Consider the following 576,716-nt stretch of genomic DNA (forward strand, 5'->3'; position numbering starts at 1 on the left):
TTTAATTTGGCCACCTCTGACATTGCAATCAGTATCTTAGGGTATTTTCTTGAATTTAATAAAGTCCCATGGGTGTCTTCAGGGTGAATGGGAATGTTAATAACCACCAAAAAATATCTATTGAGACACAATAGAGTCTCAATAAGAGAAATATTAAAATGAAAGAAAGGTCACCATTAGTGATTATCAATTGTAGTTTGTTACTTTGAACTATATTTCTGATTATCTCTTTATAGTAGTAACTTAGAGCTATTAGCTCAGATAGGAAAAACCAGTTTAATTTTGTTATTTACTGAACATGGTAAAATGCTTTTCAATCTCTAATAAAACTGGGATAAAAAATTGAAGTTTTTTTTAAAAACATAATAGCAATAAGCAAAATTGGCACACATTTTTTTTAATGAACTATATTTTGTCAGAATCTGAAGGTACTGAAAAACTATTCTAAAATGCCTACTTTTGTGTTAATTTGTAATGGTTACATTTTGCACCCTTAGATAATGTTTGATAAGATAAAAATACAATTTATCCCTTGTACCAACTCAAGTCAATCACATTTTAACATGAAAATATAGATTAATGTATGTCAGCTTTCTAGAGGTAGAATACTCAGCTATTTGATGATATTTTTCGCACCCCATGTGAAATTTTATTTTTGGAAGTTATGCTAGTGACATTGCAATATATATTGAAATCTTTGGAGGCTGCCAGGTTGAGCTTCAAAATTAGACTTGAGAATCTTTGGTGTATATGCACATTCACTTGATAATTGTGTACTCTATGTAGTTTAAAGTGGGATCAGCCTTTTAAAATGTGTTATGAGTACTTAGAAGTTGTGAAACAACTTACAGAGGTTTGTTACTTGACACTGAAACTGCATGATGAGTATCTGGTGTCTTAACTAATTAGATAGATCTGTTGTATTGGTTTTCTTGTTGGATAGAATAACAGTCATTTTTAGAAGAGTTTTAGATTACTTGCCATAAAATTTGTATGTGTCTCAGCTCTTGTTAGCTTAGGAGCGGAGGTGGTGGTTAGTCTCTTCTCTTTAATGTTGCTGTACTACTTTCAGACAGCTGAAAACTTAATGGTGTTATTTCAAGTTCACATAACCCTAAAACAGCTTTTCTTTGTGTAGTAACTTGTGCTTAAACTTTTAGTCAATTAAATGTAGGAGGTTTTATTTGAAAGCATAAATGATTCTCTAAATTACATCTTGTTTTAAGCTACCAAAATGAATTCAATAATTTTTATTTAAAAAAAGATCTCTGAAAACTGTAAGACAATGTAAAAAGAATAAGTTTTAATTCCCCCAAAATCAATAATTGTACTTAAAATCTCAGACAATTCACTGAACAGGAATAATAAAGAACATATTTTAATATATAATACGACCAAGAGTTTGGTGGAGCAAAGCGACTGGAATATAACAATGGAAGGGAATAACTTGGTCAGAAGAAACAACTCTTATGACTCAGTGTAGTGCTGTTTGTCTAGAAGAGATACAGATAACAAGGCTGCTCTTTAGATCACTGTAAGGACAAAAGGAGAGGGAGATTATTGTTAAGGTGAACTACAGGCTGTCTAGTCAAGTGGATGTAAGTAAATAGTTGAAGACCACCAAGTGCAGAGAGGCAAAACCAGACTCTATCTACTAAGAAATGTGCTAAAATACTCCAACAGGGATTTCTGGTACATTTGTCATTTCCTACTCAGGAAGAAGAAAAAGGGTTATGAAAACTGCTATTCCAAAACTTACTACCTGTAGAGGGAGAATTGGTTGGTTAAGTGAAAGCAATGTGAATTATGGGGGAAAGTAGCCCAGCCCTACCATCTTAATTCTTAGAAGGCAGATCAAAGAATAATGCTAGAGTTTCCTAAAATACTATTACGGAAACCACAGTACAGTGTACCTAGAGAAAGCTACCATCGACTCATGGCCTAAAATACTCTTACAAAAGTTAAAAGCATAGAGGTCTTTATTACAAATGATTAAGTGGACATGATTACAGTGAGAAGGATGGTACCCAAAAATAGGTTTTTTTTTTTTTTCCTTTTTTGAGACAGGGTCTCACTCTATCACCCAGGCTAGAGTACAGTGGCACGATCTTGGTTCACTGCAACTTCCACCTCCCTGGCTCAAGCGATTCTCCCACTTCAGCTTCCTAAGTAGCTGGGACTACAGGTGCATGCCACAAAACTAGGATTTTTATCTAAACATGTATTAAAATCATCCAAGGAGCTTTACAAACTGTAAATATTTCCCAGTTATTTCTGGTGCACACCTCCTTGTGGCAAGCCACTGATTTGAAAGGATCAGTATTTGTCTCTGGTGGCTTTTTTGTTGCTGGTTCCAAAGGTAGTGAGGCTTGTCTGCGTTTTCTTCCCACCCGTGGTTAAAGATATGCTTTTAAGTGCTTCCCCCAAATAGCCATTGAGAACCTGATTGATGAGGTCGTGCTGTTACTAAGCCTTGAGGAATTAAAGTACAGGCGGAGTATGTCTTATCTGAAATGCTTCAGACCAGAGGTGTTTCAGATTTTTTTGTATTTTAGAGTGTTTGTATTCATACTGTTGAGCACTCCAAATCTGAAATCTGAAATGCTCCAAGGACCATTTCTTTTGTGTGTCGTATCAGTGCTCAAAATGTTTCAGATGTTCAGGTTTGAGATTCTCAACCTATATTAAACTATTCATAGGTTAGAGACTAGCTAATGTCCTGATTTTCAAAGGGAAAAAGTAGATTCTGCAAATTATAAAGTAGTTCTTGATAAGACTCTAAGATGAATTATCAAAAGACTGGTTTATGAACTCCTAAAGCAGGGGTCACCAGAAGCATATCATGGGATCATGGGACCACTAACAGCAAGTTAGTCTCATATATATATATATTTTTTTTTTCTTTTCTTTTCTTTTTGAGACCAGATCCTGCTGTGTCACCCAGGCTGAAGCGCAGTGGCACGATCTTGGCTCACTGCAGCCTCAAACTCCTGGGCTCAAGCAATTCTCTTGCCTTAGCCTCCTGAGTAGCTGGGACTACAGGTGTGTGCCACCACACCTGGCTAATGTTTTGTGTGTGTGTGTGTGTTTGTTTTTTGTAGAGACTGGGTTTCATCATGTTGCCCAGGCTGGTCTCGAACTCCTGGGTTCAAGTGATCCAACTGCCTCAGCCTCCTAAAGTGCTGGGACTACAGGCGTGAGCCACCATGCCCAGCCTGTTTAATATTTTTAACGGGATTCTGGACCAGTTAATCGGTAGAATGCAGATAGACCATGAATTTTCAAAGTGTGTTTGGTAACTTTGTTTTCATAGATAATAGATTATGTGGTCATTTAAATTTAGAAAACAGTTTAAGCAGGTCTCCTCATGGGACTTCTTGGAGTCTCTAATAGGCTAATGTGCAGAACACAGCATTACTGTAGAATTTGACCATATCCTCTTTCTCTCCTGGATTGGCTTTCTAAACTTCCTTATAAATGCTACCCATCAGAAGACATAGTTTCAACTATTGGGGGTTTTTGTGAACTGACCTTCGATAGAAGATGCTTTTAAAATTGATTTGAGGTTTTTTTTTTTACATTTTATTAATAGTTGGGTATATATATATGATTCAGAAACTTGAAAATATGTGACCAGTGTCTTAGGGAAATGAAGTTTCATAAAGAGAATTTTTCTTTAATCATGATGAAAATAACCATTGTGAAAAAATTACAAATATTTTTATACAAGTGGATTCTTCTAGAAAAAAGCAAATTTAGTGATACTAATCTTTTGAAAGGTTAGCAAATCCCCTAAATTCCTCATATACAAGTAGCAATTGTGTAAAAATATGAAAGTGGATCGAAACGTTATCTTGAGACTTTTCCTTCTGTTTATATCTGAACCACTTAACTGCTAGATTAAACCCTCAACTTCCACTCAATTATCTTTTATTTTAGAATTAAACTGCAATAGACAAAGTTTATACCTAGAAGTATTTTTTTTTCTTCTAAAGAAATCTGTGCGCCAGTTGGTTGCAGTGGCTTACGCCTGTAATCCCAGCACTTTGGGAGGCCGAGGCAGGTGGATCACGAGGTCAGCAGATCGAGACCATCCTAGCTAACACGGTGAAAGCCCATCTCTACTAAAAAATACAAAAAATTAGCCGGGTGTGGTGTCGGGCGCCTGTAGTCTCAGCTATTCGGGAGGCTGAAGCAGGAGAATGGCATGAACCTGGGAGGTGGAGCTTGCAGTGAGCAGAGATCACGCCACTGCATTCCAGCCTGGGCAACAGAGCGACACTTCCGTCTCAAAAAAAAAGAAAATATGTCCAAGAAAGTACTCTTGGAGCTCAGCATGGTGACGCACATCTGTAAACCCAGCTACTTGGGAGGCTGAGGTGGGAGGATCACTTGAGCCCAGGAGTTCAAATCCACCCTGAGCCACAAAGCAAGACCTTCGTGTCTTTAAAAAAATTGTCTCCGTAAAAAAAGTTTAAGTATTCTGTAAGTTAGAAATTATTGTTATTAATTTCCAGTGTTTTTAACCCCTTAACTGAAAATAAGTTGTTCAAACCTGTTAGAGAATATATTATTACATAATCATAATTAGTTTTATACATGGTAACAGAAGATTTGATCAAAAACAAGTTAAATGAAAATAAATTAGTTCTTATTTTTTGAATAAATGTTTTGAGCGTCTACTTTGTACTAGGTGCTGGTGACAGAGCAGCCAAACAGTTACCATCTTCCTTCCTGGAGCTTTCTTATAGTGGCGTGGAAAAGACATGTTAATCAGCCACACAAATTAATCATTTCAAGTAAGTATAGAGTATATTATGATAAGTTCATGGAGTATATTAAGATAAGATAGCTTAATCTGGGGAGGTTAAGGAAGTCCTCCTCGAAGGTGTAACATTTGAACTGGAAGTCTGGAAGTTCTGGAAGGGGAAGAGAGGATAGTGTTTGTAGGCTGTACAAAGGCTCTGAGGTAGGAAGATGTGTAATTTGTTCTAAATGATAATGGCTTCATTTATTAAGGATGGCAAACATTGGTCTAAGCATTTTATTTATATTTTATCTTATTTTATTTTTTTGAGATGGAGTATCACTCTGTTGCCCAGGCTGGAGTGCAGTGGCACGATCTCAGCTCACTACAACCTCCACCTCCTGGGTTCAAGCAATTCTCCTGCCTCAGCCTCCAAGTAGCTGGGATTATAGGCGCGCGCCACCATGCCCAGCTAATTTTTTATTTATTTTTTTAAACAGAGTCTCCCTCTGTCACCCAAGTTGGAGTGCAGTGGCACGATCTCGGCTTACTGCAAGCTCCGACTACTGGGTTTATGCCATTCTCCTGCCTCAGCCTCCCGAGTAGCTGGGACTACAGGCACCTGCCACCACGCCCGGCTAAATTTTTCTTTGTATTTTTATTAGAGATGGGGTTTCACGTGTTAGCCAGGATGGTCTCAATCTCCTGACCTCGTGATCCGCTGCCTCAGTCTCCCAAAGTGCTGGGATTACAGGTGTGAGCCACTGCACTCAGCCAGTGCCCAGTTAATTGTATTTTTCGTAGAGATGGGGTTTCACCATATTGACCAGGCTGGTCTTGAACTTCTAACCTTAAGTGATTGCCTGCCTCAGCCTCCCAAAGTGCTAGGATTACAGGCATGAGCCACCACACCTGACTTGTCTAAGCATTTTAAATCAGTGAATTCACTTATTCCTCACAACATCATAAGAGATGTACTGTTACTACTCCCAATTTCCAAGACAAAGAAATCCAAAGGAATAGCAAGGCTGGGTTTTGAATTCACAACCTTACCTAGAGGCTAGGTTAACCTGTACTAGATAAAAGTAAGTGAAAATAAATAAGATATACCTTTTTTTTTTTTTTAGAGATGCAGTGTAGCATAATCTTGCTTATTACTGAAACTGGTTGTATAGGGGTTTGTTGTGTTTTTTTTTTATATAAGTAAACATTTTCATAATTTTAAAAATGAAAGTGTGTAATACGAGTTCAGAATGAAGTAGAAAGGTAGGCTGGGCCCGAATCATGCAGGCTTTTGAAGCTATGTTCAAGATTTTGGTCATGGCCGGGCACAGTGGCTGTCACCTATCCCAGCACTTTGGGATGCTGAAGTGGGTGGATCACCTGAAATCAGAAGTTCAAGACTAGCCTGGCCAACATGGTGAAACCCCATCTCTACTAAAAATAAAAAAAATTAGCTGGGCGTCGTGGCGGGCGCCTGTAATCTCAGCTACTTGGGAGGCTGATGCAGGAGAATTGCTTGAGTCCGGGAGGCGGAGGCTGCAGTGAGCCGAGATCACACCACTGCACTCCAGCTTGGGACAAGGGTGAGACACCATCCCCCTAAAAAAGATTGATTTTGGTCATTATCCTAAAAAGCCATTGAAGCATTTCAAGCAGAGAAATAACATCAAATGTGAATGTCGGAAATATCACAATGGTAATGAAAGCATTATTGGGGACAAGAATGAATGTAAACCTCTACTGTAATAAGTAAACTAATTATGAAGTACTGTAGTTAGGGTAACAGATACAATTATGCCTGTGATCATAGGAATGCTGAAATAGTAAGACATAATTTGAATATTTCATTTGAAATGTTCCTTTTAGAAACATGCAATAAAAACAGGAAGTAGGCCAGGCACAGTGGCACACACCTGTAATCCCAGCACTTTGGGGGGGTCAAGGCAGGAGGACTGCTTGAGGCCAGGAGTTCGAGACCAGCCTGGGCAACATAACAAGGCCACATGGTCTACAAAAAATTTTAAAATCTCAGCTACTTGGGAGTCTGAGATGGGAGGATTGCTTGAGCCCAGGAGTTGAAGGCTGCAGTGAGCTATGATCAAGTCACTGCATTCCAGTCTGGGTAACAGAGCAAGACCCTGTCTCAAAAAAAAAAAAAAAAAAGGAAATGGTTGGTTGGTTGGTTTTGTCTTAGGACTTTTGTTTTTTCATTATAAAGAAAGGAATTAGCTAAATATATACAGCGGAAAAATGGACAGAAAATGTCTAACTGAAGACATTTATAGAAAGTTGGTTTTAATTTTTTTTTGAGACAGTCTTGCTCTATTGGCCAAGCTGGAGTGCAGTGACGTCATCATAGCTCACTGCAGCCTTGAAGTCCTGGCCTCAAGCAATCCTCCTGCTTCAGCCTTCCAAAGTTCTGGGATTACAAGCGTGAGCCACTGCGTCCAGCAAGAAAATTGACTTTAAAAGCAAAACTGTGTATAAAGCATGTGATACCACCAAAGAAAAAAACAGCACTAAAAAAACAAAGTTTTGTAACTTTTAAAATATAAAGATAAAAAATATAAAATTAGCATGGAATATCAACACTCCGGAGGAAAAGATTTTATCAGCGTAAAAACAGTTTACTATACTTGATCTGGTCAGGTAACATTTCCAAATGTTTCTTAGGGAAACTGTCCAAAGTTCTTGTAATATAGCTAGTTATGTTTTGTATCACTTGCTCTCCCCCATCCCATTCTCCTCCTGTCACAGCTAACTGTATTTAGGGTAGATACTCGATCTCAAGGAAGGTTAGTTTAGTGATACGACCTAGCAGATAAAAAGCTAAACAAAAACAGGCCAATCAGATTTGATCACTGGGAATTTAGATGGAAAATAAGGAACGAATTTGCAAATTGGAAGAAGAGAAAAGATGGTATGCTAAAATGATAGTCTAATAAATTATTTCTTTCTTTTTTATTTACTTTTTTCTGAGACGTAGTCTTCCTCTGTTGCCCAGGCTAGAGTGCAGTGGCATGATCTCAGCTCACTGCAGCCTCCCGATTCAAGCGATTCTCCGTCTCAGTCTCCTGAGTAGCTGGGATTACAAGTACACCACCATGCCCAGCTAATTTTTGTATTTTTAATCGAGATGGGGTTTCACCATGTTGGTCAGGCTGGTCTCGAACTCCTGACTTTGTAATCTGCCCACCTCGGGCTCCCAAAGTGCTGGGATTACAGGTGTGAGCCACCACACCCGGATAAATTACCTTATTTCTAAGACGGACATTGTTTCCTCATATTTTAATCTCTGGAATAAAGCTACACCTTGGTTTGCATCAGAATCACCTGGAAGGCTTGACAAAATGCAGAGTACTAGGTCCTGTCCCCAGAGTTTCTGATTCAGGGAGTATCCAGGAGGGCCTTCAAATTTACATTTCCAACAGGTTCTCAGGCAAGACCACAAGGATGTATGTATGGCTTCTTAGTAGTGTTTTCAGCCAGGTATTTGAAAACCTCTTGATGCAGGTAAGACCAAGAAAGCAGCAAGCATCAAAGCATCAGGATTCAATGAAACATGTATGAAATTATTTGATCATATCTACCAACAGTATTTTATATGTAATTACAATTAAATGTGAATAACTTTGAGTCATGTGATCATCCCATAAAGCTTTGCTCTCTAAATTATTATAGTCTGGATTTTAATTTCCTTTATAACCTGTTTTAACTTTGTTTGCTTTCATATCTCTCCCTATATTCATATACTCTTATATACATCTATACATACTAACACATGTATAAAGGTGTATTTATAAATTGTTTTTCTTATAAAAACTAGGATAAGCATAAAAACATTTTCCAGAATCTTTCTTTTGTCTCAGCATATCTTGTGGAAATCCAGGTCATCTGGTATAATAAAAGTTTATTTTATGATGGACCATAATTTATTTAGCTATTCCCTTGCTCTATCAGTGTCAATAGACTTGTTTTGCAACAGCAACAATTCCAAAATCTCAGAACTTACCCTCCCCAAAAAGTTTTCTTTCTTTGGTCATGCTCCATGTTCCAAAGAGGAAAATAGGGGAGCTCTGCTCATCATTTACTCACCTACCCAGACTGATGAAGCTCTAGGTTGATACAAACTTCCATAGCTACTCCAGGGTGGGACGGGAAACTGGTGAGCAGCACATTGAGTCTTCCAGCTTCTACCCAGAAGTGTCACATCACTTCCATTCACGCTGCACTGCTCTGAAGTCAGTGGACACTCCTAACTTCGCAAGGAACAAATCAGTTTACTCTCACCATATTTCCAAAAGGAGAGGAATATTTTGTGACTACCATGCTAATGGGCATTCACTTGTTTCCAGTTTTTTGCAATCATCATTGTCTAAAATATTTATCTGATTCTTTATATGCTGGTAGTTTTATTTCTTTAGAATAGTTTCCCAAGGATTGTAGGATCAAAGGTCATATGTACTTTTAATTTTTGTAGCTATTACCAGCTTCTTTTCCAAAAGGATGTAAGACTAAATTTTCTATAGCCATTAAAATACAGTTTTTCCTGAATCCTAATCAACAATAGGTATTATAGCTCTTTTAATTTTGCAAGCCTTTTGCATATAAAGCTATCTTTCATTATTACTTTGATTTGCATATTTTCCTCATCATTAGTTTTTTTTTGAGATGAAGTCTCACTCCCTCACCCAGGCTGGAGCTCAGTACCTTGTGCCCACTGCAACCTCTGCCTCCCGGGTTCAAGGGATTCTCCTGCCTCAGCCTCCCAAATAGCTGGAATTACAGGAATGTGCCACCACGTCCAGCTAATTTCTGTATTTTTAGTAGAGATGGGGTTTGCCACATTGGCCAGGTTGATCTGGAACTTCTGACCTCAAGTGATCCACCCACCTCAGCCTCCCAAAGTGCTGGGATTACAGGTGTGAGCCACCATGACCGGCCCATCATTAAATTTGAGCCTTTTTTCCCCCCCATGTTAGCTGTGCCCATCATTTGTCCATTCTTCACTGGATTAGTCTTTTTTTTCATTAATATTTAAGCCTTCTGCATATAACATTGCCATCTTGTTACAAATGTATTTTTTCCTAATTTATTGTCTGTAGACTTTGTCATATACTTTCCATACCAAAGTTTTTCTTTTTATGTATCTTTTGAGTTTTCAATCTTGATTAAGACATTCCTTCTTGACTCAGAATAGTACATTTACTGTCATGATTCTTGCAAAATTTTTAAAATATAAGTAATAAAACTACAGAGGCTGAGTGCAGTGGCTCATGCTTGTAATCCCAGTGCTTTGGGAGGCCAAGGTAAAAGGATTGCTTAAGGCCAGGAGTTTGTGACCAGCCTGGGCAACATAGTGAGACACACACCTGCAGTTCTAGCTACTGAGGAGCCTGAGGCAGGAGGAGCCCTTGAGCCCAGGAGTTTTGAGGTTACAGTGAACTATGATCATGCCACTGCACTCCAGTCTGGTGAAAGAGCAAGACCCTGTCTCTTAAAAAACACACACACAAAAAATGGCCATGTGTGGTGGCTCATGCCTGTAACCCCAGCACTTTGAGAGGCTGAGGCAGTAGGATTGCTTGGGCCCAGGAGTTCAAGAGTGGCCTGAGCAATGTGATGAGATCTCATCTCTACAAAAAAATTTAAAATTAGCCAAGTGTGTTGGTGTGTCGCTGTAGTCACAGCCACTCAGGAGGCTGAGGTGGGAGGATCGCTTGAGCACGGAGGTTGAGGCTTTAGTGAGCCAAGATTGGGCCACTGCACTCCAACCTGGGTGACGGAGTGAGACCCTGTCTCAAAAAGAAAAAAAAGAAAAAGAATATAACAACCATATCTCTTGTCGTACACAGTTTTGTTTTGGTTTGGTTTGGTTTTTGAGGCAAGGTCTCACTCCATTACCCAGGCTGGAGTACAGTGGCCCAATCTTGGCTCACTGCAGCCTTGACCTCCCAGGCTCAAGCAATCCTCTCACCTCAGCCTCCTGAGTGGCTGGGACTACAGGCTAATTTTTGTATTTTTGTAGAGATGGGGTTTCACCATGTTGCCCAAGCTGGTCTCTAACTCCTGGGCTCAAGCGATCTGGTTGCCTCAGCCTTCCATAGTGCTGGGATTATAGGTGTGAGCTACCTTGCCTGGCCTATATTCTTTAAAACTTTATATTTTTCTAGATGGTCATTTGTGCCAGCACTATTTATTAAAAATCCTGTTTCACATTAAAGTGAATTCCCATGTGTGTCATATATTTAATTATTATGAAGTTTATTTCTGAAATTTCTATATTGATTGTCTAACTGTAGAACACAGTGAAAACTGAACTCAGAGGAAATATATAGGTTTAAACATCTTCATTATTAAACACAAAAATTAAAGGAACTAAAACTTCTTGTTTAAAAATCAGGGCTGGGCCTGGTGGCTCATGCCTATAATCCTAGCACTTTGGGAGGCCAAGGCGGGTGGATTACCTGAGGTCAGGAGTTCAAGACCAGCCTGGCCAACATGGTGAAACCCCGCCTCTACTAAAAATACAAAAAATTAGCCGGGTGCAGTGGTGTGCATCTGTAATCCCAGCTACTCGGGAAGCTGAGGCAGGAGAATCGCTTGAACCCGGGAGGCGGAGGTTGCAGTGAGCTGAGATCACACCACTGCACTCTGGCCTGGACGATTTCATCTCAAAAAAAAAAAAAAAAATTAGGAACATCTGGTGATTTGTGAAACAGCACCTGTACAAAAACACTGGCTGTTTCCCTCTTCCTATTACCTTGACCACTCCCCCAACTTCCTAACACTTATTAATTTATGAAATTGTTTTTATCAGTGAAGTTTTGTGTGTCCATTAAATTACAAAATATTTTAAAATACAAAAATAAGATTAGGAACAGAACAGCGAATACATTTTTTTTTCAAATAAATTGGGAAAGGAAATTGAGACAGAAGTTAACATTAATGATTGGAACTTCCTACTACACTACCATACCCTGTCCAAAAATAAAGTCACAATTCAATTGTTTTGAAAAGATAAATTAGATAAATTCTTGAGACTGATAGGGAAAAAAAAGAGAAAATTTTAAAAGGAAAATAGGAGAAAAGAGACATATCACAGAAACAGAAAGGCTTAAAAAAGACTTTAACATGGCCCGGCGAGGTGGCTTATGCCTGCAATCCCAGCACTTTGGGAGGCCAAGGCGGGCAGATCACCTGAAGTCAGGAGTTTGAGACCAGCCTGGCAAACATGGTGAAACTCCATCTCTAAATACAAAAATTAGCTGGGCATGGTGGCATGCACCTGCAGTCCCAGCTACTTGGGAGGCTGAGGCAAGAGAATTGCTTGAACCTGGGAGGCAGAGGTTGCAGTGAGCCGAGATAGTGTCATTGCAGCCTGGGCAACAGAGCAAGAAAAAAAAAAAAAAAAAAGACTTTAACATGTAATTATACTGCTACAATCTGAAAGCTTGAAAAAAATACATAAATTTCTGAAGGGTTAGAAAATATCAGAATTAGGCCGGGCGCGGTGGCTCAAGCCTGTAATCCCAGCACTTTGGGAGGCCGAGACGGGCGGATCACGAGGTCAGGAGATCGAGACCATCCTGGCTAACACAGTGAAACCCCGTCTCTACTAAAAAAATGCAAAAAACTAGCCGGGCGAGGTGGCGGGCGCCTGTAGTCCCAGCTACTTCGGAGGCTGAGGCAGGAGAATGGCGTGAACCCGGGAGGTAGAGCTTACAGTGAGCTGAGATCCGGCCACTGCACTCCAGCCTGGGTGACAGAGCAAGACTCCGTCTCAACAACAACAACAACAAAAAAAAACAAAAAAAAAACAAAATAAATTTTTTTTTTTTTTCCCCAGAGATCAGGTCATTCCAGAGGCTGGGCTACTGTGTCCAGCTAGATTTGAATTTTTATTTTTTATTATTTATTTATTTTCAGATTTACTTATAACTTTTATTAGATCCTAAATAATATTCTCTTGCACCATCTACCTTCAAAACAAAACAAAACAACAATGACGACAAAACACTGAAAGAATCAGTCAGAAGGAGTTGCATGTTGCTTCTGGGAGGGGAAAGTAGGGTGATGGTAAGAAACTATGTTTCATAAAAATTAGAATATAAGCATTTGACTCTAACATGTGAACTTATGATAAATTTGATAAAAATTTAGAAGTACAAAAAAGTATATCCTTTCTGTAAGGTCTCTTTTTTTTTATTATACTTTAAGTTCTAGCGTACATGTGCACAATGTGCAGGTTTGTTACATATGTATACATGTGCCATGTTGGTGTGCTGCACCCATTAACTTGTTATTTACATTAGGTATATCTCCTAATGCTATCCCTCCCCACAATAGGCCCTAGTGTGTGATGTTCCCCTTCCTGTGTCTAAGTGTTCTCATTGTTCAATTCCTACCTATGAGTGAGAATGTGCAGTGTTTGGTTTTCTGTTCTTACGATAGTTTGCTGAGAATGGTTTCCAGCTGCATCCATGTCCCTACAAAGGACATGAATTCATCCTTTTTATGGCTGCATAGTATTCCATGGTATGTATGTGCCACATTTTCTTAATCCAGTCTGTCACTGATGGACATCTGGGTTGATTCCAAGTCTTTGCTATTGTGAATAGTGCTGCAATAAACATATGTGTGCATGTGTCTTTATAGCAGCATGATTTATAATCCTTTGGATATATACCCAGTAATGGGATGGCTGGGTCAAATGGTATTTCTAGTTCTAGATCCTTGAGGAATTGCCATACTGTTTAGAGTTGAATTTTTAAATTAAATTTGGGCTGGGTGTGGTGGCTCACACCTGTATTCCCAGTACTCTGGGAGGCCAAAGCACAAGGATTGCTTGAGCCCAGGAATTTGAGACTAGCCTGGGCAAACCCATCTCTACAAAATATTTTTAAAATTAGCTGGTATGATGGCACAGGCCTGTGGTCCCAGTTACTCAGTAGGCTGAGGTGAGAGGATCACTTGAGGCCAGGATGAAGGCTACGGTGAGCCATCAGCACACCACTGCACTCCACCTGGGTAACAGAGCAAGACCCTGTCTCCAAAAATATAAATACAATTTAAAAATAAGTAAATAAAATAAAAATAATTAAAAATACTAAATTTGAGGCAATTTGAACTATTCTAGGGCATACAAATAGGTGAAGGTATCCCAAATCATTTATAAAGCCAGTATAGCTTTAATTTAAAAATTCTAGTAAAGATGGAAAAAAGTAACAAATAATATATTAAATAGTAAAACACTTAAAACCATTTAAATATAAAGAAATAGACAATACTATTCATTGTTTTTTCACATACAGCAAATATTCTAACATTAGAAAAATGAAATAACTGGTATAACCTTTGGAAAAATAAGTAAAAGGAACATTTCTGTTTATTAGATTATTATCAAACTAGAAAGCTCAGAAAACTCTTTTTTAATACCACTGGAACAAATAAGATAATTGGGCAATGCCTGGATAAAAAACTAATTCTAACAACGAGAATGTAGGAAAGGAATTGAAAAAAAAATTCACCGTAATAACCAACAACTATTAAAATACTGAGGAATAAAACTAAGAAAAAAGGCAAATGAGAGAACTACACAACCTCATCCATGAGCACAAGACCTACAAAGAACAGAAAGAAACAGATAATCATGTTCTCAGAAGGGAAGGCAAAATACTATAAAATGTTGATTCCTTTCTAGTATTCTGTTACGATAATGCAATTTTATATAATGCCAGTAGTGTTAGTGGTGGTGTTTTAAATTTTTTTTAACATCTCAAAAACTTGCCAAGGCGCTGTGGCTTATGCCTGTCATCCCGACATTTTAGGAGACTGCAGCACGAGGATGGCCTGAGCCCAGGAGTTTGAGGCTGTAGTGAGCTATGATGGCACCATTGCACTTCAATCTGGATGACAGAGTAAGACCCTGTCTCTTGAAAACAAAACAAAACAAAACAAAACAAAAAACAAAACAAACAAAAAACCCCTCAAAGCGTAGATCAAAGGAAAAATTCCCGAGGGAAGCCAGGAAAAGAAGTATCAGCATGGCTGGGCACAGTGGCTTACGCCTGTAATCCCAGCACTTTGGGAGGCAGAGGTGGGTGGATCATTTAAGGCCAGGAGTTCCAGACCAACCTGGCCAGCATAGCAAAACCCCATCTCTACTAAAAATACAAGAAATTAGCTTGGCGTGGTGGCACACGCCTGTCATCCCAGTGAGGCTGAAGCATGAGAATCGCTTGAACCAGGGAGGCAGAGGCTACAATGAGTCGAAATCGTGCCACTGCACTCCAGCCTAGGTGACAAAGAAAGACTCCATCTCAAAAAAAAGAAAAAGAAAAAATATCCCAATGTATGACAAAGTCACTATAAACAAATCAACATGGAATCTGGAGAGGAGGATAGTACGAAAATGAGAGGAGTTTAAAGAAATGGTCTGGGGCAGAGAAAGACCATGTGCAAAAGACATACCTACAACACACAAAGGGTGAAAAGGGAAATATAATGAGTACTGAAGTGAGCCAGAAATCTAATTATTCATTAGAACAATTGAAAAAATTGCTGTCTGTTACCAGCAGGGTTTGAGATGCTAATTCACAGATTATTATAACAGTTATTATCATTATCATTATCATTATTATTGTTATTATTTGGAGACAGAGTCTTGCTCTATGCAAGTGGCATGATCTTGGCTCACTGCAACCTCTGCCTCCCAGACTCAAGCAATTCTCCTGCTTCAGTCTCCCAAGTAGCTGAGATAACAGGCACCCGCCACCATGCTGGGCTAATTTTTGAATTTTTAGTAGAGACAGGGTTTCGTCATGTTGACCAGGCTGGTCTTGAACTCCTGACCTCAAGTGGTCCACCCACCTCGGGCTCCCAAAGTGCTGGGATTTCAGGCATGAGCCACCATGCCCAGCCCAGTCAGTTATTTTTAATCCTTAAATCTTGAGAGAAGTGGCTATAAATAGGATAATCATAAGCCTCCTAGGGAGAAATTGTTCTAGTCTAGATACAGCACTGGTCATAATTTCCTCAAATTGCCAAATAACCTAAAAATCCCACAGCAAGACCAGATTTATGAACTGAAGATTCTATCTTTTCTGGGATAGGCAATGGCTGCCAGATTTTTTTTATCCTTTGTCAGACTTGTTAACAGGACATCATTGATAAATATATTTTCAATTAAATGCCTATATAAAATACAGTTCTCTGTACAGCTCCCTCCATGCACATACACTCAACTAAAAAGCTTCAGAAAACAATTATTAACCTTTTTAAAGAGATTCGTTCTGATAATTTCTATCTTATTTTTTTTCTGGTGCTCCTTAAAGTCCACTACTTGATATTATCATCCACAATTTGAATAATAACACTAAGGTTTTAGTATTTTATGCTTCAAAAGATTTAAATACACATGAGTAAAAATTTTTTCTAGTGCCAACTTGGATATACTGATATGTACATCTTGAATAAATTATGAAAGTTATTTTTAAAATTTTATTTATTTATTTTAGAGACAACATCTACCTATGTTGCCCAGGCTGCCCTGGAACTCCTGGCCTCAAGTGATCATCCCACCTCGGCCTCCTAAGTACCTAAATACCTGGGACTACAGGCATGCACCACATGCTCAGCTGTTTTGTGTGTGTGTGTGTGTGTGTGTTTCTGAGACGGAGTTTCACTCTTGTCGCCCAGGCTGGAGTGCAGTGGTGCAATGTCAGCTCACTGCAACCTCTGCCTCCCAGGTTCAAGCGTTTCTCCTGCCTCAGCCTCCTGAGTAGCCTCCTGAGTAGCTGGGACTACATGTGCGCCACCATACCCGGTTAAGTTTTGTATTTTTAGTAGAGAAAGGGTTTCACCATGTCGGCTGGCTAGTGTCGACTTTTGACCTCAGGTGATCCAACTGCGTCAGCCTCCCAAAGTGCTGAGATTACAGTTGTGACCCACCACACCCGGCCTTGTATTTTTTAAATTATCAACTTTTAGTTCAAAAAATGTAACACAGAACCAGGCACAATAGCTCATGCACGTAATCCCAGCACTTTGGAAGGCTGAGGCAAGTGGATAGCTGGAGCCCAGGGGTTTGAAACCAGCCTGGGCAACATGGTGAAATTCCATATCACGAAAAAAATACAGAAAGTAGCCAGGCGTGGTGGTGTGCGTCTATAGTCCCAGCTACTCAGGAGGCCGAGGTGGTAGGATTGCTTGAGCCCAGGAGGTCGAGGCTGTAGTGCACCATGATCAGAGCACTGCACTCTAGCCTGGATGACACAACAAGGCCTTGCCACCCCACCCTGCCCTAAAAATACATACTTCTATACAGTGTCTTTTTTATTCACAACAAGCTTTTTCAACCACTCTTTGGCTTATATTAATGAAGTGACTTTTGTAAAACCTCTTAGAATGGGAGGGCTGGCTGCCAGAGGAAGCAACAATGTCATTAGAGGGTTGGAACTTTCAGCCTCCACCCCTGACCTCCAGGTAGGGGAGAAGTGCTGGAGGTTACCTTAATCATCAAAGGCCAATGACTTAATCAATCACGCTTACATAATGAGGTCTACATAAACATCCTAAATGACGGTGTTCAGAGAACTTCTGGGTTGGTGAGTGAATTCACGTCAGGAAGATGGTTTATCTGGCAAGAGCATAGATCTGAGCCCCTTCCTACATATACCTTGCCAGATGCATATCTTCTAACTGACCATTCCTGAGTTGTATCCTTTAAAATAAACTGGTAAACATAGACAAATATTCCCTGAGTTCTGTGAGCTACTTTTGCAAATTATCAAACCTAAGGAGAGGGTCGTGGGAATCTCTAATTTATAGATGGTCCGTCAAAAGTGCAGGTGACAACCTGGGACTTGTGACTGTCATCTGAAGTGGTGGCAGTCTTGTGGGACTGAGCACTTAACCAGGGAAGTCTGACACCAGGTAGACAGTGTCAGAATTGAATTAAGTTGCAGGATACCCAGTTGTTGGTATAGTTGGAGAATTACTACATACATTTGGTGTCAGAAGTATTCTGTGAGTGTATAGAGAAACAGTTTTCCTTTTATAGGTTTACATGTACAGAAAAAGTGCACAGATAGTGAATGAATGTACAGCTCAATGTATTATTACTAAGATAACCCATCTGTATATTCATTACCCAGGTTAAAAAAAATTACCAGTATGTCCAAAGTCTCCCACATGCATTTCTTAATCTACCAAACCCTTACCCTTCTTTTTAGACATGATGTATTAGGCTGTTCTTGCATTGCTACAAAGAAATACCTGAGACTGGGCTGGGCGTAGTGGCTCATGCCTGTAATCACAGAACTTTGGGAGGCCGAGGTAAGTGGATCACCTGAGGTCAGGAGTTTGACCAGCCTGGCCAACATGGTGAAACCCCGTCTCTACTACAAATACAAAAATTAGCCGGGCGTGGTGGCGCGCACCTGTAGTCCCAGCTACTCAGGAGGCTGAGGCAGGAGAATCGCTTGAACCTGGGAGGCAGAGGCTGCAGTGAGCCAAGATCGCACCACTACACTCCAGTCTAGGTAACACAGCAAGACTCCATCTCAAAAAAGAAAAAAGAAATACCTGAGACTGGATAATTTATAAATAAAGGAGGTTTAATTGGCTCACAGTTTTTCAGGCTTTACAGGAAGCATGGTATTGGCCTCTGTTCAGTTTCTGGTGAAGCCTCAGGGAGTTTTCAGTCATGGCAGAAGGCAAAGTGGGAGCAGGCAATTCATATAGAAAGCAGGAGCATGAAAGATGGGAATGGAGAGGGGTGTGGGAGGGAAAGGAGAAGAGGTGGAGGGAGGGAAAAGGTGCCATATACTTTTAAATGACCAGATCTCATGAAAACTCACAGTCACAAAGACAGCACCAAGCATGAGGGATCTCATGCTTATGAGGGATCCCCCATGACCCAAACACCTCCCACCAGACCCCACCGCTACCATTGGGGATTACAATCCAACATGAGATCTGGGTGGTGATAAATGTCCAAACTATATCAAATGAGGTTTCACTAAGTTGCTTAGGCTGGATTCAATTCGAACTCCTGAACTCAAGGGATCCTCCTGCCTCAGCCTCCCAAGTAGCTGGGATCACTGAGCAGGCTTCAATCCTTTTTTTTTTTTTTTTTTTGAGATGAAGTTTTGCTCTGTCGCCCAGGCTGGAGTGCAGTGGTGCAATCTCAGCTCACTGCAACCTCTGCCTCCTGGGTTCAAGTGATTCTCCTGCCTCAGGCTCCCGAGTAGCCAAGACTACAGGTGTGCATCACCATCCTCAGCTAATTTTTGTATTTTTAGTAGAGATGGAGTTTCGCCGTGTTGGCCAGGCTGGTCTCAAACTTCTGACCTCAGGTGATCCACCCGCCTCGGCCTCCCAAAGTGCTGGAATTACAGGTGTGAGCCACCACACCCGGCCTCAATACTTTTTAATAGACCACTTTGATCTACAGATTGTTGGGAAATGTACTCTCTCTCTCTATATATAATAAATATAATATTATATATTTATTATATATTATGTTTATATTATATAAAATATATTATAAAATATAAAATATATAAATATATTATATATTATAAATATATATAATATATTATATTACATATAAGTATCTATAATATATATATTTAGATTAGGTTATTATTCAGCAAACATGTGCTTCCCACACATTCATTATAAGACTATTCATCCTGCCTCATTGATCTAGGATAAGCCATCTGACTTTTTTTTAACAATAAAATGTGTACAGAAGTAGCAGTATGCCAATTCTGATGTTAGGCTTTAAGAGGCACCACATGTTTCTGACCTAAGACAACAGGAGAACATGCCTCAGGTAGTCACTGGACCTTCATCTTATACCCCAGAAACAGACACATTAACAGACTGAATTGACTAGCAGACAACTAGAGTTGCCTTGATGACCTGTATACTTACCAGGAAGGAAACAAATGCTCTTTGTAAATACACTGTGATTTTGTTGAGACTTTGTTGGCTACATAGCAAAGGCTAACTAATATACTAATTATTTGGTAAATCTTAAAGCCTAAGTGAATGAATTCAAGTTATAACTTTGTGAATCAATTTAATGCTTTGTTCACTTTCAAGTTATGTTTATTATTAACTGAAGGATAATATTTAACTCTGATACATATTTAATTAGGAACTTCCTGGTCAGTGATGACTCAATACTTCCTTGATCTATTTCAAGATACTACTATTTTGAAGACTAGGAAACCAACCACTAACAAACTTTTAATTTATTTAACAAACATTTTTCAGAAGAATACAAGGTATCACTAATTTATTTAAATAGAACTCCCCACCCCCAATATTTTCTTTTGCCTTTTTATATTACATATATAGTAATTTCTTATTTACACGGTATCAACTTTGAATATTTTATTCATAATCTTGAGAAAAGTTAGTTTTTTTGTAAACTAGCAACATCATAGAATATTTTACATGTGTAAAATTGAAGGATAATTGGTGAAATTAAAAATTATAAATTCTGGGCCAGGCACGCCTATAATCCCAGCACTCTGGGAGTCTGAGGGGTGTGGAATGCTTGAGCTGAGGAGTTTGAGACCAGCCTGGGCAACATGGCAAAACCCCATTTCTACAAAAAATACAAAATATTAGCCAGGTGTGGTGGTGCACGCCTGCAGTCCCAGCTACTTGGGAGGCTGAGATAGGAGGATCGCTTGAGCCTGGTAGGTTGAGGCTACAGTGAGCTGTGATTGGGCCACTGTACTCCAGATGGGAGACAGAACAAGACCTTGCCTCAAAAAAATAAAAATAAAAATAAGTACTGTGACCCAAGTCCATGGGTGAGAGAAAAAAAAAGTTACAAGGACAGTGAAAATTCATTTTAAAGAAAAAAAAAAAAACATTTATATATACTTTATAAAGATTGAATCAATAACTGTGGAATAGTTATTTAAATTTAATGTCTCCATGGAGAATTGAGCAAAGCCCCCCTCTCTTCTATAGCAAAGCTCTAAAAAATTCTTTAAAAAATGTTCATTTCTGGTCGGGCACAGTGGCTCACGCCTGTAATCCCAGCACTTTGGGAGGCCGAGGTGGGTGGATCACAAGGTCAGGAAATCAAGACCATCCTGCCCAGCATGGTGAAACCCCGTCTCTACTAAAAATACAAAAATTATCTGGGTGTGGTGGCACGTGCCTGTAATCCCAGCTACTCAGGAGGCTGAGGCACGAGAATCGCTTGAACCCAGGAGGTGGAGGTTGTAGTGAGCTGAGATCATGCCATTGCACTCCAGCCTGGTGACAGAGAGAGACTCTGTCTCCAAAAAAAAGTTCATTTCTGAAGGACCTGCACTGTTAAGAGTATGAACCTGATAAAGCTAGAGTTCATTCAGCTCAGTTCATTCCACAAACATTTACTGAGTATATGCCTTTTATGTCCCAGCTGGCTCTGTATATGCAGAGAAACAAGACCTCAGTGAGATCATAGGCATATAAATAAAACATTCAATATAATACAAAGTGTGCTAAAATAGAGAATTACACAGATTATTTCCTGTGGGCATTAAATTCAATCTGAGGGTAGAATTATGTTTATAATATTAATGTCTAAATAAGGGTCAACCAATGATTGAAAATGCTTAAAATGTGACCTATTTAGGATTAATGTATAAAAACACAATTTTACAGATTTTAAACACCATAAATTTTTTGGTGTGTTTTCTGGACTGGATGTTCAGAAATATGTAGACTGTAGAAAATTTACCTTTCAGAATTGTGCCACCAGATTTTTTTTTCATTTTTTTCCAGGTAGTTATGCCTAATATATACAGAAGATCTGTCTATAGCAAATATATATTTATGGTTTCCTTCTTTCAAATTTAATTTAAGCTATTTTCTCTACCTTCTCAAAGCTTCTTTGAGTCAGACATTTGATTTTTTAAATTAAATAATATCCATTTATTCAGTTTTTATTATTTAGTCATACAACAGTAACACCTGTAATTCCAGCACTTTGGGTGGCTGAGGTGGGCGTCAGGAGTTTGAGACCAGCCTGGCCAACATTGTGAAATCCTGTCTCTACTAAAAATACAAAATTAGCTGGGCGTGGTGATGCATGGCTGTAATCCCAGCTACTCGAGAGGCTGAGGCACAAGAATCGCTTGAACCCAGGAGGCGGCGGTTGCAGTAAGCTGAGATCTCGCCACTGCACTCCAGCCTGGGTGATAGAGTGAGACTGTGTCAAAAAAAAAAAAAAAATATATATATATATATATATATACACACACACACACAACACACACACACACATATATGTATATATACACACAACAATAACATATATTCAACTGCTTTTCTTTTTTGAGACAGAGTCTCCCTCTGTCACCAAGACTGGAGCGCAGTGGCGTAATCACAGCTTACTGCAGCCTCAAACTTTTGGGTTGCTTCAAGTGATCCTTTCATTTCAGCCCCTGAGTAACTGGAACTACAGGTGTGTGCCACATCTGGCTAGTGCTAGAGTTACAGAAGTGAGCCACCTCGCCCATTCTACTTTTTTTTTGCCAGGCTAGAGCACAATGGTACAATCTCAGCTCACTGCAACCTCTACCTCACGAGTTCATATTATTCTCCTGCCTCAGCCTCCTGAGTAGGTGGGATCACAGGCACCCACCACCACACCAGGCTAATTTTTGTATTTTTAGTAGAGATGGGGTTTCACCACGCTGGCCAGGCCAGTCTCGAACTCCTGACCTCAAATGATCCACCCACCTCAACCTCCCAAAGTGCTGGGATTCCAGGCGTGAGCCACCACGCCCGGCTCCATTCTACTTTTCTTATTTTGTTCCTGGGAGTAGCATTGCTATAGTAGGGAGACATCTTTAAAGTAGGAAAACATTTTAGAAGTTATATTTCTTAATATAACAAAGAAATTCTGTAACTGATTTCTCATATAACAAATTCTGTAACTGATTTCTCATATTAATCTCTGCATTTAAAACAAAACTAATTTCAGATAAATGTTAGTATTTATTTTATTTATTTATATTTGAGACAGGGTCTCACTCTGTCACCCAAGCTGGATTGCAATGGCATGATAATGGCTCACTGCAACCTCAATCTCCTGGGCTCAAGTGATTCTCCTACCTTACCCTTCCAAGTAGTTGGCATCGCCACTCCCGGCCTTTTTTTTTTTTTTTTTTAGAGGCAGGGTCTCCCTCTGTTGCCCATGCTGGTTTGAAACTCCTTGGCTCAAGTGATCCTCCTGCCTTGGCCTCCCTAAATGCTGGGATTATAGGCATGAACCACTGCTCTGGGCTGGTTTTATTTATTTATTTATTTTTGACACAGGGTCTTGCTCTGTGGCCCAGGCTAGAGGAAAGTGGCATGATCACGGCTCACTGTGACTCAGTCTCCCAGGCTCAAGTGATCCTCCCACCTTAGCCTCCTAAGTAGCTGATACCACAGGTGTGCCCAGCTAAATTTTTTTTTTTTGGTAGAGATGGACTCTCCCTTTGTTACCCAGGCTGGTCTCAAACTCCTACTCACAAGTGATCCTCCTGCCTCGGTTTTACATTTAGAAAGCTACTTTTTTCTTGTTCAAACACATATACAAAATGTTCTAGCATTTGATTACATATGAACATATTCTTTTAAATGATTTATTATTGTGTACATTATCTATACCTGGGCATTGATAATATGCTATTTGTAGACCTCTTGATAGTTTGCAAAATGCTTTTATTTTTGCATTATGTTATTTAATCACTTAATCATTACCCTATGGAGGAGGTATTATCATATTTTATAGATGAGTAAACTGAATCTCAGAGAGCTTATATGATTTATCCAGGTCACAGTCCTCTGGAGACAGGTCTGGATGCAGGTTCCTCACCTTGGTGGCTCACCTGGTGTCAAGTGCTGTCATTCCTTCTCACACTCTTCACTGAGTAATAGAATAAATTCTAATCTAACTCTGCTCCTTTAGAATGGCTTTGTATTAGTCCATTCACTCTGCTAAAAAAGACATACCTGAGACTAGGCAATTTACAAAAGAAGAGGTTTAATTGGACTTACAGTTTCACATGGCTGGGGAAGTCTCACAATCATGGCAGAGGGCAAGGAGGAGCAAGTCACCTCCTACATGAATGGCAGCAGGCAAAGAGAGAGCTTGTGCAGGATGACTCCCATTTTTCCAAACCGTCAGATCTCATCAGACTTATTCACTGTCATGAGACCAGCAGGGGAAAGACCTGCCTCTCTGATTCAGTTACGTCCCACCTGGTCCCTCCCGCAACACATGGAAATTCAAGATGAGATTTGGGTGGGGAAACAGCCAAACCGTATCAGGCCTTCACTTATTTGCTTGCTTTTCATTTCTACAACCTATTTAGGTTAAATTTGGCTCAGTTTGTAAAACATGATCAACTCTCCTCTTTTCATCAAATTACCACACTTGAGCTTAAGGTCATAAGATAGGACAAAGTAGATGAAATACTATTATTAAAATATTTGACATTTCAATTAAGATATTTGAGGTGATAATCTTTGGTTATATGTGCTATTGTTTTCAGTTTACTGTGAATTATAATGCTGCTGGAACAGTCCAAACTAGCTGGGAGTTTAAATTTATTTTTTAATTTTTTATATTTTATAGAGATAGGGTCTTTCTATATTGCCCAGACTGGTCTCAAACTGGGCAACATAGAGTCCCTAAGTGCTGGGATTATAGGCATGAGCCACCCACCTGGCCCAGCTAGGAATTAAAATTAGGGAAATTATAGTGAAATCTCCAGAAGCTGGAATGTTAAGAGATGTGTGGTAATTTGGTTAAGAAAGGTTTAAAAATTATCTATTGATAAAACACATTTCTGCTTTAATTTTAGTCCTTTATAATGAAAGTCTTTCTAAAATACATTAGCCTACTTTCTTTCTTTCTTTCTTTCTTTTTTTTTTTTTTAGATGGAGTTTCGCTCTTGTTGCTCAGGTTGGAGTGAAATGGCGCAATCTCTGCTCACTGCAACCTCCACCTCCCAGGTTCAAACAATTCTCCTGCCTCAGCCTTCCGAGTAGCTGGGATTACAGGTGCCCACCATCAAGGCTGGCTAATTTTTGTATTTTTAGTAGAGATAGGGTTTCACCACGTTGGCCAGGCTGGTCTCAAACTCCTGACTTTAAGTGATCCACCCGCCTCAGCCTCCCAAAGTGCTGGGATTGCAGGCATGAGCCACCGCGCCCAGCCAGCCTACTTTCTTTCTAGAGCAAATTCGGGAGGATAAACATTATTCAGTCTTTTTAAAGAAATGATTTAGGGGATAGGCACAGTGGCTCATGCCAGTAATCTCAGTACTTTGGGAGGCCGAGGTGGATCACTTGAGGCCAGGAGTTCGAGACCAGCCTGGCCAACATGGTAACACCCCATCTCTACTAAGAAATACAAAAATTAGCCAGGCGTGATGGCATGTACCTGTAATCCCAGCTACTCAGGAGGTTGAGGTGGAATAGCTTGAACCCAGGAGTTAGAGGTTACAGTGAGCTGAGATTGCACCACTGCACTCCAGCTTGGGTGACAGCTCAAGACTCCATTTCAAAAAAAAAAAAAATGATTTTCACAATTATTACATTAAACATTGGGTTTTTTTCATGATAAAGTATGGTAGATGCAGATGTTTATGGTGTATGAGTATGAGTTAAGATATAGTCTAGGGAACCTGCTTAATTCCCTGCACATTCCAGATGATAAACATTAGTGCAGGTTTGTTAATAACTGAGAAAAAAACCAAAACTGTTAGAAGCTACCGAATTGTAGATATCTCATTTATTAAATAAACACATAAGCACCTACTCATTACTCTTATGTAAAATGGAGCTAACAATATAACTTCTCCAAATCTATTGGAGTTGTTGAAGGCTACAGAAATGAACTCTGATTAACTTATCCAGAAAGCGAATATATTGAAAGAATATAATGTAGCCCACAGAATCTCTGGGAACAGTGGAGAACCAGGTTTATAAAAGGTACAGGGCCATCCTTTAGGATGTCACTACTGGCACTGTTGCAGACCCTGGCTGCTACAACCACGCACACCATTGTGAATTACCACTCTCCATCACGGCATCTTTGCATCTCTTTGTCCAAATTCCAGGTTTCAGGTGAGAGCATCCAGTTGGCTTAGCCTATGTTCCATGTCATGCCTATACCCTAGCTGCCAGGTTGCGAAGTGAAGGACTTTGGCCTGCATCAGTTTCCAATGTGTGAGGTGGGCTTTGCCTCCACTAAGACTCAGAATGAAGGATTCTCCACAAGTAAGATGGCAGTACAGAAGTGAGGTAGGCAAAAAGCAAATACCACGTTACCACATAGGGCTATGAAAATTTAATGACACGATTTGAGTAAAGTGCTTAGCACAGTTCTGGCACATACTATGCATTCAGTAAATTTTAGCATTGTTATTTTTATTAATTCAATGAGGCAGGCAATGTACGAATCCAACTAATGTGCTAGGAAAATAATAGGAAAGGCTGAGCACTGTGGCTCACACTTGTAGCCCCAACATTTTGGGAGGCCAAGGTAGGCAGATCGCTCAAGCCCAAGAGTTTGAGACCAGCCTGGGCAACATGATGAAACTCTAGTCTCTACAAAAGACCCATAAATTAGCCAGGCATGGCAGCACAAGCCTGTAGTCTCAGCTACTCAGGAGGCTGAGGTAGGGGTATCACCTGAGCCCAGAAGTTGAAGCTGCAGTGAGCTGAGTGCTACTGCACTACAGCCTGTGTGACACAGTGAGATGTCTCAAAAAAAAGAGAAAATAATAGACCATTTAAAAAAATTATTATTATTATTATTATTATTTTTATTTTTTTTTTTTTGAGATGGAGTCTCGCTCTGTCGCCCAGGCTAGAGTGCAGTGGCCGGATCTCAGCTCACTGCAAGCTCCACCTCCCGGGTTCACGCCATTCTCCTGCCTCAGCCTCCCGAGTAGCTGGGACTACAGGCACCCACCACCTCGCCCGGCTAGTTTTTTATTTTTTTTTTATTTTTATTTTTTTTTTGAGACGGAGTCTCGCTCTGTCGCCCAGGCTGGAGCGCAGTGGCCGGATCTCAGCTCACTGCAAGCTCCGCCTCCCGGTTTACGCCATTCTCCTGCCTCAGCCTCCCCAGTAGCTGGGACTACAGGCGCCCGCCACCTCGCCCGGCTAGTTTTTTTGTATTTTTAGTAGAGACGGGGTTTCACCGTGTTAGCCAGGATGGTCTCGATCTCCTGACCTCGTGATCCGCCCGTCTCGGCCTCCCAAAGTGCTGGGATTACAGGCTTGAGCCACCGCGCCCGGCCTAGTTTTTTATATTTTTTAGTAGAGACGGGGTTTCACCGTGTTAGCCAGGATGGTCTCGATCTCCTGACCTTGTGATCCGCCCGTCTCGGCCTCCCAAAGTGCTGGGATTACAGGCTTGAGCCACCGCGCCCGGCCAAAATTATTATTATTTTTTGAGACAGATTTCACTCTTGTCTCCCAGGCTGGAGTGCAGTGGTGCTATCTCGGCTCACTGCAACCTCCTCCTCCCAGGTTCAAGCTATTCTCCTGCCTCAGCCTCCCAAGTAGCTGGGATTACAGGCACCCACCACCAGGCCCGACTAATTTTTTGTATTTTTAGTAGAGATGGGGTTTTGCCATGCTAGGCAGGCTGGTCTCGAACTCCTGACCTCAGGTGATCCACCCGCCTCAGCCTCCCAAAGTGCTGGGATTACACGTGTGAGCCACTGTGCCTGGCCTTTTTTAAATTTAAAAGCTCGGTATTTTGGAGAGTTTTTAAAGAGAAAAACAGATATAAAAATGTAATTATAAAACCACATGGCTGGGCACAGTGGCTGATGCCTGTAATCCCAGCACTTTGGGAAGCTGATGTAGGAGTATCACTTGAGCCCAGGAGTTCAAGACCAGCCAGGGCAACATAGTGAGACCTCACGTCTACAAAAAGTAAAATTAGCCAGGTGTGGTGGTGTGTGCCTGTAGTCCCAGTGACTGGGGAAGGTGGGGGTAAAGCAGGAGGGCACTTGAGCCCAGAAGGTCGAGGCGGCACTGAGGCATGATGGCACCACTGCACTCCAGCTGGGGTAACAGAGCTAGACTCTTTTCTTTTCTTTTCTTTCCTTTCCTTCCCTCCCTCCCTCCTTCCCTCCCTTCCTCCCTTCCTTCCTCCCTTTCTTCCTCCCTTTCTTCCTTCCTTTCTCTTTCTTTCTTTTCTTTCTCTCTCTTTCTTTCCTTTCTCTCTCTTTCTTTTCTCTCTCTCTCTCTTTCTTTCTCTTTCTTTTTCTTTCAAGAGAGGGGATCAGATATTGAGGATGGGGGGGTTCTTGCTAAAATGACTTGGCAAGGTTCTTGATAAAACTGGATTTCATAAGGAAGGGCATAGATGGACCTAGGAGAAGGTTCACAAGCCTAACTAAAGTTTGGTCAAGCAAATATTCTTAGCCAAAGGCATCAAAACTTGGTAAAGGGGGTGACATAATCAGATTTTTTTTTTTTTTTTTTTTTGAGACGGAGTCTTGCTCTGTCGCCCGGGCTGGAGTGCAGTGGCCGGATCTCAGCTCACTGCAAGCTCCGCCTCCCGGGTTCACGCCATTCTCCTGCCTCAGCCTCCGGAGTAGCTGGGACTACAGGCGCCCGCCACCTCGCCCGGCTAGTTTTTTGTATTTTTAGTAGAGACGGGGTTTCACCGTGTTAGCCAGGATGGTCTCGATCTCCTGACCTCGTGATCCACCCGTCTCGGCCTCCCAAAGCATAATCAGATTTTTGGGAGAGGGGTAACTCTCTAGGAGTGGTAGAGAGACTGAACTAGAAGGAGCAGAGGTAATGTCAAGAATTTGGATAAAATAAGGTGACGGTCTGTATTAAGGGATGATGAGAATTAAGGCATCAACTTGGAAATGCCTTATGATATAGAATGAACTGGATTTGGTGACTCCAAAACTAGAGTTGAGGAAGGGAAAGAGTCCTGGGTGACTTAAAACCCAGAAACCAGTGTCTGGTAATACTATACATAGTCATAATAGGTCGGTGGCAAGGGGATTATCTGCGGCAGTGAGGAAGAAAAATATTAGACCTGTGGGTGTTCAGCTTGCCTCACTTAAAAATCGGTGACATATGGCCATTTCCGGGTCCCTGTGTTGTGTCTTGGAGTCTGGAGCGATGAAGACCTCTGTGCTCTTAGGCAGGTCCTTGCTTTTTTCTTTATTGTTTTGGAATTCTTCTGGACTCAATCCAGCAATAATTTCAATGGTTGGTTTATTGAATAGTTTCAATAGTTTCTGATGATTGGTTGTTAGGATGAAAATAAGGCCCTTTGATAACAATGCAGACATTACAATTGGGGACATACACCTGGGAAATAACTGTCCTGTCATTTAACTGACTGTTGTCATTTAACTTTGAGTTTTCTTATCTTGTCACTTCTTGTGAGATCAAGAAAATTATGTTCCAAAGAAACGATGCTGCCATATTCTTGGAGATCAGTTATACACCAATGTTGGATACTACCTACGAATTTCCAGTGGTTTGCTTTGCGAAGAGGCTTACATTTCCATCTGTGATGCATTTTGCAATGAGTGGGTTTGATGTCAATGCACTGAAAGACATCCCTCAGAAACAAAAGGACAAGAGTCATCAGCTCCACAAGAGTCATCAGCTCCCACACAAAGTAAAAAATGTGAACCTAATTTTAGCAGTGTTAATAAGGAGCAATTATCCATGAATCACTGCATCAATAATGCCTGTGTTATAACATCCTCTTCTTAAGGCACAGGAGCAAGTGGTACATACTTGTCTGCGAACCAGTTTCATTAATACTGTTGTATCTGAGCAAAAATGAGTAGCAATATCTGTTACCAGTTTCATTACCTTTTGGAGTTTTGGATAACATATCTATACTGTGATGTTTATATATTTTAATGAGTTAATTTTCAGTGAAATTGTAATTCTAACTTTGCATGTGAAATCAAGTTCATACATAATAAAGCTTCCCTATAATAAAAAAGAGTTGGTGACATAGATGCAGTTGAAGCTGTTAAAGCGGATGTCAGCCAGGGAGGGTGTACAGCCCTTCACATACCTATGATATCTACTCCCACAAAAAAAGAGAAATGAAACCACAAAATTTTGCATATGATTTCAGGGGGATTTGTGGAGTTCCTATCTATGATAAAGGATCCATGGGTCTCAGTTAGAAATTTCTGGGATGGCACAAGAAGATCCAGGGTCTTACAAATATTTAACGAGTGACAGCAAAGCTGAAAAACTTAGTCATGTGCTGCATAGTGACAGTTGATTAATAACAGATTGCATATACACTAGTCCCATAGATTATCATATCATATTTTTATGGTATTTTTTCTATGTTTAGATATGCAAATACTTCCCATCGTGTTACAGTTTTCTACAGTATTCACTAAAGTAATAAGCAGTACAGGTTTTTAGTCCAGGAGCAATAGGCTATACTATATAGCCCAGAGAGTAGGTTATACTATCTAGGTTTGTGTAAGTCCATTCTATGATGTTCACACAAAGACAAAATCATCCAATGATGAATTTCTCAGAATGTATCCCCATGATTATGTGATGCATGACTGTAGAGATATGGAATAACTTGTTAAGTTTTTGCGACAAATAAGATGAGTTATATCCATCATGCTTAACGACAGCACGTGCAATTTTTCTTTTTTGAGACAGGGTCTCTGTTACCCAGGCTGGAGTACAGTGGTGCGATCATGGTTCCCTGCAGTCTCAACCCCCCAAGCCAGGCTCAAAGGATCCTCCCACCTCAGCCTCCTGGGTAGCTAGGAATACAAGCCCACCTAATTTTCTGTATTTTTTTTTTTTTTTTTTGTAGAGATGGGGTTTCACCATGCTCAAACTCTGGGCTCAAGTGATCTGCCCACCTTGGCCTCCCAAAGTGCTGGGATTACAGGCATAAGTGACAGAGCCCTGCCAGTGGATGCAGTTTCTTACAAGTGTCAACTCTCTTGCCAGTTGTTCATCCATCTGTCCCATGTATTCAATAGTAATACTAATGGTAGGCACTGCTTAATAAGTGACTACCATGTGAAAGCCACTCTGCCTGGCATTAGGGATGCAAAGATTAAGTCCCTCACTATGATCTTAAGGAGTTTTACAGTCCAGTTGGAGGATACTTATAAGTAAACTTAAGTAGCAATAGTGAAATATGTGTTTGAAGAGGTATGTGCAATGGGTGTTAAGTGAGAAATGGGAAAGAGCACCAAAAAGCACCTAGGATTTGCACTAAGGGGGTTTAGGGAAAACTTCTTGGAGGGAACAAATAGGCTTTGTTCTGAAGGATTAATTGGATTTAGCTTGGCAATGCTCCAATGTAATAAATAGCATAGCTGTCTGTTCTGGGACACATAAGTACTTCAGAATGGCCTGAATATAAAGGACAAGAAATAGAGAAAGGCAGTGGGTAGAAATGAGACTGGAGAGGTAATGAGACTAGAAATGAGACTACGATACTGGATGCGAGGTCATTCCAAAGACAGGCAGGTAACACTATGTGAGGAAGCCTGGTTTAAGACAGACAGCTGTGTGAGTTTTGGACCACAATGAATTGGGGACCTCATAACCAATGAAAACGCATTCACATTCAATTAGAAGAAAAAAACATGGTCAGGCACAGTGGCTCACACCTGTAATCACAGTGCTTTGGGAGGCCAAGGCAGGAGGATCGCTTGGGTCCAGGAGTTCAAAATCAGCCTAGGCAACACAGAAGATCCCTGTCTCTTTAAAAAAAAAAAAAAAAATACAAACACTGCCTGGCATGGTGGCATGTGTCTATAGTCCTAGCTCTTCAGGTGGCTGAGGTGGGAAGATTCATTGAGTCCAGGAGGTTGAGTTTATAGTGAACTATGATTGTACCACTGCACCCCAGACTGGGTGATAGAGCAAGGCCCTGTCTCAAAAAGAAAAGCGGGGGGCGTGGTGGTTCACATCTGTAATCCCAGCACTTTGGGAGGCCAAGGCAGGCAGATCACTTGAGGTCAAGAGTTCAAGACCAGCCTGGCCAACATGGCAAAAACCTGTCAGTATTGAAAACATAAAAATTAGCCGCGTGTGGTAGTGCCCGCCTATAGTCGCAGTTACTTGGGAGGCTGAGGCAGGAGAATCGCTTGAACCCCGGAGGCAGAGGTTGCAGTGAGCCAAGATCACACCTGTGCACTCCACCCTGGGAGACAGAGGGAGATTCTTTCTAAAAGAAAAAGAAAAGAAAAGAAAGAAAAAGAAGAGGAAAAAAGGAAACCCCCATTATGTTAGGCAAACAAAAACAGCCAGTTGTGACTGGTGGCTAAATCAAGAAGGATCTTACAAGACATCTTAAGTGGTTTGGACTTTACATCAAGAGTCAGAGAGTGCCATTACAGAAATTTAAATAGTGGAGTACATAAAAGACAAACTGATGACGTTGTAAAGACTGGATTAGAAGGGGATAAAACTGCGGCCTGGGAAACTGGTTAGGTGACTAAGGCAGTATGCAATACTTGAAATGATAGTGGCCTGAAACAAGATAATGGTGATGGCTATAAAGAGGAATTTGATACATTAGAGAGATATTATAGAGCCGGCTATAAAGAGGAATTTGATACATTAGAGAGATATTATAGAGCCGGCTATAAAGAGGAATTTGATACATTAGAGAGATATTATAGAGCCGGCTATAAAGAGGAATTTGATACATTAGAGAGATATTATAGAGCCGGCTATAAAGAGGAATTTGATACATTAGAGAGATATTATAGAGCCGGCTATAAGAGGAATTTGATACATTAGAGAGATATTATAGAGCCGGCTATAAAGAGGAATTTGATACATTAGAGATATTATAGAGCCGGCTATAAAGAGGAATTTGATACATTAGAGAGATATTATAGAGCCGGCTATAAAGAGGAATTTGATACATTAGAGAGATATTATAGAGCCAGAAGCAAAGGCACTCAGTAATGGATTGGAAGTGTGGGGCAAAGGAGAGAAAAAAAATCACGGAAGTCATTAGCTACAAAAAATCTTTAAAATGTATTGATTTCTCTAGAAGTGGTGGCTCACACTTGTAATCCCAGCACTTTGGGAGGCCAAGGTGGGAGAATCACTTGAGGCCAAGGTTCAAGACCAGCCTAGGCAACATAGCAAGCCCCTGTGTTTATCAACAACACCACAAAAAATTTAAGAAAATTAAAAAAAATGTATTGACTTCTATTGGTTTGCCAAATGAAGTTTAGTATTAAATCCAAAATTGAGTCAGAACAGTGAACTGAGGCAGCCATCTTCATCTTCTCCCTCTTTTTTTCAGTTTGTTTTGGAATTTAGTTTTATATACTTAAGACTTACCTTCTGGCAATTTGGAATTAAATTTCTGAGATTGCTGTAAATTATTTCCGTTCTTTGTTTCTCTTCCTCTTTCTTACTTCCCTATTTTATTTTTAATATTTTATTGTTTTAGTTGAATGCTAAAACATCTAATCAGAACTTAGTTTTTAAATTTCTCCACCCAGAGAGCCGTGGAGCCTTTAAGTATCAGAAATTTGTCTCCTTGCCAGAATCTTCTAGATTTCCAGAAGTTTCCAAGTCGCTACATACAAATGTTGGAGAAAAACGTGTAATTCTCATGTGTAAGTAGGCTCTTTTTTTCAGCGGATACATTTAGCATTATAGTCAATTGTCATTTCCTTGCTTTAAAAGCTGTTTTCATCGTAAAGGTGATGTTTTTTCACCACATAATTCAAATTTGCATAGGTACTTCATATTTTACAAGGTGACTAACAGATATGTCACTTAATAAAACAGTAACATTTAAACGACTGAGAAGGTAGGGGCTCTAAAAAGTGAATGCGGCGGCGAGGGTGGGAGGGGGAAGAGGCAAACAGGTGCGAAATTCCCATCCCAAACCCCCTCCTACAACGACAGAATGGCAACTTAGTTGTGCAGGAAGGTTCCTCCTTAGGAAGGGCAGCCCGGCCCGATCCCGAGCCGAGTGAACAGTGGTTCTTGCCGCAACCGCCACGCAGCCTCGCCGCCGCCCAAGCGCGGACACCTGGTTCCTGGGTCCCCCGCGCGGAGCTCCGGACTCCTCGCCCCCTCTCCGAACAACTTTCTCCCTGCTTGAACTGATTCTCGCTGTTGGCAGACTGCACAGTCACAGCATCCAGCCGGTGAGGACCTGCTTTGCCGGGTCTGGAAACAACTACCGCGGCAAATGAAGCCGTTTCGCTCTGGGAAGAACAACAACTCCAGGCTTGTCTAGGGCCAGTCCCTCCCTGCGCCGCAGGGCGCCTACCCCCGCCCCGGAGGCACTGCGCCGCGGGCGGGGCGACCCCGGGGGTCGCGCGCCCTCTGCCGGAGCGCGCCCCCTCCCAGAGCGCGCGCCCGGCGGCCTGCCGCGGCCCCGGCGCCCCCGCCCCCTCGGGCGCTCCGTAGCCGTGACGTGCACGCCGCAGTGCCGGGGACTCGGCGGGGCGCCGGCCGGCGGGCGGAGACCGACTCGGGATCTGTCCGAGCAGGAAGCCAGCCGCAGCCCGGCTGCTGTCGCCGCCCAGTCCTGGTGCCCGTCCGCGTCGTTGCCCTCTTCACTGGCCCTCATCACTTCTCACCACGCCCTCCAGCTTCACCCGCACAGGTAGCCCTGCCGCCGCGCACCTGCCTTCGCGCCCGCACCGGTGAGTGTCCCGGAGCCCCCGCTGCGGGACGTCGGCGCCGGGGTCTGCGGTCCCCGGCCCGGCCTTGCTCCCGGGCCTCCTCGAGCAGCTCTGGGGCCGACGCTTCTGTTCACTGCCCGAGGACGCGGGTGGGAGAAGCAGGTGATGGGTGGGCCCTGGGCAGCGGTGGGGCCGGGGTGGTTCTCGTTTCCACCGAAAGACAGTCTCCTTTCATGGGTTCTCATCACCAAGATCCCTTTGTGTTTCTTCCCTGGCTTCCACGTAGAAGCAGAGCACTCAGGTGCCTAACTCGGACTTGGACACTCCGTGATAGTTTTATTTTCTCTTTTGTAAACACGCTTAAAATTCAGTGCAGGGAGAGCGTAATTTGTTCTGAGATGTGAAGATCAAATGATACCATTAATAGTCTAATCATGTAGGAGACCAGATTGAAACTTTCTAAAGCCTTATTCTTAGTCTCTAGGTGGTCCAGTACCTTGAGTATGTTAATTTACGGATATGCTACTGAACAAGAACTTTTTTTGTTAATTTCCAAAAACTCCCGAAAACGATTAAAATGTGCAAACTCTGGGATTTTAAGTAGAACATAATTTGATGGGGTTATTACTAGAACATTCATGTTTAAAAGTATTTCCGCACAGTTTAAAAAATTCATTACTTTTTTTTTTTTTTGAGACGGAGCCTCACTCTGTCGCCTAGGCTGGAGTGCAGTGGCGCAATCTCCGCTCACTGCAACCTCCACCTCGCGGGTTCAAGCAATTCTCTGCCACAGCCTCCCGAGTAACTGGGATTACAAGCGCCCACCACCACGCCCGGCTAATTTTTTTGTATTTTTAGTAGAGACGGGGTTTCACCATCTTGGCCAGGCAGGTCTTGAAATCCTGACCTCATGATCCACCCGCCTCGGCCTTTCAAAGTGCTGGGATTACAGGCGTGAGCCACTGCGCCTGGCCAAAAAGTCATTACATCTTATCTGGCATGAAGTGATGTGGTGGAGGGATGCTTAAATCCTGATTTACAAGTGTTAGTGAGAAATGAGGAGCACTGCTCTAACTTAATAGACTGTAGGGGCTAAAGAAGAGTTTTTTTTTTTTTTTTTTTTTTTAATGCTCTGGTGTAGAGGCAGTCTAAATAAAGTCAGAATTTGAGAGTTTTAAAAATTAATTTTTTTTTGAGGCAGAGTCTCGCTCTGTCGGCTCACTGCAACCTCCACCTCCTGGGTTCAAGCGATTGTCCTGCCCCAGCTTCCCAAGAGGCTGGGACTGCAGGCTCGCGCCACTGCTCAGCTAATTTTTGTATTTTTAGTAGAGACGGGGTTTTGCCATGTTGGCCAGACTGGTCTCGAACTCCTGACCTCAGGTGATCCACTCGCCTCGGCCTCCCAAAATGCTGGGATTACAGGTGTGAACCCCTGCACCTGGATTAAAAATTAACACCCTTAAGGTTTAGCTGAAACTTATCTTCACACCATAAAACGTGAATCTTGAACTTGGACTGGTAGTGGTCATGGTACAAAGGTTGGCGGCAAAACAGCATTTCTGTACAAATTAACTAAATTTCCTAGAGGTCTTGAGTTGTGGTTTTCAAACTGGAGAATGTTTAGTGAAAAAATTACCTTTGTGCCTTTTGCCCTTAATTGTAGAAACCGCCACAAATGTTTCAAAGTGGGCTATAGCCAGAGCTTGAAACCATGCCGCCGTTCAAAATAGCTCACCGACTTTTATATATACAGCTCATTTTGAATATTTTACGTTGCTCAGGAATTGCATCCACATTGATAAACAGAAGTCATTTTAATCTTATGTACATTTACCCACTACTTTTGTATTTTTTTGTGTGTGACATACTGTTTATCATTCTCTCATCTTTGTAAGTTAAGATTTTGTTTTCAGAAACCATTGTAAATGTCAGTAACAGAAGTATGAATGACATTTAAGGAAAGATCGTGATTAAAAACTGTATAATATATAAAACTATGTATGGTATACATGTATATTCTTGGTTAGTGCCCAGAAACATGAGCAAGAAAAATGTAATGAACAATTACAATATTTAACGTAAATTAATGCAATTAAATATTGTATTAAAAACAAAAGATCATAAATCATAACCAGTAGGGATTATCTGAAATGGTTTTTTTTCCCTGTTTATGTTTACATGGTCAAGTTTTAAAATAACAGTGGCCAGGAAATCTGAGAGAGGCTGAAGGCTCTGTTCTCATCCTGTTGTGACTTTGCCTGGAGTCTGTGGTGTATCATGTAGCCCATTGTTTAGACAACCGGGCTGTATCTGGGTTCCAAAATGTAGCTTTCTTTAGAAAGTTTTCAAGACTTTGACCATGTGAGGCTTGAATAGATACAAACATCCAAACATTTGAAAACAACTAACCCATTTTAACTTTCTGTTGATAGTTGAGGTTCCATTTTTGACATGTAAAATACCAGTTTTAAGAAGAGTTTACTAACCTCTGTGTAGTTTTCATTTTTATATATTAAAATATCTTATCTAAAAATAAAATATTTAAAAGTGTTATAACTTAAATACATCTCAGAGTTTATTTATTCATTTTTTTTCCCCTCTGAGTTGGAGTCTTGCCCTGTCATCCAGGCTGTGCAGTGGCACGATTGCGGGTCTCTGTAACCTCAGGATGCTGGGTTCAACTGATTCTCCTGCCTCAGCCTCCTGAGTAGCTGAGATTACAGGTGCCCGTCACCACACCTGGCCAATTTTTGTATTATTAGTAGAGATGGGGTTTCACCATGTTGGCCAGGTTGGTCTCAAACTCCTGAGCTCAAGTGATTTTCCTGCCTTGGCCTCCCAAAGTGCTGGGATTGCAGTCTCATAGAGTTTAATTATGATCCCCGTAATGAGATATTTCATGGTAATTTGTGAACCGGCCCTTTACTACTATCAGATTGTTGCACATTTATTAGGCATCTGCTATAATTGGACAGATCACAGATTGAGGGGCTTGATCTACAAAATTTTCTAGGCTCATGGTCTTGTCCTTACACAGATGAGGAAGTCTAGGCTCAAATAATTAAATGCTTGCTCCAGAAGGGCAAAGTCTGGATTCACACCTGAGTCGTTTGGCCACGAAGCCTGTGTTTTTTCCACCAGAACAGTTTACCTTAGTTTCAGTTCACTTGGTGGACTGTTTAAACCGGCAAAACTGGTATTATGTCAAAGAATGTAATTCAAGGTTTGACAAAAGCATCCAGGAGTAGATGTGATAGGCCATGAATGTAGTTCTGGAACTGATTTAGAATCCTCTTTTTGTGTTTTCATTCTCAAGTTGACAGCCTTGAACAGTGATGCTGCTGCCTTCTCATTTTTCGTCTAGTTCTAGAACATTATATGTATTGTGCACGTTTAACTTTGATAGGTTTATAAGAACTAGAATTAGATTGTAATGTTCCTGGTTAGGATAGAACTGTAAAATTTTCCCCTAATGAAAAAGATAGATTATTGCCCATAAATGCAGTAGCTATCCTTTAAATATTATGTAATTAATTCTCTAATCTTGAGAGGGGGACTTGTTTTTAGATTATGATTAAATTGTCACTTAGAAACTATTAGGACAAATCTTTTCTATGGTCTGTGGAATATCCCTTGAGCTGCAATAGACATAAATGACAAAAATGAGCATGTAAAGTCCATTTTTTTGTAGCAAACTAGGAATCATGCGTTTCAGCAGTAGGATGTAGTTGGGTAAATGAGCAGAAGCAAGGTAGGAAGGCTCAGTTGGGTGGCTACCATTACGAGTTTTTTCATTATTTGCCTTGAACTATTAGGAATTTTTCATCTCAAGGATATTCATATTCAAGTATAAATATGAAACCACCACCTAATATAAATTAGTAATATTACTAATATAAATTGGTAATGGATGATCTGTGACATCCACATCAAGAACTAGAGTTAAATAAGCTTAAGTTCTCTTTTGGAGGCATTATATATATATATGTGTGTGTGTATATATAATCTATATATTTATTAGGCATCTACCATAATTGGACAGATCACAGATTGAGGGGCTTGATCTACAAAATAATTTTCTGGGCTAATGGTCTTGTCCTCAAAGACCAAAAAGATGGATGAATGTCTTTTTCAACAAGTATTTACTGAGGGCCCACTGTGTTTTGGATATGTCAAGTGTGAAATGATTCCTCCCTGTCCTGGCATATCTTTGGATTCAGGAAATGGCGCGCGCGCGCGCGTGTGTGTGTGTGTGTGTGTGTGTGTGTGTATGTATATATATATATATATTTTTGGAGACGGTCTCATTCTGTCATCCAGGTTGGAGTGCAGTGGCATGATCTCGGCTTACTGCAGCTTCCATCTCCCAGGCTCAAGTGACACTCCTACCTCAGTCTCCCGAGTAGCTGGGACCACAGGTATATGTCACCATACCTGGCTAACTTTTTTGTATTTCTGGTAGACAGGGGATTTGCCATGTTGCCCAGGCTGGTCTTGAACTCCTCAGCTCAGATGATGTGCTGTCTCGGACTCCCAGAGTACTGGGATTACAGGCATGAGCTACCATGCCTTGCTGGCATTATATAATGTTCAGAGGAACCAGGATCTTTTGCATTTAAAATGGTTTTGATTTATTTGACAAATCTGAGTGGACTGGAATCTGTAAATATTTTGCAGTGTCTTTCTAGTTACTGTTTTCAAAAATTAGCTTATTTTTCTTATTAATGTACGAATGACATAATGGTTTGAGAAATTACCATAAGTCCACCAAAAGTTTTCTCTGTGAGTACTGAAGCATAGAAAGTAAAACCTAAAGAAGAAATCTGGCATCTTTAGAAATCTTGCTGGAAATAATTTTTTATACAGAAGGCATGTCTCAAGTGAAACCAAAACACCGAAGCACATTCCTTCAGTGTATATTCACATGGGGTAAATATCAAGCTGAGTAATGTACACAAAGGAAACTCCTACAAAAAACACAGTCATCTTTTGAGTATGTTAGGTCATTTGTTATTTTATTTGAAAATAACCTGGCTGAGGCACGGTGGTTCACACCTGTAATCCCAGCATTTTGAGAGGGCAAGGTGGGCAGATCACCTGAGGTCAGGAGTTGAGAGCAGCCTGGGCAATATGGTGAAACCCATCTCTGCTAAAAATACAAAAATTAGCTGGGTGTGGTGGTGGGTGCCTGTAATCCCAGCTACTCGGGAGGCTAAGGCACGAGAATCACTTGAACCTGGCAGGTGGAAGTTGCAGTGTGCTGAGATTGTGCCACTGCAATCCAGCCTGGGCGATTGAGACTCCGTCTCAAAAAAAAAAAAAAAAAAAGAGAAAGTAAGCCGCTGCCTAACCTTTACAAAGTAATATATTTTATGTGGCAGAATTTTTTGATTTCTAATATATGTGGATGAACACCTTTTTCAACAAATATTTACTGAGGGCCCACTGTGTTTTAGATATGTCAAGTGTGAACTGATTCCTCCCTGTCCTGGCATATCTTTGGATTCAGGAAATGGGAAGAGTTGCAGAGATAGGAAAAAATAAATAGAAATCATCCATTTAAAATCCAAAGACATATATGTCAAAAGCTATTAACATATTCATATGGCATTTTATTGCTTTAATATAGTTGTATATGCATTTGGTCCTTAAAACAACTCAATGAAGTAGATTTAGTAAATTTATTCCTTTTCTATAGGTGAGGAAATGGAAACTCAAAAAATTAAAAATACTGACTGCTTGTGGTGGCTCACGCTGGTAATCCCAGCACTTTGGGAGGCTGAGGTGGGAGGATCACTTTAGCCCAGGAGTTTGAGAACAGCCTGGAGGTGAAACCCTTTCACAAAAAAAATTATACAAAAATCAGCTGGGTGTGGTGGTGCACGCCTATAGTCCTAGCTATGTAGGAGGCTGAGGTGGGAGGGTCTCCTGAGCCTGATAGGTCAAGGCTGTAGTGAGCCGTGATTGCACCACTGCACTCCAGTCTAGGTGACAGAGCAAGATCCCGTCTCTAAATAAATAAATACATTACTTAAAATTAAGTAACTTGTTCAAGGTCAATGTGGCTACTTAGAAGCATTATTGAGAATGGAACTTTTCTCTGTGTAGTCCCAAAGTAGTAAGTCCTCCCCTTTCCCCCTATTGCTTATGTATTTAGCCTCACCTTATGGCTTCAAGTCAGGTGGTTCAGGAAGTTCTTAAAACTTAGGGTCACTAAAATGGTGATTGTTAAATTGTTACAGGTTATTTTTTTTAGTGGAAGGTAGAAGATGAGCATGATGCATCATTATGGAACTACTTTAACATTTTTAATAGATTGCTAGACTGAAATTGGTAATTAGCTGTTCTAGTTGGAGAATTTTTAAAGAAAACCAACAGTTAGTTAAAAGGAAGGAGAAAAATGTTCTGGGGGAATTTTGAAAATAACTTTTGTTACTTTGTGCATTGGTAGTGATCTGATAGTTACAACTGTCGTTGCAAAGACTCACTAAAGAACTGTGTGTGTGTGTCTGTGTTGGTTCCTTTATGTCTTTATTTATATACAACATACTTGAGTGTCTACCACGGACCAGGCACTATTCTAAGTGCTAGGGATACAGTGATTAAATTAAGACCAAGCCCCTGTACTGACGTTTTATTGTTGTTTTGAGTTAAGTTAATTATAGACTCTTCATACTAGGATGTAATCAACAGGGCTGACCCTAAAGTTGGGAAATAGACAGTTGTCAGAGTGGTGCAATTTGAGGGCTACTGCATGACTTATTTGCTCTGGAATATTCTACTCCTAACCCGTCTGTCAAAGACTCCCAGACTATTGGGTTATGGCACTGTTACCAACCTGCTTTGATAAATGTAAGTATGTTCCATCATTTGTCACACTTTCAGCAAAGAAAAGTGAGATAAAATAAGTGGGAACTAGAGTTGAACACGGTGATGCGTGCCTGTAGTCCCAGCTACTCAGGAGGCTAAGGCGGGAGGAATGCTTGAGCCCAGGTGTTCCAGGCCAGCCTAGGCAACATAGCCACATTCTGTCTCAAAAAAACCAACAACATGCAAGCAAAAAATAAATGGGAGTAGGATTGATATGTTGGTGTTGTAAGAGAAGAGGTTAGCAAAGTATAATTTTAATAGCAGCTATTGTTTTTTCTTTTTTTGAGACAGAGACTTGCTCTGTCACCCAGGCTGAAGTGCAGTGGTGCGATCTTGGCTCACTGCCACCTCCACCTCCTGGGTTCAAGAGATTCTCCTGCCTCAGCCTCCCAAGTAGCTGGGATTACAGGTGCTCGTGACCATGCCCGGCTAATTTTTGTATTTTTAGTAGAGATAGGGTTTCACCATGTTGGCCAGGCTGGTCTCGAACTTGAGGTGATCTGCCCATCTTGGCCTTCCAAACTGCTGAGATTACAGGCGTGAGCCATCGTGCCTGGCCGATAGCAGCTATTGTTTATTGAGCTTTTACTACCATGTTAGATACTATGCCAAGTGAGTACTTTTGTATACATTAGCTCAATCACTGTCACCTCAGTGGTGTTGGTGTTATGACCTTCATTTTACAGATTAGGAAACTGAGGGGCAGAGCTGTTAAATTTCCTCAGGCTTATTTGGTGGTGCTGGAATTCGGGTCTCTGTTAGGTCTAAGCATTAGTAGATACTAATGTGGAAGGGTACTTATGTGTGTGTGTATATATGTATACACACACACACACATATAGAAACAGACTTCTGATGTTCTATTAGGATGTGTGACACGTCACGGAGGTGGGAGTGATAGGTGTGGGGAGAGGGGTGGGAATTGGGGTTAGGAGGAGATGGGAGAGTATTACTTGCCTGACTACTTGGTTGTCAGGCTTAATCCTCTCTCTGACAGCCCTGTGGCTCCAGAGTTGCATTTAAGCACAATGCTTTCTTGTCCAGCTCCTGGGTAAGAGGATAGGCAGACCTGAGGCAATCCTGTCATTTATTAACTTGGTCAAATTATTTCATTTATCTGGGCTTCAGTTTTCTCATCTATAAATGGAAGTAACAATATTACCTACCTGGTGTGGTTCTTGTGAGGACTGAATTAAATAATAATACATGTAAAACACAGATCACACTGGCTAGCACATATTGTGCATTCATTATTATTGTTGTTACTGTTTTTTTTTTTTTTGCCATATTTAATGTGGAATTTTCAAACAAAAGCAAGAAAAGCAATATATTAGTGATTTGGTTGGAATCTTGAAGTTGGCTTTCTTTTTTTTGGAGATGGAAACTCGTTCTGTTGCCCAGGCTGGAGTGCAGTGGCACGATCTTGGCTCACCACACCCTCCGCCTCCTGGGTTCAAATAATTCTTCTGCCTCAGTCTCCTGAGTAGCTGGGACTACAGGCGCATGCCACCATGCCCAGCCAATTTTTTATTTTTAGTAGACACAGGGTTTCACTATGTTTGCAAGCTTCCCTTTTGATTTATGTGCACACTGGAATTAGAGAACTACTGGCTTAAACTTTATCTTATGGTTAGGGAGGGCTTCAACAAGAATAACGACAATTTGTTTGGGTTAACCAGGCAGTGTGTGGTAGAGGGAAGTGAAATATGTTACCAGAATCTCTTCATTGACTTTTTTTTTTTTTTTTTGAAATGGAGTCTTGCTCAGTCGCCCAGGCTGGAGTGTGGTGGTGCAATCTCGGCTCACTGCAAGCTCCAACTCCCGGGTTCACGCCATTCTCCTGCCTCAGCCTCCCAAGTATCTGGGACTACAGGTGCCCACCACTACCGCTGGCTAATTTTTTTTGTATTTTTAGTAGAGATGGGGTTTCAGCTTGTTAGCCAGGATGGTCTCAATCTCCTGACCTCGTGATCCACCTGTCTCGGCCTCCCAAAGTGCTGGGATTACAGGTGTGAGCCACCACGCCCAGCCCATTGACTTTTTTTTAAGCTTATTTAGGGCTTATAGCATTTATATGGAAAAGACAATGCAGTGTTAAATTTCGCACCTAAATTAAATTGTAATGACTGTTTCAGCTTTTTTTTTTTTTTTTTTTTTTTTTGAGATGGAGTCTTGCTCTGTCGCCCAGACTGAAGTGCAGTGGCGTGATCTTGGCTGTCTGCAAGCTCCGCTTCCTGGATTCACGCTGTTCTCCTGCCTCAGCCCCCCGAGTAGCTGGGACTACAGGCGCCTGCCACCATGCCCAGCTAATTTTTCTTATTTTTAATAGAGACGGCGTTTCACTGTGTTAGCCAGGATGGTCTCGATCTCATGATCTCATGATCCGCCCGCCTTGGCCTCCCCAAGTGTTGGGATTACAGGTGTGAGCCTCTGCACCTGGCCTGAGCTTTTTAACTAGCTTCATTTGGAGGTGATTAGTTAATGTTAGTTAAAAATTGTTAATTTTTAATAATTATACATATAGTAAAAATATATAAATACATGTTTGTGTACATCTTTTTTTAAATTTTTTTTTTTGAGATGGAGTCTCACCCTGTTGCCCAGGCTGGAGTGCAGTGGCATGATCTCAGCTCACTGCCGTCTCCCCCTCCCAGGTTCAAGTGATTCTCCTGCCTCAGCCTCCTGAGTAGCTGGAATTACAGGCATGTGCCACCATGCCCGGCTAATTTTTGTAGTTTTAATGGAGACGGGGTTTCACCATGTTGGCCAGGCTGGTCTCGATCTCCTGACCTCAGCTGATCCACCTGCCTCACTCTCCCAAAGTGCTGGGATTACAGGAGTGAGCCACAGTGCCTGGCCGTTTCTATAGATCTTAAAAACTGTTTAAAACTTAGATTTCTTAAGATAGTGTGCTGTTGAATAATCAGACTTGGTATTGTTAGTCTTATCAGGCAAAGTCCCAAAAGGAAAGAGATTTTACCTCGATGGTGCACGTGAAGAGGCTATTTGCAGAGGTTAGAGAACAAACAAGTGTGGTTAAGTGCTCAGGGATTAGAAACAGTAAGAAACTCCTAGTTCTTCAGAAATTACCAGAGCAGAAAGCTGGCATTGTGGAGGAGGGCTAGAGGGAGCTGCGGTTTTGAAGCAGGAGGGGCATGAAGGGAGGTTCCCTGATCTCTCCTCCCTCTTCCTCCAAGTCTCCACCAGTGACTTACTTTACTAGAACCCAGCTGGGGAGCCCAAATGATTTTTTTTTTTTAAGGCTCATTCTTCCAGTGCAAGAGCAGAGAAGGAATTGAGGATGTAAGGGAGCAAATGGAGATTAACTAGGACATTATTTAGAACTTTTCGGGATTTGTAGCATTTCCTTGGTACATTTAAAAAAACTTTGTAGCATAGTGATACATCTGCAAAATGCTTGGGACTAATTGTTTTATACATGCTTTGAGAAATAGTTTAATCACTTTCTCATTTAACCAAACAATTATTTTAGGAACTTTTGATGATCCATATAACCCAACAAGAAACACAATCTAGGTCTGTTAACACAAAGCACTTTTGTTAATATATTGTTATACTTTGCTGAGGTTTTCTGAAATTTTCTTCACTAGGCAGTCCTGGTTTAATGGAATACATGTTTCATTCATTAAAAATCTTTAGTGACTAAATTAAAAATATTTTGGCAATAAGTCTTTTGCTTTTCTGGTATTTATACTTCGTATTCACCTGGATTTTTTTTGACAACAAGAACACTAGAACATAGTGTTGATATGGTAATAGTTCATGGAAACAAGACTGTTGGGAAATAGTTGTTCATCCTTCCGAAGTCCTTTTGAGGACACATGAAATTTCTGTATAAATCTGTTACAATTTGCTGTTATCATGCAGTAGCTGATATTTTGCTAATGCCAATTTTACCTAGTTAATCTTAGTTCTGGCGAAAAGTTTGTGCTCTTTATTTCGGATAGATTCCTTAGGGGTTACTAAAGAAAATGTTTTCTCTTCTTAAAGAGATGGTATGAACGATTCTAGGGATATAAGTAATACTCCCCCCAAAGCAATTAGATTATGACTTACATTTTCTTTCTTCTCTTGACGATTCCAGTTAAAAAGAAGTACAAGATCTTACTCAGATTAAGAGGCAGCTGAAGAGGGCCTTGTTCATGGCCTCCAAAAAAGGAAGAGCCATATTGTGCAGGGTTGAGCAAATTAATAAACAGCTGGCTGTGAGAATTTAGCATATAAATAAAGTGTATTTCTGGATATAAATGTTATAACTGAGTTAAAAAAACAAACGTGTTTCCCAGCTTGTCTTTTTTAAAGCGTATGGTGAAAATGAGAAACAGGTTTGGAATCAACTGAATAAGACCTGTACACCTGTGATTGGAAACCAACCGTTTAGATATTTTCTCTGTAAGTGGGCTTTTTTTTTTTTTTTTTTAAAGGAGTGATTTCAGACTTTTGTGGGATCTTCTAAAAACATATTGTTTATTTGGATTTGACATTGATGGAATTAGTATCCCGCAGGAGATATTTGAGGCTCTTAGTTTTTCCATGTTGTATTCTTTGAATTTCTTTGATTTGAGGATTGAGTTATTCCAGAAAGAACTTTTCTCTTCTTCCTTGTTATTTTTTTTCTAAAATTAGATGAACCAGCTGTGTTTTGGTTTGTGGGCATGATTTGCTGTCTGTTATCCTTTTGGTCTTAGTATCTGGGGGAAGAACAAAGAACCTGTGTGTGTTTTGAAGAGGAATGTATTAGTTTCTCTGCTCTTGTTCATCATGGTTGATCTTTAAGATGAGAAGAATGAAGAAAATACTTTATGTATTTATTATTCTTGTGCTTGATATTTCAAACAAAACCGTGGCTTGTATTGGCCACTGAGATGATGGAGAAAACAGATGAATGTAAAGTGAAAAACTGGTCATCCCATATTCAAATAGCTAATTAAAGAGGTTTATGTTAAAGAAAGATTTTCTTTCATGTATGGGAGGAGGGAAAAGAAGGATGGAAATTGAATGAGTTTGACCATATGACCAGCTGTCACGACAGATGTTTTAGCAACCAGAAAGTACTTATTTCAATCAGAATTTAATGTTATATTTTATGGGGATGCATTCTACTAATAAGCCCTTTTTTTTTTTTGAAGGAAAGTGAGAATAAGTTAGGAATTTATAAACCAATTTGGTGATTTAGTAAGTCATTAGTAAAAATGGAGATAGCCTGGTGGCTGCATACAGTGATGCTAGTATGTTAGCAAATGGGCTGTTAAAACACACACACACACACACATGCACACATACACACACACATTTTCCCCCCCTTTTTGCCAGATGTGCAACTGTATACAGAGAGCTATTATTTATTAAAGATGTATTTCTGGAACTGGCCCACAGTATCATGGACTTTGATCCTGTTTTCTAGGTTTCTGCTGTTTAGTATGTAACACTGATATAGATTAGTATTTTCAGAACATGTGGACAACAGAGTAGGTCAGCATGATTGAACAGTGAAAGGTTTATGTCAGATGGGTTGGGGTAGCAGTATATTGTAATGATGGCCTGAATGAGTGATCTAAAATCATCCTAGCACAGTATAATTATAACAATTTTTTTCTTTTTGAGATGGAGTCTCACTCTGTCTCCCAGGCTAGACTGCAGTGGTGCAATCTCAACTCACTGCAAGCTCCACCTCCCAGGTTCACGCCATTCTCCTGCATCAGCCTCCCGAGTACCTGGGACTACAGGCGCCCGCCACCATGCCCAGCTAATTTTGTTTTTGTATTTTTAGTAGAGATGGGGTTTCACTGTGTTAGCCAGGATGGTCTCGATATCCTGACCTCATGATCTGCCCACCTCGGCCTCCCAAAGTGCTGGGATTACAGGCGTGAGCCCCTGCGCCTGGCCATGATTATAACAATTCTTGAGGGCCAATCATATGCCGTCTCTTTGAGTGTTTTGCAGTTATTTTCTCATTTAATTCTCACATTGACCCTATGAGGTGACTATTCTTATTATCCCATTTTATAGCTGAGAGAGCTGAGGTCTAAGTGATTTGAGAAGGTGATAGAAGTAGTAAGGAGTAGAGTCAAAAGATGCTTTCAGATGGTCTGGCTCCAGAGTCTGTGCTCCATTTAGAATTCTAAGCTCACTTTTTCTGTATGCTCTTTTAAACACTCAGAGCTTTGAAAATCCCTTAAGGGTTAATCTGTTGTTTTTATCTTCCTACACAAAGAATAGTAAAATGGTGATAATCGTGCATCTATGGCCCACTTTCAAGTCCAGGGGAGACAGTTCTTCTGTGATACCCACTTTCCTTCTGAGCCAGACTCACTCTCAGATTTCTGCTCTTCACGGGGCTCCAGCCTCCCCTGCCAGTGGATGAGAGAGGGGAGAACTCCTAGACCCAAATCTAAGCCATTGTCTACAGCTCTTGTCTTTTAAATCTCTTAACAACTACCTGTTTTAGTTATATACCTGTTATAATTATATACTTGATGTATGTGCTTTAAGCAAATGTATTGCTGTAAAGTTTTGTGTAAATTAAATAATGAATTGAATTGTAATTTAAATTTTTTTTTTTTTTGTAGAGATGGGGATCTTACTGTGTTGCCCAGGCTGGTCTTGAACTCCTGGCCTCAAGTGATCCTCCTGCCTTGGCCTCCTAAAATGCTAGGATTATAGGCATGAGCCACTGCATCTGACCTGTAATTTATTTTTTTTATTTTTTTTTTATTTTTGAGATGGAGTTTTACTCTGTTGTCCAGGCTGGAGTGCAGTGGCGTGATCTCGACTCACTGCAACCTCGACCCTCCGAGATCAAGCGATTCTCCTGCCTCAGCCTCCTGAGCAGCTGGGATTATAGGCGCCTGCCCCACACCTGGCTAATTTTTGTATTTTTTTAGTAGAGACGGGATTTTACCATCTTGGCCAGGCTGGTCTTGAACTCCTAACCTCATGATCCTCCCCCCTTGGCCTCCTAAAGTGCTGGGATACAGGTGTGAGCCACCGTGCCCGGCATAATTTTTTTATTATTCTGGGAAAGCTTCGTATTTAAAGGATCTCAGTGATAATTTCTTTTGTAAAGAGAAGAATCTTTGTATAAAACAAATGATTGTTTTTCTAGATTATATTAATAAAATATGGATTTTTCACATATTACTTTTGCATAAACATAGTTCTAGCGATATAAACATGCCAAAATGAAATTTGATCTTACATTGTACTTCATATTACTAACAAAAAAGGATTGAATAATAGTTTTTTTCCTTGAATAAATGTCACTTGTTGGATTTGCACTAAAATGTACTTTGGTAGGCTTATCTACAGTAAGAATAATATCCTTTTAGGCAGTAGGTTGAGGTTCAGTATGTAACACCATAGTATATTATTTTGTTATAAAATTCATTAGGTAAATGCTAGAGTTCTACTTAAGTGCTAGAATCAGTATTTTATGATTCTGAAATAAATTATCTGAAAATAAAAAATTTTAGAGCGATAACTTAAAAATTTATAGTTGAAAGACAAACTATTCTTTGGAAAAACATTTTTGTGTAACCCTGGGTAAAATATTTGTTTCCTGTAGTTAATATAATGCTAATGAGGTCTTGATCCCAGACTCATTGTGATTTGTGCTCTGTCTGTAAACGCTCAACAGTGACTACTTTGTAACCTAATTAATAGATCCAGTGGCCTCATTTAGAGCATTATTCTTTTCCAGCCTCTTCAGCTATTTCTTTTTTTTTAGAGATAGAGTCTCACTCTCATCCAGGCTGGACTGCATTTGCACTATTATAGATCGTGGCAGCCTCAAACTCCTGGGCTCAAGTGATCCTCCACCTCAGCTTCCCAAAGTGCTGGAATTATGGATGTGGGCCACCATGGCTGGTCTCTAAACTCTTATTGTGTGATTCAAAGTCCTTCGTGACCTAATCTTGGCCCACTTTTTCACTATAGCACTCATCACACTCTGCCATTCTCCTTCGCTCTAGCCCTGTTGGCCTCTTCCCCAAACATGTCTCCATTCTCCTTTCTCATTAGTCTTGTTCAAGCAAACCCTTTGTCTGGAATGCACTTTTCTTTAGTCATTCTTACCCATCTTTCAGTACCTGCTTGAATTAAATCTTTGAAAGTAGCCACCACAAATTTACTATTTGGGATTATACTGGTATTATAATGTACATCAGAGGTTATGTGATGTATATGTATCTTCCTTCATTCTTGTCTACTCTAACTAGATTGTGAATTACTAGAGGGTATAAACTGCCTAGCAAGAGGCTTTGTAAGGTTTTGTTTGATCAGTGCATCTCAGATCTCAGGACTTTTTTACACATTTAAAAATTACTGAAGACCACATAAAGATTTTGTTTATGTGGATTATATCTATTAATATTCACTGTATTAGAAATTTTAAAATGATTTGATCTAGGCCAGGCACTTTCAGAGGCTGAGGCAGGCAGATCACTTGAGGCCATGAGTTCAAGACCAACCTGGCCAACATGGTAAAACCCCCATCTCTACTAAAAATACAAAAATTAGCAGATCTTTCAAATTTAGATGATATCAAACAATTACATTCTTTTTTTTTTTTTTTTTTTTTTTGAGACGGAATCTTGCTGTGTCGCCCAGGCTGGAGTGTAGTGGCGCGATCTCGGCTCACTGCAAGCTCTGCCTCCCGGGTTCACACTATTCTCCTACCTCAGCTTCCTGAGTAGCTGGGACTACAGGGGCCCACCACTACGCCCAGCTAATTTTTTGTATTTTTGATAGAGACGGGGTTTCACCATGTTAGCCAGGATGGTCTTGATCTCCTGACCTCGTGATCCGCCCACCTCGGCCTCCCAAAATGCTGGGATTACAAGCTTGAGCCACCATGCCTGGCCAAAAATTATATTCTTAGTATAAACTTCTTTAATTATTGGGAGGCTTTTATAGCCACGGGGGCAGATACAAGGTCTACTTTTGTGCTTTTCACTTGAAGGCTCAAATTTTATCATTATAACTTTAAGTACAGTGACTACTGGTATGTTTTGGTGCCACTGCCTTGATACTAGTGCAGATGTAACCACAGTGAAAAAGACAAATGTCTCAGTATTATTATGAAAATAGTTGTGACCTTTTTTACCCTCTGAAAGGATCCATTGGCTATACATAAAGAGAACTGCTGGTCTGAATAATTGTCCTCCTGAGTTGTGAATGTGTTCAGGTTTCATGAATACTAGATAGGTAGAAACCTAGAATGTTAGAATTGGACATTATTCTAGAGTTAATTTAATTCCAATTCCATACAAGAACTTGAGGAAACTGGTTTAGAGGGCTTAAAAGACTTGAAGGTCTGGCCGGGTGCAAAAAAAAAAAAAAAAAAAAAAAGATCAGATAGGTAACCACTGACAGAAAAGATAATTAATTCATAAGTCTCTTAGTTTGGAGTTCATTTTTCCTGTCAGTTTTGTGCAGTTAAAAAATTTAGAGGTAATTTCACATATACGGCGCTGACTTAAAAAAATACGCTTTTTTAAATTTTCCTTTTTTTCTTTTTTTGAGACAGAGTCTCGCTCTGTTGCCCAGGCTGGAGTGCAGTGGTGCAGTCTCAGCTCACTGCAACCTCCACCTCCTCGGTTCAGGTGATTCTCGAGCCTCAGCTTCCTGAGTAGCTGGGACTGCAGGCGCACACTACCACACCTGGCTTATTTTTGTATTTTTTGTAGAGACGGGGTTTCACCATGTTGGCCATACTGGTCTTGAATTCCTGACCTCAGGTGATCTGCCTGCCTCAGCCTCCCAAAGTGGTGGGATTACAGGCATGAGCCACTGTATCTGGCCAAAAATAAACGTTTCTTTTTGTGCTATAATATAATAAAATTCTGTAGGGAAGATATTTCTGAACTCTTATCCAGTGCTCTAGAATCAAGTTTCATCTATTTATTTCACCTCTTAAAAAAAAAATTACCAGAAGTGATGGCACATGAATCTAGTCCCACCTGCTCAGGAGGCTGAGGTGGGAGGATCGCTTGAACTCAGGAGTTTGAGGCTGCGGTGAACTATGATCATGCCACTGCACTGAGTGATATAGCAAGAACTTCAAAAAAAAAAAAAGAAAAGGCTGGGGTCAGTGATTTATGCCTATAATCTAACACTTTTGGGAGGCTGAGGTGGGAGGATCGTTTGAGCTCAGTAGTTTAAGACCAGTCTGGACAACATAGCAAAACTTCCTCTCTACTAAGAATAAAAAAAAGTTAGCTGGGCGTGGTGGCATTGCCTCTAGTTCCAGCTATTTTGGAGGCTGAAGTGGGAGGATTGCTTGAGCCTGGGAGTTTGAGATGGCAGTGTGATATAATCGCACCACTGAACTTCAGCCTGGGTAACAGAGTGAGACACTGTCTCAAAGAAAAAAGCAGGCTGGGCATGGTGTGAGCCACCTGTAATCCCAGCTCACACCTGTAATCCCAGCACTTTTGGAGGCTGAGGCAGGCAGATCACTTGAGGCCAGGAGCTCGAGACTATCCTGGCCAACATGGCGAAATCCCATCTCTATGAAGAATACAAAAGTTAGCTGGGTGGGGTGGCGGGTGCCTGTAATCCCAGCTACTTGGGAGGCTGAGGCAGGAGAATCACCTGAACCCAGGAGGTGGAGGTTGCAGTGAGCAGAGACCACACCATTGCACTCCAGTGTGGGCAAAAGAGCTAGACTCTATCTCAAAAAAAAGAAAAAAACTAGTAGACAGTATTACCTACACATATACGTGTGTGTGTATATTTTATGTATGTATACATATACAGATATACATTTAAAAATAATACAGTATTCTAACATAAAGGAAATTTATTAAATTATTAATTATAGTAATTACATTAAATATATTGTTTATTTCAGTTTGTGAAGGTGCACACACTCCTCTACTACAAGGCAGAATAAAGTAGTCAGATGCTACTAACAACTACATGTAGAATAATCATGAATGCAGCAACTGTAAATTAGACTAATATGCAAGTGTTGTAATTGGTGACTCAAATATCTTTATTAGCATTGCTCTATAATGTAATTTTTCCGGCATGATGAACACCTTTTGGTCAAGTTCCGAATAAAGGACAGTCTTCTTTCAATTTATGTGTTATTGTATGTTTTTTAGTCAGTGAGTAAAGCAACGCAAAAATATTTTAAATATATGTATACATATATTGGATTAGATTCTGGGCGTACCTATGTTTTCCTCTGAATTTGCTGTTCATTTTACCTTCTATACATCATTAGTGGCATCACAATAATTTGAAAATTTGAAATAAAAAGTTCTTGGCCTGTACCCACAGGGGCTGAATCAGTTTGTGGCATCCTCACAGACATTTGTGTTGGCTGCAGTATTTTTATTTTTTGTGTCATCTTCCTCAATTCATTTTTTTTTTCTTTTTGAGATGGAGTCTTGCTTTGTCGCCCAGGCTGGAAAGCAGTGGCACAATCTTGGTGCACTGCCACCTCCGCCTCCCAGATTCAAGTGATTCTCCTGCCTCAGCCACCTGAGTAAATGAGATTACAGGCATGCACCACCACACCCAGCTAAGATTTTGTATTTTTAGTAGAGACAGGTTTTACCATATCGACTAGGCTGGTCGCCAACTTCTGGCCTCAAGTGATCTGCCCACCTCAGCCTCCCAGAGTGTTGGGATTACGGCCGTGAGCCACTGTGCCTGGCCCTCAATTTATTCTTGAGTGTTGCATTCCTGTCTTTAAGTGAGACACTGAAGCTTTTACATTCTGAATAATAATACATATAAATAAATATAAATAAATAATTAGAATGAATGTAAAATAAAAAAATGTTTCATTGAAAGTGATGTAAATTAGAAACTATAATAGTTATAAATAGTATATAGTTCATAAATACACATGATTTACAAATTCCTTTTTTTTTTTATTTTGAGACAGAGTCTCACTGTTGCCCAGGCTGGAGTGTGATGGCTTGATCTCAGCTCATTGCAGTTAAGCAATCCTCCCACCTCAGCCTCTGAGTAACTGAGACTACAGGTGCACACCACCACGCCCGGTTAATTTTTGTATTTTTGTAGCTGGGCTTTTGCCATGTTGCTCAGGCTGGTCTCTTAACTTCTGAGCTCAAGCTATCCGCTTGCCTTGGCCTCCCAAAGTGCTGGGACTTCAGGTGTGAGCCATTGCCCCTGGCCACAAATTCTATTCTTAAACAATTAAATTGGTGGAAATTTCTTGGATTTAAATAAATGAATTTACTACAGAAATTATATTTTGCCTCCCAAAACACTTTCACCATTTTTAAAAATAATGAAATAAGGTTTGTTGCCCAGGTTGGTCTTAACTCTGGGTATCAAGTGATTCTCCTTCCTCAGCCTCCTAAGTAGCTGGGATTACATGTTGGAAGAGCTGCCCAGTGTGTCCGCAATAATAAAAAAGAAACTGGAACATTTCACCAGTTTGCATTTGCCCAGGAACTATGGTGATCTTCTTTGGGTCCTTCCAGTTTTGGTATATGTGCTGCCAAATTGAGCACCTCTCAGTGTTTTTATGGCTGTATGTGTTGCAGAATACATAAATAACTTTTTTACCTGTAGTTTTAGAATATTTGGATGTTAATAGTCTGATATATTTTGCACCTGAATTTAAATACAAGATTTTTTAAAAATTTCACAGAAGAGTTTTCCCCCAAGTGTAAATAATTCATTTTATTTTATTTTATTTTATGAGATGGAGTCTTGCTCTGTCACCCAGGCTGGAATGCAGTGGTGTGATCTCGGATCACTGCAACCTCTGCTTCCCGGGCTCATGTGATTCTCCTACCTCAGCCTCCCGAGTAGCTGGGACTACCGGCGCCCGTCACTACGGCTGGCTAATTTTTTGTATTTTTATTAGAGACGGGATTTCACCATTTTGGCCAGGCTGGTCTCAAACTCCTGACCTCAAGTGATCCACCAGCCTCTGACTCCCAAAATGCTGGGATTACAGGTGTGAGCCACTGCACCTGGCCAATAATTCATTTTAATACCTTCAAGGGATAGTGAGTTTGGGAATAAGCAAAGGGTAGTAGCAAATTATTGCTGTAAAATACATGAACTGTATATGAACTATTTTGCTATAGAGAATTTGTTAGTCTGGTTTTGCGTTGCTCTAAAGGAATGTCTGAGACTGAGTAATTTATAAAGAAAAGAGGTCTAATTGGCTCAGTGTTCTGCAGGATGTACAAGCATGGTACCAGCATCTGCCTCTAGTGAGGGCCTCAGGAAGCTTGCAGTCATAGTGAAAGGCAAAGGGAGAGTGGTTGTTGTCACATGGTGAGAGCAGGAGCAAGAGAAAAAGGAGGGAAGTGCCACACTCTTTTAAACAACCAGATTTCTTGTGAACTCAGAGGGAGCACTCACTCATTTGTGGGGGTGGCACCAAGCCATTCATGAGGGGTCTGCCTGCATGCCTGAAACACCTCCCATCAGGTCCCATCTCTAACATTGGAGGCCACATTTCAACATGAGATTTGGAGGGAACAAATACCCAAACCATATAATTCCACCAAATCTCATGTTCTTTTCACATTGTAAAATACAGTCATCCGTTCCCAAAAGTCCCCCAAGGTCTTAACTCGTTCCAGCAAGACCAAAGTCCTAAGTCTCATCTGAGACTCATCTCCTTCCACCCATGAGCCTGTAAAATCAAAACAAGTTATTTACTTCCAAGATACAGTGAGGCACAGGCATTGGGTAAACATTCCCATTCCAAAAGGGAGGAATTGGCTAAGAGAAAGGGGTTACAGGCCCCTGAAACCCAATAGGGCAGTCATTAAATCTTAAAGCTTCAAAATAATCTCCTTCGACTCTGTATTCCACATCCAGGGCACACTGGTGCAAGTCGTGGGCTCCCAAGGTCTTGGGCAGCTCTGCTCCCTCTGCTGCTCTCAAGAATAGAGTTGAGTGGGCCGGGCGCGATGGCTCATGCCTGTAATCCCAGCACTTTAGGAGGCCGAGGTGGGTGAATCACAAGGTCAGGAGATCGCAACCATCCTGGCCAACACGGTGAAACCTCGTCTCTACTTAAAAATACGAAAAATTAGCTGGGTGTGGTGGCACATGCCTGTAGTCTCAGCTACTCAGGAGGTTGAGGCAGGAGAATCGCTTGAACCCGCAGGCAGAGGTTGCAGTGAGCCGAGATCGTGCCATTGCACTCCGGCCTGGACTACACAGTGAGACTCTGTCTCAAAAAAAAAAAAAAAAAAAAAAAAAAAAGAATAGAGTTGAGTGTGGCTTTTCCAGGTTCAGGATGCAAACCACCAGTGGCTCTACCATTCTCACTTCTGGAGGGCAGTGGCCCCCTTCTCACAGCTCCACTAGGCGGTACCCTGGTGGGGTCTCTGTGTGGGGGCTCTGACCCCACATTTCCCCTCCGCTCTACCCTAGTAGATTTCTCTGTGAGTGCTTCTCTTGCTTCATCTTCTTGCTTCTGCTCTCACCATGTAACACCACCCATTCTCCCTTTGCCTTGCACTATGATTGTAAGCTTCATGAGGCCCTTTCCAGAAGCAGATGCTGCAGTCCTGCTTATACAGCCTGCAGAACTGTGAAGCAGTTGAAACTTTTCTTTAAAAATTATCCTGTATCAGGTATTCCTTCATAGCAACGTAAAAACAGACCAACACAGAGAGATTGTCATAAAGATACAAAGAGAGATTCCATAATGAGATACCTAGTTGAAAACAGCCAGAAATAATGTTCTCATGTTGTTTATTATATAAAGTATTTGTTGCTGTGTATGTGATATTGAAACTTCTAAACTAACTCCCTTTAGGTTTGTTTGTTCATTTTGAGACAGAGTCTCACTCTGTTGCACAGGCTGGAGTGCAGTGGCATGATCTCAACTTATTGCAACCTCTGCCTCCTGGGTTGAAGCAATTCTGCCTCAGCCTCCCGAGTAGCTGGGATTACAGGTTTGCACCACCACGCCCGGCTAATTTTCATATTTTTAGTAGACACGGGGCTTCGGCATGTTAAATAGTCTGGTCTTGAATTCCCAACCTCAGGTAATCTACCAGCCGTGGTCTCCCAAAGTGCTGGGATTACAGGCGTGAGCCAATGCCCTTGGCCTCGTTTAGTTTTATAGGCATTTTCCAATGATCATTGTTTGTGTAATTGAAAGCTAGATGTCTTTTAACTGATTTATCTTTCCTGATTATTTAATGTCACATTGGCAATTTAGCTGAATCTTGATGGATAACAGTATAAAGAGTTTGGTGTTGTTGACAAGAGTAGTATTGATAGCTTACCCCAAGATACATGTATAAGCTATAAGATAGACACATGTATAAGCTATAAGATAGTAGTACTTTTTTTTTTTTTTTCCCCCTGAGATGGTCTCACTTTGTTGCTTAGGCTGGAGTGCAGTGATGCAAACACAGTTCACTGCAGCCTCAACTTCCTGGGCTCAAGTGATCCTCCCGCCTCAGCCCCCAAGTAGCTGGGACTATAGGCTCGCGCCACCGTGCCCGGCTCATTTTTGTATTTTTTGTAGAGATCGGGTTTCATCATGTCCAGGCTTGTCTCAAACTCCTAAGCTCAAGCAGTCTGCCTGCCTTGGCCTCCCAAAGTGCTGGAACTACAGGCGCCAGCCACTGCATCCGGCCCAGAAATTTTCTTAATAAAAAGGATTCTTCAAAGGGCTTTTTTAGTGGCCTCCACTAAATTGTGTATATAACTCCCAGCAGTTTAATTAATAAACAAAAGGAAAAGAATGAATATTGAATATGTGTTTTAAGTCAAGGTACATTTATCTGTAGTTGTTCCTCATCAAAACTGCAGTATCTATATTTAGATATCAGATGCTAAATGTATTTCTTTCTAAATAGAATTTAGAGAGAAAAAATGAGTTATACAAAGATAGACCCTAAACAATTAAGAATCCTTCCGAATTTTATAAGACAGTATGAAATCTTTCCCTTACCCCTGTTTGCAGTATAAATGAAATTGAGGTTGACTTTCCAAATAATTATTTACAGGAAAATGATAGAATTCACATTTGATACTGTGAGAAGTCAAATAATAGAATTCTAGGGTTGAGATACCTGTGCTACAACCTAAACCATTAAGTCCCATATCTTGGAGGGTGGTATTTATCAGTACTTTTTCAAAGATCCCCAGGTACTTCCAATCTGGAGTTCAATTACTTATCTTTTTTAAAAATTAAATCGTGTAAGTAAAAAAACTTTCTTGTCAGGTGTTGAGGGAACTCTTGGTAACCAGAATGTTTTAAAAATTAGTTTTTGTGTACTAATTTTTAAAATGTATGGTTTCTTGTGGAGAAGTTAAGTAGAACATTCTCTGGGATGGAGACTTAAGAATTATTTAAATTTATTAAAATGGTATACTTGATATAAAATTTGAAAGTAGAAATTACTGTTGAAACTAATACTGTTGAATCTGGTTTTCTGTTTCTGGCCTACCGTTTCTAAAACACTCTAAACAGGTCACTCACTTGTTTTATCCTTATTTTAATGAGCTTCTGAGGTGAGGTTTCTGTAACCTCATGTTGTCTCCTGTTTGTCACAAAGATTCTTCATGTCTTACCTAAATTGCTTTGTTTACATTCTATGTTTGGAGATGTAGGTAGGCCATTTGATCATTGATGTGAGCATACACACTCATACACTATCCCCCACGCTCGCCCGTCACACAGTTTAGAGCCTTCTCATTCTTGTAGATAGTTTTATAAGTCTGAATAGCCTAATTTAGATAAACTTTCTTCGTAGTTCAATTAGAAAACTCTCCATTTTGAGTGCTTGTTTAGGTTTTAATATAAAGGAAACATTTTACATGAGGAATCATTGTTTTGTTAACCTTACTGACAAAAAGAAATAGTGATGAGGAAATGACTAAAACCAGTTCAGACAGTATTGAGCATGCAGATTCTACAAGGATTGAGAACAGACGCGACTAAGAACACATGTGGAGAAGTCAGTTCTGAAAAGAGTTTTGGATCACCTTCAGGTATAGATGGATGAAGTTACCGATGTGTTTTCAGTTGGAGAGGCAGAGTGTTGAGGAATTTTATACCTATTGTGTTGTATTTTTCTGTCAGGTGAGCATTCGGCCATCTTGATTTTCTGTAGGATGGAGATAATATTGGGCCCCGTAATGAAGTGCTGAAGTTTTGAGATAGTATTTGAACTGCGTTGGTGATCTTTATAATTTTAGTAAATTTACTTATTATTAAAGCATGTTGTTCAATTATCCTGTTCAAATAATTGGATTTTTAAGTGTATTTACTTGACTTTTCAGAAAATGTTTAAATTGATTCTGTGAGGTAGGAAAGTAACTATAGGTTTATCTATATGTGTTTTTGATAGTCAAAAAAGATGAAGTAATTGTCATAATTGTGACATTGAATCCATTAGAAGTGAAATAATATAATTGGTGCAAATACTGTGCTAGTGATAAACTATGAGTGGTGAGAATGAAACAGATTCTTCTCAATTTGAAATTTCATATTCTGGTAGAGCAGGCTGATTACATGTGAGGATATTTTAAATACTTGATTGAATTTCTCCAAATTTTATATAAAATAATGAGTATCCAATTGTAATCAGTAGTAAATAAAAACTGGAATGTTTGACTTAACTCTGAACTCAGCCGCTAAACCACTGTGGAGAAACTAAGGTTCGGAATGGCAGCCACATAGTTAGAGAAGATTTTAGGAAACTGGAATTGAGTACATTGAAATAAATAAGACTAATGAGGTGATTCAGATATGTTTCAAATGCAGAAGGTAGTGCTCATGTACCAATCAGTAGTTTTTGGTGAGAACAGTAGAAGGCTTGATTTTCAGCTGCACTCTGAGGGATTTTAGACTAGTTTGTTAGTTTATTCATTGAGAGTTGTTTGCCTGCTATGTAGAGGCACAATGCCAGGATTGAGAGATGGATTTGTGAGCAGTACAGGCACAGTTCCACCATCATCAGGCTTATGTTCCAGTAGGGAGATGGACATTAAACAACATTTTATCATATGGCTGTGCTTCAGTGGAGAATTTCTGTGGGTGCTATGAGACCGTATTAGAGAGGAAAGGTGTGAGAAAGAGCAGTGTAAGATGGTGGCAAAACATTAGGATGGGTGACGGAATACCTCTGTGAATTAAGCAGGCCTCTTTAAAAATCCACCCTTCCCAAACTTCCAAATCAACTCATTTGTTCATTGTTGAAAATCCACAAAACCAAAATGAAGCGAATAAGAATTTTTGATACTTCTATTACATAGAGATAATCACTAGTTTTTTAGAAGGCCTTAAAAATTAAATGCATTTTCATCTTTATAAAGGTGACTGGGAAATTTCATTTCTAGACCTGGAATTTATGGTTGTTGTTTCTCTGACTAATGCTGCTGTATAAAGAAGAGTAATTATAATGATACTACTGTAACACCTTGCTATAGCCCACTTAATAACTGCTTGATGAATTATGTAAATGAATGTTCATTCATAGTCCAAAGCAAATAGTTTTTTGAGATGGTTAAGTATAACAGGTACTATAAATGCTTTTTTACATAATAAAATGGTAATGAATTTATTTTTACATAATAAAATGGTATATATTTATTTTTCTAGGTGAATATAATTTAACAGCATGATAGTTAATATTTTTGTACCAGATAGGGTTAATGATTTTTATTATAGCCCTGTATAAATTTAAATAATGGATAGACCTCCCATAATCCAGTAGTTTGAATAAAATTATCTTTATTTTTGACATGTTCTTTTCATGAATTTCTGTGTCTTTCTGCCACTGAATTGCTGATATTCATTTACTTTCCATTGGATCTTTTTTGCTACCATTAGTGAATGAATGCAATTTAATGTTTTATGTGACCATTTAGCCCTTTAAATATTGAAGTACACTAAAACAACAGGGGTGTTTTTACTTTTCATGTAACAATTGTCTTCTTACCTTTAAAAAAGTAGCTTCTTAAATAATAGTTAACATTTTATGGTATATTTGTTAGAGATTTTCCTTATTGAGGAAAATCAAGGGATTGAAGTCTTCCCCTTTGCTTTAATTTTAATCTCTTTCCCCCACTTTTATGAAGTGGTGCTTAAAACTGGGGAAGTTTATTGAGAAATTATTTTGACTATTTTTTTTTTTTTGACGGAGTTTTAGTCTGTCACCTAGGCTGGAGTGCAATGGCACGGTCTCGGCTCACTGCAACCTCTTGTCTCCTGGGTTTAAGTGATTCTCCTGCCTCAGCCTCCGGAGTAAGTGGCATTGCAGACACATGCCATCTACACCTGGCTAATTTTTGTATTTTTAGTAGAGATAGGGTTTCACCACGTTGTCTAGGGTGGTCTGAACTCCTGACCTCAGATGATCTGCCTGCCTCAGCCTCCCAAAGTGTTGGGATTACAGGCGAGAGCCACCACACCCGGTGAGAAATTATTTTATGTATACAGGATTATCCTTTGATATTATCATTTATACACTGTAAAGAAGGTGCTGTTTTTGCAGTGCCAATAGTCCCAATAGACCAGTGAGTTCTCTCTATTTCTCTCTATTAAGTATAATCCTCCCAGGACTTGGGATTTGTGTTTGCCATGTTGCCACTGGTGAGGTTAGAGTCTGCATAATAGCTGAGCTGAGCAAATTCTTCCATGGCCCTTAGCAGGCACAGAAGAAATCGTGCAGGTCACCTCTGGGTCAGAAACTCATACAGAAGATAAGGCTGCCTTGGCTCCTGGCATGGTGGGTTGGGCTGGCCCTTATCTCTGGATGCTTCAAATGAGACGCATTGGCAACTGTCCAAATTGGAAATAAATTTCTCAGGTCCCAGGCCTCCCTTGGCTCTGAGGACTGTGTACGGGAGACAGCAGCATCTGGGGTGGATGCCTGCTTTACCAAAGATCAGTGTCCAACCTTGAGGGCTGTGCTGCTTATCTCTTGACAGTTAGGGAGCAGATTGCCAAATACAAGTCAGGAGGTGTTATGACCTATAAAAGGGTCTTCTCCTTTTCCAGTTAGGCTGCTCAGGGCTTCAGCTTTATTCAGTTGTTCAATTTTATTTTGTTATTGTTTAACAATTCTGATGTCTAGTTAAAGTTTATTAATGTGTTAGTTTGAGGGAATATGGTCTGAATCACAAATCCATAGAGCTACCATTATGCAGGAATGGAAAGTGGCTTTTTAATGGAGTTGACTAATCTGTTCCTAATATGAGTAATTAGTGATATTTACAAGGTGGCTTGAATCCTGATAGGCACACTGGTGTTTTTTGTTTTGTTTTTGTGGAATGCATAGCGTATCATTTCTTTAAGATTTTATTCTAGTCATCTTTTAATACTCCGTTCACAATGGAGTTCCTGTGTCCTGGTCCTTGTCCTTCACTGCTCCCCCGAACACCATTTCTATGCCTACTTTATGTCAGTGCTGTAAATATTGCTGTACATTGTGGTGTACTTGTCTTTCTCGTTTTGTAAGTTGTAAACGCTTGATTTTATTCTTGTGTCTTCAGGGCCTAGTACTTTTCCCTGTTATAATAGATGCTCCACAAATATCTATTCAATAAATAATTTTATGCTGTGCACTGTGAATATATTGTCACTTCTTTTAAAAATTGTTTTCTCTGAACATAAATTCTAGGCCATCCCATCAACATAAAATTTCTCAGAGGTGGTAAGATTGGGCTAGTCAAGGACTTAATGAACCAGGGAACTTATAATATTATTTTTTTAAAAAGAATATTAGCAGCAATGGTTAGAAAGGGTGAAAGCCCCATAAATCTTTTTGAATAACATCTGTTTACATTGTGTTCATTTTAAATTAATCAACTAAAAAGTGAATGCATCCTTTTGCCAACCAGAAATCAAAATAATACAGCGGTTGGCATTCCCCTAGGCCACCACCTGGTTGCTCTTCTCTATTTAGAAACTAAGCACTACTATCATTTTGGTGTGCATATGTCTGTGTTTTACTATTACTTACATTTTTAGCCTTGTAGAAAAGCGCAGTGTGTGTGTGTGTGTGTGTGTGTGTTTTGGTAGAGATGGGGTCTTGCTATGTTTCCCAGGCTGGTCTCAAATTCCTGGCCTCAAGCATTCCTCCCACCTTGGCCTCCCAAAGTGCTGAAACTCTAGGTCTGAGCCACTGCGCCTGGCCTTGTATGTGTTTTTTTTTTTTTTTTTTTTTTTTTTTTTGAGACGGAGTCTCGCTCTGTCGCCCAGGCTGGAGCGCAGTGGCCGGATCTCAGCTCACTGCAAGCTCCGCCTCCCGGGTTTATGCCATTCTCCTGCCTCAGCCTCCCGAGTAGCTGGGACTACAGGCGCCCGCCACCTCGCCCGGCTAGTTTTTGTATTTTTAGTAGAGACGGGGTTTCACCGTGTTAGCCAGGATGGTCTCGATCTCCTGACCTCGTGATCCGCCCGTCTCGGCCTCCCAAAGTGCTGGGATTACAGGCTTGAGCCACCGCGCCCGGCCTACAATTCTGTTTTTTAATGTAACAATAGCTCATGTTGGAAAATAAAGACCCACCTTACTTTAAAAAATTATTGCATGACTCTGTCCAGATACAGCATAGTTTATGAAACCTTTTTTTTACCGATAGGCATTCAGATAATTTGTTTTTCCTCTCTTGACAGTGCTTCAGCAGATGTCCTTGGTGTGTACTAAGAAATGCTGGTTCAGAGGATTTACCAGTTTATAGTCTTAAAGTGAGGACACTCAATGTGACAGGTTTTTAATTTTCGTAACTATGATGGATGGGAAAAATATCTCATTGTTAAATATATTAATATCTTTCTTAAGGGTAAATATCAGAATTTACGCTTGTGTCTTCAGGGCCTAGTACTCCCAAGCTCAAGTGATAAAGATGGATAAAATATGGTTTTCTGGCATAATTCTTTACACAAATGTGACTGGCTGTTTGAAACACAGATTTTGTGTTTAAAAGTTTTTTTTAAAGTTTGTGATTTCTTTCTTTCTTTTTCTTTTTCTTTTCTTTCTTTTTTTTTTGAAACAGGGTCTCACTGTGTCACCTGGACTGGAGTGCAGTGGCACAATTTCAGTTCACTGCAACTTCGACTTCCTGGGCTCAGATGATCCTGCCACCTCAGTCTTCCAGTTGCTGGGACTACAGGTGTATGCCACCATACCCAGCTAATTTTTGTATTATTATTATTTTTTTTGTGGAGACGAGGTTTCGCCATGTTGCCCGGGCTGGTCTCAAACTTCTGGGCTCAAGCAATCTGCCCACCGTGGCCTCCCAAACTGCTAGAATTACAGGCACGAACCACTGCACCCAGCCAAGTTTGTGATTTTATGTGAAGAAACACTTATTCCCTCCCCCCAATTCATTTTAGTTTAGCTTTGTTTGACTTATAATACAAAGAAAAAAGTATTCTTTGTTCTTCAGTTTCCAGAATGAAATTATTTGAAGGCCGAGACCTTGGGAGACAGTTTCAAACTTGAAGAAAACACAAGTTTGTTTAGTACAGCATAGAATCAAGACACCTATTATATTCTGATTTAGAGAAATGGATATTTTGGTTGTTAGTTACTTATAATGGCCAAGGTATAAGACACCTTACAAATATTGTACAATATGGTATTTTTTTTTTATTTAAAAATTGAGACAGTCTTGCTATATTGCCCAAGCTGATCTTAAACTCCTGGGCTTGAGTGATCATCCTGTTACACCCTCCTGAGTAGCTGGATTACAGATGTGCATCACCACACCCAGTGAATATAGTATATTGTCTTCTGTATTTTATGGTTTCTTAATTTTGCAGTAAGTCAACAGTTGTTGTTTAATTGCTTTATGGTATTTCGTTTATATGTCTTGTATTGGCTTAGTGAATATAAGTGAAATAAATAATTCTAAAAAATTTTTGGCCAGGCGCGGTGGCTCATGCCTGTAATCCCAGCACTTTGGAAGGCCGAGGCGTGGGGATCATGAGGTCAGTAGATCACCTGGCTAACACGGTGAAACCCCGTCTCTACTAAAAAATACAAAAAAAAATTAGCCACGTGATGGCGGGTGCTTGTAGTCCCAGCTACTCGGGAGGCTGAGGCAGGAGAATGGCTTGAACCTGGGAGGCGGAGCTTGCAGTAAGCTGGGTTCATGCCACTGCACTCCAGCGTGAGCGACAGAGCGAGACTCTGTCTCAAAAAAAAAAAAAAAAAATTCTGCCTTTTTATAATTTCCCGAAGGGGAACAAAAGGCATCGAAAGTGAACCAGAATATAAACTAATTATTATCCTAATTACTTCTGTTGCCATTTGAGTTTGTTTGCTAATGAAATTCTTTTTTTCTTTTTTTAAATATTTAATTAAAAAAAAAATAGAGGCCAGCTGTGGTGGCTCACGCCTGTAATCCCAGTATTTTGAGAGGCTGAGACAGGAGAATCCTTTGAGCTCAGGAGTTCAAGACCAGCCTGGGCAACATGAATCCTATCTCTACAAAAATAAAAATAAAAAAATAAAAAAATCAGCTGGGTATAGTGGCACATGCCTGTAGTCCTAAGCTCCTTGGGAGGCCGAGGTGGGAAGATTGCTTGAGCCCAGGAGGTTGAGGCTACAGTGAACCATAATCTTGCCACTGCATTCCAGGCTGGGTGACAGAGTGAGACTTTGTCTCCAAAAAAAAAAAAAAGAGATAGGATTTGGCTACATTGTTCAGTCTAGTCTCCAGCTCATGACCTCAACTGATCCTTCTGTCTTGGCTTCCCAAAGTGCTGGGATTACAGGCATTCGCCACTGTGCCTGGTGTAAATTCTTAATAAAAAATGAGGCAGGCGCAGTGGCTCACTCACGCCTCTAATCCCAGCACTTTGGGATGCCGAGGTGGTCAGATCATCTGAGGTCAGGAGTTTGAGAACAGCCTGGCCAACATGGTGAAACCCCATCTCCGTTAAAAATGCAAAAATTAGCCAGGTGTGGTGGCATGTGCCTGTGATCCCAACTACTTGGGAGGCTGAGGCAGGAGAATCGCTTGAACCCGGGAGGTGGAAGTTGTAGTGAGCCAAGATTGTACCACTGCGTTCCAGTCTGGGTGACAGAGTGAGATTCTGTCTAAAAAAAAAAAAAAAAAAAAAAAATTCTTAATGAAAACTGCTGTTTTAAAAAAATGCATTTTAAGATACCTTATTTGTTTTAATTGACTGAGTTGTCTTTCATTTTGATACTTTATAGTAAAGTGTCATTTTCACTTCAGGAACTATATATTGTGTTAATTAACTTTAGTGTTTTCTTTTTTTAAATTCTTTTTCTACGGATGTTTAAAAAGAAAAGTAGAAAGAAAAAGATTTTATGCTTTAGTCATTTCATGTGGTAATTATTACAGATCTCTCGTTTCTCCCTTGCCTATTTGTTTAGTTTACAGTGCTAAATGACTTACCTTTTTCTTAACCAGTTTATTGCTCTAGCTTGTTAACACTTTTCATTCTTGCTCTGTTATCCCATCTCTAGATTCAAGTTTCCTTTCTCTTCTTTCTCTTTTCCCTTTTAAGCCTGTTTTTATGTGTCCTGGTTTTCTTGCCTCCTATCTGTTATTGCTGTGTGTACTATCTCTTAAGCTGGAAACAAATTATCTGTTTGACCAAGGATTCTGGATTCTGATTGTCTTCATGGACCTCTTTGAAATCTACTTGTTGCAAAATAATTGGGTAATGGGGGCTGAAGGTCTAGAAAAAAAATGGGTAGTGGCAAAGATCATTATTAAAGTAGCACACTTTAAATATGTGATGTGGCCAGGCATGGTGGCTCATGCCTGTAATCCCAGCACTTTGGGAGGCTGAGGGGGGTGGATCATCTGAGGTCAGGAGTTGGAGACCAGCCTGGGCAACATGGCAAAAACCCTGTCTCTACTAAAAAATACAAAAATTAGCTGGGTGTGGTGGTACACGCCTGTAATCCCAGCTACTTGGGAGGCCAAGGCAGAAGCATCGCTGTAACCCAGGAGGTGGAGATTGCAGTGAGTCGAGCTCGTGCCATTGCGCTCCAGCCTGGGTGACAGAGCGAGACTCTATTTCAAAAATAAATAAAATAAATAAATATGTGATGTGAAAATGTTTCTTAATATTAATTTTTTTGTTCTTTATAGAGACAATGTCAGGTATATGCTGGATTTGAAGTTTTATGAAGATAAACTAATAATGATATACATCTGTTCCCCCAGAAACTTTAATCTTCTCTGAAACTTTGTTTGTTACAGGTTTTAACTGAACATAGAGCTATGTTTAGACATTTAGGTTAAAGAGGGCATTTACTACTCATCCCTTCAGTCAACGAATATTTAATAATTCCCTATATATGATATACTATGTTAGATACTGGCTGCTTATGAATAAGCAGTATGTAATTCTGGTCCTTAAACTCTAAGGAGAGATTAAACTTTTTTTTTTTTTAGAGATAGAGTCTTGCTCTGTCACCCAGGCTGGAGTGCAATGGCTTGATCTCGGCTCACTGCAACCTCCACCTCCCAGGTTCAGTGATTCTCCTGCCCCATCCTCCCGAGTAGAGTAGCTGGGACTATAGGCGTGCACCACCATGCCTGGCTAATTTTTGTATTTTCAGTAGAGACAGGGTTTCACCATGTTGGCCCGGTTGGTCTCAAACTCCTGACCTCAAGTGATCTGCCTACCTCAGCTTCCCAAAGTGCTGGGATTACAGACATAAGCCACCATGCCCAGCCGAGAATGAAATTTACTAACAAAATTGGACCTTGGGCTATGTCTAAAAGGTCAGTAAAATTGATTATTTTGACAATAAAGTAGAAAACAAAGCAGAGAGAGACTAATGCTATGTAAAGTTAAAAGTAGGTTCATAGAAAGGGGTACCTAATCCTGAGAAGGGTTAGGGTGAATGACTTCAGGGAGGAGAGATTTGCTTAATTTTTGAAGCAGAGAATAGAAATACAATACAGGAAGAATAGGGGAGAGGTCTTTCTGGTAGGAGTGCAAATGGTGTGCATGGAATGGTGACTCTTCAGTGGTGTTTGTGCACAGCATACATGCTACGTGTAGAGGATACCCTTGGAGAATTTGACCCATTCTGTAACAGTGAGAGGGATATTGTTTGAGTGCCTCCATCTCCACCATGGAGTTGACATGTTGATCTCTGCTGGGGATAACTCAGCTTTCCAGGTTTTCAAGGTTGTGTGTGTTTCCTCCAGTGTCATTTGGAGAAACTTTTTCTATTCAAGATAAGATAAGACAAAGGGGGCTCGGCAGGTGGCTCATGCCTGTAATCCCAGCACGTTGGGAGGCTGAGGCAGGCAGATGACAAGATCAGGAGTTCAGAGACCGGCCTGGCCAATATAGTGAAACCCCGTCTCTACTAAAAATACAAAAATTAGCTGGGTGTGGTGGGTACCGGTAGTCCCAGCTATTCGGGCAGCTGAGGCAGAAGAATCACTTGAACCCGGGAGGCGGAGCTTGCAGTGAGCCGAGATCGCGCCACTGCACTCCAGCCTGGGTGACACAGTGAGACTCCGTTTCAAAAAAAAAAAAAAAAAAAAGATAAGACAAAGGGATGGGGGAGTAGCGTGTCACCTAAACCACACGTGGATAGATGAGGACTGGTGCTGGAGTTCAGAGTGAAACTAATTATTCTGAGTAACCTTACTCTAAATATTATAGTGAGGTGAGTCATATAAAGTATGGGCAGGAAATTGAGATGACTTTGGGATGGGTTGCACAGTTCTTTGGCTTAATGAAATTTTCAAAAAACATTTTCCTTTGCATTTTGAATCTGACCTTGTGCTGGGGATTTTGTTTGAAGTTAGTGATAGACTGAAATGCAATTACTCTTCATTACCTTAATACACATTAATTACCTTAATGTGTATCAGTTTAAAATAGTTTTATATTGTCATAGATTTTGTGGATTTTTCTTGGTTTCTTATACCAAGATAAATTCACCTTATACCGTCTTATACCTTCTCTTACCCTTATATTCAAGATTCTTATTGCTGCTGCTTCCACAGAATTTTTTTTTAATTCTTTTTTTTTTGGAGGGGACAGGACAGCATGACTGTATTTTTTTTTGTTTTGTTTTTAATTATTTACAGCTGGTTAAAAGGAAAAATGGAAAGAAAAAGGTTCATACTTGAGTCATTTCATGTGGTGATTATTACAGATCTCTAATTTCTTCCTTGCCTGCTATTCATTTAGTTTTCAGTGCTGAATGTCTTACCGTTCTCTTAACCAGTTTGTTGCTCTGCTTGTTACACTTTTCATTGTTCCTGTTATCGCATCTCTAGATTCAAGTTTCCTTTCTCTTCTTTCTCTTTTCCCTTTTTAGCCTGTTTTCATGTGTCCTTGTTTTCTTGCCCTTTATCTATTATTGCTGTGCATACTGTCTCTTAAGCTGAAAACAAATTCTCTCTAGCCAAGGGTTCTGACTGTCTTCGTGGATGGACCTCTCTGAAATTTACTTGTTGCAAATTTAGCTTTTCACAAAAGAACAAGTGATAGTCCTTGATAATCCTCAGTTAGCTAGTTAGCTTTTTTTTTTTTTTTTTGAGAAGACAAGGTCTTGCTTTGTCACCCAGGCTGGAGTGCAGTGGCATGATCACAGCTCACTGCAGCCTTGATCTCCTAGACTCAAGTGATCCCCCCACCTCAGTCTCTGGAGTAGCTGAGACTACAGGCATGCGCCACCACGCCCAGCTAATTTTTAATTTTTTTTTTGTAGAGATGGGGTCTTGCTATGTTGCCCAAGCTGGTCTTGAACTCCTAGGCTCAAGCAATCCTCTTCCTTTGCCCTCCCAAAGCTCTGGGATTACAGGTATTAACCACCTAGCCTGGCCTCCCAGAGAGATTTTTAGTCTTTCTTTCCTCAGAGTGCCTCTAGTTTTCTCCTAAAGTTTTAATTTCTCTATCCTTTGAAAAATAGCCTATAGGTACAAGGTCTTGTTTTGATTTTGAATGGGGAATTTTGCCTGGGTCACATGGTTGGGTTCACTGAACCGGTAACCCAACTTGTGGAAATTAGGACGTTGAAGTAGACTTGTTAAGTGGGGCTTTCAGCATTTCTCCCTTTTTCTCTTCTGGTATTTTGGTGATGGCTCACAGGGTAGAGGTCTTTATTTTAATAATGAAATATTTTCCAAAAGGGATAGTTTCCACCTCTGAGATGGCGTTTGATATCTTTTTTTTTTTTTTTTTTTTTTTGCCATTTAAAATATCCCACTTGCCTCATTAGTGCTGACACATACCATCATTAGTAAGGGCCTTGGGCTGTGTCTAAAAGGTCAGTAACATTGATTATTTTGACAATTAAGTTAAGGTTCCTCTATTAATGCCTAGGATTAATGCCTATCATTTTGATGATCATTTAGTGTTTGCAGGCATTATGAAACAGTTGAAATTTATCATTTAGACCACAATTTATTTGTGAAGTTTTTAAGGTGTGGGGAGCAAAAAGGTAGGCTGTGTATTAGGAAGAGGTCAGATTGCTGCCTTATGGTTGATGGGATGAAGAAAGAAGTTTTGAATATAGTTCTTGTTTATCAGAGTTTGCCTTAAGGGGGATCATGGAGGAAGGACTTTTTAATTATTATTTATTTATGTATTTATTTATTTTTGAGACAGAGTCTCGCTCTGTCACCCAGGCTGGAGTGCAGTGGCGCCATCTCTGCTCACTACAACCTGTGCCTCCCAGGTTCAAGTGATTCTCCTGCCTCAGCCTCCCGAATCACAGGCGCGTGCCACCGTGACCGGCTAATTTTTTGTATTTTTAGTAGAGAATGGGGTTTCACCGTGTTAGCCAGGATGGTCTCCATCTCCTGACATCGTGATCCGCCCACCTCGGGCTCCCAAAGTGCTGGGATTACAGGTGTGAGCCACTGCTCCCAACCAGGACTTTTTATATGAGTGGCATGAGAGATCCTGAATGGGGGAGACTTTATTTGAGGGGCTGGGAATTGGGAGGAAAGCTTGAAAAAAAAATAGGATTGGGCACAGAGAATGGAGGTGAAGTTGAAAGCCAGAATTAGAAGTGTAATAGAATCAGGCTGGGGAAAGCCTACATTCCATAGGATGTGGCAGTATAGAGAAGAACAAAGTGAAAGAGAAGTTTGCTGGGCTCAGTGGCACATGCCTGTAATCCCAGCACTTTGGGAGGCTGAGGCGGGCAGATCACAAGGTCAGGAGATTGAGACCATCCTGGCTAACACAGTGAAACCCCATCTCTACTAAAAAAATACAAAAACAAAATTAGTTGGGCGTGGTGGCGGTCACCTGTAGTCCCAGTTACTCAGGAGGCTGAGGCAGGAGAATGGCGTGAACCCAGGAGACCGAGCTTGCAGCAAGCCGAGATTGTGCCACTGCATTCCAGCCTGGGCAACAAAGTGAGACTCCGTCTTAAAAAAAAAAACAAGAGGGCGGAGCAAGATGGCCGAATAGGAACAGCTCCAGTCTCCAACTCCCAGCGCGAGCGACACAGAAGACCGGTGATTTCTGCATTTTCAACTGAGGTACTGGGGTCATCTCACTAGGGAGTGCCGGACAATCGGTGCTGGTCAGCTGCTGCAGCCCGACCAGCGAGAGCTGAAGCAGGGTGAGGCATCGCCTCACCTGGGAAGCACAAGGGGGAAGGGAATCCCTTTTCCTAGCCAGGTGAACTGAGACACACAACACCTGGAAAATCAGGTAACTCCCACCCCAATACTGTGCTTTAAGCAAATGGGCACACCAGGAGAATATATCTCACACGTGGCCGGGAGGGTCCCACGCCCATGGAGCCTCCCTCATTGCTAACACAGCAGTCTGCGATTTAACCTAAACGGCAGCAGCTAGGCTGGGGGAGGGGCGCCCGCCATTGCTGAGGCTTAAGTAGGTAAACAAAGCCGCTGGGAAGCTCGAACTGGGTGGAGCTCACAGCAGCTCAAGGAAACCTGCCTGTCTCTGTAGACTCCACCTCTGGGGACAGGGCACAGATAAACAACAACAACAAAAAAGCAGCAGAACCTCTGCAGACGCAAACGACTCTGTCTGACAGCTTTGAAGAGAGCAGTGGATCTCCCAACACGGAGATTGAGATCTGAGAAGGGACAGACTGCCTGCTCAAGCCGGTCCCTGACCCCTGAGTAGCCTAACTGGGAGACGTCCCCCACCAGGGGCAGTCTGACACCCCACACCTCACAGGGTGGAGTACGCCCCTGAGAGGAAGCTTCCAAAGTAAGAATCAGACAGGTACACTCGCTGTTCAGCAATATTCTATCTTCCGCAACCTCTGCTGCTGATACCCAGGCAAACAGGGTCTGGAGTGGACCTCAAGCAATCTCCAACAGACCTACAGCTGAGGGTCCTGACTGTCAGAAGGAGAACTATCAAACAGGAAGGACACCTATACCAAAACCCCATCAGTACGTCACCATCATCAAAGACCAGAGACAGATAAAACCACAAAGTTGGGGAAAAAGCAGGGCAGAAAAGCTGGAAATTCAAAAAATAAGAGCGCATCTCCCCCTGCAAAGGAGCACAGCCCATCGCCAGCAACGGATCACAGCAGGTCAGAGAACGACTTTGACGAGATGAGAGAAGAAGGCTTCAGTCCATCAAACTTCTCAGAGCTAAAGGAGGAATTACGTACCCAGCGCAAAGAAACTAAAAATCTTGAAAAAAGAGTGGAAGAATTGACAGCTAGACTAATTAATGCAGAGAAGGTCATAAACGAAATGACAGAGATGAAAACCATGACACGAGAAATACGTGACAAATGCACAAGCTTCAGTAACCGACTCGATCAACTGGAAGAAAGAGTATCAGCGATTGAGGATCAAATGAATGAAATGAAATGAGAAGAGAAAACCAAAAGAAAAAAGAAGAAAAAGAAATGAACAAAGCCTGCAAGAAGTATGGGATTATGTAAAAAGACCAAATCTATGTCTGATTGGGGTGCCTGAAAGTGAGGGGGAAAATGGAACCAAGTTGGAAAACACTCTTCAGGATATCATCCAGGAGAACTTCCCCAACCTAGTAGGGCAGGCCAACATTCAAATTCAGGAAATACAGAGAACGCCACAAAGATACTCCTCCAGAAGAGCAACTCCAAGACACATAATTGCCAGATTCACCAAAGTTGAAATGAAGGAAAAAATCTTAAGGGCAGCCAGAGAGAAAGGTCGGGTTACCCACAAAGGGAAGCCCATCAGAATAACAGCAGACCTCTCGGCAGAAACTCTCCAAGCCAGAAGAGAGTGGGGGCCAATATTCAACGTTCTTAAAGAAAAGAATTTTCAACCCAGAATTTCATATCCATCCAAACTAAGTTTCATAAGTGAAGGAGAAATAAAATCCTTTACAGATAAGCAAATGCTTAGAGATTTTGTTACCACCAGGCCTGCCTTACAAGAGACCCTGAAGGAAGCCCTAAACATGGAAAGGAACAAGCGGTACCAGCCATTGCAAAAACATGCCAAAATGTAAAGACCATCGAGGCTAGGAAGAAACTGCATCAACTAACGAGCAAAATAACCAGTTAATATCATAATGGCAGGATCAAGTTCACACATAACAATATTAACCTTAAATGTAAATGGACTAAATGCTCCAATTAAAAGACACAGACTGGCAAACTGGATAAAGAGTCAAGACGCATCAGTCTGCTGTATTCAGGAGACCCATCTCACATGCAGAGACATACATAGGCTCAAAATAAAGGGATGGAGGAAGATCTACCAAGCAAATGGAGAACAAAAAAAAGCAGGGGTTGCAATCCTAGTCTCTGATAAAACAGACTTTAAGCCATCAAAGATCAAAAGAGACAAGAAGGCCATTACATAATGGTAAAGGGATCAATTCAACAGGAAGAGCTAACTATCCTAAATATATATGCACCCAATACAGGAGCACCCAGATTCATAAAGCAAGTCCTTAGAGACTTAGAAAGAGACTTAGACTCCCATACAATAATAATGGGAGACTTCAACACCCCACTGTCAACATTAGACAGATCAACGAGACAGAAAGTTAACAAGGATATCCAGGAATTGAACTCATCTCTGCACCAAGCGGACCTAATAGACATCTATAGAACTCTCCACCCCAAATCAACAGAATATACATTCTTCTCAGCACCACATCGCACTTATTCCAAAATTGACCACATAGTTGGAAGTAAAGCACTCCTTAGCAAATGTAAAAGAACAGAAATTATAACAAACTGTCTCTCAGACCACAGTGCAATCAAACTAGAACTCAGGACTAAGAAACTCAATCAATACCGCTCAACTACATGGAAACTGAACAACCTGCTCCTGAATGACTACTGGGTACATAACGAAATGAAGGCAGAAATAAAGATGTTCTTTGAAACCAATGAGAACAAAGACACAACATACCAGAATCTCTGGGACACATTTAAAGCAGTGTGTAGAGGCAAATTTATAGCACTAAATGCCCACAAGAGAAAGCAGGACAGATCTAAAATTGACACTCTAACATCACAATTTAAAGAACTAGAGAGGCAAGAGCAAACACATTCAAAAGCTAGCAGAAGGCAAGAAATAACTAAGATCAGAGCAGAACTGAAGGAGATAGAGACACAAAAAACCCTCCAAAAAATCAGTGAATCCAGGAGTTGGTTTTTTGAAAAGATCAACAAAATTGACAGACCACTAGCAAGACTAATAAAGAAGAAGAGAGAGAGGAACCAAATAGATGCAATAAAAAATGATAAAGGGGATATCACCACCGACCCCACAGAAATACAAACTACCATCAGAGAATACTATAAACACCTCTACGCAAATCAACTAGAAAATCTAGAAGAAATGGATAATTTCCTGGACACTTACACTCTTCCAAGACTAAACAAGGAAGAAGTTGAATCCCTGAATAGACCAATAGCAGGCTCTGAAATTCAGGCAACAATTAATAGCCTCCCCACCAAAAAAAGTCCAGGACCAGATGGATTCACAGCTGAATTCTACCAGAGGTACAAGGAGGAGCTGGTACCATTCCTTCTGAAACTATTCCAATCAATAGAAAAAGAGGGAATCCTCCCTAACTCATTTTACGAGGCCAACATCATCCTGATACCAAAGCCTGGCAGAGACACAACAAAAAAAGAATTTTAGACCAATATCCCTGATGAACATCGATGCAAAAATCCTCAATAAAATACTGGCAAACTGGATTCAGCAGCACATCAAAAAGCTTATCCACCATGATCAAGTGGGCTTCATCCCTGGGATGCAAGGCTGGTTCAACATTCACAAATCAATAAATATAATCCAGCATATAAACAGAACCAAAGACAAGAACCACATGATTATCTCAATAGATGCAGAAAAGGCTTTTGACAAAATTCAACAGCCCTTCATGCTAAAAACGCTCAATAGATTCGGTATTGATGGAACGTACCTCAAAATAATAAGAGCTATTTATGGCAAACCCACAGCCAATATCATACTGAATGGGCAAAAACTGGAAAAATTCCCTTTGAAAACTGGCACAAGACAGGGATGCCCTCTCTCACCACTCCTATTCAACATAATGTTGGGAGTTCTGGCTAGGGCAATCAGGCAAGAGAAAGAAATCAAGGGTATTCAGTTAGGAAAAGAAGAAATCAAACTGTCCCTGTTTGCAGATGACATGATTGTATATTTAGAAAACCCCATCGTCTCAGCCCAAAATCTCCTTAAGCTGATAAGCAACTTCAGCAAAGTCTCAGGATACAAAATTAATGTGCAAAAATGACAAGCATCTTATACACCAGTAACAGACAAACAGAGAGCCAAATCATGAATGAACTTCCATTCACAATTGCTTCAAAGAGAATCAAATACCTAGGAATCCAGCTTACAAGGGATGTCAAGGACCTCTTCAAGGAGAACTACAAACCACTGCTCAGTGAAATCAAAGAGGACACAAACAAATGGAAGAACATACCATGCTCATGGATAGGAAGAATCAATATCGTGAAAATGGCCATACTGCCCAAGATTATTTATAGATTCAATGCCATCCCCATCAAGCTACCAATGAGTTTCTTCACAGAATTGGAAAAAACTGCTTTAAAGTTCATATGGCACCAAAAAAGAGCCCGCATTGCCAAGACAATCCTAAGTCAAAAGGACAAAGCTGGAGGCATCACGCTACCTGACTTCAAACTATACTACAAGGCTACAGTAACCAAAACAGCATGGTACTGGTACCAAAACAGAGATCTAGACCAATGGAACAGAACAGAGTCCTCAGAAATAATACCACACATCTACAGCCATCTGATCTTTGACAAACCTGAGAGAAACAAGAAATGGGGGAAGGATTCCCTATTTAATAAATGGTGCTGGGAAAATTGGCTAGCCATAAGTAGAAAGCTGAAACTGGATCCTTTCCTTACTCCTTATACGAAGATTAATTCAAGATGGATTAGAGACTTAAATGTTAGACCTAATACCATAAAAACCCTAGAAGAAAATCTAGGTAGTACCATTCACGAAATAGGCATGGGCAAGGACTTCATGTCTAAAACACCAAAAGCAACGGCAACAAAAGCCAGAATTGACAAATGGGATCTAATTAAACTAAAGAGCTTCTGTACAGTAAAAGAAACTACCATCAGAGTGAACAGGCAACCTACAGAATGGGAGAAAATTTTTGCAATCTACTCATCTGACAAAGGGCTAATATCCAGAATCTACAAAGAACTCAAACAAATATACAAGAAAAAAACAAACAACCCCATCAAAAGTGGGGAAAGGATATGAACAGACATTTCTCAAAAGAAGACATTCATACAGCCAACAGACACATGAAAAAATGCTCATCATCACTCGCCATCAGAGAAATGCAAATCAAAACCACAATGAGATACCATCTCACACCAGTTAGAATGGCAGTCATTAAAAAGTCAGGAAACAACAGGTGTTGGAGAGGATGTGGAGAAATAGGAACACTTTTACAGTGTTGGTGGGATTGTAAACTAGTTCAACCATTATGGAAAACAATATGGCAATTCCTCAAGGATCTAGAACTAGATGTACCATATGACCCAGCCATCCCACTACTGGGTATATACCCAAAGTATTATAAATTATTCTACTACAAAGACACATGCACACGTATATTTATTGCGGCACTATTCACAATAGCAAAGACTTGGAATCAACCCAAATTTCCATCTGTGACAGACTGGATTAAGAAAATGTGGCACATATACACCATGGAATACTATGCAGCCATCAAAAAGGATGAGTTTGCGTCCTTTGTAGGGACATGGATGCAGCTGGAAACCATCATTCTTAGCAAACTATCACAAGAAGAGAAAACCAAACACCGCATGTTCTCACTCATAGGTGGGAACTGAACAATGAGATCACTTGGACTCGGGAAGGGGAACATCACACACTGTGGCCTATCATGGGGAGGGGGAGGAGGGAGGGATTGCATTGGGAGTTATACATGATATAAATAATGAATTGATGGGTGCTGACTAGTTGATGGGTGCAGCACACCAACATGGCACAAGTATACATATGTAACAAACCTGTACCTTATGCACATGTACCCTAGAACTTAAAGTATAATTAAAAAAAAAAAACAAAAAACAAAACAAAACAAAACAAAAAAGCAAAGAAAAAGATGAGGGTGGAGCAGAGGATTAAAGTATCAGCTGAAGATTGAGGGGTATAGCTTTAGTTTGAAACTTTGTTAGAAACTGAAAGTGATTTGTGGTTTAATTTGTTAATCCTTGGAATTGGTGGGGGGCAGGGTAATGATGTAAGTAGTTACTTTATAATTCATTATGCTTTTAGTATTCAGTGCACACTTTTATTTGTTTTCCAAATGTGGATTTATGTAGTGTTTTTAATTAAGTAAATGTAAATTTTCATTTATTTATCTAGTCATTTATTCAGGGGATATTTTATCGAGCATCAACTGTATGTCAGGCCCTTACAATTCAGGAAAAGGGAGAGAGAGGGATGTACATTAATTGCTGTCTGTTCTATTGCTGGGCAAACAGAGGAATGAATTCAGTATAATGTACAAGTTACATTGATTTTATATGTAGCTTTTCCCAGGCTAATCTTTTGAAGCACAGAGTAGCAAGCTTTCTCCTATTTAAAAAGAAAGTCATAAGAATAGCTGGAAATTATGCTGAAATTTATTCTTTTGGAGGAAGAAGTATAGTGTAGTAATTAAGAATACAAGTTATTAATTTGTCAAATTTATACAAAGGTTCCTTTGTGATTAATGTTGCTTTGGATCGTGGTTTTTTGTTTTGTTTTGTGTTTTGGTCTTTTTTTTTTTTTTTTTTGAGACTGGGTATGGCTGTGTTGTCCACACTAGACTGCAGTGGCTATTCACAGGCGTGACTGCAGCCTGGAAATCCTGGGCTCAAGCAATCCTCCCGTGGAGCTGGGAATATAGGCACGTGCTACCACTGCCTGACTTTTGGGTTCTGTGTTAATTTTTTTTTTCCTGTTGTGAGGTCATGAAGATGATCTCCTATACAAACTTATAGTAGCTTTATTGTTTGCTTTTCACATGTAATTTATGACCCACCTATATATAATTTTTGTATATGATGTGCAGTAGGACTCAAATTTTATTTTTTACCCCCAAGTGGATATCCAGTTGTCCCTGTAGCATTTATTGAAGAGTTCGTCTTTCCTCATTATCTGCATTGCCTACTTTTGTTGTAAATTAAATCCACTAAATATTTATATGTTTATTTTTTAATTAAAACACTTTTTTTTTTTTTTTTTTGAGATGGAGTCTTGCTCTGTTGCCCAGGCTGGAGTGTAATGGTGCGATCCTGGCTCATTGCAACCTCCGTCTCCCAGGTTCAAGCGATTCTTCTGCCTCAGCCTGCTGAGTAGCTGAGATTACAGGCACCTGCCACCGTGCCCAGCTAAATTGTGTGTGTGTGTGTGTGTGTTTAGTAGAGACAGGGTTTCACCATGTTGGCCCGGCTGGTCTCGAACTCCTGACTTCAGGTGATCTGCCTGCTTCGGCTTCCCAAAGTGCTGAGATTACAGGTTTGAGCTACTGTGCCCAGCCTACATATTTATATATATAAATCTTTGCTCTTTTCCCTTGGTCTGTCTATTCATGCACTGTTACCACACTGTTTTATTGTAGCTTTATAGTAAATCTTTTCTTCTTGTCTAGGTCTTCTTGAAGAACGTCTTGGCTATTCTTGGCCTCTGCATTTCTGCATACATTTTAGAATAAGCTTGTCAAGTTCCCCGAAGAAAATCTGTTGAAATTTTAATTGGGATTGCATTTAACCTGGAGATCGTGTTGGAGAGAATTGACATTTTCAGTAGTATTGAGTCTTCTCACTTTAGATCATAGTGTGTTGCTTACTTTAGTTAGGTCCTTATTAATTTAATAATGTTTTATAGTTTCTTTGTAGTATTCTTATATATTTTTTCTTATTTTTATTTTGCTGTTAATTTCATATTTCCAGAAGGGCTGCAAGGGCTGTACTGTACAATGAATTCCTGCATACCCTTTACCCAGATTTCTCAGATGAACACCTTACCACATTTTCTTTATCTTTTTCTCTTTCTCTGTACATATACATACATACATACATGTCTTGAACAACTTTTTTTCTGAACTTTTTGACAAGTTGACATGCTGCCCCTTTACCCCTAAATACTTCAGTGTGTATTTCTTTCTTTTTTTTTTTTTTGAGAGCGGAGTCTCGCTGTGTCGCCCAGGCTGGAGTGCAGTGGCGTGATCTTGGCTCACTGCAAGCTCCGCCTCCCGGGTTTACGCCATTCTCCCGCCTCAGCCTCCGAGTAGCTGGGACTACAGGCGCCCGCCACCGCGCCAGGCTAGTTTTTTGTATTTTTAGTAGAGACGGGGTTTCACCGTGTTAGCCAGGAGGGTCTCGATCTCCTGACCTCGTGATCCACCCGCCTCGGCCTCCCAAAGTGCTGGGATTACAGGCTTGAGCCACCGCGCCCGGCCCAGTGTGTATTTCTTGATAGCAGAATCATTATCTCACCTGACCGTAGGTAACAGTTATCACTACTATAATTTAAAATCTGCAGACCGTATTCGGAGTTCACAAGTTGTCTAAAGCATGTCGTTCATAGCAAAGATAAGTCCCAGATTATGCGTTGCATTCGCTTGTTATGTGCTTTAGTCTCGTGTCATCTGAAATAGTTATTTATCTTTCTTTGTGTTTCATGACCTTAAAATTTTTGAAGAGTTCAGGCCATTTATTTTGTAAAGATGCCTATGCAATGACATGGTGCTACACACCCATTAGAAAGGCTAAAATTTTGTACACTTGTACTACTAAATGCTAGCAAGGATGTAGAACAATTGGAACTCTCATATGCTGCTTACCATACTATTGGGAATCCTACTCCCAGGTATTTATCCAAGAGCAATGTCTACACAGAGACTTACGTGTGAGTATATGTAGCAGCTTTATTAATAATTGCCTCAAATTGGAAACATTCCAGTACCTGTCAGCAAATCAACAGATAAGCAAATAACCCCATACAGTGGAAAACTACTCAGCAGTAAATAGAACCCAACTACTGATAGCCACAACAGCATGGATGAATCTCACAAGCGTTATGCTAAGTAAAAGACACCAGAACTCAGGAATACATGATTCCATATATATGAAATTCTAGAACAGGCAAAACTAATCTCCATAATAACAGAAATCAGATAAGTGGTGGCCAGGAGCTAAGAAAGGCAAATGAAATTGACTACAAAGGGAGCATGAGGGAACTTTTTGGAGGAATGGAACTATTCTGTATCTTTTTTTTGGAAACAGTATCTTTATTCTTCTTTTTTTTGGAAACAGTCTTGCTCTGTTTTCCAGGCTGGAGTGCAGTGGCACAGTCATGGCTCACTGCAGCCTTAACCTTCTGGGCTCAAGTGATCCTCCCACTTCAGTTTCCCGAGTACCTGGGACTACAGGTATGCACCACCATACCCAGCTAATTTTAAGTTTTTTTGTAGAGTTAGGAGTCTCACTATGTTGCCCTGGATTGTCTTGAACTCCTGGGCTCAAGTGATTCTCCTACCTTGGCCTCCCAAACTTGTGAGATTACAGTTTGAGCCACCATGCCTGGCCTATTTTGTATCTTGAACTGTACTCCTAAGAAGTTGAATTTTACTGTATGTAAATTATACCTCAACAAATGTGACTTTAAAAAATCATTAGAATTTGGCACATTAACAGTGCAAAAGTTTCCAGCCTGGGAAACATGGCGAAAAAAATACAAAAGATTAGCTGGGTGTGGTGGTGGGTGCTTGTGGTCCCAGCTACTTGGAAGGCTGAGGTGGGAGTATTGCTTGAAGCTGGGAAGTGGAGGCTGCAGTGAGCCCAGATTGTGCTGCTGCACTCTGACCTGGGTGACAGAGTGAGACCTCCTCTCGAACAAAAAACTCGACAACAACAAAACAGTGCAGAAGTTTGATAAAATTCGGCAGGCAATTGTGATTTTAAAAACCCTTGAGCTTATATACAGCAAAATGTACACAAATAGTAATATTAATTTTGGGAAAATATTATATATAAGTAAAGTTGAATTCACATTATATGGCATAAATATGTAGGACTAAAAATTCGGTTTTGATGCCTATTTGAATATTTCTGGAGTGTCTAGGATATAGTTAGTTCAACAAGTTGTCTGTGGTGCACTCTAAACCTCTTGGTGCATGCAGCATTTATAGAGGGTTTACTATGTCCTTGGCTTGAGGGATAGATGCATATGAATCAGATATCCCCACCATCAGGGTGCTTCAGTTTAGTGGGAAGAACGTAAGTAAATACAAGCAATATCATTTTTTTCAGGATCTGGTGGAAGAGTGTGTAGGGGACACAGTGGGAATAAAGGTGAGAAACGCTGGTGGGTGGAGATTGGCCTGAGGCAGGAGAAGCTCAGGGAAAGGTGATGCCAGAACGTGGTTCTGGAATGACTTTTTGTTTGTTTATTTGTTTTGAGATGGAGTCTTGCTTGGTTGCCCAGGCTGGAGTGCAGTGGCACGATCTTGGCTCACTGCAACTTCCGCCTCCCAGGCTCAAGTGATTGTTATGCCTCAGCCTCCTGAGTAGCTGGGACTACAGGCACCTGCCACCACACCCAGCTAATTTTTGTATTTTTAGTAGAGAAGAGGTTTCACCATGTTGGCCAGACTGGTCTTGAACTCTTGACCTCAAGTGGTCCTCCCGCCTTGACCTCCCAAAATGTTAAGATTACAGGCATGAACCACTGTCTCCAGCTTGGAATGATTTTGTCAGAAGAAGCCATTTGAGCTAAAGTGTAGAGATGGGATAAACCTGGAATACTTGGAGGAACTTGGAGCAGTTGAGAGGGCTGGAGAGTGTGGACCTGAGGAAGGAGGTGGGAGAAAGGAATTAAGGAAATAAGCATTTGTCATGCTATTAAACAAATTTTTCGAAAACCAGAGGCAACATGATACTCCTTCATCTGCAGTGTAACCCCTTCACAAAACCCAAAAATGAACATTATTTGGTATGCCGCAAGTAGGTGTTACTGATGAAATGAAGGGAGATGCTGAGCAGTCTCTGGACTCACTTGCTATTTAGATGTCTAGTTTCAGGTTACCAACCTCAGAGTACTTTCTACCTTTCAAATTTAAGTCTTCAATTCATTACAGTACCAGGTTTCATTGAATCTAAAATACCATGAATTCTAAGGTACACACTTAATATTTAAGGAAGAAAGTCACTGCCAATTAAGTACTGACACATCATCAAATGCTAAATACATCTCAATTTTAAACATGTTAATGTGTGAAAAAGTGCCTATTGGAGATATATGGTCTTTAATCCTCATAACAGATTTCATGTATATATTTTCTACTGTATGTCATAGCTTCTCATGGTAATTCTTACTGAATAATCAAACCTGTGGTTGTTCACTCTTCAAATGCTCAATTATACTGTATTGTAATTTAGTTAATTACCTTTTATTGTTAAATATTTATTTCCAAGTTTTTTTCTTTGTTTCGTTTTTCACCTGCCCCCCCTCCTCTTTTTTTTGTTAACTGCCACTTCAGAGAATATAAGCTTTTTAAAATTAATTTTTATTTATAATTGACACATAATTGTACATATTTAGGGGCACAATGTGATATTTCAATGCTTGTATATGTAGTATAATGATCAAAGTATATTTATTACTTTAAACATTTGTCATTTCTTTGTGGTAACAACGTTCAAAATCTCTTTTAGCTATCTTGAAATAAACCCTACATTATTATTTGCTGTATTCACCCTACTGTGTAACAGAATATCAGAATTTATTCTTCCTAACTGTAACGTCGTACCCATTGAACAACCTCTCCTGATCCTCCGCCTGTCCTCCACCCCCTTTCGTTGGTAAGCACTATTCTACTCTCTACTTTTATGAAATCAACTTTTTTAGGTTCCATGAAATGAGTGAGTTCTTACAGTGTTTGTGTTTCTGTGCCTGGCTTATTTTACTTAACATAATGTCTTGTCTTCTAGGTCCATCTTTGTTGCTGCAAATGACAGGATTTCACTCTGCTTTGCAGTGGAATACTTACTATTTACCTGTAGATGGGCATTTAGGTTGATACTGAGTCTTGTATACATGAACTTTTGATTATTTTCTTAAGGATAGATGCCTGGAAGTGAAAATACTGGGTCAAAAAGTCTAAACTTTCTTCTGACTCTTAATATATATGCATATAGTCATGTTACTTTTCAAAGCTACTATACCAATTTAAGTTGTTTACAGTACTTAAATGTGTAAGTTCTACCTTCATTAGCAGAGTATTACAATAAATTTTTTTTCTAATTCTGCAGGCAGAACTAGTATCTCTTTTGTTTTTTTTTGAGATGGAGTCTTGCTCAGTCGCCCAGGCTGGAATGCAGTGGCATGATCTCAGCTCACTGCAACCTCCGCCTTCTGGGTTCAAGTGATTTTCCTGCCTCAGCCTCCTGAGTAGCTAGGATTACAGGTGTGTGCCATCATGCCTGGCTAATTTTTAAATTTTTAGTAGAGATGGGGTTTCACCATGTTGGCCAGGCTAGTTTTGAACTCCTGACCTCGAGTGATCCTCCTGCTTTAGCCTCCCAAAGTGTTGGGATTACAGGTGTCAGCCACTGTGCCTGGCTAGAAATAGTGTCTCATTTTTTGGACCATGTCAAAAGAATGATAACATCTCATTTAAATATATATTTTTGGGATTACTGATTAGATTGAACATTTGATCACATTAGTTTTTGTAGGAGATAATTGGTGTGTAAGTTTCTGGCAGTTTTTTGTGATTATAGGTAAATTATAAATTAAGAACAGATGTGATTATGAAGATGTAATGACATTTTAAATTGTGAGATTTATTTTTTCCCTCATAGTAATGTAATAGTTATGTGTGTGTATGTGTATATATATATATATATATATATATATTTTGAGACGGAGTTTCACTGTGTTGCCCAGGCTGGAGTTCAGTGATGTGATGTCGGCTCACTGAAACCTCTGTCTCCCGGGTTCAAGCCATTCTCTTGCCTCAGCCTCCCGAGTAGCTGGGACTACAGGCACCCGCCACCACGCCCAGCTAATTTTGTTTTTGTATTTTTAGTAGAGATGGGGTTTCACTGTGTTAACCAGGATGGTCTCAAATCTCCTGATCTCATGATCCACCCAACTTGGCCTCCCAAAGTGTTGGAATTACAGTTGTGAACCACCGTGTCCGGCCTAATAGCTGTATTTTCAATTGTAAAGAATAATTGATGCAATTAGAAAATTTTGGAGTCCTGTGAATTTCTAGTTTTGATCTGTTGCTTAGTTGTTGATTTTTAAGGTGAGATTTAATGTTTTAAAGAATTATGATTTAATATGTATAACATTTCTTGTCTTTTTAATGCTGGGATAAAATTGTCATGCTTTCTAAACATTGTAAAGTTGTGGAACTTGATTATCTGAAAATTATTAAAATTATAGTCATATGTGCTAAAAATGTAATAATATGTGCTATTCCAAGTGGTTAAAAAAATCGAGACTTAAAAGGTAAAACAAAGATTCTGCTGTATTCCTTTTGTCTTAAGTTAATTCCATTAGTAAAAAGTACTCAGTCAAGGAGACTTTGACTTTCTTCAGCTGATGTAAGAATGAAAAAAGATATCTTGATCTTGTGTCGAAGCAGAAGTGTTTGGCATGAACATTTTAAAATTGTTACTATTTATTTGTGAATGTTTTAAAATTGTTTAAATTGAACAATTTAAAATTGGTTACTTCTGAGCTACACTCATTCTAGCTATTTTATTTATTTTTTATTTTTTATTTTTTATTTTATTTTATTTTTTTTTGTTGAGACGGAGTCTCGCTCTGTCGCCCAGGCTGGAGTGCAGTGGCCGGATCTCAGCTCACTGCAAGCTCCGCCTCCCGGGTTTACGCCATTCTCCTGCCTCAGCCTCCCGAGAAGCTGGGACTACAGGCGCCCGCCACCTCGCCCGGCTAGTTTTTTGTATTTTTAGTAGAGACGGGGTTTCACTGTGTTCGCCAGGATGGTCTCGATCTCCTGACCTCGTGATCCGCCCGTCTCGGCCTCCCAAAGTGCTGGGATTACAGGCTTGAGCCACCGCGCCCGGCCCATTCTAGCTATTTTAAACTGGCTTTCAGCAATATGTATTACAGTGCATACTTGAATCATTTTTTTGGAACAGAAAATTGGATGTTAAGTAATATTTATTAAAATGCAGAATTTTTCTATGGCAAAATATTTCTACCCATGGGCTCTGATAGAAACAGATTTTTTAAAGAAAGTAGAGGGGTTGGCACAGTTTAGTTGACAGCCAGTTGATGGACAAAGAGGAGCCTTGTCCTAGTGCTCTGTTATGTGGCTATGGATGAGTCACTTAAATTTCCTGCCTGTTTTTGGTTTTGGAAATGAAAACAATAACACTGGTTATGGATTGTTCACATTATAAAAACAGTTAAATTCTGATGTTCTGCCGAAAAATTGGTTCATCAGTCAGTTGTAATTGCTGTTGCTACTTGGTTCTAAGTTTTTAACTTTTAGATTTAGATGGATTTACTTCATGGCTTGATCCAATCCAGCACATTTTAAATGATTGCACTTTATAGATGTTAATTAGTTACCCTGGATGATGAGATGGGGTTATCAGTATCTTGTTAACAAAAGAAGCTGTTAAATTATTCTCAAGAATATGAGGTGGACTGTATACCTATTTTCTACAAAGGGAAAAAAGGGGAATTTGTGCTGTGGAAACTAAAGATCCCATTTATTTTTGTCATTATGCCAAAAAATAACAACAGTGTTTTCTCTCTGGCTTATTCAGAGTGGTAGAGCTTCTTTGAAGTTTCCTATTTCTACCTCTGCTTTTGTCGAGCTGTAGAACTCTTCATTTAGAATAAAACATTCGCAAATATTGAGAAAGTACTTTTTTTTTTTTTTTGTGGGGTTACCACTAGGTGGTGGGTATAATATGTGAGGAACGATCAGCATTAGTAATCGTTCTGATAGTTTCGGGTACTCATATTTTTACGTTGTGTTCTTTCTTTATTGTATATATTTGAACATTTCTGTGAAACTTAGTTTCTTTTCATAATTATTTTATTTATTTTCTTTAGAGACAGGGTCTTGCTCTGTTGCCCGGGCCAGAGTGTAGTGGTGTGATCATAGCTCACTGCAGCCTTGAGCTCTTGGGCTTAGGTGATTCACCTGTCTTAGCCTCTCAGACAGTTAGGATTACAGGTATACACCACCATACCCAGCTAAATTTTTTAAAAAAATTTTTTATAGAGACAAGATCTCATCATGTTGACCAGGTTGGTCTTGAACTCCTGGCCCCAAGTGATCCTCCCACCTCAGTCTCCCGAAGTGTTGGGATTATATGCATGGGCCACTGTGCATGATGATTTTAAACTTTCAGAGATCTCAAAAGATGTTACCGTACCCTGGGATTAGTCCTCTTTCCCCTTAGGGAAAATATTTCCAATTTTATAGTGAAAGTTAGAATACAAGTCAGTGACAACATAGTCCACTTACCTGAAATGCATTTTACACCAAACTTTTAAAGATTAAGTTACAATTCTTATATAAGGCAATTATATTACTAAGGATTGAGGCTTAAATGTTTAAAATGTGCTGGGCGTGGTGGCTCAAGCCTGTAATCCCAGCACTTTGGGAGGCCAAGGCAAGTGAATCACCTGAGGTCAGGAGTTTGAGATCAGTCTGGCCAACATGGTGAAACCTCGTCTCTACTACAAATACAAAAATTAGCCAGATGTAGTGGCAGGTGCCTGTAATCCCAGCTACTTGGGAGGCTGAGGCAGGAGAATCGCTTGAACCTGGGAGGTGGATGTTGCAGTGAGCCAAGATCACACCATTGCGCTCCAGCCTGGGTGACAGACTCCTTCTAAAAAAAAAAAATTAAAATGAGAAATGTAAAATTGTCAGATTAATAAACTTTATTAAACATTCTCAAGGCAATGATGAAAATAATTAACACCGAATTATTCTATAAAGATGTTTTTCCTTGTTAAACATTGTACTTCTTGATAAACATGGAGAATGTCTACGTACATTTATATCTTCTTTTCTTCTGAAACATCATTAGAATGATAGTATAGAAATTAAAAAAAAAAAAGTTCTATAGTTGGGAACATCCCTACCAAAAAGTTAGATGGGCCCAGTTACTCTAGAATGAAGTCATAGGTCTCCATGTACTTACATAGAGTTGCTAGTTAGCTACTGAGTGACTTTCTAAAGATGAATGGAAAGTAAGTTGAGAAAAGCCTTTCCATGAAAAAGAAAAAAGCAATAGAAGGAAAAAAGCAGCCAAAAGGAATCAGAGACAATGGAGAGAAATTAAAAATGTGACTGCAGAAATAAAATTTTCTGTAGAAGGGTTAGATAGTCAAGTGGAGGACGTTCCCAAGATGGTAGAATAAAGGGGTAAAGACATAGGTAATAGAAGAGAAAAGAGGCGAGAGTAAGAGTGGAAATCTCCTAGAAGGAGAATATTGAATTATAGACCTCAGAAGGCAAGAACTGAATAAGAAGACATCTAAAAAATAGAAATAATATCAGAACATTCCTCATTGTTATAATTTGTGCTTCCAGAGTAAACATGTTCTTAGTGTATGTAGCACACTATTCAAGCAACACAGAGCCATATTATCATGGAAGTTTAGGGCACCCAGGATTAAGGCAAGATCCTTTAAGCTTTCAAGTCATAGGGGAGAAATAAAAAGGGGTACGAATAATCAGGAACCTAAAAGGCATAGCAGTTCTGGATGCTAAACTGTATGTTCTCAAAATCTTGAAGAAAAATGGCTTTCAACCCAGAACTCAATTATATGTGTGTGTTCAATCAGTAATTTAAGTATAAAGGTAGAACGAAGACCCTCTTGAACATGAAAGGACTCAAATATGTTCTTAGGAGAGAGCAGTGAAGGGAAGCCCCAGAGTGATAGCTGACAGTAATTTCAGAGAGCAGCCAAACAAGGGAAGGAGGGGCGGAAGGCAGTGTTGTTGGTTATATGAGCAAAAAAAATAAAATGTGCTCTTTTATTACCTTAATAAGAAAATTAATATAAAATGCATCTTTGTGAATCACTGTTAATATTGAATGGGACTTGTGAGAAGATTATAATGAATACTACTTTATTGTGAACAACTAAACTGAAGAAAAAAAGGCTCAAGCCTTCAATGCAAAGAAATTCATTCCTTCATGAAGAATACTCAGTAGTTCTAATGGATTCTATTCCAGGATGGTAATTCTTGTGAAGTGAGACAAAATTGTAGCTGAGTTGAATTTTAATTGTTGAATAATCACTGTGTAATTAATTCCAGAGAATGAGTGAGATTATAAAATAGCAACTGAGTACTTGAACTACTCTGAAACTTGAGATTTATCTGACCTTAATACCTACGGGCTTAAAGTTGGTAGTGTAAAGACTCAAGAATGAATTTTGGTATAGGCGGAAGGCAGCAGCTTTAAAAGAAATCATCGTATGTTGGTGGTTAGGAGTCAGGGCAAAATGCCCACAGCACAGTAGAGGGGAGAGTTTTTATTGTGAGATCTACTTTAAAAAAAAAACACACAAAAAGTTTGCTTACTTTTAACTCTGGGGAAACTGAAGCTTTTTAACCCTATAAATAACATTCCTTTGAGATATTGCCATGCTTTATGAGCTGGGAAGGCATATGGAGCTTTGGATCATATAATCAGTATGATCGATTATTTTTGTTTGTGAAAAGTTAACTGTTTGAGTAACTTTTTAAGTGCCTTGACAAAACCATTATGGTTTTACCAGGTTTTATAGAGGATCTCAGTAATGCATAAATTGTGTCTGTCTCAAGTCTTTGTCTGAAGATAAAAAAATCCAAGCATATTATTCCACTGGGAGACATTCCCATTATAATGTTTGATTTATTGGCTACTTAGCAGAATTTTACAGAAATCTACTTTAAAAAAAACCTAACTCCTACCAAAACTTTGCCAACTGTTTGGATAAACGTTGTATTTTTATCCATATTTTGAGAATCTGTTTTATTACTGTATTTCTTTAATATTAGTAATCTAGCCCATTTGTGCAAAATGCTAAATTGGAGGGCAAGTGATGAATATATCTGATTTGAGGGTATTTTCATTCCAGCTGATTGGAACAATCAGAAAAACCTAGTTGCTGAGTAATAGCATTATTAAAAGATGATGCTCTACTGAATTTGCTTTTTAATGGGTTTATGACACAAAGTCCCATAAGATCTGTGGACACTCAACACTGTATACATAAAGAATTAAATCTCTCATATGTATGAAGTTTTCTTTTAATTTTGTTTGAAATACCCAGTCAGTTATTAATTACTTAATTCCTTGTTTATGAATTCACTAATTGTTTGCTATTATCTGGTGCCCTGCTTTTGGTGCTTTTCCCCCTCATCATATTGGATTATTGCCTACCATTCTCTTCTACCAGAGACCTTTTTAATATGGTCAGTGACCTTTCTAATATGCAGATCTAATTAGATGACCCTCAATTACCTGTAGAACAGAGTTAAGGCTGTTTACACCTTGGCATAGATCTGCCTTTATCTGTCAGGCTTTGTCTTCCACCACACGTTTTTTTCCCCTTCTCCCTCTCAGTACACCCTCCAGTCATACTAAGTAACATTTATATCCAATATTTCAGCTTTTTGTTTCACATCTTTGAACTTTTTTTTTTAAGAAAATTGTAATTTCGCCTTTTATTTTAGATACAGGAGTACATGTACAGGTTTGTTACATGGGTATGCTCTGTGCTACCGAGGTTTAGGGTATGGATGATTTCATCACTCAGGTGGTGAGGATAGTACCCAATAGGTAGTTTTTTAGCCCTTTCCCCCTCCCTCTCTGCCCCCTCTAGTAGTTCCCAATGTCTATGACTCCCATCTTTTTTTTTTTTTTAATTGAGACGAAGTCTCACTATATTGCCCGTACTGGTCTTGAACTCCTGGACTCCAAGCAGTCCTCTTGCCTTGGCCTCCCAGAGTGCTGGAATTACAGACATGAGCCACCATGCCTGGCTTCGGCTCCCATCTTTATGTCCATGTGTGCTGAATGTTTAGTTCCCACTTGTAAGTGTGAACATATTGTATTTGGTTTTCTGTTCCTGTGTTAATTTCGCTTGGGATAATAGCCTCCAATTGCCTCCATGTTGCTGCAAAGGGCATTATTTCATTCTTTTTAATGGCTGCATAGTATTCCATGGTGTATGTGTACTACATTTTCTTTATCCGGTCCATTGTTTATGGACACTGAGGTTGATTCCATGTCTGTTGTGAACAGTGCTGTGATGAACATACAAAGGGCATGTGTCTTTTCTTTTTCTGTGTGTGTATTTGTTTTTAATCAGGCATATTATGTTCAAAGAATGCATGTGTCTTTTTGGTAGAATGATTTATTTTCCTTTGGGTATATACCCAGTCATGTGATTGCTGGGTCAGAGAGTAGCTCTGTTATATATATGTATTTTTTAGCATTTATTTTTATTTTTTTGAGACTGAGTCTCACTCTGTTGCCCACATTGGAGTGCAGTGGCATGATCTTGGCTCACTGCAACCTCCACCTTCTGGGTTCAAGCCATTCTCCTGCCTTAGAAACCTGAGTAGCTGGGACTACAGATGCCTGCCACCACGCCTCTCTAATTTTTGGATTTTTAGTAGAGACGAGGTTTCACCATGTTAGCCAGGCTGGTCTCAACCTCCTGACCTCAAGTGATCTGCCTCCCCCAACTTTCCAAAATGCTGGGATTATAGGTGTGAGCCACTGCGCCTGGCTGGTAACTCTGTTTTAAGTTTAGAAATCTCTAAACTGCTTTACACAGTGGTTGAATTAATTTACATTCCAACCAACAGTGTATAAGCATTCTCTTTTCTCTGCAGGCATGCCAGCTTCTGTTTTTTTTTTTTACTTTTTAATAAAAACCATTCTGACAGGTATGAGATGATATTTCATTGTGGTTTTGATTTGCATTTCTCTGATGGTTAGTGATTATTTTTTTCATATTTGTTGGCTGCTTTTTTGTCTTTTTTAAATAAGTGTTTGTTCATGTCCTTTGCCCATTTTTTAATGGAGTTATTTGTATTTTGCTGAAGTTCCTCGTAAATTCTGGATCTCAATCCTTTGTTGAATGCATGGTTTGTGAATAGTTTGTGTGGTTTGTCTGTTTGCTCTGTTGATAGTTGCTTTTGCCCTGCAGCAGCTCTTTAGTTTAACTAGGTCCCACTTGTCAATTTTTTTGTTGCAGTTGCTTTTGGGGATGGAACCAAAAATTCTTAACCAAGACCAGTGTCAAGAAAGATATTTCCTAGGTTTTCTTCTAGATTTTTATAGTTTGAGGTCTTACATTTGAATCTTTTTTTTTTTTTTTTGAGATGGAGTCTCGCTCTGTTGCCCAGGCTGGAGTGCAGTGGCTGGATCTCAGCTCACTGCAAGCTCCACCTCCCGGGTTCACGCCATACTCCTGCCTCAGCCTCCCGAGTAGCTGGGACTACAGGCGCCCGCCACCTCGCCTGGCTAGTTTTTTGTATTTTTTTAGTAGAGACGGGGTTTCACCATGTTAGTCAGGATGGTCTCGATCTCCTGACCTCGTGATCTGCACGTCTCGGCCTCCCAAAGTGCTGGGATTACAGGCTTGAGCCACCGCGCCCGGCCACATTTGAATCTTTATAATCCATCTTGAGTTGATTTTTGTATATGGTGAAAGGTAGGGGTCCAGTTTCATTCTTCTGCATATGGCTAGCCAGTTATCCCAGCACCATTTATTGAATAGAGAGTCCTTTTCCTATTGCTTGTTTTTGTTGACTTTGTGAAAAATCAGATGGTTGTAGTTGTGGGGCTTCATTTCTGTGTTCTCTATTCTATCCCATTGGTCTGTCTGTTTTTGTACTACTACTGTGCTGTTTTGGTTACGGTAGCCTTCCGTATAGTTTGAAGTCGGGTAGTGTGAATACACTGTGATCTAATAGGCTTTTATTACTGGGACGCAAGGGTGGTTCAACATATGCAAATCAATAAATGTGATTCACCACATTGGCAGAATTAAAAGCGAAAATCATCTCATCATCTCAATAGAGGCAGAAAAAGCTTTCCGTAAAATCCAGCATCCCTTCATAAAAACCTTCAACATAATAACTTCCTTCAAAGGAACATAACTGAAAATAATGAGTTATCTGTGATAAACCCATAGCCAACATTCTACTGAACAGGCAAAAGCTGCAACTATTCTCCTTGAGAACAGGAACAAGGCAAGAACGCCCACTCATACCACTCTTATTCAGCATAGTACTGGAAGTCCTAGCCAGAGCTAGACAAGAGAAGAAATAAAAGGTATTCAAATAGGAAAAAAGAAGTCAAACTGTCTCTTTGCTGATAATACATTCTATATGTGGAAAACCCTGAAGTTTCTCCCAAAAGACTCCGAGAACTGATAAATGACTTCAGTAATGTTTCAGGACACAAAATAAACGTACAAAAATGAGTAGTATTTCTAAACAGCAGTGACGTTCAAGCTGAAAGTCAAATCGAGAACACAGTCCCGTTTACAACAGCCACACTGACAAAACGAAATACTTAAAAATATAGCTAACCAAGGAGGTGAAAGACCTCTACAAGGAGAACCACAAAACACTTCTGAAAGAAATCAGAAGGCCAGGCGCAGTGGCTCACGCCTGTAATCCCAGCACTTTGGGAGGCCAAGGCGGGTGGATCACCAGAGGTCAGGAGTTCGAGACCAGCCTGGCCAACATGGTGAAACCCCATCTCTACTAAAAATACGAAAACTAGCCAGGTGTGGTGGCGGGCCCCTGTAATCCCAGCTACTATGGAGGCTGAGGCAGGAGAATTGCTTGAACCCAAGAGGTGGAGTTTGCGGTGATTTGATCTTACCATAGCACTCCACCCTGGGTGACAAGAGAAAAACTGTCTCAAAAAAAAAAAAAAAAAATATTTTACTTTGGTCCTTTATTTATGTGGCACACCTAGGTTAAGGGAGAACAAACATGTTTATAGGCAAGGGCGTCTCATTTTTGTAATGTATCATCAACATTTGAAATTTTAAAATTATTATTTAAAAAGTATTAGCCCTAGGGAGTCAATAAGGCAAGCAAATATAGACTTGTTTATAAAGCAAGAAAATATTTGCTTTCTTTTCTTCTGTCTGAATTTACTTACTACAAGGTAGGGTTTGTGTGTAACCTAGAGTTTGAACCTGCATTTTAAGGAATGAAATGAAACAAGATAGCTCTTGTTTCTTGATTTTTGCCTGTTTTTTTGGGCCTAAGTTAGCGTTTTCAAATGGGGAGAAGATGAGGAAGGAGAAGGTAGGTGTAGGCTAACTTTACCCATGTTATAGTGCTTTGGGATAGAAGCATAGCACTGCTTCTCTGAGTATTTCCTGCTTTCCCCCAGGCATTTGAGTACCTGGGATATTATCACTTTAGTTATTCCCCTTCCCCCAATCATTAATTCCAATTCTTTTACTGGCAGTGGTGGTAACTTTATAATTTTAGGAGTGTCTAGGATCTTATTTCTATGTGTGCTTTTGTTTTTTATTTAGAAAGAATGTGCTTTTGTTTTTTGTTTAGGATGAAAAATACTAATTTTTTTTCTGGTACTATGCCTGACACATATTGGGAATTCAATAAATGTTTGTAGAATGCATTGGTAATAATTTCACTTCATGGTTCAACCCCCCTTCACACTCTACTCTCCCCAAACAGTCCTGTCGTAAGACTGAGCCCTTACTTTCACAAAAGAAATTTCAAAATTGGTTATGTGGCTGAACAAAGGTAAATGAGTCAACATAATCACTCAGAAGCACCATACAGTGTGTTCCCTAACATAATTAAGAGGAGATGGGACCTGGGAGCTGCTGAGAAGTACCAAGACTCCTATCTCAAGGACCATACAAGTGGATGTCCTTAATGTATTTTCAGTATTTCACAAAGCCTGATGGAAGGTTTATATTTGCTATGATTAAGCTGAAGTAGGCTAAGGTATCAGATTTCTTACTGGAGTAACACCCAGCCTGGGTGACAGAGTGAGACCCTGTCTCAAAAAAAGAAAAAGAAGCTATCATTTAATAAGAAGAGGATAATTGTGAAAGAAACAAATTTAAATGGGGAGATAGGAGGTCAGTTTAGGATATGAAAAGTTTGAGATGGCTGTTGATTTCCTAAGTAGTGATATTGAATAGGCTATGAGCTCTAGATGTCTGGAGTTAGGAGAGAGGTATCAGTTGGAGATAGAAAATGGGGCATTACTATTACTATTTTTTTGAGACAGGGTCTCACTCCGTTACCAAGGCTGAAGTGCAGTGGTGGCACAATCTTGACTCACTACAATCTCCGTCCCCAGGTTCAAGCAGTTCTCGTGTGTCGGCCACCTGAATAGCTGGAATTACAGGTGCACACCACCATACCGGGATAGTTTTTGCATTTTTAGTAGAGATGGGATTTCCCCATGTTGGCCAGGCTGGTCTCGAACTCCTGAGCTCAAGTTATCCACCTGCCTGTGCCTTCCAGAGTGCTGACATTACACGTGTGTGAGCCACTGTGCCTGGCCACATGGGGTGTTATTAGCATATTAATAACATTGATGCCATCATTAGCCATATGGATAATGTTTAAAGCCCTAAAACTAGATGTATTACTTTGTTTTCACACTGCTATAAAGAACTTCCCTGAGACTGGGTCATTTATAAAGGAAAGAGGTTTAATTGACTCATAGTTTTGTATGCCTGGGGAGGTGTCAGGAAATTTACAGTCATGGCAGAAAGCGAAGGGGAAGCAAGCACATATTTCACAAGGCACAGAAGAGAGGAGGGGAAGAGGAGGGAGAAAGAAAAGAGCGGGGAGAAGAGTGAAAGAGAGGGGCGAGAGGAGAGGAGGAGGAGAGAGGAGAGGAGAGGAGGGGTTGTTCTTGCATGGCTTAAGAAGGAATAGGATCTGGTGGGTGAGTAGTGACTGGTTTTAGATAGGGGTAAGAATAATATGGACTTAGTAACAGAATGAAAAGACGACTGTATGGGTACAGATGCAGATTGATATGTAGAGGTGATGACGAGAGCTTAAAATTATTTTTTAATGAGAAAACTTGTATTTGCATTTTCAGAGATAGTTTAGTAGAGTACTGTCTTCAAAGCATGTTGTGGAGTGGGGTTGAAAGTTAAAGCGGCCCTTGGACATTTGGAAAAATAATTTGAGGGCCGGGCACAGTGGCTCGTGCCTGTAATCCCAGCACTTTGGGAGGCCAAGGCGGGTGGATCACCTGAGGTCAGGAGTTCAACACCAGCCTGGTCAACCTGGTGAAACCCCGTCTCTACTAAAAATACAAAAATTAGCTGGGTATGGTGGTGGTGGGCGCCTGTAATCCCAGCTACTCAGGGGGCTGAGGCAGGAGAATCACTTGAAACTGGAAGGTGGAGGTTGCAGTGAGCTGAGATCACACCATTGTACTCCAGCCTGGGTGACAGAGCAAGACTTTGTCTCAAAAAAAAAAAAAATTTTGACTCTCATCTTATAGAATATCTGAATATACTTATTGCATAATTTTTATGTCAGTTAAGAAAGGATAATATATTTTATAGTTGATTCAAGAAATGAAAAATTCCAGAGAAAAATTCCAGTTCTTTTGATTGTCTCTCTGATTCTCAGTGAGTCATTTAAATGCAATACTAACCAGAAGACAAAATTAGCTACCTGTGTAAAGCATGTTTACCTTTTAAAACTATTTTTTTGGCTGGGCATGGTGGCTCGTGCCTATAATCCCACCACTTTGGGAGGCCGAGGTAGGCGGATCATCTGAGGTCAGGAGTTTGAGTCCAGCCTGGCCAACATGGTGAAACCCTGTCTCTACTAAAAATATAAAAATTAGCTGGGTGTTGTAGCATGTGCCTGTAATCCCAGCTACTTCGGAGGCTGAGTCAAGAGAATTGCTTGAACCCAGGAGACGGAGATTGCAGTGTGCCGGGACCACGCCACTGGACTCTAGTCTGGGTGACAGAGCGAGAGATTCAGTCTCATTAAAATTTTTTTTTTTTTTTTGGAGACAGTCTCTCGCTCTGTCACCCAGGCTGGAGTATAGTGGCGTGATCATGACTCACTAGCCTCAGCCTCCCAGGCTGAAGTGATCCTTCCACTTCAGCCATGCCAGCTGGGACCACAGGCATGCACCACTTTACCCAGCTAGTTTTTGTATTTTTTTGTAGAGACAGGGGTCTCACTTTGTTGCCCAGGCTGGTCTTGAACTCTTGGGCTCAAGCAATCTCTCCACCTTGGCCTCCCAAAGTTCTGGGATTACAGGCATGAGCCACTGCACCTGGTGGAAAAACTCTTAAACCTAGCACAAATTACAAAACTAGGTAACTTCTGGTTGTATCATTGGATAATAAACAAGATTAGTCACTGCATATGGAATATTTAAATCACCTGGGATGAATATCTTGCCATTATATTCTGATACTTTAACATCTGTGAAGGAAATTTTTAGTATCTAGGTAAACTGGAATGTTTAGTCTCTTAAAAATACAGGGCTTTTTCTGAAAAAGTCTACTTTTTGTCCATAGTATCGTAATAAAGATTGCATATGTTATATGAATTATGTCTAAATTCAAATCTATCTTGTGATGGTAATTTACGTAGGCGTTTATATTTGAAATATAGTTTATGATTTCTTCTCTGACAATCTGTAAGAACATTATATAATCAGTTCTCACAATTCAGATTGTATAGTATTTGTAGTAATTTTCCTGGTATCAGTTTCCAGATCATGTATTTTAAAATATTTCATAGTAAGCTTATTAATGACGAACTTGCTTTTATTTTTTTATCCTCTTTTTTTTTTTTTGTTAGCACATTAATCTTAGCTATATCAGTTAAGTTAGTGGTGGTGTTCGCTGTTTCTAAGAATCAAGTGATAGCGGACTTAGCTTTAAGCATTGATTGCTGCATTGGAGTTTCTTAGGTTACACTTGGAACTCACTTTGTAAAAAGGTTATGCATCAGGACCAGGGCTGTGATTAACTAGACTTTCAGAAGGGGTGTCATAGCTGGAATAGACATTTGTCTTATTTTGAAAAACAATTGATCTGCATATTTTGTCGTCAGTATCTTAGCCTAAAGCAGTGCCTGGCACATAGCAGGTACTCAGTAAATAGTCATTGAAAATAAATATCAAAATTACTTCTTAATTAAATTGTGGTAGTTAATTTTTAGATATTGTTAATGTTCAGATATTTTCTTCTTTGTCCTGAGTTTGGGCTTAGTGATGGGTGTTTTCTTTCCATTGTTAATAAAAGTTTATTGCTGATAAAACCAAGATATTTACAATAAGTTTCAGTACTTAATGTTCAATTAATACTATATTATAGCAATAAAATACCCAAATTTTGTGCAACTAGCTGAAGATTAACTTGGATATATTTTCTAGGGAGGCTTTTTCTTTGTGTTTTTTGATTTTGATTTTTGACACAGGATCTTACTCTGTCACCCAGGCTGGAGTGCAGTGGCGCAATCATGGCTCACTGCGGCCTTGGCTACCTGGGCTGAAGCTATTCTTTCGCCTCAGCCTCTCAAGTAGCTGTGACTACAAGTGTGTACTGTCATGCCCGACTAATGTTCGTACTTTTGGTAGAGACAAGGTCTCACTATGTTGCCCAGAGTGGCTTTGAACTCTTGGACTCAAGCAATCCTCCCGCCTTGGGCCTTTTCAAGGTAATTTACTGACTAAAGGGAACCCTGCTGAAACGTTTTTGAGAATGATTCAATTCCTGAACTTTGGTTCAGGAACCAAAATGCTTGATAAAAGATTGTTCTGGGTACACACAAAACTCGCTAGCCACAGCCAGCTGTTACCTGGTGCCCCATTTTCTCACAGTATCTGGATACCAGGGAAGCTAATAGCCTTCGGATACACTGATAGAGGTGAGAGGAGTTGCCAGTTTAAAACTTGTGTGCCAAAGGTGCATATAGCATTGTTTTGATCAGCAAGGCCAGGGCTTGGCCAGATGAAAGAGTAATCTTTTTAAAAGGCTAACTTGATATATCTACCCTACCCCTTCATACTCCCCTCCACTGGAATTTAAGATCCCTGAGGGCAGGGATTTTGCCAATTCTGTTTACTCTTCTATTCTAATTGATTGTTTTCCTATTAGATAGAAGGCTCCCTGAGGCCCGATACCTTGTCTCTTTTTGCTCATCTTTATACCCCCAACACCTGGCAGTATGTGGTACATGGTAGGTGGCTAAATAAATAATAGTTAACAGAATAAATGACTCTGTACGGCAGTCTTGGAAGGGTTCTGTTTGCCATATGCTTTCTCCTTTTTGATATCTTATTCTAGCACTTACAGCCAAAACCCAAATTACTTTTAGCTGGTACTTAATGTCTAATACCCTAACATATATATATAATTTTTTTTTTTTTTTTCCAGACAGATTCTCACTCTGTCAACCCAGGCTGGAGTGCAGTGGCATGATCTTGGCTCACTGCAAGCTCTGCCTCCTGGGTTCCAGTGATTCTTGTGCCTGAGCTGCCCAGGTAGCTGGGATTACAGGTGCGGCCAGAATGCCTAGCTAATTTTTGTATTTTTAGTAGCAATGGGGTTTCACCATGTTAGCCAGGCTAGTCTCGAACTCCTGACCTCAAGTGATTCGCCTGCCTTGGCCTCCCAAAGTGTTGGGAGGTGCAAACCACGGTGCCCGGCCTTAACCTAACTATATTTCTAAAAGGGTAACTTTTGAAGATAATGGTGACATGGCAGGCAACGGCTCATATTTTGTGATATGAATCTGCCTATTCTGCCTGTAGTATTTAATACATAGGTGTTACTGGAGTTATTGGAGATGCAGATAAAAGAGAATATAGTTGTGTATGTTTTTGTTACTCTCGCCTGCAATGAGTTTGCTCCCCAGGGAGCCTCCTGGTGAATGCCTTTAACATTTTGATACAGAAAAAATGAAAAATTAGCGTAGTAGCCTTGAAAGGCCACGGATTGCCTTCTGTGGATTACATAGTGCTTCTGTGGATTACTTCTACACATTACCACAGTGTTTACATTAAAAATACATATCAATTGTCAATTAAGTACTAAAAGTAAGATGATTTTCAGTTGATGATGGGGAATCATCTCTCTTAGAATAACAGTAGGAATTTCCAAGATTTAAAATTTCCTTAACCCCAATAATTCTTATTATTTTTTTCTTTTAGTATTTGTGCAAAGTATATGTAGTTAGAAAGTTAGAATGTGTTTAAGACTTTTAGTACAATAGCCCTGGAAATTGAGACTGTCTTTTTTAAAAATTTCCCTTATAGTGAGTGTCTTTTTAGGTACTCTTCATACCCAAACATGTTTAGTTAGAATGAATATTGACCACATGGATTTTTCTGAAAGATTTTCTGGGAACAGATATTAACATATCTGAAAGAATTTTGTCACCTTTGGTGGGATGAATAAATCAGACTTCATTAATGAAGGATAATTTGTATTTAAATATTTAGGATTCCAAAAACAATTAAATGAAGACATTAAAAAAGAGGTTTATTCTAGTGAAAACCTTGCACTAGATACAAAGTAATACTTAATTTAAGCCTGGGCAACATGGCAAAACCTCTTCTCTACTAAAAATACAAAAAAATTAGCTGGATGTGGTGGCACGTGCTTGTAGTTCCCAACCATTTGGGAGGCTGAGGCATGAGAATTGCTTGAAACTGGGAGGCAGAGGTTGCAGTGAGCTGAGATCATGCCACTGCACTCCAGCCTGGGCAACAGAGCAAGACTCTGTCTCATAAAAAAAAAAAAAAAAAAATTAATAGAAGGGGGAAGTGAGTGTCCATGGCTTCTTCCAGGCAGAAGTACATCATTATCACATAGAATAAGACATGTTCAGATTGTTGGGAACAAGCCCCCCAAAAATCTGGCCGTAAACTGGCCCCAAAACTGGCCATAAACAAAATCTCTGCAGCACTGTGGTATGTTCTTGATGGCCATAATGCCCATGCTGGAAGGTTGTGGATTTACTGGAATGAGGGCAAGAACACCTGGCCTGCCCAGGGCGGAAAACCGCTTAAAGGCATTCTTAAGCCACAAACAATAGCATGAGCGATCTGTGCCTTTAAGGACATGTTCTGCAGCAGATAACCTAGCTAGACCCACCCCTTTATTTCGGCCCATCCCTTCGTTTCCCATAAGGGATACTTTTAGTTAATCATTATCTCTAGAAACACTGCTAATGATTGACTTGCTGTTAATAAATACGTGGGTAAATCTCTGTTCTGGGCTCTCAGCTCTGAAGCCTGTGAGACCCCTGATTTCCCACTTCACACCTCTCTATTTCTGTGTGTGTGTCTTTAATTCCTCTAGCGCCACTGGGTTAGGGTCTCCACAGATAAAAAACTGACCTGGGCCACAGTCACTTGGGCAGTGACTGTCTTTGATGACAGTGCTCAACGTGGCTGTCTCTTGGATCATATTGTTCCAGTCTGGACTGGGAGTTTGCCTCTATAGAGTTCTAGGTTAGAATTAATTTTCCTTCAGAATTTTAAAAACATTGTTTTATTTACTTACTGCTTTGAGTGCTGTTGAAGCCATTGTGATTAATGATCCTTAGAAGGACCTGTTCTTTTTTCTTCTTACTAATCTCTCTGGAAATATGTAGCACATTTTATTTATTTCTGGTGTTCTGAAATTTGACAGTGGTGTCTCTGTGTGTCTGTTTTCTAGTACATTGTTGAGGGCTCCATGGAAATTTTTGACTAGACTCCAGTAAATCATGTCTTTTGGTTCTGGTATATTTTCTTTAGATATTTCAAAGCCGCCTTCCTCTCTTTTTGGGGAGTGGGCGTGTGGAGGGATTTTGTTTCCCGGTATTTTGATGCTGGATTATTTTTACTAGTCTCATATTCACATTTTATTTTCCTTTTTCTCTTTTCCCTCAATTTTCTATTGTTACAGGAAAGGGGTCCTGATCCAGACCCCAAGAGAGAGGGTTCTTGAATCTCACGCAAGAAAGAATTTCAAACGAGTCCATAAAGTGAAGGGAAGTTTATTTAGAAAGTAAAGGAATAAAGAATCGCTGCTCCACAGACGGAGTAGCCCCGAAGGCTGCTGGCTGCCCATTTGTATGTTTATTTCTTGATTATACTACCAGAGGTCTCTCTTGTTGCCATCTTGGTTTTGATGGGTTTTAGCCAGCTGCTTTACTGTTGCCTGTTTCATCAGCAGAGTCTTTATGACCTGTGTCTTGTGCTGACCTCCTCTCTCATCCTGTGACTTAGGATGCCTTAAATGTCTAAAACCCAGTACGTTTTAGCCTTATTTTACCCACCTCCTATTCAAGATGGAGTTGCTCTGGTTCACATGCCTCTGATTCTGTCTCTTTCATTTTATTTTAACTCTCTGAAAGATTCCCTTGTCTTTATCTTCTATAGCTTCTAGTGAATATTTCATTTCTATTATTATGTTGTTAAAGAAAATTTATTCTGACCCTTGTTAAAACAGCAAGGAATACTTTATTCAAGACTCTTGCGGTAGGGGTGGTATTAGTCTGCTAGAAGTGTAGACTGCTCAGGCTGCCATAACAAAATACCACAAACGTTTGTATTCTAACAACAGAAATTTTTTTTCACAGTTTTGTAACCTGGATATCTGAGGTCAGTTTGTCACCATGTTTGGGTTTTGATAAGAGCACTTTTCCTGGCTGCCTTTTCTCTGCGTGTTCACTTGGCCTTTCCATGGTGCATGTACTTGGAGAGAGATCTAGTTCTCTCTCTTCCTCTTATTATATGGCCACCAATCCTATCTGATTAGAACCCTACCCTTCTGACCTCATTTAATCTTAATTACCTCCTAAAAGTCCTGTCTCCAAATACAGAGACATTGAGGGTTAAGGCTTAAACATACGAATTTGGGGGGAACAAAATTCAGTCCATAGCAGTACTTTCAGTTCTCATCAAGGGGTGTTGCAGTAGCGGGGGAGAGATGGGCCTCAAGTCCTGAATATGGCAAAGATAGCTGGGGATTGTGAACCCAGAATATCTGAGACAGGTCTCAACCAATTTAGAAAGTTTATTTTGCCAACGTTAAGGATGCACCTGTGACACAGCCACAGGAGGTTCTGAGGACATGTACCCAAGGTGGTCAGGGCACTGCTTGGTTTTATGTATTTTAGGTAGACATGAGACATCAATTAATTTGTGTAAGATGTACATTGGTTTCGTCCGGAAAGGTGGGTAAACTTGAGGCAGGGGGAGGGGACTTCCAAATCTTAGGTAGAAAAGAGACAAACTGTTGCATTATTTTGAGTCTCTGATTAACCTTTCACAGAGTACACAATTTATATGTGAGAGGAGGGTAGAGGAAATAATCTTATGCCTTAGTCTGGCTTAGTGAAACAATATGGTAGAAAAAGCAATGAGATGTGCGTTTGTCTCACATGAGCCTCAGCGGGATGACTTTGAGTTCTGGCTGTCCTTCATCCACAAGGAGTTTCCTTGTGGGCAAATTGTGAGGGAGGTATGTAGCTTTTAAAAAAATCTTTGTAGCTCTCTTGTTTAGGAATAAAATGGGAGGCAGGCCTACCTGACATAGTCTCCAGCTTGACTTTTTCCTTGGCTTAGTGTTGGGGTTCCGAGAATTTTTTCTTTTCACAGGATTTATAGCCAAGGAATAGAGCGAGTGGATCAGTGGAAGGAAAATTATTCATGAAGACATCAAGGGCATGGAAGGTCTTGCCAAACTGACTTAACAGGATTTTTGCTGAAGTCAGGTCAGGGACTTAGAGTGTTAATGGAAAAAGCAAACTGTAAAATATTTAAAGAGGTTTATTTAGAGCCAGTATGAGTGACTGTGGCCTGATGAACAGTCTCAAGAAGTTCTGAGAAAGTGTGTGTGAGGTGGTTGAGTTACAATTTGGTTTTATACATTTTAGGAAGGCAGGAATTACAGGCGAAGACATAATACATGGAAGGTATATATTGGTTCTGCCTGAAAACTGGGAAATCTTGAAGTGGGGGGATGGCAGAATGGGGAGCTTATGGGTCCTAGGTGGATTCAGAGATTTTCTGATCGGCAGTTGAAAGAGTTAAGCTTTGTCTAAAGACTCAAAGTCAGTAGAAAGAAATGCTCGAGTTAAGATAAGGGGGACGTCAGCCGGGTGCGCTGGCTGAGGCGTGTAAATCCTAGCACTTTGGGAGGCCGAACCAGGTGGATCACTTGAGGTCAGGAGTTCGAGACCAGCCTGGCTAACATGGTGAAACCTTGTCTCTACTAAAAAAAAAAAAAAAAAGAAGAAGAAAAGCAAAAATTAGCCGGGCGTGGTGGCAGGTGACTGTAATCCCAGCTACTCAAGAGGTCGAGACAGGAGAATTGCTTGAACCCTGGAGGCAGAGGTTGCAGTGAGCCAGATTACCCCACTGCCCTCCAGCCTGGGTAACAGAGTGAGACTCTGACTCAGAAAAAAAAAAAAAGATCCATAGGTGTTGAGGTTCTTGTTATATAGGGAAGCTTCATAGGTAGCAGGCTACAGAGAGAATGATGGTAAATGTCTCTTTTCAGACCTTAAAAGATGTCAGACTTAGTTAATCTTGCCCAGATCCATCCTGAAAATGCCTGGCTGCATTAATTACTATGAAATTCTCTACAGATGCAAATTTCCCCCACAGAAGACGGCTTTGTAGGGCCATTTCAAAATACGTCAAATATATTTTGGGGTAAAATATTTTTATTCCCTTCAGGGTCTGTGGTCTGGCATGTGGATGCTGTACCAGAGTCAGGTTGAAATGTGTCTTATTGCTGCAAAGCATCTGTTTTGTGAGTCTTATGATCTCGATTTTAATGTTAATATTGGTCAGTTGTGCCTAAATTCCAAAAGTGAGGGGGGTATAATGAGGCATGTCTGACCTCCCTTCCTGTCTTGGCTGGGAATTCAGTTTTTCAAGTTCCTTTGGGTTTCCCTCGTCCTAGAGGGATACCCATTCAGTTGGTTAGGGGCTTAGGATTTTATTTTTGGCTTATGACATGAAAGGTGGGGGATTGGAATTGGATCAGGTGTCAAGGGTCAGGGAGTCTTTCTAAATTGATTTAGCAGGAATCTTGCTAAAACTGGGCTGTGCAGGCCTGGCAGGGATAGAACGGAGTTAAGGCCAAGGTTGAGGCCTTGTTGAGGAGAGGCCTCAGAGGAGCCTAATTAAAGTTGGCTGGTCAAGAAGAGAGTCTCGGCCAGGGGCAATGGCTTATGCCTGTAATCCCAGTTACTCAGAAGGCTGAAGTGGGAGGATTTGCCTGAGTCCAGGAGTTCACGGCTGCAGTGAGCCGTGATTGTGCCATTGCACTCCAGCCTGGGCGAAAAAGTGAGATCTTATCTCCTAAGCAGTTTTTTTTTTTTTTTTTTTGGTGTACCCATGTTTTTTTTAGTGTTTCTCATTCCAGAATCTTCTCCAGAGAATAGGCTCTAGACTTTTCTTGGTGGGGGTGGTGGGGATTGGGCGGGGCGGGGGGGGGGTCAGTTTGTCCACTAATATGGCGTTTGTGTGGTTGGTGTTAGGAAATCTCTTTCTCAAACAACTTTCACCTAGTTTTCCTTATTTTAGGTTTCACCCTTGTTCTGGAACCTTGTACTGAATTTCTTGTATCTTTTGAGGATTCTGTAGTATAATTTGGGTTGGTTTTCATATTTTCAAATTCATGCCTTGGAATTCAGCTCTCTTGTGGTTGCTGTTGGTTGCCTCTCAACCATTTGCTTTCCAAATTAGAAAATGCTTCTGTTTTCTGCTTTTTGCTTCTCTCCATCCTCATGGGCTGATGTATTTGTAAAGAATCCCTGTACTGTAGAAAGAGGGCTTTGATGAAGGAGCATCGTTAGCTGTGTGCCTTTAAGTTTGTTACCTTAACTGGGAAGTCGTAGTTAACAGTTGAAAATAGGAAAGTAGTTTGAAGTTTAATTTGCCATTCTTTTTTGGACTGTGGGAGTTTTGCTTTGCTGTAGTTTTTCTTTTCTTTTTTTTCACTGTCACAAATTTTACACACAGGGATTTCAGGTGATTTTTCCTAAATGATCCCTCTTGTCTGTTCTGTAATTTCTCTTTGTATTTGAAAGGACCACAACTATTGTCCTGAAACTGACTGGTGACTTCAAACAAGGGATATAGTGGGGAAGGAAAGGGGAAAGGGGGAGGGGTGTGACTAGTATCTATTGGGTGCCAGTAGAAGAGTGATCTCAGTTTTATGTCACTTAATCCTCATAGCAATTCTGAAAGGTAAGTGATATCCCACCATATGGATAAGGACAAAGATAAAAATCGAAGAGGTTAAATAACTTGCTTAAGAGCTTGTCAGAAAGTGGTGGAGCTGAGTTTCAAGCCTAGGTTTTTTTTTTCCCCCAGAGACAGGGTCTTACTGTGTCTCCCAGGCTGGAGTGCAGTGGCACAATGATAGCTTACTGCAGCTTCGAACTCCTGGATTCAAGTCATCCTCCTGCCTCAGCCTCCTGAGTAGCCAGGACTACAGGGCTATGCCATCATTCCTGGCTGATATTTAAAATTTTTGATTTTTGTAGAGGTGAAGTCTTGCTGTGTTGTTCAGGCTGGTCTTGAACTCCTAGGATCAAGTGATCCTCCCACTTCGGCTTCTCCAAAGTGCTTTTTTTTAAAATTAAATTTTTTTGTGTGTTGATATATAGTAGGTGTATATATTATGGGGTACATGAGATATTTTGATACAGGTGTACAGTGTGCCATAATCACATTGTGGTAAATGAAGTACCCAGCAACTTAAGGATTCTTTCTTTGTGTCACAAACAATCCAATTATACTCTTTTAGTTATTTTTAAATGACAGTAAGTTACTATTGACTGGTCACCCTTCTGTGCTATCAAATACTAGATCTTATTCATTCTAACTATATTTTTGTACCCATTAACTATCCCTACTCCCCACCCCACTACCTTCCCAGCCTCAATTATCATACTACTCCCTACCTTCATGAGTTCAATTGTTTCCAGTTTTTTTTTTTTTTTTTTTAAGCTCCCGCAGATAGTGAGAACATGTGAAGTTTTCCTTTCTCCGCCTGGCTTGTTTCATTTAACGTAATGACCTCCAGTTCCACCCATGTTGTTGTAAATGACAGGATCTTTCTTTTTCATGGCTGAATAATACTCCATTGTATATACGTACCATGTTTTCTTTATCCATTCTTCTGCTCATGGGCACTTGGGTTGCTTCCAGATCGTGGCTATTGAGAATAGTGCTGCAGTAAAAATGGGAGTGCAGATATCTCTTCAATATACTGATTCCTTTCTCTTGAGTATATTCCTAACAGTAGAATTGCTGGATCATATGGTCTTTATATTTTTAGTTTTTTGAGGAACCTCCAAACTGTTCTCCATAGTAGTTGTATTAAATGGTTTTACAATTACAGTTTTAGAATATTCTGTGTACTTAACTATCACCAGTGAGTTTTGTACCTTCAGATGATTTCTTGTTGCTCATTAATGTCCTTTTCTTTTGGATTGATACCACCTGGGAGGCAGGGCCTGGCGTCAGGAACCTTAGAAATCTACCTGCTGCTGTATTCTCTGAAGCTGAGCTGGCACCCAAGCCACAGACAAAGTTCTTCCTACTCTTTCTTCTCTTTCCTCAAGCAAAGAGTCTCTCTCTATGGCCACCACCATTCCAGGCCCATGGCAAGTACAGCCTGGCTACTGCCAAAATGTTCACTCAACGCCCAAGAGTTCTTCAGTCAGTTCGTGGTGCATGCTGCCAGTCCTCAGTCTCTCCCTTTAGAACAGTGGCCTCCCCTCTGGCCCAGGACACATCCGGAAATGCCACCCATGATTCAAGGCCGGGGATCAGGGACCCCAGGAGCCCGCTTGGTGCTCGTTAACCCACTCTGGCTGAGCTGGTAGCCAGGCTGCCAGAGAAAGTCCCCCTTACTCTTCCTTTTCCTTTCCTTAGTCAGAGGCAATCTCACCCCATGGCCACCACAGCTGGGAATGTGCTGGGTCACACCTGAAGCCAGCATAGCTCTCAGTCTCACCTGTGACCCATGCTGAGTATTGCCTGGCTACCACTGCTGACTGTTTAGGCCCCAGGGGCTCTTTAGTCAGCAGGTGATGAATTCTGCTGGGACTGGGTTCTTCCCTTCAGATCAGTGAGTTATCTTCTGCCTAGGGTGTGTTTAGAGATGCCCAGGAACTAGGGCCTGGAATGGGGGCCTCAGGACCTGCCCTGTTCTCTATTCTGCTATGACTGAATTGGTTGGTATCCAGGTTGCAAGACAAAGTCCGCTTTACCCTTCCCTCTTCTCCTCTCAAGCGGAGGGGAGGAGTCTTGAACAGAGCGCTGAGCTGCACTCCTGGCCACCCAGCTGGTGTTCTCACTAGGTCACATGCTCCCCAAACCCAGTGGCTCTGAGCCTATCATAGCACCAGGACTTGCCCAGAAAATGCAGTCCTTGTGGTCTAGAATGCTTTTCAATTTTATTTAGGATCCCAGAGCAATTTAGCCTGCAGTGGGCTTACTGAGATAAACTGTTTGCCTCTGGCTAGGGCTTCTCTCAGTGCTCTGTAAACTCTCCCTCCCACAAGCCTGTAGATTCTCTCACCACACCACCATTGCTGCTACCAAGGGGTGGGGAGAGAGAGGATGGTGCTGAGAGTTGAAGACTGTTTTTGCTACCCTCTCCAGTGCCTTTTCCTTTGATGTGATGTTAAAACCAGAGGCTGGTTTTAACAGGTACATTGCTCACCTGATGTTTTGTTCTTATGAAGATGCCTTTTTTTGGGTGAGTATTTGTTAAATTTGGTGTTCCTGAAGGGGAAATGATTGCTGGAGCCTTCTGTTAAGCCATCTTGCTCTGTCTCCTTACCCTAAAGTGTTTTGACTACAAGTGTGAGCCACTGTGCCTGGCTGGGCCTAGGATTTGAAGATATTTCAGGTTGAGCCCAGTGGCTCAGGCCTGTCATTCCAGCACTTTGTATGGTTGAGGCAGGTTGATTGTTCGAGCCCAGGAGTTCAAGACCTCCCTGGGCAACACAGTGAGACCTCGTATATAAAAAAGTAAAAATTACAAAAATTAGCTGCATGCACCTGTGGTCCCAGCTACTTGGGAGGCTGAACTAGGAGAATGTCTTGAACGTGGGAGGTCAAGATTGCAGTGAGCCGTGATTGCATCACTGTACCACTGCACTATAGCCTGGGTGATAGACCCAGTCTCAAAAAAAAAAAAAGAAAAAATAAATGATATTTCAACTCTTCTAAGTCTATACCTGCTTTTACTCTTCCCAAACTGTGTGAACAATTCATTCATTTACCAGTGAATATTGAGTTGCTTACTGTGTGCTGGGCCTTAGGGACACAGAGAGGAATATAGTCCAAGTCCTGATGAAACAGAAATTAAATGATTAGATTTACCTTTTGGTAGGATTACTAGTGATATGTATGAAGTGGCACGAGTAGAAGCAGGCAGCTGAGTTAATTACAGAAGTCCGGGTAAAAGATAATGTTCATTTGAACTAGGATGGTAGAGGAGATGCAGAGAAGGAGGTGGATTTGTGATGCCTTTTGGAGGTAAAGCTGACAACATTAAGGAAGTGATATGAATTTGGAAGGAGCTCAAGGATTGGGGATGATTTTGGATTTGATTAGAATGAGTGTTCTTAGTGCCTTTACTGATATAGGGAAGAGCAAGCTGGAGTGGTAGACCATGGCAGTAATAACATAATAATTATATTACACCTATTAGATACATTTGTGAAGAGGTGTCTAGTAGACAAGTAAACATCTGGGAACTCAATGGAGGTTTCGGCTACAGCACCGACTTTGAGCACTGACTCATATATAAATGGTTATTTAAAGCCATGGGACTAAATATGATTAGGGAAAGAGTATAGATGTATGTGTGGTGATATAAGTCTAAAGTAGTGGTATTGATTCACTTCTATGGAGACTCTTCATCTAAGTTATCAACTTGGAATTATATATAAACCTGATTGCATTTGCTGAATAGGGAAAGCAACTCACTTTGTAGCCACTGCATAGACAACATTAACCAACAAGCAAGTTGCAAACATGCCAATAGTTAGTTGCTTTTTGACTGAACTGTATGCCGAACGTCCTTGACTTGCGTGAAACTGCGCCCGAGAGCATCCACCTGAGGATCCCAGATTTGAAAGTGCCACACAAAAGGAGGATTATGGCACATGAATCAGCTTTTCTTTTTAAATACAGATAAGTAGTGAAGAAATAAGTTCCTGTGAAGATGCTGAAACTACATCTGGGATCTTTCACTAGATGATTCATTGTTACACATTAGTCTCATAGCATCCAGGCTCATTAAAACAACATATTTTGCATGTCATGGATTGTTTTGGCTACTCTTTATAGACAGAATTATGAATGTTAAATCTCAGAATGCTAAGTATGAAAGAAATCATACAGGAATAATGGAAAAATTAGGTTAGAATTCACAACAGGCAAAAACTGGAAACGGTCCAAATGTTCATCAACAGAGCAACAGGTGAACAATTGTGATATAGTCATTCATGGGACTAGTACACACAACAAGGTTAAATATGTTGAAAGCAAAAACATTTTGTTGAATGAAAGAAGCCAGACACCAAAGAATACATACTGTATGATGTCACTTACATGAAGTTCAAGAAGAGGCAGAAACTAACAGAACAGTGGGGATGCCCATGGGGATGGTTACTGACCAAAAGGAGTCATGAGAAAACTGTTTTGTTTTAGAAACAGGGTCTCGTTCTGTCTCCCAGAATGGATTGCAGTGATACAGTCATAGCTCACTATAGCCTCAAGCAGTCCTCCTGCCTCGGCCTCCCAAAGTGTTGGCATTCCAGGTGTGAGCCACCACTCTTGACCTTGATTGGAGTGTTTCATAAATGGCTATATCCATTTGTCCATTTTCATCAACTTGTATACTTAGATTTGTACATTTCACTGTATGTCAGTTTTACCTCAGTGGAAAATAAGAAAACAACAAAAATGGCCTGCTGAGTAGTTCTGTGAGGATGAGCTTCGGGAGCACATCACTTCATTCTCAGAGAGTGAGGGAAAGTTTTCCAGAGATAATACTCTCTCTTTTTATCCTTTTACTTCTGCAGTTGATTTATTTTTTCCAACTCTTAGCTATCTCCCCATAATAATACCTATTCCTATGACCGTTTAATTAATGTGCAAATGCAAAATAGGTAGCAAAACGGAGTGCTGTTATAAATTACACTCAACTGGTAAAAACTATGATTGTTTGCTTCTGTTCTAGTCAGAGGGTTATACTCTACTGCAGTCATACCTGAAGGAAGGCAGTAGTAGAGCAGGTGTACCTGAGGGTGGAACAACCTCTGCTTGGCCTCATCTAAAAGTAGATAAAGGGGGCTGGGCGCGGTGGCTCATGCCTGTAATCCCAGCACTTTGGGAGGCCGAGGCAGGCGGATCACGAGGTCAGGAGATTGAGACCATCTTGGCTAACACGATGCAACCCCGTGTTTGCTAAAAATACAAATAATTAGCCAGGTGTGGTGGTGGGTACCTGTAATTCCAGCTACTCGGAAGGCTGAGGCAGGAGAATGGCGTGAGCCCGGGAGGCGGAGCTTGCAGTGAGCCATGTTTGTGCCACTGCACTCCAGCCTAGGTGACAGACCGAGACTCCATCTCAAAAAAAAAAAAAAAAAAAAACCTGGGAGGGGGGCAGAGTTCACCAAGATGCAAGGGAGGAGGTGGGGATTTTATGTCGCAGGGGTAGATGTGTGCGTTAGTTGGGATTTACATGTGAACTTTTGAAAAAGATACGTTATTTGTTTTATATATATTTCAAAAATGATTCATGTTGCTGTATTTGTTCCTTTGAAACAGGTGACAGTGGAGAGTGGAAACAGGAGATAGTGGATCCTCCTTCAAAAATGGAGGATGGAAAGCCCGTTTGGGCGCCACACCCTACAGATGGATTTCAGATGGGCAACATCGCGGATATTGGCCCCGACAGCTTAACAATTGAACCCTTGAATCAGAAAGGCAAGGTGAGTTTCTCAGAAAGATGTTGAAGTGTGATTTCTTTCAAAAATAGGTGTTTTTTCACAAGAGATAAGTCTGTCTTCTTATTGAAGTAGGTATTTGGGAAAGCATAATTCTGGTAAGTGAGTCTATTTTCTCCTGACTTCTTTGATTAAATCAGAGGCATGTGCCCTAGGGAAAAAATGGTGTCCTATGATAAAATCAGATGGAAATTTAGTGAGCCTTCCATTCTTTGTTTTTTCACATCCCTTTGATCATCCAGTTCTTAGTGAGCCTTTCATTCTTAAGAACTAGCTATATGATAAAATAGAAACAATAATGACATTTTTATTTCTTGTACCACGTTACTAAAGTTATTAGTGTGTCTGTGATCGACATGTCACAAAGTAAAAATATGAAAAGTGAACGTGAGGTTATCAGATTTTGCTTTTTTGCCTTAGCTTCTATTATAAAGTCTTTTTTAAACATTTTTTGTTCACTTAAAGTTATTGCTGTCATTTTTGTGATAGATGCTTTAGTTCTGTACACATGGTATTTATTTCTTTGTATGCGTAGATATCAACTAGACAGCATTACAAAATGAAAGTCTGAGGGAAAGGTGACTAGGAGTTGTGAATCGTTTACAGAGAAGGCGTCATTGTAAATACCTATTTTAGTCTTCATGGAGACTGATACAGTCGTTTTTGTGGAAATTCACTCCATTCTCAGAGACTGAGGGGAAGTTTTCCAGAGGGAATAATCTCTTTTTATTCTTTTGGTTCCACCATTGTTTTATTTTTCAACTCTTAGCTGTCTTTGCACAGTAATACGTATTCCTATGATAGATGTCCACAATTTTTAGTTTAACGAGTATGCCTGGTAAACCGTTCATCTGACTAAATTAAATTTGTAGATGTCATTTCTGTTTACTTTAGACTGAAAATGTTCATGAATAATTTATATTGTACGATACATGGTTAACTAATGCCATATGACTACCATCCTTCTGGGAACCTTAGAAAAACAAGGTGGATCTCTCATGAGGTCTTTTCACAGAGAAAACTATTCTGTTACTGTAAACAACCCAGGAACTGAAATGCATAATGTATAATGTGCCATGTTAGAGGAGGCCAATTAAAGATACCCTCAGGACAGGAAAGACAAAGTATTTCTGTTTTTTTCCTCTTATTAACAAGTACCTGTTTGTACTTACAATACATGTTTAAAAAAACAAGCTCGATTACTTTACATATTTGAAGGCTTTTGGTTTTTGTTTAACATATTTTATAAGCACAGTAAATCAAAAGATGCTTTTTCATATTTTAATATGCTTTACACTGTGCCTTATTAATATTATTCAGGTACATATGTAGAACCAATAAAAACTGTTTACATTAGGAAGTGATATAAATTTCATGGATCTGTAGATAATTCTGTGAACTAAAGTGTATGTTTTTTCCATAAAAATTTTTTTGAAGATTAACAAGTTCTCAGAGATTACCTTTAATCTTAATTTCCCCCCCTACTTTCTGATCAGGGTCTTAATAAACATACTGCCATTATAACCAGACAGTTAAAAAGATCCTTAAGAGAAGCAATCTTTTGCTTATCTCATTCATTGCCTGGAGATCGTCAGCTTCAAAATATTATTAAGGAATTAAGTACATAAAGGGGTGGACTGGTCATGCACACCTTTGTGCAGTGTGTGCGCAGTGGAAGTACAGTGGAAATGTAGAGGAGGGAGTGAGGAACATGTCTTGATATTAGCAATGGCTTTTCAGGGTTTTTGTTTGCGATCCATAGTAAAATAGTTTTCACATTGCGTTAGGTATGTGTGTGTGTGAATTTATAAGAAATAAATTTTACATTTCAACAACTGTGTATGTAGTGTTTGTGTGTGTTTACTTGTAAATGAAATAGTTGGTCAAAAGGAACATTCTTAGCACATGCTGTGCATTCTGATAATTTCTGATAACTTTTATTCTTTTAAAAATGATGTTTTAGGCTAGGTGCAGTGGCTCACGCCTGTAATCCTAGAACTTTGGGAGTCCAAGGAGGGAGGATTGCTTGAGCTCAGGAATTTGAGACTAGACTGGGCAACATAGTGAGACCTCATCTCTACAAAAAATTTAAAAAATTAGCTGGGTATGGTGGTACATGCCCATCTTAGCTACTCTGGTGCTGAAGTGATAGTAGCACTTAAGCCAGCAGGTCAAGGCTGCAGTGAGCTGTGATTGTGCCCACTGCACTCCAGCCTGGGTGACAGAGTGAGAGATCCTGTCTCAAAAAAAGAAAGCTATTTTAATCCACTAAATTGGTTTCATATTCTGTATTTGCAGCAGTCATAAGAAGCCACTCTGAAGCCTTGTAGGCAGATAGAAGGGTCTGCATTTTCTTTTCCCTGTCTGCTTTGCTGGTCTTATATTTTGTCAACCAAGTCTCCCCTTCATACTCTTACTCATCCTCTTTCTCCTTCTCTTCTGCAAGTATAAAGTCCTTACCATGCCCCAGGTGATATTATGTGCTTTGTGTCATTGCTCAGATTGCCTCCGCCTGGAGTGCTACTATCCATACCCACTCTTTTTTTTTTTTTGAGACAGAGTTTTGCTGTTGTCGCCCAGGCTGGAGTGCAGTGGCATGATCTTGGCTCACTGTAACCTCTGCCTCCCAGTTTCAGTCAATTCTCCTGCCTCAGCCTCCCGAGTAGCTGGGATTACAGGTGCCCACCACCATGTCTGGCTAATTTGTTGTATTTTTAGTAGAGATGCGGTTTCATCATGTTGGCCAGGCCGGTCTCAAACTTCCTGACCTCAGGTGATCCACCCGCCGGGGGCTCCCGAAGTTCAGGGATTACAGGTGTGAGCCACCGCACCTGGCCAATCTCCATATCCTTTTGCTTAGAAAATACTTATTTTTGTTTTAAGACTCTGATTGAGGTCACCTTGTTGATGAAGTTTTTCTATGGATACCTAATCTCCCCCACCCCCCCATTCAGTAGAATTGACTCTTGACTACTTTTTCCTTTGAGGAGTGGTATAAATTCTTAGCTCTCCTTTAATCTTTATTGGAGATAATTGTTTACCTTGTCTCCCCCTCCCTACTAGACTATGTAATCTCAAGTGCAGGGGCTATTTTATTCTGTCATTAGAGCTTGATGTTCTGTATGTGATTTGTGGTAGGTGTTCAATGCTGAGTGATCAAGATATGCTTTTAGCAGAAAAAAGCCTCTTTCCTCTAAGAGAAAACAATTAATGAAACATTTTCTCTTTAAGGAGAGAGGAAGATGGGGCTGGTGATAATTTAAGGAATAGAGAAGGAGGTAGACAAAACACCTTTCAGGACTCCTTACTGGCCTTTTAGCCTGCTCTTAACTTTCTCACTCCAGCAGCTCTTTATCATTGGCCTCCCCTCAGCTCCACTCCCCTCATCATCTAACTTCTTGGAACCTTTTTAATTTGACATGGCTCCTACCAGGTTAGCACTAAACCCTGAGGTCTGGGGAGCCGTAACCCTCTTGCCATGGCTGTGAAAGTTGGGCACATACATATATGACATTAGCAGTTATTCTGAATGCGTTTTCCTATAGAATCATTATTATAAATTGTTTTATATTACCATAATGGTATATTAATGGTATATTATTACCATTAATATACCTAATGTACATTATGGGTTAATTTTGCTTTTGTGGCCTGTCCTACAAACTTTTCCACATGTGTAACATTAAGAACATGTGTACTGAGTTCCAAATAATTAACTTCCAGAGTTTTTATGGCATAACAGTTTTCTACATTGAGTGACTTAGAATTGAGGTAGTCCCAGCAGCATGGATTTTACTCTTCATAGTTGTAGCTTTACACACACACACACACACATACTACACACACCCCTATAAATATTATTTTAAAATAATTGAACCATTTTTCCCTGCAGTTTTCTTTGATACAATTAGAAACTTCAACCACAAGAGTAATTGTAATTGTTTGAGAAGTACTGTGTCAGCTTATAAATAACTGTGAGAATGGCATGGATTAAAATTTAATTCTCTTTGGATGTCATTTGAGATCATTTGTTCTCTCTGATGAGATGTTATCTTAATTCTACAGTGTCTACTAGAGCATTTAAGTGATAAAATAAATATAAGTATTCATGGATACTTGTAATTTTACAGACGCATTATTTTTAGGTACTTTTTGTATTTCTGACAGATTTTTGTACAGGAGTTTGTGTCAAATATATTTTACTGAAACAATAGCTATTAATATAATCCTCTGGTTATATCTGATTGAATGTTACTTTTTAATTTTTAATTTTTTTTTTTTTGAGATGGAATTTCACTCTTGTCATCCAGGCTGGAGTGCAATGGCATGATCTCGGCTCACTGCAACCTCCAAATCCCGGGTTCAAGGGATTCTCCTGCCTCAGCCTCCCGAGTAGCTGGGATTACAGGTGTGCCGCATCACGCCTGGCTAATTTTGGTGTTTTTAGTAGAGATGGAGTTTTACCATGTTGGTCAGGCTAGTCTCAAACTCCTGACCTCAGGTGATCCACCCGCCTTGGCCTCCCAAAGTGTTGGGATTATAGGCATGAGCCTCTGTGCCCGGCCACTTTTTCCTTTTTTAAAACACTAAAATTGCTGTACCTACCACATCAAAATTTTATTTTAAAAAATTGTTAAATAGCATATGTATGTAAATTTAATATTAATGTACCTCTTTTTTTGTCCTTATCTAGGTGTTAGAGCCTAGGATACTTACTTACTGATTTTTATTGTTGATTTCACATCTACAGTAATAGTAGATAATATTTTTGAGTAAAGTTGTTGTTCTGTTTTGGTGTTAATAACTTGTTAAACAGTAGGATCTGTATTATATTTTAATATAGAGCATATTGTTGTCACTATTACAGTGTATGCAACCAATTAAGCCCTTCTATTGTTCTTACTATTTAAAAGCCTTGAGTTTAATGAGCATTTGTTTTGCTTGTTAGACATTTTTGGCTCTCATAAACCAAGTGTTTCCTGCAGAAGAGGACAGTAAAAAAGATGTGGAAGATAACTGTAAGTACCAAGTTAAAAATCAACTCTCCGCACAGAAAAGGAAACTGTTCTTTTAAAAAAATAAATTAGTGGTTATATTACTAATACACTATGCTGGTTCAGAAACAATCTAGTCTTTTGACACGAATGTTCATGTGAATGAAGGAACTCGAGTCCTCCATGTTGTCTCTCATATTTGCATTTTGGTGAAAGAGTCTTGAGTATTCTTTTGGTGTTATTTGAGTTCTATAAATATGGGGAATGGTAATTACCGTGAGGCTTGAACTAAAGGTCTCTTTTTAACAGTTTTGAAAGTTGTTGAACCTTATCTAGAGTCAGGTGGTTTTTATAGTACTATATGTGGTTCACTAATTTGGAAGTTAAGTTGGTAGGAGGCATTTAACATCACTATTTGAAGCAAACAAGCATTTAAAAAAATTCTATATAATTACTAATTGAAAAATTAGTTTCAGAACGATTATATTAAAACACAGCATTAATTTGACTTATAACATCTTGGCATGTTTGATGAAAAAAGCCTTTCTCTGTGGAACAGGCCAATGTTTATACTTACGTTTTTAAGATTAAGCAGTAATCATTTCATATTGGGGGCAGCAGTGTTAAAAATTATGTACACTTGTCATGGATTTCATTAAAGGTACTTGACACTAACAGCTCTCCATTTAACAAAAAAAGGTAGTGTTAACAGTTATGTACAGTTGTCATGGATTTCATTAAAGGTACCTCATACTAAAAACTCTCCATTTGAGAAGAAAAGGTAAGAGAAAGGCATAGATTTGTTGTTATTGATTTTCTCTGGAATTCACATTTGAGTAAACCTATGAAGCCCCCATATGTAGAATGGTGGCAGCATAGAATAGTGGGAGTAATGGGAGAGCCATGGACTGTAACTGTAGAGTTAGGCAAGCCTAATTCTGACTCTATGTTATTAGGAGGCTGCGTGCTCGTGGGCATTTCATCTCTCTTCTGAAATTCTCATCTGAATCGAAGTAATGTGTATATTGTATGATTAGAGATGATATAAAGTGCTTTGCACAGCGTCTAATGACTTAATAAATGGTAACTGTTTTTATTAGGTGCAAGACGTTGAAGAAAAAAATGTAGAATTCCCTTCCTTTCCAAAATTGCTGGAGAGTTTGTCTGATTAAATAATATATTTTTGGATAGCAATCAGAATAAAATAAGGAATGAGACTATACCATGTCTAAAATATAATTTTTTTTTCTTCTGTTAAAACTTGCTCGGGTATGCAGAACTGGGAATCAATCCTTTTCATATATTAATGTGTATGTCTCTGAATGTAACAAGTGGTTTTGAATAGTTTTTAATCCATTTCTTAAATTAATATTTTAAAACATTCTCTCTCCATTTGCTTTGTCTTGCTATACTTGTCTAACTTTTAAATTTTCACAACCTCAGTATTTGCTGCCTCTTGCAGCAGGTTTCCTTGGTGATGCCAGATGGCAGCAATGTTAATGTGTGGGTGTTAACTATTCTCATAAGATAGTAGCCCATCCCTACTGAAGGCCCTTTTCTGAAACCACATTATTAACACAGCTTTGATTGTTGAGTTTAGAATATAAGGTTTCCAACTGCAGTGGTTCTGTCACTTAGTACTTTCATTTGAGGCATGCCACCATACCACTGTCCTCTGCTGAATGACACACTGTAACACAAAGCTACCACTATAGTTGTAACTTTGTGTTATACACGCGCGCGCGCGCGCGCACACACACACACATGCACACATACACAGGGTCTCACATGCATATTTCTAAAATTATTTTCTTCTTTCTAATATGGTAATAATGTGAAGATTAAATAATTGATGCCTATAGAGAGTGTTCTGAAGTATGTGTTGAAGATTCTACTGAAACAGAGGCATGTTAAGTCTTTTTTTTTTTTTTTTTAATGGAGGAAGTGGGGACAATGATGAGGATATTTACTCCCACGCCACTATGTGTTGTCTTTTAATAGTGCCCTAACAATGTAGCAACATTTATTACCTACTTTTAGGTCTAAGTTTTTTTTTTTTTTTTTTTTTTTTTTTTTTGAGACAGTCTCGCTCTGTCACCCAGATTGGAGTATAGTGGCATGATCTCAGCTCACTGCAACCTTCGCCTCCCAGGTTCCAGCAATTCTTCTGCCTCAATCTCCTGAGTAGCTGTGACTACACGTGTGCGCCGCCATGTCCAGCTAATTTTTGTATTTTTAGTGAGATGAGGTTCACTATGTTGGCCAGGTTGATCTCAAACTCCTGACCTCAGATGATCTGCCTGCCTCGGGCTCCCAAAGTGCTGGAATTATAGGTGTGAGCCACTGCACCGAGCTATAGCTCTGAGTTTTCTATGTGAAGGGTTTTATATGTAGAAATTAGCATGTTAATTTTGCTGTTTTACTTGACTGTTGGTTATTGTCACAAGAATAGGAAAATTGGGCATGTGAAGTCAGTAATTAAAAGGAAAATAATAGCATTTTCCCCTGCTGATTTTGAGCTACTATGACTTTCATGGCACATAATGTTCTTCGTGAATTATTGTCTATTAGATTTTGAGAATAATAAAGTATAGAACATAAAATTGGAAAGAAACCGGGCGCAGTGGCTCACTCCTGTAATCCCAGCACTTTGCGAAGCTGAGGCGGGTGGATCACCTGAGGTCAGGACTTTGAGACCAGCCTGGCCAACATGATGAAACCCTGTCTCTACTAAAAGTACAAAAATTAGTTGAGCATGGTGGTGGGCGCCAGTAATCCCAGCTACTCGGGGGGCCGAGGCAGGAGACTCCCTTGAACCCAGGAGGCAGAGATTGCAGTGAGCCAAGATCACGCCATTGCACTACAGCCTGGGTGACAAGAGTGAAACTCCGTCTCTAAATAATAAATAAATACAATTGGAAAGAATTCTAAAAGTTGCCTTAGTCTCTTTTTCAGTAGTGCAGTGTCGTCTGCAACAACATATATTTGGAATTGATTGACTTCTGTACTGAAGTTGTTTGTGGGTTCCTTTTTTCTTTTAGTGAGCCAGAGCTGTAATGATTAAGCAGGATCTTAAATGCTGAGACAACTCTCTAGTCAGATATCTAAATTTAATAGTGAAGTCATACCTAATCTTCATTAGAAACGTTTACATATATTTGTTATATATTTGTTTATTAAAGCAGTGTTTATAAAGAAACTAATTGTTTATTCAAATATTTTGTTATATGTCTTAGGTTAAATTGTTTCAACATTTTAATATTCTTTTGGGTATAGTTAAATCTGTTAATAATTAGGCATAAAAGGTAAACAGTTTACATAAAGAGTTGCATGTAAATAGCCAAGCCAAGTAATCCTAGGACTGACTACTAGGAAAGGAAAGGAAGAAGGAATTATTTGGTAGAGCAGGAAGCTATTTGAGAGGCCCTCATGAACATCCCTAGGTCATACCTTTAGGGAGATGTAGGCAGTTGGGACTTAGCATTTCACATTCTGGCAAAACAGGGGTTGCAAATATTTTCCTCTCCCTCTCTCTTTTTCTGTGTCTTCTTGACAATGGAATGGCCTGCGTGGCATGATTTCAGAGGAATACCCTCCTGTCCAAATTCTTACTGTCATCAGCAGATATTTCATCAGTTGGAGATTTATTTGGTTTAATAAACACACATCCCTGAAAAGGTAGGTGGCGAGTGTGGAAGGAGTAAAGATAGGAGAGCAAGTAGTAATTCCCATGTCTGTGTAGGCTTATATGATTAGCGTTCACAGGGGAAGTGTACTGTAGGATTAGGAGTTTTTACTTAGAGGAAGCAGTGACAACATCATGCAACCAGGTATTTCAGAGGAAAGGGAGAGAGATGGGGAGTGGTTCAGCAGAGTGCGTTGGATAAAGAAAGAGGAACATGTAGACCAGGCTCCAGGGCACAAGGATGGAAGAAGATTAGGGATATAGAAAGGTAGGTGACCTCATACCCAAACCAGATGTATTAATACCTCTGCTGCCTAACCCTCTCTATATCCTTCCTCAATTCAAAGGAAAGCTGCCATTCAGCTGTTAGGAGCCTCCACCCACTTCTTACTCTCTTTTATTCTGCCCTAAGTGGCACTAGAAAACAATGAGGTGACTGAGGCAGGAGAATCGCTTGAACCCAGGAGGTGGAGGTTGCAGTGAGCTGAGATCGTGCCACTGTACTCCAGCCTGGGCAACAGAGTGAGAGTTCATCTCAAAAAAAAAAAAAAAAAAAAAAGCAGTGAGGTGAAAGTGAATTGGCTGCATTAAATGAGTATAGATGCATGGGCAGTCTGTGGAGGTAGGTATATGGCAAGAGGCTCTTGTTTGACAGCATTGGTTAAGTGTTGAATAGTGTGTTCAACACCTAACATACATGCAGTGTAGGCACACGAGCAATTTCAGTGAGGAACCAAACAAATGAATCAGGCAGCATCTTGCCCCCAAGGATCTGATATAGTAGACAAAACCAGATACGTAAAATTATCATAACACTGGCAGTGTGTGGTAAGAGCCATAAAGAAATTACAAAGAAGATAGTAGTTCTAGTGGTGGTGGTGAGAATGGGGAAGTGTCATTTGTGAGGTAACTTTTGTACTAACCTTAAAGAGTAGGTAGATTTTTCACACCTAGAAATGTAGAGGATATTCTACACGGAAGCTGATAGATGAATGATACCTGTATTTAATAAATAGTTCAGTCTGCCTATAAGTTAGTATTGAGGTGAATTGTGGAAAATTATATGAAAAGGTCATGAATGTAGGTGTATTAAGAGCCCTGATCAGACGTGAATATGGATGTTGATAGAGACCCAGTGATGATTTTATGGGGAGAGAGATTTGATGAGGCCTCTACTTTAGTTAATGTGCTGAGAAGTCTGGATTAGAGAGGAGAGAGACTGAGGCAATAGGTAAATAAGAGGCTACCATGGTCACAAAAGAGGTGATGAGAACTAAACTGGTATTGGAGCGGTAGAAATGGAAAGAAAGAAGATACATTGAGAGATTCAGATTATGCTTTGAGTACCTGCCATGAACTGGCACTATGCTATACTTTCTTACATGGCATAAAGATTTGGAAACTGGTTTAGAATAAGGAGGGAGAGAGAAGATGATTTTAGTGTTGACTAAGGTTTACAATTTCAGTGACAGAGAAAATGGTGGTGCTAATAACAGAAACAAGGTGGTTGAGAAGAGGAATGGTTTTTGTCTACTCTAGCACGGGATAGAAATGGAGCTCAGGAGATTGAAGGACTTGGAGAATAGATAGGGAGTCAACCCTGACATTTCGGTGTAGCAGATGTCACAGAAACAAGATTTATCTGTTCAAACTCAGCTATTAATTAGCTTCATATTCTCAGTTAAGACATACATAATTTATCCAAGATTATTCTTACGTGAGTTGTGAGGGACTCCCTGAATGATTTGATGGTCTGTTCCCATTCTAAAGTTTTATCTTTTGTGTTTTATCTGTGAAATTCTGAGTATCAGATTGGATTAGTGTCATCACTTTGTTGTGTCAGAAGTGTATTAAAATCAGAGCTATCTGATTTTTTCCCTCTTGAATTGTACTTTTTAATCAACCTTCATTAACGAGTACTCACTTGGTACTCACCAGGTTTACTCCTTTAGTTGAAAATTCATTACTCAAAAATATCACTGTAACACATGTAAACTGGATCGCTTTTAAATCAGCTTCTAGGGTTTACATCAGCCTGGGTTTTAAAAAAGATGGAGTTAAATGTAACCTAACAACTGATTTTTAGGATAAGTCAAAGTGATTCAGATTAAGATAGTATTGTTTTATTTTGTTTTCTTCAACTCTCTAATGATATGTAAATTTTCTGTCTTAGGTTCACTAATGTATTTAAATGAAGCCACACTGCTCCATAATATCAAAGTTCGATATAGTAAAGACAGAATTTATGTAAGTATTTTCCTATGGTGTCAGTTTTTGTGGAGATAATTATTTCAAGTGGTACTCTTTGATTTTGTCACACTTGAAATTTTCTAACAGAAAATCATGCTTGATCTGAGCCTCTTGAATAGAGTATGAGCTTAGTGAGGACAAATATTTTTTTCTAATTTACAACTTGAACTCCGGGGGTTAAAACATGCCTGGTACATAGAAGGCACTTAATCAGTGTTCGTGGAAAGAAATTATGAATTCAGAGTGTTGTTTAGTATCTTTTGGACTTAAAAATGTCCAGTTTGAGTATTTTTGAAAACACCATAATGGTTTTTGGTTTTGATTTTTTACTTTTGGTATGTCTGTAGATATGTTTGATTCACTTTCCACGTTGTTTGGAAGACAATGTAAAGCAGCCTGTAAGGAATGTATATTGAAATTAAAAATTTGAATGAGGAAAAAAATGTAAATTAGAATAGAAGATAGTATCTGAGGAAATATTAAGAACACAGGAATGCTGACCATAGAACCTAAATATTTAGTTGCTGAATTTCATTAGACCCTAGATACTCTACCTTGAAAGTCCAGAATATTCAAAAATGAAAGAAAATGCTTTCAGTGTAAATAGTCAGGGCTTCCATCAAATCATTCAGATGGATACTTCACCTAGTATGTTTTAATTATAATTATTCTTTGGGCATGCATGAGACTTTATTACAATATGACCTAACCATATAGTCCTTTGGTGGCTGGAGATAAATTACCCCATTGTAGTTCTCCTGTTATAAAGATGGGGCTCTTCATTATTTTTGAACGAAGAAAACACATGGCTTCTTTGACACTTACTAGATCAAATGACAGTCTTAATCTTTTATATCACTATCAATTTGCCTAATTGTACTTACTTAATTCTGACTAAATTACATTTAGTCTCTGCCATCTGTCCAAGTAGTGACAGCTGGGAAATAGGACTTATTTATTCTATTCCAAAAGAGCGTACTTGCCATCTTCTAGTTATATATAGTTTTAAGACTTTACTTTTCTCCCTGATTTTTTTCAAAATCAACTAAATAAAGAACATATTTAAGTTTAAATGTGGCTATTCTTGATTAGAAATATATTTAGAGGCAAAATTTACTCAATCAACTGACTCATGTTGAACATCTAATATGTGCTAAATTCCAAAATTAAAAGCAAGCTTAAGTTGCTCATTAAACATTTAACTCATAAATGTTCTAGGTAATGGTTAGCATATATTGTGTGGAAGAAATCTGGAACCAAATGGTCACCACAGAGCTAAATCAATCCTTGGCATTCAGTGACAGGGATGGGCCTAGAAGGTGCTACAAGCTATATTAAACTCCTCAGTAGCAGAGTGAATACACTAGGTAAGGAATACAAATGACCAAAACTTAGGTGTGGGAGTAGATTTCATAAGTAGAGTCGACAGAAGAAGGCTGAATGAGATAGAAGCTAGAGACTCAGATTTCTGTCTGTGGTGACTTGGTGGTGATGCCATGTCCCTGGGGAAGCACATGGAAGGAGAATACTTTCTTTGAGGCAGAGGTAGGTGGGAAGAGATAATTTTGAGTTTGGATATGCTGAACTTGAGGTGCCTGTGGGTTGGTAAGATACAAATATTTATTAAGAATTGGAGAAATATGGGTCCTATAAAGATCAGGGAATACTCGGAATATTTAGGACTGATTTGGGAGTCTTAGTTATATAGATAATTGAGATTTTTTGTATTTTATTTCTTCTATGAGCTTTGTTTATCTTTAAATGAAAATAGTAATTGGAAAATTTTATGTTTATGCTTTTCATATTTAGACATATGTCGCCAACATTCTGATTGCAGTGAATCCATACTTTGACATACCTAAAATGTATTCTTCAGAAACAATAAAGTCATATCAAGGAAAATCTCTTGGGACAAGACCACCTCATGTCTTTGCAATTGGTAAGTGATTTTAATTGTATTTTAATTCTTGTCTTTCTTTATATTGTACAGATTTACTCAGTTTTTCTTTTAGATTAATAAAAGATACCATAAATTGAACATATATTTTGGAGGAACTGTATACTTCTTGGATATCTCAACATTGTTAAGAGCAAGTATTTTACACAGGGTGGGGAAGAACACTTTTGCAGTCAACTAATGGGGCAGGCATACCGTACATCATTATTTGTGCTAAATGCCTGTGTCCTGTAAGGGATGTCTGCCCAGTTGAAAGTAGGATGTAATAAAACTGACCTAATGGTACTTTTAGGCTCTTTAATACCATCAGCTCCATCTTAAAAGTGTCCTCCTTCACAGTTTTGAGGTCCTGGCCTTCATTTCTTACCCAGCTCATGCCTTGTGAGTGTGTTACTTGGACTAGATTTGAGCTATAAGAACAGACTTCTGGGCATCATCTTGCATCAGGGGTTTATAAAATTAAAGGATTAAAAGTAGTATATGCTCCATACTGCTGGAGAACCTGTATGGGAAGACAGTAGTGTCTCTTTGCCTTTCTCAGCTTCTCTTTTATTTTGAAGTCCTCCAGATCTGAGGCATAGCGGGTGGAGGTTTTTGATCAGAATGAGCAGTTACCCCTCTTCCCACCAAATACGGAAGTGTTAGCTAACCCTTTGCATTCAGACATGAAGCAGCTAAGTGACATGTGTTGGAACTTGTTCGTAGTGCAGCCTGTTTCTCTTTGGGCTTTCTCTTTATGCTTGGCCTAACCAGACTTCACTTTCAGATTTAGTTGACCTGTGTGCTGTCTGCTACTAAGTAGGGTAAATATGGCTGACGTAATTACTCTACCAGGGCAACAGCAGATTTACTTTTGGCTGAAAGAAGCTATGACAGGCATCATGTGTTCAGCCTGCAAAATCCCTTAGAACCTGAATATGTGCAAACTTATCACTGGAGAAAAGTTACATGTTTAAAATGTAAATCAATGAGCTTTTATTTTTAGCTTTTTACTACTAAAAAACAAGTGTTTGGAATGATTCTTTAAAAACATGTGGAGGATGGGTATGGTGGCTCATGCCTGTAATCCAAGCACTTGGGAGGGCGGATCGCTTGAGCCCAGGAGGTCAATACCCACCTGGGCAAACATGCAAAACCTTGTCTCTGTAAAAAAAATGAAGCAATTAGCCAGGCATGCGCTTGCCTGTAGTCCCAGCTACTCTGGAGGCAGTGATGGGAGGATCGATTGAGCTTAGGAGATCGAGGCTGCAGTGAGCTGAGATCGTGCCACCACGTTCAACCTGGGTGATAGAGAGAGACCATGTCTCAAAAAAAAACAAAAATGGGTGGGGGGTGGAACAGGGGAACAGGTTGCTGATAAACTGGACAAAGGGATGTGTGTACTCTTGCATATGGTTTGCACTGGGATGTGTGTACTCTTGCATAAGGTTTGCATTCTCCCCTTAGAGTAAAAGCCATTTCTAAAGTCTTCTTGGCACATGTCTGAGGTGAGAGATAGTCTTATATAGCCAAATTGTGATGACCTAATTTTGAATTACAGTTGTCTTAATTTGAGACTGCTTTAACAGCCTTAAATTGTTTCAACTTGTCTGTGTAGACTTGACATTTAATACAGTTTATAGCCTAAATTGTTGGAGTGTAATGAAGATAGTTAAAAATTATATATGTAAACAGTGGCAAATCTAGGAAACTTAAAGCTGTTAATTTTGCCTCGTTGTAAAATGTTGACAAATTCTACAAGATTCATAAATTTAATAGTTGTATTACAGGAAAAAAACCCACAGATTTATTTTGCCATTATGTATTTTGTTTTCTGTAGCCGAATTTGTGGTTGCCAGATTTCTTAATTGGAAGCTCATTAATTCCTGCTTTTCGCTGGGGACTTCATTAGTTATGCGTAGTGACCATTTTCTAAATCCCTCTGCAGATCAGCTCTGGAATTGCGAAGAGATGAGCCATAGCCCATAATATCAAGACATCCTATCAGAAACTTAAGAGTTGTTTATTTGGATTTCGTATTACTTAACTTTTAGGATAATAAGATACAACATTTAAATTAAATACTTCTAAAATGATTTGAACACTTTTGAATGACTTTATTTTAAAATTTCATTAACGTTGAACATTTATGATTTCTTTAAGAGTAAGTGCTCCTAAAGTGAACTTTCTATTATTAACTTTATATTTAATATATTGCCCATCATTAATGTCTTATTTTGACCCTAGCTGATAAAGCTTTTCGAGACATGAAGGTGCTCAAGATGAGTCAGTCTATCATTGTATCTGGCGAATCAGGAGCTGGTAAAACAGAAAATACAAAATTTGTTCTAAGGTGAGTATTCAGCTAACTTGAAATATTTGAGCAGGTTGATCGTATTTTTCCCCCCTTGAGATAGGGTCTTACTGTGTCACCCAGGATGGAAAGCAGTGTCACCACCACAGCTCACTGTAGCCTTGACCTCCTGGGCTCAAGTGATTGTCCCACCTCATTCTCCTGAATAGCTGGGACTGCAGGCACATGCCATCATGCCCTGCTAATCTTTTAATTTTTTTGTAGAGATGAAGTCTTACTGTGGTGCCTAGGCTGGTTTCGAATTTCTGGGCTCGAGCAACCCTCCTGCTTTGGCCTCCCCAAATGCTGGAATTATAGGCATGAGCCACCGTGCTCAGCCCAGGTTGACTTTTTTCTGGTAAAAAAATACATATGTAAAAGTTGTCAACCATTTCTAAGTGTATAGCATAGTAGCATTAAGTATATTCACATTGTTGTGCAGCCAATCTGTACAGCCTCCAGAACTTTTATCTTGGAAAACTAAAACTTGACCGATTCAACAACAACTCCATTTATCCACTCATCTAGTAACCAGCATTCTACTTTCCAGTTTTTCTGTGAATTTAGCTACTATAACTATCTCTCATGTAAGTGAAATTACACAGTATTTGTCTTTCTGTGACTGGCCTATTTTATTTAGCTCAACTTAAGATTCATCCATGTTGTAGTATGTGTCAGAATTTCTTTCCTTTTATTTTTATTTTTTAGTATTTTGTATCCCATCCTTCCTTTTTAAGGCTGAATAATATTTTATTGTAGATATATGGTACATTTGTTTATCCATGCATTTGTCAGTGAATATTTAGGTGACTTCCACCTCTTGGCTATTGTGAATAGTGCTGTTATGAACTATTCTGTTCAAATAGTTCTTTGAGAACTATAGGCTGTGCAAATATTTCTTTGAGAATTTGAACTGGTTGACTTTTAATACCTTTGCATACTTCATGGCATAGTTTGGAATGGTGGGCTCTACCCCTTTTAAGATACAGACACCTTATATGGAAGCTAATCTATAGATGACTGAAAGCCTGCTCTGACATGTTATTCACATGAGGATCTTGGAGGAGACCAGTACTGGTTAGACAAAGGGTGATCTAGAAATGTTCCTTAAGAATCTAACATTTGCGTTCTGTCTATATTTTTGTTAGCATGGTTAAAACCATTTTTTACCTTAAACTTATGATAATTGGCCTCCTTATTTCTATTTCCCTATAGCCTGCCTCTGAACGTGTTCCCTTTGCTGCCATTAACTTAAACTCTCTGCATTGTGTTTTTTTGTTTGTTTGGTTTGGTTTGTTTTTTGAAAACAGGGTCTTGCTGTGTTGTCCCATCACCCAGGCTGTAGGGCAGTGGTGCGATCATACCTCACTGCAGCCTCGACCTCCTCCAAGCCAAGTGATCCTCCTACCTCAGCCTCCCAAGTAACTGGGACCACAGGCATGTGCCACCATGCCTGGCTAATTATTTTTTTGTAGAGACAGGGTTATGCTATGTTTGATGAGCCACCATGCCTGGCCTTACACTTTGTTTAGAATTATAGCGTTTTAAAAATGGAAGGAATCGTAACACTCATTGTAGTATAGTTCTTTTAATTTACATACCCACGAGGTTAGATCTAGTGGTTCAACTACTGCTAGGAGCAGCATACTCACCAGTGTTACTCCCACAGAATTACAGTTCTTAGTTGATTGCTGCATAGTGGTACTATGAAATTTTGCTATTCATTATGTAACTATGTATGCTGTTCAGAGTTATCTATATAAAATCAACTGAAGAGTTTAACAGCTGTTTTATACACACACACACACACACACACACACACACACACACACATAATTCTGTTAAATGAATGCTTCCCAATATTCTTGGATTCTAAGTGTTTCAATTTCTTTTTCTTTCTTTCCTATATGTAATAGTCTTTATGAGTCTATGATTAATATATGAAAATGAACAAAAAGTTAAGGAATTATAAACTAATAATATGAACTTATATTTTAAATTAAGGATTGCTTTTTGTTTTGAAATGTGCCAGGCAAATAGTTATTTGTCTGTGTTTCATATTTCAGTGAAACAACATGAAGAGTGATAACTTCCCAGTTCTTCAGAGGCAGATTGCCTTGTTTTCTGTAGCCGAAGATTGAATTAATAGGCTCTCACAAAAGGCTTTGAAATCTCCTGTAGTTGATGAATATAATATATTTAAAATCAAATAGTTGGATAAAATCAGAATATTCCCAAAACAATTTTAAAAATAATGTGTTAGATTAGATGTTAAATGTAATAGATTAGATGTTAAATGCAATACAAATAGAATTTATTTTTCATTTTTATAATTTCAGCATTTAGATTCATGCCATACATGTGCAGGTTTGTTATGAATATATTTTGTGACATAGACGTTTGGGTTGTGAATGATCTCATCATTGAGGTAATGAGCATAGTACCACCAAATATAATTTTTTTTTTTTTTTTTTTTAGACGGCGTCTCACTCCGTCACCCAGGCTGGAGTGCAGTGGTGCAGTCTCGGCTCACTGCAACCTCTGCCTCCCAGGTTCAAGCGATTCTCCTGCCCCAGCCTCCCGAGTAGCTGGGATGACAAGCATATGCCACCATGCCTGGCTAATTTTGTATTTTAGTAGAGAAGGGGTTTCACCATGTGGGCCAGGCTGGTCTCGAACTCCTGACTTCAGGTGATCGACCTGCCTTGACCTCCCAAAATGCTGGGATTGTAGGCATGAGCCACTGCACCTGGCCCCAAGTAGAATTTTAAATACATTTAAAAAGCTGTCGCAGAATAGTTGCATTTAAGTACACATTTGTTATAGTGATGATCTAGGTTTCAGTTTTATATGTACTAAATAATATAATTACAAATAATTGTATACCATATTATTGTCATCAACATTTTTTATCCTATATTTTAAACAGATACCTGACTGAATCCTATGGAACAGGTCAAGATATTGATGACAGAATTGTTGAAGGTATTGCTAATTTTTCTGTTGTATGCATGTACTGAAATTAAGTTACAAGACTTCTTTCAGTAGTCTGGAATGTTCTTCTCTCAGAGATGCAAAAGACTCTCTTATCTCCTACAAATCATTGCTCATATATCATCTTGTTATTTACCTAATATCAATTGTTTTTGCCCCCACCCCCACCTCATGAAAACACTAAGAAGGCAGGGATTTTTGTTTCATATTGCAAACCCCTAGAATGGTAACTGATAAAGAGCATAAATATCTGCTGAATGAATGAAATAAATACAGGAATGTCTTTAGCATCCTGTTTGTTTTGTGGAGCTTGTTTTGTGTAAAGGGAAGAGGAAGAAGGGTTAATTGGCATTAAGGTGCTTTTTTAGGGAAGTCATTTTTTAACAAAGGCAGTAATGTGTAAATTGATTTCCTTAAGCTATCTATGATTGTATACCTCCTTAGAAAATCTTCTTGTAGCTCAGTTTGGAGACTACTGGCCTAGACTACCATTATGTTGAATCTCCTGCATGATGCCCTCCTGCATCATAGACTCCTGCTTGGTCTCTTCACTTAGATTCTTACTTCTCCTTAATCCCGTCTCTGTATGGAAGTTGGAATAATTTCTTTTTCTTTCTTTCTTTTTTTTTTTTGAGGCGGAGTCTCACCTGTCACCCAGGCTGGAGTACAGTGGCTTGATCCCGGCTCACTACAACCTCTGCCTCTTGGGTTCAAGCGATTCTCCTGCCTTAGCCTCCCGAGTAGCTGGGCTTACAGGCGCCCACCACCACGCCTGGCTAATTTTCATATTTTTAGTAGAGACGGGGTTTCACCATGTTGGCCAGACTGGTCTTGAACTCTCGACCTCAGGTGATCCGCCCGCCTCAGCCTCCCAGAGTGCTGGGATTATAGGGGTGAGCCACCACGCCTGGCTGGAATAATTTCTTTTGCTTTAAATCATCTGATGGCTTCATATTGCTCTCAACATCATGCGCCAGATGTGTAACATCACCCACAGTACTCTGTGTGATCTGGCCCCTGCCTCTTCTGATCTCACCTAGAGTCATGTTTCTTCTAACTCCTTATGCTTTAATCACATTGGCCTCCTTGTAGTTCTTTGAGCTGTCTTAAACAGGCTTCCTGAACACTCTTTCTCCTTCTCCCTGCCTTACTTTCCCCCACTATGTACTCAGTAAGCATTTTTTAATAATGATGGTGATAATAACATATATGGGATGTATTAGGCGTTATCTTGTTTAAAGATCTGTATCTAATTTAAATCTTCACAGAATGAATTAGAAACTATTTTATTCCTACTTTAAAGATGATAATATTTAAATATGCTGAAACTCATATAGCTCATCAGTTGTGAAATTTGGGTATAAACCTAGACATCTTAACTGCATGCCATAGTAAATGCATATTTTAACACTCTCTTTGGCCATTTTTGTTTTTAAAGTAGAGACAGCATCTCACTATGTTGCCCAGGCTGGTCTCAAACTCCTGGGCTCAAGCAGTCCTCTTGCCTCAGCCTTATAAGTAGTTGGGACTCTACGAGTGCAACACACATGCTCTTGACATTTTAAAGAAAAATGTTAGTTGAACAAAGACTTATTGGGGCCTTGTATGTTCATGCATTTTGCTAGATCATAGCAAATGATATGTGCATTTTTCATAGTGATGTAAAATCTGCATGTAGATCAATCTAAATAGAACTCTAATAAACATTTTTAAAGTTGAGCATCAATAAAGTTTTTTTTAATATAAAGAATTTTCTAGTTTCATTTACAGTTTATGTGATGGTGTAACATACCCAAATATGTACTTATCTCATAAGTAATGCTTTATTCACAGTAAAGTACCTTACTTTAGCAAGGGAGTCATTCTTAAAAACTGAATAAATTAATAAAAAAGAACAAATTATGGGCTACCTCAGTAAAAGACTAATTAGTATTGTGATTTGCTCACTTGAGCACACTCACTTGACAATTGGATATAAGCCCAGTTTCTTCCACAGTAATGTGCTGTACAGTATGTAGTGTGTTATAGTGGAGATAAGTTATTCCAAATGCTCCGAGTGTTATTCCAAATGCTTCTATAGCTTCCTTTTTTTTTTTTTTTTTGAAACTGAGTCTCACTCTGTCGCCCAGGCTGGAGTGCAGAGGTGTGATCTTGGCTCACTGCAACCTCTGTCTCCCGAGTTCAAGTGATACCCCTGCTTCAGCCTCCTAAGTAGCTTGGATTATAGGTGTGTGCCATTATGCCTGGCTGATTTTTGTATTTTTTAATAGAGTTGGGGTCTCACCATGTTGGCCAGGCTGGTCTTGAACTCCTGACCTCAGGTGATCCACTTGTCTCAGCCTCCGAAAGTGCTGGGATTACGGGCGTAAACCACTGTGCCCAGCTCTATAGCCTCTTAATGGATAATAGTAAGTGTAACTAGAAGGGCATAGAGTCTTTTGATGCCATCCTTAGTAGAAGTTTAGTTGCTGGTTTTGGAATGAGTGTATTATTAGTAGCATTAATATGATTTTCTGTTGGAGAAGTTCTTATCCTATTGGGATATTTTACTTGTATTAAGTTCTTCAGCAAAAACTAGTAGATTACCAATAAGGGAGTGGGGGAGACCTGTAATTGAGTCCTCTTTTTGTCAATAGACAGTTATGTGGCCTTTGAAGAGTGAGTTGACCACGTTTATTTTGTTTTGTTTTTTGTTTTTTGAGATGAAGTCTCACTCTTTCACCCAGGCTGGAGTGCAGTGGCATGATCTTGGCTCACCTCAACCTCCATCTCCCGGGTTCAAGTGGTTCTCCTGCCTCAGGCTCCTGAGTAGCTAGGACTACAGGCGACCGCCACCACGCCTGGCTAATTTTTGTATTTTTATTAGTGACGGGGTTTCACCATGTTGGTTAGGCTGGTCTGAAACTGCTGACCTCATGATCCGCCCACCTTGGCCTCCCAAAGTGCTGGGATTGCAGGTGTGAGCCACTGCGCCCCGACTGACCATGTTAGCTTCAGTTTTTTCTCCCATCTGAAACATGAGGGATATATGCTAATATTTTTTAGTTTTAATGTTTTCTTTCTTATTTTGGCATGTGAAATGGCTGGGGAATGATCTTTAAAAGAGTTTAGAGACTAGTTAAGCATTCTACTATGGATAGAATAGGAGAAATTGACTTGAAAAGGTTTCATAAGAAATATGGCTTCATGTTTATTTTTTATTTTATTTATTTATTTATTTGAGATGGAGTCTCGCTCTGTCACAGTGCAGTGGAGTGATCTCGGCTCACTGCAACCTTCGCCTCCCGGGTTCACGCCATTCTCCTGCCTCAGCCTCCCAAGTATCGGGGACTACAGGCACCCGCCACCATGCCCGGCTAATTTTTTATATTTTTAGTAGAGATGGAGTTTCACCATGTTAGCCAGGATGGTGTCGATCTTCTGACCTCGAGATCCGCCTGCCTCGGCCTCCCAAAGTGCTGGGATTACAGGCATGAGCCACTGCGCCCGGCCAGCTTCGTGTTTATTATAGGAAGAACATGCTTCATAAAAAACATTTTAACACTAAACATTATGAAGCACTTTAAGTTTGTTGACGTAGAATATGTGTGTAAGATTAACGCTAATTTGGTATGTGTATGATTGAGACTTAGGTGAGTATAAGAGTAGACTCTAATAACTCTTATCCAGTCATGATATGTGGATAGGTGATTATAAAATAACAGTGAAAATGTTATATTTGTTCATTAGGATTTTAAAACCTTTTATTCTGAGAACCTTTCTTAGGTAATTCTGTAAACTCTTAATATGTTAAATTTCACTGGATATACATGTAAAAATGTTAAATATGGAGACTATTAATATGTAAAATGTTTTAGATGTTTTAGAAAAGTAACTCAAATAATACAACCCTTGCCTATATTTTCTCACAAGAGGTTTGCTGTTTTATCTAATTACTTTTCTGGGCCTGATATACTTGATAAAACAGTGAAATTCTTAGGGAAAAAATTTTAAAGTCGAGTTGTATATTTTGTAACATAGTGGCTTAAACATTTAGTCGTATAACATTTACGTTTTCTTTTTATATTTTTGAGAAATTTTTCCATCTCCTGGACTTGAGTAATGCCTGAGCATAGTGGGTAGTCAATAAATATTTGTGGAATTTGGCATTACATGTGAATTCCTTCATGTTGGTTTTTTTTTTTTTTGAGATGGAGTCTTGCTCTTGTCGCCCAGGCTGGAGTGTAATGGTGTGACCTCGGCTCACTGCAACCTCCGCCTCCAAGGTTCAAGCAATTCTCCTGCCTCAATCTTCCAAGTAACTGGGATTACAGGCGTGTGCCACCATGCCCGGCTAATTTTTGTATTTTTTAGTAGAGATGGGGTTTCATCCTCTTGGCCCGGCTGGTCTCGAACTCCTAACCTCGTGATCCACCTGCCTTGGCCTCCCAAAGTGCTGGGATTACAGGCGTGAGCCACTGCGCCTGGCCCATGTTAATATTTTTTAGTGCATTTTTTTCTAGACATATATATTAACAAATGGAGATATACTATGCATATTTTGTTTTGTTCCGTCATGCTAATTTTTTGATTGATTTTTTTTTTTTGTTTCTCAATAGCTAACCCACTCCTAGAAGCCTTTGGAAATGCAAAGACCGTTCGCAACAATAACAGCAGTCGATTTGGGAAATTTGTAGAAATACATTTTAATGAAAAGGTAAGTGAGAGTAAGCTTTGGAATGATATTTTTGGGGAGTGTTTGTAAAAATGCAAGGGTCAGTTGGTGCTGTACTTGCACTTAATGGTAAATCCCTTTAAGTTTCATTGTTACTTTAGATGGTTGCAGGAATATACATGTCCACTACGACCATCTAAAAGCTCCTTTCACAATTTAAAGTCCAGATACTGATTTTGACTTCAGCATTGAGTATTACTGTATAGCTAGTCATGTAAGATATTCTAGCACCTGTGTTGAGGTACAGTGCAGGATCAATTGTGATTCTTCATTGGCTCAAAACTTATAGCAGGATTTGGGTAGAGACTTAAATGAGGATATTTAAAATGGTGACCATTATAAATACTCTATGCTTACATTTAGTTGTTTTTTCCCCTTTATTTGATGAATATTATAACCTCTTTGATAGACAAATGTGTATTAGAAAAGGTAAATAATTTAACATTGGTAAATTATACTTTAAGACTTTAAATGCAAAAACATATTTTCTCTGTTTTGTTTTTTAGAGCTCAGTTGTTGGAGGATTTGTTTCACATTATCTCCTAGAGAAATCTAGGATCTGTGTTCAAGGCAAAGAGGAAAGAAATTATCATATCTTTTATAGGTTGTGTGCTGGTGCTTCTGAAGATATTAGAGAAAAACTTCATTTGAGCTCACCAGATAATTTTCGGGTAGGTCGAAAGAAAAGAAATTTCATATAGCCAGGTGCAGTGGCTCATGCCTGTGATCCCAACACTTTGGGAGGCTGAGGCGGATGGATCGCTTGAGCCCAGGAGTTCAAGAGAAGCCTGGGCCATGTAGTGAGACCCTGTCTCAAAAAAATATATATAAAAAATTAGCTTGGCATGGTGACACTCACCTGTAGTTCCAGTTACTCGGAGGCTGAGGTGGGAGGATCACCTGAGCCCAGGAGGTTGAGACTGCAGTGAGCCATGATTGTGCCACTGCACTCCAGCCTGGGCAACAGAGCGAGACCCTGTCTCAAAGAAAAACAATTTTTTGTACAATTTTTGAAAACAGAATTGCCATCAAGCCTAAAACTTATTTTAGTGGATTTTGAAATGTACTTGTTGTGTGTATGTAACTTACATTGGATCAAGTATAACATGTTAGAATGACCACTGTACTGAGAAGATCTCTATTAAGGTGTACTGCTGAGTTTATAATATACTACTATATGAGGAGGCACATAATGGAATAGATAAAAGGATAGATGTTAAACCCTGTATCAATTTAAACTCAATTAGAAATTTATAATAGCTCTGTAATACTAGCTTTAAAGTTACCTTTGACTTACCTGTAAAAATGTTTGAACACTGAATATTAATAAAGGACACATTGTATTTCTTCACTTTAGCAACAAATATTTATTGCTTGCCCATTGGGTGCCACGCATTGGGCCAGGATTGCAAAGATAAATAATACCCAGTCCCTGCTCCTTACCCAGTCCCTGCTCCTGAGCAACTTAGAATGTGGTGGGAAGCACGCGTACACACACACACACACACACACACACACACACCCAAACCCCACACCCCCGAGAATTACAAGCCAAGGGAGTAGAGTTTCTAGGAGCGGTGAGGATGGTTAACACAATTTTCAGATTCTCAGGTTAGAAAACAGTGTCCTTGTATGGAGTATGGGAATGTTGTTTATACAAAGGAATGGAATTTGAGTAAGGAATGTCATTTGTATAGAGTTCCCCAGCTGATTCCGATAGTCTTTTTTGGTCAGAAACCCTCCATTTGAGAATCATAACACACATAATTATTGCTCTGTGGTTGTGTGTGTGTGTGTTTGCAGACAGCTTTTCTTTTACTTCAACCAATTTCTTTTATTGTGTATTTGCAAATTTTAGAAGTCTATTGTGTTAAAACGCTTTATAAATGTATCTGTATACTTCTAAAATGTCCAGTCTTTTCTAGAACTCTCCAAATTAATTGGAATTTGAAGTTAGTTGCCCACATTATCTTCATGAAAGTAAAGGAAGCATTTCTTTTTTACTATGGTTTTAAAAAAAGGAATAAATTACTAGGAACTACATGAAATATAATAATGATGATATGGTTTTGTCAATACTTATTTGACAGTAAAGTGATGTGACTATTCTGGCCTTAATCTAGCATTTCTTCCTGCTTGGAGGCTTGGGAGCATAGTATTTTTGGGTTTCAGAATATACAGCCTTTCCTGGTACAATGGCAGGCATCCTGAAAGGGCAGCTGTTGAAATTTATCTGGTCAGAGGGTTTCCTGCTTCTGCAGTGTGAACCAGGAGGCCTGATTTCCTTTCTTACAGGAAAGTCCTTGTGATGGTAAGAGGGAAAGTAGGGGAACAGCGTTGCATACATCTGCCATCTTGAATATTCCTCTCGTATGCCGGCACACACACACTACTATATCCACTTCCCCCAAATAATTCTGCCTTAAAGTGGCTTAAAAGTGTGTTACTGATTTCATCAGGTTTTTCTATAGTTTAGCCTGCTGGTTATAACTGAGAGATCAGGTTTTAAAAACAAAGGGGAAACATGCAATAGGTTGAACACTTCCAAAATTGTTGAATTTTTTTGGTCACTCTTCTATCAAAATTAGTATGTAAAGAATTGTAGATGTATACCTGCCTGAAAACATTTGTATTAATCACACATATACTTTAAAAAGTAAAAGGTTTAAAAATGTTTGCATTATTTAGACATTTCAAATATTTCTGCATATGTGTTATGGAGCCATTTGCTGTAATCATGGATAGATACTTGAATGTGAAGAAAGCGTGGATAGAATAAGAATAGATGGCAGGGATAGTGTTCTAGTTACAGAAAAACTGAAAGGACACATTTCTATCCAAGGTTGTAATATTAGGCCCCACTGCCCAATTGTACTTGACAAAACGATTGGAGTGAGTAGACAAAATGCTTGGTAGAAAAGAACATATTTGTCTTGGCTCTATATGTTTAAGCTATTATTCTGCTAAGTAAAAGAGCTCTTTATTTGAAACAGTCCATTGAAAATGCTTACCAACATTGTCTCTCCTCCCTTCTCTTTTATTTTTTTTTCACAAATATTCTAGGGTAGAAGAAAAGAAAAACCATGTATATAGTTGTCTTGTTTTTACTGTATTTTAGCATTTAATTATAATGGAGAAGGAATGATAGATGCATTCATTGTCTAAAATATTAAATTTATCCCCATATCATTCAAATTTGTTATAAATTTTTTTTGGTATATGTATGATGTGGTGTATTTAATCTGGGAATTCATGCCATGGTACAATAAAATCATAGTCACCTGATTTAAGAGAAGCTGAGATGTTTAAAAAACTTGTCCATCCTGTTCTCTGTGTACATCCTTCCTGATCAGATTTGCCCAATTCCATCTAAATGTCTTTAGGCTGTGTGTAATTTTCAGAAAAATGCAGTATTTTTAGTCTGCCATATAGCAAATATGTTCATTCACTTTTTATTAGAAACAGTTTTTAAATGAAGCAGGCTTTCAGTTGCAAGACTAATAAATGTGAGCAGTAGATTCTTGTTGATACTGATAGATATTCTTTTTTTGAACTGCTCCTCTTGTTCTGTATTTTGGAAGCATTTAGCTTTTGAAAGTCTTTGGTAAGCAAAGTAAATCATTGAAATAAGAAAACCTTAAATTATTTGATCCATAAAGCAAGTACTGTAATTTATGTACAGTCGTTGTTAGTTTTCAATAAATGTGAAAAGCATGTTTTAAAAAACTGACTCTAAAAATAAAAAATTAAGAAAATCAAGGATAGTATTTATCTTTCTTAACTTTTCAGAATTTAAAATATTGCTTGAAAAATTAAACTACAGTATGGGTTCTTACTTGAGATTCTACATATTTAGTAGGAAGTTGATTTTCATGATTTTATGCACTGTATTTAGATTTTTGATACTGAAAAGATATAAAATTGTTGCCCTTTAAAAGTAGAAAACCTTTATGTCATTGATTTTTATTTTAATCATTTTATTTAATCTCCTTTCAGAGATTAGGATTTTTAGTATTCCTGGTTTTATTAGTAGGAAGAAAATGTTTATAAAATATAGAAGTATTGATTTTAATGGCGAGATTAAACAGTACTCAAGTTGTGTTCAGAAATTCGTCATGGTTGGCACTATTTTATAAGTTGTGTTTCCTCCTGTATTATTTCCCTGTGGATCATATATGTTAATTATATTTAATTTGTTTTTTCATAGTATTTAAACCGAGGCTGCACTAGATACTTTGCTAACAAAGAAACGGACAAACAGATTTTGCAGAACCGCAAAAGTCCTGAGGTATAGTAGACCATTTTTCTTAAAATCTTTAATGTAAAAAAAAAAATCATACTGAAAGATTTGTTATAATTTTTATTTTGGAGCCCAAGTAAGAGTTCTGACTTTTAGGCTTATGGTTTAAAAAACTAAATATTCAAAAAAAAAAAAAAAAAACTAAATATTCATCTAAGTCTGTTTCACAGTGTAATACTTTATACCTCTTGTTGGTATCTAGTGAAGCAACAGGTTCTGTTCTTCCTGGTTGGGCATCACTGCACTGCTCTCCTCTCATTCTGTTTTCAAGCATGAAGGTATTAAATAGCCTAAGAATCAGTCTCTTCTAGCATTTTTGAAACTTACTCTTATGTTACCACTTGAGCTTAAGAATATGTCTTTTACAATTTATTGTCTATTTCAAGACTGAAGTGAGCCTTGATGTAGACAGTAAATAGATTAAGCATTCTTGGGAAGAAATGTTATAGGCTGGGCATGGTGGCTCACACCTGTAATCCCAGCACTTTGGGAGGCCAAGGCGGGAGGATCATTTGAAGCCAGGAGTTTGAGACCAGCCTGGGAAGCATAGTGAAACCCTATCTTTACAAAAAATAAAAAAAAATTAGCTGGGTGAGGTCATGTATGCCTGTAATTCTAGCTATTTGGGAGGCTGAAGTGGGAGGATTGCTTGAACCCTGGAGGTGGAGGCTGCAGTGAGCCATGATCATGCCATTGTACTCCAGCCTGGGCAACAGAATTAAAAATAAACAAAAAAAACCTGGTCAGGTGGAGTGGCTCACGCCTGTAATCCCAGCACTTTGGGAGGCTGAGGCGGGTGGATCATTTGAGTTCAGGAGTTCGAGACCAGGTCGGCCAACATGATGAGACCCTGTCTCTACTAAAAAATTAGAAGAATTAGCCAAGTGTGTTGGCATGTGCCTGTAATCCCAGCTACTCGGGAGGCTGAGGCAGGAGAATATCTTGAACCCAGGAGATGGAGGCTGTAGTAAGCAGAGATCGCGCCACTGTACTCCAGCCTGGGCGACAGAATGAGAATCTGTCTCAAAAAAAAAAAGCTTGTATATTATTGTAGTTCTGTTTAAAACATCATATTTATGTAATATATTATGGAAAATTTATATATTGGTTTCAGTAAATTATATTTCTAAGAATAATTAGATATAATTATACCATTAATTATTTATAAAACATTTTCTTAATCTAAAAATTTACAACTCTTCTAAATTTTAATATGCAGTGTTTAATAAGTGGTATTAAGTTGCATGTACTCAAGGGACTTAAATTATGAAATACTAAGGATTAATGATAGATACTTGTTAATGTTACTTTTATTAATTTTGTTAAAAATTTAAATTGAGTGAGCGAACAAGTTTTTGTAATAGTCAGTTTTTAATGCTTCTACATTTGTAAGCCCGATATTTTTGACTCCTCTTAAAATGGATGAGATGATCTATGTTTTTAGTATATTTATATAAAAGGATAGAAAGCAAATAAAATATTCCTTTATTTAAAATTCTAATCAGACAACCCTACAGTTAATTTTTGTTTAATTTGATATTTTATATATCATTATAGATATAGAATCTGAATTACAAACTATAAACTTTGTTATAGCCATGGTTGGTACTTTAAGAAGCAACATTAATATTTATTATGGTGTCTTTCTTTGTCTTGATAAGACTTTGTTTTTCTGAGATATCAAAATATAGTAGTTATATTCTTTTCACTAAGATAATGGAGGCCTTTCCTAGTGGGACATTGCAGCAGTTCTGAAGGGTGGGGGGAAGATAGAAATTTGATCATTTGCCATGGAAAAAAATGGAGTAGAGAGGAAGGAAAACTGAAGTTTACTCTCCAAAGAGTAGCGTGTCCTCTCCAAAGAAGAAAATTACCCTCTTATTCTAGAGTCAGTATACTCTGTCAGAAATCTTATTCGCATTGAGTGAGTGTGTGTTTATGTGTATAGTTAAATAATGGATTAATATGTTTAAATTACTTTTTATGTCTTCTTTACCAGGAGGATGAGGTGATCATTTTGACTAATTAAACCCTTTGCCCAGTTCCATCTGAATGTCTTTAGGTTGTGTGTAATTTTTAGAAAAATGCAGTATTTTTAGTCTGCCATACAGCAAATATGTTCATTAACTTTTGATTAGAAACAGTTTTTAAATGAAGCAATTCTTCTACTGCAAGACTAAAAATTCTGCATGATGTGTGTTTTTGCTGAACAGTTTTGGCTGCATGTGATTGTTTCCTTTGCTTCTTTTAAGAATAAATTGAATTTTATTGTCTTAGATATTTTCCAGAAATGTTGCACATTCGTAATTGAACATTTTAAATAATTTTGTGGAAAGACAATTACAGCTTGAGCTGGGAATCATTTGTTTACTGGGAGGAAAAAAAATCCGTCTCCGGGAGGCATCTTTAATGACCAGTTAATCGTGATCCTGTTACTTAATGTTAAATTATGTATTCACAAGTTCTGGAAAATTTCTAGTACAATCTTTTCGTGTCCAGTAACTTTTATGTTTCTCCTTCTAGTTTCTGCAGACCTGACTTACTTCTTCTTTTTTTCTTCTGAGTTGGTATAGAGTCTAACAAATGAGTACATTAGATGCAAGTTCTTTTAGGAGAGAAAACAAATTTTCGTCTCATTTTTTCTGAAATGTTTTAAGTCATTGTGTAAATTATTAGAGTAAGCATTGTGCTTACTAATATACTTAACTATATATATATGCATATAAAAGACTTTAAAAAAGAATTCTAAGGTATGAAAATTGTATCAACCTGCTCACTATTTACTACTACTTAATATTGGTGCAGTTGGTGGCAGTTAACCTAAAGGAGTGTCATACTAATTGTCACATTTAAATTTTTTATTGCACTTTTTAACTTAGTTTTTCTTTTTTCATTGACAAGAATAATGTATATTTATACCATACATTGGAGTACAATGTAATGTTTGATACATGTATACATTGTGGAATAATTAAATGAATATATTTATCATTACCTAATTAAAAAAAATCTGTAATATTGATACAAGTATTGATATTCCCTACTTTTCCACTGAATTTTTTATCTTTTTCTAATATCCTTGGATTATAAGACTTTAGAGTGAAAATTGTAATTTAATTGAAAAACATCTAATTCCATTATTTTAATTGCAATTTTTGCTGATAAGTGTAGATTCGCATGTAGTAAATAGAGAAATAGAAAAGAGAGATCCTGTGTATACTTTTCCTGGTCATTTAGTTTTTGAATGTTAGAATAGTGAAGATTTTCCCATTGACAGAATTTATTTTTGCGTGTTATATAGTGCATTAATTGACCTGGTGTAGTAGTTTTAGTGTACTTAAATAATGTAACAATCAGTTAATTGGTGTCGTCTTGTTTTGTAGTACCTTAAGGCAGGTTCTATGAAAGATCCTCTATTAGATGACCATGGTGATTTTATTAGAATGTGCACAGCTATGAAAAAAATTGGTTTGGATGATGAAGAAAAGCTTGATCTCTTCCGGGTAGTAGCTGGTGTCCTGCACCTTGGAAATATTGATTTTGAGGAAGCTGGCAGCACTTCAGGTTTGTTTTTTATTTTTTTAAGAGGAAAAAAATTAAATAGGATTTCTGTTATTTATTTGTAATATGAAAATTGGATCTGTTTATGAGTAGCTGCTTAAAAAATGCTTAAGAAATATCTAAAATATACTGGGTTACATGTTGAATCTCCCAAATGAAGACTGTTTCATTATCAGTAATTCTGATCAACAAATCAGTGAACAAATCAGTGATATTGCTTAGGAATAAACTTCTCATTTTTGAAGGATAAACAACTGATTATTTTATCCTGATAAATTTAGGGTAATTTTTAGTTAAATTTTCCAGTTATATTCACTTTTTAAAATTTCCAGTTATATTACACTTTTCCAATAGGTGAGGAGATTAATTCTCTATCATCTATTCAGGCATTTTTTTTTTTTTTTTTGAGGTGAAGTCTCAACTCTGTTGCCCAGGCTGGAGTGCAGTGGCGCGATCTTGGCTTACTGCAAGCTCCACCTCCCCGGTTCACACCATTCTCCTGCCTCAGCCTCCCGAGTAGCTGGGACTACAGGCGCCTGCCACCACGCCCGGCTAATTTTTTGTATTTTTAGTAGAGATGGAGTTTCATTGTGTTAGCCAGGATGGTCTCGATCTCCTGACCTCGTAATTCGCCCACCTCAGCCTCCCAAAGTGCTGGGATTACAAGCATGAGCCACCACGCCTGGCCAGCTATTAAGGCATTTTTGAAAATGTTCAGGATCATTGGATAAATTAATTAGGGCAATTTAATATATAAAAGCCCATGTACTTTATTAATGATAAATGAAAATTTTAATCTTATGCACATTGAAAAGAAAAGCAACTTTTCAACTCTAGTGTTTCAGTCTGTACATAAACAGTAGGACTTTACATAATTCGAAATTTGATCTGTGAATACAGGGAATGTCAAACTATGAACCATGGCCCAAATTTGGCCCACTGCCTGTTTTTTGTAAGTAAAATTTTATTGGAACGATGCCACATCCACTCATTTATGTGTGGTGTATACCAGCTTTTGTGCTAGTGTCAGAGTTTAGTTGCAACAGAGGCTATATGTCCTGCAAAGCCTAAACTATTTACTGTCTGGCCCTTTAGAGAAAAAGATTGTCAACCCCTATGTTAAGACATTATTGTAGGATCTTATACCAAGGATGAGTTAAGGAAAACCTACAGCACCATTTAATGTAGTAGTCAATAATGGGCTTTGGTGTTAGATCCCAGAGGCTCTCTGAGCCTTAGTTTCTTCAGTTGCAAAATTGAATAAACCGTGAGAAGGACTTTTAAAGTACAATCAGTAGCTAGTGTAACGCTAAAGGTTCTTGCCTTAGCCACGCCAAAGAATTGGTGTGGCAGCTGCCCGCGGTGAGTGATGGAGACAGGGGCCAAGAGAAAAAAAAGCTGTAGACTTTATTGAGCAGAGTGACAGTACAAAGCTTTCACAGCGTGGAAGGGGTCCCGAGTGGGTAGCCAGAGTTAGATTATGCAGTTGCCTTTTAAACTCTTTAAGGCAGGAAATACGTGCAGCGGGAAAATGTTACCAGAGCGAGAAACAAAGGCAGTAAATTATTTTATGATATGTTTTAGATTTTGAGGAAAACCGGAATTAAGTTTTATTTACTTTATGACCTTGCCGCAGCATGGCAAAGGAGACAGGATTTTATGGGACTTTAGGAAGTTTATAAGGAATTGGAATTAGGAGCATAGATAAGGCCGGCTGGTCACAGGAAAATGGGCATTTAACATTTCTTTTAGTTTCAGGGGAGGGGAAAGGGAAAGAGGACATAGGGAAGCTTACGGCAAAATTTTTGCTGTTTGTAGCTTTCTTGGGGAAGAAAACACATGCACAAATCCTGATGTTAGGAATATTTTAAGCACATATCTTTAATATTATTCATCCAGGACCAAAGTAAGTCCTGATGCAGGAAATGAGTGAGTTTCACAGCTTTCTGAGCCCCTACTCTACCCAGGAAGCCCAGCTGGCACCTCCTCTCACTAGCAATAATGTGCATACAGGAAAAGAGCACAAGAAAACAGGAAAAAAAAGAAGATTAAAAAAAGTGTTATATGCAGGTCCCTTCTTATTCTGTATGTCATCATAAACATCATAATTGTAATCTGTATATCATAAATGTAATGAGGTAGGGGATATTATCTCCATTTTACAAAAGTGGAACCTGTGTTGAAGTGATGCTTGTGGTTATTGATGAAGTTGTAGATGTGAGAGCTGGTTCTGCTCATGTCTGACTAACTCAGAGGCTTGTGATAATTGTCCCTTCTTTTTCCCAGGCCACTGAAATTTGTGTCTATGAATGAACAGACTAAAATAGTTGTCTTAATGATTTTCCGATTTAGTGTTCCGTAATGCTGTGAAGTCAATAATGTGAGATGCAACATAACATAGTGGATGGGAACATGTGCTCCTGATCCAGATGCTTTACCACATACTATCTGTGTGACCTTAGGCAGGGAACTTAGCCTTTTCATGTCTCAGTTTCCTCACTGTAAACTGAAGATAATAGTCCCTACCTCATGTTATAAAGAGGAATATCTGAGTTAAATATTTGTAAAATGATTTGAATACTTGTGTCTGGCACATAGTAATCATTATAAGTGCTTTAAATGAGTAAGTACAATTAAAATACAGATTGCTCCCAATTTAAAATGAAAAAAAATTCAAGCAAAATTAGGTATGTTCTTAATGTGCATTAAAATTTTTTATTGTTTTTTGAAGGATTGGAAGATTTGTTTTGAAAATATAATGAATGTTAGCATACATTTCATTTGCTCTCTAGCATTGTTATACCAAAGGAGCACATGTGGGAGATTCTAACACAAAAAAAACTTTACAATAATTAATACACACTTTAGAAATGTTGTTAGAAGTGATAAATGGCATCTTCACACCTCTTATTATTACCCTGTGGTAGAAGATGCAGTTGTATAGCGTATTGTAAGTGTTGCATGATCAAGTTAGTTGAAGAGTATGAAATGCCCAAAAGGTAATGCTATTTGCATTATCTTTTATTTTTCTTCTGTAACTTCCTTCTCTTGAAGGGAAAGTGAACAGAAGTTAAGGAAGTTTGGAAAGAGGCAGGGAATTAATAAGATTAATACATGATTAAATTAATTATTTTAAAAGCTAAGATTTTATATTTGTCTTCATCCTTCCTGTGACTCTTCCTATAGGTCCAAATGGTTTCTTTCTAATTAGAAGTGATTTCTTTTTTCCCTAGGGAGCTTAATTTGGCATGTCTTAGCAATTTGAAAAAAACTTGGTTTTGGCAGGGCACGGTGGTTCATGCCTGTCATCCCAGCATTTTGGGAGGCTGAGGCAGAAGAATTACTTGAGCTCAGAAATTTCAAGACCAGTCTGGGTGACATAGTGAGACCCCATAAAACAAAACAAAAGAAACCCAAAAAACAAAAAACAAAAAACCAAAAAAACCCCAAAACACACACACACACACACACACACACGCACAAAATAAATTAGCTGGGCATGGTGGTGCATGCCTGTAGTCCCAGCTACTTGGAAGGCTGAGGTGGAATGATTGAGCCCAGGAGGTCGAGGCTGCAGTGAGCCATGATTGCACCACTGCACTCCAGCCTGGGAGAGTGAGATCCTGTCTCCAAAAAAATTTGGTATTTTTATAATTATTCTACTGGAAAGATTATTCTCCAATAAGCACTTACAGGACTTTTAACTGTCATAAAGAAGTTAACTGTCATAAAGAAGTTAACTGTCATAAAACTGTTCTAACTGTCATAAAGAAGTTTTTGCATGATGAAAATGCGGAAAACACTTATTGGGACTGCCTGTGTTTTTAAAATTCCACATAACATAAAATGTTATTATAACAGCAAACTTTTAAAATATTTGAAGAAGTTCTTTTTTGGAAACAAATAATATGAAAACTTTACATGATAGTATTTTGCCTTTTAAGACTTACTAAAAATCCTGGGTTTTTTTTTTCCTTAGTCTTACATAATTTTTGGAGTTATGTAAGAAACTTTGCAATATAGTAAAAAAGAAGAAATATTTAAATGAATTATTTGATGGTTGGTTTTTTGAGAGCTATATAATTTTGGGCGATATGTATATGTATAGAACCTACACATGAGTAATAAGCACATTTTCATAGAATGAAACATTCAAAATATTCTCAAAGTATCTCTCTTTTTTCTTTTTTTCTTTTTTTGGTAGGAGCTTTATTGAGATCTAATTAATATACCATACAGTTCACTCAATTGAAATGTACATTTCAGTGGTTTTTAGTATTTTCAGAGTTGCGCAACCATCACCATAGATTTAGAACATTTCATCACCCCACAAAGAAACCCCATACCCATTAACAGTCACTCCTCATTGCCCACTTCTCTCAGCCCTAGGTGACCACTAATCTACTTCCTGTCTATAAATTAATTCTGGACATTTCATATAAATGGAATTATATAATATGTGGTCTTTTGTGATTGGCTTCTTTCACTTAGCATAGTGTTTTCAAGGTTAATCCATGTTATAGCATTTAGCAGTACTTCATTTTATTTTTATTGCCGAATAATATTTCATTGTATGGATATACTACATTTTGTTTATCCATTTGTCAGTTTCTAGACATTCGGGTTGTTTCCATTTTTTGGCTATTATGAATAATGCTGCCGAGAACATTTGTGGGCAAATTTGTGTTGGGATGTGTTTTCATTTCCCTTGAGTAAATACCTTGGAGTGGAATTGCTGAATCACATCATGGTAAACTCTGACCTTTTGAGGAACTGTCAGACTTTTTCAAAGTAGCTTTTCCACTTTACAGAGCTATTCTCATCAAAAGTGTATGAGGGTTTCATTTTCTCCATATCCTCACCAGTACTATGTGTATGCTTATAGCAATCATAGTGGGTGTGAAGTGTTACCTCTTTGTGGTTTTTATTTGCATTTTCCTGATGGCTCAAAATGCTGAGCATCTTTCTGTGTGCTTACTGACCATTTGTATATCTTTTTTGGAGAAGTGCCTATTGAGATTCTTTGCCCATTTATTAATTGGGTTGTCTTTTTATTACCAAGTTGTAAGAGTTTTAAAAATATATTGTAGGTACAAATCCTTTATCAGATATATAATTTGCAAATCTTTTCTCCCATTCTGTGTGTTATCTTTACTCATTTGGTAGTGTTCTTTGAAACTCAAATTTTTATTTCAGTGAAGCCTAATTTATCTGTTTTTTCTTTTATTGCTTGTGATTTTGGTATTATATCAAAGAAATGAAGATTCATACCTATGTTTTTTTCTAAGAGTTGAATAGCTTTAGCTCTTATATTTAAGTCTTTGATTCCATTTTGAATTAATTTTGTATATGGTGTGAGGAAGGGGTCCAGCTTCATTCTTTTGCATGTGGACATCCAGTTGTTCCAGTACTTTTATTAAAGAAGCTGTTCTTTCCTCAATGAATTGTCCCAACAACATATTATTATAAGGTCTCATTTTTCACATTTTTTTCTCATACATATTCTGAGATTGGTATGTTAAGTAACTTATGAATTTGTTGTAAAATTCTCATTATTTTCACACATTCTTTGTAGTTTTTAAGTTAGGTAGTCTTAGAATATATCATTTATTAATATTAATCTGAAAATATTTGGAAAATGTTACTTTTATTATAATACAAATAAATAAATACAAAGAATAGTTAATCTTTATCTAGTACTTTCTGTGTACCAGACGTTGTTCCAAGCACTTCACATACATAACCTTATTAATCTAAATAACAACCAAATAAAGTAGGTAAAGTAATTATCCCAGTTTTATGGACGAGGAAACTGAGCACAAAGAGAATAAGTAACTTATTCAAGGTCACATAGCTAGTAGTTGTAGAGCCTGATCAGCCCTGAGACTAAAGCACTGTCTTTCTTATAGTATTTTTTAAAACAGCCCTTATAAATAGAAATCTATAGATATGATGTACTAAGGCAAAAATGACCTGCCTGGCCGCCTTCTGCTGCAATATATCTTTTCCTCACATGCCCCTGCGCAAGCACACAAAAAATAAAATGGCACATGTGCAGGCTGGATGTGCCAGTGGCAGATTTCTCAAAATGCCCACATGGGTCAAGACCTAACTGCATTGCCTTTTTTTTTTTTTCTATTTTCTGCTCTGCAGTGTAAAGATACTGAAAATGTCAAAAAGACTTGCAGATACCCCTAAGGGTAACATTAATAAGGAAAAGAGGAAGTGTTTGTATGTATTGATCTCTAGCACAGAAAGTCAAGCTATTGGAGAAACTGGACAGTGGTATACATGTATATTAATGTGTATATGAAACATAAATGAATTTTGTGTTTAGAATTGAGCTCATCATGCAGATATTCCAGAATTGGAAAAAATCTAAAATCTGAAACATTTTTGGTCCCAAGCATTTCAGATAAGGGATACTCTACCTGTACAGGTAATAGTAATTGTCTCTGCACTCCCTTCAACCCACTTCAAAGCAATGTGAGTACATGCTTATTACGTATGCATAAACACATCCATAGACAGATATATACATCCAAATTGATCTATTCAGGTGCCTTACAGCGTTTGCACTAAAATCACTCCTTGAAATTTATTGGAGTCATATGAATTTTAATGATGAGATACTATATTTCTCTAAAGAGTTAATATATTAAAAAGGATTATAATCTATCATTAGTGTAGTTTGCTTATAGGGTCATAAAAAATGAAACAGTGGCAGTTTAATATTGATGTGCTTAAAGGATTATACCATGGACTTCCCCAAGGGAGGGTCATCTGTTGATCTTAGCAGTATGGGTGTTTGACAAGGATGGTGAAAAAGTGAGGTGGATTTAAGAGTTACAAATAAGCCTTGCCCATTATATAGTTTTTTGTAAGTGAAGTATAATTGTAAGAAATGGGTCTTGAAAATCTGGTTTATATAACACTTACTAATTTCAATTAAAATATATTTCCATTAGGTGGTTGTAATCTGAAGAATAAATCTGCTCAATCTTTGGAATGTTGTGCTGAATTGCTGGGTTTGGACCAAGATGATCTTCGAGTAAGTTTGACCACAAGAGTCATGCTAACAACAGCAGGGGGCACCAAAGGAACAGTTATAAAGTAAGTTCCTTAACTAATTGCGCAGCAAAAATTTTGCCTTTCGGTTTGTCAAGGAAAAACATAAGTTACATTACATTTAAAACCTGAGCTTGATAGATCAAAATTCTGTGCATCTCAGTGTAGTGATCCATCAAATAAATAAATGGAGTTTAACATAGCTCTTAAAGTTGTTCCTTGTTGATATTTGGAATTTATAAGGTAAGAGAGATGTACTTTTCTACAACTATGAAAATACGAGCTGATGATATAAATCAATATGTGACAGTTTTAGGCAACAGATCATTTTACTTTTTTTTTATGATAATAATGTTTACTAAAACTTGTATTAAGCAGATTTCACTTCAGCAAAATACTTAGCAAATGACACTTTCCTTATGTTTAGGATTCTTTATTTGGGAGGAATTACAAATGACAAGAAATAAGGGCTTAACCAAGATTTTAAAAATCAGTAACCAAGAACTTCTAGATTGTACCTGGATGTTTGTATACTTTTGTCTCCATGTCCTGTATTTTATATATTTTTGGTTTTGGTAATGTAGAATAAAATTGACATTCAGTCTTGTCATTCTGAGGCACTGCAGGATCTTCATTTGTGAAGGGAAAAAGACCCTTTATCTCTTACTAAATAAGACAGGCAGTGAGCTCTAGTGACATATTTCAGAAAAATTTGCAACAAATTTAAACAGGAAGAATTTTTTGTAAAAGCTTTTAGCCTCTCAGAAAATTGGCTACCTCTTACTCTTTTGAAAATTTTAGCAAGGTATGCTTAGCCTGATTCTTTGCTAAGCAAATTCAAAATTGTTCTTCTTATAAAGAAAAACTCTGGAAGAAGTTTGTAGAGCAGCACCCTACAGCCTGCAGTTACTTGGTTCCTTAGAGATATCTCTGTGGCCCAAGGGAAAGCCCATACATGTGCAGGTGGGTAGTTCTCAGGCCTTGCTTCCTCCGTTTTCCCATTTTCTCCTTATTCCAAAGCAGTTTTTTGTTGTTGTTTCTTTTTTTCAATCGATGCCATTCCAGAATCCAAAGTAGCTCTTTTTATATATTCTATGTATAGCGTGTCCACATGAAACTCACTTCAAGAAAGGGTTCAATTGCAGAAAACGTAAGTGAGAAATCACTGTTTAGAGAGGCTCAAGTATCAAGTGTCAGTCTGATCTGAATGACTTACAATTCTACTTACAAATTTGACTCTTTTTTTTTTTTCTTGGTGCTCCCTTGGTACCCCATGCTTATCTTTATGATAGTATTTAGCATGGTGTTTGGAAATTCTCTTCTGTGCAGTGTCTCTTCATCAGACTATCATTTTCTTGAGGACAATGGCTGTGTGTCTATACTTGGAACATTTAATACTGTTATACCATATAGTTAGTTATATTAAATAGTAGAATGGGACAGTTCAAATTTTAAGATGTAAACATTTTATCCTAAACAGTGTAAAGAAGTTACCAAGCTTTAAAGTTATCCTGAATTAAACACTGTTTCCTTTGCATTTAAGGAAAGCCAAAAGGAAGGTTATTCCTTTGAATAATTTTGGATGAATAATTCAGGATGTAAATTAAGGTCAAAATGATTTTTTAAGCCTAACTTTTTTTTAACCCGATAATAGACTTTTGATCTAATTTTAGGTAATTCCATTAGTTCTCTTGTAGCAGTTTTCTACTTAGCCCCATTTTGTCCTATTCTCCCACGACCTTTGGTATTTATTTTGTTCTCCCTGTGGGTATGTTTAGGTGCACTCTGACTGTGGTATCATTTTCACAGTATACTGTCATAAATAATTTTTACTAGTATAGTTTTCTTTTATAGGGTACCTCTGAAAGTAGAGCAAGCAAACAATGCTCGTGATGCCCTGGCAAAGACGGTGTATAGCCATCTTTTTGATCATGTGGTAAACAGAGTAAATCAGTGTTTTCCTTTTGAAACATCATCTTATTTTATTGGAGTCCTAGATATTGCTGGTTTTGGTAAGTAGAGTTTCTTTTGTGAATATATATTCGTTTCATATTTTTTTCACACATTAGAATTTGTTCTTAAATCTTTTCTCCTTTGTAACTCATTTTACTTGATGTATGTGTAATTATATGTCCACACTCACATTTCGTAATATGACCTAGGTAGGGAGCTGATACTTTAAAGAGAAGAGGAAAGACTCATGGGGATTAGTTTTGATGATACTAATGCTAAAATTAAAACATTGATTGAAACTGCTATAGTTAAGGATATCTCTGTACTCTAAAAGGATTACAACTGAATAAAGGTAAATCCTTGTGTGATACTAATAAAGATAATACTTTCACTAATTAAATAACAAAAAAGATAAATAGAGTTGCTAAAACCATTGACTAATTTGTAGAGCTGGGGATAGGTTGACCTAACTTACAGGACAACCTCATTAGTATGTTTAGAAATTCATTGCTGTTGCTGTCAGCAAGTAGCTGTATTTTCCATCAAATGAATAAGATATCAAGATAAGTAATTAAACAGCTGTAGAGCTGTTCAACCAGAAATGAAATGAGTCACCAGCATATGAATGCTGCTTTGCTCTGAATGACAAAAATATAAAAATCTTGAAGTGTAAATCTAATGGGTTTTGTATTGGGCTTTATCAATGTGGGCATTGTTTCTGGCTGTGAAGGAGTAGTGTCTTCTTTGTGGTTTTTGCTGAAGAAATGTATGAGTGTTTACATTTGGGGAGGGATGGAGTATTGCTTTTGATGCAATATGTATTTTAAGCTTTATAATTCTCTACCTTTGAAGGTAGTTCAAAGGTAGAGAATTATTAATTATTATTATTATTAATTTTTTCCTTTTTTACAACAGTTTTAACATAACACACACAAAGGATTATAAAATTGTAAAGCCTAATGTATCTTAGACATCATGTAATATGATCTCTTAATTTTAGAAATGAATTCGTATCCACAGCATTTTTGATAAGTAATTTTATAGATTATGCAGAAAAAAATCTTCAAAAGCACTTGTATTTTAGGTCATTTTTGTGCTTAATTTAGATTGCTTTAATACCTGTGCTTTAAAAAATTGTTGACCGGGTGCAGTGGCTCATGCCTGTAATCCCAGCACTTTGGGAGGCTGAGGCCGGCAGATCACTTGAGGTCAGGAGTTCAAGACCAGCCTGTGTAACATGGTGAAACCCTGTCTCTATTAAAAACACAAAAATTAGCTGGGTGTGGTGGCACATGTCTGTAATTCCAGCTACTCGGGAGGCTGAGGCATGAGAATCACTTGAACCCGGGAGGTGGAGGTTACAGTGAGCCAAGATTGTACCACTGCACTCCAGCCTGTGTGACAGGGAATCTGTCTCAAAAATAAATAAATAAATAGTTATAAGTGACTTACATTTTATATCTTTTAGTATACAACGTTTATCTCATTTGAGAAACACCTTGTCAACTGAAGCAGGGTATTTTTAATACTTTTAATGCCTATAAAGTTTTGTCTTGAAATGAGAACATTTGGGAAGTATAGAACAAATATATATATATACATGTGTATGTATTTTTTTAACCTAATTTTAAATTAGGCCATTATTACAATTACATTTTATTCTATGATAAATTTATATGAAGTTGATCTCATAATAACTCTTGGTTCTGGTTTTATATTTTCAGAGTACTTTGAGCATAACAGTTATGAACAATTTTGCATCAACTATTGCAATGAAAAACTTCAACAATTTTTTAATGAAAGGATTCTGAAGGAGGTAATTGCCCTTATAACTTAAATTTAAGATCTGCATAAAGCTGTTTTAAATTTCAAGGAAGAGATATGCTGCAGTTACCCTGATTGGTGGGGATGAATTTTGTATAATAGAAGGTGACTGAAGCCCGGCAGAGGCCCTGGGGCTCAAGCACATCAAAAGTGTTAATGGTTCAGCTGAAGTTTAGGGACCTGATAAAAACTCTTAATGGGGGCTTCCTCAGAAGTGAACATCTATTTTTATTAGTGACTTTTAATAGACTTGAAGCTCTGGTTTTTTTTATGATTTTGTTGTCTCTACTTTTTTTTAAAATTTATTTTTATTTTTATTTTTTTTTGAAATAGAGTCTCGCTCTGTTGCTCAGGCTGGAGTGCAGTGGTATGATCTTGGCTCACTGCAGCCTCCGTCTCCCGGGTTCAAGCGATTCTCCTGCCTCAGCCTCCCTGGTAGCTGGGACCACAGGTGCGGGCCACCACACCCAACAGATTTTTGTATTTTTAGTAGAGACGGGGGTTTCACAATTTTGGCCAGGCTAGTCTCGAACTCCTGGCCTCAAGTAATCCACCTGCCTCGGCCTCCCAAATGCTGGGCTTACAGGCGTGAGCCACCGCGCCTGGCCTGTTGTCTCTACTTCTACCACACCAAACAACTTTCTACCCTCATCCCTGCCTTTGGCATCTCTCATTCTGTTTTTTTTTTTAATTGTTGTGTGTGTTTTTTTTTTTTTTTTAGATGAAGTCTTGCCCAGGCTGAAGTGCAGTGGTGTGATCTGGGGTCACTGCAACCTCTGCCTCTTGGGTTCAAGTGATTCTCCTCCCTTAGTCTCCTGAGTAGCTGGGACTACAGGCACGTGCCACCATGGCCAGCTAATTTTTATATTTTTAGTAGAGATGGTGTTTCACCATGTTGGCCAGGCTGGCCTTGAACTCCTGACCTCAGGTGATCTGCCTACCTCAGCCTCTCAAAGTGCTGGGATTAAAGGCGTGAGTCACCATGCCCTACTGTACCTCCCCTTCTTCAGGTCTCTCTGCTTCTGCCTACTCTGCTGCCTGCTCACCTTTCGCTGTCTGGCAGCAAAGCCACCAAGTCAGCAGATTTGATGCATCGATTGTCCTGGAGTGCCTCTGGGCAGTACTTTCCTTGTCACGCCAGCTTGTGGACTGTCAGCTGCTTCTACTGTATCTGGGCTGAAATGTGCAGTATTTTATTTCCTATTCCCATCCTTTCTATCTTTCCCACATTTTTATTATGTTTATGTTTTTATGGGCTTCCCAGCACATTCTAGCTTTTGTACATTTTACTTACATTCTATAGTTAAATGAATTCTGGCATAAACAAACAGGTAAAACAAGTATTTACCAGTAAGGTAATTTTTCTGAAAATGTTTATCCAGTCACATTAGTTCTATTACCATGTGAAGTTTTACTTTCATGCCTCTAATTTAACATAAGCTAATCCTTCCCTTCTACACCAACCTACCAAAAAACTTTATCTAGAAACATTATAAAAAGGAGACTGTATTTTGATTTATGTTCACTTTTTTAATATCCTTTAAAATAAATGTGAATTTCAAATTGAGATGTGTTAAAGTGGACAGTGCCTTCTAGAATGTCGGAAACCTTTTCTAGTATCTCTTATGGGAGGAAATATTTAAACATTTCAGGAAACAGTGTTAAAACATATTTACTTAAATTCATTGCATAGTTTACCCATCTATGATAAAATCCCTTTAAAAATTTTAAGAAGACACAAGACATAGTTGAGGGCTCAAATTTGATCATATATTGTTCTTCCAAATTACGCTTATTTTCCCCAAGTGATGTATGCCTCATATATATTATATCACTGTGTTGATATTAGAGTCCATTTGCAGTTAATTGCTATTTCCTTGCCTTTAGTGCCTGTCTGCAAATGTTCAAAATCTGTTATGTTTTTGGAAAACATTTAAGGCTATACCAGTTTGTATAAACCTTTGCATTCTAATTAGTAAATGTTATGTTCAGAAACAGCACAAAATTCACTATTGCTCTGTATTTCCATATCTATGATTATGATTATTTCATTTTTAGGAACAAGAACTCTATCAAAAAGAAGGTTTAGGTGTTAATGAAGTACATTATGTGGATAATCAGGACTGTATAGGTATGTGTTTTTTAACTCCACCTTTGAAAAATATGGGAAGATGAAGTGAATGTGTTCAGTACTTTTTCTGTGCTTTGTAATTGACATGACTTGTTATATGACTTGAAACTGGTATTTGAGAGAAGGTTACTTCTCTATTACTGCTTGGAAGTTATTTTTTCCTACCAAGACATCAAAGGTATCTTTGTTGGAAGTTTTCTATAATCTATAATTTTGAAGGATGTTTTCCTACTTAAATAGTTAGCATGTGAATTGGTTAAGGGGGAAACTTAATTGCCTAGTCAGCAAAGAGATTTATTCACCCGAGGAAGTCCGTAGTTAGGCCAGGCTCCAGGCAAGTTTGTCAGGGTCTGCCCTGCTTTTCTGTGACTCTCTTGGTTCTGCTGTACTCTGTGCATTGACAGCACCCTCTAACTGGTTGTGAGTTGACTTCATGTGTCACAGCCAGATAACACTGTGCAGCATGAGAATAGAGGCTCTGCTTTCATTTTAGTGGTAAAGAAACCTTTCCCTGTAGCCCCACAGCTGGTTTTCAGTCTTTCGTTTCTTTCCCACCCCATCTCTAAAATAGACCGTTGGGCAAGCCTTGTTTTTAAAACACAATTTGACAGTCCTGTTAGTAACTGATGGGCTAGATTTGAAAAAAAAAAATGGTATAATAATAATATTACTTTACATCAGTATAAATTTTCAAAGCATTTTCACATTTCATCTGGTCCACTCCACATTGCCTTAACACACTGACCCTTTCTAACCTCTGTGTCTTTGACTTTGTGGTTTGATATGGCTGGAACTCTTTCCCTTCAATTTGTCTTTTGGCCCACTTTCACCTCCTACTACATCTATCAAAATACTCGCATTCGTAGCTTAGTTCAGCATGCCCCTCCTGCACTACCACTAGTTACCCAAGAAGCATCATTTTCTCACAATGTAGTTAGAATCTTTCTCTTCCTATGTCTTATAGCTTTGTTCCACTCAATAATTGTTACATACTGTATTCAAGCAGTTTACATTTTATAGTTAGTTTGAACAGGAAGGAAATTCAAACGAATGGAAAGAGTGTAAAAATGTGTTGTTACAGATTTTGTTTGAAAGCATTTACATCAGTTTCTAAAAGTATTATTAAGAAGCTATGCATGCAGAAGTTTCTGTAGTTTTACTTTACTTTGAATATAGCTATCATTTGGAAAAGGAGGAATTTCCAGTTCCTTAGCCTCTTCTCCTGGTTTACAAATGGCATGGTTATTATAGTCATTTGCTGTCTTTATGTAATAGTTTTTCTAAAACCTATATTAATTATATACTGTTACTTCTTTATAAATGGCCAGATTTGAAATAAAAATCCATCAGCTCTCTGTAACTTTTGAGAGAACACGTATAGAATCACGTGCTATCTTGTTTCTGATCAGTCCTTGAAATCTGTGATCAATGAATTGTTCACATATCTTTAAAATGTTATGTTTTTACACTATTGTGAGTGTTTCATTTTTTGAAATAGATTTAATTGAAGCCAAATTAGTGGGAATACTGGATATTTTAGATGAAGAAAATCGCCTTCCCCAGCCAAGTGATCAACACTTTACATCTGCAGTTCACCAAAAGCACAAGGATCATTTTCGACTCACTGTGAGTTTGCCATTCTGAAACTGAGACTCTATGGTGGGACAAGACATTATTAAAAGGGTGCATTAGCTATTAGATATTATTAAATAATTAGAATAAAAATTATGGCGTATATAGAGCAACTATATTATATCCAGCACAGTATCTTCCTTAGATGGGTATTTATATATGATCTTTATGTAATCAAGGGAATTTTTCTCTGATGAAAAGTACATTTCACCTGTCTAATATATACAATGTGCCTGCAGTCTGAGCTACTAGGGAGGCTGAGGTGGGAGGATAGCTTGAGCCTGGGAGTCGAGGCTACAGTGAGTTGTTAGCATGCCACTGCACTCCAGTCTGGGCAAAAGAGCAAGATCCTGTGTCAAAAAATTAAAAGTACAGTGAGGATTACCTGCTGTCTTCATGGTCTCCCTTCTGAGCTAAGTGGATATCACATTCCAGGAGTCACAAGCAACCATCTGTCTGCTCATTTGTAAGACCAGCAGTTAAGGTTGTGGCTTAGAACTCTTGACTGGTGCAGGCAATACATATTAGATAATGATCAGCCAATTCATTTTGACCCTCTTTCCTAAGGAGTTTTGAATGGAAAATATACTCAGAGAGGGAAATTGAATCTGAAGCAATAGAGAGATTAGGTAGAGTAAAGAGAAGAGCAGACACAGACAGCAGTAGAAATAAATGAGAGGTGCACTCTAAAAGGGCTGGAAGACCTGTTTTTTTTTCTTTTTTTTCTTTTTCTTTTTTTTTTTTGAGACAGAGTTTCGCTCTTGTCACCCAGGCTGGAGTGCAATGGTGCTATCTCGGCTCACTGCAACTTTTGCCTCTCGGGGTCAAGTGATTCTCCTACCTCAGCCTCCTGAATAGCTGGGATTACAGGCATGCGCCACCACGCCTGACTAATTTTTGTATTTTTAGTAGAGACGGGGGTTTCACCATGTTGGCCAGGATAATCTCAATCTCTTGACCTTATGAACCCCCTACCTTGACCTCCCAAAGTGCTGGGATTACAGGCATGAGCCACTTCGCCTGGCCCAGAACACCTGGTTTCTGAACGGCTGTTAGGTCCTAGAGCTGTGCTTGAGTCTTTGTGGCAATGAAAAGTAGAGCCATTCTCCATGAGGGTGGACTGTGTGGCTATTGAGATGTTTCCTGTGTTCACCTCTTCTGAGCCTGTCTTTTCATTCAGTCATCATCACCTGAGGTAATAAAAGCACAACTCCATCCTTGTACCCAGAAAGAGCTTGGCTAGTACAGACAATGTGCTAGCCACACAAATGGATGTCAGTTTCCATCACAAAGATAGGTGCTGCCTCATCTCATAGATAACATCATTAACAACAACAACAAACAGGAGAGTGAGAAAGAAAAGCTGTTTAGAGTTGCTTAGTGGAATTAGGAAACTAATAGGCAAAATTGCCTCCCAAACAAACTGTGTATTATTTTGAGATTGTAACATAGTATAATGATTATTGCTTTGATGAATCCAGAAACTTAAGTGAATGGTAACAAGTAGTTTTGTTTCCATTCATTATTAACAAAATCAGTGGTAAATAGGTTAAATGAATTTACCTGAAAAGCTGATATAATTGTGTTAACCTTCACTAGAGTCTAAAATCTCACAACCACCTGCTCCATTGACTTGCAATTCTTCTGTATCCCTAAATATTTCTTGTAATGTGGAACCTACTTCTGTTACTTCAGTGGAGATAGAAATAAAACAATATGTATCCTCAACAAAACTTTTGCTAAAATTGAAGATACGTATCCAATCCTATTCATTCATAGCTCACTGGTCTTTGTATGACCAGCCTGTGGATGGTGCTTACCTTTACCAGGAGTTGGCACCTAGAGTCACAAGCAGGTGACTTACCGGGGGCACTGATTGCTAGTCAACAGAATTTTCACGAGGGTCTCAGAGACATGTGACTTAAAGGACAGTAAACTGAAGCATCAAGAATGGGCCTTGGCTGCTTTTGTCAACCAAGAACAGGAATAAGGCAGTAAATCCTACTTTATATAGGTTATTCCTTTTGTTGTATTTTTTGAAAATAAATAATCATTTGTCAAACACTTAGATGTGGCAGGCACTATTCTAATGTTTTTACTGAATTATTTAATCCTGTTAGATGTGTATGCTACAGATGAGGAGACATACAAGGATAGGTTAAGTGACATGCCTAATATAGCACATGAAGAAATGGTAGGTTGGGAGTCAGGCTAGGCACTTTGGCTGCAGAGCCTGCACTCTTACTTGTCCTGTTGTATTGCCTCCCACAGGGAAGAGCCTCTCTGTTCTGCTACCTCTTCAACCTTGAGCAAGCCTCTAAGGTTTCCAAGTCAGTTTTCTCAGTTTTATTTTTTTAGATTTTTGTTTTTCATTTTTTTGTAGAGACAGAATTTTGCCATGTTGCCCAGGCTAGTCTTGAACTGAGCTCAAGTGACCCACCTGCTTCAGCCTCCCAAAGAGCTGGAATTACAGGCGGGAGCCACCGTGCCTGGACAGTACTAACTGGGCCTGACCCTGCGTAGCTTTTGAGATCACATGAGATCAGGCACATTCAGGGTGGTATGGCGGTAGACTCTCAATCTTAAATGGTATCTTTTTTTTTTTTTGAGACAGGGCCTGGCTCTGTTGCCCTGGATGGAGTGCAGTGGTACTTTCTTGGCTCACTGTAACTGCTGCCTCCCGGGCTCAAACCATCCTCCCACCTTAGCCTCTCGAGTAGTTGGGACTACAGGCCTGCTCCACCACGCCTGGCTAATTTTGCATATTTTTTTATAGAGATGGGGTTTTGCCATGTTGCTCAGACTGGTCTCAAACTCCTGAGCTCAAGCATGCCACCTGCCTCAGCCTCCTGAAGTGCTAGGATTATAGGTGTGAGCCACCGCACCTAGCCCAACATCACTTTTCTTAACCTTAGGTTATTTCAAGGGTCAGATGTGATCTTGTAAGTGAAAACATTTTAGAAACTTTGTGATCTAAATATGAGATATTATGATTAAATGGTACAACCCTAAGCTGATTTAGTTTTCTTGAAATAGATTCAGGCTCCTTGTGTAAATATGTTAGGCTATATTATTTGAAACAGTAGGAGAGTTCCTGTGCTGATGTCAGGTGTTTCTTTGACTGGCTGCACATGGAAATCATTTGATATAAATGGTATGGGCTTTGGGATGTTTAAAAGTTCTCTAGGTTGATCCTTTTGTAGTTCATAAGCCTGATGATTGGATTTTCATGCTCATGTGTGAGATGTTCCTCCCTCAGCCTTGTTAATGTATTGGCACGTTACTCATCTGATATGAAAGAGATAGATTTTTAAAAGTTCTCCAGGTAATTCTAATAGAGCACCAAGGTTAAGAACCACTGCTTTAGAAATAGGTGGTTAACTTTGTAAAATGCCAACTGTGTTTTGCATGTGCTTTAAAAAAATTTTTTTTATTATAAGCATGTACTTTTAAATTGTGTTTTTTTTGGAGGATCTCTCTCTTTGTCTCTGTCTCTGTCTCTGTGTGTATGTGTGTGTGAGTGTGTGTCTTACTCCTATTTTCTTTCCTAAGAGATTATACCAAATATTTGCTAGATTTTATTGATACTTTAAGGCATACTCAATGCATAAAAGCAGTATAATTGTGAAAAGTGTGAAAATTTCCTGTATAATTTCAAGTGTTTTACATCTCAGTTGTTTTCTAAAGAATGATTATGTAATATATTTTTGATCATTTAATAACTCATATATGTATTGTTTTTCAGATTCCCAGAAAATCTAAGCTGGCAGTTCATAGAAACATCAGAGATGATGAAGGCTTCATTATCAGGCATTTTGCGGGGGCAGTGTGCTATGAAACAGTGAGTATAACTTTTACAAGGAGAAAACCATTTCATGTTGAAGCTGCACTGTACAGTATGATAGATTCTAGTCACATGTGGTTGATTATTTTTTCACATGTGGTTATTTAAATTAAGTAAAATTTCAGTTCCTCAGTACACTAGCCACACTTCAGGTGCCCAGCATCCACACTGACTAGTGGTGACTGCATTGGACAATGCAGATATAGAACATTTCTGTCATAACAGAAAGATCCTTTGGACAGAGCTGTGTTAAGTGATGTTATCACCAGATGGACAGAAACATTCCTGTTTGATTTATTTTTCAGACCCAGTTTGTGGAGAAAAATAATGATGCTTTACATATGTCTCTTGAATCCTTAATATGTGAATCCAGAGATAAGTTTATACGGGAATTATTTGAATCATCCACAAATAACAACAAAGATACTAAACAAAAAGCAGGAAAACTTAGCTTCATCAGCGTGGGAAACAAGTTTAAGGTATTTGGGTTATTTATTTATTTTTTTTACTACATTTAAAATGAAATTATTGTTTTATATTTTAAAGTGGATAATGTAGATCACTGTCAGAAATCTCACAGTGAAGTTCAAGAGCAGACCTTGCATTGTTGATATTTGTATGTAAAATATCATAATGTAGGCCTAGCAATTGAACATACAGAAATGCTTGTAATTTTCTGAATGTGTTCATTCTTGGTTCTTAACATATCTGATTGCTTCTCCTAATGTTCTTGCTTCTGCATACTGTCTGGTTGACCTTCAAACCTTCTCTTTCCCATGTGTTTTCTGTTTCCTTCCTCATTCAGCAGTTTTGTTTTAGCTGGAGTAGTCCAGCTCGGGATGGCTAGAGAGGACTAGTTGAGTTGAGAGAGGAAAGCAGGCACAGCCAGGGGCTTCAGGTAAATGATCGCCTTCATGGACTCCTATTTATAAAGTGGCTGCCATGTTAAAAAGAGCCCATCTCAAGTTAATGATTCAGTTTGTAATTCATTTTCAATGTGTTTCTCTCACAGTGGCATTTTGGGTGTGCATATTACACTAAAATTTGATTAAAGCTTTTAATAATTTCTGTTAAAGATAAGCACTTAGGTGTGGCAAACTCTTCTAATTGCTTATTTAACATGGAAGAATATTTCATTTGTTTTATTAATTTTGGATCAGGAATTTATTCTGTAAGATCTGACAAGGAATAGCACAGGATTTGTCTTAGAAACACTACTGATTGGTTCTAGTTGTTGAGTATTTAGTGTAGAAAAAATAATGTTAAAATTTGTGATGTTATGAGTTTAATGAATGACAAACTAATATGTAGAACAAAAATATATATGAGAATTAATTTATTATATATTTCCACAAAGTATTATTGTTATATTTATAATAAAACTCTACATTTGCTTTTCATTATATGTACTTTAAATATTTAAAATAATGTAATTAGGAAAAAGATTTAAGTGTCAGAATGTTATGGTGCTGATAGTATCAGCCTCCCCAGATTTGTTTTGGATTGAAATGGACTCTAAATAACTAAATTGATAAAATATTTATAAGAGCTAGGTTTTTTTTTAAAGCTTAAACATGAATATAGGGAAAACCTCATAATACATTTTTAGGTAACTGAATAAAAAGCCTTGAATTTTGTTATAAGTTATATTCATTAATTATGAGTTCCTGATTCTCTCAGTGAACAATCTTTTTTTCTTATTTGAATATTCTATTTCTGAATCGACATTTGATAGGTTGGTTTAAAAATAGTATATTTGTCTATAAGAAATGGATGTCACTCACTATTTTCCTACTCTAGTGTTATTGTAGTATTGCTGATAAGAACATACTTGAAATTTTAGACAATATAAATAAATTCTTACAGTTTTTCTTTGTATTACATAATCTTTTATGTTGAGCCTTGAAACTTCTTATAATTGCTTGTATTTAATACACTTTTTTTACATTAAGCCTCTGAAAGTTATAGCTGAATACTAATAATAAAATATTTCACGTTTTCCTCTGAGATACCTTGAAATAAAATAGTAATAGATTCTTAATTTTAAATATAGTAGAATAGCTCATTAAATTAAAATCAAAGTATATAAGGCAATAAACACAAGACAGGCTATCGTTTACAGCAGTACTTCAGTTATCTAGCATCACTGGACACTGGAAATTTTCTACTGTGAAGTGCCTTTTTCAGGTTATTGAAACATAAACGCTTTACTGTCAGTGTTTTAGAAAAAGTCATCCTTTTTTATGGAAACATTATTATATGAATATTGGTATGTTTTCTAATAAAAATAAAATACAAATAAAGCATGAGTTGCCTGAGGCTTTTTACTCTTAAGCCTTATGGTCCTTGACTGTTCTTTGATAGTTGACTTTCTTCCCTCGCTTCTCAGCTGCTAAAAGTTTATTTTGATGCTTCTATTCTGATTTTATCTCCTTTTTTTTTTTTTTTTTTGGGAGAATACTGTGCTTTAGTCTGTGGATGAAGGAGTCTGGACTTTGTGACAGTTGTTTTCTTTACAAATTAGTCACTTTAATACTTCTTAGGCATGGTGGTTCAGATTGATTAAGGTTGTCAAAACTCTGTCAACCAGATAAGTGAGATACAACTGTATTTCTGTAATTCAATGACAAATCCATTCCATTTTAATAACTTAAGCCTCTCAGTTTATGTGATGTTTACTGTAATAGTATCACTCATAGGAGAATGAAATTTGGTGTCAGGCCGGTGTTGGAATCATGTTTGCCATTATTAGCTCTGTAATCTCAGGCAAGTTATTTATTTCCTTGAATCTCAATGCTTTCACCTATAAAATGAGGTCGTTAATTAGGATTGTCGTGTTCTATCCTTAATTAGATTAAACATAGTAACGCCTGTGAAAAGCTTTGAGGAGTACCTGACTTATAAATGATGTTCGGTAAACTATACTTATTATTAATTATAGCTATGATGAATATATTAGTTTAAAAAATAACATTATTAGTTTGTCTTTTGTAAGTAGTATAATAAATATCTCAGTATAAAATCCAGATAGAAAAATTTTACATTATTAACTTATTTTGTAGAGTAGTAAGGCAAATAAATAATTTTAATACACTGCACCATACCACATTATAATCGATGTTATAAAAAAAAGAAAGCATAGTAACTTGTAATGTTCATTGTCAGTTTTTTTTGAGAAAATTGTCCAAGCGTTGAAAAATAACTGAAATGTAAAATGTTTTAAAACATTAAAGAGGATATCTGTAGCTAGGCAGGACAATTTTGTTTACGCTAAGTGTTCCATAAAACAATCCTAATATATACTTTTAGTGTATATTTTAAACATGTCTTCATTCTTAATGTGTGTGACACAAACTGCAGTTTGCCACATTCAAATACTGTGCTATTGATCTCTTATTAAGTGCATCCTCAGTATTTTCATTTGCTTCCTTCATTGCCTGTACATTTTTTCCTCATTCATCCCATCTGCAAATATGAGTGTATGTTTTTAAGTATTGCTAATTTTCAGTCTTTTAATTATACAACTTCTGTGTAAGTTATTGTCCTTGCTTTACATTAGTCATTTTGCATGATGCTGTCTGTTAAAGAATTTGTGTACCAGGAGGTTGTTAAACTGAAATGTGTTGATTTTGGATGTTATTGCATGTTATTTTATCCCAATACTGGAAAGCTAATATTAACTCATGACACTGTGTACTTTGGCTTTTTGAAATAATAAACTGATTTCCTTTCTTTCACAGACACAGTTAAATTTGCTTCTGGATAAACTTCGAAGTACTGTGAGTACGGTTAAAAAAACAGGTTTTTTTTTATTGATCATCTAAAACTATTAATAGTAACTATGCAAGTAGGCATAGTAACCCCGTACTAATTAAAAATACATTTTAAACTTTATTCCCTTATTTTAAAAAATTAGTTTTAAAAATGGTTATAGTTTTGATTAGGTTTTTCTGAAGAAACATCAAATACATATGTGAAATCAGATTATTTTATAAATATATAGAATTCTTGACTTTGGGCCGGGTGCGGTGGCTCAAGCCTGTAATCCCAGCACTTTGGGAGGCCGAGACGGGCGGATCACGAGGTCAGGAGATCGAGACCATCCTGGCTAACACGGTGAAACCTCGTCTCTACTAAAAATACAAAAAAAAAAAAAAACTAGCCGGGCGAGGTGGCGGGCGCCTGTAGTCCCAGCTACTCGGGAGGCTGAGGCAGGAGAATGGCGTAAATCCGGGAGGCGGAGCTTGCAGTGAGCTGAGATCCGGCCACTGCACTCCAGCTCGGGGCGACAGAGCGAGACTCCGCCTCAAAAAAAAAAAAAGGAATTCTTGACTTTGAAAATTAAGATTATCTTACAGTTTCAGGAAGGTGAAAATAAGTAGTAATTGTGGAGAAGAATTTTTTTTTAGAATTAAAGATTAGGCATGAAATTCAATCTCATTTTATTACTCTTACAATAACGTTCTCCAGACATGGCAATGTTGATGTGGAAAAAATGGACAAAATATTTTTGCGCCCTGCTGTGGAGGCAAAATTTATTAGAAGCCTGTTTTTTAACTATACATTTTAGTAATTCACCCCATTTTCTTAAATGAGAAAAACATCATAGAAAGAAATTTCTTATGTGGTTTATATAAATGAAGCATAATTCTAAAGTAAGACTTATTTTTTACACAAATCCACAGAACTTGAAATTTTGTTTTTGTTTTTGAGACAAAGTCTCAATTCTCTCGCCCAGGCTGGAGTGCAGTGGTGTAATCACAACTCACTGCAACCTCCGCCTCTCGGGTTCAAGTGGTCCTCCCACCTCAGCCTCCCAAGTAGCTGGGACTATGGACATATACCACCAGTCCTGGCTCATTTTTGTATTTTTTGTAGATGTGAGGTTTCGCTATGTTTGCCAGGCTGGTCTTGAACCCCTGGACTCAAGTGATCTGCCTGACTTGACCTCCCAAAGTGCTGGCATTTCAGGCATGAGCCACGGCACCTGGTTAGAACTTGCGTATGCTTTTTCAAATAGTCGTTTTGAATAGCCAGACATTTATTATATCAGTATTATTGTTGCTTAACTTACTGTCAGATTTATTTTTGGAACCATTAAAAATCTTTTTAATATCCTCTTTGGCTGCAAATATCTATCTCTTAAGGCCATGTATCTTTAAAATCCAAGACTGATGAAGATAGTATTTTATTTTTATTTCTTACATAGGGTGCTGCTCTAAAATTTTGAGATTACTTTGTGATTTATAGAAAAAAAGGATTTCTAAAACATGTTCTAAAAGTGTTTGTGGGCTGAGTGCCATGGCTTACATTTATAATCTCCAGCACTTTGAAAAGGCTCAGGCGGGTGGATCACTTGAGGTCAGGAGTTTGAGACCAGCCTGGCCAATATGGTGAAACCTCGTCTCTGCTAAAAAATACAAAAATTAGCCGGGCATGATGGGGCACACTTGTAATCCTAGCTACTTAGGAGGCTGAGGCAGAAGAATCACTTGAACCCAGGAGGTGGAGGTTGCAGTAAGCCAAGATCGTGCCAGTGCACTCCAACATGGATGACAGAACAAGACTCGCTCTCAAAAATAAAAATAAAAATAAATAAATAAATGAATAAATAAATAAATGTGTTTGTAGGGGGCATCATTGTTGAAATAATTCTTCTGTTTTGCAGGGTAACTACTTTGAAGAGAAACAGTTATTTGGATGTCTAATTATTTCAGTAGTCAACAGTACATTTCATTGTATACATAATCAGTATTCTTTTTACCTCGTTCAGCATAATATGATATGGATTCCAAATGAATGCCTTTAAGCTTTTAAAAATATTGTTTAACAAAATGTTAAAATGTACAACAGTGTGGCTTAGAGACCTACTGTGTATTTTTGAAATAGAATGATTGAAAATATTGTTTCGTTTTCTTTTACACAATGGCTTAAATCTTAAGGGGCATAATTTTATTTACTTCTTTTGTCATAGGGAAATTTTCTTATAGAAATATGTCATACATAAATACATTTAAATATAGAAAAGATCACATGTACTTCATGCTGCAAAATGTATTGTTTATGTTAAACAATTAAATGTGTTAAACTTTACAGTGAAAGACTTTTCTTTTTACAGTTTTTGACATTCAAATCTAAAATGTAATATTTTTGTAACATTAATTAATAATGCAAAAAGTCATTGTAAACTTTAAATCAGAAAAAGTATGCTTATAAAATTTTGAGTTATTATATATATATTTTTGAGATCCTCTGTCACCCAGGCTAAAGTGCAGTGGCGTGATGTCAGCTCACTGCAACCTTCACCTCCCGGGTTGAAGCATTTCTCCTACCTCAGCCTCCCAGGTAGCTGGGATTATGGGCGCCCACCACCATGCCTGGCAAAGTTTTGTATTTTTAGTAGAGACGGGGTTTTACCATGTTGGCCAGGCTGGTCTTGAATTCCTGACCTCAGGTGATCTGCTCATCTCAGCCTCCCAAAATGCTGGATTACAAGCATGAGCCATTGCACCCAGCTTTGAGTTCTTTAGTAATTACTTTTACAGGTTCATATGTTTATATTAATATGCTTTGAAAGTTGCAGGTATTCATAGAAACAGAAAAATAAGGATGCTATATGTATTGTAACAAAAAGTACCTCTATTTTCCTAGGGAGCGAGCTTCATTCGTTGCATCAAACCTAACTTAAAGATGACAAGTCACCACTTTGAAGGTGCTCAAATTCTGTCTCAGCTTCAGTGTTCAGGTATTTTCATAATCTCTGTCACTGTGTGTTAGTAGTCGTAGCCCAAATACAATTTAATAGGTTGGATATTTTATGATTCACCATTTTCTTGATTATTTTACAGTGCAATAAAATTTTCATCTATTTTCTTTAATTATAAGAAAAGTATAGAGCCACATGTGGGTGGCCTACACCTTTAGTCCCAGCTACTTGGGTGGCTGAGGCAAGAGGACTGTTTCAGCCTGAGTTCAAGGCCAGCCTGGGCAACATAGCAAGACCTATTTTAGAAAAAAGAAAAGCGGCCGGGCGCGGTGGCTCAAGCCTGTAATCCCAGCACTTTGGGAGGCCGAGACGGGCGGATCACGAGGTCAGGAGATCGAGACCATCCTGGCTAACACTGTGAAACCCCGTCTCTACTAAAAAAATACAAAAAACTAGCCGGGCGAGGTGGCGGGCGCCTGTAGTCCCAGCTACTCGGGAGGCTGAGGCAGGAGAATGGCGTGAACCCGGGAGGCGGAGCTTGCAGTGAGCTGAGATCCGGCCACTGCACTCCAGCCCGGGCGACAGAGCGAGACTCCGTCTCAAAAAAAAAAAAAAAAAGAAAAAAGAAAAGCATGGATGGCAAATTATTTGAGCAATATTGAGATATTGTATATTGTGAAATAAACAATTTCACATTAAACATTTATGAAAACTCTAACAGCAAAACTGGATCTTCCTTAAGTAGGCAGCTTTCTCAATCCAGCAGTAGTTCATTTCTCATTCCACACATGACGGTCAGAAGGTAGATTTTGTTGTCCTTTCTTCCCATTCCACCACTTGTTAAAAAAAAAAAAAAAAAGAAAACACAATTCCCTCTGTGTCTGTGACACTTCATACATTTGCTTAAACTATCACTTCCTACCCCTCACCCTGCCGTGTCTGACCTTGCTCAGGCACTAGGCTTGCCCTGTTTGCTTTATGTCATGCCCATCCTCCTCCTCACCAACACTACCCCTAATTTTTCCCAAGGTATCAGCCTTCTCCTTTCTTCTTTACCTTTTAATCCAGCTCAGCTTCCTGATACTTACTTACACTTCTTCTCTGACTCCTTATTTTGCTGCTTTGAGAGGTAGATTTACTATGAAGCTAAGGTTACTTAAGCTTCAGGGTCCTTCATTTAAATAGACCCCTTCCAAAGTGCCCTGCATGTAATTTTCTGCTTCCCTAAAGGCCTCTCCCCAGCTGTATAAGCTTCAGCCCCTGCCTCACAAATCTGGATCTACCCTTGACCTTTCTCACAAAACCATAGCTATTGATGAATCTAATTCTGTATTTTCTTCTTATCTGCATAGGGTTGATAGACAAGACAGGATGGCATCAGTTAAATTCATCATCACTGATCTTTAAAGGGCTCTCAAACCTGTCCTGTCAAGTTTTCCTGGTCAGCATGTTCTGTTTCTCATCAGAGATTGGTCAGACCCATCCTGCTTTCCTCAGATCTCTGCCCTTCTGCTAGCAGATGGACTTACCTCCTTAACTAAATATCCTAAAGCTTTTCTTGTCTGCTACCCAGCACTTCTGCCTGCCACTTAACCGTCCCTTCTGTTAAGAAAGTAGGGGTTGCCTCTCTTTCTGGTTGAGGCTTATAGTTCCTTGAAAGCCATCTCTTCCTCCTTTTTCATGAATCTTCAGCATTGTTTATGTTTGTCATACTATTCCCTTTCAGATGGATCTTTCCCATTACCATTTAAACATGCTGAAATCTCTTCTCTGAGCCATGTTCCCTTGCAGCTACCTCCTCCTCCTTACTGTTTTTCTTTTCTCTTCAAGAATAGGTTATTCTTGCTTTTTCAGCTTCATGCGTTCCACTTACTCTTTAACCCCAGGATAATTTAGCTCCCACGTTGATGAGGTCGCCAGTGATTGCCGTGTTCTGAAGCAAATGTCCCTTTTGCAGTCCTTATTTTAGTGGACTTCATAGCCACATTTGACTCTTTGTTTGTTCCTGACATGGCCTATGCCCATGGTTTTCTTTTGAATTCTCTGACCATTCCTGATTCCCCTGCAGGCTCATTTTCTTCTACCTGGATATTTGTTACCATCTTTTAGGATTTAAGTTAGACCTGTTTTTCTTCTCATTCTATGTCAGTACTGTCCAGAAGACCTTTACATGATGATGGAAATATTCCATATCTGTCAATTTAGTAGCCATGAGACACATTTGACTCCTAAGTACTTGAAATGTGGCTAGGAATGAGTTAGTTACTAAATTTTAAATATTGTTTAATTTTAATTTTTTTTTTTGGTTGGGAGGAGCAGGGTTTACTCTGTTACCCAAGCCGGAGTGCAGTGACACAATTATGGCTCACTGCAGCCTCAACCTCCTGGGCTCAAATGATCTTCCTGCTTCAGCCTCTCAAGTAGCTGGAACTAGAGGCATGTGCCACCATGTCCAGCTAATTAAAAAAAATTTTTTTTGTAGGGACAGGATCTCACTATGTTGCCCAGGCTGGTCTCAAGCTCCTGGGTTCAAATCCCAAAGCGATGGGATTATAGGTGTGAGCCTCCATGCCTGGCCTTAATTTTGTTTTTAAAAGATTTAAATTTAAGTAGTCGTGTGGCTAGTGTCACTATAGAGCATGTGGCTAGTGACTGCCAAGTTGAACAGCAGAGATGTATATTCCCTTAGGTAGGCTCCCCAGTCCTGCTGATGTAACCTCCTAAACAGTGAGTCCTGATAGTCTCTCATCCAAGCTGTCACCATCTCTTACCTGGATTTTTGCTGTAACTTCCTAAGTGTTCTCCTATCTCTTCATTCTGTTTTTCACATACATCCAGAATTATCACTGCACAACTCATCTCTAATCATCATGTCCTTTTATTGCTTAAAATGCTCTGATGGCTTCAGATTAGTATTAGGGTGAAGAGGTCCCGTAGAGCCTGGCCCTTGTGTCCCGAGCTTCATTTCTTTCCACTCTCTCTCTCTCCCCTCTGTCCTCAAATCACCCTGACTTTCATTTTAGTTCCCTAAATGCTGCATATTTCCTCCCAGCACAAGGCCTGTGCACATGCTGCCTCCTTTGTTTGGGATGTTCTTGCCATGCCGTTTCCTTTATCTTTCACGTCTCAGCTGTGTCATCACTTCCTATGAGAGCTTTTCGTGATATTCCTGACTTGGAGGGGAACCTGAGTTTGGGGTGCTGAGCTCAGGTGCCTTTATTTCACAGTTGTAGTTACAAATTTTGTACATATTTGTATAATTATTTATTTTTCCCCTCCTTTAATCCATAAGCCCCTCCTTTAATCCATTAATTTTTCCCCTCCTTTAATCCATAAGGGCAGGAACTGCATCTGTTTTGGCTTACACATACATTTCTACTTCCCTAGCATATACTAGACTCAGTATATATTTGTTGAATGGAATGAACAGTGTAGAAAATATGAAGATTTATTTGTGACTAATTCTAACAAATACTGGAAAATTAAGTAATTCATGTCTGTTGTGTTCTTCCATAAAGTAGAGATGTGTTTTTGTAATACTTTCTTTAAGTCGATTTTTTTTCCCATTTGGATTCCTCTTTATTTCCTAAGTGAACACCTAGTGTCCTGGCAAGTTGCACCTGTTTAGGTTTAGCTGTATATGCTATTAGATTAGTGGAGAGAGTGTGGGCTACTGATGAATCCTTTAACTAGGATTCCTCTTTCAATAAGCAGTATACTTCAACATCTTAAGACATGTTGGCACTTTAACAGATAATATCAATTCATTATATTTTAATTTTTTTAAGTACCAATAATAGATATTGTAATAGTAATAATGATATAGAATTTGTTCCACTCATGTAGCTAGGTGATGAGAAAATGCAAAAATTATCAATAAGTTGTAGAAATAAAAATATTTATTAAGCTTTCTAAAATAAAGATATTTAAGATTTGGATTGTATTTTAGCTTTCCATTTTCATTTTTTTTTTCATTTTAAAGAGAGTTAATAAATTTAAGGCACCTTTTACTAAAATTACTATTACTTTTTTTTTTTTTTTGAGACAGAGTCTCACTGTGTCACCCAGGCTGAAGTGCAGTGGTACAGTCTTGGCTCACTGCAACCTCTGCCAACCAGATTCAAGTGATTCTCCTGCCTCAGCCTCCTGAGTAGGTTCATTTCTTTCCACTCTCTCTCTGTGGTGGTGAGATTACAGGCGCCCACCACCACGCACGACTAGTTTTTGTATTTTTAGCAGAGACTGAGTTTCACCATTTTGGCCAGGCTGGTATCGAACTCCTGACCTCAAGTGATCTGTCTGCCTTGGCCTCCTGAGGTGCTGGGATTGCAGGCATGAGCCACCATGCCCGGCCTAAAATTACTATCTTCTGATTGGCAAACACCAGGGCAAAGTAGGGGAGGTTGAGAGAAGTCAAGTTTTCTTCTTCTGTAACCTTGGGGCTGTGCTGCCTGTCTTGTAGCAAAGAGGGGTGCCAGCTCTGCACCAAGAAGCCACTCGCCAAACTGCAAGAGTAAAAGCCAGTTCATGGAAATGTTTACAGGGCAGAGTATTCACCTTAGTGGTTAAAAAAAATTAAGCTTCAAAACATCTTAAGAGTAAACTAGTTTCAAGTGCTGAGAAAGCAGTTGTAGGCTTGGTAATTTGTTAAGCACCATGAAATTCTTTTATTTTTATTTATTTTTTATTTTATTATTATACTTTAAGTTCTAGGGTAGGTACATGTGCATAACGTGCAGGTTTGTTACATATGTATACTTGTGCCATGTTGGTGTGCTGCACTCATCAGCTTGTCAGCACTCATCAATTCGTCATTTCTATCAGGTATAACTCCCAATGCAATCCCTCCCCCCTCCCCCCTCCCCATGATAGGCCCCGGTGTGTGATGTTCCCTTTCCCGAGTCCAAGTGATGTCATTGTTCAGTTCCCACCTATGAGTGAGAACATGCGGTGTTTGGTTTTCTGTTCTTGTGATAGTTTGCTAAGAATGATGGTTTCCAGCTGCATCCATGTCCCTACAAAGGACGCAAACTCATCCTTTTTATGGCTGCATAGTATTCCATGGTGTATATGTGCCACATTTTCTTAATCCAGTCTGTCACAGATGGACATTTGGGTTGACTCCAAGTCTTTGCTATTGGGAATAGTGCCACAATAAACATACGTGTGCATGTGTCTTTATAGCAGCATGATTTATAATCCTTTGGGTATATACCCAGTAGTGGGATGGCTGGGTCATATGGTACATCTAGTTCTAGATCCTTGAGGAATTGCCATACTGTTTTCCATAATGGTTGAACTAGTTTACAATCCCACCAGCAGTGTAAAAGTGTTCCTATTTCTCCACATCCTCTCCAGCACCTGTTGTTTCCTGACTTTTTTTAATGATTGTCATTCTAACTGGTGTGAGATGGTATCTCATTGTGGTTTTGATTTGCATTTCTCTGATGGCGAGTGATGATGAGCATTTTTTCATGTGTCTGTTGGCTGTATGAATGTCTTCTTTTGAGAAATGTCTGTTCATATCCTTTCCCCACTTTTTGATGGGGTTGTTTGTTTTTTTCTTGTAAATTTGTTTGAGTTCTTTGTAGATTCTGGATATTAGGCCTTTGTCAGATGAGTAGATTGCAAAAATTTTCTCCCATTCTTTGGGTTGCCTGTTCACTCTGATGGTAGTTTCTTTTTCTGTTCAGAAGCTCTTTAGTTTAATTAGATCCCATTTGTCAATTTTGGCTTTTGTTGCCGTTGCTTTTGGTGTTTTAGACATGAAGTCCTTGCCCATGCCTGTGTCCTGAATGGTACTACCTAGGTTTTCTTCTAGGGTTTTTATGGCTTTAGGTCTAACATTTAAGTCTCTAATCCATCTTGAATTAATTTTTGTATAAGGAGTAAGGAAAGGATCCAGTTTCAGCTTTCTACTTATGGCTAGCCAATTTTCCCAGCACCATTTATTAAATAGGGAGTCCTTTCCCCATTTCTTGTTTTTCTCAGGTTTGTCAAAGATCAGATGGCTGTAGATGTGCGGTATTATTTCTGAGGACTCTGTTCTGTTCCATTGGTCTAGATCTCTGTTTTGGTACCAGTACCATGCTGTTTTGGTTACTGTAGCCTTGTAGTACAGTTTGAAGTCAGGTAGTGTGATGCCTCCAGCTTTGTTCTTTTGACTTAGGATTGTCTTGGCAATGCGGGCTCTTTTTTGGTTTCATATGAACTTTAAAGCAGTTTTTTCCAATTCTGTGAAGAAAGTCATTGGTAGCTTGATGGGGATGGCATTGAATCTATAAATAACCTTGGGCAGTATGGCCATTTTCACGATATTGATTCTTCCTATCCATGAGCATAGTATGTTCTTCCATTTGTTTGTGTCCTCTTTGATTTCACTGAGCAGTGGTTTGTAGTTCTCCTTGAAGAGGTCCTTGACATCCCTTGTAAGTTGGATTCCTAGGTATTTGATTCTCTTTGAAGCAATTGTGAATGGAAGTTCATTCATGATTTGGCTCTCTGTTTGTCTGTTACTGGTGTATAAGAATGCTTGTCATTTTTGCACATTAATTTTGTATCCTGAGACTTTGCTGAAGTTGCTTATCAGCTTAAGGAGATTTTGGGCTGAGACAATGGGGTTTTCTAAATATGCAATCATGTCATCTGCAAACAGGGACAATTTGACTTCTTCTTTTCCTAACTTCTTTTCCCTTGATTTCTTTCTCTTGCCTGATTGCCCTAGCCAGAACTTCCAACACTATGTTGAATAGGAGTGATGAGAGAGGGCATCCCTGTCTTGTGCCAGTTTTCAAAGGGAATTTTTCCAGTTTTTGCCCATTCAGTATGATATTGGCTGTGGGTTTGTCATAAATAGCTCTTATTATTTTGAGGTACGTTCCATCAATACCGAATTTATTGAGCGTTTTTAGCATGAAGGTCTGTTGAATTTTGTCAAAAGCCTTTTCTGCACATATTGAGATAATCATGTGGTTCTTGTCTTTGGTTCTGTTTATATGCTGGATTATGTTTATTGATTTGCGAATGTTGAACCAGCCTTGCATCCCAGGGATGAAGCCCACTTGATCATGGTGGATAAGCTTTTTGATGTGCTGCTGAATCCGGTTTGCCAGTATTTTATTGAGAATTTTTGCATCGATGTTCATCAGGGATATTGGTCTAAAATTCTCTTTTTTTGTTGTGTCTCTGCCAGGCTTTGGTATCAGGATGATGTTGGCCTCATAAAATGAGTTAGGGAGGATTCCCTCTTTTTCTATTGATTGGAATAGTTTCAGAAGGACTGGTACCAGCTCCTCCTTGTACCTCTGGTAGAATTCAGCTGTGAATCCATCTGGTCCTGGACTTTTTTTGGTTGGTAGGCTATTAATTATTGCCTCAATTTCAGAGCCTGCTATTGGTCTATTCAGGGATTCAACTTCTTCCTGGTTTAGTCCTGGAAGAGTGTAAGTGTCCAGGAAATTATCCATTTCTTCTAGATTTTTTAGTTGATTTGTGTAGAGGTGTTTATAGTATTCTCTGATGGTAGTTTATATTTCTGTGGGGTAGGTGGTGATGTCCCCTTTATCATTTTTTATTGCGTCTATTTGATTCTTCTCTCTTTTCTTCTTTATTAGTCTTGCTAGCGGTCTGTCAATTTTGTTGATCTTTTCAAAAAACCAACTCCTGGATTCATTGATTTTTTGGAGGGTTTTTTGTGTCTCTATCTCCTTCAGTTCTGCTCTGATCTTAGTTATTTCTTGCCTTCTGCTAGCTTTTGAATGAAGCACCATGAAATTCTTAATGAACTGTGAGCCAGTTTATACTTTGCCGCTACAGGGCAAGCCAGGAGACTTAGATGTGTACATTTCCAAAGGTACTTGTTTATTTGATACAAATGGCCAAAAACTGTGGTGATACTAACCAAACTTTACTTCTCTTTCTCCAAGCAAAGTCTAGAGCTAAATCTAGTTTTGGAGATTTTTTTTTTTCCCCATAGGATTGATTTCTTGTTTGTGTTTCATTAATTAATATTGAAAATTCACAGTAACAAATTAAATAGTACAGAATAATATAAGTAACAAAAAAGCCCAGCTCTTAGGGGTGACCACTTAACTCTACATCTTGGATATTTTTTTTTATACTGGTTAGATTAAGCTCTGCTCTATTCTTTTAAATCAATATTTCACATCCCATCATATGGTTGTAACATAATCAATTGATATTTTAGTTTTTTTCTGATTTTTTTTCTATTGCCAACAATGACCCAGAGGACATCTGGACATTGTCCACATGCATATCTATGCCCACAGTGTGAAAAATCATAGAATAGATTTACTGAGCCAAAGGGATATTTCCAAATTGCCATCCAAAATTGTTACACTGGCTTACTTTGCTGCTAAGAATGCATCTGTGTGTTTTCCTACACTGTCATCAGCTCTGAGTACTAATTGATATCTTATACCTTTGCCAGTCAAATGGGTTAAAATTCAATCTGACTGCCTGGAAAGGCCATCTTTCCTGTGAGATTACTTTAAAATAAAAATTAACTGGTTGAAAAAGCCTTAGAGTTTGTTTTAATTTAAATTTTTGGCCAGCAGTAATTTATTTTGGTGTAAGAAGTGAGACAAGGATCTAATGTTGTTTTTGTTTTCCACATGGCTTGCCGTTTGTTATAATACTGTTTATTGAATAATCTTATTTTCTCCATTGATTTGAATAGTCCCAGAGACTGAAATCTAGGTCTTGTAAATAAAAGTCTTGGCATCACTTGTAGCTGTTCAGCCATTCCCTGCCTATTTCACACTCTTTCTGGCCTGAAAATCTCGCATTGACTGCGGACTCAGATTAACCACTTTTATCCAATAGATTAATCATCCCAGTAGTCTAGTTGCTTTGACAGGTGAGTGAAAGGCAGTCTTTATAGTGAAACAGTGAGCTCTTCTTTCTTTTCCATTTGCCTTATGCACTGGTGATAACTTGGGAATGTGTCTACTTTTTGGAGATTCTTTCAGGAATTTTGTTCTAAAATTAACTTCAGGCCTTTGAAAGTGGTTTAATGCAGGGCTTTGCCTTATATACTGCGTTTGTGACACAGAGTCTTCTAACAGAAAAAACATACAAACTAGACTTGATCTTTCCTTAGTTTTGTTTTGATGCAGTGTCCACTTTGTCACCCAGGCTAGAATACAGTGTCCTGCAAGGCTCACTTCAGCATCCACCTCCTTTGGCTCACATCCTCCTGTCTCAGCCCCCTGAGTAGCTGAGACTACAGGCACGCACCACCATGCTTGGCTAATTTTTCTATTTTTTTCTTTTTTTGTAGAGGTGGGGTTTTGCCATGTTTCCCAGGCTAGTCTCTAACTCTTGGGCTTGAGCAGTTTGCCTGGCATGGCCTCCCAAAGTGCTGGGATTATAGGCATGAGCCACTGTGCCCAGTTAGATCTGTCTAGAGACTAATAATTTGCCTCTAGAAAAGAGTCTTACTGGATTTAGAGGAAATTTGACTACAGTAGTTTTAGGTGGTGGATAAGTTGGGACATAATGACTATAAATATATTTCCTATATAATATTTAATTGCTGATAACTCTCATAAATTGTCCATTTCTAAATAATAACTTATAAAATTGATCATTCAGAAGTTACTTTGGACTTCGAACAGTGATTGACAGTGCTTTGTGTTTGTTCTTGAATCTAGGGATGGTGTCTGTTTTGGACTTGATGCAGGGTGGTTTCCCATCACGAGCTTCATTTCATGAACTCTACAACATGTACAAAAAGTATATGCCAGATAAACTTGCAAGATTGGATCCAAGACTATTTTGTAAGGTATAAATGCAACCCAAATTGAAATTTCTTAGCTATAAACTTGTCTTTTCTATTAATAATTGACTAACTTTTTAACTTTTATTTTTCAGGCTTTGTTTAAAGCTTTGGGCTTAAATGAGAATGACTACAAGTTTGGGTTAACCAAAGTATTTTTTAGACCTGGCAAGGTAAATATACATTTTTACTTTAAGCTGTAACATCATGAAAACAAATAGTTGGGGTTAGTGAATATCTTAAAGTATTTAATAATTTGTATTATTCTTGAATCATATGGTCACTAACAACATGAATCGCCATTTCCCATACCATTTCCCAGAAAAGAAAAAAAAGTTGAAGATAAAATATAATGTTCATAATTTGTTTAGCTTTAATCATACATATTTATTCTAAACTCCACATTTATTTTTAGAGCACAGATGTCCAGTCTTTTGGCTTCCCTGAGCCACATTGGAAGAAGAACAATTGTCCTGGGCCTCACATAAAATACACTAACACTGATGATAGCTGATGAGCTAAAAAAACAGAACAATTGCTATAAAAATCTCATAATGTTTTAAGAAAGTTTATGAGTTTGTGTTGGGCCTCATTCAAAGCTGTTCTGCGCCACATGTGGCCCATGGACTGCAGCTTGGACAGTCTTGTTTTAGGGCTTTAATAACTATTTGAGAACTAATAGTCTCATAGAGAAAGCACTTTTTCTTGTTTAAACGACAGAAAAATTAGAAATATTTATTGAAAGCTTAAGACAAAGATTTAAATATCTTTACTCTCGTTATGTTTCCTTTAATTTAATTTTGACTATAAGAAGCCATTATATTGGTTGATGGGTTTTTGACATTCTTAATATTGTAGTGGGATATTTGGTAAAGGATTGAAATCATGATGGAATTTTGTGGTATATAGTGGAAATAATGTATTTTATTAGTTCAGAAGTTATTAGCTATTTTATTTGTGTTGTCTGTCACTTAGTAGCAATTTCTCATCTCTGTTCAAAATGGAAATGGGGGTTGGGCGCTGTGGCTCATGCCTATACTCCCAGCACTTTGGGAGGCTGAAGCAGTGGGATTGCTTGGTTCCAGGAGTTTGAGACCAGCTTGGGCAACATGGCAAAACCTCATCTCTACAAAAAAAATACAAAAATTAGCTAGGTGTGGTGGTACGTGCCTGTTATCCCAGCTACTTGGGAGGCTGAGGTGGGAGGATTGCTTGAGCCTGGGAAGTTGAGGCTGCAGCAAACCAAGATTGTGCCACTGCAAAACAGGTTGGGGGTGGATAATGGGAGTTAGGAGAGACAGAATAATTTTGGTGGTACCTGGTAGTATATAGCTAATATGCACTTATCAAAAGCTCCATAAGGATATGTGAGAATGTGGGTGAGCCAATTCAGAGATACAGTAGTCCTTTTTCATTCTTTTCTCAATAAAGTCTTCTTGCCAGCCATCTGTAATTTAAAAGTCATTTCCCCCTCACTTTTGTTATTGAATATGCTGCCTAGCATTAAGTAACCTCCCTTACCTCCAAAAAAACTCCTGAAGAAAGAAAGGAAGCAAAATGTGGCCAAGTATGTTTGGGTTTGTTGTATTCTCCGCCAAGGCTTATGTGATTAACATGTGACCATTTTCCGACAGTTAGATTTTGGATTTGAATTCTATTTTATGTCTTTTGTGTGTTTAAATGCATTTATATTTTAATACTGATATTAAATTATTTCACTTCCTAGTTTGCAGAATTTGATCAGATCATGAAGTCTGACCCTGACCACTTAGCAGAGTTGGTTAAAAGAGTCAATCACTGGCTCACATGCAGTCGCTGGAAGAAAGTTCAGTGGTGCTCACTCTCAGTCATCAAATGTAGGTGTTTTCCTTCATACCTATAGGGTCTTTCATTGTTTTAAGACGGTTTGTGGAGTGTTGTAAAGCTGTCTCAGAGGTGATGCTGGGCAACAGAGACTGAGACTTGTTCACACTGGGTCCCAGGTTCCTATTTGTAGATGTTCTTTCTTTTTTTATTTTTTGAGTATATGATACTTATTTTCTTTATTCAAATGTATTATAAGAGTGTCAGTTTCATAGTGTCCTAACAAAATGGAATTCACTGTCTTGATTCTTTTCTCTCGTCCCTGCAACCCTCACCATCCCCTGATCTCTCAGACTTAAACCAGAACTTTTCTTTCTGCCTGCATGGCATCTACAATACACATACCCCCAAAATTCCAAATGTGATTGACTTTCCTTTCTTATCCCTGAAATATTGTCAGTCACCAGATCCTGTTGATTCCTCCTCCAAATACTGTACATTCCTTTCTTTTTCTTGCCAGTGCCTTAGTGAAGTCCTTTTCCGCCTTTTGCATGATAATTTCATTAGCTTCCAGACTGGTTTTCCTGATTTCTTAGAGATATCTCTCTAAACTAGAAGCCTTTTATGACTTTCCTTTCGTAAAAGGTGAAGTCTGAATTATTTGAATGTCTTTCAAAATCATGTGAAATGGTGTGTCAGTTTTTTGTTTCAGTCTCTTCCCCTACCATCCCCTCTTAACTCCTGTTCTTTGAAAGGAAGTCTGTCATAATCCTGAAAGACACAGTCTTGAACACCATAATCCCAAATGTTGAAATCTCAAAAGATGAAAGTCCCAAAACCAGGATTCTGTAAAAAATTAATAAAAATATTCTTTAAAAGATATTTATTTACATTTTAAAAAGGGGATTTGAGAAACATGTAAAAACATGACAGAACTGTTCATAGGCCACTTTACACAATAAAATAGGAAATAACAACATATATATTTTTGAAAGTATAAACACATATACTAACAATAGTTGCATGGGTATAATAGGAGCAGACAAACCATGTTCATAAAGAAGCAGGGCAGAAGGTGAAATGCATAAACACATATTATTGTGGTTGGTAATTGTGCACCCAGCTTTGTTACTGCATTCATCTGAAATACTGTGATGAACAAGCTGTCTTTTGATGAGATCAGTCAGAAATGATGGTGAGTCACCACTGCATTTGTAGTTGCCCAGAGAACTGTGATCTTGAGAAATTTTATCTTTTACAAGTGCAGATGTGTGATAAAGGACATCTGTTCACTGATTGAGGAAGTTTCAGTGTTTTTGTATATATACACAGTGTTTACCCAGAAAGTAAATGTTGTGATAGTGCATTTTCGTGGAGTTAAATTTGCAAAATATGAATACAGTAAATTAGAACTCTCTAAAAATTTCTACATAATTAAAAAATGCTAACAATTCAAGATAGTGAAAATAAAAGCAAAGAAAAGAAAAAGAAAAAAAAAACCCAAAACTAAAAAGAAAGTTTGACATACAAAAAAGTGTATTACAGGGATAGATTATAGACAGTTGCATGGAGGTAGTCCATAAGAGCTGGCTGTCTTTCTCAGTCATTAACTATATTTTGAAATCTTGTACCATGAATAATAGGTGCTTTTTTTTCTTTTAGGACTTGGTTCTTCTTGGAGAATATGTTCATATTCATTTTCTTCATGAGATTGCTCCTTTTGAAATTCTTCTATGATCCCTGTGATTGTGATTTTTGAGATTTTAGATGTTAGGGATTTTAATCGAGGAATTTTGATCTTTTGGGATTTCAACATTTGGGATTATGGATTTTGGGATTAGGATTTCAAACTCCTTTGACATACTGGGCTAAGCTGCTTTTATGTGTGGTTTGGCCAGGTCATAGCAGTTACATAGCTGGCCCAAAACAGAAGTGAGGGACAGAACATTTTGGGGTTGCCTAAGGATCTGTGGCAAACCTTTAATCGTTGGGAACTGTGTGGGAATCAGTAACTTGATTACATTTACAGTTGCCTCTCATACTCATCAGAGTACCTGAAATAGTGCTAGGCACTTGAAAAGGATTCAGTAAATTTTTCCTTATTAGTAGGAAAGGAAAATTCTTTTGGCCTAATGAAAAAGAATCATGCAAACAGAGATTATTTTTCAGATATTTTGTTAGACAATTGTGAATATAGATAAAAAGAGAACTATTAATATAAAAAGAAAAAAGCAGAATCTCTTTTTCCCATCATTTTACAAATAAAATATAAATATATTACTGTAGTTTAATACGTTCAGCTTTACACATTGCATTATGATAGAAAACACATTATAATAAAATTATCTGTTACACCGTTCATTTGTGGACTGTGTTCTACAGTGGTACTGAAGTCAGTAACCGGGCAGGGATCTTTCAGAATGTTAATAGGAAGCTCTGAAAAAAAATGTTCAAGGCCAGATCATCCTAGGAAACTCTGAGTAACTGAAGTTAAGTAGATTTCTTTGCTGTAGGATTCTCAGAGGCTTCACTCTGTGTGTTCATTGTGAACCTCCAAACAGAAGTGTAGTGTACAGCTTTTCATGCACTCATTTGACAGGTAAATCCTTTTTTCAGGACATACCTGTTCAGTATGTTGCCTAAGACAGTTTGGGAGGTAGCAGTGTAGCATAATAAGGAAATAATGCATTTAAAATGTAAGCCTAACCAGGTACATGATATTGTAACTACGCAGTGTGTTCTCCTTGCCCACTACCTAGACAGAGCTGATTTATCAAGACGGGAATTGCAGTACAGAAAGAGTAATTCACGTAGAGCCGGCTGTATGGGAGACTGGAGTTTTATGATAAATGAGTCTCTCTGAAAACTCGGAGATCTGAGTTTTTAAGGATAATTTGGTAGGTAGGGGCTTGGGTTGGAGATGAAATCATAGGGGGTCAAAGTTGAGTTTTTCTTGCTTTATTCTGTTCCTGAGTGGGATCATAGAACTGGCCGGGCCAGATTACCTATCTGGGTGGCATCAGCTGGTGCATTGGCAGGTCTGCAAAATATCTCAAGCACTGATGTTAGGTTTTACAAATGTGATGTTGTATACGGGAGCAATTTGGGGAGGTGGCTGTGTGGCTCCTAAACAGTAATTTCTAATCTTGGAGCCAATTTGTTAGTCCTACAAAGGCTGACTGGTTCCCCAGGCAAGAAGGGGGTTTATTTAGGGAAAGGGCTATTAATGTGTTTGTTTCAAAGTTAAATTATATAAACTAAATTCCTTCCCAAGACTAGTTCGGCCCACACCCAGGAATGAACAAGGACAGCTTAGAGGTTAGGAGCAAGATGGACTTGGTTAGGTCAGATTTCTTTTACATTATTTCCTTCGTTGTAAATTTTGTGCAGGTGGTTTCAGTATCTTTTTATTTTAAGAAGAATAAGAAATTATAGAAATGTTAAAACTGGTTGGGCATGGTGGCTCACACCTGTGATCCTAGCCTTTTGGGAGGCTGAGGTGGGAGAATCACTTGAGGTCACGAATTTGAGGCCAACCTGGCCAACATGGCAAAACCCTGGTTCAAATAAAAATCCAAAAATTAGCCTGGAGTGGCATGTGCCTGTAGTCCCACCTACTCAGGAGGCTGAGGCATGAGAATCACTTGAACCTGGGGGGGGTGGAGGTTGCAGTGAGCCAAGATCATGCCATTGCACTTCAGCCTGGGTTGAGACTCTGTCAAAACGAAAACAAACAAACAAAAAAGAAATGTTAAAACTTTCTGTTTTTGATATCTGATATATAATACAAGATTTCATGTTTCTTGAGAATTACTTTGTGAAAATGAGTTTTTAAAAATATATGTTAGATTTAAACTGAATAATTTTCTATCATTTTATTTTACTCTTACATGTAGTGAAAAACAAAATAAAATATCGAGCTGAAGCCTGCATTAAAATGCAAAAAACTATTCGAATGTGGCTTTGCAAGAGGAGACACAAACCTCGGTAAGATGAATAGTCCCTAAAAAGAACTCTACAAAACCTAGTTACTGTAATACAAAATGACAATAAAGTCATAATAAAAAGCAGTTTGGATACTCAAGGAGTTTTCTCACGTTCTTGGTAAGATGATATATTATAGTCTTCTATTTGTAATTTTTATTTGAAATTAGTTAATTCATTTATTACCTTATTACTTGCCTCATTCTATGAAAGGATTTGAAGTGGCATATGAAAATGTATAAAGATTATAAAACAAGAAATAAGTGTTGAGAGAAGCTCTTTTATTCCGATTATTTTAGTTATTTGAGTTTCTTGATAATATCAAGGTGACATTTTAAAAAAAAACTCACTAATATGTTTACCAAAATTTTCAAGATTATCTGTAGGAATTACATTGTCCCATTATAAATTAGTCTTTATTTCTTATTTGAATCTTTCATTTTTAATTTAGACTTAAAAATTGTAAGTCTGAATATCTGTTGATCCATCACACCTTTTCAAAGAGACTTAGATAACTCCTTTAAGGTCCTCTGTGATTTGTATTCTCAAAGTTGTAGAAGGCTTTAATCCTGTTGACAGGCATCAGTGTCATTCACACTCATATTTGATTTTTTAAGCCTTCAATAAAGATCTGAAAAAGAGAATACTAGATAATATTGAAAACGGAAGTGAAATACCCTGTTTAGCATTTTATAAATGAAAAATCTGCCAAAAGTACTATATGATGAAATTAGGCTCTAATGAAGTATTATTTTTACAGCATTGATGGCCTGGTTAAGGTGGGCACACTGAAAAAACGACTTGATAAATTTAATGAGGTAGTCAGTGTGTTGAAAGATGGAAAACCAGAGATGAATAAACAGATCAAGGATCTGGAAATTTCTATTGATGCTTTGATGGCCAAAATTAAGGTACGTAATTTTAACCCAGATGACTTTGACTTTTTACATAATTTAATATATTTTGTTACTGATATTGAAATTGTATAGAAAAGGTCCTTAGTTTTTCAAAATTACAAAATGTGTTGAGATCCAATGATGGCAAGTAGATAGATGCTCATCATATTACCTCTACACTTTATGTTTGAAAAATTTCATAGCAAAAAGTTAAAGAAGATAATTTTTTTTTTTTTTTTTTGAGACGGAGTCTGGCTCTGTCTCCCAGGCTGGAGTACAGTGGCTGGATCTCAGCTCACTGCAAGCTCCGCCTCCCGGGTTTACACCATTCTCCTGCCTCAGCCTCCTGAGTAGCTGGGACTACAGGTGCCGGCCACCTCGCCCGGCTAGTTTTTTGTATTTTTAGTAGAGACGGGGTTTCACCGTGTTAACCAGGATGGTCTCGAACTCCTGACCTCGTGATCCGCCCGTCTCGGCCTCCCAAAGTGCTGGGATTACAGGCTTGTGCCACCGCGCCCGGCCAGAAGATAATTTTTATGCCATTTCTTCTGTTGCTAAGAAAGATATTCCCCACAACTTTATACCTAGGTGATGAGATGATCTGTGCATCAAACCCACCATGGCACACGTTTACCTGTGTAACAAACCTGCGCATCCTGCACATGCATCCCTGAAATTAAAATAAAAGTTGAAGGCCGTGTGTGGTGGCTCATGCCTGTAATCCCAGCACTTTGGGATCACGAGGTCAGGAGATCAAGACCTTCCTGGCCAACATGGTGAAACCTTGTCTCTACTAAAAATACAAAAACTAGCTGGGCATGGTGGTGTGCACTTGTAATTCCAGCTATTGGGGAGACTGAGGCAGGAGAATTGCTTGAACCCAGGAGGTAGAGATTGCAGTGAGCCAAGATCACACCACTGCATTCCAGCCTGGCGACAGAGTGAGACTCCATCTCAAAACAAACAAACAAAAAAATTAAAGTTGAAGCAAAAAGAAAACACAAAACACATATATTAAAAAAAAAAAGATGTTCCTTCCACAAAAGAGCAACTAAAATACCATACTTTATTGGTGAGCTCTTGCATAATCATGACTTAGAGAGGATGAATGCAAATAATTTAATTTGTTTCATGCTTTTCTACTTTGAGAAACTAATTTTTACATTATAAAAGTGGTGAGGCATGGTGGCTCCCGCCTGTAATCCCAGAACTTTGGGAGGCCGAGGTGGGTGGATTACTTGAGGTCAGGAGGTTGAGACCAGCCTGACCAACACGGTGAAATCCTGTCTCTACTAAAAATACAAAAGTTAGCCGGGTGTAGTCACACGCGCCTGTAGTTGCAGCTACTTGGGAGGCTGAGGCAGGAGAATTGCTTGAACCCAGGAGGCAGAAGTTGCAGTGAGCCAAGATTGTGCCACTGCACTCCAGCCTGGGCGACAGAGCGAGACTGTGTCTAAAAATAATTAAATAAATAAATGATAAAAGTAATATAATATTATAACAAATTTGGAGGCCAGATGTGATGGCTTGTGCCTGTATTCCCAGCACTTTGGGAGGCCCAGGCAGATGGATCCCCTGAGCTCAGGAGTTAGAGAGCAGCCTGGTCAACATGGCGAAAACCTGTCTCCACCAAAAATACAAAAAATTAGTTGGGCATGGTGGCATGAGCCTGTGGTCCCAAGGAGGCTGAGGTTAGAGGATTGCTTGAGCCCGGGAGGTGGAGGTTGCAGTGAGCAGAGATTGCACCACTGCACTCCAACCTGGGTGACAGACCCGTGGCTTAAAACAACAACAACAACAAAAATTGGAGAAACCACCAAAAACCTCTTAATACCTCCACATTAACAAATTCAGTTAATATACTGTTGTATATCACAGTATATTTTTACTTTTATCTTTACAGTATAATTTTACTTGTTTTTACTTTACCTTACACTCTTTTATGTATAAATGTTTATGTAGTTCTTATCATAATACACATTTCTATTTCTATCTCTACCATTATGTTATATACTCGTCCATGTTAATACGTTATTTTCATAGATATGATAATGTAATTTACTTAATTTTGTGAAAATAGCAATTTCCTCTCCAATTTTGTGGGAAAAAAATGGGACCCCTTTTTTTGTTTTGATTTTTATTTATTTGGTTACTAGTGGAATTGAAGACTCTTCTGTGTTTGTTAATTATATTTCATATTTCATTAATTACATTTTGTATCTTTTCCTCAATTATATTTTAGAGTTTTAATGCTTTTTCTCAGTTTCATAGGTCAGTGCAAGTATGTGGGATATAATAAATGTCTTAATGTGAGCATTTTATATTTTCTGCAGATACTTTATGTAAACAATGGCAATCTTGGAGGTAGAAAGGAAAAAAAAGATCTGGAGGAAAATGAAAATGCTGTAAATAGACTCAATTGATTTTATAAATCTGTCAAGGGCCATCCTTGTTTATGTGGTATTATAAATTAACCTACCCACATTTTTTGAAGGCGAAATCATCCAATAATTTTGGATATATTTAGTAATTTTTAAAGTATTCTCTAGGTACTATTTGAACATTATTATAAAGTAGTAGTAAACTCTTGCTAAATTAGCTGATCATTACTTAAGAAATATTTTTTTCTTTTTGAGACAAGAGTCTTGCTGTGTTGCGCAGGCTGGAGTGCAGTGGCGTGATCTCGGTTCACTGTAACCTCCGCCTCCCGGGTTCAAGCAATTCTCCTGCCTCAGCCTCCCAAGTAGCTGGGACTACAGGTGTGTACCACCATGCCTGGCTAATTTTTGTATTTTTTTTTGTTAGAGACAGGATTTCACTATGTTGGCCAGGCTGGTCTCGAACTCCTGACCTCAGGTGATCTGCCCACCTCGGCTCCCAAAGGGCTGGGATTACAGGCATGAGCCACCATACCCGGCGTAGAACTAATTTTTCACTGCAATATATTACCTTGTCCACAGTACACCTGTCTAACTGATGTCTAATACTTGTGTGCAGAGATAACATAAAACATTTTTTGAATAGTATTTAATGTACAAACAGTATAGCAAAGATAACGGACATATTGCTTACCATCTTACCTAGTTTTTGCTGTATTTGCATACTGGAGTAGTTTTTTATTTTAAATCGTAGTAAAAAAACAATAAAAACGTAAAATTTATCTTAACCATTTTTAAGTTTATAGTTCAGTATTAGTAAGTATATTCACATTGTTGTGCAACAGAAGAAATAAGCTTTTACGTACCTGTTATTTTATTTTTTAAAGTCCACTATGATGACGCGGGAACAAATACAGAAAGAATATGATGCACTGGTTAAAAGCTCAGAGCAACTCCTCAGTGCATTACAGAAAAAAAAACAGCAGGAAGAGGAAGCAGAAAGGCTGAGGCGTATTCAAGAAGAAATGGAAAAGGAAAGAAAAAGACGTGAAGAAGATGAAAAACGTCGAAGAAAGGAGGAGGAGGAAAGGCGGATGTGAGGCATTTATATTATTTTGAATAAGAGACTTAAATAGTGAATTATTGGTATTCACAGTGGTTAATGACAGTTCCTTTTTTTGTTTTGTTTTTGAGACAGGGTCTCACTCTGTCACCCAGGCTGGAGTGCAGTGGCGTGATCTCGGCTTACTGCACTCTGCCTCTCGGGTTCAATTGATTCTCCTGCCTCGCCTCCTGAGTAGCTGGGACTACAGGCACACACCAACATGCCTGGCTAATTTTTGTATTTGTATTAGAGACGGGGTTTCACTGTGTTGGCTAGGCTGGTCTCAAACTTCTGACCTCAGGGGATCTGCCCGCCTCAGCCTCCCAAAGTGCTGGGATTACAGGCATGAGCAACTGTGCCAAGTTGACAATTCTTAAAACGGTGTTCTTATTTTAATGAACCAATTTTGTAATAAGTTTGAAAATTGAGAAAATAAGCTCATTTTATAATAATGATAACATAAAATAATTTTAATTATAATCTGAATTTTAGTTAGACTCTTATACCTGAAGATTTTCTTCTTTTTAAAGCTATGATTTGTTTATTGTTTTCTAAGCTAGGTAAATGACATTTCTACTTTTCTGCAGTTTTAAAACTGATAACATTTTGAAAGATTGCCATGATAGGGTCAAGAGAATGGATGAGTTGTTGAGTTGGAGAGGGAGTAGAGGGAAGCACCTTTAATCAGGACCTTACAGCCAGGCTTTGTAATCACATTAATCTAGAGATGTTAAAAGTTATAGAATACAATTACATTTGTTTTATTTAAGAATTATTGTCAGTAGAGTTAAATTTTATTTTATTCAAAATAAGTTGATATATGTGGCCAGGAGGTTAATTTGCATTCCCAATCTGTTGCCTTTATTATTAAATAATAGTTAAATTGTCTTCTGAAGGATTCCTTATTTTCTGTTAAATTTTTGAAGAGTTTTCTATTTTTTATTAGGAAACTTGAGATGGAAGCAAAGAGAAAACAAGAAGAAGAAGAGAGAAAGAAAAGAGAAGATGATGAAAAACGCATTCAGGTACGTACTTACTGGATTGAATTTCTATTAAAATGAAACCTACAGGCCGGGCGCGGTGGCTCAAGCCTGTAATCCTAGCTCTTTGGGAGGCCGAGGCGGGCGGATCACGAGATCAGGAGATCGAGACCATCCTGGCTAACGCAGTGAAACCCCATCTCTACTAAAAATAACAAATTAGCTGGGTGTGGTGACGGGCACCTGTAGTCCCAGCTAATTGGGAGGTTGAGGCAGGAGAACGATGTGAACCCAGGAGGCGGAGCTTGCAGTGAGCCGAGATGGCACCACTGCACTCCAGCCTGGGCAACAGAGTGAGACTCTGTCTCAAAAATAAATAAATAAAATAAAATAAAATAAAATGGAACCTACAAAGGAAGTGAAAATGAGATCTTGATTTGCTAGATAAGCTGTCACTAGTTTATCCCAGAGACCAAAGGCCAGTTTTTGAAGTGGTTATGGGAATGGACTTTGGAACTAGGGAAATGGGTTCAAAGCCAGGATCAGTCACTGACAGAAATTGTACCATTGTACAGATTATAGTGAGTAACTTGGGTCACAGTTTTCTCTTTGTAGAATGTGGATAGATAATAGTTGCAAGCATTTGACAGTTAATACATGTTAAAGCATTTTGAACACTGTGTACCTCAATAAATATTAATAATTGTTATTGTACCTAGGGAAGAGTCAAATGAAAATTCACTTAAAATGTTAAGTTTTAAGATATCATACAACTTTGTAGATACTGGTATTAATAAATTAGGATTAAGATTCTCTCTCCACCCCTCGTTTTTAAAAAGTCCCATGTTAAGAATAAATTGCTCATGTATTTGAGTTTCTGTTTGTCATGGCTTTCATAATGTATCCTAAGCATAACTCAAACTTTAAATTCTTGACATCTGCTCTCTAGGTGCTAGTGTTAATGGGATGCCTAAGATACTCATATGATGTTTGGGACACTAATATTTATAGTCATAGAATTGTGGAGCTGTGGTTCTTCTGCCTTCTCTTGGTCTTGGGAAAGAGGCAAAATGGGGATGTATTTGAAGCATTAATTATAATAGAGAAGAAAATAGAGACTGAAGAGATCTGTGCTTAAGCAACTCCTTAGTAAAGAACTTGTATGGGGGCAGTTATGCCTTCCCTTTTATTTGAAGTAATAAGGGGAGCGATCAAGTAAACAAGTGAAGAACTCTTGGTGAAATGGCTTTCTGCCTTTGTCAGGCTGAAGTGGAGGCACAGCTGGCCCGACAGAAGGAGGAGGAATCCCAGCAGCAAGCGGTTCTGGAGCAGGAGCGCAGGGACCGGGAGCTGGCCCTGAGGATTGCCCAGAGTGAAGCCGAGCTCATCAGTGATGAGGCCCAGGCCGACCTGGCACTGCGGAGGTACTGGGGCCCCTGGGTGGGGTATAGTGCGCTCTCCTTTGCTTTTTCTATCTCTGCCTCTCATTTCCATGCAAAAGGGAATAGGAGAAAATCATATTCTGAAGGCCCTGGTATATTTGAGCTAAAATAATTTTAAAATTACTTGTATCAGCTTTCATACTCAAGTGAATGAAATAATTGGCTTTTCATCAAATTAATAAACTATTGAAAAATAAAATTTCACTAATGAGTACTCTGTTAAGAAAACATACTAACTTTTACCCTGAAATTGTTTAAGAGTGTAGTATATTAGGTAGGCACCTAATTTCTAAATACCTGTCATCAAACATTGGCATCGAAATAAGTTGACTGTGTTATATAATGCAGTTTAATGTATTTGTAGTTGAGATTTTGCATTAGAAAAATCGAATGCAAAAAAATTTAATATGTTAAGCATCCTGTTAGTTGAAATGAGACATGTACTCTGCAGTGCCTCAGCATAAATGAGTTTCCCTTTCCAAGAAGGGAGAGTTAAATTCATTGAAATATTTTGGCTTCTTGGGTTTCTGAATTCTCTCTAAGCACTCCACTCCACTATAGTGGACTGTGTAGGAATTTGGAAGCTCTTATTAAAATTTGCAGAAAGGTTTAATAGATTCATTTTTTTAAAAAATTAGTATGTAGAAGCATTAATTATTTTGATTATTTATAATAACAAAACTATTTTGTGAGGTTCCTTTGTATGTAGGTATATATATGTTGTGTATATATTGAGAGGCACATAGACACATGTAACCATGCTTTTCAGAACTTAAAAGCAGTTTATGATGAAATATAGAGTACAACCACTAGATGGCGATGTTTCCTTGTGAAAGGATCAAATTGCAATGTAATGGAATATTTAGCAAAAAAACAAAAGACAGGGAAGGAAAGGGGCGTATTGAGTTGCCCTCACGTTTTTTCTATTAGGTTGGTGCGAAAGTAATTGCGGTTTTTGGCATGTGTAAAGCTGCAGTAACTTTTGCATCAACCAAATAGTATGTGATTGTATTGGGGAGCTCTGGGACTGCTTGTATATTAACGTACATTATACTGTGAATGAACTGAATATGGCTATATGAACAAAAGATGTTATAATTATTAAGCTCTTGGGTTTGAGTCCAATATTTGGGCTTTTTAAGATTTCACTATAATTAAAATATTTTAGCCCGGATAGGGCTTTTATAAATGCAGACTCAGCTCAGCTGCTGTTGTATTCCTTCCACCTGTGTTATGTCAGAATGATTGGGAGCCTTTATGTGTAGCTGACTAGCCACCTAGGGCAGGCTCTTAAATGAACCAGACTTTTACAGCTACTATCCCTGATGTCTGTGAGGAAGTACTGCGGTTGACAGAGTTGATTTTATTATGGCAGAAGTCAGTTTCTCAGGGACTCGTTAATGTAGTCATTATTGGTACCTATCATCAAGCTTTATGTTTATGCACTTGAAATATCAAGCTATATCCAGTGCCATTCCATATACTGTATACAAGATACTGGCTCATATGTGGACCCTTCCCATCTTCAGACAGGTACACTTCTTCCAGGTTGAGTAGTCTCTGAGAAAGAGAACCATTTAGGACCTTTGACATAAACAAATTACCTGTAATTTAAATTCAGCAGAATTAGCTAGGTAATGGGACCATATTAAGTAAAGAGGAGGTATTCAAACCATTATGACTTGAAAGGCAGAAGAGCTAGTTTTAGTTCTGTGGTTCAGACCTAGGGATGGTATGAGGAATGCCCTCCAAATCCTTTCTGTCAGCTCTCCGGGAAGCTTTCCCTGACCCTCAGGTCCTCATGAGCTCCTTCCCTTCTGGACGTCGTGGTGATTTTATAGTCTGAACTACAAGCATTAGCACTTCATTATGAATGATATTCTGTACAGATATCGCATGTTTGATAGTGTAATCTTACTCCATGGGCTGTAGCTAAATGTTTTTGAATGTTTGTTTTACCTTTGTTAGCACTGAGTTTTTTCTATAACAAATTTATGAGTAAGAACCAAGTAAACTCTTCTTAATCTATAGCATGATGTTGTTGGGTTCTGTGCTGTGTTAAAAAATATATATATTATACATTGATTCTGCTTCAATAAGCAATTTTAAGTTACTTTTCCAGCTTGGATTCATATCCAGTAACTTCTAAGTAAGAATTGTTTTCGATGTATGTCATACGTTCTAAAATATAATTTCAATCAGTTATACATATGATCCTTGATGCAAAGATCATACAGTTATACATATGATCCTTGATGCAAAGATCATACAGTTATACATATGATCCTTGATGCAAAGATCATACAGTTATACATATGATCCTTGATGCATTACCTAACATTGTAAAATAATATCCAGATTCTATTAAAAACAAACCTCACAATGTATGAATTTTCTAATCTAGATGTAATGTATTGGCTCTTTAATTTTCACTGCATGCCTTATTTTCCAATCATTTTTAATGAATACTTAAAAATATATTAAAATTCTGAGTGATCTCATGCGTTGATTAGAAACAATTGAGTTTTTAAAATCAATGAGTAAAGTAATTGAAACACAAATTTGCACAATCCAGATTTTCACAGTTCACAATTGGTTATGATATTAACTAAAATATATTCTTTTCACAGAAATGATGGAACAAGACCCAAAATGACACCGTATGTCACTTACCTTTACCTTTTTAAAAATAGGTTGTAGATACTTTTTGGGAGTAGTTTTCTCATTGGAGTAAATTTTAAATTATTTTCTTCTATTGAAAGATAATGAGATAACCTTTTTCATCTTTTTCTTCTCTGGGAAAAATGTCTAATGCTCTTGTTTGGTGCTCAATCACAGTAGCTCATGATTTGGTTTCCTTCTTTGTATCATCTGCTTAAACCATAATGTAACACCCATTTTGTTTTGTGTTTTCTTTCTTTTTTTTTTTTGAGGTGGAGTCTCGCTCTGTCGCCCGGACTGGAGTGCAGTGGCCAGATCTCAGCTCACTGCAAGCTCTGCCTCCCGGGTTTACGCCATTCTCCTGCCTCAGCCTCCCGAGTAGCTGGGACTACAGGCGCCCGCCACCTCGCCCAGCTAGTTTTTGTATTTTTAGTAGAGACGGGGTTTCACTGTGTTAGCCAGGATGGTCTCGATCTCCTGACCTCGTGATCCGCCCGTCTCGGCCTCCCAAAGTGCTGGGATTACAGGCTTGAGCCACCGCGCCCGGCCTCTTTTTTTTTTTTTTTTTTGAACAGAGTTTTGCTCTTGTTGCCCAGGCTAGAGTTCAGTGGTCTGATCTCGGCTCACTGCAACCTCTGCCTCTTGGGTTCAAGCGATTTTCCTGCCTCGGCCTCCCCAAGTAGCTGGGACTACAGACACACACACCACCACGCTTGGCTAATTTTGTATTTTTGGTAGAGACGGGGTTTCACCGTGTTGGCCAGGATGGTCTCAATCTCTTGACCTCGTGATCCACCCGCCTCGGCCTCCCAAAGTACTGGGATTATAAGCATGAGTCACCGCACCTGGTGTGTTTTATGTATTTTTTTAAACTGCCCCTTACCTTCTTTATAGAAGCAGGTGTGGAGGCATAAATAATAGTAAAATATTTGATTTTCAGTATATATGATAGTTCATTCTGCTACATCTAAAATAATTCATCATCTGAAATTATATATGTAATGCTGACTTCGGTGCTAATGTATCTTTTTCTTATGAAAATCTACCCACAAAGAATCCAGGTAACATTTGGAGTATAAATTTTGTTTATATAAAATATAAAACGTATTTTGTATGTATGTTATGTATACTACATATAAGGATTTTGGAACATATATAAAATCTTAAATAGCTTTAAGGACTCCAACTTAACATTTATGTTGATGGTTCTCAACTCTATCAGACTCCAGCCCCAATAACAATTTTTTAATAAACGATGCAACCTATGTAAATAACTCTCCAAACAATATACATAAAGTGGAAATACAAGGATAGTCATTTATAATAAGACATACTTATTTAATATGAAAGTGCTTGTGCATAACTGCAGTAGAAGACATGATAAGTGATCAGATGTTTTTGCTTATGTATAGAATCACCATGAATGCTGTAGCTACAAATACAAATAGATATAGGAATGCTGTGTTGGGCATTCACATGCCATGAAATTGTGAACAGTCCTTTGTGAAGTTCTGAACAGAGCCAAGTACAATATTCTCTCAATCACACAGTATTTGTGTAAGCCCTAAAAAAATTCTGTGAATATTAAAGGCATGCAGAAAATACATTGTTTACATGTAAAACTTTGTTTACATGTAAAATAGGTGTTTGTATGTGTTTTTCACCTCTGTATGTCTGACGGACATGTTAAAGTTAAATGGGGCATGGAGCAGTTCTTCCTTGGGTAGGACATTTGGCATTCCTTTCCCCTTACATCAGCAGATGACAGGAGTATACGCACACATCGTTGTTACCACAATACTGCCCCAAATTTTGAAAATACCTCTGAGTGGGTACTCTTGCCCTCCATTGCCATAACTGCTTTATAGTTAACCATTTGAGCTTGAATTAAGTAAGTCCTGCAGTCAGTGTCTAAGGTGAAATTGTATTTGCATATAGTGTGGTAAAATCAGAAGGAAGAAAGCGCCTGGGTGCAGGAACCATTTCTGTCTGGTGAATTTGTTGTAGTGTATTGGTCTAGGTCAGGTGTATCTTGATGTAGGGTCAAGGAGGATAATGCATCAGTAGAGACTGCCATTCATTGTACTGTCAAAGCACACAGAAAAACACCTGTACGATCAACAGACCCAGTGGTAAAGAGATTTGAAAGTCCATGGACTCCCTTAAAACCTAACATGGGAAAAGAAATGGAGGAAGCTTTAGGAGGAAAAGATGGTAAAAACAGATGCTCTTGAATCCTGAGACAAACACCTTGAGGTGGAGTGATAATAGAATTAAACATACCTATCAAAATCATGCTGCATTTGAAAGTGAGAAGATTCTGAGAAACTACTAGCTTAAAGAGAGATTGATAAATGTATTGCTCAAAAGATAATTTTTATTAGATTGTATTTGTGTTATATTTTGTTTTAGCTGTCCTTCACTGTCAGCTTTGAAGGATATCTTGTTCTCTGACTGTGCTTTCTTACACCTCCATCCGTACATAATTGTAGACAGTGTTCATGATGAGAAAAGAGGAATAAAGGAGTCTTCTGCTCCTTTAGTCAGGGTCCCAGCTCTTGGCAGGCATTCAGGAAATTGTGCCTCGAAGCAAATATACCCATCCTCTTTTCTTATGATTTTACTGATTTGGAAGGGTTTGAGGTTACTAGAGTTTGATGAGTAGAATGAATGAGAAAATAATTATGAAGGAAAAGAGCAAAGAGCAGGGAAATAAAGAAGTGTTGATGAACACTAGGAAACTTCATTCCCTTTTAAAGAATTAAACACATTTTGAGAAAAGTTATACTCTTTTGGGTAACAAAAGCAAAGTAAGTTTTTTGTCTTTGGCAAATGTTTATTCTTGGAAGGTCAGAATGCCTCAGATCTTTCATTAGTCCCTGTTTTGATATTCTTTTTCTTAAGAGCATGCTTCAATTTGGAATTTTAGAGCTTTGAATACATCAGATTCTTTTTTAAACTCTGACACTGTCAAATACATCAGCTTGTGGTTTTCCACCATTGTGCCTTATCTAACTAATATTTACTAAACAACTCTGGTACAAAAATCCTCACATGGAATCTATATCTTGCCAAGTTTCCTGTATGGATTTAGACCATGTTACTTATATTCTGTATGTAAAAGAATACCATAAAAGCTTTCCTGAGATTTTATCTAAAAGTTGCTACTGCAAAAATGGAGAGGCATTCAGATAACTTTAACTGGATTTAAACGAAAATATTGCTGTGTGTTATGGCTAGATTTGTTGAAAACTATATCGTAGGCATTAACAAAGTAAAACAGTTATAAACAGTTGTTAAATAATATTGAAAAAATATATTTTAATTATACTTTTAGATCTTTTAATTAATTTATGTAGTATGCCTTTTATGTAACCATATTGTGTTATTTTTCTTGTAGGGAACAAATGGCCAAAGAAATGTCAGAATTTTTGAGTAGGTTAGTGCAGTGTAATTGGGGGAAATGAGTGTTCACCTCAAAATCATATTTTTAAATTACTTTTGATTATTTGGACCAGAACCTGTTACATGAGTAGCCTGCTTTTTCTATGTAAAGTGATATTTATTTCTGTACAAGAAATATCACTTCTCCCTCACACTACCCAACAAAGAAAAAGTTAAAAAGCAGTATTCCTTCAAAGTCGTGGGGATACCATTGGCATTTTGAATGGGACAGTTCCCTTGGCAGTGGAACTCTACTGCTTATCTCTGGCCGCCACCAACTTAGTCTCAGGAGGGGATTTCTTCCCCTCGTTATGACAAAATGAGTATTTCGCTGCTCTCCCTGGGGTGGTGCTCCCCCTAATTTGTGCCTGTTGAAGAGGAGGTAGAGGAAGAGCATGGCTCTTGAGGGGCTCTGCACTATGGCACATGGTTTGAAAACCACTGGTGTAAATTGAGCCACCAACAGGATCTGGTCTGTTACTTTTATAAATGGATATGATTCACTAACATGTTAATTCTTAATTTTGAAGTTATAAAGATAATTAGCTGTGTTAATATATTTTTAAAAATCAGTGTGCTACTGTTGTATTCTTTACATGATTGTCTTTATAGCAAGTCTGAATAATCAGCAAATTATCCCTTTAGTATTTTAGTAACTCCAGAAATGGAGGTGGGGAACATTTAAATGTGTTGCATTGATGTACTTCTTTGGATGCTGTTTTTTAGTAGATGTACTTTTGTTTCAGTTAATAGGAATGAAAAGTTAGTGTTATTAAAACCATATTTTAAGCAATAATCATTTGAATTTAATGTAATTTTTAAAAGTATCAAAACACATTTTACATATATTCTAATACCTTATATACACTGACAATCTGTAACACTGTCTGTATGTCAGTTTACCTCTTCTTTCAGAAGAAAACAACAAGAACAAAACCTAATAATTTTCAGCTGTCCTCCTAGAAAAGAGTCCCAGAACAGCTTAAAAATAAAAGGATTTTTTTTTTTTTTTTTTTTGGTTTATTGATTGGTAGTTTAGGGATGTAGAAAAGACAAAGAATATTTGAATAAATGTAAAAGCATGATTTATTGTTAAGGGAATGAGAGACCTTGCTGATACACAGCTGGCCGTTTTTGAGCAAAGCAATTAAGACCAAAAAGCTACATGGAAAATTGCCACTTACACCGCTTATGAAAAGTATAGATTCTGCAACAAAGCTAAAACAGATTTTAATCATAAAAATACAGGAAGGACTAATGGCCACACATTATTCTTTAGCTGGTCTTATATGTAACTAACAATCACTACGTCAAACAATTTTAAGTAGGTAGGATGAAGAATGCTATTTTTTATTCTCTAGAAAGAAAGCGTATGCAGGCCTTTTAAAGAAGTGAGGGCACCTTATTTATTTCATTGTTAAGCTTAATATTGAAAGAATAATTTCTTTTACTTCAGGAAGAAAGTAACATATTCTCAAACATCATTTTTCAATTAAATATGTGTCTTCACTGCTTGCCAGGATGGCTGTTATCTTTCAAAATGTAAAAGACTGAGGAAATACATGTTTATTTTCAGGGATTATATTTTGATCAACCCTCTTTAAGAGGAAGTATCTTCCAGGTAGTAGATGATAATGGAGAATTTCCTTGTGTGATATATAAGAAGCAATGCTTTTGTTCTTTAATACTTATTTTAATATTTTGTGCCACCTTCTTTTCATGTCTTGAAATGTGATGTATTTAAACTCTTCCTTTGTTACATTGAGCTTAAAGTCTTGCAGCTTATTCTGCGTGTCTGCTATTTGCAAGTGTAATCTTTTGCTGAAAAATAAGTGTATTATTACAGAAAAGAAATTGTTTGCATATTTTCTGATTAGTGATCTCAAATTATATGCATAAAAGTCTTAAAGACCAGGTGTGGTGGCTCACGCCTGTAATCCCAGCACTTTGGGAGACCGAGATGGGCGGATCACTTGAGCTCAGTAGTTTGAGACCAGCCTGGGCAACATGGCGAGACCACATCTCTACAAAAAATACAAAAATTAGCCTGGCTGGTTGGTGGGTGCCTGTAGTCCCAGCTATTTAGGTGGCTGAGAGAGTAGAGCAGGCTACTCATGTAACAGGAGAATTGCTTGAGCCCGGTGGTGGAGGTTTCAGTGAGCCAAGATTGTACCACTGCACTCCAGCCTGGGTGACAGAGCCAGACCCTTTCTCAAAACAAAACAAAACAAAACAAAACAAAAAACTAAACAAACAACAAAAAAACAAAAAAGCAGGCCTTAAAGCACTGAGTAGCCCTGTTTTGAAAAAGTTGAATTTATTTCATTTAATTGAGTGCTTTGAATTTTATTTCTTTTCTCTTTCCTCATACAAATGTTCCCACTGAATGGGTCATAATACAATACTTGTGCCCTTTGAAGTCTCTGTTATTTACCTCATGAGCTAAAATCTCTTGAATTTACTACTTTTCTTATTATGAGGGTATGGATTTTGTCTGCTTATAGAACTTTTCTAAGTGTTCTTATAGCAGTGAAGCCTAGAAAGTAAGAGTTTCCAGATTCCATCCATTCTTTTTTTTTTCCCCCCTTTATTTATTTATTTATTTATTTATTTTTTTATTTTTTATTATACTTTAAGTTCTAGGGTACATGTGCATAACGTTTATATCATGTATAACTCCCCAATGCAATCCCTCCCTCCTCCCCCCTCCCCATGATAGGCCCCAGTGTGTGATGTTCCCCTTCCCGAGTCCAAGTGATCTCATTGTTCAGTTCCCACCTATGAGTGAGAACATGCGGTGTTTGGTTTTCTCTTCTTGTGATAGTTTGCTAAGAATGAAGGTTTCCAGCTGCATCCATGTCCCTACAAAGGACGCAAACTCATCCTTTTTGATGGCTGCATAGTATTCCATGGTGTATATGTGCCACATTTTCTTAATCCAGTCTGTCACAGATGGACATTTGGGTTGATTCCAAGTCTTTGCTATTGTGAATAGTGCCGCAATAAACATACGTGTGCATGTGTCTTTGTAGTAGAGTAATTTATAATCCTTTGGGTATATACCCAGTAGTGGGATGGCTGGGTCATATGGTACATCTAGTTCTAGATCCTTGAGGAATCGCCATACTGTTTTCCATAATGGTTGAACTAGTTTACAATCCCACCAACAGTGTAAAAGTGTTCCTATTTCTCCACATCCTCTCCAACATCTATTGTTTCCTGACTTCTTAATGATTGCCATTCTAACTGGTGTGAGATGGTATCTCATTGTGGTTTTGATTTGCATTTCTCTGATGGCGAGTGATGACGAGCATTTTTTCATGTGTCTGTTGGCTGTATGGATGTCTTCTTTTGAGAAATGTCTGTTCATATCCTTTCCCCACTTTTTGATGGGGTTGTTTGTTTTTTTCTTGTATATTTGTTTGAGTTCTTTGTAGATTCTGGATATTAGCCCTTTGTCAGATGAGTAGGTTGCAAAAATTTTCTCCCATTCTGTAGGTTGCCTGTTCACTCTGATGGTAGTTTCTTTTGCTGTGCAAAAGCTCTTTAGTTTAATGAGATCCCATTTGTCAATTTTGGCTTTTGCTGCCGTTGCTTTTGGTGTTTTAGACATGAAGTCCTTGCCCATGCCTATGTCCTGAATGGTACTACCTAGATTTTCTTCTAGGGTTTTTATGGTATTAGGTCTAACATTTAAGTCTCTAATCCATCTTGAATTAATTTTCGTATAAGGGGTAAGGAAAGGATCCAGTTTCAGCTTTCTACTTGTGGCTAGCCAATTTTCCCAGCACCATTTATTAAATAGGGAATCCTTTCCCCATTTCTTGTTTTTGTCAGGTTTGTCAAAGATCAGATGGCTGTAGATGTGTGGTATTATTTCTGAGGACTCTGTTCTGTTCCACTGGTCTATTTCTCTGTTGTGGTACCAGTACCATGCTGTTTTGGTTACTGTAGCCTTGTAGTATAGTTTGAAGTCAGGTAGCGTGACGCCTCCAGCTTTGTCCTTTTGACCTAGGATTGTCTTGGCAATGCGGGCTCTTTTTTGGTTCCATATGAACTTTAAAGCAGTTTTTTCCAATTCTGTGAAGAAAGTCATTGGTAGCTTGATGGGGATGGCATTGAATCTAGAAATCACCTTGGGCAGTATGGCCATTTTCACGATATTGATTCTTCCTATCCATGAGCATGGTATGTTCTTCCATTTGTTTGTGTCCTCTTTGATTTCACTGAGCAGTGGTTTGTAGTTCTCCTTGAAGAGGTCCTTTACATCCCTTGTAAGCTGGATTCCTAGGTATTTTATTCTCTTTGAAGCAATTGTGAATGGAAGTTCATTCCTGACTTGGCTCTCTGCTTGTCTGTTACTGGTGTATAAGAATGCTTGTGATTTTTGCACATTAATTTTGTATCCTGAGACTTTGCTGAAGTTGCTTATCAGCTTAAGGAGATTTTGGGCTGAGACGATGGGTTTTTCTAAATATACAATCATGTCATCTGCAAACAGGGACAATTTGACTTCTTCTTTTCCTAACTGGATACCCTTGATTTCTTTCTCTTGCCTGATTGCCCTAGCCAGAACTTCCAACACTATGTTGAATAGGAGTGGTGAGAGAGGGCATCCCTGTCTTGTGCCAGTTTTCAAAGGGAATTTTTCCAGTTTTTGCCCATTCAGTATGATATTAGCTGTGGGTTTGTCGTAAATAGCTCTTATTATTTTGAGGTACGTTCCATCAATACCGAATTTATTGAGCGTTTTTAGCATAAAGGGCTGTTGAATTTTGTCAAAAGCCTTTTCTGCAATAGAAAAAGAGGGAATCCTCCCTAACTCATTTTATGAGGCCAACATCATCCTGATACCAAAGCCTGGCAGAGACACAACAAAAAAAGAGAATTTTAGACCAATATCCCTGATGAACATCGATGCAAAAATTCTCAATAAAATACTGGCAAACCGGATTCAGCAGCACATCAAAAAGCTTATCCACCATGATCAAGTGGGCTTCATCCCTGGGATGCAAGGCTGGTTCAACATTCGCAAATCAATAAACGTAATCCAGCATATAAACAGAACCAAAGACAAGAACCACATGATTATCTCAATAGATCCATCCATTCTTTTAGCTGACTTTAATGACTCTCATGTGGTGGGTTGCAGGTCTGGCTACTTACCTATATAACTCCGTAAACATCCAGAGGCCCAGGGATATTCTGAGCCACTGTGTGTGAATGGAGTTTGGCCATCTGTAGCTTTCAGCAGTCTCTCCAGGTGGTTGCACTGTGCAGCCTCATGGCTCATAAACAAAACTTTGATATGCTTTTAACGATCTTTCAAGTGTGTTGAGGATTTCTTTTTTGATTTTGAGGAATATACATCAGTATATTTTTAAACTTTAAATTTAGTTCATATATACATTAGTAAAAACATTGAAACTGAAGTCTGGGGGAAGTTTGTGGAACTAGAATATTAGAATCAAATGTTTGGACTTAAAATCTAATATGACTATCAAGTGGCATGCTGGAAAATTTTAATTTATTTGGCTGTCTTTTAGTATGCCATTCTTAATCTCATCTGTCAAAGAAACAAAAATTATATTTTTCTAGTAGCTGTTTCCAGTTTTCAAACTTATGCATGGTTTCTTGCCTCTTTAGTCAATGTTTTCTTCATGTTTCTGGTTTAAACATGCAAAAATGTGTAATAATTACAGAGGTCCTGCTGTACAAGCTACCAAAGCAGCTGCTGGTACCAAGAAGTATGATCTTAGTAAATGGAAATATGCAGAACTACGTGATACCATCAATACTTCTTGTGGTAAGTGTTTGGAGAAGATCAGTAATAGAAAATGTTCATAGTGATAGGTGATAAATACATAGATTGGGGTGAGGTGTGTGTGTGTGCGTGCGCATGTGTGTGTGTGTGTGTGTGTATATGTATATATAAATATATGTGTGTATAAATATATGTATGTATATATAATACCTATATTATCTGAATCTTCGGTCTATGATTGTAAAGTAACAGATAACAATCCAGTGTTTCTTGTTAAGGCTATTTTTCTTCCCACAGAACAATTAGAGTAAAATAGTATATCCAGAGGATCCCACATAGTTGTGTTATTTAAATCACAGTGTTTGAATTCAGAAAACTATGAGTAGGAACGATGAATTCAGAAAACTGTGACTAGAAACAAAAGTATAATTGTACATAATTTCTCACTATATTCTTTCCCTCCATTTAGTATATCTGCATAATTAGAAAAGTCTTGCTTGTAATTCTAGTTTGTATTTTATCACAGTGACTTTTTACTCTATTGTCAAGACTTGTGGGCTTCGACAAGTTGTTTAACATTTCTGATTCAATTCATATATAGAAGACCGGTTTAGTTCAGAGTTCTGTGGAGCAAATGATATAAGATATAATGACATAAGGAAATGATCTATAAATTTGAACAATATTATAAAATGCTTATCTTTATGAATAACTAGCTTACTTTTGATTTTGTATCATTAATTTAAAAATAAAAAATCTCCTTATGCCACAGAATAATTATATTATTATGTTAGATGAATAAATTAACATGTCTTTTTTTTTTTTGCTCTATGTAATCAATAGATATTGAGCTACTGGCAGCTTGCAGAGAAGAATTTCATAGGAGACTAAAGGTGTACCATGCTTGGAAATCTAAGAACAAGAAGAGAAATACTGAAACAGAGCAACGTGCTCCAAAGTCTGTTACTGATTATGGTAAAAACAGATCTGTACTTTTGAATGTTTTAAAATATGTACATATAAATGCATGTATCTGTACTTAAGACATTTGGGTAAAATGTCCCCTATAAATTTTCTCCTGCTGTAGAACTGTGAGCCATTGAATCTAACACAGCCTTGATGGCCTTTTATAGCATTATTTTTATGAGTGTGTCTTTAAACTCTTTCTTGTTAAGATATATTGAATTTACTATAATTCAGACAATAATTTTCTTGTCTGTATTGAAGAGGGTGTGCATGTATAATTTTCACACATACACACCCACACACACACATGCACACACTCACAAGATTAAATGTGAAAACGTCAGGATTGCCATGCATCTTTTAATTTAAATGTGAAATGAATTTTACATATGAAAATGAGTTGCTAAAAAGGATGATGGTTAGTTTTTATTTTTAAATTTTCTATAATTTTTGTTTTTTAAATAAATAGAGATGAGGTCTTGCTATTTTGTCCAGGCTGGTCTCAAACTGCTGGGCTCAAGCAGTCCTCCTGCCTTGGCCTCCCAAAGTGCTGAGATTATAGGCATGAGCTACTGCTCCCACCCCTTTTTCTAATTTTTAAAATTGAATGTAGCTCAGTTTTTAGAAATAGTTCCCTGAAATACCCAATATTGTTATCTTTTTTATATTTCGGTATAAGTACTTTTCTGTTGCTCCCAGAATAGGGTTATAGCCTGGAAAAAGAAAGGAATTGATTACAAACGATTACATTAGCTGTTCACTGTCTGTGTACTGAGTTCTGACCACAGATTACCTTTGTTTTGCAAAAAATGACAATGGTCTGTTCTTTTTAGCTGTAAATGTTATAATTACTACCTTTAGCTTGACAGACTTTCATTATATTGTATTTCAAAATTAATACATCTGAGTGATCACACTTCTTAAAACAAAGAGAGGTTCTTGTAATATTTGGCACACACATTTTAAATTAATATACACACATGCATTGTCCATTTACACTCTTAATTCGTTTGTTTCAAAAAGAATTGTACTGCAAACATTATTTTACAATACTGCAAATATATGAAAGTGAGAAATACTACCTTGCTTCTGACTACAGTTTTGCCTAGATCAGGGTTTGATTTTTTCATTGGGATCCTGAACATGGATTTTGTTATTTTGTTATGCAAAATGCCAAGGTGTATACTTGAAATTGGAAAGTAGAGTAGGAGAGATATAACCCAGTAAAAGCATGCATGAACTTTAACATTAACTGAGAATATGTGTGATATGTGAGTTGTAATTTCAGTGTTTAAAGCAATAATTGCACTTACTATGTTTAAGTTGGCACAGTTTATTAGCTTAATTCTGGCTAACATCAAGGTGACAACAGATTTAATATTTTGTGTTTTTTTTTCCCCCAAGGGGTATATTCCCAACAGTTGATAGCATAGTTTAGCAATGCAGGACCCAAGTTGACTTAAAAAATGAGTTCTTGGTTATGTTTTGCTTCCTCACTACCTTCCAAGTAAATAAAAGCAATGTTTAAATAAAGTCAATTTAATAGTGGAATTTTAGTGTTTCTAAGTTGTTGCAAAGAACAGATTGAGTGAGGGCAATATTATTATTAATAAGGGTAATATAAGTGCCAGTGATTGCTAAGAGATGGCAGTCAGAATATAGGACTATGCAAGGCAGTGGGAGGTCACTTGTAACCAAGAAGTGGCAGGTGGAAGCCACACTAAACACTGTGACACCACTCTCTTCTCCAGTTTCATTTTTTTCCTCTTCGAATTGAACACAACCAAACGATTACATTAGCTGTTCACTGTCTGTGTACTGAGTTCTGACCACAGATTACCTTTGTTTTGCAAAAAATGACAATGGTCTGTTCTTTTTAGCTGTAAATGTTATAATTACTACCTTTAGCTTGACAGACTTTCATTATATTGTATTTCAAAATTAATACATCTGAGTGATCACACTTCTTAAAACAAAGAGAGGTTCTTGTAATATTTGGCACACACATTTTAAATTAATATACACATATTTATTGTATTTGTGAGTCAAACTTTGATACCTTATTCATCTAGCTTTACCCAAAAAAGATGCAAATAATATGTGGCTCACCTTGCCGGTTCAACTACTATTTCTGTTTGTACTATGTCATTTGGGAAAACAAAAGAGTAGATTAGGAAAATTTCCTAAGGGTTCTATCAAGGTTTATGAACTAATTTAGGAATTTATGTGAACACAACCCCACACATACATATTAAGCTTTCAGAGAACTTGATTATGAGTTGCTTTCAGGATATATTTTATCAAATGTAACTTCTGCTCTGAAAAGTACTTTTTTTGCTTTTCTCTTTCTCTTTATGTTCTTATATAAAATTCATCCTGACACAGGAGCATAGCTAAAAGCAAAGGTTAAAGAGCACCAAGAAGCTCAGTTGAGAAAATTCTATACTTAGATGATTTCCTAATGTGGCAGCCAAACACCCTTTAAAAGGAAGTGCTGTGTAGTCTAATATTTAGAAGGAACAGTTCATTAATTTGAGAAAAAATGATGACAACTTATGATTAACAAAAATGTAGCTTTGTATTGTTGACTTAAAGAATAATACGTTGACAGCTAATGGTAAACTCTTAAAAATAATATGTAAGGAGCCTCAGACCCTCTTCCTGGTACAGTCCTGGATGAGCATGCTCTCATCTCATTTACTGCAGAGGGAGATTCTTAGAAATAATTTTTTGGGCAGTAGCAAATCACCTAGTAAATATTTACAGTAATTGTTTAAAACAATGATTTTTGAAAGTAGTTTTATTATAGTTTCTAAAATAAAAATGGCGTGAGTTTAAGATTTAGACAGTTTAAAGAAAGCAAAACGTACTGTTATCAACAAGTAGTAATGTTTTTACTCCTGTAATATATATAATTTTCTGAAGAATTCTCATTATTTTCTATGAAAATTCTAGTAATGTATGAAAGGTGCTGTAATCTCTCTTAAGTCATTGTTTTTGTTTGGATATATGTTCCAGAAATCACAAATGAAGTGTGGTTTTTAAATTTTGGTCCTCTTCATATGTGCTTCCATCAGAAATTTCCTAAGCCTAATCAGTCAAAATAGCCTTTTAAAAAAATCAGAAAGCAGCACCTGCTTTTAGGTAATTCTGAGAATATTTGGCTTGTAGATAGGATATTTACTTTTCAGTCACCACCTCAATTGATGGGAAGACTTTTATAAATTAGAAAACTGCTCATTTAACAGTTTTGGCATTTTTATCTTTTCTTCAACATAAAATATTTGTTCACAGATTTTGCACCATTTTTGAACAGTTCACGTAAGTCAATGGGTGGTAACTCATGAGCTAACTGGAAGACGGGTTAAAATACTTTACAAAATACTAACTTCTATTAAATGTTTTGCTACAATTTTAAGTGGAATTGTAGTGTGTTAAAGTTGTTATATCCATACTAAGATATATTTTAATTTGAGATGATGCTTTATTTGGATCACTCCAATATGTATATGTATTACAAAAAATCTAATGAAATTAATGTTTTATCAAATTACTTACATTAAGAAAATGACTAGCATTTTAAACTGAGAGAGTATGTAATTCTTATTGTAGCAAAACTCTTAACATAGCAGCTGACCTTTTAGAATAAAGACTAACTTTTAGGTGCTGGTTTTTGGTCACTGTATTTTCAAACACTGATGGTGTCTGCATTTCTGTCCAAAGGTATTTTAGTTTTATAGATAATGTGATAGTGTATACAGGTTTAATAATGATACCTCCTTAAATAGAAAGAGGAGATTATTGTTACGTTTATAGCTTCTTATGATACACATTCTTTGGTAATTTAAAAGCTTTGAGTCACCTTAGTGTACAGTAAATCTCTTGTAGAATTAGTTGGGCAGTAATGATTTGGATATAATGTCACATTCATTTTCCACCTGGTTGGACCTGATGTTTTGAAGTGCTACTTATAATTTATAGGGCTGCATTTGAAGATTACACAATTGAATATGAGGGAAAATTGTTTAGAATATTAGTTTCAATCTTTTAATGTCTGTATCTTTGTGTTTTTTCAGATAAGTATTCCTTTCTAGTCTTCCCCGACAAAATTTCAGTTCTCCCATTAGTAAGAAAAGCTATCAAAGACTTTCTATTTAGTTTCTTAATTTTATCCAGTATCTTAACTTACAGGAGACTTACTTCAAATTAAAAAGTCATTCATTAATTAATGAATGACTATCAGTATCATGGTACATTTCTCGTAAACTGGACATTAAATTCTAATTCACTACTTAAGATGGAGAGAAGGTTTTAAAATTCTTACTTTTGAATTAGTACATTTTCCACAATGTAGGGAGTTTTAAAAACTTAAAGTAGAAACACTGAACTGTAAGTAGCTCTGGGAAAACAGGAGCGAAAGAATAGATAAGCAGATGTCTGTTAATTTGTGATGCAACTTTTAAAGTTACTAACAAAACCGGGCCTCTCGTTCCTTCATAGGCATATTTAGCTTTGCTAACTGCTTTTTGCTTTCTCTGGTTTGCAAAGAAATAAATTCAACTGCTATAAAGCTTTTGCTATTTGTTGGCATAAAAAGTAGAATAAGAGTATTTTCATCCTTTCAGTATTTGCAAATTCTTACAAAGCCATGTGGCTGTTCTCGACTTTATATCATATGTATATTTTACAGTGTTTCTTTGACACACTTAGATTTTCATAGTGAGACTCTTAAATGAGCTGCTGTAAATGGTTGGTCCACTTTTGAAGTTCTGTGAGTATGAAACATATTAAACAGGCTAACCAAACTTATTATACTGCTAAAGATGTAAAGTCATTGCCCCAGGGAAATCTTTACATTTGCAGATAAAATAAAAACCTACTTGTTAAGTAATGAAAATTGAGCTAGGAATGAACGATTGATATGAATGAAATGCCCAGTACTAGTAGAAAAGCAAGGATTTTTCTTTTCTATTGACAAGGAGAATCAAATGTTACATACTTTGTGCTTACTTCATTGGATTTTATTCCAAAAGAAATCTGATTTCAGAGTAAGTAAGTATCTTTAAGGGAAAGTTTATGCTTACTGTTATAAGGTAGTTTTTTTTTTTTGTCATATGGTTGTCTAAATATTGTTAATATCTGTATTATTTGGTCATTTTAAATCCTAAAATTTGTTGGCAAAAGAAAAAAATTTTATATAACTTCTACTTTTTGTGGAAATAGTGATTAAATTGACAAATGTCTACATCCTTCAGATTTTTGAAATTAGTGTTTATTTTGTTCTATCATAAATAGTCTAATAAAAGTTACTTGACAAATTTGAACTCTTTGGAGGAAGAATATAAATTTAGTAAATAATAGTAGTTTGTTTTCCTGCTATGTGATTTTATTTTAGGTTACTGTTACAGTGATCTGTGGGAATCTGACAGGGGTTTGTTGCTGGTGGTGGTGGTGGGGTGTGTGTGTGTGTGTGTGTTTGCAATGCTAAGAAACTTCTTAAGGGAAAGACAATTCTAAGAAGTAACACTCTGAATTTTATTAATTTGTAGGCAATAAATATTTGCATTTTGTTTTAAATTTACTATTAGGGACCTTTCTACTTTTTAAAAAATTATTGGGGGTATATTTTAGGATTAAAGGCTCTTTTCTTTTCCCTTGAGCTGCTGGTATAACTTTCCTTGTTCTGTGTAATAGCTCAGCAGAACCCAGCAGCTCAGATTCCTGCCAGGCAGCAGGAGATTGAAATGAACCGACAGCAACGCTTCTTCCGCATCCCATTCATCCGCCCTGCTGACCAGTACAAAGACCCTCAGAATAAGAAAAAAGGCTGGTGGTATGCCCATTTTGATGGACCATGGATTGCCCGGCAAATGGAACTCCATCCTGACAAGCCACCCATCCTACTTGTGGCTGGTGTGTATGATTCACCTGAAAAACAAATTATTAAACAAAAAAGATCATAAACTCTCTGACTGAAACATTCTAATGTATAATATAATAATTTATTAAATTTCAGGGTTGAGGGATGGAGTCTTGTGGTTAAGTCATATTTCCAGTTCATTGAGGATTAACTCATTTATAAATGTGAAATTGCTTGGATTAAATTATGTTCTTAGCACATAGAAACTTGTCTGTATCCTAAAAACCTTTCCATTTGTGTTTCATCATATCCATTGATTTGTAAAGGCTTGAGGAAATGTAGCATTTTTATTAACTCTGATAATTTGTTTGATCAATAGCAGTGTTTATTAAAATTGAAAGGGTCCTTGATGGGGGACAAATTTTAGTTGTTTCTGGTGATTTTGTTAAGCAGATTTCCATCTTAGAGAAAAATAAAGTCTTAGGAAGATTTCAAATCTATGAGAATTAATAGGTATTTCAGGAATAAAATTGGTAAGAAATGGTCCTGAAGAGAGAGATGGTAATTTTCTGATATCTCACGGATACAGGTAAGGACGACATGGAGATGTGTGAGCTGAATCTTGAGGAGACTGGCCTGACTCGGAAGCGTGGTGCTGAGATCTTGCCAAGACAGTTTGAAGAAATTTGGGAACGCTGTGGAGGCATCCAGTACCTTCAGAATGCGATTGAGAGCAAACAGGCTCGGCCCACCTATGCAACTGCCATGCTGCAGAATCTGTTAAAGTAGATGTTGCACACCAGCCTTACAGCTGGGAACATTTGCCATGGTACTTAGGTAGGGTGTGTGCCCCCAGATTTAACCATTCCATAATCATGTTAGAGTTACTTCTATAAAGTGAACAGATTTTATTAATCATGGCTTTTGGTGAATTTGTTTAAGGTTAATTATGGTAGCAAATTTTGGACCTAAAAATTATTTTTCTGTATCCCGCTGTAACTCCTAAAACTCTCATTATTCTGTAACTATGACACTTGGGCACATTCTCATGTTTCTCATCCTTTGCCAGAAGACTACTTTACATCCATCATCATTGTTCTCTAGGAAAAGAGAACTTTTTTCAATATTCAAAATACTTTTTAAGGATGGCACAGTACCATATAACTGGAGTAATAAAACATGAACTTACAGTCTTACAATAACTAAGCCACTTAAAATGATCCAGGCACTAATGTTTTGGTCTGAAAAGCTGTGTACTTTATGGACATTTTCAGAAATTTTTGGAAATTTCCATTAAAGGTGGAACATCTATTATTTTCCACCTTTGCAGTGTCTTAGTTTGAGTGAAACACTTCTAAGTTCTACAATTCTAGAAAGAGCCTTAATGTATTTGATGTATTCTGTGATAAGAGGTACTAAATAGTATCCAGCACAGATTTGCTTTTCTTTGCTAGCAAAATGTGTGTTGCTGTCAGAATATTCTTTTTATATTCCATGGAAAAATAAAGGAAATTCAGATTGTTTAAATGCCTAAAAGTTTTGAGATAAGTTTTGTTTCACTTAGGAAAGGAAATAGATTTTAGGTGGCATAGTGGCTTAACTGGACTGAATTCAAATATTCTTTCAACTTCATCTCAATAGCGATTTTTGTATAAGAATCTTGTCCAAGTTGTTCATTGATTTAGCAAGTGTTCTGCTTCCTACATCTTTCTTTTTAAGAAATTCCTAGTGTCTTTTTTGGCCTTTGAGGTTTTGGTAACTGTAGACCCGTTTCATAAGCTTTGTAATTCAGAAGTCCTTGTATTTAGTAAGTGCTTGTTTTACATAACTGATAATTTTAAAATGTTTTCTTTGTGTGCTGTTAGTATTGATTCAAATGTCAGCAGCTTTAAGCCTAGTATTTATGACTTTCATATTAGGAATTTAAAGACAAAAATACATAAAGGAGTTATGCTGACATAATTCTAAGGAGTTTTGTTGTATTTTAGAATAAAATTATAAAGTAAAATTATTCTCTGTACTGCTTTTTTCTCTAGTTTTTACAGACCCTAACCTTTGAAATGAAATTCCAGTGATTTCTTTTTTCCCTAGAAAGATTACCTCAGTTAGGGAAGTATTTCCCAGCTGACTAGTGTTTGTGAGCCACAGACACTGTCTTCAGAATTGATTCTCTCATAATGTCTTAGTATAGAAATGTTTATTTATTATGATACATGCAAATGATTGTCTTGAGTTAAATGGTCGCGTCTGTGCTATTAATTGAGAATGCAAATGTGATTATCTTTTGAAGCCTGTATTACTGCATAGATTCACCCACCCTTGGGTCATTTAGTCCCTGTGATTGGTGACAGAAGGTGTAGCTACTGAAATAAATGACCTATTCTCTCTCTTCCATCTCTTGCCTTTAATTGGTGTTTTTATGTGTGTAGGATATAAGCTTTGTTCCTAACCAGTAGTGAGTAAAGTTCTTGAACAAAATTTAGTAGCCAAATTGGTTTTTAATGACGTGTCTCTTTAGTACGTTTTTCAGAAATAGTTTTGTGTATCTTTTAGATACATTAATAGGCACTAGATGGAAAATTAAAGAGTTAAACTTATTTAAATGAGAGAATCTAATGTAGAAATTTGTAAGAAACGTATCACAGCAAAGCATTGTTATAAGTGGTTAGTTTTTGACTCTAATAGTTAATACAATTATAGTTAATTTTAAGCCATAATGTTTCTAATCATGTCACACAGCTGTCCTAGAACTTATCTATTTAAAATAGTTTCCTGAGTTAATTTTGGCCAGCAGGGCAACTGCCCTAATACAGATAGACTTACAGTAACCTACATACACTAGATGCACATGCGCAGAGATGCCCCTTTGCTGGAGAAACTTAGGACCCTGTCAGCCTTTTAAAGGAAATAGCAGGAATGGTGTCCTAAATGGTGTTCATGCAGCTGCTTTACCATGTTCACAGTCAAGCCCATGCATGCTAGGTTAAAACTCTGGAAGTCAAAAGTAAATTCACTCATATTTTAATCAGTCATTTTAACTGAGATTTAAAATTGGAAGTTTAAACCACTGTATATAAAGAACTAATCTTTTCTTAATACCAGTTCCTTCCATAGCATATGCTTTGCAAAGGCAGCATGCATAAAATATTTAAAATGAGAGGACAGAATGTTTTCACATTTGATTCAATTATAATGTAATTCCTAATTCTGGTAACACAGTTGAGATACGTATTATGGGTTATGGGAACTCATTGGGAAAAGGAAGTTACTCTAATTCGTGTACGTTAAGAGAATACTGAGTTTTCTTAGTTGTAAAGTTGGGGAGATGGCACCTTCTCAGAGAAAGGTGAAAATATGAGGAAGAAACAAAATAGTGCATGTAGGAGCACAGGGCCACACAAAGGCAGTCTATTGTTACGCTCATTCTGCTTCTGTAATGACTTTTCATAGGTCATTCTTGTGAACCATTTTGTTTTGCAAGCAACCGAGGAAAGATCATCTTAAGTGGAAAATCAGTGGTGGTTGTGAACACTTAGAGAATAGCAATCCACAGGCAAGAATAATGGTATTGTTTGTAGAGCTTTATTAATTGGATATTTTTAAAAAGACATTTGTATTCACAGGTTATTACTATAGTTCTCAGGGTATCCAAACATGAAGATCATTTTTTTTTTTTTTTTTAATACCTGAAGTAGCTTAAGAGTACTTGGATCAGTAGAATAAATATTTATTGAGTCAATCAGCCAGCCAATTAATATCATGTTAGTGATAGACCTGCCTCCTTTTATGGAAGAGGTAACAGATCCAGAGCGGTCAAGTAATTTAGTTCTAGATGGAAAAATATATCAAAGCCTTTGCTCCAATCATATGTTAACAAAAAGAACCAAAACAAACACTTTTTAGTAGCTTCTGTGGATTTACAAAGGGTTGCCTCTCTGTCATTCCACAAATTGAGAAGGTGTGACAGGTCTTCCCTATTTATCATTACCAATAATAACAAGTATTGAGAGTTTTAAAATTTCTCCCAGAAGATAAACTAACAAGGACGGAAGGACAGAGGATACCTAAACTTGAGAATAAGGACATGTTGGAGTGGGGGGAACAGTTGTAACAATAAGGAAAGAAAAGAGCAGCAGTGGAAGAGACAGGTTATGTGCCCGTAAAGATTCTGCACCCCCAGTTTGGAACCACTGATACATTTTAGGACATAGAGCACTCGTAGATCTCTACTAAGTCTTAGAATGAATAATGTGTAATTTATAGGATCAGAACCTATGGTTATTAAAACTTGGATCAAAATATGCTCAGTGTATACATTCTTAGCATATAGGAATGGCACTGCCACACTGGAGAAGGTCAGCAGTAAATAGGCATTCAGTACATAAGCCTCATGGAAGGGTAAGATGGAGAGACTGGCAGAGGTAGCGCCTGCTCTGCTGGGACCGCATCTTTGAGTATGCTCTACTTCAATTCAAATCAGTGTATTCTTTCCCCATTGCTAACCTAATATATGAAACAAGCTTAGCTGTCTCAGAAGTTTTTCAAGAGATAATCAGGAAAAATTAATGCACATTCAAAAGGAGAATCTTCAATACTAATTTGTTTTTTTAAAAATAGATTTAGGGCCGGGCGTGGTGGCTCACACCTGTAATCCCAGCACTTTGGGAGGCTGAGGTGGGTGGATCACGAGGTCAGGACTTCGAGACCAGCCTGTTTCACCCCGTGTCTACTAAAAATACAAAACATTAGCCGGGTGTGGTAGTGGGTACTTGTAATCCCAACTACTCGGGAGACTGAGGCAGGAGAAGCGCTTGAATGCAGGAGGCAGATGTTGCAGTGAGCCGAGATGGCCCCATTGCACTCCAGCCTGGGTGACAAGAGCGAAAGTCCATCTCAAAAAAAAAAAAAGATTTAGGGGGTACCAGTACAGTTTTGTTACATGAGTATATTGCATAGTGGTAAAATCTGGGCTTTTAGTGTACCTAACACTCAGATAAGCATACATTGTGCCCAATAGGTAATTTTTCATTCCTAAAGCTTTTCTCACCCTCCCACTCTCTGGAGTCTCTGATGTCGGTGATTCTACTCTCTATGTCCATATCTACACATTTAATCCTGATTTGTACCAAGTAGCATCTTACCTTTAAATCACAGGTTTATAAGTTGGTTGTTTTCTTTTTACTTACGAAAATTCATCTAGTCAAACTGTCAGTTTTTCCCCATTTCATTAAAAGTGTCTATCTAATGCTTTCTCTAAAAACTGATGTACTAGAAATACAAATAAATAAATGCTCCCTGTGTAGAATTTCCATTTGCATCTTGTGCGTTCAATATGGTTACAGGGTGTCATGAACAGGTTGCAAATGGTGCACTTATTGCCATGTTTCAGATGGAGTAAGTTAGAGAATTCTAGGCTCCTGAAGCTTGATGCAGTCGCCAGGGCTGGAAGCACTGTGTTAGGTGGCTGCAGGAAGAAGCAAGGAACTCAAGGCAATTGAAACTTCTTTGAACATTGGCCCCAAATTTCCTGTGTGATCTCCATCCAGGAAACAGGCAGGACTCTGTGGTGAGTGACAGCTACTTATTTTGCTGAGATTAGAGACACACCAAATTTTGGCTGCCTTTCTCCAGGCCCTTACTAATCTGTCAGAAGACACAGGATGTAAAAACTGGGGACCCAAAGAAGGCTCCTTCTCCCTAAGGCCTTGAATATAGCTGGTCCATTCCCTGTGTCAAGAACCTATCATGATCCTGGTGGGTCCCCTGAGAGTGGAAGGAGACTTTGGCTATCTCACCTCATCAGCTCTTCCCTGGCTGGTTGGAAAAGACCAACTCAAAAGAGGGGTGATCCGAAGAGTGAGGGACACTTACCACAAAATGGGACCCTCCCCACAGAATATAGGGCTTTTACCTACTTCTCTTTCTCCATAGAAAACTACATTTCCTATACTAGTTAGAGCACAAGCAGTATAGGGAATGAGGAATACATTATACAGGAGTGATAGTGATAGATCCTTTTTTCTCCTGATGAAATGTTTTCGTGTACTTTTGGTCAGCCTATCATGCTTCTATCATTTGTTTTCCTCTGTGAAGTTCCAGGGATATGGAAGTGGGTAGGTACACCTCTTGCCACCAACTCTGGCCACCATTCTTTGTTCTGTGGCACCTTGTCATCATATTTCACCTTGAAGTCCTTGTCCCACATTATAGATCTTCACTTTGGTACACACACACCAAAGTTAGTGTGAGGAAGTAGTCAATGAAGTTATTATAGGATGACATTGTTCGTCTGTGGTGGAAGACAGGATTGGAATGGGAATGGTGATGAAAGCTAGGTGTTTGTGAGGGTTTGTAACCCTTATGGGGCACTACCACTTCCCAAAAAATTGTCTCCATTATTAAGAACATTTTGTTTTTATTTGTGTGTGTATGTGTGTTTGAGACACAGTCTCACTCTGTTGCCCAGGCTGGAGTGCCATGTGATCTTGGCTCACTGCAACCTCCACCTCCTGGGTTCAAGTGATTCTCCTGCCTCAGCATCCTGAGTAACTGGGACTACAGTCACGTGCTACCACACCCAGCTAAGTTTTGTATTTTTAGTAGAGACAGGGGTTTCTCCATGTTGCCCAGGCTGGTCTCAAACTCTTGACCTCAAGTGATCCACCTGCCTTGGCCTCCCAAAGTGCTGAGATTATAGGCGTGAGCCACTGTGCTTGGCCTGTTTTTATTTTTGAAGCTTACTGTTAAATGTTGCTTTTTGGGTTTGCTACTTTGTTGTCTTTTGGCATGCTTTTCATGTCAAATTTTCATGCTTAAAATCATTTATTGAATACATAAAGCAAATCTAGAGAATATCTACTAAAACATAGGCTCATTAAAAACCTATGAGTATAGCGCTTTTGCTTTATTGAAATTAAGGTTTTGCAAATATATTAGAACATTTGAAAGAGATACAGACATTCATTTTTCATTAAGCAGCACATTAAAAATGGACTGAATTGGATTACACTGATGCCAGTCTAGGTCTACACACACCAAAACTGGTGCGAGGAAGTATTCTGGTCATGATAGAAGATATTGGTCATCTGTGGTAGAAGACAGGAATTGATTCTGTCATATAGTACAACTTCACCCTTCTCCCAATATACCATCTTCTTTAAAAATAGCTTTGTGTAGTAACAAGAAAAGTAAGATTTTCCATGGTATGTATATCTGAACCTCAGTTTCTTTTAAAGAATAATTCAAAGATTATTGGCAACAAAACAGTCTACTATGTAAGCAGTAGTTGCGTCTAAAACTAGTGTGCCTAATAATTGCATACTGAGGTTTGTGTTTATCAGACATTGTAGTGTGGAGCATATATACACTCACTACAGCGCCTACACACTACATACATTCATGCATTTAGAGAGACCTGCATCTCCCTGCATACATAGTCCTCTTTTAAATGTACATTCTAGCATATAAAGAGTTTGCTTCCCAATAAATTGTTCAGTCCCTAAACAATAAGTAAGCTGTGCTTGTTGCAAATGATCTGTGAGTAAAATTTTCAGGGAAGCTGGAAGCAAACCTGGTTTACGATCACTTTGACTATCATCCAAGACTAGTAAAAATGTATTTCACTGATTGCATTTGGGGTATTAATATAAGTGTCTTTTTCTTCAGAATTTACTGGTTGTCAAGTATATTACTCTTCTATACTTGAAATATGGTGTGTGCTGATTCTCAGTGTTGACTGTATGCCTGGATTTTGATGACCAGTGAATATGCCAGCCTCCCATTTTCCTTGAGAAAGCAAATCATCTCTCTTGAGATAGCTTAAATTATAATTGTACATTTTCAGCTTTTAATTTCCTTCCCAGTCTTGATGGTTAAATTCTTCATATTCTACGGTCAGTAATTCAGAATTTCTTTTACTGATTACCTGAAAGAGAAATAGTTTTAAGAACTTAAGAAATGCCACCCAAGGTCAAACCAATGGTTCATTCCAATATTACTGCCACTAGTAGATAAGAGGATGTGCTTGCCATTGATGACATCTTTGAAATGTTGAAGATGGCCTCAAAATATGCTTAACTTTATAACTGACTAGAAATGTACTCCATGCCCTCTTAAGCGTGAATTCTCAGGCTGACCCATCTCATGGAGCAGGAGTGGCAGATAGTCTGTGAATGAGTCACCATATTCCCATCCAACCATAGTAGACACCGTTAATGTATTACAGCATGCTTCCTCAGGGAACTCATGTCTCCTCTGAATGTCCGTCAACACAGAAATCCACGTAGCCAGGAATAATCAGCACTGACACTTGTTCAGGCCTTAAAGTAAGATGTAGTTCTTCAAGTTTACTTCCTACTGTGAAAATTATCACTTCCTTTTATTTATTTGAAATGTGATCCATAATTCTATCTGGTACTTCAGGATTTAGTTGGACGTTTTGTCAATATCAGATCCTGTGTCCTATTGGCATTTTATGGCCCTAGTCTAAACTTTTTCTGTTTTTCCAATTTTCTTTGTTTCAGGAAACTAAAGTGGCACACATTCCCAGTGTGCACTTGGATACACAAAATTATTATTAGCATTTGGTGTGATTACCCCAGTATCCTTGATCATGTATTGACTGTGATAACTTTTGTAGGTGCAAACTTTGAGGCATTTGTTTTTATCCGGCACTGTAGACTTTAGTAGACATTGGCTGATTATCACCAGTTGTTTCTATCAAAGACTATAATTTTTGAAAATGGGTAGTTTTAGGCTAAAGATTATCCAGGGCTTTTTTCCCCAAAGTTATTTTAAAAAACCATGTCAACTATATATAAATTGCTTATAGACAAGTTATTTTCCTTTGTAAAATAAAATTGTTTTAGTAAAATAAGTCGATTAAGTGAATATTTTAAAAGAGACGTCTAGGACACTGAAAAATATCTGAAGATGAACTTTTACGAATTTTTTGAAGTTACTCATTGTTCACAAATCTTGTTTCTTCATATTTTCTACATATTTTTCCTTTAGCTGATTATTATTTGAAATTGAAAGTATATAAAATTATTCAATGCCAGGAATATAAGTTATTATTGTAAAGATTTCAACCTTAAAATATACTTGATAAATTACATGTATATTTTTATAAGAAAAGGTTGGGAATATTATAAGATACTTGGATTGGTTTTGTTATTCTGTTGTTTTATCTACACATTTCGGTTAGTCCCAGCCTTCTGACTCTAGAAAATATCCCCTTGCACTAGAAATATCCTTTTGCACTAGAAAATATCCTCCCCTTAAAACAGTAAATTAGAAAGTATCTTGCTTATTTCTATTTAAAACAAGAGGGACAGAAATGTTTTTAATTTCCTTCAGAAGTCAAGTTTAGTAATTACAACCAACTTATAAAAGAAAGCATGATTTTACCTTGTTATTTTGTTGATTTTGGAACTTTTTACCACTAGTTTTGTATGCTTGATTTTCAGAGTGATCTGGCAACCTACAAAAGAAAGCAAAAACATAGTATCTTGTTTCTTGGACTTATCAACATTAATAGTAACTACATCTTTCTACTATTTTAGTTTTAATATCATGACAAGTGAAAATAGATAACATATTTTTGCAGGTGTCTTCCATTTGAGTTGGAAGAAGTGTGTTTTCAGCATTTGCCCTGAGTTTTGTCTTTTAGTTGGCTTACTATTTCTTAGGCAGTGGTCTCAGAAGGACTGAAGGATTACAAAACATAGATTTATTTCTCAATTCAAGTTCTGAGTTGTAGTTGCTGAAAAACAACTCTATAATAGCATATTGCTAATAAAATTTAAACCACAATAAAATGTCACCTTATTTCAGTTAGAATGGCTATTATCAAAAATCCAAAAGATAACAAGTGTTATCGAGGATGTAGAGAAAAGGGAACCCTTATACCCTGTGGGTGGGAATATAAATTAGTACAGTCATTATGGAAAACCGTCTGTAGGTTCCTAAAAAAATTAAAAATAGGACTACCATATGATCGAGCAATCCCACTACTGGATATCTAGCCAAAGAAGATGAAATCAGTATATCAAAGAGATACCTGCACTCCCATGTATATTGCAGCAGTATTCATAATACCCAAGATTTGGAGTCAACCTGTGTTCATCAATAAAGTGTGATATATATGTATTACATATATAATTATAAAATTACATATAAATTATATATAACTATTATATATATAATATTATATATAGTTATAATATATAACTATTATATATAGTTATATATAATTTATATGTAATTATATATAATATATACTATATATAATAGAATACTATTAAGTCATTAAAAGGATGAAATCCTGTTATTTGCCACAACATGGATGAACCCAGAAGACATTATATTAAGTGAAATAAGCCAGACACAAACAAATACTGCAAGCTCTCACTCATGTGGAATTTAAAAAGCTGATCTCGTAGAAACACAAAATAGAACAGTAGTTACCAGAGACTGGGGAGGGGAGGGAGGAGGGTATCATGGAGAGAGATTGGCCAATGGGTACAAAGTTACAATTAGGTAGGTGGAATAAATTGTGGTGTCCTACTGCACAGTAGGATGACTGTAGTTGATGTATATTTCAAAATAGCTAGAAGAGAGGATTTTAAATGTTCTTACTACAAAGAAAGGATAAATGTTTGAGATGATGGGAATGCTAATTACCCTGATTTGATCATTACACAATGTATACATGTATTGAAATACCACATTGTACCCCATCTATATGTACAATTGTGTGTCAGTTAAATTTTTTAAAGAAAAATAAACATTTTTAGACTTATCTATATACATAATTTCTATTGATAGTGTATATGCATTTTACATTTTGTGTTTTTCTTATTTGCATTATAAAATGGGCATAATATTTAGGAGCTATCTTCCTATAGCTCCTAAAGAAACTTTTTTCTTTCTCTCAACATCTGTTTATTACAATTTCAGGGAATGGGAGAAGGACGGAAAATTCCAGTCCTAGTGCTCGATGAGAAGAAGGCAGAGGAGAGAGGAGGAAAAATACAGTTTAAGGAGGTTGAGACCAGGTGCAGTGACTCATACCTATAATCCCAGCACTTTGGTAGACTGAGGTGGGAGGATTGAGCCAAGGAGTTCGAGACCAGCCTGGGCAACATAGTGAGACCCTATCTGTACTTTTTTTTTTTTCTTGAGACAGAGTCTTGCTCTGTCAGTCACCCAGTGGAGTGCAGTGGCATCTCAACTCACTGCAACCTCCGTCTCTCAGGTACAAGCGATTCTCCTGCTTCAGCCTCCCGAGTAGCTGGGATTACAGGCACACACAACCACACCCAGCTAATTTTTGTATTTTTAGTAGAGACAGGGTTTCACCATGTTGGCCAGGATGGTCTCAAACTCCTGACCTTAGGTGATCCACCCACCTCGGCCTCCGAAAGAGCTGGGATTACAGGCATGAACCACCGTGCCAGGCCTGTATTTATTTTTTTAAAGGAAGTTGATTAACAATTTCCTTGTTCCCCGTCCCACCACCTAAGGCAGCATTTTTGGTTCCAATTTGTCCTGGTTAGGAGACTTGGAGGCTTTGAGAATGCCAGGGAGGGGGCAGATGCCTGGGATCAGAACTAAGAGATCACAGGTCAGGGGAATATGGAACTAGAAAACTTCCAGAAGAACTGTCGAGACCAGGAGAGCCATACCTCACTATATGTTCCAAGCGAACTGAGTTGTCTAAAGTGATTGCTCAAATAATTAATCAGATGAAGTTTGGACTACTTTAAATTGGACTATATAAAATCTCAACCTTTTCCTCCCACAAACCTACTCACTAACCAAACCTGCCCACTATTCAGTGGAGAAAGAGCTCAAAAGGGAGTTGGTAACAACTATTGAGAGGGAAAAAAACTAGACCTCCTTTTCTCCATTTGAGGTGTAGCATGTGAGTGAACCTGTGACTTTGCTGTGATTACAACAAGCACTTCCATATGATTAAAACATCCTCATGAATGTCACTTTGTACCATCATTTACTGAAACTGTCCCCTATATTTAGAAACAATTTTCATTATTACAAGTAATGTCACAGAGAGCATATTAGGCCTATTAAATTAAAGGACAAAAGTGAGAATGTTAAGACCTGAAAAGGAAAAGTCAGAATCTACTCTGTTAGATTTAGATCTGCACTTTGTTTTTGTATATGCATACTGATAATTGTGGTTAATAAGAGCCTAACTCATTATACCAAAAAAAGGAAGTTTCAAGTAAGTTCCTAGTATGACAGAATGTATGTAGATGACATCCAAAATTGAGGGAAAGGTAAAAATGTACGGAGTATAGTTATAAATATTGGATGGAGGAAAAGAATAGAAGGAAAAATAAAGGTGAAAATGTAATGAGAAACAATGACAAGTAACTGAAGTAATGGAAACTGCTCTTTGTGTGTCAATGGTAGTCTTCTCCGGAGGGCACTTGCCCTCAGTATCATTTCCCCATCTCATCACTTTCAGGTAGAATAACAAAAACAGCAGCTAAATTTACAGTTCTTTAGAGAACGCTGTTTTCAAAGTTGCAGCACTTGGTGTTCTCATGGATTTGCTTCTGAGTTTAAGTGCCAGGTAGGGAATCTTAGTTTTTCCTTACAGGGCTACCCTTTGTTGACAGAAACAGCTCCAATAATGCTAGTAGTGAGTAGCTTACACTGAAAGACATCTAATTTATTCCTTACCAAAACCCATGAATTTATTCCTGTTATTCCCATTAGATAGATGAGAAATTTGGAGCTTAAAGGCAGGGGGTGGGGAAGTGGCTTAAAGTCACACCTCGTTGGAGGCAGAGCTCTTAAGTTTGGGTCAAACTTTAAAGCCTCTAATTGTAACCAGTGTCTTATCTATGGTTGATTGGGTTTTAATTTGTCAGCTAATCCTTATATAAATAAATTTCATCACATAAATGATGGCATCTTGGGATGAACAGAAAGAACTGACGGGAGGAGGAGCAGGTCACCGAGATGCACAAGGGATACTCAGAGCACTGCTGTGGTCCTGTTTCTTCATGAGAATCTGTCTGAAGTAGCTCGTAGGGGCAACAGGGGTTTGTCCTCATGCTGAGGATATCAGGGGTTAATACTTAACATTTAAAAAGGAATATTCAGAAAGTGGAAAAGGGCAAAATTGGGGTGATAGGGGAATTTCTCCCTTCTTCCTGAAGAAATCAAGCATCTTTCCCTCCCTCCCTCCCTCCCTCCCTTTCTTCCTTCCCCGCTTCCTCTCATCTATTGCCCAGCATCTAGCAGGGTGCCTGGCACATGGTGATCAAAAATGTTCATTTCATTCCATTAGTCTAAGGAGCATCAATTTTCTGATGTAGTTGAATCCCATGTTATGCCCCAGAGACAGGCACAGGTGGAGGAAGTAGAGCACCACCAACCTTTTTGAGAGGTGTCTATTTCCAGATCACCTTATGCCTTGCTTTACTGATCTCACTTATGACAACCTAGAAGTAAAGTAATCTTTCTCATTAAAGAAAGAGAAATGTTTAAAATTATGAATTTTACAGTCATCTGAAATACCAAATAGGGCTGATTAAAATAAAAACTGAATACATTCCTGTTCACAAAAGCAGTATACAACGCTCTTCTTATTCACTTTAATCCAGCCTTGTTCATTGACTCTTTCTTTCCACCCCTCAACCTTTCTTTTTTTAGATGGAGTCTTGCTCTGTCGCCCAGGCTGGAGTGCATGGTGCGATGTTGGCTCACTGCAACCTCCACCTCCTAGGTTCAAGCGATTCTCCTGCCTCGGCCTCCTGAATAGGTTGGATTACAGGCATGTGCCATCATGCCCAGCTAATTTTTGTGTTTCTGTAGAGACGGGGTTTCACCATGTTGGCCAGGCTGGTCTCCAACTTCTGACCTTAGGCAATCTGCCCACCTCAGTCTCCGAAAGTGCTGGGATTACCACTCCCAGCCCAACCCTTCTTTCAAATTACACATGTGGGCTGGTTCCGAACATAGTGAGTTCTCTCAGCTGATTGTTTACGGTCAATTGCAAATGGAAATGCTTGTTCTATTTCTTTCCCTCTTCTTACTACTGCACTTGACTAGCCTAAAACAAAATTTACACAAGTGATACATGAATAGATTCTCATTATTAAAAATCCCGGACCTCAATTTCACTCCATTTCATTGTTAACTGGAATGATAGTTGTGTACCTATTCCACATTTTTGCTATGAATTCACTTACACGTTAGATTGAACCATGCAAAACTGCCAATATTTGATGATTTGTGACTGACAAAATGGCAGTGCCATATGGTTGAACCTAATATACTTAAAGTACAGTATTGTTATTAATTTATTACATGTACAGGATCTTTTATGCTGCCATTTGCTTTCTCATTTAATGATATGTTATTTTTCCCTCGATGGCAGCTCCAGTAGAGTTATATGTATTGCTGCCTTTGCTGCTGTTTCACAGTAATGTACTGCACTCTAGGTTAACCATTTCCCTATTGATGGGCTATACAATTGTTTCATGACTCAAAGCATTAATGCTGTGAACATTCTTGTAAGCATAACTCGGTGCACAGGTGCAACTATTTTTGTAGAAATAGTTGTCTAAAAGTAGAGTACCTGAGTCAAATTTAAAATTGTATAGATAATGACAAATTTCTTTTGAAAAAAGGCTTTTCCAATTTGTATATCCACCAGCAACGCTTGATGGAACTTGCTTTCCTCCATATTCCCACACTGAGTATCATCAATCTTCTTGTGCCAAATTCAAATGATATCTCCTTATTGTTTTTGCATTTCCCTGATTATAGTGAGATCCAGAATCTTCTGTATTTTACTGGTCATGTGGGTTTCTTCTATGAATCACACCTCTGTATTTTTTGCTTATTTTAATTTTAGGATGTTTGTCTTTATTAATACATGTTCATCCTTTGTCTGTAATATAGGTTGCATTATATGGAAACTTTCCTGCTCCCTTTTTGCTCATAAGGCCACCTTCATGACACCTAAAGTCTGGTTCCTGAATAGAAAGCCATTTGTATCTTGCCTCCTTTTCCTCCTTCTAAAAAGCTTCTCTTAACCTTTCTGTCTGGAAATGAAGGAATGATTAAACACATCGTAACACATCTAGAAAACGGACCATTATGTAATCAGTAAAAATGATGCTACAAAAATATTTCATGATATGGGGAAACATTCTAAGTTTAAAAAAGAGGACTATAAAACAAGAAAATGTGAATCTATTGTGCTTTAGAAAATTCCATATAAATCAATTTTATGTGAACATGAACACCAAAAGATAATGTGTTGAATTAACGGGATTTTTATTTTTTTGTCATAATTTTCTATATTTCCCAGCTTTCTTATGATGAAAGCTATTATATTTGCTTTCAAACATCAAATTTTATGCACAAATACATCCCCAATTAAGGTAGTAGACCAAGTATTCAGTCTTTTAAAGCTGATACAGGTTCTTTCTTCCTTCCCTATTGGTCTTTAGGAACTCTTGCCGGGATGCCTGGAGCAGGGTTCTCAAAGTGGGGTCCTAGGAGCAGCAGCATCAGCTGTACCTGAGCCCCATCCAGACCTACTGAATCAGAAACAGGGCATAGTAAGGCGCAGCCATGTTGTTTTAACAGGCCCTTTTCTGGGTGATTCCTATGCTCACTAAAGTTTAAAAACCATGGGTTGAAAGGACCGTATGAATTTACTCTAATGATGGGTTTCTCAGAAGGATGAGTAATGAGTTCTTGGGTCTATGAAGTTAGCATGCTTGACCCACCTGCATGGAGCTCCCTTTCCCTGGAGGACCTCGCATTCCTTTGTGCCAGGGCCACAGAGGCCCGGTTCCAGACCGTGCAGGCCCCCTTGGCTCTCATATCCTGGTTTGCAGCGACACTCCGCTTCCTCAGTCCATTCGTTCTTTACACACTGGGCAAATTCGCCGCAGGCCAGGAACTTGCAGGGATCTGCTTGATCAGCTGTAAGAAATGGGGCAGATGTTAGCGAATGTATGACTCTCTCAGCAATGGAACTGGCAGCAGTCAAAGGCAAGAGACCGAATATATTTGCTATTACCTCATTTTGGAGTGGGTTGCACAGTTGTGGTATCAGACTGGAGGGAAAAGAGAACCACACTCTGTATCTTTGAAAAATGAATTTACAGATACAAGTGATATTATATTTAGCTCCAAATATAATTATTTACAATCTTCAGTGTGCATCTGAATCATCTGGAGGCCTTGTTAAAACATATTCCTGAGCCCCACACTCAGTTCCTGTGCAGGCAGCGTGGAATGGGGACTGAATTCTGGCTCTAAAACAGTTCCAGGTAATGCTGATGCATCTGGTCTGGGGAGCACATTTTGAAAACCGCTGCATTAGAGAATTAGGAATGTTTTGTTACTTAGTTTTTTTGTTTTAAGTAAGCATTTATAAAGCAGTAAAGTCATCATTTATGTTCACGGCCTTGAGAACTCAGGATGATTTCCTGATTTCAAATATAAATTTATCTTGGTCTCTTGCTAAGGCCCTAATGTTAGAGAGTCATTCTTTTGGATGAATTATTTCTTCCCTATTAACATTTAGACTCTCTTCTTTCTTGTCATTAATTGTTCTATTTTACTCTATTCCTAATTCTACAGAGTTGTCTCCAATTGTTTGGAAAGTGGATTAGAAATCAAGAGAATCTCAGATATTTAGCTCTGGAAGGCCAGAGGCCCCTGTCTGCCCTTCCTTATCCTTCTAAAGCTGAGCACATTGAGCTCTCAGTAGAGAAGCAACTGGCCCGAGTCCCCACAGGCTGATGGCAGAACCAGAACATGCCTCTTGTCATCAGACCACTGTTGTTTCTGCCCTGGAAGGTTTCCTGTTTAATCACGTCAGCCACTTACTTTTCAGATTATTCTTTAACCAAATACCTATTATGTGCAAAGAACTAGGGAACAGGCAACAGTAAAGCCATTCTTCCAAGAAATTTAGGGGAAGTAAGTAATGCATACAAATAATGCTATACAAGAAGCCCAATATCTTGTAGAGTATAGATCTTCATTTTATTTTATTTTTTGAGATGGAATTTCACCCTGTCACCCAGGCTAGAGGGCAGTGGCACCATCTCGGCTCACTGCAACCTCGGTCTCCTGAGTTCAAGTGATTCTCCTGGCCCAGCCTCCCAAGTAGCTGGGATTACAGGTGCCCGCCACCATGCCCGGCTAATTTTTGTATTTTTAGTAGAGATGGAATTTTGCCAGGCTGGTCTGAAACTCCTGATCTCAGGAGACCCGCCCCTCTCGGCCTCCCAAAGTGCTGGGATTACAGGCGTGAGCCACTGCACCTGGCCACCAGTACAGAGCTTTAAATAAGCTCTAGGGAAGATACGTTTGGAGAAGAGAGCATCATGGAGGGGATCGCTTTGACGTGAGAATTTAAAGTGAGTTGCATTTGTCCATACAAAGACTAGGAAAGACATTCCAACTGGAGGCAGCAGCATGAGCAGAGCCACAGACATGGGAAAGCAACAGAAATGGGAAGAGAGAGCAGAGGGAACCCAGTTAGGAAGGAGCAGAGACTTGTGGATGGAAAAGAAGGGAACCAAGACTGGAAAGGTAAGTTAAGGCAAATATCTAAATGCAGTGCTAAGGAATTTGGACTTTATAGTCAGGTGGGAGCCATGGAGGATTTTTGAGCAAGGGAAGCATAAATGATCAGAATTGTGCTTTACAAGATACATAAATAGAAAGAATTTTTAGAATTAGGATGACCGGAGATCATCTGGCCCAATATTTCCCAAGTGGGAACATTTGCTGAACTTAATTCAGCAGGATTTGATAAGTTTTACACTAAAAAGAAGTTCAGTGACTAAGTTTTTAAAAATGCTATGTGAAATAAATATAATAGATTTTTCCTCTTTTATCTTGCTGTTTCCTCTTCCAACCCTAGCCCTTTCTCTTTTACTTTTAAACTTAGAGTTGTTAATAAGCTAATGTCTATTGTGAATCTTTGAGTGGAGAACGTAATCAGCTGCTTTGCCATAATTTCCTTTAGCTCAGCAAGGAATGACCTATGCATCAGTAAAGCGCATAGTAGGCAACACTGGAAAAACAAATTTTTCCAAATCTGGGGGCCCTGAATTGGGTATAATTGAAGAACAAATTCAACCCAGTTTATAAATTGCTTGCTTTCTCCATGTTATTTATTCAGGACCAGTCTACAGAGAAGTAGTAGGAAACTTTAAATCGCTAAGCTTAGGTTTTGTTTGCTGTGTACGCCTTCCTGGGTACAGGGCAGCTAAGACAACCTTCATTCATTCAACAAACACCGACTTAGACTTTCAAAACCTTCAGCTCTAAGAATTTCAGACCAACTGATTGTTTTAATGTTTATTTTTATCAATATATAAAATTTTACATTTCAGGTAGAATTTTGGAGCTAGAAGGTATTTGAGAGACCTTCTCGACTAATTGTTTCACTTTACAGATGAGGAAGCTGAGAATCAGTGATGCTACCAAGGTCATGCCTGTTTGTGCTGAAGTCCTCTGACTGGTCTCACCCCCATCCCTTCGTGGACTGTGTGACAAGTTCCAGGGAAGGGCAGAGCCCCAAGGGGGAGCTGTGGGACCACTTTGCTAACACATTGGCCCTCTTTGCTAATATGGCAAGTGAAGGCAATTAGAATTAGAGTCAAAACGAGAGACTATTACAGTAATTTGTAGAGCAACTCACACTGCTTCCACTCTTGTTACCTTAAACATATTTTCCCTAGGTATTTTCATGATCCTCTTTACTTTCATGTCATTTTTCAAGGGACACCTAAAACTTTAGGCTTTAGGCAAAGACAGAAAACTGGATGTGGGCTGATTTTGGGGAGAGAGAGCCACGGAAGGGATAGAAAAGATTGGCTCTATGATAGATGAATGGAAGTTTAACTAGCAGAACTTTCGTAAGCAAACTTTTCCCTATGTTGTTATCATTGTCTTTATTTGCCATATCCCAAAGACATTTTTCCTTAGAATAATGAACTTATTCATGGGTAGGCCATACCAATATTTGTTTCTTCCTTTTGTTTTGAGATGGAGTCTCGCTCTTGTTCCCTAGGGTGGAGTGCAGTGGCATCATCTCGGCTCACTACAATCTCTGCCTCCCAGGTTCAAGTGATTCTCCTGCCTCAGCCTCCCAAGTAGCTGGGCCTACAGGTGCCCTCCACCACATCCAGCTAATTTTTGTATTTTTAGTAGAGACGGGGTTTCACCATGTTGGCCAGGCTGGTCTCAAACTCCTGACTTCAGGTGATCCGCCTGTCTTGGCCTCCCAAAGTGCTGGGATTACAGGCATGAGCCACTACGCCTGGTCTCTTGTCTCTTCCTTAATACATCCCAGAGCATGTTTACAAGACAAATTAGTTTGAACTTCCTACTCTTTGCTATTGATTTGATCAATAATAATAATCTATATGCTATGCTGCAACAACTGGAAATGTTTTGTTCTGAACGTGGTCGAAAGCTTGGAAAGAAGCGGGCAAAGAGACTAGAGCTCAATAGTAGATTTGGGAGAAAAAAGTAGATGCCATTGTCTAGAATATTTTCAAGTCATGATCAAATTGTGTTTGGGTCCAAGGCAGTGAAATCCTCATGATTGGTGTGTAGACAAATTGGTCTATAATTGTCTTCGCTGCCTGGATTTGTTTGAATTCCCTTCAAACTATTTATTTATTTATTTATATTTTTGAGATGGAGTTTCACTCTTGTTACCCAGGCTGGAATGCAATGGCACAATCTTGGCTCACTGCAACCTCTGCCTCCCAGGTTCAAGTGATTCTCCTGCCTCAGCATCCCTAGTAGCTGGGATTACAGGCATGTGCCACCACACCTGGCTAATTTTGTGTTTTTAGTAGAGACGGGGTTTCTCCGTGTTGGTTATGGCTGGTCTTGAGCTCCCGACCTCAGGTGATCTGCCCGCCTCAGCTTCCCAAAGTGCAGGGATTACAGGCGTGAGCCACTGCGTCTGGCCTAAACCATTTATTTTTACTGTTGGTACTATAGAGAGATTCCACCATGATCCTGCACCACGTTTAATAAATACATAGTATGGTTTGAGGCATTCTCTGTGCTTACTATAATGGTTTGCTGGCAAAATGACTTAGCTTTCTATTCTTAAGCCATGCGGATAGCTCTTCTACACAGCATATTTGACAGTCTCTCCATAGAGGCAGTCCAGGGCAGTTGACCTCGGCAAGCAGATCTGTGTCAGTGGCTGCTCCTTGGCAGTTGGTGGGAAGATCCAGATCCAGCCGGGCCAGAGGTCCGGGCCTAGTCTACTAGCATCCCAGTAGATTCTGGCTGTATTCAGAAGAGACATGTCATTGCATTTCAGGCCTTGTCCCTGGAGTGTCCCTGGGGATCATGACCCTGAACCTCCAGCTTCAGTGGAAAGGGCAGTTATTTAACTGTTATAAACAGGGAGCCCACACTTATCAAGGGCCATTATTTGTTTGGCACAGTGCCGGGCACTTTCAACATGTGTCTTCAATCATATTCACAGCAGCCTCTCAAATCCATATGGATATTGCTGACATCATTTTCATCGGTGAGAAAACGGAAGCCCATTTTGGCTAGTAAGTATTATCCAAGATTAACATTCATATCTGTTTACAGTGTTTGGCTTTTTAAATCATTCTAGAGGTTTTCAAATATGGGGTTTCCAGGAGACACCTCAGGACTCCAAGTGGCTCATAAGGGATAAGGGAAAAAGAATGAGAGGCCCCCGCCCCAACACCGGCATTGCCATTCTCACTCGCAGACATATCAGACTCCATGAATGCTTTCTTTTAACTAAAGGCTCCCCTAACTAAACAAAAGCTCAAATCCATTGTCTGCTCCACCCTTTCATGAGGCAGAGTGTTGCTTGTAGAAAGTACAGTCTGATACTACAGTGGTTCCAACTTTTTTCCTGTTGTTTAAATATGACAGCAATGAATGTGTCTTGAAATAAGTGAGCTGCCATGTAGGGCTTCGAAATATTTGTATCAGTCTGAGATTTCCAGTGTAAGCGCATTGGATGTAACAGTTTCTCCCCTGGATTTACTTATCTAATGTCTTCTGTGTGCATTTCAAAGGTACTGAAAAGCAATCCCAGTTGGTGACTGAGAAAGTTTGTTTCCCAGCTCTCCATCAAGTGATCAAAAAGCATTTAAATGATGTCCCCTGCCTGCAGGGAACACCTTGAGGCATTTTACAGTCAAAGTTAAAAAGATCGTGGTCCTCGTCACCAAAAAGTTTATAAATTCATGGAGATCATAGGTCCCTGGTGGTCCAAGACTGTCTCTTTTTCAAGCCTCTTGTTTCTGGTCCCAAGTGCACTTACGTTTGTCAGGCCTGAAAACAGGCTTTCCCTGTCTGCCAGACCTCAGAGAGTCTCACTCCCTTTTCTCCAACTCAAGATCGTGCCCTCCGAGACACCCCCGCTCCGGCCCCGCCCCTCAACCTTGATCTGTTCTTGCCGCCTGTCCTACTGGCTGTGTGTTGAGTGCCTTCATCTCCCTAACATTTATCACATCATCATCTCCTTCTTTTGCGCTGTCCCATTTTACTCACGTGTTGGACAGAAAGCGATACATCTCCTTTGATTGGATCCTGTCCAAGGGCAAGGTTTCAGCTCAGCTTGCCTATAAAATCCAGGCTTTATCTTGACTGGCGGGGCTGAGGTCCCGCTGGGTCTCTTTCGTGAACGTTTTTTTCAATGCGATGAAACCTAAGTATCGCTAGATGGCGCTCAATAGCAAAAGAAGCAAGAGTAGACTTCGGGAATGACATTTTAAGCACCCCAGCTGATTTCTGACTTCTTAAAAGCCACTGCGCCTTGCGTGTTGGTGGAGAGAAGCGAGGTCTGCAAAGAATTCACGCGGTAGCAGGAGCAGCTCCAGGGGACCGCTGATAGAGCCATTATTACTCCGTGATTACAGCGGCAGATCGGGCCTGCCTGGCGGGGGTAATGTGGTGGAAACTCCTGGATCCTCTTTTCCCATTTCAAAAAGGCAGAGCTAAGACTCTGGAATCCAGACGCTTCCCGCGCCGCCACGCCCTGGCGCCCAGCGTGACAGAACTTCACGCCTGAACAAAGTGACAGATTTTTGGTTGCGTCGGCGCGGGGTGGGGGTGGGGGGTCAACTCCGCTGCACGCTCGCTCTTGCTGGCTGCTCCTGCTGGCCTCCTCGCCCTCCCCTTCCCCACTTATCACCAAGGCTTTGTGGTCATGGTTTTGTTGGTGGCGAGGAGGTGAAGGAGTCATTCCTTTACCTGGGGCATCAGAGAAAGGCAAACTTACGCATCACAATCAATAGCAAACTGCAGGAGGCACAGCTTGAGGGCCCGCCATGCTTTTAGGAGCCCACGAAAACATTTTCCTTAAAATCAGAAGAAAAAAATAATGCAACCCATACTGGATTATATTCATTTTTGTGCTCACGAAGTTAAGGTATAATTTTAATATTCTTTATTAATAGTCATGAAGGCAAAGGGCCTAGAGCCCAGGAAGTCTTAATGAGGCCCTGGTAGTCTGACAGTTCTCAAGGCGTGAACATCACTTTTACATAGTGCTTGGGTCTTTGCGTTTAGTAATCTGAATAAATATGTCCCTGTACGGAGGGTTCATCTGAGATGTAACACAGGGACCTCACAGCTTCCACCAAATCCTGAGAAGGTTGTAGGATGAGTTGTACGTTCAGAGAGAGTGGATCTGCTCATCTTTTCTACCAATGAAGAAGCCTCAGGAGAGGGCCCTACTGGGGAAGGCCTGGCTCCCAGAAATAGTCTGTGGTCTTGGGAACATAGGTTAGCATCTCTGGCTCTCACATTTCTCTTCCATAAAATGGAGTGTTTAAATTAAGTGATCACTAATGTCCCTCCAACTCAAATATACGTCTCCCATTCTGCATGATCTACGGCATACAGCCAATGGAGGTGGCTCATGATACCTCCAGAAATGCTAATGCAATTCAGCGATTCAAAGAAATCTTAAAATATATATGTTTAAGTTATTATTGATCGCTTCATTACTTTATTGTTATAAAATGTTTGGCTTATGGCTTATTGCTGAAAGGTAGGTTAGAGTGAGAATATTCAATGACAAACAGCACATAGCACAGCGCCATGCACATGTTTGGAGCTTAATACACATTTGTGGAATTAAGTTAACAGGAGTTCTTGATATACTTGTGAGACAATGGGCATGAATAAGGCAAATCACGTCTTAGTCAGAGATTACATGACCTATAGTATTACAAAAGTTGAATGCAGACACAGATCTGAGAATCCAACTGTCTTCCATTAAAAAAGGCATTAAGGATATTCATTAAATTATAAAACAACACCAAAACAAAACAAACAAACAAACAAAAAAAAAAACAGGAGTTCTTTCCGGTTGAAAGTGGCAAGTAATGTGATAGACTTTAGGTTTCATTTCAGTTCGCCACCACTCTCAAGAACCACCACCACAGCTGTTTATAGTAGAGTTTCAATAATCCTTTTTTGTGTGAGTGGATATGTGAATACCCACACACATCTTGCCCTGGATGTGAGGTTGAAGAATTGTCTCAGCTTTCAGTCATTATTATTATCTGCCAAACAGCGGTGTTCTGGATGGATTGGTGCTAGGGTGGTGGCCTAAGTGACCCAGGATCTGTGGGTGGAGGGAGAATTCTGAAAACGAGGGAGCTGGGAGGAGGCTCCACAGCTGGGCTAAGGCCCAGACTTGTGTAGAGGGGTTTGCATAAATGGGTTGGCCAGAGAGCTCCAGGAGCCTCTTAAGGAAGCTCCATGCGGTGGTTGGAATGTGGAATGAGGGCACAGATTGAAACCCTGGAGAGAGGTGAAATGTGGCAGTCTAGCCAGTGTTGGGGCCTCTAGTGAAGGCAAGTGTCAAACAGAAAATCTGCAGTGCTGCGCATCCCAGGAGGCAAAGGGCCAGTAGCATGACCCCAGGAGACAGGGGCAGGGATGGAGGAGATGAGGGGGCAAATGAAGAGGGGAGAGGCTGAGGAGAATCACCTGGAAGAATTCCTATGACTGCTCCAGCTGGGAAGGGACACTCTTAGCAGTGCATATAAAGGGGACTCTTGGGCACTAAGGACTTTTGTTTCTGAGAATAAACACTTTTTTTTTTGCATTCTAAGACTATGACAAAATATGACAAATTTCATTTGGTGAAGTGTAGAAACTAACAGAATTCATTTAGGATTAATTAAACTGAAGTGTGTTATCACTTTTTTCTAAATAAACAGCTTCTGTAACCCAGTTAGAAGGGCTTATAAGTTTCCTTTTTGTAAAGAGGTTATAGGGTAGAGTTGAAGATGGCACACAAATCTGGCTTTGAATTCCATCTGCAGTGTTTGGTAATTGTTTGACCAGCAAAAGACAAATTACTTATTCTTCTCTGAAACACAATTTCTGCAACTGTATAGTGGGGGAAAATAATATCTACTTTGCATATTTATTAAGATTAAAACTTGTGGCCGGGCGCGGTGGCTCAAGCCTGTAATCCCAGCACTTTGGGAGGCCGAGACGGGCGGATCACGAGGTCAGGAGATCGAGACCATCCTGGCTAACACGGTGAAACCCCGTCTCTACTAAAAAAAATACAAAAAAATTAGCCGGGCGAGATGGCGGGCGCCTGTAGTCCCAGCTACTCGGGAGGCTGAGGCGAGAGAATGGCGTAAACCCGGGAGGCGGAGCTTGCAGTGAGCTGAGATCCGGCCACTGCACTCCAGCCCGGGCGACAGAGCGAGACTCCGTCTCAACAAAAAAAAAAAAAAAAAAAAAAAAAAAAAAAAAAAAAAAAAAAAGATTAAAACTTGTGTCAATAGTAACTATTATTGTCATTAGTTAAGAGTAACTTTGTCATTATTGTGATGAGTGACATATACCACTTTTTCAGAGTTGTCGAAGGTCTTACAATTATGCCTTTTCCAGGGAAAACAAGCTTGTTGATCCACATTTTCGTGAACACATCCTGGCTGTCAGACTGTAATTAATTTCAATGTTTACCATTTATCAGCCTTGAGGGCTGTCCATTTTTGAGGAGGCTTCTTAGGAATTCAAGGAGAGAATAAGTTATATGTGATTTTGCATTTTTGAAATCTTCAGCCTGCACAACTAACTGGCATAAAAGCCCTACATGCTTCTGAAGAATTTTCACAGCAGCCTAAATGAAAGACGACTCTAGTTGCTGGAGATGCTGGCAGAATACTGAGCAAGCTGTGATTTATTCGGGTTTTCAGTTGATAAATCACAGGAAGTTCTAACACTGGTTTATACTTTTTATGTCACAGATTCATTTATCCAGGGGTTTTTCAAAAGGGGAATGGCACACCTAACGCAGTAAGAACAGCATGTCGCTTCTCCTACATGCCTGCACCTCTGCAGATGTTATTTGGCCTAATGGATTGCTAATCCTCATTTAGAGGATGCATGCAGGAGTTCACATGCTGATCTGAATGTGGAATGATATTAATTAAAAATCTTATGAGAGTTTTCAAATTCTCTCTTCTCCTTAGTTCAAAAGTGATTGTGGAATAATGTTATCTATCTCCCAGCATTGCGACCACAAACTGCTTTCTGCCCTGACATTAAACAAAAGAAAAGAGAAAGACTTAATTGGAATTTGTTTTGAATCTTGCAAATGATACTAAATAAATTATCTGGGCATTGCCTGTAAATACAATAAAATTGGGGCATAGACAAGAAATACCATTCTGGGCCGGATGTAGTGGCTCATACCTGTAATCCCAGCACTTTGGGAGGCCGAGGCAGGTGGATCACTTGAGACCATGAGTTTGAGACCAGACTGGCCAACATGGTGAAACCCCGTCTCCACTAAAAATACAAAAATTAGCCGGGCATGGTGACACACCCCTGTAATCCCAACTACTCAGGAGGCTGAGACAGGAGAATCACTGGAACCCGGGAGGTGGAGATTGCAGTGAGCTGAGATCGCGCCATTGCACTCCAGCCTGGATGACAGAGCCAGACTCCATCTCAAAACAAACAAACAAACAAAAAACAAACAAACAAAAAACTATTCTGACCAAGCAGCCTTAACATTCCCCTCAACTTCACTAAACTTTTTCCCCCCCAACAAGACAGGGTCTCACCCTGTCACCTAGACTGGAGTGCAGTGATGAGAGTAACTGGGGCTGCAGGCATGTGCCATCGCACCCAGCTAGCTTTTGCTTTGTGTGTGTAGAGACAAGGTTTTCATCATGTTGCCCAGGCTGGTCTTGAATTCCTGGACTCAAGCAATCCACCTGCCTCAGCCTCCCAAAGTGCTGGGATTACAGGCGTGAGCCACCACTCCCAGCTTTCACTAAACTTAAGACAAACTTCTTCCACAAGGCTCTCAACTTCCTTTTTCTTAGAGCAGTTAGTTAAAACTTTTAATTGCAAATTCCATGTTCCTTTGAGATGTAAATCTTTTAAAAACCCTCTTGCCACCTTTACAACTCAGGAATGTTATGCTCCAGGGCCTGGGTGCCATCCTTTAAAATGTAATCCTCAAGGAAGTTAGCAACTTTCTCCTGGTCTCTGTGGAAAGGTAGGAGCCTAACATTGGAGGGCACCTTGCTCTAAGTTGTAAGACAAGAGGTAGACAGCCTGTATTGACATTCTCTATTTCCATTTCATTCCAGCCTCATTGAAGTCTGGCCTCTCTGCCCTTGCTATTCCACTAGATTGCTTTTGTAAAGCGTTCTGATGACCTTTGAACTGTCCACTTAAGTGCCCTCTACTCTGTTCACTCACAGCTGCTAAAATTATGGGCCTCTCTCTCTTCTGCTCTTCTGTTTTGCGGCTTTCTGTAACATTGTCTCCCACCTCGCTGACGGCTATTTCTTGACTCCCTTTACTGTAATTTTTCTATTTCCCCATTACCTGTTGGGGTACTCAGAGGTCCATTCACACCTCTTCCTCCCGTCCTACACATTGCCCCAGGCCATTTCCTCCTGTCCTACACATTGCCCCAGGCCATTTAAAAAAATCTGTTCTCTGGCTTCAGCTGAAGTTCCCCAAATGTATACTTTCAGCCCTGGCTTTCCGTTGGCCTCCAGACTCCTACTTTATAGGCTAGAGTCAATATATCTTGTCCATTTCCTTAGAACTGGTTTTCTCTCAAATATTTCTGGAGTCTTTTAAAAATATTTAAAGGATCCTATTAATTTTTGCCTTATTTATTGCATTTAAAATTTAAAAACAAATTAATATGTGCACACCTTTTGTACCTATCTTATATTTTTCCCAAGTTTTTCCAAACAGTTTATCGTTATCATTATCGATAAACTGTTTTATTTTTATTTTACTTGAGACCACTTTAAGGACTGTCTAGCACTTACTTGGAAAACTTTTTGAGCTTTCCAAAATTTTATTAAAGTTTAATTTTAAAAGACCATAAGTCATAGGAAACAAAAGAAAAAGAAAAATAGGACACCCAAAGTCGAAGCAAATAGATTTGACAGACATTTTTAGACAGCCTGGCTTTAAGTGAACTGGCTCAGTCTGGCTTTCCCTTCCTTCCAATCTGAGCTCCCTTCGCTCCCTTCACCCCTCTTCTGTAAACAAAGCTGTCATCACTGTGGAGTAACCGAAGAAACCTGGCACTCCCAGAAATGTCTGCATTTTCCTTCTGCATTTTCTGGAATAGTCCCTCACCCCCCTTTCTCTTCCTGGGCCCACCGCCATCATACAGCAAGACCCAACTCAATATCACTGTCTGTATACGAAGCCTGCCATGATATCCCTTTGCCTCTGTAGAATTAATTGCTCTCTCCTCATTACTTCTTAAGATTTCTTTCTGCTCACATCCTGATTCTGTATTTAACAGACTCTATTATGTCTTTTTGTATATGCTTCCATTTTTCTCATTAGTTATTTAGCTCCTTGGCAGGGGGCAGAGATGGGGTCGATTCATCTTTTGGTCCTTGTGGCTATCATAGTGTCTGACTCATGGCAGATAATCCATAAATGTTCACTGCATGTATGAGTGAACAGGCACCCAAATCATGATTACATTATCATTTACTTGTCTAACTTCTCTGTAACAGCAAAGATAAAGGCCAGAGAGAGGCATAGGCTTGAGTAATTGTTGATGATTTAAGAAAAATGATTCAATATTTGGAAATAAGGAGAAAAGTTGACTGTGTGACCTCTTCAATGTCATGTTAGAATACAACAATCCCACCCAGTAAACAGAGACCACCTGTGGGCCAATCCGACAAGTTGCCTGCTTTTGTACAATATGCAAGCTAAGAATGATTTTTAGGCCGGGCGCGGTGGCTCAAGCCTGTAATCCCAGCACTTTGGGAGGCCGAGACGGGCGGATCACGAGGTCAGGAGATCGAGACCATCCTGGCTAACACGGTGAAACCCCGTCTCTACTAAAAAAATACAAAAAACTAGCCGGGCGAGGTGGTGGCGCCTGTAGTCCCAGCTACTCGGGAGGCTGAGGCAGGAGAATGGCGGGAACTCGGGAGGCGGAGTTTGCAGTGAGCTGAGATCCGGCCACTGCACTCCAGCCTGGGCGACAGAGCGAGACTCCGTCTCAAAAAAAAAAAAAAAGAATGATTTTTAAATTTTTAAATGGTTAACTTTTAATTAGTTACATAAATACCTATATAATTTTTGCCTTTTGGCTTTCAATGCCTAAAATTTTACTGTTTGGCTTTTTAAGAAAAAGTTTGCCGATGCATGGAAAGCAGTAACTTTGTTTGACTCACTATTTTCTGCGGATTATGGTCCAGGCATTTTACAACTCTGTAAAATTAGAAAATTTTTTTCTAATTTTGGTGCAATGATTGTAGTTTCTGTTTTATATTTACCAATCTTATGTCATCATTCTCTTTTGTCCTCTGGCTATCTAAAATTCCAATTTTCATATTCTCTTTAAACCAGCTTTGTCATCCTACCAATTCCCTTATTTCAAAATTAAATAGGACTTTGACATATGCTCAGTATCTACTTTATGACATTTTGAGGGTGATTCTTTGATAAGGGTTAGGGGAGGCAGGGATGGGTAGGGCTGGTGGTTTTGGAGGCTGGGGGGACTCTGGACATGAGGTGGGAGGACCTTCTTACCCTTCAGTGTTGCGGACCACTCGCTCTAATCTATGTCTACCACGAAGGTGGTCAGAGAAGGGTGAAAGGGTAAGAAAAACAGTAATGCAGTTTTGCTATATTCAACTGTCCTGGCTGGAAAAACATTGAAATGATAGGATCCCCTCTCTATTTTCCAAGGATAGATTCTTGAGATTCTCTCCTAGAGACAAAGCTAATACTTATTTTTGACATACAGAATTTCCAGCAGCTGCCTGTTTTTCTTGTTAAAGATTTCTCCCTTTTAATTCTCTTTCAAGAAGAATTTTCTCAGCAGATTGGACCATCATAGTTGAGTTCAAGTAAATACTTGAAAGATCAAAACCTCAATCAGGGCCATTCCTGAATTTGCTTAAGTGACCTCCTCTTATCATCAGGGATTTTGGGCATCAGTGTCTCTTGGGTCTCTCTTACTACGTACTGGAGGATGAGCCCTGCTGTGTATCAGCCCAAGCCTTCCGTAACTGAAAAGTCCACACCAGCAATAGAGTCAAGAGCTGGGTAAATTGGAATTTGAGTTCTTGTTTTCTAGGAATCTGAAGTAATTATCTTCACTCCAGATCCAGGGTCTTGAGAAACAGCACAATCTGCTGGTTGCGCTGGTTGGTTGTATTAGGGACATTTTAATCAGCTCACCTGTCAGTCACCGTGATAGCTTACACTCAAATATACCACCAAAAGGAGAAAACCTGGATCAGCCAGTCACACTGAAAAACTAGGAGCAAAATAGCTGTCATATTGCTAGATTTAAAACAGAAGAAGAAAATGATTGAAAATCATCTGCACATTTTCCCTTAAAATTCCCCTTTAAAATTTAGATATGCATTTCTCTTATAATAATTTTGTATATATTTCTCCAGACTAAAATTGTATAGGAGTACTGATGCTAGAAACACTTTTCTGTAACTGTACAGGCTTTTTTAAAGAACAGTATTTTATTCACAAAGTTTTATAAGTTATGCAGATTCAGAGAATTAAGAAGTTAATTAACTCTATTCAAAAGCAATGGTGGTGAGAACTTTTGGGTTTTAGTACTGTCTCCTCCCTGGATTGGAACAAGGCTTTGAATGGAAAAAGGAGATGTGAGTGAGGGTGGTGTTTGTGAATCTGTTTGTGCACCTGACTGCCACACACTTTGGGGTCGCTATCTCCTCCTCCTCAGCAGCCTCACCCTCCAATGGGAGCTCGTACTGCTGTGTGCCCTGCATGGTTAGTGGTCCCCTCTGAATCTCGTATTAAAAATCTGCTCTCCAGTGCTGGAAGTGTGGGCCTAATGGGAGGCGTTTGGGTCACAGGGGCAGATCCCTCATGACGTGAGTAGATGAATGTCCTCCCTGGGAAGGAGGGGTGAGTGAGTTCTCACTCGGTGAGCTCCCACCAGCAAAAAGAGCCTGGCATCGCACTCTCCTCTGCTTCCTCTCTTACCGTGTGATCTCTGCACATGCTGGCTCCCCTTTGTCTTTTGCCATGAGTGGAAACAGCCTCAGGCCCTCACCAGAAACAGATGCTGGCGCCTGCGGAAAGATGAGCCAACTCTTTTCTTTACAAATTATCCAGCCTCAGGTATTCCTTCATAGCAATACAAACAGAGTAAGACAGCTGGTATTCTGTCTCCCCAGCCCTGGACCTTAGTGACTGCAGCTGGCTGCTTAGTCCTTGCTATTCCCGGCCATCGAAGACCGTCTCATTGACCAGCCTGGAGGGACTAGAGTTATTTTCATTTATTTCTACTCCTACTTTCTCTCTTCTGTTCAGGCTTAACAAAATGAGACTTAAAGAAAACTCAGTGCTCTCTTCATTATGGGACCATCCCTTAGTGATGTCCAGGCCCACAGGAATTTACAGGAAGTCTGGCACAAAAGAAACTTGTCCTTAAAAAGTCTGTTGGAATGAAAAAGATGTAGTTTTGATCCCAGCGTAGTTCTAAGATGTCCCTTTTCTACTGCAGTGCAAACTCCTTTGGGCAGGGATGGATTTTCGTGCATTAACATGTTGTATGGTGGTGGATGAATGTTGTTCTGGATTAAGCATGTAGAAGATGGTCAATGTCCTGATCATCAGTCCAGCGCCCACTTCCTGATTACATGGGTGAACCCAGCCTTCGCCTTTGGTGAAATATCTAAACCAGAATCCCCAGCTGTGCATGAAGGAGTCCACAGAGTCAGTGCCTATTACCTGTGCCCCTCTCTGTTCCTTGCCTGCTCCTCCCTGCCTGCTGGTACCTTCCTGCTTCCCCTCACTGTTGACTGGAAGGAAAACCTTTGAGGGCAGTTTACCACGGTGGCTTCTAGCTATGCATAGTGTAGTATAATTAGGAACCATTTTGGATATTGGATTTACCCATTTGGATTTACGCAGATGAACCCACACAGTTCATTGATGATTTTTAACTTTATAAAATCCATGTTTGACTTTCTAATTCTGCTGTCCCCAAGCGCTTTGATTGAACCATCACCATTTGGCTGATGCTTAATGATATTCTAAGCATCAATTAAGACAAGCATCACTACATCCTAACTGGTGCAACACAGTCAATTTTTGGCAGATCTTTTGCATAGATTTATTATTTTATGTATTTTCAATATACATAAAATTCAGATTTTGTCACTCTCCAGGTATCTGGTAAGGAATAGAGTATGAACTACAAGTTCACTGAGGTGCTTAGTGTAACATTCAGTGGCTTCTGCAAAGTATCTTCCTCGTAGTTACCATGAGTGGTCATTCAATCATTCAACAGCTTTTATTTGGATTTACTGCTTCTCCTGGCTTTACATGTTAATTTCTTCAAAAGTATTTGAGTTGGTGCAGGCTCAGGGTTGAGCTATCTCTGGAAAGCAAGCAAGTAACTTCCCAGGTTGTCCAGCAGGCACTGGCTTTCCCCTACTTTTCCACCACTAAAAATAAGAATTGGGCATGTATGCCATAGTTCACTGGGTAGGCTGGAGGCATTCTTAGGTAGCTCAGCATAAATATGACCCTGCAGGGAGTGAAACTGAGGTTAGCACCATCTCATGCTTACCACCTTTGGCTTCTTGGAAGAAAAGCTGCATAGCAGAACTATTCACAAGAAATTAGTGAAAATAATTTCAGTTCCACCCCCTCCACAAATACCTTGTCATGCTACTTTTTATTGTTTTCGCTGGTACCTTATGCAGGTCACAAATTGATAGTCAAGTTAATTATGACAATGTTGCAATAGTAACTACTAATGGTTATTAAGTAACTACAATTTGTCAAATGCTATGCTAAGTATTGTAAATTTCTTTCAGTTAGTCCTCATAATGTTACTATCTCCATTTTCTTTTCTTCCCCTTTTTTTTTTTTTTTTTGTTTCTTTTGTTTTTTGAGAGGAGTCTCGCTCTGTCGCCCAGGCTGGAGTGCAGTGGGGGCAATCTCAGCTCACTGCAACCTCCGCCTTCTGGGTTCAAGGGATTCTCCTGCATCAGCCTCCCGAGTAGCTGGGACTACAGGCGCCCACCATCATGCCAGGCTAATTTTTGTATTTTTAGTAGAGACAGGGTTTTGCCATTTTGGCCAGGCTGATCTCGAACTCCTGACCTCAAGTGCTGGGATTATGGGCGTGAGCCACCACACCTGCCCAAAATGTCTCCATTTTCCATTTGCAGAAATTGAGTGCTGCAGTTAGCACACAAGATTCACATTTAGGGCTGTGGATCCCCAAGACCATTACTATGCTGTGCTTGCTTCCAATATCAACAGTGTCCCTTATACACCCTGGCAGTGCACTAACAGCTTCCCACCCTCTTTCTAAGGCACTACTTAAGCGGCATCTACATTGAGAAGCTGCTCCCCACAGCCGCACACCTGGGTTCTCCCTTGCCTCAATTTGGCTCCTGACGTTGACCTTCTTGTGCTGGTGGATGGGTCCCTAAGTAAGCTGTCAGCTCCCTGAGGGAGGAAGGAAGGCAGGGGATTGTGCTATGACTTCTTCAGTGCTTTCCAAGTTCTCCCCATATACTTTCTGCTAGCTTAATCAATTGGTTGAAGAAATTAGCCTCCTGATCCTAACTGGCAAAGACCCCTGGTTCCTTCTCAGTTCTGAAGTAGTTTTCCGGGGAAGAGGCAGTGTCTTACTTGCATTTAGGAGGTGTTTGATTTCTTAGGGGATCCACAGGGCTTACTTAGCTGCTCCTGTTTGGAGGTAAGTGCTCCCAGGCTCAGTGCCTACAGGCGGTCTGACTTTTTAAGGATCCTGTTTACTAAGGTACTGAGGCAATTTGCTTAAAGTTGCTCAAAGCCCTGCTCTATCAAATATAAATATCTCCCACTGAGCCTTTTTGGTTTGCATTTTGCCCAAGGCCTCTTCCTTCTGCTTTCATTGTTAGTCCACAGAGAGCCAGAGAGGGTGTTAAAGATTCACTCCACTAATTCATAGCCAATTAGGAAGCTTTGTTTTGAATTTGACTGGGAGGTAGCTTTGGCAGAAATCGGGAGCCCTCCCTGCCTTGCACTCCAGGGAATAAAGGACTTCTTTCAATTCGTTAGAAAACAGAATTTTGAAACTAATGGTAAAAACAGTTCCCAGTTTGGTCACAGCTGGTTACAATGGTGCACACACTTTGCTTTATTATCAGAGCAAATGTTTGCTTTCTCTTATGTGACTTTGGGCTAAGCTCCCATGTCTTTAAAAGTTTTCTCCTTGTCTAACTCTTTGCTTTAATCTTCACTTGGAAGCTGATCTGTAGTATACAACCAAAAAGCAAATTTATTTTCTTCTTTTTTTTTTGGTGATGGCAAAGTGACTTTCTCCAAGTTTGAATTTCTATCTAATGATTATTTTTCTTTCCTTAGAATGCTGTCTCTGATCCTGAATTACGTGTTGAAGTAGCTATTCTGATAATGAACTGTGATTGAAAGACTGCTTAGGTAGGAAGCCCCGAGGTTGTTGCAGAGCACTGAGAAAGTGCTTTTGACTTCTAGCAGAATGTAAATTAGCTTGGCTGTGGGCTACATTAAAAAAAAATCTTAAACACAGCAAAAGTTTTGCTCTGTTTAAACTTAAACTTAAAGCCCTCAGATTGTGCAACAAGAGGTGTGCTTGTTCATTGCTTTTTGATACAGGAAAATGTTAACTTGCATGTCTTTGGACTCTACCTTTCTAATGATGTGCTCCACAGCGTCCAAAGGGTTGTTTTATCTAGTGTCATTTCAGTTTGATTTTTGTGGCCTAAAGGTTGAAATATATGCTTAAAAACAGAACAAAATAAAACAACATGAACAAAACATCTCCTTCACTTTCTGGGTTGGATTCTCTTACCTGGTTCAATGTTGAGGGAGTAGCTGTCTATTTCCAGATGGAGTTGCTGGGCTGCAGCAGAACGAAAATCCTCCAAGACTCCATGCACGGCCTTGGTGAGGTTATATGGCACCGACTTAGCAAACTTCATTTTGCTATTCACAATCACACTCCCATTTCTGAAGTTAAGTATTTCAAGTTGCTTAAATCCTGTAAGATTGGATCGTAGATATGGAACCAGCTGCAAAATAAAAGATGGTTTACTCTTAACTGTGTTACAAGTGCTCAGCTGCTGCTAATTCCACTTACACTCACTTTTCATTAACAGAGGCATATATTTTAATTCCTTTTTATTGTTTTGATTTTTGTTTTTGGATTTAATGTGAGAGCAGAACACCACTACTTACTGGTTGATTTGCAGTGATTATGTTCCATATTTCCACCTTTCTGTCTATGTATTGAGATGGATGGCTGTGATTTTTTTCATGGTGAATTGTGAGAACAGATGATTTTTAAAAACTCGAGCCAATGCTATTAGCAAAGCAGGAATGCCAAGTTCAGTTATTTACAGAAAGAAAAAACCCAAGTAAATAAAGACATGTTCCAAACAGCCCAGGAGCAGACTGACCAATGTCTATGTAAATGGGACATCTATCTGGATGCATCCAATTTGAAATGGCCTGTTAAAATAAGCATCAGCTTAAACATCAGCATGTCTCTCCACGCAGTAAACGGTTCCTGGCCAACATAAATGTGGGGCAGTGGAAACAGCAGGAAACTGGCAGTTACGAGACTTGGGTGCCAGTCCTGGAACTGTTCCTAACTAGCTGTGGACCTTCATCAAGCCCTGTAACCACTGTGTTGTACCTCAGTGCCCTTATCTGAGTTGTGAGGAAGAACAAAAAGTGATCCCCTAGCGAGCCCTTTCCAAACTATCATAATCTCAACAGTATGCCCCATGGCATTGTGTTTCAGAGTCCCACATCTGCCTCCTGGGAGCCACAGCCATCCTAGAGATCATTTTTCAGAAATGTTTGAAACTCAGTGATGTCTACCTTGTCCTTGGCTCTGAAAGTGAGCCCCCTCTTTCATGAATTGTACTATGAACCCAGACAGCACAGAGATGCAAGTGTCAACCTCCTAGGCATGACCCAGACCTGATTTCTGTTTGCGCTTATCCCCATCCCACCAAAATTTTGACTCTGACCCAGCCCCACATTCTAGTATTTTCCTCACAAGGTTTTTGTGTGAGTAAAATGAAATTTTAAACAAACTGTGGAGCTTCCCTTTTCAAGCTACTGTCTCCTGATGTCACCTACTTACTTTGACTAGCCTCATTCTTGGTGTCTTAGCATTGCTTTGGCCTGGGGAAGAGATTCCCTGTCTTCACCTAGTGTGCAGATAGCTGGGTACTGCTTCTCCCAAATCCATTTTCCTCTTTTCCATAGAAAGAGGCTGCTGATCCAGACAGCACATTTTCCAGCCTCCCTTGCGGCAAGGATGGCCATGTGACTAGTTCCCAGTAATATGATGTGGGCAACTTTGGTGTCTTTTGCTTAGGAGAAAATTGCTTTCCCTCAGCTTCCTCTCTGCTTCTCACAAGTGGAAACAGGGATGTACCAATGACCCAGCTTTGGCCATGTGAATGAGGAAATGCCTGTGGGGTTGGCAGAGCTATAAGATGGAGGAAGTGTGGGTGCCTGAATGACATCGTAGAGCAAAGCTGTCCTACCCATCAAGTGAAACAGAAATAAACTTGTATTGAATGAAAGTCACTATATCTTTACCTCTTCATTATGGCAGCTTAGCATGAACCCTAATTAACATCCCACGGTTAGTTTGTCAGAGGCATGTGAACCAGAACAACTCCATCTTGAATAGGGGCTGGGTAAAATGAGGCTGAAACCCACTGGGCTGCATTCCCAGACAGTTCAGGCATTCTAAGTCACAGCATGAGAGAGGAGGTCAGCACGAGACACAGGTCATAAAGACCTTGCTGATAAAACAGGTTGCAGTAAAGAAGCTGGCTAAATCCTACCAAAACCAAGATGGCCACGAGAGTGACCTCTGGTCACTACTGCACTCTCATCAGCACCATGACAGTTCACAAATGCCATGGCAATGTCAGGAAGTTACACTATATGGTCTAAAAAGGGGAGGCATAAATAATCCACCCTTTGTTTAGCATAGCATCAAGAAATGACCATAAAAATGGGCAACCAGCAGCCCTTGGGGCTGCTCTGTCTGTGGAGTAGCCATTTTTTTTATTCCTTTACGTTCTTAACAAACTTGCTTTCATTTTGTACTGTGGACTTGCCCTGAATTCTTTCTTGCACGAGATCCAAGAACCCTTTCTTGGGGTCTGGATTAGGACCCTTTTCTGTAACAGGTTCACTGGGACTCTGTTCCCTGAGACTCTCCCAATATCTACTTACCTCATTATAAATGGTGTGGGGTGGGGAGATGGCACAGATAAAATCTTACTTTAAAGCAAATGTTCATTTGAGAAATTGGGTTTCATGTGGATTTTAATCTGTGTAATGATTTAACTTATATGAAGCATACAAATTTTTTACTATTGTCAGACATTCTGCAATCTGTGTGATATGCATTGTATAATTTATTTTAATTAGCCATGAATGTGTAGAGATATTACATAGTTCAACATTTCTTATGGTATATGTATTTCTCATTGTACATGTAGAAACAAAATAATCATGTGAGTTTGGGAGTATCTTATTTTCAAAGATATATGTCATAATAATTATCTTTTCACTTTCTTTATTAGGGACTAGGAATGATAAGCCATTTAGTCATTTTTTAGGTTAACAAGAACTTGAGGGGAACCCTTACTCCTGAACTCTCAGCCTCATCTGTGCTGGACAATTCTAGATTTGTACCCTTCCATGAGATTGATACAATTTAGAAAATGTTCACTCTCACTATTTTTAGATTCCACATTCAGTGCTTGAGTATTATGTATTATTCCTGGATTAACTAAGTTAGGAAGAATTATAATGAAGAGAGTTTAAGAATAAATTTATTCCCACAAGGTTGGGTGGTGGTGTCTTCTCATTTGTCTATCACAGAACTCACTTCCCCAACTGGATCCAAATTCATCTCAAAATTCTAGTTGAATGTCTTCAGCAACAGCTGTTTTAGCGATTTGTTTCTACTAACCCTCATTGCTCAAGACAGCTAACGATTATATTATAAAATAACAACAAGGAAAGAAGAGACACAGAATTGAGAATCGTGAGCAGTGCCCACTCACCAGCTGTGTGAATTGTTGCTCCAGAGCTCGGTACTCCAGAGAGCTCTTGTTGAACAGGTCGTTGGAGAAGGCCATGTTAGCAACACGCAGACTGAAGAACACTACCAGCTCTCGGCCCTTGGGGGCAATGGTCATAGAACTAGTGGTGATATACTGTAAAGCTGAGACAGGAGTGGTATCCTCCAAGAAATGATCCGGGACAGAAACATATTCGCTGAGTTCTGCTACCTCAGATGGGGCAGGAGTCTCAGACAGATCCATTTCATCTAGGTCTCTGACCATATCTTCGCCACCTGCACTTGACCTGCTGTCATCTGAAGATGCAGGTGGATGTGAAATTCCCAGAGTCAGTTGGCTGATTGCAGAATAATCACTGGTGGGGATGGTGAGCCCTGGTACTAGCACTGTCTGGTCAATGGCCATTATATCTGTGGTGCCTTGATCAGTCGGAGAGATGATACTTGATGCTGTAAAGAAAGGTGGAGTTTCTGACAGGGAGGTAGAGGCCATAGCGGGTGGAGACCAAGGAATGTCTGTGGAGGAAGTACAATTTTGTTATTGAAATCAATTTCATTACGTCCAAGTATTCCCCAAAGAATAGAAAGTGAAAAAAAGAAAATTCAAAATTAAGCTTAACTTAAGAAAATACATAGCATTTGCATAGATCATTTCAATAGTCATTTTTTTAAAAGAAGAGAAATTGGAACAGAAAGGGCAGGCAGCCCTATGTCCCAGCCTAGGGAGACAAACAGTGGATCCTTGCACCCATTTTATTCAGGCCCAGCAGTTCTTGATATATGAGACTAAAAGAGCGCCAGTTAACTAGAATTTCTGGAATTACTGCCTAGCCAGACATGATATATCTGGGAACCAAGTAGTAGAAACTGACTGAGTCACCAATTGGTGCCAAACTGCCGCTGGCATTGGAACAGATTTAGATCCCTCATCCCCATATAGAACTCCCAGACAACTAGGTGTGCAATTTTGGCCCAGAAATTTTATTCACTTTCCAATAATGCAAGCCTGCATTTTATGCAGTTGGATTTTTTTGGTTACTATAATGATGTTTTGGTATTTTTACCACTTAAAATTTAAATTATGCTTTTCCAAAATTGAGTAATCTAATTGAATAGCTTGTCAATTTGCAAAATGATACTGGGAGTATAAAGGTGTTGGTGAACATATAATTTGAATGTTACATTGACCATAAAATTTGCTATTTATTAATATTTAAAACTTCTCAATTAGCTGGATATAGTAGTACACACCTGTAATTCCAGCTACTCAGGTGACTGAGGCCTGAGAATCTCTTAAACTTGGGAGGCAGAGGTAGCAGTGAGCCAAGATCATGCCACTGCATTCCAGCCTAGGTGACAGAGTGAGACTCTGTCTTAAATCCATCCTGGCTAACACGGTGAAACCCCGTCTCTACTAAAAATACAAAAACTAGCCGGGCGAGGTGGCGGGCGCCTGTAGTCCCAGCTACTCGGGAGGCTGAGGCAGGAGAATGGCGTAAACCCGGGAGGCGGAGCTTGCAGTGAGCTGAGATCCGGCCACTGCACTCCAGCCTGGGCGACAGAGTGAGACTCCCCCTCAAAAAAAAAAAAATAAAAATAAAAATAAAAATAATAATAATAAAACAAAGTAAAAACCTTTGCCACAGTTACATTATTATACTCTGACAATTTCTATCACCATTTTGCATTGCTATCTTGGGTACGTACACATTGAACTACCAAAGTCTATCTCTTTTTTTGGTACAAAATGAAAATAAATATTTCTAAACTAAGAAAGTGGTGGAAACTTTCAGATAAACAGATTGTTGAATTATTAAAATATTCCATTAAACCTAAATCCAGAGCCATTGATGATATTTAAGACATTAAGTGAAAAAAACAGGGAGCTTTTTGTGATTTCTTCAGTGGCCTGTTGACAAATACGCAGGAAAACTCTATTGAAATCCAAATGCTAAGCATGATAAATGGACTGTCTAGATGCAGATATAATCTTTGGGCTCTCAGTCAGCTAATTTACTACAGTGAAATTACCAAAACTGAAACTCCAAGTGATAAACAGCTCTGAAAGTTGGAATCATATTAGTTTTATTACTTTCTTAAAATAAAACTTGTCTGTTGGTGAGTTATGCCGGATTTTAGAGAAGTACCCTCTTTTCTCTCACTTGGGGAAGGTACCTGCGTGTATCTACTTATAATTCACTCAATTGTGAGAAATAATATTACCTAATATCTAAGATCTCTCTGGAGATACACTTAAAGTTTTATTAAAATCTCCATTGCTATGGGCTGAATGTTTCTGTCCATGCAAAACTTGTATGTTCAGGCTCCAGTCCCCAGTGTGATGATATCTGGACTTGGATCTTTGGGAGGTAATTAGGTCATGAGAGTGGAGTCCTTATGAATGGAATTAGTTGTCTTGTAAGAAGAGACTTAAGAGAGATGATCTCTCTTTCTGCCATGTGAGAATATAGCAAGAAAGTAACAAACTCTAAACTAGGAGGAGAGCCCTTGTCAGGAATAAAATCTGCAAACACGCTGATCTGCCATTTCCTGGTCATCAGAACCGTGAGAAATAAATTTCTATTGTTTAAGACACCCAGTCTATGATATTTCATTATGGAAGTCTGAGTTGACTAAGATACCCACAAACAGATCTGGGATGATAAATTGAAAGGATTTGATTTGACTTTTTTTGTGCCATGGGAAATGCATTTGAATCTGTGTTCCTATGATGTGATCTCTGCTCCTGCAGGTGATAAGAGTTGGCAAGAAGCACAATGATAGATGTCTGCATTTTGCTCTTTTGCCAGCATTTCATTACTCACATCTTTCTTACTACATAGACTTTAACCTGCTTAAAATAGGTTTCTGCATTATGTCATCAACCAACAAAAATAAATTTCTGGCCATTTCCCTTTGTGACATCTTTTTTTTTTTTTTTTTTATACTTTAAGTTTGAGGATACATGTGCAGAACATGTAGATGTGTTACATAGGTATACACGTGCCATGGTGGTTTGCTGCACCCATCAACACGTCATCTACATTAGGTATTTCTCCTGATGGTACCCCTCCCCTAACCCCCTACCCCATGACAGGCCCTGGTGTGTGATGTTCCCGTCCCTGTGTCCATGTGTTCTCATTGTTCATCTCCCACTTATGAGTGAGAACATGTGGTGTTTGGTTTTCTGTTCTTGTGTTAGTTTGCTGAGAATGATGATTTCCAGCTTCATCCATGTCCCTACAAAGGACGTGAACTCATCCTTTGTTATGGCTGCATAGTATTCCATGGTACATATGTGCCACATTTTCTTTACCCAGTCTATCACTGATGGGCATTTTGGTTGGTTCCAAATCTTTGCTATTGTGAACATTGCCACAATAAACATACGTGTGCATATGTCTTTATAGTAGAATAATTTATAATCCTTTAGGTATATATCCAGTAATGGGATTGCTGGGTCAAATGGCATTTCTGATTCTAGATCCTTGAGGAACTGCCAAACTGTCTTCCACAATGTTTAACTAATTTACACTCCCACCAATAGTGTAAAAGCGTTTCTATTTCTCCACATCCTCTCCAGCATCTGTTGTTTCCTGACTTTTTAATGATCATCGTTCTAACTAGCATGAGATGCTATCTCACTGTGGTTTTGATTTGCATTTTTCTAATGACCAGTGATGATGAACTTTTTTTCATATGTTTGTTGGCCGCATAAATGTCTCCTTTTGAGAAGTGTCTGTTCACATCCTTTGCCCACTTTTTGATGGGGCTGTTTGTTTCTTCCTTGTAAATTTGTTTAAGTTTCTTGTAGATTCTTGATATTAGTCTTTTTCAGGTGGATAGATTGCCAAAAATTTTTCCCATTCTATAGGTTGCCTGTTCACTCTGCTGATAGTTTCTTTTGCTTGCAGAAGCTCCTTAGTTTAATTAGATCCCATTTGTCAATTTTGGCTTTTGTTGCAATTGCTTTTGGTAGTTTAGTCATGAAGTCTTTGCCCATGCCTATGTCCTGAATGGCATTGCCTAGGTTTTCTTCTAGGGTTTTTATGGTTTTAGTTCTTACACTTAAGTCTGTAATCCATCGTGTGTTAATTTTTGTATAAGGTATAAGAAAGGAGTCCAGTTCAGTTTTCTGCATATGGCTAGCCAGTTTTCCCAACAGCATTTATTAAACAAGAAATCATTTCCCCATTGCTTGCTTTTGTCAAGTTTGTCAAAGATCAGAGGGTTGTAGATGTGTGGCATTATTTCTGAGGCCTCTGTTCTGTTCCATTGGTCCATATATCTGTTTTGGTACCAGTACCATGCTGTTTTTGTTACTGTAGGCTTGTAGTATAGTTTGAAGTCAGGTAGCATGATGCTTCCAGCTTTATTCTTTTTGCTTAGGATTGTCTTGGCCATACAGGCTCTTTTTCGGTTCCATATGAAATTTAAAGTAGTTTTTTCTAATTCTGTGAAGAAAGTCAGTGGTAGCTTGATGGGGATAGCATTTAATCTACAAATTACTTTGGGCAGTATGGCCATTTTCATGATATTGATTCTTCCTATCCATGAGAATGGAATGTTTTTCCATTTTTTGTGTCCTCTCTTATTTCCTTGACCAGTGGTTTATAGTTCACCTTGAAGAGGTCCTCTACATCCTTTGTAAATTGTATGCCTAGGTATTTTATTCTCTTTGTAGCAGTTGTGAATGCGAGTTCACTCATGATTTGGCTCTCTGTCGTCTATTATTGGTGTATAGGAATGCTTGTGATTTTTGCACATTGGTTTTGTATCCTGACACTTATCAGCTTAAGGAGATTTTGGGCTGGGATGATGGGATTTTCTAAATATATAATCATGTCATCTGCAAACAGAGACAATTTGACTTCCTCTCTTCCTATTTGAATACCCTTTAATTTTTTCTCTTGCCTAATTGCCCTGGCCAGAACTTTCAACACTGTGTTGAATAGGAATAGTGGGAGAGGGCATCCTTATCTTGTGCCGGTTTTCAAAGGGAAATCTTCCATCTTTTGCCTATTCAGTATTACATTGGCTGTGGGTTTGTCATTAATAGCTCTTATTATTTTGAGTTAGGTTCTATTAATACCTAGTTTACTGAGAGTTTTTAGCATGAAGGGCTGTTGAATTTTATGGAAGGCATTTTCTGCATCTATTGAGATAATCATGTAGCTTTTGTCATTGGTTCTGTTTATGTGATGGATTACGTTTATTGATTTGAGTATGCTGAATCAGCCTTGCAACCCAGGGATGAAGTCGACTTGATCATGGTGGATGAGCTTTTTGATATGCTGCTGGATTCAGTTAGCCAGTATTTTATTGAGGATTTTTGCATCAATGTTCATCAGGGATATTGGCCTGAAATTTTTTTTGTTGCGTCTCTGTCGGGTTTTGGTACCATGATGATGCTGGCCTCATAAAATGAATTAGGGAGGATCCCCTCTTTTTCTATTGTTTGGAATAGTTTCAGAAGGAATGGTACCAACTCCTCTTTGTACCTCTGGTAGAATTTGGTTGTGAATCCATCTGGTCCTGGGCTTTTTTTGGTTGATAAGATAGTAATTACTGCCTCAATTTCAGAACTTGTTATTCATCTATTCAAGGATTCTACTTCTTCCTGGTTTAGTCTTGGGAGAGTGTATGTGTCCAGGAATTTATCCATTTTGTCTAGATTTTCTAGTTTATTTGCATAGAGGTATTTACAGTATTCTCTAATGGTAGTTTGTATTTCTGTGGGATCATTGATGACATCCCCTTTAGCATTTTTTACTGTGTCTATTTGATTTCTTCTCTCTTTTCTTCTGTAGTAGTCTGGTTAATGGTCTATCTTGTTAATCTTTTCAAAAATCAGCTCCTGTATTCATTGATTTTTTTGAAGTGTTTTTCATGTCTCTATCTTCTTCAGTCCTGCGCTGATTTTCGTTATTTCTTGTTTTCTGCTAGCTTTTGATTTTGTTTGCTCTTGCTTTTCTATTTCTTTTAATTTTGATGTTAGAGTGTCAATTTTAGATCTTTCCCACTTTCTTTGGTGGGCATTTAGTGGTATAAATTACCCTGTAAACACTGCTTTACCTATGTCCCAGAGATTCTGGTATATTGTGTGTTTGTTCTCATTGGTTTCAAAGAACTTATTTATTTCTGCATTAATTTTGCTATTTACCTAGTAGTCATTCAAGGAGCAGGTTGTGCAGTTTCCATGTACTTGTATCGTTTTGAGTGAGTTTCTCTTTTTCTTTCTTTCTTTCTTTTTTTTTTTTGAGATGGAGTCTTGCTTTGTAATCCAGGCTGGAGTGCAGTGGCATGATCTTGGCTCACTGCAACCTCTGCCTCCCAGGTTCAAGCAATTCTCCATCTCAGACTCCTGAGTAGCTGAGATTACAGGAGTCGGCCACCATGCCCAGCAAATTTTTATATTTTTAGTAGAAATGGGGTTTCACCATCTTGGCCAGACTGGTCTTGAACTCCTGACCTCGTGATCCACTTGCCTTGGTCTCCCAAAGTGCTAGGATTACAAGCATGAGTCACTGTAATCCTGAGTTCTAAGTTGATTGCGTTGTGGTCTCAGAGACTGTTTGTTATGATTTCCATTCTTTTGCATTTGCTGATGAGTGTTTTACTTCCAATTATGTGATCAGTTTTAGAATAAGTGCTACGTGGTGCTGAGACGAATGTATATTCTGTTGATTTGGGGTGCAGAGTTCTGTAGATGTCTGTTAGGTATGTTTGACTCAGAGCTGAGTTCAAGTCCTGAATATCCTTGTTAATTTTCTGTCTTGATCCATCTAATATTGGATCAATTTCTGTTGATCCATCTAATATTGACAGTGGGGTGTTAAGTCTCCCATTATTATTGTGTGGGAGTCTAAGTCTCTTTGTAGGTCTCTAAGAACCTGCTCTATAAATGTGGTTGCTCCTGTATTGGGTGCATATATATTTAGGATAGTTAGCTCTTCTTGTTGCACTGATCCCTTTACCATTATGTAATGCCCTTCTTTGTCTTTTCTTGATATTTGTTGGTTTAAAGTCTGTTTTATCAGCAACTAGAATTGCAACCTCTGCTTTTTTTTTTTTTTTTTTTGCTTTCCATTTCCTTGGTAAATATTCCCCCATCACTTTATTTTGAGCCTATGTGTGTCTTTGCACGTGAATTGGGTCTCCTGCATACAGCACACCAGTGGGTCTTGACTCTATCCAATTTGTCAGTCTGTGTCTTTTAATTGGGGCATTTAGCCTGGTTACATTTAAGGTTAATATTGGTGTGAATTTGATCCTGTCATTATGATGTTAGCTGGTTATTTTGCCCCGTTAGTTGATGCAGTTTCTTCATACTGTCGATGGTCTTTATAATTTGGTATGTTTTTGCAGTGGCTAATACTGGTTGTTCCTTTTCATATTTAGTGCTTCCTTCAGGAGCTTTTGTAAGGAGGCCTGGTGGTGACAAAATCTCTCAAAATTTGCTTGTCTGTAAAGGATTTTATTTCTCCTTTGCTTATGAAGCTTAGTTTGGCTGGATATGGAATTCTGGTTGAAAATTCTTTTAAGAATGTTGAATATTGGTCCCCACTCTCTTCTGGCTTGTAAGGTTTCTGCAGGGAGACCTGCTGTCAATCTGATGGGCTTCCCTTTGTGGATAACCCGATCTTTCTCTCTGGCTGCCTTTAACATTTTTCTGTTCATTTCAACTTTGGTGAATCTGATGATTATGTGTCTTGGGGTTGCTTTTCTCAGGGAGTATCTTTGTGGTGTTCTCTATGTTTCCTGAATTTGAATGTTGGCTTGTCTTGTTGGGTTGGGGAAGTTCTCCTGGACAATATCCTGAAGAGTGTTTTCCAACTTGGTTCCATTCTCCCCACAACGTCACTTCCAGGTACACCAATCAAATGTAGGTTTGGTCTTTTCACATAGTCCCATATTTCTTGGGACTATGTTTATTCCTTTTCATTATTTTTTCTCTAATCTTTTATTTCATTGAGTTGATCTTCAATCTCTGACATCCCTTCTTCTGCTTGATTGATTTGCCCATTGATACTCGTGTATGCCTCACGAAGTTTTCGTGCTGTGTTTTTCGGCTCCATTAGGTTATTTATGTTCTTCTCTAAACTGGTTATTCTAGTTAGCAATTCCTCTAACCTTTTTTCAAGGTTCTTAGCTTCCTTGCATTGGGTTAGAACATGCTCCTTTAGCTCGGAGGAGTTTGTTATTACCCACCTTCTGAAGCCCACTTGTGTCAATTTGTCAAACTCATTCTCTGTCCAGTTTTGTTTTCTTGGTGATGACGAGTTGTGATCCTTTGGAAGAGAACAGGTGTTCTGATTTTTGGAATTTTCAGCCTTTTTGAGCTGGTTTTTCCTCATCTTCATGGATTTATCTACCCTTGGTCTTTGATGCTGGTGACATTCAGATGGGGTTTTTGTGTGGATGTCCTTTTTGTTGTTGTTGATGCTATTCCTTTCTGTTTGTTAGTTTTCCTTCTAACAGTCAGGTCCCTCTGCTGCAGGTCTGCTGGAGTTTGCTGGAGGTCCACTGCAGACCCTGTTTGCCTGGGTATTACCAGTGTAGGCTCCAGAACAGCAAAGATTGCTGCCTATTTCTTCATCTGGAAGCTTTGTCGCAGAGGGGCACTTGCCAGATGCCAGCCAGAGCTCTCCTATGAGTTGTCTGTCGAACCCTGCTGGGAGGTGTCTCCCAGTCAGGAGGCACGGGGATCAGGGACCCACTTGAGGAGGCAGTCTGTCCCTTATCAGAGCTCGAGTGCTGTGCTGTGAGATCTGCTGCTCTCTTCAGAGCTGGCAGGAGAAACGTTTAAGTCTGCTGAAGCTGCACCCACAGCCGCACCTTCCCCTAGGTACTCTGTCCCAGAGAGATATGAGTTTGATCTATTAGCCCCTGACTGGGGCTGCTGCCTTTCTTTCAGAGATGCCCTGCCCAGAGACGAGGAATCTAGAAGGCAATCTGGCTACAGTGGCTTTGCCAAGCTGCAGTGTGCTCCACCCAGTTTGAACTTCTTGGTGGTTTTGTTTACACTGTGAGGGGAAAACTGCCTACTCATGCCTAAGTAATGGCGGACACCCCTCCCTGCACCAAACTTGAGCATTCCAGTTCAACTGCAGACTGCTGTGCTGGCAGTGAGATTTTCAAGCCAGTGGATCTTAGCTTGCTGGGCTCCATGGGGGGTGGGATCTGCTGAGATAGACCTCTTGGTTCCAGGGCTTCAGCCCCCTTTCCAGGGGAGTGAATGGTTCTGTCTCATTGATGTTCCAGGCGCCACTGTGGCATGAAAAACAAACTCCTGCAGCTAGCTCAGTGTCTGCCCAAACGGCCACCCAGTTTTTTGCTTGAAACTCAGGGCCCTGGTGGTGTAGGCACCTGAGGGAATCTCCTGGTCTGTGGGTTGCAAAGACCATGAGAAAAGCATAGTATCTGGGCTGGAATGCACCATTCCTCATGGCAGAGTCCCTCATGGCTTCCCTTGGCTAGGGGTGGTAGTTGCCAGACTTCTTGTGCTTCCTGGGTGAGGTGATACCCCACCCCCCCGCTTCAGCTCGCCCTCTGTGGGTTGCACCCACTGTCTAACCAGTCTCAATGAGATGAGCTGGGTACCTCAGTTGGAAATGCAGAAATCACCCACCTTCTGCATTGATCTTGCTGGGAGCTGCAGACTGAAGCTGTTCCTATTAGGTCATCTTGCTGGCCAATAAAAAAGATGTTTTTGTGACATCTTAATATTAATCCCTCACATTCACAATAAACCTAAACAAGTTATTTCATTCATGGAACAATTTGCTATTTAATTATAGGGTTGCTTGATAAAATACAGGATGCTCATTGGAACATACTTTTACTGAAAATTATTATTTTTTATCTGAAATTTAAATTTTACTGGACATCTTGTATTTTTCTTTGCTGAGTCCAGCAACCCTATTTAAATGTGATTTTAAAAGACTCCAAATCTCTTTTGTTTTGAGATTGATGCTACTAAGGTTATAGTCAATTCCTTTGGAAAAAATATTACCCAAACCTTATCACTATTGTAAGTATATTTTAAATAATCATGTTTTCATATAATTCACATGAAAAAATTAGACATAGTAGCGATACAGACCACTCCAACATTGTATTTTTGCACTACAATAGGAAAGTCAAACACTAAAAGCTGAGGCCATTCATTTCACTCTGAACTATGCAAAATGAAAAGATTTAAAATAACTGTTATGCTGAGTGCGTGTTGGTCTGTGAAGGTGTGGAGTGTGTTTACGTGTATGTGTATGTGGCAGGGGCAATATTTCTAAGTCCAGCTGCCAAATGTAGAATATGTAGCTATTGTGCTCACTTTCTAGGTAGGATGTCTGTCCAAAGGCAAGCCTACAAATGATATAGTCCAACCCAAAGTAGATGAACTGAGGTCCAGCTGAAGCCCAAAGTGCAGTACGCGGGTGGGAGATGCCAGAAGCCCCATTAGTAGCCAGAAGAAGACAAAGCAGAAGATGAACAGTGTGTAGGGAACAAGTACAGATGAAAGGCTATTTTAAATGCTGCTAGAAAGGGTCACGTATATATGCTAAACCATAAGCATCAAGTGGTTGCTTATTCATGTCAAAAACTCTCAAAAGAAGAGATTCCATCCAACTCCTTTATATCTTTAAGGGGCATAACCAGCAAATTCTTAATTTTATGTCAAACAAATCCATTCTTATTTATAATAACAAGAAAGTTATTATCTTCCTTTTTGGAATATTATAGAGATAGAAAATGTTGATTATCCATTCATTCAACAAATAGATATTGATAGCCTAGTATGTGCCAGGCATTATTCCAGGTGTTAGAATATATAAGTGAGCAAAGATAAAATTTCTGGCCCCAAAGAGCTTACTGTCTAGTGGAGGAGGACAAAAAACAAAACAAAAAACAAAACAATACCAAGAAAAATATATAGTACACCAGGTGGTGATAAGTGCTATGGAAACAAAATGAAGCAGAAAAGGGGATGGAAGTACAGGGTTTCCAGTTCTATACAGAGTTGTCATTGAGAATATCATATTTGAGAATAGACCTGAAGGAGATGACTTAGCCATTCAGCAAATGCAAATGAGAAGGCCAAAAGAAGAAGGGTGTCTGTCATGCTCAGGGAGCAGCTAGCTGGGAGAACAGCATGGCCACAATGGAATTCTATACTATCAATCAATCGTCAGGGTGGCTGAAGGCATTTTCAAACACACAGTCTTAAAAATTCCTCCCAGGCACCTTTTCTTAGCTTGCGTTTACCTAAAATGAGGTAGTAAACCAAGGAAAAGAAAGAAATGGGATACTGAAAAAAGTTCAGGGAAAGGGAAATCTCCAGGAAGATGGTAAAGGGGCCTTTGAAATACCCAGTTACCCAGGTGTAAAAGGCAACCAGTTAAAAACTGGATTCATCTCAAGAGACAGGTACATTGAATGCATCTTTCACCAAGCCTTCTTCAATTGTACCAATTTTTAAAAGATTCCTTTGCCACCCCCCCTTTTTTTTTTTGAGACAGCTTCTTAGTTTGTCACCCAGGCTGGAGTGCAGTGGCATAGTCATGGCTCACTGCAGCCTCAAACTCCCTGTCTCAAGCAATCCTTCCACCTCATCCTCTTGAGTAGCTGGGACCATGTGCATGCACCACCACACCCAGCAATTTTTAATTTTTTTTTTTTTTTTTTTGTAGAAATGGGAGTCTCTCGATGCTACCCAGTCTGGTCTGAAACTCCTGGGCTCAAATGATCCTCCTGCCTCAGCCTCCCAAAGTGTTGGGAGAATAAACCCAGAGGGAGAAGGGATCAAGGAATCCAAACTGGAAAAAAGGCCAAGGAAAATCCAAGATAGCAAAACAGATAGCAAAGGGAAGACCCACCCCGACAGCAATCCAAAGTCCTAGAGAGCAGCAGTCCAGAGAGAAAGAGGTGGTATACTAAAATTGCAATGGAAAGTTTGAGAAGAATTAGCAATAAATACAAAGAAATCTAAGTGAATAATAATAATAAAAATAAATCGGCCTGGTGCAGTGGCTCACGCCGGTAATCCCAGCACTATGGGAGGCTGAGGTAGGTGGATCATCTGAGGTCAGGAGTTTGAGACCAGCCTGGCCGACATGGTGAAACCCTGTCTCTACTAAAAATACAAAAATTAGCCAGGCGTGGTGGTGCGTGCCTGTAGTCCCAGCTACTTGGGAGGCTGAGGCAGGAGAATCACTTGAACCCGGGAGGTAGAGGCTGCAGTGAGCCAAGATTGCCTCACTGTACTCTAGCCTAGGCTACAGAGTGATTCTCTGTCTCCAGAAAAAAAAAAATCAAAGAAAACATTAACTCTAGGAAAACAGAAAGGAAACACAGCAGATAGATCAGCTGAGACTATTTACTATAATACTGAATACTAATTTAATAATATAATATCACTATATTGGAAAGGTTAAAGGGAGAAAGAGGGGATGGCATTGTAAGAAACTTAAATCTTTACCTACAACAATGGAACGTCAAGAAATAATACTTGAAACGATGACCCAAAAATGCATATTATTTAAAAATATGGGGAAAAATAAATGCCAGACAAAACAGCTGAGTTAAAAGGGACAGTTTTGGGTGAGTGTTACTGCACAGTAAAGAGGTATGAGATAGTAAAATGCTGTATTTGTCAGAACACTTCAATATGATTTGACTTTAAAAAATTAAACTTCTTATTTTGAGATAATTGTAGATTCAAATGCAGTTATAAGAAATAATACAGAGAGTAACATCCATGAAAATTGCAGAGTTAGAAGTTCCAAAAGTCTGTCCTTTCAATAAAAACCTGGTGAAAACTGTCAGAATTGACTTTTTCAGAAACCTGGAAACTAACCAAAAGCTTGCAGCAAACAAGGGAATGCTTAATTAAGAACAACTGCTGAATCTCAGTAAGAACAGTGAACTTTGTGGCATTCTTAACTTACCCTGTTCTTATCCCCCACTCCCCAGCTCAGTGATAGCCTTGAAAATAACAGCCCTCATTTCCAGCACCAGTACCTCAGGGAGCAGAATGGACCTCATTGACAAAGAGTTTTAATTATTTGTTTTAACCTGACTCCCTGGAATACCAACTCAAAAGGCTTGCCTTTATTTTTCCTAACTAGGAACTCTCCCGATGCTAAAACGATTACCTGGAGAAAGTTTGCCAAAAACACCTAGGCAAATGCACTAATTGCTACTGTGGGAGGCAATGGATAACAGCTGGGCATACAATAGACTAAGCAAACACTTGGGAGGAAAGGCTGGGGAATGAGATGCTTTGGGGAAAAAGCACTTTCAAAAGCTCTGACATATTTTTGGGAATCTAGAGGGCTACTTTAATGCCCAGGGCTGTATGCATGCTCAGTAAGGACCTGAGAATGCATACAGTTCTGGGCATTAAACTCTTATCTCTGTCTGACCTTCAGAGTTGTGCAAAAGCATGAAGAGAAGGCTAATAGGGAAGTGGCTGCTTTCTGGTTATGGGGTTTCTTTTGGAGATGATGAAACATTTATGGAATTAGTTAGTTCTGAGGGGCTTCATAACATTGTAAACATACTAGAAACCACTGAATTGTCTACTTACAATGATTAAAACGGTGAATTTTATGTTATGTGAATTTTATATCCATAAAGAAAAAATAGGCTGGGCATAGTGGCTCACACCTGCAATCCCAGCACTTTGGGAGGCAGAGGCAGGCAGATCATGAGGTCAGGAGTTCAAGACCAGCCTGGCTAACATGGTGAAACCCTGTCTCTAGCAAAAATACAAAGATTAGTCAGGTGTGGTGGCAGGTGCCTGTAATCCCAGCTACTCGGGAAGCTGAGGCATGAGAATTGCTTGAACCCGGGAGGCGGACGTTGCACTGAGTTGAGATGGTGCCACTGCACTCCAGTCTGGGTGACAGAGTGAGACTAGTCTCAAAAAAAAAAGAAAATAAAGAAAAAATAATATAGAGAGAATTTGCATACTCATTACCCCAATAACATCCTGCAAAACTATAGCATAATATCAAACAATGTTGACATTGATAATCTAGAGACAATTCCCATCATTACAAAGATTCCCTCATGTTGCTCTTTTGCAGTCACCTCCACTCTCCCACCCACACCCTTAACATCTGGCAACCACTAATATGTTTTCTATTTCTATAATTTTGTCATTTCAAGGATGTTGTATAAATGGAAAATTACAGTATGTAACTTTTTGGGATTGGCTTTTCTTACTCAGTATAACTCTGGAGATTCATCCAAATTCTGTGTATCAAGAATTTGTTCCTTTTTATTGCTGAGTAGTATTACATTATATAGATGTACCACAGATGGTTTAACCATTTACTCTTGAAGGACATCTGGGTTCTTTCTAGTTTTGGGTTATTATGAATAAAGCTGCTATAAATGTGCATGTACAGGTTTCTATGTGAGCATACGTTTTCTTTCTCTATAATAAATGCTCAAGAGTGAAATAGCTTGCATGGTAGTTGTATGTTTAATTTTTGGAGAAATTGTCAAGCTATTTCACAGAGAGGCTGTACTGTTTTACATTTCCACCACCAGCAATGTACAAGTGATACAGATCCAAATGCATTTTCCAGCATTTGTTGTGACTTTTTTTTTTTTTAATTTTAGCTATTCTGATCAGTGTTAATGATATCTCATTGCGGTTTTAATTTGTACTTCCCTAATAAATAATCATCTGAACATCATTTCATGTATAAGAGGTAAAATTTTACCTATTTGGTAAAATGTCCCTTCTTGTATTTTGCTCACTTTCTATTGGAATTTTTAATTGTTATGAGAATTGTTTGTATTTTCTACATAGTTGTTCTTTACCAGATACATGTTTCAAAGATTTTCGCTAGTTTGTATCTTTTCTTCTCATCCTCGTAACAGCATCCTTTGCAGAGCCATTATTTATTCAAGTACTTTGTTCTGTCTAGGATATACGAGACAAAAATAGAACTCAGTAAACTCACTATCATGTCATATTTTAGGCCATAAGGTTCCTAGTTAGTCCGTCTTCTTCTCTTTACCTTTCAGAGCCTTCTCATATTTGTTTCGTGTATAATATCAGGGTATTTAGATGCGCTTAGCAGGAGGAAAAGTACATTCATTTCATCTTCCTGGGGTTGGAAATCTACTTGACTTTTAAAATGATGTCCTTATTTTATTAAAAAACAATTAAAAATATAGACTAAATGTGTACTATTATTTGAATGTCCCCTCTAAGACTCATGTTGAAATTTAATTGTTATTGTGGCAGTATTTAGAGGTGATTAGGCCATGAGGACTCCGGTGTCATGAATGAATTAATGCCATGATCATGCAATCGGGTTGTTATAAAAGACAGTTTGATCCTCTCTCGCTTTCTTGCTCTCACCCTCCCTTGCTCTTCTGCCTTCCACCATGAAATTATACAGCCCAAAGGCCCTCACCAGATGCAGGACCCTCGACCTTGGACTTTCCAGCCTCCAGAACTGTAAGCAATACATTTATTTTCTTTATAAATTACCCAGTCTGTGGTATTTTGTGACAGTAACACAGAATGGAATAAAACTATTTGAAGAGAGTCAGGTCAATACTGACAGGCTTTAAGAAATAATTGAAAATGATATGAAAAAGAACAAAGTTCAGAAACTGATCACAGAGGAGGGAATAAAATGTAGAAGAAAGACAAAAGAAAGCCTACATTTATGTAATTTGTGTCCTTCAATAAGACAACAACATAACAAGTGAATTAGGAAAAGTCCTCAAACCTATGACAGGAGAAAAATTTTTCTGATATGTTAAAACAAACAAGTCTGGGCATGGTGGCTCACGCTTGTAATCCCAGCACTTTGGGAGGCCGAGGTGGGCAGATCATCTGAGGTCAGGAGTTCGAGACTAGCCTGGTCAACATGGTGAAACCCCATCTCTACTAAAAATACAAAAAATTAGCAGGATGTGGTGGTCATGCCTGTTATCCCAACTATTTGGGAAGCTGAGGCAGGAGAATCACTTGAACCTGGGAGGTGGAGGTTGTAGTGAACTGAGATTATGCCATGGCACTCCAGCCTGGGTGATAAGAGCGAGACTTCTTATCAAAAAAAAAAAAAAAAATTGAATGTAGAGGCCCAAACAAGATCAAGAAATGATTCAAAATGGAATTATCCGTGGCAAGTTATCCCTTGCTATGGTCTGAATGTTTGTATCCTCCCAAAATGTATATGTTGAAATCCTAATCCCCAAGATTATGATTAAGAGTTTGGGCCTTTAGTGGGTTGGGGGTGAGAAGGGTGTGATTAGGATTAGCGTTCTTATAAAAGAGACTCCGGAGAGCTAGCTAATCTCTTCCACCACAGGAGGGCACAGTAAAAAGGTGCCATCTGTGAGGCGTGGGTCCTCAACAGACACGTCATCAGGCACAATGTCCGCTCCTTGATTTTGGACTCCCATGCTTTCAGAACTGTGAGAAATAAACTTGTGTATGATCACCCAGTATAAAGTATTTAGTTATAGCAGGCCAAATGAACTAAGACACCCCTCAAGAAAGAAAAGTCTTGAATCTCAAGGATTGAAACAAAGCAAAGCTAAACAAAACAAACAAAACAAAACAAAACAAAACAAAACAAAACAAAACATGGGTATCTAGTTAGAAAAAGGAAGCCATATAGAAATTGCCAGAAAAATCATGCTAGTCTCATGTTTATTGCAGCTGATCACATAGCTGAAGACAAGGGAGCAAAGTCGTAAGTGAAAGAAAGAGTTGTTCAAGAATTTGATATTTAGCCACATTGTCCTTCACATTTGGAAGTTACAGGCAGTAAGTAGTTGAGCCCTCAGGAGCTATGGAACCCATGAACCCTTTTTGAAACAATTGCCTGCTGGTATAGTCCAGCGAACCAAAAGATAAATCAAACAGAACTCAGGAATGGAGACACTGTGGGGTAGAAGGTTTGAGGGTGAGACCTAATCTATTTAAATATGAAAATCTGTCCAAGAAACTGTGGGAGTTGTAGAAGCAATTCTAAATTTGTAAACCTTGACAGTGGTAAAATACAAACCTAATTACCAAAACTTGGAGAGCGGAGGAGTGAAGGTGGGTAGACTACCAGTGTTCTGATAATTTTATCTTTCATTGTATTACATTAAAACATTCTGTCTATTGTTAAAATGTGCAGTGTAAATAATAATTACACTAAATATTTTAGGTGGTTTTTCTTAACTGCTGGAGGTCTTTTAAGAATAAATACCTTATGATATAAGAAAATACTTATCTGGAATTCAGCAATTTCTTTAGTGTAATTTCAGTTTCTTTTTTATTCTGTTAAAGTCAAGTGAAATTAAATTTAGTAAATTTTATTAGAATAGCAATATAGAAAATTTCTATTTTTGTAAAGGTAGTTCTATCCTTTTATCTCTTAAAATGCTAAATACTTCTGTCTTTTTAGATTGTAAGATATCTAAAATGATAGATATCATTTTGTTATTTCTGAATAGCAAAATTTTAGCCTTATTTTTTTACTTTCTTTTTTTTTTTTTTTTTTTTTTGGAGACGGAGTCTCGCTCTGTCGCCCAGGCTGGAGTGCAGTGGCCTGATCTCAGCTCACTGCAAGCTCCGCCTCCCGGGTTTACGCCATTCTCCTGCCTCAGCCTCCCAAGTAGCTGGGACTACAGGTGCCCGCCACCCCGCCCGGCTAGTTTTTTGTATTTTTTAGTAGAGACGGGGTTTCACTGTATTAGCCAGGATGGTCTTGATCTCCTGACCTCGTGATCTGCCCGTCTTGGCCTCCCAAAGTGCTGGGATTACAGGCTTGAGCCACCGTGCCCGGCCTATTTTTTTACTTTCTCCATCATTTACTATTTTTCACTTTTAGGGAAAATAATACTAATTTTTTTAAAAGGCTTATTATTTAGCCTCTCAATATATTAAGTTTTCTTCATAGATATTATTTTTAGATTTTTTGTAAACTTCGACACTCCCATCCAAGTTTATTGCAGCATTATTTATTGCTTTCTTGCTCTCACCCTCTCTTTCTCTTCTGCCTTCCACTATGAGATGATGCAGCCCAAAGGCCCCCACCAGATACAGGACCCTCGACCTTGGACTTTCCAGTCTCCAGAACTGCAAGCAATACATTTATTTTCTTTATAAATTACCCAGTCTGTGATATGAAATCAAACCAACTGTTCATTGATGAATGACTAAAGAAAATGTGGTATATATACATAATGAAATGCTTTAAAAAGAAGAAAATTCTGTTAATTTTGACAACATGAATGAATCGTTAAGTGAATAAGCCAGGCATAGTAAGACAAATACCGCATGATCTCACTCATATGTGGAATCTATAAAAGTCAGACTCATGCAAGTAGATAGTAAAATGGTGATTACTAGGGGCCAGAGGCAGGGGCTGGGGTTTGGAGAGATGTGGGTCAAAGGATACAAAATTTCAGTTAGATAGGAGGAATAAGTTCAAGAGATCACCTGTATAACATGATGACTATAGTTAATAACAACATATTGTATTTTAAAAATTGCTGAGAGTGGAATTTGAATTCTCTCACCACAAAAATGGTAAGTATGTGAGATAATGCATACATTATTAGCTTGAATGAGCCTTTCAAAAATTGAAATATGTGTACATATTTCAAAATATCATGTATGTGATAAACATATATAAGTTTTATTTATTATTAAAAATAGTTCTTTGAGGCTGGACATGGTGTCTCGTGCCTGTAATCCTAGCACTTTTGGAGGCTGAGGTGGAACGATTACTTGAGGTGAGGAGTTTGAGACTAGCCTGGCCAACGTGGTGAAACCCCATCTCTACTAAAAATACAAAATTAGCTGGGTATGGTGGTGCACACCTGTAGTCCCAGCTACTCAGGAGGTTGAGGCAGGAGAATTGCTGGAACTGGCGAGACAGAGGCTGCAGTGAGCCGAGATCACGCCATTGTACTCCAGCCTGGGTGACAGAGTGAGACTCCGTCTCAAAAAATAAACAAACAAACAAATAGCACAAAAACTTCTTGGTTACTTGGGAAAAATGTGAAATTTCAAATATACCTATATTCTAAGAAAAGGTCTTAGGCAGAACCACCATAGAAGAAAAATGTTTTACCACTATCTTATTATTCTTATTAATAGCATTAAAAAACATCTGGAGTAAAACTGAAACTGGTAATAAATTTAATTTCTAAGCCCTGGGAAGCTTCATTGTGTTTTCTTCTTATTTTAGTTAGATGTTTCTATGAAGTTACAGTCTTAAAATCCACTCTTAGAATCTTGGGAGGCAGAATTGAGGATGGGATAGAAGGATAGGATAGTAAACTATTATTTATTTGGCACCTTTATGTTCTAGACATTGTGCAAAGGAGATTTTTAAAAAATTCTCCATTTTCCCCAAGCCATTTTATAAACTCCTGATTGTATACTCTGCACTTACTACTTGATGTTAATTTTTGGAGTCCTTGAAGTATCTTTTAATGATGCCTTTTCTAAGTGATTAAAATGGGTAATTAAGAGAGGCAGCCCAAGGCTACAAAAATGGGTGTTGCCTTGACCAGTGGTCATCATTAAAATGAAATACAAACTTCTTCTTCTTTTTTTTTTTAATATGCTGCATTTCCCTTCTTAAAGCAGTAAAGGCACATTTTTCTAGTCTAATTTATTACACTTTCCCTCGCTAAACAAACATGCTGAATCTGTGAAATCGTATTAGACTTAAACATTATTTCATATAACATAAAAACTAAAGAGCTCAGTCCCATATCATACCTTGTTACTTTCTGCCTTCATTTTGAAAAACATAATCACTAATTGCTTTCAGTTTAGAATCAGCCCCTATATGAAGAAAGTGCGAGTATGTATTTGGAAAGAGTCCATTTATGTCATTTCCTTGTTTTACTGGTGGCCTTAATAAAATTTGTAATTGCCTTCTCTGGAGAAATGAAAATTCTGGGACAAATGAAGTAATTGTGACATGGATTTGACACGCAATAGTGTAATTTTTAATAGTATGACCAAAGTTCAATTCTGGATGGCATCTGAATTATTTATTCCAATACTATTGAAAAGGTTGTGTTTTTCCAGCTCTGATTTGCAAAGCAAAATAATCAACACATTCTTCTATCTATTAATAACTTCATATGTACCTGAGATAATCATAAAGATTAAGGTTAAATAAAATATAAATTTGGGACTGTGTAAGACACTCTAACATTATAGGGTATAGTAGTCAGCTTCTAAGATGATCATTGGTGGTCCTTACTTCCTATCATTCATGTCCCTGTATAGATCTTCCTTAATTGCCTACAGCTGACTTCCACAGAATGCTATGAAAGGGATGATATATGTTCCTGAAGCAAGGTCATAAAAGATACTACTTCAATCTATATAGCACCATAACATGTACATACCGTAGTGATTTCCCCATGTCCTTCAAAGGAATCTATGGTCGTTTATTTGAGGAACTATACCCCTAGGGAAAGGACTACTCAGGTCTTTTAGAAGTTGCTGGATGCAGAGTTGGATATGTTACTGATAGAAAGGGCCCAGACACCCTCATGATCTTCCTATTAGAGTAAGAGGGTGTGGGGTCAGTTAAAGTTCTCTCTCTAGGTCTTGCAGTTCCACCTTGCTCTTTTGGATCAATTGTTCTAGTGGAAACCAGCTGGCATGTTGTGAGAACACCCAAGCAGCCACGTGAAGAGGCTGACAAGAGGAAGGACGGAGGCCTTCTTTTAATCAACTTGCCATCTATGTGAGTAAGTCATCTTGGAAGTGAATTCATCAGACCCTGTCAAGTCTAAAGAACACTGTAGCCTTGACTGATATGGTGACCATAACCTCTTGAGAGACTCTAAGCCAGAACTCTCCAGCTAAATCACGCCTAGATTTATGACTTACAGAAACTGGGAGATATAATAAATGTTTATTCTTGCTTTAAGCTACTGAGTTTTGGGGTCATTTTATGTGTAGTAATAGATATCCAATACACATAGAAACTCTTAAAGAGTTTCTGCTGCACATAAAATGACCCCAAAATGACCCCAAAAGACCTAACATTACAAGGTTTTCAGTCTGCCAGTCTCTGACTCTGGCTTTTAATAGATTATCATAAAGCATCTGGCTTTGGTGTAGAAAAGTTATTTTCATATCTTTATTTTACAAGAAGGCATTATAACTTACATAAAATAAGCTGAAATGAATGTTGTTATCAGTATCCTGATCTTCAATGGGGACATTAGAAGTCAACCTCCCATTTACAGGAAAGTTTTCAGAACAGGGTGTGTGTTTGTATTGATGGTAAGAAGGAGAAGAGTGGGTCGAAATAAGGGCAAAGAGACAGACCTGAGTTGTGCATTCAGGAATGTGGTTTCTAATAGTGGTTTTGCCACTCTGACTTGCATGTACCTAATCTAGGTTGTAACAGGCAATCTCCATGCCAGGGGTTCCCAACCCAGGCACCTCAGTATCCCCTTCTTATAACAAATGTTTTGAAATGACTCCTTTATGATCCTGAAATGAGCTTAATCAAGAATATAACCTAGCTAATACACATTTTCAAAATAGTAAATACATTGTTTCAACTATAACAAAGGCGAAATAAAAGGAAAATAATTTTTAATAACAGAATATGTACTTCAAAAGGCATTACAACACAGGACATAATAAAGTAGATGCTTATACTTTTCTGTTAATATCTAAAAATATCACTGTGGATTCCATAGTTATGAATGCAAACTGATTCAGATATTGTACCGGCAACATCAATATCATCTCTACTTTCCTAAGAGAAGTGATTTTCTGAAATGACGGTTAACTCTTAGTAGTTCAAAACAAAATTTAACCTCCCCTTAATTTACACATTCATTGCATTCCTAGAAAATTCAGGTTTATATAAATTTTGAGAAATACACTTTACAAATTACATGTATGTGCAAAAAGGAGTGTCAGGAAAAAATGCGAAAAACTAAAGTGTCCTATCTAGTGCACCTTCCAGGCTATCTGATTCAAAGGGACCTCTGCCTTCCATATTGTCATTGCAACCTCTGAGTGGTAAAATATTTATAGTAATGCAAATTATTCTTGTCCATGGAATTGCAAAGGATTTTCATCAGGTGGAATGTAATTGATTATTCCCCTGTGGATACTGATGCGCTTTGAATCTGCTTGTATATTTATTTCCTCATTTCTTTTTGCTGATTGTATGTTTGAATTCTCCTTTGAACTGGTAGTAACATCTTACTTGGTTCCTCATTAATTAGTTTATTAAATGTAACCTTTGGCATCTATTCATCTTATAATTGTATGACAGCTGTAATTTTACTTTTTATTTTTATTTATTTTTTATTATACTTTAAGTTCTAGGGTACATGTGCACAACGTGCAAGTTTGTTACATATGTATACATGTGCCATGTTGGTGTGCTGCACCCATTAACTCATCATTTACATTAGGGATATCTCCTAATGCTATCCCTCCCCACTACTCCCTCCCCACAATAGGACCCAGTGTGTGATGTTCCCCTTCCTGTGTCCAAGTGATCTCATTGTTCAATTCCCACCTATGAGTGAGAACATGCGGTATTTGGTTTTCTGTTCTTGCGATTGTTTGCTGAGAATGATGGTTTCCAGCTGCATCTATGTCCCTACAAAGGACACGAACTCATCCTTTTTTATGGCTGCACAGTATTCCATGGTGTATATGTGCCACATTTTCTTAATCCAGTCTGTCACTGATGGACATTTGGGTTGATTCCAAGTCTTTGCTATTGTGAATAGTGCCACAATAAACATACGTGTGCATGTGTCTTTATAGCAGCATGACTTATAATCCTTTGGGTATATCCCCAGTAAAAAGGGATGAGTTCATGTCCTTTGTAGGAACATGGACACAGGAAGGGGGTCATCACACACCGGGTCCTATTGTGGAGTGGGGGGAGCTATTTTACGACTCCACAAACTATAAAAAGCTAATGGTAATGCAAATAATTCAGTGCAAGTGAATTTTGTCTGATGGAGATGCCATCAGTTTTCCTTCTGTGTAAGAGACTATTTCAACCTTACATTTTATTGTTGGGTGGATTTTGACCAGTTTTGCATGAATTTGCAAATTTGTGTCACCATTCCTGATTGCTTATATCAGAAGTTGGCAAACTTTTTCTGACAAGGGCCAAATGATAAATATTTTTGGCTGTGTAGGCCATGTGCTCTCTATTGCAACTACTCAATTATGCTGCTGTAGCTCTAAAGTAGCCATAGGCTATACGTAAGTGAATAGGCATGGCTGTGTTCCAATAAAAGTTCATTTATGAGCACCGAAGTTGAATTAAATAAAATTTTCATATATCAAAAAATATTATAATACTTTTGATTTTTTGGGACCACTTAAAAAGTAAAAAACATGCCTAGCTTGTGGGCTGTACAAGTGGTAGGTTGGATTTGGTTTTCAGGGCTGTATTGTGCTGGTTCCTGGGTTATATTTGCTCTGTTCTTTGGATTATTTTTTGAACCAATAATAACATCTTATTGGTTTCCTCATTAACTAATGAGGTAAATAAAATCTTCAATATATGTTCATTTTACATTTAAATGAGAGTCGTTATTTCACCCCTTAAAAGTTATTTCTTAACATTTGCCAAAGGTAGTTAATGGCATTCAACTGAGGTATTTGGAGACCATGAATCAAAAGGCTGAGAGAGGCTGGGCATGATGGCTCACACTTGGAATCCCAGCACTTTGGGAGACCAAGGTGGGCCACTTTGAGTTCAGGAGTTCGAGACCAGCCTGAGCAAAATGGGGAAACCACGTCTCTACTAAAAATACAAAGATTAGCCAGGTGTGGTTGCGCATGTCTGTAATCCCAGCTACTTGGGAGGCTGAGGCAGAAGAATCACTTGAACCCCGAGGCGGAGGTTGCAGTGAGCTGAGAGTGTGCCACTGCACTCCAGCCTGGGCGACAGAGCGAGACTCCATCTCAAAAACGAAAAAACAAAACCAACAAAAGGCTGAGAGATGCTTTGTCCTGAGTGAATATTAGAATTCTTGGCCGGGTGCAGTGGCTCACGCCTGTAATCCCAGCACTTTGGGAGGCCGAGGCGGGCGGATCACGAGGTCAGGAGATGGAGACCATCCTGGCTAACACGGTGAAACCCTGTCTGTACTAAAAAATACATAGAATTAGTCGGGCATGGTGGCGGGCGCCTGTAGTCCCAGTTACTCAGGAGGCTGAGGTGGGAGAATGGCCTGAACAGGAAGGAGGAGCATGCAGTGTGAGCCAAGGTCGGCCACCACACTCCAGCCTGGGCTGAACAGAGAGAGACTCTGTCTTAAAAAAAAAAAAAAAAAAAAAAAAGAACCCTGAGGAGTTTTCAGAATGTTATCAATACCTAGACTCTTCTGCAAATAAATTAAAGTAGGACCTCAGGAGAAGGCCCTGAATGGGTATGTTTGAAAAACTTTCTAGGTGATTCTAATGTGTAGTCATGATTGAATACTGGTAAATTTGAGGAAGTGGTATTTAAAAAATTTTCTTGGTATATTGAAGGCCAGTTGTTACTTTAAGATATAAAACATACGCCGGGCGCGGTGGCTCAAGCCTGTAATCCCAGCACTTTGGGAGGCCGAGACGGGCGGATCACGAGGTCAGGAGATCGAGACCATCCTGGCTAACACGGTGAAACCTCGTCTCTACTAAAAAATACAAAAAGCTAGCCGGGCGAGGTGGCGGGCGTCTGTAGTCCCAGCTACTCGGGAGGCTGAGGCAGGAGAATGGCGTAAACCTGGGAGGCGGAGCTTGCAGTGAGCTGAGATCCGGCCACTGCACTCCAGCCCAGGCGACAGAGTGAGACTCCGTCTCAAAAAAAAAAAAAAAAAAAAAAAGATATAAAACATACAATAAATAATAGCTAGGACACCTGTGATGGTATCAATAATGTATGTAGTTTTTTAAGTTTAAAGCATGATCGAAAGATCCAATTATATAAATGAGAAGACTATAAATTGCTTTAATTAATCTTTTCTTACAGTCTTTCTAATTGCTAGGAACTTGGCAGATTAAGATTGCTGCTAAAGATTTAAGCGGCCGGGTGCAGTGGCTCACGCTTGTAATCCCAGCACTTTAGGAGGCCGAGGTGGGCGGATCAAATGAGGTTGGAAATTCGCGACCAGTCTGACCAATATAGAAAAACCCTGTCTCTGCTAAAAATACAAAATTAGCTGGGCCTGGTGATGCATGCCTGTAATCCCAGCTACTCAGGAGGCTGAGGCAGGAGAATCGCTTGAACCCAGGAGGTGGAGGTTGTGGTGAGCCGAGATTGCGCCATTGCACTCCAGCCTGGGCAACAAGAGCGAAACTCTGCCTCAAAAAAAAAAAAAAAAGACTGAAGCATACATTTTATTTATTTAAACCACATTTCATTCCATAAAAATTTTGAGATGGACTAATGACCTATCAGTGCTAACAACAAACTGAAATGTTATTGTTTTCCATTTTCTCAGAGTGGTTTATGGATGGGAAGACTTGGAGAGTCTTTTCCAAGCAGGAACTCTAAATTATCCGAAGTGACTTCGTGGTACACTCATTAAATGTGATACCTTAGCTACAAAACACCAGGTAATTTCACTCTTTGAAAAATAATAAAATTTTATACCTTAAAAAGTGCTTCCATATATTTTGTCCATTATTACTATGTCTTAGAGATGGGGTCTTGCTCTGTTGCCCAGACTGAAGTGCAGTCAGTGGCACAATCATAGCTCACTGCTGTCTCCAACTCCTGTACTCAAGCAGTCCTCCCGCTTTAGCTTCGAGGGTAGCTGGGATTATAGGGGGAGCTGTGGTATCCATTATGATCCCCAAAGGTTTTAGTAAATATTATAGATATTTACATTATATACAAATTTATATTTCCCACAATAAACCAAAACTTTTCCCATTATTCGATTCAATATCAGTTACTTAATACTCGAAAACCTTTCTTTGGCTTTTTGTCTTGGTTCTTCCTCTTCCGCTTTGTGTATTGTATGTCTGGCCCCATTTCATGCTGCAACTTTGCTGCACTAGAGTGTCTTTGTACACAAGATTATGCATTTTTGTGCTTTCTCTATCTTTCCTTTTAATAAGTTCCAGCACACTCTTTTGTTGTTGACATATTTTGCTATTGTTTTCTTTTCTATATGCTCTTTATTTCATTTGTATCTATTAATGCCCCTCTGAGAAAGGCAAGGTAGGCAGTGTTAGCCCATTTGCAGATGAAGCATCTAAAGCTCAGAAAAATGAAAAGTCCTACTCGAAACTAACTGTGGCAGGTTCAGCACTAAAGTACAGTTTCCTTAACATACTCCTTTTATTTCCACAAAAGAGCCAAAAGCTGTTGTTTTACTCTTTGCCAGGGCTTCATTCATTCATTCATATATGGATTCTTGTATTTATTAAACAAAAATTATTGAATATCTACTATCTTCCATGTACTTGTGAGTCACTGGGGCAATAACAATAAATAAGATAAATATATTCCCTTCCTCAGGTGATTACAGTAGTTAAAAATACTGCAATAACTCCAATTTATTGAGCACCTTTGGTCTATGTCATACCTAAATGTCACAGCCAGTTTATAAGGTATTATCATCCCCAGTCTGCAGATAGACAAACTGTGGCATAGAAAGATAAACACTTTTTTGGGGGGAGGAGAGGACAAGGTCTCTGTCTGTTGCCTAGGTTGGAATGCGGTGACATGATCATGAGTCACCGCAGCCTCCACCTCCTCGGGCTCAGGTCATTCTCCCACCCCAGCCTCCCAGGTAGGTATGACTACAGGTGTGTGCCACCATGCCTACCTATTTTTTTTTCTACTTTTTGTAGAGACAGGGTTTCACCCTGTTGCCCAGGCTGGTCTCAAACACCTGGGCTCAAGGAATCTGCCCACCTCAGCCTCCTGAAGTGCTGGGATTACAGACGTGAGCCACTGCGCCCCACCAAGATTAATAAACTCTTAATACAGTATCAGCGATGAGGTCCTCAATAAGGCTGACATTGAGGCAATATATTCATAGTCTCAAAGGACAATTGGTAGCTTGGCAAGGTGCTGCAGCCAATATATGTTGTGTAGAGTTGGATGGAAAAGGTGTGGGGAGAGGGGACATCCAATGAAGTGGCAGTGCTGAACCTTTGTGAATTAATGCCACTTGTTGCACAAGACAATGACCCTGCTGGTCATGGGTACGTGGATTTCCTAATACATTATATAAAAGAAAGGACAATTTTCTGTGGTCAATAATGGATCTCCAAATCACTTTTATCACATTTCCCAAGTGGTATAACAGTCTTGAAGCACTGAGTAAAGCAAGTCTACTAACAATCTCCTTCCCACCCCAGTCTGGTTGGGGAAGAGTCCAGAAGCTGAGATTTTAGTAAACGACAAGCAAGGAGTACAGATATTCCTTTTTGCAATGAAAACGCAGACTGTAGAAGTTTTGAGTTAAGGAAAATTACATCAGGGATATTTTAATGATAGCAATTCTGCCAATTTAGCAAAAGCCTTATTTATATTCCTCATACAATTTCACAACAAAAGAGTAACTGTATTTATTAACAATGAACTTTGTCTCAGAAGAGTCACTCACCCTGTTAAACCACAGGCCTTTGTGAGGCTAATGCTGAAATTTATGAGGCAAATGGAGAAACTGAAAGTCTGAAGAGTCAAAGTATTTGTAATAAGAAAAAGCGGAATGAATCAAGGATGAGAAATGAATATCTGATTCCACACTGTATTGGGGGATTAGCTACTTGGGTACCACCTGAAAAGTAGGTCTGGTCAACGTGCCTGGTCAACTATAGTTTCAGACACGATCACACACTTATGGAATGGAGAATATTTAAAAAGATGTGCCACAAAATGTACAAATTTGAAGGAGAAATTTGATTTATGAATATGAAAAAGAGGACAATATACATTAGATATATATAAAAGATAATCCATCCTGATTTACTGTGTATTAAACTTTATGAAACATTTTTCTAAAAAAACTTAAACATGAAGTTTTAAACCTTTAAGGTATATCAGGAAAAGAAAACAGTGTGTGCAAAGGCATGAAAAAGAGCAGGATATTCATAATATAGGTGTGTGATAGTTAATATTGTCAACTTGACTGGATTGAAGGACATAAAGTATTGTTTCTGGGTGTGTCTGTGAGGATGTTGCCAAAGGAGATTAACATTTTAGTCAGTGGGCTGGGAAAGGCAGACCCACACTCAATCTGGGTGGGCACCATCCAAAAACTGTCAGGGTGGTGAGGATAAAGCAGGCAGAAGAAGGTGGGAGAGGCTGACTTGCTGAGTCTTGTAGCCTTCCTCTTTCTCCTATACTAGGTGCTTCCCGCCTTTGAACATCAGACTCCAAGTTCTTCAGGTTTTGGACTCTTGGACTTAACACCAGTGGCTCTCAGGCCTTTGGCCACAGACTGAAGCCTGTACTATTGGCTTCCCTACTTTTGAGGTTTGGAGACTCAGACTGGATTCCTTGCTCCTCAACTTGCAGATGGCCTGTCGTGGGACTTCACCTTGTGATCATGTGAGCCAATTCTCCTTAATAAACTCCCTTTCATATATGCATATATCCTATTAGTTCTGTCTCTCTAGAGAACCCTGTGCGTGTGTTGGAAATTCAAATTTGCTCCGGCCCCAGACCTACTAAGTCAGTAAGACTGAAGGGGAGGCCCAGTAGTCAGTGTTTTAAGAAGCCTTTAGTGGGATTCTGATTCATGGAAGAGTTTGAGAACACTGGTAGAGGAAAGGTTCCACAATGTGTCATGGGGAAATTTAGTGATGAAGCGCTGCGATGAAGCCCTGGTCCTGATCTGCTCCTGTGGAGAATATAATACAGCAATTTCCTTCTGCCCTCAAGCTCTTACATCCTAATGATCCACAGGGGTCTCTTCATTAGAGATAGTCTGCTGGTAAAGTCTTAGGTCAAGAAAAACCGCACAAACATTCTATGCTTAATACCAAAATCTAATGAAGTCCATGAAGAGGAAATGCTGCTTTAGAGTTAATTTAATTAAAGGGAAGAAAATTCAACTTTAGTCAGTAGCTTTGAACTCTGATGAGTAAAAAATCCATAATGTGATCACATTGAAGTTTCTTTAGAGGCGTTCTTCCATTTGACATTTAAAATGCATTTTATATCAGGGAGTGTCATTCGGGAAAAATAAATGACTTTTTCTGCTGTGTAGCTGAAGAACTTGTTAAAAAGCAAATACATGTGAAAAACTATGTTTGAATTTCCAGGTGTTGTCAGTCTAAGCTGGTCAACATCTTTCTTTGCTTAGATCTTAATGGAATATAAATCCCTCATAAAAAGAGAACTGGTAAGATAGTCTTTAGTGCTTTTGCCAAGTTACAGTAATAGAAGATATTTGTATTTCAGTCACTTAAAGTAATTGCTTCCTGCCTCAAAGCATTCTGGAAGTTGGTTCTGTAAATACATGTTTTGAAGATGTTACTACAGCACATCACATTCTATCAGCTAGAGGGAATTGTTGAGTGCAAAGAAGGAAAGAATGCGAGAGACTAATTCTAAATTTCTGTTTTTTAAAGATAGTTTAGAAGCATCAACTTTTTGAGGGACACTTTAGTAGTTCCAGAAGGAGCTATTGCAAACTCAAATTTCTAAATATTACTCATCCTCAAGTGATTTATAAAAGGTACTTTAGTGCAGTACATGCCTGATTAATTTCACACCCTTGGTATTGACAATTGTATTTAAAATATGATATTTCTTCCACTTTTATTTTACAGAAGATTTTGAAAAATTTTCAGGATTAAGGAAAGCAAACTGAATTTGAAGAAATCACAGCCTAATCATATATTAACATTAAGCTATTAAAAATTCAGCTTTATATGATATATTGTAGGATGAAGGTGGTGGTGGGGGAAGAATTTATAGCATTCTTTGCAAAGCCTGAATGCTGAGGTCGTGTGGACGTTAAGAAGAAAATCTGAATAATTCAGGCAACAGACTGTAATTTACTATCGGAATTAAGAAAATATATTCCACTTTGGGAGGCCAAGGTGGGTGGATCACAAGGTCAGGAGTTCGAGACCAGCCTGGCCAGCATAGTGAAACTCTGTCTCTACTAAAAATGCAAAAATTAGCCTGGCATGGTAGCATGCGCCTGTAATCCCAGCTACTCAGGAGGCTGAGGTAGGAGAATTGCTTGACCCGGGAGGCAGAGATTGCAGTGAGCTGGGATAGTGCCACCGCACTCCAGCCTGGGTGACAGAGCGAGACTCTGTCTCAAAAAAAAAATTATATCTATATATTCAAACAACTCTCCTCACCTGCAACAAAGAATGCCCAAATAATGACTATTTTTCTGAGCAAATCACCTCTTTTTACTTTTAATGTACTATTTTAACTATGGTTTGAAGAGAAAATGTTACATTGAGGAGGTTCACATTTTGTATCTATGATTCTGCATTAACCATAGCATTTTATATAGTCTGTACTGTCACCAAAAGAAAGGGTGAGGAACACCCTCATCTTTAAAATCCAGTGACATCATCATTATCATTAACATCCATTCATCTGCTGTCATCCATCTCTCCATCCATTTAGTCAGTCATCCATTCATCTAGAGAATGTCCCTGCGGCAGAGGAAAACAAGGAAATGGATAAGAGTTAGTGTACAAAGAAAGAGTGAAATTGCTGCAATTCAAGGGCAGCTAAAATGGATAGCCACATCAAGAAGATGTCAGCACTAAATGAGAACTACCTTAAATGATCATGCTGTTTAGTATTTTATTGAAACTGATAGATTTAGGTGCACAAGGAGATATATCCCTGGTGCACCCAAATCTATCAGTTTCAATAAAATGCTAAGCAGTATAATGAATAAGCAATCCTATAGCAATTTTAGAATTAATATATAGGGAGAGAGCCTTCTACTTTTAATTAAGTGCAGCTAATAGAGGGACAGTTTTGAAGTACAATGACCTGTGTGTTTGTGCTATAGTAATAAAAAGAGCATAGTATTGGCATAAAAACAGACATACAGACCAGTGGAATAGAATAGAGCATCCAGAAATAAAATGCACACATTTAAGGCCAATCGATTTTTGATAAGGTTGCCAAGAACACAGAATGGGGAAAGGACAGTCTCTTCAATAAATGGTTTTGGAACAACTGGCTCTCCATCTGCAGAAGCATGAAATTAGACCCTCATCTCACATCATATACAAAAATCAACTCAAAATGGATTAAAGACTTAAATATAAAACCTGAAACTCTAAATCTACCAGAAGAACACAAGGGAAAAAATCTCCATGACAATGGTCTGGGCAATGATTTTTTTGGATACAACTCTAAAAGCACAGGCAGCAAAAGTGAAAATAGACAAACAAGATCACATCAAACTAAAAACCTTTAGCACAGCAAAGGAAACAGAGTGAAGAGAAACCTAAGAAATGGGAGAAAATATTTTTAAACCGTACATCTGATAGGCAATTAATATTTAAAATATATAAGAAACTGAAACAGCTCAATGGCAAAAAAACAAATAACCTGACTAAAAAGTGGGCAAAGCACACAAACAGTTATTGCTCAAAAGAAGACACACGAATGGCCAACAGGTATATGAACAACTGCTCAACGTCATTAATCATCAGGGAAATGAAAATTAAAACCACAACAATATATCACCTCATACCTCTTAGAATGGCTATTATCAAAAAGACAAAGGATAAAAAGTGCTAGTGAGATGCGGAGAAAAGGGAACATTTGCACATTGTTCTTGGGAATGTAAATTAGTGTAACCATTAAGTAAAGCAGTATGGAAGTTCCTCAAAAAATTAAAAATAGAACTACTCTGTTATTCAGCAATCCCACTAGTGGGTATACATACAAAGCAAATACAATCAATATTTTGAAAAGATATTTGCACTCCCATGTTCTTTTCAGCATTATTAATAAAAGCCAAGATATGGAATCAAGCTAAGTGTCCACTAACAAATGGATGGATAAACAAAATTGTCCACACAAGGAAAACCATTCAGTCTTAAAAAAGAAGAAAATGCTATCACTTGTAACAACATGGATGAGCTTGAAGGACATGATGTTAAGGAAAATAAGCCAGGCACAGAAAGACAAATACCATATGATCTCACTTACACTGTATGAGGAATTTTTAAAAAGTTGAATTCCTACAAGTAGAGAGTGTTCTTACTACAAATAAATGATAAGTATGCAAAATAATGCATATGCTAATTAGCTTGATTTAGGTATTACAGAATGTGTACATATTTCAAAATATCATGTTTGATATAGTTTGGATATTTATCCCCTCCAAATCTTATGTTGAAATGTAAATCCCCAGTGTTGGAGTTGGGGCCTGGTGAAGGTGTTTGGATCGCGGGGGCAGATCCTTCATGAATGGCTTAGTGCCATCCCCTTGGCTATGATTGAGTTCTTGCTCTGGTAGTTCATGTGAGATCTAGCTGTTTCAAAGAGCATGGCATCTTCCCTTACCCTTGCTCTCACTCTTGCCATGTGACATGCTTGCTCCCACCTCACCTTCCACTGTGATTACAAGCTTCCTGAGACCCTCACCAGAAGCCAAGCCGATGTTGGTGCCGTGTTTGTACAGCCTGCAGAACAACAAGCCAATTTAATCTCTTTTCTTCATAAATCACCCAGCTTTAGGTATTTCTTTATAGTAATGCAAGAACAGCCTAACGCAATGTTGCACACAATAAATATATACAATTTTGTCATTTAAATATAAACAAATAAAGATAAATTTATTTTTTTTGTAAACAATAGTTTGAGCCATTTGAAATTCCTGATATTTGTGATTTTGGCCCAGAATATGCTAACCTAATGTCTGAAGTGGTTTTGTTTTTCTGGTTAGATTCTGAATGATGTGGATCAACTAAGGAAGAGAAACTTCCCACCAAAAAGGGACTTTAAAATGCTGGCCCTGGAAGACAGGATGCAGTAGGCAGATAACCAGGGTGTCCCTTGTATGGTTAAAGAGGCAGAGAGAGGCAGAACTGCCTGGCTAGGGAATATACACAGGTAGCCAGCATTTTCCAGGTGGGGCCAGATCAGAGATCATAACTTTAAACAGATTGGCTGAGTCATTAGGGAAGAAAAAAAGAGAAGCCAATTGCAGAATCCTGCTAAAAAGTATTTATATTTCAATTACTACATGAAAAAAATTAATAAATTTATCATCTAAGAGAATGCTTTAGTGATATAAAACAAATCCTTTTCTTATCCTCATAAATACTCTGGGTATATTGCTTCTGTTGTTTTATGGACTATTTCAATCCTACTATTCCATTATCTGGCTCCAGACTGGACAAAGCTTGGAGAGCAGTTCCTTTACAGGACCCAGTTTTAGCCAGACTTTGTTCTGTTTGTGCTGAGCCATATTGAATTCTGAGGCAAAAGGGAGAATGTGCACCTCTTTATGCACTTATCAAAATATTCTCTCATATTTTGAACCAAAAAGAAAAAGTTAATAAAAGTGCTAATGTGTTAATAAAAGAAAACATAACAATATATGAAGCCTCACATTGCCTGATCTGTTGGTGCCCATGTCAACCCTTATAAATCCACCTGAAGAGGGATGAAAGAGCCTCACAGGCCAGGAACCATGGGCAGATTGGAAATGACTGCTCCTGTCACAAAATAGTACAATAAAACAAACAACAGCCAATCCTTATTTACAATTTTGACATGTGTTCATCATGGTAAATGATGAGCTATGTACCATGGTTTTTTTTGGGTACTTTGGTACTTTAATTTTTTGAAATATTACATTTACATAATATCTTGATTCCTGAGGTTTTGGCTCCCTTTTAATGTTGCACCTGACACGAGCGTCTCACTCGCCACACTGTAATCCCAGCCCTACTTGGGCGGTGCGCGTTACTCACATGGTGCATTGAGATTAGGTGAAGAGGAATAAGAAAGAGTCAGCCAAGTCTTCGTAGGAATTCATGAAAAAAGATTCTAAGGAATTTAAAAAAAAATCCCAGTATGGACTGAAGATCTTAATAATTATTATAATAAAGATTGAGGGGAGAAAAACAGGTCCATCAAATCATGGGCAAATTGGCTTTGAATTGGTGGAGGACACTGAAGGCTCAGATCTGGAAGAGGATCTGCAGAAAGATACTTTATTGCTGAGCATGAATTTGTGAGAAAAATTTGAAATTGGGAAAATGGCCGTAGAGGAGAATGATGCTGGTAATATAACTCGTCCTTATCAAGTAAAGTGGTTATCAATAATGAAGGCTGAAATATATCATTACTGGAATATTGCCATAAACTGTATAAAGTGTCAAATTGGATCTCTTGCCCAGCCTGCATAGGAGGAAGCAGAATATGTTAACTATGAGGAGAAAAAAAATGAGATTCCCTAGGGGAGAAATGAAATGAGAAATACATTAGTTTGCATGTGAAGGCTGCAAACTTAAAAGCAAAAAGAAAACAAATAAAACAGGCAGTTAAACCAACAAAACCTCAGATGATTCTAATGAAACAGGAGAATTTTGTACCTTTCATGTATAATGAAACAATGTACCAAATTGCACCATAAATGAGACTTTTAACTTATAATTACATCTCAGGAAAGTTTTCTCACAATCAGTTTTTTCTTTTGTTTTTAGCCTGGAATGAAGGGCACTCACAGTTGAGTCACGCCAAGCAGCAGGTTCCATTTTCCATATTGAATAGGGCAGTTAAGGCCTAGGTATTGCAGTACTAGTTTCCTGTGTTTCTTTGGTAAGGCCTAAATTCCTCTTAGCCTAAGAAAGAAAAAAACTCCCTGGGAGGGGTGTTCAGTGAAAAGATTCACCTGAGCTGAAATTCAGCCAAGGCCTCCTATGACTCTTCATCCTCTGTCATTGTCCCGGGGACGATGGGAAGGATCGTTGAACTTCAGTCTGACACTCAAGTCTTGTTGTTTAAGTGTTCTCACTCTTATTTCTTTTTTTTTTTTCCTTTTTTTTTTTTTATTATACTTTAAGTTCTAGGGTACATGTGCATGACTTTTATATCATGTATAACTCCCCAATGCAATCCCTCCCTCCTCCCCCCTCCCCATGATAGGCCCCAGTGTGTGATGTTCCCCTTCCCGAGTCCAAGTGATCTCATTGTTCAGTTCCCACCTATGAGTGAGAACATGCGGTGTTTGGTTTTCTCTTCTTGTGATAGTTTGCTAAGAATGATGGTTTCCAGCTGCATCCATGTCCCTACAAAGGATGCAAACTCATCCTTTTTTATGGCTGCATAGTATTCCATGGTGTATATGTGCCACATTTTCTTAATCCAGTCTGTCACAGATGGACATTTGGGTTGATTCCAAGTCTTTGCTATTGTGAATAGTGCCGCAATAAACATACGTGTGCATGTGTCTTTGTAGTAGAGTAATTTATAATCCTTTGGGTATATACCCAGTAGTGGGATGGCTGGGTCATATGGTACATCTAGTTCTAGATCCTTGAGGAATCGCCATACTGTTTTCCATAATGGTTGAACTAGTTTACAATCCCACCAACAGTGTAAAAGTGTTCCTATTTCTCCACATCCTCTCCAACACCTGTTGTTTCCTGACTTCTTAATGATTGCCATTCTAACTGGTGTGAGATGGTAGCTCATTGTAGTTTTGATTTGCATTTCTCTGATGGCGAGTGATGATGAGCACAGCATGGTACTGGTACCACAACAGAGATATAGACCAATGGAACAGAACAGAGTCTCACTCTTATTTCTATGGGATACCACTGAAAATATTCAGCCCCTTAGAGCAATGTGGAAATCATGAGTGAAACTTATAAGAAAGCTAGCAGATTACAGGTACACAGCACAATAGCAGTCTGGCTTTGTCCAGCTTGAAAGATGAACCTGCTTCCCTTAACTAGTTCTGCTTGCCTCCTTTCCCTGAACTATCTGGTCCTCTTTCCTACCTCAGGTTCTTCGTGAAACATTACTCTTTTAAATCGGTTCTCCCAGGGAAATGCCCAAGTTGCAGTTCCAGTTTCCTTTCCAGGAAACCACTGTGTCCCCAGCATTGATGTTTGTGTCTTCCATGGATGTCTTGCTCAGTACCCACTACTGGTCTACCTCCAAGGTCTTAAGCCTTGCTCAGCCCTCTTCTGTCATATCCAATGATTGAAACAAAGATTTCCCACCATTAAAAGGCCCTTTTGGCTATTTCAGTTTTGTTCTATCTCACTTTTCCTTCCTCTGGTCTTCTTTCTCCTTACCACTGCCAGTTCTCTCAGCTGTAACATTTCTGGCGTTTTTTTTTTCCTTTTTAGAAACAAGGTCTCATGCTGTTGCCCAGGCTGGAGTGCAATGGCACAATCATAGCTCACTGCATTCCTGCCTCAGCCCCCCGAGTAGTAATTACAGACATGTGCTGCTGTGTCTGGCTAATTTTTGTTTCTCGAATACTGTAAAGCATCATGTACAACTACGTCTATTTAAATTTAACACACATAAGATGCTTAAAACAAAAAGGGAGGCACATAATTTGCTTAGTACCCTTGAGATACTCTGGCTTTCCAAGTTGAAGAAATTTACTAAAATATCATTCAAGAATGTCCCAGATATACAGTCTGACAAAATTATTGCAAACTCTCATAAAAAGCCCTTAAATCAATGACAAACTTGCTATCCCATAGAGTGAAGATTGGTTTGAGGATCTAAAGAGATATATTTTCTTAAACTCTAAGCATATGCAGATCTTGGTTGGGCATGGTGGCTCACACCTGTAATCCCAGCACTTTGGGAGGCTGAGGTGGGCAGATCACTTGAGGTCAGGAGTTTGAGACCAGCCTGGCCAACATGGTGAAACCCTGTCTTTACAAAAAACACAAAAATGAGCTGGGTGTGGTGGCGCGTGCCTGTAATCCCAGCTACTAAGGAGGCTGAGGCAGGAGAATCTCTTGAACCCATGAGGTGGAGGCTGTAGTGAGCTAAGATTGCACCACTGCACTCCAGTCTGGGTGTCACAGCGAGATTTGGTCTCAAAAATAAAATAAAATAAAATAAAATAAAATAAACATATGTAGATCTTGTGTTCTTAGCACACACCCAAAACAGGTAACTATGTGAAGAGAAACAATGTTAATTAGCTTGACTATAGTAATAAGTTTATTATATATGTATATTAATGCATTATGTTGTTACCTTAAATATATATGATTTATGAAATAAACCAAAAAACAATAAACATGGTCATTCAAAGCAAATAAACAAACTTACAAATACAAATAGATGTATTCATTTACTTCTCTGAAAATGCTTTCATTTGTTTCATCTCTATCAATGAAGTTTGGCGAGTTTTGGAAATGCTGACTTTGGATGATATTTAGTAAGCATATTATTAAAATTCTGTGGATTAGCACTTGTTCCAGCATTTCAAATAGCATAAAGCTCCTGCTCAAACACATTGTCTGGCAAGGATTTTACTTAACCTGGCAATACAGAGAACGGGCCAGCTAGCAAAGAAGAGTTATTTTTCTATCTCATTCATTGCCGTGGAAGAAAAATAGAGGAAGAAGCTGAAAATCCTCTTATCGTTTGGTTTATTCAATAGTCAAAATGTTAAATTCCCTTTGAGATTAATGGGACCTATTTAAAGATGGAAATCTCATTTTCCCAGGCCAGTCGTGGTGGTTCGTGTCTATAATCCCCACATTTTGGGAGGCTGAGGCAGGAGGATTGCTTGAGCCCAGGAGTTTGGGAACAGCCTGAGCAACATTAGGAGACCCCACATCTATACACACACACACACACACACACACACACACACACACACAATCTCATTCCTGCCTTTTACATATTTAAGGTCAGATGGATGATGTGACCTGTCACTGAGCAGAAGTGCATAACAATTACAGAAGGTTGCTCAGTTGCCTGTGTAGACTCCCCTCCCATAAACTGACAACTGCACGCAACTTGGAATCTACTGACACCTTCACAAATGCTGTTTCATTTTCTTAAAATGTAAAAACTGAAGGAGATTATTCACAGGAGTGTCTCTCCATGCCCCCCAATCCATTACATATATTCTTTTTATTTCTACCTTAGGACTTCGAAGATGTCATTTTCCCTCAATGCAAGAACTACTTCTTTGATTAAAATGCTGATCACATTGTATACCTGTACTAAGGCAATTCCCTGCAACGGAACCCAAGGTGACATTCCTTCCTCATAGTCTCACAGGTGGCTTTGTCTGCGCTTGGTTATTCTCTGGCCTCAAACCATTAGCATGAAGGGTGCTTCTCACTTTCTGTAAAAATGGGCGGCCAGGCATGGTGGCTCACGCCTGTAATCCCAGCACTTGGGAGGCTGAGGTGGGCAGATCATGAGATCAGGAGATTGAGACTATCCTGGTAAAACGGTGAAACCCCATTTCTACTAAAGATACAAAAAATTAGCTGGGCATGGTGGCACGTGCCTGCAGTCCCAGCTATTCAAGAAGCTGAGGTAGGAGAATCGCTTGAACCCGGGAGGCAGAGGTTGCAGTGAGCCAAGATTGCACCATTGCACTCCAGCCTGGGTGACAGAGCAAGACTCTATCTCGAAAAAAAAAAAAAAAAAAAAAAAGAAAGACAAAAGAGGCAGACACACCTGACTTCTCACCCTAACTGTGATGTTACCTCATTTGAGTCCAGATAAGGGAATATGATACAGAAACCTTTGTAGCTATGAAAACATCATGTCTTGATCACTTGAGAAGTGATTAGTGGGAGAATAGAAAATTGTGGCACTGGTTAGATGCCACTTTGACCACCTAACCTACGCCAGCCCCTTCTGAACAACTTTCTCTCTATTCTCGTTCCATTATTGAGTGCATATTTCCTATCCTCTCTTCTGCTACGAGCTCCTTCCAGTTCCTCAGGAATGGACACCTACTACCATTAATGACAAACACGTCTTTTATATTATAATTAAGTGCATCCTGTAAAGCAAACCCACTTTCTCTTTGCACCAGATGGATTGTTGAATTGTGACTTGATTTTGTCTGTTCTAGTTCTGTCTTTGCATCTATGGTGCTGACATAACATATAAGGCTCCTTGTTTTTTTCCGACTATGCTGAGCTCATTCAAGACATACTGTGATGATTAATTTGATATGTCAACTTGGCTAGGCCACAGTACCCAGATATTATTGCAGATGTTTCTGTGAAGGTATTTTAAAAGATGAGATTAACATTTAAATCAGTGGACTCTGACTAAAGCAGATTACCCTACATAATGTGAGTGGGCCTCATCCAATTAGCTAAAGGCCTTGATAGGAAAAAGACTGATATCTGCAGAGGAAAAGGGAATTCTGCCAGCAGATGGCCTTCGGACCATCGACTGCAACAAGAACTGCATCAAAGTGCGACTTTCCCTGGTTTTCCAGCCTGTCACCTAGCTTGCAGATTTTGAACTTGCCAGCCTCCACAAGAATATGAGTCAACTCCTTAAATAAACCTCCCTCTCCCTCTCTCTCTCTCTCATTGTGTTCCATTAGATTTTCAACTCCAGCATGAAAAGAAATTTGGTGTCTCATGTATAACATAGACGACTGTGGGGGTGTTTCATTTCATGGTGATCCAGACTCTTTGACCTATCCTTCGCCATCCACCATTATCCAAAGTAGTCCTGGGTTTATTTTACTTTTTAAATAAAATATCTCTTATATCATCTTCCTTCCTTCTGCATCTATGCTCCCAAAGCTTCACACCAAATACAGAACAAAATCCTCCACTTTCCTACTTTTCACCCACCAAGCTGTGGGCAGACAAACTTTCCCTAAGCCCCATTTTCATTACCCCCCTCATTTTCTGAAAACCCAGAAGAAACTCCTTTTTCTGACTTTTAAGGTCCTGCTTGATATATATGCTTCCCTACTTATTTCTCAGCATTCTTCCCTGAAACTCCAATCTCTGCAGCTTTGCTTATGAAACTTGTTATACTTGGAGGGTCATCTCCTCTCCCTTCATGAAAGTCCTTTATACCCTTCTCCACCCAAGTAAAGCTCCATGAGTGCTTTCTTTGATATCTCTGCTTCTCATGTTTGTCTTCTCTTCTGAACTAAAATAATTATGTACCTCTGTTTAGTCTATGTAAAGTTTAAGTAGTATTTATATTTTATACATAACATCTTACATTGTTCACTATTTCATATGTGTAGGTCTTGAATAAAGGAAGTAGATGGGAAGTGCCCTGAGGTCTCTTGTGAACTTAATCTTCCTTTCAGAGCCAGACTTTGTGCTTGTTGAACAAAGAATAGTGAATGTTGAAGTTCTGGTGTTTTTAATTAGTTATTAACAACTATTAGTTGTTGATAGTTCTCAATATGACATTTCAATTTACCCCCAAATTTAGGCCTTGGAAACATCTAAGACATATATAATGGGGCATTGTTATTTAAATTGGGATTGCATCTTTGACAGCTGTCATAACAGAATACCATAGATCAGATAACTCAAACAATGGACATTTATTTCTCACAACTCGGGAGGCCATGAAGTCCAAGATCAAGGCACCAGCAAAACCAGTGCCTAGAGAGATCACTCTTCTTAGTTGGTAGGCAGCTGTCCTCTAGTTGCATCCCCACATGGCAGAAAGGGAGAGAGAGAAAAGGAGACAGAGGGAGAGAAAGGAAGAGACAGGAGAGAGAGAGAGAGAGAAAAAGGGAGAGAGAAATCATCCCTCTTTTGTCTCTTCTTATAAGGGCTTGGCCCTCATGACCTGATTACCTCCCAAAGACTCTTACCTTTGACCTAATTACCTTCCAAATACCATCACAGTGAGGATTTAGGTCTTTCTTCCTTAAGCCTTCATTAACCTTTCTCAAAAAAGTTCTTAATTTTCCACATATGAGAACTGAGTGATATATTTTTAAGATTTAAGATTTTTGTTAAAATAGTCACCATGGCTTAATTTTGAAAAGCATTTAAAAGTTCATTCAAGCAGGGCTGTTCTCTTTGTCATTAGAGCTGTTTACTACTGAGGGATGATCAGGGAATAGCGCTCAATAGGTTTATCCTAATTGTTTCAGTGCTAGCAAGTGTGAAAGGAAACAGAAACAAGCCAGCTTCCAGGTAGTCTGTGAAGGGCTGCAGAGCTCTGTGGCATGGTGCAAGCCTCTACTCCTGGCCTGAGCTGCTGTGTGCTGGTTTTCTCTCTGTTCAGTTTAATGTAGGAAAGAGATTAAACAGATCACTACTCTTCATACAATTTGGACTGTGACTTGGGAAAGGAGTTGGGAGCAGCCTGGAAAAAGGGTGGTCACAAAGAGGGCTTTGAGAGAATGAGGGCTTAACAGCATGATGCAACCGGGAATGACCAAGATAGCACTGGCCAGGGAGAAGTTTCCAGCAAAGGATGTGACTGACATGTCAAGACAGGACAGCTATGTAATAACTTGAGGTTGGTGACTGGGTGGTGCTGCACTATGGCTTCTTCCTGTTCTTATCAACTCAACTCACAATAAAGTTGATCCACTCATAGAAATATCTACCTCCAGAATGAAGAGGGGGTGAAAGAAGGGAACAGATTCAGGAAGGGAGATGGAATAATATCAGTTCACTAGAGGGCAGAAAGTCAAAACAATTTTCTTGGGAATTGCCAACATTTGAGGCAGGGTACTGAATTTCCCAAACTGAAATATTGAAGGACGTATTAAGTCACCTGACATTTCTAGGCTAAATCTAGAAGTACCAAGTTGAAAGAACTTTGAATTACTTTTCATCTTTCCCTGGGCATTGTAAAGATTGTATCTAGGGATGGGGTGCAATTGGAAGTTTTGTTGAATGGCCATTCTTTCTTTTCTTTGGATGACATTTTTCTCATAGACCTCTCAGAATAATTTTTATAAACAATATACTCCTGTTAGGAAAAGCTTGCTCCCTGGTAGGAAAGAACAGGCAAAAATATTGACCACTGTTGCCTAAACTCAGTTCAGCTGAGTTGTTCTTACAACTCTTTTCAAGTCTTACTATTATCCTTTCATCCTAAAGTGGAGCAATTTAAATAACATCTTTGCCAAGCCTTCCTGATTGAGTTCAGAAGTGTCCATTTTTGGGCTAGGAGAGAGGCTTATTGCAAATTTCTTTCCCTGCACACCTACATGTAATCAATGTGGTAGTTGGTACATCACATGAGGTGGAGCTGATTAAAGTTTTTCAGCACTCTCATTTTGATGAAAGTGTTTACCAATAAGGGACATTGCCCTACACGTGAGGCTGGAACTAAGTGGGTACCAGCACAGGGAGGGCACATATCCTCCAGGCATTTCCTGTCTGAGATGATAGTACTGACAGGCCTAATAAGGTCGACAGCAGTTACAAATAGTTATGAAACTGCAATTATATGCCAGACACTGAGCTTAGCACAGGAATTTTTAAAAAAGGAATAAGAGCATATCTTTTTACTTCAGGAATTCAGTCTTGGAGGGATTCCAGACACGCATAGCAATAGATTCAATTCTGTATGGTCAATGTTTGATGGAGGTCTAGATGACTTTTTGCTGTGGAATCAGGGAACAGATGGTAATTATAAATCCTTTTCAGGGAGTGGTTGGGGAAAACTTCACAGAGAAGGTAGCATGTTAGCTGAAACTAAAATATGAGTTGGAGGTCATCAAGCTGGAAGAATGGAAGAGTATTACAGGCACAAGAAAAAATAACTGGGTAAAAGCACAAGAGCATGACAATGAATGACAAATTTTGGCAATGGTGAGTGGTGTGACCAGAAATGATAGCCAAATACTGCTTTTAGAACGTTGATTTGGTTCTAAGGTTTTTACTAGACAGATTAAAAAGGGAACTAGATTATTCCAATAAACTCTGACTTTCATGGAGATATTGTAATACAAATTCATTCATTCACTGCTTTAATTCATTTAACATATATTAATTTTTAATATAGCATCTGACTGGACACTGCCAATATAGGAATGAATAGAGACAGATGACTGTCCTTGACCACATGGAACATTAGCAGCTTGGTTTTATATTGAGTTCATTCAATTTAGCTCATGTCACAGATTCCTTTTGACAGAGTCAAAGGCTGAGGTGAGATAAAGAAAAGTTGGAAGTGTGTTAATTTCAGCATATTACCTAGATGGGCAATAAAAGACAAAACAATGCCCAATAGTACAGTAGCTCTGCTTAAAGCTTGCTTCTTCACTTAAAATACTGCAATTTATTAAGAGACTGGTTTCTACCATAAATGGAATGTGTTGCAAGTGAAAAAGTCTGTAATTTGGGAGGGAGGGCACTAAAGAACTCTCCTGATAGACTAGATGATCATTCTAATGAGCTAAAAGAGAAACGTATTGTCGCCTACACATGTCTAAACCAAACCAAACCACAAAAAATTTTTTACCCTGTGAATTGGTACTATTTTTGAACAAGTTGGATACATGTTGTGTGAAGGACAGAATATCAAGTTTCTCCTATATGTGGCTGACTCATTATTATGAAATAGGAGTGATCTTTTTGAGACGAAGTCTCGCTCTGTCATCCAGGCTGGAGTGCAGTGGTGCCATCTTGGTTCACTGCAACCTCTGACTCCTGGTTCAAGCAATTCTCCTGCCTCAGTCTTCTGAATAGCTGAGATTACAGGCATGCAGTACTACGCCTGACTTATTTTTGTATTTTTAGTAGAGACAGGGTTTCACCACGTTGGCCAGGCTGGTCTCGAATTCCTGACCTCAAGGGATCTGCCTGCCTTGTCCTCCCAAAGTGCTGGGATTACAGACATGAGCTGCTGTGCCCAGCCGATAGGAGTGATCTTAACAGATAACTGGCTCTACAGAAAAGAATGGCTTGGGTTCAGCTACTATAAAAAACAGTAACAGTAGAAGACCCCACAATTCTATACAATATGCCAATTCTTTTAGTGTCCTAGATGCATATTTTGCAAGTACTTTATCTCAGAATTAACTACTAAGTTAAACTGCTGAAGCTGAAAGATTTCTTTGAGTGCTTTACTGAGATTTTAATGGCCTGGTGGGTGTTTGGTGACACTAACCTCAAAAATTTTCCAGGCTAAAATTATCTCACTGATACTGTGGTGCAGGATTTTGGAGCCCTAATTTCCATTTTACCTGTACTTGGGAAAAAGCCAGAATTGTTTTATGAGAGAGGGAAGCCTTGTTCTTGTCCAGAGTGCCCCTCCACTTCTTTTTTTGTTTGTTTGTTTTCTATTTTCCATGTATAACTGTCTTTTTATCAGCAATGCTTCCCAGTTAGGGTTTCCAATTTTCATTGAGATATGTCATTTCTCCTCCCATTTGGGCTGATTATGAAAGCATATGGATCTGCTCTTGTCAATATGGAATATTTGCACTCTAGATCCAGGTCAGCAAATATAACTCTTCTTGCTCAATACAAATCAAAAGTTCAATTATGAGATATAATTTTTACTTATAGAGCATTGACTGAAGGTCAGACAGCACAGCTATTCCTCTAAATAATGCATAATCAATTATTGAATTAAGGCAGACTGTCAGCACCTAGTGCCTCCCGGAAGTTCTGTAATGAACTGGGCTTTGGCATTCATTGAACATGTCCAGGGGGGCCTTAAAGGAAACACCTGACACTGGTTTTACACAGTAGGAAGGTTCACGTGGACAGGACATGGTGCACTATAACCCAGACTGTCCTTATGAGAATTCATCAGATACATTTTTCTCCTAAGCAATTACCATGCTGTACGCATGCAGATCTATATTAGGTGACTGATTATATTTTCCTCTTTACACAGCCTGTTAAGAAGCTCAAATCATGAACCACCTAAAGCAAACCTACAGAACTCTGTGATGTTTATTTTGTATATGATTTTTCCTACAGTTATTTTAATAAATGTATTGATGTGAAACTTATAACACATAAAATTAACTATTTTAAGGTAAATGATTCAGTGGCATTTGGTACATTCGCAATGTTGTGTGATCACCACATCAATCCAGTTCCCAAACACTTCCATTTCACTAAAGGAGTAATCTTTGTTTTATTTTCTCTTCCATTTTTCTGTCCATTCTTTAAAATAAAATCAATACAAAATCTTTTTGTATTGATCCATGTCTGTAAATCACTATAAAACTTTTTTAAATGATGTAGGATTTTAATAAGCAAAATTTAAAAAATTTAATAATAAGCCACACTGCAGGATATGGAGGAGTAGTAGGCAGGGTATATGAGGAGAACCAAGGAGTCACTTCGTGGAAGCCCAGATGTAGGAGTTTCAAGAGCGGAGTGGTTAACAAGAGTCACGTGCCAGAAATGTCAAATAAAAAGAAGATGGAAATGAGACTGCTAAATTGATCAATTAGGAAGTCATCTGTGACTTTTGTGAAAGTTACATCCCTGCTTTGTGTGGTTAGAGGTGAAACCCTGTGGTGATTAGGAGGTGACATAATAGAGACTCAGAAGCCTAGACAATTTGGAAACATTGACAGAGTAGTGAAATAGAGAAGAGGCTGTGGTTTGAGGGCAAAGCAAGTTTGAGGTTACACTGTTTGCAAAGGATGGAGCTACTTAAGCCAAATATAGTATAATAGATGTAGAAAACTTGAATAATGATCCTGGCTGTGCCACAAGCTATGATATGACCTTGAACAAGGCACTTCACATTCTAGCCTTGGTTTTCTCATTTGTGAAACACAGAAGCTTAACCAAATCATCTCTAAGATTTCTTCCAGCTTTAGTGTTCTATGGTATATTCATGAGTAAAAGAAATGTATAAATAAAATGGAAACAGTAAAGCAATTTGAAAATAAGATAATGCTTTCATCATATACTATTATTTTTATTAATCTAGCTGAAATGCTAATCTTATAAGGAAGTTTTATGATAGAATGAAAGAAAAGTATTCAGTGAGTGCTTAAGATCAATCATTTCACGAAAAGTTTTGTTTTGTTTTGTCTAACCAACTCTTAAAATAATTTGGATTCCGAAATAGTGGTTGATGTGGATTGTGGTTAATTATAAATGGCATAAATTCTTCGATATTTCTCCCATCAAGAGAGAAGGTCTATGTCCCCTCCCTTTGAATCTAGATGGGCTCTACAGCTGCCTAGCAATTAGAATGTGATGAAATGATGCTGTTTTTAGGCCCTTATGATATTAGAACACTGACACCCTGAACTCAGCTCCCATTCTGTGACGAAACCCAAGCAACCCTGTGGAGAGACCTGTGGCGAGAAGAAATGAGGCCCCCAGCCAACAGCTCTGGGTGAGCACTGATTTGCCAGCCAGTGAGTGAGCCGTTTTGGAAATGGATCTTCAACACCAGTTGAGATTTTCCAGCTGACACAACATGGAGCAGAGAAAAGCTGTCCCTGCTGATCCCTGCCCAAATTTCAGATTTATTGGCAAAATAAATGGTTATTGTTTTAGGCCACTAACTTTAGGGATGGTTTGTAATAGAGCAATAAATAACCGTGTCAAGAAGTTAACATTTATTCACCAATAATCATGTAAATGAAATCCAATTTGTGTAAGTAATTCTTCTATCAGGCCATATATGTATTCCCTTGCATTCTGTAAAATGGCATAATAATTGCACAGTGTTTATGAGGAAAATACAGTTAAGGTAGTTCACTCAAAACTTGTAGAATTTTGTGGAGCCCTGTAACTAAAACAATAATAATCTTATTAAATATACCAGTCATAGCAAATCTCCAATGCTATTTGCGTTTATAATCACAGTACATTCTTATCAGCCTTGTATCCTGGGGCTTGTGTTTTTTACTTGTACTTTTACCACAGAGCTCTATAGAATGAAAATAATAGGGGTTCTTGGAGCCACTAAATCAGCTACTTTTTGCACTAAAAAAAGGCTCTCTGCAAGATTTTTGGTCGTTTTCTTCCCTAATGTCTTCATACGTTGCTAAATATTTCTCTTTAACTGTGAAAAAGTTTGATACTATTGCCTCAAAATTAACCTTCTTGGAGTTTCAAAAGTGAATCACCAAGACTTCAGTGTTGACTGATATTCTTTCTTACTTACACATGTGCTAATTTACGCTAAAGAAACACATGTAGCAGAACAGACTGTATCCATAGTCGTCATGTAAGAGGCACAGGAATACATATAGTGATTGTAAAGGCCCAGTCCACTGTTGACATGGCCGCTTGTCATGGACTTGGGCCTTAGGACCTACCTTGTCCTCATGGACTCTCAGTTTCCAAGCCCAGAGGAGATTGTTGTTCTGGGTGAGCAGCAGTTGGTGCTGTTTTGCTTTCAGCCTCCTTCACCAGTTCATTAGAAAAGGGCTGCCAGAGCTGGCTGTGGGACTGGGAACTAGAGCTGAAGGGAAGATGCTGTGGATGTCCTCCTCTGCAGAAAGGGTAGTTCAATGGACTGCTTTTCTGTTGGAAATGCTGGTGGCAGTGAACCTTTTCCTCGGTTGAGGATGGCTTTGTCACTGGTCTTTGAGGCAGTGTCATAAGGGGATTCATCGAAGAGTATGTTGTCATCTAACATAGACTTTGTGAGAAGAAACTTACCAGGTAGATCATGCTCTGCTCCATCCACTATCTCAAGCTGGGGTTCAACAAGAGGAAGTGTTGGACTCAAAGTAGCATCCTGAAGAATGAATTTTGCAAGACAGATGTTGAGAAGGATGTCGTCTATGTATATAAGAAGGGCTATATCCATATTTTAAAATTTTCCTTTAAATTTAAGCAAACTATTTTGTAGTTGACTTGAATCTACTATGGAGGAAGGTTCTGATATAGAAATATATTCTAAAAGGGTAATATCCATTGATACAGTGGTAAAATAAGATCTATTGCTTCTTGGATAACTGAATCTGCCTGAATAGACTTAACTAACAGCTAAGATACTTTGATTTATGTCAATCATGTTATGAATTATTTCATTTTAGGAGGGAATAAAGCTTAATTCATCACTTCTATTTATGAGCACACCAGTGACAACTTCTGGCATAAATTAAATAAACATAAGTTTAAATTAAATACAAAAATTATTACTGAATTTATTATTCACTTTTAAAGACATTAATTTGCATTTATCAAACCCCCTTAAATAAATACATAGGTAAATCCTTAAGACATGACATAAAAACAAATTTATAAAGTATGATCATGTTTATACATATTTCTGAAAGTCAAAGTTAAATAATATGTTCTGCTTTAATTATTCTTTTCAGTTCATGCAAATGTGTTTGTTTCATTAAAAACAGAGGCCATCCTGATTCTAACTGAAACAAAAATCTAACTAAATTGAAGGAAACTTTGAACTTTGAGATATTTGAAATGCAAGTTGTATTATATTTTATTAATACAGATACTGAAAGTGGGTTAAGCAAGTGCTGCTTGTAAAAAACCGAAAAGAATATAATTAGCATTGCAAAGGGGATTTTGCTCTGTTCAGTTCCTAAGCTGATTTGTTCTTTGATGGAAGGTTTTGAGACTTTGTTCCTATTTAAAGAACAAAAGGACAACAAACTCACCTCTGTTGTATCAGCAAAAGATGTGGGCAGCTCTGATTGGGTATCAGGACCAAAGGCTGGCAGTGATCCAGCAATTTCTGTGGGTAAAAAAATCACAAGATTTGAGTGTATCTTTCTTTTTTCTTTTGAGGTTGGGGCAATAAAACAGTCCAGGTTGAAATATGCAGAATAACCAATCCTTAAGGAGTAGTGCAACAAATCATTAAGAAACCAGAGGCATAGAAAAAAAGGTCATTAATCTGAATGATATATTGAAGGACACATGCAAAGGGTGCATCTTGCATGTTTATGTGATAAGAATAGTTATTAAGGTGGATTTTTAGGGTGTTCAGTTTTATTCTATAGATTTGGACCAAGCAGGCTGACTAATTATCTAGACCATTGGGGATAAAAATATGACTAAGCTGGTAATAAACAAAATGATTAGAATAAATGCTGGAACCACTGATCATTTGTGGCAAACTTTCAGCCTAAAGCCTGATTCTCAGAACGCCAAAGAGGGCTCAAAAGAGAGAAGCCCCGAGTATCAGGTTGTCTCTGAGAAGCTTCTGAAGTTAACCTTTTCTTGCCTGTGAATTTCCCTGGCCCTTCGTCTTGTCCTAAGAGACTTTTATGAGATTTTCTAGTGGTAAGAGTGCCTATCTTAGGCAGAAAACAGAACTGGCAGAAAATGACAGTTTCATGTCGTGTTGTACTAAATGGCATTTCCAGTATCCATCTACTTTGCCATTTACTGAACCTACTGTGGACTTCCCTCTGAGGATCCTGAGTGTGCCTGATGATCTTGTTGACTTCTTTAAATCCACTCTCCCGTCCTCTCCCTGCTACTTTCTGCCCCAGAAGTTTGAATAATATGGGCTATATCAATGGTTCCTTGTGCTCTGTCTTTGGCATGGCTTACAACATTAGGCAACACTTCCAGTCTGGAGATAGTACTGAGGCTTGCTGCTTCTAGCCCCAGGGAACTCTCCTAATGCTTTGTGTACCAGCAAACCTTTACAAATGGTCCCTTTATTAAACTCTCCTCAAATTATACTAATTTGAATGTGCCATCTGTTTCTTGCTGAGATTTGACCAATTGACTAGATGAGAGAATCTGTTTAGATTGTGCCAGGGTAACAGAACTGTCTGTGAGTTCTTTTCTCTGCCTTGGTTCCACTGGCTGTCTGCAGTTGACTTAGAACTGAACTGAAACCCTTGATTCTCCTAGAACTGCCCTTGGTAAGAAGTGGGTACCAAAGACATCAAATGAGACATAGGAAGGAGTGAGAAAAGCTAGAAATGATACCATACATGTTCCCGTCACAATAATGATTGACTTTAGAAGACCCAAGTTAAAATGACAGTTTCCATGAGACATTCACATTCTTAGTCTCTGTCAAAATGAGAATAAATGCAGAACTAAGCAATCACTAACTGACCATCAGTGAACTGAATTGTCCCCACATCCAAAGATTGCTCTTCCTCTAGTGCTTTGCTGATCAGCCTTTTGAGGTCTGTAGCTGTGAGATAGATCTCTGGTTGCTTGTCCTCCTCCATGGTTCCACGATAGACTTCCTCACTTTCAATTTTGTTGGAATCAAAAGACAGGAGGTCACTTGCAGGGCTTTTTGCTTCTGCACTGTGTCTCTTAAAGATGGCTGTAAGTTGCATCTCTGTGGAGCTTGAGCTGTGGATAGCAGAAGACACATTCCCCACCCAAAGCCATTGTTACATGCCTTATAAAGAGAGTCACTAGGTTGCTACAAAGCTTCAGGATAGCTTTCACCTCTTTCCTGATGGGCTCTGAGAGAATATCCCACTTTAAAACATTTCAACATTTATCAGAAACTTAAAATATGAAAAAAGAAAAAACACATATTTTGGTTCTAAAATAGAATGGCAGGAGGGAGTTCAGTCCACCACAAAGAAGGATTACTAACTGAATCAAGCGACTATAGATTTTTACCTCAGGTTTTTTTTTTTTTTTTTTCCGACAGGGTCTCACTCTGTTACCCAGGCTGGAGTGCATTGGCATGATCATGGCTCACTGTAGCCTCGAAGTCCTGGGGCTCAGGGGATCCTTCTGCCTTATCCCCCAGCATAGCTGGGAATGCAGGAAGGAGGTGGGCTAATTTTAAAGTTTTTTGTAGAGACAGAGTCTTGCCATGTTGTCCAGACTGGTTTCAAACTCATGGCTCAAGCGATCTGCCTGCTGTGGCCTCCCAAAGTGCTGGGGTTACAGGACTGAGCCACTGTGCCCACCTAGGTCTTTTTGAAAAAGTGTTTTTAGTCAAAAGTTGCTCGTATTGACCACTATTTTTTGTGATCTTGTAAGTCATGCCGTACCAGTCAGGAAGAAGGACAAATTATCCTTTCTTCTACAAATAGCCTCCTTTAGGAAGGCCTATGAATTAGCAATGTAAGATATAGCAGTAGGATAATAGTATGTATATATATACACACACACTATATATAGACTATTGTATATATAGTGTGTCTATATATACACACTATATGTATGTTAAAAAGTCCAAATTACCCTTCTATATACCCACATATATGTTGTAACCAAGTAACCAAGTCAAAGGTTCAGTTCTTAAGGCTATTTCTTTTCTACTTTTTTTCTAAGAAGTATTTTTTATTTAAAAAATACAACTTTAAATGAAACATAACACTCTTTTCCCTCAAGCTGCTTTTAAAATAACATCTTAGAAGGAAGGTGTGAGAAAAGAGAAAGATAAGCAGTACATAGGTAGCTGTATTTATTATCCTATTCATTAACTCAAAGCTTTTTTGCATGCAAAAATGAAACAGGATTCTCTACATCTCTGCCCTCAGGAATCAGGTTTTACCTTTAGTTCATGTCATAAATCTATACAGAGTGATGTAGAAGTGTTTTAAGGCCACAGAAACTGATCACGTGTATTCCTGGTGGTTTTTCAGACCATGCAATCATTTAGAGTCTATTGTTTGTTATTTCACTAGTCAATTACAGAGCCAAAGTTGGGTTCTTATTACTGAGCTCTCCAAGGTATAGTGAGTCCTTTTCTCAGTTCACATTGACCTTGGAAAGGAGCAAATTAGTTTCTCTGCTTTATTCCAGACTTAGGTTGATTTCATGTATGTGTGTGCTTTCAGATAGACAACTGCCCCATATAAATGGCATTTAAGAAATAAAGTATGCTTGCAGCACAGATATGTGTTTTTATTTTCTAACTATACCTTGAGTATGACAAAATCCTGTTCAGTTGATCAAGGAAATTATACCTATATACCACATAGTGACTTTGATTAGAGAGTTTTTTTTTTTTCTTTAACTACTGGGTAATTGTTCAATTACTTCCATTCAAATAAGAAACCGTCAAAAAGTAATGGGCTTATCCCAGACATTATATGTAAAAATTATTTGTGCAAAATCAGTATATAAATTTGGGGGAAGGGGAAATGTACTATATTTCAAAACATAAAAAAAGTCCAAATTACCCATCTTTTTCTTTCTTTGGTCTTCATTTCATCATGCACAATGGAAACATGAAAAAGAGAAAAAATTTTAATGACATTTATTGAGACATTCAATGAATTATTTTATATATAAAAGAAAAAAAATTTCCTTCCATTGTCTCTTATGTTTGTCCAGAACTTTGAAGGAAACATATAAACTGCCATCAGAATTTGAATGGAAACTTTGAGAGCGATATGAATCTAAGGAAGTAAACATCATTATATGTTTCTGATTAGGATTTGAGCCTTCGTTCAAAGATTATCTGTACTTTTGGTCTTCTTCTTAAATTCCTTAATGTCTTCATATTCCACCTAAAGAGGCTGGAAATGTAGCCTATATGTTTTACATTTTGGGTGGTGCTGGTGCAGGAACATTTTTAAAAAGTACTTTGTAAATGGATTTCTCAGTTCTTACTGGCATTAAATGATTAGTTGATTCTTGAAGATAATTTATCTGAGGCAAAACCGTGGAACTAGTGTTTTCTTGACTGATTATTTTTTGAATTGTTGTAATCAGTAAGCTTTGAGGGATTGGTCCAATTAACCATGGGACAGCTTGCAAGAAAAACTAAAACTTGTTTACTGGGTGAGTGGTCTGTACCAGAACGTTTACATGCATTCTCATTTAATCTTTTCAGCAATGTAATCCCAGCTTCACAGAAAAGGCAACAGGCACATAGAAGGAGGTGTCAAATGGGAATTGCAGGGTTGAAACCCTGGCCTTCCTGACCGCAAGCTTGGCTCATTTTTCCATGCTACCACCTGCTTGTGCATGAAAAAAGACCATTTACTCACCAAACTGATGAAAACATTTTGGACTCCTTTGGACATATGTATGGATTCAGTTTAGTAGTTATGTTCAGCTTTCTCCTTTTACATTTCAAATGGCAGTTGCTGCCAAAGACACTCTACACATGTGATAGGATTGGGGTTGTTGCCCTTTCTGCCTGGACTATATGAACTAATCGAACTTTCATCCCCAGATGTAATGTGACTGAAATGTACCTGCTACAGGTATACCACAACCCTCCTTCTGAGGCAAGGAAGAGTCTATGACTATCTAACTAGTGCTGCTGTATGGGGTGAGACTTCCTTTTCTACCAACCAGACACTCATCGTGCCTCTTGCTTGTTTTCAGCAATAGTTTGTAATCCATGAGGTTCTGTAAAGAGGCCAGGCTTCCTGGGTCAAGACCCTAGTCCTGTTAATTTTCAAATAATTGTTTCATTGAGGTATCATTGTGATAAACAAACAGGATGTATTTATGGTATACAATCTAAGAATTTTGGTGCCATACACCTATCAAACCATTACCACAATCAAGATAGTGAGCATATTAATCATCTGCAAAGCTTAGTCATCCTACTGTGCCATTCTTCCCCTCCTATCCCTATCTGCCTCACCTTCCTAAGCAACTGCTGATCTGTTTCCTGTTACTATAAATCGGTTTGCATTTTCTAGAGTCTATTATAAATAAAATAATGATGTACTTTTGTTTGACTTCTTTCACTCAACATAGTTATTTTGAGATGCACCCATGTTGTTGTGTATTCCAACAGTTCATTTCTTTGTTGAGAAGTTGTCTATGGTAAGAATATGTGACAATTTGTTGCCCTGTTGATAGACATTTCGGTTATTTCCAGGTCTTGGCTATTAAGAATAAAGTGGCTTTGAACATTTGTGCGCAAGTATTTGAAGGAGTATACTCTCTAACAGGACTGCATGATTGTTAATAGTTTTCTGCCTTTGCTGAGAGATAAAGCAATATTTAAAGTGGAATTTTCATTGTTCATCCTCATAATTGTGTTAATGATACGTTCTAGCTACTTCCCAGTCACGTTGAATTCAGTGAAGTCACTGATAGAAAAGTACTTGTTAAATTGTAAAGCAACCTTTATACAAATGAGCTGGAGGAAGGTCAGTACCAGGAGACTCACAGGGTCTTTGGTCTTCTTCAGGGATCTGGCCCACAAAAAAGCAATTTCCTTAATAATATGTTTACTTTATAATATTGTGAGCATCATTATTAATGATTACAATTTTGTCACTGTCATGAGCATATTATTTATTGTATTCAAGGGCCAAAATATTTTATGGTGGACTAAATCTTCATGTCATCACGGAAATCACTGGGAAAATGTGATCAAACTTACTTTGTAAGCATCTTTGGCAGAAATAATAATAAATCCTTACAAAGTTAAGCACTTGGTAAAAATTCAGTGTCAAAGGATATATCTTTAAAATATTTACCTTGCAAAATTTCATCATCTAACATTTGGTTTACTTCTAAAACATATTTTTTAAACACTAGTTTTTCATTTATTGAAGGGAAGTGGATAATGAACATTTTAATATTCACCAAAAGAACTGTTCCCATCATTTCCTTCAGCTTTAAATTAAAAATTTGTTCTTCCACTGCAGTGGTTGATTCAGAAAACATCTGCATTTATGCAGAATATTTTTCTATCAACTTTTATTTTTCTCTAATCCATCTGATTTCACAGAAAATATTACAGAGCAGCATTTTGAAATAAAGAAAAATGAGTCTGCTTTGGTAGATATTAAGGGTTTCATCTTTTATAACTTTCACTTTTCAGTATTTCCTTTCTCTGGAGTTACACAAATCAGAGGGGCCTGATAGCTTTGGAAGAAATAAACCAAGAGAGCTCCCTGCAAAGCTATTTCTTTTTCTGGGCCTGTGGAGCCCTTGCTCTGTGCATCTTCTTGCTTTAAGACAGTAGGCAGTGAGGCTGGGCGTGGTGGCTCACGCTTGTAATCCCAGCACTTTGGGAGGCCGAGGCGGGCGAATCGCAAGGTCAGGAGATCGAGACTACGGTGAAACCCCGTCTCTACTAAAAATACAAAAAATTAGCCGGGCGCAGTGGCGGGCGCCTGTAGTCCCAGCTACTCAGGAGGCTGAGGCAGGAGAATGGCGTGAACCCGGGAGGCGGAGCTTGCAGTGAGCCGAGATCGCGCCACTGCACTCCAGCCTGGGCGGCAGAGCGAGACTCCGTCTCAAACAAAACAAAACAAAACAAAACAAACAAACAAAAAGACAGTAGGCAGTGAAGGAGCCAGAACACTTCTAGGGAAGCCCACTCTCCTTGGTTTACAAAGCTCGTTTGGGGCAAGAAATCTCATTCTGCTCACACCAGGACTGACACTTACCCTGTGGCACATTTTAAAAATAGCACATTATGAGTTCACCTGTAGATATTTTGAAAAATGAGAACTTAAAGAAAAGATTTAAAAATTATTTCCCCCAATCATGAACCCACATGAGAATGTTGTGATGCTGATGGATACAGCCCTCCTTGTGCCAAAGATATGGGAACATGGTTAAACCCTTTTTAGTGTGGCACTGTCTTATGATCTTATGTTTTTATTTAAAATTTTAATTTAATAATTTTTGAGTGGTAATAGAGTACTATGAGTCAGATGTCAAAATGACATAAAAGGTATATTTTAGAATGTCTTGCTTATGCTCCTATTCCTTTCCACCCCATTTTCCCAACTCTCCTATCCTGATAGCGATTACTTTTTATTGTTCACTTATCTCTCTTAGGCAGCATGGTTTGTTTAAATAGTGATGCTATTTAGCATCCCATAGGAAACCAGGCAATCAGACACCAAGGCAATTAATTGCTACTTTGTTTTCATCTGTCTCTACTGAGGTAGTTTCCTAAGAAGCTCATTCATAACCACATGGCCAAGGACAGCAGATGAGCTCTCTATAGAGAGCAGTATTTCTGATTCCCAGAAGAAGGAAGGAATACAGCTCCTGTGCTACCCCTTAAGAATCACCTGGAGTCATGTTCTAATTAGACAGTTCCTTTATCTGAAACATATTCCGTTTCCAGGATTTGGCAGAGCTAAACAACTGGGGAAAAAGGACCTTATAATCCTCATGACATTGCTTTTAAAAAAGGATACGAAGAAAGTAATTTAAACATTGAGAAGAGTTTGATTCTCTTACTTACCTAAATCCTAACACATGGATTTTTTTGAATCCTGGAAGTTTCTTAAATATCTTTTGCATCTGCAGAGAGAAAAGCATTTATAAAATACTCTTTGGTTCTACTGGGTCAGTTCTTGCCTAACTGAAAAACCTAAACACTTTTGATGACTTAGGGGAAGAGCTGAAAATGGAAAATTATTATTTTTTCTTTTAAAAAAAAACTCTCCAAATTAATCAGATGAAAATGAAAAATTGAAACAACTAAGGAGGCCAAACTCTTTGTTCCTAGTGATTTCCAAAACCAGAAGAAAGTATTTTCCTATTTATTTAAAAGCTGTAACTGGGTAGTTCTGATCTGCTCTTATGGTTACTTTAAATATAATATAAAATAGCTTTAAGGTGATATTTGAAGGAGACTTTTTTGTTGATAGGAGTTTTACTTATACACATAGAGTAATATTTTCTGACTATAATTATAACTAGTGGTAGCTATAATATTTTAATTATGATATTTTCTGAATTAATGATATGGCTTGGAAAATATAATGTGAAAGGGATGATTACATTCAAAATGGCTGCTGCACCTAAACAAAGTGGTAGAAATAGATTCTAATCTAATAGATTAGATTTCCTCTTAGATTCATATGGACTTCACAATAAATTTTCTTAATTAATTTGATCTTACTAATGAGGCCTGTTATCATAATATTTTATAATTGATGTACAATTGCTCCATCCTATTCCTGTTTTTACTTTCTACTTTAAACATAAGGAGCCATCGAGTTTTCACCTTCAGCTTCCCTGCTTCACACACTCTCTCCTTTCTTCTGGAAGCTCTACTGTAGATGCTGTGCTAGGCTCTGGGGACACTGTCACATGGACAAGTACTGCCCCATCCAGCTTTCCCGTTGGAGACTGAGAGGCAAGAAAGACTAAGATGAATGGATAGTGGTTGAGTAGTGAAGTTTGGGAGAGAAAGCAGGGTGAAAGGTGAGACTGAACAGGTGAGCAAACACCCATCCCTTTCCTCTCTTCCCTGTCCCCTCTCTCCTATCCTTGTCCCGAGGGGATCTCATTTTCTCCAATGACTTAATTGATCAGTGATACGCGGCCTTGAGTTCTCCACATAAATATCCCAACATTTGCCACTGAGTGAATCTGCCCAAACCAGGGCCATTCTCTTCTTCCCAAATCTGCCTTTGTCCTCAGCCTCTTTGCCTCAGATGGGGTCATGAACCCCGATTATCTTCCATGCTAGTAAGTGCAGCATCCCTAGATACCTTCCCTCCCACCCCCCACATGCAGCCACCGACTCTGGTTGGTTTGCATTCCACAAGGCCTTTTGTTTTCCCCATGTTCTTATTCACAGGGCTGGCACATCCTCCCTGAACCAATTGTCAACCAGAAAATGTTTAAATTTACCTACAGTCTGGAAGCCCTCCCCACTTCAAATTGTCCCGCCCTTCTGTACCAAACCGATGCACTTCTCAAATGTATTTGATTGATGTCTCATGCCTCCCTAAAATGTATAAAGCCAAGCTGCACCCTGACCACCTTGGACACATGCTCTCAGGACCTCCGGAGGGCTGTGTCATGGGCCATGGTCGCTCATATGTGGCTCAGAATAAATCTCTTCAAATATTTTACAGAGTTTGACTCTTTTTGTCGACAATGAGGACAGTGTTTCCCTGCTTCCACAATTAAATTCTGTAACCATCCTCTCCTCCAACATACCTTTTAAATCAGAGTGGCACACCCTCCCTAGCCCCACTCCTGCACTGCTGAAATGGGTTTACGTGTGTGAGTGGGCAGAGAAGAAATGGTTTTCTGGGTGTGTTTCTGGGTGTGTTGGGAGAGGAGGAAGGAGAAGGTATCTCCTTGACTCCTTCGAAATACATTTATTTCGAAATTAATCTTTTTATTAAGAATCTTCACTAACAATTCCTTGCTGGACCCACTGAACAAGATCCAACTGTTTAGAATGTCATTTAAGACCCTCCAGGAGCTGCACCCCACCCTCAGGTACCTTAACATTCACTTCCTGCTATCATTATCCCCTTGGCCAATATCTTGTCCTTTACTGACACTAAACTAACCCTTGTTCCTTGCCACACACAATATGCACTTCTGTTTCTTCAGGTTCCAGTGAATTATTTTCTATTCAATTTTTCCACCCTCTGCTTATTAACTTTCCCTCCTCCCCACACTGCATCCATTTTCAAAGCCAGCTCAGACATCTTCTGTACTGAAAAGCGTTTGTAGAGCCCCAAAATCAGGTTCAATTATTTCTTCTCTTTACTATTCTAGAGTTTATTGCAGTATACCCCATAAAAGTCTGTGAGGTACATGTCAGTTTCCCTCACTGAGATCATGATCTTTAGCCATGTCTTGTTTATTCTTTTCTTTACCTCCCTCCTTCTATTTAGCAGATTGTCATACACATAATAGAGACTCAGCAAATTTTGTTTAATTGAGTTGAGTGCATCTCTTCATTTTCTAAATTCATTATCATTCCACTGTGTTGTCACCATATCAAAAATTACTGCCAACTCTACATTATTCATGTGAAGGACTATAGCAGTGATGCACAGATAATCCCCAAATCACTTACACTGGGCTTTAGACTGTAGTACGATTTCTTTTCCCCCAGTAGACTGATTTACCTTCTAATTATATATATGTTTTGTGACAATATTAAAGGCAGTTTCATCCCCTGAACATAATTGGAACCACAGTGATGAAGGTAGCTCAGCTTTTGAGTGATCAGGAGCTATTTGTACAGGATGGGGTTTAAATATTGGTTCTGCTACTTTCTAGCAGCAAGATCCTGAGTTTATTGCTCAATCTCTCTGAATCTTGGTTTCCTTACCCAAAAAGGAATAACAATGATGACTAATAAGTAACAAGTGCCTGGCACACAGCTGGGCAGTTAGTGATTTGTATTATTTACTTTCTTATTCTCTACTTTTCCTACTGGATTACCAGCTCCTGAGAGACCACTTTTCTCTTACTCCCCTAAGTGAGCACACGGCATGGAGCCTGGAAAGAGCAGAGCAAGTCTTTAGTTAGTCATTTTTGAAACTCAGAGGGAGGAAGGACAGGAGGTGGGTCTCTGTAGAGGACAGTGGCAGAAGGCCTGGGGAACAAGTTTCTGTGTCTCCACCCACACCCCGCCATGGGCTCAACAGAAATCTAGGAAGTTGGGTTCTGCAAAGCTAGTCTTTACTCTGAGGGCAGGCAGGAAGGTCTGTGTACACGCTTTGTGTCTGCTGTGGCTTCCCAGGACAAACAGCTTTGGGACCACGGGGAATTTGCCATGCCATTTCAGTAACCGCTCCAGGGATTTAACATTTAAATCTGAGCTGCAGTTTCTGGAGCAACAGATTCAGATCCTGAATCATCCATTTTTCTTCTCCAGGGTACCAGAGATGCTGTTATATACATGACAACAGTCAATCGACCCTGGGACTGACACTGTAGATGACTGCAGCTGCAGCATCAGCAACAGGGAGCACTACGGGGGAGAGCGCTCCTCCTCTCCAGGAGGGCTCCATGGCACTGACTTGGGTGGAAGGGATTTATTGTTTGTGTTCATGCCCTCTTTGTGAACCTGTCTGGGATTGATTAAGAATCAACTTTGTTTAGGAGTGTGAGGAAGGCATCTAGGGAGGAGATGACAAAAGCCTCAGTTAATTCTGCTAAATAATCTTCTGGGGACCTTCTAGTCATGGAGCACTAACCACTAAATTGCTAATTAAGTGCCCAGTTAACCTTATTAATAATACTGAACGCACAGGGGCCTCCCTGATTCTGCTGGAATGTATGTTAACTGGGCTATAAAAAGGCAGCCGTGTTGAGTTCTCATGAATGTTTGCACAGGAGAAAGCATTCAGACAACAACTAAATGATTCCTTTTGACATTTGTATTAAATTGCTCATTAGGTTTATTGTGGAAATTAAATTACTGCAAAGCACTGTCCATTAATTCCTGATTAGGCCTGAATGTCTGTGCTAATGCAGGCACTGGGCTGTGGTGGGGCTGATTAGTTATCTGATGGCAGGCTGTGAGGTGGTTGGGGCCCTGCTGGGGAGCCTGGTGAGGGAACAGATGTTGTAAGCAGAGGGGTTCCATCTTAGAGAAATCAGTGACGACTGTGCAAACGGAACCATCAGGACTGATGCCAGGGGTCTCTGGAACAAGATTGGGCAGGGTATACTCTTCTTTGGCTTATAAGTTTTTCAGAGGCTAGCAAGACATGCCTGTTTGGCCAGGCGTGGTGGCTCACGCCTATAATCCCAGCACTTTGGGAAGCCGAGGATGGTGGATCACCTGAGGTCAGGAGTTCGAGACCAGCCTGATCAACATGGTGAAATCCTGTCTCTACTAAAACTACAAAATTAGCCGGCCGTGGTGGTGCGTGCCTGTAATTTCAGCTACTTGGGAGGCTGAGGCAGGAGAATCACTTGAACCCGGGAGGTGGAGGTTGCAGTGAGCTGAGATTCACCATTGCACTCCAGCCTGGGCAACAAGAGTTGAACTCCATCTCAAAAAAAAAAAAAAAGAAAAGAAAAAGACAGAAGACATGCCCGTTTGATGATGACACAGTAGTCCTTTCCCACAAATATTTATTTGGGAAAAATAGGAGGCATGGCATGGTGGTTAAGAGCAAGAGTTCTGGTGCCAGGCTGCTTGGGTTGGAATCTTGGCTTTGCCAGATAATAAATGTGACACCATTGGACATATTAATCTCCTTTCCTCAGTTCCCTATTATAAAAAGAGGAAATAATATTACTCACTTATAGAATGAAAAGTTAAATTAGTTAGTACATGTGAAGCATTAAGAAAAGTACTAGCTATTATGTGTATACACAGCAGTTTAGACTTGGAAAGGAACTCTGAAGTCATCTTATACAACTTCTAAGTGAGGAAGTTAGGCTAGGGATCTCCAATTTCTCAGAGCTAATTTTTTGGCAAAACCAGGACTAGAACTCTGATTTTTAAAAAATCCCAATGTATTTGCATTATTCTACATCAAATTGTTATAGGTGTTTAGAAAATTGACACTAGATCATCGAAGAGCCTATGGCCAGTTACTCTGCTTTGAAGATATTCTGACTATATTAAGGATTTGCCAGAAAGAATGTTCCAAAGAAAAATAGTTTGTTAACGAACTATTTTGTAATTCATTTGGTCTAATAATCCATGTCTGAGTAGTTTTCCGGTTCATAAATGCCCCATGCTGATTCTTTTACTTTGACGTTTGTAGAAAGAATTCCTTACATTTTGTTGACTGAATGCTGATGCAGAGAGAGGCTGGAGGTTAAGAATGTTTCACTTATTTGTCTCCTCTCTGGGTGAGAAGAGATAAGTCTTGAATTCTCCAAGCATGAGAAGGGGGCCTGTTTGTTCCCTGGCCATGCTGAGTAAGATTCATGTGCACTCCTGTTGTCCACAAATGTAGGTCTTGGCTATGTAATCTCATGGATGCTTCTATTTTCAGTTGCATTTATACAAATGATTACTGAGTAGTTAACTTCATCCCAAACTCTGTATTAGAAAGTTAGGCATCAGAGATTGAAAGAACAGCTCCTGTTCTCTAGGAGAAGCTCATAGCCTGGTGGCGATGAGTAGGGTGAATGAAGAGGGAGGAATAGAGACAACAAAGGCCATAATACATAAGCAAGCAATATCAAGAAAGGGTGTTGTGAAAGCAATGAGTGAGCCCAGGAAAGACACTGGATGCAGAATGGGTAGAGGAAACTTTCCATGTTGAAGTATGTAAAACAAGACTTGGGGAAGGGCATGCTAGACAGAGCAGACAGCACATGTAAAGGCTAAACAGTCAGAAAAACTGGAAATAGTTTGCATTCCTGGAAACTAGAGTGAAAAGGAGGGGGATGATAAGGAACTGGTATACGGTGAGGCTCAAAAACAAAACAAAACAAAAAAGGCAGAGATCTTATTATGTCATATAGATGCCACACTCAGCATAGTAGCTGGATTTATCCTGCAGGGAATTGAAGAGCGTTTGAATTTAATTAGGGACAGACAGATGTAACAAAGGTCAGAGATGGAAGAGACATCTTGGGAAAGCTCCTCAGTTTATTAATTGATAACATGGACAATATAATTGCCTTCCTCTTATCACCCATGAAAAATATTATGTCTTTAAATTGCATCAAACTGTAAAAATAGAAATATTATGTAAAGACAAAGTATTATGAATTAAGAATTTCTATTTTAATCCAGTATCTTCTCTACTTGATGCCTAATAGTCATTTTATTTTATTTAAATCTACTTTATTGAGGTATAATTGACATATCAAAAGCTGTCCATATTTAATATATACATCTTGATGAATTTGTCTATAAGTATATACCAGTGAAACCATCACCATAATGGTAGTCTAGCTATAGAGCATCTGCATAATGTCTTTCAGTTAAATGAGATTTTAAAACCTACCAATTTTTATTTATTTATTTTAAATTTCATTCATTTATTTTTTGAGACAAAGTTTCACTCTTTCACCCAGGCTGGAGTGAAGTGGCACGATCTTGGCTCACTGCCACCTCTGCCCCCTGGGTTCAAGCAGTTCTCCTGCCTCAGCCTCCCGAGTATCTGGGATTACAGGCACCCACCACCACACCCAGCTAATTTTTGTATTTTTAGTAGAGACGGGGTGTTGCCATGTTGGCCAGGCTGGTCTTGAATTGCTGACCTCGAATTCCTGATCTGCCCACTTTGGCCTCCCAAAGTGCTAGAATTACAGGCATGAGCCACCGTGGTTGGCAAAACCTACTAATTTTTAAAGAAAATATAAATGTAAACACAGTAGTCCCTTTTTATCCTCTGTGGAGGGTACATTCTAAGACCCCATGGATGTCTGAAATTGTGGAGAGTACCTAATCCCATATATACTATTTTTTTCCATACATACATACCTATGATAAAGTTTAATTTATAAATTAGGCACAGTAAAAGATTTACAACAATAACTAATAATGAAATAGAACAATTGTAACAACATACTACAATAAAAGTTATGTGAATGTGGTCTCTCCCTCTCTCTCTCTCAGTATAATGCCTATGTGATGAGGTGAAGTAAGGTAAGTGGTATAGAAATTGTGACATATGTTAGGCGACTATTGACCTTCTTAATAAATTGTTTACTTCTGGAATTTTCAATTTAATATTTTTGGACTATAGTTGACAGGGTAACCGAAACTGTGGATAGAGGGGGCAGGTGGGGACCACTGCAGGTTTCGAGAATAGAAAAGCCGGAATAGGCCGGGCACGGTGGCTCAAGCCTGTAATCCCAGCACTTTGGGAGTCCGAGACGGGCGGATCACGAGGTCAGGAGATCGAGACCATCCTGGCTAACACGGTGAAACCCCGTCTCTACTAAAAATAAATACAAAAAAACTAGCCGGGTGAGGTGGCAGGCACCTGTAGTCCCAGCTACTCAGGAGGCTGAGGCAGGAGAATGGCGTGAACCCGGGAGGCAGAGCTTGCAGTGAGCTGAGATCTGGCCACCGCGCTCCAGCCTGGGCAACAGAGCGAGACTCCGTCTCAAAAAAAAAAAAAAAAAAAAGAAAAGCCGGAATAAAAAACTTTCCTGGAGATCCATTTGTTCTGACATGTCAGGATCCATTGTAATTTTGGTTTTCTTTTAAATGGTTGAATATGAATGACATGAGAAGCTGGACCTATTTGCCATAAGGGCTTATGTCCTATCGGCTCCCACCTCTCAGTCACAGCTTGGGGTGTGGTTGTACGGGCCGGGTCTACTCACCTGAAGTTGGGACTTTCCTGCTAGCTCCTGGTAATATGGTGACTGAGAGTCAGCGAGCTCTGCCTTGAACCTCTGGTTTACAAGAGAGATGCTGAGCTCCACCCTCTGCTCCTCAGACACAGCGAGTTCTGTTTCTCTTTCCTGAGTTAAAAAAAAAAAAAAAAAAGAACTCTGTCAACCTAAACTACAAATAAATGGTTATTTTACATAATATATGTTGATACTGTCTCAAGAAGTGGATTATGAAGGCTTAAGTGTTTTGCAATCAAAATCCTTTTAACTAGAACTTAGAGAAGAGACCAGACTGGTTTAATGAGAGTATTTGTGCTTAAATTTCACGTTGAAACTAATTAGAAAGTACTATCAAGCCAAGAGAAAGTTTGAAATTTTTCTCAGAAGGAATGATGTATTTAGGCCACCTTTGGAAGCAGGTGGCTAAGAACGGAGGCACAGTTCTGAGGATCTGGACTGGGCACCATCACTAAGGGCCAAGGGGACATCCTTCTTGCCTGTTGGTCTGGAAACCAGCAGGGGTCTCTCATTGCTCTGAATTCATATGGGTTTCCAGGGCACAGAGCGAGCCCAGAACTCAGTTTCAAACTTGGGTTTGACAGAGTTTTCAACCTTGGATTCCCAGAAGATACTAAGGTCCGTTAGTTTTCTTAAAAAAGTAAAAAATATATCTGCAGAAAGTTGAATATCTCTGGTTACGTACATTGTCTCTAATAGTGAAATTAGAGTTACTGAAGCTGAAAGAAGAGAACAGGCAATGGAAATTGTCCTGAAGGACAGAGCTCAACGGGATAAATGGTAGCAGAGGTATTTCCTCCTCATTTCTTGTCACAAACTCCCCTCTGCCATGGGCGTGGACAATATTGCAGCCTCTCTCTAACTTTAGTAGGACACAAGGAGGATGTGGATCCACATTTAAAAGACTTCTGATGTTTGTTTAAAAGATTTTCATTCATTCAAAAAACACACATTGAGCATCTGTATGGGTGTAGCTTGGTGCTAGGATCAATAGGACACTAAAAAGTCTGACATGCAGCATTCTTTAGAAGCTTACCATTTTGTCAGGCAAATTGGAAGTTTCATGGAACATTTAAATGAATGTGAAGTGAAATATTCTGGGGATATTTAATCAGAGAGAGCAACTTGTATTAGTTTTTGAAGAAGATGGGACATAGGGTTGTGAGAAAAGAGATGACAGATGAGTCATCTCATCTGTCAGAGTGGTGGCCAGTGCTCCTCTTTGCCTTAGGACACGGTGTTCACTGTGTTCTGTGTTTATTTTTCTCCAGTTTTACACACAGGATTTTGATCATTTTGATATCTATTTGACCTATTCATCCTGGACATGACTGAGAACAAAACCTTCACTCTTACTGTCAACATAGAATTATACTTCAGTGGCGAAAGAGCTTCATAATTGATTGATGGATTCATTCTAACACTTGGTAAGCACCAATACATTTAAGTTCTGTTAGGTACTGGGGCAAAAGGGCTCCAGCGCTCCACAGCTTATAATTAAATTGTTTCTTGTAACTCCTCTCCCTTTATTCTAGGTCTCAATCTATGTTTCCCCCCTCAGTACCTAAGAAGTCAGAATAAAGAATAGAACAAAGTCACTGACTCTTAACCGAGTGACAAAAATACAGCACTAATCTTATTGAATGGATGGTTTATCCATTCTCTTTTCCTGTTTTGCTAAAGAACAAAAACAGACACATGAAGAGCTAGATCGACTCTAGGAACTTCTTACTGTTGTAGGCATCTTGGTATCATTGAGCGCATTATCGAGAATTTCATTGAGGAGGGTGTCATCAGGAGTGACAGGGAAAGGCCCAAGTGAGACGCTGGCAACATCTGTGAAAATTTTAAAAATTAAGGACACAAAAATGAGAACAGAGGAGTTTAAATTAGAATGATGTCAAAATTCAATATGCTTTTTTGTCATTCTGAAATTTACAGATGTTAGGTGCCTTCTGAACTCATCTTTTTAAGATCACATAAATGCGTTCTTGAAAAAATATGACTCATACTCTGTTCTAAATTCTTAATTCTTTCTATTAAAGACCCAAGTTTGGTGCTCCCCTGTATGTGTTATTGTTAAATGCTTTTGCTAGATGAGACCTGATTAATTTTTTCTTTTTGACACTATATAAAGGACGCATAGGCAGATGTTTACCTTGAATTTGCTCTCCTGAGAGTTTTCTTAGAATACTACCCAAGTCTTTAAAATGTAGATTGCTTTAGCAATCATTGAGGCATAATATTTTAATCAGAAAATCCAAGAGATGAAAGAACATTAAGATGCTATGAATTTCACTTCTTTTAGAACAGATCACCACACACCATTTCAAATATGTGGCAAATATTTTGATATTTTTAAAAATCTTCATAGAGTGCAAGTCTAGGTTCTATTCAAGCAAAGAAAAAAGCATTATTGTAATACAAATGCGTTTCTATTTTGTAATAAATTACTATTTAAAAAATGCTCAGATAAAATAGTGTTATTGTTAATTGTTTTATATTTAGCCAGAAACAGCTTTCCATTTCAACCTTAATTAGGCAAAAACGTAGAACCCCTTAGTTTATTCTTGTGTTTTAGAAAACGGGATATCCTGAAAAATGATTCGATCTTTCCTTACTCCCTGAAGAGCACGTGGTACCCGGGAACTGTCAGTCACAAGTAGTCACTTGTCACTGTGAGGCTCTGTGAAGTAATTGCACTGGGTGTGAAATTGTGCTTCCTAGTGGGGGCATGAGAGTGGGTATCAGAATCATCTAGGCAAGATAGATTTTTGGCTAATAAAGTACATACCCTGTGGCATATCAGAACCTCAAAGGGCGTGGTCCCTGGCATCTTCCCCTTCTGCTCTCATTGAAGAATCCTGCTGTGAGCAATTGGGATGGGTATGTTCTGTGCTCTGGACTTCACCAGACTATTGCCAATGTAAGGCATCTTCAAATTTTGTAATTCTATGAATAATTGGTTTATGCTACAATTTTTGTTACAATAAGAAAATGCTTAGCTAGTACCCTAGAAGAACAAATTTTTATTTGTCTATCCTTTCATTTTATTACCTTGAAAATATAAATTATTCACATAATTACAACTAAAAACAATTATTAGGTAGCCTGGGTTTACCTTCCAATGCATTCAGCCTCTTTTGGAAGTTTCTCACTCTTCCTTCACACCTAGGCACCTAGTAATATTTCCCAATCAAAATCTAATCTTGACTGTTCTGTGTGTGTACTTCAACCTCAGGTGTCCAGAAGTACTGGGTAAATAATTCTAAAACATTTGTTGCTAGAACTCAAATATATGGTGGTGATATATCACATTATATTATATCAGTTGTCCACTGGTCCCTCAAAGTTTTTATTTAAAAAAATGAAAAATAATTTATAAGAAAGAGGTCATTTTAACTTATTGTAACTTATCTTACTAAATCTAATCTTGTTATTACAAAAGTTTCTATCAGCTAAAGTATACTAACTACAAATTTAAAGTAGAAATACAAATTTCAATTCTCTTATTAATTTTGATTGTTTTCCCATTTAAAATGAAGTCAGTACAAAACTTCTTTTTACATGTTTGTATGCTCCTCCTCTAAATAATACCTTTTTGAATAAGACTTGATATTAGGTGTCACAGGTCAAATCTGAGCTGTTTATAAGTGGGAATTAACTATGCAGTTCTTCTTTTTATTGTTAAAAATGCATTTTATGGCTAACTATTTTATAATTAAAATTCAACTAGGCTTGTCCTATTATTATCTACAAGTCAGTCTAGAAATGATAAATTAGCTGAACTTAGGAGAAAACTGAAATATAGGCACAGCAGCTTACTCTGAATGTCAGTAAAGAAAGAAATGGGAAACTAATATTACCATTTATTTACAAATATCTGTTTTCTCAATTTCTACATTTTAAGTTATCAAAAATTAATTTCTTAAAACCTTATTCACCTTACTAAAAATCAAATGAACTGGGGAATACAATGCCCAGAGAACAGTTTTATTGTATATGTTTAAAAGTATTTTTAGATTATATGAGAAAGTGGGAAGACTGCAATAGAAATATACATGAAAGAGAAATTTCAAATATCTAATATACACAGGAGAAATGATTTTCCTCTGCCTTTTGGCAAACTCTAGAATAAATAGTAATATTCAATATTGATAAGTGTTGTAATGAGACAGGCTCTTGTCTTTTCTGCCAGTGGGATATTTAAATTGTAACAAAATTTCTGGAAAACAAATTTGGCAAAATTTATTAAAAGCCTTAAAATCCATAGTGTCTGATTTAGTAACCTATTTTTAGAAATTAGTGATTTGACAAAGATTTATGTTTAAATATCTTAATTAAAACACTATTTGTAATGTCAGTTACAGTGATGCAATAGTTAAGTTGATGACATCTGTATGGATGCAATAGAATGTTGCAAGTCATTAAAATGATAATTTTGAAGAAATTTTAGTGGAACTATAAAATATCCTTTACATCGGGTTTAGTGGAAAAAATTACACAAACTCTAAGTAAAAACGGTCTCAGTAATATGTGTATATAATAGAAGAAAGAAGGCAGAAAATAGTAAATGTTCATGATGGTTGCTTCCAGACTGTGAGATATTGAGTGGTTTGGTTTTACCTTTATTCTTTTCTGTATTTTCCAAGTTTTATACAATAAATTTAAATTATTTTACAATGTTAGAAATATAAGCTAGCTTTGAGAAAGTACATTATAAACAATATCTTCAATTAGAAATTGTTTTATAAATTACATGCTATCATGATTTGAATGAAAGTTTAGAAGCAAAGAAATTAGATCTAGGCTTACCTGTTGAAACCATAATGGTTTCACCAGGCTCTCCCAATGTCTTCTCTGTAGATACTTCATCTTTTCTATTAGTGCAACAGAAAAGAAAGAAGAGGTGGTGAAAGATAACTTGATGACAGTAGAGAATATACATTTAAATTTCTTATACTGAGTAGACCTAAAAGTTATAGGAAAACCATACTTTAAAACTGGATTTACCTGGTTTTAAATTACAGAAGTAATTTTTGAATATATTCTCATTGGGGAAAAATTCAAAAAACTCTCCAAAATGGTTATATTTGACTCCAGTGTTTTCCACTGGAGTGGTTTTGTGTGGTCCTGGGGTTCTGTGGTAGGCAAAGCTGGTCTTTGGGGCCTAATGTTATAGTTCCATTGCACTTACACTGTGTTCTTGACATCAGAGACAATTGATGACATGATCTGTGACTGACATATTCTTGTTAAAATCTCAGACCCTCAAGCCTGCACATTCAGAGTCATTAAGCTTATCTAATAAAGTAACTCTTGTGGTTACAGTAATGGGAAAGAGGTAGATTTCTGGGTAATACAGGTTTACTAAATCTGTATTCTGGGCACAGCCATTGCCTGTAATGGTAACTAGCCTGGAAGTTGGTGGTAGGTTCTCAGTGCCATGGAATGATGGTGTGGAAGAGATTCTAGGAGCAGATCCAAGGTCATGGTGTTAGAGCTATTTGTGTATAATGTTGGCCCATTCTAACAAGCTTTACTTAGAAAGGAGTAGTGGTGAGAGAGCCAGGTGGGAGGGGGTCCCCCACAAAACTCCAACCGGCCTGCCCAATGGGATAGAGCCTTGGGAAGTTTGCACAGTTTGCAGCGAGGAGGAGCCTGGCCCCTCCTCTTCCTGTGTGGAACCTGAGATTCAAGCTTCATGCAGGAAGCACTCTAGCAGGGACTCTGGGCTAGCAAGAGTCCCTGTTTTCCCCCTTTTCTTCTTTTCCACCCAGTAAAACCCTGCTTTACTCACCCTTCAAACCATCTGAGAGCCTAAATTGTCATGGCTGTGGGAGGGACAAGGACCTTGTCTTTAGCTAAACTAAGGATAAGTCCTGCAACATTTTTGGCACCCAACGTGGGGCTCGAGAAGTAGTGAGTGAAATGGGGACTCAAAATCTCTCATTGTTGCTTCTAAGCCTTTTCATCCTCGGATTTCTGAGGGTGGGGGAAACCATGCCCCCATACCCCATCACTCCTGGGCATTTTCATGGCCCTTTCCTTCCTTTCTCGGGGTTGAAAAAGGAGCAGTGAGCAGCATCTCCCCGCTGCTCTTCCCTCCCTGCTGGGGCTGGGACACATGGTCTAAGGGTCCTACACAGCTGGCTGGCTTGTTCCCAGCCATGTGTCACTGCAGCAGCCTTCTGCTTCCCCAGCCAAGGGGTCCAGCTCCATCGGACAGTAATTACACTTCTTCCCTGGTGGAGGAACTCTTGCATAAGAATAAGAGGTTCTTCTGGAGGCATTTTTAAACTTTTTTTTTCCTTTACTCTTCCCCACCCCTTCTGCAGTTAACCTTTAAAGTTCTTATTTCCCTTTACCAGGCCAGACCTCCACCCCCAACAACTATCACTGTATTCTCTGCAAAGTTTTGGTTGTGAAATCAAGCCTCCATCTTGTTATACATCTTGAGGGCGTGGCTTGTAATTCCAGTGGCAAGACTTTGTTTACTAATCCTGCCTTAGGGGATGAGCCCTTTCTGGTTTGATATTTGAATGTTTTTCTAAATCAGTCTCTTAAATGACTGGTGTTTCTTCTGCCTGTCTGTGTGTGTACTGTGTGTAATGTCTGTCAAAGAGCGCTCATTAATTTGGCCTAAAGAAAGACAAGCACTTGGATCTAATTTTTTTTAAGGAAAGTTAAAAGCTGTGGTACCTTTCAGTGCATGTGACTTTAATCTTTAAGAAATAAAAACAACCTTAAAGATTATTGGTAAAATGAAGGTGTCATTAAAATGTAAATAGGTGAACTAAACTATGCAGGTCAGATGCAAGGTTTGCTAAGTGTTTTGAGGTTATAAACTGCTTTTTGGGTTTTGAGAACTGTCTTGTTGGCTTCACAATAGGTAACGCCTGGGGACATATGGAACTAATTACACCCTTAACTAAAAAGGCAAACCTCTGCTGTAGTTAGCACACAATTAAAGTAACTTATCAGGTTTTATCTTAAAGTTAAAAATTGTTGGGAGTTAACAATATAACGTGATTGAAACTACTGCAAGCAGATTTACATGCAAGGGGTGTAAGAACAGTAAAATGTGTTTTTATAATAAAAGGTTATAAGAAGGCATGGAAATGTAAACTTTGGCCTAGGGTTAAAGGATTGTATTAAATTGGATGGAAAAATGCTGAAGGTTCAAAGAAGTGCTGGAAGAATTGTGGAAATTACTCTTGCAGAAGAGGTTCTTTGTGTGAACATATTGACTAAATTCAAACAAAAGGTATTATATGGTTTTTCCTGTAAATTGAGCATTGAGATAAACCATAACAAAATTTTCTTCAGGCCCTAATCTGCTCTTTGGCAAAATTTGTAAAGGGTTATAAAAGGTTTTTGCTTCTTTAAGATTTTGAGTCGTCATTTTGGCACAATAAATAATTTATGGCAATCTGGAATTACATTTCATAATATCAAGTGCTTTAAACATATTTAAAAGGCTTCCCAAAATCAAACTTCAGTTTCAAAATTGTTCTTCCTGACACCTGGCTTTTTGGATAGCCTGGAGAGCCCCTGGAATGTCCAGAAAAGAGGTAAACAGGATTATTTGATGTATTTAGGTACATGGGATTGTCAAAGTGATGTTCAATCTTCTTTAGGTCATATCTGGGTAAATAATGCTGATCTATGTTCCAAAATTCTGTGGGATTTTGAAAATTCTAATGTCTAAAAGTATGCTATCAATCATAATTAAGGTTGTTATGTTAACTTATTGTAAACCACGGAGATAACCAAATTTGTCAATTGTTTCTATCTGTAGCTACACTGGACATTTTGTTATTCACAGACAGTTGCTGTCTTGTTTTTATCCTTTTCAAAAGATGTTTCATAATAAGCTGTAGGACTTTAACAGGTGCTCTCAAATACAGACTTCTGATAACTTTGGAGATTGTAACATGGGAATAAGGGAAAATGTACAGGACTCATGAGGAGCTGAAATGTGTTTGGACGAACGGAGGCAAGATGGTGCACTTCCGGGTTCTTCATCCCCCCCTCCAACTTTTCCCGCGCGCACGAAAATGCAGCCGACGCCTGGGAAGGTGCAGACCAACTGGGCATGCGCCAGGTGACGTCAATCTGAAGAGACCAAGATTTACCTGGGCGCACCTGCGGAACGCCCCGGACACGCCCGTGCCGCCTATCGCCCTCCCACTCCCAGAAAAGCCGCTCCGGACCAGTGCCATGCGCGGACTTCCCAGCTTCCCACTGCGGTCGGGACTGTCGGAATTCCATCCGAGAGCAGCATGGAGAACTCTGGGGGCCTCATTTGCCGGAGGCCAACAGACCTCTCCTTACCCACCTTCTTCCCTGAAGCTAGGTGCAAAATAAACTTGCAGTTTTGCTCCTACCCTGCCTAGTCGCTGGTTCCTTTGCGCCGCTCTGGTGGTCTTAGAAAAAACAAGTCAGTTGGTGCCGAAACCGGGAGGGAGACCCTCCTCGGGGCCCCCAGGGCCTGGGGAGCCTCCTCCTCCTCCCGCTCCACGCCGCAGACGGACCAGGACCTGAGACCCGCTTCCCTCACTCTCACGGCCTCTCTGGGGTAAGTGCCCTTGTCTCCTCTTTACCTCCCTCGGCCAGAAATCCTGCGCAGGTCCGGGGTCCATTGGAGCCACCAAGTGGCTCGGGAGACCCGTTCAGGATGGAGACGTCCGCCTGAAGGTAATCTCCACTTAGGCTTCAAGAGCCTCTCGTCTGTCTCTGCTGGTTCCAAAGGACGCTTTGAAGCCAGGCAGGGATCCATTCCCATGTCCATTGGGTCCATTGTGTCGGTAAAGAGGAAACAAATGGGAAACCCCCAGTCCAAATTTCCAAAGAGCACCCCCTTGGGGTGCCTCCTAGCCAATTTAAAAAACCTTACAGCTTGAACAAGACCTTAGGAGGAAGCGGTTAATTTTCCTTTCCACTGTGGCGTGACCGACCTCAGCAATTTCTGCCAGCGGTTAGGCAAGTGGTCTGAAATTACGTACATACAAGGCTTTTGGGCCTTACGCTCTTGTCCCGACCTGTGTAGCCGGTGCTCTTCGGCCCAAGTTATGCTAGCCAAGGACGCCGGCTCACAGGAACCCGAAAAAGAGGAGTCTTCATTCCTTTCTGTTCAGCCGGAGGATCTAGGGTTTCCCTCACTTCGCCCTATACTTCTCCTCCCTCCGCCCGGACTCCTCCTTCCTCTTCCTTACCTACTAGTAATCCACTCAGTCCCGTGCTTCCTTCGGGGCACCCAACTGGCTGTCTTGAGTCTCCTGTCTCTGCACACACCCGCTCTAAGTGCCCTGCTGATGTCTTCACTCCTGCCCCACACCCTCCTACAGTGTTAGCGCCTTTGCGAGAGGTGGCTGGGGCGGAGGGGGTAGTCAGAGTACATGTCCCTTTTTCATTGGCCGATCTTTCCAAAATTGAAAAGCGTTTAGGGGATTTCTCAGCTAATCCCACCGTTTACATAAAGGAATTTAGATATCTTTGTCAGGCTTATGACTTAACTTGGCATGACCTCCAGGTTATCCTAACCTCCACCCTAAACCCTGAGGAGCAAGAGCGCATCGTAGCGGCCGCCAGGCAGCACGCCAACCAACTACATTTAACTGATGCCACCATCCCACTAGGGGAGCAAGCAGTACCCTCGGCAGACCCAGACTGGAACTACCAAGCAAACCAGCCTGGGCGCCGTAGGCGAGGCATAATGGTTCAGTGTTTGTTGGCTGGTATGCAAACAGCCTCAAACAAAACTGTAAATTTTAACAAATTAAAAGAAATTATTCAAAATCCAGAAGAAAATCCAGCCGCATTCTTAAATAGGCTGACTGAGGTTCTAACCCAATATACCCGGTTAGATCCGGCCTCCCCCACAGGGGCCACCATTTTAGCGTCTTATTTCATTTCTCAATCAGCTCCTGACATTCGTAAGAAACTTCAAAAGGTAGAGGATGGTCCTCAGGCACCAATACAAGATCTGGTTAAATTAGCCTTTAAGGTCTATAACTCCAGAGAGGAGACGGCAAGCACGCCTCAAACAGAAGGCCCAACTCCTAGCAGCGGCTTTATGGCCCAATTTTAACCCCAGACCAGAGAGTACACACTCCGCAGACTCCAAGGCTACAAAAGGAGCCTGCTATAAGTGCGGCAAGGCGGGACACTATGCCAATAGGTGTCCGCAAGGTCCCCGAGCCCCAACGCAGCCTTGCCATAAGTGCAAGGCGTCAGGACATTGGGCCAGTGAATGTCCTAACCCTCGTCCACCAGCAACCCCCTGCCCTGCTTGCCAGCAGGGAGGACACTGGAAGTCTGATTGCCCCACCCTGAGAACAGGTGCTGCGTCTCCACGTGACCCCCTTTCCCAGGATCCTGGGAGCTCCTTCCAGCTCCTACATCTGGACGACAACTACAACTGAAGGTGCCGAGACTCGGGGACCCCCATCACCCTCGCCGAGCCGCGGGTAACTCTCCTGGTAGCGGGTAAGACAATTAATTTTTTAATCAACAGCGAGGCTACCTATTCTGTTTTGCCGTCCTTCTCTGGACCTAGCCTTCCATCCGATATCTCTGTAGTAGGAGTAGATGGGAAGCCATCCACCCCACGAAAAACTCCACTCCTTAATTGCTGCCTGGCCAACAACTACTCTGCACACTTGTTCCTCATTCCCAGCTAAAGAGGGCCCCCACCGGGAACAATCAGTGGACATCAGTTCAACTTTCCCCCACTCGCCTCAAACTTACAAAACTTTCTTAACTAGTTCATGCTCCCTGACCCCTGGCGCTTAGCTCGCTTTCTCACCATCTTCTACATAAACCTATCAGACTTTCAATACATAACCCCAGACCCATATCTACCTCCAGACAATAGTCCAGAGCAGTGGTTCTCCCATCTCCTAACCTTCATTGAACATCTCCAGTGGCAAGGGACACTCCGTGACTACACGGAAAATGAAGTCTCATTTTATACTTATATTGCTGTTTCACTCATACACTCAGACCTTTGCTAGTCCGCCTACTGTATGGCAATTTTTTTCTCATCACTGAAACTTGGCCACAAGACAGCCGAACACACTCAGTAGTACATAGTTCTGCCAGTTGTCTTCCTTAAGGCTATAAAACTTCTCTCCACACAATAGAGACCCCTTTCTCATGGCTCGCACTTATCTGCCAAAGGCTAGACTTAACCTACACTGTGAATATAACCAATCTCTCCCACTGCTTCCTCTGTGAGGCTTTAGAAGGCCCCCACCTAGTGGCAGCCCCCGCCCATGGCCTTCAACACAACTGGTCAAACATCCCACAATTCACTTACACTCCAGGCGCCACTATACCAGAAATCCAAACTGCCCAATCCTTCCTTTCCGTTATTCAACTCCAAATTCATCCTGAGGTAATCATGCTCAGGCACCCAATGGAGGCCACGCAGCCCCCATTGAAGGCTATTTCTCGTCCAAACTGCCCAATCCTTCCTTCCCATTATTCAACTCCAAATTCATCCTGAGGTAATCATACTCAGGCACCCAATGGAGGCCACGCAGCCCCCATTGAAGGCTATTTCTCGTCCAAACTGCCCAATCCTTCCTTTCCGTTATTCAACTCCAAATTCATCCTGAGGTAATCATGCTCAGGCACCCAATGGAGGCCACGCAGCCCCCATTGAAGGCTATTTCTCGTGCAACTGATCTCTCTCTAAAACTCTTAACCATACAGCCATTAACTGATCCCTCTATGTCCCCGTGTCCTTGGTCCCCAGTCTAACTTTATACAGCCAGGCAGAAGTAGCAGAGCTTTTCCAGCAACTTTCCATGCCACTACGCCACCCCCGTAAAAAAAAACGGGCTGTTTTCCTCCCTCTAGTTATTGGAATCAGCTGAAAGCCTGGCCTCCCTGCAGCGCCGAACTACCTCAATAGCCTAAGTAGCTGCCCAAAACAGGCGAGCCCTAGACTTGCTTACAGCTGAAAAAGGAGGCACTTGTCTCTTCCTTGGAGAAGAGTGCTGCTATTATGTTAGCAAGTCAGGCCTAGTAGACACTAACATACAAACCCTCAATAAAATAAAAAACTGAGATACAAAACCTTAACACCCCAACCTTGCCAGGACCTTCCTTCTGGGTTTTGCCCATATTCCGACAAATGCTTCCATACCTCGTTCCTATACTAATACTGTGCCTTATTTTATTCTTCATCCGTACGTCCAAATGCCAACCATGGGCCCCGACCTTAACGACGCCCCTTAACAGCAGGAAGTAGCCAGACAGACCACGGTGCCCCTTTATCACTATTACCAATAAAAGGTTGGACTGTTTGGACGAACGGAGGCAAGATGGTGCACTTCCGGGTTCTTCATCCCCCCCCCAACTTTTCCCGCGCGCACGAAAATGCAGCCGACGCCCGGGAAGGTGCAGACCAACTGGGCATGCGCCAGGTGACGTCAATCTGAAGAGACCAAGATTTACCTGGGCGCACCTGCGGAACGCCCCCAGACACGCCCGTGCCCCGCCTATCGCCCTCCCACTCCCAGAAAAGCCGCTCCGGACCAGTGCCACGCGCGGACTTCCCAGCTTCCCCACTGCGGTCGGGACTGTCGGAATTCCGTCCGAGAGCAGCATGGAGAACTCTGGGGGCCTCATTTGCTGGAGGCCAACAGACCTCTCCTTACCCACCTTCTTCCCCTGAAGCTAGGTGACCAAAATAAACTTGCAGTTTTGCTCCTACCCTTGCCTAGTCGCTGGTTCCTTTGCGCCCGCTCTAGTGGTCTTAGAAAAACAAGTCAAAATGCTCATGAATATCAAGCCAAACCAGAGTTAACTAAATGGACTGAACTCAGAAAGCTGAAACAACCTTTTGACTTTTTCTTGGAATATTGCTGATCCTTGTTTTATTTTTCAGAGTCAAGGAAACTTATTTTGAACTATTTATAGCCTTTAAAAATTAAGTAATGTATACTCCTGGGATAAAAATTTGGAGCATGTTTGTTTCTCTCTGCCTGGTTCCTTTAGAATTTGGAAACTATCTGTGAGTATTCTTAACTTATGGCAATATAGTTGTTTGCATCAGTGCAATAAGACTCCATTTTTCTTTTGCAACAAGACACAATTGGAAAAATTGGGTATTTTATCAAGGCTTTGACTGAAAGTGTATGCCTCCTTTTAAGGAGTCCATCTTGACTTACAGAACCAATAAAAGCCTCCCAGTGGGGAAACTGGCTTCATACCCTTGTCTATGCAGGCCCTGTACAGGGTCCTTAACCTATGGTCAGTAAAGAATGTCACTTTCTAACAGGTCCAGGAGCTCCAAGTTTATCTTAGGACCTTAAGAGGAGGGGATCACCCACCTCACAAGCATTTGAGGATACAACCATAGCTGGGGTCAGCATTTAAAGGTCTCACCTGAGATTCCTTGTGGAACAGACATCCATCAAAACCAATCCGAAAGGCTTATGTAGAAATAATTATTATTGCTGCACTTTATGTAAATAATTAGGCCAAATATAAAACCAAAGTCTATTTGCAAACAACTCAGTCCTATTATGATTTTGTTTTTAACAAAAATGAGGACTGGAGAGAGGGAAATTATGTTTCAAAACTTATACATTAGTCATTAAATTCTAAACTCATTAATTGTTTTTAAGTTTTTGCCTATATTTTAGACTAACCCTGCTTCTTCTGTGAACCAACCAGCAATCTCTGGCTGCAACTCAGAAAGAACAAGAGGGATGGGTAATGTAGAAATCTGGATCGATTTCTAGTTCTGAGCAATTATCCTGCAAATCCTGCCAGGTGATGGAATAAATAGGGAATAAATAGGGTGCCCATCACATGGAGGTTTCCTTTTTGGGGAAGTAGGACCAAGGGAAGTAACCAAAGCCAAGCACCATGCACCCAAATTCTAGCAAGCATAACTATAGCTACTAGTTATCTTGGTGTGTCACAAGACATCCTTTTCTCTCCCTTGTTGGAGGACTCAGTTCCAGTTTCACCTTGGCATTCAGCTTATGATAACGAGTCCATGGAACCCCCCGAGACATATTTTTGTCCCAAACTCAATTCCAAGCTGCAGGTAAAAGCCCTAGGAAGGAAAACTGGATCTGAGGGATCCAGACATGACAACAGAGGTTAAAAGGCACAGCACAGGTGAACATGGCTGATTCCTGCTGATTTAGCCAACCCCAAGCCTCCTGTTTTGTGGATAAAGGCCATGTTAATATCTGTGGTATAAATGAGGTCTAGGGAATTCCAAGGCTACTGACGGTAGCAGGGATAGAGACATAGGTGAGAGCAGATGATTTCCATTCTCTAAGGCCCTCCCTGCTTGATGGGTGCAGGCTGTTGTGGCATTCATGGTGGGAATTGACAAGGTCACCGGGATTTGGGGATGCAAGGATGGAAGAGGGAAAGAGGACACTCTTAATTCTCTCCCTCCTGTACCCTGGGCATATGTTAGGAAGAGAAGGAAACCAGAGATGCCTGCTCCCCTCTTTCTAGATGTGTAGCCATTCATCTTCAGTCTGCATCCCTTTCAAATGCATCCCGAACCCCTGGGACTCCTTTAAAAAATGCCTTATTTTTCCTTTCTCCTCCTCTGTTCCCTCTTCACTGATACATAATTGTGTCTTCATACTACGCTCCCCTCACATGCATCCTCCAGACTGGAAAGAGTTAATTTCCCAAACCTTAAACTGGTTGTCTTAGGATTGGGCTCAGGGGAAAGAAAGCCAGAAGCACAACATGCTGGCAAAAAGGGCCATCAGACTCCAGACAGTCATGCAACCAGAGCCTCAGACAATGACCCCTTCTGCTGGGAATCCTTAAATAGGCCTCTGAGTGAGCTCTAACTGCTATTTCCCCAAAACAACAGCCCCTGTCAGCAGGAAGCGATTTTGTCTTTGTCTTTATTCTTAATCCAGTGGTTAGACGTACTTCTTTAGAGTGGGGAATGAAAGACCCAAGTGGGGAGGGGGTCCCCGGAAAAACTCCAACCAGCCTGCCCACTGGGTTAGAGCCTCAGGAAGTTCATGCCATTTGCAGCAAGGAGGAGCCTGGCCCCTCCTCTTTCTGTGTGGAACCTGGGATTCAAGCTGTGGGTGGGAAGCAGTCTAGCTAGGCCAGTGTCCCTGTTTCCCCCTTTTCTTCCTTTCCACCCAATAAAACCCTGCCTTACTCAGCCTTCAAACCATCTGCAAGCCTAAATTTTCATGGCTGTGGGATAGACAAGGACCCCATTTTTAGCTGAATTAGGGAAAAGTCCTGTAACAATGGTAGTAATATCTTCTGAAACTCACTGGAAGGTTTGTTACTATAAGCTATTAGGCCCAAAGCGTTGTGTCTGCATTAGTATAATATAGCAGCATTTGACCGATATATTTGATCTAATTTTCTGTGGCTCGTGATGATGGGAAGGCCAAGGGGAATGGCTAGGTGTTCTGTTTTACAATACAGTTATCTAGAATTAGTCATAGCCAATAGTATCACCTACATATTTCTGCCACACACAATTCTGCCATATTGTTAATGTGTAATATATAAAATGTTATCAATCAGCCTGCCACAGGCTCTGGTCAATCAGAACAGATGTTAACTGTAAACATCGATGACTACAGTTGTACACACAGGCCAGATAAAAATTTAGCCTCTATAGTGGAATTTGAAATCAGCTATTCTTGTTATTTTTTTCTGGTATTATACTACGTACTTAATGAATGGTTTTTATGGAGACCATATTTAACAACTCTCATTATATCAAACATTATAGCACTCATAGCCTAGACAATTTGTTTTTTACTTTACAGATCTTTGTTTATAGTAAGATCTCCTTCCTCTTAATATCACTCTCATCTCCTTCTGTGTCTTGCTGTAAAAAAAAAAAAAAAAAAAAAAAAAACAAAATAATAGCTAGTAAAATGCTGGCTATCGCATTAGTCACAAGTCAACAGTCCATTTTGTGCAGGACCCTGTGATGATGTTTTCTTACCCTTTACTAAAAGATGTGATTTGCCATTAAACTGGCAATCTGTACCATCACCAAGGATCTGTAATTTGGGAAGCTGAGCTACTCAGTTCTTCCACTGGCTTTATTTCAAAGTTATTTGAAATTGGTAGACTTATGGGTTAGTCAGGTGAGAAAATTTTGTTTTGTCTTCTTGGAAAGGATTAAAGTAAAAGATAATTTCTTTTCTTTTCTTTCTTTCTTTCGTTTTTGAAAACAACTTGGTAACCATAGCTAATGTAAAATGTTTGTTTCATGTTCCTTTCTTTCTCTCCAGCAATGCTGGCAGGTACAGGAATAGATGAAATGCTTCTATTTCCTTTTCTTTCTGGCTTGGGTAATTGTTCCTTATAGTTTTTAATGGTTCTGTGTCAAGATTTGGTACATTCTGTTGATTTTTTTTTTATGGATGGACCCTGAGTTGCCTTCTTTTTCTTTTTTAAAAGTGGAAGCATTAGTAAAGTGTTATCCTGTATTTAAATGAGAAGAATCAATATGTCTGTGTTTTGTGAACAAAGGTAATACTCTAGTACTAAGATTTTCCTTAGTCACATTATTTCTCCTGGCAATCTCTTTTTAAAATCTGTAAAAGAGTGGCTTGGTAGACATAATTGATTAACAAAATATATGAGGATTTTGCTCAGTTTTGTACAGTAGGTGGGAAAGTATGAAACAGTTCCTGCCCTTGAGCAGTTTATACTCCTACAGGAAAACTGGAGAAAGCAAGGGAGTGTTCAATAAAAATATAAGTGCCAAAAAGAGTACAAAGTTCAAAGCAGGAAGAGATTGCTGTAAACTCAAATAGTCCATTAAGACATCCTGGTGAGGTGGGATTCCACCTGGAGCCTGAACGAGAGTTGAATTTTGATAGATGGAGTGGAAAAGGCAGATTCTTCCAAGCAAGAGGGAAAGGCTAGGGTCAGAATCCGAATGAATAGGGTGTGGTCGATATGCAGTGAGGAAGAGGCATGGTGGCAGCTGTGGAATCATGGATAATAATAATGGGAGGCCAAGTTGGAAAGGTTAAGGGGTGAAAGGTCTGGATTAGTTAGTTCGGCTTCTGCCTCAGTGAAGGTTCTAGCAAGAAACAGATGACTCACTCATAGTGGGGTAACTGGTGCAAAGTTCAATAAAGGGATTATTTATGAAGTTGTGTGAAGAGTGTAAGAGCAACTGCAAGGGAGAGTGCAGTACCCCACATTTTCAGTAACAGTGGGGTGCTAAAACTATCCTTGGGGCCAGAAGGGATGAGAGGAGACCAGGAGCCAGCCACAGATAAGGCCCTCTGGAAAGAATGGCCTGGCAGGAACTGAGCTGAAGCTGAAGAAGGCCAATAGGCCTTAAAGACTCTGCAGGTATGTGTAAATTTTCTGCCAGCATTCTCTTCTCTCTCTGATTTCTTCCTCCTCACTGGCTGGCCATAACCAGAAGCCAGAGGCAAGGGATGCCAGTGACGCAGTACTTACCACTCAGCCTCCTGCACACGGAGGTAGGCTGGAGAAGGTTGGGGGTGGATATTCAGAATGGCAAGAGGAAGATGTAGGAATCTTTTGAAAGCCATTGAACAGGGCTCGATGTAATAAAAGAAATATTTCAGACTTATTAATCTAGCAGCAGTTATGCAAGTTAAGGAGGAGAAGAGGTTAGAGGCAAGGAAATCTTCAGGGAGATCAGATTAGACATTTTTCACAGAGTATATTAATAAGGTCCCAGACTAGGTTACTGGCAAAGGGAATAGAAACAAAAGGGATAAATATGAAAGGCATTGTAAAGTACTGTCAGTAATTCGTATGGCCAAATTTGTGTCTCTCTTTGTAGTATTATCTTCAGATTTAGACTTCTAAATGCCATAAGATGTATGTAATTTGTGAGTTTAGAGTTTGACAACAATGTCTCTCTTCTTTAATCATTTAATCTAATGTAGTTTTCCTTTTCTCTTTATTTTGTTTTTTGATTTTCTTATTTGATATTCAGTTCTTGTTGAGGATATAACTTAGAGCTTTAGTAATTTAGTTTGAGAGATATTAGCACTTTACAGAATACCAAGTGAGAGTTCAAAATTCAAGTTGTTCTTTGATTGTATTAAATATTTTCTTGAGGTAATTAATAGTTTACCATAAATTCTAAAAATCAAACTATTTTAATTTCTCGATTTCTTATAAGTGAAGGTGCGTATTAGATACATATCACATAGTGATTAATTCATTTTATCTGCAAACAATGCAAACGTCTATCTAAATCTATAAGGTCTATTTATTTTTGTTTTATGTACTGATTTATCTTCAGTACATTATATGCAGGAATTGTCTGTCAGAATAATCTACACAGATCTTAGTGGCTGACATAAAATCCTACGGGTAGAATAGCTTAGTTTCACTCCGTTATACTATCTTTTTAAAGTCAAGAGCACACACACTCTATATTGGATACTTGCCTCTCAGGGAAACTTCTCTGTTTTATTCTCTGCAAAAAGATAAAGATAAAAAGTAACTTTACCAGGAGATAATGCCAACTGAAGAGCTAAAGTCTATTTTCATTCCCTTCTCCCTTAAACTACACTTCAACCTGACTGTACCATATTATTTTGCAAGAATAAAATTTGTATTGGCCTAATCAGATACCTCCAAGCACTTCTTCAACTAACTATTATGCTGTGGAAACCAATTCAAAAGGCCTAGGGACTGGAGCCTGGGAACTATTCGTGCAGTGTTCCAAATAACCATGTGGTGTTTAGGCTCACCTGCTGGAGAAGATCCAGGTGCTCCTGGGAATTGCTGAAGTTTTTTCCAATGTCAAAGAGGCAGAAGGTCTCCTGCTGGCAGATGCTGACCCAGTCCTGATATTCCCCTGTGTCAGGGATGCGATCCAGAAAGATCCGATATGCTTCCCATACTGCTTCCTGACACACTGTAATACAGAGTCATTAGGGGTGGAAAATGGCCATGCCCTAAGAGACTCCCCATACCCAATCCCAAGCAAAGTCTAATAACATGGAAAATTATTTCATGGCTTATGTTGACACACAAATTTACAGTCTCTAAAAGTTAATTCATATAACAAATATTTGTTGAGTGCTTACTATATGCTATGGAGAAAAAGGAAAGCAAGAAAATAGGGAATATTGTGTGTGTGTGTGCGCGCGTGTGTGCATGCGTGTGCGTGGGCGTGTGTGTGTAAAACTGCAGTTTAAAATAGAGTGGTTGAGGAAGACCTCACTGTAAAGGTGACTTTTAAGCCATTTGAGGGAAAAGTAAAGTCTCCCAGTTTGTGGAGTGCTAGGGACATTGAAGGAGCAGAGAGGATGTCACTGTGGCCAGAGCAAGGTTGAGAGGATGAAGATAGAAAGATGTGGCGAGGGCCAGGTGTGGTGGCTCACGCCTGTAATCCCAGCACTTTGGGAGGCTGAGGTGGGCGGACCACCTGAGGTCAAGAGTTCGAGGCCAGCCTCAACACGGAGAAAGCCCATCTCTACTAAAAATACTAAATTAGCCAGGCATGTTGGTGCATGCCTGTAATCCCAGCTACTCAGGAGGCTGAGGCAGGAGAATTGTTTGAACCTGGGAGGCGGAGGTTGCAGTGAGCTGAGATCACACCATTGCACTCCAGCCTGGGCAACAAGAATGAAATTCAGTCCCCCAAAAAAAAAAAAAAAGAAAAAAAGAAAGATGTGACAAGGTGAACACAGATTGTGTAGGGTTTCGGAGACCAGCAGTCTCCAAACTGAAGTACAGGGCCCCTGGCTGTCCTTGAACACTTTCCAAGTGATGAGCAGGCACACAACATTTAAAGAGAATCAATTTCCAGGTCTCCATTTGCCTGTACAAATTTCCTAAAATTGGTCTCCGTAAAGACACACCTCTTCATTAGCACTTCCCTTTTGGTCACAATCCTTTCCCCATTCATCCATCCCTACTCTTATTGTGGCACAGTGCCTCTAGGTTACCACACCAAGGAACAATTTGCAATAACAGTACTGAGTTTGAGAAAAGGAGTGAACTGAGTTGAGGGATAACACACATTTTGGCAATCTAGGGGATTTATGATTCTTTGCTTTCAACAAATTAGAAGGAGTCCTAATAGGTTGACAGCTGATTGATAGATCGTTAAAAATAATGATGACAGATCATGATGTGATTATTGGCATATAATGAAAAAGGAATTTAAAGAACAAGAACAGTGCTGTAACAAAACTCCATCTGTTCCCATCTACTTATTTTTTTTTTTTTTTGAGACGGAGTCTCGCTCTGTTGCCCAGGCTGGAGTGCAGTGGCCGGATCTCAGCTCACTGCAAGCTCTGCCTCCCAGGTTCATGCCATTCTCCTGCCTCAGCCTCCCGAGTGGCTGGGACTACAGGCGCCCGCCACCTCGCCTGGCTAGTTTTTTTTTTTTGTATTTTTTTTAGTAGAGACGGGGTTTCACCATGTTAGCCAGGATGGTCTCGATCTCCTGACCTCGTGATCCACCCGTCTCGGCCTCCCAAAGTGCTAGGATTACAGGCTTGAGCCACCGCGCCCGGCCCCCATCTACTTATTTATGTAAAGTTGTTTTCTCAACACCTAACTGAAACTAAGTAAGATAATAGGGATAAAATTGATGTTAAATTTAGTCTCATTTTAGCAATGCACAATATAAATAACGACAAATTGTATATGAACAATTAGAGGAGCAAAACCAAAGCAATCACTTTGATTCAGAGGCAGAAGCTAAGGAAGCGTAAGCTACAGATCCTTTTTTAACATTGATTTCTTCCAAAGCCCTGTTTAGAATTTTGCATTTGCGATTTTGTATTTACAAACATTAACAACCACAAAACTTGAATCTCACTCTATATGCATCAACAAAAACTAAAACTATATGTGTTTAGTTTTAATTGATTATATGTTAAAAATGATAAATGCAACTGAATCCAGAAGAAATTTCTTTTTACACATAAATCTTATAGTCACAAGAAATAAAAAATGTGATTTCAATTTATGTTCATATTTTTGTTACTAAAAAGTATTTTAGAGCAATCAATAACAGATTTTTCAAGCATAAACATAAATTACATTAAAATGGGACTCTGAGAAGTGGAATGGAATTGTGAGTGTATGGAGAAAAAGGAACCATGTGACATTTCCTACTGTTAAGAAGAATTTGCTCACGTATCTGTTAAAAGAATTTGATGGTAAATATTGAGTGGCTGTGGTAGATTCTACTGGATACATAAGAAAGATCCAATTCTAGTTTTATTTTAAGTATCAATATTTACAACTCACCAAAAATTACAACCTATTTATTAACTTAAACTTGCCAAAAAATTTTAGATGTCAATGGAAAAGCATGAGAGGGGATTATATAGCTTAAAAGTTGTTTTAAGGGCTCAAGTGAGCAAAAAATGTTGGAAGTCTCCCTATAAGCATTTGTAATATGTTGATTTTTACCTCTAGAGCAATGGAAACAATTGGAGCCTTCAGGGCAGAGGCTCGTTGCTGTGCCGAGATAAAGGACCGTGGGGAGGAATAGGGTGAGAGGAGACCAATCTGGAGACTCTTATGCCTGTATGTTTTTCCCTCCTCCCCACTTATTCCACGTCTGGATTTCTCTTAGATTTCTGTTTGATCAATAGCAGCTCAGGTCATTTACCAGCAGCAACCTGACCAGAACCTTCAAGGTAATTGTTCTTTTAATGAGTAACCCACAAAGACAGGAGAGGGTGCAGTCCTGACTGCCTCAAATGTGCCATCTGGTTTCTCACACTGGGGAAAATAACAGGGATCAACATGTGGGAAGCAATGGAGTACCTCACCTTGCAGAATTCATTCTTGTGAACTGTCTAATGTCAGGCAAGGATCAAGAAGTTTTAATGCCTTGTCTGATACAAACCAGCAAGCTGTCTCTGATCCTTCATCGCTAGTCAATAGTCTACATAATATGCAAGAAGGAAACGGCACTTAGATGTTTTCAGCTTTGTCCAGATCCTAACAGTTGTATGTCCAGTCTAAGCAAACCAGCCGCCTTTGCTAGCCTTCTTTCCTACATACTCCATACTCTCTCTCTGGGGATGTTGTCTTGTGGCTACTTCAATTCAAAACCTATATAAGTGCCAGAGATACAACAATACATAAAATAAACTAGCACTGTCTTTGGTGACTTTCATGGATAATATCTAAGTGTTGGTGAGTTTCATGGACAGTATCTGTGTGTGAAATATCGGGGAAGATATTATGTGATAATCTCTTCTGGTTACAAGTTAGGCACAACCTTTGAGTGTATGGCTTTTGGTCTCAGATTAAGACTTGTTTTTATTTCATTCCAATTTAAGTCTTGAACTAATTGTGTTCTTTGTTGAGCCTAGCTGCTCCCAGTTGAGCCCAAACTCAGACTGGCAGGCATCATAACTCATGTAGACAGATGTATACAGAAGTTCATTTTCCTGGGTGCTATGTAGCCTGAGGATGCATTACCAGTTATGCAGAGATTTCTGCAGGCAGTTCCTGTCATATGGTTGGGGAGACTGAGGTTGAGCAGTCAAGTAGGAGGTGCTATTTTTGTTGCTTGCATCTTCTTCCTAGTTCTGCTCCTTTCCCTGCTGTCCTTTCTCCTACCACAGGACACAGAACTACTCAAAACCTTCCATAAGGGCCCTGAAAGAATCTTCTTCCTAGAGCACAATGTCTGAAGTTGCTTGAAGAATTATCTCCCTGTGACATTGTAGTTTATAGGAATCATAATGTTAAGGAGGAAATCTCAGACTCTTTCTGAGGGGCAGGCTTTCTTTTTCTGTGGCTCCTCTGATGTCGGTTTTCTCTTGGACGCTTCTCATAAGCCAGGAGGCATAGCATCTTTCCATGATTGGCAGCACAAGCCCACAACCCACCAGGATAGTCCCCCATCCTTACTGGGGAAGTATCAAAAAAACCGTTGAAAGTTGAGAAATCAAAGGACCTCAGGGCTGGGAGGGATCTGAAAACTTCTCAAAATTGGAGTTTTCTAAACCTTTGATTTACCTGTTCTGTACTATCCTCCTTTGAACCTACCGGGAGGGACTGCCACAGTGATTCTAAAGAAATCCAGCACCTTCGCCTCCCTCCGACCCCAGTCTTCCCACAGTTGCCAGCCGATGCCTGAAATCTGATCACAGAATGTCAGCTTCCCTGCTGAAGGTCATATCCTAAGTCATTTGATGATGTAGGAAGAACCCCAGGGAGCACATACCCTGGAGGCCAGACACGGCAGTCTGTAATTGGAAGTCCTGGCCTGCAGACAGTTACTCGCAATTAGTATTGTTAGACCAATGGTATGTGAAAATGCGCAGTACAGGGTTGTGCACACATTAGAGGGAGACATAACACACTGAAATGGGATACTTAGTTCTACCCCTGTTCTGCTGCCAGCTGTGCCCCTGAACATGAAACTTTACTTCATCAGATCTGTTTTCTTATCTGTACAAAGGGAGAGTTGGCTAGATGTTCTCTAGATTAGTGCTTCTAGAACTTTAAAGTACAAATGAATTTTACCTGTAGAACTTGTTAAAATGCAGATTCTGACAATAGATCTCAGGTGGGATCTGTGATTCTGTATTTCTAACAAGTTTCCAGGTGGTGGTGATGCTGTGATCTGTAGACAACAGGGAGTAGCAAGAACTAGGACCCTATCCATCTTTAACCTTCTCTAAGGCACACATAAATGTGAAAGAAAGATCTAGGTTTTTTTTTTTTTTTTTTTTTTTTTGGGATGGAGTCTCACTCTGTTGCCTAGGCTGGAGTAGAGTGACGCGGTCTTGGCTCACTTCAACCTCCACCTGCTGGATTCAAGCGATTCTCCTGCCTCAGCCTCCTGAGTTGCTGGGATTACAGGCCTGCATCACCATCTACTTTTTGTATTTTTAGTAGAGACAGGGTTTCACCATATTGGCCAGGCTAGTCTTGAACTCCCGACCTCAAGCGATCTGCCTACCTCGGTCTCCCAAAGTGCTGGGATTACAAACGAGAGCCACCATGCCTGGCCAAGACCTAGTTTTTGGTGTTGGGTAGGGGAGACAGAGAGGGAGGGAAATAGAGGGAGAGACACAGGTGAGGGTGAGGGGAGTCTGAAGGGAGGCATCCGTATAGCAAGAAGTTTGGCTGGAGCACAGAGTTCAGCCTGTAGTTAGCAGAAACACACTTGCCTCTTTTGCATTTGTGCTTTGAGATAAGCACACTTATGATTCTACCACAAAGCTCAGAACATTTCACTGTGTTGCTTCTAAGCCCTGGAAAATGAAATAATTCAATGTTCCATTTGATTTGGGAATATGGGTGCTTTCTCTCCTAAGTTTGAAAGATGTCAACAGATAATTTTGTAAAAGTAGCAACAAGAACAGTAAATGGGTCTCTCTGTCAGAGGAACACCGCTTTGTAGCTGGGTCTTATTTCTTGTTTCTTTGTGAACCAATTTGTTCGACTTAAGAAACCCATGCTGATGAATAGTAAAATTTCATATTACCTAGGGGCAGCCATAAAGATAATGGACTGTCATTGCTGTGGGGAGAAAAACAATGGTTTGCTTCATGCAGGGAAACAAGAATGAAAGAGGCAACCTAATCAAGAATAAAGAGCTGAGAATAAAAATTCAGAGCTAAAAATTTTGTTGCAGCAATAAATAGTCTATTCTAAATACTTGCAGTGAATCCTATTTGTGAATGTTGTAAAGAATTAGAAGTTACATGAAAATAGGAATAGTTGCATTTATATTCAGTGTGATGCAAACACTATATGTACATCCATCCCTGAGCAAACGATACAGAATTTACCAGGGTCATTATCTGATCAATGTGTAGGCACACTCGAAATTAGTAATTTAGGCGTGTCAGTGTCTTTTCTCTATTTTCCCAATGGGCCCTTTGTGTTCTGTGTACACCAACAAGCATTGGCTAGTACCTGCTCTGTGGAGATGCCCTTCTATGACCTCAGAATAGTGATACAGTGCCCTTGATTTTCTATAGTGAGAGTCTTCTTTCAGACTATGATCCAGTACTTTTCACTTTTCTGTGGGCATGGCTTCTTTCAGAAAGTGAATATCTTTTTACTTCCACAGAAAATGAGACACATGAGGAACAATAGACTTGATATTTTTGAGACTGTTAGTTAATTATGCTTCCAAAACCCAATAAGAACTCTTCAGATTAATTTAACCGAGACACATCTAGCAGAAATAGACATCCAAGAAGTTTTCTGGATGTTAGCATTATGAAATGGGTACTCAGTTGTCATAGTGTACAACACATCACAGGCTGGAATTGAACCAGCTTGCTCTAGTAGATGGGCTTTAAATAAAGCAGGGTGGCTCTGCTTTTTGGAATGGAAGCAAACATCTAGTGTGATCAAGGCAGAAATCAGTAAAACTCTCAACTTTCACATGTAAGACAATTGAATTTAGGACTCAGAGAGACAAGATATTCTGCATTATTTGGAGCCACCTGGGGAATTTTAATAGTAGCTACCAAAGATTTGTTTTTTTCTTTTAAAAAAAGAAGCCATGAGAGTTTTGTCATCCATAGTTAGTTAGTGAAAAGGATAGTCACTGATGGCTGCGCTGTGATTAACTCCTTAATGGTTTCTGGGAATGCCATCAGAATCCTGTTAAGCAGTCTTGGGGTAAAAAGTGGACTGTAACTCTGCTAGAAACCACTGTAATTGTGTTGTAAATTCTAACACTCCTGCATTATATCTTGGTAACGACTCTTAATTTGTTTCTCCTCTGCACTTCAACCGCCTCTAGGTTTCCAAACTTTAAAGTTTCTGCTGGATCATCAATACACTAACTTATAAGAGGATCTGGATTGTAACGTTGCTTTTGAAAAATGAAATCTTAAGTCATAAATCAATTTGCTTAGATCCCTGACATTGCAATCATCCTGTGCTTCTTACTCATATGAACGACATTAAAATGCAATTTTGAGCATTGGCAAAAATAAAAAAATAAAGGGGTAAAATCTGGATGCCAAGGTTTTCTGGTGATTTATAAATGCCCTTTTGGTTCTATGCTGCACAAGATATTACTTTAAACCATAAGAGCTGATATCTACCATGGTTTTGAATGCTTATTATTCATTACTATCAGATTACCACTAGGTTGGTTTTTATAATTCTTGTGGCTAAATGACAGACCTGAAAGTTTTAGGCTAAAGACAACCTATGGATGAATGAAAGGGAAGGGATGGAAATAACACAAGGCTAAACAGGTTTCATCTCTTTCCTTACCTCTCAATCTATAATAAGCTTGAAGACTGGCTAAAATCTGTTTCATGGATTCCTGTGGACAGACTTTAACCCCCGTTGGGAAAAATGCGGATCTTTTTGTTCGATGCTTTGCCAAATCGAATATTCGTCTCATAGTTGATATTTTGTACATTTTTTCAGTACTTTCAGTTGTTTCATTTCTTGGGGGATTGTCTATGTCTTTAGTTTCAGAATGGTATATGTTAATGGAGATATCTGTAAAAGAAAGATTGATATCCTGGTGAATATATACATTTATGTGATATATGTGACATATATGGATAAATGACTGAAATAAACTGAAAATTACAATCCTCTAGTTTATGAAATTTCTACCTTGGTGCAACTGCTAAACGTAATATTCCAAATGACAAGGCATTTTCAGAAATAAGGGAATACTATAATGAGCTGATCAAGCGTATTTTTAAAAAGCCAATGTCTCAAATCATCTTGCCTTTAGGAACTGCCAAATATTGAAACCATTTCCCACACATCTTTCTAAAAATCACTCCCCACTTAGCACTCAAGCCTCTCAAGAGATGTCTCTTATGATAGATAATATAATTCAAGCAGGGAATGATATAGCATTGCGGTGCCCAGAGGTGTACTGTTGATGAGGAAGTGGAGTGCTTCTAAAAACCTAGGGGAAAAAGGCAGCAAAATAACCTTCCTGCCTATTAGTGGCAGCCCTAGGAATTCTATAGTAACTTGGCTTGGGAAGAGTATCTACTCCACCCTGGCCCTGGGAATAGTGTTACTGTCCTGGAATTTTTTAGCCTTGGGCAGAGGTACATTCTTAGGAAAGAATCTCCAGGAAGGGAGGAAATTTACAGCTTAATTGGCTCACCCAGCGACACACTAGACCCATAAATCATAATCTCTGAGTAGAATGTGGGCATCAGCAATTTTTGAAGATCCTTGAGTAATTTCAATATGCAGGCAGGTTTGGGAATCACTGTTCTATAGATCTACTAAGATGCTTCCACATGAAGAATCAAGAGGGGGTGCCTCTCAAACTGGCTTACACAGTAAGAAAGTTATCACCTCCAAAAGAAAGCCAGAGGCAGGGAATGCCTGGTGGAAATGGAGGTCTGGCTCTGACTTGTCTGCTTCCGTCCCTTCATGTGGTGATATCATCCACGGGCAGGCTTCCATCAAATTCCCCTGATGATGGCCAGCAGCACTAGATCACCACCTTGACTCTCATTCATGTTGAAAAATAGCCTTTCCCTTAGGTCTGGCTGACTTAGACCACGTTCCTGGAGCAAGACCAGTTGCAAGGGATATGCCAGTGCTGTCAGCTTGATCTGAATAATTACAGAGGAGGGAACTGGGATTACTTGAAGTGGCTCATTCGAACCATGGAGTTGGAACCAGTTTTTCCTGAGTCAAAATGACTGCGTGGTGAAGTGGAATGTGCCCATTCAATTTAGGGGCAAAGTCCAAAAGAGGGATGGGAGCCGAGCACACAGCTGTTAGTATCCATTTAGTTAGTATCCTCAGTTAGTAAAATGTGATTTTTTGTTTAGGAATGTTAATTTTAATAATCCTTTCAAGCAGCTTATAGATTGCAATACACTTGTTATAGTAAAAAGTAAGTTTTTGTTATATTTGAATTGCCATTTAGAATGGAAGACAAAGCTGCCTCATTGGGTACTTCTAAGTCTAGGCAGTGTCACACAGAGCATATTTAGGGAGCTGTGCCCCTATATGCCTGCCCTTCTCCATTCTTCTCACTGTGCCTGCCTGTAATGTGCGGGGTCCTGCTATCGGGCTGGTCCTGTTCTGTACCTCGTCATCACCACAGTCTTTGGTCCTTTGCGGCTGGTCCTGTTCTTACTGTCTAATGTTATGCCCTGTAGAACTCTCTGAGTAACTTGGCTTGGGAAGAGTATCTACTCCACCCTGGCCCTGGGAACAGTGTTACTGTCCTGGAATTTTTTTCCAGGTGGATCCTTTTGGATCCTAAACTTTGCTCATATCCAGGCTCGCTGACAGAGATCCTGTTTGATATGAATCTTTAGGTTTCATCCTATCAGGGTAGGTAACTTTGACTTGGGAAGAGTGTCTACTCTACCCTGGCTCTGGGAACAATGTTGCTGTCCTGGCATTTTTCCCAGGTGGATCCCTTTGGATCCTAACACTTTGTTTATGTCCAGGTTCACTGACAGAGATCCTATTTGATATGGGTCTTTAGGTTTCATCCTATCAGGGCAGGTACAGACACCGGGGTGAGAGGGTCACAGATTTGCCCTGTTTCTCAGCACTTCTATGAGCTCCCACCTTTCCCTTTCCCCTACTAGGGTCAGTATTTCCCTATTCTCCACACGTCAGCAAGTCCACACAGCTAGGGGTCTACAAGGGCAAATTAGGGTAATGTGAATCCATTTGCCTGGGATATCCCAGTTTGTACCTGTTATCCTTTCATTCTCAAATGTGTCCCTGTTTGAGAAATAAATTATAAGGTCACCCAGTTTTAAATATCTCCTGCTGGAGAAGACCCGAGACAAATACTCTACAAATGGTTCTTTCCTCTAGGAAGTACCATGTTCCACTTTTGAATATCTCCACTTAACAAATTCCTTCCTTTGGGTTGAAAATTACTTTCTGATAACTTTCACATATCAGTCCCATTTCTGTCCTCTGGTGCAGCAAACCCCAAGATACAACTGCTTCCATAAACACTTCTTCATCTTTTTCCTACTTTAGGTTCTCTTGGCTGAACAAACAACCTCCATTTTTTTTTTTTTTTGGTATCACACAAATATTAGATACCTTGACTACTCTGTTTCTGTGACACAAAACCAACCACAGAGAACCCCCTTTGATGATGCTATAGCTTGGGCTGGGATTAGAATCTTTTGTTTATGCCCCTGCCCTATCCTCACTAGAGACGAGGTGAGAGATCAGAAACTTAGGATAACCTGAATCCAAGGATGTTTGTAGGACAGGCCACAGTGACAAAGTCTGTTTGTTACAGATTTCAGTGAAATAAAAAGAGCTGATAGTTGTTGGAGCTAATGAAAGCACTTTTGAGTAAGGCAATTAGACCAGATCAGATACTGTTCTCCAGTGCTGCATAAATTGTAATGTTGATACTGAACTGAACTTTTAAAGATTCTTTGCATCACTTTTGGAGTTTGATATTTTTGGTTTATATAAGTATTTGAAAAGAGGAGGTGAAAATTTAATGAGAATGAATTGATAGTTGGAAGACTTGCTACACAATAGAGTATATTTAATAAAAGACTGGAAAAGTTTTTGAGGCAGGAAATCTCTAAGATGATAACAAAATGAGTGTAACCTACATGATGATGAATTGGCTGCCATCAACAACTGTTTCTGAATGAAATTCAGAGTTACAAAGAGAAGGGCAAAGTGATTTCAGAAAAAAAAACACCTTTACTTTGAGTTGAAAATTACTTTCTGATAACTTCCATATATCAGTCCTATTTCTGCCCTCTGGTATAGCAAATACCACGTTACAGCTACTTCCATAAACACTTCCTCATATTTTCCCTACTTTAGGTAGTTCTAAAAAGAGTATTGGAGTAAAATAATATTAGAACAGTTTAATTAAATAAATTATGAATTAAGAAAAAAATACAATTGTACTTTTTTTTTTTTTTTTGAGAGGGAGTCTGGCTCTGTCTCCCAGGCTGGAGTGCAGTGGCCGGATCTCAGCTCACTGCAAGCTCCACCTCCCGGTTTCATGCCATTCTCCTGCCTCAGCCTCCCGAGTAGCTGGGACTACAGGCGCCTGCCACCACGCCCGGCTAGTTTTTTGTATTTTTCGTAGAGAGGGGGTTTCACTGTGTTAGCCAGGATGGTCTGGATCTCTTGACCTCGTGATCCGCCCGTCTCAGCCTCCCAAAGTGCTGGGATTACAGGCTTGAGCCACCGCGCCCGGCCACAATTGTACTATTTTAAATTATAGATTAAACACTAGGAAAATGACCTTTAAGCCAATGGTTTTGGAAATAGTCATATCATTGAATAAAGAAAAGACAGAAATGGAAAGTAATACATTTGAATATTCAGAACTTCTAAATACAGATGAGGAACAGCTGTAATATGCATGGTGCTTACTTTCTGAATTTAACTTAAATATGCTCATTACTTATGAAAGAAAAAGGTAGTAGCAACACAAATCATATAATGTCACTCAACTATTCAAAATGTTTTCATAGAACCAATGGTACACAGGGCCTGGAGCTGTCACTTACTAGTTGTATAATGTGGGTGTACTTGACATCCAAGTACATCCTGAGTTTCCCCATCTATAAAATGGGGAATAATAATACCTCTCTTACAGGGTTTCTGTGATATTAAATGAGTTATAACATGGGCAGCATCTAAAACAGTGTAAGACACAGTGTAAGTGCTCAATAAGAACTCCTTTATCAGATAATCGAGGCATTCCACTTGTTGGTACCACTCTTCCTTTCCTTACCCTCTCTCTCTTATTTTTTTAGTAAGATCTCTAAAGCGTTATTCAAAATTTTCATTGGTCAGTAGAATAACATTTTATAAATCAGTGAAAACCTGTACCTACAAAAATTATAAAATAAAATACCAGCAATAGCATGAAATCACACAGTGTAAAATTAGACATATTTAGAACTGGTTTGTGGGAAAAATGCAGCTCACAAGTTTTCTTAATATGTCATGGATTAAATAGAGTATTTTCATTACCAGCATAGCTTGGTTCTTATTCCTACTCTGCCGCCACCACGCTTCCGTTTGAATACACCCTTCACTGTGCGAATCCTCAGCCCTCAGACAGGACTATGTCTATGCCCTGAAGTCTTCCTGCTTCCACACTGCAGTGCTCATCTCGTGTTTGTCTTTCATATGGGAGGCTCTTTGTTGTTTTCCTACTTTTCTTTTTAAGAGCCAGTGAAATGTTACATTCTCCACTATACTTTCTCAGATCCCACATTCAGGATTCTTTCATTGCTCCCTCCCTGTTCCTCCAGGGTGGTTCACATCTCTATGGCATACACTGATTCACCTGTATTCATTAAGCAACTACTGTTTCAGGTCCACTGTGGCACATAGCTGTAAATGAGATAAACAAAAGCCATGAAACTTGTGTTGTAGTGCTTCCTTTGTCCTGTCTTGAATACTAATTCGTTGTAAATATGAGTTTCTCCCTTTAGACTGCAAATACCTTTGGGATCTGTGTCTTGCCCTCCCCTCTCCAATTCACCTTGGTGCTTGCCTAGTACAATGTTTTGTACATGACAGAGATGCAATACATATTAATTAAGTGAATTAATGAAAAATGTGTGTGGAAATATTCATGGGATTTTTAGAATATATGTATGAATTAGATTTGTTTTAAAAACCATTAGACTGCGAAAAAATGTTTCATGTCTTGCCTGCCTCCATTATTGCAACTCCTCTTTGAAATTTCTGTCCCCTTTTTAAGGGTCTCATATCAGAGGCTTAGGACACAGTCATCTTATTAAAGATAATATCCTAAGTGAAAAGGCAAATAAAAATTCTTTTGTGAATAAATACCAAAAGGCCAGAAAAGAGATGGTTTATGTATAAAGTATATTTTAGTACAATCTGCATTCCCAGACACTTGCAATCTTTCCATAAATAAATAGTCAGTGGAACCAATTAAATATGTGGAGATCAATGAGGAAGAATATCATTATTACCTGGCTCTTGAGGATGACAACTCCCTTGCCACTCAATTATTGTACTTGACAGGCAAAACCAAAATCATGGTTAAATTCAACCTGCTGCCTACACCTTACCTGAATCTTTGTATAGTTGATCATGACTGGAGAAAAACAAGCATTATAACTCATTTTAAATTTATGATCGTTAAGTAAAATCACATTATATTTCTCTGGTCCAATTCAGTTCTGTACTCTCCTGGAGAGCTACACACTTTTCTCAGATTTCTGGAACCTTCTTGCTGATTCTTGCTCTTAGCTGATTAGTTTGCTTCACATTTTACTGAGAACAAGAGGAGCCAGAAGAGAACTTCCCAAGCATCCAGCACTGCATCTGCTCACTGCTCACTGCTCACTGGCTGCATCTGTGCTCATGGTCTATGCTTTGCCTCCTGTGACTATTTGATGATTAGTCTGTGCTCCTACTTAAGACCAACTCTCCACTTAGGCACCAGGTTCCCTCCTTTTTCACCTTTCAAGAACGTTCTTCCAGAAACTTTTCTCTAACTTTCCTACATCATTATTTTCCCTTTTTCTACTGGATTATTTCTAGAAGCACACAAACACCCTATTATTTTACCTTCTATTAAAAGAATCCTCTCTCTGTAGCGTGTTTCCTCCAGATACTAGCTAATTTTTCTATTTACACCAACAGCAAAACTCTTTAAAAAGACCTGTCTTTTCAGTGTGGCAATTCCTCAAAGACCTAAGGACAGAAATACCATTTGATCCAGCAGTCCCATTACTGCATATGCCCAAAGGAATATAGAGCATTCTGTTATAAAGGCACATGCATGTGTATGTTCTTTGTAGTATTGTTCACAATAGCAAATACATGGAATCAACTTAAATGCCCATCAATGATAGACAGGATAAAGAAAATGTGGTACTTATACACCATGGAATACTATACAGCCATTAAAAAGAATGAATTTATGTCCTTTGCAGGGACATGGGTGAAGCTGGAGGCCATTATTCTTAGCAAAGTAATACAGGAACAGAAAACCAAACACTGCATGTTATAAGTGGAAGTTAAATGATGAGAACACATGGATACATAGAGGGGAACAACACACACTGGGGCCTGTCAGAGAGTGGAGGGTGGTTGGAGGGAGAGGATCAGAAAAAATAACTATTTGGTACTAGGCTTAATAGCTGAGTGATGAAATAATCTATACAACAAACCTCCATGACACAGTTTTCCGATATAATGAACCTGCACATTTACCCCTGCACTTAAAAGTTAAAGTAAAATAAGATTTGTCTTTCTCTCCTTTTCCAAGACAAAAGGAGGGAAGATCTTCCTAGTGAGTGAAGATTTCCTCTGATACCACAGGCATATATATCCATACCTGTCCCCTACCTTTACTCTCTGTCTCTCTCTGTCTCTCTCTGTTTCATTCTCTTTATATTTCAGTATTTGTGATGTGCTCATAGAGCCTGGTGTATTCAACGTGTGAATATGACCCTTCACCAGAAGGTGTGACTAGCTAACACACAATATACAGAAAGTGACCATAAACTATAGCTCTACTGATCCCTTCTCTGAATTTGGATATTGACATTTGTTGATCGGGGTGGTGGTGAGGGTGGTGGTTTTGTAACAAAATAGACAATTTGGGAAAAGGCAGGGATTTAGCACAGTAGGATGGGTTCCCTTGAGCTGGGAGGTTCTTATGAAAGACCTGGCAGGTGGAAAGTATTTAGGTGGGCATAAAGGAGGACAAGACGTCAGTGGGCAGGGAACCTTCTAGCAGGCTAAGAAAAATGGTTGGCACTGAAGGCTTAAGTTGGGAAGGTTGGTGTTCTTTATTTATTTATTTTCCTTTTAAAATTTAGCCACTCTATCCTGGAGCTGACCTAGATTCTGCAACCCAGTGTAATTATGATCATTTTGGAAATTTCTGAATATATAGATAGGGAAATTAAAGGAACAACCACTGAATTTAAACACTTTCAAACATTACTTTATCCTAAAAAACAGACAAATCTGCCCAAGGATGTGAGTGGCAGTTCTGAAATACTGGGCTTTTGACTCTTCGTTTATTGTTTAAAAATTAGGTTTGGGACGCTGGGCACAGTGGCTCATGCCTGTAATCTCAGCACTTTGGGAGGCTGAGGCGGGTGGATCACTTAAAGCCAGGAGTTCAAGACTAGCCTGGCCAACATGGTGAAACCCCATCTCTACTAAAAATACAAAAAAAGTTAGCCAGATATGGTGGCGCATCCCTGTAATCCCAGCTACTTGGGAGGCTGAGGCAGGAGAATTGCTTGAACCTGGGAGGCAGAGGTTGCAGTGAGCAGAGATTGTGACACTGCACTCCAGCCTGAGTGACAGAGTAAGACTCCTTAAAAAAAAAAAAAAAAGTTAGGTTTGGATCATCTAAGCATGTTTATTAGCTAATGTGAAAGCCAGCCTTTTAGTCAAAGTACTATTTTCACTCTAGGTTGAAGGCTGATGGCCATGTGACTGCAGTGTTGACTGACATCCCTGAAGACATAGGCCACATCATCTCCTCGTCATATCACTGAAAAGTTTATTCGTTTTTTCCTTCCAGTACCAAAGTTGGCTTCTAGGCAGGCTGCTTACAAAGTTTCTATTTCAGGCTCAGCTTTGCCTGCAAGTCATTCTCTTTCTTGGTTCAAGTGGATACTTACCAACCTATTTGGACCATTCCTCACCATACTTTCTCTTCTAGAGGAATTTTTTAAAGCTATTTAACCCTGTAGGCATACAGAGGCTTACTGTACACATACAGTGACAATACTAGACATCAGAAATAGGAGAATCAGGTTTTCACGGTAGCATTGCTATGAAAGCAACAGCCATTGGTATAAGCACTTAGCAAATCCATTATGTCTTCCTAGGGGAAAAGGTCTCGATGTCTTAATGAATAAATTAACAGGAGCAGAGACAAAATTTACTGTAATTTCTACAGGACAAAAATCGCAATTTGAGGAACAGAACTCTATAGGGAGTAGGTAGGTAACATTTCAGCACCAAATCAATGACTGGAAGTTAAAAAAAAAACTCACAATTTTTTCCCCCAATTTTTCCCCAATTTTTCCAACCTTACTAAAAAAAGTGAGGGACTGTGGCCTTTCTGCAAATGCTTCTCTTGTTTGTGATTCATTATGCCTGGGTCCTCCCATTACATTAGTAGATTCTCAATTATACACCTGAGAAATTTTTCCCAAAGAGCAAAGGCAATTAAATACAAATCGTGCTTAACATACCTGAGTATATATCAACAAATTATGCAGATTTTCTGAATACCTTGTTCAGTCTATCCCAGAAGACTGCATGGATTTTAAGCATACTGTTTTCTGGGCAATAAAGCAGAGAACAGAGAAGCTTCTACAACTTGCTCTCCCAGTTGCCCTCCTACAGGTAGTTCTCAACAAACTTACACAATGCCAGCCTCGATCTGTGGCCTTAGAGGCAAAACTTGTTGGAATAAATGATGCAAACGGAGATCATAGAAAGTAAGGAAACTTGCAGTTCTTTCTTTTAATGAATTGGGAAGTAAACAGACTTTCACAATAGGCAGCATGCATGCTGATTATCAATAATGCATGGGGTGGATGTTATACCGTTTCCCTCTCTGTAGGTTTTGAAAATTGGATGCCATCACTGTCTTTTTTACCTCCAAAACTGGCCTTTGTTCAGCAGCAGTACTCCCTGCTGAGGATAAAAATCAGTGGTCTCTTCTCTCAAATAATTAGAGTGGTTGCATTATTTTTCTCTTCTTGCAAAAATCAGGTTTAACCATCAGACTTGCTATGTCAGAAGGAAATGGTTAGGACCTTCGCAAAGCCTTACAAGAAATAAGAGGTTGCTAGTGCCTACCTTCTATTCCATACATGTACATATGTACTGAGTCCTACCTCATTGCACAAAAAAAAAAAAAAGAAAGAAAAAAAAGAAGAACCAAATCTATAGGTGACATGCTGAAGTACACACATATGCACTTCTTGCTGAGGGCCTATGCAGTGTGGTGAGTGGGTAGGAACAGAACTGAAGTTGAAGGGAGAGGTGGAAAAGGAGGTTGCCTTTTTCATGCTCAAAGGGGATGACCTTCTGAACAGGTGGAATTGCCAGTTGTTAAAGTATGGTAAATGTCAGGAAGTGAAGAGGTAGGAGTCTAGCAGGGTCATGTTTTCAACTGTACCCTGAATAGAAATGTGTGCAAACTCGTCATCCATCTTAGTAGGGTGAGAGGGCAGGGCATATTGAGGAGAGGAGGAGTGTTCTTTCTCAAAGCTGACTAGTTTCTGTGCCCTGGGAAAGGAGAGAAACACATCTGAGCTCCTTGTTATGTGGTTGCAAGGAAAGGTAGTACACACTGCCTCCATTTAAGGCGGGAAATCACTTGGTAATGCAGCCTTTCGAATGAGGTACACTAATATTTAGCTGCCAGCTGCAGAGGTACTGTTCCTGCAAATTGAGAACTATATTTCTAGTAATGGGGGAATGCCTTTACTTCTCAAATAGGGGTACAGGCGCTCTCAAGGCATGCAGTACTGTGCCAGGGGTTGTGAGAAACCTTAGGATCAACACATTGCTTCTTCATGGAGTGCTAACTTTACTTTGGCAATTTTAGCAAAACATTAAAAATGTTGAGGACCACCTGAATACATAAACAAAATCAACAAATCCTTTCTCTACAGATGAGCCAATCTTAAAAAAATATGAGAGTAGGATATTTTTATAAGCTGTGATTAATTGTAAAATGTGTGATCACTTTGAAAAGAATGGTGACAAGAGTTGGATTAATGCTGAGGTCAAGTCGGAGTAAACAGAATGTGAAACTGAGGTGACAACGGTTGTATTAAAATTGTTAGCCAGCTTGGTGAAGGTTTCATTCATGGCTGCCTAGTTTTCAGGGGCTGCCACAAATAAGCCAGTCCTTTCTCCAGCAGCTGGACTTTTCAGTACCACTTTTCAGTACCCCTCAAATCATCCTGCAGCCATCTCCTCATGTGTATAGGTTCGGGCCCATTAAGCCACTCCTAATCATCTCATCTTTACATTAACTGAAGTTCAACTAACCATTTTCACTGTTGTGCCTCCCAGTTCTTAATTATGTGTACTTTTTGGATACAGCTCCATAAGTTTCAGAATGTAGAGTTTAAATAAGTACACAAGTCACTGGTAAGAGAATAAGCATGGGATTTTACAAGTAAATCCGAGATAGTGATTGCACCTCACAAATGTTAGCAACACTGTACTTTCCAGAGCACTGTTACAGCTTAGGTTGACACAAAGATTGGAAACCAAGGGGTTATGCCAGAAAGTGCCAGGTAATGCATGAGCAGGAGGCAGATTCAGCCCGTGATATTTGAAGCTGACTTGAAAGTGGATGGGGACAAGTTACAAGAATTCACAGAGACCCACTAAGAGCTTATAAAACAAATTCCAAAAAATTCAGGAGGAAGCTAACTTCAGAAGCTGAGGTGTACCGAGGAAACATCAGGGGAAAGGAATCCTTTTATGCAATGAGGTAGGACTCAGTACATATGTACATGTATGGAATAGAAGGTAGGCACTAGCAACCTCTTATTTCTTGTAAGGCTTTGCGAAGGTCCTAACCATTTCCTTCTGACATAGCAAGTCTGATGGTTAAACCTGATTTTTGCAAGAAGAGAAAAATAATGCAACCACTCTAATTATTTGAGAGAAGAGACCACTGATTTTTATCCTCAGCAGGGAGTACTGCTGCTGAACAAAGGCCAGTTTTGGAGGTAAAAAAGACAGTGATGGCATCCAATTTTCAAAACCTACAGAGAGGGAAACGGTATAATAGCAGAGCAGAATTGGAGTAGATCAAACAGAAACAGCTGTATATCTTTGCCTGTTAACTTTCACATGCATAAGGACCTATCAGTTACCTCAGAAAAGCAAGGTAAACTTCATTTTGGGTACTTGAGGACTGAAGCATAGTAAGAGCACTCCGCCACTGCCTCAATTTGGGCAAATAATTAATTTCTATTTGCTCTGGTTTGTAACTTGAAAAGTAGATAATAATATTTCCAACACTATAGTTTTTGATTAGTGCTTGCCTATCATGTAGTTGTATTTTGAAAATTAAGTGAGAAAATAGATGTTAGTGTTTCTCAGAGAGCCTGGCACATTGTTACTTGTTATTATGACCTAGTGCCACTCCATTCTGAGGTTTAGGGCTAGGTCTGGTAGGAATTGGATTGCCTGATTTAACAAATAAAAACATAGGACCAAGTCAAATTTAAGTTTCAGATAAACAATGAATATTTTATTTTTCAGTAACAGTATGTCCCATGGAATATTTGGGACATCGTAGATGTATATGGACAAAATGTTCCTGTTAAAAGACAGAGATCGTCAGACTACATTAAAAAAAGTTCCCGGCCAGCACGGTGGCTCACGCCTGTAATCCCAGCACTTTGGGAGGCCGAGGCGGGCAGATCATGAGGTCAGGAGACAGAGACCATCCTGGCTAACACAGTGAAACCCCGTCTCTACTAAAAATACAAAAAAATTAGCCGGGCGCGGTGGCGGGTGCCTGTAGTCCCAACTACTCGGGAGGCTGAGGCAGGAGAATGGTGTGAACCTGGGAGGTGGAGCTTGCAGTGAGCCAAGATCGCACCACTGCACTCCTGCCTGGGCAACTGAGCAAGACTCCCTCTCAAAAAAAAAAAAAAAAAAAAGTACCCACGATCTGCTGTTTTAAGAGACACATTTAAATCAAAAGACACAGAGGTTAAAATTAGAAGAATAGAAAAAAGTTATAATAGAAGACTACCAAAAAAGAAAGCTGATATATTAAAATCATATGAAGTCAGAGCATTGCTGGTAAATATTAATAACCAGCTCTGGGGCATGGGTGAGATTTGTGTCATTTGCTGCTTTCTCTGTATTAATACTCTGTCATGACTGATTTCAAGCCACCAACGTGACATAATTGCACAGAGTTTGGAAAAGGTGTGCCCAATTGGCTCTTGTTAGTACAAGCCTGTTCCAGCAAACCGTGGACAAAGTTCATTATTAGGCAAAGTTCTTCTGCCTAATAATGACATTGTCTGCCTAATAATGACAAGGTAGTGACAAAGACAGGTCACAATGAAAACAGTTTAAAAGTCACAGAAAGTTAAAATTCTATGCACTTAATAATACACAAATATATAGTACAAAGGTTGATAGACAAAACAGAAAATAAAATCCAGAATAATAGTAGGTGCATTTAAGATATCTCTCTTAATTGATGGAATGCACAAATAAATTCAGTAAGGGTAGGTAAGATTTGAAAAACATGCTCAAGCCTGACCTAATGGACATGTATGAGGCATCATATCTACAAACTACAACATATACCTTCTTTTCAAGCAGAGGAAAATGAGCAAACATTGGTTATATACTGTACTAAAATTCAAATCTGAATACATTGAAAAGGACTGATATATGCATCATGTTCTCAGACTAGTAGAGAAGTAAGCTGGAAATTAGTTTGAAAAACAAATGGAAAATCTTTAGACATTTGAAAAGAAAAAATTATTCAAAATAACTCATATGTCAAAGAAGAAATAATTATGGTTATTAGTATTTTTCTGAAATGATAAAATTACTACATAATAAAACTTGTGGAATGAAACTGAAGCAGTTCCTAATAGTACAATGATATCATCAAAATGTTTATTTTAGAGAAAGGAAAAGCTAAATATTAATGACCTATGCATCCATCTCAAAAGAGTAGTGTAAGAAAACAAACTAAAACCAAAGAAAATTAGAAAAGACAAAGATAACAGAGAGTAATAAAATGTGAAAGAGATCATAAATACAAATGAGAAAAAAGAAACATAAGAGTCAAACTTTTTTGGAACATACTGATAACAAAGACAGGTAAACAAACAGATGAGATTGATCAAATAAAGAAGACAAAATTAACCAATATCAGAACCGAGAAAGAAGAACATTATGCTTTCTACAGACTTTCTACGAAATGTTCTATAAACATAAAAAAATTAACAAGAAGATATAATGAATAATGTTTTATCCATAAATTTGAAATTTGATATGAAATGCATAAATTTGTAGAAATATGTAACTTACTATAACTAACTCAAAAAGAGGTAGGATAATTATTATCATAACCTTAAAAAATTGCATAGTCAAATATCTTTCTACAAATATCTTACTCTGGCTTTAACAGTGGATTCTATCAAACATTCAAGCAAAATGTAATTTCATTTGCATACTACTCCTATAAAACTTGATAAAACAAATATGAGAAAAAATTTATGGTCCAAGCTTGCTTATGAATATGAGTGTAACAATTAGAAATAAAATAGTAGCATATAGAATCCAGCAATGTAAAAGCTACGTATGACCCAGTTTGATTTATCTCAGGAATATAGGGTTGGTTTAATATTTGAAAGTTGATTAAGGCAATTTATCACATTAATGAATCAAAGGAGAAAAACCATTTGGCAATCTCAATAGACATAGAAGAAACAATAAATTTCGATGTTTATTCATGATTAAAACCTCAACAAATCAGAATTAGAAGCTTTATTTACTTGGTAAACAGCATTTACAAGAAGAAAACAAACAAGCAAAAAAAGCTAAAATAAGCATTATACTTAATGATGAAATGTGAAAATAGTGGACAGATATTTGAGCTGTTCCCATGTCTTGGCTATTGTGAATAATGCTGCAATCAGCATGGGAGCATAGATATCTACGGGGTGCTTATTTCAGTTTTGGGGCATGCACCCAGCAAAGGAATTACTGGATAGTATGGTAATTCTATTTTTAATTTTTTGAAGTACTTCCATACTGTTTTCCAAAATAGCTGTAGTAATTTACATTTCCACCAACAATGTTCAAAGATTCCCTTTTCTCCACAACTTCGCCAACACTTATCTCTTGTCTTTTTGATGATTGCCATCCTAACACGTGTGAGGTAATAGCTCATTGTGGTTTTGATTCACATTCCCCTGATGATTAGAGCACCTTTTCATACTTGTTGGCCATTTGTATGTCTTATTTGGAAAATTAACTACTTGGGTCCTTTGCTCATTTTAAAATTGGGTTGTGTTATGACAAAGACATGGAATCACTGTAAATGCCTGGCAATGAGAGACTGGATAAAGAAAATATGGTACATATACACCAGGGAATATTATGCAGCCATAAAAAGGAACAAAATCATGTCCTTTGTAGGGACATGGATAGAGCTGGAAGCCATTATCCTCAGCAAACTATTTAAGCAACAGAAAACCAAATACCACATGTTCTCACTTATAAGTGGGTGCTGAATGATGAGAACATATGGATACATGTTGGAGAAGAACACACACTGGGGACTGTTGGAAGGTGGGAAGAGGGAGAGCATCAAGAAGAATAACTAATGAATGCTGGTCTTACTACCTAGGTGATGGGATGATCTATGCAGCAAGCCACCATGCCACATGTTTACCTATACAACAAAGCTGAATATTCTGCACATGTGCTTCTGAACTTAAAATAAAAGTTGGAAAAAAATCCAACTACCAAACCTGCACAGCCCATATGCAATGTGATGAAGCATGTAGCAGTGAGGCCTGGGGTGCTTGTGCACCAGAGGTTGGGGCCTGCAGTGGGGAAGAGATTCAAATCTGCTTGTGAGGTGTGGTTATGTAGTAGTCATGTAGTGCTTCCTAAAAGCGGGGCTTAAATTGCATACCAAAAATAGAGTATAAGCACCCTGGCTAGATAGCCTAGTATGCTATTTCATAACAAATTTAAAAGATAAAATACTCACGTTGCTTCCATTTCTTTTTAATATTTCAGTTAAAGATTTCTTTCAAAATAATGTTCTTTTCTTTTTAAATTTAAAAAGTAATGTTGCAGTCTGCTTAGTCCCTAGATCAGCTAGGTCTGAGTTCTTGTCCTATGACCAAGAGGAATGAGGCATGTGGCCACCAGAGAGTGAACAGAATATGATTTACTAGGCAAAAGGGAAGCTCTCAGCAAAGAGAGGGGGCCTGAATGCAGGTTGCCAGAAATGGGGCTGAGTTCTGGGTCTTTTATGTGGCAAAGACAAAGAAGTCTTCTGTGGGTTCTCTCCAAATGGGAGGGGTAAAATTCCCTCCTAAGGGTATTGCATTTGCACGTGCCTGGGGTTGACCAGAGGAACTCCATCTTGGTTATTACTCATGAGTGCCTAAGTGAAACCCATGGAAGGGTGGGGTGGCTAAAATCACAATGCTAATGTCATGTTAATGACATTATAATGAGCTGGGCTAAATTAAGGACATTTAAGGTGAATTATCGCACCTGCGCCTAAGTTGGGACAGTCCCTTCTGAGCAACATCCTGGTACAAGGGGAAGTTCTTAACCACATATCTTCCTATTAGCTGCAAAGGCAGTGTGGGTGCTATCCTGTGGTTGTGCCTGTGAACACTGCCCTCCTCTATCCTTCTTCTGATACCCTCTCTCTCTATTTGCCTAACCAGCCCCTAATTGTCTCCTACCCAGTAGTACACGATTATTTTAGAACATTTAAAATGATGGAAGTATAGTGAAGAAAATAAAAATCACCCAGAAATAAAATCACTGGTATATTCACATATTTTTCTTTCAATTTTTTGTTTGTACATTATTTATGTACCTATATGTTTCAAAATTGAGATCATATTATTTGTAAAATTTTTAATATAACATTATATCATCTTTCCAAGTCACTGCTAGTCTTTGAAAACTTTTACTTTAAATAGCTGCATGTTATAAACTTTAATAATCATTTGGATTGTTTCTATCTTTTTCTAAATAAAAGTATGCTTCAGTAAAAATAAAATAAAATAAAAAAGCAGAGTTGTGTTTTTTTTCTTTGCTTGATTTGGTTTGGTTTCTTTGGCAGTGAATTTTGTGAGTCCTTAGCATATTTTGGATATTAACCCCTTACAAGATACATGGTTTGCAAATATTTTCTCCCAATCCATAGGCTGCCTTTTCATTTTGGGAAGGTCTTATGGAAATTGGTTGTAAATGGTGTTAAAGTCATAGGTAGATAGAAATAACATTAGCAAAGACATGAATTCATTTTACTCTCTCTAAAACAAAGAGAGTAAGTGTTTGGATAAATTCAGAGAAACTTTAAAGTAGCAAGAAGAAACTTCGAATGAAGTCAAATGACTTCTATTTTCTCAGTAAGTAGAAGGAGGTGATAATAGTAACAGTGGTAGTTGCTATAGCCATCTTAGGAGTTAGCATTTATTGAGCATTTTGTAGCAGATACTTCACTAAAAACTTTAGCCCTTTGAGGCAGACACGCCTATCATTATTTTTATTTTACAGGCAAGAAAACCATAAGAGGGAGTAATATTTGAGATTGAGCAATTTGCCAATGGAACAAAATTAGTAAGTGACAGAGCTGTTCTGTGCAGAATGAAGCTCTGTGCAAGCCTTAGAGCTTCTACTCTTAACTACATTGTCATCACTGCTTCTGTGAATGAAGGGAAATCATGCTGCAGGCTCAATGGGAGAGGAAAGTTTTGGAAATCTGACCAGGGGACTAGTTTAGGGAATCAGATATGACTATGAAATAGCTTGTAGGGCCTAAGCTAACTTTATAGTGCAGGAATTTGTTTCATGGAAACACTGTTTGAGTTTCTTTAATAATACTTGTAGGCTCAGGAATGAGAGTAGAAAAAGCAAAAGCTAAGTTTTCCTAGAGTGAGATTAACAAAGCCAATGGGACAGAGGTCAAGGAGCAAGATTTCTGTTGTACCACCAAGAAGACTGTTGGGAGTGGTTCAGTGGCAAACTATAGGACCTAGGATTTATGTGAGCCTATCGAGGCCCGGAATAGGCTGAAGGATTGGACAAAATGGCAGAGGCTGAAGGACTGATATTTTGATGAGAATAGGATCAGATCCATTAGAAAGAAGGCAGGGAAATTATTGAAAAGGAGGTGTTTCAAAATCTTATATCTCCAGAGGCTGAAAAGACTGCAAATCTGGAGGTGAAATTTCAATATTTTGATAGTGGGGTGGGGGAGTGATATTTTTGAGGGGGGTGGTTTTGAAGAGATTTTCCCATTGTGTCAAGTTACACCCATTAAGCAATGTCCTGCCTTTAGATACATAACACACTCTTAAACAAGGTACTTACTACTAAACTTATACTTTAGTCATGGGCATTTAAAATGACACTATCAGTAAATAGCTCCAGTTCTTTGAGGAGTTCAAGACCTTACACCTTTTCTTTTTAAGGAAAAAATAGACACCCTAAGATAGGTGCCTCCATTTCTAGCACAGAGCTGAAGGATCTGACCAGCTGTTCTGAGATCAGCTATGAAAACAGATGTCAGAAATGGCCCAGAACCAGCAGTCATCTGGTGGTGTTAGCAGAGGAAAGTTGGTTTTTGGGTTAATAGTAAAAACCATACTAAGTCCACTCATCATCTTACAGTGGACTGATTATTATTAATAGATGAAGTAGATGTGAGATATAACTGGATATAGGTCACATCCCAACTTTGGTTCTAATCTCTCACCTCAAATGATTTTAGAAATATTACTTAGTACTCTGCCTTGGGTTCCCAACCATAAAGGAATGCAAATTAGTTTGAGCTTTTATTTAAAAAGATATGTTAATCTAAATGTTTGTTAACATAATTACTGTCTGCAAAGTGTTTTGATCAGGTCTAAACTGATCTGGGTACAATGCATTAATAATAGTGTCATAGTATTTCATAGTTCAACTTAATTAAATGTATCATTTACTTGTTTATAAATGCAGCAGGAAGCTTAAGACAGACAAATTAGTCCTACATGTGTTATTTTCTTTATGTAGTTAAAATATTTCTGAAGCAGAAACTTTTCACTAATTTTGAGGTTCTGACTTTTCTCCACAAAATTTCTTTTGGTTTAGTTTTCCTTAACTCTTCTCCCAGGGGCAATTATGAAAATAGATACTGGCTATAGTGAAGAGACTTAAGATGGCTGAATGAAGAAAATGAAGTCAGAATGAATTAAGATGACTTTACAAAGGCACACAGAAAGACATTGTTTCCTCAAGAATGACTGAAAGTAAATGGGAAATATTTATCGACTGAATACAACCATATGCTTCCAGGCAGCATTGCTGTTCTGTAGCTCTTTCATATTCTTCTTACACTCCCTATGGTTGGAAGAGAGGAGCAATAGAGGGAGAACATTCTCAGTAAATAATTACAGTGGAACATTCTCAGTAAATAATTAGAGCAGCGCATTCTGCTGCTAGTTCAGAGCTTGACAGCAGCATTTCCATATATAAATTCTCATGACCAGGGCTGTGCCAATCAATCTCATCAACTCATTGTGAGATAAGCTTGGAAATTCAGGCTGCCTTGGACCCAAAGCAGAGTGCATACTCCTCCTTTATTACAGGTTTCATCTGCCTTGGTGCTCTTGTTTTGTGAGGCTGAAATCCTAGCCTTGGATGGAAAGATCTTCTTAGACAGAGAACTTAGGTCCAGTGGTTGCTGAAAACTGTCCACTGTGGAAGACTAAAACTCACATTTTGGTCAGAGGCCTTCTTTCCTTTCAGCAAATTGCTTTGTGTTTTTCTAAGGCTTGGTATCACATGACTTCCCCATGACTGCCCAGGTCTTTTCTGCCCTTAAGCAAGAAGGGGTGGTGTGGATGGAGACCTCAGTTACCCCTGAGTGTGATACTTTATAATACAGTGAGGAGACCAGGACTTTTAGTATGGTCATTACAACATGTATTCTGAATTAAAATGTAAGCCTAGAGACTCTTGTGAAAAATAAACTTTCTTGCTTCAGATGAATTATTTTAAAACAGAATAAAATATGTGAAAATGATTGTGGCACCAAAGGTATAGAGAATCTGAATTTCCAGACATAATTAATATGCAAATGCAGCTGATGTTCAAGGTGGTTGCCTTCTCATGATGAACAGAAATGGCTAAGAAAGCAGTAGGTCATTTCAGTCCTGTTTAATTAGCTCTCACATGCAATAGTCCCTTAGTGACACAAGCATAAAGGGGCCACAAGGCAGCAAGTACTTTTTATTACTAAAGCAAAGATATAATCTAATAAGTGGTTTCAGGTGTGCTGCCACAGATTGTTCATTTGTACATGAAGAATCTTCAATTTACATAGTTTCAACTTTAAGGACATCCTCTCAGATATAATTGAAGAAGAAAGTCTGCCTGGGACCGTTGAATGACACTGACCTGAGACTAGCACAGATGAACAAAGTATAGGAGCTGTACAGTTAATGTGCCTACTATTAGGCAGCTATCTCAGGTATGTTCTCTGTTAATGAAGCCACAATGAAGCAAAATACCTTTTGTGTAATTTTATGAAATGGGAGCACACACCAATAGTAAAGGATTGGCAAGAAGTGGAGTGTCTTAAAATGCAAATTCCCTGACATTTCACAGCTACTAAAATAATTATCCTACCTTGGTGAACTAGTAATAACTTGGTTAAAGATTTCATTTAGTATAACCAAATGTAATGCAAAAGACACATACTAAGATAAACACTATTTCCATTTTAGGACTTGCCAAGGGTAAATTTTCTTTCTTCTCTTTCTCGTACACATTGAATGCCACAAGGAATTAAATGAAATTATTTATATGAAATGGAAAAGTAAGAACATAAAGCAGTGATGCACATATCGGATGCAACTGGTATTTTCATTACGAACCTCAAAGAAAGGAGCCTTGGTATCTTTATGAAGTAACTGTTCTTTGAGCTCTTCAATTGTCCTTTGTTGTGCTAAAACAATTTTATTTAATGAATGTTTTGAAATCAAAGCTATGTCACCTTTAGGTATCTGTGAAAAACTACATTCAGAATCTGCAAAGCTTAAAGGAAGCTTTTCGAAATATTGGCATGTCTTTAAATCATTGTATATTCTGTATCCAGCATAGTATTAGGTATATGGTAGGCATTCTGTAGAATCAAATTGGTAAAAAGTCATCTAAGGGCATAGGAAAACTTTTGAGAAACAATTTGGCAATATGAATCAAATACCATAAAGCTGTTTACATTGCTTTGACCCAATAATTTTACTTTATTGAATTTATGCTGAGTCTTAAATACTGAAGCTTATGTGCAAAGCTCTTTATTGCAATGTTATTTGCCATAACAAAATAATTAGTAACAATTAGTTTTCATTTGTTGAATATTTAGACAAAGCAAATCTTGACACATTTACTGAAAGAATATGCAGCCCATAAAATGATGCTTGTCAAAACTAGATGGCAATGTGGAACATTCTTATGACGTAATAAAACTATAAAAAGGCTGACATAAAATTTGTGTGTGAGAGAACTGCAATTATGCAAAAATTAAACACACATACCTAGAAAAAGTAGTGCTAGCATAGGTTGTGTTTGGATGGAACTATTGGCAATTTTCATCTCTTTAATTTTTCAAAACTGTGCATCTTTAAAAATGAAACTGTTGAATTTAACTAAACACCCAATCATTATGCTTAGCAGCTAATTGTGTTGAACTGAACCTTTCTTTTCTCTCCCCAAACCATTTTCTATGTAAATATACTCATAGTGGTTAATGGTTACAAATAAGAAACCAGTTGGCTGAGGTAAAACTTTAATACAGACTTCGCTAATTGAAGATTAACATATATTCACAGATCTAACAGATCTAAGATTCTTATGAAATAAAATGCCCTTAATGAGTAGCAAGTTAGGTTTTTTTTTTTCCTCCAATATGGCTAACTGGAGACATTGGATGCCAGTTCTCCTTAGAAAGAAGACTCGCCGTGGCTCACGCTTGTGATTCCAGCACTTTGGGAGGCCGAGGTGGGTGGATCATTTGAGGTCAGGAGTTTGAGACCAGCCTCACCAACATGGTGAAACCCCACCTCTACTGAAAATACAAAAATTAGCCAGGCATGGTGGCAGGCACCTGTAGTCCCAGCTACTCAGGAGGCTGAGGCAGGAGAATCGCTTGAACCCAGGAGGAAGAAGTTGTAGTGAGCTGAGATGGCACCACTGTGTTCCAGCCTGGGTGACAGAGTGAGACTCCATCTCAAAATAAAATAAATAAATAAATAAATAAAAATAAGAAAGAAAAAGAAAGAAGACTCAAAGTCACAGTTGAATAATTTTACATAGAATTTCAAGAGGAAAGTGCTGGAGCCTAGTGGAGAACTCACCAGAAGTAACTAGGGCACAGGAAAAGAAGGAAGCAAGAGGCTGTCACAGATGAAACCCAGAGGGGCGGGCTTGGTATTTCATGAAAAGGATTGGTGGGAGTGTTTTGTTTCTCCTTGCCCTGGTGGCAGATCCTTGGTATCTGAAATGTCAGAGAGCTCCTCTGTCCTCATGAACACAAACACTGGTGTGGGCAATGATCTGGGGACTTCTTGAGGGCATTGCACCAGTATACCAGCATGTACAGGGTTGCTTGTCCTCCTCCTCTACCCAATCTGCAGTGGCAGGCACCATTCTTGGGCTACATCCATTGAATTACTGAGTTCTGCCCAGGAAATCTCAGCCCTTGTGTTTCCACATTGCCAATCCCAGCATCTGCTCAAATTGCAGCAGACACATAGGGCTGGGTGATTCCAAGGGAGCTGCAGTATTCCTCTTGTTCCAGCCCTCATGGAGTGCTGCTCCTAAAGGAAAAGAGAGTGCAGTGCTCCGAAGGGACACCTCTTTGGACAAAGGAGCCCGAAGTGTGTGCTTTCTGGTGCTCAAGAGCTTCCCACTTACGGACTGAGAGTAACTGCACTGCTTCCAGAGGAGATGTGGGTGTTGTGTTCAGCCCTATGGCGAAGAGTATGGTTCTATCCCAGCAGCCAGGCAGCCTTAGTGCTCAGGCACAGGAGTGGAGAAGGGGACTACTCATCTCCCTACCCCACCCACTGTTGTGGCTACAGCTGTGGCTGCTCCTCCTGAAAGTTACAGCATGTGTAACCTTGCTAGAATGAAGGACAGCCATTCTAGGGGTAGAATGGAGGACAGCCATTCTAGGGCTACTAGGGATGACTAGAATAAACTCCCAGAATGGAGGATAGCCATTCTATGGCTGTTAGGAATTACAGCATCCCTGCTGGCTGTGTGCCTACCAGACTGGGGCTTGCAGGAAAGGTGAGGTGCCCCCTGTTCTCTACACAGAGTGGCAGTGTTCCTGTTGCATAGAACACGGCTGAGGGAGGAGGTTCTGCACCAGAAATATTTTAGTGGAGAGCCATGGGGCAACCTTCCTTTTTTTTAAGACTGTTGGCTAAATTGGAGCTTGGAGATAGGCAGTGGTGTCTCTCCAATCTTAGTGTCCTGAGAGCTGGGACAGGAATGTGACAGGGAAGAAGACTGTTTCTGCCTACCCAGACCATGGAGCTGGGGCAGCTCCCTCTCCTCATTGGGGAGACCTCAGCACATTTCACCAGAAGCTTCCCTTGCCACTGGTTAGGGCTTATTTGTGCCTGGTGACATTGGGGTATCCAAGGGTGGGGTTGGCAGTCCAGCTCCACACAGCATTGTCTCTCACTTAGGTGCTGAGGGAGCACAGGCTACTGTGCATTCCTAGATCAGCCTGTTGCCTGGGACAATGGAACACCTTTTCTGGAAACAAAGATCAAGCACCTACCTATCAGCTTCTGCTTCAGCTGGCTCTTACCAGTAAGTAAGTACTACCTGCTGGCCTGGAGATGGAACTGCACAACCTAATACACAATCTGCTGACATAAGTGCACAGTGCTGGCTTCCTGAGACCTCTGCCATATTGGCACCATAGGAGACAGTGAACTTGCTCACATGCCTAGTACAAAGGCTACCTATGACTAAGGAACTCATATAGAGTTATTGCCACTGAAAGCACGCAGAACCAAAGCGAAAAGACTATTTTTCCCCCTTCAGGATGTAACTATAATATATATACAACATACGTTAGAGTATATACAACATACATTATAGTTACATCCTGAAGGGGAAAAAATCCTGTCCAATGCAAATGAATTCAAAAACAAAAGAAGAGGTAGTTTATGCAGGTAAGAAGAAGCTCTGCGAAACCCTGGTGAAAAAACAAAGGGTTACAGGATCCCTAAAAGATTACACTAGCTCTCCCACAATGGATCTTAATCAGAATGAAATCTTTGAAATACCAGATAAAGAAGTCAAAATATTGAGTTTAAAGAAGCTCAATGAGCTCTTAGAGAAAGCTGTAAACAAATACAAAGAAATCAGAAAAGCAATTCAAGATATGAATAAGAAATTTACTAAAGAGATAGATATTTAAAATAAAAAAACCTGATAGAATGTCTGGAAATAAAAAATTCATTGAAGGAATTACAAAATGCTATAAAAAGTTTTAACAATAGACTAGACCAAGTGAAAGAAAGAGTATCAGACCTTGAAGGCAGGTTTTTGAATTAACCCAGTCAGACAAGAATAAAAAATTTTTAAAAAGGACAAAGCCTTCATGAAGTGGGGGATTATGTAAAACATCCAAACCTATATGTAATAGACATTTATGAGGGATAACAAGAAGTAAAAAGATTGGAAAATATAATTTAGGAAACTGAGGAAAATTTCCCCAATTTTACTAGAAATTTAGACATCCAGATATAAGAGGCTCACAGAACTCCAGAAATATACGTCGCAAAATGGACTTCACAGAGATATATAGTCATCAGATTATCCAAAGTCAGTGTGAAGAAGAAAATCCTAAAATCAGCAAAAGAAAAGCCTCTAATCACCTATAAGGGAAATATCATAGTATTAGCAGCAGACCTCTCAGCAGAAACCTTAAAAACAGAAGAGACTAAGGTCCTATTTTCACATTGCATAAAGAAAAATGGTCAACCATAAAATCTGTACCCTGCCAAATTAAGTTTCATAAATGAAGGAGAAATAAAATCTTTCCAAGACAAGCAAATGCTAAGAAAATTTGTCAACTCTAGACCACCCCTACAAGAAATGCTCAAGGGAATTTTAAATATGGAAATGAAAAAACAGTATTTGCCATCATAAAAACAAATATAAATATAATACTCACAGGTGTTACAAAAGTATGCAATTGAGACTACAAAGCAACTAGGTAACAGTTAAAAGTATAACAGAAAGAAAACTTCACATATTACCATTAACCTTGAATGTAAATGAATTAAACGCTCCACTTAAAAGATAAAAGTTGGTGAAATGGATGAAAAATCGAGGTCCAATGATATGCTGCTTACAAAAAACTTACCTAATTAGTGAAACACTCATAGACTGAAGCTAAAGGGGTAGAAAAAAATTCCATGTAACACAGAAACCAGAAGTGGGAAGGAGTAGCTAGACTTATACAAACTAAAACAGACACTAAATCCACAGTAGGAAAAATAGACAAAGCAAGTCATTATATAATGATAATGGGTTCAACTCAACAAGAAAATATAACATTTCTAACTATATATGCACTCAAAACCAGAATGATAAAACAAATTCTACTAGACTTAACAAAAGAGATAGGCGACAATACAATAATATTGGGGGCCTTTAACATTCCACTGGCAACACTAGACAGTTCATTGACACAGAAAATCAACAAAGAAACAGTGGACTTAAATAGTAGTGTATACCAAATGGACCTAACAGACATTTATGGAACATTCTACTTAACAACTGCAGAACATACATTTTTCTCATTAGTGCATGGAACATTTTCCAAGAAAAACCATATGTCAGGCCACAAAACAAGAATCAATAAATTTAAATAAATTGAAATTATATCAAGTATCTTCTCAGAGCATAGTGGAATAAAACTAGAAATCAATCCCAAGAGGAACTCAAAACAATGTAAGTACATGGAAATGAAACAACCTACTCCTGAGTGATCTCTGGGTCAATGACAAAATTAATATGGAAATTAAAAAAATTGAAACTAATGAAAATAGAGACACAACATACCTCTGGGATACAGGCAAAGCAGTGCTAAGAGAGAAGTTTATAATGTTTTATGCTTACGTGAAAAGACAGAAAGATCACAAATTAACAACCTAATGTCACACCTCAAGGAACTAGAAAAATAGAAACAAATCACATCCAAAGGTAGAAGAAGTAAATAAATAACAAACATCAAAGGAGAACTAAATGAAAGGGAGACTAAAAAAAAAGCATCAAGGAAATGAAAAGTTGATTCTTCACAAAGGTAAAGAATATTGAAAGACTGCTAGCTAGATCAACCAAGAAAAAAGCGAGAAAATTCATATCAGCACAATCAGAAATGAAAAAGGCAACATTACTACTGATATGATGGAAATACAAAAGATCATCAGAAACTTCTGTGAACATCTCTACCCTTACAAACTTGAAAACTGAGAGGAAATGAATAGATTCTTGGAGACATACAACTTCTCAAGGTTGAACCAGGAAGAAATAGAATTCCTGAATAGAACAATAACGAATAGTTAGGTTAAATCAGTAACAAAAAAAATCTCCCAAGAAATAAGAGCCCAGGACCAGGTAGATTTACAGCTGATTTCTACCAGACATACAAAAAAGAATGGATAAGATTGGGTACTAATCTTACTGGAACTATTTCAAAAAATCAAGGAGGAGGGAATCCTCCTTAGCTCATTCTATGAAGCCAGTGTCACCCTGATACCAAAGCCAGGCAAGGACACAACAAAAAAAGAACACTAAAGACCAATATCCCTGATTAACATAGATGCAAAAATCCTCAACAAAATACAAACAAATTGAATCCAACAGCACAAGAAAAAGACAATAATCATAATCAGATGAGCTTTATTCCAGGGATGCAAAGATGGTTCAGCATATAGAAATCAATAAATGTGATTCACCACATAAACAGGATTAAAAACAAAAACTATATGATCATCTTTATAGATGCAGAAAAAGCATTTGATTAAATATAGTATCACTTCACAATAAAAGCCCTCAAGAAACTAGACATAGAAGGAACATACCTCAAAATAATTAAAGCCATATATGACAAACCCACAGCTAACATCATACCGAATGGGGGAATATTTGAAAGCATACCCCTAAGAACTGGAACAAGACAAGGATGCCCACTTTAGCCACTCCTATTCAACATAGTACTGGAAGTTCTAGCCACAGTAATCAGGCAAAAGAAAGAAATAAAAGGAATCGAAATAGGAAAAGAAGGAGTCGAATTATCTGTTTGCTGCTGATGATATGATCTTATACATAGAAAACCCTAAAGACTCCTCCAAAAGACTCCCAGATTTGATAGATGAACTCAGTAAGTATTTGGGATACAAAATCAGCACATAATATCTGTAGCATTTCTATATACCAACAATGATCAACAAGGAGAGTTACAGAACACTGCTGAAAGAAATCAGAGGTGACACAAACAAATGGAAAATTGTTTGATGGTCATGGATTGGAAGAATCAATATTATTAAAATGGCCATGCTTTTTTTTTTTTTTTTTTTGGAGACAGAGTCTTGCCCTGTCACCCAGGCTGGAGTGCAGTGGCATGATCTCAGCTTACTGCAACTTCCACACCTGTTGAGTTCAAGTGATTTTTCTTGCCGCAGTCTCCCAAATAGCTGGGATTATAGGCACCCACCACCATGCCTGACTAATTTTTGTATTTTTAGTAGAGAAGGGGTTTCACCGTGTTGGCCAGGCTGGTCTTGAACTCCTGACCTCAAGTGATCCACCCACTTCAGCCTCCCAAAGTTTTGGGATTACAGGTGTGAGTCAATGCACCAGCAAATGGCCATACTTCTTAATCTCCGAATTCAATGCAATCCTATCAAAATATCAATGCTATTTTTCACAGAATTAGAAAAAACAATACTAATATTCATATGGAACCAAAAAAGAGCTCAAATAGAAAAAACAATAAAAGAACAAAGCTAGAGGCATCACATTCATATTATACTACAAGGCTATAGTAATCAAAACAGCATAGCACTGATATAAAAAAAAAATATAGAATGGAACAGAGTAGAGAACCCACATACCTACAACCAGTTCATCTTTGACATAGTCAACAAAAACATACACTGGGGAAAGAAAATACCATTCAATAAATGGTACTGGGAAAATTGGATAGCCATATGCAGAAGAATTAAACTGGACCAACATCCCTCACTGTATATAAAAATTAGCTCAAGATAGACAAAAGACTTAAACATGAGCCCTTAAAACTCTAAACATTATAAATGGAAACCTAGGAAAAACTCTTCTGGACATTAGCCAGAACAAAGAATTTGTTACTGAGGCCTCAAAGGCAAATGCAATAAAACAAAAAATAGACAAATAGGACTTAATTAAAGTAAAATGCTTGTGCACAGTAAAAGAAATATTCAACAGAGTAAATAGATGTCACAGAAAATGGAAGAAAATATTTGCAAATTATTTACCTAACAAAGGGCTAATATCCAGAATCTATAAGGAACGCAAAAAACTCAACAAGAAAAAACTAAATAACTCCACCAAGAAGTGGTCAAAGAAGATTTCTTAAATAACTTAAAACAGAACTACCATTTGACCCAGAAATCCCATTACTGGGTTTATATCCAAAAGAAAATAAATCATTCTACCAAAAGGACACATACACTCGCAAGTTCATCACAGCACTACTCACAACAGCAAAGACATGGGATCAACCTAGGTGTCCATCATTGGTGGATCAAAAAATAAATGTGGTATATATACACCATAAAATACTTTGCAGTCATAAAAAAAGCCCCCAAAATGAAATCATGTCCTTTGAAACAACATGAATAAAGCTGGAGACCATTATCCTAAGCAAATTAATGCAGGAACAGAAAACCCAATACTGCACGTTCTCACTTATAAGTGGGAGCTAAACACTGGGTCCCCATGGACATAAAGATGGCAACCATAGACACTTAGGACTACTAGGGGGAAGAAGGCAAGAAGGAGACAAGGGTTGAAAGAGTTTTTCTTCAGTACTGTGCTAAGTACCTGCATGGTGGGGTCAATTGTACCTCAAAACTCAGCATCATGAAATATACCTATGTAACTAACCTGCACATGTATGCCCTGCATCTAAAATAAAAGGTAAAATTATTTTAGAAAATTAACAAAGAACATGAACAGATATTTTGCAAAAGGAGATGTACAAATGGCCAAAAAGCAGATGAAAGAAAGCTCAATGTCACTAATCTCAGAGGAATGCAAATTAAAACCACATTGAGATACTATCTCACATCAGTCAGAATGGCTATTTTTCAAAAGTCAAAAAATAACAGATGTGGAGAAAAGCAAATGCTTATGCACTGTTGGCAGAAATGTAAATTAGTATGACCTCTATGGAAAACAATATGGAGATTTACCTAAGAACCAAAAATAGAACTACCCTTTGATCCAGCAATCCCCTGCTGGGTATCTACCCAAAGGAAAAGAAATCATTATATCAGAAAGATACCTGCATTTGAATATTTATTGCAGCACTATTCCCAATAGCAAAGATATGGAATCAACCCTAGTGAACATTAACTAATGAATGAATAAAGAAAATGTGGTTATATATCAATGGAATGTTACTCAACCAAAAAAATGAATGAAATAATGGCTTTTGTAGCAACCTGGATGGAACTGGAGGCCACTCTCTTAAGTGAAATAGCTAAGAAACAGAAAGTCAAACATCACATGGTCTCAGTTAGAAGTGGGAGCTAAATAATGTGTACACAAAAAAGACATAAGAGACTGGAACAATAAACACTGGGTACTCAAAAAGATGGGAAAGTGAAAGGGGAATGAGGGATGAAAAATTACCTAATGAGTACAACGTACCCTATTCGGGTGATGGTTACACTAAAGTGCAGATTTCTCCAGTATGCAATATACAGGTGTAACAAAACTACACTTGTACTCCCTAAATCTACATTAAAAAAAAAACAAGTAACATGTTAGGATTTTTTATTACGCAATTATCGGACATTGTTTCCTAGAAGTAAGCATATAACAAATGGCAGTTTTTTTGATAAGTTTATTTCATTTCACTTCCTATATATATAATATATTACATATATTAAATTATATGTATATGTAATACATTAGAATGTATATATAATTATACATAATTATATAACATATAATTAATGTTATATATAATTATATATTTGGAATTGTGTATAATAGCTGATATGTAATATATAAAAATAGAAAAAATAGTTAAATTAACAGTATTAAAGTAACAAAAAATCTAACACAGCTGCATTGCTTGATCAAATCTATGAAATAGTCAAATTGGTCTACTTCATCAGATTCAGTTCAGAATATATCAAAATCTCATTATTTCTAATTAAAATGATTTTATAAATGTAAACATTTATATATAATTGATAATTTAATGAAAAAGTGAATAAACTTTTGCTTCTTTCACTATTGTTTATACATGACAAAACATGAAGAAATCTTTTCCAGAAATTTTTTTTCTCCCTCCAAATGCAACCACTGAGAAGTTTCATATAAAATAACTGATGGAATCACAGTTATTTTGTGACTTACACATGCAATGACTGTTAATTTTATTTTTTCATGGATATTCCAAACTAATACTTTAGTTAAAATGTTTATCATCTTGAAGCTATGTCATCCTTAAAGAAAACTTTAACCTTATTGACTTCAAATGTCTTAAAAAGATTGAGTATATTATAATAGTTAGGCTTATCCTTATATAAAAAAGTCACACTTTCTCCAACAGGTTTTTTTTTTTCTTTTTTTAAACACATTTTTCTTAAAACATCCTGTTTGTGGTTTATTTTAATTTCATATTCAGATGCAGATTTGCCATAAGAACATATACTGCCAAGTACTTTTACACATACAACTTCAAAAACAACCAAATTTCGAAGTTAGTTTTCATCATAAACCCTGAAGATGAAGAATACTTGCTATTTTCTAAGGGAAAACAACTCATGATTTCATTGTGAGAAGGTAAGAAATACTTTTCTTTGTCTGACCATAAATGACTTAAAACATTAATTTTACCTTTAGGTTTTATTTATTGAGTTTTGGTGGATAAATGGAGTCAGTTTCATGGATCTACTAATGTTATTTGCATTAATAATAGGAATTTTCAATGAATGTTTTAGAACAGCAAATAGGATGCATTCATCTCTCCTATTTTGTTAATAGTCACTGCACTTAAGATCATGTAGCAAATATTAAATCAAGTGAAAATCATTTCTGATAATTATTCAATCAAGCAAGCAATATTTATTCAAGGCCTACTATATACTAGCCCATGAGATAAATTGGTGGCCTTGTTGGTTCTAAATGTTCACTTCTATAAGTAGATTTTATAAATAAGCAATTTAAAAATAAACATTTACATAACTTACCTTCGGTTCCTTGAACTTGGAGAAAAATCCAAAAAACAAAAATAGCTCTCTTAGTTTCCAAATACATTCTGGCTTTTGTGCATTGGTAATTCTGATATCACAGAACAACCTCAAATCTCATTAAAAAGTAACAGAAATGTGAAAAATAATTAAATACTGATACCAGATGATAGAGGATAACCTTCTTGGTTTACCTTTATGAGGATGTTAATTTATGAAGAACAGGTAGCAGTGTCTGTTTCTGGAATAATCTGCTTGTCTTTCCCTCAGGTGTAATCTCTGCTTAAGGGACAGCTGGAGGAACCTTTATCTCATTAACCTTCTGGAGGAGCATCTGTCAGCCTAGCTCCAGGACCCTAGATGCCATTATAAACAAGAGTCTACAGACCACTTTTTTCTTAGTTATTCACCTGTTACAGTGACACGGAGAGCCAGGGGAAGTCCTGCTAGAGAATAAGGCTGACAGTTAGGTTCAGATGTTTTCTAAAATGACATGTACAAGAAACATCCATTAAAAGAGCTTAATTGCTATCCCTGAAAGGATATGGTTATGCAATTTGTATTAGTCTCTGCAGGTAGCGAAGCTGTCTCCATTCTCTTCTGTGTTCTGCTTTATAAATTGCTTTTGATTTGGAATTACATACAGGTGGCTTTTTTAACTCTGGTTTTAATGTTTAAAATCTGTACACACTGAGTTTAAGGAGTCAAATACTTTTTTTCTACAAAGTTTGTAAGAAAAAAATTGTGCCTTTCTTCTACCCATGACTTCTTTCAAAGGGGAGCCATTTTTACTTCATCAAGCTAATTCTTCTAGTAGTCTCATTTGCACTTCTAAATAACATGCCTCTATTATATTTTGGAGGTTTTCACTTTTAGGTATTATCAAATAATGGATATTGAGAATACCTTTACTTCCACACACATCCTTTCCACTCACCATAAACATCTTTCCATCTATCTGCATCAGTATTATTGTAATTTTAGTTTTTGAATGTTTGGTTTTATATTATTTTGACTGTATACATGCTGCATATTGTGGAGCTATGAAACACACTGCAATTACTACCGTATATTGAGCTCTTTCTTGTGTTGTGGATAGACATTGTTCTTAGAGATGTCCATAGATTATCCATAAATTACTCAATATGACAATATAAGTACTATTAATATTATGTCTTTTAAATTTGAGGAGAATAAAGCATATGTGGCAGAGCCAGTTTGAACCTAAAGAGCCTGGTTCAAAAGCCTACACTATTTTTTTTGTTTGTTTGAGATGGGGGTCTCACTTTGTCACCCAGGTTGGAGTGCAATGGTGTGGTCATGGCTCATTGGCTCATTTCAACCTCAACTTCCCTGGGGTCAGGTGATCTTCCCATCTTAGCCTCCTGAGTATCTGGGACTGTAGGTAGATGCCACCACACCTGGTTAATTTTTTGTAGTTTTTGTAAAGATGGGGTTTCACCATGTTGCCCAGGTGGCTGGTCTCGAACTTCTGGTCTCAAGTGATCCAGCATCTTTGGTCTCCCAAAGTGCTGGGATTATAGGCATGAGCCACAGCACCTGACCAAGAGCCTACACCCTTCACCACTATCCTTCTATGATACTTTTTGCAATTGTCTCATTTAAAAAATAAAAAAAAACCCTTTTCTTAGTTTCTAAATACAAAATAATAAATTATCCCCAAATGTTACCCTGGATATGTAAATCTCTTCACATAGTTAAACACTTCAAGTAGTCTGTCTTTCCCAGGGCTTTCTAACCCTTTCCAGTCTGTATTATTTAATTTCTTGTCATTGTTCACAGCAGTCATCTGGGGATTACCCTTTGCAATCATTGTGAAGATTCCTTCAACATCTCTCTGGTGTTGGATCCTGTGATTTCTGGATCCTGTATTGTCTTCTTTCTTAACTTAATCTCTTGTTTTAGCAGATCACATGCTCTAGTACATTACTGAAAGTTTGTGGTAGATAAATTTAAAATCTTACATGTTTGAAAATGGTTTCCATCTACCCTCATATTTGGTTGATAGTTTGGCTGGGTATAGAATTCTAGGTTGCAAACAACATTCATTTAGATACTGAAAATGTCAGCTGTAGAAAGTCTAAAACTTTATTACTGTTGTCTTCTTTCTCATGGTTTGTTGTGGTTTTATACTTAAAAAAATTCTTGGCCGGGCGCGGTGGCTCAAGCCTGTAATCCCAGCACTTTGGGAGGCCGAGACGGGCGGATCACGAGGTCAGGAGATCGAGACCATCCTGGCTAACACGGTGAAACCCCGTCTCTACTAAAAAATACAAAAAATTAGCCGGGCGAGATGGGGGGCGCCTGTAGTCCCAGCTACTCGGGAGGCTGAGGCGAGAGAATGGCGTAAACCCGGGAGGTGGAGCTTGCAGTGAGCTGAGATCCGGCCACTGCACTCCAGCCTGGGCGACAGAGCGAGACTCCGTCTCAAAAAAAAAAAAATTCTTTAAACATTATTTTCTTGGGGTATCCAGAGGTGGTCAAAGGTAATGGATTTTTAGCTCTTACCTTCAACTACAGATTATTTTGGTAATATTTAAAGAAAATTATCATCAATTGGCATATAATCCTACTTATAACAATGTATCTGAAAATGAGAAATGAACTAGGTGAAAGATGAATTTTTTCTTGATTATATGTAGAAAAAATGATATGAGAATGCAATAGACTAGATACATATTTATACATAAATATTTCTAAAATACATTCATGTCAGCTGAAGAAATACTTCTCTTTTGGTTTGCTATATAATTCTATGTTATACTTACATTTCTAACCCTGTTGTGAAACATCTCTTCTTTCTCTAGGAAAGAAACCAACAATTTCAAGTTCTGAAAACAATTTCTTCTTAATAGCCTTCTTAATGAAACGTGTTGCTTAAAGAAAAATATAGGATAGACTAATTTGTGTTCAAGAAGGTATCTTCTATCATAGATATGAATATAAAAGTATTTATTTTCTTTTAAAATAACAAATACTTAAAAGTTTCTCTTGATGGAAGTACCTTATGCATTTTTCCCACTTTTGATGAAAAATCTGGGTAACTAATGTTGATAACTCCCACTTAGGAAGCAAACAAGGATGATAAGCATTCATTATTCCCAAGACAATGCTTTCTGGGACCATCAAGTTGTTCTCTAATTACTGTTGTGCTTAATTATGGGTCACTGTTACTTAATCCAGAATGTGCTTCTTCAAGGTGTCAACTATAATTGTATATTCTTAAAGAGATAAGCTTTCCCCTATATTTTCTGGCAGAATATCAGTGGTGCATTTAAACTGTACAAGGTAGGGTGGAAAAGGCAGTATATCTTTGCAGATATATTCCTTCATCTGAAATCAGTAGATATAAATAATAAGTTTTATGTTAATCCATTTCACACTGCTATAAAGAACTACCTGAGATTGGGTAATTTATGAAGAAAAAAAGTTTGACTAACAGGCACACTTAACAGAAAGCATGACTCGGGGGTCTCAGACAACTTACAATCATGGTGGAAGGGGAAGCAAGACATGTCTTCTTATGGTGGCAGGAGAGCGAGAGGAAGGGGACCGGTGCCAGACTTTTTTTTTTTTTTTTTTACATTGTGGATTTTTGTTTTTGTTTTTGTTTTATTTTTTATTATACTTTAAGTTCTAGGGTACATGTGCATAACGTTTATATCATGTATAACTCCCCAAGGCAATCCCTCCCTTCTCCCCCCTCCCCATGATAGGCCCCAGTGTGTGATGTTCCCCTTCCCGAGTCCAAGTGATCTCATTGTTCAGTTCCCACCTATGAGTGAGAACATGCGATGTTTGAACCATCAGATCTTGTGAGAATTCACTCGCTATCATGAGAACAGCACGGGGGAAACTGCCCCCATGATCCAATCACTTCCCACCGGGTCCCTCCCCTGGAATGTGGGGATTACAATTTAAGATGAGATTTGGGTGGAGACACAGAGCAAACCATATCATGTTTACCAAAATCAATCAGTTAATATCACAAAGAAATGATTCCTTTTGTTAATCGAAATAGACACTTTTTTTGAGCTCCTATTAAATATAAAACACTCAATTAAGTGCTTTATATGCATAGTATGACATATTCCTAGCACCCCCGTGAGGCAAGTACTATTTTTTTAAATTAAATTTTATTAGAGACTTTTTATTTTTTTGTAGAAATGGGGTCTCACTGTGTTGCCCAAAGTGGCCTCAAACTCCTGGATTCAAGTGATGCTCCTGTCTTGGCCTCCCAAAGTGTTGGGATTATAAGTGTGAGCCACTACACCCAGTTCGCAAGTACCATTTTTATTTACATCTCACAGATGAGAAAACTGAGGGTTAGAAATGGTGAGTACATTATTCAGCTATGCAACTAACAAAACTGAAGCAGATTTTCCCCCCAAGATCTCTCTACTTTCAAAGCCTATATTCTTTCCACTGCTCCTCACTATGTTCCCTCTATAGGGAAAACATGCTGAGAAAGCAACTGATACTCACTGGACTAATTAACAATACAGGACAGAAGAGAAGTCATTGAAAAGGCAGGGTCCTATCAAAAGTTCACTGTTTACATTGATCTTTTCCTTCACATTACATCTACTAACTTAAACTTAGGTAAGGTGACTACCTAGGAATCTAGAAAATTTCTGTGTCTGGAATGGTATAGTCTTTTCTTTGGTAGTAGGACTAATGTCCTCTTACTGTTTCTAGGTTTCTCTTTGCTACATTATTGGCTGTTTATTTGTCTCTCCACTCCAGGCAGGCACGGGGGCTCTTGAAACATTTCTATCACCATTAAAATGTGTGATTAGTCAGGAGTAGCTGAACTTCTCCTAGAAGGAACCACTACTAGGAAGGGCAGTTAGGCACCGCCGTATGTATGAAATCTGTAATCTGGAAGGAATAGGTTCTATTAGTTATGAAAAAATCCTAATGTCCTCACCTGTATTTCTGGATGTTGTGAAGAAATGCCTTTGTTGTCAATAGAAGATTCACTCTGTGTAGCTCAGAGAGTTTTCCCTTCATTATTATAACTTGGAAATTAGGGATATAATACACATAAACACAAGGGTAACATTAATTGGGATGTCATCTAAGGTAGGCTTCCATCCCTTGAGTTTACCCTCTGGATCCATCTCACTTTGGCTGTCAGCTAAAAACTACAGGATTAAACAAAAAGGGATTCCTCAGACATAATGAGGGAGAAGGAAGGGATGGAAGCTACCAAAAGCTGACTGCACTAGAGCAAGAATGAAGAGAGGCAACCATAGGGCCTCAAGATGACAGTTTTAGTGAGGATGAGATAGATAGCAACCCAGGTACAGAGGTCCTACATCCTCATCCACACTCATTATTTTCTCAGAGACCTCTTTAATGAATCCCAGTGTGGGAAGGGTTGAATAATCCCATCCTCTTGTGGAGAAAAAGCAGGTCAGCCTTCCTCCAAGGGCTCTTAATGTAGGGTTCTTTCCTGTCTTTCTTCCTTGCCTCTCTCCAAGTTCTTGGTAATAAATACAGCAAATACAGAATAAACTGATCTAGTCCATTGGTAAACATAATCAGAAGCCACACACTAGGAAAGCACACAAGCAGGTAACATTTTTTTTTTTAATCTTAAATGTGTCAATCTGCATGTATTTTGAAATGCAGATTTTTCAAAAATAATTAGCCACAACTGCTAAGAGAGTCCACATGTTTGGTCTCAGCAAGTTACATATATTCCCTTCTATATGTGGTTGAAGAAGTCATGATAAATGTTGCACATTCTAAGAGCAGAGTGACTTGAATTGAGAGACATTGAAACCCAGTTTAAATGATGCTGCTGAAATATCTTTGTGGCTTGCATTCCTCCAGTGTTTATTGCCTGAGCACTTAGGTACACAGCAAGGAAGAGTGGATAGTCAGCAGAGTCAAAGGCTGAAAAGAGAATCAAGATTAGTGCTGAGGAAACTCTGCTTAAACTGTGATAAGGAGGAATCTGTGACCTTTGGGAGGCCATTTCAGTAGTAGCTTAGCGGGGAAGGAAGTCAGCTTGCTTCGCATTACAGAGTAATTGGATGGTGAAAAAGAGACAGTGAGTGAGACTTCTCTTTACAGAAGTTTTTTTTTTAAAGGATTGTATAGAGGCAGAGCAAGAGGCATGGTGGAAATATGTAGCACCGTTAAGGGAGGAAGAGAGAGAAAGACAGAGATGGAGTTCAAGATCTGCTAGTGCAAGATTGTGTCTGCTTAACAAGCACTTGCTTAAAAAGTTCCTGAATTGCTTCACTTTGTAGGACTCAAAAAAGTGTTAAAGCATGAAACACAGACACATGCTCTGCAGGAGCACACAATCTAAAAGTGATACAACGCATATAAAGAAAATGAAATGGGGTTACCAGTTCAGTACCTTTCAAAGTGATGCCACACAAAAAATGCTAGCCAAAACTCTTTAATCATAATACATATTTTTGAGTTTTAAGCCCTTTAGATGTCTTTAATTTCTATATTAACCATATTAGGTGATTACTATTGTCATGTTGCATATGAGGACATTAAAGCTTAGGGAGGCTAAGGAAGTTGTCACCATCTCATAGCTAATAAATGATTTAAGCACAGTCCCTGATCATAAGTTAGAATCCTGCACTTATTAACTATCAGTAAAAATGAGAGAAATTTGTTACCTCAAGTCTCAAACAGAAATTCAGCAAAGAAGCCACACTCCAAACATGGTTACTACAATCTTCAATGACATTTAATTCAGATTAACACCAGAGTTTTAAATACTAGCATAATGAAGGATAGAGTTGGACATTCATTGGTGAAATTAGTGGCTTGTTAATTAGATCATGGAGCTGGGCATGTACTAAGTGATATTAGCAATAGTTAAAATGTGTGAATTGGTTAAAATATTTTAGAAAGATTTCCTCTTCTGACATGAGTCTATTGTGTCACTCTTCATTTTTAGGATGAAGTTGGAAGCTTGTTCCTTCAAGAGTCCTGTTGCCTAGTCATATCTTTGGGGGAGGATGAAAATCAGGTCACTTAAATTTGCCCCTAGACTGACTTGCATTTGTACCAAAGAAAGCTCATGTAAGGCATGGTTGGAAGAACTTCAATCCTTTTTTGAAACCAAAGTGGGATTTCATTGAACTTACAGAACAGGCTTTAATAATAGTTTGCATGTGTGTAAGATTTTTGTTTGATTCTTTCTTTTACTGAAACCTGATAAGAAGGTTGTAGGAGAGTAGCTACCTCTAAACCACTTTCAACTATTAGTGCCCATGTAACATACTAAACAACCTATCTGTATTTACCTAAATTGGCCTAGATCAGTTTAACACATAACTCTGTGAGTTTTCTCTATAAATTAACTTCTCAGTTTACAAAAAAAGATTCCTCTCCTTCTTAATATTACCATCCTGATGATTACCTCCCCAGACTTCACCTATCTCATACTAGTTAGAATGGCTATTAGTAAAAAGTCAAAAACAACAATGCTGGTGAGGCTGTGGAGAAATGGTAACACTTATACACTGTTGATGGGGATGCAACTTAGTTCAGTCACTGTAGAAATCAGTTTGGAGATTTTTCAAAGACCTTAAAACAGAACTACTATTTGACCCAGCAATCCCATTGCTGGAGTTTATATCCAAAAGAAAATAAATCATTCTACCAAAAAGATACATGCACTTCAAAGTTCATCACAGCATTATTTAAAACAGCAAAGACATGGAATCACCCTAAGTCCCCATTAGTGGTGGACTGGATAAAAAAATGTGGTATATATATGCCATGGAATACTATGCAGCCATATAAAGAATGAAGTTATGTCCTTTGCAGAAACATGGATGCAGCTAGAGACCATTATCCCAAGCAAATTAATGTAGGAACAGAAAACCAAACACTGTATGTTCTCCCTTATAAAGGGAACTATAACATTGGGTATTTATGGGCATAGAGATGGCAACCATAGATACTGGGGACTACTAGAGGGAAGAGTGTGAGAGGGGGCCAAGGGTTGAAAAACTAACTGCTGGGTATTTTGCTCACTATTTTGGTGATGGAATCATTCCTAACCCAAACCTCAGCATCATGCAGTATACTCATGTGAGAAACCTGCACATTTGCCCCCTGAATCTAATATAAATTTGAAATTATAAAAAAATTTTAAATACAAAAATAGTTGTAATCAGATGGATAGTCCTTCGGCTTTCCTCATCTTCCATCATCAACTGTTAACTCTTAACCATCAACTATTAACCTGAATTTGGTGTTTATCATGTCTATGCATATTTATATATACTAATGCACAAATATATATTTGTATTGTTCTTATGAGTTTTCAAATGTTAAATAAATAATATATTGTACATGTCATTTTACAACTTATTTCTTTGGTCAACATTATGTTCTTGAGATTTATTTATATTAATTTATTCATTTCAATTTTGTTTAATATTTCATTAAATAACTGCTATTGAGTTTATTCTCTGTTGACAGATATTATACAAATTTCCATTTCTACCAATTATAAATGAGAAGTTCCTATTTCTCCACATTCATGCCAACACGTGAATTGTCAGACTTTTTAATTTTGCCAAACTGATTAGTTTAAAATGGTGTCTCACTATAATTTTAATTTGCATTTCCCTATGTATTAGTCTGTTCTCATGCTGCTATGGAGAAATACTCAAGACTAGTAATTTATAAAGAAAAGAGGTTTAATTTATTTTTATTTTTATTTTTTGAGATGAAGTCTCACTCTGTCACCCAGGCTGGAGTGCAGTGGTACGATCCTGGCTTACTGCAACCTCTGCTTCCCGGGTTCAAGCGATTTTCCTGCCTCAGCCTCCTGAGTAGGTGGGACTACAGGTGCCCGCCACCACGCCCAGCTGATTTTTGTATTTTCAGTAGAGACAAGGTTTCACCACACTGGTCAGGCTGGTCTTAAACTCCTGACCTTGTGATCTGCCCAGCTCGATCTCCCAAAGTGCTGGGATTACAGGCATGAGCCACCACGCCCGGCGAAAAGAGGTTTAATTGACTCACAGTTTCATGTGGGTAGGGAGGCCTTAGGAAACTTACAATCATGGTGGAAGGGGAAGCAAACACTTCCTTCTTCACAAGACAGCAAGAGAGAGAAGTGCCAGCAGGGGAAATGCCAGATGCTTTTGAAACCATCAGATCTTGTGAGAACTCACTCAGTATCATGAGAACAACATGGAGTAACCTGCCCCTATGATCCAATCACTTCCCACTGGGTCCCTCTCATGACATGTGGGGATTATGGGAATTATAATTCAAGGTGAGATATGGCAGGGGACATGGCCGAACCATATTATTCCACCCCCAAATCTTATGTCCTCACATTTGAAAACACAATCATGCCTTTCCAGTGGTCCCCTGAAGTCTTAGGTCATTTCAACATTAACCCAAAAATCCAAGTCCAAAGTCCCATCTGAGACCAGGGAAGTCACGTCCCTTCTGCCTATGAGCTTCAAAAGAGAAAACAAGTTAGTTACTTCTGAGATACAATGGGGGTAGAGGCATTAGGTAAACACACCCATTTCAAATGGGAGAAACTGGCCAAAACACAGTGGATACAGGCCCCATGTAAGTTGGAAATCCAATAGGGCAGTCATTAAACCTTAAGGTGCCAAAATGATCTTTGATTGCATGTCTCACATCCAAGTCATGCTGATGCAAGAGGTGGGTCCCCCATAGCCTTGGGCAGCTCTGCCCCTATGACTTTGTAGGGTCCAGCCCACTTCCTGGCTGCTTTCATGGGCTGGCATTGAGGGCCTCTGGCTTTTCTAGGACTACATGGCAAGCTGTCATTGGATTTACCATTCTGGGGCCTGGAGGATGGTGTCCCTCTTCTCACAGCTCCATCAGGCAGTGCCCCAGTGCGGACTCTGTATGGGGGCTTGGACCCCACATTTCCCTTCTGCACTGCTCTAGCAAAGGTTCTCCATGAGGGCTCTACCCCTGCAGCACACCTCTTCCTGGACATCCAGGCATTTCCATACAGCCTCTGAAATCTAGGTGGAGGTTCCCAAACCTCAGTTCTTGTTTTCTGTGCACCCACAGGACCAACACCATGTGGAAGCTGCCAAGCCTGATGGCTTATACCCTCTGAATCAGTGGCCCAAACTATACCTTGGCCACTTTTAGCCATGGCTGGAGCAGCTGGGACTCAGGGCACAAAGTTCTGAGGCTGCACAGAGCAGGGCAGGGGGTCCTGGACCCAGCCCAGGAAAGCATTTTTCCCTCCTAGGCCTCCAGGTCTGTCACAGGAGAGGCTGCCATGAAGATCCTGACATTACCTGGAGACATTTTCCCCATTGTCTTGGTGATTAACATTTGACTCCTTGCTACTTATTCAAATTTCTGAAGCTGGCTTGAGTTTCTCCCCAGAAAATTGGTTTTTATTTTTTACTGCATTTTCCAGGCTGCAAATTTCCAAACTTTTATGCTCTGTCTTCTCTTGAATACTTTGCTGCTTAGAAATTTTTTCTGCTACATACCCTAAATCTCTTCTCTCAAGTTCAAACTTCCACAGATGTCTAGGGCAGGGGCAAAAAGCCTCCAGTGTCTTTGCTAAAACATAGCAAGTGTGACTTTTACTCCAGTTTCTAAAAGTTCCTCATCTCCATTTGAGACCACCTCAGCCTGGACTTCATTGTCCATATCACCATCAGCATTTTGGTCAAAGATATTTAACAAGTCTCTGGGAAGTCCCAAACTTTCCCACTTTTTCTGGTCTTCTTCTGAGCCCTCCAAACTGTTCCAACCTCTGCATGTTACACAGTTCCAAAATCACTTCCACATTTTCAGGTATTCCTATAGCAGTACCCAACTCCTGGTACCAATTTGCTGTATTACTCTGTTCTTATGCTGCTTTGAAGAAATACCTGAGACTGAGTATTCATAAGGAAAAGAGGTTTAATTGACTCAGAGTTCCATATGGCTGGGGAGGCCTCAGGAAACTTATGATCATGGTGGAATGGGAAGCAAACACTTTCTCCTCACAAGGCAGCAGGAGAGAGAAGTGCCAGCAGGGAAATGCCAGATGCTTATAAAACCATCAGATCTCATGAAAACTCACTCACTATCATGAGGACAGCATGAGGGAAATCACCCTCACCTCCCCCCAGCCATGATGCAACCACTTCCCACCAGGTCCCTCTCATAACATGTGGGGATTATGGGAACCACAATTCAAGATGAGATTTGAATGGGGACAGAGCCAAACCATGTCACTCTGATACCTAGGCATGTAGAACAGATTTTCATATGTTTATTGGCCATCAGTTTTTCTTTCTTTCAAATCACCTGTTCATATCTTTTGTCCATTTGTCTTAGCATTATGAATGAGTAGCCCACCATTTCTCCACAGCTTTGTAATGCCATGTGTATCTTATATGCACAAGAATATATGCTTCCTGGATCTCTATGTTGTTTCATGGGTTTAATACTTCACTTGTATAATTCTCTTGTTTACTGTAGTTTTATAATAAATTTTGATATCTAATAGACCATATCTCCCAGTACTTTCTTCAAAGTATTTGTAGAAATGTCTAGTACTTTATATTTCCATATTCATTTTATGAATATTATGTCAAGATCATGAAAACCCTGAAGACGTTTTCACTAAATTTTGTTTAAATTTGAGGACAAAATTAGACAGAATTGAAATATTTTTTACCTTGAGTCTTCTTATCCCTAAATATGGCATATATTTTATTTCTCTTTAACTTATTCTAATCAGGCTTCTTTTCTTAACAATCCATTGAATATGTTTTGATTGTCAGGATCATGAACGACCTCAACTTGTCAAATCCAGTAGCCACTTCTCTGTCCTCTTCTTGCTTGACTCTTCAGTAGCCTGAAGGTTTTTCTACCAGCTCAGCATCTCTATAGCCTCAGTTTAGATGTCACCTCGCTAGAAAGTTATTTTCCCATTATGCAATTTAAAGTGGCCATACAGTGACTTCTTCCACATAACTTTGAATTCTTTACACATCCCTTATCTCTGTCTAATATGGTCTCTGTCAACATCCTGACTTATCTTACACTACTTTCTCTTTTGCTAATTATGTTTTTTTTCCCTTTTTTCAATACATCAAACTATTCCTCACATTAGGGACATCATACTTGTTTTTCTCTCTGTCTAGAGCTCTCTTCTCTTAAAGATATTTATGTTACTCTCTTCTCATCAGCTGTCACCTCCAAAGAGGACTTCCTTGACAACCCAGTCTGAAACCACTCTCCAATTATCACCACATAAATCCAGTGTATTGTTTTTAAAAGTCTGGCCTCTGATGGGAAATTACCCTGTTTATGCATTTGCTTCTTTATTATTAATTTACCCCTAACTCCATCCCACAGAATATATGCTGCATAAGGGTAATAACCTTGTTTATTTGTATACATTAATACTCAGAACACTGCCTAGCACAGAGTTGGTGTTCAATAAATAGTTAGTGAATAAAATAAGCCACTTTATAGCCTAAGACTTATGAAATCCACAGTTATTTATTAAATGAAAATGCTATTATCTATGAATTGAAAGGAAGAAAGGATGTAGGTCTCAGATCTAATAAAATAAATTATTATAGTTGACGTCTGGCCTTGGTAAGTTAACAAATAATTGTTTACAAATAACATTTGGATAAATGAAATATACATCATTATTTTAGAGACCTAAAACTATAAAAACCCTAGAAGAAAACCTAGGCAATACCATTCAGGACATAGGCATGGGCAAGGACTTCGTGTCTAAAACACCAAAAGCAATGGCAACAAAAGCCAAAATTGACAAATGGGATCTAATTAAACTAAAGAGCTTCTGCACAGCAAAAGAAACTACCATCAGAGTGAACAGGCAACTTACAGAATGGGAGAAAATTTTCACAATCTACTCATCTGACAAAGGGCTAATATCCAGAACCTACAAAGAACTCAAACAAATTTACAAGAAAAAAAAACAAACCCATCAAAAAGTGGGCAAAGGCTATAGACACTTCTCAAAAGAAGACATTTATGCAGCCAACAGACACATGAAAAAATGATCATCATCACTGGCCATCAGAGAAATGCAAATCAAAACCACAATGAGATACCATCTCACACCAGTTAGAAATGGCGATCATCAAAAAATCAGGAAACAACAGGTGCTGGAGAGGATGTGGAGAAATAGGAACACTTTTACACTGTTGGTGGGACTGTAAACTAGTTCAACCATCGTGGAAGACAGTGTGGTGATTCCTCAAGTATCTAGAAGTAGAAATACCATTTGACCCAGCCATCCCATTACTGGGTGTATACCCAAAGGGTATAAATCATGCTGCTATAAAGACACTTGCACACGTGTGTTTATTGTGGCACTGTTCACAATAGCAAAGACTTGGAACCAACCCAAATGTCCATCAATGATAGACTGGATTGAGAAAATGTGGCACATATACACCATGGAATACTATGCAGTCATAAAAAAGGATGAGTTCATGTCCTTTGTAGGGACATGGATGAAGCTGAAAACCATCATTCTCAGCAAACTATCGCAAGGACAAAAAACCAAACACCGCATGTTCTCACTCATAGGTGGGAATTGGGAATTGAACAATGAGAACACTTGGACACAGGGCGGGGAACATCACACACCAGGGCCTGTCGTGCAGTAGGGGGAAGGGGGAGGGATAGCATTAGGAGACATACCTAATGTAAATGACGAGTTAATGGGTGCAGCACACCAACATGGCACATGTATACATATGTAACAACCCTGCACATTGTGCACATGTACCCTAGAACTTAAAGTATAAAAAAAAGGTAATAATTTTCAAATAAAAAATATAGATACACACACAGGTAAGTTTTATATTTACTGTTTATACAAATAAGTGAAAAGATAAAAGATTAACAAAAGTAAGATAAGGGCAGATTAACCCACAATAAAGTTAATACCCCAAACTCATGTAAAGTGGTTGAAAAATTCATTTCCTAACATTCCAACAGACCCCCCAAAAGGAAACTATGATCAGTTACATGACTCATGTTGTCCTTGAGAAAACAAGACAGTAGATTGGGGAAGACTGGAATGTTTTTGGAGCTGAGTCCAGAGAGACTTCTTCCATGGGCTGTCACAACATAGTCTTTATCAACAATATTTGCATAGCTAATAATATGTGGAGTACCTTAGAGCTCTTCCTTATAACGTTCTCCAATGAATGTTAAAGATATAATGCCCAAGGACAGATGAGTAATAGCTGATATGAAATGAAACAGTCATATGGCCTGGTTCTTCAGTGATTTGGCTCAGCAGAGTCTTGTAAGAATGACTTATTTCTAAGAAGGATGGATGGAAAATTCTTCAGGCAAACATGTGTGTCATTTTCACAAATGATCATATCATGGTCATTGGAAAGAAGAAAATATGAAGTTATATTTCTTGACAAGTAAGGAGAGTACAGGTATTTGTGTTATTGAATAAAAATAACCCATGTGCAACAACTATTGGCTGACTTGGGAATAGGTTAACATTCTTTTATGAAAAGTGAAGCACCTAATCAGGATATACACCTGATTTAAAAAGCTGCCTCCAGATAAAGAAAAGTCAGGGCTTCTCTTACAAAGCAGTCGTGGTTCTGGTCTGAAAAGAATGAATGGGTATCTTACCCCTGAGTTACCTCTGCACCTCAGGTAATGCCTATATACTCATAATCCTACATCCTGGATGCATTATTCACTGGGATTCTGAAGCTAAGGTAAGGTCAGATGTATCATCACAGATTCAGACTTAAGCAGTTTTAGATACTTCTGCTTTAGTTAGGCCCATAGGTACCTGGACCCTGGCCAAGGTGTCCCATCCAGGAGTCAGGCTTTCCTAAGCAATATTAGCTCCTCCTGGTTTCTGCAGGCTCAGAGGTCTTCCTCTTTTTTCAAAGATTCCTTGAATACTGCCCAGGCTGCACATTGTTTTCTCTGGCTATTACTACCTAACATTGACATGTTCATTCATCCAAAAAACATTTGTTATGCTTTGCAGGGTATCATATCTTCAGGCAGAAGATAGTTATGCTTGCGAATCCCATTAGACAACCAAGTTGTGTTGTTGCATAGGCTGTTGGATAGACAAGTCTGAGGTTGAGTGCAGCCCAGGGCCAGAGATTTAGATGTAATTTTTAAAGCTTGGGAATTGGAAGAGATTATTTAGGAAGTGAGAACAGATAGATAGGGAGAATAATATCACCAAAGCCCCACTTTATTTTAAGCAACATTGAATGCTTGGCCTTAATAATAAGACTCTGATGGGTTTTTGCTTTCACCTTCCTCTGCAGACTGTCAAGCACTTCTCTGCCCAAGCACCATTTTTTCCTGCTTGAAACAGGCCTCCAGAGTCTTTAGATATCAGTCACACTAGTCTTCGGCCTTGGATTAACTTATTTAATTGCTTTATTTGATACTTGCTGAACATCCATGAGAAGACAGAAGACTCTGTTCAAGGATTTGCTTCAAGATTTAGAGCTCCTTTTTAGCAGTTATTGAAGGGGTACAGAAACTTAGGACTTCCCCAGCCACATGGAACTGTAAGTCCAATTAAACCTCTTTCTTTTGTAAATTGCCCGATCTTGGGTGTGTCTTTATCATCAGCATAAAAATTGCCTAATACAGGCAGAAATTAAGAGATTCTTTGAAACTAATGAAAACAAAGATACAACATACCAGAATCTCTGAGTCACAGCTAAAGCAGTGTTAAGAGGAAGGTTTATAGTGCTAAACACCCACATTAAAATGTTGGAAAGAGCTCAAATTAACAATCTAATATCACACCTAGAGGAACTAGAAAAACAAGGGCAAACCAATCCCACAGCTAGCAGAAGACAAGAAAGAACCAAAATCAGAGCTGAACTGAATGAAATGGAGATGAGAAAAACCATACAAGAAAATCAATGAAACCAAAAGTTGGTACTTTGAAAGACTAACTAAAATTAATAGACTGCTGGCTAGACTAATAAAGAAAAAAAAGAGAAGATCAAAATAAACACAATCAGAAATGACAAAGGGAACACTACCTCCAACCCCACAGAAATACAAAAAAGAAAACCCATCTATTACAAACACCTCTATGCACACAAACTAGAAAACCTAGAAGATTATGAATAAATTCCTGGAAACATACAGTCTCCCAAGATCAAACCAGGAAGAAATCAAAACCCTAAACAGACCAATAATGAGTTCCAAAATTGAATCAGTAATAGTAATTTTTCAAACAAAGCCCACCAACCAGACAGATTCACATTAAATTCTATTAGACATATAAAGAAGAGCTGGTACCAAGCCTACTGAAACTGTTCCAAAAAATTGAAGAGAAAGGATTCCTCCCTAACTCATTCTATGAAGCTAGCATCATTCTGACACTAAAACCTGGTAGTGACACAACACAAAAAGAAAATGGAACCAAATATCCCTGATGAACATCGATGCAAAAATTATTCACAAAATACTAGCAAAATAAACCTGGCAGCACATCAAAAAGTTAACCTACCATGATCAAGTAGGCTTTATTCCTGGGATACGAGGTTGGTTTAACGTATGCAAATCAACAAATGTGATTCATCGCATAAACAGAACTAAAAAAGAATATCATCTCAATAGACACAGCAAAGGCTTTCAATGAAATTTAACATCTCTTCACATTAAAAACTCCCAAGAAACTGGGCATTAAAGGACTATACCTCAAAATGAGATGTGTCATCTATGACAAACCCATGACCAACATCATACTGAATAGGCAAAAGCTGGAAACATTTCTTTCTTTTGACAACTGGAACAAGACAAGTATTCCCATTCTTGCCACTCCTATTCAACATAGTATTGGAAGTGCTAACAAGAGCAATCAGCAAGAGAAAGAAATAAATGACAACCAGATAGAAAGAGAGGAAGTAAAACTATTTCTCTTCACAGATGATATGATCTTGTACCTAGAAAACCACATAGTCTTCTCCCAAAGGTTCCTATATTGGATAAACAACTTCAGCAAAGCTTTTTAAATACAAAATCAATGTTGAAAAATCAGTAGCCTTTTAATACACCAGTGCTGCCAATGAGAACCAAATAAAGAACAAAACCACATTTACAGTAGCTACAAAAAGAATAAAATACCTAGGAACACAGCTAACCAGGGAGGTGAAAGGTGTCTACAAACAGAACTACAAAATGCTGCTAAAAGAAATCAGAGCTGACACAAACAAATGAAAAAACATTTTATGCTAATGGATTGGAAAAATCAATATCATTAAAATGGCTATACTTCCCAAAGCAACTTACAGATTCAATGTTATTTCTATCAAACTACCAATTACATTATTCACAGAATTTGAAAAAACTATTCTAAAATTCATATGGAACCAAAAAAGAGCCCAAATAGCCAAAATAATCCTAAGAAAAAGAACAAAACCAGAGATGAACATTACCTGACTTCAAACTATACTACAAGGCTATAGTGACCAAAATAGCATGGTACTAATACAAAAACAGACATATAGACCAATGGGAACAGAATACAGAAACCAGAAATAAAGCCACACACCTATAATCATCTGATCTTCAATAAAGCTGACAATAACAAGCAATGAAGAAAAGACTTCTTATTCAATAAATGATGCTAGGATAACTGGCTAGCCATATGCAGAAGATTGAAACTGGACTTACTCCTTTCACTATATACAAAAGTCAACTCAAGACAAATGAAAGACTTAAATGGAAAAACCTAAAACTATAAAAATTCCAGGAGAAAACCTAGAAAATACCATCCTGAATATCAGCCCTGGCAAAGATTTTGTAATGAAGACTAAAAGCAAATGCAACAAAAACAAAAATTGACAAGTGGGGCTTACTTAAGCTAAAGAACTGCACAGCAAAAGAAACTATCAATACAGTAAACAGGGAGCCTACAGAATGGGAGAAAATATTTGCAAACTATGCATCCAACGAAGGTCTAATATCCAGAATCTATAACGAACTTGGTTCAACAAGCAAAAAACAAACAACCTCATTTTAAAATAGGCAAAGGACATGAACGGTCACTTCCTAAAAAAAGACTTACATGTGGCCAACAAGCATATGAAAAAATCCTCCACATTACTAATTATCAAAGAAATGCAAATCAAAACCACAATGAGATATCATCTCATGCTAATCAGAATGGCTATTACTAAAAATTTTAAAAATAACAGATGCTGGTGAAGTTGTGGAGAAAATGGAATGCTTATATACTCTGGGTGGGAATGTAAATTAGTTCAGCCTTTGTCACAAGCAGTTTTGAGACTGTTCAAATAACTTAAAACAGAAGTATCATGTGACCCAGCAATCCCATTACTGGGTATATAACAAAAAGAATATAAATTGTTTTACCATAAAGACACATGCAGAGGAATGGTGCACTTTGGCCCAGATGCTACGCTTTTCCCATGGTCTTCACAACCCACAGACCAAGAGATTCCCTCGGGTGCCTATGCCACCATGGCCCTGGATTTCAAGCACAAAACTGGGTGGCCATTTGGGCAGACACTGAGCTAGCTACAGGAGTTTTTATTCATACCCCAGTGGCACCTGGAATGCCAGTAAGATAGAACCATTTACTCCCCTGGAAAGGGAGCTGGAGCCAGGGAGCAAAGTGGTCTAGCTCAGTGGAACCCACCCCCATGGAGCCCAGCAAGCTAAGATCCACTGGCTTGAAATTCTCGCTGCCAGCACAGCAGTCTGAAGTCTACCTGAGATGCTGGATCTTGATGGGAGGAGGGGCACCCACCATTACTGAGGCTTGAGCAGTTGGTTTTCCCCTCACCCTGTAGACAAACCACCAGGAAGTTCGAACTGGGCGGAGCCCACTGCTGCTCAGCAAAGCTGCTGTAGCACGACAGCCTCTCTAGATTCCTCCTCTTAGGGCAGGGCAGCTCTGAAGGAAATGCAGCAGCCCCAGTCAGGGACTTATAGATAAAACTCCCATGTCCCTGGGACAGAGCACCTGAGGAGGGGATGGCTGTGGGTGCAGCTTCAGCAGAATCAAACATTCCTGTCTGCTGGCTCTGAAGAGAGCAGCAGATCTAGCACAGTGCTGGAGCTCTGCTAAGGGACCGACTGTTTCCTCAAGTGAGTCCCTGACCCCTGTGCCTCCTTACTGGGAGACACCTCCCAGCAGGAGTCAACAGCCATCTCATGCAGGAGAGCTCTGGCTGGCATCTAGTGGGTGCCTTTCTGGGATGAAGCTTCCAGAGGAAGGAACAGGCAGCAATCTTTGCTGTTCTGCAGGCTTCGCTGGTGATACCCAGGCAAACAGGGTCTGCAGTGGACCTCCAGCAAACTCCAGCAGCCCTGCAGCAGAGGGGACTGTTAGAAGTAAAACTAACAAACAGAAAGGAATAGCATCAACATCAACAAAAAGGATGTCCACACAGAAACCCCATTCGAAAGTCACCATCAAAGACAAACGGTAGATAAATCCATGAAGATGAGGAAAAACCAGTGCAAAAAGCCTGAAAATTCCAAAAAACAGAATGCCACTTCTCTTCCAAAGGATCACAACTCCTTGCCAGCAAGGGAATGAAACTAGATGGGGAATGAGTTTGACGAATTGACAGAAGTAGGCTTCAGAAGGTGGGTAATAACAAGCTCCTCTGAGCTAAAGGAACATGTCCTAACCCAATACAAGGAAGCTAAGAACCTTGAAACAAGGTTAGAGGAATTTCTAACTAGAATAACCAGTTTGGAGAAGAACATAAATGACCTGATGGAGCTGAAAAACACAGCATGAGAACTTCATGAAGAATACACAAGTATCAATAGCTGAATCAATCAAGCAGAATAAAGGATATCATGGATTGAAGATCAAATTAATGAAATAAAGCATAAAGACAAGATTACAGAAAAAAGAAAGAAAAACAACGAACAAAGCCTCCAAGAAATATGGAACTATGTGGAAAGACCAAACCTACGTTTGATTGGTATACCTGAAGGTAACAGGGAGAATGGAACCAAGTTGGAAAACACTCTTCAGAGTATTGTCCAGGAGAACTTCCTAAACCTAGCAAGACAGGCCAACAATCAAATTCAGGAAATACAGAGAATACCACAAAGATACTCTTAGAAAAGAGCAGTCCCAAGACACAGAATCATCAGATTCACCAAGGTTGAAATGAAGGAAAAAATGTTAAGGGCAGCCAGACAGAAAGGTCGGATTACCTGCAAAAGGGAGCCCATCAGACTAACAGCAGATCTCTCTACAGAAACCCTACATGCCAGAAGAGAGTGGGGCCCAATATTCAGCATTCTTAAAGAAAAGAATTTCAACCCAGAATTTAATATCCAGCCAAAGTAAGTTTCACAAGTGAAGAAGAAATAAAATCCTTTGCAGACAAGCAAATGCTGAGAGATTTTGTCACCACCAGGCCTGCATTATAAGACCTCCTGAAGGAAGCACTAAACATTGAAAGGAACAACTGGTACCAGCCACTGCAAAAATGTATCAAATTGCAAAGACCATCGACACTATGAAGAAACTGCATCAACTTATGGGCAAAATAACCAGCTAGCATCATAATGACAGGATCAAATTCACACATACCAATATTAACATTAAATGTAAATGGGCTAAATGGAAAGCAAAAACAAGCAGGGGTTGCAATCCTAGTCTCTGATAAAACAAACTTTAAACTGACAAAGATCAAAACAGAAAAAGAAGGGCATTACATAATGGTAAAGGGATCAATGCAACACAAAGAGCCAACTATCTTAAATATATATGCACCGAATATAGGAGCACCCAGATTCATAAAGCAAGTTCTTAGAGAACTACAAAGAGACTTAGACTCCCATACAATAATAGTGGGAGACTTTAACACCCCACTGTCAATATTAGACAGATCAATGAGAGAGAATATTAACAAGGATATTCAGGACTTGAACACAGTGCTGGACCAAGTGGACTTAATAGACATCTACAGAACTCTCCACCCCAAATCAACAGAAGATACATTCTTCTCAACACCACATCACACCTTTTCTAAAATTGACCACATAATCAGAAGTAAAACACTCCTCAGCAAATGCAAAAGAATAGAAATGATAAGAAACTGTCTCTTAGATCACAGTGCAATCAAATTAGAACTCAGGATTAAGAAACTCACTCAAAACCTCACAACTACATGGAAACCGAACAACCTGCTCCGAATGACTACTGGGTAAGTAACGAAATGAAGGCAGAAATAAATAAGTTCTTTGAAACCAATGAGAACAAAGAGACAATATAGCAGAATCTCTGGGACACAGCTAAAGCAGAGTTTAGAGGGAAATTTATAGCACTAAGTGCCCACAAGAGAAAGCAGGAAAGATCTAAAATTGACACCCTAACATCATAATTAAAAGAACTAAAGAAGCAAGAGCAAACAAATTCAAAAGCTATCAGAAGACAAGAAATAACAAAGATCACTGCAGAAATGAAGGAAAGAGAGACACAAAAATGCTTCAGAAAATCAATGAATTCAGGAGCTAGTTTTTTTTTTTAATATTAACAAAATAGAACACTAGCCAGACTAATCAAGAAGAGAGAAGAATCAAATAGACACCATAAAAAATGATAAAGGGGATATTATCACTGATCCCACAAAAATACAAACTACCATCAGAGAATACTATAAACATCTCTATGCAAGTTAACTAGAAAATCTAGAAGAAATGGATACATTCCTGGACACATACACCCTCCCAAGATTAAATCAGGAAGAAGTCGAATCCCTGAATAGACCAATAAAATGTTCTGAAATTGAGGCAGTAATTAATAGCCTACCAACAACAACAACAATAAAAACCAACAAAAACAAAAAACAAAACCCAGGAACAGAGGGATTCACAGCCAAATTCCACCAGAGGTACAAAGAGGAGATGAGACCTTTCCTTCTGAAACTACTCCAAACAGTAGAAAAAGAGGGACTCCTCTTTAACTCATTTTATGAGCCCAACATCATCCTGATACCAAAACCTGACAGAGACACAACAAAAAAGAAAATTTCAGGCCAATATCCCTGATGAACATTGATGCAATAATCTTCAATAAAATACTGGCAAACCTAATCCAGCAGCACATCAAAAAGCTTATCCACCATGATCAAGTCGGCTTCATCCCTGGGATGCAAGACTGGTTCAGCATACTCAAATCAATAAATGTAATCCATCACATAAACAGAACCAATGACAAAAACCACATGATTATCTCAATAGATGCAGAAAAGGCCTTTGACAAAATTCAACAGCGTTCATGCTAAAAACTCTCAATAAACTAGGTATTGATGGAACGTATCTCAAAATAATAAGAGCTATTTATGACAAACCCACAGCCAATATCATACTGAATGGGCAAAATCTGGAAGCATTCCCTTTGAAAACTGCCACAAGACAAGCATGCCCTCTCTCATCACTCCTATTCAACATAGCCTTGGAAGTTCTGGCTAGGGCAATCAGGCAAGAGAAAGAAATAAATGGTATTCAAATAGGAAGAGAGGAAGTGAAACTGTCTCTGTTTGCAGATGACATGATTGTATATTTAGAAAACCCCATCGTCTCAGCCCCAAATCTCCGTAAGCTGATAAGCAACTTCAGCAAAGTCTCGGGATACAAAATCAATGTGCAAATATCACAAGTATTCCTATGAGCAATAATAGACAATCAGAGAGCCAAATCATGAGTGAACTTCCATTTACAATTACTACAAAGAGAATAAAATACCTAGGAATACAATTTACAAGGGATGTGAAGGACCTCTTCAAGGAGAGGTACAAACTATTGCTCAAGGAAATAAGAGAGGACACAATCAATGGAAAAACATTCCATGCTCATGGATAGGAAGAATTAATATTGTGAAAATGGCCATCCTGCCCAAAGTAACTTATAGTTTCAATGCTATCCCCATCAAGCTACCATTGACTTTCTTCACAGAATCAGGAAAAACTACTTTAAATTTCATATGGAACCAAAAAAGAGCCCGTATAACCAAGATAATTCTAAGCGAAAGAACAGAGCTGGTGGCATCTCGTTACCTGACTTCAGACTATACTACAAGGCTACAGTAACCAAAACATTATGGTACTGGTGCCAAAACAGATATGTAGACCAATGGAAAAGAGCAGAGGCCTCAGAAATAACACCACACATCTACAACCATCTGATCTTTGATAAACCTGACAAAAACAAGTAATAGGGAAAGGATTCCCTATTTAATAAATGGTGTTTGGAAAACTGTCTAGCCATATGCAGAAAACTGAAACTGGACCCCTTCCTTACATCTGATACAAAAATTAACTCAAGATGTATTAGAGACTTAAATGTGAGACCTAAAGCCATAAAAACCCTAGAAGAAAACCTAGGTAATACCATTCAGGACATAGGCATGGACAAAGGCTTCCTGACTAAAACACCAAAAGCAACGGCAACAAAAGCCAAAATTGGCAAATGGGATCTAATTAAACTAAAGAGCTTCTGCACAGCAAAAGAAACTATCATCAGAGTGAACTTGCAACCTACAGAATGGGAGAAAATTCTTGCAATCTATCCATCTGTCAAGGGACTAATATTCAGAATCTACAAGGAACTTAAACAAGTTTACAAGAAAAGAAAAAACAACCTCATCAAAAAGTGGACAAAGGATATGAACAGACATTTCTCAAAAAAAGACATTTATGTGGCCAACCAACATATGAAAAAATGCTCATCATCACAGGTCATTAGAAAATGGAAATCAAAACCACAATGAGATACCACATTACGGCAGTTAGAACGGCGATCATTAAAAAGTCAGGAAACAACAGATGCCAGAGAGGATGTGGAGAAATAAGAATACTTTTACACTGCTGGTGGGAGTATAAATTCGTTCAACCATTGTGGAAAACAGTGTGGTGATTCCTTAAGGATCTGGACCAGAAATATCATTTGACCCAGCAATCCCATTACTGGGTATATACCCAAAGGATTATAAATCATTCTATCATAAAGACACATGCACACGTATGTTTATTACAGTACTATTTACAATAGCAAAGATTTGGAACCAACCCAAATGCCCACCAATGATAGACTGGATTAAGAAAATGTGGCACATATTCACCACGGAATACTATGCAGCCATAAAAAAGGATGAGTTCATGTCCTTTGCAGGGATATGGATGAAATTGGAAACCATCATTCTCAGCAAACTAACACAGGAGCAGAAAACCAACACTGCTTGTTTCCACTCACTAGTGGGATTTGAACAATGAGAACAAATGAACACAAGGAGGGGAATATCACACACCAGGGCCTGTTGGGGGTTGGGGGCTAGGGGAAGGATAGCATTAGGAGAAGTACCTCATATAGATGATCAGTTGATGAGTGCAGCAAACCACCATAGCATGTGTATACCTATGTAACAAACCTGCATGTTCTGCACATGTATCTCAGAACTTAAAGTATAATAATAATAATAATAATAATAAAGACACATGCACATATATGTTCATCATAGCACTATTCACAATAGCAAAGACAAGGAATCAACCTAGACGCCTATCAGTGGTGGGCTTGATGAAGAAATGTGGTACATAAACAACATGGAATACTATCACTATAAAAAATGAAATCATGCCGTTTGCAGCAACATGGATGCAACTTTAGGCCATTATTCAAAGTGAATTAATGCAGGGACAGAAAATCAAATACCATGTCTTCACTTTCAGGTGGAAGCTAAATATTAGGTATACTAGGAAACAAGGAAGGGAACAATAGACACTGGGGCACACTTGAGGGTTCAGGGTTGGCGGAGAATAATTGAAAAATCTACCTGTTGGGAACTGTGCTCAGTACCTGTGTGATGAAATAATCTGTATGCCAAACCTCCATGACATGCAATTTACCCATGTAACGAACCTGCATATGTACCTCATGAACCTAAAATGAAAATTGGGAAAAAAAACTTAAAAAGAAAAAACTTCAAACAAACAAGAAACCAAACCTTTTATAAATGGAACATTGACCATGTGATGAACCCTGTTTTTGTGTTTCCTGTCATTTAATCCAGTGGTCCTTAATGGGGATGTGTTCGCCCCCTGGAGGCGTTGTGAAAATTTGCAGGAGTATTTTTGGTTTCACAGGCATTTGAGAGTACCGTTGCCATTTAGCGGGTGAGGGCCAAGAAACGCTAGACTTCCTGCATGGTGAAGGACAGTCCCACATAATGAAGAACTAGCTCTTGTACATGTCTGTAATGTTCTGTGGCTATTCCTATAGGCAAAATCTTGTGTTTATAATTTTTCAAGTCCAGAGCCTACTTTTGTTTTGCATATAAACAGAAAGTAATTTTTGAATGGTTCGAAGATAGTGACATTTTCAAGAGTACATCTGTCATGTAAGTTGAAGGAAGATTGTACTCCATTTTGTTTGGAACCTTATCAAGAACTTTTCACTATTTCAGACATCGTGTCCCTGTCTGCATCTCATGACTTGTGGTTATAGTTGCTACATTAACGGTGGTAATACCATGTACATGTGTCATAATGGAGCCATTTATTGAATTTTCTAGAATAATCATGTCTAAGCATTTACTTATTGAAACACATATTATTTTTATATAAATTACTTTTCATTTCTTCGTTATATTACAGTTACTACATTAAAGTGTCTTGGTTGGTAGCATTATATATGAATTTCATTTCAAGATATTTAAGAGGAAGTGAATAAATATTTGTAACAGAGAGCGTGTTGGATTGAGAACTGTTGATTTATCCTCATGACAGCCCCATGATGCAGATAATTACAGTTTTCTTCATTTTCAGATCAGGAAAAAAGCAACTAGCCCAGGTCGCATAGCTGGTAAGGTAGGGAGCCAGGGTTTGGACTGAACACTGTGGATCTTAGAGCTACACTCTTAACACTGTTTTTCTTCTTGGTATCATAGGAGGCCATTAGAAACATCAGGCAAAACAAGGACAGAATTCTAATCATGTCTTAAGAGTTAGGGAGTGAACGGTTTTGAAAATGCAGATCCATGCAGAATCTCCATACAGAGTGGTTTGTACCAGGACTAGCAAGGGAGACTGAGAGACTTGCTGACTGTCCCTATGGGTTCCAAGTAAAGGCAAAATGGCCTCCCGATGCTCATTCTGAGTAAGTAGAAAGAGTAGAGCTGAGTAGACTGTCAACACTAGTTTCCCCAGGGTTGCATGATCTCCCCATTTCCCCTAGGAAACAAAGGATGAATCACTCACTGATAGTGTAGAACAAATAGCGGTGTGCCTGCCACACCCCTACTGGAATCTATAATATTATTCAGTGACACATTCAACATTTAGTTTTTATTAAGCATGTAGCATCATGGCCCTGTGTAAAGCTAAATAAAAGCTTTGACTAAATTCTTTCACAATTTCTTAAGCATGCATTTGAAAATCAGACCAACATATAGCTTTGATTTTTCTCCCAGTTTGAGTTTATCCACAGATATTTCCATATGTTAATATTATATACTGAATTTCTTCTTCATTGGTTGTGAGTGCCTCATAAATATAGATGGCTGAATCTTGAAAATCAAGAGATGTTTTCATGTGGGAATACATACACTTTTAACAACACTTTTTAAGAATGGTCCAAAAATGCTCAATGTGGCCTTTGCCAATGAAGAATAAAAGAGATAAATTTAAAAATATCCCTGTCTGGATTTTTAAAATGTGAATCTGAATTGCCCCGCTTAACTTTTCATTTTTCCAGGAGATAAGATGATCATGAGCACAGCCTTAATGAGCTGGAAACTTCTTCCTCAGCTACTGTTTTGACAGGTTGTTTGCATCTAACTTGGAGAGCCTGTCACTGAGGTTAAATAGAAGAGACACAGGATCCAGAGAAATCTGTAGATTAGTATATTAAAATGTGTCTGCTTCTTTTGTTTTAAAGTAACTGCTCATGGCAGTTCTTGGCCTATTTGTTGACAAATCACTCCAGAATGACTTAGACAGGAGGCAGTGGCATGCACACTTTAACTGGGTGCTCTTGCTCCAAAACTTCATCAAAAACTTATCATTGGTTTATTACTGCTATAATTATCCTCTTAATGCATTCAACTTTCAGGCATATTAAAAACCATGAAATATGCATAGATGCTAAATAAAAAACATTTTTATGTATCTGTAGGATTAAAAAGGAGAGAGAAAAAGATAGAAATGAATTTCAAACTGAGGCAGCATGGTAGTGACAACTTTATTCAAGGTTTTTAATTTTTTAAGTTTTAATTTTTGTCTTTTGCTTATGAGCAAGGCGTTTCTATTCCTTGTTTATAGTGTCTTTGGTCAGATGCTGTGTCCTGGCCTCAGTCCAAAGGCTAGCGAAGGTTATTAACTTCTATGCATGAGTGACAAACATTTATCTTACTTCAAAAATGAAAGTACTATATCCCTCTTAAAGTCTTTTCCCAACTTACAGGTGGTCCATACTTCTGATATTTCTTAGGTTAGCTATTTGGAACTTAGATATCAGTTCATAATATGATGGTATTTGTTTTCTATAGGTTTAAGAACACCTATGATATACACCAGGGGTTGACCAACTTTTTCTGTGAAGAGCCAGATAGTAAGTATTTCAGGCTTTGAGTATCATACTGTGTCCATCTCATGTTGCAGTGTGAAAGCAGCATGAACAAATGAGTGTAATTGTATTCCAATATATTTACTTATGAAATTGAAATTTTATATATTTTTCACATGCCACAAAATATTCTTTTAATTTTTCAACTATTTAAAACTGTAGAAACTAATTTTAGCTCACTGGCTGTACAAAAACAGGCGGCAAGCCATATTTGACCTCTAAGTAGTAGTTTGCAGACTCCTGTATGTATGTATGTAACTGCATGTATGTTAAAATACTTAAGGAACTTGTGGATTCTGGAGGAAAAAAAAATTTTATATTCAAAGGGAAATGTCAAGAACACATCTGTTACAGAATGATCTAAGCCAAGTTGGCAGTGAACAATGAATAGATTTTTATTGGTAGAAGGAAGAGCTATTATTATTTGGATGTAGGTGAGGGCTGTAAGTCTCTCTCAATTTCACCTTCATATCCAGTAGGTGAGTTACAGGGTAAGCAAGTCTGACACCAGATTCTATGTGTTTATAAACATTAACTAGCAAGTGGCACAAACACAGTTATACCATCTGTTCTAGAAGCCTCACTCTTAGGCACGCCTAATACCTTGCATGAAATGTACGCTAGAGGAAGATAACATTCTGCAGCCAGTATTCAAATAACCCAGGAACTGGGTGACAGAATTCTCTGTTAATGGCAAAACCCAGGAAATAAAAGGGTCCTAGGCTAAGAATGCCATTCAAAGGGAGTAAGCTGCTGGGTGACCAGATTTATACAAATGCAGTTGCCAAGGTACTCATATGATCTTTCTAGCAATCCGTGTCAATTATTGCCAAATTCCCCAAATCACAATAGAACTGATGCTGTGATGAAACTGTGGGTGGTTCTTTCTCCTTTTCTATATTTTAAAGTTTCTCCCCCTATAAAGTATAGCATTAATTAGAATGTTACCAAACTGTGATCTTTCTTAGTTCTTCTTTCTCTACAGCCACATCTTAATAATTGTCTTTTCTTTTTTTTTGAGACGGAATCTCGCTCTGTCGCCCGGGCTGGAGTGCAGTGGCCGGATCTCAGCTCACTGCAAGCTCCGCCTCCCGGGTTTATGCCATTCTCCTGCCTCAGCCTCCCGAGTAGCTGGGACTACAGGCGCCGGCCACCTCGCCTGGCTAGTTTTTTGTATTTTTTAGTAGAGACGAGGTTTCTCCGTGTTAGCCAGGATGGTCTCGATCTCCTGACCTCGTGATCCGCCCGCCTCGGCCTCCCAAAGTGCTGGGATTACAGGCTTGAGCCACCGCGCCCGGCCAATAATTTTCTTTTCATTTAAAGATTGTGGAATATGTAAAACATAGCCAGAAATAGAATGAAACTTATGGCCAATCTTGTTTCAGTTATATCTCCACTTGCTTTCCCTAACTGCATATTATTTTCAAGAAAATCCTATATGTTTTCATCTATAAATATTGTAATTTGTATTTCTAGGAGATATGGGCTTCTTTTAAAAAAACAGAATTCTAATATCACAAGAAAATTAATGATAATTATTTAGTATAACCAAATATATAGTATTCATAAGAGCCACACATTCCAACTGAATGATATATCATTTACATCTCTTTTAATCTATAATCTCTCTCTTCTCATCTCCTCTCTCTTTTTCTTACAACTTGATATGTGAAGATACTTTTGTATTTAGACATTTTCCAAGAATCTGGGTTTTGCTGATCATACTTGCTTTTGAGAATGATCCTTTATTTCTTAATATTTTCATTATAAATGTAATACATACTTGCTGAAGGATATTTTGAGTGTTCAATTATGAGGATAGTCCTGCCACTAGATCTCTTTCAATTATTGAACTAATGCTCTTGGCATCATCCCTTCTGTGTACTAACACATATCTTCCCTCTCCCCAACCCCACATTCAAGAAACCAGTGGTTCTTAGTGAGATAATATCATCCCCAAAAGCTATTTTGGAATTTTTTTCGGTTGTTTTAGTTATCAAATGACTGACAGGGACATGGAGTTAATGGACCCACTGAAGAATAGTCCTCCATATTGTACTGCTTTTGGCTGTTACCCTCAAATTCATGTAGGTGTAATATTCTTTATCATTATCTGAGACTGGAACTCAATTCTGTTTTACATATAATCACCAAGTAATTTTTTTATGTTTTTAGAATACCCTGAATTTTCTTTTATTATTGTTGTTATTATTATACTTTAAGTTCTAGGGTACATGTGTACAAAGTGCAAGTTTGTTACATATGTATACATGTGCCATGTAGGTGTGCTGCATCCATTAACTTGTCATTTTCATTAGGTATATCTCCTAATGCTATCCCTCCCCACTCCCCTCACCCCCCACAATAGGCCCTGGTGTGTGATGTTCCCCTTCCTGTGTCCAAGTGATGTCATTGTTCAATTCCCACCTATGAGTGAGAATATGCGGTGTTTGGTTTTCTGTTCTTGTGATAGTTTGCTGAGAATGATGGTTTCCAACTGCATCCGTGTCTTTACAAAGGACATGAACTCATCCTTTTTTATGGCTGCATAGTATTCCATGGTGTATATGTACCACATTTTCTTAATCCAGTCTGTCACTGATGGACATTTAGGTTGATTCCAAGTCTTTGCTTTTGTGAATAGTGCTGCAGTAAACATACGTGTGCATGTGTCTTTATAGTAGCATGATTTATAATCCTCTGGGTATATCCCCAGTAATGGGATGGCTGGGTCAAATGGTATTTCTAGTTCTGGATCCTTGAGGAATTGCCATACTGTTTTCCATAATGGTTGAACTAGTTTACAGTCCCACCAACAGTGTAAAAGTGTTCCTATTTCTCTACATCCTCTCCAGCACCTGTTGTTTCCTGACTTTTTAATGATGGCCATTGTAACTGGTGTGAGATGGTATCTCATTGTGGTTTTGATTTGCATTTCTCTGATGGCCAGTGATGATGAGCATTTTTTCATGTGTCTATTGGCTGTATGAATGTCTTCTTTTGAGAAATGTCTGTTCATATCCTTTGCCCACTTTTTGATGGGGTTGTTTGTTTTTTTCTTGTAAATTTGTTTGAGTTCTTTGTAGGTTCTGGATATTAGGCCTTTGTCAGATGAGTAGATTACAAAAATTTTCTCCCATTCTGTAGGTTACCTGTTCACTCTGATGGTAGTTTCTTTTTCTGTGCAGAAGCTCTTTAGTTTAATTAGATCCCATTTGTCAATTTTGGCTTTTGTTGCTGTTGCTTTTGGTTTTTTAGACATGAAGTCCTTGCCCATGCCTATGTCCTGAATGATATTACCTAGGCATTCTTCTAGGGTTTTTAATGGTTTTAGGTCTAATATTTAAGTCTCTAATCCATCTTGAATTAATTTTCATATAAGGAGTAAGGAAAGTTTCCAGTTTCAGCTTTCTACTTACGGCTACCCAATTTTCCCAGCACCATTTATTAAATAGGGACTCCTTTCCCCATTTCTTGTTTTTTCAGGTTTGTCAAAGATCAGATGGCTGTAGATGTGTGGTATTATTTCTGAGGGCTCTGTTCTGTTCCATTGGTCTGTATCTCTGTTTTGGTACCAGTATCATGCTGTTTTGGTTACTGTAGCCTTGTAGTATAGTTTGAAGTCAGGTAGCGTGATGCCTCCAGCTTTGTTCTTATGACTTAGGATTGTCTTGGCAATGCGGGCTCTTTTTTGGTTCCATATGAACTTTAAAGCAGTTTTTTCCAACTCTGTGAAGAAAGTCATTTGTAGCTTAATGGGGATGGCATTGAATCTATAAATTACCTTGGGCAGTATGGCCATTTTCATGATATTGATTCTTCCTATCCATGAGCCTGGGATGTTCTTCCATTTGTTTGTGTTCTCTTTTATTTCACTGAGCAGTGGTTTGTAGTTCTCCTTGAAGAGGTCCTTTACATCCCTTGTAAGGTGGATTCCTAGGTATTTTATTCTCTTTGAAGCTATTGTGAATGGGAGTTCATTCATGATTTGGCTCTCTGTTTGTCTGTTATTGGTGTATAAGAATGCTTGTGATTTTTGCACCTTGATTTTGTATCCTGAGACTTTGCTGAAGTTGCTTATCAGCTTAAGGAGATTTTGGGCTGAGACAATGGGGTTTTCTAAATATACAATCATGTCATCTGCAAACAGGGACAATTTGACTTCTTCTTTTCCTAACCGAATACCCTTGATTTCTTTCTCTTGCCTGATTGCTCTAGCCAGAACTTCCAACACAATGTTGAATAGGAGTAGTGAGAGAGGGCATCTCTGTCTTGTGACAGTTTTCAGAGGGATTGCTTCCAGTTTTTACCCATTCAGTATGATATTGGCTGTGGGTTTGTCATAAATAGCTCTTATTATTTTGAGATACATTCCATCAATACCGAATTTATTGAAAGTTTTTAGCATGAAGGGCTGTTGAATTTTGTTAAAGGCCTTTTCTTCATCTATTGAGATAATCATGTAGTTTTTGTCTTTGGTTCTGTTTATATGCTGGATTACATTTATTGTGTATGTTGAAGCAGCCTTGCATCCCAGGGATGAAGCCCGCTTGATCACAGTGGATAAGCTTTTTGATGTGCTGCTGGATTCAGTTTGCCAGTATTTTATTGAGGATCTTTGCATTGATGTTCATCAGGGATATTGGTCTAAAATTCTCTTTTTTTGTTGTGTCTCTGCCAGGCTTTGGTATCAGGATGATGTTGGCCTCATAAAATGAATTAGGGAGGATTCCTTCTTTTTCTATTGATTGTAATAGTTTCAGAAGGAATGGTACCAGCCCCTCCTTGTGTCTCTGGTAGAATTCAGCTGTGAATCCATCTGGTCCTGGACTTTTTTTGGTTGGTAGGCTATTAATTATTTCCTCAATTTCAGAGCCTGCTATTGGTCTATTCAGGGATTCAGCTTCTTCCTGGTTTAGTCTTGGGAGAGTGTAAGTGTCCAGGAAATTATCCATTTCTTCTAGATTTTCTAGTTGATTTGCTTAGAGGTGTTTATAGTATTCTCTGATGGTAGTTTGTATTTCTGTGGGGTCGGTGGTGATATCCCCTTTATCATTTTTTATTGCGTCTATTTGATTCTTCTCTCTTTTCTTCTTTATTAGTCTTGCTAGCAGTCTATCAGTTTTGTTGATCTTTTCAAAAAACCAGCTCCTGGATTCGTTGATTTTTTTGGAGGGTTTTCTGTGTCTCTATCTCCTTCAGTTCTGCTCTGATCTTAGTTATTTCTTGCCTCTTGCTAGCTTTTGAATGTGTTTGCTCTTGCTTCTCTAGTTCTTTTAATTGTGATGTTAGAGTGTCAATTTTAGATCTTTCCTGCTTTCTCTTGTGGGCATTTAGTGCTATAAATTTCCCTCTACACACCGTTTTAAATGTGTCCCAGAGATTCTGGTATGTTGTATCTTTGTTCTTATTGGTTTCAAAGAACATCTTTATTTCTGCCTTCATTTTGTTATGTACCCAGTAGTCATTCAGGAGCAGCTTGTTCAGTTTCCATGTAGTTGAGCAATTTTGATTGAGTTTCTTAGTCCTGAGTTCTAGTTTGATTGCACTGTGGTCTGAGAGACAGTTTGTTATAATATCTGTTCTTTTACATTGGCTGAGGAGTGCTTTACTTCCAACTATGTGGTCAATTTTGGAATAAGTGCGATGTGGTGCTGAGAAAAATGTATATTCTGTTGCTTTGGGGTGGAGAGTTCTGTAGATGTCTATTAGGTCCGCTTGGTGCAGAGTTCAGTTCAATTCCTAGACATCCTTGTTAACTTTCTGTCTCATTGATCTGTCTAATGTTGACAGTGGAGTGTTGAAGTCTCCCATTATTATTGTATGGGAGTCTAAGTCTCTTTGTAAGTCTCTAAGGACTTGCTTTATGAATCTGGGTGCTCCTATATGCGCCTATGAATTGGGTGCATATATATTTAGGATAGTTAGCTCTTCCTGATGAATTGATACCTTTACCATTATGTAATGGCCTTCTTTGTCTCTTTTGATCTTTGATGGTTTAAAGTCTGTTTTATCAGAGACTAGGATTGCAACCCTTGCTTCTTTTTGTTTTTTATTTGCTTGGTAGATTTTCCTCCATCCCTTTATTTTGAGTCTATGTGTGTCTCTGCATGTGAGATGGGTCTCCTGAATACAGCAAACTGATGGATCTTGACTCTATCCAATTTGCCAGTCTGTGTCTTTTAATTGGACCATTTATAAAGTTAAGTTGATCCTGTCATTATGATATTAGCTGGTTATTCTGCTCGGTAGTTGATGCAGTTTCTTCCTAGCATCGATTGTCTTTACATTTTGGCATTTTTTGCAATGGCTGGTACTGGTTGTTCCTTTCCATGTTTAGTGCTTCCTTCAGGATCTCTTGTAGGGCAGGTCTGGTGGTGACAAAATCTCTAAGCATTTGATTGTCTGTAAAGGATTTTATTTCTCCTTCACTTTTGAAACTTAGTTTGGCTGGATATGAAATTCTGGGTTGAAAATTCTTTTCTTTAAGAATGTTGACTATTGGCCGCCACTCTCTTCTGGCTTGTAGAGTTTCTGCTGAGAGATCTGCTGTTAGTCTGATGGGCTTCCCTTTGTGGGTAACCCAACCTTTCACTCTAGCTGCCCTTAACTTTTTTTCCTTCATTTCAACTTTGGTGAATCTGACAATTTTGTGTCTTGGCATTGCTCTTCTCGAGGAGTATCTTTGTGGTGTTCTCTGTATTTCCTGAATTTGAATGTTGGCCTGCCCTACTAGGTTGGGGAAGTTCTCCTGGATGATATCCTGAAGAGTGTTTTCCAACTTGGTTCCATTTTCCCTGTCACTTTCAGGCACACCAATCAGACGTAGATTTGGTCTTTTCACATAATCCTATATTTCTTGGAGGCTTTGTTCATTTCTTTTTACTCTTTTTTTCTCTGCACTGCTCTTCTCACTTCATTTCATTCATTTTATCATTAATCACTGATGGTCTTTCTTCAAGTTGATCAAGTCAGTTACTGAAGCTTGTGGATTTGTCACATAGTTCTCATGTCATGGTTTTCATACCTATCAGTTCATTTATGGCCTTCTCTGCATTGATTATTCTAGTTATCCATTCTTCCGTTCTTTTTTTCAAGATTTTTAGTTTCTTTGCACTGGGTACGTAGTTCCTTCTTTAGCTCTGAGAAGTTTGATTGACTGAAGCCTTCTTCTCTCAACTCGTCAAAGTCATTCTCCTTCCAGCTTTGTTCTGTTGCTGGCGATGAGCTGCGTTCCTTTGGAGAGGGAGATGCGCTCTGATTTTTTGAATTTCCAGCCTTTCTGCACTGCTTTTTCCCCATCTTTGCGGTTTTATCTGCCTTTGGTCTTTGATGATGGTGACGTACTGATGGGGTTTTGGTGTGGGTGTCCTTTCTGTTTGTTAGTTTTCCTTCTAACAGTCAGGACCTTCAGCTGCAGGTCTGTTCGAGTTTGCTTGAGGTCCACTCCAGACCCTGTTTGCCTGGGTATCAGCAACGGAGGCTGCAGAAGATAGAATATTGCTGAACAGCGAGTGGTGCTGTCTGATTCTTGCTCTGGAAGCTTCGTCTCAGAGATGTACCCAGCCGTGTGAGGTGTGAGATGTCATTCTGCACCTAGTGGGGGATGTCTCCCAGTTAGGCTACTCAGGGGTCAGGGACCCACTTGAGCAGGCAGTCTGTCCATTTCAGATCTCAACCTCCATACTGGGAGAACCACTGCTCTCTTCAAAGCTGTCAGACAGGGACATTTACAACTGCAGAGGTTTCTGCTGCTTTTTGTTTAGCTATGCCCTGTTCCCAGAGGCAGAGTCTACAGAGGCAGGCAGGCCTCCTTGAGCTGTGGTGGGCTCCACCCAATTCGAGCTTCCTGGTGGCTTTGTTTACCTACTTAAGCCTCAGCAATGGTGGACACCCCTCCCCCAGCCTTGCTGCCGCCTTGCAGTTAGATCTCAGACTGCTGTGCTAGCAATGAGGGAGGCTCTGTGGGCATGGGACCTTCCGGGCCAGGTATGGGATATAATCTCGTGGTGTGCCGTTTGCTAAGACTCATGGTAAAGCGCAGTATTACGGTGGGAGTTTTCCAGGTGTTGTGTGTCTCAGTTTCCCTTGGCTAGGAAAAGGAATTCCCTTTCCCCTTGTGCTTCCCAGGTGAGGCAATGTCTTGCCCTGCTTCCCCTCTCGCTGGTCAGGCTGCACCCGCTGACCAGCACCAACTGTCCAACATGCCCCAGTGAGGTGAACCTGGTACCTCAGTTGAATATGCAGAAATCACCCGTCTTCTGTGTTGCTCATGCTGGGAGTTGGAGGCTGGAGCTGTTCCTATTCTGCCATCTTGGGCGCACCTTCAATACCATTAATTTTCTATCAATACCACTAGTGGGTAAATTGAGGAAAGATGGAACTCTGTTTTGCTTGAAATTTTCTATTACAGAAAACCACTAGCAGCATTGCCACTCAAAATTCTTGAGTTACCAACACAATACACCTGCATTAGTGTGCTTTTTGGCTATTACCTTTACAGGGCTGATTACTTCATCATGCTTTTTTATCCAGGCCTCCAAAACTTTAAAGCTTGTAGCCTGCCCAATTATTTATGTTGTGAAATACATTTTTTTTTTTTTTTACTATTTGTAATATATTTCACTTATTATCATTAAGGCATTATATTAATTATTGTGCAATTCTGTACATAGGTAGGTTTTGTCATCTATGGATTTTATTTCAGGAGGGTAATTGTTAATTAAGAGGATGTTGAGTGTGATGGTATTGAGCCCCACAGGCTTAGGCCACTGGGGAAGGTCAAGACTAAGAGGCCAGTGAGGGACAACTGAGAAGTGAAGCATTTTAACAGTGGAGTTTGCATAATAATAGCTGACACTTATGTAGTGGTTATGTAATATGCCAGGAACTCTTCTGTTTTTGTAAGAAGTGCCTTACCTAAATCAACTCCTTCAATCTTCACAACAGCTTCAGGAGGTCAATGGGAGCTATCACTTTTCCCATCTTATAAATGAGAAAACTAGGGGCCCAGAGGTGCCATAATTTACCCAAGTTCACACTTTTAAGTGCCAGGGCTGGAACAAACTTGGGAAGTGGGGATACGGAGTCTATTCTCTTAACCACTGCCTTTGATTGCTTTTCTTTTGAAGCATAACTCACTGAGCACAAAGGAAAGAAAATCAAGTGTGTTGGCAGAAAATACATGGTGATGTCAGATCCAAAGGGACAATGAATATGCAAATCAGTGCCTTTTAGAGACTAGGTGAGCTGAGTGGGTTGTAGGGTGGGAAGTAAACCTTTGAAATGCATACTTGCCTCTGTAGGGACTCAAGATGTATTTGTGTGAATGAATGAAGTGCCTTCTAGAGGTTTAGGCCACAGTCACCTTAATAAGACCTTTGAAGAGGAGAGTCATTTGAATAGCTTCTTAGTTATGCAGATAAATGGCAAAGAGATCCCCATTATCCTAGGAGAGGGCTAAGAAGTATTTCCCCAAGACCTCTTCTAAGCAGAGGTCCTTAATGATTAGAAGTTAGATCACTGTGTATAAGAAGGCCAAAGCCTTCAAGAGGAGAAAGGAGAATCACAGCCCTAGTTTTCCATGATACTGATCTGGAGGACACCAGGTAGCCTTGACCTGCTGGTGAGAAAGGATACCATGGTCCTCCAAAGGACTGGAAAGCAAGAGGGTATCTGGACTGATGAGTTCCCTCATGAACAGCCCTTTGGAGAATAGAGAAAATTATGGAAGAGTCTCAAGGTTAACAAAGAAAGCAAAACAAGCATTTGGGCATCTGTGCTACTACACAAAGGACTGAAATGGCTGCTTTCACAAAAGCATTGTAACACATCTAGCCAGAAGGACTTAATAAGAATTAGATAATGGGAATTACCTGATTTGCCCCCTCAAGACCACAGAATCTTAACTACTATTGTTAATTAGGATACACCGAGTTCAAATATTCATTTTGACCCTTTCTAACAGGGGTTAGGGTGAAAGAGGGTGCTTTGAACAGATTTTTTTTTTTTTTTTTTGAGACAGAATCTTACTCTGTCACCCAGGCTGGAGAGTAATGGCATGGTCTTGGCTCACTGCAACCTCCGCCTCCCGGGTTCAAGCGATTCTAATGCCTTAGCCTCCCAAGTAGCTGGGACTACAGGCACGTGCCACTACACCTGGCTAATGTTTGCATTTTTAGTACAGACGGGTTTCACTATATTGGCCAGGCTGGTCTCGAACTCCTGACCTTGTGATCTGCTTGCCTTGGCCTCCCAAAGTGTTGGGAATACAGGCGTAAGCCACTACGCCCAGCCTGAACAGATATTTTTGTATAAATTGACAGAATTCATATTATGTAACAAACCATATATATCTTCCTGAAAAGTTAACTTAATTACGGAAACAGATTTACTCCACTCTCTTGTGAACAAGAATTCAGTAGCACTATTATTTAGAAACAGCTCCAAGAATCGTCTTTGTCCTGGTCTTACTGAAGTCCTCACTGGTTCATCCTTTGATCCTCTGCAGTGTCCTTTACAAGTCTGGGTCTGATGCCAGCCTTGTCTGAATGACCATTTCCCTTCATCTGCATCTGTCTGATACTGGCCCATGTTTCAAAGTCTAGACTGCAATTAAGTCAGTTCTTTGCATATATTAAGTACCCAACAAAGGTTGGTTGAGTTTAAGAAGTATCCTCTTTTAAAATGAGCATACACTGAGAAAGGCTTGGAGAAAAGCAGTTGAGCATTCATACCTCCGTTTTGGTGGTTCTGAAATAGAGGTCCCTAGGAGTCTGTAAGATGGTAAGTGTGGTCCTTGAACCACTTTCTGTATTTTAGTATGCCGAATGGAAATCATACTTTTCCCTGTAATAAGGCTGGGAAGCTAACTAAAATGTCCAATTTCTTTATTTTTGTTTGTATTTATACTAACTCTGGAACAGCATTAATCTCTTAGCCTAGGATTGTTTAGAGGCAAGTACCAGAATATATTCAAGTGAGTTTAAGGTAAAGAAGAAATTTAATATAATAATATAGAGGTATCTTATACAACCTCAAAGTAGAAAGTACAACTAGGTCTTAAAAAGAATTGAAGCCAGTATGAGGGAAATCGTCAAAACGCAGGTATCTTGAGAGTTCCCTTTCTGGAGTCCCCCGTGTCCTCCGTTTGCTTCTGCCTGCATAAGTTTCATCCTTCTTTCTGTAGAGTGGGTACTTGGGCTCTCCTAGCACATGCCTATTATAATATCTGTAAATTATATTCAAACACTTTAGTGAAGATGGTATGTATATGTATATATATGTACATGTAGATACACACATATACACATACATATATAGGTATGCACATGTATACATACATCTATATATACATAGTTGATTTGTACTTGAAGGATCATTAGTTAAGATTTGAAATATCCAGTCAGATGCTTCTCTTGGGGAGATGCTAATTGGCAATATATACTTCTTCTTAGTGTTTGAAATAAGGAGAAATCTACATTGTGAAGACAGTTACCACAATTTTAAACCATGTTTATCTCAGATCGGCTGTACACCATTTTAAAATTAGCATGAAGTGCATTAGAAATGACTTTTCATTAGTGAAATGTGTGATGTTCAGGATATGGGATTGGCTAGAAATGCATGTACAACTCTTCTCTCCTAGAAAATGTGTAAGATTACATTTTTGGAAGGGCATTTCTTGTCTTAAGACTCAGTTTGACTTTGTTTATGCATTCTGCCATTCAGTTGTGATAATAATTTTTTTCTGAATTGTGATGCTAAAATATTGTTGCCTCTGCCTTCAGTGAAAGAACCAATAGTTGTAAGTGATCAACTTATTTTAGGCAGGTTTTTGCAATGGGGAGATACCACAGTCACTCCCAAACTGGTCTCGTCTCAGCCTTTAGGTCTGCATACAAATATAAGCCCTTAGATTCCAAATGACTGGAGTCTCTCAGTTCTATTTCCAGTTTCTCTGGAGAAAGCACTAGCTCCTTCAACTTGGATAAGGTGTTCTAGTTCAATGTGCTTTGGCCAATGAAGTTTCTGAGTTGTGTAGTAGTCAGCAGTTCCAAAGACAGCCTCTCAGCAGGAGGCATGGCTGTGCACTCTCTGAAAATGGGGTGCAGGTTGGGTTGTGGGTGAACGGTAGATTTCATAGAAAGGGCTGTCAACAAGGTAAGTGCCTTGAGATCTCATATTCATCAGATTCAAAGTTGTGTGTGTCTTTAATCCAGAAAAAGATATTATTCTTTAAAATTCAGCACTTTTTTAGACAGGTTAAATCTCACAGAAAACAGAGTTGATTGGTAAAATAAAAGAGTTCTTGATATGACATTACTATTTTTAGTTTATTCAACAAATATGTATGTATGTTTGTGTGTATTTATTCCCTTATTTTGAGACAGAGTTTTGCTCTGTTGCTCAAGCTGGAGTGCAGTGGTGCAATTTCAGCTCACTGCAACCTTTGTCTCCCAGGTTCAAGTGATTCGACTGCCTCAGCCTCTCAAGTAGCTGGGATTACAGGCACATGCCACCATGCCCAGCTAATATTTGTATTTTTAGTGGAGATGGGGTTTCACAATGTTGGCCAGGCTGGTCTTGAACTCCTGACCTCACGTAATCCACCTGCCTCGGCCTCCCAAAGTGCTGAGATTACTGGTATGAGCCACTGTTCCCAGCCACAAATATGCATTTAATCCTAACTATATACATGGCACAATGCTGGGTGTCTTTTCTTTTGAATAGTGTTATTAGTGAGGTAAATTTTCCAGTGGAATGGGGACTGATCATTGGAAGAGGGAGGCATTTCCATGGAGGACAGGAAAATGAACTACTTGTTCGTGAGACCAAGATCTCCAGTGGGATAGAAGAAGGGAGAAGGATAAGAAAACAAGAGGGCAGGACTTAGCTGATAAACTTAGACTATTTCTTTTTTTTTTTTTTTTTTTTTTTTTTTTTTTTTTTTTTTTGAGGCGGAGTCTCGCTCTGTCGCCCGGACTGGAGTGCAGTGGCCGGATCTCAGCTCACTGCAAGCTCCGCCTCCCGGGTTCAGGCCATTCTCCTGCCTCAGCCTCCCGAGTAGCTGGGACTACAGGCGCCCGCCACTTCACCCGGCTAGTTTTTGTATTTTTAGTAGAGATGGGGTTTCACCGTGTTAGCCAGGATGGTCTCGATCTCCTGACCTCGTGATCCGCCCGTCTCGGCCTCCCAAAGTGCTGGGATTACAGGCTTGAGCCACCGCGCCCGGCAACTTAGACTATTTCTATATTTATACCCAAGACCAACTCTGACAGCTTACAAGGCAAACACCAAACAGTAACCAATTACAATTTTTTTCCTCCACAGAGAATGATTCTGACATGGAGTGTGATTGTGACAAGGCGGTGGAACAGAGCAAGTGTTCATTGTGCAAAATTTGTTTTGACTAGACCAGCAAGGCTGTTCCTATGGGCCATCTGCTGAGACCTAGAGCTTTGTTACTCAGAATCTTTGTTTAACCTGCTTCCCTGAAAAAGGGGTTGCTGAGTAAATTAATAGAGTAAACAAAGAAAATGTTACGCTGATTAAGAGTGAAGGCCTTCAGTTGAAACATTTGTACTCATACAATGGCTGTACTAATTATAAATAATGCTATCAGTTAAAACACCTTCACAGCTTGCCTTCTGCAACAGTGGTTTCACGGCTTTTTCCTGGAGTGTTTTGAAGCCTGATTTTCTTCTTCTTCTTTTTTAAAAAAATTTTACTTTAAATTCTGGGATACATGTGCAGAGAGTGCAGATTTGTCACATAAGTATACATGTGCCATGGTGGTTTGCTGCACCTATCAACCCACCATCTTGGTTTTAAGCCCCATGTGCATTGGGTATTTGTTCTGATGCTCCCCCTCCCCATGCCCCCCACCCCCAAGAGGCCCCAGTGTGTGATGTTCCCTTCTCTGTGTCCATGTGAAGCCTGATTTTTTCTTGTGGAGGAAACATTTTCTTCCTCAAAATTTCATTAAGTGAAAATGATCTTTTTTCTCCCAATTATGATAAATGACAGAGTTTTTACTACACTAAAAATTCTTTTTTTTTTTTTTTTGAGATGGAGTCTGGCTCTGTCTCCCAGGCTGGAGTGCAGTGGCCGGATCCTCAGCTCACTGCAAGCTCCGCCTCCCGGGTTTATGCCATTCTCCTGCCTCAGCCTCCGGAGTAGCTGGGACTACAGGCGCCCGCCACCTCGCCCGGCTAGTTTTTTGTATTTTTAGTAGAGAAGGGGTTTCACCATGTTAGCCAGGATGGTCTCGATCTCCTGACCTCGTGATCCACCCGTCTCGGCCTCCCAAAGTGCTGGGATTACAGGCTTGAGCCACCGCGCCCGGCCTACACTAAAAATTCTTGAATCTCAATGTCAGCAAGTTTCAGAGATTCAGTATGGTGGCTGGAAAGAAGAGAGTGGGGAGGGTTAAATGGGAAGTGATAAAGGAAGGCGTTTGGCAAAGGGAGCCCAAACTGAGGAAGACAGAAAGCTGGAGAGAAGGAGGATGAAGTACTAGAAAAAAATGATGGGCAGAAAGAAAGTGGGATAGAGACAAGCAAGGAAATTACAACTAAAAATAAAATTCTAAGCTCTCCAACCAACTCAATGGAGCCCTGTTGGCCAGGTGGACCCTAGAAAAACCTTAAAATATTAAGTTCCCAGCCATAAAGGGTCTGGAGGTCAGACACAGCTCATTATTGGCCCTCTCTTTTGCAATTTAGACACAACAACTGATCAGCATTAATGTTAAAATAGAGAGCATAAGACTGACAGAATGAAATCTTTGTAGCAATAAGATACCAACTTATAAACAGGATGCAAGACCATGCCAGGCAAGGGATAAATCAGGCACTCCGATACTTAAATAATAAGCTGTTTTCTGACTGTCGCAAGGTTTTTCATTTACTCTAGCAGCTAGACAAGCACTTGGCAGATATCAGCAATATTAGAATAAGGACGGCTCATCCACCACCAGATGCCGACAAATGGATCCTCCTGCTCCACATGTCATAACCACATCTTTGATTGAACAAGAGACTGATTTCAGTAACTTTTTTCTGATAAAAGAACACTGACTATGGGCTGGTTCTGGCCAGTTTACAGAATCTGTGCACTTGAGTGCTGTTGTGTCCCTGCTTCACAGTTTGACACATGGGGCTTAACTGTAGTACATTTAATTGTTAAGTCTCCACTTCAGAGTGAATGTAGGATGCATATAGCATGCAAGTTTGTTTTTCACACATGCACATGTCCCTCCTTCGTCAATATTCATAACTCTGCCTGTAACCTGTTGAATGTGTGTCCTTGGCCAACCCATTTAGTGTAAATCCCTGTTTCACCCTCCACTCCCTTGAAGTGCCTGCTTCTGGGTTCTACTGGAGGCTACATTTCCTAGTCTGTCAGAATGGCCACCCTACAGGCTGTAACTCTTTATATCACATAAAGTCTCCTTGTTAAATGTATACATTTGTAATTTTTTAGTTGACAGCAGAAAGAACTGGGATGTGTTAAGAAGGAAGACAAAGGAAGGCAGAGGAAGAGAGGGCAGATCTGGAAGAGAGGACAGACCTAGAAGAAAGGGCGCAGTGTCAGGGAATGTAGAGTTTGGTAAGAATGCCTGAATAATAATATTTATTAATAATGTGGAGGATAGTCAAATAGAATAGCAGCAAACTCAGAGGGAAGTCGTTCAGACTTGACCCCATCCCCTTACCACTGTAGGAAACATCAGAAGGGTATTGAAAGAGGTTTCTGCAGAAAGACTCTCTTTTGTTCTGTCTTCCCCAGCTAATTGGTTTAGCTATGTCTATTCAGACCAAGGGCCGCAGCACAGACTTCTGTTAACCAAGCTTACTGTGGGCAAGGTGGCAGGTACTGGCTGATTTGGATGTGAAAGGAATGATGTCCCCTTGTGCAAAGGGCACATGTTTAGGAGCAAACTGTCTCTCCTAATGTTCTCTCTGTTGCTTCTCTCTCTTCCTCTTCCTCGCGCCGCCCCCCCACCCCCCACACACAATAGATACAGAGAGTACAGAGTTTCATTGGGAGAGGAATGTGCTTGGTGAAAGTACAAAAGTTCCCAGAGTTCAGCTTATACATCTTATGAAAAAATCTCTTTCTTAGACTTAAACAGGGACACAGCATGTTCCCTAGCCTCTGTCATATCTGTGCATTTTTTGATGGTTGTAATGTTAAGATATTATTTTCTTTATATAACAGTGGGTAAAGAGTTAAAGGCAGTTTTCATGCCAACTTTTCTCCCTGTTTTTCCAACCTGGCTCCAAAGTAGAGGATAACTAGGCAGAGGTCAAATTCTCTTTGTTCATTGAGATTGATTTCCTGGTCATGAGTTTTCCAGGGAAACGTCTGCACTTGAAGGGGTCACTTGGAAGCAGAAAGTTAATGAGAACCTTTCTTATTTTTCTTGGCAATTCTGAGAGACCATGCTCCTTGGTGGATTGGGGCTGTTAGTGACTCCCTTTATATCTACTGTACATTTTGCATTCATTGCATTGTACTTGGACTCTGGGGCCCATTATGCTAATAGTGCTTGTTTTCTTGCCTCACTTCCCTGTCAAAGATTTCTCTGAAGCTAGTTTCATTATAATTTAAAAAATACCATCTGTCTATCTAAGAGTTTTTCCTTTCTCTTTTGGACAGATTTATATCTGATTTCTTTCATGCAGTTATATTGAACTTCTCCAGGTGCAGAGAGTAGCCCCTGTACAGCTTCTGTCCAAAGTCATCTTTTTTTACATTATTGCTGTGCTGCTGTTGGTGGAGTTTGTCATAATTAACCTTGGGCTTTTGTTGCAGTGATTAAGATCTTTTATTGGTTTATCCAGCATCACACTAGCATAATTTAAATCACATCCTTGTCTATGTACAGTTCATTGCCTTCACCTCTATATCTGCGCATAGTTCATGGATGTTTTCCCCCGTCATCTTAGAGAGATGTCCTTGGGTCCTTTGTGTTTTGCACCTGTGTGTTTTTCTGCCTGTGATATTCTTCTTTATTATGCATGACATGTACTCCAATGACTATGTACTATTTTGTTGATTTTAGCCAATACTCACAATGGCTCCAGATATTGTTTAGGAGCCTTTTTAGCTATTAACATTTTTGGTAGTGACATCTTAGAAATAAAACATCAGAAATATGTAGCCATTTTCTGGGTGACCATTTTTATTCCAGTTTCTTTGGTTATTTCCTCTGAAGATTTTTGCTTGCCTGCAGTATTTTTTTCCATTTAATATACGCTGCTTCTTTCTAATAATTTCACTCATTCTCATATTGTAGGGTCCCCTAATTCTTCCCCCTTTCTTTCTGTGTCCTGACTGAGAATCAGAGACTGCAGAGACTGCTCTGTGACCTGCCAGCTGCAGGTTTTCCCAGCAGGCTTGAACCCAAACTGGAGCCTTGAACATTCCTAGCACTGATAAAGGTATCTATGTTGTTGCCCAAAACACTGAAAGAAATGGGCCCCAACCCTGAGCCAAATTCCTTAAATCCTCATAAACGCTGTACTTTGGCCCCCACACACTGTGGACATACCTAGGTAAAACATCTGTTTTCTTTCATTGTCACAATGATTGCTGCAGCAGTCATAAGCTTCCCTAATAAATGCTTTGCACTGATCACCCTGGCAGTTAGTGTCACTTGCTTTGGAATCCCGCCTGGTCCCACCTAGGGATGGTTTGGGGCATTCCCATGTAGGTATTCCCCTGCCCTCACTTTTTTTTTTTTGAGATGGAGTTTCGCTCTGTTGCCGAGGCTGGAGTGCAGTGGCGCGACCTCGGCTCACCACAACCTCCGCCTCCCAGGTTCAAGCAATTTTTCTGCCTCAGTCTCTCTAGTAACTGGGACTACAGGTGCACGCCACTACGCCTGGCTAATTTTCTGTGTTTTAGTAGAGATGGGGTTTCACCATGTTAGCCAGGATGGTCTCGATCTCCTGACCTCGTGATCCGCCTGCTTCGGCCTCCCAAAGTGCTGGGATCATAGGGTTGAGCCACTGCCCCAGGCCTGCTGTCACTTTTAGGACTGATTCCAGTCGCAGGTTTGGTGGGAAGAAAAACATATCCTTGGTTCTTCTAGCCTTTCCTACAATTTCCAAGTCACATATAAAGTGCGTGTGTGTGTGTATGTTTTCTTTTTCTTTCTTTCTTTCTTTTTTTTTTTTGAGACAGAGCTTCACTCTTGTTGCCCAGGCTGGAGTGCAATGGCGCGATCTCAGCTCACTGCAACCTCTGCCTCCCTGTTTCAAGCGATTCTCCTGCCTCAGCCTCCTGAGTAGCTGGGATAACAGGTGCCTACCACTTTGCCCGACTAATTTTGTATTTTTAGTAGAGACCGGGTTTCACCATGTTGGCCAGGCTGGTCTCGAACTCCTGACTTCAGGTGATCTGCCCGCCTCGGCCTCCCAAAGTGTTGGGATTACAGGTGTGAGCCACTGTGCCTGGTGTAAAAAGTGTGTTTGTATGGGATGTTGTTACTTTTTCTTAATGAACAGGAGCACATATGTTAGCTTTTGTATTGTCTTCTTGCTTTGTCTTTTCGTTATTCTGATTTTAGGAACCAGAATATTTGTAGCCCAGTGAATCTGTTTGCTTCGTGTGATGCTCCCCAACTGATGAGCTCCCTCCAGACTGACTCATTTCTTTTTTTTTTCAATTTTTATTTTTAATTATAAATTGACAAATTATAATTATATATATTGATGGGAACAAAGTGATGTTATGAATTATGAATACAATATAGAATAATTAAATCAAACAAACACATCTATTGCCTCAAATACTTATTTTTTTGGTAAGAACATTAGAAATGTACTGTCGTAGCAATTTTGAAATGAGTGATGGGTTATTATTTACTACATTCACCACAATGTGCAATATATCTCAAAGTAAAACAATGACAACAACAATGTATTCCGTCTAATTGAGACTTTGTACTCTGACCATCAACTGTTTCTGATTTTAATTCTTTTCCAGCTTTATTGAGGTATAATGGACAAATAAAGACCTAGTTCTTTTTAATGCTTCAAACAAAGCAAATTCAGTGTCATTATGTGGGGATGACGACTATCTAGAAGTCTTAATGTAGAGGATGTATCACTCTTCTTTCATTCATCAAATTTTTTGGAGTGCCTTTTATATTCCTAGCATTTGTTATAGAAAATAGATACCAGAGAATTCACCAACAAGAATTCCCTGTTTACACAGCTGCATTGCAGGGAGGAGGAGAGAGTTCATCATTTGGGGACCATCACACAAAGCAAACACATCTATCACCTCAAATACTCAATAGCTCCTTAATATGAGAAAATGATAGGCTGCCTTTGATACTTGAGGATAGTTAAGACAACCTCCAAGATTTGCTTTGTGGTCAGCAGGGGAGAAGGAGCCTTCAGGACCCTCAGGGATACATCAAGATGCTCAGCAGGGGAGAGCAAAGTGCATTTTGTTGTTATGTTACCATCCTTTGAAAATGCTCTTTGCAAACACTTGATGGCAATATTGAAAATAAAAGGTCACTGCATTTTTCCAATGTCATATTTAGGATTTGTAAAGGGGTTATATCATTTGTCAAGAGAAGTAAGACATGATATTGTCTTTTTAGTTGAGATCTTTCCCTTTTAGAAGACACTATATGAGGCTCTGTTGATTATGGAGGGCTGATTTCTCATCACATTGTACTAGGTGCTAGGGGTATTATGGCAAGCAGAATGCATGGTCATGTTCTCTGGAGCATTATCTCAGGGACTTAAATGTAAAATTACAAAATAAAACTGTATCAATGTTTCACTTTTGAAAAGTGCTGTATTAAACCTTAAACAATATTAAATTGCTTGTTGCCAAATCCAGGGGTCCTCTACCTATTTTTTCCCCTTATTGACTATCTTAGAAGCACCTCTCTGCATAAAATGTTTTAAAGTATTTCCCTCTCTTCATTTTTCTGTCTCTCAGTCTCTCTTACCTTTCTTTCTGTATGTCTTCTGGGTTCAATAATTTTCCCTGGTGGTGAATATAAATCCTGCCCAAGGGTTTACACTAAGTCCTCAACTTTTCTCTTTTAAATCTGGATTCCCCATTGATCACCAAAAATTTTGGAGACCATTAGAAAAAACATCACCTCTTACTTTCTTCCTTTAATTCCAATGCTTACTGGCATCATTGTAGATGATTGTAACATTCTCCCTACTGGCTGTCTTTATTACATATTTTCTCACCCCAGACCAAAAGGCAAATATTTGTCAAGTAAGCTTTTAGACAAAACCACACTTGTTACTTTATTGCCTTTCTCAGGAGTCTATCTTGCTTCTCTATTACCCAGTTTTGAACCTCTGCCAGTTCCCTCTGAATCTGCCTCTTTCCTTCAATCCCTATCCAACTACATTTTCATCGCTGTTCCATATACACCCTATACTGTACCTAACCTTGGCATATGCTATGCCAACTCTGTTTCTTATTTGGAAAAACCTCCTTTATGCTCCATATAGACATAGTCTCCATATAAATGCCACATTTACCCATGTAAACAAAGAGGTTGTCAAGCCCTAACTCTTCCATGATATTCCTTCTGATTACCCTAGACCTTTCCTTGTGGAGATTCTGAGACTTTCCTTGTGTAAGGGATTGAAAGCATAAAGTAAGAACAGATTGAAGAGCTTATACCAAAGAGGAATTTTGCCCTGATTATGAGGTAGGTTGGATGGCTGATTTTTCTTTTACTTTTGAATCCCTTAGGATAAGTCAATAGTTGATGCTAATTGCTTTGTATTTTCTTTTCTGTAATTTTATTTGAGTTTTATTTGGGAGCTTCCTGCCAATTCTTCTGAATTAAGACTCCACTAATAAGTGGACTGCATGATCTTAACCCATTCATGCAGGACTAGCTACTTAATTTGTAGGGCCCAGTGCAGAATAAAAATTCAAGACCCCTGTTCAAAATTATTGAGAATTTCAAGATCATGACAGCAAAGCATTAAACCAAGTGTGAGACCTTTTCACATGCATGACCTTGTGAGACTGCACTGGTTGCATACCATGCAGTTAACTCTCCCTCCGGCCTGAGGATATTTGACTAGTTCTTTCCTTATCAGTAGAATGTCTCTTCTCATGACTAAAGGCTCCAAATCAGTGCAAACATTAAATATGTTTATTTTATTGAGTTCCTAAATCCATAACTTTGAACTAGTGAACCACTACATAATGTGAACATTTTGTTTATTTATCTATGCATTATTCATTTATTCATTTACCTCTTAGTAAAGTTTATTCTCTTTTTCTTTCTCTTTTGTTCCCTCTTCACTATTCAGTTATAATTGAAAAATAAAACTTGTATATATTTACCGTGTATGACATGGTGTTTTGATATAAGTGTATATTGTGAAATGATTACCCTAATCAAGCTAATTAACCTATCTATCATCTCACATAATTGCATTTTTTTGTGGAAAGTACATTTAAGATCTACTCTTAGCAAATTTGAAGTGTACAACACAGTATTAGCATTAGGTTGGTGCAAAAGCAATTGTGGTTTTAGCCATTACTTTTCATTGTTTTTGCACCAACCTAATAGCTACAGTCACCATGCTATACATTAGATTTCCACAACTTCTTCATTCTACCCTACTGAAAATTATTTCCTTTTGACCCCATTCTCCTATTAGCACATAGCACATACCATGTGTTAAGGTTTCAATTCCATAGGTGACTGTGAGAGATCATAAAGTCTAGAAAGCAGAGGTCGATTGCAGCTTTGAAATTCTAATAGTAAGTTCAACCTTTTACATAATGAGGCAAAATAGATATTTGTGGAGGAGCAATAACATGGATTGTCTTTCCGGGGTCCACACAAGTGTGCTAGAGGCTTCTGTAGGAAATCTGCTGTAGATATTGAGATATTAAAGTGTCTTGACAGAAGGAATCTGCTCCAATTGAGGGATAAGGTCTGGGGATAATAAGAAGATGCCCTGATGCATAATCCAGACTTGTCTAATGGGTAGAGCTGTGGCAATATTTGGACACTGAGGTCAGGGGTTGGGGAGAGCAGAGTGCAGGGAGGAATACCCAGGGCATGAGGATAGTAGCCGTCAGGAGTGACTATTGAGAAGAGAGGTGAGATTCAGGAGTGGAGGACAGGGACTTGGATGATCTATCATCCAAAAGGTTTGAGTGATCTTGGAAGGATAAGGGTGGAAGTTTTATGACAACAAAATGCTGCTTCCACTGCAATTCCATTTTTATACCTACCACGATTGCCAACCATGTGGTCATCATCACTACCTTTGTGCCCATGGGTCTTTCACTAGCCCGGGGCCCTGCACTGTGGCATCTGTGCTTGAGATATTGCAAATGGTTTTGTACTTGTCTGCACCTAAGTGGCAGCTATGACCTGCTCTGTTCTAACATGGCCTGGGACTATTTTTCATTCCTTCTAAGAATATTTATTATTTTTCAGGTTCCTGGCACCTCATTAGCTGGGGAGTGAGGAGGATTCTCTCCGGCCTCTCCACTTACTGGCTCTGTGGTAGGAAGTGCTCCCTGAGCCTTTGCTCTCCACCTTCCATCCCAAAGGTTACCTGCCCCAGAACCCAGCACAAAAGTAGTGATGACAATGTAGATGGTGGCAGTGAAAGTGGAACTTTCAGTGGCTTCATAGTCTGATTTAGACACCCTTGTCTTGGGGCCTTTTCTATTCAGGAAACTTGGGAGAGCCAGTGATCAAATTAATTCTGAAGGGGAGATGTGAGACTAACCTCAAAGATGGTTCTGAATGAATTGGAACAATGCTCCTATCTTATTTTCAGGATACTTCAGAACCCTCATGGATGATTTGTGTTCTGAAATTCATGACTGCTGACTGTGGCCAATTATACCGAGTGCTCCTGATCACAGAGAAGGAAATAATTGTGAAGCTTCACCTAGGGGAGATCTATAATTCTGTTTCCTAGGACTGATGCTGGAGATTATCCAGGTAGTTTTGAACATTTCTCCAAAACTCTTGTTGAGAAGGTCATAAGCATTGGAACCTTTTATTATATTGACCTACTTCCAGAATGAACTTGAGCAAATTGATTTTCCTTTCTTCAAAGTGTAGATTCAAAAATTTCCTCATGTTTTGATAGAGTCAGCTCTCTTCCAATTATATAAACTTAGTCTCATTTATTTTATTATTATTTTATTTTTCCTAGTACAATGAAAGCTTCATGAAGGCATAAATAATATTAATGTTTATAAAAACCATTGCATCCCTAGCATCTAGCAGAATCCCTGGTAAATAGGTGTTCAATAACACTATTTGTCTAATGAACAAATGAGTGAATTTTAGTAACCTAGCAGTGCTTTGGATTCAGACAAGGTAGGTCATGTCTAGAAGATTGGAGACAGGCCTACCTCATTCACCAAAGGATAAGGAGAGGCCTACCTTATCCACTACAGGGAAGGAGAAACCTCTTTGGAAGGACTCAATCCAAGGAAAGAAAACATCAAGACATACTTTAACTTTGGTAAAAGGAGTGTGTGGACCAGTGTCTTAAATGAGAAGGGATTTTTGAGGATGTTATCATTCATGTTGTGTTTTGATGCAGTCTCTACCGGATGGGGCTCTGGGGGGTAAGAGACATCCAATTAAACCTGAGTGAAAACTAAAGGAGCTATAAATCAAATATCAGCTGCATTGACACCATTAGCTTTTACAGTGACAGCAGACAGCATCTGTGTCTCTGCAGGGATGGCAGATGGCACCCCTGTGACACAGCACAGTTAGCAGATTCACGCTGTCAGCACAGGGGTGGACAGCACCTGCATTGGTGTTAAGGACACTGACAAGAGTGAGCAGAGCAGCAGAGGTGCCTCCATTACCACGCCTGAGGAACAGGCAGCAAGAGGAAATAGAGAATGCCGGGAACAGCTGAGACGATGCCCATCCTCTGCCATGAAATGCCCGATTGATGCCACTGGGATGTTCAGAAATGTTGCGGACAATTTGAGGAGGAATAAATGTTTACAGGTCAGGTCTGGAGGGAGGGAGGAAGGGAAATTGTGATTTGCCTTTCGCTCTTCCTTCCTCTCCCTTTCCCCTAGGTTGGTACATCCTAGAAAAAACATAAATTAATAAAGAGAGGCTGATTAGGGCTGGCATTTTCTCTCTCTGCAGTTTCAGCACTGGAGGCTTTACATCCCAGTCCTGGGATCCACAATGTCTTGAAATCAGGAAACCTAATTTACTCCCTCTTTTGAGATAAATGCAGCCTTTCATTGAAAGAAAAATCCTTTGATTATCACAACCAGTAAAAAAAAGTTTTTCTGAAAACCTCCTTTGTTTACCTGGAGAAAAACTGAACAGGTTCTATGGTTAAGCAAAACATGCACATACATACAAAACATATGCACAATAGGGAAATGTATAATCATTTATACTAATAACCTTTCCACAGTCATAATTTCCCAACTTCTTTTCTGCTTGAACTTACCTGTGTTGCTCATTTGAGTTATAATGTGTAGACACCCTTCTCTCCCAACAATTGAGAATCTCATCCAGTTGAATTCCCTGTTTGCCACACTACTCTTTCTTTACCCAAATGTGATCCCCTTTCAAGTTTTCATTTTATTCCAGAGCCCAGTGTTTAGCCGCATGCACATCCAATTTCATTCTCATCAATGTTAGTATACTCTCAGCCTGGGGAGCTTGATAACTTCTCCCAGAAGCCTTGGCTATGTTAGCTGAGAGAGTCTATGAATTCTCCCATCTCAAGAAATTGGTCAGGTGCACTCTATTCACCAAGCTTGTCAAGCCCTGTCAGAGTTAGCAAATAAGAAACCGTAGACACATTCAACTTTAACTTACAAAAGGCAAACAGCTGCATATTCCCTGATTCTGTCAGCTCAGAATGTTTCTGGAAATAACAAAAAAAGAATTTTATCTTGAAATTTGGCAAGGCAAGTAAACACACTGGTGCTCACCTGAAATTTCCCCCTTCCCGTCCCAGGGGAGTAAACATGCTCTGCTTACAAGTAACCTACATTTTAAAGAATAAATTACCTTTTGTTCAATATCGTAGGTTTCTCCTCCATGATTTTGCCATCAGACAATGAAGTCAATGACTCAAGTGTATCAGTGTTACTTAATATTAATTGTTTGTTATATTTGACACTCCTGATCACTGGTTGAAAGTGATGGCTTCTCCTTTAATCCCAGTAAATCACCCCTCAGTATTAAGTCCTTTGGGTTTGACAGCATGCAGAATTAGAATGTTGTGGTGGGAGGCTCAGGAAGCTCGGAGAGAGTAGTTGCCTTTGGCTCTGTCACCTAAGTCCTAGAGTCTGAGGAATACTCTATTCTTTGCTATGGCTGCTTTTTATGTGATACTTCTTTATTTTTTACCTGCTAAAAATTAAGCAAACTGATATCAGAAAGGAGCGAGTGAGAGAGAGAGAACATCAGATTTGGTTCTTGGGATTTTATGATGTGGTTCCTAGAAGAAATAATGGGGGTTTCTAATAACGTTGTGGTAAGGAAGTAGTGAGTGCTAGGTGACTAGAAAAGTCGTTCTGCATTGTCAAAACAGGATCAGATGTACGCTGAGAATAAGCCAAATGTTAAGTAGCTCTGTTCAATCTGGTTAGACTATATGCTCAAGCATGAGCCAAAGGAAAAAGTGTGAAATGAGCTGAATGTGCTGAAGTGTAGGGGTGTATGTATCAGCTGATGGCTTTATGGCCCTGTTGTCTAGGGAAAAGCATGTAAGAACCCTTCCCAGCAGTTTGTTCATCCTAGAGGACCATCTCTCTGGATTAATACCTGATGTATCAGACTCCTGAGGAAGGATGGGAAGCCTGCAGATCAGAGAGTTCCTAAAATTGTACTCTTATTTTCCTTCTATGCATATATTCTTCTAGCCATGTGGATAGGTTAATAGTGCCAGCTGCTTCACCAATAACTTCCAAATGTATAAACTGAAACATGCTAGAAGCTTATTTTTTATTCCCTAGGAGTTGATCCTTATTGATGGATTATGCTCTCCTAAGCAATGGCCAAGGATCCAGGCCCTTTCTAGAGATGATGCCCAGGTCAATGTAGTTTGAAAAGCTCTATAGATGAATCCGATGTTGGCTAACAAAAAGGCCAACATATCCAGGAAAGAACATTTATGTAAGAGATTTTGAAACATTTTCCTTACCATGAGTTCAAATTCTTTCAATATCAGTTATTCTATTACAATTTATGTCTTCGGTATAGACTCTAAAAACAGAATACAAAGAATGGTCTTTCTTGTCTTAAAACATGTTAATCACCCACCTCCAACATTAAATGTACATCAGGATTCTCAACAGCTTCTCAGCTTCTCAGATATTCACAACAACTTTTTCTGAGGATGGTGTTGATTTTTATAATTTGTCTTCTTGCCAGAGCAACAGGGATGATTTAGTTTTAACAACAGTTCCATAACTCATCATAGTTTTAGTGTTCTGATTCACCTCAATAGGAATAAATATACTTTTAATAGCTTTTGTTGACTTGTTATTGACATTTGATTTCATAGACAAAAATTGTTTATGGATTGAATTACATGATCTCTCTATGTATTAAGATTTTTCAGAATTTTATTTCAGAGACTCTTGAGCAAAAACAGTTCCAGGGTCAAACCAGGCAGGAATTACCTCTGCTAAAGAAAACTCTCACTGTAAATACAGTAAAACAGGGCTGTATCTTGCCCCATTCTTCTAAACTTGGTCCTGAACAATCTTAGACAAAATGTGCAAAAAACTTCCTGCAAATAGGATTCCAAGTGTTTCCTATGCTGATGATATGAACTGCCTTTCATATTACACTAGCAATTTCAAGAATTAGCTTAGCCTTTTTAGGAAGATCATCTAAATATTAATTGTTTTAAAACCAATATCGACATTTTGGGCAGATGCTTCCACATATAGGAAGGTTACATTTTATATTATATTTTATAATATTACCCAACAGGAGATTTTAGTTGACAAATTGGGGGTCCATTTTTTTATATTATACTTTAAGTCTAGGGTACATGTGCACAACGTGCAGGTTTGTTACATATGTATACATGTGCCATGTTGGTGTGCTGCACCCATTAACTCATCATTTACATTAGGGATATCTCCTACTGCTATCCCTCCCCACTACCCCCTTCCCACAATAGGACCCCATGTGTGATGTTCCCCTTCCTGTGTCCAAGTGTTCTCATTGTTCAATTCCCACCTATGAGTGAGAACATGCAGTATTTGGTTTTCTGTTCTTGTGATAGTTTGCTGAGAATGATGGTTTCCAGCTGCATCCATGTCCCTACAAAGAACACAAGCTCATTCTTTTTTATGGCTGCATAGTATTCCATAGTGTATATGTGCCACGTTTTCTTAATCCAGTCTGTCACTGATGGACATTTGGGTTGATTCCAAGTCTTTGCTATTGTGAATAGTGCTGCAATAAACATACGTGTGCATGTGTCTTTATAGCAGTATGACTTATAATCCTTTGGGTATATCCTCAGTAATAGGATGGCTGGGTCAAATGGTATTTCTAGTTCTAGATCCTTGAGGAATCGCCACACTGTTTTCTACAATAGTTGAACTAGTTTACAATCCCACCAACAGTGTAAAAGTGTTCCTATTTCTCCACATCCTCTCCAGCACCTGTTGTTTCCTGACTTTTTAAGGATTGCCATTCTAACTGGTGTGAGATGGTATCTCATTGTGGTTTTGATTTGCATTTCTCTGATGGCCAGTGATGATGAGCATTTTTTCATGTGTTTGTTGGCTGTATGAATGTCTTCTTTTGCGAAGTGTCTGTTCATATCCTTTGCCCACTTTTTGATGGGGTTGTTTGTTTTTTTCTTGTAAATTTGTTTGAGTTCTTTGTAGGTTCTGGATATTAGGCCTTTGTCAGATGAGTAGATTGCAAAAATTTTCTCCCATTCTGTGGGTTGCCTGTTGACTCTGATGGTAGTTTCTTTTTCTGTGCAGAATCTCTTTAGTTTAATTAGATCCCATTTGTCAGTTTTGGCTTTTGTTGCCATTGCTTTTGGTGTTTTAGACATGAAGTCCTTGCCCATGCCTATGTCCTGAATGGTATTCCCTAGGTTTTCTTCTAGGGTTTTTATGGTTTTAGGTCTAATATTTAAGTCTTAATCCATCTTGAATTAATTTTCATATAACGAGTAAGGAAAGGATCCAGTTTCAGCTTTCTACTTATGGCTAGCCAATTTTCCCAGCACCATTTGTTAAATAGGGACTCTTTTCCTCATTTCTTGTTTTTTTTCAGGTTTGTCAAAGATCAGATGGCTGTAGATGTGTGGTATTATTTCTGAGGGCTCTGTTCTGTTCCATTGGTCTATATCTCTGTTTTGGTATCAGTACCATGCTGTTTTGGTTACTGTAGCCTTGTAGTATAGTTTGAAGTCAGGTAGCATGATGCCTCCAGCTTTGTTCTTTTGGCTTAGGATTGTCTTGACAATGCAGGCTCTTTTTTGGTTCCATATGAACTTTAAAGCAGTTTTTTCCAACTCTGTGAAGAAAGTCATTGGTAGCTTAATGGGGATGGCATTGAATCTATAAATTACCCTGGGCAGTATGGCCATTTTCACAATACTGATTCTTCATATCCATGAGCACAGTATATTCTTCCATTTGTTTGTGTTCTCTTTTATTTCACTGAGCAGTGGTTTGTAGTTCTTCTTGAAGAGGTCCTTTACATCCCTTGTAAGGTGGATTCCTAGGTATTTTATTCTCTTGAAGCTATTGTGAATGGGAGTTCATTCATGATTTGGCTCTCTGTTTGTCTGTTACTGGTGTATAAGAATGCTTGTGATTTTTGCACATTAATTTTGTATCCTGAGACTTTGCTGAAGTTGCTTAACAGCTTAAGGAGATTTTGGGCTGAGACAATGGGGTTTTCTAAATATACAATCATATCATCTGCAAACAGGGACAATTTGACTTCTTTTCCTAACTGAATACCCTTTATTTCTTTCTCTTGCCTGATTGTCCTAGCCAGAACTTCCAACACTATGTTGAATAGGAGTGGTGAGAGAGGGAATCCCTGTCTTGTGCCAGTTTTCAAAGGGAATGCTTCCAGTTTTTGCCCATCCAGTATGATATTGGCTGTGGGTTTGTCATAAATAGCTCTTAATATTTTGAGATACGTTCCATCAATACCGAATTTATTGAGAGTTTTTAGCGTGAAGGGCTGTTGAATTTTGTCAAATGCCTTTTCTTCATCTATTGAGATAATCATGTAGTTTTTGTCTTTGGTTCTGTTTATATGCTGGATTACATTTATTGTGTATGTTGAACCAGCCTTGCATCCCAGGGATGAAGCCCGCTTGATCATGGTGGATAAGCTTTTTGATGTGCTGCTGGATTCGGTTTGCCAGTATTTTATTGAGGATTTTTGCATTGATGTTCATCAGGGATATTGATCTAAAATTCTCTTTTTTTTGGTTGTGTCTCTGTCAGGCTTTGATATCAGGATGATGTTGCCCTCATAAAATGAGTTAGGGAGGATTCCCTCTTTTTCTATTGATTGAAATAGTTTCAGAAGGAATGGTATCAACTCCTCCTTGTACCTCTGGTAGAATTCGGCTGTGAATCCTTCTGGTCCTGGACTTCTTTTTGTTGGTAGGCTATTAATTATTTCCTCAATTTCAGAGCCTGCTATTGGTTTATTCAGGGATTCAACTTCTTCCTGGTTTAGTCTTGGGAGAGTGTAAGTGTCCAGGAAATTATCCGTTTCTTCTAGGTTTTCTAGTTTATTTGCGTAGAGGTGTTTATAGTATTCTCTGATGGTAATTTGTATTTCTGTGGGGTCAGTGGTGTGGGTCCATTTGATTAGTATCTTGTGAGACTTGGGCTCAACGCTGTTCAAAATTGTTTTTGTTTTGGTAGGTCAAAGTTCCACAGTTTTAAAAGTGGTAACTTCCGTTTTCAAAATCTTCTAGGCCACTGCCATTTTATCCATTTTTTATAGAGTGATATTCAGTTCAATACACTGTGAGACATTTGATCAGCACTGGAGCTTGGAAAAAGGCTTGAATCCAAATCGTGGGCACTTTATTTTAGATCTGCAATTGTAGGGAAAAGAAAGAAAGATCAGACTGTTACTGTGTCTGTGTAGAAAGGAAAGACATAAGAAATTCCATTTTGACCTGCACCTTGAACAATTGCTTTGCTGAGATGCTGTTTTTTGTAACTTTGCCCCAGCCACTTTGCCCTAGCCACTTTGCCCGAACTTTGAGCTCATAAAAACATGTGTTATATAATCAAGGTTTAAGGGGTTTAGGGATGTGCACGATGTGCCTTGTTAACAAAATGTTTATAAGCAGCATGCTTGGTAAAAGTCGTCGCCATTCTCTAGTCTCAATAAACCAGGGGCACAATGCACTGGGAAAAGTCGCAGGGACCTCTGTCTTGGAAAGCCGGGTATTGTCCAAAGTTTCTCCCCATGTGATAGTCTGAAATATGGCCTTGTGGGATGAGAAAGACCTGATCATCCCCCAGTCCGATACCCGTAAAGGGTCTGTGCTGAGGTGGATTAGTAAAAGAGGAAAGCCTCTTGCAGTTGAGATAGAGGAAGGCCACTGTCTCCTGCCTGTCCACGGGAACTGAATGTCTTGGTATAAAACCTGATTGTACATTTTTTCAGTTCTGAGATAGGAGAAAAATCACCTTATGGTGGGAGGCAAGACATGTAGGCAGCAATGCTGCCTTGTTATTCTTGACTCCACTGAGATGTTTGGGCGGAGAGAAACATAAATCTGGCCTATGTGCACATCCAGGCATAGTACTTCCCCTTGAACTTAATTATGACATAGATTCTTTTGCTCACATGTTTTCTTGCTGACCTTCTCCCTATTATCACCCTGCTCTCCTACCGCATTCCTCCTGCTGAGATAGTGAAAATGATAATCAATAAAAACTGAGGGAACTCAGAGGCCAGTGCCAGTGCAGGTCCTTGGTATGCTGAGTGCCGGTCTCCTGGACCCACTGTTGTTCCTCTATACTTTGTCTCTGTGTCTTATTTCTTTTCTCAGTCTCTCGTGCCACCTGACGAGATATACCCACAGGTGTGGAGGGGCAGGCCACCCCTTCATGCAATGAATTAAGACGGTACATAAGACCCAGCAATGGCCCTTGTAAAGCAGCATCTTTGTTCTTTCTACTCCAGCTGTCCAAAGCCAAGCAATGAATGTTCTTTGAATCAATATCATAGAATGCTGACTCTTCAGGAATCATTAGTTTCTACAGTTCTAATCATCATCTAATATCAACTCTTTCTGACAGCCTAGCTGGGATAACTGATCCTTAAGAGAGATAGCAAGGGACAAGTTAAGCAGTCATCTTGTAAACTTCTTTGAACTTTATGTATTAAAGCCAAACCATCAAAAAGGAGCATACTTAGATCATATCACCATGCTTTGCCCTTCCTTTGAATTTCTTTTAAAAGACAAAAATTTAACCTTCTATCCTCAGCTTTCACAAAGATCTGAAATAAAAAATAACCATTTGGGGAGGTTTGTTGTGGTGATTTTTTTTGTTAAATAGCTTTAGAGAATGTGTCCACTACACAGCTCATAGTCTCTTACATAAATATCCTTAAGACAAAGCCTTCTTGGGAACTAGCTGTTCATCCATCCTTCAATGAAACCATGCTGTTATTAAATTCATTTTAATAAAATATTTACTTGACTTTCAGTGCATTTTTGTTATTTCTTTAGTTAAGTTCTTCATCATTATTTTACTTCTTTTTACATTTCTCCAGTTTTTTGATTTGATATTTTTGCTTATATGTTACTAGTTCAAATGTTTAATTTTATAATTTTTTTGTTTTTATGTTATATATTACTCATTGTTTTAACAAATATTTTTGAGGTCCTTCTATGTTCCAGGCACAGCGCTATCCTTAGGGGTGGGTAGCAGTTAGAAAATAGAATAAGATAGTCTTTGGGTCTTGAATAGTTAAGAAGTTTACAATCTTCGTCTTTATTGTGGAGTGCACCAAACTATTTTGGAGGTATTTAAATAGAAATCTGTGCGTTTTTACTTGCATCTCTGGAACTCTGACTTGAGTCCTTGCTTCTGGCTATCCAAATCCTTCAGACTTCCTAGTCCTTCCATCCTAGAGTTGTATTTTATGTTGATATATTCACTATATACTATTAATTAAATGTGTTGAATGAGGATAAGCTGCCAGGGGACTTCAGAAATATCCCTCTGCTGTTGTCAAAAGTCTTATAATTTAGCCTCATCCTCATTGGTCAGCACTTCAAATAGTTTGGATGATGACATTTTCTATTACAATTCTGAAACCATAGAGGAAAATTACACTTAATGGTTTAGTGACTCATGGAAAAGAATACCTGATTATCTTTCCAAAGACCTTCTTTCTTTCTTTCTTTCTTTTTTGTAGGTCAAGAAGACAACTACTGATTTTTATTGATGAGTTGGATTTTGCCAACTCTGTTATATTCTCTGGTAATTATCATGACTGCATAAGAAAAGGTAGGTAATATTCTCTGTTTCTAATACATGATCAATAAGACAATTAATTACCTGCAAGAAAGTTGAGAAGATGTGTCATGTTAGTGCTTTGGTACAGGGAATTAAGCATTATACCAGGAAAAGGAGAAAAATTCAACTAACATAAGCAGTGAAGGAAAGAAACTTGTTTTATAGAAAGAGAAACATTTCAAATCATCTTATAGTTATTGTTTTGGTCATCCATTCAGTGCTCCTTGGAGACCTGCTAGAGCATTTTGCTGAATTATTCATTAATTTACTGTTGAAGGTGCAGCTAGACTTTGGATTTTGTAGCTAGATCAGAGTACTATGCTAATGATTTGGATAGGAGTATGCTGAGAGCTGAGTATGTCTTAGACATGTGAGAAATCACCATGAAATGTGCCTAAGAAATGATTTAGTATAGCATGTAGCAGTTCTTTCTAGGATTCTTTAAGGCTGCTTATTTTTGGAAATACAAAAGAGACTCTATGCTACCTTTATTAGTCAAGATAGTAAGGCCATTTTGAATATTTGAGATGAGGGATTTTTAAGTAGGGACTAGACTGCACATAACTGTTGGGGGCCTGGGAAGTGAAGTTTTGCAAGGGAAGGTCAGAGGAGTCACTAACCAGTCTTTCTGGTATACTAGCATGAGTAGACAAGTTAGAATTTGCAGGGAAATTTGCAAAACAAAGCGTATCTGGCTGCTAAAGTGAGACTGTGAAGGGAAAGTTCAGGGAATGGTCCATAGGAAGCAGCCACCTCTATAATTACTTCCTCCATGCGGCCAAATGTTAGGTGGCCAGCAGAACCAATGACTGGGAAGACAAGCTGGTTGTAGAGTGGAAAAGAGTTGAGATCTAGCAGAAACTTCCGCGTATGCCCATAATAGTGTCTTACCACAAAGACTTCTGAAAGTAATAGCTCCACTTCACCTCTGCCTTCCGACCTTGTGCAAATTCCTCTTTGGAAAACTCTAACTGAGAAATATACAAAGAAGATAAGTCTGGGAAATGCAGTTCCCAGTTTAATCAAGTTGACGCAGCAAGATCCAACAAACTCTTTCAGCCATAATGGTGCTCTCATCTTTGTCCAGAGGATGGAATATAATGCAAAGAGTTCCAGTATTCACTTCTACTACACTTGAAGCTCCACAAGGAGATGTTCGGGTATACCTATTTCATAACAGTAACCCCTAACAAACAGCTATTATAATGACTGACTCAGAGTAGTTGCATAAGTACGTGTTGAATGAAAATAATTGACTCTAATTCAGAAGTCCTGAGTTCAGTTCTGTTTCTGCCATTGTGTCAGGTCTGTTGGCTCTCAGTTTGGTGCTTGACCTCTAAATCCTCCTTTGTATTGCATGTATGGAAGTCTGAAAGCCATATTTCCTGGAAACCTTTGATACAGCCAGTGGGAGAGCTTGTATAAGATCATAAGGTAGGAGGAAAAGATAAGCTATTTCTGTTTTTGTTTATTCCTGCTTCTGGCTTCAACAGCTACAGGAGCAGTAGCCAGTGACTGTGGGCTCTTGCAGTGAAATAAACTAGTCCAGAAGTTTTAGCAGAATGGCCAGCTCCACGTTTCCTGTCAGGAGGCACATGGCTCCCATATTTCTGCTTAGTGCTGCAGTGTTCATTGACTCTGGAAAGCACCACTTTTTCTTGTGTTCCTCAAACCCTAGGGATGGTAGTTGTTTCCTGTCATTACTGATCACCTTCTTCGTTCTTCTCCATTAGCCCTTTCAACACTTTAGTAACCAATTCCTTGCATTAAATAAACTTAAATTGAAGTAATGAGTGCGGTTGCTGTTTCTCTGGCTGGATCCACATTGAGGCAACGTTCTACTAGCTTTAGAATCTTCAGCATTTAACTCTCAGTTACCTGAGCTGGAAAATGATGGTGATACTTTCCATGCCATTGCAAAAGCCCAAAGCAGCATTGATAAAGGTGCCCTGAATATTATAAACTATTTTGCATGGATAAATTATTATCAGGTAACACAATTTTTCTGGAGGGAGAGTAGTACAGTGTCTGAATGCATGGGCTCTGCCTAGGTTCATATTCATTTCAGCTACTGACCAACTGAGAAAGTTTGGGTAAACAGCATACTTCTTCAAGCCCGAGTTTTCTTATGTGTAAAAGGTAATAATAGCACTTATTTCATGTAATAGGTGGTACTAAATGAGATGTCACATGTAAAGTGATCAACTTAGTGTCCGACATATTGTAAGTGCCTATCATTATTATTATTGTTATTATTCTATGTAATTGGAGTGGGTACTGACTAGTGTACCCAGAGGGAGAGCTGTAAGATGGATCTAAGGGAAAACTAGTAGAGAATTTGAACAAACGATATAGAATAGGTTAACATAAAACCAATTTACTCTTGTAATCTAACAGACAAGACAGAAATGAATCAACTTGTATGATTTCAAGAAAAAGAAGTGAAAGCCATCTCTTCAAATCTTAAAATGTCAAAACACTGATTTGTGTTTACCTTTAAGAACATTTATAATTTATTCATCATTAAGAATGTAGTGTGTTCACAGCCAATATCATGCTGAATGGACAAAAACTGGAAGCATTCCCTTTGAAAGCCAGCACAAGACAAGGATGCCCTCTCTCACCACTCTTACACAACATAGTGTTGGAAGTTCTGGCTAGGGCAATCAGGCAAGAGAAACAAATAAAGGGTATTCAATTAAGAAATGAGGAAGTCAAATTGTCTCTGTTTGCAGATGACATGATTGTATATTTAGAAAACCCCATCATCTAAGCCCAAAATCTCCTTAAGCTGATAAGCAACTTCAGCAAAGTCTCAGGATACAAAATCAATGTATGAAAATCACAAGCTTTCCTATACATCAGGAACAGACAAACAGAGAGTCAAATCATGAGTTCATTCCCATTCACAATTACTACAAAGAGAATAAAATATCTAGGAATCCAACTTGCAAGAGATGTGAAGGACCTCTTCAAGGAGAACTACAAACCATTGCTCAACGAAATAAAAGAGGACACAAACAAATGGAAGAACATGCTCATGGATAGGAAGAATCAATATTGTGAAAACAGCCATAATGCTCAAGGTAATTTATAGGTTTAATGATATCCCCATCAAGCTACCAATGACTTTCTTTACAGAATTGGAAAAAATTTCATATGGAACCAAAAAAGAGCCCTCATAGCCAAGACAATCCTAAACAAAAAGAATAAAGCTGGAGGCATTATGTTGTCTGACTTCAAAGTATACTACAAGGCTACAGTAACCAAAACAGCATGGTACTGGTACCAAAACAGAGATATAGACCAATGAAACAGAACAGATGCCTCAGAAATAACACCACACATCTACAACCATCTGATCTTTGACAAATCTGACAAAAACAAGCAACGGGGAAAGGATTCCTTATTTAATAAATGGTGCTGGGAAAACTGACTAGCCATATGTAGAAAGCTGAAACTGGATCCCTTCCTTATGCCTTACACAAAAGTTAACTCAAGATGGATTAAAGACTTAAATGTAAGACCTAAAACCATAAAAACCCTAGAAGAAAACCTAGGCAATACCATTCAGGACATAGTCATGGGCAAAGAGTTCATGACTAAAGCACCAAAAGCAATGGCAACAAAAGCCAAAATTGACAAATGAGATCTATTTAAAATAAAGAGCTTCTGCACAGCAAACCAAACTGTCACCAGAGTGAGCAGGCAACCTACAGAATGAGAGAAAATTTTTGCAATCTATCCATCTGACAAAGAATTAATATCCAGAATCTACAAGGAACTTAAACAAATTTACAAGAAAAAAACAAACAACCCCATCAAAAAGTGGGCAAAAGATATGAACTTCTCAAAAGAAGATATTTACGCAGCCAATAGATGTATTAAAAAATGCTCATCATCACTGGTCAGCAGAGAAATGCAAATCAAAACCACAATGAGATACCACAGCATAGCAGTTAGAATGGTGACAGGAAACCATATATGCTGGAGAGGATGTGAAGAAATAGGAACGCTTTTACACTGTTAGGAGTGTAAATTAGTTCAACCATTGTGGAAAACAGTGTGGCAATTCCTCAAGGATCTAGAACTAGAAATACCATTTGACCCCACAATCCCATTGCTGGGTATACACCCAAAGGATTATAAATCACACTACTATAAAGACACATGCACACGTATGTTTATTGGGGCACAATTCACAATAGCAAAGACTTGAAACCAACCAATTTGTCCATCAATAATAGATTGGATAAAGAAAACATGGCACATATACACCATGGAATACTATGCAGCCATAAAAAAGATGAGTTCTTGTGCTTTGCAGGGACATGGATGAAGCTGGAAAACATCATTCTCAGCAAAATATCACGTAGACAGAAAACCAAACACCGCATGTTCTCACTCATAAGTGGGAGTTGAACAATGAGAACACATGACACGCAGGGCTGGGGGAGCATCACACACCAGGGCCTGTTAGGAGTGGGGCGCTGGGGGAGGGATAGCATTAGGAGAAATACCTGACGTAAATGATGAGCTGATGGGTGCAGCTAGCCACCATGGCACATGTATACCTATGTAACAAACCTGCACGTTGTGCACATGTACCCTAGAACTTAAAGTATAATAATTTAAAAAAAGAACCTAGTGTGTTCATTGTATGTAAATTTAAAAATACACAAGCATAAAAAGAAAAGATTAAAATATTCTAACTCTGATACCTGAATATGACTATGTTAATATCTTGTTATAAGTCATTCTGCTCTAAACACTGTTTAGTGGCAGACACACATATAAGACAGATGTATATTTTTCAGCAACTTTTGTCTTGAGTATTTATGAAATGTTTGTTTCTTTAAAAATGCATGCATAATCAAGAAAAACTGTTTAAGTGCCCACTGAGGACACAGATCTTACCTACCACCCTGTCCTCAGACTAGGGCCATATTTTTAACCATGTTGTTCAACTAGAATTTTAAAAATTTAGCATCTTTGTTGAAATTTAAACCATTGATGCCACATCTCTTCTGAGGCAGGGATGGCTGGCAGGGATGTCTACTGTCCACTAAAGACTCCTGCTCCCAGTGTTAGTAAGAGGTTGCTGCCCAGGCCAGGACTACATTTCTCAGCCCCTCTTCCATCCAAGGTAGAACCCCTTGTATAACTGGTTTGTTTTTTTTTTTCTTTTCTTTTCTTTTTTTTTTTAATTATACTTTAAGTTCGAGGGTACATGTGCATAACGTGCAGGTTTGTTACATATGTATACTTGTGCCATGTTGGTGTGCTGCACCCATCAACTTGTCAGCACCCATCAACTCGTCATTTACATCAGGTATAACTCCCAATGCAATCCCTCCCCCCTCCCCCCTCCCCATGATAGGCCCCAGTGTGTGATGTTCCCCTTCCCGAGTCCAAGTGATCTCATTGTTCAGTTCCCACCTATGAGTGAGAACATGCAGTGTTTGGTTTTTTGTTCTTGCGATAGTTTGCTGAGAATGATGGTTTCCAGCTGCATCTATGTCCCTACAAAGGACACAAACTCATCCTTTTTTATGGCTGCATAGCATTCCATGGTGTATATGTGCCACACTTTCTTAATCCAGTCTGTCACAGATGGACATTTGGGTTGATTCCAAGTCTTTGCTATTGTGAATAGTGCCGCAATAAACATACAAGTGCATATGTCTTTATAGCAGCATGATTTATCTGGAGAGGATGTGGAGAAATAGGAACACTTTTACACTGTTGGTGGGATTGTAAACTAGTTCAACCATTATGGAAAACAGTATGGCGATTCCTCAAGGATCTAGAACTAGAAGTACCGTATGACCCAGCCATCCCATTACTGGGTATATACCCAAAGGATTACAAATCATGCTGCTATAAAGACACATGCTCACGTATGTTCATTGCGGCACTATTCACAATAGCAAAGACTTAGAATCAACCCAAATGTCCATCAGTGACAGACTGGATTAAGAAAATGTGGCACATAGACACCATGGAATACTATGCAGCCATAAAAAAAGGATGAGTTTGAGTCCTTTGTAGGGACATGGATGCAGCTGGAAACCATCATTCTCAGCAAACTATCACAAGAACAGAAAACCAAACACCGCATGTTCTCACTCATAGGTGGGAACTGAACAATGGGATCACTTGGACTCGAGAAGGGGAATATCATACACCGGGGCCTATCATGGGGGTGGGTACAGGGGAGAGATGGCATTGGGAGTTATACCTGATGTAAATGACGAGTTGATGGGTGCAGCACACCAACATGGCACAAGTATACATATGTAACAAACCTGCACGTTATGCACATGTACCCTAGAACTTAAAGTATAATAAACATAAATAAATAAATAAATAAAAAAGAAAAGAAAACAGTATGGTGATTCCTCAAGGATCTAGAACTAGAAGTCCCATATGACCCAGCCATTCCATTACTGGGTATAACTGGTTTTTGTTAATGTAAGATAAATGGAAGTGATGTCTATTGCTTTTGTCCCAACAGAATTGAAGAATGAGTTTGCGGCCGGGCGCGGTGGCTCAAGCCTATATTCCCAGCACTTTGGGAGGCCGAGACGGGTGGATCACGAGGTCAGGAGATCGAGACCATCCTGGCTAATACGGTGAAACCCCGTCTCTACTAAAAACTACAAAAAAAAAACTAGCCCGGCGTGGCGGCGGGCGCCTGTAGTCCCAGCTACTTGGGAGGCTGAGGCAGGAGAATGGCGTAAACCCGGGGGGCGGAGCTTGCAGTGAGCCGAGATCCGGCCACTGCACTCCAGCCTGGGCGACAGAGCGAGACTCCGTCTCAAAAAAAAAAAAAAAAAAAAAAAGAATGAGTTTGCTTTCTCTATCTGTTCTTTTCTGTCTGGACCCTAAGGGATGGTGGAGCCATAAGATGAGAAAGTGCCTAGATCTCTGAATCATCACACGGAGGACATCCTTTTTTTAGACATGAGTTAGACTTATAATAGTAAGAAATAAATTTCTATTGGGTTAAGCCACTGAAATTAGCATTATCTTAATCACATATCCAACCCCACATTGAATGTTCCCTCTTTATCTGCCTCCTTCTTCTCAATCTCACTCATGTATAAGTTCATCTTTGTATTTTCCACAGCCTTTAACACGCAGTGTCTTGAATATAGCAGGCACTTAATTAATGTTCATTAAAATTAGACATGGTTCCTGGCCTGACATGAATTCCTAAAATGAGCATATAAATAATTTAAGGCAGCATATTGAAGAATGCAATATTCTTACGATGTAGTGTAGACCAAGTAAAAAAACACTTTTATTATAACTAGAGAGTCATATAAAAATAAACTGAAATAGAAGATTTATTCTCTATTTCCAGAGGCACTTAAAACAGAAGATTGAGAAAGATTGTATTTTCTTTCCTTTTTTTTCTTGTGATAAGGCACTTCTTAAAACTGAGATTGCCTTCTTTTTAAATTATCTTTCTTGCTGATCCTTTTTCTTTCCTGCATTTCTCCAAACTTTTTATGCTCTTTTAAATAGTAGAACACCAGAGAGCTCTCTTCAACTAACCCAAGCACATGCAACAGGCTTCTTTCTAGGTGTTTGCTCCTGTGTTTAATAGGTAAATGACAGTGGTGACTATTTCAAACCCTAGGGAAAGCAGTTTCACACCTGGCCTACATGGAACTGTTGTTAACCTGATGGACCTGTTGGCATCACTCACATCACTCCAAGCAGGCATATTCCTTATGAACATGCAAAGATTCTCATAAAAGATCCCATCTAACCAAATCTTGCTTCAGATCTCAGCATGGAGCTTCTGTGAGAATCAATCCCAATTTTGAAACTGACCTTGAACAATAGGAGGAACTGTGAATTCTATTTTGCCTTCTTTACATAATATTTAATAGCTTTTAGTTCTAATACTTCATATTTCATTCAGTACGATCAGACCTCCATATCTATGGATTCTGCCTCAGTAGATTCAACCAAACTTGAATTGAGAATATTAAAAGGATAGTTGCCTCTGTACTGAACATATGCAGTTTGTTATTATTTCCTAAATAATACACTATAACAACGATTAAGGTGGCATTTACATTGTATTAGGTATTATAAGTCATCTGGGGAGGATGTGCATAGGTTCTATTCAAATACTACACCATTTTACATAAGAGATGCACATCCATGGATTTTGGTATTCACGTGGGTTCTAGAATCATGGATACTGAGGGAAGACTGTAATGACTGTAATCAAGTAAAACATTTGTTTTTCCTTCTGAAGAAACTCCAAACAATTACTGAATTGGACGGATGACATAAAGAGTATTGCTAGAAAGCATGATTAATTTCTGTGACTTCATACAATGTTTTAATAGGTGATAGTCATCTAAACAGCACTATAAAAATTTAGATCTCCCAATGCAATCCCTCCCCCCTCCCCCCTCCCAATGATAGGCCCCGGTGTGTGATGTTCCCCTTCCCGAGTCCAAGTGATCTCATTGTTCAGTTCCCACCTATGAGTGAGAACATGCAGTGTTTGGTTTTCTGTTCTTGTGATAGTTTGCTGAGAATGATGGTTTCCAGCTGCATCCATGTCCCTACAAAGGATGCAAACTGATATAAATGATGAATTGATGGGTGCTGATGAGTTGATGGGTGCAGCACACCAACATGGCACAAGTATACATATATAACAAACCTGCACATTATGCACATGTACCCTAGAACTTAAAGTATAATTTTAAAAAATTAAAAAAAAAATTAGATCTAGGGTAATACTGAGATTTTTGCCTGCCTAATCAAGTTTTAAAGAATCAAAAAAATTTGGAAATTACAGTCCCCAAACATGTATTCTGTAAAAATTGTAGTTTTCTTTTGTTTATCTTTGCCTATCTAATGGTTTAGCTAAGGTGAAAAAATGTTTAAAATATTATCACCAGCTGTGCAGCTAAATGCTTAAGTCAGAAAGACAATGGCTGGCTCCTGTGTGTGGGGAACTTTGAGCAATTGTATTGAGCTAGGAAGACAGCATTTCAAATAATGTGTCTGATAGTTTTATAATAATTGACTTTCTTGAGTCCTGACAGTGTGTGTATATTTTTCTTGCAGGGTATGAATCATGCCTTCTTCAATTCTCTGTCTTCACTGCTTTTTAGCAAACTCAGAAAATAGAAGTGGTGGCTGGGCGCGGTGGCTCACGCCTGTAATCCCAGCACTTTGGGAGGCCAAGGCAGGCGGATCACGAGGTCAGGAGATCAAGACCATCTGGCTAACACGGTGAAACTCCATCTCTACTAAAAATACAAACAAGTAGCCAGGCGTGGTGGCGGGTGCCTGTAGTCCCAGCTACTCAGGAGGCTGAGGCAGGAGAATGGCATGAACCCGGGAGGGGGAGCTTGCAGTGAGCCGAGATCGCGCCACTACACTACAGCCTGGGCAATAGAGCTAGATTCCATCTCAAAAATAAATAAATAAATAAAATAAAAAATAAAAAAAAGAAAATAGTAGTGGTGTCCCATAAATGTCTGTTAAGTAACAAACTTGGATTCAGAGATTTGGGGTTTAGTTTCTTGCCTACTGCTCATCATCTGTGTACATTCTTTCATTTATTCATTCTTTTGTTTTTCCTTTCATTTTACCAGTGTATACAGAGTTCATATCTTATGTCAGACATTGTGTAAAATGCTGGGAATAAAGAGATGAATGTCAAACATTGTGTAAAATGCTGGGAATAAAGAGATGAATGAGAAATTGTTATTGGTGCTCACTCAGCATCTCAATGGAGGGATAATTTTAACGTCATGCGATATAAATTTATGGAGTGAGCAGAAGGGGGCACTTTGGAGAAGGCAAGGAAGGAACAATCAGGAACAGTTTCTTTTAGGAGGTGGGGTACTTAAACTGAGTCTGGAAAAATGTGTAGGAGTCTATCAAGTGGACAAGAGTTTTAGAGGAAAGGTGTTTTATGAAGAAACCACCTATGCAAAGGAATGGGGTATGGTACACTGGCGTGATGTGGTGAAAGGCATGTGTACAGCCACGACAAGAGTGTCTCTGGGAAAGTTGATGGAGTTAGATTGTGAATTGCCTTTTAGGTCATGCTAAAGGGACTAAACTTTATCCTAAATATGGTAAATGAAACAATTTAAAGTGTGTGTGTGGTCGTATGGAATTTGTGTTACTTAACCTGGCAAGACTTTTTAAAAAAAATCTGCAAAGTGTGGAAAGTATGAGTTACCTCTAAAGATTACTGTGAAAATTTGAGGAATGCTAGGCTTGAGAGTATCTTTTAATATGTGACTGAAATGTCAACCACTGTTATTAATGCTAACAGCTCACATTTATTATGTACTTATTTATTTAAGTACTCTATGGGGATTAAGTAATTTAATTCAATCAACAATCCAATTAACCATGAGAATGTAAGTGGGACACTTGCTATGAGTTGTTTCCCTTGTAGCAATGCTGGATTTTGACTTCATTCTCATTTAAAAATTCATTTCCATTGAAGATGGTTCTAGAAGGCCTCGAAGTGAATCAGAGTGACGACAAAAGGGGAAAGTCTTTTTTTTTTTATCTCCAAAACCACCTGCAAGTAGCTGTCAAAATAAATTCTCTGACACTTATAAATTGTTTGAAATGGTGAGCTGGGCAAAAACCACCATTTATTGGGTAAAGAAGGTAAAGAAATAAGTGCTGTTAGCGAATTTCTCTCCTGTTTCAAGACTGGACACTCCCACAGTTTATGGCATGTAGCTGGGAGCAGATGTGGCTCCTCTTGAATCCAAACTGGGCTGTGAGGAGTCTCTGTCTAAGCTACTGCTCATAGACGATTGTGAGGGTCGGGTAAGTTCATAGGCCGTCATCTGAACAGGAAGAAAATGTCAATCAAATAAGACTAACCTTGTGCCTAGGTTCTATACTGTGATAGTGTTTCCCATCTATCTATCAGTCAGAAGCGGATTTCCTCATTGTTTTATCTCCTCTGTGGTTGATCTATTAGAAGTAGTGGGTTAACACAGTTATTTCTTGTGGTAGTTCAGAGAAGTGAAGTCTAATTATTATTGGTTCAACAGCTTTCTTGTCAGAAATAAAATGAGAATCTAAGAGGAAAATATTCTGTCTGAATATTCTATAATATATATATTTTTCTTTTTTCCCCCAAGCTCAAACAATTATAACAATGTTCCTTAGCAAATTCTACAAAAAGCAACAGCATTTTCTAAGCAAGCCCTTTTGCCTAGTACTGTCTCTACATCAGATATAAACATTTACTTAAGGTGATGTTTATGGGAATCAAACTTTTAATCTTATGGGAATCAAACTTTTGGGAATCAAACATTTAATCTTAGCTCCAGAAGCACGAACCAAAAACCGTAGTGAACAGGACTTTCAAAACTGGCATCAGCCTCATGTGGTGGCTCACACTGTAATCTCAGTATTTTGGTATACTGAGGTGGGAGGATTTTTTGAAGCCAGGAGTTTGAGACCAGTCTGGGCAACATAGCGAGCCCCTGTCTCTAAAAAAAGTAAATTAACAAATTAGCTAGATATGGTGGCACATGCCTGTGGTCTAGCTACTTGGGAGGCTGAAGTTGGAGGATCACTTGAGCTCAGGAGGTTGAAGCTGCAGTGAGCCATGACTGGTGCCACTGCACTCCAGCCTGGGTGATGGAGTGAGACTCTCTCAGAAACAACAGCAAAAACTTGCGTTAATTAATTAGCTAATTAAGAAGGAAAAAATAAAAGAGTAATGAAGTCAAATTTTCTTTTGTCAGAATATCTGCCCATAACTTATTGTTCTCACATAATGTAGAGCACAACCTAGCTTAATCCTTTAAAAAAATGTGGTCAGTTAACTTGCATTGCATTGTGAATAATGATAATTATTTGTCAATAGCATCCAATCTATGAAAGCAACAAAAATTTAAAAACAAAGTTATAATTTTCGGTTGCACTTCTATAAGTAAGCGGCAACACCAAAAGTTAATTTAGACTGTGGGTCTTCAATCCAAATTTTAAATGAGAAAATTATATTTATAATGAAAACTGTTATTAGTGGTGAGCTTCTACATAAGGAAATTAAGAAGTGGAATGTGCCTATTCTGCATTTTGCTATAATTTTTCTAAGCGGCTATTAAATCACTCATGGTCATTAAAAAATTTTTGGACTTGCTTCAGCTGTAAATAAAGATGATGAAAGTAATACTTGCCATCTATTGTGCTTGTTTACTTGGTTTCCATCCTTCAGCAGTATAATAAAATTTGATTATGTTTCTTTTCCAGTGTCCACTGATATCTTTACAGAGATTTCAAGAGAATAGAATTAGCAATTAATTTTCTTGCTACTTTTCTGCAGTCACTATACATGCTTTGAATTTTCTCACCCAAGGTTTTGAAACAGAAGCTGTTTAACAGAGGTTACAAATTTGCATATAACAGTATAAAATAAACTTTTGATGAAGAGAAATGGACTGCACATGAAAGGCTGGTAAAGAACTGGCTTCACTGCTTCATCTACAAACCTTATTGAACGACAGTATTCTCCAAGCCATGAATAATCATGTAGACCATTTATCTCAGCAATGCCACAAGGGAAACAAAAAGTAAAGCAACAAAGCTGTTTGAAGTCTGGACCATCTGATAGGAACCACTAATCTCTTTATGACATATAGCCCCAGTGCAGATATGTGTCCAATGAATGTTTCAACACTTTACTGATGGATAATTTGCAGCAAAAATACAAACTTGCTGACTTTGTTAAGAGGTGAGTTTTTGAAGGTGAACAAGCAAAGTGATGCTTGGTGTTTTACATTCAGCATGTAGTTACGTGAATTTTTCCCTCACTTTGAGTATTAAATATAGGCAGAAAGCTTTTTCTCTCTCCCTCTTTTTTCTTTTTTAAAATTATTATGATTATTATTTCATAGGTTCTGGGGAACAGGTGGTGTTTGGTGACATGGTTAAGTTCTTTAGGGGTGATTTCTGAGAATTTGGTGCATCCATCACCTGAACAATGCACACTATACCCATGTGTAATATTTTATTCCTGACCTCACTCCCAATCTTCCTCCCAAGTCACCTTTGTCCATTATATCATTCTTATGCCTTTGCATCCTCATAGCTTAGCTCCCACTTATGTGAGAACATACAATGTTTCTTTTTCCATTCTTGAGTTACTTTACTTAGAATAATGGTCTCCAGCTCCATCCAGGTTGCTGCAAATGCCATTATTTCATTCCTTTTCACGGCTGAGTAGTATTCCGTCATATATCTATATCTATCCATCCATCTATCTATACCACATTTTCTTTTTTTAAATTATACTTTAAGTTCTGGGATACAAGTGCAGAATATGCAGGTTTGTTACACAGGTATGCATGTGCCATGGTGGTTTGCTGCACCCATGAACCCATCATCTACATTAGGTATATCTCCTAATGCTATCCCTCCCCTAGCCCCCATCCCACGACAGGCCCTGATGTGTGATGTTCCCTTCTCTGTGCCCATGTGTTCTCATTGTTCAACTCCCACTTATGAGTGGGAACACGCAGTGTTGGGTTTTCTGTTCCTGTATTAGTTTGCTGAGAACGCTGGTTTGCAGCTTCATCAATGTCCCTGCAAATGACATAAACTCATTCTTTTTTTTTTTTTTTTTTAATACTTTAAGTTCTGGGATACATATGCAGAACGTGCAGGTTTGTTACATAGGTATACACGTGCCATGGTGGCTTGCTGCACACATCAACCCATCATCTACATTAGGTATTTCTCCTAACGCTATCCTTCCCCTAGCACCCCACCCCCGAAATGCCCTGGTGTGTGATGTTACCCTCCCTGTGTCCATGTGTTCTCATTGTTCACCTCCCACTTATGAGTGAGAACATGCGGTGTTTGGTTTTCTGTTCCTGTGTTAGTATGCTGTGAATGATGGTTTCCAGCTTCATCCATGTCCCTGCAAAGGACATGAACTCATCCTTTTGTATGACTGCATGGTCTTCCATGGTGATATATGCCATATTTTCTTTATCCAGTCTATCATTGATTGGCACTTGGGTTGGTTCCAAGTCTTTGCTATTGTGAATGGTGCTGCAATACACATGCGTGTGCATGTGTCTTTATAGTAGAATTATTTATAATCCTTTGGGTATATACCCAGTAATGGGATTGCTGGGCCAAATGGTATTTCTGGTTCTAGATCCTTCAGGAATTGCCACACTGTCTTCCACAATGGTTGAACTAATTTTGCACTCCCGCCAACAGCGTGAAAGCATTCCTATTTCTCCACATCCTCTCTGGCATCTGTTGTTTCCTGACTTTTTAATGATCGCCATTTTAACTGGCATGAGATGGTATTTCACTGTGGTTTTGATTTGCATTTCTCTGATGGCCGGTGATGATGAGCATTTTTTCATGCATCTGTTGGCCACATAAATGTCTTCTTTTGAGAAGCGTCTGTTCTTATCCTTTGCCCACTTTTTGATGGGGTTGTTTGTTCTTTTTTCTTGTAAATTTGTTGAAGTTCTTTGTAGATTCTGCATATTAGCTCTTTGTCAGATGAACAGATTGCAAGAATATTCTCCCATTCTGTAGGTTGCCGGTTCACTCTGATGATAGTTTCTTTTGCTGTACAGAAGCTCTTTATTTTAATTAGATCCCACGTGCCAATTTTGGCTTTTGTTGCAATTGTTTTTGGTGTTTTAGTCATGAAGTCTTTGCCCATGCCTATGTCCTGAATGGTGTTGCCTAGGTTTTCTTCTAGCATTTTTTATGGCTTTAGGTCTCACATTTAAGTCTCTAATCCATCTTGAGTTAATTTTTGTATCAGATGTAAGGAAGGGGTCCAGTTTCAGTTTTCTGCATATGGCTAGCCACTTTTCCCAACACCATTTATTAAATAGGGAATCCTTTCCCCATTGCTTGTTTTTGTCAGGTTTGTCAAAGATCAGATGGTTGTAGATGTGTGATGTTATTTCGGAGGGCTCTGTTCTGTTCCATTGGTCTATCTCTCTGTTTTAGTACCAGTACCATGCTGTTTTTGTTACTGTAGGCTTGTAGTATAGTGTGAAGTCAGGTAGCATGATGCCTCCAGCTTGGTTCTTTTTGCTTAGGATTGTCCTGGCCATATAGACTCTTTTTTGGTTTCATATGAAATTTAAAGTAGTTTTTTCTAATTCTGTGAAGAAAGTCAATAGTAGCTTAATGGGTATGGCATTGAACCTATAAATTACTTTGGGAAGTATGGCCATTTTCACAATATTGATTCTTCCTTTTCCATGAGCATGGAACGTTTTTCCATTTGTTTGTGTCCTCTCTTATTTCCTTGAGCAGTGGTTTGTAGTTCTCCTTGAAGAGGTCCTTCACATCTCTTGTAAGTTGTATTCCTAGGTATTTTATTCTCTTCATAGCAATTGTGAATGGGAGTTTACTCATGATTTGGTTCTCTGTTTGTCTGTTTGTGGTGTATAGAAATGCTTGTGATATTTGCACATTGGTTTTGTATCCTGAGACTATGCTGAAGTTGCTTAAGGAGATTTGGGGCTGAGACGATGGGGTTTTCTAAATATACAATCATGTCATCTGCAAACAGAGACAATATGACATCCTCTCTTCCTATTTGAATACTTGCCTGATTGCCTGATTGCCCTGGCCAGAACTTCCAATACTGTGTTGAATAGGAGTGTTGAGAGAGGGCATCCTTGTCTTGTGCCATATAGCACATTTTCTTTATCTACTTGTTGTTTGATAGGCATTTAGGCTGGCTTCATATTTTTGCAATTGTGAATTGTTCTGCTATAAATGTGTGTGCAAATCTTTTTCTATAAAATGACCTATTTTCCTCTGGGTAAATACCAAGTAGTGGGATTGTAGGATTAAATGGTAGTTCTACTTTTAGTTATTTAAGCAATCTCCATACTGTTTTCTGTAGTGCTTGTACCAGTTTATATTCCCAACAGCAGTGTTAAAGTGTTCTGTTTTCACCACGTCCGTGCCAATATCTGTTATTTTTTATTTTTTCCTTATGGCCATTCTTCAAGAGTAAGGTGGTATCACATTGTGGTTTTGATTGCATTTCCCAGATAGTAAGTGATGCTGGGCATTTTTTTTTTTTTTTCATTTGCTTGTAGACCATTTGTGTATCTTTTTTTTTTTTTTTTTGAAGAATTGTCTGTTCATGTCCTTAGCCCACTTTTTGATGTGATTATTCGTTTTCTTCTTGCTGATTTGTTTGAATTCCTTGTAGATTTTGGTCCTTTGTCCTTTTAGTCCTTTGTTGCATGCACAGTTTGCAAATATTTTCTTCCACTCTGTGGGTTGTCTGTTAACTCTGCTGATTATTTCCTTTGTTTACAGAAGCTTTTTCATTTAATTAAGTCCCATCTATTTATCTTTGTTTGTGTTGCATTTGCTTTAGGTTCTTGGTCATGAAGTCTTTGCATAAGCCAATGTCTAGAAGGGTTTTTCTGATGTTATCATCTAGACTTTTTATGGTTTCAGGTCTTTTTTTTTTTTTTTTTTTTTTTTTTTTTTTTGAGACGGAGTCTTGCTCTTTCGCCCGGGCTGGAGTGCAGTGGCCGGATCTCAGCTCACTGCAAGCTCCGCCTCCCGGGTTTAGGCCATTCTCCTGCCTCAGCCTCCTGAGTAGCTGGGACTACAGGCGCCCGCCACCTCGCCCGGCTAGTTTTTTGTATTTTTAGTAGAGACGGGGTTTCACCGTGTTAGCCAGGATGGTCTCGATCTCCTGACCTCGTGATCCGCCCGTCTCGGCCTCCCAAAGTGCTGGGATTACAGGCTTGAGCCACCGCGCCCGGCCTGGTTTCAGGTCTTAAATTTAAATCTTTGATCCATCTTGAGTTGATTTTTGTATAAGGTGAGAGAAGAGAATCCAGTTTTATTCTTCTACATGAGACTTATCAATTATTCTAGTACTATTTGTTGACTAGGGTGTCCTTTCCCATTTTATGATTTTGTTTGCTTTCTCGAAGATCAGTTGGCTGTAAGTATTTGGGCTTATTTTTAGCTTCTCTATTCTGTTCCATTGGTCTATGTGCCTGATTTTACAGCAGTACCATGCTGTTTTGGCAACTATATCCTTGTAGTATAATTTGATATGGGATAATGTGATGTCTCCAGATTTGTTCTTTTTGCTTATTATTGCTGTGGCTATGCATGCTCTTTTTTGGTTCTGTCTGAATTTTAGTATTGTTTTTTCTAGTTTTGTAAAGAATGATAAGGGTATTTTGATGGGAATCACATTGAATTTGTAGATTGCTTTTGGTCATTTTCACGATATTGATTCTACCCATTTATGAACATGGGATGTGTTTCATTTGTTTGTGTTGTCTATGATTTCTTTCAACAGTGTTTTGTAGTTTTCCTTGCAGAGATCTTCACCTCTTTTGTTAGGTATATAGGTATTTTTCTTTAGTTTTGCAGCTGTTGTAAAATGGATTGAGTTCTTGATTTGATTCTCACCTTGGTTGCTGTTGGTGTATAGCAGTGCTACTGATTTGTGCACATTGATTTTATAACCTGGAACTTTACTGAATTCATTGATCAGATCTAGGAGTTTTTTGTATGAGTCTTTAGGGTTTTCTAGGTATACAATCACATCATTGGCAAACAGTGACAGTTTGACTTCCTCTTTACTGATTTGGATGCCCTTTATTTTTTTCTCTTATCTGATTGCCCTGGTGGCAGTAAGGTTTTATTCTGGTTTAACTTCTTCCTTAAAATCCAGCACACTTCTCTGAAACTTATCTCAACACTCTTTTTCAGGTCAATGCAAGCATATTTTAATATTAACCAAAGTAAAGTGATTCAAACAAGTGGATCTATTAAAAGTCAGAGGTTATTCATACCTCTGCATTGTTTCATCAGAACAGACAATCAGAAGTTTACTATAGTCAAGAACATCATTGTGAAACATGGAGGAAAGAATTACATGCAGTCAAGTAAGCCTAGTTCTATATGAGATGATTCAATGAATTTTGGAGCAAAAAACTGAAAATTTCCTTACAGTGTATAGAAGTTTATAGGAAAGTGGGGGGCGGAGCAAGATGGCCGAATAGGAGCAGCTCCAGTCTCCAACTCCCAGCGCGAGCGACACAGAAGACCGGTGATTTCTGCGTTTTCAACTGAGGTACTGGGGTCATCTCGCTAGGGAGTGCCGGACAATCGGTGCTGGTCAGCTGCTGCAGCCTGACCAGCGTGAGCTGAAGCAGGGCGAGGCATCGCCTCACCTGGAAGCGCAAGGGGGAAAGGAATCCCTTTTTCCTAGCCAGGGGAACTGAGACACACAACACCTGGAAAATCGGGTAACTCCCACCCCAATACTGCGCTTTAAGGAAACAGGCACACCAGGAGAATATATCCCACACCTGGCCGGGAGGGTCCCACGCCCACGGAGCCTCCCTCACTGCTAACACAGCCGTCTGCAGCGATCTATCCGCAAGGCAGCAGCGAGGCTGGGGGAGGGGCGCCCGCCATTGCTGAGGCTTAAGTAGGTAAACAAAGCCGCTGGGAAGCTCGAACTGGGTGGAGCTCACAGCAGCTCAAGGAAGCCTGCCTGTCTCTGTAGACTCTACCTCTGCGGACAGCGCACAGCTGCAGCCCATTAGGGGAAAGAGCGGGGGCGGTGCAGACGCGAACGACTCTGTCTGACAGCTTTGGGGAGAGCCGTGGATCTCCTAACGCGGAGGTTGAGATCTGAGAACGGACAGACTGCCTGCTCAGGTGGGTCCCTGACCCCTGAGTAGCCTAGCTGGGAGACATCCCCCACTAGGGGCAGTCTGACACCCCACACCTCACAGGGTGGCGTCACCCCTGAGAGGAAACTTCCAAAGAAAGAATCAGACAGGTACACTCGCTGTTCAGCAATATTCTATCTTCGGCAACCTCTGCTGCTGATACCCAGGCAAACAGGGTCTGGAGTGGACCTCAAGCAATCTCCAACAGACCAACAGACAGTCCTTCTGACTGTCAGACGGAAAACTATCAAACAGGAAGGACACCTATACCAAAACCCCATCCGTACGTCACCATCAACAAAGTCCAGAGACAGATAAAACCACAAAGATGGGGAAGAAGCAGGGCAGAAAAGCTGGAAATTCAAAAAATAAGAGCGCATCTCCCCCTGCAAAGGAGCGCAGCCCATCGCCAGCAACGGATCAAAGCTGGTCAGAGAATGACTTTGACGAGATGAGAGAGAAGGCTTCACTCCATCAAACCTCTCAGAGCTAAAGGAGGAATTACGTACCCAGCGCAAAGAAACTAAAAATCTTGAAAAAAAAGTGGAAGAATTGACAGCTAGATTAATTAATGCAGAGAAGATCATAAACGAAATGACAGAGATGAAAACCATGACACGAGAAATACGTGACAATGCACAAGCTTCAGTAACCGACTCGATCAACTGGAAGAAAGAGTATCAGCGATTGAGGATCAAATGAATGAAATGAAGCGAGAAGAGAAACCAAAAGAAAAAAGAAGAAAAAGAAATGAACAAAGCCTGCAAGAAGTATGGGATTATGTAAAAAGACCAAATCTACGTCTGATTGGGGTGCCTGAAAGTGAGGGGGAAAATGGAACCAAGTTGGAAAACACTCTTCAGGATATCATCCAGGAGAACTTCCCCAACCTAGTAGGGCAGGCCAACATTCAAATTCAGGAAATACAGAGAACGCCACAAAGATACTCCTCCAGAAGAGCAACTCCAAGACACATAATTGCCAGATTCACCAAAGTTGAAATGAAGGAAAAAATCTTAAGGGCAGCCAGAGAGAAAGGTCGGGTTACCCACAAAGGGAAGCCCATCAGAATAACAGCAGACCTCTCGGCAGAAACTCTACAAGCCAGAAGAGAGTGGGGGCCAATATTCAACGTTCTTAAAGAAAATAATTTTCAACCCAGAATTTCATATCCAGCCAAACTAAGCTTCGTCAGTGAAGGAGAAATAAAATCCTTTACAGATAAGCAAATGCTTAGAGATTTTGTCACCACCAGGCCTGCCTTACAAGAGACCCTGAAGGAAGCCCTAAACATGGAAAGGAACAAGCGGTACCAGCCATTGCAAAAACATGCCAAAATGTAAAGACCATCGAGGCTAGGAAGAAACTGCATCAACTAACGAGCAAAATAACCAGTTAATATCATAATGACAGGATCAAGTTCACACATAACAATATTAACCTTAAATGTCAATGGACTAAATGCTCCAATTAAAAGACACAGACTGGCAAACTGGATCAAGAGTCAAGACCCATCAGTCTGCTGTATTCAGGAGACCCATCTCACATGCAGAGACATACATAGGCTCAAAATAAAGGGATGGAGGAAGACCTACCAAGCAAATGGAGAACAAAAAAGCAGGGGTTGCAATCCTAGTCTCTGATAAAACAGACTTTAAACCATCAAAGATCAAAAGAGACAAAGAAGGCCATTACATCATGGTAAAGGGATCAATTCAACAGGAAGAGCTAACTCTCCTAAATATATATGCACCCAATACAGGAGCACCCCGATTCATAAAGCAAGTCCTTAGAGACCTACAAAGAGACTTAGACTCCCATACAATAATAATGGGAGACTTCAACACTCCACTGTCAACATTAGACAGATCAACGAGACAGAAAGTTAACAAGGATATCCAGGAATTGAACTCATCTCTGCACCAAGCGGACCTAATAGACATCTATAGAACTCTCCACCCCAAATCAACAGAATATACATTCTTCTCAGCACCACATCGCACTTATTCCAAATTGACCACATAATTGGAAGTAAAGCACTCCTCAGCAAATGTACAAGAACAGAAATTATAACAAACTGTCTCTCAGACCACAGTGCAATCAACTAGAACTCAGGACTAAGAAACTCAATCCAAACCGCTAAACTACATGGAACTGAACAACCTGCTCCTGAATGACTACTGGGTACATAACGAAATGAAAGCAGAAATAAAGATGTTCTTTGAAACCAATGAGAACAAAGATACAACATACCAGAATCTCTGGGACACACTTAAAGCAGTGTGTAGAGGGAAATTTATAGCACTAAATGCCCACAAGAGAAAGCAGGAGAGATCTAAAATTGACACTCTAACATCACAATTAAAAGAACTAGAGAGGCAAGCGCAAACACATTCAAAAGCTAGCAGAAGGCAAGAAATAACTAAGATCAGAGCAGAACTGAAGGAGATAGAGACACAAAAAACCCTCCAAAAAATCAATGAATCCAGGAGTTGGTTTTTTGAAAAGATCAACAAAATTGACAGACCGCTAGCTAGACTAATAAGAAGAAAAGAGAGAGGAATCAAATAGACGCAATAAAAAATGATAAAGGGGATATCACCACCGACCCCACAGAAATACAAACTACCATCAGAGAATACTATAAACACCTCTACGCAAATCAACTAGAAAATCTAGAAGAAATGGATAATTTCCTGGACACTTACACTCTCCCAAGACTAAACCAGGAAGAAGTTGAATCCCTGAATAGACCAATAGCAGGCTCTGAAATTGAGGCAACAATTAATAGCCTACCCACCAAAAAAAGTCCAGGACCAGATGGATTCACAGCGGAATTCTACCAGAGGTACAAGGTGGAGCTGGTACCATTCCTTCTGAAACTATTTCAATCAATAGAAAAAGAGGGAATCCTCCCTAACTCTTTTTATGAGGCCAACATCATCCTGATACCAAAGCCTGGCAGAGACACAACAAAAAAGAGAATTTTAGACCAATATCCCTGATGAACATCGATGCAAAAATCCTCAATAAAATACTGGCAAACCGGATTCAGCAGCACATCAAAAAGCTTATCCACCATGATCAAGTGGGCTTCATCCCTGGGATGCAAGGCTGGTTCAACATTCGCAAATCAATAAACGTAATCCAGCATATAACAGAACCAAAGACAAGAACCACATGATTATCTCAATAGATGCAGAAAAGGCTTTTGACAAAATTCAACAGCCCTTTATGCTAAAAACGCTCAATAAATTTGGTATTGATGGAACGTACCTCAAAATAATAAGAGCTATTTATGACAAACCCACAGCTAATATCATACTGAATGGGCAAAAACTGGAAAAATTCCCTTTGAAAACTGGCACAAGACAGGGATGCCCTCTCTCACCACTCCTATTCAACATAGTGTTGGAAGTTCTGGCTAGGGCAATCAGGCAAGAGAAAGAAATCAAGGGTATCCAGTTAGGAAAAGAAGAAGTCAAATTGTCCCTGTTTGCAGATGACATGATTGTATATTTAGAAAACCCCATTGTCTCAGCCCAAAATCTGCTTAAGCTGATAAGCAACTTCAGCAAAGTCTCAGGATACAAAATTAATGTGCAAAAATCACAAGCATTCTTATACACCAGTAACAGACAAGCAGAGAGCCAAATCAGGAATCAACTTCCATTCACAATTGCTTCAAAGAGAATAAAATACCTAGGAATCCAGCTTACAAGGGATGTAAGGACCTCTTCAAGGAGAACTACAAACCACTGCTCAGTGAAATCAAAGAGGACACAAACAAATGGAAGAACATACCATGCTCATGGATAGGAAGAATCAATATCGTGAAAATGGCCATACTGCCCAAGGTGATTTATAGATTCAATGCCATCCCCATCAAGCTACCAATGACTTTCTTCACAGAATTGGAAAAAACGCTTTAAAGTTCTTATGGAACCAAAAAAGAGCCCGCATTGCCAAGACAATCCTAAGTCAAAAGGACAAAGCTGGAGGCGTCACGCTACCTGACTTCAAACTATACTACAAGGCTACAGTAACCAAAACAGCATGGTACTGGTACCACAACAGAGATATAGACCAATGGAACAGAACAGAGTCCTCAGAAATAATACCACACATCTACAGCCATCTGATCTTTGACAAACCTGAGAGAAACAAGAAATGGGGAAAGGATTCCCTATTTAATAAATGGTGCTGGGAAAATTGGCTAGCCATAAGTAGAAAGCTGAAACTGGATCCTTTCCTTACCCCTTATACGAAAATTAATTCAAGATGGATTAGAGACTTAAATGTTAGACCTAATACCATAAAAACCCTAGAAGAAAATCTAGGTAGTACCATTCAGGACATAGGCATGGGCAAGGACTTCATGTCTAAAACACCAAAAGCAACGGCAGCAAAAGCAAAATTGACAATGGGATCTAATTAAACTAAAGAGCTTTTGCACAGCCAAAGAAACTACCATCAGAGTGAACAGGCAACCTACAGAATGGGAAAAAATTTTTGCAACCTACTCATCTGACAAAGGGCTAATATCCAGAATCTACAAAGAACTCAAACAAATATACAAGAAAAAAGCAAACAACCCCATCAAAAAGTGGGGAAAGGATATGAACAGACATTTCTCAAAAGAAGACATCCATACAGCCAACAGACACATGAAAAAATGCTCATCATCACTGGCCATCAGAGAAATGCAAATCAAAACCACAATGAGATACCATCTCACACCAGTTAGAATGGCAATCATTAAGAAGTCAGGAAACAACAGGTGTTGGAGAGGATGTGGAGAAATAGGAACACTTTTACACTGTTGGTGGGATTGTAAACTAGTTCAACCATTATGGAAAACAGTATGGCGATTCCTCAAGGATCTAGAACTAGATGTACCATATGACCCAGCCATCCCACTACTGGGTATATACCCAAAGGATTATAAATTACTCTACTACAAAGACACATGCACACGTTTGTTTATTGCGGCACTATTCACAATAGCAAAGACTTGGAATCACCCAAATGTCCATCTGTGACAGACTGGATTAAGAAAATGTGGCACATATACACCATGGAATACTATGCAGCCATCAAAAAGGATGAGTTTGCGTCCTTTGTAGGGACATGGATGCAGCTGGAAACCATCATTCTTAGCAAACTATCACAAGAAGAGAAAACAAACACCGCATGTTCTCACTCATAGGTGGGAACTGAACAATGAGATCACTTGGACTCGGGAAGGGGAACATCACACACTGGGGCCTATGATGGGGAGGGGGGAGGAGGGAGGGATTGCATTGGGGAGTTATACATGATATAAACCTCATGCACATGTACCCTAGAACTTAAAGTATAATAATAATAATAAAAAAAAAAAAAAAAAAAGAAGTTTATAGGAAAGTGAAGTCAGAGTTTCTCAGGTTCTAAGGGTTACTTAAATGCAATCATTAATTTAGTCATATATCCACTCTTTTCTAGTGTCTACTGATGGTGTCGAAAGCTGAACCACTCCTGGTTGGAGACAGATGGCTGAGAAATGTGACTTTGGTTCACAATGCACAGGAAGTGTGTGTTTGCAGGTCGAGAGCTGTAGAGAAAATCTTTGTAAAATTTTGTTTGGAGACTCAAAATTTAACAGTCATTTTTGCTTCATGTAGATACACAAAAATATCTGCAAAATAGGAACATAAGAAAGAAAATAGTTTGATTTTTAAACAGGTTGAAAGTGTAGAATACAGCTTTTAAAAAAGTCTTGGCTAGAAAGAGGACAGCAGAAGCAGTTTTTCTAATTTATATGAAAATCTAAGATGCCTTATTGGCCTTATAAGTTAGAATTCAAATCACTTCTGCAAAGCCATAACCTGTTCATTTATATAATGGTCAGAAGGAATATAAAGGCAATCTGATAATAAGAAATGTTTTGGGAACTGCATAAAATTCTATAAAAATTTCAAAATGTAACTTTTGGATGTGTGGATGATTCAGTGTGACATCTGAAATGATGATGATAAAACAGACAAGCGTATTATTTATTTTCCTGGCTTTCTGTGGCTGATGGCATGAATTTTCTGAGCTGTGAAGAGCAGGTAAGCAAATTTTCTTGTGTCTTGCGTATGTGTAGCTTATGTGGCATACATAAATAGAAAACGTCTGAATATGCAGTGCTCTGTAACCAAGGCTCAGTGCCCAGTTTGTCTACTCTGACAGCTTATCTGAGTTCTGACTGCAAGAGTCAGGAAGAATCTTCATTTTAGCTCTCTATCTGTGGCTATATTTGGGGATATTTTTAACTGGGAGATTTATGGGGAAATAGCAAAGCCTTTTGGACAATACCTAAATTCTCACTGTTGGATGAGAACTGTTTTTATCTAGTTAATTGAATAATAACTTTTCCACTGCAGCGTAATTCCAAGTCTTCCATCTCAAAGAAATGTTAGACAATCAACCAACTAAAACAGAACAAAACAAACATAAAACTCCCCAAACACTTTTAGCCAGTTTTTTCAAATCTGTTTCTGATTCTTTTTATTTTTGCACTATCAAGATGCTCTGTATTTTTCTTATGTTCCATGCGGTTTCCAACATGTGCCACACTGAACTAAGTTTCCACTTCCTCATATTAGAGACTAGGTTATATTAGAGCCTAGGGCTGCCATAACAAAGTAATGACGACTGAGTGGCTTTAAAAACATAAATTTATTTCTCACAATTGTGAAGGCTAGAAGTCCATGGTCAAGGTGTCAGAAGGGTTGGTTTCTTCTCAGGCATCTCTCCTTGACTTGTAGATGGCTGTCTTCTCTGTATTTTCACAAAGTCTTCCCTCTGTGAGTATCTGTGTCCTAACTTCCTCTTTTTCTCTTTCTCTATTTCCAAATATTTATCAAGCCCTTTTTTTCTGACACTGTTCTAAACCTGAGAATACAACAGTAAACAAGACAATCCCTGTCCATGTGGGGCTTACATTCTAGAATGGGAGATAGACGAGAAACATACAATACACTCTCAGGGAAGGATGAATCTAGTTAGGACATGGAGCAGGGTACATAATGACTAATAGAGCAGGTGCTAGATAGGATGGCCAAAGGCGGCTTTTTTTTTTTTTTTTTTTTTTTCCAGTAGTGAAGTGGCCTTTTAATATATACCTTAATGTCAATGAGTTAGTCATGGGGAAGATCTTCAAGGCAGAGGGAGTATCAAATATAAATGCCCCAAAGTGGAAGCAAGCTTGGTGTAACCAAGGTCCAATAAGATGGCCAGGGTGACTACAGAGTAATGATGAGAGAATTGTGGACCAGAGAAGTAGGCAAAAGCAGGATTGTGTAGGCCTTGTCGCTAGCTCATGGTAAGAAGTTTGGGTTTCAGTCTAAATTTATCAAGAAGCCATCGGAAGGCTTTAGGTGGGGAAGTGCAAGATATGCCTTCTCACTAAGTCAAAACTAAATCCACTCAGAAACATCCAAATAGAGGATCTCAGAATGTATGCATGTATTTGGATTATTATCATGAGAAAAATTGTTTCCCAAAACACTCACATTGCAAAGAAAGAAAGAAAGGAAAATAAGGAAAATGTTAGCACTAATATGACAGTAATGTTGCTTCTCTTTCATTTGCTGCATGTTTGTATTTATCTTATATGCAAGTCACTACTTTATATTTTAGAACCTATATTAGGATAAACACAGACATTATCCCATGAGTCCTTTGGTATACTTACATGAAGATCATGGCCCTAATTTATCAACAGAAACTTTCAGTAGTTTGGCAGTGGATATGATAATCTATTACCATCCTTCTTCTTGGTTCCCATGGTGGATAGTGGCATGCAGCGAAATGAGCTGGCAAGAGATGACTTGTGGCCAGGGAACACAGAGAAGTGACAGGTCACAGAAGGGAAGCCAGTGAACGTTGGAATCATGAGGAAAAAGTCCAAATCAACCAAGCCATAGACGAATGAGTTTCTAAATGCCTTGAATAGCAACATCTCAGCTAAGATTAAACTTTCTCTGTCAGTATGTGTCATAGTAATAGCACATTGCAGAGACTTTTAAACTGCAAAAAGTTCATATGTGATTTTCAAGCTATGTGATATTATGGGAAAAACTTAGATTTTTACAGTTTGGGGAGTTCAAAAGCTCACGTCTTTTCTGAGTTCTGCCATCAGTTGATTCACGGCTGTGCTAGAATATACATCTCTGGGACTCAGTTTCCCCATCTGTCAAATAAGACCATCATTGAACTCTTCTTTAATATCCCTTCCAGAGCTAATGTTTACTGATTTGATAAGACTAGGAATTTCCTTTTTTGGATAGATCTGTAGAAATGATAGTAAAACTGAAAAAGAATAAAACCAAAAAAGCTTCTGCCATTTTTAGCCTGATAAGAATTATTGAATTGGAGAAAGTAATGAAACTTAACAGGAACTCTTGATTCTGAGTGGGTTTGCTGCATTATTTTTTTTGGTCTCTGACATTTATCTCTAATGACCATGAAAAGGACAGGATGAATCTGTGATGACACAGAGCCAGCTATGTAAAGACTTAGCCATATGGATGGCTAAGGAAGTGGGTCTGAGATTACAGGGATATTTACAAAAATCAGTGATGACTTCAAAATGAGGTTCCTTTCTGGCTTGCTAATAATGGTGGTAAGGTAATCTTTGGCTTGTTGAAACCATTGTCCATTTAGCTAATTAAACCTATATTAACTAAGTCTTTTGGGAATTCTCACTAGTACCTAATACATTACCTTCTAATTCTGAGCCATTCAAGCCATTCACTTCATAAGGCATTGGTTTTATAAACTTTATTTGTCAGTCTTACAAATACCAACATGTAAAACTTGATCTTTTTGACACTGTTCATCCTTGCAACTGCCAGTTCACTTCCTTCTTGTACACAGCATCCACAAAGACACTGTTTTTTTTTCAATTCTACTGCAGTGGAACAACTGTAAAGTGAATGGAATCAGCAGAAAAACTAATCCAACTTCAAATACAGGATTTGTGATTATGGAGGCTAAGAAGCACCATATATTAGTTTGTTCTCACACTGCTATAAAGAACTACCTGAGACTGGGTAATTTATGAAGAAAAGAGGTTTAATTGATTCACAGTTCCATAGGCTGTATAGGAAGCATGGCTGGGAGGTCTCCGGAAACTTACTATCATAGCCGAAGGCAAAGTGGAAGCAAGCACATCTTAGCATGATGGAGCAGGAGTGAGAGAGAGAGACAGAGAGAGAGGGAGAGACAGAAGGGGCAAGTGTCACATACTTTAAAACCATCAGATTTCATGAGAACTCACTCACTCTCATGAGAACAGCAAGGGGAAATCTGTCCCATGATATAATCACCTCCCACCATGTCTCTCCTCCATTTCGACATGAGATTTGGGCAGGGACACAAATCCAAATCATATTACCCCTTAACAGGCCACCTGCAAGCTGGAGACCCTAGGATGCTGGTAGAATAACTTAGTTCATGCCAGAAAGCCTCAGAACCAGGGAAACTGATGGTGTAATTCCTTCTGAGGCTGAAGGCTGGAGAATGTAGGGGGCCACTGGTATAAATCCCAGAGTCACAAAGCCAGAGAGTGTGGAGTTCTGATGCCTAAGGGCAGGAGGAAAATATCCTAGCTCCATGAGAGAGAGTGAGAAATCACTTTCTCTCCTTTTTTGTTCTATCCTTGCTCCCAGGCTTATTGGATGGTTAATTTCCTATATGTATAAGGGCACCAGTCATATTTGGTGAGGCCCCACTTCAATTAACCTGAATTACCTTAATTATTTTTATAAAAGCCTTATCCTCAAATATAGTCACATTCTGAGGTAATAGGGTTAAGTCAGGACTTGAACATTTGAATTTTGTGGGGACACAATTTATCCCATAACAGAAAAATTTTGTGGAAGTAGTAGAAAAATGATCAGTTCTGCAAATGTAATCACTCACAATTTACTTCAAATATTTTGTCTCTATATGGGGTGTTTGTAAGAAAGCATTTTGTTAAATGCCTGCTATTAATTACTAATGGCCTTTGCTCTTTCTTTGTTTTCTAGAACAGCATTTTTTCCAAAAATCTTTATAATTGTGAATCATGCCCAAAATCACATTTTGCATTGTAATATATTATATAATGTATGCAATATATTCATGTAACAAAAGTAAGTTGATGAGGTAATATTTTCATCATTATTATGTACAATGCACTCATTTATTTTTCTATTCTAGTCTCATCTGCTTTATTAAAAAACATAGTTTGGACCCACAAAATTCATTTCATCACTCATTGTAGATCAAAAGTCTCAATTCATAAGCAAGTGCTTAGAAACACTCTTTGCCTTCTGACTACTCTCTGTTCTTGAGCTATCTGTCCTCCCACTGACCATGATTATGGAGTCTCATGAGTTCATTCTTTTTGGTGAAGAGCAACTTCTAGAGTTGGCTCTGCATTGAAAAATTGTTCACTCTTGACCATGGAACATGCTTTGAAATTTGCCACGTATCCCTTCTGGGAAATGCTTTAGTATTCTCAACAGCTCAAAGTTTACTTTGAACCATTCACCCTTTCTATTGTTTTATGAGCTCCACACGACTCTGACATATTTTCCCATTTTCTGACAATGCCCTACTATGGTCATGTTGAGTTGAGGATGTACATGGGGCATTTTGGACTTTTAAACTTAAGCCATCATAGATGATGCCAGGGGAGAAGATATTTTTTAAAACTAGCATAGTCTAGGACCTACCTTTAGAATTCCCTGTCCAGCTTACAACAACATTGTGATTTCTCCCAGTGCACAGTGGAGGCTTCTCATATCCAGTATAGACATTAAGATCCTGCTCTTCTCCTTCTTCTTCCATCTCGATTAGTCACAGAGTAGGCATCTAAGCCAAGGTGAGAGTTGCATAAACGTTTGAATTAGTGCTGGGAGAGAGTAAAGAGAAATGAGAAAGACTGCAAGAAGGCCAGTGTGGCTGGAACATGGACAGTGAGGAGAGGCAAGTGTTAGATAAAGCTTAACAGATTATGTTAAGGATTTTGGTCTTTATTTACAGAGTGATGGAAAACTGCTGAGATGTTTAAGGAGATGGGACTGGAAAGGGTGTGTGTGTATAACCAGTTTTGCATGGTGAAATGCAGATTGGGCTGCAGTGTGGAAACTATTGGAGGAGGCCGGAGGGTGTGGTAGTTGGCCATGCAGAGGCTTAATTTCAATAGTCCAGGTAAGCTATCGGAATTAGAGAGGTGTTAAAATTAGAGAGCTGTTGGTGGAGATGAAGAGAAATGGATGTATTGGCAGATTTTTAAAAAATCAATATCATCATTGTCATAAATTTTCTTGAGTTGCTTGAGCTATTTTTTTTTTTTTTTTGTCTGGAAAGGTTTGTTAAAGCTCAGATTGGGGAAATTTCCACAATATGAAACAATATTAAGTTTAATTCAGTAATTGTAACAAAGACATTAAAGTGGGTATTTAATCTATGATATAAAGGTGAGCCTCATTTTGCCTTAGAGATGATTAACTAATCAGTGTATTTACAGTTAACAGACAATATAGTCACACAGAGGAAGAAATACAGATTTATTTTAAGAAGAGTGAGGTCACTTAGATGCTGGCTTCCAATGTGTTAAAAAGATCAGCTCCAAAGTATATAGCTATTTTTTAAAAAGACTCATTTCATGGCTTATGTGTGACTCTTCTAAATTATAAGGTATCAAAACACATATTTTAGATTGAGAGAAGATGGCTGAGTAGCAGCCAGTGTGCACGTTCTCACGAAGAAAAGCATGGCCAGATCATCCAGGTGGACATGTTGGGATTCATGAAGGAAGCAACACGAGTCCTGGGGACCCACACTGGGGACCCATGGACTTTGCAACCTTGGGCTCAGGAGATCCCCCTCCAGCCCCCACATGGGGAGCTATGTGGAGTCTAGGCAGAGCCTCTGGTCAGGCACGTGTGGAGTCCTAGGTGCCTGGGGACCCCAGGCACCAGTTCTGGCAACAAGGAAGGCCAGAGTCCCTCGCTTGCCCCTAGGACAGGGGCCACATCCGTAGCCTTGCCCCCACCGCCTCGCCAGGGAAGGCCCATTGGCCTGGAGCCTTAGCATGCTACCCCAGCCATGTCTGAGCTCTAGGCGAGTGGCAACCCTGCACTTCCCCGGGATGGGGCTCCCAGAGGTAGCAGATGGGCCCACTAATTTCGCTGCACCTGCTCCTCTCAGGCTCTAGGGGGAGTGAAGAGATTAAGGAATAAAGCGAGTCTCCAGAGCAGTGCAGCCGAAAAGCGGCCAGACTGTTTTCCATGAGGGTCCCTGCCCCAGCTAGTTCTCACTGGGCAGGACCTCCCGACCTGGGACCCCAGCAACCCCTGGCAGGGCTCTCCGGCCGGTGGTAGCTCTGCCTTTCCCTGGGACAGAGCTCCCAGAGGGCAGCAATGTTTGCTGCTCCTTTGCCCTCGCTCCTCTTGCCCTCAGGCTTCGGAGGGAGAGGAGAGATGAAGGAGGAAAGTGGGTATCCAGAACAGCTCAGTTGCCTTACAGAAAAGCGGACAGAATGTTTTCCACGTGGGTCCCTGCCCCTCTTACTCCTCGCTAGGCAGCGTCTCTTAACCTGGGTCCCCAGCATAACCATCCTGCCGTGCCTGAGGACTTCAGTAGGTGGTGCCTCTGCGTTTCTCTGGGGGAGGAAATCCTAGAGACCAGCCACAGCCCCTCTGCCACTGCAGTGGTATCGCCTTTACTGCCTTAGGGCTGGAGAAAGAACAAAGGATCTAGTCAATATGCTGGCACCTCCAGCACGCTGCAGTCAACATACAGAGAGGAGCCCAGTCTTCCTTTCCTTTGAGCCCCCACCCCCAACTCTCACCAGGCAGGGCTCCCCACCTCCCCCAGCAGGACCACAGAACGGCTGCTCTATCTGGGGCTAAGCAATCCCACTAGTAGTGGCTCTGTGTTTCCCTGGGGTGGAGCTCACACAGGCCACTGCAGGCACCTCTGCTACTGCCACTGCAGTGGCCAGACTAGGGAAGGCACAAAGAGTCTGAGGGCTTTACCCACATATCCAGAAAGCCACAGGTGCTCTAAGGAGAAGAGGCTGGGCTGTCTTTTTTGGGAGTCCCCACTCACTTGCCAAAACCCGCTGCTCATCAGTAGGCTGGGCCCTCCACCTTGGGCCCACAGGCAGCTGCCTCAATCTGGACTGATCACACCGATTGATAGAGGCTCTGCATTTCTCAGGGTGGAGACCTAAGAGACAAGTGAAAGGCCCTCTGCCACAGCCACTGCCAAGGTCTTTTCTCCCGCTGCCTCCAAGCTGAGAGGGAGCATGAAGCCTGAGCTCGCCTCAAGGCTGTGGTGTGCAGCCTGGGAGGGCCAATCTGAGATCTGTAGCTAGCATATGAGTGGGAGAGGAGTCCACACTCTCAGAGCACTGAGAGGTAGCACAGATGCAAATATGAGGAAATATAGAGGAATCACATGGCTGAGCAGGAGCCTACCTACTGGCTATGATGCTTAGGTGCCATCTACTGGATCACAGTCCAAACTTCAACACCAAAAATACTTTGTTAATATACCCTCCCTGTAACACCAAGGACAAAAATCAGCTACAAGTAAAGACACTGCACAAAGCCACGGTGCTCTGAAAACATTCAGAAGTCTGCTGACTGTACTCAATGTAACCACACTTGAAGGAATATTAACTCATACAGATGAGAAAGAACCAGAACAAGAACTCTGTCAACTCAAAAAGCCAGAGTACTTTCTTTCCTCCAAGCAAGAATTCTTAACCAGGATGAAATGACAGAAATAGAATTCAAAATATGGATAGGAATTAGGCAAGGTCTCACTTTGTTGGCCAGCCTGGAGAGTAGTGGTGCAAACATGGCTTACTGCAGCCTTGACCTCCTGCACTCAAGTCATGCTCCCACCTCAGCCTCTTAAGTAGTTAAAACTACAAATACACACCGTCATGCCTGGCTAATTAAAAAAAAAAGTTTGTAGAGATAGGGTCTCACTATATTGCCCATGCTGGTCTCAAACTCCTGGGATCAAGCAATCCTCCCTCCTTGGCCTCCCAAAGTGCTGGGATTACAAGCATGAGCCACCACACCTAGCACCAGTGCCAAAATAAAGCAGTGAAACAAACAAATCAGTGTAATAATCCATTAAGGATACTATGACAGGATCAAATACACATGTATCAATTCTAACCTTGAATGTATATGAGCTAAATGCCCCAATTAACAGGCACAGAGTGGCAAACTGGATAAAGAAGCAAGACCCAATGTCTTCAAGAGACACATCTCACGTGTAATGACATTCATAGGCTCAAAATAAAGGAATGGAGAAAAGTCTACCAAGCAAATGGAAAACAGAAAAAATCAGGCGTTGCAATGTTAATTTCAGACAAAACAGTCTTTAAACCAACAAAGATCAAAAAAGACAAAGAAGAGCACTACATAATGGTAAAAAGGGTACAATTCAACAAGACCTAACTATCCTAAACATATGTGCTCCCAATATAGAAGCACCCAGATTTATAAAGCAACTTCTTAGTGGAAGACAACAACACCTCACTGACAGTATTAGACACATCATTGAGGCAGAAAACTAACAAAGATATTCAGGACCTGAACAAGACATTTGATCAAATGGGCCCAATAGATAAATAAATAACTTTCCATCCAAAACCAATAAAATATATATTTTTCTTGTCTTCCTGTGGCACATACTCTAAATTGACCACACAATCAGCCATAAAATAATCCTCAGCAAATTAAAAGAGCAAAAAAAACAAAAAAAAACTGAAGGCATACCGACCACACTCTTCGACCACAGAGCAATAAAAATAGAAATCAACACTAAGAAAATCACTTAAAACTGTATTATTATGTGGAAATTAAACAACCTGCTCCTGAATAACTTTTGGGTAAACAAAATTAAAGCAGAAATCAAAAAAATTTTTGAAGCTAATGAGAACACAGATACAACATACCAGAATCTCCAGGATCACAGCTAAAGTAGTTTTAAAAGAGAAGTTTATAGCCCTAAACATCCACATCAAAAAGTCAGAAAGACATCACATTAAAAACCTAATATCACATCTAAAGAAACTAGACAAACAAGAGCAAAACAACAACAAAGCTAGCAGAAGACAAGAAATGATCATAATTAGAGCTGAAGGAAATCGAGATGTGAAAAACCAAACAACAGATCAATAAATCCTGGGGTTGGTTTTTTGAAAGAATGAATAAGATTGACAGACGGCTAGCTAGACTAATACAGAAAAAAAGAAAGAAGACACAAATAAGCACAATCAGAAATGGCAAAGGGACATTACCACTGATCCCACAGAAATACAAAAACCCCTCAGAGATGACTATGAACACCGCTATACACACAAACTAGAAAACCTAGAATAGAAAACCTAGAAGAGATGAAACATACAACTTCCTGGAAACATACAGCTTTCCAAGATTGAACCAGGAAGAAATTTAATCCCTGAACAGACCAATAACAATTTCTAAAATTGAATCAGTAATAAAATCCTACTAACCCAAAGAGTTCAGGACAAAATGGATTCATAACCAAATTCTACCACATATATAAAGAGTGGATACTATTACTACTATAACTATTCCAAAACATTGACGAGAAGGGATTCCTCCCTAACTCATTATAAGAGGCCAACATCATCCTGATACCAACACTTGGCAGAGACACAACAACAACAAAAAAACTTCAGGCCAATTTCCCTGATGAACATGAATGCAAAAATCTTCAACAAAATATTAGCAAACAGAATCCAGTAGCATGTCAAAAAGCTAACCTACCATAATCAAGCAGGCTTTATTTCTGAGATGTAAGGTTGTTTCAACATACTTAAATCAATAAATGTGATTTATCACATTAACAGAACTAAAAACAAAAACTACATGATCATTTCAAAAGACACAGAAAAGGTTTTCCATAAAATTCCACATGTCTTCATGATAAAAACCCTCAAGAAACTAGGCATTGACAGAATATACCTCAGAATAATAAGAGCAGTCTATGACAAACTCACAGCCAACATCATACTGAATAAGCAAAAGCTAGAAGCATTTCTCTTGAGAACTGGAATAAAGCAAGGATCATGCTCGCCACTCCTACTCAGCATAGTACTAGAAGACCTAGTTTGACTAGCCAGAGCAGTCAGAGAAGAGAAGGAAATAAAAGGCATTCAGATAGTAGAGAGGAAGTCAAACTATCTTTCTTTGTGGATGATAATTCTATACCTAGAAAACCCCATAGTCTAGGCCCCAAAGTTCCTATATATCTAGTAAACAACTTCAGCAGTTTCTCGATACAAAATTCATGAATAAAAATCCATAGCATTTCCATACACCTACAACATCTAAGCTAAGAGCCAAATCAAGAATGCAATACCATTCACAATAGCCACAAAAATACCTAAGAATACAGACAACCCGAGAGATGAAAGATCTCCACAATGAGAATTACAACACTGCTCAAAGAAATCAGAGATGACACAAACAAATGGAGAAACATTCTATGCTCATGGATAGGAAGAATCAATATCATTAAAATGGCCATACTGCCCAAAGCAATCTACAGATTCAATGCTATTCCTATCAAACTACCAGTGATTTTCTTTGTAGAATTAGAAAAAAGTATTTAAAAATTCGTATGGAACCAAAAAGGAACCCCAATAGCCAAAGCAATTCTAAGCAAAAAGAACAAAGCTGGAGACATTGCATTACCTGGTTTCAAACTATACTGTAAAGCTACAGTAACCAAAACAGGATAGTGGTACAAAACCAGGCACATAGACCACTGGAACAGAATAGAGAACCCAGAAATAATGCCGAACACCTAAAACCATCTGATCTTTGACAAACCTGACAATAACAAGCAATGAGACAAGGACTCTGTACTCAATAAATGGTACTGGGGTAACTGGCTAGCCATATGCAGAAGACTGAAATTGGACCCCTTCCTTACACTATATATAAAAATCAACTCAAGGTAGGTTAGAGACTTAAATGTAAATCCTAAAACTACAAAAACTCTGGAAGATAATCTAAGGAATTCCATTCTAGACATAGACCCCAGCAAAAATTTCATGATGAAGGCACCAAAAGCAATTGCAACAAAAACAAAAATTGACAAATGGGACTTAGTTAAACTAAAGACCTTGTGTACTGCAAAAGAAACTATCAATAGCGTGAACCGACAGCCCACAGGATGGGAAAAATTATTTATAAACTATGCATCTGACAAAGGTTTAATATTCAAAGTCTATAAAAAAGTTAATTCAACAAGCAAAAAACAAACAATCCCATTAAAAAGTGGGCAACAACATGAACAGACACTTTTCAAAAGCAGACATATTCATGGCCAACAAGTGTATGAAAAAATGCTTCACATTACTAATCATTAGAGAAATGCAAATCAAAACCACAATGAGATACCATCTCATATCTATCACAGTGGATATTATTAAAAACTCAAAAAATAGCAGATGATGGCATGTTTGAGGAGAAAAGGGAATGCTTATACACTGCTGATGGGAGTATAACTTAGTTCAGCCTTTGTGGAAAGCAGTGTGACAATTTCTCAAAGAACTGAAAACAGAATTACCATTTGACCCAGTAATCTCATTACTGGGCATTTATCTGAAGGACTGTAAATTGTTCTACCATAAAGACACATGCACATGCATGTTCCTTGCAGCACTACTCACAATAACAAAAACAGGGAATCAACCTAGATGCCCATCAGTGGTGGACTGGATAAAGAAAATGTGGTATATACACACCATGGAGTACTTTTTTTTTTTAGAGATGGGATTTCACCATGTTGGCCAGGCTGGTCTTGAACTCCTGATCTCAGGTGATCTGCCTGCCTTGACCTCCCAAAGTGCTGGGATTGCAAGTGTGAGCTACCATGCCCGGCCCACACCATGGAATACTATTTAGCCATTAAAAATGAGATCATGTCATTTGCAGCCTCATGAAGGGAGCTGGAGGCCATTTTCCTAAGCAAATTAACACAGAAACAGAAAACCAAATACCAAATGTTCTCCCTTATAAGTGGGAACTAAGCACTGAGTACACATGGAAACAAAGAAGGAAACAACAGACATGGGGGCCTACTTGAGGGTGGAGGGTTGGAAGAGGGAGGATTGAAAAACTGTCAAGTAGTATGCTTATTTCCTGGGTGACAAAATAATCTGTATACCAAACCCCCATGACATGTAATTTACTTATATAAGAAACCTGCACATGTACCCTTGAACCTAAAAGTTAAAAATGGTAAACAAACCCCCCAAAAAACAACCCCTCCCCCAAAACACACATGTAATCTGTTCTGTAATCTTGGTAATATCAATACACTAAAACGTATAAAAATAAATATGCCACTTACATACATTTAACCAGTTAAATGGTTTTTTAAGATATGATTATCTGCTCTTGTAGTTAATTTTTACTTTCAATATAAAAAGAAATATATTTTTTTCCTTGGTGGATGGGAGCTTTCTGGGAAAACTCAATAGGATCAATAGAAATCCCTTATCACAAGAGGAAGGCATTTCACTCAGGGTCTGTTCTGCTCTTAGCAGAAAACGTTCCTGGGATATTTTAAGACAGAGTCCTAAAATTAAGAGACGTATCATTTTCTTCCCACTCACGTTGTATGACTGACTTAACTGATCAATTCTTGTACCTTTCACTGTCCAAACTTTAGTGATTTTGTTTTGTTATTGATAGTAGTGATTGAATGAAGCAACCCATGACAGTTCTGTCTGTGGCATGTAAGTCATTCCCTCAGATATTCTAAAAATTTTAACTTCATTGTTAGTGGACATTAAAAGACTCTCTTAAGGAACAATAGCTCAGAGCCCAATATTGTGCCATCTCTATGCTTAGCCATTACTTTACAATAAATTGTGTGTTTAGAAATTGTCAGCAACTATTTTTATGCAGAACAGTATATCTTTATCCACAGTGGTTAATGAAAAGTAAATGAGTGCTATAGAGACTAAAATAGATTTCGAAAAATTGTATTTAATTAAAGTTATTTTGGTATTCCATGCTCATTTTTGATTCTGATGAAAAAATTTTAGACATTTTTCTACTTAACTATTGAAACAAAACAGTGAAGGCATTTTTCATAACATTCAAGATAAAATTATTTTTTCTTGGTACCTTATAATGTCTCAGTTTGTTTTTTAAAGAATAAATTTAATATTAGCACTTTAAATGTATTTATGGCCTAGTGTTTAGTAGCTGAAGTGTGGCAAAAATAGGTGAAATTAGTTTAATTTCAGGGGGAAATTTTCCTATAGAATGAAGAGTACACTTTTAAATCATTTAATATTGAACTTTTAAGTGGGAGATCATCAAATAATCAGTGATTGCAATTTCAGAGGATAACTGATCATTGCTGTGCTAGAGGCCTCCACATGGTATAATGGGAGCAGGAGGAGGGTATACATCTGGACTGAGGAATGTATAGGTAGAGCATGGACTTAGATAACCATATTGGAGGAGTTAGTGCCTGACTTGAAGGATGTGTGGATTCTGGGCAGAATGTACAGGAGTTAAGAGAAAACTTGTGGACTTGCCCAACAATCGGTACAAAGAGCACAGAGCGCAGAAGGCTGAGAGAAGGACCTGCTCAGAGAGCAGTGGTTAGCCTGTGATAAGTCCTACATGCCACACCAAGAAATTAGAACTTCACCTTGAAACATTTAGGTCGGTGAGTAAAATGACTAAATTTGTACTTTAGAAAGATGCATTTCCATACTGTTTGAATGATGATAATTATCATCAACATAGCAGAGATTCTTTTATTGAGTATTTACTGTGCCCCAGACTCTGTGATTTTTATGTAACCCTAAGGCAATATTGGCCTATTTTCAGCCTCAAAAATAGGCTTTGAGTGGTTAAGCTGTTTGCTCCTGAGTACAGAAATGAGAAGTGGCTGAGGGTCGTTGTAGACCTGGATATAGCTGATTGTAATACTATCTCCCTAAATGAGTTGCAGTCTGGCTTCTATAAATGCCAAAGAAATCAAAAGTTAAATAGACTAAAATAAGTGAATTTTCATAAACTCTCAGACATATTAATTTTGAGTTCTTTTATTATCCATCATATTCTATTAGACTTGACCAATTACCTGCATTTTTAAAGTAAATTTTTCTAAAAAAAATTCTGGAATATCAAGGAAAATTTAGAGTTTTTTGATATGTTGAAAGCCAGTATAATGATACATTGTCAACATGCAGGAGGGAGAGATTTGTGGAAAACAGTAGGAAGGACATGTTCTTGGGGAAGAAAGACTTCAGCCAAAAACCAACTAAATTTTTGCATGAGACTTTGGGGGAGAGAGAAACGTAAGCTTCTTGAGCCTCCATTTTCTAGTTGTTAACACAGAAGTAATAATAGCTATGTTTCAGGGTTATTACAGAGATTTAAATAGATAATGTATATAAAACCCCTTATTTAGCGCCTGAATAGACTAATTCCTCTAATCTATGGATATTGATTTGGAAATACGGGACACCTTGGGGAAATGCCTTAATATATTTGGAGAACATAAAGATGCTATAACAGTTTGTTCTATTCAGGAACATTCATAACTGTGTTGAAACTTTCAGAAGTGATAATAATACATATACAACCTTTCATCACTCAATGGTACATCAATCATAGAGACCTGAGTGACTTTTTATTGTGATGTGTTATGAGGATTAATATAAAAATATCATGAGAGACATTACCTATTGGGGAGTGAAAGAATAAAATAAAGTACTAAAGAGAAGATATACCAAGCAACTTTAATATAATTGTAAAATTTGTAGAACTAATAGTATGAAAATAGCATAGTCTGGCATTATCAAAGCTTAAATATGGATTAACAAGTGGTGGTAGAAACCATGGAAAATGACTCAAGACAAGAACGTGGATTTAATATTCTATAGCAGTTGATGTGCAGTTCCTGTATTTGTGTAGCATTGCTTAATTGATGTGACCCATCAACAAGATCTGGAAAAGGGTATTGTTAGGTATGCAATGCCTTTGGGTTGAAATTTTGTAAGGGACATTTGCTTGTATTACTTTAACAAAAACTGTTTGTGGCTCTAGGGATTAGAATTGTTATATTTAGATCAATCAGTGCTTTTCTCCAAGTATAATATTATAATTGCTTTATGGAGAACCAAAATAAGGCAGATGGAAAGAGGAAGTGGGCAGATGAAGCACCTCATGAACAGACTGTGAGCATAGCCCAAGGCCTATGTGACCAAGATGAAAGGATTTAGTTGAAGGCTTACAACCCAGAACTGCCTCTAGAGAGGAATCAGTCAGTCTCAGGGAGGGCACTCACTACTTGTGAGCCAAAAATATTAAGTTTCAAATAGCTACTGGTCCTTTAGACAGAAACTTGAAATTAGAATATTATTTGTAGGTTTTAAAAAAAGCATCGAATATGGCTTTTGGACCTCAAAAGGACAAATCAGAGTTTCCCGTTATATGCCAACTCTTATGAATGAATCACTCCAGCCCTGTTTTTCTCATTCTCCTCCAAATGCAATTTTAATCTAAGTCAACCATGCAAAACTTTATATTACTGTGTTGTAGTCTATCATGTGTTGTTTCTTAACTCATTTTTGGTTTAGATGAAAGAAACACTGATGGACTGTTATGTTTTCCTTCCTTGTTTTGCCAAACAGATTACAAGTTCTCCAAGAACTCTTATTGCTCTTTGAGATACTAAAGTTCTGATGTAGATATCCAGATATAAGAAATCCAGAAAACTCTGGAAAGATACTAAACAAACACTACCAAGGTATATAGTCGTCAGACTGTTCAAAGTCAATGCTAAAGAAAAAATGTTAAAGGAGTTTGAGAAAAAGGTCAACTCATCTACAAAGGGCTATGACCCCATCAGGCTAACAGTGGGCTTCTCAGCAGAAACCTTATAAGCCAGAAGAGATTGGGGGCCTATTTTCAGTGTTCTTAAAGAAAAGAAATTTCAGCCAAGGATTTCATATCCCACCAAGATAAGCTTCATTAGTGAAGGAGAAATAAAGTCTTTTCCAGACAAGCCAGTGCTAAAGGAATTTGTTACCAGTGACCAGTTTTACAAGAGATCCTTAAATACATTCTAAATATTGAAACAAAAGAATAATGCCTGCCACCACAAGAACACACTTAAGTAAATAGTCCAGTGACCCTATAAAACAACCACAAATAGAAACTACAAAGCAACCAGCTAGCAATTTCATGATAGGTTCAGAAGCTCACATGTCAATATTAACCTTGAATATAAATGCCCTAAATATCCCACTTAAATGGCACAGAGTTGCAAGTTGAATAAAAATCAAGACCCATTTGTCTGCTTTCTTCAAGTGATCCATCTCATATTTAATGACACCCATATGGTCAAAATAAAGAGGTGGAGAAAGATCCATCACTCAAATTGGAAACAACAAAAAAAGCAGAGGTCACTATTATGTCAGATAAAATGGGCATTAAACCAACAACAGTAAAAGGACAGAAAAAGGGAATTACATAATGATAAATGGTTCAATTCAACAAGAAGTCTTAACTATTCTAAATACATATACACTCCAACATTGGAACACCAAGATTTATAAAGCAAGTACTTCTAGAGCAACAAAAAGACTTAGATAGCCACACAATAATAGTGGAAGACCTCAGCATCCCTCTGATAGCATTACATAGATGATTGCAGCAGAAAATTAGCAAGGAAATTCTGCACTTAAATTTGACATTTGACCAATTGGACCTAATAGATATCTACAGAATGCTACACCCATCAATCACACAATATATATTCTTCTCATCTGCACACAGAACATACTCTAAGATGAGCCACATGCTCAACCACAAAGCAAGTCTCAATAAATTCTAAAAAAATTATATCATACCAACCATAGCCTTTGACTATAGTGGAATAAAAATATAAATCAATACCAAGAAGATCTCTTAAAAACACACAATTATATAGAAATTAAACAACTTGCTCCTGAATGACTTTTGGGTAAACAACAAAATTAAAGCATATATCAAAAATTTGTTTTAAACAAGTGAAAATAGAAATACAACATAACCAAATCTCTGGAATGCAGCAAAGGCAGTTTTTTTTAAAATTATACTTTAAGTTCCAGGGTACATGTACACAACATGCAGGTTTGTTACATAGGTATACATGTGCCATGTTGGTTTGCTTCACCCAATCAACTCATCATTTACATTAGATATTTTTACTAATGCTATCCCTCCCCCAGACCCCCACCTCCCAACAGGCCCCAGTGTGTGATGTTCCCCTCCCTGTGTCCAAGTATTCTCATTGTTCAATTCCCACCTATGAGTGAGAATATGTGGTATTTGGTTTTCTGTCCTTGTGATAGTTTGCTGAGAATGACAGTTTTCAGTTTCATCCATGTCCCCGCAAAGGACATGAACTCATTCTTTTTATGGCTGCATGGTATTCTTGGTCTATATGTGTCACATTTTCTTAATCCAGTCTATCATTGATGGACATTTGGGGTGGTTCCAAGTCTTTGCTATTGTGAATAGTACTGCAATAAACATATGTGTCTATATGTCTTTACAGTAGCATGATTTATAATACCTTCGGTTTATACCAAGTAATGGGATCACCGGATCAAATGGTATTTCTAGTTCTAGATCCTTGAGTAAATGCCACACTCTCTTCCACAATGGTTGAAAACTAATTTACACTCCCACCAACAGTGTAAAAGCGTTCCTATTTCTCTACATGCTCTCCAGCATCTGTAGTTTCCTGACTTTTTAATGATTGCCATTCTAATTGGCGTGAGGTGGTATCTCATTGTGGTTTTGATTTGCCTTTCTCTGATGACCAGTGATGATGAGCATTTTTTTCATGTGTCTGTTGGCTGCATAAATGCCTTCTTTTGAGAAGTGTCTGTTCATATGCAAAGGCAGTTTTATGAGGAAAGCTTATAGTGCTATATGCCTATCTCAAAAACTTAGAAAGATCTCAAATTAAAGATGTAACATCACACCTAGAGGAGCTAGAAAATTAAGAACAAAGTAATCCCAAAGCTAGCAGAGGAAAAGAAATAACTAATATCAAGGCAGAACTAAACAAAATTGAGACCCCCAAAGTTCATATACAGAATCAATAACACCAACATTTGGCTATTTGAAAGGATGAACAAGATTGATAGACAGCTAACTAGATTAGCAAAGAAAAGTAGAGAAAAAATTCAAATGAACACATAAGAAATGACAAAGGGGACATTACAACTGATGGCACCGAAATACAGAAGGTCCTCACAGATTATTATGAATACCTAAATGCACACAAACTAGAAATTCTAGAGAAAATGAATAAATTTCTGGAAACACATAACCTCCCAAGATTGAATCAAGAAGAAATTGAAACTCTGAACAGACCAATATTGACTTCTGAAATTGAATCAGTATTAAAAAAAAACCTACCCATCAAAAAAGCCCTGGATCAGATGGATTCACAGCCGAATTCTAACAGACGTACAAAGAAGAGCTGGTACCAATTCTACTGAAACTATTCAAAAAACAGTTGAGGAGTAAGGACTCCTGCCTAACTTGCTCTATGAAGCTAGCATTACTCTGGTACCCAAACTTGTCAAAGACACAACAAAAAAGGGAAAACAACAGACTAATAGCTCTGATAAATATAGATGCAAAGATCCTTAACAAAATACTGGGAAACCAAATCCAGCAGTGCATCAAAAAGCTAAAAGCTAATTAACTGTATTAGTCATTTTTGCATTGCTACAAATAAATACCTGAGACTGAGTAATTTATAAAGAAAAGAGATTTAATTGGCTCATGATTCTGTAGGCGATGCAGGAAGCATGGCTGCATCTGCTTGATTTCTGGGGAAGCCTCAGGAAACCTACAATCATGGCAGAAGGTAAAGGGGAAACAGTCACATCTTACATGGCCAGAGGAGGAGGAAGAGAGACGGGGGGGGGGGGGCGGGGGGCAGTGCTACACACTTTAAACAACCAGATCTCATAAAAAACTATCACAAGAACAACACTAGGGAGTTGGTGCTAAACCATTAGAAACCATCACCATGATCTAATCACTTCCCACCAGGTAACATCTCCAGCATTGGAGATTTTATTTCAACAAGACATTTGAGTGGGAACATGGATCCAAGCTATATCATTCACTGTGATCAAGTAGGCTTTATTCCTGGGATGGAAAGTTGGTTCAGCACATGCAAATCAACAAATGTGATTCACCATATAAACAGCATTAAAAATAAAATAGGATCATCTCAGTAGACACAGAAAAAGCTTTCAATAAAAGCCAAAATTCTTTCATGATAAAAACCTCAAGAGACTGGAAATTGAAAGAACGTACCTCAAAATAATAAGAGCTGTCTATGACAAACCCTCAGCCAACACCACACTGAATTGGCAAAATCTGGAAGCATTCTCCCTAAGAACAGGAACAAGACAAGGAGGTCCACTCTCACCATTCCTATTCAAAATAGTACTGCTTAGGTGATGGGTGCACCAAAATCTCAGAAATCACCACTAGAGAACTTATTCATGTAGTCAAACATCACCTGTTCCCCAAAAACCTATTGAAATAAACAACAACAACAACAACATAAAACAAAATAGTACTGGAAATCTTAGCCAGAGCAATCAGACAAGAGAAATAAATGAAATAAATGAAAAAAAATGTGAAGAGCTATTTCTCTCAAGCTACCAATGTCATTTGTAACAGAACTAGAAAAAAAAAAACTATTCTAAAATTTATATGGAACCGAAAAGGTGCCTGCATAGCAAAAGCAATCTTAAGCATAAAAAGAACAAAGTTAGAAGCATCACACTACTTGACTACTATACTACAAGGCTACAGTAACCAAAATAGCATAGTATTGATATAAAACAGGCAGACAGACCACATTTTCCTTATCCAATCAATTGTTGATGAAAACCTAGATTTATTACATGTTTTTGATATTGTGAATAGTGCTGCATATGGCCTATGTGTCTGTTTTTGTACCAGTACTATGGGTCAATGGAACAGAATGGAAAACCCAGAAGTAAAACCACACACCTACAACCATTTCATCTTTGACAAAGTCAACAAAAGTAAGCATTGGGGAAAAGATTCCCTATTCAATAAGTGGTGCTGGGATAACTGACTAGCCATATGCAGAAGGATGAAACTGGACCTTCTACCTTTCATTGTAAACAAAAGTTAACTCAAGACGGAATAAATATTTAAATGTAAGATCTGTCCTCAAAAGCATATGCAATAGAAACAAAAATAGGCAAATGAGACCTAATTAACCTAAAGAACTTCTGCACAACAGAAGACATTATCAAGAGAATAACCAGACAACCTATGGAATGAGAGAAAATACAAACTATGCATCCAACAAAGGCCTAATATCCAGAATCTACAAGGAACTTAAAAACAATTCAACAAGCAAAAAACAAATAACCCTATTAGAAAACTGACAAAAAGCATGAACCGACACTTTTGTTTTGACTTTTTCTTTTGAGTTCAGGGGTACAAGTGTAGGTTTGTTATGTAGGTAAACTTGTGTCATGGGGTTTTATTGTAAAGATTATTTTATCAACCTGGTATTAAGCCTACTACCCATCAGTTACATTTTCTGATCTTCTCCCTCCTCCCACTCTCCACCCTCCAAAAGCCCCAGTGTGTGTTGTTCCCCTCATGTGTCCATGTGTTCTCATTATTTAGCTCCCACTTGTAATGGGAACATGTAGTATTGGGTTTTCTGTTCTTGTGCTAGTTTGCTAAGAATAATGACCTCGGCCGGGCGCGGTGGCTCAAGCCTGTAATCCCAGCACTTTGGGAGGCCGAGACGGGCGGATCACGACGTCAGGAGATCGAGACCATCCTGGCTAGCACGGTGAAACCCCGTCTCTACTAAAAAAAAAAATACAAAAAATTAGCCGGGCGAGATGGCTGGCGCCTGTAGTCCCAGCTACTCGGGAGGCTGAGGCGAGAGAATGGCATAAACCCAGGAGGCGGAGCTTGCAGTGAGCTGAGATCCGGCCACTGCACTCCAGCCTGGGCGACAGAGCGAGACTCCGTCTCAAAAAAAAAAAAAAAAAAAAAAAGAATAATGACCTCCAGCTCTATCCATGTCCTTGCAAAGGACATGATCTTGTTTTTGGTATTACATGGTGTATCTGTACCACATTTTCTTTATCCAGTGATGGGCATTTAGGTTGACTCCGTGTATTTGTTGTGAATAGTGTTGCAATGAACATACACGTGCATGTGTCTGTATGAAAGAATGATTTATATTAGAGATATTTCTTAAAAGAGGACATAGATGTTGCCAACAAACATGAAAAAATGCTCCACATCATTAATCATCAGAGAAATGCAAATCAAAACTACAATGAGATATCATCTCACATCAGTCAGAATGTCTATCATGAAAACATCAAAAAATAACAGATGCTGTCAAGGCTGTGGACAAAAGGAATGCTTATATAGTGTTGGTGGGAATGTAAATTAGTTCAGCCACTGTAGAAAAGCACTTTGGAGATTTATCAAAGAACTTAAAGCAGAAGTATCATTTGACCCAGAGACCCCATTACTGAGTATACATTCAAAGGAAAATAAATCATTCTACTAAAAGGACACATGTGCTTGCCTGTTCATTGCAGCACCGTTCACAATATCAAAGACATGTAATAAATCTAGGTGTCCATCAACAATAGATTGGATCAAGAAAATATAGTATATATATACTATGGAATATTACACAACCATAAAAAATGAAATTATGTCTTCTGCAGCAACTTGATTGTAGCTGGAGGTTATCATCCTAAGTGAATTAATATAGGAATAGAAAACCAAATACTGTATGTTCTGATTTATGAGTGGGAGGAAGCATTTGGGACACATGGACGCAAAAATGCGACAATAGACACTGGCAACTACTAGAGTGGGGAGGGTGAAAGGAGGGCAAGTGTTCAAAAACTAACTATTGGGTACTATGCTCAGTATCTGGGTGATGAGATCAATCATACCCCAAACCTCAGTATCACGCAATATACCCATGTAACAAACCTGCACTTGTACCCTCTGAATCTAAAATAAAAGTTGTGATTATTAAAAAATAAAAAACAATGGTGGAGCTACCTTAGCGAAAAATGAGTGGAGTCTTTCCAGAGGCTAGTAGAAGGTTGATCTTTCTATGGCCAAAGCAATGTGAAAAATTAAGCTGAAATCTGTTGAGTTCTACATAAAAGTAAAATGTTTAAAAGACTAAAACAAAAAAAAAAAAAAGAGAGAGAGACTTTATAGTTCCCAGCACTGCAGATTAGAATTCTTTATTTTTTTATGTCAGAAAACATTTTATTCATAAAATTGTGTATATTTATTATATACAACGTGGTGTTTTGAAATCTGTATATGCATTGTGGAATAGCTAAATCGAGCTAATTAACATATGTCTTACCTCACATAGCTGTCATTTTTGTGGAGAGAACTCTGTAAAGCTACTTTTTAAAAGCATTTTTCCAGAATACAATACACTGTTAATTAACTATGATCACCATGTTACATAATATGTGACCTGTAATTTGTAATAATTGTCGATTAATTGAAAATTAGGGTAGTTGACTTTTAGGCTGCAACTCCAATACAAGTAATCAAAATTTTTGAAACAAATTAATTCCAAATGATGAAAAATTTGATATAACACACATACATTCTCAGCTGAATTTTAAAAGAGTGAAGATACGAGAATTCTGAAAAGTTGTTACAGTGTATATTCATTTATCATCATCCTAACTAACTCAACAAGCAACTGTTGTTCCAAAATATGGTTCTCTTTCTCACGTAGCACAAGGTAGATTATTCCTAACCTGAGTTTACCTTTTTATGTCAGTCCTTGTTGAATTGTCTCCAGTGATTGAGCAAGTTTCTGATCTTTATAATTCAAAGACTTTAACTGAAACAGTGTCTTATTTGGTTCCATATACTATAGGGATGCTGTAAGAGGTGTTAGAGATGGAGGAGGTATTAAGCTTACCTTACACAGCAGAAAATTAATACTATAGGATGACATATTAAAGGCAATTTCAAATACTGTCTCTAAGGAGAAAATGGCTTCTATCAGAGAAAATGTTTTTCTCCCCTTCTTTGGAACAAGTCCATTTCTACATTTCTCTAGAGTTAGCGGTTGCAGTTTGGCCTAGAGCAACATGGAATATCAACAATAGTACCTTTTAACTATTGTTACTGATTAGAGAGAGCAATGAAATGTCTTGGTTATCAGTGCTGCCTGGTCATCTGCAATGACCTCTTAATTGGTCCCCTTGCCTCTCTTGTCACCAAACTCAGATCCATTCTTCACACATCAGCTAGAATGTTCTTTCTAAGAGGATAAATACTGCATAACTGTTTTACTTTTCTGCTTACATGTAAGTAGCAGCATCTTAGCACAGTGTCTGAAGCCCTGACTTCTTTCCTGGGCTCATATCTTGCTACACTCGCTCTCATGTTTTATGGTCCAGTGATCCTAAACTACTTAAATGACCCCGCACAGCAACCTGTTATGTACTGCAATGTTTTCCAATACTCCCCTCTTTCTGGATGCTACACCATTTCTCCCTTCTTTTCCTGTTGAATGCATTTCAAAACAAAGCTGATATATGTAGGTTAAATGTCAATACAATTTTTACTTAAATAAAAACACTGCTCAAGTGTTACTTCTTTTCAGAAGCCAGCCTGACCTCTGCAGACAAATGTAATCACTTCTGGCTCTGGACCTCTGCTGTTTGTCTATATTTTTTCCCCTTTCTAAAAATCATTGTCAACGTCATATTGCATTTCAATGATCAGTGAGGAACTAGAGGGCTGGAATTGCTTTGGCCTTCTTTTAAGAGTGACCCTATGGAAGCTAACTGATCTGAACTGAATATCAAAGAATAATAAGCTACTAGATTTGTAAGGGGTTTGAATTGGGGCAATGAAAAAATAGGGGTCCAAGAAGGTAGAGGGTCAGTTACACTTTAAAAAAATTTTTTTTAGTTTAGGTTTGCGGGGGGGTACATGTGAAGGTTTGTTACATAGATAAGCACGTGTCATTGGGGCTTATGGTACATGTTATTACATCATACAGGTATTAAGCTCAGTGCCCAATGGTTATCATTTCTGCTCTTCTCCCTCCTCATAGTGTCTTCCCTCAAGTACACCCCAGTGTCTGTTGTTTCTTTCTTTGTGTTCATAAGTTCTTATCATTTAGCTCCCACTTATTCCTGCCAAAGACATTGTCTTGTTCTTTTTTATGGCTACATAATATTCCATGGTATATATGTACCACATTTTCTTTATCCAGTCTGTCATTGATAGATTTTTAGGTTGATTACATGTCTTTGCTATTGTGAACAGTGTTTCAATGAACATTTGTGTGCATGTGTCTTTATGGTAGAATGATTTTTATTCCTCTGGTCTCCTTTTCTCTGAAACTTTGCCAGCACCTGTTTTTTTTTTACTTTTTCATGATAGTCATTCTGAATGGTGTGAAATGGTATCTCATTCTGGTTTTGATTTGCATTTTTCTAATGACAACAAACAGCTACACCTTTTTTTTGACAGATTTAGCTACCTTATCATTTGTGATATGTCCTTTATTTTACTTATTTATATTTATTTATTTATTTATTTGAGATGGAGTCTCACTCTGTCGCCCAGGCTGGAGTGCAGTGGCACGACCTCGGCTCACTGCAAGCTCCGCCTCCCAGGTTCACGCCATTCTCCTGCCTCAGCCTCCCGAGTAGCTGGGACTACAGGCACCTGCCACCACACCTGGCTAAGTTTTTGTATTTTCAGTAGAGACAGGGTTTCACCGTATTAGCCAGGATGGTCTTGATCTGCTGACCTTGTGATCCTCCTGCCTTGGCCTCCCAAAGTGCTGGGATTACAGGCGTGAGCCACCACACCAGGTCCGATGGATCTTTTAAAGATTTTTTTGTGCCAGGTGCAGTGGCTCACGCCTGTAATCCCAGCACTTTGGGAGGCTGAGGTGGGTGGATCATGAGGTCAGGAGTTCCAGACCAGCCTAACCAATATGATGAATCCCCATCTCTACTAAAAATACAAAAATTAGCTGGGTGTGGTGGTGCACGCCTGCAATCCCAGCTACTCAGGAGGCTGAGGCAGAAAATTGCTTGGAGCCAGGAGACGGAGGTTGCCATGAGCTGAGATCACGCCATTGTGCTCCAGCCTGGGCAACAGAGCGAGAGAGAGACTCCGTCTCAAAAAAAATTTTTTTTGGTATTATTTTATAATTGATGTAATATTATATATGTATTGTGTACAACATGATAGTTTGAAATACATATATACATTGTGGAATGGCTACATCAAGATAATTAACATTTGTATTACTTCATATGGTTGTCATTTTTGTGGTGAGAACTCTTAAAATCTACTCTTCTAGCATTTTTCCAGAGTGTAATATGCTATTATTAACTATAGTCACCATGTCATATAATAGATCTCTTCAAATTATTCCTCCTATCTAACTGAAATTTTGTATCCTTTGACTAATATGTTCTCGTCCTCCTGTCAAAAACACTGCTCCAGCACCATCATTCTTCTCTCTACTTCTGTGCAATCAACTTTTCCACACGAGTAAGATCATGTGGTATTTGGCTTTCTGTGTCTAACTTATTCACTTAATCCAATATCCTCCAGGTTCATCCATGTTGTCACAAATGACAGGTTTTCTTTCTTTGTAAAGGCTATTCCTTCTTGTAAATTATCCTGTTGGAATACTATTCTATACTATTCCAATAGAATACTATATGTAGTAGTCTATTCCAATAGAATTCCATATATACACATTTGGAAAATGTACATATATGCCACATTTTCTTTAGTCATCTGTGTAAACTGTCTTTGGTTAAAATTATCATGACTTTCCTAATGGCACTAAATAATGGTATAAGTAAATGACCCAAACATATGACCCAAAAATATGATGGCCTGATAAACAAAAAAAAATGATTCAACAAAGATTATAAGGTAGATAATCAAAGGTCAATAATTAAATGTGACTAAGGACATTTTTGCTTAACAAATATTTGTGCAATACCTACTGGGTGCCAGGCACTTTGGGAGATGTTGGAGATGGTAGAGACAAGGAGACTGGCATGGTCTCTGACTTCTCAGAGTATGCTGGCAAGTAGGGATTTCAGAAGGTAAAAAACAACTTGTGATCCACTGAGATCCCACAGTCATGTGGGAGGTGCAGGTTTTTATAAGCTAGAAGAATATATGGGGATGCCTCTTGCAGACTTGGGGTCAGGGCAGGCTTCCCGAGAAAATAAAGAAAATTGGCTGGGCATGGTGGTATATGCCTATACTCCCAGCTACCCAGAGGCTGAGGTGCGAGGATTGCTTGAGCCCAGGAGTTTAAGGCTACAGTTTAAGCTATGATCATACCACTGCACTTCAGCTGGGACAATGGAGTGAGACCCTGACTCTAAAGATGCTATCAGGCAAGACATGGGGGTGTGATATAAGAAAAGTGATAGAAGCATATTTATCTCCATCATCATACTGCATCATTAATATTTGTTTTAATTTCTAGCTGTTGTACATTAGGTTGGAGAAATTAAAGTTCAATATATGCTTGGTGTCTTACTCTAGGTAGATGTCATTTGTAGTGTATATATATGCACTGAAAGGCAATAAATGGACTTGCATCATCCATACTTTGGACACCTGATTTAAAACAATTTGTAGGGCATCAATTTCTTTAATAAATATTTTAATAAATCATAAACCATCATTTAAATAAGAATACTAATGATTTTTTTCCCTATTTTGCCACAAGACCTCAAGAATAGCACAGAGGAAGGGGGTTCATGGTCCTTTGCTATGTGAAACTGAGATGAGAAAGATTTACCTTGCAACATTCAAAATTAATTTTTTTCTTTTTTTCTAGTTTTCTTTTTATCTCTTACACATACAAAAATCATACATTGACATTAATTTTAATATTACAGTCACATTTCAGCTATATACTGAGCCAACATATATATATGTGTGTGTGTATATGTGTGTGTGTGTGTGTGTGTATATATATAATTATACTTTAAGTTCTGGGGTACATGTGCAGAACGTGCAGGTGTGTTACATAGGTATACATGTGCCATGTTGGTTTGCTGCACCCATCAACTCGTCATTTACATTAGGTATTTCTCCTAACGCTATCCCTCCCCAGCCCCCCACCCCATGACAGGCCCCGGTATGTGATGTTCCCCTCCCTGTGTCCATGTGTTCTCATTGTTCAACTCCCACTTATGAGTGAGAACATGTGGTGTTTGGTTTTCTGTCCTTGTGATAGTTTGCTGAGAATGTTGGTTTCCAGCTTCATCCATGTCCCTGCAAAGGACATGAACTCATCCTTTTTATGGCTGCATAGTATCCCATGGTGTATATATGCTCCATTTTCTTTACCAGTCTATTATTGATGGGCATTTGGGTTGGATCCTAGACTTTGCTATTGTGAATAGTGCTCAATAAACATGTGTGTGTGTGTCTTTATAGTAGCATGATTTATAATCCTTTGGGTATATACCCAGTAATGGGTTGGCTGGGTCGAGTGGTATTTCTAGTTCTAGATCCTTAAGGAATCACCACACTGTCTTCCACAATGGTCGAACTAGTTTACAGTCCCACCAATAGCGTAAAAACATTCCTATTTCTCCACATCCTCTCCAGTGTCTGTTGTTTCCTGACTTATTAATCATCGCTATTCTAACTGGCATGAGATGGTATCTCATTGTAGTTTTGATTTGCATTTCTCTAATGACCAGTGATGATGAGCATTTTTTCATATGTTTGTTGGCTGCATAAATGTCTTCTTTTGAGAACTGTCTGTTCATATCCTTTGCCCACTTTTTGATGGGGTTGTTTATTTCTTGTAAATTTGTTTAAGTTCTTTGTAGATTCTGGATATTAGTCCTTTGTCAGATGGATAGTTTGCAAAATTTTTCTCTCATTCTGTAAGTTGCCTGTTCACTCATTTTTAATTTTAATTTTTATTATTCTATTAATTTAATAAAAGATTCATTGACTATGATATCTGCTGATATGTTTTACAGAAAGAAAATAAAAAGTAAAGTTGAAAAAAGAATGGTCATGTGCTTAGGAAGGGGCCTGAGGAGACACAATTTGTACAGGTCTAGCTTTGTGTGGTCAGCTTCTCTTCTGCTCCAATTAGCTAGGGGTTCTCTCTTCCTAGCCACAATATTATTAGCTACAACATTATAGCAAAAAAGTCATGTTTGGTCTATTTCAGTTATTGTTTTTAAATTATGCTTGTGGCTGCTAATTGCCAAGTTTATGGGAATAAAAATTACGTTTTTAAGCTAACCTAGGCTAGATGTGTGCTCTTGTCTTAAAGGACTGAAAAGATTTTCCATATGACCTCATGTTGACATTCAAGTTCTCCTTGCAGTCTGCTTTCCAAGTCCACTTTGGCATTATGGGTGACTAACTTAAGACATGAGATGGCAGCCTAGATCCGCATACTGATGCCTTGATGTACGACAGCAAGGAGAAATTCTGGATTACTGCCGGCTCATAGAGTAGGCTTGTTCCGGACTTGTGGTCTCTGCTGCTTCCTCAGCACTTTGAAGTGTAATTACTCTGCAGTGTTGGGGCCCTTCATAAAATGAACAGTTTAACTCTTTGATTTTTCATTCTTCTCTCCCAAAGAATGCTACTATATATTTTTAAAATATTATTTTATTAAGCATAACTCACCTGGGAAATAAGTTAATGGCAAGAATATACTGATATTTGGCTTCTCTCCAAATACCAGGTCTCTTTCTCCTCATTCTTCTAGAAAATTAACAAGATTAACAAGGAGCAATTATCAGTTCCCCTAGGATTTATTGAGAAGCCCTTGCTGGTGCTGTGAGTGTGCTTGTAAAATTTTCCAGAGAATAATCCCCCAATGTGAGAGGTGAAAGAGACAATTTAACTCACTGGATGCCTTTGGATATTTATTTATTTATTTATTTATTTATTTATTTTTATTTTTTTTTTTTACAGAGCATATTTTATTTTATTTTTTTTTATTTTTTATTTTTTATTATACTTTAAGTTCTAGGGTACATGTGCATGACGTTTATATCATGTATAACTCCCCATGCAATCCCTCCCTCCTCCCCCCTCCCCATGATAGGCCCCAGTGTGTGATGTTCCCCTTCCCGAGTCCAAGTGATCTCATTGTTCAGTTCCCACCTATGAGTGAGAACATGCGGTGTTTGGTTTTCTCTTCTTGTGATAGTTTGCTAAGAATGATGGTTTCCAGCTGCATCCATGTCCCTACAAAGGATGCAAACTCATCCTTTTTTATGGCTGCATAGTATTCCATGGTGTATATGTGCCACATTTTCTTAATCCAGTCTGTCACAGATGGACATTTGGGTTGATTCCAAGTCTTTGCTATTGTGAATAGTGCCGCAATAAACATACGTGTGCATGTGTCTTTGTAGTAGAGTAATTTATAATCCTTTGGGTATATACCCAGTAGTGGGATGGCTGGGTCATATGGTACATCTAGTTCTAGATCCTTGAGGAAACGCCATACTGTTTTCCATAATGGTTGAACTAGTTTACAATCCCACCAACAGTGTAAAAGTGTTCCTATTTCTCCACATCCTCTCCAACACCTGTTGTTTCCTGACTTCTTAATGATTGCCATTCTAACTGGTGTGAGATGGTATCTCATTGTAGTTTTGATTTGCATTTCTCTGATGGCGAGTGATGACGAGCATTTTTTCATGTGTCTGTTGGCTGTATGGATGTCTTCTTTTGAGAAATGTCTGTTCATATCCTTTCCCCACTTTTTGATGGGGTTGTTTGTTTTTTTCTTGTATATTTGTTTGAGTTCTTTGTAGATTCTGGATATTAGCCCTTTGTCAGATGAGTAGGTTGCAAAAATTTTTTCCCATTCTGTAGGTTGCCTGTTCACTCTGATGGTAGTTTCTTTAGCTGTGCAAAAGCTCTTTAGTTTAATTAGATCCCATGTGTCAATTTTTGCTTTTGCTGCCGTTGCTTTTGGTGTTTTAGACATGAAGTCCTTGCCCATGCCTATGTCCTGAATGGTACTACCTAGATTTTCTTCTAGGGTTTTTATGGTATTAGGTCTAACATTTAAGTCTCTAATCCATCTTGAATTAATTTTCGTATAAGGGGTAAGGAAAGGATCCAGTTTCAGCTTTCTACTTATGGCTAGCCAATTTTCCCAGCACCATTTATTAAATAGGGAATCCTTTCCCCATTTCTTGTTTCTCTCAGGTTTGTCAAAGATCAGATGGCTGTAGATGTGTGGTATTATTTCTGAGGACTCTGTTCTGTTCCATTGGTCTATATCTCTGTTGTGGTACCAGTACCATGCTGTTTTGGTTACTGTAGCCTTGTAGTATAGTTTGAAGTCAGGTAGCGTGACGCCTCCAGCTTTGTCCTTTTGACTTAGGATTGTCTTGGCAATGCGGGCTCTTTTTTGGTTCCATATGAACTTTAAAGCACTTTTTTCCAATTCTGTGAAGAAAGTCATTGGTAGCTTGATGGGGATGGCATTAAATCTATAAATAACCTTGGGCAGTATGGCCATTTTCACGATATTGATTCTTCCTATCCATGAGCATGGTATGTTCTTCCATTTGTTTGTGTCCTCTTTGATTTCACTGAGCAGTGGTTTGTAGTTCTCCTTGAAGAGGTCCTTTACATCCCTTGTAAGCTGGATTCCTAGGTATTTTATTCTCTTTGAAGCAATTGTGAATGGAAGTTCATTCCTGATTTGGCTCTCTGCTTGTCTGTTACTGGTGTATAAGAATGCTTGTGATTTTTGCACATTAATTTTGTATCCTGAGACTTTGCTGAAGTTGCTTATCAGCTTAAGGAGATTTTGGGCTGAGACGATGGGGTTTTCTAAATATACAATCATGTCATCTGCAAACAGGGACAATTTGACTTCTTCTTTTCCTAACTGGATACCCTTGATTTCTTTCTCTTGCCTGATTGCCCTAGCCAGAACTTCCAACACTATGTTGAATAGGAGTGGTGAGAGAGGGCATCCCTGTCTTGTGCCAGTTTTCAAAGGGAATTTTTCCAGTTTTTGCCCATTCAGTATGATATTAGCTGTGGGTTTGTCATAAATAGCTCTTATTATTTTGAGGTACGTTCCATCAATACCAATTTATTGAGCGTTTTTAGCATAAAGGCTGTTGAATTTTGTCAAAAGCCTTTTCTGCATCTATTGAGATAATCATGTGGTTCTTGTCTTTGGTTCTGTTTATATGCTGGATTACGTTTATTGATTTGCGAATGTTGAACCAGCCTTGCATCCCAGGGATGAAGCCCACTTGATCATGGTGGATAAGCTTTTTGATGTGCTGCTGAATCCGGTTTGCCAGTATTTTATTGAGGATTTTTGCATCGATGTTCATCAGGGATATTGGTCTAAAATTCTCTTTTTTGTTGTGTCTCTGCCAGGCTTTGGTATCAGGATGATGTTGGCCTCATAAAAAGAGTTAGGGAGGATTCCCTCTTTTTCTATTGATTGGAAAAGTTTCAGAAGGAATGGTACCAGCTCCTCCTTGTACCTCTGGTAGAATTCAGCTGTGAATCCATCTGGTCCTGGACTTTTTTTGGTGGGTAGGCTATTAATTGTTGCCTCAATTTCAGAGCCTGCTATTGGTCTATTCAGGGATTCAACTTCTTCCTGGTTTAGTCTTGGAAGAGTGTAAGTGTCCAGGAAATTATCCATTTCTTCTAGATTTTCTAGTTGATTTGCGTAGAGGCATTTATAGTATTCTCTGATGGTTGTTTGTATTTCTGTGGGGTCGGTGGTGATATCCCCTTTATCATTTTTTATTGCGTCTATTTGATTCTTCTCTCTTTTCTTCTTTATTAGTCTAGCTAGCAGTCTGTCAATTTTGTTGATCTTTTCAAAAAACCAACTCCTGGATTCATTGATTTTTTGGAGGGTTTTTTGTGTCTCTATCTCCTTCAGTTCTGCTCTGATCTTAGTTATTTCTTGCCTTCTGCTAGCTTTTGAATGTGTTTGCTCTTGCCTCTCTAGTTCTTTTAATTGTGATGTTAGAGTGTCAATTTTAGATCTCTCCTGCTTTCTCTTGTGGGCATTTAGTGCTATAAATTTCCCTCTACACACTGCTTTAAATGTGTCCCAGAGATTCTGGTATGTTGTATCTTTGTTCTCATTGGTTTCAAAGAACTCTTTATTTCTGCTTTCATTTCGTTATGTACCCAGTAGTCATTCAGGAGCAGGTTGTTCAGTTTCCATGTAGTTGAGCGGTTTTGATTGAGTTTCTTAGTCCTGAGTTCTAGTTTGATTGCACTGTGGTCTGAGAGACAGTTTGTTATAATTTCAGTTCTTGTACATTTGCTGAGGAGTGCTTTACTTCCAATTATGTGGTCAATTTTGGAATAAGTGCGATGTGGTGCTGAGAAGAATGTATATTCTGTTGATTTGGGGTGGAGAGTTCTATAGATGTCTATTAGGTCCGCTTGGTGCAGAGATGAGTTCAATTCCTGGATATCCTTGTTAACTTTCTGTCTGGTTGATCTGTCTAATGTTGACAGTGGAGTGTTGAAGTCTCCCATTATTATTGTATGGGAGTCTAAGTCTCTTTGTAGGTCTCTAAGGACTTGCTTTATGAATCTGGGTGCTCCTGTATTGGGTGCATATATATTTAGGAGAGTTAGCTCTTCCTGTTGAATTGATCCCTTTACCATTATGTAATGGCCTTCTTGTCTCTTTTGATCTTTGATGGTTTAAAGTCTGTTTTATCAGAGACTAGGATTGCAACCCCTGCTTTTTTTTGTTCTCCATTTGCTTGGTAGATCTTCCTCCATCCCTTTATTTTGAGCCTATGTATGTCTCTGCATGTGAGATGGGTCTCCTGAATACAGCAGACTGATGGGTCTTGACTCTTGATCCAGTTTGCCAGTCTGTGTCTTTTAATTGGAGCATTTAGTCCATTGACATTTAAGGTTAATATTGTTATGTGTGAACTTGATCCTGTCATTATGATATTAACTGGTTATTTTGCTCGTTAGTTGATGCAGTTTCTTCCTAGCCTCGATGGTCTTTACATTTTGGCATGTTTTTGCAATGGCTGGTACCGCTTGTTCCTTTCCATGTTTAGGGCTTCCTTCAGGGTCTCTTGTAAGGCAGGCCTGGTGGTGACAAAATCTCTAAGCATTTGCTTATCTGTAAAGGATTTTATTTCTCCTTCACTGATGAAGCTTAGTTTGGCTGGATATGAAATTCTGGGTTGAAAATTCTTTTCTTTAAGAACGTTGAATATTGGCCCCCACTCTCTTCTGGCTTGTAGAGTTTCTGCTGAGAGGTCTGCTGTTATTCTGATGGGCTTCCCTTTGTGGGTAACCCGACCTTTCTCTCTGGCTGCCCTTAAGATTTTTTCCTTCATTTCAACTTTGGTGAATCTGGCAATTATGTGTCTTGGAGTTGCTCTTCTGGAGGAGTATCTTTGTGGCGTTCTCTGTATTTCCTGAATTTGAATGTTGGCCTGCCCTACTAGGTTGGGGAAGTTCTCCTGGATGATATCCTGAAGAGTGTTTTCCAACTTGGTTCCATTTTCCCCCTCACTTTCAGGCACCCCAATCAGACGTAGATTTGGTCTTTTTACATAATCCCATACTTCTTGCAGGCTTTGTTCATTTCTTTTTCTTCTTTTTTCTTTTGGTTTCTCTTCTCGCTTCATTTCATTCATTTGATCCTCAATCGCTGATACTCTTTCTCCAGTTGATCGAGTCGGTTACCGAAGCTTGTGCATTTGTCACGTATTCTCGTGTCATGGTTTTCATCTCTGTCATTTCGTTTATGATCTTCTCTGCATTAATTAGTCTAGCTGTCAATTCTTCCACTTTTTTTTCAAGATTTTTTGTTTCTTTGCGCTGGGTACGTAATTCCTTCTTTAGCTCTGAGAGGTTTGATGGACTGAAGCCTTCTTCTCTCATCTCGTCAAAGTCATTCTCTGACCAGCTTTGATCCGTTGCTGGCGATGGGCTGCGCTCCTTTGCAGGGGGAGATGCGCTCTTATTTTTTGAATTTCCAGCTTTTCTGCCCTGCTTCTTCCCCATCTTTGTGGTTTTATCTGTCTGTGGACTTTGATGATGGTGACGTACTGATGGGGTTTTGGTATAGGTGTCCTTCCTGTTTGATAGTTTTCCGTCTGACAGTCAGAAGGACTGTCTGTTGGTCTGTTAGAGATTGCTTGAGGTCCACTCCAGACCCTGTTTGCCTGGGTATCAGCAGCAGAGGTTGCCGAAGATAGAATATTGCTGAACAGCGAGTGTACCTGTCTGATTCTTCCTTTGGAAGTTTCCTCTCAGGGGTGACGCCACCCTGTGAGGTGTGGGGTATCAGACTGCCCCTAGTGGGGGATGTCTCCCAGCTAGGCTACTCGGGTCAGGGACCCACCTGAGCAGGCAGTCTGTCCGTTCTCAGATCTCAACCTCCGCGTTAGGAGATCCACGGCTCTCCCCAAAGCTGTCAGACAGAGTCGTTCGGGTCTGCACGGCCCGCTCTTTCCCCTAATGGACTGCAGCTGTGCGCTGTCCGCAGCGGTAGAGTCTACAGAGACAGGCAGGCTTCCTTGAGCTGCTGTGAGCTCCACCCAGTTCGAGCTTCCCAGCGGCTTTGTTTACCTACTTAAGCCTCAGCAATGGCGGGCGCCCCTCCCCCAGCCTCGCTGCTGCCTTGCGGATAGATCGCTGCAGATGGCTGTGTTAGCAGTGAGGGAGGCTCCGTGGGCGTGGGACCCTCCCGGCCAGGTGTGGGATATATTCTCCTGGTGTGCCTGTTTCCTTAAAGCGCAGTATTGGGGTGGGAGTTACCCGATTTTCCAGGTGTTGTGTGTCTCAGTTCCCCTGGCTAGGAAAAGGGATTTCCTTCCCCCTTGCGCTTCCAGGTGAGGCGATGCCTCGCCCTGCTTCAGCTCACGCTGGTCAGGCTGCAGCAGCTGACCAGCACCGATTGTCCGGCACTCCCTAGAGAGATGACCCCAGTACCTCAGTTGAAAATGCAGAAATCACCGGTCTTCTGTGTCGCTCGCGCTGGGAGTTGGAGACTGGAGCTGTTCCTATTCGGCCATCTTGCTCCGCCCCACCGCCTTTGGATATTTAATGAGGAGTAACTCTCATTTTTCAAAAATATACCAATTGTGTGGGAAAAGAAAAAAAATCAAGAGTCCAGAGTAAAATGACAGAGAGGCTGGGCACAGTGACTTATACCTGTAATCCCAGCAGTTAGGGAGGCCAAGGCAGGTGAATTGCTTGAGGCCAGGAGCTCAAGACCAACCTGAGCAACATAGTAAGACCCCATCTCTAAAAAATCTGCTGGGCATGGTGATGCACACCTATAGTCCCAGCCACCCAGAGGCAGAGGTGGGAGGATTGCTTGAGCCTAGGAGTTCAAGGTTACAGTAAGCTATGATCATACCACTGCACTTCAGCTGGGACAATGGAGTGAGACCCTGACTCTAGAAGAAAAAAACCCCAAAAAGCTAAAAACAAAAATGACAGAGATTTTGAGGTCATAATGGCTCTGTGAAGGTGGAGGAGGCATCCTGTTCTTGAGGATCTAAGTGGTCTTTTTTATTTCTCAGGAGTGTCCTGACATCTGTGAGGCCCAGAACAAGAGTACAGATGGATTCTCATATGTCCTAGTCAAAATTATTTAAATAAAACTGAAATCTTTAAGTTAATTTGAAAAATTTAGTTAAATTTTATTTAATATTTATGAGTCTATTTATAATTCTGTTCAATGGCCAGTTAGTAAACAATAGAAAAAAATGCCATTAATTTTATGGAGGCTATCCTTGAAATTTCAGAATGCATGAAATGAGTATTCAGATCACTGACCATCATGTTTATCTTGAAAAAGCATATGAATAAATAAATACTTTGAAAAATATTTCATGCTAGGAAAGGTAAAGTAGACCAGGTGTGTGGCTCATGCCTGTAATCCCAGCACTTTGGGAGGCTGAGGCAGGCAGATCACTTGAAGTCAGGTATTCAAGACCAGCCTGGCCCTTCTGGTGAAGCCCCATCTCTACTAAAAATACAAAAATTAGCTGGGCGTGGTGGCGAATGCCTGTAATCCCAACTACTAGGGAGACTGAGGCAGGAGAATTGCTTAGACCCCTTAAGGTACAGGTTGCAGTGAGATGAGATTTGCCACTGCACGCCAGCCTGGGTGACAGGGTGAGACTCCATCTCAAAAAAAAAAAAAAAAAAAAGATAAAGTAGTATTGTTGTGTACATATGAAATCTGAAAGCTCATGTCGAATTATAATAACATGGCCAGCAAACACACGAAAAAAAGCTCAATATCACTGATCATCAGAGAAATACAAATGAAAACCACAGTGGGATACCATCTCATGCCAGTCAGAATGGCAATTATTAAAAAGTCAAGAAACAACAGATGCTGGTGAGGTTGTGGAGAAATAGGAGGACTTTTACCCTGTTGTTGGGAATGTATATTAGCTCAACCATTGTGGAAGACGGTGTGATTCCTCAAAAGATCTAGAACCAGAAGTATCATTTGACCCAGCAACCCCATTATTGGATATATGCCCAAGGGAATATAAATATTTCCATTACAAAGATACATGCATGCATATGTTCATTGCAACACTATTCACAATAACAAAGACAGGTAATCAACCCAATGCCCATCAATGATAGATTGACTAAAGAAAACGTGGAATGCTATGCAGCCATAGAAAGAAACAAGATCATGTCTTTTGCAGGGACATGAATGGAGCAGGAAGCCATTATCCTCAGCAAACTAATGCAGAAACAGAAAAGCAAACACAATATGTTCTTACTTATAATTGGGAGCTGAACAATGAGAACACATGGACACAAAGATGGGAACAATACACACTGGGTTTTTTGGGGGGAGTGGGGTGGGGTTGGGAGAGCATTAGGAAAAACAGCTAGTGCATTCTGGTCTTAATACCTAGGTGGTGGGTTGATAGGTACAGCAAATTACCATGGCACACATTTACCTATGTAACAAACCTGCATATCCTGCACATGTACCCTGAAACTTAAAATAAAAATTAAAATTAATAAAAAAAGAAAGTTAATAACACGATTGCAAAGTTTAGCTAAAACTATCAGAGATCTAATATAATATAATTCTCTAATATTATACTCACAAATTTATAGTACTTATGGAGATTAAGCAAAACTCTTTTTTCATAAATCATACCATAATTATAACTTAAATTTAACTTAAACATAGTTACAGCTATCAATGAGGGGATTCAACTTTTCTTCATTTGGCATGAGAATGGAGGGGAAAATCAGGAAGTATTGACGTAAGAATGGTTCATTTAGATTAGACCCTGAGACAAGAATTTGAGTGTAGGTAGTTTTATTTGGAAGGTGATCCCAGAGAACATTGTTAGAAAGGTGTGGTGGTTAATTTTATGTGTCAAATTGACTGGGCTAAGTGATGCCAAGATAGCTGGTAAAACATTGTTTCTGAGTATGTCCGTGAGGGTATTTATGAAAGAGATTAATATTTGGATAAATAGATGGAATAAGGAAGATTGCCTTCACTAACCTGTGTGGCATTATCCAATCTGTCGAGGACTGAATAGAACAGAATGTCAGAGGAAAGGCAAATTTGTTTCCTACTTGATCTGGAACATCTATCCTCTCCTGCCCTTAGACGTTGGCACTTCTGTTTTTTGGGCTTTTGAACCTGGATAGGTACTTACACCATTGGGTCCCCCTAAAGACCTGCATCCCTTCCTTGCTCAGGCATTCAGACTGGGACTGAATTATGCCACCAGTCACATGATTTGGCTGTGTCCCCACACAAAATCTCATCTTGAATTGTTATAATCCCCACTTGTCAAGGGTGGGGCCAGGTGGAGATAATTGAATTATGGTGGAAGTTTCCCCCACATAGTTTTCATGATAGTGAGTTTTCATGAGATCTGATGGTTTTATAAGGGACTTACCCTTCACTTGGCTATTATTTTCTCATTCTTCTTCTTCCTGCTACCATGTGAAGAAGGATGTGTTTGTTTCCCTTTCTACAATGAGAGCAAGTTTCCTGAGGCCTCCCCAGCCGTTCTGAACTGAGAGTCAATTAAATCTCTTTCTTTTATAAATTACCCAGTCTCAGGTATGTCTTTACTAGCAGTGTAAGAACAGACTAATATAGTAAATTGGTACTGCAGAGAGTGTGGTGCTGCTATAAATACATGCAAATGTGGAAGTGACTTTGGAACTGGGTAACAGGCACATGTTGAAACAGTTTGGAGGGCTCAGAAGAAGATAGAAAAATGTGGGAAAATTTGGAACTTTCTAGAGACTTGGAGGCTCAGAAGTCAGGAAGATGTGGGAGTTTGGAACTTCCTAGAGACTTGTTGCATGGCTTTGACCAAAATGCTAATAGTGATATGCAATAAACTCCAGGCTGAAGTGGTCTCATATAGAGATGAGAAACTCATTGGGAACTGGAGCAAAGGTGACTCTTGTTATGCTTTAGCAAAGAGAATGGCAGGATATTGCTCCTGCCCTAGAGATCTGTGGAACTTTGAACTTAAGAGAGATGATTTAGGATATCTGGCAGAAGAAATTTCTAAGCAGCAAACCAGTCAAGAGGAAGCAGAGCATAAAAGTTTGAAAAATTTGCAGCCTGACCATGTGACAGAAAAGAAAAACCCATTTTCTTGGGAGAAATTCAATGCAGTTGCAGAAATTTGCAGAAGAGGAGCCAAATGTTAATCACCAAGACAATGGGGAAAATGTCTCCAGGGCATGTCAGAGACCTTGACAGCAGCAATTCCCATCACAGGCCTGGAGGCCTAGGGGGGAAAAATGGTTTCCTGGGCTGGGCTTAGGGGCCCCTGCTCTGTGCGACCTCAGGGCATTGTGCCCGGTGTCCCCAGCTTTCTTCAGCTCTAGCTGTGGCTAAAAGGGGCCAATGTACAGCTCAGCCCATTGCTTCAGAGAGTGCAAGCCCCAAGCCTTGGTGACTTATACGTGGTGTTGAGCCTGTGGGCGCACAGAAGTCAAGAACTGAGGTTTAGGAACACTGCCTAGATTTCAGAGGATATATGGAAATGCCTGGATGTCCAGACAGAAGTTTGCTGCAGGGGTGGAGCCCTCAAAGAGAACATCTCCTAGGGCTGTGTGGAAGGGAAATGTCAGGTTGGAGTCCACCCACAGAGTCCCCACTGGGACATTGCCTAGTGGAGCTGTGAGAAGAGAGCCACCGTCCTCCAGACCCTAGAATGATAGATCCACCTACAACTATCTCTATGTGCCTGGAAAAGCTGCAGACAGTGCCAACCTGTGAAAGTAGCTGGGAGGGGGATTGTACCCTGCAATGCCACAGGGGCAGAGCTGTCCAAGCCCCTGGGAGCCCACCTCTCACATCAGTGAGACATGGAGTTAAAAGAGATAACTTTGGAACATTAAAGTTTAATGACTGCCCTATTGGATTTCAGATTTGCATGGGGCCTGTAACCCATTTGTTTTGGCCAATTTCTCCCATTTGGAATGGATGTATCTACCCAATATCTGTACTCCTTTTGTATCTTGGAAGTAACTAACTTGCTTTTGATTTACAGGTTCATAGGCAAAAGGGACTTGCCTTGTCTCAGATGAGACTTTGGACTGTGGACTTCTGAGTTAATGCTGAAATAATGATTTTGGAGGACTGTTGGAAATACATGATTGTGTTTTGAAATGTGAGGACATGAGATTTGAAAGGGACCAAGGGTGGAATAATATGATTTGGCTGTGTCCCCACCTAAACCTCATCTTGAATTGTAATAACCCCACATGTCAAGGGTGGGATCAGGTGGGGATAATTGAATCATGGGGACAGTTTCCTTCATACTGTTGTTGTGATAGTGAATGAGTTCTCACAAGATCTGATGGCTTTATAAGGGGTTTCCCCCTTTGTTTGGCTATTCTCTCATTCTCCTACCTGCCACGATGTAAAGAAGGATATGTTTGTTTCCTGTTTTGCCATGAGTGTAAGTTTCCTGAGGCCTCCCCAGTCATGCTGAACTGTGAGTCAATTAAACCTTTTCTTTTATAAATTACCCAGCCTTGGGTATTTCTTCATGGCAGCATGAGAACACATTAATACAACTAGCCTTAGCCTTCCTGGTTCTCCAGCTGGCAGATGGCAAAGGGTGGGATTTCTTGGCCTCCATAAACATGTGATCAAATTCCTATAACAAATCTTTCTCTTTTCTCTCTTCCTTTATCTCTCTGTCTCTCTATATTTCTCTTTCTTTCTCCCCATGCATCCATCCATCCAGTTGATTTTATTTATCTGGAGATTCCTGACTAGTACAGAAGAAAAAGAAGCTAATAAGTGCATCAATGAGCAGATTGCCATTCTGGGCAACTAGAGTTCAATGCCAATGGAAACCTCTTGGGCACTGTGTATGACATATATGGATTGTCTCCCATAAGGGAACAAGCAAGCCCTCTGACTTTTTATGTTTAACACATAAATAAGTCAACTTCATAAGGTTTAGAGAAACCAATATTAAATTGTTTAGAAAGCCAAAATAATTATATTTTAGATCAATTTACCTGAACTGACTCTTGTGATATTGTAATTTGTCACCAGACATATCTGTTGTCCAACATAAGTGATAATAAAAAGGATATCAGTGAATCTATTTTAAAAAACTGAGAATTTTGAGAACTAATTGGTTCGTTTTACAAAGTTACTTTATTATTTATTAAAGTCTGTATTGTCTGTGATATCCTAATTATCATGTACCAAAGTAGGTAAAATAATGCATTTTGAATGCTATATTCTTGGTTTTGGAAGAGTTATGGTGATGTTTCAAATTGAACAGTATTATTTTTGAGAGAGATACCATTTCAATGACAGAATATAATTTTCACTACTTAGGGCAAACTTTTGGCATTTTCTTTTCAACTGCATAAGTCTGAGTATGGCTTAAGAAAAGGGCAAATCTGCATGATGAAGTTTAGTGGTGCCATTAAAATGCTACAAGTCTGCTAAATAGTTTGCTCCTTTTAACTGTTGAGCCTTTCTAATAAAAAAGTTTCAAAGAATATTATAAGGATTAAAAACTTAGAAAACATGACCCATCAGGGAAAAGTACAAGAACGCAGATTGCTTGGCCTTTAGACTAATGGTCATTTTTATAATTGCCTTCAAGTATTTGCATAGCATTTATCCAAAATATAGCATAATATTCCACACACATATCTTCATTAAGAAAAATCAAAGCAAAGATATGCTGAAGTTAAAGTATAATGAATTTAATTAGATTGTGAGGAAGAATTTTAAGGACAGTAAAAGAACTTAAAAATTATAATAATCAACTAAGGGAAACCTTGGGTCTTCTATTGAAGGTTTTAAAACATAGTGCTGATCTACATTTGGTATTATCTTAGGGAAGAGGAATAAATGAAATGACTTCTTATAATTCTGTATGTATTTGTAATTCTCAAAATCTACCTAGCTATTTTCAATCTGAATGGTCATATCAGTATCTACATTGCATGCTCCAGTGTACTTTTTCCTTTATGTTTCTAGTAATTTTATTTTATTATTTTTAAAAAGGCATTTAATTTTGTTTTTATTTTGTGGATTATTTAAAAATAAAATTACACTTACAGAAAAGCTGCAAAGAGTGTAGAAATTTCCCTTATACTCCACAATTCATTTTCTCTTTTGGGAAATTTACATTAGTATGCATAATACATTACATTGGTATGGTCCATTTGTCTCAACTAGTGAAACAATATTGATACATTATTATTGACTAAAGTCCACATTTTGTGCAGATTTTAAGATGTTTTACCTCGTGTCCTCTTTCTATTCCAGAGGTAATATGTTTTACCTCATGTCCTCTTTCTATTCCAGAATCTCATACAGTATACCATATTACATTTAGATGTTACAGCTTCTTAGATACTTCTTGGTTGTGATAAAAGGGGGATAGATAGGTTCTTTTCCCCTTTTTCCTTTTATTAAGTGATTTTAACAGTTTTGAGAAGTAGTATTCTCAAAAAATACCTGAAAGGTAGTATTCACAAGTATTTTGTAGAATATGATTAAAGACTTTAAAAAAGACCCATGAAGGAGGGGATACAGAGAAGACATTATTTGGCCCCATGCTAAAGATCATTTAGGCCTTTAGTCTATCAAAAGGGATTTGCCTGATTTTTCAAAAGACCACTCTTTTAAACATCTAGATTCTGGATACTCAAAAGCACCCAAATAGATTTAACCTAAACAGGTCCTCTCTGAGACACATAACAGTTAAATTGTCAACAGTCAAAGCAAAGAAAGAATTCTAAAAACAGCAAGAGAAAAGCATCAAGTTACATATAAGGGGATCTCCATTAGACTAATGGCAGATTTCTCAGCAGAAGCCTTACAAGCCAAGAGAGAATGGAAGGATATATTCAAATTACTGAAAGAAAAATACTGCCAATCAAGAATATTATACCCAGCAAGTCTATCCTTCATAAATGGAGGAGAAATAAAAATAAAATAAAAACTAAGAGAATTTATCACTGCTAGACTGGCCTTACAAAAAATTCTCAAGAAAGTCTTACATTTGGAAGTAAAAAGGCAATAACTGGTGTATTAGGGTTCTCTAGAGGGACAGAATTAATAAGATATATAGATCTATATTAGTATATACTAATATATATATTAGTATATAATTAACAAGATATATATATCTATATTAGTATATACTAATAGGATATATAGGATATACATATAAACAGGATATATATATATAAAGGATATATATATGATATATACATGGAAGTTTATTAAATATAAGCTCATATGATCACAAGGTCCCACAGTAGACTGTCTGAAAGCTGAGGAGCCAGGAGAGCCAGTCTGAGTACCAAAACTGAGGAACTTGGAGTCCAATGTTTGAGTGCAGGAAGCATCCAGCATGGGAGAAAGAAGTAGGCTGGGAGGCTAGGCCAGTCTAGTCTTTTCATATTTTTCTACCTGCTTTATATTCTAGCTATGCTGGCAGCTGATTAGATGGTGCCCACCCAGATTAAGAGTGTGTCTGTCTTTCTCAGTCCACTGACTCAAATTTACTCTCCTTTGGCAACACCCTCACAGACACACTCAGGATCAATACTTTGTATCCTTCAATCCAATCAAGTTGACCCTGAGTATTAAGCATCACAACTGCCATTATGAAAACATGCAAAATTATAAAACTCACTGATAGAGCTGATACATAAAGGATAAAGAGAAAAAAAAAAAAACTTTATCACTACAAAAACAGCTTAGCTGCAAAAATGAACAGCACAAGTGTAAGTAAAGAAAAAAGGATATACAAAATAACCAGAAAACAATTCATAAAATGATGTGTAAGTCCTCACCTATCAATAACAACCTTGGATTATTATTATGTGGATTGAATTATCCAATTAAAAGAAATAGACTGGATGAATGAATTTAAAAAGACTCAATTATATGCTGCCTACAAGAAACTCATCTCACCTCTAAAGTCACACATAGACTGAAAATAAAGGTATGAAAAAAGATATTTCATGCAAATGAAAACCAAAATCAAGCAAGAGTAGATGCCCTTACATTAGACAAAGCAGACTTTAAGTCAAAATGTGTTAAAAAATACACAAATGAGTACCTTATATGGTAATAAAGGGATCAATTCAGGAAGAGAATATAACAATTATAAATTTATATGCACCCAACACTGGCTCACCCAGATATATAAACCAAATATTAAATCTAAAGGGAGAGATAGGGTCCAATACAATAATAATTAGGGACTTTATACCACACTCTCAGCACTGAACAGGTCATCTAGATAGAAAATCAACAACAACAACAAAAAACATCAAATTTAAACTGCATCATAGACTAAATGATCCTAAGAGACTTTTATAGAACATTTTATCCAACAGTTGCAGAACACAAATTCTTTTCATCAGCACATAGGACATTCTCTGGGTTTGATCATATATTAGAGCATAAAACAAGTCTCCAAAGATTAGAAAAATTGAAATCATATCAAGTATTTTGTTTGACCACAATGGAATAAAGCTAGAAATCAAAAAAATTTTTAAAAAAGGAAATTAAATGAGACCACAATGGAATAAAGCTAGAAATAAAAAAAAATTAAAAAAAAGGAAATTAAATGAAACACTCCTGAGTAACCAATGGATGAAGGAAGAAATTAAGAGGAAAATTTAAAAATTCACTGAAACAAATGAAAACACAACATAGCAAAGCATATGGGACACAGCAAAACCAGTATTAAGAGGCAAGTTTATATCAATAAATGCAAATGTTACATGAGTGGGAAGATTTCCACCTAATGATACATGTCAAGGAATTAGAAAAGCAAGAACAAACCAAATCCAAAACAATAAGAAAAAAATAATAAAGATTAGAGAAGAAGTAGACAAAATTGAGACTGTAAAAGCAAACACTTGCAATCCTAGCACTTTTGGAGGCTGAGGCAGCTGGATCACTTGAGGTCAGGAGATTGACAGCAGCCTGGCCAACATGGTGCAACCCTGTCTCTCCTAAAAATAAAAAAATATTACCTGGAAATCACTTGAATCCAGGAGGCGGAGGTTGCAGTTCCAGTGAGCTGAGATTGCACCACTGCATCCCAGCCTGGGCGACAGAAGAAGACTCCATCTAAAAAAAAAAGCAAACAAAAGATCAATGAAACATAAAGTTGGTTTCTAAAAAATATTAACAAAATTGACAAGCCATTAGCTAACCAAAGAAAAAGACATGCCCAAAATAAATACAATCAGAAACACAAAAGGAGATAAACAGACCAATAACAAGTAATGATATTGCATCAGTAATAAAGCCTCCCAACAAAGAAAAATTCAGGACCAGATGGCTTTACTGTTGAATTGTACTGAATTTTCAAAGAGGAATTAATAACAATTATCAAACTATTCCAAAAAATGGAAGCAGAGGGAATTCTTTCTAACTCCTTCTATGAGGCCAGCATTACCCTAATACCAAAACCTGATGAGGACACAACAAAAACAGAAAACTACAGGTCAATATTCCTGATGAACATAGATGCAAAAATTCTCAACAAAATACCAGCAAACCAAATCCAGCAACACGTTAAAAAGATAATTTATTACAATCAAGTGGGATTTATCCTATGGATGCAAGGATGGTTCAACACATGCAATTCAATGAATGTGATATAGCATATCAACATAATGAAGGACAAAAACTATACGATTATCTTAATAGATGCAGAAACATCATTTGATAAAATACAACACCTCTTCATAATAAATACTCTCAATAAATCAGATAAAAAAGGAAAGTACCTCAACATCATAAAGGCCATATATGACAACCCCAAGTGTACCATCATACTGAATGGGGAAAAGCTAAAAGCTTTTCCTCTAAGAACTGGAACACAACCAGGATGCCTATTCTCTCCACTCTTATTCCACATACTGTTGAAAGCCCTATCCAGAGCAATTAGGCAAGAGAAAGAAATAAAGGGTATCCAAAATTAAAAAGAGGAAGGTAAATTATGTGTGTTTAATATGTAATATTATATATAGAAAACATTTATATGTTTTATTTTATGTTTATTATATGTAACATCATATTACATGTAGAAAACCCTAAAGATTCTAGCAAAAAACCGTTAGAACTAATAAAAAAATTTAGTAAAATCACAGGATATAAAATCAGCACATGTAAAACAATGAAAAAATCAACATATATAACATTTCCATAGAAATGAATGATGGATTAGCTGAAACAGAAATCAAGAAGGTGATCCCATCTATAAGAGCTACCAAAAATACCTAGTAATACCTATTACTATGGAGATGAAAGATCTACAAAACTCTGAAGAAAGAAATTGAAGAGGATATAAAACAAATGGAAAGACATACCGTGCTCATGGATTGGGAGATTTGATATTGCTAAAATGATTATACTACCAAAGCAATCTACAAGTTCATTGCAACCCCTATCAAAATACAAATTACACTTCACACAGAAATAGAAAAACAGATTCTAAAATTTGTTTGAAACCACAAAACATTACAGATGCCAAAGCAATCCTGAGCAAAAAGAACAAAGCTGCAGTTATCACACTACCAGACTTCAAAATATACTACAAAGCTCTAGTAGCCATAAAAGCATGGTACTGACATAAAAGCAGACACAGATCAATAGAACAGAATAGAGAACCCAGAAATTAATCCACACACCATCAACGGTCAGTTGGTTTTTGACAAGGGTGTCAAGAGCATTCACTGGGGAAAGAACAGTATCTTCAGCATATGGTTCTGAGAAAACTGGATGTCCACCCTATAAAAAATCAACTCTAAATGGATAAAAGCCTAAATATAAGTTGCAAAACTATAAAACTACTAGAAGAAAACATAGGTAAAATGTTTCAGTACATTTGGTCTGGGAAAAAGTTTTATAAATAAAACTTTAAAAGCACAGGCAACAAAAGCAAAAATAAACAAATGGGTTTACATTAAACTAAAAACCTTCTGCATAGACAAGGAAACAGCCAATAGAGTGAAAACATAGCCTACCAAATGGAAGAAAATATTTGCTACTATTCTTCCAACAGGTGATTAATATCCAGAATATACAAGGAACTAAAACATATCAACAGCAAAAAACCAAATAATCCAATTAAAAAATCTAAACAGATATCTCTTAAATGAAGGTATACAGATATGCAAAAATGCTCAACATTACTAATTTTTGACAAATGCAAATCAAAACAAAAATGAGGTGTCATCTCACTCCAGCTAGGATGGCTATTACTAAAAAGAAAAAAGCTGACAAATTCTGGTGATGATGTAAGTAACTGCAACAGACAAAAGCTGACAAATACCGGTGAGGATGTAAAGAAAAGAGAACTCTTATATACCATTGGTGAGAAGGTAAACTGGTACAGGCACCATGGAGAACAGTATGGAAGTTCCTCAAAAAAACAAAAATGAAGCTACCATATGATCCAGCAATCCTACTACTGGATATTTATCCGAAGTGAGGAAATCAGTACACTGAAGAGATATCTGTACTCCCATGTTTATTGTGGCACTATTCACAATAGCCAAGGTACAGAATCAACCAGTGTCCAGCAACAGATAAATGGATAAGAAAGATACGGTATACATATACAATGAAATACTATTCAGTCTTAAAAAGAATGAAATTCTGTCGTTTGTGGCAACACGGATGGAACTGAAGAACATTATGTTAAATGAAATAAAACAGAAACAGAAAGTTAAACACTGCATCTTCTCACTCATGTGGAAGCTAGAAAAAGTTAATTTCACAGAAGCAAAAAGTAGAACAGAGGATACTAGAGGCTAGAAAGCATAGAGGGAAGGGACAATTAGGGAAACATTTATTAAAGGATGCAGAATTACAGCTAGATAGGAAGAATAAGTTCTAGTAGTTTACAGCACTGCAGGATGATTATAGTTAACAATATATAGCTTCAAATAGAAGGAGGATATCGAATGTTCTCAACAGAAATAAATGATGTGTTTGATATCATAATTAATTGGATCTGACCACTATGCATTACATTTATCAAAACATCACTATGTACTACATAAATATGTACAATTATTATGTGTCAATTTAAAAAGTAGCATATCTATATTAAGTGATGTTTATTGTACAAAAGCAAGGATAACTCAAAAAAGAAATCTGTCAATAAAATTAATAGTGAATAAAAATCATAAGCTCATCTCAATTGGTGTGCAAAAATCATTTGAAAAGTTTAATAGCTTTTTAAATAATAAAAACTCTTAGCAAATAAGGACTACAAAGAAACTTATTGGCAAAGATTAAATGCCAAACATACATTTTTTTCCTGAATATTACATTCCATGGAGAAATTTTACATGCATTTATTTTAGTACCACAATCTTGAATATTGCCTTAAAAATACTAAATAAAAATTGCCTTAAAATAATTGAGATATAAGTATTGAAATGAAAGATATAATATGCAGATTATACAGTCATCTACCTAGAAAAACCAACCAAATCAACAAGCTCTTAGAATTAATGAAATGGTTAAAATTACTGCCGAATGCAAGAGAAATCTACAAAATTAGTAGCATTTCTTGCACCAGCAATAATAATTCTCAAAAATAGAAACTATAAAGTATTTGGAAATTAATCTAACCAAGAATATATAAAAATTTCCACAGAGAAAATATTAAAATGTTAGTTACATTCATTAGACATAGACATAGAAGAGAATCTGAATAATTCTGAACGTGTTTGGAGCAATAAAAGTCTATAAACAGCTAAATCAATATTTTAAAAATAAGAATTTAGGAGGAGTCCCAGGAAACTTGTTATGGCTAATGTCAAGTAACATGGACGGAATTTTCTCCCTTTACTAAAACAATTAAATCAAACAAAATATGTGAATCACTATTTTTCATGACGTTAGACTTTGGGCAATGAAGGACAGTGATTCCTGAGTGTTGGGAAATGAACAAGGTGAGACCTAAATTGTCTCAGATTACTGCCTTGAAAGACTTCTAACAGTAAAAATTGATTATAAATCAATAATTTAAAAATATCTAGAAAGTTCTCAAACATTAGGAAACTATAATATACACTCTTAACTAACCTATGTCAAAAACTAAATCAAAAGAGAAATTAATAAATTTTAACTAAATTAAAATGAAAACATACCAAAATTTGTGAAATGCAGCTCATGGAATACTTAGAAAGAAATCGATAGCACTAAAAACTATTGCCAAAAAAGAAAGGAAATTGCCATTAGCACGTGAGTAGCATGAAATCAACAGATCTCATTACAATTTTAGCAGCTGTCCTAACAATGTCCTTTTTTCCTTTCAGGTGCAGGATACAAACTGGGTGCCTTCTCAGGGCCTCTTCACTCCTCCCTCCTCCTTGACTCCTTTGTTGATTCCAATGCAAGGGAAGAGGAAGAGCAATTTAATAGAGTTATTCTATTACCTTTTAAGAATTTCATGCTTTTTAAAGAAATACTGAATGATGGGTACATTTAATATTTTTTAAATTTAATTGTGGTAATATATATATGACATTTTACCATCTTAACCATTTTTAAATGTACAGCTCAATAGTAAGTTCATTCACATTGTTGTACAGCCAATCTCTAGAATTCTTTTCATCTTGCAATACTAAAACTTTATATTCTTTAAACAACTCCTCATTTCCCTATCTCCCATCCTCTGGAAACCATCCTTTTACTTTTTGTCTCCATGAATTTGACTGCGCTAGGTATTTCATATCTGTGTAATAATACAGCCTTTGTTTATTTTTTTTTTTTTTGGCGACTGGATTATTTCACTTAGCATAATGTCCTCAAGGTTCATCCATGTTACAGCATGTCAGAATTTTCTTCTTTAAAAAGACTGCGTAAGAGTCCATTGTATTTACATCCCACATTTCGTTTATTCATTCAGCTGTCAATGGGCATTTGTGTTGCTCCTGCCTTTTGGCTACTGCAATTAGTACAGCTTATGAGCATAGATATGCAAATATATTTCCAAGATCCCACTTTTATTATTTTGGGCATATACACAGAAGAGGGATTGCTGGATCATATGGTAATCCTATTTTTAGTTTTTTGAGGAATCTTCATAGTATTTTTTAAAAAGCAGCTGAACCATCTACCTTTCTACCAACAGTGTATAAGGTTTCTAATTTCTTCATATCATCACCAGCACTTATTTTGTTTATCTGTTTGCTTTTGTTGCCTGTGCTTTTGGTGTCATGTTCAATAATTCATTGTCAAATTCAATGTCATGAAAACATGTCCCATGTTTTCTCGTAAGAGTTTTAGAATTTTAGGTCATACATTTTGGTCTTTGATACATTTTTAGTTACTTTTTAAATAAATAAATATATATATAAATATATATAATATATATATATATAAATATATATAAATATATATATATATATTTTGTGTTTCTTTTTTTTGAGATGGAGTCTTGCTCTGTGCCCCAGGCTGGAGTGCAGTGGCACCATCTCGGCTCACTGCAAGCTCTGCCTCCCGGGTTCACGCCATTCTCCTGCCTCAGCCTCCTGAGTAGCTGGGACTACAGGCGCCCACCACCGCGCCCGACTAATTTTCTTGTATTTTTAGTAGAGACGGGGTTTCACCGTGTTAGCCAGGATGGTCTCGACCTCCTGACCTCGTGATCTGCCCGCCTGGGCTTCCCAAAGTGCTGGGATTACAGGCTTGAGCCACCGCGCCCTGCCTTTTAAAATATTTTTTAAGATAATGGCCTAACTTCATTCTTTTGCATTGTGGACAGCCAGTTTTTTTCCAATACCATTTGTTGGAGACTGTCCTTTCTCCATTGAATGTTCCTGGCACTTTTGTAAATAACCGTTAACCATATATATGAAGTTTTATTTCTGGGTTCTCTCTTTATATTCCAATTATATTTATGGCTATGAGGTACATTTTAAAATACATTTTATGTCTGAAACACTAACAAATATCGTCAAAATTAGTTAATAGTTTGGCTGGTCATAGAGTGATTTCCTTTCATAATTTGAAAGTCATTGCTTCACTGCTTCAAGCATCCAGAATTGCTATTTAAAAATCATTAAGTTGGGTATTTGGTGTAATTTTTTAATCTGGAAACTCACGTTCTTTCTTTCTGTTAAAATTTCCTGGCCAGGCGCGGTGGCTCAAGCCTGTAATACCAGCACTTTGGGAGGCCGAGACGGGCGGATCGCGAGATCAGGAGATCGAGACCATCCTGGCTAACACGGTGAAACCCCGTCTCTACTAAAAAATACAAAAAATCTAGCCGGGCGAGGTGGCGGGCGCCTGTAGTCCCAGCTAATGGGAGGCTGAGGCGAGAGAATGGCGTAAACCCGGGAGGCGGAGCTTGCAGTGAGCTGAGATCTGGCCACTGCATTCCAGCCAGGGCGACAGAGCAAGACTCCGTCTCAAAAAAAAAAAAAATTTTTTTCTTATATGATTTTCTTCTATTTCTCTTCTCTCCTTTTTGAACATATACTATCTAGATGTAGGATAGTATATTATTTGAATCACATATTATGGAGATATATCTAGAAGAATTTTCAGCCTTTCATTGATATTTAAAAATGTCTGCTGTATGAATTTAATTTCTAAGGGCTGTTTTACTGCATTTTCTACAGTTTCATAGCATCAATATCTCCTCACATCTCTTCAAGGAGATGAAAACTATATTTCTGAAGTTTATTCTCCCTCCATGTTTTCAATTTTTTTCTTTTGTCGTATGCTTTTTTTGTGGATTGCAGAAATTTATTAACAATCAAACACATCATTTAATCAATCTTCTGTGCCATAGAAATTCATCAGGATGCCTATAACAAAGACCACTGGGAGGCTGAGGACTGCTTGAACCCAGGAGTTGAAGCGTGTGGTGAACTATGATAGGGCCACTGCACTCCAGCCTGGATGATAGAGCAAGACCCTGCCTCACAAAAAAAAAAGTCACTTTTAGCTAGATTACCATATTTCAATCTAATTGGCACTTGGGGGAATGCTGAATATCAGGCCTTTTATTGTCATCGCATACTATTTTTAAAGTCTTCCAGGTTATAAGTTTTCCTTAAATTTCTGATGATTCTTGGCTGCCTGCTCATGGTTAAGAATGGAAGGACAAATGGAATCTAATTAAACTTAAGAGCTTTCTGAGTCATTGTAAAATATTCAAAGAGGAAGTGGACACATACATTTCCCCAAGACTGAACTAGGAAGTAATCGAATACCAGAATAGACCAATAAAACGTTCTAAAATTAAGGCAGTAATGTATAACCTACCAACCAAGAAAAGCCTAGGACCAGACAGATTTACAGTTGTATTCAAAGGTACATAGAAGAGCTGGTACCATTTTACTAAAACAATTCCAAGTAATTGAAAAGGAGAGACTACTCCCTAACTCATTTTATGAGGCCAGCATCGTCCTGTGTTAGCAAAACCTGGCAGAGATACAACAAAAAAACAAAACTTCAGGCCAATATCTCTGATGACTATCAATTTTTACTAGAACAGTTCCAAATAATTGAAAAGGAGAGACTACTCCCTAACTCATTTTATGAGGCCAGCATCATCCTGTTCCCAAAACCTGGCAGAGATACAACAAAAAACAAAACTTCAGGCCAATATCTCTGATGACTATCAGTGCAAAAATCCTCAATAAAACACTGGCAAACCAAATCCAGCAGCACATCAAAAAGCTTATTCACCACGATCAAGTCAGCTTCATCACCAGGATGCAAGGCTGGTTCAACATATGAAAATCAATAAATGTAATTCATCACATAAACAGAACTAAAGACAAAAACCTACAAGATTATCTCAAAAGACGCAGAAAAGGCCTTCAATAAAATTCATCATCCCTTCATGTTAAAAACTCTCAATAAACTAGGTGTTGATGGGACATACTTCAAATAAGAGCCATTTATGACAAACCCACAACCAATATCATAGTGAATGGGCAAAAGCTGGAAGCATCCTCCTTGAAAACCTGCACAAGACAAAAATGCTTGCTCTCTCACCACTTCTTTTCAAATAGTATTGGAAGTTCTGGCCAGGGCAATGAGACTATTTCTTAAAGAAACTCCCATCCCCCTCACCCCATCTTGTACCCTCTTGGCCTGGTCAGATTTCCAGGAAGAAGCCTTCTAGTCACTTGTCTAAAGAGTAAAGTTTTGGCTGTCAGATTTCTGAGAGCTAATGGAAGAAGGCTGTTGGTGATTACCAATTCATATTAGTAAGTATAGTCTATTATTTCCCATTGTGCAGATGTGATAAATATGCCCCCAACTGTTTACAGTATCTTCTAGTCCAGAAATCCTCTTTTTTCTCTCTCCAAAAGTAAACTTTCTGTCAGGATTGGGGTGGGTATGTTGAGGGGGACAGGAGATTTGAGATTGTAAATACACCTTTAAAACAAAATTTTCCTTATTTTATCTCAGACCACCAAAAACTTCTACCAAAAGCACCTGGTATTGCCTGTTCCTAAACATTTTAGAAATTCTGTGCTGTAGATTGCACAGCTTCTTGGCTTTCATTGTTACTGGTTTGAGATGAATCCTTCTTGGCTAAGCCTTTTCAGCTTTCAAAATTCTATTGTTGTGCTCTGCAGTATATTTGTAGGTATATTCTTTATTTAAATTTTTTCTTTAATGTGGTTTCAGGAGAGAGGAAATGGAGACGTATGTTTTCACATTTTAACCCAAAAGATTATATTTTTGTTTTTAAGACTTTAGAAATATGAAATAAAATTTGATCCATTAAAATGACGTCTCACCACTCCGATTCAACATAGTATTGGAAGTTCTGGTCAGGGCAATCTGGCAAGAGAAAGAAATAAAGGTATTCAAATAAAAAGAGAGGAAATCAAATTGTCTCTGTTTGCGAATGACATGATTGTATACTTAGAAAACTCCGTCGTCTCAGCCCGAAATCTCCTTAAGGTGATAAGCAACTTCAGCAAAGTCTCAGAATATAAAATCAAGGTGCTAAAATCACAAGCATTCCTATACACTAATAATAGACAAACAGAGAGCCAAATCATGAGTGAACTCCCACTCACAATTGCTAAAAGGAGAATAAAATACCTAGACACAATTTACAAGGGATGTGAAGGACCTCTTCAAGGAGAACTACAAACCACTACTCAAGGAAATAAGAGAGGACACATAAAAAAATGGAAAAACATTCCACCCTCATGGGTAGGCAGAATCAGTATCACGAAAATGGCCATGTTGCCCAAAGTAATTTATAGATTCCATGCCATCCCCATCAAGCTACCACTGACTTTCTTCACAGAATTAGAAAAAAAAAACTACTTTAAATTTCATATGGAACCAAAAAAGAGCCTGCTTTGCCAAGACAATCTTAAGCAAAAATAACAAACCTGGAGGCATCATGCTACCTGACTTCAAACTATACTACAAGGCTACAGTAACAAAAACAGCCTGGTACTGGTAACAAAACAGATATATAGAACAGAACAGAGACCTCAGAAATAGTACCACACATCTAAAACCATCTGATCTTTGACAAACATGACAAAAACAAGCAATGCAGAAAGGATTCCCTATTTAATAAATGGTGTTGGGAAAACTGGCTAGTCACATGCAGAACACTGAAATTGGACCTCTTCCTTACACCTTATACAAAAATTAACTCAAGAAGGATTAAAGACTTAAAAGTAAGACCTAAAACCATAAAAAACCCTAAAAGAAAACCTAGGCAGTACCATTCAGGACATAGGTATGGGCAAAGACTTCATGACTAAAACACCAAAAGCAATGGCAATAAAAGCCAAAATCGACAAAGGGGATCTAATTACACTAAAGAGCTTCTGCACAGAAAAAGAAACTATAATCAGAGTGAACAGGCAACCTACAGAATGGGAGAAAATTTTTGCAAACTATCCATCTGACAAAGGGCTAATTTCCAGAATCTACAAAGAATTTAAACAAATTTACATGAAAAAACAAACAACTCCATCAAAAAGTGGGCAAAGGATATGAACAGACTGTTCTCAAAAGAAGACATTTATGCAGCCAACAAACATATGAAAAAAAGCTCATCATCACTTTGGATTAGAGAAATGCAAATCCAAACCACAATGGGATACCATATCACGCTGGTTAGAATGGCAATCATTAAAAAGTCAGGAAACAACAGGTGCTGGAGAGGGTATGGAGAAATAGGACCACTTTTACACTGTTGGTGGGAGTGTAAATTAGTTCAACCATTGTGGAAGACAGTGTGGCAATTCCTCAAGGTTCTAGAACCAGAAATATCATTTGACCCAACAATCACATTACTGGGTATATACCCAAAGGATTATCAATCATTCTACTATAAAAACACATGCACACATATGTTTATTGCAGCACAGTTTACAAGAGCAAACATTTGGAACCAACCCAAATGCCCATCAATGATAGACTGGATAAAGAGAATGTGGTGCATATACACCATGGAATACTATGCAGCCATAAAAAAGGATGAGTTCATGTTCTTTGCAGGGGCATGAACGAAGCTGGTAACCATCATTCTCAGTAAACTAAAACAAGAACAGAAAATCGAACACCACATGTTCTCACTCATAAGTGGGAGTTGAACAATGAGAACACATGGACACAAGGAGGGGAATATCACACACCAGGGCCTGTTGGGGGGTGGGGGACTAGGGGAGGGATAGCATTAGGAGAAATACCTAATGTAGATGATGGGTTGATAGGTGCAGCAAACCACCATGGCAGGTGTATACGTATGTAACAAACCTGCATGTTCTGCACATGTACCCCAGAACTTAAAGTATAATTTTAAAAAGAAAAAAATTATTTTATAAAAATGATGTCTGACTTAGAAGGGTGAAGTTCTAGGAAAAAATTTTTCAATTTGTAAGTCTGCCTTCTTGTGTTTAACATATGTCAGATAGGTAGGGATATCGGGTGAGTAAGTGTGAATTGAATTGTCTAAGGGAATTTGATTAATTATGTATGTAAGGGGTATTGAATGTTTCAAAAGGATTTAACCTGTTAAACTTTTCAGTTATACAATATTCAAAGGTAATATTGACTAATTTTCAGTTTCAAGTGAAAGCAAGATTTCATTTTTTGTCAAAAGTTCAGAAATAAAATACAAATTTTCAATTGATGTATGGTGTTAAGTAAAGCTATCTTTTATTTATTTTTCAATTTTAATTTTATTTTTCCATAGGTTTTTGGGTTAGAGGTGGTATTTGGTTACATGTGTAAGTTCTTTAGTGGTGATGTGTAAGATTTTGGTGCACCCATCATCCATGTATAGACCACACCATATTTGTAGTCTTTTATCCCTTGCTCCCTTTCTTTCTTCCCCCAAGTCCTCAAAGTCTGTTGCATCATTCTAATGCCTTTGTGTCCTCATAGCTTAGTCCCACATATCAGTAAGAACATATGATATTTGGTTTTCCATTCCTGAGTTACATCACTTAGAATAATGGTCTCCAATCTCAACCAGGTTACCGCATGGCTGCATAGTATTCCATTATATGTGTATATATATATATACAGACACACTACAGTTTCTTTATCCACTCGTTGATTGATAGGAATTTGGGTTGGTTCTATGATTTTGCAATTGTGAATTGTGTTGCTGTAAACATGTGTGTGCAAGTATCTTTTTCGAATAATGACTTCTTTTCTTCTGGGTAGATACCCAGTAGTGGGATTGGTGGATCAAATGGTAGTTCTACTTTTAGTTCTTTAAGGAATCTCCACACTGTTTTCCATAGTGGCTGTACTAGTTTAAATTCCCACCAGCAGTGTAGAAGTCTTCCCTGTTCACCGCATCCATGTCAACATTTACTGTTTTTTGATTTTTTGGTTATGGCCATTCTTGCAGGACTAAGGTAGTATTGCTTTGTGGTTTTGATTGGCATTTCCCTGATCATTAGTGGTGTTGAGTATTTTTTCATATGTTTATTGACCATTTGTGTATCTTCTTTTGAGAATTCTCTATTCACGTCCTTAACCTCCTTCTTGAGGGGATTGTTTACTTTTTTCTTACTGATTTGTTTGGGTTTGTTGTAGATTCTGGATATTAGTCCTTTATCAGATGTATAGATTATGAAGATTTTCTCCATTGCCTGTTTACTCTGTAAAGCTATACTCTAAAACGTATAATTTTAATAAATTAAATATTAATCAAAATATAGAAAATAACAGGGAGAATTTCTTTCCATGCATGAAAGCCTGCTCCTCTACCTCTAGATGTTAAGGGATCACCAAAAAAACTTTCTGTCATGGATAGTGTTCAATACTGTATTTCAATAATCAAGAAGAGGAAAAAATAAGCATAAATATCAAAAAGTATAAAGAAAATTATATTGCTTGAGAAAAATTTGCTTGCCCATATACGAATACAAAATAACCAAAAGAAAAGCTATTAAAACAGGAAACAACACAATTAAGATACGAAAGCTAAGGCAGGGCAGACTAATCCTGAGGGTTTGCAGTATTCAAGAGTAAGTGGGGTTAGAATGGATTGGAGTGTGAGCAGAAGTCATAAAGAGAATGGATGGAGAAACTTTGTTTTTTTTTTTTTTTGAATTGTCAGTCCCAGGTTAGAGGCAGAATATGGGACATAGGAAAGGTAACTTCCATGGATGGCTCCAAGGTGTATGGGATAAGCAAATTTGAAGATGGTAGTGCAGTTTACTAAATGTCGGAAAACTAGAGGAAGACTAGATTGACTGTGGTTGAGAGTTGGCCCTTAAGAATTCAGTTATAGAAATGAGTTTTAAAGATAACCTGTTGGGCATCTATATGGAAATATTGAGTAGGATGATACAGACACGGAGCCCAGAAAAATCATCCAGGCTGGCAATAGATACTGTTTTAAATCTTGTAGTGAGCTCCATCATGAAAACAGAAAAGTAGAGGAACAGGAATAGAAAGCCACTGTTTAGTTTGTCACACATGATGGTAAATTAATTCATAGTCTGTAACAACTACAAAACTGTTTAGTCCTATATGATGGATTTAAACTGTATTTTGAATTTGTTAGACAACATAGATTATTTTCATGTATCAGAAACATTTTTCTTTATTTAGAGACCATTAAGCCACTTCTTTGTATGGCACTATGCTATTAATATGCTGTATAAATTAATCTGAATGGGAGTAATTTGTACTTTCTGTTAGGTTTAAAATATTCTCCACCTTCCTCTTTGCACATGGAATTTAAAAGCCAAAAGAGAACACAAGTCCACATAGTTCCAACCCCTGTCTCCTGCCTGGATGTCATCCATGATATTTCAGACAAGTGGTGGCTGACCTTCTGCTTGAGCACCTGCAGTGACAGGGAGCACTCACGTTCATAAGAAAGTTCATACCATTTTTAACATCTTTAATTATTTTAAATTTTCCTTCATACTGATCCAAAACATTTTTTCCTATATTTTCCAACCATGATTCTTACCGTGCTTTAATAGTCATTAGAATATAAATTTTTCAAGTATTTCATGACCATTAGTGTGAATTTTCTGATACACCGTCATAGCATCAGTGTTCAATGTAGCAGGTTTCTGAGTTCTGTCCAGTAGTCTCCTCACTTCTGTCATCATTTCTCTAAACTCAGGGAGCTCCCAGTACTCTGGATATGATCTGAGTAGTGCAAAGTCAGTTCTACTATGGTCCATCTTATTTGGACACTGAATGTCTATCAATACAGCCCAAGATTAATTTGAGCTTTTTTGAATAGAACTACATTACAATATCATCTCACGTTGGAGCTTGAAATCTATTAAAAACTTTTTATGTACCAGCTGCTAATCATGTCTGCTCCCCTCAGAACTGATACATTTGATTTTTTAAACTGGATTATATGGTCTCGCTGTTCGCTTATGAAATTTGATCTTCCTAACTTGACCAGTCCTTTCAGCTAGTCAATAATTTTTTGAAGCCTGGATTTTTTTTTTTTTTTTTTTTTTTTTTTTTTTTAGATGGAGTCTCGCCTTTGTCCCCTAGGCTGGAGTGTAATGGCATGATCTTGGCTTACTGCAACCTTCACCTCCTAGGTTCAAGTGATTCTCTTGCCTCAGCCTCCCAAGTAGTTGGGATTGCAGGCACCTGCCACCTTATCCAGATAAATTTTTTTGTATTTTTAGTAGAGATGGGGTTTCACCATGTTGGCCAGGCCAGTCTCAAACTCCTGACTTCAGGTGATCCACCTGCCTGTACCTCCCAAACTGTTGAGATTACAGGCGTGTGCACTGCGCCCAGCCTGAAGCCTGGTTTTGTCCTCTAGTACAGTATAGTTGACATTACTTGAAATTCTATAAGCCAAGTTGACATTTGTGCTCAAGGCATTTTCACATGTTGTTTTACTTAACACTCACAATATCAGGTGCAGTATTTTTTTGACAGGTCTTTTCAATCACTGCAGACAGTGTAGCACATGTAGGTAGGAGAGAAAAGTGGGATCTGAATCCCAGCGCAACCACATTAGCTGTGTAGTCTTGAAAAGTTTCATTCCTCTCTTTGATTCTTTTTCCTTATCTGTAAAACAGGGATAATTATAAATGTATTACCGATTTATTGTGAGAAAGAAATGGAATAATTCCCATAAACTACTTAGCACAGTGCCTGAACATGATACATCTTCAATAAGTGTTAGCTTTTGCTTTTAGTGATTCCTTTCCATTAAGGGAAATGAGATCTGGCAGGTCGAGCTTACTTTCTGAGGGTCACAAGCCAGAGAATGAATCAGGGTTTGGTGATTGGTCTCTGACAGTATGGAATTTAGTCCACAGGCAGTAGAGGTTTAAATCATTGGATTTTAACTTTGCTGTTATCATTTGCTAGTTAGATGGCCTTGCATCAGTTATTTAAATCTACTTAAAGTCAGTTTTCTTATCTGTAAAGTGGAGAATTTAGTATTTCCATCAAAGATTGTTAGGAGAATTTAATGAATAATGTTCACAAGACCGTAATATATGGCTCCACAAAGGATCCTCCTCTTTCCTTTTCTCCTTGCTTAATCTACCTCTTTTTCCTTCCACTAAACCTGTGGAGTCTAAATGAGATAAGATATGAAAAGCCCTCACACTATAGTATGGCATACAAAATGCATTCACTTAAATGAGAGCTAATTTTACAACATTTTATACCTATAGAACTTGAGGAAATGAGAATATATTTGAGTGTTCTATTTATTGTGCCTAATATAAACCAAGATACAATCTTTACCTCTGATATAATCTCAAATTTATTTAATTTTAATTTTTATGTGTTTTAACATTTAAATGTTTTAGATTTAAAAATATGTAACAACCTGAGAGAGTGGAATCAAGTGATATTCAGATAACCTAGGTCCTACAAGGGTTGAGAAAAGTGAAGGGGGAAAGTTGACTGGTATAGTCAGAAGATTTATGAAGAAAGTTCCGTTCAGGATGGACTATAAAAGATGAGTAGAATTTGAAGAACTATGCCAGAAGAAGAACCCATGAAGAACGAGAAAGAAAACTACTTTGCCTCTGACATATAGAGGTAGTTATGAAACTATGAAAGGGTTGTTGAGGAGAAATAGACCTGAAAGAGAATTTGAACTTTATTAGTTAAACATGTGCCTGAAAAAGATTGATTTAAATGGATTTTAACAAAAATATAAAATAAGTTACATTTCTGTGCCCATTCATACTGTGTCTAATGAATATTTACTATTTACTGGGCACCGTACTGTGTATACATTTAATGCTCACAAGAATCTATGAGGGAGACAAAAATATTATTTTCGTTTTACTTGTGGGGAGACAAAAGCTCAGAAAGATTAGATAACTCATGTGAGGTCATATGATCAGTACATGATAGAGCTTAGATTGACTGAGAGAGTTGGGTTCAAGAGACTCTGCTCTCAGCTATCTAGTAGTAGGGGAGATATACCCCTGGCGGTCAGTATCTCACCTGTTCTGGGTTTTAGGCATTCTTTAATCCAGTCGTGATAGGATCACTCCTTTAACATAAGGTATTGAGTGGCCGTTTGGGAATTTTGCCACCTGTGAGGTATCTGCTATGTCTGTTTTGGTATAGTAGTTTGGGTGGGAAAGGGCACAAGATAGTTACAGATAATAGTTGTCCTGAATTTTTTGTGCACGATTCTCAAAGTTTTTCTATTTGTGGCTGAATCCCCTGCAAAATGTAACTCAGTCCTCTCATTTTTGACATTTCTTCAAGTTTTTCATTTCTGTGCTAATTTCTTTGCCTTCCCTTTCTGCCCTGCTGAGTCACAGGCAGCATGTTGAAAATTTGTCAGCGCTGTGCAGTAGGCAACCAGGTTGCTTATAGACAATCTGTCATTAGGCCCTTGAAAAAGGGCCCCTTAAAGTTGGAAAAGCCTACATGGGTACAGAATATGTTGCCTGGCACCAGATGTAATCAGAGTTTAAAAAGCAATAGTTAAGAGAAAGGTAAAGTTTTCCTTTGAACTAAGCACACGGCTTAATTGATGCCACACAGCAGCTGTCATCAGGTGAAGGCAATGAGACTTGCTTCAACTTCATTTCATGTGACATAAAATTAAAGCAAAACAAATGAAAAGCAAGCAAGCAAACGAAAACTTACCTCTTCTCTGCTTTGTATTGAAGAGACACTGTGAACAAAGGTAACATTATTATTAAGTCAAATAAATAAAAATATGAAGATTAACCTTTACTGATAAGACCAGTTCTTTTAGTTTGTAACATTACCTTGCTGCCTCTTGTAATGTTTTTCTGCATTGACCTTCTTGATGGCAAGATACGCCTGCAGTATATAGTCCCTGACAAATAGTCTAGGGAGTATTTGATAAAAATGGCAAACTGACTTTATTGATTTATGGAAATCTGGGACAACTAATGAGTTTATAATAGATTTTATAACACTTTTATAAAAGATTTAATTATTAATGATCATGTAGTAATATAAATAGTAATAGCTTCTTGTGGACACTTCATTCCTTTAAGAAAGTATTAGTTAACAAAAAAATTAGCTGGGTGTGGTGGTGCGTGCCTGTGGTCGCAGCTACTTGGGAGGCTGAGGTGGGAGGATCGCTTGAGTCCAGGAGATGAAGGCTGCAGTGAGCTGAGATCACATCACTGCACTTCAGCCTGGATGATGGAGTGAGACTCTATCTTTGAAAAAAAAAGAGAAAGAAAATATTAGTTTTATAACCTAGTGTCATTGATAATTAATTGTGGTAACCACTAAAGCTATGAAGAAATGTTTGCATACTTTCATCAGCTGGAGTCTTCATTATCTCCTGGGGCAAGATTCTGATGACACAGAGGATATTTTCTGTTTGTTTGTTTGTTTAAAAGTAGCTTTTTATGCTAGAACACTTTCAGGTTCACAGAAAAATTGCAAAGGTATTCCCATATACCTCACACCCAGTTTCCTCTATTATTAACATATGGTACATTTTTCACAATTAGTGAACCATTATTCATACGTTATTATTAACTGAAGTCCACACTTTATTCAAAACTGCTTAATTGTCACATGGTTTCCCTCTTCTGTTCCTAAATCCCATCCAGATTACCGCATTACATTTAGTAGTCACATCGCTTTTGGTCCCTCTCAGCGACACAGCTGGTATTTAAGAAATACTTTATCAGAGAAATCATACATCTATATCTAATAAAAAGATCTCACATATAATTCTTAAAATGACTCATAGCTTTTGTACAGTCAGAATACAAACAACAGAAATAGCAAGGAGATAATAAGTGTTAACAAGGGTGTAGAGAAAAAGGGAAGTTTTGAGCACTGTTTGTGGGAATGTAAATTGGTATAGCCATTATGGAAAACATTATGGAGTTTCCTCAAGAAATTAAAACTAGAACTACTATATGACCTAGCAATCTCACTACTAGGTATATAGTCAAAGGAAATGAAATCACTATGTCAAAGAGATAGCTATATTCTGATATTCATTGCAACATTATTCATAATAGCAAAGATATGGAAACAACCTACATGTCTATTAACATAAATGGATAAAGAAAATGTAATATACATATATGTACATAATACATATATATGTATTATTTGGCTATAAAAAAGAAGAAAATCCTATTACTTGTGACAACATGGATGAATCTGGAGAACATTATGCTAAGTGAAATGAACCAGACACAGAAAAATAATAATGTATGAGTTCACTTGTATATAGAATCTAAAAAACTTGAACGCATAGAAGCAGAGAGTAGAACAATGCTTACCAGGGGCTGGGGAGTGGGATATGTTGATCAAAGGGTACAAACTTTCAGTTACAAGATAATAAGTTATGGGGATGTAACATACAGCATGGTGACCATAGTTAAAAGTACTATATTGTTTATTAGAAGTTTGATAAGAGTAGATTTTAAGTGTCCTCACCACATACACATAGATGCAAAAAATGGTAACCATGATCTTGATAAATATGTTAATTAATTTGACTGGGGTAATCAGTGTACAATGGATATATATGTATATAAAATCATGTAGTACACCTTAAACAGTTATTATTTATCAGTTAAGAGCTGGTACCATTCCTTCTGAAACTATTTCAAACAATAGAAAAAGAGAGACTCCTCCCTAACTCATTTTATGAGGCCAGCATCGTTCTGATACCAAAATATGGCAGAGACACACAAAAAAAGAAAATTTCAGGCCAATATCCCTGATGATCATCAATGCAAAAACCCTCAGTATAATACTGGCAAACTGAATCCAGCAGCACATCAAAAAGCTTATCTACCACGATCAAGTCGGCTTCATCCCTGGGATGCAAGGCTGGTTCAACATATACAAATCAATAAACATAATCCATCACATAAACGAAACCAATGACAAAAATCACGTAATCATGTCAATAGATGCAGAGAAAGGCCCTCGATAAAATCCAACATCCCTTTATGCTAAAAACTATCAATAAACTAGGTATTGATGGAACGTATCTCAAAATAATAAGAGCTATTTATGAAAAACGCACAGCCAATATCACACTGAATGGGCAAAAGCTGGAAGCATTTCCTTTGAAAACTGGCACAAGACAAGGATGTCCTCTCTCAACTCTCCTATTCAACATAGTATTGGAAGTTCTGTCCAGGGCAATCGGGCAAGAGAAAAAGATAAAGGGTATTCAGATAGGCAGTGAGGAAGTCAAATTGTCACTGTTTGCAGATAACATGATTATATATTTAGAAAACCCCATTGTCTCAGCCCCAAATCTCCTTAAGCCTATAAGGAGCTTCAGCAAAGTCTCAGGATGCAAAATCAATGTGCAAAAATCACAAACACTCCTATACACCAATAAGAGACAAACAGAGAGCCAAATCATGAGTGTACTCCCACTCACAATTACTACAAAGAGAATAAAATACCTAGGAATTCAACTTACAAAGGATGTGAAGGACCTCTTCAAGGAGAACTACAAACCACTGCTCAAGGAAATAAGAGGGCACAAACAAATAGAAAAACATTCTATGCTCATGGATAGGAAGAATCAATACTGTGAACATGGTCATGTTGCCCAAAGTAATTTATAGATTCAATGCTATCCCCATCAAGCTACCATTGACTTTCTTCACAGAATTAGAAAAAAGTACTTTAAATTTCATGTGGAACCAAAAAAGAGCCTGCATTGCCAAGACAATCCTAAGCAAAAAGGACAAAGCTAGAGGCATCATGCTACCTGGCTTCAAACTATACTACAAGGCTACAGTAACCAAAACAGCATGGTACTGGTAACAAAAAAAAAATATAGGCCAATAGAACAGAATAGAGGCCTCAGAAACAACACCATACATCTACAATTATCTGGTCTTTGACAAACATGACAAAAACAAGCAATGGGGAAAGGATTCCCTATTTAATAAATGGTGTTGGGAAAACTGTCTAGCCATATGCAGAAAACTGAAACTGGACCCCTTCCTTACACCTTACATAAAAATTAACTCAAGATGGATTAAAGACTTAAATGTAAGAATTAAAACTATACAAATCCTGGAAGAAAACCTAGGCAATACCATTCAGACATAGGCATGGGCAAAGACTTCATGACTGAAACACCAAAAGCAATGGCAACAAAAGCCAAAATCGACAAATGGGATCTAATTAAACTAAAGAGCTTCTGCACAGAAAAAGAAACTATAATCAGAGTGAACAGGCAGCCTACAGAATGGGAGAAAATTTTTGCAATCCATTCATCTGACAAAGGGCTAATATCCACGATCTACAAGGAACTTAAACAAATTTACAAGAAAAAAACAAACAACCTCATCAAAAAGTGGGCAAAGATATGAACAGACACTTCTCAAAAGAAGACATTTATGTGGCCAACAGACACATGAAAAAATGCTCACCATCACTGTCCATCAGAGAAATGCAAATCAAACCCACAATGAGATACCATCTCACACCACTTAGAATGGCGATCATTAAAAAGTCAGGAAACAAGAGATGCTGGGAATGGTCTTACACTGTTGGTGGGAGTTTAAATTAGTTTAACCATTGTGGAAGACAGTGTGGCAATTCCTCAATGATCTAGAACCAGAAATACCATTTGACCCATCAATCCCATTACTGGGTATATACCCAAAGGATCATAAATCATTGTACTATAAAGACACATGCACATGTATGTTTATTGCAGCACTATTCACAATAGCAAAAACTTGGAACTAACCCAAATGCCAATCAATGATAGATTGGACAAAGAAAGTGTGGCACATGTATACCGTGGAATACTATGCAGCCATAAAAAAGGATGAGTTCATGTCCTTTGTAGGGACATGGATGCAGCTGGAAACCATCATTCTCAGCAAACTAACACAAGAACAGAAAACCAAACACCGTATGTTCTCACTCATAAGTAGGAGATGAACAATGAGAACACATGGACACAGGGAGGGGAACATCACACACCAGGGCCTGTCAGGGGTTGGGGGTTAGGGGAGGGATAGCATTAGGAGAAATACCTAATGTAGATGATGGTTTGATTGGTGCAGCAAACCACCATGCCACGTGTATACCTATGTAACAAACTTTCACGTTCTGCATATGCATCCCAGAACTTAAAGTATAACGAAAAAAAAGATAAAAAATAAGAAATAAACAGCACACGAATAGGACACAGTTTAATAGCAAGCATTAATAGCAAAATGTATTTTATAACAATAATATATGATCATCAGAGACACTTTGAAAAAAATACAGAAAGCTTAAAGAAAATAAAAATTACTGATAATCCCACCACTCAGAAGTATACTTTGCCACTTTTGTTATTTTTGAGAATAATTTTTGAATATAATCTTCCAGTCCTTTTTTACGCTCCTTGCTGTGTATTTTGTGTGGGACATGCGAGTAACTTGATGGATATGTTTTGTTTTAAAGGAGGTCTGTACCTCATCATACTGGAAGTAGTGAAGTGGAGGATGAAGACAATATTCACTGAGGCTCCTCTAAGTCAGAGCTCTCAGACCATAATTCACTTCTATTTTGTTGTTAAACTTCACGAATGAAGAAAGTGTCTGCTCACCTATTTTTTAAAAATCCCTTTCTTAGACAATCTTGTTCCATTTACTTGACTCTAAATATAATGCAGATTTATCTTTATGGGTGATACAAGGAGACCCAATGGCCAGTGGAATAACCAAAGAGAAAAATTGTTTTTGAAGAGTTATGTAATTTTAGCGGTTACTGATTATGATTCACACATCTTAATGCAAACATTGGCACCTGGATGACAAATGAAGTCATTTGGACATGCTATTTAGAATGGCAGATCCAGAAGAGTGACAGAAAGCTCATTGCAGTATAGTTTTATAGTTTGTAACTTTGTATGAGCTAATTTTCAGTATTAGGGAACTCAGTTTTCATATATAGAAAAAATAGTATTAAGATCTGTATTACATTTACAAATGAAAAGAATCAATGGGTAATAGTTTGTAAAGTGCTTTTGCTTACCTGTCACCAACTTGGAGCTTTTTCTGTCTAATATGGATGATTTGTAGAACAACATTGTCTAAACCCAAAAGACTTTGGTTAATGTTAAATAAAGTGGAATAAAAATGCAGTAAATCCTTTCTGAGATAATTTAAAAATATTGAGGAAGTCTAATTATATTATATGAATATTTAAGTGTGGATTTTTTTTCTTTAAACCTTGTATCTTTGACCAGAAGCATAAATAAATATCCTATAACATAAATGTGCCTTGTATAATAGATGAATATTAAAGAGAAAAAATAGACTCTAGCACTCGGTACCTCCTCTTACTCCTTCTATTTTCTTCCTTTTATTGGTGAACTAAAGGCTTGGTGTAATTTTTACAAAATCTTGGGGCTGTGTGTGGTGGCTCACACCTGTAATCTCAGCAGTTTGGGAGGCTGAGGCAGGTGGATCACCTGAGGTCAGGAGTTTGGGACCAGCCTGGCCAACATGGTAAAACTCATCTCTACTAAAAATACAAAAACTAGCGGGGTGTGGTGGCAGCTGCCTGTCATCCCAGCAACTCAGGAGGCTGAGGCAGGAGAATTGCTTGAACCCAGGAGGCGTAGGTTGCAGTGAGTCGAGATCGTGCCACTGCACTCCAGTCTGGGTGACAGAGTCAGACTCCATCTCAAAAAAAAAAAAAAAAAAAAAAATCTGGATTGAAGTCTTACAGTGTACATTCAAAACAAGAATAAATTTAATCTTTCCCAGCATTCATTTTAACTTGCCTTTTGCTAAATTACAATCAGAAAACAAACTGTTCTGGACAGAATTTCAGGAAACGTGACAGAAAATTATGTATCTACTGTTTTAAAAACTTCCTTGAAGTTAAATTATGGTACAAAAGAAGGTCTTTACATATGTTCTTAACGTTTTAACATGATATGTCTAGAAGTTATTGCATAAATACTAATTACAACATTGCAGGGGCTTTTTGGCAGCGACAAGTTACATTGCAAAAATAGATCAAACTCAGTCACATTACTTGAAAAGAGGCTTAGTCTGATTATGTTAAAATAATAACTTTTCTAAATTAAGTTGCAACATGTCATTTCTTTAGACAGAAAAAGGTTTATGTCTTGGAACGTATGGCAAGATATATACAGTCATGCATCACTTACCAACAGGGATACATTCCAAAAAATGTGTTGTTAGGTGATTTTTTATTGTGTGAACATTATAGAGTGTACTTACACAAACCTAGATGGCCTATCCTATCACATACCTAGGCTATATAGTATAGTTTATTACTCCTAGGCTACTACCTGTGCAGCATGTCACTGTATTGAATGCTGTAGGCAGTTGTAACACAACTAGAAACATAGAAAAGGCATGGTAAAAATACGCTATTATAATCTTACAGGACTATGTATGTGTGGTCTCTTGACTGAAATGTTATGTGGCATTATTATTAAACATGTGTGTATTCATATATGTATTAAGATGATATATATGAAGTTAAAACTACAATTAACAGTGTTGTATGAGGATCAATAGAATCTTTCCTGAGTTTATGTCTATTTCTTAAGTGAGATTTTTATACATCCACATTAGGCTGACCATCAGTATGCCTTGACTTAGTTCCTCTAGAGCAGTGCAAACGATATCTCCAACATGTCTTACTGTGTGCCTCTTTTCCTTCTTGCAGATTTATCTTTTGCTTCACTCAGGTGACTGCCCTGTTCTACTTTGGAGAACCACTTCTGCTGCTCCAATTTTCTTGCTCCCCAAATGCCCTTCCTTTTGCCTTCAGGTCAAAGTCAAACCATTTTCCAAAAAGCTGTCTCAGTGATTTTTGTTTTGTTGTTGTTGTTCTCTGCACTTTCTAGCACGCATTATTTGTATTAAAATTATAATGTGGTTGAAATGTTTTTTACTTAGTAGATTCCTAGTGTGCAAGAATCTTAAGGTATCAGGACACAGTATTGTGTATATAGTACCATTGTAACTATATGTAGAAAAATGCATAAAAACGGACTTGAGAAAAGATCAATTTAATTTTTGCATGTATATATATATGAGCATGCCTTCATGCTTATATATATATGTATATCTGTAGATATGCATGTATGTATTTACATGTATTTAGATACTGTTTTCTAGAATAAGCATATATTTTCAGAGGTAAAAGAAGACTTCCTGGACAAAGTCTAATCATGAAATCTTGCTATTTTATACAATAGGAGTAGGCAGTTGATTTTTAAAAAACTTAATCCAAAAATAGCATAGCTTTTGATGAATTTTCAAGAAAGCAAGTTAGGTATTTTTATTAATATTGTTTCATGTTGGTGAAATTAGGAAGCATAGTTTTATTATTTCCACAGATGCCTCTAGCTACTTAAAAAAGACGATGTTTTATTTCTATAACCTGTGACTAGTTGCATAAAAGCAGGTTATTTCAATTCTACATTGTCTCCTTTTTTTTTTTTTTTTTTTATTTTTTTATTTTTTTATTTTTTTATTTTTTTATTTTTTATTATACTTTAAGTTCTAGGTACATGTGCATAACGTTTATATCATGTATAACTCCCCAATGCAATCCCTCCCTCCTCCCCCCTCCCCATGATAGGCCCCAGTGTGTGATGTTCCCCTTCCCGAGTCCAAGTGATCTCATTGTTCAGTTCCCACCTATGAGTGAGAACATGCGGTGTTTGGTTTCTCTTCTTGTGATAGTTTGCTAAGAATGATGGTTTCCAGCTGCATCCATGTCCCTACAAAGGACGCAAACTCATCCTTTTTGATGGCTGCATAGTATTCCATGGTGTATATGTGCCACATTTTCTTAATCCAGTCTGTCACAGATGGACATTTGGGTTGATTCCAAGTCTTTGCTATTGTGAATAGTGCCGCAATAAACATACGTGTGCATGTGTCTTTGTAGTAGAGTAATTTAAATCCTTGGGTATATACCCAGTAGTGGGATGGCTGGGTCATATGGTACATCTAGTTCTAGATCCTTGAGGAATCGCCATACTGTTTTCCATAATGGTTGAACTAGTTACAATCCCACCAACAGTGTAAAAGTGTTCCTATTTCTCCACATCCTCTCCAACATCTATTGTTTCCTGACTTCTTAATGATTGCCATTCTAACTGGTGTGAGATGGTATCTCATTGTGGTTTTGATTTGCATTTCTCTGATGGCGAGTGATGACGAGCATTTTTTCATGTGTCTGTTGGCTGTATGGATGTCTTCTTTTGAGAAATGTCTGTTCATATCCTTTCCCCACTTTTTGATGGGGTTGTTTTTTTTTTCTTGTATATTTGTTTGAGTTCTTTGTAGATTCTGGATATTAGCCCTTTGTCAGATGAGTAGGTTGCAAAAATTTTCTCCCATTCTGTAGGTTGCCTGTTCACTCTGATGGTAGTTTCTTTTGCTGTGCAAAAGCTCTTTAGTTTAATGAGATCCCATTTGTCAATTTTGGCTTTTGCTGCCGTTGCTTTTGGTGTTTTAGACATGAAGTCCTTGCCCATGCCTATGTCCTGAATGGTACTACCTAGATTTTCTTCTAGGGTTTTTATGGTATTAGGTCTAACATTTAAGTCTCTAATCCATCTTGAATTAATTTTCGTATAAGGGGTAAGGAAAGGATCCAGTTTCAGCTTTCTAGTTGTGGCTAGCCAATTTTCCCAGCACCATTATTAAATAGGGAATCCTTTCCCCATTTCTTGTTTTTGTCAGTTTGTCAAAGATCAGATGGCTGTAGATGTGTGGTATTATTTCTGAGGACTCTGTTCTGTTCCACTGGTCTATTTCTCTGTTGTGGTACCAGTACCATGCTGTTTTGGTTACTGTAGCCTTGTAGTATAGTTTGAAGTCAGGTAGCGTGATGCCTCCAGCTTTGTCCTTTTGACCTAGGATTGTCTTGGCAATGCGGGCTCTTTTTTGGTTCCATATGAACTTTAAAGCAGTTTTTTCCAATTCTGTGAAGAAACTCATTGGTAGCTTGATGGGGATGGCATTGAATCTATAAATCACCTTGGGCAGTATGGCCATTTTCACGATATTGATTCTTCCTATCCATGAGCATGGTATGTTCTTCCATTTGTTTGTGTCCTCTTTGATTTCACTGAGCAGTGGTTTGTAGTTCTCCTTGAAGAGGTCCTTTACATCCCTTGTAAGCTGGATTCCTAGGTATTTTATTCTCTTTGAAGCAATTGTGAATGGAAGTTCATTCCTGACTTGGCTCTCTGCTTGTCTGTTACTGGTGTATAAGAATGCTTGTGATTTTTGCACATTAATTTTGTATCCTGAGACTTTGCTGAAGTTGCTTATCAGCTTAAGGAGATTTTGGGCTGAGACGATGGGTTTTTCTAAATATACAATCATGTCATCTGCAAACAGGGACAATTTGACTTCTTCTTTTCCTAACTGGATACCCTTGATTTCTTTCTCTTGCCTGATTGCCCTAGCCAGAACTTCCAACACTATGTTGAATAGGAGTGGTGAGAGAGGGCATCCCTGTCTTGTGCCAGTTTTCAAAGGGAATTTTTCCAGTTTTTGCCCATTCAGTATGATATTAGCTGTGGGTTTGTCGTAAATAGCTCTTATTATTTTGAGGTACGTTCCATCAATACCGAATTTATTGAGCGTTTTTAGCATAAAGGGCTGTTGAATTTTGTCAAAAGCCTTTTCTGCTCTATTGAGATAATCATGTGGTTCTTGTCTTTGGTTCTGTTTATATGCTGGATTACATTTATTGATTTGCGAATGTTGAACCAGCCTTGCATCCCAGGGATGAAGCCCACTTGATCATGGTGGATAAGCTTTTTGATGTGCTGCTGAATCCGGTTTGCCAGTATTTTATTGAGAATTTTTGCATCGATGTTCATCAGGGATATTGGTCTAAAATTCTCTTTTTTTGTTGTGTCTCTGCCAGGCTTTGGTATCAGGATGATGTTGGCCTCATAAAATGAGTTAGGGAGGATTCCCTCTTTTTCTATTGATTGGAATAGTTTCAGAAGGAATGGTACCAGCTCCTCCTTGTACCTCTGGTAGAATTCAGCTGTGAATCCATCTGGTCCTGGACTTTATTTCGTGGGTAGGCTATTAATTGTTGCCTCAATTTCAGAGCTGTTATTGGTCTATTCAGGGATTCAACTTCTTCCTGGTTCAGTCTTGGGAGTGTGTAATTGTCCAGGAAATTATCCATTTCTTCTAGATTTTCTAGTCGATTTGCGTAGAGGCATTTATAGTATTCTCTGATGGTTGTTTGTATTTCTGTGGGGTCGGTGGTGATATCCCCTTTATCATTTTTATTGCGTCTATTTGATTCCTCTCTCTTTTCTTCTTTATTAGTTTTGCTAGCGGTCTGTCAATTTTGTTGATCTTTTCAAAAAACCAACTCCTGGATTCATTGATTTTTTGGAGGGTTTTTTGTGACTCTATCTCCTTCAGTTCTGCTCTGATCTTAGTTATTTCTTGCCTTCTGCTAGCTTTTGAATGTGTTTGCTCTTGCCTCTCTAGTTCTTTTAATTGTGATGTTAATGTCAATTTTAGATCTTTCCTGCTTTCTCTTGTGGGCATTTAGTGCTATAAATTTCCCTCTACACACTGCTTTAAATGTGTCCCAGAGATTCGGTATGTTGTATCTTTGTTCTCATTGTTTCAAAGAACCTCTTTATTTCTGCTTTCATTTCATTATGTACCCAGTAGTCATTCAGGAGCAGGTTATTCAGTTTCCATGTAGTTGAGCGGTTTTGATTGAGTTTCTTAGTCCTGAGTTCTAGTTTGATTGCACTGTGGTCTGAGAGACAGTTTGTTATAATTTCTGTTCTTGTACATTTGCTGAGGAGTGCTTTACTTCCAATTATGTGGTCAATTTTGGAATAAGTGCGATGTGGTGCTGAGAAGAATGTATATTCTGTTGATTTGGGGTGGAGAGTTCTATAGATGTCTATTAGGTCCGCTTGGTGCAGAGATGAGTTCAATTCCTGGATATCCTTGTTAACTTTCTGTCTCGTTGATCTGTCTAATGTTGACAGTGGAGTGTTGAAATCTCCCATTATTATTGTATGGGAGTCTAAGTCTCTTTGTAGGTCTCTAAGGACTTGCTTTATGAATCTGGGTGCTCCTGTATTGGGCATATATATTTAGGAGAGTTAGCTCTTCCTGTTGAATTGATCCCTTTACCATTATGTAATGGCCTTCTTGTCTCTTTTGATCTTTGATGGTTTAAAGTCTGTTTTATCAGAGACTAGGATTGCAACCCCTGCTTTTTTTTGTTCTCCATTTGCTTGGTAGATCTTCCTCCATCCCTTTATTTTGAGCCTATGTATGTCTCTGCATGTGAGATGGGTCTCCTGAATACAGCAGACTGATGGGTCTTGACTCTTTATCCAGTTTGCCAGTCTGTGTCTTTTAATTGGAGCATTTAGTCCATTGACATTTAAGGTTAATATTGTTATGTGTGAACTTGATCCTGTCATTATGATATAACTGGTTATTTTGCTCATTAGTTGATGCAGTTTCTTCCTAGCCTCGATGGTCTTTACATTTTGGCATGTTTTTGCAATGGCTGGTACCGCTTGTTCCTTTCCATGTTTAGGGCTTCCTTCAGGGTCTCTTGTAAGGCAGGCCTGGTGGTGACAAAATCTCTAAGCATTTGCTTATCTGTAAAGGATTTTATTTCTCCTTCACTGATGAAACTTAGTTTGGCTGGATATGAAATTCTGGGTTTAAAATTCTTTTCTTTAAGAACGTTGAATATTGGCCCCCACTCTCTTCTGGCTTGTAGAGTTTCTGCCGAGAGATCTGCTGTTAGTCTGATGGGCTTCCCTTTGTGGGTAACTGACCTTTCTCTCTGGCTGCCCTTAAGATTTTTTCCTTCATTTCAACTTTGGTGAATCTGGCAATTATGTGTCTTGGAGTTGCTCTTCTGGAGGAGTATCTTTGTGGCGTTCTCTGTATTTCCTGAATTTGAATGTTGGCCTGCCCTACTAGGTTGGGGAAGTTCTCCTGGATGATATCCTGAAGAGTGTTTTCCAACTTGGTTCCATTTTCCCCCTCACTTTCAGGCACCCCAATCAGACGTAGATTTGGTCTTTTTACATAATCCCATACTTCTTGCAGGCTTTGTTCATTTCTTTTTCTTCTTTTTTCTTTTGGTTTCTCTTCTCGCTTCATTTCATTCATTTGATCCTCAATCGCTGATACTCTTTCTTCCAGTTGATCGAGTCGGTTACGGAAGCTTGTGCATTTGTCATGTATTTCTCGTGTCATGGTTTTCATCTCTGTCATTTCGTTTATGATCTTCTCTGCATTAATTAGTCTAGCTGTCAATTCTTCCACTTTTTTTTCAAGATTTTTAGTTTCTTTGCGCTGGGTACGTAATTCCTCCTTTAGCTCTGAGAGGTTTGATGGACTGAAGCCTTCTTCTCTCATCTCGTCAAAGTCATTCTCTGACCAGCTTTGATCCGTTGCTGGCGATGGGCTGCGCTCCTTTGCAGGGGGAGATGCGCTCTTATTTTTTGAATTTCCAGCTTTTCTGCCCTGCTTTTTCCCCATCTTTGTGGTTTTATCTGTCTCTGGTCTTTGATGATGGTGACGTACTGATGGGGTTTTGGTATAGGTGTCCTTCCTGTTTGATAGTTTTCTGTCTGACAGTCAGAAGGACTGTCTGTTGGTCTGTTGGAGATTGCTTGAGGTCCACTCCAGACCCTGTTTGCCTGGGTATCAGCAGCAGAGGTTGCCAAAGAGAATATTGCTGAGCAGCGAGTGTACCTGTCTGATTCTTCCTTTGGAAGTTTCCTCTCAGGGATGACTCCACCCTGTGAGGTGTGGGGTGTCAGACTGCCCCTAGTGGGGGATGTCTCCCAGCTAGGCTACTCAGGGGTCAGGGACCCACCTGAGCAGGCAGTCTGTCCGTTCTCGGATCTCAACCTCCGCGTTGGGAGATCCACGGCTCTCCCCAAAGCTGTCAGACAGAGTCGTTCGCCTCTGCACCGCCCCCGCTGCTTTCCCTATTGGACCTCAGCTGTGGGCTGTCCCCAGAGGTGGAGTCTACAGAGACAGGCAGGTTTCCTTGAGCTGCTGTGAGCTCCACCCAGTTCGAGCTTCCCAGCGGCTTTGTTTACCTACTTAAGCCTCAGCAATGGCGGGCGCCCCTCCCCCAGCCTCGCTGCTGCCTTGCGGATAGATCGCCGCAGAGGGCTGTGTTAGCAGTGAGGGAGGCTCCGTGGGCGTGGGACCCTCCCAGCCAGGTGTGGGATATATTCTCCTGGTGTGCCTGTTTCCTTAAAGCACAGTATTGGGGTGGGAGTTACGCGATTTTCCAGGTGTTATGTGTCTCAGTTCCCCTGGCTAGGAAAACGGATTTCCTTCCCCCTTGCGCTTCCAGGTGAGGCGATGCCTCGCCCTGCTTCAGCTCACGCTGGTCAGGCTGCAGCAGCTGACCAGCACCGATTGTCCGGCACTCCCTAGAGAGATGACCCCAGTACCTCAGTTGAAAATGCAGAAATCACCGGTCTTCTGTGTTACTCGCGCTGGGAGTTGGAGACTGGAGCTGTTCCTATTCGGCCATCTTGCTCCGCCCCCCAAAACTACATTGTCTCTTTACAGTGACTTCAGGGGAAGCAAGAAGGCTGAAATCCCAGTGTCTGCTGGCTCCTTCCTGCTACAAAGGGTGAGGCATGAAGGGCCTTTGCCAGAGCATGTTAATGAATCTTTGGGTATGAAAAGGCAGCTCTAGAAGAGAGTGGGAGGTGGAATGTAAATTGTTCTCCACAATAAACTGAGAAAATGGAGCTTCTGGAAGAGAAGAGAAAAACCGGGGGGAGGAGGGGTGGGAGATGTGAGGAAGACTCTGGAGGTTTATTGCTTTAGCCCACAAATATTTATTGAGTTATTAAAATGGGGTAGACACAGTTCTAGGTACTGGAGATTCACTGATGCATAATAAAAATCCTTGCCCTATTGGAGTTAATATTCTAGTAGGCAGGAAGCTTGAGCTAGTGAGATTTTTGGGAAGACTGGGGTCACTAGAGGACTTTAAGGAAAGGGATGTCGGCCGGGCGCGGTGGCTCACGCCTGTAATCCCAGCACTTTGGGATGCGGAGGCGGGTGGATCACGAGGGCAGGAAATCGAGACCATCCCGACTGACACAGTGAAGCCCCGTCTCTACTAAAAATATAAAAAAATTAGCCAGGCGTGGTGGTGGGTGCCTGTAGTCCCGCTACTCGGGAGGCTGAGGCAGGAGAATGGTGTGAACCCGGGTGGCGGAGCTTGCAGTGAGCCGAGATCGAGCCACTGCACTCCAGCCTGGCGACAGAGACAGAGACTCCCTCAAAAAAAAAAAAAAAAAAAGAAAAGGGATGTCTATTATTCAATGTTGTTTTACTCACTGCTGTCATGTAACTCCATGTTGCCCTCAGGTTTCCAGCAAAGGAGCAATATTCACAAATGCTGGATGTAGGGGATTAGGGCCTACAGCTAAGCTGTACACCTTCACAGAGTGTGACCCATCTTCGTTATCATCAGCAGTACCACCTGCTGCACCCTAACCTCTCCTGCTGCAGTGGTTGCTGAGCCCTCCAGGAGCCAAAGCTGCATGGGCTTTGGAAAAAGACAGCCCTCTCCTCCTTTTATGTTCTAGAGAGTACTCCAACTACCTTGCTTATGCAGAGTTATTTTTCAAGGTTTACCAAAAACAGTTGTTTCAATTTTAATTTATGACTTTTGTCCCTTTATCTCCTCTGATTAAAACTTTTTAATGGCTTTGTATTATCCCCATGTTACAGGCCCAAATCCTTAAAACAAGATATAAGAGCCACATAATACAGTGCTCTCTGACCCCTACTTTGTCCTTCCTGGAGCTGATCCTCCAGGGCTTTGAACAATTTAATCTCTCCAACCCTCACCTCTGGCCCCTGCCTGGCTAAATCTCAGTTTCATTGTCTCTTCGCCAGAGACGCTTCCTTTGACTTCCTTAGGTTAGGTCTCTGTCTTTGAGTTGCTATGGTAAAATGACATAGACTAGGTAATTTGTAGACAACAGAAATTTGTTACTCATAGCTCTGGAAGCTGGCACTTCCAGGATCAAGGTGCCAGCAGATTCAGTGTCTGGTGAGAACTTGCTCTCTGCTTCAAAGATGATACTTTGTTGCTGCTTCTTCACATGGCTTAAGGAGCCAGGGAACCCCTGGGAGAAACTTTTATAAGGACACTAATTCCATTTATGAGGATGGAGCCCTAATGACACCCCAAGACCCTTCCCAAAGGCCTCAGCTCTTAATACTATCACATTGAATATTAGATTGCAACAAATAAATTTTGAAGGGATGCCAATATTCAAACCATAGCAGCCTTCCTGTTGAATACTCTTACAGCTCCCTGCAGTCCCTCACACATTGATCTCACTTGTAGCACACTGTGTAGTGCCTAGCTTCTATGTCAATTTTAAGTTTTAATAGTTCAGTAACTATACTCCTTTTTCTCATCTCCATATTTTCAGAGATAAACGTAGTAGGTCCATTGATTGTAACAAATGTACCATTTGGGTAGGGACGTTTAGGAGCTTGACAGTGCAGATAGGAGTCACCAGGAGCCTGGAGACAGTTGGAGTGGTGGACTCTAGGTTATCTTCAGAATCAACCTCATTTTCTGGTAACCAGGGAGCTTTGTGCCTTGATAAGCTTCTCTTTCCTGGGATGGGTTTGCTCTTAGAGGCACTTTACTGCTGCAAGGTTATAGATTTCTATCTGGCTTGTTTGGTCTCAGGATGGACCTTGGGTGCAATCTTTTTGTAAAAATTTAGCACATACACCGCCCCCCCAACAGGAAGCCAAAGAAGATACACAGATGGCAAATAAGCATATAAGGCTGGGCGTGGTAACTCACGCCTGTAATCCCAGCACTTTTGGAGGCCAATGCGGGCAGGTCACTTGAGGTCAGGATTTAGAGACCAGCCTGGCCAACATGGTGGTTTCACCAACATGAAACAATATTAATAAAAATACCTAACTTGCTTTCTTGAAAATTCATCAAAAACTATGCTATTTTTGCATTAAGTTTTTAAAAAATAAACTGCCTACTCCTATTGTGTAAAATAGCAAGATTTCATGATTAGACTTTGTCCAGGAAGTCTTTTACCTCTGAAAATAGTTACACTGTTGGTGGGACTGTAAACTAGTTCAACCATTGTGGAAAACAGTGTGGCGATTCCTCAAGGATCTAGAACTAGAAATACCATTTGACCCATCGATTCCATTACTGGGTATATACACAAAGGATTATAAATCATGCTGCTATAAAGACATGTACACAAAATCACAAGCATTCTTATGCACCAATAACAGACAAACAGAGAGCCAAATCATGGATGAATGAACTCCCATTCACAGTTGCTTCAAAGACAATAAAAAACCTAGGAATCCAACTTAAAAGGGATGTGAAGGACCTTTTCAAGGAGAACTACAAACCACTGCTCAATGAAATAAAAGAGGACACAAACAAATGGAAGAACATCTCATGCTCATGGATAGGAAGAATCAATATTGTGAAAATGGCCATACTGCCCAAGGTAATTTATAGATTCAATGCCATTCCCATTAATCTACCAATGACTTTCTTCACAGAACTGGAAAAAACTACTTTAAAGTTCATATGGAACCAAAAAAGAGCCCGCATTGCCAAGACAATCCTAAGTCAAAAGAACAAAGCTGGAGGCATCATGCTAGCTGGCTTCAAACTACACTACAAGGCTACAGTAACCAAAACAGCATGGTACTGGTACCAAAACAGAGATATAGACCAATGGAACAGAACAGAGCCCTCAGAAATAATACCACACATCTACAACCATCTGATCATTGAAAACCTGAGAAAAACAAGAAATGGGGAAAGATTCCCTGTTTGATAAATGGTGCTGGGAAAACTGGCTAGCCATAAGTAGAAAGCTGAAACTGGATTCCTTCCTTACACCTTATACAAAAATTAATTCAGGATGGATTAAAGACTTAAATGTTAGCCCTAAAACCATAAAAACCCTAGAAGAAAACATAGGCAATACCATTCAGGACATAGGCATGGGCAAGAACTTCATGTCTAACACACCAAAAGCAATGGCAACAAAAGCCAAAATTGACAAATGGAATCTAATTAAACTAAAGAGCTTCTGCACAGCAAAAGAAACTACCATCAGAGTCAACAGGCAACACACAGAATGGGAGAAAATCTTTGCAATCTACTCATCTGACAAAGGCCTAATATCCAGAACCTATAAAGAACTCAAACAAATTTACAAGAAAAAAAAAAAACCCCATGAAAAAGTGGGCAAAGGATATGAACAGTCGCTTCTTTGAAGAAGACATTTATACAGCCAACATACACATGAAAAAACGCTCACCATCACTGGCCATCAGAGAAATGCAAATCAAAACCACAATGAGATACCATCTCACACCAGTTAGAATGGCAATCATTAAAAAGTCAGGAAACAACAGGTGCTGGAGAGGATGTGGAGAAATAGGAACACTTTTACACTGTTGTTGGGACTGTAAACTAGTTCAACCATTATGGAAAACAGTGTGGCGATTCCTCAAGGATCTAGAACTAGAAATACCATTTGACCCATCGATCCCATTACTGGGTATGTACCCAAAGGATTACAAATCATGCTGCTATAAAGACACATGCACATGTATGTTTATTGCGGCACTATTCACAATAGCAAAGACTTGGAATCAACTCAAATGTCCATCAGTGACAGACTGGATTAAGAAAATGTGGCACGTATACACCATGGAATACTATGCAGCCATAAAAAAGGATGTGTTCGTGTCCTTTGCAGGGACATGGATGCAGCTGGAAACCATCATTCTCAGCAAACTATCACAAGGACAGAAAACCAAACACCGCATGTTCTCACGTATAGGTGGGAACTGAACAATGAGATCACTTGGACATGGGAAGGGGAACATCACACATTGGGGCCTTTTGTGGGGTGGGGGGAGATGGGAGGGATAGCATTAGGAGATATACCTAATGTAAATGAGGAGTTAATGGGTGCAGCACACCAACATGGCACATGTATACATATGTAACAAACCTGCACATTGTGCACATGTACCCTAGAACATAAAGTATGATAATTAAAAAAAGACGTACACACATATGTTTATTGCGGCACTATTCACAATAGCAAAGACTTGGAACCAACCCAAATGTCCATCAATAATAGACTGGATTAAGAAAATGTGGCACATATACACCATGGTATACCATGCAGCCATAAAAAAGGATGAGTTCATGTCCTTTGTAGGGACATGGATGAAGCTGGAAACCATCATTCTCTGCAAACTATCGCAAGGACAAAAATCCAACCACCGCATGTTCTCACTCATAGGTGGGAACTGAACAATGAAAACACTTGGACACAGGAAGGGGAACATCACACTCTGGGGCCTGTCTTTGGGTGGTGGGAGTGGGGAGGGATAGCATTAGGAGATATACCTAATGTAAATGATGAGTTAATGGGTGCAGCATACCAACATGGCACGTGTATACATATGTAACAAACCTGCACGTTGTGCACGTGTACCCTAGAGTTTAAAGTATAATTTAAAAAATGAGTATCAAGCCATGAAAAGACATGAAGGAAATTGAAATGCATATTTCTAAGTGAAAGAAGCCAATCTGAAAAGGATACCTATCATATGATCCTAAAATATGACATTCAGTAGAAATAAAACTATGGAGATAATAAAAATATCCATGGTTGACAGGGGTTGGGGGAGGAGTGATCAATACTTAGAGCACAGAGGATTTTAAGGGCAGTAAAACTATTGCACATGATACTATAAATGGTAGATACATGTCATACATTTGTCCAAACCCATGGCATGTACCATGCCAACGGTGAACTTAATGTAAACTACGGGCTCTGGGTGGCAATGATGTGTCAACATAGGTCCATTGATTGTAACAAATGTACCACTTGGGTGAGGTTGTTTGTAGTGGAGAAGGCTGTGCATATGTAGGAGCTGGGAGTATGTGGGAAATCTGTACTGTCTGCTCAATTTTGCTTTAAACCTAAAACTGCTCTAGAAAAGAGTCTACTGAAAAAAAACCCAGACAACTCAGGATATCCATGGAGATTAAAGTTAGTTAACCACAAAGGACCAACAACTCTGCGAGAGTAACCAGTTGTGCTCAGACACTAACTGACTTGTGTTTTTACCATACTCAGAGCAAGGAAAGTCACTGATTGTAATAACTCTTAACTTTGGCCTTGGTACGTTGGCATTGTTAGTGTGTGAGTAAAAATTACTTATATTCTCGTAAGGCCCTGAGTTGTGTAACCTGTGTAGTTTTCTTTACTTGCTGTGTTTAACCCAAATTCCATTACTCAGTTTGATTCAAGCTGTTCTGTTTATTCTTTACAGAACTGACTTCAAGAGTGTCAAACACTTCTGCTCCTCTCACAGTTCTTAACTGCTCCTTCTCCTGATTTCATACTTCATTTTCTCCTGGCTTATCTCTGCCTCTTCAGCAGAGCTTAGTGACAACCCCCAGGCCCTTTTATTTTTATTTTATATTTACTCACTTTTGTCAGTCCACATTTCCACAGAGGGATTTTGTCATTTTTATTTAGATTCTGGCCTTGACTCTATTTACTTATCAAAGGCTTCAGAATCCTTTGGGATCTATAAGGCAGAGTGGAGAAAAGTCAACTACAAGAAAAGCTACTTCAACTGCACAGCGAAGGGTCCTTGTCTGTGCGCGCAGTGAGATCTCCACGTCAATCATTTTAGTTTTACCTACACACACACTGGAAGCCACACTGGGATCTAATTTTGAGGACATTATGTGCTGACAGATAGCAAAACACATCTACATAAAATCCTTTCTTCTTGCTACCTCATAAATTTGAACGAAGTGTGTAAAACTAGGTTTTGGTTATCAGAGAATAATTTGGATTAGTCTCCTTTTTACTAAACACTTACATCCAATGTTACTTCACTTCTGTTTTATATTCACTGTCAGGCTATGCTACATGTGCCAATTAAGCTTATAAAATTGAATTTGATAAATTATTTTATCTTGTACAGAGATGTTTTTCTGGAGCAATTAACCTATAAGAGGGAAAAGAAATGGGAAAAGTTACACCCTTCTTTCATTTTTCTTGAAATGGATCATGAAATCTAATTTGAATAACAGCTTTAAGAAATTACATGCTGTTTCTACTTGATGTTATACAAAAGCTTTGCCTCTTTTCCTTGTTGGCCACCTCTGTTGTCATGACAACGAATGTGATTTCACAGAGGCAGCAGTGCATTTGTTGAGCAGGAAGAGTGGGCCACTGTTTATGAGAATAATTATTTAAGAACAGGTGTCATTAACATAAGATTAATTGTCAAACTTGTTAGAAAAAGAACAAAATGGAATACTGTTATCACATAAAATCAGGAAAATATTAGAAGAAAAATAGTATAAGTATACTAGACACTTCAGTGTACACAGCGTTCTTGTGGGCTAATTCAGTATAAATATGGAAATGCATATAATATAAACATAGGGTCATTGAAATTTAGCCCTGGAAGGAATCCTGAAAATAAATCTAGTATAAACTCTTGAGTTGTTATAATGAAAAAAAAGAAAAAATGAGACTGTTCTTCAACAAGATGCATGTATAATTTCTTGTGGGAAATCAATGAACACTAGAAATATATGTTACCATTAGGAGAAATGCAGAGCTAATCTAAGCGGATATTACATGGTTTCAGATTCACCTCTGTATTAATGAAATAAATATATTTTCTTATAATCTCTGAGAAGCTTCTGAATTGAGTCCATGGTTTTATGGTAATGCACCATTACATCTAGGGAGGTAATCCCAATTGAGCAAAGTAATTGAGTTTTCAATATAATTTTTTTTTTTTGCAAATGTGAGATAACGAAATGCTTCTCACTAAAAATGAAAGTGAAGTTGAGTCAAATTGTTATTCTTGAAAGTGTAAAGAGCGACTCTGAGCTAAAGAGCAGTTGCTGATAACCATCTAAACTCTCTTATTCATCCTCAAAATTCATCCAATAAAATTTTTCTTTTGGAATTACTTGAAAATAAGTGGACAGCGTAAGAGTTTTCCCATTTCAAGAGAACTCAGGATTTATGAGAAGCACTAATGAATATTTGTGAACTAATAGTAAGTCTGCCCACAGCATTAATAATGTCCCTGCAATTCCATGACATTTCTCTTCTCCAAATGTGATGATTATAAGATTGTAGTTTCAGTGACTTCCCAAGGTTTAAACACTTCCTTCTCCAACATTTATGAGACATTTCTCAACATAGCAGGGACTATTAGATTTGTCAGCTTCAGAAAGTAATTGATATTTTTCCTGTCGATTGCTGTTGTGGAAAACTGTCAGCTATCTCTTGGCGTTATTTCCAAGAACACTCTTCATTCTAAATGTGTAGAATTTTGCCTTACTGATAGAGATGAGGACAAAAGGGATATATAAATTGTAGCATCAGATTAATTTAAATAATAGGATTTAATTTTTAGATATTAAAAAGTAACAGGAAATCATAAGTTTAGATGCTTTTTATTTTGTTTTGGATCAATGGAAATGCTTAATTTAAAAGAAATGTATTTAGTATATAGAACCATTGGCACCAATTGAAATTGTATTGCAGAGTATGGTTGATGCAAAAGGCAGGGAAAATTTTGAACTGTGATATATAACTATATATTGAAGGAGTTTGCATATGTTTAATATTGTGGCAATTGTGACACCAAATATTTAGTTGATGGGTGCATTAAAATGAACACTCAGTTTAGCAAAAACTCTCAAAGGCCATCAATATAAATGACCTACATCAGTCATGGACATGTCAATAATTCTATGTTAGCTTAGCAAACAGTTCTGAAGATTTTAAGCTGGTGAAAACAAACACTTATGTGTGCCTGAGTACATAAGAACCATGCATGCACAAAAGGCAATAAAATATAGTGGCTAAAAGAATGAGCTTTGGAGTCAGAGTTCTAATCCCAGCTTGGACTTTACTTGTTCTGAAACTTTAGATAAGTTACTTAAAGTCCTGAAACCTCAGTTTTGCTGCTATAAAATGGGGATAATAATTTCTTACTCATTGGGGTGGAATGTGATAAAAAATTATCTTGCACATGGTAGGTACTCAACAGTAGTAATAATGATTACTCTTTTGATAGGCTTAGTGAGTCTGTGTGCTAAAGGTAAAATATCATTACTCATTTTTATTTTAATTAAGAATACTTTTGTTCTAGGAAATAAACAGATGAATTATAGCTAAAGTACTGAAAATTTTGAGATAGACTTTTAGATTATTACACAGATGCTTATTGTAACCCCTATAAAAATGTACATTATATTGTTTACTGTCTAACGAACCTTAAAGTGCCAGTTGTAAACTAACCTATATAATGGTTAATAAAGTATTTTGGGTGAAGAAACATGGGTAGCCTAGGCAGTCTGGTATAAAAGGCCCCAGCTACATAGTGTGGTGCCATTTCTTTGAAGAAATTGCAGTGCTGGCTTCTAGATTAGAATGCTCTTATATGGGTTGCTGACTCTGTGCTGTACTATGTGCATTGGTGTGCTCATAAACTGTCTCTTTCAATGATCACAAAAACAGTGATAACAAGAAAAGCCCAGACTTGTAGCATTCGCCCGTTTTTAAGGTGTAGATAATTCCATCATACCTGATTTAAGCTATAATTCTTAAATATTTAATAATCAGCTCTTTGGCAGAAACGAAATCCTGCACAACACACTAGACATTCTATTATGCTCATCCTAGTTACAGATTTCTTGATGACCACTCTGGTGAGGCTATGCCCGTCTGCTGACAAAAACTTGTTGCCTCCATCCTGCCTGTGAGAGACAGGCTTAGTGGACCATAATGTGTCTCAATTTGAGAAGCAAATTTGATCTTCCTCTCTAAATTTAAGGTCCATGGGAGGAATTAATGACAATTTCCTTAATGGAATGTTAAAGTGAGTACAAATACTAGGGCACAAACTAGAAGGATCTACATAAATGATAAGGTCAATTGATTACCTTTTTGGACCTTACATGATTATAGGCACTCACAGAAATTCAAAAGGCAAAGGCATGGTTATATAAAAAAAGATTTTTCTTTGGGTATTTATGGTTCTGGGAAGGGAGCAATTTATCTACACACCTAGACTCTCTATACCTAGACATTATCTCTCTCTCTCTCTCTCTCAATCATCTATGTCTATAATGTTCTTGCTAATAACTCGATTAACAATAAAGACACAACATTACCAGATAACTATCATTCTTAAATTTATAAACACCATTAAATAATTTGCAAATATTATTTCATCTTTTTTTGGTTAAAGTTTTGTAACTGATACTATTTTAGGGAGCAAATTAGTACTAAATTGCAGATGTCTGATGTAAAAGAATGTTCATTTTGAAAAGAGATGAAATTGAAATAATTGTCCCTTTTATCGTAGTTGAATTTTCTTCTCGCCTCTTTCTTTTTAGTGGTAATGCTGGATTACACAATTAATTCCTTTTATATTTGGTGGTTTGATTACATTCCCTTAAATATTATAGAAAGAGAATTTTAGAAACCTCAGTTTTTGTTAAGTCCTAGAATTGACTTTCTCACAGTGGTTTCTTCCTAGGCTGGCTTAGTGGGAAATGTAGGATCATGGATTTGAATTACTGTTAGAGAAGAAAGCTTAGTCTATGCTCTTCATGCAGGCACAGAATCATGAATTATTTTAATCATCATCCACAAACCTGTATTAAACACCTACATTATGCAGAACACTGGACTGGAAATTTGGAAGTGGGTGTCATCAGCAGTGTTGGATATTTACTCCCCCTCGAGAAGTCTTGAGCTATGTAAAATAGCCATGCACACAGATTTGTGGCTGTTATCCTGTATTCCCACAATTGCTGTTGGAGAACTTCACCATATGTCAGATCTTCCTTACTTTGCTAGGTTTAGCTATGCCAAGTTATTTAAGGAACAGATTCATGATTAATAGCAGAACTTTTGGGTGAGTTTTTAGGAAGAAAAAACCCTGTGTCCAGGCATTTGTCCCAGTGCCATATAGGAAACAGAGGAAATCAGAACTGAGCCCATACGGAGAGAGGTCTTGGAGTCTAACATGTGTTACACATTTCCTGTGTCAGTTTTCCTATCTCTGTGATAATGCAAAGAACCTGCAGCTTAAAGAAAGAAGACAAAGGTTATAAATGTACAGCATCAAATAGCCAGAACACAGTTAGGACTTCAAGATGAATTCACATTAATCTCCCTGGGAAAGAGCAGTTTCCAGAACTTGGTGCGGGTCTCAGTGTGAACTGAAGAAACAAAACGTAGCAAAAGAGTGAGAGAGAGACAGAGAGAGAAAGCATTATTGATTTAGTGGGGTTGCTAATAGTTAGGGTAATGAGCTTCCTTTGAAGCAAAAGGCTCTGCCACAGGAAAGGAAGGCAGCATTTCTGCAAATAGAAGTGAGAGGCATTCAAGCATAAAAAGATAGCAAAGATTCTGGGGTATTTTTAATTTGATTTTTGGGAGTCTGGATATCTGTAACTCTTGCAGATATAGCTTTAGTTAAGTGACAGGAAAGAAAAACAGAGAAAGAAACTGGAAGTCTATTATTAAACCCTTTTCAAATATTGTTATTTTTTTTCCTTCAGTATTATTCTTTGGCCTATAGATTTTTTTTCTTTTTTTGTCATTAAATTCAAGAGCATAGCTATGTTTGGATTATAATGCAATATCCTAGTCCTGAACTTCAAATTGTAGAAGAATTTTAAGGTGAGACGAGTTCTTTTAACTAATATATTGCCAATTTAAACTGAGATGTAGTAAATCATAAGGCAAAAAAAAAAAAAGCCTGTAATCCCAGCACTTTGGGAGGCCGAGACGGGCGGATCACGAGGTCAGGAGATCGAGACCATCCTGGCTAACATGGTGAAACCCCGTCTCTACTAAAAATACAAAAAACTAGCCGGGCGAGGTGGCGGGCGCCTGTAGTCCCAGCTACTTGGGAGGCTGAGGCAGGAGAATGGCGTGAACCCGGGAGGCGGAGCTTGCAGTGAGCCGAGATTGCGCCACTGCACTCCAGCCTGGGCGACAGAGCGAGACTCCGCCTCAAAAAAAAAAAAAAAAAATCATCATTTGCTCAGGTCTCTATGGAAGGCAGCAGGTGCCAGTGCAAACTCACTGATGTCATTTATTAAAATGTTTTCAAGGCCAATAATCAAATCTAGGGAAGAGAACTAACATTTACTGAGTACCTACCAGATTCTAGATACTGTGATAAGCACTGATATTTCTGAACAACTCTATGAAGAAGATTGGGAACTCTCAGTTACAGAGAGGATGAATTAATGTCCAGAGAAGTGAAGCAATATACAGCAGATTATATGGCAATCCATATGGTTCTTACTGCAAATGCCAGCATTGCCCACTGGAGAGGGCCTTCTACTAGAGAAGCATTGTACAGGTGTGAATTAATGGGACAACGTTCGGTTCTATGTTTTTATTTTTTGAATGAGGAAACTGAAGCTTGTTATGATTATATAACTCACTGTAAGCTCCAAGTGGCAGAGATAGGTGCTTGGATTCTGATTCATCAATTGTTTGGCCACTGCCATATTTATGAATTTACAGGTGCTCTTTAACAGCATATGTCGTCAAAAGTTTAGGTCACAAGGTTTCCTGTCCATTAAAATCTCAGGGTGAATGTATTTCCTTAACTGGCTTTTCATCACCTTCTATTTCTGCCTTTTTATTTTCTTTTTACACAGTTCCCAAAGGATTTGACTGATGTAGCTTTCATTTTAAGCTACCACTATGATCCATCTGGGTTTTTGGTTTCGAGAGCCACCATGTAACTTAACACGCAGCTTTTCCTTAGCCTTCAAAATTAACTCTCAAATGTCATTTTATCTTTATGTGTCCCGACCAGCGGGATCATTAACACAGACCTTGGAGGAGGGGGTGGGAATTTAGAGAGACAAGAGACACAAGAAATGGAGACAAGACAGTATTCTGATCAAGTCTCATTTAATGGCGGTGGTGTAATGCCTTATATATGCTGCCAGGTAAGAGGAAGGGCTCAGAGCAGGAGGGGAGGGGAATAATGAGAGACGTCACCAGACGCATGCTCGGTAGACTTAGTCTTTCCCGGGCGCGGGAGGTTATCTACGCGCGGGCGGGAAAAGTTCGCGCGCGCGGGGTAAAGTTGATGATGAAGAACCAGGAAGTGCGCCATCTTGTCTCCACAATGCAGAGCTTAAGCAACAGAGGCCGCGGCAATTTCCGAGCCTCACGGCTCCGGACAGGTCCCCCTTTTTTTATTATTAAACGACTAGAATATTCCCTCGGGAACTGCGCCTGTCTTAGGTTGGAGTGACACATCTCTTCACTGGTACCCGTCATGGGATTAGGCAGTAGCTATGACGGCCCTCCTGTCTTAGGTTAGTGAGAGATGACACTCTCTTACCCGTCATTGGCTGTCCAGTTCAGCGCACAAGGAAGGTGGTTTATAGCAAGTGTAAGTATGGACCACCGTGATCTTCTTGTTCAAGGCGATGATAATGGACCTGTATGGGTTTGGCTTGGATGGCCTCGATTTGTTGCTTAATGAATGTCATGAGCTTATTGAAGATTATAGGCCCCAAAGAGAGTAAGAGCAATAGGCAAAGCAGGGGGCCCAATAACGGTATGATATAAGGGAGGAGTCCATGGAACCCAGTCCAAAACGGGTTATCAGTCATTTCTTTTCGTCGTTTTTCTAGGTCTTCTTGTAGACGCTTGATTTTATCTCTGACGATCCCGGACTTGTTGGCGTAAAAACAGCATTTTTCCTGTAGAGCCAAGCAGATACCTCCCTGTTCGGCAGTTAATAAATCTAGGCCTCTCCTATTTTGAAGCACTACTTCTGCCAGGGAATCTACTTGATCTTGTAGATCCTGTATAGTACTTGAGATGGCCTGCATATCTGAGATCAATTGGCGAGACAATTTGGTGTATTGAGTAACAGAGACCCCTAGGCTTGAAACCCCAGTTGTTACGGCAGTAGTGATGCCTAATCCTACAAGTAAGGGGATAAATTGTATTGCCCTTTTGGCTCTTCCCAAAAAGTGATCTATAGCTGGAATAGGTACAGGTTCATCTCCAGGGATAATGTCTATATCTGGCAGAAGAGTGGCTAGGATACAAAGTCCTGTCCAGTTTGTGGGCAAATATGTATATGCTCTATTGTTTCCGCATATAAAAACTGAACTGTTTGGGGCGCACAGCGAATGAGAAACATTAGTGATAATAGGGCAATTAGTAAACTCAGCTATGCCTACGTCAATGTCGTAGGAATTGTTGAGAGGCGGAGAGTAGATACAAGAGGAGTTAGAGAATTCGAGGGGCTGTACTCGAAGGGGAGGAATGATGGCGCAGGAAGTATTGGGTGTATAGCTTGAGTCATTACTGGGTATGGCAAGAGGAACAGGATCTCCCAATGGTAAGCACAGCCAGCAATCACTGGCTAGACCAGAGTTGGAATTATTGAGCACTATGTGTAACAGTGAGGAGGTCAAAAGTCTGGGCATCAATTTTTTTCTCTCCCTCGAGTTTTGGGCAAGGCCAAGGGGTGGTAATAAATTTCGGGTACAAGGACTTTTGCAATTCCTCAAGTTTTTTGTGTACCATAATTTCTCGGGCCTTGTCTTGTGGTCCTCCCCCATCAGAGACATGAAGGGGGGGTTAACATTCCAGCAGACAGGCTGCCCTACCGTACCAGTACAGCCAGCTGATATGAGGTTGTTGGTATTTCCTAATACTGTAGGGACATTGCTGGCCCCTATAGTAGGGTCTCTAGTACTTGTTAAGGTAGCAGTGTAGTATGTTTTACCGCCAGAGGTACATTTCTGATAAGCGGTGAAACAGGAGCTGTGTATAGAGTCCCAAAATGTGGTACAAGGGCAGGTTATGTTATCCCCTCCACTAGATATTCTCGGGGTTAATACACACCTCCACTTAAGGGAATTAGACGGCAGGTATGCTGTGTGAGAGGAGCAAGATACAGTTGTGATATAAGGATTAGGTGGGCTGGCGAAATATCCCCCAGCGCAATCACAAGGCTTACCATGTCGTTGTTGTATGATCATAAGAGCTTCACGTGGATCACCAAAACCGGCATGAACTTGGAATGCCTTGCAAGTCAGCACGAGAATCCAAAGGAGTTTGTAATTGGAGTTCATCTTTGTAAGGAAAGAAAGGTACTCTCAGGAGAGAGTTATTCCCTGGGTTGGTTATTGTTAGGTACCTGTTTTACCAATCGCTCTGGTAGCCATCTGGCTGCGTCATGATTTTGGGAAAAACACAAACGGAGCCTCTTCCCCAAATTAACACTGGGTCTGGACCATGCCATGTGTTGTCTAATGGGTCTTTCCACTTAACCATGGCAAATTGTTTTTTTAGTCAGAATGCCAAAATCGATCAGCCGCTGATTTATTCAGCTCATCTAAATTTAAAAAATTCAAAATAAAGAGTGTGTGATTAAGAATATTTCTAGGGGTGCCCTTAGTAGGGTACCATTCCCCCTTCTTTATCTTTTCAATGGTAGTTTTTAAGGATAAGTGAGCTCTTTCAACGATTCCTTGTCCTTGAGGATTATATGGGATACCAGTAGTATGTTTTATTTGTAATTTTAGGCAAAAGTCTTGGAAACCTTTAGATGTATAGCCAGGACCATTATCTGTTTTAATTGTTTAGGTTTTCCAATTACAGAAAAACAGTGTAGTAAATGGGCTATTACATGTTTGGTAGCTTCACCTGTTTGTAGGGTGGCTAATATAAATCCACTAAATGTATCTATACATACATGGATGTATTTTAAATTACCAAACTCTGAATAATGGGTGACATCCATTTGCCAGATCATATTGGGAACTAGCCCTCTTGGGTTTACTCCTAAGTGAGGGACTGGCAGATAAGTTATACATGTCTGGCATTGTTTAACAATTTGTCTAGCTTGTTCCCTAGTTATTTTAAACATTAATCTTAGGGTTTGAGCATTAAGGTGGTGTAAAGCGTGAGCGGTCTGTGCTTGATTCAAATTTGTATCTATAGTTGTAGCTACAGTCTTGGTTGCAAAGTCAGCCACTTGGTTGCCTTGGGATAGAGGTCCTGGCAATCCTGAATGAGCTCTAATATGTCCAATGAAAAAAGGTGTTGATCTGTTATGTATTACTCGCTGGCATTGTAAAAATAGTTTGGCTGTGTCTGACACATGTTTGATTTGTGCTACGGTTTCAAGTAAAGGTATTGAGTGAGCTAAATATGCACTGTCAGTATAAATATTAAGGGCCTGATTAGGGAAGGCTGACAGCACTGCGATTAGGGCCTGCAACTCCACTAGTTGAGCTGACGTATGACTGGTTTTGAAGTTAACAGTGGTGTCTGCAAAGGTATATGCAGCAGTCCCTGTGGAGGACCCATCAGTGAATACTAATAAGGCATTGTCTAAGGGTTTTTACTGGTGATATGAGGGAAGACAAAAGCATGCAGCTTACAAAATTGGATAAGCTTATTTGGTGGGTAATGGTTATCCAAGTTACCAGCGTAAGAAGCGCAAGCAATCGGCCACGTCTCAGTGTTTTGCATTAGCCAATGGATTTGTGGCTTAGAATAAGGTTGTATGATCGTAGAAGGTTCAATTCCAAAGTATTTTTTGCTATTGTCTCTTCCTAGAATAATTAAGTCTGCTATGGCATCATAATAGGGAGTAATACCTTTTGGGAGATGAAGGCAAGTGGACCCACATAATAGGGTTATCTTGCCAGAATAAACCAGTAGGTGTTAGTGTTGTGTGAAATATTAAAAAGGTTAATGGCTGTGAATAGTCTATGCTGGTGACAAATTGTTCAGCAATAGCCGCCTCTACTTTATGGAGTGATAAAAGCGCCTCTTTTGACAATGACCTAAAGGACTTAGGGTTGGGGTCACCTTTTAGGGTGTCGAATAAAGGTTTTAACTCTCCCGTGGTAAGTTTTAAGTATGGCCGGAGCCAATTAATGTCTCCAAGGAGTTTTTGGAAATCATTGAGGGTATGTAACCTATCTTTACGGATAACTGCCTTTTGATTAGTAATCTTAGGTCCATTTATTTGAAAACCCAAATATGTATAAGGGTCTTGTAATTGTATTTTTTCTGGAGCTATGTGTAACCCCGCAGTGGTTAGCTCTTGTCTGAGTTGTGCAAAACACTGTAGAACTTGTTCTCCCCATTTTTCCTGCTATGAGGATATCATCCATGTAATGTATAATGTATATTTGTTTCCATGTCTCTCTAACTGAGTGTATGGCTGTAGCCACATATTTTTGACACAAGGTGGGGCTGTTGGCCATACCTTGAGGCAACACTTTCCATTGGTATCGCTTCATTGGTTCTTTAAAATTTATAGCTGGCAAGCTAAAGGCGAATCGTTTTTGATCAGTGGGATGAAGGGGAATCGTAAAAAAGCAATCTTTCAGGTCTATGATAATTTTAAAATATCCTTGAGGGATCGCTACCGGAGAAGGTAGCCCGGGCTGTAAGGCACCCATGAGGACCATAGTAGCGTTTACTGCCCTTAAATCTTGTAATAGTCTCCACTTACCGGACTTTTTCCTGATGACAAATAGGGTGTATTCCAGGGAGAGTTACTCTCCGCAATATGCCCTGCCATTAGCTGTTCCTGTACTAACTGTTGGGCTGCAATTAGCTTTTCATTAACTAAAGGCCATTGATCAACCCAAACAGGCTCATCCGACTTCCATGTTATGGGGTCAGCGCACTTTTGGGGTACAGGCATGTCAATGGCCGAAGTTAAAAATTTCCAAACCCTTTTGTGTTAGATTGTCCTAAGGCTGGAATAGGCTGTCGAATACCGTTTTCTTTTTTTTCCCAGTCCTTTTCCGGGGCTATAACCCTGAGCTAACATTTGTGCAGCAACTATATCATTGGGGCTGCACATCAAAATTTTCATCTGGGAGAGTAGGTCCCGTCCCCAGAGATTAACAGGCAGTTGAGGGATAACAAATGGTTTAATGAGACCTGAGTTATTTTCTTTGTCTTTCCAGGTAAGGTATTTAGAGCTTTGTTTGGGATTACTACTTTGTCCAATTCCTCTTAAGTTAGTGAAAGTTTCTGTGGTAGGCCAGTGAGAGGGCCAGTCCTCTTGTCTAATGATGGTTACATCAGCCCCTGTATCTATTAATCCTGTAAACAACTTACCATCTAGCCACAAGGTCAGGGAGGGCTTTTGATTAGTGATTGGCTGTACCCAATATATATTTGATGATCCAAACCTCCCTTTCCTCTGTTAGAGTGCTGGACTTTATTAGTTGTTTTAATTAGAGGCAGTAGGACTAATTGTGCTATTCTATCCCCTTGAGGGACAGTAATAATATTGTCAACAGCCCTGGCCATTATTTTAATTTCGCCAGTATAGTCGTTATCGATTACTCCTGGGAAAACTTGTAGACCTTTCATAGTGACACTACTTCTTCCCAGGATCAATCCAAAGGTATCAGGAGGCAAAGGCCCATATATTCCAGTGCTAAGGCTTGTGCTCCCATCTCAGGTGTTAATACTGTGTGGGAGGTGGAACAGAGGTCCAGTCCTGCACTTCCTGGGGTTGCTCTACTAAGTCTTGAAATGGATTGTTGTTGCTGGCCGGAACAAAGCTGACCGCCCCATAAGCTTGTTTCGGGGCCTGGGGCTGGCCCCTCATCCCGTTTCCCTGTTGGGAGGGTAAAGGATTTCCCTGATTGTCAGTTTTAGATTTACATTCATTAGCCCAATGTTTTCCTCTTTTACACCTTGGGCAAAGGCCTGGAACCTTTGCTTCAGAGTTTTTATTTGAATCCCCGCGGCAATCTTTTGCAAAATGTCCTCTTTTGCCACATTTAAAACACCCTCCTTTTTCTCTGTTTTTTTTATCAAGGAAGTCTTTTACGGTTTGTCCGCTAAAGGCTGCGGCCATTGCCAAACCCTGTTGATAGGAGGGTCCAATGTCTGAACAGAGGCGGATATATCCAGTCAAATCTGTTTTCTTTCTATAAGGACGGATTGCTGCCTGACAAGCTGGATTGGCATTTTCATAAGCCAATTGTTTAACATAATCTACCCCCGCCTCGGCATTACCAAAAATCCTTCCTGCGGTTGTCATGAGCCTATGGACAAAATCTGCGAACGGCTCATCAGGTCCCTGCTTGACTCCAGTGAGTGAAGCTCCTGGGTCGCCTTTAACAGGGAGTTTCCTCCAGGCTTTTGTAGCCGCCGCCTGGATTTGTGAGAATAATCCAGGGTCGTATTGCATCTGCGCATCAGTGTTGGAATAATTACCACAGCCAGTTAACATATCAAAGTCCCAACCGTTTCCTGCCTGTTGGTTTCTTTTGGCTGTGTCTCTGCAATTTTCAAAAAACTCCGATTTCCAAATCAAATGATCTCCCCCTGAAAGAACTGCTCTAACTAGTGTGTTCCAATCTGTTGGAGTAAGCCAGTTATCGGCCACAGACTCTACTATAGCAAGAGTATAGGGAGCAGTAGCTCCATATTGAGAAACAGCAGTTTTTAACTCTTTTATAACAGTAAAATCAAATCCATTATGATGCCTCCAGGCCTGACCCTGTCCATCTACAGTTTCAGTTACTGGGAAGATATCTTTATCGGAGGACTCCGTGTCTCGGCTAGTAGAAAACTTCCCTTTTGGGACATGTTGTCCGGGCCGCTGAGGCGGGCGAGGGAAGCCTCCCATACTCTCTGAATTTGTTACCCTCTCATTTCCTGTTTTTAACTTTTGCAGCCTAATGATTAGTGACTGATGCAATTCTTCTAACTTTCTGCTCTTCAAGTTGAGCGATTTTTTCTTTGAGTTCTTCTTTCGGATTAACCACCGCCATTACGTCGGGTGCAGAGGCACCAGGCGTTCCGTTATAGGGAGGCGGATGCGAGAAAGAGGGGGGTCAATCAGGATTATGATATCTAGCTGCTTCTTCCTCTAAGTTGTCCCAATTTACATCTGAGGGGCCAGGATTGTCACTTTTATCTTTTGGTGATGTATGTAGAACTGGATATTTTTTAGGCTTTTGTACGCCTAGCATCATTTTGTCTCTAACCGAAAGAGCCTTGGTCCCCTCGTCATCACTTTCAAGAGAAATAAGGTCTACTTCTTTGTCTGGCGGGGGCTCCTGAGGTCGGTCTGAGAACTGACTTGTAAAATTTCCTCAGTCTGGGTGACCGCAGCCATTATTTGTGGATCGGCCTCCTTTTTATCTATTAGGTCTCTGATTAGATTCCAATAACAAAAGGCTGTCACTGGAACTTTTTCTGGTCCAAAAGTATTATAATAATCTTGAAAGCAATCTCCCACTCTACGCACCTCTTTATGTCAATGGTCCCCTCTTGCGGGAACCAAGGGCAGGTGTCTTTTACAAAATCAAAAAATCTAAATAAGTCACCACTTTTAACCTTTACTCCCCGTGTCTTTAAAGCCTCTTTTAATTGCCCTACGTAGATTTGATGCTGGCTTAATTCTTGTCCCATTTTGGGTGCGTAACTTACCCTCAACTCCGAAGCAGCAGGCTCCCACGACGGTCGGAGGGATTTTTCTTTCACTTTAGTCGCCGGCCTTTCTATGCGCCCTCTTCCTCACGCAGTTCCCTCGTATCCAAGCCCCGCGTTTGGGCGCCACATGTCCCGACCAGCGGGATCATTAACACAGACCTTGGAGGAGGGGGTGGGAATTTAGAGAGACAAGAGACACAAGAAATGGAGACAAGACAGTATTCTGATCAAGTCTCATTTAATGGCGGTGGTGTAATGCCTTATATATGCTGCCAGGTAAGAGGAAGGGCTCAGAGCAGGAGGGGAGGGGAATAATGAGAGACGTCACCAGAAGCATGCTCGGTAGACTTAGTCTTTCCCGGGCGCGGGAGGTTATCTACGCGCGGGCGGGAAAAGTTCGCGCACGCGGGTAAAGTTGATGATGAAGAACCAGGAAGTGCGCCATCTTGTCTCCACAATGCAGAGCTTAAGCAACAGAGGCCGCGGCAATTTCCGAGCCTCACGGCTCCGGACATTTATGAAATGTTACTGCTGGTATCTTAAAGAGAAAGAAGAATACTGGTTAATTCAAAAAAGCAAATACCAAGAAAGCCATAAGGTTGAAGATATATTTCAAAACAGAATCCTAATTATAACCTGACTTAGCTCTCTATGAAATGTGAGTAGTCCTGTGTCTATTACCCTTTAGCCCCTTTCTGCAATTCTTTTCTAGACAGCTTCCTAGAAGGCTTCATTCTTTCATTATTTGTCATTTCTCACACTGGGGCCCTCTACACTCAGTGTTTCCCTTCATTTCTGGGCTTATAGTTGGTTATCCAAGGGTGTCTGTGAGCCCCAGCCTCCAAGTTCTTCATTTGTGTAAGCAATGGGGCATTAAGCCTTGCCTAAATTTTGGCCAAATCTTTGTGACTGGAAGACTAGAGAGATGGCTGAAGATGTCTGGAAAAGGAGAAAACAGAAAAAAAGTGATGATGGCATGGGAATGGATACAATTATTTTGACAATCCTCAACCTTTTTCTCTAAACCAGTGGCTGACATCAAGGGCATGAGGTTGAGGGAAGATGAATTCTGGGGGGGCCAATGTAAAGCACCTAGAATTCCTGGAGAAGGAGAACTGGGACCATGACACATACATCCTAGAGATAGGATGCCTTAGAATGTGGGAACTGGAACAGGAAAACTCTTCATCTCTCCAGTCATTAAATGTTAAGGATGAAGTTAAAAGAATCATCTTTTACAAGATTTAGATTTCCTTTGCAATATTTTGTCTTAACATTTATTATTTATAAATTTTATATAAGCTAATTGTCAGTTCAGGCCTCCCACCCTCATGATGTATAAACTTGACTTGAACTAATAATGCCACTGCTTGTGGAAGCCACAGGTCTTTCAAAACATCAGAGACATCCCAAGTTTTACCTGTTATGGTCTGTCTCCTCCATCTATGAAATCTTTATTGTTACATGTGGCCTGTTTTATTATGTGTTGAATGGATATAAATGTTTACTTATTTCCAAAAACAAGCCCTGCTATAGTTTGAATGTGATCTTTCTAAAAGGCAGCTTTTGCCATGTCATAGTATTAAGAGGAGGGACCTGTAAGAGGTAATTAGTCCATGAAGGTTCTTCCCTCATTAATAGGATAAGATGCTCTTATAAAAAGGCTTGATGCCACAGCATTCTTCCTCTCCAATGGATGCAGCCCTTACCAGACAACTGAACTTGGATTCTCAACCTCCAGAAGTGTGAGAAAATAATTTTCTGCTCTTCATACATGACCCAGTCTCAGATATTTTGTTATAGCAGTGCAAATAGACTAAGATAGCCCCTCACCAACCGTTTGGCTTCTACTTTGTCTCTTCTGTCATTTTCTCTCTTTCATTTTTTCTCCTTCTCCAGACACCCCAAATTTCTTTTTGTGTCCAAAATCTTCACATTAGCAGATAGTCAGGCTTTGCACAGATTCTTACTCCAAGATAAAGACTCTTTTCAACAAAAGTGGCTTTTTGCTTAAGGGAATTTCTTGCATTTGTAGCTCCTAGAAGAATAATAATATGGTCTTTATATTTTAATAATATTAAATTACTTAAAAAATTTGTCTTTAGAAACTACAAGTGAGAATTATCTAGTTTAATCAATCTTTTCTTCCAAAGTTATTGTGATCTATTATTTTGTCCTCAAATAGTAAAAGCTTTTTGTGAATATATTTGCTTGTCATGACATGAGGACAAACTCTGTGAATATGAGAAAGTTTTTCCAAGTCTCATGCCCCAAAGAGGGCTATGTTAGTTTTAGATTTGTACAAGAAGGAATTTGGGCCAGAAGCAAGTAGAATTTAGCAGGACACACAATCCCCCCATTTCTGTTACATATTCAAATATGTCACATTCTTCTTTTTCCATCCGGAGTAAGGCTTCAATATTGTAGCAGTCCCCTTCCTTCTGAAACCAGCACTCCTGGAAGAATATTCTCTAACCAGGCTTGAATGTTTCTTCCCAGGTAACTCTTCATAGGGAGTCCCAATGATGATTCTTTGACTATAACTTCTACTTGACGCTGGAGTACTACTGATTTTCCCTAACTCTATAGGTTGTTGGATCAGACAATACAAAATTCATGAAGGAGTCTCATGTTGTATCTACAGGAGCTAGTAATGATCCCAAGACTATTTCTTAAAAGAATAATTTAAAGAAAGATAGTTGCTTGCTGAAGAGGGCCTCTTAGGTGATTCTTCTACCAGGGTTCAGTTCAGGGTTCATACAACATCTTGACCTGCCACAGACACTATATGCACTATTGTATCTATTGGGGCTTGGAAAGAAAGTGGCAGAAAGACTTCTTTAGAAGGGTAAGCCCACTAGAAAATTATCTTTTGCTCTCAAAATCTGAGAAATCTTACAGCTTACTTAGTAATGTCCACATATCTTACATGCTCCTTTTAAAATCTAAAGAGGCCTACCAATTACCCTATCCTACTGGTAGGAGATACAAATTTGGATTCTTTTATTTTACTATGGAGAAGACATATTGATACACTTCATAGGACTAAGCCTCCAAAAATGTCAATAAGCACACAAGTTCTCGGATTTTGTGGAATTTTTGTCTTATTCTCTATAAACACATTTTCTCAGGGCAAATAAAGTACATTTTTTTTTTTCCTATTCACCAGGTCCTGCCAGGAGGATAGTTGAACATAGTTATGTCCTTTGGGATAGTGAGGGACCAAAGGGCCTAAGAATAAATTATGGAATAGAGATGGAGAACATATATAGTCATGCTAAGTAAAAGCAAGTCTACTCTCTATTTTCCATTTATTGCAAAAAGAAAAGAAAGGATAGCTAGATCAGTAGTTATATACTTTGTTCCAGGGGTTAGATGGACTTGTTTTAGTAAAAGCACCCACCATCTCTGGTAGATGCTTTTCACATCCACATATGAATGTTTTACTATGTCTGAAGCTGGAAATTTAATATTTTTAATCTTTAATATCTTTCATCTCTGAGAAAGTAGGTAACATTGAGGCAGTTAATATTAATTACCAAACAAAAATTGCTTTTCTCCAAAACCCATCTGTCTTTTGAATTACACAGACCAGTTAATCAGGGATATGATAAGTTCATTATGACTATATCTGTCAAGTATTTGATGGTGGCTTTGTTCTCATGAGTTCAATTTGATGTTGGAGTGCTATTGATTCCTGCAAGGACATGGTATTGCTTTTGCTTCAGTATTCTAGTAAAATGTGAGGGAGAAGCAACCGGAGCTTCTCCTGGCCCTTCCAACCCAACAGTTCCTATGTATAGTTCAGAGAACCACTGTGGGGGTCCCTTCCAACTGTAGTCTTAGGAAATGGGCAAATAACACAGTTTGGGCTCACAGACCCAACTAATATATCATGAAGTGGACTCAGGGCAAAACCCTATTTATTACCTGATTCTCATGGTTTCTCTGTGACTAAAAGACCTCAGAGGCATTTTAGGTTTGCATTAACTCAAAACCAATATCTGAGAACTTAGCGTGTGTATAGGTATTTACCTTCTTCTGATACTCATTTACCCTGGTAAATGTCTATAGGTCTCTTTGGAGAATGTTAAGTGGAAGATTTACAATATGTATATGTGATGATATTATAGAATCTTTCATTAAATTATTTTTTCTTCCTTATAATAAAAGGGGTCTGGAAACTGACTCGGGTCTAGGAAACAGGTTGAGAGCCATGACTCTTTATCATGGTGACTTAAATCTGGCCTCATTAATCTGGCCTAATTTTGTGTTATAATGATCAAGTAGAATATTGACTACCCATTTCTCTCCTAAATGTCTCATGATCAATATGCAAATACCAAAGATTTTTATAGGTCAATTCATTTTTCTTGCACTCTGGCCCTGCTGCCTATCAAAGTAACCCTATGCACCTCATCTCAGTGGTTACCAGGCTTCATTTCGGTCACTGTCGCCTTAGGACCCCATCGCCCCTGTTGAGATCAAGAATCCCATTTCAAAGGAAACATGCTTCATCTTCTTGGCCTACCAAATCAGGTACTAGTGCACTTTTAAGGGATACTGGTGCTTTTCACATCCACATATGAATGTTTTACTATGTCTGAAGCTGGAAATTTAACATCTTCAACTTATTACTTAACCTTTTAAAATCCTGTACATTTAACAGCAACTAGCCTGCTTTCTAGTCCTGTACTTTCTATGCCCCCCCAAGGATTTTTCAGAGAAGCTATGTGGTCTACCAAATGCTTGCCTTCTATAGACACTTTATACTAGGTTATCAAATTGCCATTTTAAGTAATATTTGCCACTACATCCAAGGATTAGTAGTGTACCATCCTCTAATATTAACTACACATTTATTGGCTTCAAATGCAACTAGGTCAGACAATCAATCTCATTTCCCTGAGGAGCCTTTTTGCCTTCAAACACTTCAGGTTTATAAACAACATATAGGTTAGGATCTTTAGTTGCAGCCAATAGAACCTATTCTAGCCAATTTAAATATATTTATTTTGTTTTATTTTATTTTATTTTATATTTTGAGATGGAGTCTCACTCTGTTGCCAGGCTGAAGTGCAGTGGTGCGATCTTGGTTCACTGCAACCTCTGCCTCCCAGGTTCAAGCGATTCTCCTGCCTCAGCCTCCCAAGTAGCCATCATGCCCAGCTAATTTTTTTTTTGTATTTTTAGTAGAGATGGGATTTCACCATCTTGGCCAGGATGGTCTCGATCTCTTGACCTCGTGATCTGCCTGCCTCAGCCTCCCAAACTGCTACTGCTGGGATTACAGTCATGAGCCACCAAACCTGGCCTTAACTAGATTTATTAAGGGACATAGAGAGCTCAGGATGAATAAACAGACAATAGGCTGTGTGATGGTTATTTTCCACTGCTATCTACCTGCTCACTACTGCCCAATCCTTCTTTGCCCTGATGTGCCCTAGGACATAGACTTTCATAGACTGCATGAGCTGGGCTCTTAGAAACTTGGATTCCAGCTTGGTTCATCCAATAGGAAGCATAATTAAGAGAATCACAATTCAGAAGGAGAGATTAAGTGTATATTCCTCACCTGTGGTTCTGGCAATGGCTGGATTCCTTTAAGCCTGTATTTTCTGTCAAGTGGTCTCTTCTTCCTGGCCTTAGCTTTCCCTGGGGTCCGGGAACGCTATTACCTTTCTTGTCCTTTTAGACCTAAGGGTGATTAGTCCCTGGCTGCTTAACCAGTCATTTTCATTTCCCTTAAATTTTTCTACATTTCTGCAATAGTTTTTCTAATAAATTCTCCACAACTAAATCTTTCTGAGTGTGTCAACTGTTTCCTGTTGGGAGCCTAACTAATATAGGTTGAATTTCTGAGACTGACAGAACCATCTGCTACCTCTGCAAAGACCAGAAAGTTTCCAGTATCACACCAGCTGTCAGCTCCAGAAGCATGTGATGCCTTTCATGACCACTAAGCTGCTGAATCAGGAGCTGTTGCCATACCTGGGGACTCCAGGACAGCACAACACTGCTGTTATCCACCTAGCCAGATGCTGTTACCATCTCTTCATGTACTTCAGTTCTGAATTAAAGTCTTGCACAAGTGCATCTAATGGTGGAATTTATGTTATCTGTCATCACTTAAGCAATAAGAAAAGATGAATAAAATAGTGTTTGCATTTTTATGTTCGGGAGGAAGAATTCACACGTTTCCAAACGTAGAAGAGGTATTTAGAAAATCTGGGGCATGTGACAGATGTTCACTTATTATTATCTCTCTCTCATTCCCTTTTGTCCTTTGACTATCATATTTGTCAAAAAAAGCATATTTAATTTTATGCTTTTTTCATTTCTTCTATTCTGATTTCCCTTTATCTGATTTTATTGCTCATCCTTCAGTGTTTTTTTTTTTTCTTGCTTTAGAATAGTTTGAGTATCCTCTACGAGATGGTTTGCCTGTGTCCCCACCCAAATCTCATCTTGAATTGCAGCTCTCATAATTCCCATGTGTTGTGGGAGGGACCGTGTGGGAGATAATTGAATCATGGGTGTGTTTTTCCCTATATTGTTCTCATGGTAGTGAATAATTTTCACAAGTTCTGAAGGTTTTATAAGGGATTTCCCCTTTCACTTGTCTCTCATTCTCTCTTGCTTGCCACCATATAAGAAGTCCCTTTGCTCTTCCTTTGTCTTCCGCCTTGATTGTGAGGTCTCCACAGCCACATGAAACAGTGAGTCCATCAAACCTCTCTCCTTTATAAATTACCCAGTCTCGGGTATGTCTTTACTAGCAGTATGAAAACAGACTAATAAATACACTCTAGTAACCACCGTTTTATAATTTTTCTTCAAGCTAGAGATAAGAGCCCAGTATGGTTGAGGCTGGCCTTTCCCTTTATTGAGGATTCAAGACTGCTCTTTCCTGGTCAAGGAAAGTTGGGATTCCTTTGAAGAGACAGGTGTAAACACCTAAATCCAAAGTTGAGGGAACGTGCAGAGCAGGGATTTTCAAAGTGTGGTTTGAGGACTCCTGGGAGTCAACAAGCTCGTCTCAGGAAGTTTGTAAGATTTTTCCTTTTCCACTTACATAGCTCTGCAAGGCTGGATTTTCTCCATTGACTTCAACAAAAATACTATATCACAACATGTTGAATGGTGAAGCAGATATGAGACTTCAGCTACTTCTGTTAAGTCAGATAATAAAGTTCTGAAAAACATAAATCAAATGCTATTATTCTCACTTTTTTGTTTTAGACAATATAGAGATTTCTGTATTTATTGTTATTTTAAAATTAATAAACATTTGACAATAATTTATTTTATGTAATATTAATAGTAACTATATTAAGTAACAAATATTAAAATAATATGTATTTTTATTTTTATTTTTTTATTATTTATTTATTTATTTATTTATTTTTTTTTTTTTTTTTTTGAGACGGAGTCTTGCTCTGTCACCCGGGCTGGAGTGCAGTGGCCGGATCTCAGCTCACTGCAAGCTCTGTCTCCTGGGTTTACGCCATTCTCCTGCCTCAGCCTCCTGAGTAGCTGGCACTACAGGCGCCCGCCACCATGCCCGGCAAATTTTTTGTATTTTTAGTAGAGACGGGGTTTCACCGGGTTAGCCAGGATGGTCTTGATCTCCTGACCTCGTGATCCGCCCGTCTCGGCCTCCCAAAGTGCTGGGATTACTGGCTTGAGCCACCGCGCCCGGCTAAAATAATAAGTATTTTTAAACTTCTCAGTTTTACTTTCTAGATGAGATTGGGCATGTTTAGGGTAGTATGGCTGTAGACAGTTTTACTTTCTAATACAGTAAAAATCAATAAATGAAATCCACATGAACATAAAGCTCTTTGGGCATTCAATTTTTAAGAGTTTAAAAGGGTCTTAAGGCCATGCATTTGAGAACCTCTCATGTAGGATGTGCGTGTATCTGTAGGTTGATTTGTGTACCACTCAGAAGACAGTTGGTGAGATAAAATAGCTCTTGCTATGACTATTACATTTTGAAGGTCCATCAGTGATTTAAAATCCAAATTTATTTTCATCAGTGACCCATGTACTCTAATTTTTTCTCATTTATTAGTTTTCTAAATCCTTAAAAGATAGAAATAACCAATCAATAAATTTCAGAAATCTCAAATTCCCTAATTAATCGAATCAAGTACAATTTTAGATATACTATACCGTTCTATGACAATTTATCTCTTCTATATTTTCAGTTTTTTTAGTTATCCATGGGGGGTAGTGACTGTATTGATGTAGCTCACTCTCCCACTCCAGGCCCAAGAGGTTATTGACTTTGTTGGTCTAGCTCATTGCTCTACTCCCAGCGTTTAGCACAATGACTGCCACCCAGCTAATTCTTAGTAAATACTTAATTGAAATAAAGTGAACTGATCAGAATTAAGTTCTCAATAAGTTCCTCTTCAATGATTAGAACTCAGTTATCTGGGAGAGAGCTCATTATTTAATAAAATAAATATGAAACTCAGGTTCAAAACTAATTTCAGTTATGGTCTGATTGAAGATTTAACTGTATTCTCTTCTTGAACTTTCATGGCCTCAGGACTTAATGTCTGCTTCCCATTCTCCCCATATATTGGTGTTAGCTAGAAAAACAAATTTAGATTTTTATTTCTGTGGCTGATAAGTTGAATACATAGAACCATAGCATTCAATTAAGCTAATCATTAATTTTTCCTGAATCCCAATTTTCTTTCTCTAAAATTATAGAATTGCATAGCATCAGTTTATCATTTCTGGAGGAGAAATTTGTGTTGGTCACTTGAGCCTTTACTGCTCAGCCTCTGTGGGGCTTCATCTGCCAGAGGAAGGTGTGAAATACAGAATTCTTCAGGTTCTAGTCTCTCCATTTTGGGTTTAATGCTTGGAGTCATGACTCAGGCATGCATACATAGAATGTCCTTTATCCTCTGTGAGTGAATTCACCTTTCCCCTGAGCCCTGTCTTGTGTGGTCCCTGTGATTAATCTTTCTCTTTAAAGGTAACAGTTCTTTCACTTTCCTCAGTCCTATCCAAATTACCCCAGACATTTTTGAGTAAATAAATACTCAAGCTTTCAGGGTTTCTTTCTCCCTAATTTCCCTTCTGAATCTGGATGCAGCGTTCCTTTACTCAACATGTCACATTGTTCTTATTTAATTTCATGGCATTAGGGGTGGAGCCTCTGGTCCATTTGCTGTCCTCAGTGCCTTGCTGATCTCCGCTGAGGGATCTCCTTTTGCCTGGCATGTGCGTATCTACCTCTGAGTTGCTGTATCTGCTGTCACCATGTTGCTCCTGCAGTGTTAATGCTGTCACCTGGGGTTTGTTCTCTAAGCTTTGTCAGTCCACAGTGATTCCTTCCCACTGGTTTTCCCTCAGAGTTGCCTGCGATCTTGCTGTGACTCCTATGTAGCCCCTCCAATATTTGAATATGTCCTTTCCAAAATTCAGATGTTGCCATTGTGATAATATTAACAGGTGGAACAGGACCTTCATGAGGTGATTAGGTCAGGAGGGCATCTCCCCTCATTAATGGGATTAAGCCTATATCTCATGCACTGTCCATAGATGGTAGAGAAACAAAAACTTTATAGGAGAAATAAAGTAGGAAAAACAGGTTTTATTATTGTTATTCAGAGATAACAGAATAAAATTTATTGAGAACAAGAAAGAATATATATAAAGAACAGAAAAACTTATGTTCTGTTCTTTTAAAAAATTTTGCTAAGTGTAAGAAAGCAGAAAATTGGTTCTCTAGTATCCTCCAGCTCTCAAGTTTTCAGTCAGTGGAACTCAATATTGTAACAGGTTTTAGAATTATGTTTTAGATAATTGAATTTTAGATAAAGGAGATTAATTTTCAAGTGATCTGTATTAGGCATTAAACTACACATATGTAAATTGCTTAGAAGCAGATAAGGAAAAAATGCAAAGAAGAAATCAAAAGGGAAATTAAGAAATACCTTGAGACAAAAAATGAAAACACAACATACCAAAACTTGAGGGATACAGCAAAACTAGTACTAAGGGAGAATTTATAGCAATGAAAGTTGCTCCTACATCAAAAAAGAAAGATCTCAAATATATAAATTAGTGTTCCACTTCAAGGAGCTAGAAATAAAAACAAAGCCTAAAGTTAGCAGAAGGAAAGAAGAAAGATCAGAGCAGAAATAAATGAAATAGAGTAGGGAAAAACAACAGAAAAAATAAACAAAACTGAGTTTAGTTTTTGAAAATATAAACAAAATCATCAAATTTTAGCTAGACTAATAAAACAAGCGACAAGACTCAGGTAAATAAAGTTAGAAATAAAAAAGGAGACATTACAACTAATGCCATAGGAATAAAAAAGATCATAAGAGACTATTATGAACAATTATATATGAATAAATTGGATAACCTAGAAGAAAGGGATAAATTACTAGACACATAAAATTTACCAAGACTAAATAATGAAGAAATAGAAAATCTGAACAGGCCTATTACTAATAAGAAGATGGAATCAGTAATCAAAATCCTCCCAAAAGACAAAAGCCCAGAATAGTTGACTTCACTAGTAAATTCTATGAAACATGCCAAGAACTAATGTCAATCCTCAAACTCTTCAAAAAAAATTGAATAGGAAGAAATACTTCCAACTCATTTGATAAGGCCAGCAGTATCCTGATATGAAAGCCAGACACAAACACCACAAGAAAAGAAAACTATAGGCTGAAATCCTGGATGAACATAAATGTATGCAAGGGATGCAAGGATTGTTTGACATAAAAAATGAATTAATGTAATAGATTAATAGAATGAAGAATAAAAATCTTATGATCATTTCAATAGATACAGAAAAAGGATCTGACAAAATTCAACACTCTTGAAATGATAAAAATTCTCAATAAACTAGGGATAGAAGGAAATTACATTAACATAATCGAGGCCGTATATGAAAATCCCATAGCTAACATTACATTCAATGGTGACAAAATAAAATCTTTTCCTCTAAGATCAGAAAGAAGACAAACATGCCCACTTTCACCACTTCTAGTCAACATAGCACTAGGAGTCCTAACCAGAGCAATTAGGAAAAAAAAAAGGAATCCGAATTGGTAAGGAATAAGTTATATTCTTTGTGTTTGCAGATGACATAATCTTACATGTAGAAAACCCTTGAGATTCCATTAAAAACCCTGTTAGGATTAGTAAATGAATTCAGTACAGTTGCAGGATAAAGATTAACATACAAAAATTAGTTAGGTTTCTATACACTAAAATGGTTCTATCTAAAAAGGAAATTAAGAAAATAATTCCATTTATAATAACACTGAAAAACACCCCAAAACTTAAGAATAAACTAAGAAGGTGAAAGATTGCACATTGAAAATGAGAAAAATTTGATGAAACAAATTAAAGAAGATAGAAATAGAAATAAATGGAAAGCCTTCCCTGGTTTATGTATAGGAAGACTTAGTACTGCTAAAATGTGCATATGACCTAAAGCAATCTATAGGCTCAATGCAATCACTATCAAAATTCCAATAACATTTTTTTTTTACAGAAAAAAATCTTCAAATTCAGATGGAGCCACAAGGATCCTTGAACAGCCAAACAATTTTGAGGAAGAGGAACAAAGCTGAAGGCCTCACTTCTCTATTTTAAAATATATTGCAAAGTAACAATAAGTAAAACAATATGATACTGGCATAAAGACAGAAATATACACCAGTGGAACAGAATAAAGAGCCCAGAGATAAACACACACAGTTAACTGGTTTTCAATAAGGGTACCAAGAATATACAATGAGGGAAAGATGGTCTCTTTTACAAATGGTGTTGGGAAAACTAGATATACACATGCAAAAGAATGAAATTGGACCCTTGTCTGACACCAGATGAGTTCTGTCCAAAAAATCAACTCAAAATGGATAAAAGACTGAAACATAAGACCTGAAACTATAAAACTGTTAGAAGAGGACATGGGAGAAATCTCCTTGATATTGGTCTTGGCAATAGTTTCTTAAATATGACAGCAAAAGCACAGCCAACAAAAACGAAAACAGACAAGTGGAATGACATTAAACTAAAAAGCTCCTACACAGAAAAGGAAACAGTCAACTGCGTGGAAAAGCAATCTACAGAATGGGAGAAAATATTTATAAACAATACATCTGATAAAGTGTTATTTTCCAAAATATATAGGAACTCATACAACTCAATAGGAAAAAAAGAAGAAGAAAAAAACAAAACAAAAACAAAGACTTAGAGAAAACAAAAACAAGAACCCTAAACACTGGCAACATGATTAAAAAATAGGCAAAGGACTTGACTAGATATTTCTCCAAATAAGACATACAAATGGTCAATAAGATTAAACATAGTACAAAGTATTTTCTTTCAATCTGTCAAATGTCTACAAAAATGGGGAGGGTGGCCATTTCCTATCTTTTTTGAAATGTCACCTGATTTCCTGTTGCCAATGATGTGTTTCTGTAGAAGGAATGCCTATAGCTGGAGAATTTAAATGCAGACAACACACACTTTTTATCTGTATGAAACTAATTGAAATAGACAGGAATCCATCTTATTTCAAGAGGTACTATGTAGAAGGAGATGTATCCAAACTATGTCCAAGTATAATGGAAATGAAGAAAGAGCTATCTTAATACTTATGGGGATAATATAACATTTTAAAAAGCACCTCACTCATAAGATTAATCCTAGTTTGATCCAATAAGGTAAAGTATTGTAAGATCCATATTCTCTCTAAGGACAAATAAACAGTACTTACAAGTGAAAAAGTCCAGTGGGAGATCTGCAAGCGCTTGAACAGTTTTCCTGAATTCTTTGTTTAATTCCTGTTTAGATTTGAATTTCAGAGTCTGGCTTTTGTTGGCTACAAGTTTCTGGAAAGATAGTGTTAGCACTGATACCATTTATGAATGGCCCATTTAAGGAGTTACAAAGTCATCATTTACCCTAAAATATTCCCTGGTGTATCTGTCATTGTGTCTAAAAATTCCTGTCATGAATCCATTTGTTTAAAGCAATGAAGGCTGCTGTTGGGCTCATTCTGTCAACATCACAGCTATAATGCCTGTTAGTGAATGACTGACTCTCTTTTAGATAAAACATCTGATTTGATTGAATTGTCATCAGCTACGTGACAGAGGGAATGAGTGGCAGAACAGGTTTTTATGAGAGTGAGGTCTAGATTGTGAGACTGGGCTTAATCATGAGGTAACATGAAAGAATGAAGACTGTCAGTGGGAGACCAGGAAAGTTTTGTGGTATTAAGAAGGCTTCCTTTGGGACAGAATAATTTTCTGAAGTTTGAATAATACACAAGATTTAATATGGACATGAAGTGGAGGAATTTCCTGGTTGAGGAAAGAAACAGGAAAGACAAGGAGGTGTTAATCTGTTTTTGTGTACATTATCTAAAGTGTTCATAGAGTAGAGGCAAATTTAGTTTTCAATTGGGCAACACAAAAGTAATATTATATAAAATTATATTTTATGTAATATTAGATAATGACATATTCTGTTATTTCTTTTGTTTTGTTTTGTTTTGAGACGGAGTCTTGCTCTGTCGCCCAGGCTGGAGTGCAGTGGCCGGATCTCAGCTCACTGCAAGCTCCGCCTCCCGGGTTTACGCCATTCTCTCGCTTCAGCCTCCTGAGTAGCTGGGACTACAGGCGCCCGCCATCTCGCCCGGCTAATTTTTTGTATTTTTTTAGTAGAGACGGGGTTTCACCATGTTAGCCAGGATGGTCTCGATCTCCTGACCTCGTGATCCGCCCGTCTCGGCCTCCCAAAGTGCTGGGATTATAGGCTTGAGCCACCGCGCCCGGCCTCTGTTATTTCTTAAAACTTTATTATGCGGTTCACTGCTTCGCAAATGAACATTTCATTCATTTCCCCTGGGTAAGGAGGAGGGAAATGGTGAAGGTATACTCAACTTATGCAATATCAAAATAACCATGATCATGGCAAGAAAATGAAAACAGAAGGCCAATTGCCATTTACAAAACATATTATAAGATAAAATTGAATTGCTACAGTAAGCTATTGGGTCCCATTCATAAGGCCAAGTCAAACAAGGTGAGGACATATCTTGGAGGGAACACATGAGTAAAAGAGAGGTCTTGAGGGCTGGATTGAAACAAGAATATTTATTCTTAAGGAAATAATATTGTATCAATTTTTGGGACATTTTGCCATTGGCAATAATTAAAAAGTCTTCAAAATGTGTGATATAATGTTACACAATGCAAGAGTTCCTTTATTTTATAAGGCATACTAGTGACATCATTCTTTTATAATAGCAATTTTCATGAGGGTAAAGCTAGGTGATTGCCATAACATGAGGCAGGTAGCAGGGTGTGTCTCCTTTGAGATGTTCATACTGAAATGAAACAGGCTAAACACAGGCAGATAAAGAATAGACAGGTGATATGGTTTGGATCTGTGACCCCACCCAAATCTCACATCAAATTGTAATCATAAATGTTGGAGGTGGGGCCTAATGGAAGGTAACATTCATGTTAGTGGGTCCTTCATGAATGACTTAGCACCATCCCTTTGGTGCTGTTATCATGATGGTGAGTGAGTTCTCACAAGATCTGATCATTTAACAGTGTGACGATTCCTCAAGGATCTAGAACTAGAAATACCATTTGAACCAGCCATCCCATTACTGGGTATATACCCAAAGGATTATAAATCATGCTGCTATAAAGACACATGCACACATATGTTTATTGCAGCACTGTTCACAATAGCAAAGACTTGGAATCAACCCAGATGTCCATCAGTGACAGACTGGATTAAGAAAATGTGGCACATACACACCATGGAATACTATGCAGCCATAAAAAGGATGAGTTCGTGTCCTTTGTAGGGACATGGACGAAGCTGGAAACCATCATTCTGAGCAAACTATCGCAAGAACAGAAAACCAAACACCGCATGTTCTCACTCATAGGTGGGAACTGAACAATGAGAACACTTGGACACAGGATGGGGATCATCATACACTGGGGCCTGTCGTGGGGTGGGGGAATTGGGGAGGGATAGCATTAGGAGAAATACCTAATGTAAATGACGAGTTAATGGGTGCAGCAAACCAACAAGGCACATGTATACATATGTAACAAAACTGCACGTTGTGCTCATGTACCCTAGAACTTAAAGTATAATAGAAAAAAAGAAAAAGAAAAAGAAATCTGGTGGTTTGAAAGTGTGTAGCACCTACCCCTTCTCTCTTTTCCTCCTGCCTGGGCCATATGAAAATGCCTGCTCCAGTTTTGCCTTTTGCCATGAATAAAAGCTCCCTGAGGGCTCTCCAGCCATGCTTCCTGTATAGCCAGTGGGACTGTGAGCCAATTAAACCTTTTTGTTGTTTTTGTTAATAAATCACCCAGTCTCAGATATTTCTTTATAGCAATGTGAGAACAGACTAAAAGAGACTTGGAGAAGCCCAACTGGAAAGAAAAGCTATCAGCTGGAGCTGATAGCAAATCTAAATAAGCATGAGTGTAAGAACCTGAGGCTAAGAGGCAATCTAGGGTCAGGTGAAGGAGGGAGCCAGGTGAGGAAAATTGTATACATACCTATTTGTCTCAGCTGAAGTTGGAGCACCAGGGTGGTGCAATCTCGGTTGAAAGTCCTCAGAGAACCTTCTTAGTGGGGTGGTTATTACCAGTTTGAATAAAGTCGAGTCTACTTTTACAATTTTTAGAAACCTCAACTTTTGACAAATAGACAACTTTTGCATACAGTTAGCTTTTGCAGAGATTTATTTGGTATTCCATCTGTATATTTTAGCTTAGTTCTCTAATTTATGAATTTGTATCTGCCTTGGGGTTTCTACTTTTATCTCAATGTTCTTTTCTAATATGTCAACTTGGCATCAACATGGGGTATTTCTATAAGTTCTTGTCATTATTTTCCAATACTTGAAAGTTTAGCCTCTTTAGCACTTCTCACCAGAGTTCTTCTAGTTGACCTCTAATCTGTTCTAACAAGTAGGAATTAAAATCTACTAAATTGTGGAAAAATGTAAAATCTCCATGATATAAAATGCCTTTGTTAAGTGATAGGCTAGACATAAACACAGTATTTATAACTTGAGTTTTAATTCTATTTCATTCAATAGTAATTTTCTGTCTCTCTCTTTTTTTTTGGATGGAGTCTCACTCTGTATCTCACGCAGGCTGGAGTGCAGTGGTACGATCTCGGCTCACTGCAACCGCTACCTCCCAGGTTCAAGCAATTCTTCTGCCTCAGCCTCCTGAGTAGCTGGGATTGCAGGCGCCCACCACCATGCCCGGCTAACTTTTGTATTTTTAATAGAGACGGCCGTGTTGGCCAGGCTGGCATTTTCTTCAAAAGACTTAAGCCCAATTGAAAAACACGATCAAGCTTTGCACATACTAATTATTCAAAGGTCTGAATTTGGAAGTAGCTAATTCATAACCCTCTAAATCTGAAGAGCTCTAAGATTGTGAAGTGGTTGCAAGGAAGAGTTAAAATTTAGTGAAACTTCCTATTTTTTTTTTTTTTACCTCATTTCTCTCTGACTTTCAAAAGATGAAGATTGTTCAAGCGGAATAAATGAATGACAAATAGCTAAAGATGTTCAGAAATTACCCACACCTACACTTGGTATAAATTAAACTATAATAGTCTCAAATCTCCTATTTTGTTTTTAATAATGTGGATGTGTGTATATATGCTTTGGTGACAGTTTTAATGGGAGGGAACATTTGGTCTTTCTGTTCTGATGCTTATTGCATTTTCAGGAAAGCATAGACTAAACTGAAGACAAATAGCCTTGGAAGATGGAAACTCAATCCTATGTCTTCCATAGAAAATAGAATTAAATTGTCATCCACCCTAATAAAACAATACTTTTGAAATTTTGAGGGTCTGTGAGGATGATAGTACTAACACTTATGTTTACCTCTGTCTTTTGTTGCTTTTTTCTGCAATGACTCTGAAGGTTGTCCGTACTTTCAAGTGCACGCACCCTTCATCAGGTGCTTGTAATTTATCCGTGCACGCACCCTTCATCAGGTGCTTGTAATTTATCCGTGCACGCACCCTTCATCAGGTGCTTGTAATTTATCCGTGCACGCACCCTTCATCAGGTGCTTGTAATTTATCCGTGCACGCACCCTTCATCAGGTGCTTGTAATTTATCCGTGCACGCACCCGTCATCAGGAGCTTGTAATTTACCCTTCATCAGGTGCTTGTAATTTCAAGCACCCTTCATCAGGTGCTTGTAACTTATCTGTAAACCCTAGGCATATATTCATGAAACAATCAGATAGTAGCAAAAAAAAGAGGGTAATTGACACTGTTAACATTTGTGTCCCCACCCAAATCTCATCTTGAATTGTAATCCCCATAATCGCCATGTGTCAAGGGAGAAACCAGGTGGAGGTAATTGAATCATGGGTGCCGTTTACCCCAGGCTTTTCTTATGATAGTGAGTGAGTTCTCACAGATCTGATAGTTTATAAGTGGCTCCCCCTGCTTTGGTCAGCACTTCTTCTTGCCACCTTGTGAAGAAGATGCTTTGTTTCCTCTTCACCTTCTGCCATGACTGCAAGTTTCCTGAGGCTTCCCCAGTCATGCTGAAGTGAGTCAATTAAACCTCTTTTCTTTTTAAATTACCTAGCCTTGGGCAGTTCTTTCTAACAGTATGAAAATAGACTAAAAAACGGCTATAATTCGTAGTGCTTCTAAATGAGGTTGGTTTGGAAAGCTAAAGAAGCCTTCAAGGACCAGAAGTTCCTTATAGTGAACGATAAGGATGCTTAGGATTTGAATAGGTAGAGAGAAGGGATTGTACATGGGGCTGGGGGAGGGATGGAAATAAATACTCACCAGTACTGGTACTGTTGGGGCGTTAAGAGAGGATGTGGAATGGATAGTTGAAGCTGTATTGTGACTATCCTTATAAGGACACCTAAGCCTCCTGGACTTCATCTTAAGGTCAGTGAGAAGACTGGAAGTTTTAAGCAGCAGAATGACAAGGTGAAAATAAGATTTTAGGGAGCCAAACTTAGGCTTATAATAATTGCCCTAACTTACTTTTCTATTAATGGTTGCTCAGAATACATAATGCCAGGGAGAGGAGAGTGGGTTGCCAGAAGACTTAATTCTTATTCAAAGATATTTTCTTTTAAGGGGAGGAAAGTGAATTTTGAGTCAATTGCTTAGGGAATTCAAGGCCATAGAGTTATGACTAAAATGTAAAGTCATAGAGTAAGTTGGTGGTTAGGACCCTGAGCCAGTTCTCTCAACTTTGATTAGTGCTTCTTCTACTCTATTAGGCTTGGTTTAGTTGTGTCCACAACTCCCCACAGTCCTCCCACTATCCTCACCAATGTCTTAAAACTTACATAATCTAAAGCATTTACTTAACCAATTCTAACAAGACCAATTTAGCAAGACCTTTTATGCCCATGTCTTCAGTTTGGTATTTCTGTCAGATAGTGAATGCATTTAAGCTACCAAAAATATGTAGTTTCAGGATTTAATAGTAAAGGCTGGAAGCCTCTGTTTTTCTGAAAATCCAAAATAACTTATAATTATCTTTGCCTAAAGAGTAATAATAAAGCAATTAAAGCACTATGCTGTTTTGAAATATGCGATCTCATTTGATTCTCATCATGGTCCTCTGTGGCAGGCAGGTCAAATAGTGTGACTGGGAGGAAACTGAAATCCAGAGTGCTTGTTTTGTTAAGTAGCTGTAGTGAAGAGAGGAACAAGGACCTGTAATTCTTCATTTTATGTGTGTCAGATTCTTTTACAAGTAGTCGATTATATGTATATTTGGCTTTGTTAGTTTAAATTGTATATATGCTTTCCTTCATTGTAAAACTGAGATTGTATTCACTTGGTTTCAAGGATTGCATAAAACATAAAATATGATTAACATAAATGCAAATTCTGTATAGATAGATCTCACTGTTATTGCTATTTCCCAATCACATAATTTTGAAAGGAGAACCTCTTGAAGGAGGTAGAATTTTCTTCTGAGAGTGGACAGAGTAGATTTTTCTGGGAACCTGTCATAGAGACAAAGACATCAGAGAGGGACTTTAAAGTAAGGAACATAAACATTATAAACAATTTTAAGGGCCAAAACCAATTTTGGAAATCATTTGTACCTAAGATTTTTTTAAAAGACATGTTTGCAGTGTAAGAAGAATTATTTTGTAAAGGTCTTGTCTATTGTTCAATGATTTTTTTTTTTTTTTGGTTCAGAGAGAAAATGGTTGTTTCATCTCATAGCTGACCTCACATATAACAGACTAGAAGATTGTCTAAAATAGTGTAATTGAAAAGTTACCTTCCAGCCCAGTAGGAATATGTATAGACATATAAACACGCACAGACATATAAGCTCTTTAATTCTGGCTGCTTCATTATCTAGCCATACATCTATCTTTGTATCATGTAAAGTTTGCACTTGGACTGTCACAATCTATAAAAGCTATTACTAGAGAGTTGGCATTTTAAGTTTCAAAGTTATTTGATTATTTACATATACATGTAAACATTTAAAATATTAATGGAGATAGTACTCTTATATGTGTATGAAAATTGCTATAATCAGAAGACAGTTAAGTGGTACTAAAGGAGCCACGTTTGATGAGTTGGAGGTTTCATAACATTTAGGGAGAAGCTAGCCTTGCTTCTAACATCATCTGTAATCATCGTAAGTCCTTTCTTTCAAGTGTTAAGATTTTGGCCATTATTGACAACTAATGCTAATGCTTTCTGTTGTAATCCTGTATTCAATAACTATATGTATGTATTATGTTTTATATTTGTGATTGATATATAAACACAAACAAGTCGTATATCTAGCCTGAGAAGTTAGCCACCATCACTATATGTCATTTGATATGAGAAGAATATATATTGAAGTATACTATTTATCTGAAAATAGGAAAATGTACCGTTAACTTTCTGTTCTCAGAAGGCCATAAAAGTTGACAAAAGTTGTTGCCATACAAGAGAAGGGATGATCTGGAAAGAAAGATGTTGAGGTTTTATTTTTTTCCTCTTGGCAGATTATAGCTGGTCCTTAAGTAACCCATAGATTTTGGAATGTGTCTTCTGACCTCAATAAATGCACTTCTGCAGGGATTTTGTGAGAAATGTATTTATTTTTATATCATATTTCTGTATCTTCAAGCTAAAACCTAGCAGTACTTCTCACTTAAATGTTTCTCAGGCTTACCTTAATATTACCTAAGTCCCATTTTAGCTCAGTTTTCTTCAAAGTTATACAGCTGTTAGTCAATCAAAGTGTACTTTTCAGTTGCATATAGAGACACTTGGGATCAGATGTCTTTCAACCCGAGAAACGTTAGTTTCCCTGAGGTGTGAACTTTGTCCCAAATAGGAAGCAGGGACAGAAATGTGACCTAAAGAACCTGGTTCTGCTAAGGAGAGATTTTCCTGATGATTGGTAAGAGGCATACCTCATATTTATGTATTGCTTTACAGTTTCACAGAAAGATGATTACATATAATGTCTTACTTTTTACTAACATGTAAACTATCACCTGAGAGATTTGGTGTTGCAGCTAAGGAAATTGAAGGTCAAATGCACCATGCTAAGAGTTGTTTAGCTGAAAGGTGGCATCATTAGCAATCACATTGAGTCTTCTGACACTATGTTCAGTGTTTTCTCGACAGGTTTTCACTGTATGACCCACCAATGCTCGTCAAAGTGTTTTATGTTAAAACGATTATTTTCAGGTTAACTTGTTACCTGTGATATGTAAGCTTTACCCATACTTGAAAGTCAACAAAAATTGTTTAGTGTTAACTAAGAAATGGGGTCAAAGAAAGACTTTTGGGTATTATGTGGGCAAAGTACGTTTCTTTCATGCCCAGCTGTACAATATTGAGAAGCAGCTTCATTAAGAAAAGCAGGCTGGGCGCGGTGGCTCAAGCCTGTAATCCCAGCACTTTGGGAGGCCGAGACGGGCGGATCACGAGGTCAGGAGATCGAGACCATCCTGGCTAACACTGTGAAACCCCGTCTCTACTAAAAAATACAAAAATCTAGCCGGGCGAGGTGGCGGGCGCCTGTAGTCCCAGCTACTCGGGAGGCTGAGGCAGGAGAATGGCGTGAACCCAGGAGGCAGAGCTTGCAGTGAGCTGAGATCTGGCCACTGCACTCCAGCCTGGGCGACAGAGTGAGACTCCGTCTCAAAAAAAAAAAAAAAAAAAAAAAAAAAAAAAAGCAGCTCTGGACCCCTGCTGCCAGACTCAAGTCAAGAGTCAGGAATGTGGAGACTGAGACATTGCTGGGGGAGCTATAATACACTGAAAAGCCTAAAAGAAATAGCAGGTGGAATGTGAGAAAATAGTCAGTGGGATGATCAATTAATTCACTCACCTTTCTCTGTTTTAGTCTCATATCAGGCAAAAAAGGGTGAGCATTTTGGTTGCAGTGATTTGTTTTCTTGTAAAATTTTCTGGAGTTTAACACTGTTTAAAATGTGTTTAAATTTTAGGATGGTATTTGATATTGACTTGATGAAATTAACCAACATTCTGTAGCATTGTTTTACATAATTTTAGTGGATTTCTAACTCATGAAAATAATTGGTAACTTAAATTTTCAATGATTTTCTTTAATTCATAGATTAAATCATAAAGTATCAATCAAATAAGCAATATTTTGTTAATAGCTAATTGTCTTTTGTGAGCACAAAAATATGTCTTAGGGCACATTCCTACATACTGGCATTGTGCTAAGAGAAATAAACCAGGCACGAAAAGACAAGTACTACATGATTTCACTTATACATGGAGTCTTAGAAAGTTGACATAGAAGCAGAGAGTAGAATGGTAGTGACCAGCGGCTGGGGATGGGGTAGGGTTGGGGCGATGTTGGTCAAAGGATACAAAATTTCAATTAGATAGAAGGAATAATTTCAAGAGATCTATTATACAATATAGAGACCATAGTTGTTGTAATAACATTATACTCTTGAAAATTGCTAAGAGTAGATTTTAAGCCTTCTCATCACGTGCCATTCCACAATGTATACATGTTCCAAAACATGTTGTACCCAAATATATCAATTGACATAAACATAAAATATTTTATTTTCATTAGAAAACCAGAAAAATAGGATGCATTTCATATTAGTCACGTGGTTGAATTATTACCCTTTCAACTACACAAAGCCAGAGCACACAGCTTTGCATTTGACTGAATGAGGAAAGCCAGTCCTTTCACAGATAAATAATACTTAAAATAATGTGATGGAAGATCTTTTATTGAAAGCCATCTCTTTCTCTTCAAAAAGTGAAACTTGGTGACAGTTTTGGGGTGGTGGTTGTATTTGAACTCAGCTAAGATGAAATAGCTGATTACTAATCAGAAGCCAAACAACTAGGTTATTGATAGTAAACCTAAAATGCACTGAGTTCCCTCAAAAGCAGAAACTGATTCAAGAAGGCTGGGGCTTTTTCATGAGGTGGTTAAACAGTGTGGCATCTAAATACAGATCAGTTAATGAAGTAAAGAAATTGAATGTCAGAATAGAAAGTTTAGACTTTATTTTTTAATGGGGAGTTATTGAAGGCTTTCAAGGGATGTTTTAGAAGACCCCGGCTTTGTATAAAACAGAATGTAGAAGGAGAAAAATAAAAGCAGGGAGACAATTTGGAGACTGCAACAATGGGACATAAGGATGGGAAATCAGGAGGCCCTAAAGTAAAGTAAGATAGTGGTGATAAGAATAAAGGGAGAGGAAATGGATGTGATAGTTATTATGAAGGCAGAATGAATATTGATTACATGTTGGCAAACCAGGGAAAGTGAAGTGTTAAGTGAGTGAAAATGTTTTCAGCGTAGGGACTCAGGAGGATGGTGTCCCCATGAAAGAGGAAATATATTGAATTCAGTTAAAATTGTGGGGCTGACCTTGACAGAGAAATAAGAGCTGTAAATAGATATGTAGAACCTGTCAACATCAAGGCAGTATTTGAGGTCATGAGTCTAGATGAGACTGGCAAAGGAGAAAGCATGGAAAGAAGAAAATAAATCTATAGACTGTATATTTACATTGGTGCCAGGAGACAGAAAAGATGGGTGGGGATGGGAGCAGAAGACCCTCTAGTGAACCAGAAGTAAGAGTTTTGATACAAGAAAACTGTTGACACAGTTGAAGGCTGTATAAAAAGGTGAAATGAGCAAAAGACAATGAACATATTTGATGGCTAGAAGATCATTGCTGGCCTTGGCAGAGCAGTTTTAGCAGAGTGGATAAGAATACGTGTTGGGTTTTAGTAAAAGAAGAAAAATATATGGGAAGTTAATAGTGTATATTCTTTTGTAAAGTTTGGCAGAGAAAAGAAGCCAATAAGATTATAGTTTATGAGAAAAAAGTTAAGAAATGTAAGGAAAGGTTATTGCTTAAGAAGAAGGAATATGCACATGTGTATAAGCGAAGGGCAAATGTCCAGTGAGGGGCAAAGAGATCATTCATGAGCAAGGTCCTAGAGAAGGTGGGGAAAGGTTACATCTAGGACATGTAAGATAATACAGAAGATTTTGTTCAGATAGGGGAATGTTGGCTTGTTCTTGCCTGAAGATCTAAAACTTCACAATAAAATGTGCACTACATGAAAAATTGATTTTATGTGTTATGATTTTACTCTTAGAAATCTTCAATAATGTGAGGTAAAATGTTAATAGAATAAATTGATCATTTAATTATATGGTTTAATGTTATTAAGTAAATGTCCCTAAATTTTAATAAGTATATGCATTTTTTAAAAGTCATACATCAGAACATGACCAGTAGTATAAAGCAAAATGAAGGTAGATCAACTTTACTCATTTATTGGCAAGATTTCAGGTTAATAAATTTGAGTAATGAGTTGTGATTATTAAAACACACTTAAGTTAGGATGTTTTCTTGGTTCCCCAGCCTATCCTCATTTGCTTGAACTGCCCTCACCACTGACTCTGACATTTCCCCTTAAATATCTCAAAGGACCCTCAAAATCAACCCATCCTTTGCTAAACTCACAATATACCCTCTGTGGATACCAGCCTCCAAGCTGGCCCCGAATGATTTCTATTTCTTGGTGTTCACCCACTTGTGTAGCCTTCCCCATCACACATATTATACTGAGGTTGGTCACATAATACCATACGACAGAAGGAATGGTATGTCACTCCTAATGTTAGTTTAAATGTTCTGAAGCTTCCATCTTGAATATTTTCTCTTGCTTGTGTTCTCTCTCTTTTGGACTTCTTGTCTGAGGGTAAGCAAACTGCTGTGTCATGAGCAGTCCTAGGGAGGAGCATATGTTGCAAGAAACTGAAGCCTCAAGTCAATAGCTAATGGGGAAGTAAGACCTGCCAAAAATCACATTAGTGAGCCTGGAAGTGGATACTTCAGTTAAAATAGAACCTTGAGATAACTGCAGCACTGGCAGGCAGTTTGGTTGCAACCTTGTAAGGGACACTTGACCAAAACCACGTAGTTAATCTGCTCCCATATTTCTGACCCTCAGAAAATCTGTGAGATGATAGCTGTGCTTAATGTTTTAAGCTGCTAAATTTTGGAGTAATTTGATATGAAGCAATAGAGAACTAATATACTGCTGCCCCAGTTTTCTTCTCAGATTTCTAATCTCAGTGAATTTGTACCAACATCTGCCCATTCCCACAAGCCAAGCTCCTAAGGGCCATCCAGGATACCACTTTCTCCTTCATTCTCCAAGTAAATTATAAGTTATACCTTGGTATCCATGGTGGATTGATTCCAGGAGCTCCCTTAGATGCCAAATTCTGCAGATGTTTAAGTTCCTGATATAAATGGAATAGTGTTTGCATATAACCTATGCATATCCTCCTGTATGCTTTCAATCAACTCTAGATTACTTATTATACCTAATATGATGTTAATACTATGTAAGTAGTTGTTATGCTGTATTATTTAGGAAATAATTACAAGAAAATTTTTTTTAGTAGTCTGGGCATATTGGTTCATGGCTGTAATCCCAGCACTTTGGGAGGCCAAGGCAGGCGGATCACATGGGGTCAGGAGTTTGAGACAAACCTGGCTAACATGATGAAACCCTGTCTTTACAAAAAATATTAGCCAGATGTTGTGCCCACCTGTAGCTCCAGCTACTCAGGAGGCTGACGTGGGAGAATTGCTTGAACTTGGGAGGTGGTGGTTGCAGTGAGCCAAAATCGTACCACTGTACTCCAGCCTGGGCGACAGAGCAAGACTCCATCTCAAGATTTGCCTGAGGGTGGTGATAGGAACTGTGAAAAGAAAGCAGGGTGAGATATAAAGTGGTACTGGTAGGGTCTCATTTATGCAGGAGGGCCAGGGATGGCATCTCTGGCAAAGTGTCATGTGAAGAGAATCTGAAGGCATGATGAAAAAATTTGTGACATCCATGTGGATGTTATAGAGAAGAGAGGTACAGGTAGCGGGCATTACAAATGCCAAGACTATGAGGTAGAAGTGTGCTTGATGTGTTCAAGGAACAGCAAGGAGGTCATTGTTGCTGGGGCAGCAGGAGTGAGGAGGAGTGTAGGAGGGAATATTTGAGAGATAGTGGATGACCTTATAGGGAAGATTTTTGGATTTTACTCTACTTTAGTTGGGATGCCATTGAAATGTTTTGATTACAGGAATGACAAAATCAGGTATAGGTTTCAACAGGATCAGGATGAATATGGTGTTGAGAATAGATTGTGAGGGAGAACTGGGAGTGCAAGAGAGAGCAGGAAAAAATGATGGTAATGTAGACTAGAGTGATGGAATTAGAGGTGGTCTGACATGGCCAAATTTTAGATATGCTTTGAAGGTAGCATGGACAATTAGCTGATAGATTTGATGTGGGTGTGATAGAAAGTGACCAATCAAAGGTGTTTTCACATGATGTTGTGATGCTGTCATGGACCTGAGAGTTGGCTTGTTAGTTTATTTCCCAATTCTTATGTCCCCTGCTCATCACTCCTCCCTACAAACCACCATCCCATTCCTCACGTACTCCAGATAACTCACCAGAGCCCCCGAGTGGATTCTATAGAGCCCATTCAAAAATGACTGTTCTGGTAATAGTGGTCAGAAACTCTGACAATGTTGATTTTTGAGTTTAAGCTAGATTGACTCGTATCTGAAGTTATATTAGACACTATAACATACTGTTAAATGTATTCTGCATAAGTGATGAGAGCTATAGTAAATACATAATATATATAAAGTGTTCATGTGTATTGAACACTTTACATGGCTTATTTTTAGCTCCTTAGCAACCCTATGAAGTAGCTGCTATTATTATGATAGTTTTTACCATCAAGAAAGCTGAGTTTGAAAAGTTATAGTTAGTTTTCACTAACACAGTGAGTATGCGGTGGGAACAGAGATAGTATATAATTCTGCCTTGTTCCAAAAGCGCTCTCTGGTAGAACTACATTCCAATGACCTGTTCTTTATAAAGTAAGTCTTATTTTTAACATGATCAGTTATAGTGAAATTATGTCTGTCTCACTTTCAAATAATTTTACTAAAGTTATACATTTGAGGAGTAAGATACTTATCAATTGACAAAACGTAGTGATAATTTGCTAATAGAGCCTACATAGATGGTACAATTGCCTTCTATACACTAAATGAATTCAAGCTCTGCAGTAATGGTTGGTGGGAATGTAAATTGTATGGCTATTAAGGAAAACAGTATGAGGATTCCTCAAAAAATTAAAAACAGAACTACCATATGATTCAGCAGTCCTTTTCCTTTATTTATATCCAAAGGAAATCAGTTTGTCAAGAGATATCTCATATTCATTGCAATATTATTCACAATAGCAAAGATGTGAAATCAAAGATGTGAAACCATCATTGGATGAATGGATTAAAAATGTTGTATATATATGTACAATATCACTCAACCTTAAAAACATACTACTAATCAGCTTTAAGAAGAAAATTCTGTTGTTGGTGACACCATGGGAGAACCTCAACATTACATTAGGTGAAATAATTCAGGCACAGAAGAATATTGCAGTATCTCACTTATATATGGAATGTAAAAATGTTGAACTCAAAAGTAGAGAATGGAATGGTGGTTACCAGGCCTTGAGGGGTAAAGGTTGATTAAAAGATTCAAAATTTCAGTTCAGAGGAAGGAGTACAAGAGATTTATTACACATCATGGTGACTGTAATTAATAACAACATATTTTTTTCTTGACAATTGCTAAGAGTAGATCTTGTTTATGGGCACCTAGTTTGATTCCAAGTCTTTGCTATTGTGAATAGTGCTGCGATGAACATGCAAATGCATGTGTCTTTTTGGTAGAATGATTTTTCTTTTTTATCAGAAAAAATTTTAATTGCATCTAATAAAGGGTTAGAAAATGAAGTTGAGGGTATCTCTAGAAAACAGTATAGAGAGATAGGAAATAGGATAGACAATAAAATTAGAGAACTCATAGCAGGAAAAAGAAGAGACTTGCTACACATAACCCCATGGGTGAATCTGAATACACAATTATTAAGTGAAAGAAACAAGGAGTATATAGTAGATGGTTTCATTTATGTGAAGTGTAAGAATAGATAACACTATGGTCATGGCCATAATCGTGGCTACTTATTAAAGATGGCTATAATACAGGTTGGTTATAACACAGGACGATGGGTTGATTCATATACCTATCAGAAGTGGTATAATACAGGAATATAAATTGTGGTTCACCAAGTGTATATACATGGAAAAATTATTTGTGTTATATGCTTAAGTTTTGTTTACTGTGTATTATAAACGCAATTGAAATAATAGAGAAGGAAAAAATCAGAGAATCAGTCTAAGATGCGCCACACACACTTCAACAATAAGAATTTTGGAATTAGATAAAAATAGGAAAAATATAGAGCAGAAAAAAACAGAAATATATCAAGGATGTTTTCTGGTATTGAGGACAAGTATTCAAAATGAAAGAGCATGCTAGTTATCCAGCATATTAGATAAAATTAGATAAAAATGACTGTGTGGCTTAGATACCAGCCAGGGGCAGCTGGTCACATCTGTAGTTCAAGCTACTTGGGAGCCATGGTGGAAGGATTGCTTTAGGCCAGGAATTTGAGGCTGTAGTGTGCTTTAATCACAACTCTGATTAGCCACTGCACTCCAGCACAGGAAATATGGTGAGACACTGTCTGGGGGTGGGGGGTGGGGAAGATATACCAAAACACATTATTGAGTAATTGTGAAACCCTAGGAACAAATAAAAGATCTTACAAGCTTCCAGATGAGAAAAAAAATAGGTTTTGCTATTCAATAGAAATACTGGAAGAAAGGAGACAATGGAACATCACCTTCAATATCTGAGAAAAAATTATTTCCAGCTTACAATTTTATACCTAGCAAAATTACCAGTTATGAACATCTTCATTCACCTTTTCTCAAGAAGCTACTGTGGTATATTCACTGCCAAAAATAAGAAAACAAGTAGAAAGGAAGACATAAGATATAGGAATTAGAAAATCTAGTATGAGTGAGAGAGGTGAAAGGAACCCTGGGAAGCGGGAAAGGAAAATTCCAACTCGATAGCTGAATAGAGGGCCTATTGAGAAAGAAAGCAGTTTAGATCAGAAGTCAGAAGGATCACAAGATTTTTTTTTTTTTTTTTTTTTTGAGACAGTGACTTGCTCTGTCACCCAGGCTGGAGTGCAGTGGTGCGATCTCAGCTCACTGCGAACTTCGCCTCCCGGGTTCAAGCAATTCCCCTGCCTCAGCCTCCTGAGTAGCTAGGACTAAAGGCGTGCACAACCACACCTGGCTAATTTTTGTATTTTGAGTAGAGATGGGGTTTCGCCATGTTGGCCAGGCTGGTCTTGAACTCCTGACCTCATGATTCACCCGCCTCAACCTCCCAAAGTGCTGGGATTACAGGCATGAGCCACCGCACTCAGCCAGATGTTTTTCTTTCTTTTCTTTTTTTTTTTTTAATTTTTAAAATTTTTTTTTATTATACTTTAAGTTCTAGGCTACATGCTCGTCATCACTGGCCATCACAGAAATGCAAATCAAAACCACAATGAGATACCATCTCACACCAGATAGAATGGCAATCATTAAAAAGTCAGGAAACGGCTGGGCGCGGTGGCTCAAGCCTGTAATCCCAGCACTTTGGGAGGCCGAGACGGGTGGATCATGAGGTCAGGAGATCGAGACCATCCTGGTCTACACAGTGAAACCCCGTCTCTACTAAAAAATACAAAAAACTAGCCGGGCGAGATGGCGGGCGCCTGTAGTCCCAGCTACTCGGGAGGCTGAGGCAGGAGAATGGCGTAAACCCGGGAGGCGGAGCTTGCAGTGAGCCGAGATCCGGCCACTGCACTCCAGCCTGGGCAACAGAGCTAGACTCTATCTCAAAAAAAAAAAAAAAAAAAAAAAAGGGCAGGAAACAACAGGTACTGGAGAGGATGTAGAGAAATAGGAACACTTTTACACTGTTGGTGGGACTGTAAACTAGTTCAACCATTGTGGAAAACAGTGTGGTGATTCCTCAAGGATTAGAACTAGAAATACCATATGACCCATCCATCCCATTACTGGGTATATACCCAAAGGATTATAAATCATGCTGCTATAAAGACATATGCACACGTATGTTTACTGCGGCACTATTCACAATAGCAAAGACTTGGAATCAACCCAAATGTCCATCAGTGACAGACTGGATTAAGAAAATGTGGCACATATACACCATGGAATACTATGCAGCCATAAGAAAGGATGAGTTCGTGTCCTTTGTAGGGACATGGATGCAGCTGGAAACCATCATTCTCAGCAAACTATCACAAGAACAGAAAACCAAACATCACATGTTCTCACTCATCGGTAGGAACTGAACAATGAGATCACTTGGACTCTGGAAGGGGAACATCATACACCGGGGC

General features: G+C 38.7%; 2 protein-coding genes and 1 non-coding gene across 13 annotated transcripts; 2 read left to right on the top strand and 1 right to left on the bottom strand.

Moving 5' to 3' along the window:
* The first annotated feature begins 34,212 nt into the window (after positions 1 to 34,212).
* Positions 34,213 to 210,239, top strand: MYO6 (myosin VI). 10 transcript variants are annotated; one of them, XM_033217695.1, is made up of 37 exons: positions 34,268 to 34,455; positions 82,473 to 82,619; positions 110,640 to 110,803; positions 115,767 to 115,836; positions 121,671 to 121,744; positions 123,557 to 123,686; positions 125,931 to 126,036; positions 128,966 to 129,021; positions 133,629 to 133,726; positions 134,251 to 134,415; positions 137,952 to 138,032; positions 141,428 to 141,608; positions 148,574 to 148,718; positions 150,528 to 150,685; positions 152,351 to 152,442; positions 154,509 to 154,581; positions 156,080 to 156,207; positions 159,959 to 160,054; positions 160,363 to 160,536; positions 163,798 to 163,836; positions 166,709 to 166,802; positions 176,438 to 176,568; positions 176,658 to 176,735; positions 178,289 to 178,418; positions 182,262 to 182,352; positions 183,110 to 183,260; positions 186,511 to 186,719; positions 187,675 to 187,753; positions 188,972 to 189,132; positions 191,273 to 191,299; positions 191,781 to 191,810; positions 195,212 to 195,250; positions 200,958 to 201,061; positions 201,863 to 201,994; positions 205,280 to 205,306; positions 207,680 to 207,898; positions 208,435 to 208,634. In XM_033217695.1, the coding sequence occupies exons 3-37, from the start codon at positions 110,687 to 110,689 to the stop codon at positions 208,632 to 208,634; spliced, it is 3,885 nt and encodes a 1,294-aa protein (XP_033073586.1). In that variant the 5' UTR covers positions 34,268 to 34,455; positions 82,473 to 82,619; positions 110,640 to 110,686. The 10 variants fall into 10 exon arrangements, with proteins under 10 accessions (XP_033073585.1, XP_033073587.1, XP_033073589.1 ...); XM_033217694.1 differs by lacking the exon at positions 82,473 to 82,619 and having other exon boundaries at positions 34,213 to 34,455; positions 208,435 to 210,239; XM_033217696.1 differs by lacking the exons at positions 82,473 to 82,619; positions 205,280 to 205,306 and having other exon boundaries at positions 34,213 to 34,455; positions 208,435 to 210,237.
* LOC117088923 lies at positions 159,405 to 159,507 on the top strand. The gene has a single exon (XR_004439432.1). It is a non-coding gene; the product is annotated as a small nucleolar RNA U13 (small nucleolar RNA).
* Positions 210,240 to 214,730: 4,491 nt separating the features above from the next.
* On the bottom strand, positions 214,731 to 366,754 carry IMPG1 (interphotoreceptor matrix proteoglycan 1). Of its 2 annotated transcripts, XM_033217704.1 has the most exons (17): positions 366,502 to 366,748; positions 335,489 to 335,722; positions 328,006 to 328,172; positions 327,700 to 327,728; positions 314,084 to 314,148; positions 311,001 to 311,104; positions 309,239 to 309,379; positions 301,467 to 301,525; positions 297,469 to 297,489; positions 295,425 to 295,672; positions 294,004 to 294,080; positions 293,036 to 293,114; positions 245,504 to 246,036; positions 242,251 to 242,470; positions 223,625 to 223,823; positions 217,254 to 217,326; positions 214,731 to 215,769 (listed from the first exon to the last, which is right to left on the bottom strand). In XM_033217704.1, exons 1-17 carry the CDS (start codon positions 366,566 to 366,568, stop codon positions 215,692 to 215,694), a joined length of 2,394 nt encoding a protein of 797 aa, XP_033073595.1. In that variant the 5' UTR covers positions 366,569 to 366,748; the 3' UTR covers positions 214,731 to 215,691. The 2 variants fall into 2 exon arrangements, with proteins under 2 accessions (XP_033073595.1, XP_033073596.1); XM_033217705.1 differs by lacking the exon at positions 335,489 to 335,722 and having other exon boundaries at positions 366,502 to 366,754.
* Positions 366,755 to 576,716: the final 209,962 nt, after the last annotated feature.

The sequence above is a fragment of the Trachypithecus francoisi genome, unplaced genomic scaffold (genome assembly GCF_009764315.1).
Source record: "Trachypithecus francoisi isolate TF-2019V2 unplaced genomic scaffold, Tfra_2.0 Lachesis_group10, whole genome shotgun sequence".
Lineage (NCBI taxonomy): Eukaryota > Metazoa > Chordata > Mammalia > Primates > Cercopithecidae > Trachypithecus > Trachypithecus francoisi.

Coding starts and splice junctions, on each gene's coding strand:
- MYO6 (XM_033217694.1), top strand. CDS start 110,687: ATGGAGGATGGAAAGCCCGTTTGGGCGCCACACCCTACAGATGGATTT. Junction 133,727..134,250: donor AAATACATTTTAATGAAAAG/GTAAGTGAGAGT, acceptor TTTGTTTTTTAG/AGCTCAGTTGTTGGAGGATT. Junction 195,251..200,957: donor ATGTCAGAATTTTTGAGTAG/GTTAGTGCAGTG, acceptor TAATAATTACAG/AGGTCCTGCTGTACAAGCTA.
- IMPG1 (XM_033217704.1), bottom strand. CDS start 366,568: ATGTATTTGGAAACTAAGAGAGCTATTTTTGTTTTTTGGATTTTTCTC. Junction 314,149..327,699: donor CAGAGAAGTTTCCCTGAGAG/GCAAGTATCCAA, acceptor TTGCACTAATAG/AAAAGATGAAGTATCTACAG. Junction 311,105..314,083: donor AACCATTATGGTTTCAACAG/GTAAGCCTAGAT, acceptor AAATTTTCACAG/ATGTTGCCAGCGTCTCACTT.